Raw genomic sequence first — 574387 nt, forward strand, 5'->3', positions numbered from 1 at the left:
GAAGTGTTGATGGGTTGTGTTTGAGAGCAATAGGACTTTGAGATGTATTAGGCAACCATTGTTCAGTCCAAAACGTCTTCCCCAAAAGAGGAGAATAAAGATAAAGAGGGGGAAAAAACAACAAAAACTGATTTCTTTTGATATTATCCCCACTAAATGCAGAGTCAAAAGATCCCTTAATGCTCCCTAAGAGAATCCCATCAACCATTCCATTCTGAAGAGGAAGAAACCCTCTAAGCAAGGAAATATTTAATATCTAACTAAAAAGGCCTGAGCTAGAAAGATGTAATCTCTCCATTTAAAAGTCTATGAAGTTCAGAAGAAAAGTTGAGGTAGTCCTCGCCTTGCAACAATTCATATAGCGACAGTTTGAAGTTTCAACAGCACTGGAAAAAAGTAACTTACAACCCTTTTTCACACTTAACAACCGTTGCAGCATCCCCATGGTGACGTGATCAAAATTCAGGGACTTGGGAACTGAATCGCATGTATGACCGTTGTAGGGTCACGTGATCAGCTCTTGCGACCAAGCAAAATCAATGGGAAAAACCAGATTCGCTCAACAACCGTGTTACTAATTCAACAACTGCAAGGATTCGCTTAACAACGGAGGCAAGAAAGGTCACAAAATGACACAAAATTCACTTTATCAGACATCTCACTTAACAACAAAAGTTTGAGGCTCACTTGCGGTCGTAAGTGGAGGACTACCTGGAGAAGATATTTGCCTCCTAATTATACAGCTCCTTGCCTATCAGAGATGCTTGAAGTCTGCAGAGAGAAGGTTCCTGGCATATTCCCCATTTCCTCCCCAAGAATTTCCTTCCGGACTTAAAAAACACTTTTGGTTTTCCTTACCTTTCCTGCTCCAGCTGCCTTACCAGACGTAAAGCAGCTGAACACAATGAGGTGGATTGTAAGCAACAATTGAACACAATGAGGTGGAGATTGTAAGCAACAACTTTATTGTGTAGAAAAAGTAACACAAGGAAACCTCCCTCAAAGCCTTTGTACCCCACCAATCTCCACTGGAGGGTTTTACACAGCATTTGCCACACAGTTTATGAGTAATTCCTGCCTGTTTTACACTAACATCTTAGCCTTCCTGCATACAGGTATATGTAATACAGAGCTCAGCCAAGCTATTTAAATCTATCTAATAGGTGCACAGGGAACCTCAACAGTGATTTTCCAGAATCACCGAATCACTCTTGGCACTGATTATTGTGTCTAAAGCTTTTTCCGCACTCGTGACATGTATATGGTTTTTCCCCAGTGTGGATCCTCTTGTGGCTACGAAGATAACCACTTCTTCTGAAACTCATGCCGCATTCTGTGCACTTAAAGGGTTTCTCCCCTGTGTGAATCCTTTTATGGATCGTCAGTTCTCCAGAATCACTGAAGCATTTTCCACACTGCTGGCACTGATAGGGTTTCATATGGTTTCTCCCCAGTCTGGAGCCTTTTGTGAACAGAGAGAGTCCCCAGTCGGTCCCTTCCAACTCTTGTATTGTATTGTATTGTATTGATCATTAATCAGACTTCGTGGTATCAAACTTACTGATAGTGTCTGTTTATTTTTTTAAAAACAATTTATACCCCACCTTTATTTTGTGGAACCAAGGTGGAGTACCTAGTGGTCCCTCTTTCTCCCTCCCCCCCCCAAATCAGACAGAACAACTGACTCAAAGCCATCTAATCACTTTCTGTGCATAAATAGGGATTAGAGTTGATGGTCTCTCAGTCTGTTCTACAAAGCAAGGGAGCTGCCACCATCCCCCCCCCCCCTCTGACAGTATTGGAGAAGGCACAGCACAGCACAGCTGCAGAGTTTAAAATAGAAATAGAGCTGGAACGGATCTTGGAGGTCTTCTAGTCAACCCCCGTCCTGGCAGGAGACCCTATACCATTTCAGACAAGTGCAAATCAAAACTCAGATTTCACAGCCTCTGGATACATTATTCATTGGCAGATTAACATATATTTGAAGCCGCAGGAGGAGCCAAACTCCACCCCGGGAATCCCACTGGGGCCGAAGAGACTCGCAGACGGAGCCGCGCTCAGACATCAAACGTTCCGGGCATCCTCGATCTTTCCAGCTACTCCAAAGGTTAAAGGGAGCAAGTGCGTCTTCCTAGAAAGGCCATAGTGAGGAGCGAGTGACCCTTCCGGCCCTCTCCTTCTATATCCAGGCGGACTCAGAGCACATCTCTTTGGAGCATCTTGAGGGGAGAACCTTCGGGAAAGAACCGTTGGAAGGGGCGGGGCTAAGAGTTCCCGCTTTTCTGAGGAGAAACTGAGGGAGAAAGACGCTGTCTTCTAGTATCATGATGGTAGCGCTGAGGGATTCCGCTCCAAATGCCTTTTTCAGGGGAGGGCTCCCCAGTTGGAAGATACTAATACTTTTTTTTTCTTTTTTAAAGAACAGCCCCTGATTTGGGATATTAAAAGTGACTGCGGGGCATGGGGAGAAGCTGTGTGAGCGCAAAATGGTGGCCCTGAAGGGAACCCCACCACCACCACCATACCATCCGAATTCTCAATGAAGCATATCAATTTTAACTACATAAATAAAATATTGCCCAAAGACATCAGGCACTAGAATAAATTTATGTCATATACTGGCGGAGGAGGCTGCCTTCTCTGAGGTACTTCCAGCTTATTCGATTTAAGATACTAACAAACCTTTCTTGACCAACAGCCCCTGATCTGAGGTGATCCAAGATGGTGTCTGTGATACCTGGGGCACTTTGCTAACTGTGTTTTGAGTTATAATCCCTTCGTATGAACTCTGCTTTTTCCTCATAAATGGACTGTATTTAGACCTGGCCTTCACAGTTCACTCTCTAGTTGTCAAGAATCAAATTAAGTCTTCCATATACTATGCACTAAGGAAAAATATGACCAAGAGGAGCACAATGAGGTGCGCGTTAAGAATGAAGATGTGTATAATAAAATATTAATATGGTAAGTAAATGAATTTTAAATATTTTATCTTTCTCAACTTCTTGTCTCTTTCCAGTGATGGGAAATCTCTGCTAGTTGTTACTAGTGGTGACAATAGATGTACTTTTGTTGAGAGGAAACTTTTAGCAATCAAAAATATTCTTGCAGTATTGTACTGTACTGCCTCTCCTCACCATAAAACTTAAGATATATACTTTTTCAAAAAAAAACAACAACAACCACCCTTACATACAGGGCAGTACTTTGTAACAAACTTGTATTTTCACTGTTAAAGTCTTCAGAGTGAAAAAGAAAAAAACCCTCCATTTTGGCTAAACAAAGAAACAAAAACCAAAGGAAAATCCTTAGTCTTAATCTCAAAATGAAGATCATTGAGGGATCTAACAAGGGAAAAAAGGTGAATATTACAGTGCAAGAAGGGCTGACCCATTCCACCATCTTCACTATTCTGAAGGAATATTAATGTATAAAAATGCAATTATTAGACATACTGTAAAAAGCAGTGCAGTATAGTTTATATGTATATAATATTGTCAAAGTTTCATCCACTCACATCACACAGTTTGTGGAAATTCTGTGTCATAAAGCAAGAAAATTTGGGAACCTTTGAATTAGATTACAATAATTTAATTCAGACATTAACTGATCATAGGTCATCCTAGAACTAGTTTAACCAACCAGAGATTCTGTGCAATAGAACCACATATCAATTCCAGCTTATAATTAAAACATTTAAATGTATTCACACCTATGTCTATAGCCATTTGTATCTTTTGTCCACCTATAATCAGCACAGATGTCTCTTCCCAACACTATAAGTTGGCAACCTCAACCCAACGCATATGTAAATATTAGGAAGGGGAGAAAACCCTTATTTTCAATTTTGTAATGGTTTAATAAAAACCTGGGTATTTCTAATACTTCACTGCATGTTTACAGAACATTTGGGCCATATGCTTAATTACATTCCATTAAACCCAGCTATATTGTACTTATTACAAAGACAAAATTTTGGCTGCCCTCTTCTAGTAACTTGAAGCTGTTCCAAAGATTTCCTGTAAACTCCATCTGACTGACCATTTTATTCCTTCTCTTTCCCTTACTTCACTCTTAACTTATTTTTTACTAATCCTAATCCACCACCTATCCATTTTGACATTGCGATCAAAAATAGAACCACTAAATTTATTTCCACACTACAGATAATGTACGTGGCTCTTCCAAGCGGCTCCTTTTATGAGTTCACATAGTTTCTCCGAGGAAAAAATCGTTTTGCAAAAAAAAATAATAAGGGAAATATTTTAAATAAAGCTCTTTCCACACTTGATACATTTAATAGCTTCTTCAGTGAGTGAATCTTTCTATGGATATTATGTGACTGATTTTAACGAATTACTTTTCTATATTCAACTCATTTATGTGGTTTCTCACCTGTATGTATCCTCCTGTGGTAATTAAGAGCACTGCTATTTGTGTAGCACTTTTCACATTCCATACATTTATATGGTTTTTCTCCTGAGTGAATTCTTCTATGGCTATTAAGGGAACTGTTTTGACTAAAGCACTTTCCACATTCACCACACTGATAGGGCTTTTCACCTGTGTGGGTCCGCTTATGGGAACTAAGGTCACTGGTGGTCCTACAGCTCTTTCCACATACCACACATTTGTAGGGTTTTTCCCCAGTGTGGATCCTTTCATGGGAAGCAAGTTCTTGAGGATCCCTGAAGCTCTTCCCACATGTGCATTTGTATGGTTTCTCCCCAGTGTGGATTCTGTAATGTATTATGAAAGGTTTTTTTTGACTGAAGCTTTTTCCACATTCCTTGCATCCAAATGGTTTCTCTCCAGTATGGGTCCATTTGTGGCGAACGAGAGCCCCTGAGTCGATGAAGCATTTGCCACATTCAGTGCACTTATAGGGCTTTTCCCCTGTGTGGATCCTTTTATGGATATTAAGGTTACTTGTTTGATTGAAGCGCTTCTCACACACGGTACACTGATACGGTTTCTCTCCACTATGGATACTTCTATGGGAAGTTAGGTGGCTGGGTTTACTGAAGCTCTTTCCACACTCCAGGCATTTGTATGGTTTCTCCCCTGTGTGGGTCCGTTCATGGGCATGAAAGCCACCAGAATTGGCAAAGCACTTTCCACACTGCAAGCATTGAAAGGGCTTCTCCCCTGTGTGGATTCTGTGATGGGCAGTAAGGCTTGTTGAAACATGGAAGTTCTTTCCACACTCCATGCATTGAAATGGTTTTTCTCCCGTGTGGATCCTTTCGTGTGACTTAAGATGACCTTTTTGACTAAAATTCTTTCCACAGTGCAGGCATTTATAAGGTTTCTCCCCTTTATGCATCCTATTATGTTTAGTTAATGTATCAAGTCTATTGAAGCTTTTTCCACACTCCAAGCATTCATAGGGCTTCTCCCCTGTGTGAATCCTCATATGGCAAGTAAGGGCACCGGGGGCTTTGAAGCATTTTCCACACTCTGTGCATTTATAAGGCTTCTCTCCAGTGTGGACCCTCTTATGTAAATTGAAATTGCCAAGTTGGGTGAAGCTCTTTCCACACACAGTGCAGTGATATGGCTTTTCCCCTGCATGGATCCTGTTGTGGAAAGTGAGATGAGTTGCAGAGCGGAAGCTCTTCCCACATTCCAGGCATTTACATGAATTATTCCCAGTGAGGCTTTTTTTCCTGGAATTTGCTTCCTTGTTTCGAGTAAACTTCGTTCTACCCTCTCTGTGGATGCTTTGGTGGGAAGTAAGGGCTGGGCTGCTTCTGAAGCTCTTTCCGCAGGTGATGCATTGATGCTGCTTCCTTTCTTCGTGGACTCTCTGATGTGAATTCAGGTGATTTTTCTGACTGATGTTTTCTCTAAATTCCAGACATTGGTATGGATCCTCTGTTTTGGGAATGTTTTTATGGAACATAAGGGGATTGCTTGTATAACAGACACATTCTAATTCATCTCTGAGTATTTTTCCACACCCTGGACATGCTGCTTTTTCTTGGGGATCATCATTGTGCAAGAAAATGTTGATATCTGCATATTGAGAACTAGAGTATTTCCCCAGCTCCTCCTTTAACTCCTTTTCCTTAGGCCTTTCCTTTTCACTCATCCTTTCCACAACTTCCTTTTTAGCTGTTAGAAAAGGTGTTGCCAACCCTTGACCAGCATCCTCTATCTTCAATCCATCAGCTACATGGGAAAGAGGAAGAAAAAGGAAAGTTGATACAAAATAAGGTGTGAAAGGTATTAAGCATAATTGTTGTATCCCTCATTTGGCTTTGTTCAGACTTGGATGATCAGAGAGAACCTGTTTACTGATATTTAATCTGAGAAAGTGGAAATGCTGATTTATGTCATTAGGTTTTGCCTTATCTGTTGAGGAAATTTTCCCTTGAAAATACCAGTTTTTATTCTCCCCTAGCTGTTCAAAAGGAAGGTCTCCATGTAAATAGTGGGAGAGCAACCAGAATTGGAAGTCCCATCTCTGGAAAATCTGACTATCAAACAATCCACCTAACTAGCAGTTACATCCCTGTGATAAACCCTGTGTACTACTGGACCTTTTAAGTGCCACTCTTATAAGCAGTTGTCACATCTGCCATTTTCGGCTTGGTGCCTTGCTGCCTTGCTGACATCCTGACATCAAAGGCTAGGAAATAGGAGGAGGACATGGTGGGGTGGGAACAAATGGGCAATCAACCTGTATGTGTAGGTGACGGGAAATAGGGAGGGAGGAAATGACAGCTAATGAACAACAGAGAAGCTCAGAAAGAGTTTGTATCAGCACTCAAAACTATGAACCCTGAAAAGAATGTGGATTACCTGAAACATCTCATCGTTCTCAGAACACCTAGGTAGACCCTTATCGGCTGAAGACAGACTGCTCATGGGAAGAGGGCTGGGGTGAGGGAAAACCTTTTGTATCTTGAGCGTGGAAAATTTAGTTCTAGCCTGACTACTGCAACCTCTTTTAACTAAAAGAACATATCCCTTCAATTAAATGGAGTTGAGGGTCTTTCTTTCCTAAGAGATCGGACTGGGGCAGGTCTCATTGCAGCAACTCCACTATCTACGAAAGGAAACAGACAGGATCACAAGACTAAGATGAGAAACTGCATGGGAAAAGACCTTTCTCCTCCTAGAGGCAATGTGGATGGATTGGCCCACTTCACAGACCACATGGAAATAAAAATGCAGTTAAGAACTCTCTCAACTGTACACAATAAACAGACTAGCATTTCATCTTAGAAACCGAGCAACTTCTTAGTTCCATCACCTTTGCAAGCCAGAGGAAAGAAAATCCCTTACCGACGGAGGCCATATTCCTTGCATTTTCCATCATGACCACTCAGTGTAGGACTTTCTGCTCACAATCCAGCAGGGCCCACTCTTCCATGGAGAAAAGACAGCTATATCCTTGAGAAGTACCAAGTCCTGAAACAGAAAGAAAACATTTCATGAACATTCCTATTAATGAAAAATTCAATAAATTATATGCAAATTTTTTTCATAATGAACAAAACAACCAGCAAAATTTCTAATAAGGGAAATAAGCATCTTCCTTGAAGAACCTTTCCAAAGGAATAAACAAAGTATAAAGCCTCTGGCTAAGAATGCATCTCGGTTAATTCTTTATAGGTAGACCTCGACAACAATTACAACAATTGTAATTGTAATTACAACAATTCATTTAGTGACTGAACTTACAACAGAACTGAAAAAAGTGATTTTCAACCATTTTTCATTTTTACAATTAATAACAGAACAGAATTAGTGTTGGAAGGCACCTTGGAGGTCTTGTCCAACCCCCTGCTTAGGCAGGAAGCCCTATACCAGGAGTCTCAAACTCAATTTCATCAGGGCTGTGGTTGACCTCGGGCCAGGTAGGCATGGGCGACTGGGTGGGCGTGGCCAGCTTGACACCATTCGCCAAACTGCTGGCATGTTTCCTCTTTGCATTGGGTAGACAGTGCCCAAGCGACATGGGCCAGCCCCTTACATTTTTCAGGACAGTTGAATCTGGCCCGCAAGCCTTGAGTTTGACAACTCTGCCCTATACCATTTCATTCAAATGGCTGTCCAGTCTCTTATTGAAGCCACCAATGATGGAGCACCCTCAATCTCTGGGGAAAAAATGTTTGTCACTGACAATGTTCCACTGATTAATTATTCCCATTGTCAGGACATTTCTCCTTAGTTCTAGGTTGGTTTTTTCGTTGATTATTTTCCATACACTGCTTCTTGTTTTACCCTCAGGTGCTTTAGAGAATAGCTTGACTCCCTATTTTTTTGGCAACCCCTGAGATATTGGAAAAGTGCTATCATGTCACCCCTTGTCCTTCTTTTCATTAAACTAGATATACCCAATTCCAGCAATGCTCTTTATATGTTTTAGCTTCCAGCCCCCTAATTCTTTTTTTTTTGGCTCTTCTAGGCACTCTTTCTAGCATCCCAACATCTTTTTTACATTGTGGCGATGAAAATTGGGTGCAGCATTCCAAGTGTGGTCTTATCAATGCATTATAAAGTGGTATTAATAATTGTTGCAGCATCCCCATGTTCATGTGATCAGAATTCTGATGCTTGGTAACTGACTCAAATTTATGACAGTTGTAGTGTCCTGGGGGCTACAAGTTCAACAGGGAAGCTAAGGTGATTAGATTCTCTTAACCATGTCACTGTTTAACAACTGTAGGGATTCATTTAACAAATTTGGCAAGAAAGATTGCAAAATGGGGCAAAACTCACTTGACAAATGACTTGCTTAGCAATTTTGGTCTCAATTGTAGTTGTAAGTTGAGAACTACCTGTATACTATGTACCAGTGGGGGGGAAAAACAGCAAAGGACTGTCGTAAAAATATCTCGATAAAAAAACAAACAAAGGGAAACCACAAGCAATAAATCTTACTTTAAAGTCAGAGGTTTATTGTTTCATGAGCAATTTGAACATGAATAGCCAACATAGCATTACTTACATTAACAACATTGCAATAAGGTTCACTGATATAGCTGAATCCAGCAAGGATTAGCTACGGCCAGTGGCCCTGAACTCTTTCCCAAGACAATCTTTTTAAGTATAAAAGCATGCGTTTCACAACTTACTTCCTTGTTCTGTCTTACTGACAGATAGTCTCTACGTACACCCGTGTACAGGTAAAGCTCTCAGACCCTTGCTACTTTTAGTTCCTCATTTCAGAGTGCCAAACTGTAGTTAGCACATTTTCTTATTTCTCGTACCATCTGCAACTTTTGATTCTTTATTTCTTAATGTCCCAGACGCTTTATGTTCAATTATCTCCAAAACTGATTATATTGCAATTTTAGGTTTTACACAATACGGATTACAAATATTTCGTTAGTTTGCAGGTTTAAAGGCAAGCAATATAATATATTGCCTTATAAGAAGCATAGGTCAGGTATAGAACCAAAGAGTACAGGTTTGGGAAGAGAGCTAGGGTATTTTCTCACAGGACCAACTTGCTATCAAACATCCTAACAATATTCTTGAACCTACAATGCAGAAAGGTGATTCTAGCCTATTTCTGTGGTAACTAGGGAATCAGTTTATCTGAATACCTTGCAGCCACAGCAATAATACATAGAAGCTGCTAACATTGGGTCTCAAGCAGATCCCACCCCACATCCCATGGAGCTGTGTAGCTGCCGGATAATCAGGGAAGGCAACAAAAACTGTTTTTTTCTACAGGTGGGACTTGATCTTTGGAACTACCTACTACACTACAGGAAAGGGACGATTCCTTTTTAAATGTACACTGCCACAAGACTTTCTCCAGCGATGATATAAAAAGGAGCAAATAAAAAAATGAAAAAGAATTCATGAAGGAAAGAAACTGAGGCAAATTCAATCCTGAGGATTAAAGGGCATCAGAAGGACCCTTTCTCTCTTCTGAGGTGGATCCTCCTAAGCGACTCCCCACAAGCAATGGCTCCAAGGAGGGACCACCCCCCTTTTCTCTCCTACCTGATCACTTAGAAACAAAGAGCCTTCAACTGCATTCAAAGTGGAAGGTTTACTTTTACTAAAGCCAAACGGTCACAAGATAGGAAAAGACCAGATTTTTGAGGTTTTGGGGGGGGAGGGGTGAAGACTGCCCATTCACTTTCTCCTCTCCTAAGCCCTCCCCCGACATTTATCTCCCTGGTGTCCAATAGGATTCAAACAAATTGTTTTGATAACAGTTCTGATGCTTGGCGGGCTTGGCCATTGTCCCCATTCCATTCCCATCCTTGTGGCCTTGCAGGCATTCGGAATGGTTTCTTTTATGGGTGTCCCCCCCCCCCCCTGTGTTCATAGCAGTCTGGCATCAACTAAGCAATAATGGGGCGACGAGGATGGCTTCACGGACTTCCTCCAGGGAATTTAGCAGCCATTTAAATCAAGAGCTTCTGGACCTGACACAGCACCAGAGAACATCCCATGGGAAATGATCATAGAACATAGAATCCCAAGACTGGAAGGGGCCTCCGAGGTATTCCAGTCCAACCTCCTGCTCAAGGCGGAAGACCTTATACCAACCCGGTCAAATGGCTACCCGGTTTCTTTTTGAAAGCTTTCAGTGTGGCACCCGCAACTCCGGGAGGCAAACTATTCCAGGAGAAAGTGTGGACTGCAGGAACAATCTTAGGAGAGACCCAAAAAGCAGCATTTAAAAGTCGAGAACTTTCCCCTCTCGCCCAGAACTACCCGAAGGGAAAGAAAAGTGGAAGCTTCTTACCTCCTCGCCCACAGGGAGAGGCGGCTCTACCCCTCGCCCGGACTCCGTTCCCCAAGAGAGGCGCGCAGGGCAGCTCCTCCCGCGCCGCTGCCTTCCCAGCCCAGCCCGTAAACTGCACCTCCCTCCCCTCAAGCAGGACCCACCCCCAGGGATTTAAAGTTGAAACGGAGAGCGCTTCTCCCCATAGAGATCCCTCCCTCTTCCCTCCTTCAGTTCTTGGCAAGAGGGCGCCCCCGGGCGGATCCTGTTTTAATCCTGGGAAGCAAAGGTGAGCGGACGGCCGGTGTGATCGCCGGGGATGAATTAGGGGTTAGGACCTTGAGGGAGTAAAGTTTGGATGTTTGTCACGATCTTCCCGCCACAGCTGAGATTATAGTCACTTTCCAAGCGAAAACTTTTTGCAAAAAAAGCCTATTTCCTTTTTCTTTCTTTTTTTTAAAACACCCTCTTGTCAGGTCCCATATATTTCTATTGGAACGTTGGTATTCTGGTGGGAGGGGGGAGGATTGGAGAGATTTCTATATGAAGTTTCTGTTTCTGTTTCCTGCATTGCTCTACTGTGGGTCAGGATTTGTTTGCACTACTTTAAATCGTTGTTTTTAAGTGGAAAATTTAGTTCCTGCCTATCACAAGCCTTTCAATAAAAGCTCCTTTTGGAACAACTTCAGTTTCAAGAGTCCTGCTCTCTTGGGAAGATTGGAGAGGCAAAATCTTACACCCTTGCACTTTCTCTTTTTGTGGCTGTCTCCTATTTGAATGACAGAAGTTATCCCCACCTACAGGTTTCACTCTTATTTTCTACAGGTCTCCCGTACTTGACACTAGCTAGCATCCCTTTCATGTGTGAAGATTTGCATGTAATGACCAGGAGACTAGAGCTTTCCCTCTACAAACACAATGGCCCTTCCAGAATATGGAGAAGAGGGGAAGTCTCTTTAGAAATACTGCAAAAATAAAATATTGAACGTAGAATGAAATGCTACTTTAATAATATGTCTCTGGAGATTCTCAGTCCTCCAAGGTCATGGTTGTCCCAAAGGTGCTTTTTCAAGAGGCAACTGGACTTTCTGTTTTTTCTTTGAAGACATTTTGCTTCTCATCCAATAAGCTTTTTCAGAGAAGCAAAGTGTCTTCAAAGAAAAACCAGAAAGTCCAGTTGCCTCTTGAAAAAACACCTTTGGGACAATGCATAACTATGTAACTATGTATTTCTGTCTACTCTACCACAATACCTATATTCTGTTCATTAATCAGACCCCGGGTTATGAAACTTACAAATGGTGTCTGTTTATTTTTTTAAGTGATTTATACCCCACCTTTATTTTGCGGAACCGAGGCGGAATACCTAATGCTCCCTCTTGTTTTCCAAAGAACATCAGCCCTGCGAGGTGGGTCAGACTAAAAGAGAATAACTGGCTCAAAGTCATCTAAACATCTATTTCTGTGAATAAATGGGGATCAGACCTATGATGCAGTGGTATGATTCAAATTTTTTTACTACCGGTTCTGTGGGCGTGGCTTGGTGGGCATGGCAGGGGAAGGATACTGCAAAATCCCCATTTCCTCCCAATCAGCTGGGACTCGGGAGGCAGAAAATAGGTGGGGGTGGGACCAGTCAGAGGTGGTATTTACCTGTTCTCTGAACTATTCAAAATTTTCCCTACAGATTCTTCAGAACTGGTCAGAACCTGCTGAATACCACCTCTGCTATTGTGTCTCAGTTTGTACTTCTCAGCAAGGGAGTGAGAGTCAGCTGCCACCACTTTTTTTTTCTCTGACATTATTGGAGATGGCACAATTGTAGAGTTTCAGTGGTCCAGATCAAAACTCAGATTTCACAGCCTCTGGATACATTATTCATTGGCAAATTAACATATATTTGAGGCCACAGGAAGAGCCAAACTCCACCCTGGGAACCCCACTGGGGCCAAAGATATTTGCAGATGGAGCCGCACACTCAGACATCAAAGATTCCGGGCATCCTCGATGTCTCCAGCTACTCCAAGGGTTAAAGGGATCAAGTGCTTCTCCCTAGTGAGGAGTGGGTGCCCTTCTGGCTCTCTCCTTCACTATCCTGGCAGATTCCCCTCAAAAAAGACAGCCGTTTGGGCATCTTGGAATCTTTAGAAAAGAAACATTGGAAGAGGTGGGGCTAAGATTTCCCATGTCTCTGAGGAGCAACTGAAGGAGAAAGCTGTTCTCTTCTAGAAAAATGATTGTAGCATTAGGGAAAGTTATTTCTCATTGCATATCTTGTATGTACTCTAAATGTCTCGTCCATTCCGCCTAAAATGTGTTCCTTACTCATTTCTGTGACCCCGAGAGGATTTCTGCAATCTTCTCTGCTAAATTCTCTCCTTTCTTCTCTTCAATGTTCTGAAATCTTAGGTAGAATTCAGATCGTTCCATCTCCCAAAGTATACTGGATCCATCTTGCTTGTTATCAGTCTATAATCCATCTCCACTTTTTTCCTGTTATTTCTGCCTTTTCTTCCATCTTCTGCAGTCTCTGCTCGTTTCCCCCCATCATTTCGTCTTCCACCTTGACCACTTTTTCTTCTACTTTGTTTATTTGCTCGTTGAGATCCATGTATATGGCTTGCAACATACTTTTTAACTCCAAGATGGCTTTATCTTGTTGCGTTGCTTTGCCTGTTGCTTTCTGTGTCACTGAACCGGGCGGTGTAGCTGTTGGAGACGCATATGATGTTATTTTCTTCACCTTGATATTTGGTTCAGACATTGTTGTATTTGAGTTGTAATCAATTTTTATAATCCAAAGAGTAAATTAGTAGATTGATTGTAATCCTGGAGTCGCCCACACCAGCCCTAGCACCAGCCTCCAATAAACCAACCCGTTCTTGGACCCAGTCTTCACGTTCTTGCTATCTTAATCCATTCGCTTTATAATGCCAACGTGAAGTTAAAAAAAAGGAAACAAGAAAGGAAACAAGAAAAAAAGATTAGTGAAAAAGCACTCACCCCCCCAAAAAAGAAAAAAACCCGCAAAATTAATTCCACAATGGTAATCCACAGCTCATTGCAAAAAGGCAGAAAAAAAAGAAATGGGAAAAAAAGGAAAGGAAAAGATAAAAATTTGGTAAATAAGAGGACCCAAAGTAGCCAAATGAACAAAAGGAGAAAAAAAAGAACCTTTAATATAGGTTGTCTGGGTTATCCAAGTTTCTTCTTCCAGTAAAAAAAGAAAAAACACACTGCCAGAAAGGCATTCTCAGCATCCCATTATAATATAGCAAGAGAGAGCAACATAGTGTTTACACAGCTGGTCTTATTTTCTTTCTTCTAGAGAGAATTTATCATCAATTCAGTATTGTCAGCAATAACTCAAGGTCAATCCTTCTTAGCCAGCTTTTATTCTGACAACATTTACTACTAGATGGCAATGCATACAATTAATTCATCATATTTATCTTTTAAATTCCCAGCTTCGAAAGCAAATCTCAAAGATTATCAAAAGTTATCGAGAGAATCAAAAGCACAGAGTAAAACTCAAAAACCAAAAGATTCAAATTTGATTTCTAACCCTTAAGCAGTTCTCAAGATCTATCGTTCCTTTTGTTCTAGTTAATGGATTGTCTGTTCGTTGCTGGCCCAAGGGTGGGAAAGCTTACTAACTCCCCCCCCCCCCGTCTCCTGCCACTCTTTCTTTAAAAAGTTTTCAACCGGAGGTTAATTTATAGGAATGTTGTACTTTCAAGCAATCTTATTATCTCACCCAGACAATCACCATGCTGATTTTTCATGCTTTGTTGCAGTCGCTCAGCTGCAATAGCTCACAATGGTTAACTTCCCTGCTTTGGGTCCAGAGGCAATTGCAGACGTTTTAGGGGAATTGTGGGTTTCCCGACCACACCCACTTGCGCCTCCACTCTTCACTGTCGCCCCAGCACAGCTATGGTTAAACAACCCCAACACAGCAGGGAATCTGACAGTTCTTCGGAGAGCCCCACCCCCCCAACAGAGCATGACCTGTTGCTGAGATTCAGGCCATACCCCTACAACTTCTCCCCTGAGTGGATTTTCTTGTGAGAACTAAGATTACTGCTTTGACTGAAGGTCTTTCCACAATCCATGCATTGATATGGTTTCATCCCAGTATGGATCCTTTCATGGGAACTAAGGGAAGCACTTTGGCTGAAACTCTTCCCACATTCCGTGCACTTATATGGTTTCTCCCCCGTGTGGGTCCTTTTATGGCCAGTGAGGGAACCACTGGTGGTGAAGCTCTTTCCACAGTCTGTGCATTTGTACGGCTTTTCCCCTGTGTGGATCCTTTTATGGCAGGACAGATTTTTGTGTTGGCTGAAGCACTTTCCACACTCTGTACATCTATATGGCTTTTCTCCTGTGTGGATCCTTTCATGAGAAATGAGATCAGTACGCCTGCAAAAGTTCTTTCCACATGCTGTACACTTATATGGTTTCTCCCCTGTGTGGATCCTTTTATGGGAAATGAGTTCACTACTTGTACTGAAGCTCTTTCCACAATCCATGCACTGATAGGGTTTCATCCCTGTATGAATCCTTTCATGGGAAGTAAGGGAAGTCCTCTGGCTGAAACTCTTCCCGCATTCCCTGCACTTATATGGTTTTTCACCTGTGTGGATCCTTTGATGACTGGTAAGGTTATTGCTCCAACTGAAGCATTTCCCACATTCCATGCATTGATATGGCTTCTCGCCTGTGTGGATCCTTTTATGGGAAGTAAGATCACTCCTACTTATAAAGCACTTTCCGCAATCTGTACATTGATATGATTTCATCCCAGTATGGATCCTTTCATGGGAACTAAGGGAAGAACTTTGGCTGAAACTCTTCCCACATTCCATGCACTTATATGGTTTCTCTCCCGTGTGGATCCTCTTATGGCCAATGAGGGAACCACTAGTGGTGAAGCTCTTTCCGCAGTCTGTGCATTTGTACGGCTTCTCCCCTGTGTGGATCCTTTTATGGCAGGACAGATTTCTTTGTTCGCTGAAGCACTTTCCACACTCTGTACATCTATATTGTTTCTCCCCTTTGTGGATCCTTTTATGAGAAGTAAAATCAATACTCATACTGAACCTCCTTCCACATTCCATACTTTTATATTTCTTTCCTGCATGAGACTTTTTATGCACAGTAAGATCACTGCTTGTGTAGAAACTCTTTCTGCACTCTGTACATTTATAAGACTTCTCCATTCTATGAGTTGTTTTATGGGCGTTAAAAGTACTGCTATCACTAAAGCTTTTCCCACTGTCTGAATATTTATGTGATTTTGGTTTCTCAACACTTTGATGTAAAGGAAGACATAGATTCAAATCTTTTTTCCCATGTTCCTTGCATTTAACCGGCTTCTCTTTAGAGTGGGTTCTGCGACATTCAGAGATGACTGATTTATTGCTGACTGTTTTCCCACCCTTTAAACAGCTTCTTTTTGCTTTGTGAGGTTGGATATTGAAGTTGCAATTTTCTCTATGCTGAAAAATAGACAATTTTTCCTTCCTATTATTCAACCAGTTTTCTTCAGTTATAGTTGGTTTCCTCCGATTTCGAAATATCCTTTTTGTAGACTCTGTCCTTTCCAGTGAATTCACACCTGGTTCGTTATAATATTCAGGCTCTTCCCTATCATCTGTTTGGAAGGAAAAAAAGAGAAGAAAATTAAACATGAGGTGTTTAGATGTAAAATGAAGTGCCATCACATCATATTAGCCTCCTTTTTTTCTTTCAACACTACCATACCAAGGTTTTTCCCTCTAAACTACATGGTGGTAGGGCTTTGTTTACTGCATCTCTGATCGTTCCTGTTATCTCCAGAATGCTGGACTGCTAGGAGACACCTAAGGTATGAGGTCCCATAGAGCTCCATTATTTTTATGCATTAGGGAAAGTAATTTGAGGTCAATTTGGGAAGTAGCATCTAGAGTTCTGGAGTGGAATATGATTAGCATTCAATTTCAAACGTGGAAGACAAATTGAAATTAAATCAAGAGAAAATGGAGGTACGGTTGCTACAAGTAAACTGTTTTTAAATGCTGGGATTTAGCACTTTTGAGATGAATCACCAGAAGCTCTTAACTACATGCCCAATCTATGACTGTGTCAGGGGTGGGTTCTTCTAACGGTTGGTACTGGTTCGCTCTGAGGGCCCCCCTGGTGCAGGTTGTTCGCATAGGCGCAGTTGACTGTTAAATGTTCTGCGCATGCAAAGAAACATGCTGGCAATGGCAGAAGACACCGGGGAACCGGTTCGGTGGCGTGGGCAGCCTGGGTTGCTGCTGGTTCTGCAAACCAGGCCAAATGACCATTACCGGTTCGACCGAACCGGGCTCAACGGGGAGCAACCCACCTCTGGACTGCTTTGTTCAGTATTGGAGAGAGAAATCAAAGCATTGACAAAAGTAGTGGTAATAGTGAGCCTCCTTGAAAGATTCCCCTCCCCGTCTAACATCATTGACCAGCAAGTATGTTTTCCATTGAGCTATTCATCTTTTCACAAAGCTTCTGGTGTTTCTAGACTCCCATTATTTACAGGCACTTGATTATCCAAATATGTGGCAGAGAATCAAATGCCTTCTTGTAATCAATTCTGATTTTCTATTAAAGTTACTTATTTAGCAATAACAATACGAATAGTTTATATAGACTTATATGTTGCTTCACAGTGCTTTGCAGCTCTCTTTAAGCGGTTTAGAGGGTCAACCTATTGTCTCCAACAATCAGGGTCCTCATTTTACCAACCTCGTAAGGGTGGAAGGCTGACTCAACCTTGAGCCTGTGAGATTTGAATTGCTGAACTGCTGGCAGTTGGCAGCAGAATTAGCCTGTAATATTGTATTCTAAGCATTGCACCACTGCGACTCCTTATTTTGATTTATATAGTTGTCTCTATCACATAGGTGACTCTGGACATGACTCACATATGGACATTTCCATTCTCTCTAGGAAAAGTACAGACCTTAATCTCTGAAAAACTGGTAAAAATATACCTTCTCCGCATTTCAATCCAGAGCAAAATGGATCCCTTACACATGAAATCCACATTCTTAGCATATCTCTGCCCTCCTAAAAAATTAATAAATTGCTTATCTCTCATCAGAATATACTTTATCTCAACCCAGAGCAAATCTCTTACCCAAGGATTCCACATTCTTAGTATTTTCCAGCATGACCTCTCTGTACAGGGATTTTTGGTCAAAATCCAGCAGGGCCCACTCCTCCTCAGAGAAAAACAGAGTTACATCTTGAAAGGACACAGGGATCTGTAGTACAAAAACACTCATTAATGTACAATTCCAGAAAATATTAGGAAATTCCTTATTCTAATGGAAAATACTCCACTCACTGGGAGCAACCCTTCTATTCTTCTTGATCCACTCCTGGGGCAAGGTAAGGGAGCAAAATGGATTCCAATACTTCCTTCAAGGTTGTTTATCAAACAAATATTTGGATATCCTTATACGATAGTTTAAACTTTAATCAATGTCTTGTCCAGTAGGACATACACAGTCTCATTGAACAACTAGAAGACGTTGTTGAGAGATGTCCTCAGGAAAATGTTTGAGATGCTATGGATGGTACCAGAACCTTGGGAAGATGCTCTGAAAATTTGTTTGGCTGGAAGATATTAAATTGGTGCTGGAAAAGGGACTCATGCCAATTTTACGATTTCACCGGCTCCTTTCCCTGTATTTTCTGCTCCACACGGCTCAGAAGGAAACCTTCGGCTAAAGTCACTTCCCGGGACCTGGTCTCTGCTCCATGCATCCCGACACAGCTCTCCACCTCAGCGGGCAGAGTGGAAAGCTGCAGGATTACCAGAGATGGTATTCAGCAGGTTTTGACAAGTTCTGGAGAACCGGTAGCAGAAATTTTGAGTAGTTTGGAGAACCGGTAAATACCACCTCTGACTGGCCCCGCCCCCATCTATTCTCTGCATCCTGAGCCCCAGCTGATCCGGAGGAAATGGGATTTTGCAGTATCCTTCCCCTGCCACGTCCACCAAGCCACGTCCACCAAGCCACGCCCACCAAGCCACGCTACGCCCACAAAACCGGTAGTAAATTTTTTTGAATCCCACCCCTGAGGATTACCATCTGAGCTTTCATGCAGCCCTCTTGTTTCCGCCACTGATCGTAAAGATAATGGAGTTGGCTGCATATGCCTTGGAGCCCCTCCGCTTCCTGGCAACAAAGCTCCCTGAAAGGGCAACACTGGACAACACAATGTATGGCTGCTTCTTCCAGAATGTTCTGCTTGGTTCTTGCTGCTTGCCCAAACAAATCCGAAGGCTCTTCCGAATCTACGATGCCGCTTTTATTCGTGGGAGCAGAATGGTAAGTTGAGCCTCCTTCTGCCATCTTAGAGAATGACGTCTTTCTCCCTTGAATGATCAGCTTCCAAGGTAAGATGAAAACAAGCAGAATCCAGTAATCCAACACTGGGAAGAACTTTTTTTCATTATTCAATTCATTTAAAATTTATATTCATCAGTCCAGACACATGATAACTGGGTGGCCTGCAAAGAATAAAAGCAAGGCAGGATAAGAAGCAACGGATGGAAACTAATCAAAGGAGAGAAGCAACCTAGAACTAAGGAGAAATTTGCTGCTACTTTGGCAGGACTCAGATACCTGGAGGATACTGACAGGGAATGCAGATCAACCCGATCCCTTGTTTCCAAGTGGTGGAAAGGAGACGCTTTCTCTAAGCCAGGAAAACCCAGATCCGACCTGCAGATGCGCTCAGCACACAACAAACTTTGAGTTTGCTGGGGTCCTCAGGAGGGAGCTTGTGCAGGATTCCATCTTTAACCCAGAATAGGATCTTCTTGCAGAAGCACATATGGTAAAAATGACACAGGAAGTATAGGAGGTGGAAACATGGGAAGGTTTCCCTACAAGACACCCCCTTTCCAGATAAATGAATATGCTGCCCATCTCACCGATAAGAGATCCTAAGGAGGGAGCTGGTGCAGAACTGAATCTTTAACCCAGAAGGGGCTCTCCTTGCAGAGACAAGCGTCCTACGGACCCCTTAAAGGAGTGGGAGGGCAAATGCGTAGCTGAAATCTTGGGGGTTTCCAAGAAGGACGCTTCTCCAGATCCAGAGACTGAGATTACCCAAGCCTGGCTCGGCAGTTCACCAGAGCCCGTCCCTGCGAGGAGCCCATGAAAGAGGCGCTTTCCAAGCCCGGCAGCTGCGGGATAGGTAGGGCCGGCGAAGGAAGGGAGAAGCCGTTTGCAGGATCGGTCCAGCGTTTTGGAGAGGGCGCCGCTTCCTGGGAAAGCCGTCCTTCGGCGTGCGAACTTCCTGCCCTCCCTTTGCAAGCATCGGGCGAGATGCTTCCCCGGAGCTCGCCAAAGCAATTCGGCTGAACAGGGTTGTTTGCAAAGGGCGCCCTCTAGCGGGTCCTGCGTGCCAAGTCTGCGGGGCGATGGACGGGAAGCGAGGTATTCAGAATGGAATAGAGCTGGAAGGGACGTTGGAAGAGCTTGTTTAGATTAGATTAACAGAGTTGGAAGGGACCTTGTAGGTCATCTAGTTCAACCCCCCCACCCCCAAGCGAGAGACCCTACTTGTTGAGGAACAGCCCCAATCTGAAGTGACAAAAGCTGTGGGAGTCCTGAAGGAAAGAAAAATCCAGAACATAGAAAGGAATTGAATTCCCCAATGGGAATATTTCTCAAAAGCATCCAGTTTTTTTTTAAACTTTACCTCAGCAATTGCAGATGTGTCAGGAAGTGACGGTTCAAAGTTACCACAACACTGAAATAACTGACTTACAACCATTTTTCACACTTATGACCGTTGCAGCATCTCCAGGGTCACGTGATTTACATTTGGATGCTTGACAACCAACTCACATTTATGATGGTTGTCAGTGTCCTGGGGTCACTTTTTGTAGCCTCCTGACAAGCCAAGTCAAGGGGGAAACCAGATTCATTTAGCAACCATCCTGCTAATTTAACAACTGCAGTGATTCACTTAACAAATGTGGCAAGAAGTCCTAAAATGGGACAAAGCTCACTTACATTTCTCACTTAGCAACCTAAGTTTTGGGTTCAATTGTGGTCTTAAGTTGAGGACTACCTGTATTTTTAACAATTAAAAAAATAAATTGAAACAAAAAGCAAAGTCAAAGGGCAGACTGAATGGACCACTAGGTCTTTTTCTGCTATCAGTTTTCCATATTTCTAGTCTTTTAGTCTAGTCCAGGGGTGTCAAACTCGATTTCACTTAGTGCTGTATCAGGGTTGTGTTTGAGCTGGCCAGGGGTGGGGGGCATGGCCACGGTGGGCGTGGCCACCTCAGCATCACTCATGTCGGTGCCTGTGGTGGCCTAAGCACTCTGCCAGCGGAAGTGGGCCCCCCCGAGCTGTTTTCGCTGGCGAAAGCACCACGGGCTGGTCATTCAGTTTCCAGGGCAACCCCGCAGGCCAGATTAAGCATTCCGCGGGCCGCGTTTGACACCCCTGGTCTAATCCAACCCACTACCCAAGGCAGAATTCCTTATACCAGTGATGGCAAACCTTTTTTGCCTCGGGTGTCAAAAGCACATGCTCGCATGCCCATCACATAATTTAATGCCCCCCAACGCCATGTCCCCGGTGCATGTGCATATGATACCCCCCCCTGCCCTGCGCATGCACATACGGTTTTCTTTGAGCCTGGGAAGGGTGAAAACAGCTTCTTCTGCCTCCCCGGAGGCCGGAAACACCCCGTTTTGACTTACGTGTGCGCAGTAGGTTCCTTTTTCGCCCTCCCCAGGCTCCAGAGCCTTTCTAGGAGCCTGCAGAGGGTGAAAAATGGCCCAACACACAAACTGGAAGTTCGGGAATGGACTTCCGGGTTGCCCATTCACCATTTTTCTCCCTCTAGAGGCTTCAGGATGCTTCTCTAATGCACAAACCGGAGGTCCTTTCCCGAACTTCTGGTTTGCCCGTTGGGCAGTTTTTCACCGTCTGGAGGATTCAGGGAAGCCTCCAGAGGACGAAAAACGGTCGAAAACTAATGCCAGAAATCAGCTGGCCTGTGCGCACACGCATGCTGACAGGACAACACCTTGTGTGCCCTCAGAAATGGCTCCACATGCCTCCTATGGCATGTGTACCATAGGTTCGCCATCACAACCTTATACCATCTTGGACAAATGAAAACCTCCACAACAGAGCATCCACAACTTTGGATTTTGACCAGCAGCAATTGAACAGGCACTTGCCATTTTAATTTTGGTAATTGCAAATCCTCCATACTGACTTCTTTGCTTTTTGAGCTATTACGGTTGGGAAACAATTACCTTAATCTTTTCCTGGTGGTATGGTCAGAACAGCGCAGCTGTGTCACATGTGCATTGGATGGAGACCTAATGTATATTATAAAACATTGTATGTCTTCTGTAGGATATCTGCATCTGTCTTGGCAGTTAGAACAATGCCATGATTGTTCTATGCAAAAGAAAAACAGCTGACATTTGAACATTAAATACATATCAATCACACTGGTTCCTTTTGTAATAAGGAACGTTTAGGCAAACAAGCATTAAAAAAAGGATGTCCCATAGATCAGTGACCCCTAACCTTTTGGGCACCGGGAACAGGTTCCATGGAGAGAGATTTTCTGCAGACCGGAGGAGTGGTTTCACATGCTACCTGCATTCCATGGATGGGGCTTCGCTTGTTTGTGTGGCCCAGTTTCTGCCATGCCATGACCTGGTGCACTTGCCATTCTTATTTTGGTAGTTACAAATCCTCCATTCTGACCTCTTTGCTTTTTTGGCTATTAGTTCTGCCACACCTTCAACAGAACTTTGGTGATTTATTTTGTTAGTTTTTGCTTGAGGGTGCCAAACACAAACATAATCAAGTCACTAATCATTTTGATGGCTGCTTTTGAACGATCTCCATCTCCTTTATATCATTTTTTCAAATGGGGCAATGAGAACTATGCACAATATTCATATACTGTAGAAAGGAATAACAGTTGCAGCTGGTTTATTTCCATTCTTTTCCTACTGATCCCTAATGTGGGATTTATTTTTTCTCATCTGCCACATACAGAGTCAATAGCTTCACAGGGGTCTCCATTATAACCTAATCCTCGGTTAATTACAGTTCAACAATGTGTATGTCAAATTAAGAAGTTATGCCCAAATGCACATCATGTTCAACGTTCTTCAAGTGAACTACAATGTTCACTGAATTGGCTGTTCTGTCTATTTAAAGAGATTTCTCTCAAATTCCTCACACTTTACTTTTCAATATTTTAGTATCGTCTGCAGGCTTGGCCAGTATGGCATTTTCTCCCAATGGTTTTGGGGTATTAAGTGGTTGACTGAAGTAAAGTCTCTTACCGGTAGAAATCCAATTACTGTCCTGTCAATAAATGACACATCAGTCACATATCTGAAGGACTGTCGAAATCGTGCTTCAAAAAGGAACAGGTCAAGAATAAAAATAGTGTAAATAAAATTTAACAAAATCCCATTGCCATTAAAATAAGGAAGCAGACTGGTTCTTGTTTACATGCATCAACTCTTACACCCAAACATGTTCTTTCCAGCTTCCAAGCAAAACAACAAAAATATGAGAAATTGGTGAAGGGATAACTTTACTATAAAAGGAAGAGGTGAGAATGTAGAAACTAATAAAACTGGAAATGTCTGAAGAAGAGATAAGCGGATATTTATCCACTTGGATAGTAGAAGAAAAGAGAGAGAACTCTACTGTAAGCCTTAGAGAAACAGTTAAATTTCAGATAAACAAGTCTCTCCTTATATTGTTTAATAAACAAGTTGGAACATAAGGAATGTGGAACAATTAACAAATCTCAGAATATTCCCATTGCCAACACTTTAAAAGATGTAGAAAAAAAATTCTTTGTAAGACTTGTTCTTACAGGTCAAGAAGTAACTTGAGATCTAATATGTTATTACTTATAAATATGTATGCATGTATTTTCCTTCCTTTATTTTTACCACATTCCCCAATTTTTTTGAAATGTATAAATATCAGCATCTCTCATTATTTGCATGGGTGTTTCTCATTACTCACTTGGTGGGTCTTAACAATACATACTGTCTAATAAATACTGCAGTGAGCCTGCATTTTTTGCATTTTGAGTCCACGTGGTCTCCATGACACAAGATCTTTCTCTTAACTACTGTACAGTTTGGGCCTCAACAATGAGTATATAAAATTAGGAAGTTATGCCCCAGTACCCATCACTTGCAATATTGTTTAGTTTAGCTTACTTTATTGTCATTGCACATGACACAACAAAATTAAATGCCGATCAGTGTACATTATAACTATAAAAATAAAAACACAAGCATACATCCTTTACTTTCTATATAATTGAAATTGAAAACCTGATATTGCACTATACCGTAGAATTCAATATACGTAGTTCAAAAAACGGGTGCCCAGGATGAGATGGATCTTTAAGAATGTTTTGAACTTTCCTAACGCAGCGGGAGCTATAAAGCTCTTCCAAAGAGGGGAGAGGGCAACAAATGAGCTTCTGGGCAATGACGTTGACCCTCTGGAATGCTGTCCTATATGCCACTGTACAATTGGCAAACCATACACAGATGCAGTAAGTTAAAACAAAACGGAATGCACAGGTACAGTATAGGTGATACCTTACTCAGTAGTAGTAACTGTGAAAGGGATCTTGGAGTCCTAGTGGACAACCATTTAAATATGAGCCAGCAGTGTGCAGCAGCTGCCAAAAAAGCCAACACAGTTCTAGGCTGCATCAACAGAGGGATAGAATCAAGATCACGTGAAGTGTTAATACCACTTTATAATGCCTTGGTAAGGCCACACTTGGAATACTGCATTCAGTTCTGGTCGCCACGATGTAAAAAAGATGTGGAGACTCTAGAAAGAGTGCAGAGAAGAGCAACAAAGATGATTAGGGGACTGGAGACTAAAACATATGAAGAACGGTTGCAGGAACTGGGTATGTTTAGCTTAAGAGAAAGAAGGACTAGGGGAGACATGATAGCATTATTCCAATATCTCAGAGGTTGCCACAAAGAAGAGGGAGTCAAACTATTCTCCAAAGCACCTGAGGGTAGAACAAGAAGCAATGGGTGGAAACTAATCAAGGAGAGAAGCAACTTAGAACTGAGGAGAAATTTCCTGACAGTGAGAACAATTAATCAGTGGAACAGCTTGCCTCCAGAAGTTGTGAATGCCCCAACACTGGAAGTCTTTAAGAAGATGTTGGATAGCTATTTGTCTGAAACGGTATAGGGTTTCCTGCCTAGGCAGGGGGTTGGACTAGAAGACCTCCAAGGTCCCTTCCAACTCTACTATTGTATTGTATTGTATTGTATTGTATTGTATTGTAAAATACTCTCTATGGTGCAGCGATAAAAGATCACCAGTAATTTTTCATTCAGTTGTTTCCTGAAAGGTCTCAGGTAGTATAATGTCCAGAGAGCAGCACCTTCCACCGTTGCCAAGACTGCCTAAAACCAGAAGCCTAAAAAAAAAAAGCCAATGGCCGGCAACCTTGCAGGTGTCCAGAAATGGCAAGACACCGTCAACCAAGATATGCAAGTTGCGGGCCTGCGCCCTGGAGACGCAGCTGATCATGCAAAGTGGCATTAAATGATCCGAAAAGCAGACCTTGCACCTGCAGAAATATGCTAGGAAGAAGAAGGTGAGTTCTTTTTTGTGTGGATCCTTTTATGAAAAGAGAGGGAAGTGTTGTGACTGAAACTCTTTCCACACTCCTGGCACTCATATGGTTTTTCTCCTGTGTGGATCCTCCTATGTGAACTGAGGGAACTGCTTGTATTGAAACTCTTTCCACAATCTGTGCAATGGTAGGGTTTCTCGCCAGAGTGGATCCTTTTATGCGATATCAGGGAACTGCTTGTATAAAAGCTCTTTTCACAATCTGTGCATTTATACAGCTTCTCCCCTGAGTGGATCTTCTTGTGAGAACTAAGGTGGCTGCTTTTACTGAATTTCTTTCCACAATCCATGCATTGATATGGTTTCATCCCAGTATGGATCCTTTCATGGGAACTAAGGGAAGCACTTTGGCTGAAACTCTTCCCACATTCCGTGCACTTATATGGTTTCTCCCCCGTGTGGATCCTTTTATGGGCAGTGAGGGAACCACTGGTGGTGAAGCTCTTTCCGCAGTCTGTGCATTTGTACGGCTTCTCTCCTGTGTGGATCCTTTTATGGCAGGACAGATTTCTGTGTTGACTGAAGCACTTTCCACACTCCGTACATCTATATGGCTTCTCTCCTGTGTGGATCCTTTCATGAGAAATAAGATCAGTACTCTTGCGGAAGCTCTTTCCACACACTGTGCATTTATATGGTTTCTCCCCTGTGTGGATCCTTTTATGGGAAATGAGTTCACTGCTTGTACTGAAGCTCTTTCCACAATCCATGCACTGATAGGGTTTCATCCCTGTATGAATCCTTTCATGGGAAGTAAGGGAAGTGCTCTGGCTGAAACTCTTCCCACATTCCCTGCATTTATATGGTTTTTCACCTGTGTGGATCCTTTGATGACTGGTAAGGTTATTGCTCCAACTGAAACTTTTCCCACACTCCATGCATTGATACGGCTTCTCGCCTGTGTGGATCCTTTTATGGGAAGTAAGATCACTCCTACTTATAAAGCACTTTCCACAATCTGTGCATTGATATGGTTTCTCCCCTGTGTGGATCCTTTCATGGGAAGTAAGACCACGTCTCATGGTAAAGGTTTTTCCACACTCCAGACATTTAAACGGTTTTTCCCCTGTATGGATCCTTTTATGGGAAATGAGATCACTGCTTTGACTGAACTTTTTTCCACAATCCATGCACTGATATGGTTTCATCCCGGTATGCATCCTTTCATGAGAAGTAAGGGAAGTACTTTGGTTGAAACTCTTTCCGCATTCTGTGCACTTATATGGTTTCTCCCCTGTGTGGATCCTTTTATGGGCAGTAAGGGAACCAGCTGTGGTGAAGCTCTTTCCACAGTCTGTACATCTATATGGTTTTTCCCCCTTGTGGATCCTTTTATGAGAAGTAAAATCAATACTCATACTGAACTTTCTTTCATATTCCATCCTTTTATATTTCTTTCCTGCATGAGACTTTTTATGCAAAGTAAGATCACTGCTTGTGTAGAAACTCTTTCTGCACTCTGTACATTTATAAGACTTCTCCATTCTATGGGTTGTTTTATGGGCGTTAAAAGTACTGCTATCACAAAAGCTTTTCCCACTGTCTGAATATTTATGTGATTTTGGTTTCTCAACACTTTGATGTAAAGGAAGACATAAATTCAAATCTTTTTTTCCATGTTCCTTGCATTCAACCGGCTTCTCTTTAGAGTGGGTTCTGCGACATTCAGAGATGACTGATTTATTGCTGACTGTTTTCCCACCCTTTAAACAGCTTCTTTTTGCTTTGTGAGGTTGGATATTGAAGTTGCAATTTTCTCTATGCTGAAAAATAGACAATTTTTCCTTCCTATTATTCAACCCGTTTTCTTCAGTTACAGTTGGTTTCCTCCGATTTCGAAATATCCTTTTTGTAGACTCTGTCCTTTCCAGTGAATTCACACCCGGTTCATTATAATCTTCAGGCTCTTCCCTATCATCTGTTTGGAAGGAAAAAAGAGAAGAAAATTAAACACGAGATGTTTAGATGTAAAATGAAGTGCCATCATATCATATTAGCCTCCTTTTTTTCTTTCAACACTACCATACCAAGGTTTTTCCCTCTAAACTACATGGTGGGGGGCTTTGTTTACTGCATCTCTGATCCTTCCTGTTACCTCCAGAATGCTGGACTGCTAGGAGACACCTAAGGTATGAGGTCCCATAGAGCTCCATTATTTGTATGCATTAGGGAAAGTAATTTGAGGTCAATTTGGGAAGTAGCATCTAGAGTTCTGGAGTGGAATATGATTATATTCATATTTCAAATGTGGAAGACAAGTTGAAATTAAATCAAGAGAAAATGGAGGTACGGTTGATACAAGTAAACTGTTCTTAAATGATGGGATTTAGCACTTTTGAGATGAATCACTGGAAGCTCTTAACTACAATCTATGACTGTGTCAGGGATGGGTTCTTCTACCGGTTGGTACTGGTTCGCTCTGAGGGGCCCCCTGGTACGGGTTGCTCGCATATGCGCAGTTGACTGTTAATTGCTCTGCACATGCGCAGAAACATGCTGGCAATGACAGAAGACACCAGGGAACCGGTTCGGGGGTGTGGCCAGCCTGGGCTGCTGCTGGTTCTGCAACCCAGGCTGAATGACCACTACCGGTTCGGCCGAACCGGGCTCAACGGGGAGCAACCCACCTCTGGACTGTGTGCAAAAATATCATTTGAAATGAAACTGCTGTTCAGTACAGTTTGGATGTATAGCCAAATATCACACTAGTTTGGACTGAGCATATGTGCCACTCTTACTATCCATAGAGCAGGGTTGTCAAACTTGCAGCCCACAAGCCAGATGCGTCATGCTCTGGCCACGCCCACACCATTTAGCGAAGGGAAAAAAGTTACAATATGTCACATAACGCTGCTGTGATGTCACGAGTTTAACACTCCTGCCATAGAGGAAAAATGGTGAAAACTGAATGAATTAAGATGCCCATGGAAATTATATCAAGTAACCTGGCAGATGTTATTTTTTTCTCATGGCCTGCTTTGTTCAGTATTGGAGAGAGAAATCAATGCATTGACAAAAGAGTGGTAAAAGTGAGCCTCCTTGAAAGATTCCCCGCCCAGTCAAACATCATTGACCAGCAAGTATGTTTTCCATTGAGCTATTCATCTTTTCACAAAGCTTCTGGTGTTTCTAGACTCCCATTATTTACAGGCACTTGATTATCCAAATATGTGGCAGAGAATCAAATGCCTTCTTGAAATCAACGCTGTTTTTCTATTAAAGTTACTTATTTAGCAATAGCAATACAAATAGCTTATATAGACTTATTTGTTGCTTTACACTGCTTTGCTTTTAACTCTCTCTAAGCGGTTTAGAGAGTCAACCTATTGTCTCCAACAATCAGGGTCCTCATTTTACCGACCTCGTAAGGGTGGAAGGCTGACTCAACCTTGAGCCTCTGAGATTTGAATTGCTGAACTGCTGGCAGTTGGCAGCAGAATTAGCCTGTAATATTGCATTCTAAGCATTGCACCACCTCCTTATTTTGATTTATATAGTTGTCTGTATCACATAGGTGACTCTGGACATGACTCACATATGGACATTTCCATTCTCTCTAGGAAAAGTACAGACCTTAATCTCTGAAAAACTGGTAAAAATATACCTTCTCCGCATTTCAATCCAGAGCAAAATGGATCCCTTACACATGAAATCCACATTCTTAGCATATCCCCACCCCCAATTAATTAATAAACTGCTTATCTCTCATCAGAATATACTTTATCTCAACCCAGAGCAAATCTCTTACCCAAGGATTCCACATTCTTAGCATTTTCCAGCATGACCTCTCTGTATACGGATTTTTGGTCAAAATCCAGCAGGGCCCACTCCTCCTCAGAGAAAAACACAGTTACATCTTGAAAGGACACAGGGATCTGTAGTACAAAAACATTTGTTAATGTAGAATTCCAGAAAACATTAGGAAATTCCTTATTCTAATGGAAAATACTCCACTCACTGGGAGCAACCCTTCTATTCTTCTTGATCCACTCCTGGGACAAGATAAGGGAGCAAAATGGATTCCAATACTTCCTTCAAGGTTGCTTATCAAACAAATATTTGGATATCCCTATATGATAGCTTAAACTTTAATCAATGTCTTGTCCAGTAGGACATACACAGTCTCATTGAACAACTAGAAGACGTTGTTGAGAGATGTCCTCAGGAAAATGTTTGAGATGCTATGGATGGTACCAGAACCTTGGGAAGATGCTCCGAAAATTTGTTTGGATGGAAGATATTAAATTGGCGCTTGAAAAGGGACCCAGACTACTTTGGGGAGAGTTGCATGTTTCTTGACTAAATAATGTTGCACTCTGAGAGATGGGACCCTCCTACCTGAATTGGAAGCACAGCTACTGTTTCTGCTCCACCACAAAGAGAAGATCTTTCCATTGGTATAATCACCATTGTTCCATTTTCTGATAAAAGTAGAGAAAGTACATGTTTTAAAAACAACTGGAAAAAAACTCTGCACACGAGACTCAGGTAATACAGTAAACAAAACTCATGAATATAAAGACGTCAGGCACTACATAATTCATGAGGACACCAATACATCAAAATAAACCATCTTTTACCTGAAGTTATCTTCTGAGATAGGTCCTCCTGGGGGATCCCCCCAAAGATAATTTCTTGAGGGAAAAGTGACACATCTTCTAATGCTTTAGAACCATGGGTGGCCATCTCCATGAAATGCCCATGAACCTGAAATAGGAGTGAAGAGAACATTACTGCCCCTGCCCCAGCTTGTTATCTGACCTTGGAAATCACCAGGATGAAGGCAGATGGAATCATTTATCTATCAAGGACACATTTTATTAAAATCAACCTGATTATATTTAAGAATTCATTCATATTATTTTTATGATCTCACCAGCTCCTTTCCCTGTATTTTCTGCTTCACACGGCTCAGAAGGAAACCTTCAGCTAAAGTCACTTCCTGGGACCTGGTCTCTGCTCCATGCATCCCAACACAGCTCTCCACCTCAGTGGGCAGAGTGGAAAGCTGCAGGATTACCAGAGGTGGTATTCAGCAGGTTTTGACAAGTTCTGGAGAACCGGTAGCGGAAATTTTGAGTAGTTGGGAGAACTGGTAAATACCACCTCTGACTGGCCCCACCCTCATCCATTCTCTGCCTCCTGAGTCCCAGCTGATCCGGAGGAAATGGGATTTAGCAGTATCCTTCCCCTGCCATGCCCACCAAGCCACGCCACGCCCACAAAACCGGTAGTAAATTTTTTTTGAATCCCATCCCTGAGGATTACCATCTGAGCTTTCATGCAGCCCTCTTGTTTCCGCCACTGATCGTAAAGATGATGGAGTTGGCTGCATATGCCTTGGAGCCCCTCCGCTTCCTGGCAACAAAGCTCCCTGAAAGGGCAACACTGGACAACACAATGTATGGCTGCTTCTTCCAGAATGTTCTGCTTGGTTCTTGCTGCTTGCCCAAACAAATCCGAAGGCTCTTCCGAATCTACGATGCCGCTTTTATTCATGGGAGCAGAATGGTAAGTTGAGCCTCCTTCTGCCATCTTAGAGAATGACGTCTTTCTCCCTTGAATGATCAGCTTCCAAGGTAAGATGAAAACAAGCAGAATCCAGTAATCCAACACTGGGAAGAACTTTTTTTCATTAATCAATTCATTTAAAATTTATATTCATCAGTCCAGACACATGATAACTGGGTGGCCTGCAAAGAATAAAAGCAAGGCAGGATAAGAAGCAACGGATGGAAACTAATCAAAGGAGAGAAGCAACCTAGAACTAAGGAGAAATTTCCTGACAGAACAACTGATCAGTGGAACAACTTGCCTCCAGAAGTTGTGAATGCTCCAAAATTAGAAGTTTTAAAGAAGAGACCGGAGCACCATTTATCTGAAATGGTATAGGGTTTATTCCCTGAGCAAGGGGTTGGATTAGAGGACCTCCAAGGTCCCTTCCAACTCTGTCATTCTGTGATTCAAACACAGCTGATGACAACTACCAATGAAAATAGTTGCAAAGGGGAAGAAAAAAATTCTTAAGGTCATTAATGCAACATAAAGAACTTCCACCAGAGACAGACCTAAGAAACAGTGTGCAGGTTAAAAAAAACCTTGGATGTTTGTGGGTTTTAATCTTTTTTACGACTATCTGCCCAAGCTGCTACTTTGGCAGGACTCAAATACCTAGATACCTGGGGGATACTGACAGGGAATGCAGATCAACCCGGTCCCTTGGACTTTTTCCTTGTTTCCAAGTGGTGGGAAGGAGACGCCTTCTCTAAGCCAGGAAAACCCAGATCCGACCTGCAGATGCGCTCAGCACACAACAAACCCTGAGTTTGCTGGGGTCCTCAGGAGGGACCTTGTGCAGGATTCCATCTTTAACCCAGAATAGGATCTTCTTGCAGAAGCACATATGGTAAAAATGACACAGGAAGTATAGGAGGTGGAAACATGGGAAGGTTTCCCTACAAGACCCCCCCTTCCAGATAAATCAATATGCTGCCCATCTCACCGATAAGAGATCCTCAGGAGGGAGCTGGTGCAGAACTGAATCCTTAACCCAGAAGGGGCTCTCCTTGCAGAGACAAGCGTCCTACGGACCCCTTAAAGGAGTGGGACGGCAAATGAGTAGCTGAAATCTTGGGGGTTTCCAAGAAGGACGCTTCTCCAGATCCAGAGACTGAGATTACCCAAGCCTGGCTCGGCAGTTCACCAGAGCCCGTCCGTTCCGCGGCATCCCTGCGCTTTCCAAGCCCGGCAGCTGCGGGATAGGTGGGGCCGGCGAAGGAAGGGAGAAGATCGGTCCAGCGTTTTGGAGAGGGCGCCGCTTCCTGGGAAAGCCGTCCTTCGGCGTGCGAACTTCCTGCCCTCCCTTTGCAAGCATCGGGCGAGATGCTTCCCCGGAGCAAAGCAATTCGGCTGAATCCAAGGGTTGTTTGCAAACGGCGCCCTCTAGCGGGTCCTGCGTGCCAAGCCTGCGCGGCGATGGACGGGAAGCGAGGTATTCAGAATGGAAGGGACGTTGGAAGAGCTTGTTTAGATTAGATTAACAGAGTTGGAAGGGACCTTGTAGGTCATCTAGTCCAACCTCCCGCCCAAGCAGGAGACGCTACACCATTTCTGACAAATGGCAGTCCAATCTCTCCTTGAAAGCCTCCAGTGATGAAGCTCCCACAATTTCTGAAGGCTTCTATTCTATTGGTTGATTGTTCTCACTGTCAGAAAGTTCCTCCTTATTTCTATGTTAAATCTCTCCTTGGTCAGTTTCCATCCATTATTCCTTGTCTGGCCTTTGGGTGCCTTGGAAAATAACTTGGCCCCTTCCTCTCTGTGGCAGCCCCTCAAATATTGAAAGGCTGCTATCATTTCTCCCCTGGTCCTTCACTTCACTAGACTAGCCATGCCCAGTTCTGTAACTGTTCTTCATCATACAATCGGAATAGAACAGAATTGGAAGGGACTTTGGAAATCCTTTAGTCCAACCCCCTCCTGCCCTACACAGGAGATCCCTACACCATTTCAGACAAGTGACTATCCAGTCTCTTTTTAAAAACCTCCAGTGATGGAGCACCCAAAGCTGTTCCACTGGTTAATTTTCCTCACTGTTAGGAAGCTTCTCCTCAATTCCAGATTGCTTCTCTCCTTGATTAGTTTCCATCCATTGTTTCTTGTCCTGCCTTCTGGTACTTTGGAAAGTAAATTGATCCCCCTCCTCTTTGTGGCAGCCTCTAAAATACTGGAATACTGCTATAATTGTCCTCACTAGTCCTTCTTTTCTATAGACTAGCCAAACTCAAATCCTGCAACTGTTCTTCATATGTTTTAATCTCCAGGTGTTTAATCATCTTAGTTGCTTTTCTTTGCACTTTTTCCTAAAGTCTTGTTGGAAGAAATGTCCTTCTGGGTTCGACTCCAAGTGGGGAAAAAGACACTGGAGACATGGAGGCTGCTTGGAAAGATGGTTTTAATGGTGGACAGGACCACATGGCCTGAGTCATGAACAGAAAAGGTGATCACATGCTTCAATGTTGGTGGAGAAGAAGAGAAGGCAAAGGAAGAGAGTGAAGAAGGGCTTGCAGGGCTTTTTATAATCTGTTCTGCCCCACCTATCTGTTTCCTGTTCCTGTGCAAGAAATGTATTCTGATTGGCTGTCAGACTCACATGGGCCTGTGCAAGGGCAACCCTCTAGGCTGAGTTTTGAATCCAGGTTTGGTTGAATTCTCAGTTGCCATGTGGTCAGTTGAGTAAAGGCTTATATTATCATGCCTTCATTCCCATCCCCCTGGAGCTGAAGGGGAGAACTCTTTATTATGTAAAGTGGACTAGCTTGGCCTTCCCAATGGCCCATTGACAAAGTGGGGATGGGCAGGAAGCTGCAGGAAATTACTTTGTGTTTAAAATGTGTTTCTCCCTTTTTCACATCCAGGAAAATATAACATTCTGCCTTTTCAATATTTCCTAGGATATTTCATTTTTTGGGGAGAGGGCTGGGTGATACCTTCCTACACAAGCATTGAGGAACAGTCCCAATCTGAAGTGACAAAAGCTGTGAGAATCCTGAAGAAAAGAAAAATCCAGAACATAGAAAGGAATTGAATTCCCCAATGGGAATATTTCTCAAAAGCATCCAGTTTTTTTTTTAAACTTTACCTCAGCAATTGCAGATGTGTCGGGAAGTGACAGTTCAAAGTTACCACAACACTGAAATAACTGACTTACAACCATTTTTCACACTTATGACCGTTGCAGCATCTCCAGGGTCATGTGATTTACATTTGGATGCTTGACAAGCAACTCGTATTTATGATGGTTGTCAGTGTCCTGGGGTCACTTTTTGTAACCTCCTGACAAGCCAAGTCAAGGGGGAAACCAGATTCAAGCAACCATCTTGCTAATTTAACAAGTGCAATGATTCACTTAACAAATGTGGCAAGAAGTCCTAAAATGGGACAAAGCTCACTTACATTTCTCACTTAGCAACCTAAGTTTTGGGTTCAATTGTGGTCTTAAGTTGAGGACTACCTGTATTTTTAACAATTAAAAAAATAAATTGAAACAAAAAGCAAAGTCAAAGGGCAGACTAAATGGACCACTAGGTCTTTTTCTGCTATCAGTTTTCCATATTTTTAGTCTTTTAGTCTAGTCCAGGGGTGTCAACCTCGATTTCATTGAGAACTGCATCAGGGTTGTTTTTGAGCTGGGGGGGGGGCATCGCCACAGTGGGCGTGGCCACCTCAGTGTCACTCATGTCGGTGCCTGTGGTGGCCTGAGCACTCTGCCAGTGAAAATGGGCTCCCGAGCTGTTTTCGCTGGCAGAAGCAGCACGGGCTGGTCATTCAGTTTCCAGAGCACCCCCGCAGGCCAGATTAAGCATTCCGCGGGCCGAGTTTGACACCCCTGGTCTAATCCAACCCTCTGCCCAAGGCAGAATTCCTTATAACATCTTGGACAAATGAAAACCTCCACAACAGAGCATCCACAACTTTGGATTTTGACCAGCGGCAATTGAACAGGCACTTGCCATTTTTATTTTGGTAATTGCAAATCCTCCATACTGACTTCTTTGCTTTTTGGGCTATTATGGTTGGGAAACAATTACCTTAATCTTTTCCTGGTGGAATGGTCAGAACAGCACAGCTGTGTCACATGTACATTGGATGGAGACCTAATGTTTATTATAAAACTTTGTAACATTGCATGTCTTCCAATATCTGCAGGAGACTCTGGTTCCAATGATAATCTTTACAATGCATCTGTCTTATGCAAAAGAAAAACAGCTGACATTTGAACATTAAATGCATATCTATCACACTGGTTCCTTTTGGAATAAGGAACATTAGGCAAACAAGCAAAAAAAAAAAAGATGTCCCATAGATCAGTGACCCCTAAACTTTTGGGCACCAGGAACCGGTTCCATGGAGAGAGATTTTTCCGGAGGGGGAGTGGTTTCACATGCTACCTGCATCCCATTGCTTGTGTGGCCCAGTTTCTGGCATGCCATGACCTGGTGCCAGTCCACGGACCTGGGGTTGGGGACCCCTGCCATAGATACTGACCTCTGCTGCTCAATATACATTTAGTTAATCAGGGATAACTCATAACACTTTAAGGAAAAAAAGATAAGCAAATATGCTGCTTTGGTTTTATATGTATCTAATATTCACTTTGATAGAAAGATCAATGCTTGTTCATTGGCAAAAAAAACCCTCCACACAACTACATAAAATCAGTAAATTTATTTTTCTTTAATGGATTTCTATGGCCATCTATCTCACATGCATGGCTGCATAGCTAACATTGTGAAAAATAATGTATATAAAACAATGAATACTGTTCTGCCCTCGGGCGTTGTAGGCTTGCTTGGGGCATGCAGTTAACTCCATGCCTAGGAATCTCTTTCAGATCAAGTTTATTGTCAGGTACTCTTAATAGCAAAACTTACAGTTCAGTGTTAAGATACTTCTGACTTTCCATGATCTGTCCCATCATGTAGTGTAAAAAGATGAATTTATCCCCATGCTGAGCTGAGATGTAGAACGCTACTATTCCGGTTCACAAAAGCATTTAAACTGCCCGGCTATAAACTTTGCACGTGGGCAAGATGACCCAGTGGCCAATCATAAACAGAGATGTGATCACATGTCATGGAATTACATTTCCCATAAGGCAGTCTCTGCCTACATTTCCCATGAGGTAGTTTCTTAAAGGAGACAGTTCTTAATTCCTACACTAGCTATATACTGCTGGGGCCGCACAAACACATATACATATAAATATAGGCAAATCTAAACCATTATTAAAGATAGAAATACTATTGAGTGGAATTTTAAAACTTGGAGACTGAATACATGCAGTTTTCTTAGCAGGGTTATGGTTAATAATGGACAATGTAAAAAAATCCTTGTCTATTCTAAATCTTCATAGGATAGGATAATATTTGGAAGGAACCTTGGAGGTCTTCTAGTCCAACCTCCTGCTTACACAGGAAACCCTATACCATTTCAGACAAATAGTCATTTAAACTCTTCTTAAAAACTTCCCAGTGTTGGAGCATTTACAACTTCTGGAGGCAAGTTGTTCTACTGATTAATTGTTCTGTCAGGAAAATTCCCCTTAGTTCTAAATTCCTTCTCTCCTTGATCAGCTTCCACCCATTGCTTCCTGTCCTGCCCTCAGGTGCTTTGGAGAATAGCTTGATTCCCTCTTCTTTGTGGCAACTCCTTAGATATTGGAACACTGCTATCATGTCACCCCTAGTCTTTATTTTCATCAAACTAGTTCCAGCAACTGTTCTTTATTATGTCTTACCTCCAGTCCCCTTATCATGTTGCTTTTCTTTGCACATTTTTTTACAGCATGGTAACCAAAACTGGATGCAGTACTCTAAGTGTGGCCTTACTAAGGCATTACAAAGTGGTATTAACACTTCATATGATCTTGATTCTATCCCTCTAACCAACTTTAATTAGATGAGCCCTGGAACCTAAGATTTTGCACCTGTAGGAGAAGCTGCAGAATCTGGGAGTAGAATTGAAAGAGAGATCAACCTACAATTCCTAGGTAGCCACAAGTTGACTAAGTCCAACCCCCTTAAATTCACTTGCCCCTTTACTACAGATCCAGATTAACAGAGTTGGAAGGGACCTTGTAGGTCATCTAGTTCAGTGGTGGGTTCCAGCTGGTATGCCCCGGTACGGGTGTACTGGTGGCAGCTGGGAGCAGCAGCCACCATACCGGAATGGTGTTTTGGTGGACCCACCTGCCCGCCCACGTTCCTTACCTGTTTTTAAGCCAACTGGGCCACTTGCGCACACCCATGCAGCCTGCACGACCTCCGCCGAGCAGCTGGAGTGTCGCAGGGCAGTGGGTGCACTTGCATGCGCAGTGTGTGTGCCCAAGGTGGACGCCCGGCCCCGTCACAGTGTACTGGTTGCGAACCCACCACTGATCTAGTCCAACCCCATGTTTCCAAGGTGGCCCCATGGGCCAGATCTAAGTACCACGGAAGGCGGATCCAATCCTCGGGCCTTGAGTTTGACACCCCTGATCTATACAATATCTATTACACAATCTTGGCCTCATTGTAGTAAATTGAAGCTTTTCTAAAACGTTCCTGTAATTGTCTTCATCCATGTTACCCCTTCTCTTCTCCTTCCCTCCCTATCATTTAATCATAATCCATTCCATTTCTATTTTGACACTGTAATCAAAAATGGAACCACATTAAGTTCTTTCCACATTGCATAAATCTGTAAGGCCTCTCCTCTTTGTGGCTCCTTTTATCAGACATTCATTATTCTGAATGAAACTCCTTCCATATTAAATGCTGGCAGGGGGGTTCTCTCTGGTGTGGATCCTTTTATGAAAAGAGAGGGAAGTATTGTGGCTGAAACTCTTTCCACACTCCTGACACTGATACGGTTTCTCTCCCGTGTGGATCCTCCTATGCGAATTAAGGGAACTGCTTGTAATGAAACTTTTTCCACAGTCCATGCAATGATATGGTTTCTCGCCAGAGTGGATCCTCTTATGTGATATAAGGGAACTGCTTGTATGAAAGCTCTTGTCACACTCTGTGCATTTATACAGCTTTTCCCCTGAGTGGATCTTCTTGTGAGAACTAAGATGACTGCTTTGACTGAAGGTCTTTCCACAATCCAGGCATTGATATGGTTTCATCCCAGTATGGATCCTTTCATGGGAACTAAGGGAAGCACTTTGGCTGAAAGTTTTTCCACATTCTGTGCACTTATATGGTTTCTCTCCCGTGTGGATCCTTTTATGGGCAGTGAGGGAACCGCTGGTGGTGAAGCTCTTTCCACAGTCTGTGCATTTATATGGTTTCTCCCCTGTGTGGATTCTTTTATGGCAGGTAAACTGACTGCTTTGAGTAAAGCTCTTTCCACATTCCATGCATTTGTAGGGCTTCTCTCCAGTGTGGAACCTTTTATGAGAAGTAAAGGAACTCAAGTCTCTAAAACTCCTTCCACAGTCCATGCACTGATAAGGTTTTTCCCCTGTGTGGATCCTTTTATGGGAAATCAGTTCACTGCTTGTACTGAATCTCTTTCCACACTCCATGCATTGATATGGTTTCATCCCTGTATGGATCCTTTCGTGGGAAGTAAGGGAAGTGCTCTGGCTGAAACTCTTCCCACATTCCCTGCATTTATATGGTTTCTCCCCTGTGTGAATTCTTTTATGTGAAGTAAGGTTACTGCTCCAACTGAAGCTTTTCCCACAATCCGTGCATTGATATGGTTTCTCCCCTGTGTGGATCCTTTTATGGGAAGTAAGATCACTCCGACTTATAAAGCACTTTTCACACTCCATGCATTGGTATGGTTTCTCTCCCGTGTGGATCCTTTCATGGGAAGTAAGACCACGTCTCATGGTAAAGCTTTTACCACAGTCTCTACATTTAAACGGTTTCTCTCCCGTGTGGATCCTTTTATGGGAAATGAGATCACTGCTTGTACCAAATCTCTTTTCACACTGCAAGCATTGGAATGGTTTCATCCCTGTATGGATCTTTTCATGAGAAGTAAGGGAAGCACTTTGGCTGAAACTCTTCCCACATTCCATGCACTTAAACGGTTTCTCTCCCGTATGATTCCTTTTATGGGCAGTAAGAGAACCGCTTGTGGTGAAGCTCTTTCCACAGTTTGTACATTTATACGGTTTCTCCCCCGTGTGGACCCTTTTATGGGAAGTAAGTTGGCTTTTTTGACTAAAGCTCTTCCCACACTCCATGCAATTGTATGGTTTCTCCCCTGTATGGAACCTTTTATGGGAAGTAAAGGAACTCATGTCTCTAAAGCTCTTTGTACACTCCATGCATTGATAAGGCTTTTCCCCTGTGTGGATCCTTTTATGGGAGGAAAGGTTACTGCTCCAACTGAAGCCTTTTCCACACTCTGAGCATTGATACGGTTTCTCCCCTGTATGGCTCCTCTTATGGGAAGTAAGATCACTTCTACTTACAAAGGTCTTTCCACACTCCATGCATTTATATGCTTTCTCCCTTGTGTGAATTCTTTCATGGGAAATAAGACCACGTCTCATTGTAAACCTTTTTCCACACTTCATGCATTTCAATGGTTTCCCCCCGGTGTGGATCCTCTTATGGGAGATGAGATCATTGCTTGTACAAAATTGCTTTCTACATACCAAGCACTGATATAATTTCATCCCTGTATGGCTCAGTTCATGGGAATTAGGCGAAGCTCTCTGGCTGAAATTCTTCTCACATTCCATGCACTTGTGTTGTTTATCTCCCGTGTGGATTCTTTTATGTGCAGTAAGGGAACTGCTTGTGGGGAGGCTCTTTCCACAATTTGTGCATCTAACTGGCTTATCCTCTGTGTGGATACTTTTATGCAAAGTAAGATCAATACTTGTATAGAACCTCTTTCCACAATCCATGCATGTATAAGGTTTCTTTCCTGGATAAGACTTTTTGTGCACAATATGATCATGGCTTTTATAGAAACTTGTTCTGCGTTCTCTGCTTTTACATGACTTCTCCACTCTATGAACTGTCTTCTGGGAGTTAAAAATGCTGCTCTCATTAATTTCCCCCACACCGTCTGAACATTTAGGTGATTTTGGTATCTCAATGCTTTGATGTAAAGTAAGACAGAGATTCAAATTATTATTATTTCCACATTCCTTGCATTCAGGCTGCTTCTCTTTAGTGCAGATACTGCTATATTCATGGACATCTGATTTATGGATGGACATTTTTTCAGCTTTTAAACAGCTTCCTTTTTCTTGGTGATGTTGCATATGGAAGGTGCGATTTTCTCCATACTTAAAATTAGAGGATTTCTCCATCCTATTATTCAACTGGTTTTCAGTCATGTTTGGCTCCTGCAATATCCCTTCTCCAGTTTCAGTTCGTATCAAAGAATTCACGCCTGATTCATTGCAATTCTCTGGTTTCTGCCTGTCAACTGTTTGGAAGAAAAAGAAAAAGACGTTCATCAGAAGTTTAAGGTACATAGTGAAAGTGCCATCACATTATATTAGTTATATATGTATTTAGATACTGCTGTACCAGGTGGTGGGGATATGACTGGGGGCTTTCTTTACTGTATCTCAGATTCTGGTTATTTCCAGAATGTCAGACTGCTTGGAGGCACCTGAAACATGAGGAACCATAAAGCTCCAATATTTTTTCTCTATCGGAGAAAATAATTTAGTGTCAAGAGAAAACCTTTAGGGAGTACCATCTTGAGTTCTGGAGTGGGGTATCATCAGCTTTGTTGCTTAATATTTGGCTTCAAGTGGGGAAGAAGGCAAGTTGATATTACATCTAGAGAAATTGGAGATACTTTTGCTACAAGGGAACTGGATTTAGATACTGGGATTCCAGCATGTATGAGATAAAAGTTGTCCTCCCTTGGACACCTCCCCCCCTGTGCACTCCAGGAGTGTTTCTCCATGCTCATCTGTCCTTGTATATGTTGACAGTCATACAGAGATCTTTGTTTACTCACAGTAACAACTGAGGTAAAGAACCTCAGTTAGCACATCCCTTGCAACATTCAGTTTCAGTTTTTGCCTGTTTACTCATAATATCTTCATTCCAAATCACTTTCCAAATGCAAATATTAACTTCCTTCTTAATAATTATCCAACCATAGGGCGAACAAGCCAAAGGATGGGGGGAATAGGAGGGAAAGGGCTTTAAGAATTCCCCTGAAAACCTAGTTTCCTCCCAAGTTGAACTGCAGAGAATTCCTTGCGGTTTCCTCCACCCCACCCCACCCCCAAGTATTTGGGGGTGGAATCTCCAGGTGCTCTGAATATATTCAGGGAAAAATTTTAATTGTCTAAGGGGTTACTTCCAGTACTAGTATTTCTCTTGCATTGTGGTTCTTTTGTATCTGTCCTCAAACCCCAATTTGAGTGTTGATGCACAAATCAGAAGTGTTGCTTTTGATTTGTGCATTAACACTTAAGTTGGGGTTTGTGGGAGGTGACTTGCACCTCAGCTTTGGAAAACTGTCTCCGAAGGTGTTTATTCCTTTCTTGAGATATTATGTAAACATGAGCTCCTACCAAAACAAGTGGGAGAGGCAATTATTATTATTTTAATATTATGATTATTTTGATTTGTGGATGACGACTTCCAGTGAGGTGAGGAGAACCAATGCCTGCATTTTTCAATTTCAATTTCATTTGAAATTGGCAGCTGGATGCGAGGTGTGGACTAATGAAATTCTCTCTGGAAGAAATAGAAATCTGGAAATTTCCTACAGTATATATATTTTGGACAGCTGATTTTGGTGAACAGGCAGTAAAAACTATAGTTTTTTGCACATGTTTGTGATAAGCTAGAAATTGTGAATTCTACCGTCTCAGGGCAGTAATGTAGCTTTTCAGGACTAAAGATTTGATCAAACCTCTTCCTTTTAATAATTTTGGAGTATTACTGGGATTTAAAGATGGCTAGAAAGAAGAAGGGGAGAAAAATAAACCTGGTTTACCTGCGTATGGTTAAAGGGTAGGCTATTTTTTGTGATGTTTAATGATTATCTGGATTGGATAGTTTTTCTTTAAGAAATATGCAATGGTGTAATGGATTAATCTTTTGATATCTAAATAAGGGATTATTATGACAATTTTTAATAGTTGTTATGAGGGATGAGGGCAACCTAGACTAAATGGAATGGGGATTATATACTGATATTATTAAGGCTAGCTGAAGACTTAGAGAAGACTTTATAGAAAATAGGGTAAGATATAGAATGAAAAGTTCTTGTGCTGTATTTTAAGAGTCAATGATATATTGTTAATCTTCATTAATATTGAGATGAAAAGGGAAAATTTACTTTCTTAGCCGGGTGGGTGGGTTGCAATTTCTAATTTTTTTGTTTTATGTATTTTTGTGTTAGGCTTTGTATAATTTATTTAACATAGTCCTTAATAAAATTATGCTGATTATTACTTTGATTTATATAGCCATCCATCCCACATACATAACTCTAGGTCCGTGATGGCGAGCCCTCTTTATGGGCACGCGAGCCGTCATCACAGCTCAGCTCCACCGCGCATGTGTACGCACTTCCCGCTGGCCAGCTGGTTTTCGGGTCTCTGCTGTGCATGCACGGGGGAGCGGAGCACATGCAGGAGACGCACACGCATGCATGGGGCCATGTGCACAGGCTATGCACATGGGGCGCAGGCACACATTGCATTATGGTCGCGGGCGCTTTTGGCACGCAACAACCAAAGGTTAGCCATCACTGCTCTAGGTGCAATGCACATAAAGTCATCAGTTCTCTTCAGCTAAAGTACCGACCTGAATATCCTCCAAGAAATTGATAAGCTGCTTAGCTCTCATCAGAATATACCTTCCCCACCAATTTCAGTCCAGAAAAAAATGGATCCCTTACCCATGAACTCCACATTCTTAGCATTTTCCAGCATGACCTCTCTGTACAGGGATTTTTGGTCAAAATCCAGCAGGGCCCACTCCTCCTCAGAGAAAAACACAGTTACATCTTCAAAGGACACCGGAACCTAAAGTACAATAGCAATCCTTGTTAATGTACAATTCCAGAAAATACTGGCAAATTCTAATGAAAAAAAAATTCCACTTGTTGGGAACACGTCTTATATTCTTTTTGATCAATTCCTGAGGCACGTTTATTAAGCATGTATTGGGATATTCCTATATGACACTTCAATGTCTTATGTTGCCCAGTAGGATATACAAGTCTTCACTGACCAACAAGTTGAAGATATTGGGAGATGTTTTCAAGAAGAAGCATGAGATGCTATGAATATATGGATGGTATCAGAACACCGGCAAGATGCTTACGGTCTGATAAACTGTTGTCTGGGACATATTAAATTGGCTTTGAAAAGTGATTTAGACCACTGCGGAGAGTTTCTCATGTTCCTTGAATAAATCATGCTGCACTTTGGGAGGTGGGATCCTCCTACCTGAGTTGGAAGTACAACCACTGTTTCTGCACCACCACAAAGAAGAGACCTTCCCATTGGTACAATCACCACTGCTCCATTCTCTGAGAATGACATAAAAGCAGAGGTAGTACATATTTTAAAAACAGTCCAAGAAAAACTTTGCCCACAGGGCTAAGGTATTATTGTAACAGGAACTCAGGGATATAAAGATTTCAGAGGCAATGTATACTTCTGAGGACTCCAATACACCAGACGCCTTTTACCTGATGAGGTCTCCTGAGATGGGTCCTCCTGGGAAATCTTCCCAAAGACAATTTCTTGAGCGACTTGTGACACGTCCCCTAATGCTTTAGAACCTTGGGCAGCCATCCCCATGAACAGCGCACGAACCTAAAATAGCAACCAAACAAAATGTTACTGCCCCTGTCCCAAATTATTATATGTCCGTGATGGTTAACCTCTTTGGTCCTGAGTGCCCAAAGTAGGCACATCCAAAATGCAATGTGAGTGCCCCCTCCGCATGCATGCGCAACCTGCATGCATGCACACATTCCCCGGAGATGAGGACTGCCCCCCCCTGCGCATATACCCCCCTTCACCCTGTTTTGGCTTCCAGGTTGGTACAGTAGGCTACACAGGTCCAAAATGGGGCGCAAGGCCCCCACGCGCCCTGTTTTGGGCCTGGAAAGCCTCCTGCACCAAACTGCACCCCTCTGTGCATGTGCCCCCACACATACGCACATGCACCACAGGTGGGTTCCTACCGGTTCGGACCAGTTCGACTGAGTAGGTAGTAACTCGGCCGGCCACACGCAAAGCATGTCCCTGAGCAAACTGGCAGTAGAAGCTGGAACCCACCCCTGCCGCACACATCACCCACTTGCACCCTGCCCACCGCACGTGCACTGCAGAGACCTGAAGACCAGCTGGCTGGCGGGAGGCATGTGCACATGCGCGGTGGAGCTGGGCTGGGGCGATAGCTGGCGTGCCCACAGAGAGGGCTCTACATGCCATCTGTGGCACACGTGCCATAGGTTCGCCATCACAGTTATATGTCCTTGGAAATATCATGGTGAAGATGGATAGAACCAATTACCTAACCAGGACAGGATTCTAGGAAGATCATCCTAACTATATTAGAACCGGAAACCTGTAAATATTCATTCATGTTGATCTCACCTGCTGTTTTTGCGGCATTTTCTGCTCCACCTGGCTCAGGAGGAGACTTTCACCCTGACCTATTTCCTGAGAGCGGGTCTCTGCTCTATACATCCAGACACAGTTCTCCATCTGAGACAGGGTGGCCAGGGGCAGGGCCCCCAAATGCATCATCGGAGTTTTCGCGTGGTCTTCTTCTTGGCTCAGCCACCGATCGTAAAAACGGTGGAGTCGACTGCATATGCCTCGGAGTCCTTCAGCCTCCTGGTAACAGAACTCCCTGAAAGGGCAACGATGGACAACACAATGTGGGGTTTCTTCTTTCAGAATGCCCTGCTGTGTTCTTGCTGTTTGTCCAGATAAACCCAAACCCGCTTCCGAATCTGCAGAGCATCCTTCCTTCGTGGGAGTGGAATCCCCTTCAGCCATCTTGGAGACTGAGCCATTTCTCCCCTCCATGTCTGGCTTCTTTGGGAATTATGCCCCGCTTGCAGGCTAAGAAGAAACCGTGCAGAAAACTCTAGTCCAAAGCACTGACAAAAAAACTCTCATTATTTCATGTTTACAATTTACCTTCCTGAAAAATATGCAGGAGAGCGGCTTGCCAGGATTAAAAGCAAAAACAGTAGATCACAGCCACTAATGCAAGGTAATTGCAACGAGTGAAAAAACATTTTTGGACATTACCACAGCCACTGCGGGGGAAACATTACAAAGGCTATGCAAATTTCTCTTGAAAGTTAAGAACTCTTGAAGTTTGTGGGATATTTTTTTTAAATATGTATCCAGGGTGCCACTTTTAAAGACTCAAAATATCAGGAATATTGACACGGGGTGAGGATCAGCCTGAACCTTTGGATTGCGGCAGAAGGGATTACTTCCCTTCCTCCAAGCCCTGGAAAGAGGACGCTTTCCCAAGCCAGGAAACCCAGATCCTCTGAACTGCAGGTGCTCTCGATAGAAACCCAACCCTAAACTTGCTTGGAGTCTTCAAGAGAACTGTGGAGAATTCAACCTCTCACCAAGAAGCTCCTCTCCTCGCCCAAATTAAGAGTCCGGCGCAGCAAAAATGGGGCAGGTGAGTGAGAAGTGCAGATGGTAGAAGATTGGGGGGATTTCCAGTTTAGCCCCACAAGATCCACCCCCCCCACCCCCCAATTCCAGATTTGGAGACTGAAAAGATCTCCCGGCTTGGCTCGGCAGCTAGCCAGAATCTTCGCCGCTTTCCAAGCCAGGAGGCGCTTCGCCGGGCAGCTGTGGGAAAGGGCCAGCGAAGGAAAGTAGGAGCTGTTTGCAAGGATCGGTCCAGCCTTTGGAGAAAGCGCAGCTTCCTGTAAAGGGCTCCCGCGGCGTGGGAACGGTCATTTCCTGCCCTCCCTTTGCAAGCTATCGGGCGAGATGCTTCCCCGGAGCGAGCAAAAGCAATTCGGCTGAACCCGGAGGTGGTTTTGCAAGGGGGCGCCCTCTGGCGGGTCCTGCGTGCCAAGCCTGCGGGGCGGTGGGCGGGAAGTGAGGGTTCCTGGAGAGGGAGATGCTGCTGCTGCTGCTGTCCAGGAAACCATCCCTCTGCTTCTTCACCGATTTGGGTCTGCTGGAGACCACGGAAATCAGAGAAAGAGCACGGGAATGAGATCCCGCCAATCCAAAGAGTGCCTTTGAACGCATGGAAACGTTTTCATCCTCAGTCAGGAAACTGGAGTGGTTTGAAAAGGAGCCCAAAACGTTAAGTGTCTCCAATCCAATAAGTGCTTTTCAAGAGTCAACTGGACTCAATGGTTAAATTCAATTTTTTTTAGTACCAGTTCTGTGGGAGTAGCAGGGGAAGGATACTGCAAAATCTCCATTCCCACCCCATTCTGGGGCCAGCCAGACGTGGTATTTGCTGGTTCTTTGAACTACTCAAAATTTTCACTACTGGTTCTCCAGAACCTGCTGAATTTTTTACCCCTGGCTTAACTTGTTTCTCTTTGAATACGTTTTGCTTCTCATCCAGGAAGCTTCTTCAGTTCTGTCCAGCTTCGCAGGACAGATTTTATTTGAAGCGAAACGTCTTCAAATAAAAACAACTCCACTTGCCTCTTGAAAAAGCACCTTTGGGGCAACCATAACCTGGATGATTGAGAATCCCCATAGGGATTTAAGCTACGCAAGTGTTGCAGAAATGACAGGCTTAGACTTCTCAGGATACAGGAAAAGTTTATTTGGCAGCCAGGTTCAGAAAGCTAGCACATAGCTAGCATTGGAAATTCTGAACAATCTTTATTATCGAAGCACGCATTCTTATACATTCTCAAAGACAGTGTAACACGGAAACACTTAACTTATTTCTTATTGGTTACCTTGGGGAAAAAGCCCTATAAGGAGATGGGGGTCTTACTTCTCCTTTTGTTACAGGTAAGGGCTACGTGTCATTAACGAACTTTATTTGAACCTTGTGGTTTTGGACTTTTGACATAGGGACTTTTACTGGAACATGTTGTGGTTGAGGGCTGATGACATTTCCCTATCCCTTTAAGCAAGTTTCCAACTGTCCCTTTTATGCCACGTCTTCATTCTTATATTTTTAATCCATATTTTACTCCACTTTATTTCCCCCCTTCTAGACTCTATTAAGGCCCACAATTGAGTCTAGCCTGTTAGATTAACAATATAAGCATGCAGAATACAGAATAGCAGAAAAAGCAAGGATACAAGAATACACATCTTAGGGCTTATCTTCCAAAATCACTTTCTCTACTTCTAAGAGGGCAATTTGAATATAGGAACTAGTATCTGAGACTTCATCTTCCTTGAAGGTATGTGGAATTAGGCTTTCCATTAGCATTAATTACTTTTCACCCTGTGCTTCCTTTACAGACCTCATAGTTGTTTAAGCAAGGGTATTATGCAGGGGAGGAAGGCTAAACTTGTGATTCCACATAATAAAAGAAATAGCATTTGCTTGATCCAACCTGTTCCCGGTAGCCAAGAGAACCACACATCTGTTCCTTGTACTTTTTTGACCAATAGAGGAATCTCAAACTAGTTCTTGGACCATCCTCCAGACTTTCCCTGATCTATTCATATGGAAACAGCAAGGTTTTCTCACATAAGAAGAAGACTCCATTTTCCCCTACACACACTCCTATGTTCATAGAGAAAGGCATGGGCTCACAGGTTCTTTTCATTAGTCCAGACCTGTAAGGTTCCTGCCAAGTACATACCAGTCAGGGGCTGTAATGGAACTTCTTGGTTAGGGTCCATTTGCCTATCTCTGAGAACTGGTTCTTCAAAGAGATGGTGGGAACTGGTGTTTCCAGGGGGAAAATGAACACAAAATCCCATGGTGGATTGTATTGAAAGCCAAACGGGAAGTCGGGGTGGCTGGAATGGCCTTGGGGCAGCTTCCAGTGGTCAGATTCCCTTCCCATCGATTAAAAACAAGTGGAGGTTGGAGCGAGAAAGTGACCCTCTTTTGGAAGAGCTTGTGAGCAGAGGGAGACATGCTGTGAGTCAATTTCACATCTACAAGGGTTTTCCTGGGGGCAAGGTACATTTCAGATGGGCATTGTTCCTCTGATAGTCACCCCACAGGAATGCCAGGTTCCTGATATCGTTTGATGCACAAGAACTATCTTAAGCTTTCTTCTTGTTGTTGTTGTTGTTTTCAAAGATTTTGCTCAACTGAAACAGCATGATAAGGTAAAGATCCAGCAGACAGACACAACCAGTATTTTTGACCCAGGGCAGGATCAGACTGATTGATTAAGCTTTGACCTAATTCCAGCACTTTTTTCTGTTCCCCATTTTCTCAATTGTTGCAGGGGTCTGTTTTCCCTATGCTTTGCCCTTTTTCTTACAGGGTTTGTCAAATAATTGACTTTAGGTGTTGGGATTGGCTTACGGTTCTGTCCCCAAGCATAAATGATGCATTGTTGACGGAAGCAGACCTGTACCACATCCTGTAACTTGATTCCACCCTGTTCTTTGGGATTTATAGCATCCACGGTTCTTTCTTCAAGAGCAAGGGGGGTTGCTCGGGTATTTTCACAACTTTCAAAACGTTATCACTTAACAAGCTCATTGCCAATAACAGCCAGAGCCACAAAAGGCTCATAATTGTCCCTCACGCAAAACTTCTCCTAACACAATTCTTTTATCCTACTGAATCACCATGTCAGGGAGAAGGCAGGGGTTATATATAGTTTAAGGAATGGCAATATCAACTTTGGGCAATCCACAAAACCAAATCTTATTTGCTAAACATATCACCCACAATCCAAAAACTCCTATTATACTGCAAAGAACCCATTCCCACGGTTCCTCAAACATAAGTGTCATCAGATGATTTGGTTCCTCTTGATTACAATTAATGATCTTAGCCTCAGCACTGTCTTCCTCTGAAGGGGACAATTCCTGAGGGACGAATATGCAATACAACAAATAAGTACATTCACTAAAGCGAGAGATAGTACAGTTATGACTATGAATACTTGGCTTGTCATTTCCTGACAGGTGCTCACACTTTCTAATACATCTTATATCTAATAAAGGAAACGTTGTCTTCCTCCTCCAAATCTTCAGCCATACGTCGAGAAGTCAGCTTCCAGGGGGGTGACTTCAGTAGGGCTTCTTCTGCCCCGTAAGAGCTTACCCGTTACCGGTAGGGAAGCTTATAGGAGGCGTTTCTTCAAGCATATCACTAGAGGAAGGGCTTCTTCCTCTGCTCCCAATACTCATCAGCAGCTAGCTTAACTTGAGTCCAGTGAATCCAAAGCTTGGATTCCAACACTTTTGCTGCAAGTGGAGAACACATGACCACAGTATATAGGCCCTTCCATCTAGGTTTCAAATTCTTCCCTTTCCAGTGTTTTACCACACTCTGTCCCCCACCTGAATATTATGACTGGAAGTTGTTAAAAATGGTGGGGGTAAGGGAGACACAATACTGTTGGATTACTTGTATTTACTTATTCAATTCTCCCACCATTTGATTCTCCCATGAGGACCCCAATTGTCCTAAGTCCCTTATATGATTTTTCAATTATGGCTTATAACTGGTGGCCATCCAAACATCATTTCAAAAGGAGATAATTTAAGTTCTTTACATGGAGTACATCTCACAGAGCAGAGAGCTAAGGGTAAGGCATCAAAACACACCTTATCTTTTCCTTAACAGTGCAATTCACACATTTGCTTAATTTCTTTCCTGAGGCAGTTAAAAGACCTCTTTCCCTATAATCAGCAGTATTGATATGCAAAATAAGGAAAGCATACAGAGTCAGTTCAGATGTTCACCCTTTCATTCTTTGTTCTTTCTAATGCACAAATTAAAGCCCACAATTCTGCCACTTGGGCACTGGTGCCTTTTGGGAGAGGTCCACTCTCAAAGACTTGGACAAGGGAGACTGCATATTTCAACTGCACGTCAGTTAAGTCTGGTCTGCATGAAAACTGATTCTCAATGATTCTCATACAATTATACTCAATTTCGGGTCCTGGTATTGGCAAAAAGGTGGCAGGGTTTAGGGCATTTGTTTGCTTCAAGGTCACTTGTGGATTTTGAGTCAGGAGTGCCTGATATTTGTACATTCTAGGGTTTGTTAACCACAAATGTCCCTTTGTTTCTAAAATCCCTTGAATTGCATGGCTGGTATAGATAGTGGTGGGCTGTCCGAAAGTTAATTTATTAGCTTCCTCCATCAGGAGGGCAGTTGCGGCTAGCCTTTTGCAACAGTTCAGTTGTTTAGATAGATAAGTTGTTGTCAACTTCCTTTTTTTTTCCCCACCCCCCTTCGTAGATGCGTAAGGAGGTTTGGCTAGAAGCACGAAATTTGAAATCCTCATTCTGCAATATCCTGCTGTTCATGGGTTCACAATTTGGCATATTATTACTCTTAAGTATTTAACTTGGGGCTTTTTGTCCCTGCCTTCCAGCTTTTTGCCTTGTCCATTAACAGATGAAGCAATTGATTGATTGGTATTTTTTTTTCAACAATTCTCCTTCGTCTGTTTGGTTACTGGGATATTATCTACATATTTCCATCTTCGCAAGGCTGGAAATTTTCTAGGCCTGAGGCAAGACTTAACCAAAAAGGTAGGTAAAAATTTTTTTTTAATCCTTGGAGAAACCTAGTCTCCAAGAGCAAACAGCCTCTTTTGACCTGTTACTTTTCCTACTCAAAAGCAAACAGTTTTTAGTTGTTTCTATGTATTTGAGATGGTGAAGAAGGCATAGGCAAACAGGCATGGCTAGAGGCTTTACTTGTATAATTATTGGTGCATGATGATATGCATGGCCTGGTGGATTGTCTTCCGCCCAAAGTTTAGGTACTTTAAATTCCTGCCAGGTATCGGGGATCTGGTCATCTTGAATTACCATCACTCGCCATATCTCATCTGGGGGGTGCCTCATTGTTAGAGCCATTTTATCTTCCTCAAAGGACAGTGTAGCTCCCATTTTGCATAGGATATCATGACCCAAAAGAGGAATTGGGCATTCAAGCATGTCTTGGGACATTCTTGTAGCCAGTGGCCTTTTCTTTTTTCTTACACCAATTACATCAACCTCAGCTTTGGGCTTTGGAATTATTTGACAATGCAACTGTCAGCAATTCAGCTTTACTTTGCATCCTGTCATTTCTCTTTCTTTCTTCTACTTTTCACAAAGACCTTTCATGCTCAAATAGTCTGAAACAACAGTTTCAGACCTGGGGAAGAGTCTCTCCCTTTTAATCTCCAATTTTTCTTTCCTTGGGAAACATGTGGGTTATTCTCCAAGCATGGGAAAACTTAGAGATTAAAACTTTAAATCCCACTGTTCCCCACAACTTCAAGTCCAAGCTGAGAAGCTTACTTATTTTGCCCGCTGGTCAAACATATCAAAATCAATTGAACACCATTCAATTCTACATGTTATTAGTATAGATACACACCTAAGAATTACATCAAATTAATCAAGTCCAATTACCTAGATCTTCCTATTCAATAGGCTTTACCTTTTTATGACCTGCTAAATTTCTTACTTTTGCTCGAAGTTATGCCCGTTTGTTCTATCTCCTTAAGCACTAGATGGTTAATACCTGTCTCTGCCCTGGGGTGTTCCGTTTTCTATCTTGACCTCCCAGCCGCTCTGGCATATTTTTAAAGATCAAGATATATGGAGACTTTCATTAACACATCGTTTGCATCTGGGTGGGGCTCTTGATTCATCTGATGGTGGCCAGAATCTGAGGCTCTATTCAAAGGCACTCCAAATCTTGGCACAATGTCTTTTAGTACACACAAAACCAAGAGATCTCTAAATCTCACTTTCTGGGGAAATTGTGGGGACATCTATTTGCCACACAGCACCCGGGAGCCCTGTAGAAGGACTTCCAAAGGAAGTTTCCATCCTGTCTTTGGGTTGTTTTGTCACAACAGAGACAGGCTGCAGCAATCTGATTAACAGCATGTGTGCCTCTAACTACCGATCCCCGCAACAACCTCCTAGACAATTCTTCCGGCAGGTCCCCTTGCCTCCCACTCTATCTAAGAGCCTTGGCGAGAAAAATGTGTTTCCTCTTGCCTTTCGAAGTTCCTTCTTATCTGAGGTTTTGAGCCCTTGTATGCTCATTCCACAAATTCAGAGATGCCTTTCCTGGCCCCCCTTTTTTCCCTAATGTCATCTGCAGAATGACCAATGAAGATACAATACAGTACAATAGCAGAGTTGGAAGGGACCTTGGAGGTCTTCTAGTCCAACCCCCTGCCTATACCATTTCAGACAAATGACTATCCAACATCTTCTTAAAGACTTCCAGTGTTGGGGCATTCACAACTTCTGGAGGCAATTTCTGTTCCACTGATTGATTGTTCTAACTGTCAGGAAGTTTCTCCTCAGTTCTAAGTTGCTTCTCTCTTTGATTAGTTTCCACCCATTGCTTCTTGTTCTACCCTCAGGTGCCTTGGAAAATAGTTTTTGACTCCCTCTTCTTTGTTGCTCTTTTCTGCACTCTTTCTAGAGTCTCCACATCTTTTCTACATCGTGGTGACCAAAACTGAATGCAGTATTCCAAGTGATCTTTATTCTATCCCTTTGTTTATGCAGCCTAGAAATGTGTTGGCTTTGTTTGGCAGCTGCTGCACACAGCTGGCTCATATTTAAATGGTTGTCCACTAGGACTCCAAGATTCCTTTCATAGTTATTAATGTTGAGCAAGGTACTTGTGCATTTCATTTTTATTGCCTAAATGTAGAATTTTACTCTTTTCACCATTGAATTTAATTTTATTAGATAGTGCTCAATGTTCAAGTTTGTCAAGATCCTTCTGTATCTTTAGCCTATCTTCTGGAGATCATATTGACCATTCTCTTATTTTCTTCAACCTCAGGATCTAATGTGGTATATTGCCTGAAGGTTTGATAAATGCATTCTAGGAATTCCCCTGGATTTTCATCCTGTTTCTGTTGAATTTAATGGACCTTCCCTAAATTCTTAACTTTTGTTTGAATCCTAACAAAACTAAGGTCCAATAGTTTTGCAGCTGAATGTACTAGGTTCCTAATCTGGTTTCTTCAGTAACCATGTTCAGTCTGGTTTTTTTCTTCATGATCCTTCTGCAAAGGCTTATTCAAAAGACTTATTCTTTCTCTGTGGTTAATAAAATTTCCATCAGACTTTTTATGTCAGCCCAAGCAGACTGGTGAGTTCAGAAAAATGGATGCAAAAAGGACATGCATCTCATCTGGATTTTCTCTATAAGCAGGAATTTTATTTTTCCAATTACATAAATCAGCCATTGAGAATGGAGCATATATCCAGACCTTACTTAGCTCCCCCTCAGCTTCTGGCAATAAAATTCCCTTAGGGCAATTTGAGTTTTTATCTCAACTGCTCCCTTGGACCAGGTTTGTGGTCCACCTGATCTATCCCTTCGATAACCTTTTTTTGGTTTTCTTTCTCCTGGCCCCACCTAATGGGACCGTTTGTTCTTTCTTTTTAACAAAAACAAAAAAAAACACACTTAAATACATCATCAAGGCAGGAACTAAATGTTTCTTGAGACTCTCTTAAAGCTTTTTTTTTTCTTTCCTCCTTGAGGCTTTTATAATAGGGGTGAGGGTAATTTCTCTGCCAGAGACTTTTTACTAAAACTCTCTCAAGGCTTTTTTCCCTCAACATGCATTGGAGAGGCGTTCGAGGAACGCTCCCCACCTTCAGGAACTGCAATGACTTAACCACCCACACAAACCACGAGCCTCATTAGGATACGCCGGTTCCATTTGGAACGGACGCTATCCCGGGCTCAGGGAGGTGATCAGGCCCCCTCTTCCACTCCTAACCGAGTGGGTCCACAATTCTTTTAATACTTGCCTGCAGGCGTCTTCTTTCTCAGCTGGCGTAAATTTTATTAACTTGTCCTGATCCTGGTCAGATCCTTGGATCGGTGGTGTCCTCCGGATGCCCAAGAGGGGTCATCGGCCCCCTTCCAGAGAAAGATCTCCGTGGTGCCTGAAGAAGGGCGAGATGGCCTCGATGGGGCACCGGTCGGTCCGTTCCGTCCTCAGCGAAATATCGCTCTAAGTCCTGCCGCCACGGTCGCCAGAATTGTTGCAGAAAATGACAGGCTTAGACTTCTCAGGGTACAGGAAAAGTTTATTTGGCAGCCAGGTTCAGAAAGCTAGCACATAGCTAGCATTGGAAATTCTGAACAATCTTTATTATCGAAGCACGCATTCTTATACATTCTCAAAGACAGTGTAACACGGAAACACTTATTTCTTATTGGTTACCTTGGGGAAAAGCCCTATAAGGAGATGGGGGGGTCTTACTTCTCCTTTTGTTACAGGTAAGGGCTACGTGTCATTAACGAACTTTATTTGAACCTTGTGGTTTTGGACTTTTGACATAGGGACTTTTACTGGAACATGTTGTGGTTGAGGGCTGATGACATTTCCCTATCCCTTTAAGCAAGTTTCCAACTGTCCCTTTTATGCCACGTCTTCATTCTTATATTTTTAATCCATATTTTACTCCACTTTACAAGAGTTGAAGAAGCTTCTTGGACATCTATGAAGGTTCTCAGTCATCTAGGTCATGCAGGTCCCAAAGGTGCTTTTTTCAAGAGGCAGCTAGACTCGCTCAGACGTCAATTGTGGGTTTACACGGTCTGAGCCATTTGGCCAAATAAAGCTATTTCTTGATCTCGCCATCGGAGTCTCCTGATTTTCTGCAACACCAGGACATTACAACGGTCCTAAATATGAATTAGTTGCCAAGCGGCAGAATTCTGGTCACATGACCACGGGGATGTTGCAATGGTTGTACATGAAAAAAAGCTTATAGGTCATTTTTTTCCAGCGCCATTTGAACGGTCATTAAACCAGCTGTTGTAAGTCAAGGACTACTTCTATGATCAGAAAGCTGGGCCTCCTCTTCCCCCTCCCGCCATCTGCAACTGGGGGCTTCTAAGATGAAAGCATCCCAAACTGCTCCGTTTCACCTCCTGGGGATGCAAGCAGAGCCTCCAACCCTTTGGAAAACCCCGGAGACAAAGTAGGAACAAAGAAACACGCTTTCTTTCCCGGCGGCTGCGGAAAAAAACCGGATCCGCCCAAGGTTTTTCCTCGCATGGGACCTCGATCCCAAAAAAGGCTGGCAGGTGGGAGCCACTGAGGCCGGAGAGCCGCGCAGATGCATCTGCCGACACCGTCATCAAAGGCTTCGGGCATCTTCGTTCTCTCCAGGCTTTGCAAAGGGTTAAGGAGAGCGAGTTCGTCCCCCTAGAAAGGCCATATTGAGGAGTGGGTGGCCCTTCCGGCCTTCTCCTTCGTTGTCCTAGCGGACTCCCCTCAGGGGAGAAAAACCGCCTGAGGCATCCTGCGAACCTTCGGAAAAGAACCTTTGGAAGGGGCGGGGCTACGATTTCCCGCCTGTCTGTGAGGAGGAATCGAGTTACAAATCACCTCTTCTGGTAAAATAACAATAGCAATATTATAATAGTAATATAATTAAATAATAGTAGTGCCGAGGGATTCTGCCCTAAAGTCCTTTCCAAGGATAGGACTTGCCTGCTACTGTCTTGAAGACAATACGGTACTAGCAAACATTGTTCCTGAGGAATAGCGGTCTGAAAGTGACAGAAGACGATTGCTGTGACATCTCTGAGGAGAAGCTGTGGGAGTCCTGAAGGAAACAAAAATCCAGAAGGAATCGAATTTCCCCAGTGGGAAATCTTTCTCAAAGGCATCCAATTCAGTTTTCAAAAAAAAAGTTACCTCAGGAATTGCAGAAGTGTGGGGAAATACAGGTAGTCCTCAACTTACGATCACAACTGAGCCCAAAATTTGTTGCTATGGGGTCATTAAAAGATGATGCGTATTTTGGTATAAACATGCTGTGGTAGTACTGTAACGAAAGACTTAGCAGTTATATCAAATAATAAATGTTTTAAAATGTCAAGGCAAATCGTTTAGGTTGCCAGCAAAGCCAATGATATGGTTACAAGTACTGGTAATACTTCAGAGATAAGTAGGCACAAAAGACTATTTCTGAAATGAAAGACTGTACAAATTCTTTATTATTTAAACAGGGAAACACTGAAATATCATTGTCTTGATAACTTAATTAGTTTCTGAAACACACTATTCTGATAGGATAAACAATTGGATAAACGAATATCAATATACATTCTTAAATTTTGTGATATTGATATTAAAAAATAATCCAGGCTAAAAATTCTGGGGCAGAGTTATATAAAATGTATATTCTTTTAGGTGGATACATTATCTCAGGGATCTGTTGAATTCAATTCTTCCATATAAACTCAATTGTTTCCTTTACTAATGATTTTTTTTCTTCATATGCTTGATTAGATGCTAACCAAAAAAAAGTGTGAAAACCACTCTTTTGCCTATTCCAAATCTTTTCCTAAACAGCTGAATTGGATAATATTTTCTACCGAGGTAATTTATTTTTTCATGCTCAAGAGTGCCAGACACAAACATATCCAAGCCCCCAATCATTTGAATGGCTCCTTTTGAACTTTGCCTATTTAATAGCTAATTAAGAAAAAGATCAGCCATCGTATTGCATTTTCTTCCAGTGGCCTCTGAATATGGTTGATCAAAAGAGTTTCTCTTACATATCCAATTGTGGGTTGTTATATTCAAAAAGAAATTGGTCCATACATTTAACACAGCCTCTTCTCAATAAATGTAGCAATACCATTAGACTTACATACCCTCTATAGAGCTTTACAGCAGTTTCTGAGCAGTTTATAATGTCAGCATATTGCCCACAAAAATCTGCGTCCACATTTTATTTCCATCGGAAGGATGGAAGACTGAGTCATCCTTGAGCTGGTCAGGATTGAACTACTGGCTGTGAGCAGTGAGCCTGCAATACTGGATTCTAGCTACTATGCCACCATTGCTCCTATATGTGTGTGTGTGTAAATCTGTATGTGTGTATATATATGACTGTCAATAGTCACATCCAAAAAGGATTAGGATTAAGGGCTGACTAATTAGCTCAAATATATTCACATATAGATACATAGCAATTTACACCTCTTTCCCACTCATATTCAGTATAATTGTCTGTTCCAAACAAAAGGTAAGTCAGCATCCCCAACTGAACTCACAGATGATTAGGAAAGAAAGGAAGAAAAAAACCCTAAAAAACACTAATAAAATCTGGGGATCCCTTATCTTTACCAGCTGGGATTACATTTGAGACTATGTTTATTAGATGGCATCAAGAACACCCTTCCTGTAACTACTACACAAAGATATTAGCCTCCCTCTTGTAGTAACTTGAAGCTCTTCCAAAAATTTCCTGTAATCTCCTTCATCTGGCCCATCTATTTTATTATTTCTCTTCCCCTTCCTGCACTCTTAACTTATTGTTTAGTAATCATAATCCACTGTATTTCCATTTCAACACTGTGATAAAAAATGTAACCACTGAACTTCTTTCCACACTACATGTCTGTATATGGGCCCTCCTTCAAGTGGCTCTTTTTATGAGTTCACTTCTGAATAAAGCTCCTTTAGTATTAAATGCTGGTAGGCTGATTCTCCCTTGTGTGGTTCCTTTTATGAGAAGAGAGGGAAGTGCTGTATCTGAAACTCTTTCCACACTCCTGGCACTGATATGGTTTCTCTCCAGTGTGGATCCTCCTATGTGATTTAAGGGAACTGCTTACAGTGAAACTTTTTCCACAGTCCACACAATGATATGGTTTCTCGCCAGAGTGGATTCTCCTATGTGATATCAGGGAACTGCTTCTGTGAAAGCTCTTTTTACAGTCTGTGCATTTATATGGTTTCTCGCTTGAGTGGATTTTCTTGTGCATACTAAAATAACTGCTCTGTCTGAATCTCTTGCCACAATCCATGCATTGATACGGTTTCATCCCTGTATGGATCCTTTTATGGGAAGTAAGAGAAGTATTGTAGGTGAAACTCTTCCCACACTCCATGCATTTATATGGTTTCTCTCCCGTATGGATCCTTTTATGGACAGTAAAGGAACCACTGGCGGTGAAGCTCTTTCCACAATCTGTGCATTTGTATGGCTTCTCCCCTGTATGGATCCTTTTATGAGAAATGAGATCACTGCCTCTATTGAATCTCTTTCCACAAACCATACATTGATATGGTTTTGTTCCTGTATGGATTCTTTCATGGCAACGAAGGGAATTACTTCGATTGAAATACTTTCCACATTCCTTGCACTTGTATGGTTTCTCCCCTGTATGAATTGTTTGATGAGAAGTAAGACTCCTACCGCAAATGTAGCTTTTTCCACACTCCATGCATTGGTATGGCTTCTCTCTGTGGACCCTTGCATGGGAAGTAAGACCACGTCTCATTGTAAAGCACTTTCCACACTCCATGCATTTATATGGTTTCTCTTCTGTATGGATCCTTTTATGGGAAGCAAGGTAACTCCTAATTGCAAAGCGCTTTCCACATTCCATGCATTGATACGGTTTCTCCCCTGTATGTATTCTTTCATGGGAAGTAAGACGCCACTTCATTGGAAAGCTTTTTCCACACTCCACGCATTTAAACCTTTTCTCCTTTGCACTGATCCTTTTATGAGAAATGAGATCACTGTTTGTATCGAATCTCTTTTCACGCTGCAAGCATTGATTTTGGAATATCTCTTTTCCAGTTTCAGTTCTTTTAAAAGAATTCACACTTGGTCTTTTATGATCCTCTGGATCCTGCCTGTCAACTGTTCAGAATGAAAAGAAAGAACACAGAAAAAAAAACATGAGTTATTTAAGTTATTATTATTACTAGTATCAGTTTGAAACAATGTGCCTCTTTTTTAGCTGGTGTTGGTCTTCATATATATCACATTTTTCCCTAGAATGTCATGATGTGTATGCATAGTACATATTTGGATCCAAGCATTGCTGCATTATGCAGAATAGCAGAGTAATAGAATTGGAAGGCACCTTGGAGGTCTTTTAGTCCAATCCCCTACTCAAGCAGGAAACCCTATACCAGCGATGGCGAACCTTTTTTGGCTCGCGTGCCACAAGTAGGGCGAGCGCGGGGGGGTCGTGTGCGGGCATGCCGCACCCATAATGCAACGCGCCTACCCAGTGCGCATGCGCGCATGCCACGCCCCCCCATTTTTACATGCTTTTTTCGCCCTCCCCAGGCTCTAGAGGCTTTATAGGAGCCTGGGGAGGGCGAAAAGAGCCTCCCCCGCCCCCCCTGGAGGCTTCAGGGAACGTCCAGAGGCGGAAGTGACTTGCGGTTGCTCGGAGGGTCGTTTTAAGCGCTCCGAAGGCTTCAGGGAAGCCTCGGGATGGTCCCTGAACAGGCACGAGACGTGCATCTCCATCGCCCGGGTATGGATCGCCTCCACCGCGCGGCGCCTCGGGCCCGGCGTCCTTGCGCCGCTCTGCCCAGCCTCGGCGCGCTTGCCAGGGCCCAGCCTTCACATCGCCGCCGCCGCCGCCAGGACAGACTCGGCCGAAGGGAAGTCCGTTGGGCCTTGGCCGCACCGCCCTCACCACCGCCGCCGCCTCCTCCTCTAGCCGCGCCATGCCAGGCAGGCCGCGCAGCCGCCTCGATCCCGGCCTCGGGCGGCCCCGCGCCACATTGTGCTCAGCCCCGCGGGCGGCTCCGTCCTTGGAGTTTGGCCGCCTGCCGCCTTTCCCCTCCTTCAGAGTTCGAGCCGGAGGGAGAAAGGAGGAGAAGGAGAAGGAGGAGGAGGCTGGGCTGGGCCGTCGCCTTGACAACAAAGCCCCCTTCGCTTTCCCCCTTCCCCTCCCTTTCAGCTTAACCCTTGCGACGCCCGCGCAAAGCCCCGAGGTGACGGATTCCTGTGCGGGACGCATGGCAGGAAGGATATAGAGTCCCCCCTCCCTCCGCCGTCCGGACGGTCCCTGAAGCTTTCGGAGTGCTTAAAACGACCCTCCAAGCAACCCGGAAGTGACTTCCGGGTTGCTCGGAGGGTGGTTTTAAGCACTCCGAAGGCTTCAGGGAAGCCTCCGGACGGTCCCTGAAGCCTCCGGGGGGGGGAGGCTCCTTTCGCCCCCCTCAGGCTCCTATAAAGCCTCTGGAGCCTGGGGAAGGCGAAAAATAGCTTTTAAAAAGGTGAACTCAGCTGGCCAGCGCACGCATGCGCGCTGGCCAGCTGACAGGGCAGCGCCTCGCGTGCCCTGACAAATGGCTCCGTGTGTCACTTGTGGCACGCGTGCCATAGGTTCGCCATCACGGCCCTATACTATTTCAGACAAGTGGTTGTCCAATCTAAACTTAAAATGCAATTCACTGATCAAATTATTGTCAATGTGCAGATTTTTTTAAAGTGACATCCCTGATCTTTTGGAAAGGCACCCAGTTTACCTTTTATTATTATAATTATTTTGATTAAAATAGCCATCCATCAAACATGTGGCTCTAGATATAATACACATACAATTATTTCAGTTCTCTCCAGGAAAAGTACAGACATGAATGTCCTGTGAGAAATTGATAAGCTGCTTATCTCTTATTAAAATATATCTTCTCCAATGATTTGAACCCAGAGCAAAAGGGATTCCTTACCCACGGACTCCACATTCTTAGCATTTTCCAGCATGACCTCTCTATATAGGGATTTTTGGTTAAAATCCAGCAGAGCCCACTCCTCCTCAGAGAAAAACACTATTACATCTTCAAAGGAGACAAGAACCTAAAGTACAAAAGCATTCCTTGTTAATGTACAGTTTCAGAAAATATTTGCAAAATCTCTATCCTAATGATAAAATATTGCTGATTCTGTAGGACCTTTAATCTTAATTAGTGATGGCAACCCTAACATCCTTCTTAGACAATTCCAGAGACAAGTGCAATTTGCACTCTAATATTCCCTTGATCCTCCAAGTATTAAGATATTCGTATTCCACATTTTAACCAATGAATTATATTATTCACTAGGACACACTGTCTTCATTGAACAACTGGATGTATCAGCCTCTGCTTCGCTTACTTGCTTTCGGCTGCCATGGCAACGGGGGGGGGGCATGGTATTTGGGATGGGAATAAATGGTACAGGAGGGATAGTAAAAAAGGGAGTTTTGTTCTCACCATCTTCTGTGCATGCTGATGGCCAATGTTTGGTCCTGGTCAAGGCCAACCGTCCTGCATACCAACCTGATGATGCTTCTTGGAGATGCAACCCACATGACACCTAAGGGAGTTGCAGATTGGGCAATGGGGTGAGGGTTGTTTGGAGGGAGGGGGCTGGGCAAATGTTTGATATCTATGATTTCGTGCTTTTCTGACTCAGATCTTGCTTTACTTTGGTGCTATCTATTCATAACTAGTAAAAGTACTTTTAATTCCTAAACAATGGAGTTGAGAGGTTTCTTTCTTGGTTACTGAAGGAGGCACGCCTGACAGAATGGACAATTGTTGGGAGAAGTCCTCCAGAAGTAATATGAGATGTTATGAATGTACGAATGACTGTATATCACAGCGATGGCGACACTTTTTTTGCTCGCGTGCCATAAGTAGGGGGAGTGCAGGGGGGTAGTGTGCGGGCGTGCCGCACCCATAATGCAATGTGCGACCCACCCCAGTGCACATGCACGCACTACAGGCGCTCCCCCCCATTTTGGCATGCTTTTTTTGCCCTCCCCAGGCTCCAGAGGCTTTATAGGAGCCTGGGGAGGGTGAAAACAGCCTCTGCCCCCCCCCCCCCGGAAGCCCTCTGGAGGCTTGAGGGACCTTCAGGATGCTTCCCTGAAGCCTCCGGAGCAGTCAAAACGAACCTCCTAGCAAACAGGAAGTGACTTCCGGTTTGCTCAGAGGGTCGTTTTGAGCGCTCCGGAGTCTTGAGGGACCTTCAGGACGCTTCCCTGAAGCCTCCGGAGCGCTCAAAACGAACCTCCGAGCAAACCGGAAGTGACTTCCGGTTTGTTCAGAGGGTCGTTTTGAGCGCTCTGTAGGCTTCAGGTCCCTGAAACCTCCGGAGCAGTCAAAACGACCCTCCGAGCAACCCGGAAGTCCATTCCCGAATTTCCAGTTTGCCCATAGGGCCGATTTTTTGCGCTCCGGAGGCTTCAGGGAAATTCATGAAGCCTCCGGGGGGGCAGGGAGGCTCTTTTTGCTCTCCCCAGGCTCCTATAAAGCCTCTGGAGCCTGGGGAGGGTGAAAAATGGCTTTAAAAAAGGGTGAACTCAGCTGGCCAGCGCACACATGCATGCTGGCCAACTGACAGGGCAGCGCCTTGCATGCCCTAACAAATGGCTCCGTGTGGCACCTGTGGCACACGTGCCATAGGTTCGCCATCACTGGTATATCAGATTACTGGAAAGCTGCTGGGGTGGGGCTTGATGTTGCGACGACACGACATGCAATCTTGGGGCTCCAGGATTGTTGTCGATATCTCTGTTGCTGGACAGTCCTTTTGGATCTAAACCGTTCTGAAGGAACGGTGATAGAGAAGAGCAGGTCCTGCTGATCTCAAGGACATCGCAAAGTCCCTGATCGATCCAGGAGAAAGCTCTTTTTGCCAGCTACAAGAGAAGCAGTCAAAATGGCTGAAGGTTGGGACAGTCCCCTGAAATGGAAGCAGAACAGGAAAGACTGTGTGTCGAAATGGTGAGAAAAATCCTTATTATTAGCGAAGAGAAAACCCAAAAGACTTATTTAAAATAAAATTGAAGAAAGAAGGAAGTAAGCAGCGAATTAACCCTGGTTTAAAGCTATTGTGTTATCTTTTTCACTTTAATTTTGTTTGTTTTCTATGGATGGATTTTTTACAAATGCCTCTTACTTTTAAACTGGACTGGTCTTTTTTTTCCTTCTTCCTCTATATTTCTTCCATTTTTTGAATTTGTGGATTAAAAGTTTCTTTCCTCACAAGGCTCGACCGGATCATAATCTTTAAACATTTTTTTTTCTTCTGTTCAGGAGTTCAGAGCTTAGAGAGGCAAAAACAGAGGGAAAGAATGTAACACTGCCATCTAGAGGCTTGGCAACAGCTGATAATACAAAGCTATTGGCTTTGTTTGCTGAAAGGGTCAGTGGCTATACAGGTGTTTCTTTGAAGGAAAGCTGTGACCTGAAAATCTTTACTGAATTTGTTTGAAACCTAGCAAAAGCCTTGGATGTTTTAGTGGCAGTGTCTATAACCTGGAAAAATGGCCTAATATGAATAAGAAAAGGGACTAACATTGCAAAGAATTATGTTAGAAATTCAAAAAGTTTTAATAATCACAGAGGGAATTGAAAAGAGACTTGAAATTATAGATCAAAATACAGAAAGTATGGAGGGAAGAGTTGAGAATAGTTATAAAACAACAATGAAATTTGAGGAGAGAGTTCAAAAAACCACAGAGACATATGAAAGTGATAAGAAAATTGTTGACACTGACAGCAAATCGAGAGTGAGGGAAATGATAAGTGCGAAATAAGGAAAGATCGATGAACTGGAACTCTATCTCAGATGTCAAAATATAGATGAAGAAAGGGGAGAAAATTTGGCAGAAACAATGAGAGTAATTTCGGCAGAAGCACCAGCGATAACAAAAGTCAAACTGATGAAAGGAACAGATAGAGGGTTTTGAATCTTTATAAGATATGCAATGAATAATGAGTTGTCAAGAGAAGTCCACATAAGACTTATCAAGAAAACACTTAGAATACAGATTCTACAAATGGCAAGAGATATTGGACTGCACTATTTCTGGAAGGATACAGGATGATGAAATGAAATGTCATAATAAAATTTAGTTAAATGTATTTAAATTTTGAGTATTGTGTATAAGACAAAGTAATAGTTATAGCCAAATAAATGATTAATAATGATAATAAAGCATTTATATATGGTATACTAGATTGATAATATAAAATTTTATACAAACTAAGTGAGCATGATGGCGATGATGTTGAAAAACCTTTTTATAAAAGATAAATAATTCTATATAGAAAAGAATATAAAGATGTAATATCTTTGGATGATTTCAGGATGATGTAATGAAATGTCATAATATAAATTTACTTCAAATTTAATATGTTTCATATAAAAAAGATGTAATAATAGCTATGCTTAATGGATGTTTAACAATTATAACAATTTTTATACATGTATATTAGATTGATGATACTAATAATGGAAAAAACATGGAATTGAAAATTATTAGAGAATGTTATCAATGCTAAAATAATAGAATGATTTAGAATAGGATATAAAAAATTCTTTATTATTGAATATATTGAAGATTACTGTATATAATGAATCATTATAATATAAATGGATACATATTTAGAATACCTTGTTTAGCAATAGTGATAATCAAACAAATGAAGTATAATAATAATGTATACAAAGATATTTGATTGACAATATGTGAATTTTGATAAAGCTCAAGTGATGATTATGGAAAGGACGCAGAAAGACCTTGTAACCAATCAGCACACTGTAGGCAGTTGAAGAGGTTCTTATGTTATAAGTTTTGTGTGTTTGTTTTTGTTTGAAAATAAAAATTTTATTAAAAAAAAGATTACTGGAAAGCTGCTTATGCTTTGAAAAAACTGGTAAGAATAGAGCTAATAAACTAGCTGTGGAAAAGATATTCAGACCGCTCTGGAGAGAGTTGCATGTTCTTTGAATAAACCATGTGGCAGTTTGGGAGGTGGAATCTTCCTCCTACCTGAATTGGAAGTAGAACTGTTGTTTCTGCTTCACCACAAAAAGGAGACCTTTCCATTGGTACAGTTGCAATTGTTTCATTTTCTGAGAGAAATAAAGGCAGATGAAACAATTTTAAACATGTTTTAAAAGAGCTGGAGAAAAAAACATGTCCAAAGGCCAACAAATACACAGTATTAGTGTAAAAGAAATTTATGAATAAAAAGGGTTCAGATATGAGATACTCCTGAGGACTCCAATAAATCAAAAGGAACCTTCTTTTACCTGACCATATCTTCTGAGATGGGTCTTCCTGAGAGATCCCCGCTAAGACTGGATCTTGAAGGAGATGAGACACATTCTCTGGTGCTTTAGGAGGTTGTGTGGCCACCTCCATGAAAGACTCATGAACCTGAAATAGCAGTCAAAAGAAAAAAGAACATTACTGGCCCTTGCCCAAACTCTATAACCCAACTGGAAAAAGAAACATACCTGTACTTGGAAACTATCAGGCAAGCTAGGATAGAATCACCTATCTAATGAAGACACAATTTTATTAAAATTGTTCTGATTATATTAGAATGGAAATATGTAAGAATTCATTCATGTTGATCTCACCTGTTGCTTTCTCTGTAATGTCTGCTGCACGTCACTCTGGAGCAAGTCTTCAATCAGGGTCATTGCCTGGGAGATGGTCTCTGCTCTACACTTCCAGACCCAACTCTCCATCTCTGGGGGCAGGATGCCCAGGGACTGTTGAAGGGCCACCAAGTCCAGCCTCTGAGCTTTCATACTGTCCTCTTCTCTCAGCCATTGTCCATAAAAATGGTGGAGTCGGCTGCATACTTCTCGGAGTCCCTCAACGTCCTGATAACAGAGCTCCCTGAAAGGGCAACAATGGACAAAGCAATGGGTGGCTGCTTCTTCCAGAATGTTCTGCCTGGTTCTTGCTGATTGTCCAAATAAATCCAAAGGCTCTTCTAAATCTACAAAGCCATTTTCATTCATGGGAGCAGAATGGGAAGGAGAGCCCCCTTCAGATCTCTTCAAGGATGAGTAATTTCTCCCCTCCATGACTGGATTCTATGGGAAGTATCTTCAGTTTCCAGGCTAAGAATGAATATGAGCAGAAACCTATAATCCAAACACTGACATGGACTTTTTTTCATTATTACCGTAAATATGTTTGCAATCTACATTCCTAAATCCACAAGAGTTGACTCTGGGTGGTTTGCAAAGAGACGCACCGAAGTATAAAACACACCAAGATTTTGAAGAGACAAACTAAAAAAAGTTTTTGCACTCTGCAGACCTCCCAAAAATGGGCCATTTTTTTTTGCATGCATAGCCCTTAGGAGGCTTGTAGAGTGCTGCTGGAGGCAAAAAGGAGCAAAAGACGGCCTGTTTTTTGGGAAAATGCCCATTTTTTGTCAAAAAAGGGCATGCATAGCCTCTAGGAGTGCTCCTGGGGGCTGGAGGGGGCAAACATGAGCAAATAACAGCCCATCTTTTTGCTCTTTTTTGCCCTTCCCAGCCCCCAGCACTCTGGAAGCATTCTAAAGGCTATGCACAGCCGTTTTTGCAAAGGAGGCGGGGTTTCAGGAGGCCAAAAATGCTGTATTCTGTGTATAAGATGCACCCAGATTTTCACCCTTTTTTTTTTAGGGAAAAAGGTGCATCTTATACTTCGAAAAATATGGTAATAACAAAAACAGCATATCACAATATTAATGAAAGATAGTTGCAAAGAGGTAGCAAAATTCTTATTCATTAGACACAATGTATGCCACTTCCACCACAGGTACACATAGGAATAGAATAGAATAACAGTTGGAAGGGACCTTAGAGGTCTTCTAGTCAACCCTGTTTAGGCAGGAAACCCTATACCATTTCAGACAAATTGTTGTCCAATCGCCTAAAAACCTTCCAATGTTGGAAGAAATGTCCTTTTGGGTTCAATTCCAAGTGGGGAGAAAGATACTGGAAGCATGGTGGCTGTTTGAAAGAAGGCTTTAATGGTGGACAGGATCACATGCTTCAAGATCTTGAAGAAAAAAGTGAGGAGATGCTGAGATCCCTGGGTTTTATGCTCTCTGGGCTTTTGAATTTGAGCTTGTATTCTGACTGGTTGTCAGACTCCCATGGGGCCATACAGGGGCAACTCTCTAGGCTGTCTTTTGTGCACCAAGCTTGGTTGAGCCTTGCTGGCTGATGTAATCCTCCCAGGTGCCATGTGGTGAGTTTCTGTTGCTAGATGGATACTATTATGGCTATGCCTGAAGGAGGTAGATCTTTGTTATGTAGAATAGACTGACCCAGGCCTTAATGGCCCATTGACAAAGATGGGGTGGGGGGCTATTAAGATTGAGTCTGTTTCCTGCCTAAAAACATGTTTCTCCATTTCTCATCCTAGGAAATTCAATATTCTGCCTTTTTAATATTATCTAAGATATTTCTTTCTTCTAGGAGGAGTGGGTGCTAACTTCCTACACAGTGTTGGAGCATTCTGGAGGCAAGTCGTTTCACTGGTTAAACGTTCTGTCAGGAAATTTCTCCTTAGTTCTGGGTAAATTATCTCCTTGATTAGTTTCCATCCATTGCTTCTTGTCCTTCCTTCAGGTGCTTTGGAGACTAGTTTGACTTCCTGGCAGCCGCTGAGATATTGGGATATCAGAAAGCATGTGCAAGTCTCTCTTGAAAGTTTAGAACCCTTGTCTTTTGGGATTTTCTTCCTCTTTTCCTCTTACAAATAGGTGCCAGCTCAGCTGTCAGGGGAATATTGACCAGGGATGTAGATCAGCTTGGACCTTCTGCAGAAGGCAATGTTTTCTTGCCCTCCAGTCCAGGAAACCCTGTTCATCTGACGTGCAAATGCTTCAGATGCAGTACCCAGACACCCAGCCGTGACCTTACCTGGTTCCTCCGGAGCTGAGTTTGTGCAAAAGTCAATTTTCACCCAGAAAGGGCTCGCCTTGTAGAAACAAGGCACGGTGTAAAAGTAAAGCAGATGAGTGGAAGCGCCGTAGCTGGAATCTTGGGAGGGTTTAAGTTAGCCTAGTCATAGTGGATCAAAGCAGCTCTCTCGGGATCTAGGTCCAGGAAGGAGGTGCTTCCCAAGCCAGGCTGCTGTGTGGATGGATGGACGGATGGAAGAAAGGAAGGAAGGAATTTACTGACCTCTCGCCCAGACTTGGTGCAAGAAGAAAAGCGCGCAAGGGAGCACGTGTGAAAGAATGTTCCGCGTTCGTTTCCAAGGTTCGATCCGGCGTTTGGAGAGAATGCCGGTGCTGGAAAGCGGCGTGAGAAACGTCACTTCCTGCTCTCTCCTGCAAACACCGGGCAAGATGCTTCCGAGAGCAAAAGCTATTCTCTGCGAAATCCAGGTTTTTTTTTTTTGTGTGTGTGTATAGAGTGCGCCCCCTACGGGATGCTGTGTGTGACACTGGACGGGAAATGAGGTGGGAGCCCAGGCCCCTGCTCAAGCAGGAGGACCTATACTATTTCAGACAAGCGACTGTCCAGTCTCTTCTTAAAAACCTCTAGTGATGAAGCATCAACAACGTCTGAAGGCAAGCTCTTCCACTAGTTAATTTTCCTCACTGTTAGGAACTTTCTCCTCAATCACAGGTTGCTTGTCTTCTTGATGGATGGCTCTTCTCTCCACGTGGGACTCGGTCCGGAAAACCATCCCCAGTATACCATCATCCCCTGCCCTCCCTCTACTCCCTAGTCAACTCAGGTCTGGAAACCACATGGAAATCCTTAAAATCCTCACCCTTAAAACCCAAATGAAGGTGATGCTGCATTCAGTTCTGGTCGCCACGATGTAAAAAAGATGTGGAGACTCTAGAAAGAGTGCAGAGAAGAGCAACAAAGATGATTAGGGGACTGGAGACTAAAACATATGAAGAACGGTTGCAGGAACTGGGTATGTCTAGTTTAATAGAAAGGACTAGGGGAGACATGATAGCAGTCTTCCAATATCTCAGGGGTTGCCACAAAGAAGAGGGAGTCAAACTATTCTCCAAGGCACCTGAGGGTAGAACAAGAAGCAATGGGTGGAAACTAATCAAGGAGAGAAGCAACTTAGAACTGAGGAGAACTGACAGTTAGAACAATTAATCAGTGGAACAGAAATTGCCTCCAGAAGTTGTGAATGCCCCAACACTGGAAGTCTTTAAGAAGATGTTGGATAGCCATCTGTCTGAAACGGTATAGGGTTTCCTGCCTAGGCAGGGGGCTGGACTAGAAGACCTCCAAGGTCCCTTCCAACTCTACTATTGTATTGTATTGTATTGTATTGTATTGATGACTTATCTCTCTCCATATTTTCATTTGTAAGGCTGAGTTGAAAATGAACAGTTGAGCAGGAGATGAACTCCAAATCGTTGTTGGAATGATAGCTGAATTATTAGACAAACTATGGAAAAACAGGTTTAGCTCCTTTTCAAAAGGTTCTACTGTCCTCACTGAGGATTAAAATTTTTATACGTGCAATTTTTCGACATTGCGTTTTCCTCAAGAATATCACTCCTCTGAACCTTTTCTTCCCACACAGCACGGACCCATAAACCATGGTTTAAAATATTCGCCAATTTATGACCACGATGAAGCCCAATTCTTTCATTGCTAAGCAAGACCCTTGTGAATTCTGCCCTACTTTATGACCTTTCTTGCCACAGTTGTTAAATGAATCACTGCAGTTATTAGTAATATAAGTGAATCTGGCTTTCCCATTGATTTTGCTCGTCAGGTCACAAAAAGTGATCCCATGACCACAGGGATGCTGCCATGGTTGTGTGGAAAATGGTCATAAGCCACTTTCTTCAGTGCCATTGTAACTTTGAAGTCACTAAATGGATTATTGTAAATTGAGGACTACCTGTAAATCTTGATTCTCATGACAATATTAAGCCACAATGGGATCATTTAATACGAAGAATGCATTAAATAATGCCTTACTAGTAAATCATGGTTAAGGGAACTCTGGGCCCAGGGAGAAATTCTGAAGAATATTCACCAAAATAAAGATTTAGAGTTTAAGGTAGAATAACAGAGTTGGAAGGCACCTTGGAAGTCTTCTAGTCCAACCTCCTGTTAGGCGGGAAACCCAATACTATTTCAGACAAATGGTTGTCCAATTTCTCCTTAAAAATCTCCCGTGTTGGAGCACCCACAACTTCTGGAGGCAAGTCATTCCGCTGATTAATTATCCTCCCAGATAACATCTCCTTATTTCTAATGAGGTTCTCTCCTTGATGTTTCCATCCATTACTACAGATCCCAGAGTTGGCCTCCTCAGGGTGCCATCGGCCAGACAGTGTCGGCTGGTGACCCCCAGGGAGAGAGCCTTCTCTGTGGGAGCGCCTTCCCTCTGGAATGAGCTGCCCCCGGAGCTTTGCATAATCCGACCTCCGTCCTTCCGATGTGCCCTAAAAAGTTAGCTTTTCCAGCAAGCCGGCCTGGCCTGTTAATTTTATCTAATTTTTAAAATGTTATTGTCATATTAATTGGGTTTGTTTTTTTGGATATTTGATTTCCTTTTAACTTTTGTGATATGTGTTTTTTAATGTTGTACGCCGCCCTGAGTCCTTTGGGAGAAGGGCGGCATATAAATCCAATAAAACAAACAAAACAAACAACTTCTCCTGCCCTCAGGTTGACCCTTTTTCTATGGAGATGGTTGTCCAGAGGGCAGTTGAGAAACTGTGGATGTTGGCCTCTTAAGAGCCAGTCTGTGGTTTCATCTTAAGGGAAACCCTGAAGTCACACTACACTCTGAAACTTCCCACTTCAACTGCTATTGTGACATTTGGAATATTCAGGAAGGGGAAGGTTTGAAGGGATGGAGCTAACAGTTACTCTCTGCTTGTGGAGAACATCTAATGTACAAAAGCAACACTGTACATCTAGTAAAACAGTCCAGTAATCCTGTGTGACTCTCCCCAAGAGGACTTTTCAGCTTTTGTACTGAAGATACTAAGAAACACTTTTATTGAGGAACAGCCTCTGATCTGAGGGGATAAAAGATGGTGGCTGTGGCATCCGGTGTGTGGGTGTGTGAAGCTATGGAAGAGCAAAATGGAGGTCCTGCGGGGGGAAAAATACTGAAGTAAATCATGTTGCTAAATGGAAGTTACCAAATAACCAACTTTTATAAGAAAAAAATTGCCTCAGGAAACAAAAAAAGTGACGAAACTGAGATGGCAATTTCCTCTCAGTGAGCAAAGTCGAATTCATTTAATGAGAGAGAACAGCTAAATATAGGAGCGAATTTGAGGAGAAACATCCATAGGAGGAGGTGTTAAATACAGAATTAAAAATGATCTTCATAAAGTATGAAATTAAGACAAGATTAAACCTAAAGGACTTTTAAAAAGAATCTTAGACCATTGACACAAACTGCATTCCTGTTTTCTTTGAAATGACCTCAAATTGATGCACAGCAAATTTGATTTCCGTCGCAGAGAACTGAATTATATACCGTAGTTTCCAGAAAGTTTACTATGTAAGCAAAATGAAATGGATACCTCTGAAAGCAAGATGGAATCAATGTAAATTTGCAATGGAAGACCAAAGAAGGCCATATTGAATGAAGACCAGAGACTGATGACAATCATAGCATTTTCTTACAAATGCTATGAAGCACATTGCTGTAGGAACGACTTTCTTCGTTCAGTTCTCGATCTCCTTCATTGGACCCTAACATTTTGTGAGGCTTTTTCTCACCTCACTTTTCAGAGATTTTATATACCTCAAATCAGGTTCCCCCATCCTGCTGCCTTTTTAAAATTATTCCTTAACATTCTCAAACATTTTATCCATTTTCATAAAGAGGGGTTCAGGACTTATCACTCCTACAACGCTTTTGACTAGGCTCTTGTAATAATTTCCTCAATCTCAAAAATATCTGGGCTTTCCTCACCTACAGTACTCTTCCTCTTCCCTTCTTTTCATTATATCCTTCACTCTTTGCATTCCATGTAGGAGTTTCATCTCACCATGTATTAGATTATATTCACCGCCATGCTTTGAAATGTCACGTTCTTCCGATTCACTGCATACGTTGTGCATTTGTAGAGACCCTGAAATTGATAATTTTATCCCCATATTTGCATTAGATATCTCCCTATCTGTCATACCCTTACCTGCCCCACTATTTGACACCATTGGCAACAGGAAGGGCATCCAGCCATTAAACACTCTGCTAGCTCCATTCAGTTGCCCTGATTCCACCCTGCAAGAGATTATGGGGTCGTTAAATGATGATCTTTTGGGATGGGTGAGGTTGCCCTCTCTCCCCCATTCATTTAAAACAGGTTTTCAGGTCTTCTCCTCAGGTCAGGCTTTCAAAACACCTTTCAAATATGCACCCTAATTCTTGGGAGATGTAGCACATCATTACCAATAAACAAAAATATTTGTAGGGTGGAAATGAGGGGTCCTTGGAGCTCTCTGAACCCAAACAAGCAATTAGTAACATCATCAGTGCTTAGTGAACTTGAAGAAAACAATCAAACTCAAGAGAGCACCAAGATAGCATATTATTGCCTGCATCTCACAATTGAAGAATCCAAACTATATTGTACATGTATCAACTTGGTTGCCACCTCAATCATATAAGTAACAGTCGGTGTGGTCAATAACTTCCTAGTACTGGTATGTAGTCTGCTTTTTGTATCCAGTATTATTTCTCTTTCTGATCCATATCCTTCAAACTAAGGTAAGAGTTTTACCCGGAGCTCTTTCCAATCTGTATGTATGTAGGGTTTCTTAATAATGCAGATTCCTTATGGCAAGCTGATCATTTTGAGTTTAGCTCTTTTTACATTCTTACAGGATTCTCTCCTATGGGGATTCTTTATGAGACGTAAGAGTACTGGAGAAAGTACTTATTGAAATCCCTAGCATTTCATTATGAAATCTTTATTATTAAAATTAGGGAGGCCCTCAATCTTTTACTTTACAAATTCTCCAAAGCTACTATTCTCCAAAGCACCTGAGGGTAGAACAAGAAGCAATGGGTGGAAACTAATCAAGGAGAGAAGCAACTTAGAACTGAGGAGAAATTTCCTGACAGTGAGAACAATTAATCTGTGGAACAGCTTGCCTCCAGAAGTTGTGAATGCCCCAACACTGGAAGTCTTTAAGAAGATGTTGGATAGCTATTTGTCTGAAACGGTATAGGGTTTCCTGCCTAGGCAGGGGGTTGGACTAGAAGACCTCCAAGGTCCCTTCCAACTCTACTATTGTATTGTATTGTAAATTCAGACTGCACAATATCATTAATACCCAAAGAAAATGATTGATGGGACTTGTCCTTTCACAAAATGGATGGTAACGCAGATAGGACCAAATTAAAAAAATTATAATAATCATGAAGCAGGGTGATTATATCATTCAACGAAACATTTTCTGGCTCATCACAATATTTACCATCAATATCTAGGTGAAATGACATTTTTCTGGAAAACAAGAATACATCAGATTGTGCTATATCCATATTTTTTTAAAAAAATTGAACATTTTCCTGGGAAAATGTAGAAACCAAAGACATTCTTGGAAATAAAGATAATTCTATACTCCAGATCTTATTTTTTCAGAAGCAGGTTGTGGAATGGGGTGGAAAATGAGGACTGAAGAAAATTGAAAGTGATATGATGCAGGCAAAACACAGAGAAAGAAAAATGCAGATTAAATTTTAAGCTGGAGTAAGTGATCAATTTGTCAGTAAGGTTTTCCTTGATTCACTGACTTTTTAAAGCCTGTAAGCCAAAAGTTGAGATTGCAAAGGAATTCCTCCTTCAAATTTCACTTGAAAGCACCCATTTGCCTCAGCCATTACAACAGAAAGAATAAGCATTGCAGTTCAAGAATTTTAATTTTTCCTTGATCAACTCTCCCATCCTCCACAACATTTAAATTATGTACACTATCCAGAGTTCTTTACCAACAATAGTAGTAAAATTTACGAAGGCTTATATGCATTTGAAAAACTTGCCCCCGCAAGGAAAATTCAGTTTTGTTTTTTTAAAAAAAGATACTTCCACATTTCTCTTCCAGAGCTTTGGGAACCTTGAATTAAAAGCAAATCATGGACAAAGATAAGCAGGCAGCAAAACACTGATTTATTAAAAATGACTGTTTAGGTCCCCAACCCCAGGGCCTGGCTTAGAACCAGACTGCACTAGCGGCAGGTGAGATGTGCGCAGAGCTTCTTGCATGCACTCACATGTATAATTCTACTTGCATGAGTGGTGGGCACTTGTGCTTGAGTGCAAAGCTCCACTTGCACAAATGGAGCTGTGTGTGTGCCTGTTACTCGCACGGAAGTAACAGGCACACACACAGGCACACATACTGGGTCGAGATGGAAAGTTTGGGGACCACTGATGTAAAGTGACAGTATGGAGATATTAAAAAAAAACCACCACTAACCAACAAATCAGCTATAGTATTAACTATAATGATGGGTTTTTTTTTTGCCAAAGTTAATTTGAGGTCACTAGTTAGATACCCAATTAAAAACACAAACACATGTACTGGAAGGAATTTTCTGCCACATTTGGAGCAAAGGAATCTTGGCCTCCCATGATGAATCCAGGTTGGCCAGATAAAAATTGATCCTTAATTATTTACATCTCTTTCCACTGAATTCATGGAATCTCTTAAAATGAAGCACGAGGTGATCACTGGAAATCCCCCCCCCCCTTTTCAGGCTGTATTACAATTTAATACGATTCTTCCTATCTACACTCTACAATTTAATATGATTCTCCCCTATCTACATTCCCTGATGTGACGCAAGACTTCCGCTTGGGCTGAAGGTTGTTTTGAGATACGGGACTATTTGCATGGCTTCTCACGTCGGTGAGTTGTTTGATGCAATTTTAAGCGGGGATATTTCCGTGAATAAAACGTGCAGTTGTCCTCTGCTGGAAGTCAACCTTTTAAGACTATCAGTGAAATGCATCTCAAACACTAAGCACTTCTACAAGATTTAGTTAATTTTGTATTTTGAGGCAAGCAGAAAGAACTGTAGGAGGCATCAAAAATATCTAGATCGGGTGTGTCTTTCAACTGGCTTTCAAGGGCCAGATCAGCATTGTAGTTCTCTGTGGGCTGGGGGGCGGGGAGATGGGACAGATGCCTCCTGCAGCACCCTGCCAGCCAAAACGGGGCACCGAGGGGGGGGAACGCACAGCCCCCAGCGCCCCATTTTTGGCTCGGACGACCCCCTGTAGCACTTTGACAGCCAAAACAGGGCACGGGGGAGCTGCACGTGCCCCAAGCCCCGTTTTGGCTGCCAGAAGCACTGCTCCTTTGCTATTTCCAGGCCAGCCAGGCCAGATTTAAGCATCCCGCAGGTCAGATCCAGCCCGCGGACCTTGAGTTTGACACCCTGGATCTAGATGGTAATCATGGCCGTGTAATCTAAGCCTTGGGTTTTTTTTTATGTGACTCCTGTTCAGCACAGGTTAAAAAGAACAGGGATTCAATCACATGGCCATGGCCCTCCAATTGACTTTTTTAAACCCCATCTTGTAAACACCCCTGGATAGAAGATGTGAAAAGCAGGATCCCACATCCAACAATATCTTCTCTGCACGATCTTCTTACAGGTTGCGCGTTGACTTTAAACTAGTTCCTTGGGAGCACTAGAGAGTTCTTCCCCTGTATGAACTCTCTGATGCAGTTTAAGGTCTGAGCTGTTACTGAATCGTTTTCCGCACTCGGAACATTTATATGGTTTATCTCCCGTGTGGATTTTTTGATGCGATTTCAGATTCATGCTGTACCTGAACGTCATTCCGCAGTCAGAACATTTATATGGTTTCTCCCCCGTGTGAATTCTTTGATGGGTCTTCAGATTCACGTTGTGAGTAAACGTCTTTCCACACTCTAAACACTTATAGGGTTTCTCTCCCAGGTGGATTTTCTGGTGCGACTTCAGGCTCATGCTGTGAGTGAAACACTTCCCACATTCGGAACACTTGTACGGTTTCTCCCCAGTGTGGAGTTTTTGATGCGATTTGAGATTTATGCTGTAGCTGAACATCATTCCGCATTCCAAACATTTGTACGGTTTCTCCCCCGTGTGAATTCGCTGATGTGATTTCAGGTTCATGTTGTACCGGAAATTCTTCCCACACTCAGAACATTTGTATGGCTTCTCACCCGTGTGAATCTTTTGATGTGACTTAAGGTTTGTGAAGTTCTTTCCGCACTCTAAGCATTTATAGGTTTTATCTCCTGAATGTGCTCTCTGCGGTTTAGGAAGGCTTCCCCGCTCACTTAAGCCACCTCCAAACTCAAGGGATTTCGGTGGTTTTTCTCTACTACGGCTCGTATTTTTCATTTCTTCGCTACAATCTTCTAATTTTGGAATTTGAGAGAAGTCAGCCTCTTCAAAAGGGACAGCTTTCTCTCCCCATTTCTGTTTTTCTTCAGTCTTTGGTTTGTCCTGTTTACTGCTCTTTCCATCTGAATGAATCAATAAGAGGAATGTAATCAGAGAAAACTTTACCCTCAATCCTGGAAGAGCTCTTAGATTCAAAGAAGAGATGGTGCCCGGACAATACTTTCAACCAAAATGATACTTAACCACATTACAACTGAGTTTTATGTTTGTGCAGACAGTACGGTTTGTAAACCATGATTTATGCCTTCACAGTTTATAACTCGGTTATTCTTTAAACCATCCCATAAACACTGAGACGATGCAACATACAAACCAAAAGTTAGTTTGTTTACTTTGGGCATACTGTGCTTTGTGAATCCAGCTTATTATAATTTATTCAGCAAACGTGGCTAAGCAAACCATGGCTTAGTGCAATGTGTGAACCCATGACTGAATGCTTACCTTCTTGCAAATCCTTGACAGATGAATCCTCAGTAACTTCCTGCCATGATGTGAATTTATTTTGGGGTACTGAAACAAAGTACCAAGAAAATAATAATAATAATATTAATACAGGAGCATTTTATGGTATTAAACTATTACGGCTGTACATTTGGACCATTGCTTAATTAAAGTTAAAACACGAATGGCAAGTATTTGTAGTTCTTACACACAGAAGAGCAACAATAGAATAGAATAGGTTTAGTTTAGTTGGAAGGGACCTTCCAGAGTTGGAAGGTTAGCTAGACAGTTTTAAGATTCCTATCGTGTTTCCCTGAAAATAAGATAGGGTCTTATTTTCCTTTGACCCCCAAAATAAGCACTTGGCTTTATTTTTGGGGAGATCTTAACTCAGGGTGGCAGGTTTATCCAATATATCTCCCTTCTCCTATTCGGTGTGGGGTTTGGTCTCTGTTTATATATAGTAGCTTACTTTGCCAGAGTTAATGGGGTAAATAAACAGGGAGCAAGTTTTACATACATTAGCTCTAATGATGTTACTTAGTTGGGTTTTCTGACCCCCCCCCCCCTCCACGCCTGTGAATAAACCAGAACACAGGCTTGGCTGTTTGCCACTGTTTAATTACTGAGATAACGAATCCTTTGGCTGAGGGCCCAGACAACTCACGTTCAATGGAGCAACCCAGATAATTCAAAATGAAGCAACGCAGATAGTCCAAACAAAGACACGGCTAGAATACACCAGATAGATTTTCTTAACTACTAATTTGAATGGTTGTTTCCTGCAAATGTCCCCTCCCAACGCCTCACCTATAATCTTTCTTGGGAGGGGCCAATCCACAACCACCTGTGCTTAATCATCTTCTGTGAGTCTGCCTACAGAGTTGCTGCTTCCATTTCTCAGCCCTTCTCAATCTAGCATCAGGGACAAACTGCCTTTGATCCTCCCCACTGCTCCATGCCTCAGGCGCCTCCTGGTGGCCCACGAGCCTCTCTGGTCCCTGCTCTGAGTCTGAACCCTGCACAGGGTCCTCCACATCGTCCAGGGCAAACTCATATGGTTCCTCGCTATCCGAGTCCATCAGCAGCTCAACCGGATCCTGCTGGGCCACAACAGTTGGGCATTGAAACATCTGCCAGAACACAACTTAGACCCCCACTTCACACCAGTTTCACACTGAGGAAAATATCCTGACGGAATCAGTTAATTCCCATCAAAATTCCCGTCTCTCTCTCTCTCTCTAACATCCATGTCTCCATAACAGAAGATTTTAACGTTTGTAAAAGAAGATACTAGAAGAATTGAATGCCATAACCAATCACCTCAACCTAAATTTTATTTATTTTTTAAATTTTATGTATTTTATGCCTTTATTATTTTCATAAATAATAAAATATATCTAATACTCTGTCCTCCTCCTATTTTCCCCATAACAGCAACCCTGTAAGTCAGTTGGGGAGAGAGAGAGAATCACTGGCTCAAGCTCATCCAGACTGCTTTCATGCCTATGGCAGGACTAGGACTCAGAGTTTCCCAGTTTCTAACTTGGTAGAATTTAGCCACTAGGCCAAACTGACTTTCTATTCTCACTGCCTCCCATGCTCTGGCACAATGCACACGGATGAGCTACTGCTGTTCTCTAAGACTCACCCACAGAGCAGCGATTAGCACAATGGATGGCAGTCATTTCTGATTTCTCATCGTAGCCAAGATGAAAACTTACCCAAAGATGGCACCATCCCGTAATCCTCTGTAGTGTCCATCTGGTTTGGATCTAATGGAGTCCTTTCCTCCATGGTCACTTTGTTAACGGGCCCTGAGCCCTGAAAGAAAAAAGAAAACATGTTATTCTACAAGCCAACATTTTCTGTTGCCTTCAAACTTCTCAACAGAGAGAAAGTGACAGGACTAATACATCACGCAAAGCCAAAATGTTGCTTCTTTTGTTTAATACAAGGCAAGGCAAGAGGAATTTGTTGAACACCTGACAAAACTGCTCAGATTCCTTCTTTGGAACCCATGGGTGTTACAGGTCCATCAGAGCAGGGGTCCCCAACCTTTATTTTGTGGACCGACTCTGGTCCTGGACATGCCAGCAACTGAGCTATGCAAACTAGTGAAGCCCAATCCGCAGTATACAGGCAGCATGCAAAACCACGCCCTGTCCAGTCCACGGAAACGCCTTTCTTCATGGAACCTGTCTCTGGTGCCCAAAAGGTTAGAGGCTGCTGCATTAGATATACTCCGGGAAAGGTCCTTTTCAGTTATTTGTGAATGGTTCGATCCTGTTGAATCTGATGAAGTGGATACGGTCCAAAACATTGTTGGTACAACCACCGTAGGTCCCATCCCTCTTGCCTGGTGAAAGCTCTCAAGGTAGTGATAAATTCTTCACTGCGGGAAAAGGCGTTTCCCAGACTATTGATGAGAGCCCAGTTCACCCCCTCCTCAAAAAAACAACAACTCTGGATTCCACCAGTCTGGACAGTTTTCGTCCCGTCTCCCACCTTCCCTTTCCAGGGAAGATGATAGAATTCAGAAGGTTCTGAATGAAATGGAATATCTTGACCCCCCCTTCCAGTCAGGATTCAAGCCCGGTTATGAGATAGAAATGTCCAGAAGGTGCTTTTTCAAGAGGCAACTGGACCTTCTTTAAATGTCCATGGAGATTCTCAGCCATCCAGTCATGGTTGTCCCAAAGGTGCTTCTTCAAGAGGCAACTGGACTTTCTGGCTTTTCTTGGAAGATGTTTTGCTTCTCATCCAAGAAGCTTCTTCAGCTCAGAGCTGGATGAAATCATCCGCCAACATGGGATCAAGTACCATCAGCGTGCTGATGATATTCAACTTTATATCTCCATTCCCATGACTCAAGTAAAGCTGTTGCTGCCCTCTTGCAGGGCTCGGAGGCTACGGGGTTCTGGATGGAGAACAGCAGGCTTTGGCTCAGAGCTGAAGAAGCTTCTTGGATGAGAAGCAAAATGTCTTTAGAGTAAAACCAGAAAGTCCAGTTGAAAAAGCACCTTTGGGACAACAATGACCTAGTTGACTGAGAATCTTCATAGACTGGTAGCACTTGCTGATGATCTCTGATGAGAGCAAGATCAATCTAGTGTATGCACCCTTGCTCTCCACCTCTGAGTGATTTTTTGATACTATTGACCACGGCATCTTTTTGAATTTGGGGCTGAGCAGTGCCATCTTGCACTGATTTGGCCCCTTTCTACAAAGCAGGTCCAAATCATTGTTGATAGAGTAAGAGGTCTAGTCCAGAGCCACTCATCTGTGGACTGTTGCAGGGCTTGGTACTCTCCCCACTCCCTTTTAATATCTACATGAAGCCACTGGGGTGAAATCATCCACCAACGCAGGATGAAGTACCATCAGCGTGCTGATGATACTCAACAATCTGTGGATGATGATCAAAGGTGTTGACACTCTAGAAAGAGTGCACAGAAGAGCAACCAATATGATTAGGGGAGTGGAGGTTAAACCATGCAGGGACTGGGCATGGCTAGTCTAGTGAACAGAAGGATCAGGGGAGACATGATAAAACAGTATTCCAATATTTGAGGGGCTGTAGAGAGGAGGAGTTCAACCTATTTTCCAAAGCACCCGAAGGCCAGACAAGGAACAATGGATGGAAACGGAACAAGGAGAGATTCAACCTAAAAATAAGTAGAAATGTTCTGACCATGAAAACAATCAACCAACGGAACAGAAGTTGCCTTTCAGAAGTTGTGGGAGCTTCATCACTGGAAGCTTTCAAGAAGAGACTGGACTGCCGTTTGTCAGAAACGGTGTAGGGTCTCCTACTCGAGCAGGGGGCCAGACTCGAAGACCTACAAAGTCCCTTCAACTCTTATTCTATTCTATTCTTCAGAATTTTATATCTACTCAAGTGATGCTGTTGTTGCCCTCTTACAATGCTTGGAGGCTATGGGGGTCCGGATGGGGAACAACAGATTTGTAAAAGGACAAAGTCCAGTCAAAGATTTTTGCAAGGTGGTTTCTTCTGCAAGCTCTGTTTTTTATTCCCTATGCATCATGTATGAAGGGGACAAAACTTCTGCTGGAAAGGGATAGCCCTGTTTCTGTCATTCTGATGAAAGCACCCCCCCCAATCCTGCAGACACCTTTACCCCTGAGCTTCCCTGCGCAGTCCTTGTCTTACCTGACCTGACTGCAGAGAAGCGGTTCCTCTCCCACCGTCAACGGCCACTTGATTTTCTGTAGGTAAAACAAAGACAGATGTTACACTTTGGGTCTTTCACACAGGATCACAAGGAAAGGCGATTGATTTAATGAAATCCCATCCGCTAATCTTTACCTAGAGAGGTCGCCTTGTCATTCACGATTTTCTCAAACGGTGGCCTTGGATTACTGGCAGCTGACAAACTGTCCGGGTCAGGAAACTCAGAGGCAGGTCTGGCCAGCATTCCTTGCGCCTGAAACCAGGAGGAAGAATCCATGCAAAGAAAACGACTCATTATTTTTGGCAAATGTGTGTTCAACTGAAGGAAATCCTAGACGTTATGGAAGCCTGCTCAAAGAACAGGGATGAAAAAGAAAAAACCTTCAAGACAAGGAGTCTTGATTTCAAAATCGCTATGATGTTGTCCTGTCACCTTTTAAACCAGGGGTGTCAAACTCAAGGCCTGGGGTCCAGATCCGGCCTGCGGGGTAAGGAACGCCCCGCGGTGCTTCTGCCAGCGAAAACGGAGCTTGGGAGGGGCATGCGGGGCCCTCCCAAGCTCCATTTTTGCTGGCAGAGAGTTGCAGGAGGCTGTCACAAACGAAAAGGGAGCTCAGGAGCCCATTTTTGCTAGCAGAGCTACCAGAGGTTCCCCCGACACAAGCGACGTTGAGCTGCCCCTACTGAAGTCAAACAAAACCCTGATGTGGCCCTCAATTAAATCGAGTTTGACACCCCTGTTTTAAACCTATTTAACCACATACTTAATGTTCACATTCTAGTTTGGTTATGTCTTGCAGACAAAGAAAAGTGTAGGGTTTTGTTCAGCAGCTATATTCTCAGAGTGCCCAAAGAGAGAAATATCAGCCTCTACCTAGGATTGAACTCACCACCTCCTGATTGTGAGGTGAGTGCTCCACCTCTAGGCCACCACACCCCTCAAATGTTCTTCTCAATATAAGGTCTAATTTAATATTTCGATGTTTTATTTACTATTTCAATCTTTCAGTCGTCCACTTTGACCCCTCTCTTCACCAATTTCTTTACACGATTCCTGCCAAGACATCGACCCAATTGCCAGTTTTCTTAAAATGCTGGTAAACGATGTTCCTCAAGCACATAAAAATTTACGGTAGAGGTAGTCCCCCAACTTACAACCACAACTGAGCCAAATGTTCTGTTGCTGAGCGAGATCGTTAAGGGAGTTTTGCCCCCTTTTACGATCTTTCTTGCACAGTTGTTAAGTGAGTCTGGCCTTACTACTGACTTGTCGGAAGGTCGCAAAAAGGGAAATCACATGACCCCGGGACCCTGGAACCATCACATATATATGAGTCAGTTGCCAAGTGTCCAAATTTTGATCAGGTGAAGGCGGGGATGCTTGCTGCAATGTTTGTAAATGTGAAAAACAATCATGTCACTTTTTCCAGTGATGTTGTAACTTCGAATAATCCTTAAACCAACTGTTGTAAGTTGAGAAATATGCGTATTTCTGTTCTTGCTGACAACTGCCTGGACTCTTTTAGAGCTTGGGAAGAACCAATAGCGATTTCTATGAATTGTACGCTTAATAGCTTAGCGTGTGAGGTGGTTAAGCAAATACACTTCGTTCGATAAACTATGGTTAAGCAAACCCAGTTTAATAATGTGCAAACAGAGAATGTCCACTTGTCCAATGCTCTGCTACACTAGAATTGGCTATTTCTTTCTTGGGTAAAATCCAGAAAAGGATGGCTTTTCAGACCGCTTTCCAAAAATCGAGCCAACAATTGAGGCACCTGAAAATACACTTACCTGCGCTCCCTCTATCTCGCTCAGAAGGAATCCTTCTGCCAAAGCAACGGCCTCTGAGCTGGTCTCCGGCCCGCACTCTCGAACCCAGTTCCCCATCTCTGGCGGCAAGATTTTCAGGAACTGCTCCAGGATCACCAGATCCAAGATCTGAGCTTTTGTATGCCTTTTGGGCTTCAGCCATTTGTGACAAAGGTCATGAATTCGGCTCCAGACTTCCCGAGGACCTTCCGCTTCTTGGTAACAAAACTCCCTGAACCGCTTGTGCTGTTCTGACCAGCAAGTGTGCACCCCACGCAGGATATTCTGCACTTTCTTCCCCCAGAATTCTGCCCCATTTCCCACATCCAGGACATCGAGGCTTCTTCCAGCTTCAAGGCTAGTCAAATCTTGGTCTTCCATCTCCGAAGTCTGCCCCAAACAGGTTCAGACGTTCACGCTGTTGGACGGCCAATTTTCTTCCGGAGGCTCGGATGGGTGAAACTCTTCGGCCTTAGGACTAGCAGGAAAAGATAAGAGAGAAGATAACACTTATTGTCATTTTTTACTGTGAGCACACTGGCCCGCAGAAAAATGAAATTTTTTTGCCTGCACTCCAAAGAAAAAATACCGTATTTTTCGGACTATAAGACACTGGTGTATAAGACACACCAAGATTTCGAAGAGATAAGTAAGAAAAAAAGGTTTTTTGCCTTCCCTGAGCCCCCAGCAGCACTCTGCACGCTTCAGCAGGGCTGGGGGAACGAAAAATGCCCCCGTTTTTGCAAAAAAATGGGTGGAAAATGGGCAATTTTTCACAAAAACGGAGGCGGTTTTGCCTCCCCCAGCCCCGCTAAAGTCTGCAAAGTGCCGCTGCGGGGCTGAGGGAAGGCAAAAACACCTCCGTTTTTGTGAAAAATGGTTAGCATTCAGTGTATAAGATGCACCAACATTTCCATGCTCTTTTTTGGCGGGGAAAGGTGCGTCTTATACTCCGAAAAATACAGTATATATCTATCCATACACATCTGTAACACACATATGCTACATACCTACCTACCTACCTTCCCTGTTTCCCCGAAAGTAGGACTTCCCTAGATAATAAGCCCAATCTGGCTTTTGAGTGCATGCGCTAAAATAAACCCTCACCCAAAATGTTGCAGCACAGCAGCAGCCATGAGGTGACCACGCTCGCCGCCTCCTACACCTCAAAAATAATAAGACCTCCCCAAAAATAAGGTCAAGTGCTTATTGGCCTTATTAAGGTCCTGTCTTCTTTTTAGGGAAAGACGGTGCGCGCGCGCATACACACAAATCACTGTCCATTTTGAATACATAGCGGAGGGAGGAAACTTGAGAAGAGTTCACAAGCCATATGTAAAAAAACTGTGACTGAATCTAGATGTCCACGATACCACAAAGCTGAAGGTAACAAGGAAAGAAGGTTGTGGAGAGGCTGTGTAGCATCCCAGAGAACCCTGCAGACTCTATCCAAGCACCACTTTTATGCTATGTCCTGGATAGAAGGAAGTGAACTATCCATAATCTTTTCTGCTGTCCTCACCACTCCCTTCACTGCCTTCCGGTCTCAAGCAAAATTACAGTGCTGAGATTAAATGGCATTTCTAAAACCACACAGCCAGATTAGTTTCTCCCTGGGGATTTGCAGATTGTGATGTCACAGCAGCAGAAAAAACAGCCATGAGTCCCTTTCTTCAGTGCCGTTGTAACTTTAGTCACTAAATGAAAGATTGTAAGCCAAGGACTATCTATCATTAACCAAGTCAGATCTCCCTTCCCCTCCTTTTCTTTTTAACCCATTCCATCCTTCTGAGGTCGGTAGAATGAGGAGCCAGATTGTTGGGGTCAATATACCGACTGCCAACTGCTAAGAGAGGGCTGTAAAGCACTGGGAAGTGGTATATAAATCTAATCACTTATTGTACTAAGTACCGTACCTTGCTTTATCACTTGTTTGTATGTATACTGAGAGCTTATGCAGTGGAGACAAATTCCTTGTGTCTCCAATCACACTTGTCCAATAAAGAATATTTTATTCTATTCCTATTTCATTTCATTCTATTCAATCCATCCCTATTCTTCTAGGCTATCTAGTCTGGAAACCACTAGATGCCATCAGGTATTGGAGAATAAGTGGAAAACGCCCATGTGGAGTGTGTTTCAGTCTTTTGCCCATGGGGCAGGCATTAAAAGGAGCTTCCAAAATTCTCTCTGGGCTTCCAACCCCCCCTGCCCTTTTCCACCTTACAATACAATACAATAGTAGAGTTGGAAGGGACCTTGGAGGTCTTCTAGTCCAACCCCCTGCCTAGGCAGGAAACCCTATACCGTTTCAGACAAATAGCTATCCAACATCTTCTTAAAGGCTTCCAGTGTTGGAGCATTCACAACTTCTGGAGGCAACTTCTGTTCCACTGATTCATTGTTCTCACGGTCAGGAAATTTCTCCTCAGTTCTAAGTTGCTTCTCTCCTTGATTAGTTTCCACCCATTGCTTCTTGTTCTACCCTCAGGTGCCTTGGAGAATAGTTTGACTCCCTCTTCTCTGTGGCAACCCCTGAGATATTGGAAGACTGCTATCATGTCTTCCCTGGTCCTTCTTTCTCTTAAGCTAAACATACCCAGTTCTTGCAACCGTTCTTCATATGTTTTAGTCTCCAGTCCCCTAATCATCTTTGTTGCTCTTCTCTGCACTCTTTCTAGAGTCTCCACATCTTTTCTACATCGTGGCGACCAAAACTGAATGCAGTATTCCAAGTGTGGCCTTACCAAGGCATTATAAAGTGGTATTAACACTTCACGTGATCACCTTCATCTTCTACCCAGAGTCCCAGCCAAATTAACCACAACATCTCCCCGTGTCCCACCCACCTCTGCCTGCAATGTTTGCATTTGCTTCCTTCCCAAAACGGTTTTCACCTTAGCCCGTCTTCCTCCAAGAAGGAGACCAAGAAAATTAAAACACGGTGCAGCTGGGGGGGGGGGGGGAGACAAGCAGGAAGGATCCTCTCCCAGCCACCCACCTCCGGCCCAGTTTTGGCATTGATAAATCACAATTCTCTGCCTGTGCTTGGGGTTTGTTTGTTTTTTTGCCCCCCAAGAAAGGTATTTTTTAAAAAAACTTTCACCCTACAAGCAAAAGAAAGGAAAACCCACGCAGATGTTTGCATTGCAAAAACCTCCCCGTGCATCCCAGCTCTCCTAAATCCGGTGCAATCACACCCCATGTTATATCCTTGCAAGGGGAGGGGGATCGCTTTTGGAAGGGCGGCGGGATCTTCCTTGTCACGGATCCTAGAGGTGGAGGTTCCCATTTAAAAAAAAAAAAAAGGGGGGGGAGAATAATGCCTCCCTGTCTTTCTCTTTCTCTCGCCTCTTCCTTTCCGGGGGTGGGGAAAGGGAAATTAGAAATCAAGGATCTACTTACTCTCTGCTGGCTAGGATTGGCCTGCGGGTGGGGCGGGGGGCTTGAGGATTGGTGGAGGGGGGGGATCGAAAGCAAGGACACGACTCCAGTTGGAAGCGTGGGGGGGGGGGCACTGAGACGAGAGGTGCAAAAGATGGGAAGGGGAAGAGAAGGAAAGGCGTGGGGGGGGAGGGAAAGCAAGGAAGCCAGGCCACGTGGGAAGCTGCGGCAAGCAGCTCAGGGGACAATGGGAGTTGTAGTGCAAGCATCGGAAGGGAGGGGGGGGCTGGACACAAGGGAGGGGGGCGCGATCACCGCCCCCCGTTTTGAATCCTGCAAGGCGAAAAAAAAGAGCTGAGCATTGCAAAAAGGACTCACCGGAGCCACGGATCTCCTGGCGGCGTTGGGGAGCGGGCCGAGGGAAGGCGGGGGTAGCGACGGAGGCTTCCCTTTGTGCTTCGCTCCCCGCCTCCCGGGCCTAGAAAGGGGGAGGAGCCAATCCGGGAGGCGGAGCGACAAGAGGGAAGCGAGGGCTCAGCCAGTGAGAGAAGGCAAGGCTACCTTGGACAGCTGGGCTTGTGCAAAGAGGGAACGTCTAGGTGCAGACTCCGGGCGGCCGCCAGAGGGCAGCCCAAGCCAAGCTTCGGAAGGCAGGACGGCGCTGGCTTGCAGTTGCATCTTCCCAGCGGCTCTCGGCCCCGAAACCCGGGCAAGAGTGAAATGGGGCGCTTGGCTGCCCCCTGGTGGCCGCCGGCTAGGCAAAGGCTTCGTTCGTCCCCCTGCATTCCCAGTTTATCGTCTCCGTCAAACAGCAGGCCGTGCTTTCAGGTTGTGGAGTTGGAGGAGGCTTCTCGGAGTCCCTTGGACTTCAGGGAGGTCAGATCGGTCAATCCTAAAGGGGTCCTCGAGAAGGACGGAGAAGAGCAACTAGGATGATTGTGAAGAAGGTCCCAAAGATGCAATTCCCGCAAACCGTCTTCATAGTTCAATCTTCATAGAGATTGATTGATTTAATCACTCATGTACAAGATAACAGGGGGAAAGAAACATGGATAAGAACACAGGAAATGGGGACAAATGAAGGGGGACAGTAGGGCAGGGACCTTAGGCACTCTGCTCCGCCAGGTCATGATTGCCCCAAAGGTGCCTTTTTAGGAGGCCACTGGACTTTCTTGTTTTCTTTTTCTTTCAAAGACACTTTGCTTCTCATCCAAGAAGCTTCTTCAGCTCTGATAGGATAACGGGGAGGGGAAGGGTTGATATTCTTTGCAGAAAGCTGATTGATTTGCAGACTATAGGAACCAGGAGGGCTACTGTGGCCCTAAGTACTTCAACCGCCCTGTAAATGGATGTAAATTATCCCCACTATCCTGTCAGAGCTGAAGAAGCTTTCTGGATGAGAAGCGAAACGTCTTCAGAGAAAAAAACAACGTCCGGGGGGCCTCCTGAAAAAGCACTTTTAGGACAACCGTGACTGAGAATCTCTACAGACTACGGAGAACGGTTGCAGGAATTGAGTATGGCAAGCCTTGAGAAAAGAAGGACTAGAGATGAGATGATAGCAGCGTTCCAAAATTTGAGGGGCTGCGGTAAAAAGGGGGTCAGTTTATTTTCCAAAGCACCAGAGGGCAGGACAAGGAACAATGGATAAAAAATAATCAAGGAGAGAAGCAACCTGGAATTAAATCCTGACAGTGAGGACAATTAACCACCAGTGGAACAGCCTGCCTTCAGAAGTTGTGGGTTGTGAGACAGGGGAGGACTGGTGTGCCTGGTGTGCTGTGGCCTAGGAGGTTGCGAACAGTCAGACGCAACTTAGTGACTTAAAAACAGAAAGCCCTGGGATATGTGTGATTGCTCTGTGTTTTGCAAGGAACCTGGGTTATTTTTAAATTCTGCGTTGCTGTACGACCTTGATGCTGGCTTGTTTGATGCATGTACTTTGTTTCCCGCCCCAGTTATTTGATAAAGAGGGCCAGTTGTATAAATTCTGCGAATGAATGCACAGGTGTCTGGGTGGATGCAGTTCAGATCTGTATAAGTAGTATTGTGTAACAAACTTGAACCACTGTGTATTTAAATTGATCCATTGTGCATTTAATTCAAATTTTGCTTCAATTCTTAAATACCGGCCATCTTTAAATTGGTGTGTTCTTAACCCAGAGATTTGCAGTACTGATTTTGATCATGATTTAGCCTGGCAGCCAACTTCCAACAGATTTACTCTCTTCCAAGAAGTCTTGGGGTTCCTTTTTGCACCCCTTTAGGCAAAACACCTCTATTTTCAGGACATGAGGAAGACTACTTGAATCTTAAAGGTTTTTGCCCAATATTCACCTAAGTTGCCTAAGCTAATAGTCACTAAAGACGTGAAAAAAACAGGAGAAAAACAGCATAGAATTTCTGCATTTCTTCTAAAGTAACTCAACCTTTCACTCTTTGTGTTGTTGCATATCAAAAGGACTTAGTTGTCACTCATATTTATACAGTTTTACCTAGAACGGGCAATGCATCTGATACTTTCCCCCCATAACTGCTGGTTTATAGTGCGAGTTTTCACTTCTTGCTTTAAATTAAGCCCTAAAATAGCCTCCAACTAGTTTAGTAATACAATGGGATCCTGACGTGATTTTACCAATAGACACACCCTTTTTTCAGGTGTGAATTCTTTCTTAGCAAGAATTCTCCTTTGTGATGATGTCACCACCTCACAGTGAATCAGAATAGAGCTGGAAGGGACCTTGGAGGTCTTCTAGTCCAGCCCCTCTGCTGAAGAAGGAGATCTATAGCATTCCAGACAAATGTCTGTCCAGTCTCCTCTTAAAAGCCTCCACTGATGAAGCACGCACAACTTCTGAAGGCAAGCTGGTTAATTGTTCTCACTGTCAGGAAGTTTCTCCTTAATTCCAGGTTGCTTCTCTCCTTGATTAGTTTCCATCCATTGTTTCTTGTTCTACTTTCTAGTGCTTTAGGAAATAAGTTGACCCCCTCCTCTTTGTGGCAGCCTCTCAAATACTGGGATACTGCTATCATGTCTCCCCTAGTCCTTCTTTTCTCCAGACTAGTGATACCCAGTTCCTGCAACTGTTCTTCATATATTTTTGTCTCATGGTTTTACCAATAGACTTACACCCTTTTTTTTCTGGAATATATTCCTTCTTAGAGAGCAGGAACTCTCCTTCGTGTTGAAATCATACCTTTCCTCTAGCCTTTGGACTCTGGAGGAATGCCCCAAGGATGTAAAACAACTTTTTACACTTGTAAAAAACATTATCTTTATGCCCTTTCGTGTGATGAGGTTGTGTTTATTGTGGCAGGCCTATCAATGCCTTTCTATGTGAGGAAGTGTGCAGGTAGTGCTCGACTTAACAAGAGTTCATTTAGTGACCGTTCACAGTTACAACGGCACTACCAAAAGTGACTTTTGACCCATTTTTCACACTCATTACCGTTGCAGCATCCCCATGGACGCGTGAGACCTTTTGCGACTGAGTCATGTTTTGTGGGGGGGGGGCACCTGATTCCCCTTTTGTGACCTTCTGGCAAGCAAAACCAATGGGGAAGGCAGATCCATTTAACAACCATGTCACTAACTGAACAGCTGCAGTGCTTCACTTAACAACTATGGAAGAAAGGTCGTAAGATGGGGGGGAAATTCAATTTTTAAGAACTGTCTGGCTTAGCCGCAGAAATTTTGGCCTCAAGGGTAGTCGTAAATCGAGGACTACCTGTCTAAACTCAAATAGGTCTGGGATTTTGTCGACCTTGCAAAAACGGAGCTGCACCTGCACCCCAAACCCACAAGGAAACCCCTATGAAAAACAAAGGAAAGAAAAAAAAACATACAAAAACTCACCATAATCTGGGGGGAAACGCCCTGAGTTTTAAGGACAGACCCGTCTGCCACGCTGGCAGCCCCGAGGGATCCCTTTTGACCCGCACCGCAAACGCAAAACTTAAGACCGATTTCGGGATCTGAAAGTCCAACGGACGGGGTGCAAACGGGGCAGAGAATCGCTCGCTTCGCGCGACAGGCGGGCGGGATCCACGAGGTGGCGCTGCCCGGCAAGCAAGGGCTACGCTTCCCTTCCCAAGCCCAACAGGGGGAAGTAGGAGCAGCGAAACTTCGCAGGAGAGGGAGGGGCCCGTCGCTCGAGAGGCCTTCTCTAGGAACGCCGCCTTTTTCTCTTTAACCCTTAAGATTGCCCGCAGAGGAGTGCGCAGGCGCTAACCTGTTCTCAAACGCGAGAGGAAAGCGTCCTTCTCCCTGTCGGTAGCGGCGGATGGAGCTTGGGATCCCGGGCGGGTGGAAGGAGTCTGGAGCTGGGCACTCGATCCCTTGGAGTCGATCGACGGATCCAGGAGAGGCAACTCTCACCCCTTCTTCGGATCTATGCCTTCTCAAGGTTGGGGCGTCCCCTACGGTCTTATATTTGGAGGCTTTTCATCCCCCCCCCCAAAAAAAAGGTTGGGGGGAGGGAAGGGAGCGAGGAAAGTCAGGCAGAGCTCCGTCTGGTTCAGCTCAGCGTTGCTTTGGCCTTGCAATTCCCAGGCGGGGGTCCCTATTTGCAGATGCCTCGCGGCGTTTCCAAAGCCTTTTCTCCCTGGAAGGAAGCATTCAACCCCCGAGCCAGCCTGGGACTGCTCCACCTCTTATCCTCCACTCCCACCCCACCCCACGGCCCCCTTTCCCACCCCTGGTAGGGATCCTGGCTGGTTGATGGAGACTCTGTCCTGCAGGAAGGAAGACATCCCCCCCCCCCCCCCGAAGTGTCTTGCAATATTTTTTTCCTATATGAACTATCCGTTTTGGGTGGAGGTGCTGGAGAAAAAGCCACAGCATTTGGGGGATGGGGCTGCTGTAGGAAAGAACCCAGAGGGTTTTGTGGTTGGGAGTGCTGGAGAAAAGGCCAGAGCATTTTGGGGTCCCCACACTGGTGCCGAGCTGAGTGCTGAGCATTGGAGGTATCTCCAGTTTGAAAAATCTAGGAATATTTTGTGCTCTTTGCAAAGTTACTGGCAAGAAAGGTCCTAAAACAGGCCAAAAGTCACTTAACAACTGCCTTAATTAGCAACATAAATATTGCCCTCAAATATTGGTCCTACATCGAGTCCTACATGTACTTCCTGTTTGGAAAGTCTCTGTGTGTGGTGACGTCTCGCCTGGACTACTGTAACGCTCTCTACATGGGGCTTCCCTTGAAATGCACTCGTAGACTACAGTTGGTCCAGAACGCGGCCGCGCGGGTAATTATGGGGAGTACAAGGTACTCCCATGTGACACCTTTCCTGCGCGAGCTGCACTGGCTCCCTGTGGTCTACCGGGTGCGTTTCAAGGTTTTGATAACAATCTTTAAAGCGCTCCATGGCTCAGGACCTAGCTACTTGCGGGATCGTATCCTGCCCCATACATCCCTGCGACCAATTCACTCGCACAGAGAGGGACTCCTCCAGGTGCCGTCCACCAGACAATGTCGGGGGGCAGCGTCTAGGAGTAGAGCCTTCTCTGTTGCGGGCCCAGCCCTGTGGAATGACCTTCCCCCGGATATTAGGACTACCTCTGACCTCCGCGCCTTCCGGATAAAGCTCAAGACGCATCTATTTCAAGTAGCTGGCCTGGCTCAACCATAGTTCGTTCACACTGCTCCTGACGGGTTTTTTAATTTTTGTGACTTTTAGACTTTTATTAGGGGATTTTAAACTATGTTTTAACTGCCTTTTCTTATCTTCATACCTCCTTCATGTACACGTGTTTGTTTATTCTGTGTGTGTATTGTCCATATTGTTTTTATGTGTTTTATTGTACACCGCCCCGAGTCCTTCGGGAGAGGGTGTGGCTAAGAAATAATTTATTATTATTATTATTATTATTATTATTATTATTATTATTATTATTATTATTATTATTAAGAGCACTGTCTTCTGTCTTCCCTTAAACGTTTCTTGGATAAGAACATCCTATTGATCTCTACGAAGGCAACTTTTTCTCCCTTTTCTTTCCTTTTGTTCCTTTCCCTTAGCTTGAAAACTGAAAGCATTTCCCCCCCTCTGTGGGAGGATTCTTATTGTTTGAGCATCAAAGTCCCACATCTCCTGAAATGGCTCATTTCGGTGGCTCTTCTTACCATTCTGCCCCTCTGACCGAAAGTCCTTTTGCAAATCCAGGACAGACTTTGGATGGGTGTGACCCAGCTTCTTGCTACACCCCGAAAACCAGCTCACGAGACCCAGAAGGAAATGGATCCCGTATTGCCTTGCTTGGGTCTACTGAGAAGTTCTGGAGAAGAACGAGGAAGGAGGGCAACGTCCTGGAAGGAGGAACCAGAAGATGGGCTGGAGGACATCAACTTTGCCAGGAGTTCTTCTACGAAGAAGGCGAGGAACCTCGAGAACTTTGCACTCGTTTACACCGTCTTTATCGTCGATGGCTGAAGCCAGAGAAACACACAAAAGCTCAGATGTTGGACTTGGTGGTCCTGGAGCAGTTCCTGGCCGTCCTGCCCCCAAAGATGGAGAGCTGGGTGCGAGAGTGTGGAGCAGAGACCAGCTCCCAGGCGGTGGCCCTGGCAGAAGGTTTCCTCCTGAGCCAGGCGGAGGAGAAGAAGCAGGTAAGACAAAAAATTATTTTGCAGCTAATCCTGGACTTAATAGCAGTTCAGTTAGTGACCATTCAAAGTTACAACAGCATTGAAAAAAACGACTTATGATCATTATGAATGTTGACTCAGCCTTCCCTCTTTCCAAGGTGGGTAAAATGAGGACCCAGATTGTTGGGGGCAATAGGCTGACTCTATAAACTGCTTAGAGAGGAGAGATCTGTAACAGCACTGTGAAGTGGTATATAAGTCTAAGCGCTATTGCTATTCATTCTTCACTGCAGCATCCCCATTGGTCACATGATCAAAATTTGGCCGCTTGACTCATTTCTTTGACGGTTGCAGTGCCCCGGGATCACACAATCCCCTTTTGTGACCTTCTGACTAAGAAAGTCCAGATTCACCTAACAAACATATGACGAAGTTAACCCCTGCAGTGATTCACTTAATGGCCATGGCAAGAAAGGTCCTAAATGGGGCAAAACTCACTTAACCAATGTCTCACGTAGCAACGTAACTTTTGGACTCAATTGTAGTTGTAAGTCGAGGACTACTTGTTTTGATTCAAAAAGGTGACAGCATGAGAAGTTGAATTTTTAAATACAATAATTTCTGGGCACCAATAAGCTTTTTCTTATAATTACTAAAAATCCTTCATCACTGAGATTATTTGAAGTGTCCCTTCCTCTACAGATTTCCCAGGGTCGAGTCCTTGACTTACAACCTTTTGTTTAGTGACTGTTCATAGCTATAACAGCAGGGGGGGGGGAAGTGTGAGTTTATCATTTTTCACACTTACAACCATTGTAGCTTTCCCAGGGTCAGGTGATCAAAATTCAGGTGCTTGGCAACTGGCTCCTATTTATGACGGTTGCGGTGTCCCAGGATCATGTAATCTCCTTTGGGGACCTTCTGACAAGGAAAGGAGTGGCGCAGTAATACAACTGTATTAGTAACTTAACAACTGCAGGGATTCACTTAACAACTGTGGCGAGAAAAATCATTAAATGGAGAAGAACTCACTTAGCAGCGGTCCCAATTAGAAATGGAAATTTTGGCATCAATTGTTGTAAGTTGAGGACTCTCACTAAATACCACTTCATAATGCCCTGGTAAGGCCACACTTGAAATACTGCATCTAGTTTTGGTTGCCATGATGTAAAAATGATGTTGAGACTCTAGAAAGAGTGCAGAGAAGAGCAATGAAGATGATTGGAGGACTGGAGGCTAAAACATATGAAGAACAGTTGCAGGAACTGAGCCTGGCTAGTCTAGTGAAGAGAAAGACCAGGGGAGACAGGATAGCAGTCTTCCAATATCTCACGAGTTGCCCAAAAGAAAAGGGAATCAAGCTATTCTCCAAAGCACTTGAGGGCAGGACAAGAATCGATAGAAATTAATCAAGGGGAGAAGCAACCTAGAACTAAGGAGAAATTTCCTGAAAGTGAGAACAATTAACCAGTGGAACAACCTGCCTCCAGAAGTTGTGAATGCCCCAACATTGGAAGTTTTTAAGGAGAGATTATGCAACCATTTGTCTGAAATGGTGTAGGGTTTCCTGCCTGCGCAGGGAGTTGGACTAGAAGACCTCCAGGGTCCCTTCCAATTCTGTTCTGTTCTATTCTACCTGTATATGAGAAGCCCTCTCTTTTCAGAGTGAACTTGGTTGCAGTGGACCATAAAATCTTCTCCCCTCTTTTTCTTTTGACAGGTTCAGGATCCCTTCATGGAAGTGGGTGTTCAAAACCTCCAAGCACATAGAGACATGTCATCTCTCTCTCAAGAACTGGCCTTCGGAGGGACTTCCCAAGAGGATCCAGCTCAGATCACATCCGAAAGTAAAAACACAGTTCTGTCTTTGTTATATTTTTATATTGGTGTACTCCATAAGGAAACATAACAGGGTGCAGTTGAAAAGAAACATATTACAGAACTTTATTCATTCATTGAACACGTTGGTTCAGCTCGGAAGCTTACTCCAGTGTTTTTCCAGGGTCCCAATAAGCACATATTTAATCAACAAAGGCCTCTTTGCACTACTAGCATTCCCAGATAGAGATGCCGCTTTCAAGGCATGTAACATCATCTCTCCCAATGAGGCATTGAGCACCCAGATCCAGGAGTACTCTATAAACTTCCTAAAGGCTATGCATGCAATTTTTTTTGATGAACAACGGGCGTTTTTTGCTCATTTATGTCCCCGTCCCCCCCAGGAGCACTCTGCAAGCCCCCTAAAGGCTATTCATGCCTTTTTTGGGGGGGGGGGAAACAAGTCTGCATTCGTGAAAAACAGGCCGTTTTGGGGAGGTTTGCAGCATGCAAAAGCTTTTTTAAAAATTTGCCTCTTCAAAACTTTGGTGCGCCTTATACTCCGAAAAATACGGTATATACCATTTACTTTCTGGGGAAGGAATGTTTTCAAAATGTCTTCCTCCATTTCTGTCTTATCAGGGAAAGGAGCAATCCTGAGGTTTCCTGCAGAAGCACCTTTGTTTTCTGGTGATTCTGAAACTGCTGTTGTCCTTCCAACTCAGGTAGGAGGGATCAAGCTTGCGTAAAGTGTTAGTACCACTTTATAATGCCTTGGCAAGGCCTACACTTGGAATATTGCATCCAGTTTTGATCACTGCGATTTAAAAAAGATATTGAGACTCTGGAAAGAGTCAAAGAAGAGCAATGAAGATGATTAGGGGGCTGGAGGCTAAAACATATGAAGAACAATTGCAGGAACTGGGTATGTCTACTTTAATGAGTAACGTTACAATATCTAAAGGGCTGCCACAAAGAAGAGGGAGCCAAGCTATTTGTTGAGATTTTGGAAAGAATGTATTAAAGATCAATGAAGATGATTAGAGGACTGGAGGCTAAAACATATGAAGAATAGTTGCAGGATTTGGGTATGTCTAATTTAATTAAAAGACATGATAGCAGTCTTCCAATATCTAATGGGCTGCCACAAAGAAGAGGGAGTCAAGCTATTCTCCAAAGCATCTGAAGGCAAGACAAGAAGCAATGGATGGGAACTAATCAAGGAAAGAAGCAACCTAGAACTAAGATAGTGAGAACAATTAACCAGTGGAACAGCTTTTCTTTAGAAGTTGTGGGCGTTCCATTGCTGGAGCTTTTTAAGAAGAAACTGGACAACCATTTCTCTGAAAAGTAAAGGGTCTCCTTAAGCGAGTGGGGGGTTGGATTAGAAGACCTCCAAGGTCCTTTCCAACTCTGCTATTTTGAGGCCGATTCTTTTCAGATTCTTTTCTTTTCAGTGTCTAAATGTGGTTTTGACAAGGGACATTCCAAAGCAAGCTGAATTTCTCTTCCAAAGTTAGTTCACTTAATTTGCTCCCTTCTAGCCATTTTTTTCACAGTGGGAGCAGCTTCCTGGTATCATTTGAACATTGCTGGCTTCTCATGCTTCTAGAAGGCCTTTTCCAGCAGCTTCAAATAGCTGTTGAACTTTATTTTTGTCTCAGGGACAACATAAGGCATCCATTAACGTATCAACTAGGATTGTCCCAACACTGTGTTGAGAAGTCACCTTCAGGAAGCACCGAAGACCTTGATCAATGATGAATCTAAGATTCATCCCATCAGTTGTTCCAGAACCTACTGTTCCCACCAACCAAAACAAGTTTTAAAATCTTGCAGAAGCAGCAGTATGAATAAAATGTTTACTCAGACATATTTTCAGTCAGAAACTTTTGAATTCTGTTGGTTTTAAGTAAAAACACTTATACTACACACTTAGTGAACTTTGCTCAGTAGAAAAGAGAACTGGGACCTATTTCCACTGGTTAAAACATGGAACAAGACTTGGTTGAGGAAACCATTTTCCAGAAAGGAAAGAGGATCCAATGCCAGTCCCACCAACTGATCCAGAAAGATATGAGGGTTGTTACCACTGAATGGGCTTTGAAATCCTACAAAATCACTTCATTAAGAGATAAGATAGAAAACCTTGCAGGTGATTCTCGACTTGGAGCCATCTGTTTAGTACAGGGGTGTCAGACTCAAGGCCAGGGGGCCGGATCTGGCCTATGGGATGCTTAAATCTGGCCAGCGGGACTGCCCTGGAAACAGCGAAGGACTGGCCCACAGTGCCTCTGCCAGCAAAAATGAAGTTTGCGAGGGTCACGGGTGGCCCTCCAGAGCTCCGTTTTCACTGATAGAGGGTTGCATGAGGCTGTCACAGATGAAAATGAAGCTCAGGAGCATGTTTTCGCTGGCAGAGCGCTCAGGCTCCACATGCGCCCCCAATATGAGTGACATTGAGTTGGCCATGCCCATCCTGGACATGTCCATCCTAGCCCCCCAAGGTCAAACACAACTCTGATGAGGCTCTCAATGAAATCGAGTTTGACACTGCATGTTTAGTAGACTAGAGTAGAGTAGATCTAGATTACAACAGACTAGAATAGAGCTGTGATAGTGAATCTATGGCACAGGTGGCACGTGGAGCCATTTGTTAGGGCACGCGAGGCGTTGCCCTGTCAGCTCCAACGTGCATGCGTGTGCTGGCCAGCTGACTTTGGCCTTCTTTTTCGGCCGTTTTTCGCCTTCCGGAGGGTGAAAAACAACGCAACGCGCAAACCAAAAGTTCGGTGACAGACTTCCATTTTGCGCATTGGGCCGTTTTTTGTGCTCTGGAGGCTTTAGGGAAGCATCCTGAAGGCTCCGGAGAGCGAAAAACGGCCCTCCGGGCAACCTGGACTCTGTTCCTGGAAATTCCAGTTTGCATGTATGGCCATTTTTCACCTTCCGGAGGCTTCAGGGAAGCCTCTGGAGAGCCTCTGGGAGGATGGGGGAGGCTGTTTTTGCCCTCCCCAAGTTGCTAGAAAGCCTCTGAAGCCTGGGGAGGGTGAAAAACGGGTCCATCGCGAGCCAGAAGCAGGGGGGAGGGCAGGGGTTGTGCATGCATGCATGCAGGGGTAAGGGTGGGGTTTGTCGCACGCATTGCATTATGGGTATGGGCACGCCCACACACAACCCCCCTGTGCTTCCCCTGCTTTTGGCATGCGATGGGAAACAACAACAGAAATTTTGGGATCAATTGTGGTCATTAGTTGAGAACTACCTCAACTATGTGAAAATTGCCCAGAGTCACTCTGAGATTTGGGACGGGTGGTATCTAAGCTTGATAAATAATTATTTATTTGTATTTATCAAACTTAGATACCACTCATCTCACTCTCAGAGTGACCTTGGGCGAAATTCAGGTGGTACAAGCAATCTTCAACTTACGACCTCAAGTAAGTTGGAACCGTACATTAAGAGGGACTTTTTTTTTTTGAATTTCAGAATCATATGTCATTTGAAGATATAGCCATATCTTTTTCTGAAGAGGAGTGGGCTCTGCTGAATCCTGACCAGAAATTGCTGTACAGGGAGATCACATTGGAAAATGCAAGGAACGTGACTTGCATAGGTAAGGGTTCTCTTTCTACTTTTTTAGTCACACGTAACCAGCTTACCTGCTTCTCAGAACATGCTGGTCTGTTCCTTTCCTACAAAAAAGGAGAATGTATTGATTTCCCCACTGGATCAGGCAGGCAGGACGACAAAAAATATTTATGCTATCTCTTCTCTGTAAAAAGGAGCAAACAGCCTCCTTATTGAGTTTCTCTTTTGGGTGGTAGCCTTAAGGTAGTGTCTTTCATTTTTCTGGAATTTGGAAACCCTGATAAGACCGAATTTCATGGAACATGTGAAGTGTTAGTACCACTTTATAACGCCTTGATAAGACCACACTTAGAATATTGCATCCAATTTTGGTCAGCACGATATAAAAAAGATGTTGAGATTCTAGAACAGGGGTATCAAACTGGTGGCCCACAAGCTGGATGTGCCACACGCAGGCCACGTCCCCCCCAGCTGTGCAAAGGCAAGAAAATGACGTGATACGTCATGTGACATCAACATGATGCGGAGAGTTTGACATCCGTGCTCTAGAAAGAGGGCAGAGAAGAGCAACAAAGATGGTTAGGGGATTGGAGGCTAAAACATGCTAGAATTAGGTATGTCTAATTTAATGAAGGGTTAAATTTAATGAAGGGTTAAACGTTCCAGGAGAATTTAGCCAATAGGATGAGTGGGCAGTAACAAGGCCGAGCTTCTGAAAATGTATATAACTTTCATGTATTTGTATGGAAGATGTCCTCCTTGGCTCCGCCATATAAGCACGGAGGTCTCTTTTGCAAAAGTTCAATAATAAAGCTGTATTATTATTGTTCGGCTATCTCCTGGTAATTTCTCAGCTAAAGGGTTAATCCCTAAGTGTTAATTTCACACACATTTACGTCTGTTGCAGTATACTTACGGTTGTGTGATCAAAATTGAGACACTTTGGCACTGGCATGTATTTATGGTGGTTTCAGTGTCCTAGGGTCATGTGATCCCCTGCGACTTTCTGACAAGCAAAGTCAGTGGGGAAGCCAGATTCACTGCACAACCATGTTGCTAACTTAACAACTGCAGTAATTTACTTAACAACCATAACTAGGAAAGTCAAAAAACGGGACAAAACCCACTTAATAATTGTCTCAGTTAGAAATTTGGGGCTCAATTGTAATGTTAGCGATAGCACTAGACTTATATACCACTTCACACTACTTTACAGCCCTCTCTAACCAGTTTACAGAGTCAGCGTCTTACCCCCAACAATCTGGCTCCTTATTTAAGACCTCAGAAGGATGGAAGGCTCAGTTAACCTTGATACAGAATTGGTCAGAATCGAACTACTGGCAGTCAGCAGAATTAGCCTGCAATACTACATTCTAGCCACTGTGCCACCAAGGTTCATAACTTGAGAACTACCTGTAATGTTCAACACAGGATGTGGCAATAGAACTTGATCCCCGAGGGTGTTTTAGCTTGGGCCTTGAACATCTCATGAAACTCACCTCTTTGTTTCTTCTTTTTGTCGCAATCAGGCGAAAGGTGGGAGGATGAGGATTCCAAGAAGGAGATGATAGAGCACTTGCCATCAGTCAAAAATGAAATTGGAGAAAGGATGTTCCAATGTCAATGGGGAGTCCAAAGTCCTGAGGAAAAGCAGCTAAACAGAGAGCCAGAGAAAGCTCTCACTTTTCATCGTGCAGATAACAATGCGCTCCTGGCTGAAAAAAATCACCAAGAAACTGGAATGTGTCCAGGGTGTGGAAAAATATTGAAGGAGGAATCAGGATTGTGTGGATATTGCAGAAGCCACCCTGTCGACACACAACACGTAACTTGGGAATGGCTCTTTCCTCTTACTTTAAATCAAAATATATCGCTCAAGGATAAATTATTTAAATCTGTGGAATGCGGAGAGAGCTTCAGCGAGAGTAACCATCTCAGTGACCATCAAAAGAGTCATCTCCAGGAGAATCCATATCAATGCATGGATTGTGGGAAGAGCTTCCATCAGAAAAGTTACCTTACGACCCATGAAAGGATCCACCGAGGAGAGAAATCACATCCATGCTTGGAGTGTGGAAAGAGCTTCATTAAGAGAAGTTCTCTGACTTCCCACATGAGAATCCACAGCGGGGAGAAACCCTACCAATGTGCGGAGTGTGGGAAGTGCTTCTCTCAGAGAAGCAACCTTACTTCACATAAGAGGATCCACACAGGGGAGAAACCATATCAGTGCCTGGAGTGCGGGAAGTGCTTCATCGACGTAAGTCACCTCACTACCCATAAAAGAATCCACACCGGACAGAAGCCGTATAAATGTCTGGAGTGTGGGAAGAGTTTTAGTGTAAGCTGTTCCCTGACATCCCATATGAGGATGCACCGAGGAGAGAAACCGTATCAATGCATGGAGTGTGGAAAGAGCTTCATTAAGAAAAGTTCTCTGACTTCCCACACAAGAATCCACAGTGGGGAGAAACCCTACCAATGTGTGGAGTGTGGGAAGTGCTTCTCTCAGAGAAGCAACCTTACTTCCCATAAGAGGATCCACACAGGGGAGAAACCGTATCAGTGCCTGGAGTGCGGGAAGCGCTTCAACGATTTAAGTCACCTCACTTCACATAAAAGGATCCACACCGGAGAGAAGCCGTATACATGTCTGGAGTGTGGGAAGAGTTTTAGTGTGAGCTGTTCCCTGACATCCCATATGAGGATGCACCGAGGAGAGAAACCCTATCAATGCATGGAGTGTGGAAAGAGCTTCAGTCAGAGCAGTTACCTGAGTTCCCATATGAGACTCCATAGCGGGGAGAAACCCTATCAATGTGCAGAATGTGGGAAGTGTTTCTATCGCAAAAGTCGCCTTACTTTCCATAAGAGGCTCCACACAGGGGAGAAACCGTATCAGTGCCTGGAATGCGGAAAAAGCTTCAGTGATGCAAGCTATCTCAATTCTCATAAAAGGATCCACACCGGAGAGAAGCCATATCAATGTCTGGAGTGTGGGAAGAGTTTTAGCGTGAGCTGTTCCCTTACATCCCATAAAAGGACCCACACGGGGGAAAAGCCATACAAATGTACAGAATGTGGAAAGAGTTTCACTGTAAGCAGTTCCCTTAGTTCTCATAAAAAGATCCACACGGGGGAGAAACCGTACCACTGTGAGGAATGTGGAAAGAGCTTTAGAAAGAGTAGTTCTGTGACTTCCCACAGAAGGATCCACATACGAGAAACCATATGAGTGCACGGACTGTGGGCAGAACTTCAGAAACCCCAGTTCTGAGGTTATGATCCTCGTGCAGAATTCTTTATTGGCCAAGTGTGATTGGACAGAAAAGGAATTTGGGTTTTTTTCCACACAAGGAAATGTAATGGAAGTGGATCTTGGGTTAAAATGAACTGGTGTGGCTGAAGGAAGGAAAATGAGAAATTATCGCCCTGTATCAGGGAGATGGGCAAGTTAAGAAATTGGATGGATGGATGACAGATATATCTTTTCATTTTATAAGATTTAAGATGATAAGATGATGGATGAGATCAACTGAAAGCTCTTGGAAGAGTTACAACTAATTGAGTCTGTCATTTGTACCTCAGTAATTGTCTGGTGTGGCACGGCAACCGATCAAGACAGGTACGGACTTCAACGAATAGTTCCGGAAAAAAACAATCACAACCAACCTGCTTTCCATTGAGCTGTACGCTGCATCGACCAGAAAGAAGGCTGAGAAAATAGTTGGTCTCATAATAGTCAAGGTCTAATTCCAGCAAAGGTCTGGCATTCATCGCTATGTCTCCTGCTCATTTGTGAATGTCCAAGTCAGTGTTGCAAATGAACTATGAGGTGGGGGAAATCCTCACCTTCAGTTAGGGTGAGTGCGTAACAAAAATGTAATTTTATATGAATGCATATGAATGTATTTGACTACAGGGACTTCAAATAGGCCAGGGTGTGTGGGGAGAATTTCCTGAGTCTAAAGTACCCTGATAAAGTGTGTGTCTGTGCAGATCAGAAGCTTTTTAACGTCGACCAACCCTGTGTTGTGACCCCCGATTCCAATAATAAAGTTCAGGCCATCGTCTCAATTCTCTCTAGGTTAGAGGTCTAGAGTTCTGGGGAGCTGAAGTCCATAAGTCTTAGCCAAGTTTGTGGACCCCTGCTGTAGGCATTCCGTTCCCTTGCTTTTTTCCTTGCCAAAAGAGACCATCTTTCCCCCCCATTTCGTCTTACCCTACCAAGGGTAATCCTCAGACTAGAAAGCCAATGCCGTGAAAGTCAGTACTACAGGTCGTCATCAACGTACAACCCCAATTGAGCCCAAAATGTCCATTGCTAAGCGAGACAGCTATTGAGTTTTGCCCCATTTTACAACTTCTCTTGCTGCATTTGTTAAGTGAAGCACTGCGGTTGTTAACTTAGTAATATGTTTGTTAAGTGAATCTGGCTTCCCCATTGACTTTGCTTGTCCGAAGGTGGCAAAAAAGGATAGCAGTAGCCCTTATATACCGCTTCACGGTGCTTTACAACCCACTCTAAGCGGTTTTACAGTCAGCCTATTGTCCCCAACAATCTGGATCCTCATTTTACTGACCTTGGAAAGATGGAAGGCTGAGTCACCCTTAAGCGTGGTGAGATTCGAACTGCCAAGTTGCAGTCAGCCGGCAGTCAGCAGAAGTAGCCTGGAGTATTGCACTCTAACCACTGCGCCACTATGGCTATTCACATGTCCCTGGGACACTACAGCCATCAGAAATGTGAGTCGGTTGTCAAGCATCCAAATGTAAATCACGTGACCATGGGGGTGTGTGCAATGGTCATAAGTGTGAAAAATAGTCATGTCACTTTTTTCAGTGCCATTGCAACTTTGAATGGTCCCTAAGTGGACTGTTGTAAGATGAGGACTACCTGTACTGTTATAGTAAAGGTATAGAGGTCACCCTCAGCTTACGGCGACAACTGAGCCCAACATTTCTGTTGCTAAGTGAAACATTTGTTAAGTGAGCTTTGCCCCCATTTTACGATCTTTCTTGCCAGAGTTGTTAAGTGAAGCACTGTAGTCGTTAAGTTAGTAACACTGGTTGTTAAGTGAATCTGGATTCCCCATTGACATTGCTTGGCGGAAGATCAGAAAAAAGGATCCCAGGACCCTAATTTGTTTATTGGTTAAAAAGAAAGAACCCCCCCCCCCCCAAATGTGTATATGGTGTAACCGTCCTGGCATTATCTCCGCCATACAAAACTAAAATATAACATTGCTATATTGGTGCTTGACATACATTACTCATTATTACACATATAAGACCTCTCATATACACTTACATTTACAAATAGTACATCATCTTTCAATCTGTACCTCATAGTTTTACTCTACTTCGACTTCTATTTCCTCAAATCCAACCATTGATAAAATCTGCTCCAAATCTCATAGGATTCTTCTTCTTCTTTATTTTTTAATTCCACTGTCAACCTATTCTGCACAATCTAGTATTTTCTTCATTTTTTCCCATTCTGGGGGTATATTCTCACATTTCCAATGTTGGGCATAAACATTTTTCGCAACCGTAATAATATGCAGTATTAGATAAATTAACCCTTTGCTTTGTCATTCTGTTATAATTCCTAGAAGAAATAGTTCTGGTTTAAATTCCAGTCTGTGTCCCGTCATCTCTTCCAGCCACGTCAAAATCCTTTGCCAGTAATCTTTTACCTTTCCACACAACCACCACGTGGTAGTATGTGCCTAATGTACAATCACATTTCCAGCATTTAGGTGATACATTTTTATACATTTTGGCTAGTCTAGCTGGTAGGAGATGCCACCTATAAAACATTTTATGTTCTCCTTATATGCCATGGTCAAAGTTACTTTCCTGCTTCTTATCCATAATTTTTCCCACTTTTCCAATTCAATATTGTACCCAATTTTTTTTGCCCATGCCATCACCATTATCTCTCTCACTCGTTCTTCCTCCATTGCATATTCTAATAGATACTTGTACATTCTTTTAAATATTTTTTCTTCTGTCCCCAATAAGTTTGTCTAGTGCCGTTAAGTCTCTATTGATACTCCGCATTTTCCTGTCTTTCGTATAGTGGGATTGAATTTGTAAATATGCCCACCGTTCCAATTCCCTTGTTCTTTTAATTGCAATCTCATTTTTAACCCCCTAATTCCAAGTATCCTAATTCTGATCACATGATGCTGAAATGGTCGTAAGTGAAAAAAAGGGTCATTGGTCATTTTTTTTCAGTGCTGTTTGAACGGTCATTAAACGAACTGCTGTAAGCCGAGGACTATATGTAGGACCAGAAACCTGGGCCTCCTCTTCCCCCTCCCACCATCTGCAACTGGGGCTTCCAGGACCAAAGCATCTCTCAAACATCTCCATTTGTCCTCTTGAGAATCCAGCCAGCGCTTCCAAGCCTTTGGAAAGCCCCAGACTTGGAACAAAGAAACAGGCTTTTTTGCCGGGTGCCGGCGGAAAAGAGACGGATCCACCCAAGGCTTTTCTTCGCCTGGGGCTTTGATCCCCAAAAAAGGCCGAAGAGCCGCGCAGATGCAGCCGCGCACAGGTACATCAAAGGCTCCGGGCAGCTTCGTTCTCTCCAGGCTTTGCAAGGGTTAAGGAGAGCGAGTTCGTCTCCCTAGAAATAGTATATTGAGGAGTGGAGGGGGACCTTTCCGGCCCTCTCTTTCGCTGCCCTGGCGGACTCCCCCCTCAGAAAAAAAACGGGTCTTTGAGGCATCCTGCGAACCTTCGGAAAAGAACCGTTGGAAGGGGCGGGGCTACCGTTTCCCGCCTGTCTGTGAGGAAAAGCCGAGTGACAAAGACGTCCTCTTCTGGTAAAATAACAATAGCAATATTCAGTGGCGTAGCGTGGGGGGTGCAGGGGGGGCCGGCCCCACCGGGCGCAACATCTGGGGGGGCGCCCTGACTCGCCCTGCGCCGCCCTTTGCCGGACTGTGGCCGTCTCTTTCCTCCCGAGGAGGAGCTCGAAGGGCAGCGGGAAAAGGCTCGACTGAAGGGAAGCAGGTGCCGCGGGGGTGGGAGGCGCACCGGGGGCTTCGGGAAGGCGCCGGCTTCCCGGGGCGCTCCAGGCGGAGCCGAAGGAGAGCGGCGCTGCGCTGCGCTCCGTCTGCCCGCCGCTGCAACGCCACCGCGTCCTCCCGCTCCGCCTGGAGCGCCCCGGGAAGCCGGCGCCTTCCCGAAGCCCCCGGTGCGCCTCCCACCCCCGCGGCACCTGCTTCCCTTCAGTCGAGCCTTTTCCCGCTGCCCTTCGAGCTCCTCCTCGGGAGGAAGGCAGGAGGCCAGCATGGAGAGCCTCACTTGACTGATGCCGACCCAGGGGCAGCTGCAGTCGGGCCGCCCTCGCTTTAGGGGGCGCAAATTACTTGCCTTGCCCCGGGTGCTGACAACCCACGCTACGCCACTGGCAATATTATAATAGTAATATAATTAAATAATAGTAGTGCCGAGGGATTCTGTCCTAAAATCCTTTCCAAGGATAGGACTTCCCTGCTATTGTACTGAAGATAATACGATACTAGCAAACATTGTTCCTGAGGAATAGCGGTCTGAAAGGAATAGCTGTGACATCTCTGAGGAGAAGCTGTGGGAGTCCTGAAGGAAAGAAAAATCCAGAAGGAATCGAATTTCCCCAGTGGGAAATGTTTCTCAAAGGCATCCAATTCATTTTTCAAAAAAAAGTTACCTCAGGAATTGCAGAAGTGTGGGGAAATACAGGTAGTCCTCTACTTACAATCACAACTGAGCCCAAAATTTGTTGTTTTGGTATAAACATGCTGTGCTAGTACTGTAACGAAAGACTTGGCAGTTATATCAAATAATGTTTAAAAATGTCAAGGCAAATCGTTTAGGTTGCCAGCAAAGCCAATGATATGGTTACAAGTACTGGTAATACTTCAGAGATAAGTAGGCACAAAAGATTATTTCTGAAATGAAAGACTGTACAAATTCTTTATTATTTAAACAGGGAAACACTGAAATATCATTGTCTTGATAACTTAATTAGTTTCTGAAACACACTATTCTGATAGGATAAACAATTGGATAAACGAATATCAATATACATTCTTAAATTTTGTGATATTGATATTAAAAAATAATCCAGGCTAAAAATTCTGGGGCAGAGTTATATAAAATGTATATTCTTTTAGGTGGATACATTATCTCAGGGATCTGTTGAATTCAGTTCTTCCATATAAACTCAATTGTTTCTTTTACTAATGATTTTTTTCTTCATATGCTTGATTAGATGCTAACAAAAAAAAATTGTGAAAACCACTTTTTTGCCTATTCCAAATCTTTTCCTAAACAGTTGAATTGGATGATATTTTCTACCGAGGTAGTTTATTGTTTCATGCTCAAGTGTTCCAGGCACAAACATATCCAAGCCCCCAATCATTTGAATGGCTGCTTTTGAACTTTGCCTATTTAATAGCTAATTAAGAAAACGATCAGCCATCGCATTGCATTTTCTTCCAGTGGCCTCTGAATATGGTTGATCAAAAGAGTTTCTCTTACATATCCAATTGTGCGTTGTTATATTCAAAAAAAAATTGGTCCATACATTTAACCCAGCGTCTTCTCAATAAATGTAGCAATAGCACTTTTAAAGTGCTTAACTTGCCACAATTTGTTGTGATCCACAACAGTCAAAAGCTTTAGCAATAGTCAGTGAAGCAGGAGTAGATGTCCCCGTGGGCACGTGATCACAATTGAGACGTTTGGCGACTGACAGGCTGCGATGTCCTGGGGTCACGTGATTCCCTTTTGTGACCTGGCAAGCAAACCCAATGGGGAAGCCAGATTCATTTAACAAACGGGTTACTAACTCAAGGGCTTCACTTAACAACTATAGAAGAAAGGTCGTAAGATGGGGGAGGGAGGGGAAATTCAATTTAAGAACTGTCTGGCTTAGCCGCAGAAATTTTGGCCGCAATGACAGTCGTAAATCGAGGACTACCTGTCTAAACTCAAATAGGTCTGGGATCCCGTTTGCCCCCGACCGCAAACGCAAAACTAGAGCGATGAAGACCGATTTCGGGATCTGAAACGCAATGGATCGCGGACGGGGTGCAAACGGGGTAGAGAATCGCTCGCTTCGCGCAACTGGCAGGCGGGATCCACGAGGGGGCAAGCAAGTGCCCGACGAGCAAGCGCTACGCTTCCCTTCCTAGCCGAGCGGGGAAGGAGGAGCAGCGAGCCTTCGCAGGAGAGGGAGAAGCCCATCACTCGAGAGGCCTTCTCTAGGAACGCTGCCTTTTTCTCTTTAACCCTTAGATTGCCTATAGAAATGCGCACGCGCGACCCTGCTCTCCAACTGTAAGGCGAGGACGGAGCTGCGAGCTGGGTGGAGACTAGCTGGGCCTCGGTCGCTTGCAGCTCGTCGACGGATCCAGCTGATTAAACTCTTCCCCTTTCGGATCTTTCCCTTCTCAAGGTTGGGGCATCCCCTGTAGTCTTTAGATATGGATGCTTTTCATCCCTCCGCCAAAAAAGCTGTGAAAGGAGGAGGGGAGGGGAGGGAAGGGAGCGAGGAAAGTCAGGTAGAGCTCCGTTGTGGATGTTTTCCTCCCCCCCCCCAAAAAAGCTGTGAAAGGTGGGGGGGAGGGGAGGGAGCGAGAAAAGTCAGGCAGAAGTCCGTCTGGTTCAGCTCAGCGTTGCTTTGGCCTTGCAATTCCCAGGCGGGGGTCCCTATTAGCAGATGCCTCGCGGCGTTTCCAAAGCCTTTTCTCCCTGGAAGGAAGCATTCAACCCCCGAGCCAGCCTGGGACTGCTCCACCTCTTATTCTCCACTCCCACCCCACCCCACGGCCCCCTTTCCCACCCTTGGTAGGGATCCTGGCTGGTTGATGGAAACTCTGTCCTGCAGGAAGGAAGATACCCCCCTCCCCCCGAAGTTCTTACAATATTTTTTCCTATATGAACTATCCGTTTTGGGTGGAGGTGCTGGAGAAAAAGCCACAGCATTTTGGGGTCCCCACACTGGACCCGAGCTGAGTGTTGAGCATTGGGGGTATCTCCAGTTTGAAAAATCTAGGAATATTTTGTGCTCTTTGCAAAGTTACTGGCAAGAAAGTTCCTAAAACAGGCCAAAAGTCACTTAACAACTGCCTTAATTAGCAACATAAATATTGGCCTCAAATATTGGTCCTATATCGAGTCCTACATGTATTTCCTGTTTGGAAAGACATTGTGTGTGTTGGGTGTGTATGTATTTAAGAGCACTGTCTTCTCTGTCTTCCCTTAAATGTTTTTTGGACAAGAACATCCTATCAACGTCTACAAAAGCAGCTCTCTTTTTTCTCATTTTTCTTTCCTTTTGTTCCTTTCTCTTAGCTTGAAAACTGAAAGCATTTTTCTCCCTGTGAGATGATTTTTATTGTTTGAGGATCAAAGTCCCACATCTCCTGAAATGGCTCATTTCAGTGGCTCTTCTTACCATTCTGCTCCTCTGACTGAAAGTCCTTTTGCAAATCCAGGACAGACTTTGGATGGGTGTGAACCAGCTTCTTGGTACACCCCGAAAACCGGCTCACAATTCCCAGAAGGAAATGGATCCCGTGTTGCCTTGCTTGGGTCTACTGAGAAGTTCTGGAGAAGAACGAGGAAGGAGGGCAACATCCAGGAAGCAGATACCACCAGATGGGCTGGAAAACATCAACTTTACCGGGAGTTCTTCTACGAAGAAGGCGAGGAACCTCGAGAACTTTGCACTCGTTTACACCGTCTTTCTCGTCAATGGCTGAAGCCAGAGAAACACACGAAAGCTCAGATGTTGGACTTGGTGGTCCTGGAGCAGTTCCTGGCCGTCCTGCCCCCAAAGATGGAGAGCTGGGTGCGAGAGTGTGGAGCAGAGACCAGCTCCCAGGCGGTGGCCCTGGCAGAAGGTTTCCTCCTGAGCCAGGCGGAGGAGAAGAAGCAGGTAAGACAAAAATTATTTTGCAGCTAATCCTGGACTTCACAACAGTTCACTTAGTGACCATCCAACAGCATTGAAAAAAAGTGACTTATGACCATATGGCAGCATCCCCATGGTCACCTGATCAAAATTCTGACACTGCGGCAACTGGTTTGTATTCATGACAATTGCAGAGTTCCTAGGACACGCAATCCCCTTTTGCGACCACCTAAGTAAACAAAGTCCACCGGGGAGCCAAATTCACTTAACAAATGTATAACTAAGTTAACCCCTACAATGATTCACTTAGCAACCGTGGCAAGAAAGGTCATAAAATGGGGCAAACTGACTTGACAAATCTCGCTTAGCAACGTAAAATTTGGGCTCAGTTATAGTTGTACGTCAAGGATTACCTGTGCTTGTCAAAATGGTGAAAATGTGAGAAGCAATGCTGCTGAATTTTTAAATACAATAACCTCTGGGCACCAATAAACCTTTTCTTATAATTATAATTAAAAATTCTTCATCATTGAGATTATTCTAAGTGACCCTTCCCAGGGTAGAGTCCTTGACTTATAACCTTTTGTTTAGTGACCGTTCACAGCTCTCTTAACAGCATGGGAAAAAGTGATTTATTGCAGCATCCCCAGGTCACGTGATAAAAATTCATATGCTTGAGAACTGACTCACATTTATGACGGTTGCAGTGTCCTGGGATCACGTGAAGAGCCATAGTGGCGCAGTGGTTAGAATGCAATACTGCAGGCTACTTCTGCTGACTGCCGGCTGACTGCAATTTGGCAGTTCGAATCTCACGAGGCTGAAGGTTGACTCAGCCTTCCACCCTTCCCAGGTAAAATGAGGACCCAGATTGTTGGGGGCAATATGCTGATTCTGTAAGATTGCTTAGAGAGGGCTGTAAAGCACTTTGAAGTGCTATATACCGTATTTTTCGGAGTATAAGATGCAGCTTTTTCCCTCAAAAAAGAGGCTGAAAATCTGGGTGTGTCACTGAAGGCATTTTTTTTGCCTCCTGAAACCCCGCCCCTTCACCAAAATGCCCGTGCAGAGCCTTTGCTCAATTTTACAGCCCCCCAGCCCCAGGAGCACTCTATAAGCTTCCTAAAGGCTATCCATGCCCTTTTTAAAAAACGAAAAATAGGCCGTTTTTTGCTCGTTTTTGCCCCCCCCCCAGGAGCATTCTGCAAGCTCCTTAAAGGCTATTCATGCCTTTGGGTGGGGGAACGGGCCCGTTTTCGTGAAAAACGGGCCGTTTTCGGGAGATTTAAAAACTTTAAAAAAAAATTCCTCTTCAAAACCTTGCTGAGTCTTATACTCTGATGAATCTTATACTCCGAAAAATATGGTACGTCTACGTGCTATTGCTATCATCTGGGTGTGTCACTGAAGGCATTTTTTTTGCCTCCTGAAACCCCGCCCCTTCACCAAAATGCCCGTGCAGAGCCTTTGCTCAATTTTACAGCCCCCCAGCCCCAGGAGCACTCTATAAGCTTCCTAAAGGCTATCCATGCCCTTTTTTAAAAACGAAAAATAGGCCGTTTTTTGCTCGTTTTTGCCCCCACCCCCAGGAGCATTCTGCAAGCTCCTTAAAGGCTATTCATGCCTTTGGGTGGGGGAACGGGCCCGTTTTCGTGAAAAACGGGCCGTTTTCGGGAGATTTAAAAACTTTAAAAAAAAATTCCTCTTCAAAACCTTGCTGAGTCTTATACTCTGATGAATCTTATACTCCGAAAAATATGGTACGTCTACGTGCTATTGCTATCATTTTTTGCAACCTTCTGACAAAGTCAATGGGAAAACCAGATTCACTTAACAACTCTGGCAAGAAAAATGGTAAAATGGAGCAAAACTCACTTAGTGGCCATCTCAATTAGCAATGGAAATTTTGGCATCAATTGTCATAAGTCGAGGACTATCACTTAATACCATTTTATAACACCGTGGTAAGACCACACTTGGAATACTGCATCCAGTTTTCGTAGCCATGATGTAAAAAAGATGTGGAGACTCTAGAAAGAGTGCAGAGAAGAGCAACAGATGATTAGGGACTAGAGGCTAAAATGCAAGGAATGGTTACAGGAACTGGCATGACTAGTCTAATGAAGAGAAGGGCCAGGGGTGATATGATAGCAGTCTTTAATACCTCAAGGGTTGCCACAAAGAAGAGAGAATCAAGTTATTCTCCAAAGCACCTGAAGAAGCAAGGACAAGAAGCAATGGATGGAAACTAATAAAGGAGAGAAGCAACCTGGAATTGAGGAGCAACTCCCTAAGAGTGAGGGCAATTAACCAGTGGAACAACTTGCCTCCAGAAGTTGTGAGTGCTCCAACACTGGAAGGTTTTAACGAGAGATTATGAGATTATTTGTCTGAAATGGTGTAGGGTTTCCTGCCTGCACAGGGAGTTGGACTAGAAGACCACCAAGGTCCCTTACCATTCTGTTCTGTTATATTCTACCTGTATTTAAGAAGCTTTTCAGAGTGAACTTGGTTGCAGTGGACCATAAAATCTTCTTCCCTCTTTTTCTTTTGACAGGTTCAGGATCCCTTCATGGAAGTGGGTGTTCAAAACCTCCAAGCACATAGAGACATGCCATCTCTCTCTCAAGAAGTGGCCTTCGGAGGGATCTCCCAAGAGGATCCAGCTCAGATCACATCCGAAAGTAAAAAAGCAGTTCTGTCTTTGTTATATTTTTATATTGGTGTACTCCATAAGGAAACATAACATGGTGCAGTTGAAAAGAAACATATTACAGAACGTTATTCATTCATTGAACACGTTGGTTCAGCTCGGAAGTTTACTCCAGTGTTTTTCCAGGGTCCCAATAAGCACATATTTAATCAACAAAGGCCTCTTTGCACTACTAGCATTCCCAGATAGAGATGCCACTTTCAAGACATGTAACATCATCTCTCCCAATGAGATATTGAGACCTGATCCAGCCAATCAACTCCTACCAAACTCCCAAATAGTAATAGCACTTAGACTTATGTACCACTTCATAGTGCTTTACAGTCTTCTCTAAGCGGTTTACAGAGTTGGCCTATTGCCCCCAACAATCTGGGTCCTCCTTTTACCGACCCTTGAAGGATGGAAGGCTGATTTAACCTTGAGCCGATGAGGATTGATCTCATGGCTGTGGGCAGAGTTAGCCTGCAATAAGTTTTAACCACCATGCCACCAAATGAATCAGATAAGGCAAGAGTATAATTCCCGTCCAATGGAAATGGCACTGTTCAGCACCTGCCCACTTCCTTGAAGTCCTGGAAAGAAATGAACTGAAGATCCAATCTTAAAATCTCTATTTCAGTAGATTCTTAAGTACAAACTTAAGGAAACTCATAGTTCCCTGGGCCTTTCAGCGATTGACAGAAGCCCTTTTGTCTCATGACAAGAGAGCCATCTCAAAGCCTAACCCTTTAGGCCTCTTTATTTCACTCCTTGCCACGTACTCAGTTAATTGGAGAGGCCTTTTTGTGATGTTGGCGCAGTGGTTAGAATGCAGTATTGTAGGCTAACTCTGCTGACTGTCAGCAGTTCAATCCTGACCAGCTCAAGCTTGACTCAGCTGTCCACCCTTCCAAGGTTGGTCAAATGAGGACTCAGTGGAGGCAAAGTGCTGACTCTCTAAACCACTTAGAGAGGGCTATAAAAGCACTATGAAGCAGTATATAAATCCAAGTGTTATTGGTAGTGCTATTGCTAACACAACAATTGAGCCCAAAATTTCTAAGCAAGACAGTTGTTAAGCGAGTTTTGCCCAATTTTACGACTTTCCTTGCCACAGTTGTTAAGTGTCTATGGAGATTCTCAGTCATCCAGGTCATGGTTACCCCAAGGTTGCAACTGCCTCTTGAAAAAGCAACTTTGGGACAGTTGTGAAGTGAATTACTGCAGTTCTTAAATTGGCAACATGCTTGTGAGGTGAATCTGGCTTCCCCATTGACTTTGCTTGTCAGAAATTCACAGGTGATCACATGACCCCAGGACACTATGAATGTTATATGCCAGTTGCCAAGAATCCGAATTTTGGTCACACGATCACAGGGATACTGCAACGGTCATAAGTGTGAAAAATGGTCATCAGTCACTTTGTTTACCTGCCGATGTAACTTCAAACAGTACGGGTTAAACGGTACAGGTTTCCCTTGCTCTCATTCCTCCTGGATCCTTTGGGGGTACAGATTACACCCACATCATTACTTTTTACTATCAATCTGATGTTCCCTATCAGCCCACTCCCCAATATGGAACTTGGAATTAATATACCATGTACAGATCTACTTTGCTTCCCATAATGCTCAGTGTCATCATAAAAACTGTTGGGGGAGATTATTGGGGGCCATATGCTGACTATAACCCGCTTAGAGAGGGCTGTAAAGCACTACGAGCGATATATAAGTCTACGTGCTATTGCTTACTTGCAGTCCCATGTGTGTGAAAGAATGCTCGTTTTATTTTATTTTGTGTATGATTTTGCTTGAGAATGCAGAAGGAATGCTTTCAAAATGTCTTCCTCCATTTCTGTCTTATCAGTGAATGGAACAACCCTGAAGTTTCCTGCAGAAATGTCTTTGCTTTGTGGTGGAACTGAAACTGCTGTTGTCATTCCAATTCAGGTAGGAGCTTGTGTAAAGTGTTAGTACCACTTTATAATGCCTTGGTAAGACCTACGCTTGGAATATTGCATCGAAAAAGATGTTGAGACTAGAAAAAGTGCAGAAAAGAGCAAACAGGATGATTAGGGGACTGGAGGCTAAAACATATGAAGAACGATTGCAGGAATTGAGTCTAGTTTAATGAAAAGAAGGACTAGGGGAGACATGATAGCAGGGTTCCAATATCTCAAGCTATTTTCCAAAGCACCTGAAGGCAGGACAAGAAGCTATGGATGGAAACTAATCAAGGAGAGAAGCTACTTAGAACTAAGAAATTTTCTGACAGTTACAACAATTAATGAAACAACTTGCCTCCAGAAGTTATGAATGTTCCAACACTGGAAGTTGTTAAGGAGAGATTGTACAATCATTTGTCTGAAATGCTGTAGGTCAGTGGTTCCCAACCTTTTTGGGGGGCCACGCCCCACCTAAGCATCTTTAAAATCCCAATGCCCCCTCTGTAACATATAATTCTTACTTTACTCAGAAAGTGAACTCTGCTCATGTAGAGGAAGCCTAAAAGGTCATTAACTTGGTTTAAACAAAGTTCAAATCCCCCCCCCCCAATTAAAAATCAAATTGCCCACCTGTGTGGCTTGGCCTCTACGTTGGGAACCACTGGTGTAGAGTTTCCTGCTTAGAAGACCTCCAAGGTCCTTACCACTTCTGTTATTCTGTTCTGTTCTATTCTACCTGTATGTGAGAAGCCCTCTCTTTTCAGAGTGAACTTGGTTGCAGTGGACCATAAAATAATTTCCCCTCTTTTTCTTTTTGTTGGATCTGGGCAATGAGAGAACAGACTGCGGACACGAAGTGACTTAACAGCTCTTTATTAGTAGTAGTAGTGATCCAGATTGCTCTGTGGTCGGAGGTTTCCCCTTTTATAGGGATCGGGTACGCCCCTCGACCAATCAGAACGATACCTGTTTCCCGCTGTAGCAGCGGACCAGAGAGGAGACTTCCTACGATATATGCTAATATCTAACACCCCTCCCCTCTTAGACGGAACATTGCGGTTGGTCATGTAGTCCTTAAGGTATGTTGGAGTTTGCCTTACTCGAGTGGAGCGTCGCAGTTCGGGTTGGTCAGGAGTAGTTGCAGGATCAGTTGCTTTCTTTGCTTCGAGTTCTGGTGTTTTCAGACTTTCGTTGCTTGGGCGTTCGGGGGCCTGTTCGCTTACGTTGCTTGGGGGTTGTTCTGTCTCGCGCTCGACCTCTTGCTCTGTCCTGGGCTCGCAGGTGTCGTAGTTCTCTGTGTTGGGCCTCTCGAGTGGCTGACTTTGCGTTGGTAGGTAGCTCTCGTCCTCGGCTCGTAGGTCTGAGTGCGCCAGGCGACCCCGAAGTTGATCGATGTGCCTCTTCCAATTCCGCCCATCTTCCAGTTCCAACAGATATGATCGTGGACCCGTGATGCCAATGACCGTTGCCGGCATCTACAATGTTCCCCCTGCATAGTTGTGGGCGTATACCGAATCCCCTATGCTGAAACTCCGGATTTTGCTTGTGGAGTCTGGGGGTGCTGTGGCAGAGTAGTTGGGGTGAAGACGGTCCAGGTGAGACCGTAGACGGCGGCCCATGAGCATTTCGGCGGGGCTCCTTCCCGTCGTTGCACTGGGGGTAATGTGCTGAATGAGGAGGTAATGGTCTATGCGTGTTTGCCACTTACCTGGACCCATCCTAGCGAGGGCCTCTTTTGCGGATCGCACCATTCTCTCTGCCTGTCCGTTTGATGCCGGATGGAATGGCGCGACGAGGGCATGCCGAATTCCCTGACCTGCTAAAAATGTTTCGAAATGCATGGCCGTGAATTGGGGCCCGTTATCGGAGACCAGGAGGTCGGGCAGGCCATGAGTGGCGAAAAGTCGCCGTAGAACTTTAATGACTGCCTCGGCCGTGGTTGAAGTCATTAGGACTACTTCTAGCCATTTGGAATATGCATCCACAACTATAAGGAAAGTCTGACCTTGACTTGGCCCTGCGAAGTCGATGTGTGTTCTCGACCAGGGTGCTTTCGGCTTTTCCCATTCCGTGGCGGGTGCTTCCGGGGGTGCTGGTCTTGATTCTTGGCATGGATCGCAAGTGGCCACCCACTCCTCTATCTCTTTGTCCATGTTTGGCCACCAAACGTAACTTCTCGCTGAAGCCTTCATCCTAACGATCCCCGGATGCCCAACATGTAATACATCTAACACATTTTTACGTAAAGCATAAGGAATAACAACTCGATCCCCCCACAATAAACAACCTTGTAACACTGAGAGTTCGTCCCGTTTGACCAAAACACTTCGAATTCTGGGCCCACGTTTCCCTTCGGCCACCCCCTCCAAACCCAAGTTTGAACTTGCTTTATTAAACTGTCTTTAGAGGAGAACCTTGCAACGTCGCAGGAAGAAACGGGTCCAGAGTCCAAACAGTCAATGAGCAACACCGGTACTTCGGGAGTGGGGTCTGGCAAAAGGTCCGGTAGTGGGCAACGGCTGAGTGCGTCGGCGTGTCCTAGAGTGGAGCCCGGTCGATGAATTAACTTGTAGGAGTACGCAGCCAGGAAAACAGTCCACCTGGTCATGCGTGGAGAGAGGGATACCGGGGTGGGGCGGTTTCCCGCCAAAAGTCCCAACAGCGGTTTGTGATCCGTAATTAGTTCAAAATCGCGGCCGTAGAGGTATTCATGGAAACGTTTTACTCCAGCTACCGCAACTAACGCTTCCCTGTCCATCTGGCTGTAGTTCCTCTCGGCCGATGAAAGAGTTCTAGAGTAGAAGGCGATGGGTGCTTCTTTTCCGTCTGGCATCCTGTGGCTAAGGAATGCGCCGACTCCAAAAGGTGATGCGTCGCAGGTCAATACTAGCGGTAGTGTCTGGCTGTATTGGACTAGCAGCGAGTCAGTGGTGAGCAGGCGCTTTACCCCGGCAAAAGCTGCTGCTTCGGATCGTCCCCATCTCCATGGTGCGTTTCGCTGGAGTAGTCGATGTAGCGGCTCAGCAACGGTCGCCTTCTGTCTCAGAAAAACGCTGTAGAAGTTAAGTAGTCCGAGGAATGCCTGCAGCTCGGTCTGGTTACGTGGTGTGGGGGCGTCCTGGATCGCCTTAATTTTCTTTGAAGTGGGGTGTATTCCCTGACCATCGATTCTATATCCCAGGAATTCTACGCTAGGCACGTTAATTTGGCATTTTTCTTTTTTAAGGCGGAGACCCTTCTCTCTGATTCTGGCCAAAACAGTTCTGACTCTTTTATTTAATTGCTCCTCGTTTGCAGCGGACACCAAGATGTCGTCGAAATAGGGGACGACTCCCGGTATCCCTTGCAAAAGCCGTTCCATGACGCTCTGGAACAACCCTGGAGCAATGCTCACACCGAATTGCAGCCGGTTGCATTTGAATGCCCCTCTATGCGTCACTATAGTTTGGGCCTCCGCTGTGGCGCTGTCCACGGGCAATTGCTGGTAAGCTTGTGCCATGTCTAACTTTGCAAATATCTTTCCTGGCCCCAACGAGTGCAATAAGTGCTGAACTACTGGCACAGGATATGCGCTTTGTTGTAGTGCGACATTAATTGTGCATTTATAGTCCGCGCAGATGCGGACTGACCCGTCTGGCTTAACTGGGGTCACAATGGGCGTTTCCCAGCGCGCGTGATCCACCGGCTCAAGGATTCCTTGTTCCACTAGTTTATCTATTTCCTTATCTATTTTTGGGCGGAGTGCAAAAGGCACTCGTCTCGGTTTAAGTCGGATTGGCGCCACTTTGGGGTCTAAGTTGAATGAGATTGGTTTACCCACATACTTACCAAGACCGGGGCTGAACACATCCTCGAACTCCTTAAAGATCTGCTCAGCGCTGCTGTTCTCCACGCTGTTGATCCCGGTGACTTCCAGCCCCAAGGCTTCAAACCAATCTAGTCCTAGAAGGTTCTGTAATGGTGCGGTGGCGACGGTCACGGGCAGCTGGGCTACGATGTCCTTGAAACGGATCTGGAATGTGCCCTGGCCCACGATGGGGACTTGGTTCCCCTGGTAGTCTCGCAGCAGGATGTCTGGAACACGTAGTTGGCTCTTTTTGAGGCTAGGGATAGCCTGTTTCATGGATGCCCATGAAATGATCGTCAGGGACGATCCTGTGTCAACTTCTAGCTCGCAAGGTGAGCCCTCCAAGAGGACTGTGACTTTCAGCCTTTTTGGCCGCTTGGCGCGAACCTGACTTATCGTGGTGAGATACGTTCGCAACTCCTCTCTCTGGGTCAACTCTATCTCAGCATCTGTATCCTGAAAATACTCTCGTTGAGCGTCTTGATAGAACGCTCTTTCAGCTCTTTGTGTGTAATCTCTCTGGGGATACGCTCGCTCAGCTCTTTGGGAATTTTCTCTCTGGGTAAACACTTGTGGATTTCTCTCTGGGCGCCCTTTTTGGTTTCGCCAAGCCCCTGGGTTGGGCTTCTGTTGGCGGTAGATGGGTGGCTGCCGTGAGGCAGGGACTTCGCTCCGGCACACTCGTGCGATGTGCCCAAGTTTGTTGCAGTGCGAACAAACAACGTTCCTGAACCTACAGGTAGACCGGGGGTGATTCCCTCCGCAGCTTGCGCAGGGCGGCAAACGGAATCCGGGTCTCCCCCCAGGTCTCACGTGACTGCTCCTCATCAGGTGACTTTCCTCGAGCTCGGGATCCTCGAAATCTGGAATGGTGTCCTCGTAGTGGACTCTGGTGTGTCTTGGCGCTGGCTGGCCTGTGTTGAATCCGCGTTGAATTGTCTCCGCTGATCTGTCTGCTGCTTCTGAAGCTCTTGCCTCATCGAGTAAATCTGTAGGCTTAAATTGGTTTTGGCTAACAGCCGTTTTTGTAGGGAAATGTCTCTCAGCCCGCTAACGAGTTGATCCATAATCTGCTCATCCAGGTCTCTGAATCCACAATGTGTGGCTGCCTTTCGTAGAGCTGCAACGTACTGGTTGATAGATTCTCCCGCCTTCTGGTTCCTCGTGTTGAATGCTTGGCGGCAAACATGGCGGGAAGGTTTTGGCGCGTAATGAGTCTGTAGAGCTTGTTGCAACGCCATCCATGATACTGCCTGTATTGGAGTAGGCGCGGTGAGGTCTCTGGCCGTGTTGAAGACTTCTTTTCCGCAGTAGCCGAGGAAGATGTTTTTCTTCCGGGCGTCGGTGATCCCCGTGTATTCGTTCGCTTCGAGAAAACACTCGAAACGAATCATGAAGGCTTCCCATTCGTCGTTCGCTGGGTCGAATGGAGCGGGGGGAGCGTGCATCGCCATCTTCTCTCGTTTGAATTTGCCGCGCTGTGTGGCCTGAGATGGCTGCCGGAATTTCCGCCGAATTCCTAGGCTGGATCAATTCCGGAGATTCTGGAGGTAGCGTTCTTCGTCCTATCTGTCTCTCGATCCCACCTTCGTCGCCAATGTTGGATCTGGGCAATGAGAGAACAGACTGCGGACACGAAGTGACTTAACAGCTCTTTATTAGTAGTAGTAGTGATCCAGCTTGCTCTGTGGTCGGAGGTTTCCCCTTTTATAGGGATCGGGTACGCCCCTCGACCAATCAGAACGATACCTGTTTCCCGCTGTAGCAGCGGACCAGAGAGGAGACTTCCTACGATATATGCTAATATCTAACACTTTTGACAGGTTCAGGATCCCTTCATGGAAGTGGGTGCTCAAGACCCCCGAGAACACAAAGACATGTCATCTCTCTCTCAAGAACTGGCCTTCGGAGGGATCTCCCAAGAGGATCCAGCTCAGATCACATCAGAAGGTAAAGAAATGGTTCTTCATTTACTATATTTTTATATTGGTGTGCTCCATAAGGAATCGTAGCAAGATGCAGTTGAAAAGAAACATATTACAGAACGTTATTCATTCATTGATCATGTTGGTTCACCTTGGAAGCTTAGTCCAGTGTTTTTTCAGGGACCCGATAAGCAAATATCCCCTTTGAACTACTAGCATTCCCAGACAGAGATGCTGCTTTCAAGGCATGTAACATCATCTCTGTTAGGAACTGGTGCGATTAAGCACTAGCAATGAACCCCAGGTCGAGGTTATAACAGAGCAACCCTGTAAAGTATACGCAGCGTGCGATAGATAAAGCAACCACACTGAATAATGGATAGTAAAGTAACAAAATAAGTCTTTACTTTTTGAAGAATATAGCAAAATCCATAAACACAGCCAAAAAGTCATACACAGAAAAAGCAGTCCAATACTACCAAGATAACTTGGATACAAGTAGCAAATAACTTACACACAGTAAGTAGTAGCAACAGTAGTAACAGTTAGGCAGCAGTTATCATACAGCAATCAAGAGAGAGAGAGAGAGAGCAACAACATCAGCTGCAATTTAAAGGCTGTAATCTACTAATTAACAGAGCTCCTCTCTTAAAGATACATAACATGCCTTGTGCAATATATTGTCTACCCAACTTGTTGGTTACACCCTAACATTCTCCCCTTTGGGTAGATCAATATATCCACTCACAATCTAAGATGATAACCTTCACATGATGAGGTATGTTTCACTGAACTTTGTGCCTTAGTGAAGTTGTCTGCTAAATTGTCTTCAGTTGAACAATATTCCAACTTTATCAGGCCATCCTTAATGCTTTGTCGAACATTAAGATACCTCAAATCAGTATACTTCGATCTTGTCTTAATAGCTAAACTAGTCGCCATTTTTATTGCTGCCTGATTATCTTCATAAACAGTAAAAGGTTCATTGATACTTAATCCCATATCTATAAGCAACTGCTTACAATATATCAGCTCAGTACATGTCAACGACAAACATGAAAACTCAGCTTCCATTGTGGATAAGCTTATGTGTTTCTGTCGTATCGACTTCCATCCAATCAGTACACCACCTAGCATAAAGGCTATGCCGGAAGTTGACTTCCTATTATCTATAGCAGCTGCAAAATTCGCATCAGCATAAACAATCAAAACTAAATCCCTATTCGGCTCTAAATACAACGCATAGTGGATAGTTTTCTTTAAATAACGCAGCACACGCTTTGCTGCTTGCCAATGCCTCTCTGAAGGATTATCATTGAATCTAGCCAGTTGGTTCACACTAAATGATATATCTGGTCTAGACCAATTACTTAGGTACATTAGGCTACCTATCAAAGATTGATAGATTCCCTTATCAAAACCAGTACCCTCAGTAACCTCAGGTTTAAACTCCAATGCCATTGGTGTCTTTGCAGTCTTACATAGCTCCATGCTATATTTCTTAAGCAAATGATTAATTTTACCAGCCTGCGACAGCTTAAAACCTTTACTGGTTCTAACCACATCTAAGCCCAGATAATGCTTAATTTCACCCAAATTCCGGATTCTAAATTTACTCTCTAATTGTGAAACAATGTCAATAGCTTCCTGCTCAGACCTAGTAATAATAGCTATATCGTCCGTGAACAAAAGCAACAACGAGATCAAACCATTTTTCACCCGTCTAAATAAACAAGGATCAGCCAAACCTGGAATAAATCCCATAGCTTTTAGTTCATTTACTATGCATCTGTTCCACTCAAAACCGGACTGTTTTAAACCATAAAGGCTCTTTTTAAGTCTCCAACAACCAGTCTGGCCATTAGAATCCACACCTGGTGGCCTCTTCATATAAATGGTATGCTGCAATGGAGCATGCAGATACGCTGTTTCAACATAAATATGGGTAACATTACACCGATACTTAGCAGCCCACACCAATGCTGCCCTCAACGTAGAGGCTTTCAAGCTCGGAGCAAAAACCTCATCGTAATCCCTCTCAGTTTGGGAAAACCCTTGAGCAACTAAACGGGCCTTATAAATAGCATTGCCAGCAGCATCGTTTTTAATTTTAAACACCCATCTACATCCAATTGCGCTCTCCATAGCTGCCTTCCACAATTTCTTTTCCTTTTCAGGATACAGCCTTAACTCTGCAAAACTAGAAGGTTTTATGCTAACTTGCAATACTGCACTGGCTTGGTATCTATCGGGTGGATGCCTGTCCCTAGTAGACCTCCTAGGCAATACAGGACTTGCAGGATCATCCTGTTCCACCTCACGAGTAGATTCTACATCTACATCTTCCTCCCCTTTCAGAGTAATAGATGGACCATCCTGATTCTCTAACTGCTCATTTGGTGTATCATGATTAACCAAACGATCAACATCTACATCATCACAAACCTTGTTAAACTCTTGTTCTAGCGTCTCCCAACCAACATGTTCTGAAAATTTAGCACTAGCACTGTGCATAATTCTCCGAGTTCCAGGTTCCCAGAACCTAAACGATCTATGATTGGAATTGTACCCAACAAAAACCATCTTCCTAGCTCTGCTTTGATCCTTCCGTCTAGTCTGTGAGGGAATATGCACCCAAGCAGGGACACCAAATGTGTGTAAATAACTCAAATCAGGCTTCCTACCATGCCAAAGAGTATAAGGAATCTTACCAGTAGTTGAGTTAACTACTATGTTCAGAATATGGTTTGCACACATTATAGCCTCACCCCAAAGCTTTTCTGACAAACCAGAATCAACCAGCATAGTTCTGGTCATTGCCTGCAATGATTGACCACGTCTTTCAATAAATGAATTATGTTCTGGCCTGTAGGGGGCAGAACGCCTATGTTCTATACCAGCATTCTCCAACATTGATGTAAACCTATGATTAGTGAATTCAGACCCATTATCAGTGACTAGGCAAAGTACTTTTTTATCCATCTTACGTTCAACAAACTTTAACCATTTAGTAAAATGTTGGAAAGTTTCTGCCTTTGATTTCATTACATAACAGAAACCATACCTAGAATAATGGTCCATAATGCTGAGTATATAGCAGGCACCTCCTAAGCTAGGTTTCTTAGGGCCAATTAGGTCTGCAAACACTACTTCCAGTGGTTTAGATGTCTTGAATCCTTTAAACCGGTTTGCAGGGGTAACCTTACTTTTAGCCTGGTTACAGGCATTACAGTTAAGATATTTTGAACAAGGTTTCAAATTGATTCCCTTAGATAGAATAACAGTTTGACGTACCATTTTAAAATTTACATGGCCTAAACGTCTATGAAGTAGATGTATACAGTTATCATGGGGCTGTTTATTCTTATAACCAGGTTCAGAACTCGCAATATTTAAAGAGTTCTCATGTAGAATAAATAAATTATTCTCCAAATTGGCAATAACACTATTACCTTCCTTTTCGATAATGCATCTATCATTCTTAAATGTTACTGTAAACCCACATTTCACAAGGTCTTTTACAGATAATAGGTTAAACTTCATTTTAGGTACATATAACATTTCCAATTTTTCATTAATACATGGACAATAAGCTGTACCTTCACCTGAAGCCTTAATTTTCCAACCATTTGCTAAGGAAATGTGCTGTTTGCTAGCCTTCATAGTAACAAACCTTTCTTTAACCTTGGTTATAGAATGGGATGCGCCACTGTCAACCACCCAGAAACTATGGTTTACAGGCTTATCTACCTTAGCTACAGTTACAGTAACATTGTTGCTTTTTCTTTTACTATTAGCAACACTCCTTTTCTTGCTATTTTTACAGTTCTTAGCAATATGCCCCTTACCACCACAAGAATAACATTTCTTAACAAAATTTACAGTTGAAAACTGTGTTTCTTCTTGTGATTGATTGTCTCTGAACTGAACTCTATCCTCTCTTCGTCTGGACTCTTCAAGCAATCTCCCGGTAACCTCAGATAATGTCAGTTCATCTCGTGAACGAACTTCCAATGAGGAAACAAAAGAGTCGTAGCTTTCATCAAGCGACGATAGAATAATATACACCTGGTGAAGCTCAGAAAAAATTAACTCTTTTTCTTGCAAATCCTGCAAAGTTTTCTTCATGAAGTCTAAATGAGCCAACATATCACCACCTTTTTGCAAACGGGCTCTAAACAGTTTCCGTGTGAGATGAATATGAGCACCCACACTGTCCCGAACATAAATTCTCCGCAATGTGTTCCAACACCTAGCAGCAGACTCTTCGCCACGAATATGGACCAGTTGCTGGTCATTCAGTGTTAGTCCAATAATGCAGAGAGCTCTCTCATTGTCCCTGTTAAACTGCGCAATCTTCTTCGCATCCTCATTATCAGCAGGATCCCAATCTGTAACATCTGGTGGGTTCTGAACCACAGTCCTTCTCTACGCAGAAGTAGGGAACACTTCAAGGACCAGGAAACATAGTTGGTTCCATCAAACCGGGTAATCATGGAGAGTGCAGCAGACTGTTCTTGTGCCATATTCACAAAAATAAACTATCCAAAAAGTGGTGCTTAAAAAAAAAATTATGGTTAAGGCAGGGTGTCTGGGCCCATAACCAATGTTAGGAACTGGTGCGATTAAGCACTAGCAATGAACCCCAGGTCGAGGTTATAACAGAGCAACCCTGTAAAGTATACGCAGCGTGCGATAAATAAAGCAACCACACTGAATAATGGATAGTAAAGTAACAAAATAAGTCTTTACTTTTTGAAGAATATAGCAAAATCCATAAACACAGCCAAAAAGTCATACACAGAAAAAGCAGTCCAATACTACCAAGATAACTTGGATACAAGTAGCAAATAACTTACACACAGTAAGTAGTAGCAACAGTAGTAACAGTTAGGCAGCAGTTATCATACAGCAATCAAGAGAGAGAGAGAGAGAGAGCAACAACATCAGCTGCAATTTAAAGGCTGTAATCTACTAATTAACAGAGCTCCTCTCTTAAAGATACATAACATGCCTTGTGCAATATATTGTCTACCCAACTTGTTGGTTACACCCTAACAATCTCTCCCAATGAGGCATTGAGCACCCTGATCCAGCCAATCCACTCCTACCAAATTCCCAAATAGTACTAGCAATACCACTTAGATTTAAATTCCACTTCATAGTGCTTTACAGCCCTCTCTAAGCGGTTGTTCTGACCCAGCCTTTGGAGAAGTAAGAAACAGACCCCTAGCAAAGAAAACCCCCTCTTTATTTATATCTTGTGAATTAATTGCATTCACCAACCGAAAGTCCAGTTAACAGGAGTTAACTGCAGCAACAGACCTTATCAGTTCATTATGATCATCCCAAGCTGTGAGGCTGCAAATTAAGTTCTGGCAAGACAGCCTTCATTGCATGAAACAAAATTAGGAAAATCTCTAGAAATGTGAACTGTTGTCTTCTACGACCACCACTTCCCTTTCCTTCTATTTATTCCCCAGCTAGGGAGGGGCCATTCAACGTCCAAGTTTGATTTGCTTCCCAAGTAGACACCTTGTCCTTGACCTCTGTCCTCTCGTATCTGCTCTGTGTAATATGTGCATCTGGAACAGGGCCCAGCTGTTCTTCCTCCTCATTCATCTCTGCCTCCAAAGGCAGCGGCCACTCCGGTGGCTGGGAAATGCCAGATGGCCCTGGCTCTATCTCTGTGTCCAATGCTGAGCATCCATCAGAGACTTCCCCAGGCTCCAGAACTGTCCCAAGTTCTTCCCCAACCTCCTCATCATCCAGGTCTGCTGCTATCTCTACTGGCAGCTGGTGGGCCACAACAGCGATTTACAGAGTCAGTCTATTGCCCCCAATAATCTGGCTCTTCATTTTACCGACCTCAGAAGGATGGAAGGCTGAGTCAACCTGGAGCCGGTGAGGATTGACCTCCTGGCTGTGGGCAGAATTAGCCTGCAATAAATTGTAACCATCACGTCAATATATGAATCAGATAAGGCAAGATTATAGGTCCCCTCTAATGGAAATCGTACTGTTCAGTACCTGCCCACTTCCTTGAAATCCCTGGGAAACATGAATCCAAGATACAATCTTAAAATCTCTATTTCAGTAGCTTTTGCTCATTCAGAGCCCAGACATCTTCAATTCTTCATACATTCATTGGGCCTTTCAGGGATTGACAGGAATCGTTGCCTATCTTGACCAGTATAGTTACTTTCAAGCCTAACTCTTTAGCCTCTTTATTTCACTCCTCGCCATCTACTCAGTTAATCAGAGAGGTTGGACTTCTGGCCACAGTTTCTCATCCCTAGATCAGTGTACGCAGCCTTATTGTGATGACGGCGCAGTGGTTAGAATGCAGTATTCATGCTAATGCTGCCGACTGCCAGCAGTTCGATCCTGACAGACTCAGGGTTGACTCAGCCCTTCCATCCTTCCAAGGTCGGTAAAATGAGAACCTGGAGTGTTGGGGGAAGTATGCTGATTCTGTAAACTGCTTAAAGAGGGCTGTAAAAAACTATGAAGTGGTATTGCCATTGATATTGCTTACTTGCAGTCTCACTTGTCTGAAAGAATGCCTCTTTTTTTTTTTTTTTTTGCATAACTTTCTCGAGAATGCAGTAGGAATGTTTTCAAAATGTCTTCCTCCATTTCTGTCTTATCAGGGAAAGGAGCAATCCTGAGGTTTCCTGCAGAAGCACCTTTGTTTTGTGGTGATTCTGGAGCTGCTGCTGTCATTCCAACTCAGGTAGGAGGGATCAAGCTTGCGTAAAGTGTTAGTACCACTTTATAATGCTTGGTAAGGCCTACACTTGGAATATTGCATCCAGTTTTGATCACTGCGATTTAAAAAAGATATTGAGACTCTGGAAAAGAGTGCAAAGAAGAGCAATGAAGATGATTAGGGGACTGGAGGCTAAAACATATAAAGAACAATTGCAGGAACTGGGTATGTCTACTTTAATGAGTAACGTTACAATATCTAAAGGGCTGCCACAAAGAAGAGGGAGCCAAGCTATTCTCCAAAGCACCTGAAGGCAAGACAAGAAGCAATGGATGGGAACTAATCAAGGAAAGAAGCAACCTAGAACTAAGATAGTGAGAACAATTAACCAGTGGAACAGCTTTTCTTTAGAAGTTGTGGGTGTTCCATTGCTGGAGCTTTTTAAGAAGAAACTGGACAACCATTTCTCTGAAAAGTAAAGGGTTTCCTGAGCGAGTGGGGGGTTGGATTAGAAGACCTCCAAGGTCCTTTCCAACTCTGCTATTTTGTAAAAATTGTAAATTTGTAAATTTTGTAAATTTATAGGATTTCTAGACCGCCCCCTCTCCCAAAAAGGGACTCGGGGCGGTGTACAGTCAATGCAGATAAAAATACAATCATAAAACAAATGCATTTGGATGGAGGAGATAGGCTGTACAAGAAATAAATATATTCTAAAACCCTAAAAACATCCCCAATTAAAAACCCAAACCCAATTAAAATAAATCCCCGGGAGGTAAAACTAAGAAAGTGCCAGGCCAGCTGATTGAAATAGGTGAGTCTTTAACTTTTGACGGAAGGAACGGAGGTCGGTGGTGGTTCGAATGTCGGGGGGGAGGTCATTCCAGAGGGTTGGGCCCATCACAGAGAAGGACCTACTCCTAGGTGTCGCCCGCTGACACTGCCTAGCGGACGGCACCAGGAGGAGTCCCTCCCTGTGTGAGCGAATAGGTCGCAGGGACGTGTGTGGTAGGATGCGATCCTGCAGATATCTAGGTGCTATGCCATGGAGCGCTTTAAAGATAGTGATCAATACCTTGAAACGCACCCGAAAGGCCACAGGTAGCCAGTGCAGCTCGCGCAGGAGCGGTGTTACATGGGAGTAACGTGTACTCCCCATGATAACCCGCGCGGCTGCGTTCTGAACTAGCTGCAGTCTCCGGATGCGTCCCAAGGGAAGCCCCATGTAGAGGGCATTGCAGTAGTCCAGGCGAGACGTCACCAGCGCATGAGTGACCGTGCGCAGGGCACTCCGGTCCAGTAGGGGGCGCAATTGGCGCACCAGGCGAACCTGGTGGAACGCCCCCCTTGCCACGGCTGCCACATGGTCCTCCAGTGACAGCTGGGCATCAAGGAGGACGCCCAAATTGCGCGCCCGCTCCACAGGGGACAGTTGTTCGCCCCCTATGGCCAGCGATGGTGTCAGCTGGCTGAACCGAGGTGCCGGTACCCATAGCCACTCGGTCTTGGAGGGGTTGAGTTTGAGTCTGTTGTCCCCCATCCAGACCCCGACGGCTTCCAAACACCGGGACATCACTTCGACAGCCTCGTTGGGGTGGTTTGGGGTTGAAATGTACAGCTGAGTGTCATCAGCGTACAGGTGGTACTCAACCCCAAAGCCACGGATGATCTCACCCAGTGGCTTCACATATGCGTTGAACAGGAGAGGCGAGAGGACCGACCCCTGCGGCACCCCACAAGTGAGTGGCCTCAGGGACGACCTCTGCCCCCCTGTCAACACACATTGCTTCCGGTCGGAGAGGTAGGAGCCGAACCACCGCAGAACGGTGCCTCCGACTCCCATCCCCTCCAACCGGCGCAATAGGATACCATGGTCAATGGTATCAAAAGCCGCCGAGAGGTCTAATAGGACCAGGATAGAGGAACAACCCCTATCTCTGGCCCTCCAGAGATCATCAACCAACGCGACCAAGGCTGTCTCAGTGCTGTGCCCGGGTCGGAAGCCGGACTGGCGTGGGTCTAGATAGTCGGATTCGTCCAGGTGTCGTGGAAACTGCTGCGCCACCACATTCTCAACAACCTTCGCCAAGAAGGGGAGGTTGGAGACTGGACGGTAATTAGCTAGCTCCATTGGGTCGAGCGAAGGTCTCTTGAGCAAGGGTCTCACCACCGCCTCTTTCAAGGCGGTTGGTAAGTAACCCTCACCCAATGAGGCGTTCACCAGGCCCAGAAGCCAGCCTCGTGTCACCTCCCAGGCTGCCAGTACCAGCCAGGAGGGGCACGGGTCCATTGAACATGTGGTGGGTCGTAGCCGTCCACGCAACCTGTCCAAATCCTCGGGGGCAACAGAGTCAAACTCCTCCCAGAATGGTCTCTCAAGACTCGCTGTTGACGGCTCGTCTGGTCCACTGACGGAGGTCCATCCGCTCCGGATCTGATCGATTTTGTCCTGAAGATATTCCCCAAACTCCTCTGCTCTTCCCTGTAAGGGTGTCTCTCGCGTCCCCTGCGATAAAAGGGAGCGGGTCACCCGAAACAGGGCGGCAGGGCGGTTATCCGCGGACGCAATAAGGGCAGCACAATGTCTGCGCTTGGCCGCTCTTATTGCCACAAGGTAAGTCCGCAAATAGGCTCTTACCTGTGTTCGGTAAGATTCGGAGCGTGAGGACCTCCACTTGCTCTCTAGACGTCTCCTGTAGCGCTTCATCACCCTTAGCTCCTCAGTGAACCAAGGAGCCCGGGTGGATCGATGCCGCAGGAGAGGTCGCAAAGGCGCAACCCGGTCCAAGGCCCCAGTCGTCGCCCTATTCCAGGCAGTCACTAGGTCCTCGGAGCGGGAGCGGGACAAGGCTACAGGTATTGGCCCAAGCTCCGTCTGGAATCTATCCGATTCCATCAGGTGCCTGGGGCGGTACCAGCTTGTAGAGTCTGGTTCCGCCTCCTCGCGGTGGGGGATAGCGCCAGGGAAGTCCAGCCGGAGGGATGAGTGGTCTGACCATGACGGGGATGATTCTTTTCCGATTCTTTTCTTTTCAGTGTCTAAATGTGGTTTTGACAAGGGACATTCCAAAGCAAGCTGAATTTCTCTTCCAAAGTTAGTTCACTTAATTTGCTCCCTTCTAGCCATTTTTTTTCACAGTGGGAGCAGCTTCCTGGTATCATTTGAACATTGCTGGCTTCTCATGCTTCTAGAAGGCCTTTTCCAGCAGCTTCAAATGGCTGGTGAACTTTGTTTTTGTCTCAGGGACAACATAAGGCATCCGTTAACGTATCAACTAGGATTGTCCCAACACTGTGTTGAGGAAGTCACCTTCAGGAAGCACTGAAGACCTTGATCAATGGTGAATCCAAGATAACTACACGAAGAGATAAGATAGAAAACTTTACAGGTGATTCTCGATTTAGAGCCATCTGTTTAATAGAATAGGAATAGAAATTAGAACAGAATAGAATAACAAAGTTGGAAGGGACCTTGGAGGTCTTCTAGTCCAACCCCCTGCTTAGGCATGAAACCCTATGCCATTTCTAATAAATAGTTATCTAATCTCTTCTTAAAAACTTCCAGTATTAGAGCATTCACAACTTCTGGAGGTAAATTGTTCCACTGATTAATAATGACAGTGACTGCTCAAAGTTACAACAGTAGAGAAAAAAGTGACTTATGACCACTTTTCACACTTATGACTATCGCAGCATCTCCATGATCAGATGATGAAAATTCGGATGCTTGGCAACTGATTCATGTTTATGATGGTCGCAATGTCCTTTTGCAACCTTCGGACCAGCCAAGTCAAGGGGGTAGTCAGGTTCATTTAACAATTATTATGAACTTAACAACTGCGGCAAACAAGCTCGTAAAATGGGGGCAAAACTGACTTAACTGTCTTGTTTAACAACAGAAATTTTGAGCTTAATTGTGGTCATAAGTTGAAGACTACCTGAACTATGTGAAAATTGCCCATAGTCGCTCTGAGTTTTGGGATGGGAGGTATCCAAACTTGATAAATTTATCAAGCTTAGATACTACTCATCTTACTCTCAGAGTGACCTTGGGCGATTTTCAGGTGATACAAGCAATCCTCAACTTACGACCTCAAGTAAGTTGGAACCGTACATTAAGAGGGACTTTTTTTTTTGAATTTCAGAATCATATGTTATTTGAAGATATAGCCATATTTTTTTCTGAAGAGGAGTGGGCTCTGCTGAATCCTGACCAGAAATTGCTGTACAGGGAGATCACATTGGAAAATGCAAGGAACGTGACTTGCATAGGTAAGAGTTCTCTTTCTACTTTTCTGGTCAGATGTAACCAGCTTACCTGTTTGTCAGAAAAAAGCCTCCCATATAAAAACAAGGAGACCATGAACAATAAAAAGCATATTTATTTAAAATATATATTTTCTTTTGCAAAAGGATTCTCAATCATGAAAGAAAGAAAGAAAGAGAATGTTGGATAAGTCCAACTTGGAAAATGTGGTGAAACTTACTTAACAACGCTCTTGCTTAGCAACCAAAATTTTGGGCTCAATTGTGGTCATAAATTTCCTTCCTTCCTTCCTTCTTTGCTTCCTTCCGTCTCTCTCTCCCTCTTTCTTTCTTTCATCTCTCCCACTTCCTTTCTCTTTCTCTTTCTATCTTTGTCTCTCTTTTCTCTCTCTCCCTCCCTTCCTTCCTTTTCTTTCTCTCTCTTTTTTTCTCTCTCCCCACCCCCCCTCTCTCACATACATCCCTTTCAATTATTTTCGTAGATATATTCTGTGAACTAAAAATGGTGCCCAATAAATCCTATGATCACCGCATTCTACGTCCTACAAGCCAATTCACAGAGCTCCCAATTCAGCCTCTTAGCTCTCTGGGGGTTAACCAAATAAGGTTAGTCGCCCTGTTATCTCTTGGCCTTGGTTCCCGCCCTTTTAGCAGAGCAGCAGAGGGGTATAATTTCAGACGGCTTTTTTTTCTTTTGCTGAAGCCAGATTTCTCTGCCGCTCGGCAGGTGACCTGGTGGGTGTATGACAGTGTTTGGCACATCATAGAAGGCACGTACGTCACGCGTGCGCACGCACACACACACACACCGCTTGCCGCAGTGCAAGGTGCATGCGTAAGAGAGACTGGATCAGTTGGGAGGCTGGTAAAAAAGAAGCCTCTGTTTTTCCGCTGCCGTGGCTCGCAAAACAAAAAGGCAGGGATGCTGGCTGGCCCTCTCTTCACTTACCGCTCACCCCTGCGGCCCGCTGGCTGCAGCCCTGCCTGGCTGGGTGACTGGCCGGGAAAGCGACGAGGGGGCGAGCGCCGGACATCATCCTCGCCTCCTTCCTCTGCGAGCCGTCGCAGCGGAGAAACAGAGGCTTCTTTTTTGCCAGCCTCCGAGCTGATCCAGTCCCCCCTTACTCATGCATCTTGCACTGTGGCAAGCGGTGTGTGTGTGTGTGTGTGTGAGAGAGAGAGAGCCGCCTTGTTTTCAATGGGGGGCAGAATCCATGCAGAGGGAGGAAAAACACATGGATTCCCCACCCCCAATTGGAAATGAAGCGGCTGTCAAAGAGAAGGAAGCAGCGCGCACCATGTGGGTTTGTCCAACATCCGAAGAAGAAACAGGAGGTGAGGATTCGGCTGTTGGACAAGCCCACGTGGCGCACACTCCCTTATCTTTGACAACCGCCTCATTTCCAATGGGGGTAGGGAAGAAATCCATGCATTTTTCCTCCCTCTGCATGGATTCCCTCCCATTGGAAACGAGGCGGCTGCCAAAGAAAGGAGCAGCGTGTGCCACATGGGCTTGTCCAACAGCCGAAGAAGGAACAGGAGGTGAGGATTTAGCTGTTGGACAAGCCGATGTGGCGCATGCTGCTCCCTTCTCTTTGACAGCCGCTGTACCACCATAGGGTCCAGGAGGAATGAGAACAAGGGAAATGTGTACAGGTAGTTGTTGACTTACAACCATTTGTTTAGTTACTTTTTGAAGTTACAACGGCAGGTAAAAAAGTGACTGATTACCATTTTTTGTGCTTACGATCATTGCAGAATCCTTATGGTTGTGTGATCAAAATGCAGATGCTTTGGTAACTGGCAAGTATTTATGATGGTTGCAGTGTCCTGGGGTCATATGATCACTTGTGACTTTCCAACAAGGAAAGTCAATGGAGAAGCAAGATTCACTTCACCACTCACTTAACAACTGCAGTAATTCACTTAAGAACCATGACAAGGAAAGGCATAAAATAACAATAGCACTTAGATTTATACACTGCTTTACAGTGCTTTTACAACCCTCTGTAAGCGATTTAGAATTAGCATCTGGTCCCCAATAATCTGGGTCCTCATTTCACCGACCTCAGAAGGATGTAAGGCTGAGTCGACCTTGATTCAGAATCTGTCAGATTCTGCAATGCTGCATTCTAATCACTGTGCCACCAAGACTTAAAACTTGAGAACTACCGGTAATGTTCAATACAGGATGTGGCAATAGAGCTTGATCCCTGAGGATGTTTTAGCTTGGGCCTTGAACATCTCATGAAACTCACCTCTTTGTTTCTTCTTTTTGTCGCAATCAGGCGAAAGGTGGGAGGACAAGGATTCCAAGAAGGAGATGATAGAGCACTTGCCATCAGTCAAAAATGAAATTGGGGAAAGAATGTTCCAATGTCAATGGGGAGTCCAAAGTCCTGAGGAAAAGCAGCTAAAAGTAGAGCCAGAGATAGCCCTCGCTTTTCATCATGTAGATGACAATGCGTTTCTGGCCGAAAAAAATCACCAAGAAACCAGAATATGTCCAGGGTGTGGAAGAATATTGAAGGAGGAATCAGGATTGTGTGGGTATTGCAGAAGCCACCCTGTCGAGGCACAACATGTAGCTTGGGAATGGGTCTTTCCTCTTACTTTAAATCAAAATATATCACTTGAGGAAAAATTATATACATCTGTGGAATGCGGGGAGAGCTTCAGCCAGAGTAGCCATCTCAGTGACCATCAAAAGATTCATCTCCAGGAGAATCCATATCAGTCCATGGATTGTGGGAAGAGCTTCTATCAGAAAAGTCACCTTATGACCCATGAAAGAATCCACCAAGAGAAACCACATCCATGGTTGGAGTGTGGAAAGAGCTTCAGTCAGAGCAGTTACCTGACTTCCCAGACGAGAATCCATAGTGGGGAGAAACGCTATCAATGTGCGGAGTGTGGGAAGTGCTTCTGCCGCAAAAGCCGCCTTACTTCCCATAAGAGGAGCCACACAGGGGAGAAGCCGTATCAGTGCCTGGAGTGCGGAAAGAGCTTCAGTGATGCAAGTTACCTCACTTCCCATAAAAAGATCCACACTGGAGAAAAGCCATATCAATGTCTGGAGTGTGGGAAGAGTTTTAGCATAAGCAGTTCCCTTACATACCATAAAAGGACCCACACAGGGGAGAAGCCATACAAATGCACGGAATGTGGAAAGAGCTTTGCTGTAAGCAGTTCCCTTAGTTCTCATAAAAGGATCCATACGGGGGAGAAACCGTACCACTGTGAGGAATGTGGAAAGAGCTTTAGAAAGAGTTGTTCTGTGACTTCCCACAGAAGGATCCACATGGGAGAAACCATATGAGTGCACGGACTGTGGGCAGAACTTCAGAGACCCCAGTTCTGAGGTTATGATCCTTGTGCAGAAATGTTAGAGTACTTTCTTGGCCAATGTGATTGGATACAAAAGGAATTTGTCTTTTTCCACTCAAGGAAATGCCATGGAAGTCGATCATGGACTAAGATTAACTGGTGCGGCTGAAGGAAGGAAAATGAGGAATTATCACCCCATATCCCCCTACCACGGAGATGGGCAATTAAGAAATTGGATGGATGGATGGTAGATAGATATATTATCTTTTCATTTTATAAGATTTAAGATGATAAGATGGTGGATGAGTTCAACTGAAAGCTCTTGGAAGAGTTACAACTAATTGAGTCTGTCATTTGTACCTCAATAATTGTCTGGTGTGGCACAGCAACCGATCAAGACAGGTATAGACTTCCAACGGATAGTTTGGAAAAAACAATCACAACCAACTTTCCTTTCATTGAGTTGTGTATGAACTAGAAAGAGGACTGAGAAAATATATATAGACCCCTCACATCCTGGACATAATCCATTTCATTGTCCCCCCTCAGAACGCTGCTATAGGGCATTGCATACCAAAACAATGCCCTATGCCATCACACTTCATTCCCACAGCGCTGTCTTATTTTTCATAATTTCTCATTTTTCTCATCTTGCCTATTGGTTTCTTGTTGTTTATAAATAGTTTGTAACATTATTAATGATTGTAACTATGATTTGTGATCTATGACCTCTTAATTGCTTTTAATATGTACACTGAGCTTAGGCACCGGAGACGATTCTGTTGTGTTGTGTTGTGCTCTGTTTTACTCCTACTCTTCTCTACTTCCCATTCTCCTATCCCAGGGGTCGGCAACCTTAAACACATAAAAAAGTCACAAAGGTCCTAACCAAAAGCTTCCCCTTCAATTCTGGAGCCAACTGGAAGTCCGGTTCCCCCATCATAGCGTCTCTTCCGAGCGTGGCATTCTTTTTCCTCTACCTGTCCTAACCGAAAGCCCTATCAATTATGGAGCCAACCAGAAAACCTGCCCCTTGCCATAGAATCTCCTGGCACGCTTTTCTTTCCCTAGCCGGAAGCTCCTCAAAATTGTGGCCTCAACTGGCAACAAACGGATGAAAGAGCCACATGTGGCTCCAGAGCTACGTGTTGGCGACCCCTGTTCTATCATATCCTCTGATGGTGAACCTATGGCACAAGTGGCATGCTTAGCCATATTTGCCAGCATGTGAGTAATCAGTTCCAGTGTGCATGTGCGTGCCAGTGAGCTGATTTTTTTGCCTTCCGGAAGGCCAGGGGAAGCCATTTTTGCCAACCCCAGGCTTCAGGAAAGCCTCTGGAGCCTAGGGAGGGCGAAAAACAGGCTCAACGGGCCAACAGGAAGTTCGGAAATGATTCGTTTCAAGCCTCTGGGGGGCTGGGGGAGGCAGTTTTCGCCTCCCCAGGCTTCAGAAAATCCTCCGGAGCCTGGAGTGGGTGAAAACTCTCCCGTGCATGCACGGGTGGGTGGGGTGCATTGCATTATGGGTGTGGGCATGTGTGCATAATTTTGGCACACCTTTACAAAAAAGTTTGCCATCACTGTCCTATCTTATCCTAGCATTGATAAATATCTATAAACCTGTTGATCACCAAAGGAAGTAGATGTAGGGAATAAGATGGCAGACAGGATCAAAATTACTGTAAGCTCTTGGAAGAGCTATAGGTTAGTAGAGGCAAGTACCTATAAATCTGATCACTAGAGGCAGTAGATGGAGGGACTTTCCTTGCGTAGGAATGCTGAATTTGCATATCTACATACCAGGTCTGATTTTCTTAATTCTGACGCCACTTACAGAGTAACAAGAGTTGGAAGGGACCTTGACCGTCTTTTAGTCCAATCTCCTGTTCAAACAGGAGACTTCCAGTTCTCAATTCCTTCTCTTTCACTGCTTCATTTAAGAGAGTCACTTGATCTCTCTCCAGTAAGACTACCGGTACTTAATTTGCATTTATCTACATATTGGATCTCCTGTTTATAACTTACTTAAAACTTTTGGTTGCAAAAATGTATATACTACCTCCTGTTTATTAAAGAAATATTGATGTTCGACAGCACTACCAGTTCTCTTGCATTTAGTTTTCTTCTCTGCCATTCTTCAGTAATGGAGAAAACTCCATTCGTGGTTATGAGACACAGATCAACCGGACAACTTCAAATTTTCTTTTATAATCTAAGCTCTCAGATAAGGATCATTTGTTTAATCCCTTTTTTGCCATGAGGCTTGTGTCTGCAGAGCACCTGGTCCCATTCGGGTATCTTTTCCTGTTCCTCTGCCTACTCAATGTTAGCACTAGCCCTTAAGACTTACATACCACTTCACATTTTAATTTTAAAGAAATTAAAAGATGCTCCTGGGGAGGAAAACTAGACAGCATACTAAAAAGCAGAGACATCACCCTGGCAACAAAAGTGCATAGTCAAAGCTATGGTTTTTCCAGTTGCAATGTGTGGCTGTGAAAGTTGGACCATAAGGAAGGCTGAGCGCCAAAGAATGAACTATGGTGCTAGAGAAGACTCCCGCGAGTCCGTTGGACTACAAGGGATGTAGCCCTATCTAAGTGGTGGAAACTGAATCGACCTCGAGCCAGTTAGGATCGAACAGCTGACAGTTGGCAGAGTTAGCTTCCAATACTGCGTTCCAACCACTGTGCCACCATGGCTCATGTTGTTTTATTGGCAACTGTGTATGGTTGATGGCTGTGTTACCCTGTCACTTGTGCGGGGAACTAGCAGGGAGGTTAGAGAAAGAACATGGGGTTTTATAGGCTGCCCTGGTAACCCCCTGTACAGGTAGTCCCCAACTGCTGCTACTATCGGTTTGCCCGATCTGGGCCGAACCAGGAGCAACCCACCTCTGGTGCACAGGTTAACATCCCATAATAAGCATGGGAGAGTGCACTTAATTAGCTAAGCTCTCCACCTTGGGATGTCTTTTTTAACATGCTAATAATGATTTTTTTTTATCTCTAGACCTTTGCCTGGACTTTTTCTTCCTTTCTTGCTTGCTTGCTTGCTTTTGCTCCCTCCATTTTTCTTTTTTTCTCTCTTCCTCTTTTACTTTCACTCTTTTCCTCTCTTTCCTCTTTTTTCTCTCTTCCTTTCTCTTTTACTTTCATCCTTTTCCTTTTTTCTTGTTTTCTTTCTCTTCCTGACTCTGTTTCTTCTTTCTTTCTTTTTCTTCTTTCTTTTCTATTTAACTGGCCAACTCTCACAGATAAGTTAACTGTTGTTAACTTCAGTAATGGGGCCAGCAGAGCAAACAGGTCCATCCGACTTGTCCAAAGAACATCCTCCGACTGAACTGCGCAGGTCTGGCAGAGCTACCCAAAAGCCCGCCTACCTGTGTGACTACGTAATGAGTAGGATTAGTCCATCCAAGAGGGGCGGAGTATTAGATACTTGCTTCAACTACAGTGGTTTCCACCAAGGTCCTCTGTTCCGACGGGAACAGAGGTTTAATCTCATTGGTCGAAGGGTCTGACAGCTCCCTATAAAAGGGCTGCTGTCAGACTCAACTTTCGCTGTAGCTCTGCCAGACCTGCGCAGTTCAGTCGGAGGGTGTTCTTTGGACAGGTCAGATGGACCTGTTTGCTCCGCAGCTCCGCTTGGTGGAAGCTCCTGGAACCTTTCACAGTCCGAGGCTGGAGCTTCTAGAGCCGGTTTGCTTGGAGCTCGCTGCGGGCCTGCAACATAACCAGATAAGTTTCCCGGTACCCTTGGGCTTGAGCTGCCTGCGGAAGGAGTGAGTGTTTGCTCCGTTTGGGTAGGGCTTTGGCTATCTCATGCAGGAGTTAACTCTGGTTGTCTAAGAGTGGAGTTGGAGAGGCGGCCATGGAGTTGGTCAATGTGCCTTCTCCAATTCCGACTGTTCTCGAGCTCTACAAGATAAGAGCGAGGCGCGGTGATGCCTATCACTGTGGCAGGAATCCACAGAGTTCCCCCGGCGTAGTTGTGGGTGTATACCAAGTCCCCTAATGCTAACATTCTGAATCTTGCTTGTGGAGTCGGGGCGATGAGGCAGAATAGTTTGGGTGTAGCTGGTCTAAGTGGGACCTTAGCCGGCGACTCATGAGAAGCTCGGAGGGGCTTGCCCTGTAGTGGCACTGGGTGTGATGTGCTGAATTAGCAAATAGTGGTCAACCCGTGTTTGCCAATCTCTCGGGCCTATCCGAGGGATAGGGCCTCTTTTGCAGATGTCACCATTCTCTCCGCCTGACCATTGGAGGCCAGATGGTATGGCGCGACCAGGGCATGTCTGATTCCCTGAGCTGCTAGGAAAGTCTCAAATTGCATGGCCCTGAATTGGGGCCCTTTGTCAGAAACCAGGACATCGGGCAGGCCATGCGTGGAGAAAAGTCTCCATAGTACCTTGATGACTGCTTCTGCCATAATGGAGGTCATCAGGACTACCTCTAGCTATTTCGAGTAGGTGTCCACAACTACGAGGAATGTCTGGCCATGAACTGGGCCAGCAAAATCAATGTGCACCCTAGATCTTGGTGCTTGAGGTCACTCCCACACCTTAGCGGGCGCCACTGGGGGAGCTGGTCTGGACTCCTGGCATGGTGTGCAGGTAGCCACCCATTCTTCGATCTCCCTGTCCATGTTAGGCCACCACACATAACTCCTAGCCAAAGATTTCATCCAGACAATTCCAGGATGCCCTACGTGTAAAGCCTCTAATACTGCAATGCGCAGTTTGGGTGGAACAGCGACCCAGTCCCCCCACAGTAAGCAGCCATTTACAACAGATAACTCGTCACGTTTACAATGGTACATTTTGAATTCAGACCCAACAGGCTCCTTGGGCCACCCCCTCCACACCCAGTTCAAAATTTGTTTGATGGTGGAGTCATTTGCAGAGTGATGGGCAACGTCACTGGATGAGACAGGACCAGTCTCTAGGTAGTCAATGAGAAGGACTGGCGTCTCGGGGGTAGGGTCAGCAGGAAGTTCTGGCAGTAGGCAACAGCTCAAGGTGTCAGCGTGCCCCAAAGTGGAGCCTGGTCGGTGGATGACACGGTAGGAGTAGGCAGCAAGGAAGATGGTCCATCTGGTCATCCGCGGTGATGACACAGGAGTAGGTCGGTCCACAGCCAGTAAGCCTAGTAGCGGTTTGTGGTCCGTAATGAGCTCGAAATCACAGCCGTATAGGTACTCATGGAACCTTTTTACTCCAGCCACTGCAGCCAAAGCCTCACGGTCCAGCTGGCTGTAGTTCTACTTGGCAATGGACAAGGTCCTAGAGTAAAAGGCTATTGGAGCCTCGGTTCCATTGGGCATGCGGTGGCTGAGGATGGCTCCGACACCGAACAGTGAAGCATCACAGGTCAACACCAGTGGCAGGATCTGGCTGTACTGCACCAGGAAAGTGTCCAGCAAAAGAAGTCTCTTTTACCACGGCAAATGCTGTGGCTTTGGCTCTACCCCAGGACCACTTAGCGTTCTTAGCCAATGGCGGTGTAAGGGCTCAGCAACAGTGGCTTTCTGTTTAAGAAAGACGCTGTAGAAATTAAGGAGCCCGAGGAACACCTGTAGCTCGGTTTGATTGCGAGGTGTAGGGGTATCCTGAATTGCTTTCGTTTTTTTTGAGGTTGGGTGAATCCCAGAGCCGTCGATTAGGTACCCTAGAAATTCAACCCTTGGCACATTAATTTGGCATTTTTCTTTCTTGAGACGGAGGCCCTTGTCTCTAATTCGAGCCAAAACAGTTCGTACATGTTTAAAAAGTTGCGCCTCATTTGCATCCGATACCAAGATGTCATCGAAATAGGGGACGACTCCTGGAATCCCCTGCAAAAACCATTCCATGATGCTTTGGAACAGTCCAGGGGCGATACTAACACCAAATTGCAGGCGGTGACAATTGAATGCACCCCTGTGTGTCACAATGGTTTGGGCCTCTGCCATAGTGCCATCTACAGGCAATTATTGGTATGCCTGCGCCATGTCCAATTTAGCGAATACTTTGCTGGGGCCTAATGAATGTAATAGGTGCTGTACAATTGGTACAGGGCAAGCGCTTTGTTGTAACACATTATTGATTGTGCATTTGTAGTCTGCGCAGATGCAGACAGACCTGTCAGATTTGACAGGTGTCACTATAGGGGTCTCCCAGCATGCGTGATCAATCAGCTCTAGGATTCCCTGGCCTACGAGCTTGCCAATTTCTACACCTATTTTGGGGCAGAGAGCAAAAGGTACTCTCCTGGGTTTTAGCCTTATGGGGGCTATGCTGGGGTCCAAATTAAAGGAGATTGGAGTCCCCACATACTTACCCAGACCAGTGCCAAAGACGTCCTCAAACTCCTTAAAGAACGCTTCAGCGCTTTCGTCTTTCAAGGCATTGATACCGATCACTTCTATGCCCAGGGCTTCAAACCAGTCAAGCCCCAGGAGGCTCTGCAGGTCGCTGCTGACCACCGCCACTGAGAGTTGGCCGCTGTATTTCTTGAATTGCACCCGGAAGGTGCCCTGGTTCACGATGGGGACTCGGTTCCCCTGGTAATCGCGAAGGCAGATGTCGAGGGCACGTAGATGCTGCTTCTTCAGGCTAGGGATAGCCCGCTTGAGCATAGACCATGGCATGATGGTCAGTGATGACCCCATGTCAATCTCCATCTCGCATGGGGAGCCCTCGATGAGGACTGTGACCTTCAGCTTTTTTGGCCGTCTAGTGCAGACTTGGCCGATTGAGGTGTGGTAGGTGACTCTGACATCGCCCTCTGAGCGCCGTGGTGGCTTCTGCCATGCCCCTTGGTTGGGCCTCTGCCGGCGGTTAGCTCGGCTTCTTGGCTGCCAGGTCATCGTGGGGTGCTCGCTTCTGCACACCTTGGCGATATGCCCTTTTCGCTCGCAGCGCTGGCAGGTAGCATCGCGGAAATAACAAGCCGATTGGGCATGGTCTCCGCAGCTAGTGCAAGGTGGGAATCGTTTGAATTTGCGCTCCGCCTTGGCACGGCTACTGCACATGTGGCAACTGTCATCTTCTTCGCCTTCAAAGCTCTGCAGCCTCGCGGTGAACATGTGTATTCTTCTGCGCGTCTTGCGGAGTGTTTTGACACTACAGTGTCTCTGTGGACTTGATGGCCGATTCTGACGCCCTGGCCTCGTCCAAGGCAATTTGAAGACTGAGGTTAGACTTGGCAAGTAACCTCCTCTGTAAATTAATGTCCCGCACACCGCAAATTTTGTGGTCAAGAATGAGTTTGTCTAGGTCTCAGAACTCGCAGTACACTGTGACCCTTCGTAGTGCTGCAACGTACTCGTTGATTGATTCGCCTTCCTGCTGGTTGCGAATGTTAAATTCATGCTGGCAAACGTGCTTAGATGGCTTGGGAGCATAGTAGGTCCTCAGCGTCTGCTAGAACACGGACCAAGTGACCAATTGTAGCGGCGTTGGTTCTGACAGGTCTTTGGCAGTTTCAAACACTTCCTGCCACAGTAATCGAGGAACATGTTCTTCTTGCAGCCTTCAGAAAGGCCCATGAGGTCATTGGCCTCGAGGAAACAGTCAAACTATAGCATGTACGAGTCCCAGTGCTCGGTGACTAGGTCATACGGAGTCGGTGGGGCGTGCATGGCCATTTTGCGTCCTGAGGGTGTTTTGAGTTTGGCACTCAAAAATGGCTGCTCGAAGCCGCGCTGAGCTCCGGGCTAGATGTACTTGCTGGATTGCTACGCTCTTTTTGGTTCACCTAGTTGCCTTCCAATCCCACCTTCGTCGCCAGTGTTAGATTGGGTAATGGATAGGCACACACAGGCTAACGGTAACAACAGCTCTTTATTTAATGCAACAAGTGAGAACAATCCAACGAAGGTTGAGCCTGACAGCAGCCCTTTTATAGGGAGCTGTCAGATCCTTCGACCAATGAGATTAAACCTCTGTTCTTGCCGGAACAGAGAACCTTGGTGGAAACCACTATGGTTGAAGCTAGTATGTAATAAACTCTGTTAAACATGAAGCAGATCCAGATGAAGGTGAAGAAAGAACTTCAAAAAGATACTATAAGAGCATCAAATAACAACAGTTGAGGCTGTTGAGAAGTGCAAAAACCAGAATGTCGTCTCTCCCTCAACACCTGAAGTAGTAAAAGAGGAGGTTAAAAAAAAACCCACACCCAGAAAACTAAAACTTAGTTGAGGGTTGCAAAACCCCTTTTTTCTTCCTCTTTCCAAAACTTCTGGTCTTATTTTTAACTTTCCTCTGTAGGAAGGGAACTTCACCGAGACAGTGTTGTACTAGGAAGACCAGGCCAGAAACCTCAAAAACAGTATTGTCACAAGAACCAGACTAGAAATCACTAGAATAAGAATACAAACCTTGACTCACAAATACCCAAGTCAGAGAAATAGAAACTCTGAACGCATTTTAAAAGAACCTCCTGAGGATAATTACAAGGGCATCTAGACAATTAGAAACAGCTGCAGAGTACAAATAATGCAAAAGGTCCGGGAGGTGCAGGAAAAAGTTACCTTTGAAATAAAGAAAGGTCAGAGTGATAACAGAGAACTGATTAGCTCAAGATTTAATCATAAAACAGTTAGGAGGGAAATACATTAGACACACGATTAACACCAGAAGACACTAGGGCTCAACTCTGCCCCACTGGAGATTACTTAGGGCAGAGGAATAAGAGCAACACAGGATTAGAACCATTAGCAAGGGCACACACAAAAGGCAATAGCACAATAGTACTGTAGGAAGTTAAAACCGGTCCCTCTGCTAGAAAACTGAAATATCCTGGGAAATATTAAGAAGGCAGAATATTATATTTCCCTGGATGTAAAAAGGGAGAAACCTGTTTTTAAAGAGAGAGTAGCTTCCTGCAGCTTCCTGCCCCCTCCCCCCCCTTTGTCAATGAGCCCTGAGAGCCTGAGCTAGTCTACTTTACATAATAAAGGTAGGATTAGCCTTGCACGGAAACTCACCACATGGCATCTGGGAACTCAACCACACTTGGACTCAAAATACAGCCTAGAGATTTGCCCCTGCATAGCCCCATGGCAGTTTGACAACCAATCAGAATGCATTTCTTACACAGGAACAAGAAACAGAGAGGTGGGGTCAAACAGAGCATAAAAAACCCAGCCCCTTTTTTGTCTCTTTTCTTCTTCACCCAACATCTGGAAGCATGTGATCCCCCTTTTCAGGAGCTCAAGCCATGTGGTCCTGTCCACCATTAAACCATCTTCCCAAGCAGCCTCCATGTTTCCGGTGTCTTTCCCCCCACTTGGAGCCGAACCCAGAAGGACATTTCTTCCAACAGTACAAAGAAAGCAAAAGGACTTCAAAGAGGAAAATGGCATAAAAATCTACACTTACTGTATATCGGTGTCAGATCACCCAGGAACTCTGGTCCACTTCACTGTTGGTCTTGCCTTCCTGAAAGAAAAAGAAAAAAACTTTGCTTCCTAAATTTTTTTGCTCCAGCTGGGAAATCCGAATCCACGGAGGAAACTTTCTTTCCATCCAACACCTCCTCCTCTCAATTGATATGCTACGTTATAGGGATCTATCAGCTGCAGGTGTTGGGAACCTCTGCATTTCCAACACATAGAGAATTCATTTAGTGACCGTTTGAAATTACAATGCCACTGAAAAAAGGGACTTTTGAACGTTTTTCCCATGACCGTTGCCGGATAAACCACATGATTTACGTGATCAAATTCCCATCCCTGGGTTTCCTCCCCTCCGTCTCTCCCCTGTTTCTCTGACTGCCTCGGGGTTGGACTAGAAGACCTCCAAGGTGCCCCCAACTCTGTTATTCTGTTAAAGGACGATTCCCTTCTAACTTTGCTGCTCCGCACCCCTCCCCCCCCTCTTCCCGTTCCCCAGGCTTCGTCCCGTCCCTCTCCTCCCGTCTCTCTGACTGCCTCGGGAGAAGCAGCCTGGACTCCCTGCCCAGGTGATCATCCCACCCGGGACCCATTCCATACACCCCGTGGCAGAAGGTAGGGCGCAGACAGGGGGACCACCAAGTCGGCGATGCTCTGCCCCGTTTAGAGAATGGGAGGAGCTGGACGGGGAGTGGAGGAACTGTAAGCGTTTCCTGCTTGGGCTCTGCAACGGCTGGGGTCGTTCCGAGAAGGGGAAATCCAAGTGCGTGGCCGGGAAGGAAGGCAGCGTGGCCGGCGGGGCTGCGAGGAAAGCAGATCGCGGATCTTTCCCTGCGCGCATCTCTTGGGAAGCGAAGTCCGGGCGAGGAACAGAGCCGCCTCTTTCCTTTTGAGCGCCAGGTAAGAATTTCCCTCCTTCCCACCCGGGGAAAGGCTTGGACAGGTGAGCCTTCAGTGCCGCTTCTTGGGGCGTTTCTAAGATCGCTCCTGCACTCCCCACCTTCTCCTTGGGGAGACTATTCCGCCGGCCCTTCCCGATCGTTTCCCTTTTTTCTCTCTGGTGCTGCTTCAGATCCAGAAAACTTGGGCTTCAATGGATGCTAACCCGGCTGGAGGGAAAGGGGGCGATCCCTCGCAGGAGATGTTGTTTCGGGGAGTTGCTCAGGACGAGCCACCTCTGGAGAGAGCACCAGGTAAAGGCTCCTTCTGATGCCCTTTAACCCTCGGGATTGACTTTGCCGGAGTTCATTTCATTCCTGAATTCCTTTTCATTGTTTAATTTAACTTTTTTTAAAAGTCTTGTGTGCATTTCAACAGGTGTCACCCTTTTCCTATAGTCCAGTGTGTCTCAACTTTGATAACTTTTAAGCTATGTGGACTTCAACTCCCAGAATTCTCCAGCCAGCCTAAGATAGCTGGCTGGGGAATTCTGAGAGTTGAAGTCCACGTAGTTTAAAGCTGCTTATGGTTGAGAAACATTGCTGTAGTAGGCTATTCCTACAGGCAAATCCCACCTGTGAAACTAGTTTTTGTTTCTCTTCTGAGTATCTGATGGGGGGGGGGGTGAACATTATGTGGGTCAGGGTTCTGATGCTCAAGAGTGCAGAGAAGAGCAACAAAAGATGATTAAGGGAGTAGAGGCAAAAATATATAAAGAATGGTTGTTGGAATTGGGTGTGTCTTGTGTCAGAAAACACCTGATAAGGAGCATAGCTGCACTAGTAAGAAATTGAACAGGCAACACACCATAAGGCATCTCACTTAGGATATGACAAAGCACAAGACTCAAAATTCTGCAGTGTAGTCACAACAACCGAGGCAGTTTTCTCTTCCTCTAACCACAATGTCACAACATCGTTATTTTTGCCTACATTACAACGTGATAGTTCCTCTTTTCCCTGGATCTCAGCTGGACTCCCCCTGCAAACTCATCTACCAACAGTATTGAGACATAGTATTTCAACATACTTGCAGGATACAACTTTTTAATAGAGACAGTAGTATTGAATACCATGATTTTAAACGGATCATACAGATGAACATTGAATACAATAAACCTTGCCAAAGAAATACCAGGTCCTTAGGTATCTATCAAGAAGCAAAGGCCTACATTATGATTAGTTTCCCCTCACACTAGTTGAATGAAAAGAAGGACACGGGGTGACAGGATAGCAATATTCCATTAGTTGAGTGGTTGCCACAAGGAAGAGAAAGTCAACCTATTCTCCAAAGCTCCCGAGGGCAGGATAAAAAGCAATGGATGGAAACTAATCAAGGAGAAAAGCAACCTAGAACTGAGGAGAAATGTCCTGACAGTGAGAACAATGAACCAGTGTGTGAGATTTTAAAACATCCAGAATTTATGCTCACTAATTCGACAGACAACTCTGATGTACAAACAAAGGATTATTGAATTGCGTTTGCAAAGGCAGGCCTCCAAATCTCTTTCCAAGTTGGATTGACACTGCAAGTGTCACAAATATAAATCAGTTGTTGCCAAGCGTCCGAACGTTGATCATGTGACCACGGGAATGCTGCAATGGTCATAAGTGTGAAAAACAATTGTCCTTTGTTTAGTGACATTGGATTGTGTTGGCCCAGTCCAACATTGAGTTAATTTTACCCAATGCAATGAGCCAATGAATCATGCCAAATTAAGAGAAGTGGGGCTCACTTCCTCTTTGTTGGTGCCAGGCCAGACCTAGTATTCCTGATTAACAACTCAGCACAACTCCCTGGGAGATTGGATGGGACTTGCTTGAGGCATCTAGAGTCAAGCTTTGTGGTGCTTCAATACGTAAATTCATGGCTGAGATCATCTGCTTCTGTATCCAATCCCTGGTCCTTCCACACCTTTCAGTTTTCCTCTCACCCAATGTTAGCAGCTTCTGTGTATTGTTGCTGTGGCTGCAAAGTACTCAAATAAACTGATTCCCTAGTTAGCTTAAATATAGGTAGAATTGCCCTTCTGCACTGTAGCTTCACCAATACAGTTTGGGTGTTTGATAGCAATTTATTCCTTTGCTGTTTTTTCCACTCACTCCTAGACACCCTCATGGCTTTGTCTTCATCTCCTGGAACTTCAGTTCTTTGTAGCAGAGGATTAACAGCGGTTCAGCTTCCAACTCAGGTAGGCGGCATCTCCCCTCCCTTAAAGTGTCAGTCTGATCTATTGAAGAAGCCCCCAATAACAGAAGGCAAGACAAGAAACAATGGATGGACGTTAACCAAGGAGAGAAGCAACCTAGAATTAAGGGATTATTTTTTTTGTAATAGTGAGAACAATTAACCAGTAGAATGGCTTGCCTTCAGAAGGTTTAGCTGCTCCATCACTGGAGGCTTTTAAGAAGAGACTGGACAGACACTTGTCTGGAATGGTATATAAGGTCTCCTGCTTGGGCTAGAAGACCTCCAAGGTCCCTTCCAACTCTGTCATTGTTATATTATCGGGTTAAAAAGCACATCCAGAGAGCTCAGTTACAATACAATAATACAATACAATAGTAGAGTTGGAAGGGACCTTGGAAGTCTTCTAGTCCAACCCCCTGCCTAGGCAGGAAACCCTATACCGTTTCAGACAGAGGGCTATCCAACATCTTCTTAAAGACTTCCAGTGTTGGGGCATTCACAACTTCTGGAGGCAACTTCTGTTCCACTGATTAATTGTTCTAACTGTCAGGAAGTTTCTCCTCAGTTCTAAGTTGCTTCTCTCCTTGATTAGTTTCCACCCATTGCTTCTTGTTCTACCCTCAGGTGCCTTGGAGAATAGTTAATTAATAATTTAATAATAATTTGAATTTATTAGCCGCTCCCTTTCCAGACAGGACTCGGGGCGGCGTACAATGGAGCATATAGAACATAAAACATGAGTACAAACACATAAACATACATATATACAAAGACACACATGCACGGAGGAGGTAACAAATTACAACATTTAGACAGTTAAAAATCACCATTAAAATACCCCAATTGTAAGAAACCCAATGTACAATTAAAATTTAAAATTTAAAAAGACAGTCAGGAGGAGTAAGAAAAATTACGGTTGAGCCAGGCCAGATAATTGAAAGAGGTGGGTCTTCAGCTGTACACGGAAGGAGCGGAGATCGGAAGTAATCCTGATGTCACGGGGGAGGTCATTCCACAGGGCTGGGCCCATCACAGAGAAGGCTCTGCTCCTGGGTGTCGCCCCCCGACACTGTTTGGCGGACGGCACCCGGAGAAGTCCCTCTCTGTGTGAGCGAATTGGTCGTAGGGATGTGTGGGGCAGGATGCGATCCTGCATGTAACTAGGTCCTGTGCCATGAAGCGCTTTAAAGATCATAATCAAAACCTTGAAACGCACTCGGTAGACCACAGGAAGCCAGTGCAGCTCGCGCAGGAGAGGTGTTACAGGGGAGTATCTAGTCCTCCCCATAATCACCCGCGCGGCCGCGTTCTGGACCAACTGTAGTCTCCGAGTGCATCTCAAGGGAAGCCCCATGTAGAGAGCATTGCAGTAGTCCAGGCGAGACGTCACTAGCGCATGGGTGACTGTGCGTAGGGCATCCCGGTCCAATAAGGGGTGCAATTGGCGCATCAGGCGAACCTGATGGAACGCCCCCCTTGCCACGGCTGTTACATGGTCATCCATGGACAGCCGGGCATCTAGGAGGACGCCCAAATTGCGCACCTGTTCCATGGGGGCTAGTTGCACGCCCCCGATGGCCAGAGATGGAAGCAACTGGTTGAACCGGGAGGCCGGAAGCCACAGCCACTCCGTCTTGGAAGGGTTGAGTTTTAGTCGGTTGCCATCCATCCAGACCCGTACGGCCTCCAAACACCGGGACATCATTTCGACGGCCTCATTGGGGTGGTTCGGGGTGGAAATGTATAGCTGAGTATCATCAGCATACAGATGATATCCCACCCCAAAACCACGGATGATCTCGCCCACATAATGTCCACCCTTCCCATCTGATACTCAGAAGAGAAACAAAAACTAGTTTCACAGGTGGGATTTGCCCTTTGGAATAGCCTACTACAGCAATGTTATAATACAATACAATACAATAGCAGAGTTGGAAGGGACCTTGGAGGTCTTCTAGTCCAACCCCCTGCCTAGGCAGGAAACCTATACCGTTTCAGACAAATGGCTATCCAACATCTTCTTAAAGACTTCCAGTGTTGGGGCATTCACAACTTCTGGAGGCAATTTCTGTTCCACTGATTAATTGTTCTAACTGTCAGTTCTCCTCAGTTCTAAGTTGCTTCTCTCCTTGATTAGTTTCCACCCATTGCTTCTTGTTCTACCCTCAGGTGCCTTGGAGAATAGTTTGACTCCCTCTTCTTTGTGGCAACCCCTGAGATATTGGAACAATGCTATCATGTCTTCCCTGGTCCTTCTTTCTCTTAAACTAAACATACCCTGTTCCTGCAACCGTTCTTCATATGTTTTAGTCTCCAGTCCCCCAATCATCTTTGTTGCTCTTCTCTGCACTCTTTCTAGACTCTCCACATCTTTTTTACATTGTGGCGACCAGAACTGAATGCAGTATTCCAAGTGTGGCCTTACCAAGGCATTATAAAGTGGTATTAACACTTCACGTGATCTTGATTCTATCCCTCTATTTATGCAGCCTAGAACTGTGTTGGCTTTTTGGCAGCTGCTGCACACTGCTGGCTCATATTTAAATGGTTGTCCACTAGGACTCCAAGATCCCTCTCACAGTTACTACTATTGAGCAAGGTATCATCTATACTGTACCTGTGCATTTCCTTTTTGTTGCCTAAATGTAGAACCTTACACTTTTCACCATTGAATTTCAGTTTATTAGATAGTGCCCAATGTTCAAGTTTGTCAAGATCCTTCTGTATCTTAAGCCTGTCTTCTGGAGTATTGGCTATTCCTGCCAGCTTGGTGTCATCTGCAAATTTGATGAGTTCCCCATTTATTCCCTCATCCAAATCATTGATGAAGATGTTGAAAAGTACTGGGCCTAAAACAGAGCCTTGGGGTACTCCACTGCATACTTCCCTCCATGTAGATGCAGTTCCATTGAGGACTACACGTTGAGTGCGGTGGTCAGCCAGTTACGTATCCATCTGGTGGTGATGCTGTGTAACCCACATTCTTCTACTTTATCTAGTAGTAGGTTATGGTCTACCTTATCAAAAGCCTTACTGAAGTCCAAGTAAACTATATCAATGGCATTCCTCTGGTCCACTAATTTTGTCACATTATCAAGGAATGTAATAAGATTAGTCTGGCATGATCTGTTTTTGACAAATCCATGTTGGCTTTTGGCTATTACTTTGTTTGCTTCTAGGTGTTCGCAAATTCGTTGCTTGATTATTTTTTCCAGAATCTTTCCTGGTATTGAGGTCAGGCTGATAGGTCTGTGGTTTCCTGGATCTATTTTTTTTCCTTTTTTGAAGATGGGAACCACATCAGCTGTTTTCCAGTCCTCTGGTAGTTCCCTGGTGTTCCAGGATCTCTGAAAAATATAATTCAGTGGTTCTGAGATCTCGTCTGCTAGTTCCTTCAGAACCCTGCGGTGTAATCCATCCGGTCCTGGTGATTTGAACTCGTCTAGGGTAGACAGGTGCTCACTTACCATTTTCTTCCCTATTTCAACTTGTGTTCCTAATCTGATTTTTGTGGTGCTGTTTTTGATAGGTTGGACTGTTTTATCCCTTTGTGTAAAGACAGATGCAAAACATGAGTTAATAGTTCTGCTTTCTCCCTGTTGCTTGTCACCTTCTTGCTGCTTTCTCCTAGCAATGGACCAATTGTTTCCTTAACTTTTTTCTTGTTTTTAACATGTTGGAAGAAGCTTTTTTGTTAATTTTTACTTTTGTGGCAAGCCTTTCTTCATTGTGAGCCTTAGCTTTCCTCACTTCATCTTTACAGGCTCGGGCTATTTGCTGATATTCTGCCTTAGTTATGTCCTCCTCCTTCCACTTTTTATACTTAACTTTTTTGTCTTTCAGTTTGTCAGATAGTTCTTTATGCAGCCATGCTGGTTTCTTTTGGGAGCTGTTATTTTTCTTCTTCATTGGTATTGTGCTAGACTGGGCTTTTGTAATCTCATTTTTCAAAATTTCCCAAGCTTCTTGAGTTGTTTTCCCCTTGAGGATTCTCATCCATGGAATTTTTCCCAAGCTCTCTCTAAGTTTATTGAAATTAGCTTTCTTAAAGTCCAAGACTCTAGTTTGACTTTGTTCTACTACTTGTGTTTGCATAATGTTGAATTCCAATATTGCATGGTCACTTGCCCCCAGGGTTCCTATGGCTTCAACGCCTTCTATCATTTCCTCTCTGTTAGTGAGAATTAAGTCCAATATGGCTGATCCCCTTGTTCCCTTCTCTACTTTTTGTTAATTCAGTGCACAGTTCCCCATACTTCTTATGGGATATTAGTTTAAACTGTGCAGACCTTCAGTAAAATGGGAAAAAGTAGCAAAAGATGAGCAAATTCTAAAATGTACAATTATGTGCAAAACCTTCAGGTCCCCATTAGTTGGTAGTTGTAGCAATAGTGGGATGAACATATACCAGTGATAGTTAACTTTTTTTGGATCATGTGCCAAAAGTGGGGGGAGTGCAGGGAGGCCGTGCATTAGGTGGTGGTTGTAGCAATAGTGGGATGACCATATACAGTTATATCTGAGTCTCCCCTCATCGGAATACAACCAGAAAATACAGGAAAGTTGCATGCAGTATTCAAAAATGGGGAAAAGTAGAAAGAAACAGCTTTCCGAGGGTAAACGTGGCAAATATTTAGTGTGACCTCCCTCCATTTTGCTCCTTTAAAACTAAATGGAACCCTGTACGCTGTCATTGCTACCACCTATATGTGCCCTACTATTTCATGCAAAAATGACTGCTGTCTATCTTTTATACCAGGTTTGTGCAAGACACACTTGAGCCCTCGACAGTTATTGGTACTTCACTCCGTTTATTCCTTCAGTGTGATTTGCATTATTTGAATGATTGGCCTGGGACTCCTACTCCTAGATAGTCTCATCAAATGAGCACAATTGAGCGCAAAATATCTGTTGCTAAAAGCGAGATTTGTTAAGCGGGTTTTGCTTCATTTTATGACTTTTCTTGCCGCAGTTGTTAAATGAATCACCACAGTTGTTAAGTTAGTAATGCAGTTGCTATGCAAAACTGGATTCCCCCGTTAGCTTTGCTTGTCAGAAGGTATCAAAAAGGGATTCCCATGGCCCCGGGACACTGCAACCATCATAAGTATGATTCAGTGGCCAAGCGGTTGAATTTAGGTCTCGTGGGGGATGCTGCAACGGTCGTAAGCGTGAAAAACAGCCACAAGGAACTTTTTTCAGTGCCGTTGTGGCTTCAAACAGTCACAAAACTACTGCTAAATCCTTTGGAGGACTGCTTTCCTGAGGCCGTCTCATGGTGATGTGTTTTAAGCCAGGGGATAGCAAGGATTGTTTAGCTGCCATTGTGAAAAATTATCAACTCAGTGTTGTGACTCAGGGACTCCTGAGTGTAGGATTCCTGCACTCTTGGGGGGGGGGCTTCTTCCTTGTCTCCTATGCTTGAGCTTGACATCTTGTACAGAAACATGTTGTATTGTTGCGGCGGACTGGGGTCTTTTACCTCAGTTCGCCAAAGATGGGACGTGAGACCACAAGGTGCTAGAGAAAACAGGTTTATTGATGCATCGAGTCCAGCATGTTCATACACAATTCTGAACTGTCTTGGTTATGCCCAAGACAGTACTTTTATACTTTTCCAGCTTCTAAGGTTTGAGTAAACCTTTCCCCTTTCTTATGGGCTGTTTGCCCACACCCCTGAGACGGCCACCCAGTCAGGGGCGTCGATCTGCCTTACTCATCATAAGCAATACTTACATTTCACACTTATGTCCTACAAATATATTTGGAAAGTTACAGCAAAGTTACAGAAAGAGAAGTGAAAAAGTTAGCATGAGCAACCTTTAATGCCAAGGTTTATTAATACGCTAAAATGGCAGTTTCATATCTTACACAAGCACCATCTGTTTCCTGTACTCAAGTCTTCAAGCCTTTTGCAACTTATGTTCCAGTAGGATTTGTAACATATATTAAGCAAGCAAAAAGGTCAATTAATATGCTGCCTTGATTGTTCTTCCATTATAGGGGAGTCTGGGGGCTCTCCTACCCTTCAGGTATACTGGCTATTTACCTGCTGCCTCATTATGAATGTAATTCATTGGCAGCTTCCCAATAAGACCAACGTTCCATATCATTCCAGTCAAAATGCCAAAGGACACAAAACTTGACAGACATAAAATCTTACTTTTGTTATCAGTGGCACTCTCAAAGGGAAAGCGACAAACAAATATTGGATATTCAAGATGTTGTATTCAAGATTGAAAATTATGGAAAGTCATGAAAGCTTTGCTAAAACAATAAAATGGGTCAATCAATGAATCAATCTGAATAAAACTGGAAGGGACCTTAGAGGTCTTCTAGTCCAACCCCCTGTTCAAGCAGGAGATCGTGTAGCATTTCAGACAATTGTCTGACCTCACTGCTAGGAAGTTTCTCCTTAATTCCAGGTTGCTTTTCTCCTTTTTTAGTTCTATCCATTGAAGGCAAAAGAAGAAGGGGACAACAAAAAATGAGGTGGAATACTACTATCACGTCAACCCTAGTCCTTCTTTTCTCTAGACTGGCCCTACCCAATTCCAGTTCCATCCAGTTCCTGCAACCGTTCTTCGTACGTTTCACTCTCCAGGCCTTTAATCATCTTAGTTGTCCTTCTCTGCACTTTTTCCAAAATCTCCGCATCTTTTTTGTAATGTGGTCCAAAACTGGATCCAGTATTCCAAGTGTGGCCTTACTAAGGTTTTATGAAGTGCTACTAACACAAGAACGCCCAAAGTAAAATGTAAAGCCCAAGCTTTACTCTTGCCCAGAAATGAAATGTTGAACCCCACCTTCCTTGATTTGGTACAATTCATTGGCTCATTGCAACTCAATGTTGGATTGGGCCAACACATCCAAGCACCAGCCCATCAGTGGAAAGCAAAGGAATATGGGGTTGCAGAATCGGCCAAGCCAATAACACATTATCTAGATCAGTGATGGCTAACCTTTTCCCCATCACGTGCCAAAAGCAGGGGGGGGGGAAGTGCAGGGGGGGGGTTGTACGCAGGCATGCCCATGCCCATAATGCAATGTGCATGACCACCCCGCACGCATGTATGTGTGAACACTGCCCTCTCACCCGCTTTTGGCGCATGATGGACCTCTTTTTTCACACTCCACAGGCTCCAGAGGCTTTCTAGGAGCCTGGGGAGGGCAAAAACAGCCTCCCCACCCTGGAAGCCCTCCGGAGGTTTCAGAAGGCTTCCCTGAAGGCTCCAGAGGGCGAAAAACGGCCGAAAAAGAAGACCAAAGTCAGCTGGCCAGCTTGCGCGCTGGAGCTGACAGGACAACTCATGTGCCCTAACAAATGGCTCTGCGTGCCACCTGTAGCACATATGCCATTGGTTCGCCATCATAGACCTAGATTTATCTCTAGCTAGGGGATCGCAAGGATTGTTTAGCTGCCGTTGTGAAATAATCATCAACTGTGTCGTTGTTCAGGAACCCCCTCCGGAGAGCAAAAAATAGCCAAAAAAGAAGGCCGAAGTCTAGACCTGACAGGGCAACGCCTCATTTGCCATAACAAATGGCTAGATTTATCTCTAGCTAGGGGATCGCAAGGATTGTTTAGCTGCCGTTGTGAAATAATTATCAACTGTGTCGTTGCTCAGGAACCCCCTCCGGAGGGCGAAAAACGGCCAAAAAAGAAGACCTGACAGGGCAACGCCTCATTTGCCCTAACAAATGGCTCTGTGTGCCACCTGTGGCATATGTGCCATAGGTTCGCCATCACGGACCTAGATGTATCTCTAGCCAGAGGCTCTTTCCACTTTATGTTTTTGGAAAGGTCCTCCAGGGAAGATGCAAATTTGCCCAACTTGGAAACTCTACAGATGGAATATGTTCATCAAGAAGAGGACTTTCAAGTAATTTATTGAAATGTTCATTGTTAAGAATGCTCATGGAATACATTTAATTTTTTCCCCTCTCCCTGTGTCAGGATTTGGTATCGCTTGAGGATGTAGCTGTGTTTTTCTCCATGGAGGAGTGGGCCCTGCTGGATTCGGAGCAAAAAGCCTTGTACCAAGAGGTCATGCTGGAAAACGCAAGGAACATGGCCTCCTTAGGTAAGGGATTCTGTTAAGATATTGAAATTTAGTAGCCGGAACAGTGTTGTACAAGGAGTCAGATCATTCAGTTGCAGCTGATTGGTTGGAGAGAGCTGTCTCCTGCATGAGGCAATCGATGCTGGGATTGGTTAATTTGAGTGTAAAGAGGGAGTGTCCTGGTTTGCCGCCTTTTTTCCACTGTGGGCTCTGAAATTTTACCTCATGATGAACTTGTGGTGTTTGTTTATCTCATCATGCTCCTGTTAGCCTGACTTTCTTGTTTACTGTAAATGTTTACTGTCATATTAATTTACATAAAAACACAAGCTTGTGTCAGCATCTCTGACCTTTTTGAACACCTGCTGCACAATTCCCAGACAGATTCTCTTTCCTCTGGACTGAAAGTGTGGGGGACATGAGCAACTGATCTGTTTCTCAGATAAAATGCTAATTTTTTCAGTAGATAAGATAGTTACATCTCGGTTGTAACTACTAGCAGAGTGGTCTGTTTGATCTGCCAGGTCCTCTGCAGGTGGGATCTTCCAACATGTTCTTCGAGCCTGATTATCTTGTTTATTGTAAATATTGATGTAAAATGCACACACACACACACACACACACACACAATCATATATATCGATATATATATATATATATATATATATATATATATATATATATATATATATATATATATATAGATATAGATATAGATATAGATATAGATATAGATATAGATATAGATATAGATATAGATATAGATATAGATATAGATATAGATATAGATATATATATATATATATATATATATATATATATAGAGAGAGAGAGAGAGAGAGAGAGAGAGAGAGAGAGAGAGAGAGAGAGAGCTGTCTCCTGCATGAGGCAATCTATGCTGTGATTGGTTACTGTGAGTGTTAAAGGGGAGTTTCTGTCTTTCCCACTTTTCTTTCTCTTTGCGCTGTGTAAATTTACCTCATGGTGTTCCTGTTAACCTGATTATCTTGTTTACTATAAATATTGATGTAAAATATTTTAATTTTACTGTAAATATATATTTACAGTGTATGTATATATGTATATGTGTGTATGTAGTGTGTGTGTATAAATGAATAGAATAAAATAGAATAGATTTCTTTATTGGCCAAGTATGATTGGGGACACACACACACACACACACACACACACACACACACACAAACACAAATTTATACAGTTTGTGTCAGCATCTCTGACTGCATTTGGATACCTACTGCACAATTCCCTGAAAGAGTCTCTTTCCCTGGACTGAAAGGGTGGTGGACGTGAACAGCCGATTTGTTTCTCAAATAAAATGCTAGTTTGTTCGATGTATGCAGTAGATGAGAGTATCCTGCTCTACATTTCTACTCATACTTACTCTGATAAAGTGGCCTTAAACCTCCACACTGTCTCCATGAAGTTTCCCATCCTAGCCAATTTCTGATCCTGCCTGTCCCACTTTCTAGAGAGCTTTTTAGAAGTTGCTTTCATTTGGTTGCTTTTTGTTCTATTATGATGACACTGAAGAGCCCCAAAGGGTCCAAAGTTTTATCAGAAGGATTTATACTCATTGCAGTCATCTGGTCGGGAAGCGTGCTTATGACAAGATGACTGCAAGGAATATCAATTCTTCCATCCTCCATTGTTCAATCAGAACTGAAGAAGCTTCTTGGATGAGAAGGGAAACAAATTCTAGTTGTCTTAAGAAAAAGCGCCTTTGGGATAAAGATGAATGAACAGCTCAGTTAGAACCAGTTTTGTTCAAGCAAAAACCTCTTAATGGGGAAGAGATTGAAATACAGTTCCAGGCCCAAATCCCTCAACATTTCTACTTTCTCAAATTGAAATTAAACCAATTGGTTCTAGAGCTGAGGACCCCCCCTCCCCTCCAATTTTAAATGATCTCATCCAAAATGTTCAGGTTTTCATTCTGTAACAGTGAGGAAAAGCAAGCCGCAAAGGTCAAATCTTATATCAAGTTAATACCAAGCATAGCACAATATTTTGAACAAATGGGAGTTTGGAGCAAGTTTGATATACATCAATGGTGTTTGATCTCTTTTGCACCTAAATTTGTGTTAACCTTTTTTTTTTTCTGTTGCAAGCAGGTGACGGATGGGAGATGGAGGATTCTGGCCAAGAGGCAGCAGCACCGTTGCCAAAAGAAAAAAGGGAAATTGCAGAAAAGATGGATGGAAAGCAAAGTTCTGAGGAAAACCTGTTAACGGTTGAGCTGGAGAATTGCTCTGGTTTACCTTGTCCAGATACCAATGTCTTATTGGACGAAGATAATTGCCAAGAAAAAGAAGTGTGTTCAAAGTGTGGGAAAGCACTTCGAGATGAATCTGGATTATGTGACTGTTGTAAAAGCTCTGCTGGAGAGAAACAAGACGAAAGCAGGCAACCCTCCAGAAGGACCCTTCCTCCTCCTTTACATGAAAGAATACAAGAAGGAGGGGAAATGTACAAATGTACGGAGTGTGCAGAAAGCTTCAGTACAAGCCGCTCTCTTGCATTGCATAAAAAGATTCACAAAGCAGAGGATCCACACAAATGTCTGGATTGTGGAAGGACCTTCAGGCAGAAAAGTCATCTCATTTCACATAAGAGGGTCCATGAAGAGAGGAAGCAGCATCAAAGGATTAATAAGGGAAAACCCTTCGAAAGCAGCACCTCCCTTACTTCCCATCAAAGCCTCCACAGAGAGGAGAAGTTGCATCAACGCAGGGAGGGGAGAATGAGGTTTACTCAGAGCAAGGGACTGAATTCCCAGAAAAAAAGCCCCACTGGGAATAATTCATGTAAATGCCTGGAATGTGGGAAGAGCTTCCGCTCTGCAAGTGACCTCGCTTGCCACAATAGGATCCATACAGGGGAAAAACCATATCACTGCACTGTGTGCGGAAAGAGCTTCACCCAACTTGGCAATTTCAATTTACATAAGAGGGTCCACACTGGAGAGAAGCCTTATAAATGCACAGAGTGTGGAAAATGCTTCAAAGCCCCCGGTGCCCTTACTTGCCATAAGAAGATTCACACAGGGGAGAAACCCTATGAATGCTTGGAGTGTGGAAAAAGCTTCAATAGACTTGATACATTAACTAAACATAATAGGATGCATAAAGGGGAGAAACCTTATAAATGCCTGCACTGTGGAAAGAATTTCAGTCAAAAAGGTCATCTTAAGTCACACGAGAGGATCCACACGGGGGAAAAACCATTTCAATGCATGGAGTGTGGAAAGAACTTCCATGTTTCAACAAGCCTTACTGCCCATCACAGAATCCACACAGGGCAGAAGCCCTTTCAATGCCTGCAGTGTGGAAAGCGCTTTGCCAATTCTAGCAGCTTTAATGCCCACAAACGGACCCACACAGGGGAGAAACCATACAAATGCCTGGAGTGTGGAAAGAGCTTCTGTAAATCCAGCCACTTAAGTTCCCATAGAAATATCCACAGTGGAGAGAAACCGTATGAATGCACCGAGTGTGGGAAGTGCTTCGCTAATCAAAAGAATCTTATTGCTCATAAAAGGACCCACACGGGTGAAAAGCCTTATAAGTGCACCGAATGTGGCAAATGCTTCACTGCTTTGGGTTCTCTCTCTCGCCACAAAAGGCTCCACACTGGGGAGAAACCATATGAATGCCACACGTGTGGAAAGAGCTTCACTACAAAAAATGAGTATATCCTACATAGCAGAACCCACACTGGGGAGAAACCCTATCAGTGCCAGCAGTGTGGAAAATGCTTCAGTGATTCTGGAGAACTGACGATCCATAAAAGGATTCATACAGGGGAGAAACCCTTTAAATGCACGGAGTGTGGGATGAGTTTCAGAAGAAGTGGTTATCTTTGTAGCCACAAGAGGATCCACACTGGGGAGAAACCGTATACATGTCATGAGTGCGGAAAAAGCTTTAGACAGAATAATTCACTCAGGAGCCATAGAAGGCTTCACTCAGGGAAGAAATCCTATAAATGCCTGGAGTGTGGAAAATATTTTAATGAGAGTGCCCGCCTTACCTCCCACAATAGGATCCACACAGGAGAGAAACCGTTTAAATGCATCGACTGTGGAAAGAGTTTCAGAGAGGGCAAGAATCTTACGGTCCATAAAAGAATCCACACGGGGGAGAAGCCGTATCAGTGTGTAGAGTGTGGAAAGAAATTCAGAAGTTGGAGTGACCTTAATAGCCATAAGAGGACTCACAGCAGGAAAAAATGATGTGAATTGGTTCATGTTGATTCTCAAAATTTGATTCATGCCCACAGAAGTCTCCCAGGAGAATCTGTAGAAATGCATGGAGTATGGCAAGGTCTTCCGAAGCAGCAGAAACAACCTCATCCATTAAAAAGAAGAATTCTCTTGTAGAACTAGGTATTAAGTTTTGGATATTAGATCTTTGTGCTAGAGTAGAGTAGAATAAGAATAGAAATGGAATAGAATATAGAAATAGGAATGGGAATGGGAAGGAAATGGAATGCTCTCATTGGCCAAGTGTGATTGTGAGGCAGCCGGGAGAGAACGGCCAAAATCTCACCATATCACTTGGGTATAGGAGCCCCCAGACTCTATACTTTAAATCAGTAATATGTCCTTAATAAGCACCTTGATTAAACTCTGATCTCTTTCTTCCTCAAAATTGTTATAAATTTTACTGGAATATGTTGCAATCAGCTTCTATGGAAGGACACAGGAACCCAATGTCTGTGCAAGATACAATGCGCCGGAAAAAGACATATGAATAGTTGATGGCATGTCTGGCTGCTGATATATAACTCTTTCACTCCCTTTCCTGTAACTTTACTGTAACCTTACAAAATGCAACTTTCTGTAAAATGTATGTTTCGACTATGAACAAATATGAAATGTATACTCTTTACTGACGAACAAATAGCTGTGTGAACGCCCCCGCTCTAGGAGGGTATAAAACTCCTGTCCTGAACAAAGCCAGGACAGTTCAGATGTCGGTGTGTTAACACGCTGAACTCGATGCATCAATAAACCTGCTTCTCTTGCACCTTCGTGATCTCACGTCCCGTTTTTATTGAGCATTGTGGCGCAAGCCTCAACCTGCTGCAACAATTGGAGATACAAGGAATGTGTCTCCAGTGGTTTCACTCTTAGTGTACATAACATAGAACAAGTAATCAACTTTTGACAGTGCGAACAGCAAAGGTAAGTAGGGATTTGGAAAGTAACACATCCAAATGTCTATGGAGTTTCTCAGTCATCCAGGTTGCATTTGTCCCAAAGGCGCTTTTATCAAAAGGCAACTGGACTTTTTTTTCCCCTGATGAAATTTCCCTTCTCATCCAAGAAGTTTCTTCAGTTCTGTTTCTTCTTGAATGAGAAGCGAAATGTCAAGGAAAAACAAAGTCCAGTTGCCTTTTGATAAAAACACCTTTGGGATAAGACATTCAGACAACATAAGGGTGCGGAAAGCTGGCTTAGAGTACAGAGAAGATGCTGAAATATTTCAAGAAGAAACATTATAATGTAGGTGGGGAGTCCAGACCTGGCGGTGTTTAACTACTCATATTTCCCTAACGTTGGAAGGATCAACTAGCGGATCTACTCAGCCATGTGAAGAAGTCATGGCATAACAAAGAAAAATAGTGAGCACTTCAATGGGACAAAGTGATGGGAGAGAATGAACTATTGAAGCATTACGAGACTCGAGAGTTTTGTCAAAAGTGATAACTGGAAGGATAGCGCTGTGTCTGCACCAACTAACATTAGTTGTGTTTAACTGATTTCTAGTCTGAGATACAATATTTATTGTGCTTGATTTTTATTAATGCCCTAACTTATACAGTAGTTAAAAGTTTAGCTCATTCCTGCCAGCTTGGTGTCATCTGCAAATTTGATGACTTCCCCATTTATTCCCTCATCCAAATCATTGATGAAGATGTTGAAGAGTACTGGGCCTAAAACAGAGCCTTGGGATACTCCACTGCATACCTCCCTCCATGTAGATGCTGTTCCATTGAGGACTACACGTTGAGTGCGGTGGTCAGCCAGTTACGTATCCATCTGGTGGTGATGCTGTGTAACCCACATTCTTCTACTTTATCTAGTAGTAGGTTATGGTCTACCTTATCAAAAGACTTACTGAAGTCCAAGTAAACTATATCGACGCCATTCCTCTGGTCCATTAATTTTGTCACATTATCAAAGAATGCAATAAGATTAGTCTGGCATGATCTGTTTTTGACAAATCCATGTTGGCTTTTGGCTATTACTTTGTTTGCTTCTAGGTGTTCGCAAATTCGTTGCTTGATTATTTTTTCCAGAATCTTTCCTGGTATTGAGGTCAGGCTGATAGGTCTGTGGTTTCCTGGATCTATTTTTTCCCCTTTTTTGAAGATGGGAACCACATCAGCTGTTTTCCAGTCCTCTGGTAGTTCCCTGGTGTTCCAGGATCTCTGAAAGATATAATTCAGTGGTTCTGAGATCTCGTCTGCTAGTTCCTTCAGAACCCTGCGGTGTAATCCATCCAGTCCTGGTGATTTGAACTCGTCTAGGGTAGACAGGTGCTCACTTACCATTTTCTAACCTATTTCAACTTGTGTTCCTAATCTGATTTTTGTGGTGCTGTTTTTGATAGGTTGGACTGTTTTATCCCTTTGTGTAAAGACAGATGCAAAACATGAGTTAAATAGTTCTGCTTTCTCCCTGTTGCTTGTCACCTTCTTGCCGCTTTCTCCTAGCAATGGACCAATTGTTTCCTTAGCTTTTTTCTTGTTTTTAACATGTTGGAAGAAGCTTTTTTGTTAATTTTTACTTTTGTGGCAAGCCTTTCTTCATTGTGAGTCTTAGCTTTCCTCACTTCATCTTTACAGGCTTGGGCTATTTGCTGATATTCTGCCTTAGTTATGTCCCCCTCCTTCCACTTTTTATACTTACCTTTTTTTGTCTTTCAGTTTGTCAGATAGTTCTTTATGCAGCCATGCTGGTTTCTTTTGGGAGCTGTTTTCTTCATTGGTATTGTTCTAGACTGGGCTTTTGTAATCTCATTTTTCAAAATTTCCCAAGCTTCTTGAGTTGTTTTCCCCTTGAGGATTCTCATCCATGGAATTTTTCCCAAGCTCTCTCTAAATTTATTGAAATTAGCTTTCTTACCTCCCATAACAAAGAAAAATAGTGAGCACTTCAATGGGACAAAGTGATGGGAGAGAATGAACTACTGAAGCATTACGAGACTCGAGAGTTTTGTCAAAAGTGATAACTGGAAGGATAGCGCTGTGTCTGCACCAACTAACAGTTGTGTTTAACTGATTTCTAGTCTGAGATACAATATTTATTGTGCTTGATTTTTATTAATGCCCTAACTTATACAGTAGTTAAAAGTTTAGCTCATACATTTCAGATATAGACTCTTTTGGGTTGGTAAATTGGACAATTAAGGGAACCAGCTTTAGAAAATACAGGTGGCCCTTGACTTATGACCACAAGCCCAAAATTTCCATGGCTAAGCAAGACAGGTTTGTTCCATTATACAACTTGTTTTGCCACAGTTGTTCAGTTAGTAACATGGCTGTTAAGTGAATCAGTTTCCCCCATTGACTTTGCTTGCTGGAAAGTTTCAAATGGCGATCAAATGATCCTGGGATGCTCCAACCATCAAAAATACAGGCCAGTTGCAAAGTGTCCGAATTTTGATCACATGACAAAGGGATGCTGCAACAAGGGAAGTATGCAGTGGAGTACCCCAAGGCTCTGTTTTAGGCCCAGTACTTTTCAACATCTTCATCAATGATTTGGACGAGGGAATAAATGGGGAACTCATCAAATTTGCAGATGACACCAAGCTGGCAGGAATAGCCAATACTCCAGAAGACAGGCTTAAGATACAGAAGGATCTTGACAAACTTGAACATTGGGCACTATCTAATAAAATGAAATTCAATGGTGAAAAGAGTAAGGTTCTACATTTAGGCAACAAAAATGGAATGCACAGGTACAGTATAGGTGGTACCTTGCTCAGTAGTAGTAACTGTGAAAGGGATCTTGGAATCCTAGTGGACAACCATTTAAATATGAGCCAGCAGTGTGCAGCAGCTGCCAAAAAAGCCAACACAGTCCTAGGCTGCATCAACAGAGGGATAGAATCAAGATTACGTGAAGTGTTAATACCACTTTATAATGCCTTGGTAAGGCCACACTTGGAATACTGCATCCAGTTTTGGTTGCCACAATGTAAAAAAGATTTTGAGACTCTAGGAAGAGTGCAGAGAAGAGCAACAGATGATTAAGGACTGGAGGCTAAAATACGAATAGTTACAGGAACTGGCATGGGTAGTCTAATGAAGAGAAGGGCCAGGGGTGATATGATAGCAGTCTTTAATACCTCAGGGGTTGCCATAAAGAAGAGAGAATCAAGTTATTCTCCAAAGCACCTGAAGAAGCAAGGACAAGAAGCAATGGATGGAAACTAATAAAGGAGAGAAGCAACTTGGAATTGAGGAGCAACTTCCTAAGAGTGAGGGCAATTAACCAGTGGAACAACTTGCCTCCAGAAGTTGTGAATGCTCCAACACTGGAAGTTTTTAAGGAGAGATTATGCAACCATTTGTCTGAAATGGTGTAGGGTTTCCTGCCTGCGCAGGGAGTTGGACTAGAAGACCTCCAGGGTCCCTTCCAATTCTGTTCTGTTCTATTCTACCTGTATGTGAGAATCCCTCTCTTTTCAGAGTGAACTTGGTTGCAGTGGACCATAAAATCTTCTTCCCTCTTTTTCTTTTGATAGGTTCAGGATCCCTTCATGGAAGTGGGTGTTCAAAACCTCCAAGCACATAGAGACATGTCATCTCTCTCCCAAGAACTGGCCTTCGGAGGGATCTCCCAAGAGGATCCAACTCAGATCACATCCGAAAGTAAAAAAGCAGTTCTGTCTTTGTTATATTTTTATATTGGTGTACTCCATAAGGAAACATAACAGGGTGCAGTTGAAAAGAAACATATTACAGAACGTTATACATTCATTGAACACGTTGGTTCAGCTCAGAAGCTTACGCCAGTGTTTTTCCAGGGTCCCAATAAGCACATATTTAATCAACAAAGGCCCCTTTGCACTACTAGCATTCCCAGATAGAGATGCCGCTTTCAAGGCATGTAACATCATATCTCCCAATGAGGTATTGAGACCTGATCCAGCCAATCAACTCCTACCAAACTCCCAAATAGTAATAGCACTTAGACTTATATACCACTTCATAGTGCTTTACAGTCCTCTCTAAGCGGTTTACAGAGTTGGCCTATTGCCCCCAACAATCTGGGTCCTCCTTTTACCGACCCTTGAAGGATAGAAGGCTGATTTAACCTTGAGCCGATGAGGATTGATCTCATGGCTGTGGGCAGAGTTAGCCTGCAATAAATTTTAACCACCATGCTACCAAATGAATCAGATAAGGCAAGAGTATAATTCCCGTCCAATGGAAATGGCACTGTTCAGCACCTGCCCACTTCCTTGAAGTCCTGGAAAGAAATGAACCGAAGATCCAATCTTAAAATCTCTCTTTATTTCAGTAGATTCTTAAGTACAAACTTAAGGAAACTCATAGTTCACTGGGCCTTTCAGCGATTGACAGAAGCCCTTGTCTCTCATGACAAGAGAGCCATCTCAAAGCCTAACCCTTTAGGCCTCTTTATTTCACTCCTTGCCACGTACTCAGTTAATTGGAGAGGCCTTTTTGTGATGTTGGCACAGTGGTTAGAATGCAGTATTGTAGGCTAACTCTGCTGACTGTCAGCAGTTCAATCCTGACCAGCTCAAAGTTGACTCAGCCGTCCACCCTTCCAAGGTTGGTCAAATGAGGACTCAGTGGAGGCAAAGTGCTGACTCTCTAAACCACTTAGAGAGGGCTATAAAAGCACTATGAAGCAGTATATAAATCCAAGTGTTATTGGTAGTGCTATTGCTAACACAACAATTGAGCCCAAAATTTCTAAGCAAGACAGTTGTTAAGCGAGTTTTGCCCAATTTTACGACTTTCCTTGCCACAGTTGTTAAGTGTCTATGGAGATTCTCAGTCATCCAGGTCATGGTTATCCCAAAGTTGCAACTGCCTCTTTTGAAAAGCAACTTTGGGACAGTTGTGAAGGGAATTACTGCAGTTCTTAAATTAGCAACATGCTTGTGAGGTGAATCTGGCTTCCCCATTGACTTTGCTTGTCGGAAATTCACAGGTGATCACATGACCCCAGGACACTGTGAATGTTATATGCCAGTTGCCAAGAATCCGAATTTTGGTCACACGATCACAGGGATACTGCAACGGTCATAAGTGTGAAAAATGGTCATCAGTCACTTTGTTTACCTGCCGATGTAACTTCAAACAGTACGGGTTAAACGGTACAGGTTTCCCTTGCTCTCATTCCTCCTGGATCCTCTGGGGGTACAGATTACACCCACATCATTACTTTTTACTATCAATCTGGTGTTCCCTGTCAGCCCACTCCCCAATATGGAACTTGGAATTAATATACCATGTACAGATCTACTTTGCTTCCCATAATGCTCAGTGTCATCATAAAAACTTTTGGGGAAGATTATTGGGGGCAATATGCTGACTATAACCCGCTTAGAGAAGGCTGTAAAGCACTACGAGCGATATATAAGTCTACGTGCTATTGCTATTGCTTACTTGCAGTCCCATGTGTGTGAAAGAATGCTCCTTTTATTTATTTTGTGTATGATTTTGCTTGAGAATGCAGAAGGAATGCTTTCAAAATGTCTTCCTCCATTTTTGTCTTATCAGTGAATGGAGCAACCCTGAGGTTTCCTGCAGAAATGTCTTTGCTTTGTGGTGGAACTGAAACTGCTGTTGTCATTCCAATTCAGGTAGGAGCTTGTGTAAAGTGTTAGTACCACTTTATAATGCCTTGGTAAGACCTACACTTGGAATATTGCATCGAGTTTTGGTCACCGCACTATAAAAAAGATGTTGAGACTAGAAAAAGTGCAGAAAAGAGCAACCAGGATGATTAGGGGACTGGAGGCTAAAACATATGAAGAACGGTTGCAGGAACTGGGCATGGCTAGTTTAACAAAAAGAAGGACTAGGGGAGACATGATAGCAGGGTTCCAATATCTCAAGCTATTTTCAAAAGCACCTGAAGGCAGGACAAGAAGCTATGGATGGAAACTAATCAAGGAGAGAAGCTACTTAGAACTAAGAAATTTTCTGACAGTTACAATTAATGAAACAACTTGCCTCCAATGTTCCAACACTGGAAGTTGTTAAGGAGAGATTGTACAATCATTTGTCTGAAATGCTGTAGGTCAGTGGTTCCCAACCTTTTTTTGGCCATGGCCCATCTAAGCATCTTTAAAATCCCAATGCCCCCTCTGTAATATATAATTCTTACTTTATTCAGAAAGTGAACTCTGCTCATGTAGAGGAAGCCTAAAAGGTCATTAACTTGGTTTAAACAAAGTTCAAATTGCCCCCCCCCAATTAAAAATCAAATTACCCACTTGTGTGGCGTGGCCCCCACGTTGGGAACCACTGGTGTAGGGTTTCCTGCTTCGAAGACCTCCAAGGTCCTTACCACTTCTGTTATTCTGTTCTGTTCTATTCTACCTGTATGTGAGAATCCCTCTCTTTTCAGAGTGAACTTGGTTGCAGTGGACCATAGAATCATTTCCCCTCTTTTTCTTTTGACAGGTTCAGGATCCCTTCATGGAAGTGGGTGCTCAAGACCCCCGAGAACACAAAGACATGTCATCTCTCTCTCAAGAACTGATCTTCGGAGGGATCTCCCAAGAAGATCCAGCTCAGATCACATCCGAAGGTAAAGAAATGGTTCTTCATCTACTAATTTTTTATTTTGGTGTGCTCCATAAGGAATCGTAGCAAGATGCAGTTCAAAAGAAACATATTACAGAACGTTATTCATTCATTGATCATGTTGGTTCACCTCGGAAGCTTAGTCCAGTGTTTTTCCAGGGACCCGATAAGCAAATATCCCCTTTGAACTACTAGCATTCCCAGACAGAGATGCTGCTTTCAAGGCATGTAACATCATCTCTCCCAATGAGGCATTGAGCACCCTGATCCAGCCAATCCACTCCTACCAAACTCCCAAATATTACTAGCAATACCACTTAGATTTAAATTCCACTTCATAGTGCTTTACAGCCCTCTCTAAGCGGCTGTTCTGACCCAGCCTTCGGAGAAGTAAGAAACAGACCCCTAGCAAAGAAAAACCCCTCTTTATTTATCTCTTGTGAATTAATTGCATTCACCAACCGAAAGTCCTGTTAACTGCAGCAACAGACCTTATCAGTTCATTATGATCATTCCAACCTGTGAGGCTACAAGTTAAGTTCTGGCAAGACAGTCTTCGTTGCATGAAACAAAATTAGGAAAATCTCTAGAAATGTGAACTGTTGTCTTCTATGACCACCACTTCCCTTTCCTTCTATTTATTCCCCAGCCAGGGAGGGGCCATTCAACGTCCAAGTTTGATTTGCTTCCCAAGTAGACACCTTGTCCTTGACCTCTGTCCACTCTGTGTATACGTGCATCTGGAACCATTTACTTTCTCGAGAATGCACTAGGAATGTTTTCAAAATGTCTTCCTCCATTTCTGTCTTATCAGGGAAAGGAGCAATCCTGAGGTTTCCTGCAGAAGCACCTTTGTTTTCTGGTGATTCTGAAACTGCTGTTGTCCTTCCAACTCAGGTAGGAGGGATCAAGCTTGCGTAAAGTGTTAGTACCACTTTATAATGCCTTGGCAAGGCCTACACTTGGAATATTGCATCCAGTTTTGATCACTGCGATTTAAAAAAGATATTGAGACTCTGGAAAGAGTCGAAGAAGAGCAATGAAGATGATTAGGGGGCTGGAGGCTAAAACATATAAAGAACAATTGCAGGAACTGGGTATGTCTACTTTAATGAGTAACGTTACAATATCTAAAGGGCTGCCACAAAGAAGAGGGAACCAAGCTATTTGTTGAGATTTTGGAAAGAATGTATTAAAGATCAATGAAGATGATTAGAGGACTGGAGGCTAAAACATACGAAGAATAGTTGCAGGAATTGGGTATGTCTAGTTTAATGAAAAGACATGATAGCAGTCTTCCCATATCTAATGGGCTGCCACAAAGAAGAGTGAGTCAAGCTATTCTCCAAAGCACCTGAAGGCAAGACAAGAAGCAATGGATGGGAACTAATCAAGGAAAGAAGCAACCTAGAACTAAGATAGTGAGAACAATTAACCAGTGGAACAGCTTTTCTTTAGAAGTTGTGGGTGTTCCATTGCTGGAGCTTTTTAAGAAGAAACTGGACAACCATTTCTCTGAAAAGTAAAGGGTCTCCTGAGCGAGTGGGGGGTTGGATTAGAAGACCTCCAAGATCCTTTCCAACTCTGCTATTTTGAGGGCAATTCTTTTCAGATTCTTTTCTTTTCATTGTCTAAATGTGGTTTTGACAAGGGACATTCCAAAGCAAGCTGAATTTCTCTTCCAAAGTTAGTTCACTTAATTTGCTCCCTTCTAGCCATTTTTTTCACAGTGGTAGCAGCTTCCTGGTATCATTTGAACATTGCTGGTTTCTCATGCTTCTAGAAGGCCTTTTCCAGCAGCTTCAAATAGCTGTTGAACTTTGTTTTTGTCTCAGGGACAACATAAGGCATCTGTTAACGTATCAACTAGGATTGTCCCAACACTGTGTTGAGGAAGTCACCTTCAGGAAGCACTGAAGACCTTGATCAATGGTGAATCCAAGGTAACTACATTAAGAGATAAGATAGAAAACTTTGCAGGTGATCCTCGATTTAGAGCCATCTGTTTAATAGAATAGGAATAGAAATTAGAACAGAATAGAATAACAAAGTTGGAAGGGACCTTGGAGGTCTTCTAGTCCAACCCCCTGTTTAGGCATGAAACCCTATGCCATTTCTAATAAATAGTTATCTAATCTCTTCTTAAAAACTTCCAGTATTAGACATTCACAACTTCTGGAGGTAAATTGTTCCACTGATTAATAATGACAGTGACTGCTCAAAGTTACAACAGTAGAGAAAAAAGTGACTTATGACCACTTTTCACACTTACGATCATCGCAGCATCTCCATGATCACATGATGAAAATTCGGACGCTTGGCAACTGATTCATGTTTATGATGGTCGCAATGTCCTTTTGCGACCTTAGGACCAGCAAAGTCAAGGGGGTAGTCAGGTTCATTTAACAATTATTATGAACTTAACAACTGCGGCAAACAAGCTCGTAAAATGGGGGCAAAACTGACTTAACTGTCTTGTTTAACAACAGAAATTTTGAGCTTAATTGTGGTCATAAGTTGAAGACTACCTGAACTATGTGAAAATTGCCCATAGTCACTCTGAGATTTGGGATGGGAGGTATCCAAACTTGATAAATTTATCAAGCTTAGATACCACTCATCTCACTCTCAGAGTGACCTTGGGCGATTTTCAGGTGATACAAGCAATCCTCAACCTACGACCTCAAGTAAGTTGGAACCGTACATTAAGAGGGACTTTTTTTTTGAATTTCAGAATCATATGTTATTTGAAGATATAGCCATATTTTTTTCTGAAGAGGAGTGGGCTCTGCTGAATCCTGACCAGAAATTGCTGTACAGGGAGATCACATTGGAAAATGCAAGGAACGTGACCTGCATAGGTAAGGGTTCTCTTTCTACTTTTCTGGTCACACGTAACCAGCATACCTGTTTGTCAGAAAAAAACCTCTCATATAAAAACAAGGAGACCATGAACAATAAAAAGCATATTTATTTAAAATATATATTTTCTTTTGCAAAAGGATTCTCAATCATGAAAGAAAGAAATAGAGTGTTGGATAAGTCCAACTTGGAAAATGTGGTGAAACTTGCTTAACAACGCTCTTGCTTAGCAACCAAAATTTTGGGCTCAATTGTGGTCATAAATTCCCTTCCTTCCTTCCTTCCTTCCTTCCTTCCTTCCTTCCTTCCTTCCTTCCTTCCTTCTTTACTTCCTTCCTTCCCTTCCTTCCTCTCTCTCCCTCTTTCTTTCTTTCATCTCTCCCACTTCCTTTCTCTTTCTATCTTTGTCTCTCTTTTCTCTCTCTCTCTCCCTCCATTCCTTCCTTTTCTTTCTCTTTTTTTCTCTCTCCCCACCCCCTCTCTCTCACATACATCCCTTCCAATTATATTCGTAGATATATTCTGTGAACTAAAACGGGTGCCCAATAAATCCTATGATCACCACATTCTATGTCCTACAAGCCAATTCACAGAGCTCCCAATTCAGCCTCTTAGCTCTCTGGGGGTTAACCAAATGTGGTTAGTCGCCCTGTTATCTCTTGGCCTTGGTTCCCGCCCTTTTAGCAGAGCAGCAGAGGGGGCTAATTTCAGACGGCTTTTTTTTCTTTTGCCGAAGCCAGATTTCTCTGCCGCTCGGCGGGTGACCTGGTGGGTGTATGACAGTGTTGGGCACGCCATAGAAGGCACGTACGTCACGCGTGCGCGCATACACACACACACCGCTTGCCGCAGTGCAAGGTGCATGCGTAAGGGAGACTGGATCAGTTGGGAGGCTGGTAAAAAAGAAGCCTCTGTTTTTCCGCTTCCGTGGCTCGCAAAACAAAAAGGCAGGGATGCTGGCTGGCCCTCTCTTCACTTACCGCTTACCCCTGCGGCCCGCTGGCTGCAGCCCTGCCTGGCTGGGTGACTGGCCAGGAAAGCGACGAGGGGGCGAGCGCCGGACATCATCCTCGCCTCCTTCCTCTGCGAGCCGTCGCAGCGGAGAAACAGAGGCTTCTTTTTTGCCAGCCTCCGAGCTGATCCAGTCCCCCCTTACGCATGCATCTTGCACTGTGGCAAGCGGTGTGTGTGTGTGTGAGAGAGAGAGAGAGCCGCCTCGTTTTCAATAGAGGGCAGAATCCATGCAGAGGGAGGAAAAACACATGGATTCCCCACCCCCAATTGGAAATGAGACGGCTGTCAAAGAGAAGGAAGCAGCGCGCACCACGTGGGTTTGTCCAACATCCGAAGAAGAAACAGGAGGTGAGGATTCGGCTGTTGGACAAGCCCACGTGGCGCACACTCCCTTATCTTTGACAACCGCCTCATTTCCAATTGGGGTAGGGAAGAAATCCATGCATTTTTCCTCCCTCTGCATGGATTCCCTCCCATTGGAAACGAGGCGGCTGCCAAAGAAAGGAGCAGCGTGTGCCACGTGGGCTTGTCCAACAACCCCACGTGGCGCACACTCCCTTATCTTTGACAACCGCCTCATTTCCAATGGGGGTAGGGAAGAAATCCATGCATTTTTCCTCCCTCTGCATGGATTCCCTCCCATTGGAAACGAGGCGGCTGCCAAAGAAAGGAGCAGCGTGTGCCACGTGGGCTTGTCCAGCAGCCGAAGAAGGAACAGGAGGTGAGGATTTGGCTGTTGCATGAGCCGATGTGGCGCACGCTGCTCCCTTCTCTTTGACAGCCGCCTTGTTTCTGGGGGGGGGGGGAATCCATGCACAGGGAGGAAAAACACATGGATTTCTTCCCCACCCCCATTGGAAACCAGGCGGCTGTCAAAGAGAAGGGAGTGCGCACCACGTGGGCTTCGCCCAATCTTCCGCTCCGGCAAAGGAAGTAGATGGGCAGGGCAAGCCTGGTGCGGACAGGCAGGGGAAGCGAGCGAGTGGCGACTGGGCAGGAGGGGGCAGGCCAGAGGAGAGAGCATTCTGGTATGGGGTCTCCGGAAGCTCAAGTACAGGAAGGCACGCTAAATTTCATGAAGCGGTAAACGCGTACCGGTGCGTACCAGCTGAAACCCACCCCTGGTGAAAACTAACCAAGGAGAGAAGCAACCTAGGACTTAGGAGACGTTATCTGACAGAACAATTAATCAGTGTAACAACTTGCCTCCAGAAGCTGTGGGTGCTCCATCACTGGAAGTTTTTAACAAGCGATTGGACAACCATTTGTTTGAAATGGTATAGGGTCTCCTGCTTGAGCAAAGGTTTGGACTAAAAGACCTCCAAGGTCTCTTTCAATTCTGTTATTCTGAGTCCCTAGTAATTGGGCTGTACTAATAGATACTCCAGGTTCTAAGGAGTTGTGAGCGCTCACCCAGGCATGTCTCCTTGCCATTTGCCCCAAGGCCTCTTTGCTGTAGACTCCCAAACGGAACACTTGTTTTCATCAACCACCTCAAAAAACAATCTGAAACCCAAATAATCTTCTCCAACAGTTTTATGTTGTTGTATACTGAGGATCATGGCAAGCAAGGTAGATCTGTACATGGTATAAATGTCCCAAGGTCAAAATACTAGTTCCAAGTTCCGTACTGTGCACTGGGCTGACAGGGACAGTAAAAATATTGCCCTATGTGTAATCTGTACCACCATAGGGTCCAGGAGGAATGAGAACAAGGGAAATGTGTACAGGTAGTTGTTGACTTACAACCATTTGTTTAGTTACTTTTTGAAGATACAACAGCAGGTTAAAAAGTGACTGATGACCATTTTTTGCGCTTACGACCATTGCAGAATCCTTATGGTTGTGTGATCAAAATGCAGATGCTTTGGTAACTGGCAAGTATTTATGATGGTTGCAGTGTCCTGGGGTCATGTGATCACTTGTGACTTTCCAACAAGCAAAGTCAATGGAGAAGCAAGATTCACTTCACCACTCACTTAACAACTGCAGTAATTCACTTAAGAACCATGACAAGGAAAGGCATAAAATAACAATAGCACTTAGATTTACACACTGCTTTACAGTGCTTTTATAACCCTCTGTAAGCGATTTAGAATTAGCATCTGGTCCCCAATAATCTGGGTCCTCATTTCATCGACCTCAGAAGGATGTAAGGCTGAGTCGACCTTGATTCAGAATCTGTCAGAATCAAACTATTGGCAATCAGCAGAATTAGCCTGCAATGCTGCATTCTAATCACTGTGCCACCAAGGCTTATAACTTGAGAACTACCGGTAATGTTCAATACAGGATGTGGCAATAGAGCTTGATCCCTGAGGGTGTTTTAGCTTGGGCCTTGAACATCTCATGAAACTCACCTCTTTGTTTCTTCTTTTTGTCGCAATCAGGCGAAAGGTGGGAGGACAAGGATTCCAAGAAGGAGATGATAGAGCACTTGCCATCAGTCAAAAATGAAATTGGGGAAAGAATGTTCCAATGTCAATGGGGAGTCCAAAGTCCTGAGGAAAAGCAGCTAAAAGTAGAGCCAGAGATAGCCCTCGCTTTTCATCATGTAGATGACAATGCGCTTCTGGCCGAAAAAAATCACCAAGAAACCAGAATATGTCCAGGGTGTGGAAGAATATTGAAGGAGGAATCAGGATTGTGTGGGTATTGCAGAAGCCACCCTGTCGAGGCACAACATGTAACTTGGGAATGGGTCTTTCCTCTTACTTTAAATCAAAATATATCACTTGAGGAAAAATTATATACATCTGTGGAATGTGGGGAGAGCTTCAGCCAGAGTAGCCATCTCAGTGACCATCAAAAGATTCATCTCCAGGAGAATCCATATCAGTCCATGGATTGTGGGAAGAGCTTCTATCAGAAAAGTCACCTTATGACCCATGAAAGAATCCACCAAGAGAAACCACATCCATGGTTGGAGTGTGGAAAGAGCTTCGGTCAGAGCAGTTACCTGAGTTCCCAGACGAGAATCCATAGTGGGGAGAAACGCTATCAATGTGCGGAGTGTGGGAAGTGCTTCTGCCGCAAAAGCCGCCTTACTTCCCATAAGAGGAGCCACACAGGGGAGAAGCCGTATCAGTGCCTGGAGTGCGGAAAGAGCTTCAGTGATGCAAGTTACCTCACTTCCCATAAAAAGATCCACACTGGAGAAAAGCCATATCAATGTCTGGAGTGTGGGAAGAGTTTTAGCATAAGCAGTTCCCTAACATACCATAAAAGGACCCACACGGGGGAGAAGCCATACAAATGTACGGAATGTGGAAAGAGCTTTGCTGTAAGCAGTTCCCTTAGTTCTCATAAAAGGATCCATACGGGGGAGAAACCGTACCACTGTGAGGAATGTGGAAAGAGCTTTAGAAAGAGTTGTTCTGTGACTTCCCACAGAAGGATCCACATGGGAGAAACCACATGAGTGCACGGACTGTGGGCAGAACTTCAGAGACCCCAGTTCTGAGGTTATGATCCTTGTGCAGAAATGTTAGAGTTCTTTCTTGGCCAATGTGATTGGATACAAAAGGAATTTGTCTTTTTCCACTCAAAGAAATGTCATGGAAGTCGATCATGGACTAAGATTAACTGGTGCAGCTGAAGGAAGGAAAATGAGGAATTATCACCCCATCACACCCTCTACCATGGAGATGGGTAATTAAGAAATTGGATGGATGGATGATAGATATATTATCTTTTCATTTTATAAGATTTAAGATGATAAGATGATGGATGAGTTCAACTGAAAGATTTTGGAAGAGTTACAACTAATTGAGTGTGTCATTTGTACCTCAATAATTGTCTGGTGTGGCACAGCAACCGATCAAGACAGGTACAGACTTCCAACGGATAGTTGTGAAAAAAACAATCACAACCAACTTTCCTTTCATTGAGTTGTGTATGAACTAGAAAGAGGACTGAGAAAATATATATAGACCCCTCACATCCTGGACATAATCCATTTCATTGTCCCCCCTCAGAACGCTGCTATAGGGCATTGCATACCAAAACAATGCCCTATGCCATCACACTTCATTCCCACAGCACTGTCTTATTTTTCATAATTTCTCATTTTTCTCATCTTGCCTATTGGTTTCTTGTTGTTTATAAATAGTTTGTAACATTATTAATGATTGTAACTATGATTTGTGATCTATGACCTCTTAATTGCTTTTAATATGTACACTGAGCTTAGGCACCGGAGACGATTCTGTTGTGTTGTGTTGTGCTCTGTTTTACTCCTACTCTTCTCTACTTCCCATTCCCCTATCCCAGGGGTCGGCAACCTTAAACACATAAAAAAGTCACAAAGGTCCTAACCAAAAGCTTCCCCTTCAATTCTGGAGCCAACTGGAAGTCCGGTTCCCCCATCATAGCGTCTCTTCCGAGCGTGGCATTCTTTTTCCTCTACCTGTCCTAACCGAAAGCCCTATCAATTATGGAGCCAACCAGAAAACCTGCCCCTTGCCATAGAATCTCCTGGCACGCTTTTCTTTCCCTAGCCGGAAGCTCCTCAAAATTGTGGCCTCAACTGGCAACAGACGGATGAAAGAGCCACATGTGGCTCCAGAGCTACGTGTTGGCGACCCCTGTTCTATCATATCCTCTGATGGTGAACCTATGGCACAAGTGGCATGCTTAGCCATATTTGCCAGCATGTGAGTAATCAGTTCCAGTGTGCATGTGCGTGCCAGTGAGCTGATTTTTTGCCTTCCGGAAGACCAGGGGAAGCCATTTTTGCCAACTCCAGGCTTCAGAAAAGCCTCTGGAGCCTAGGAAGGGTGAAAAACAGGCTCAACGGGCCAACTGGAAGTTCGGAAATGATCCCTTTCCAGCCTCTGGGGGGCTGGGGGAGGCAGTTTTCGCCTCCCCAGGCTTCAGAAAATCCTCCGGAGCCTGGAGTGGGTGAAAACTCTCCCGTGCATGCACGGGTGGGTGGGGTGCATTGCATTATGGGTGTGGGCATGTGTGCATAATTTTGGCACACCTTTACAAAAAAGTTTGCCATCACTGTCCTATCTTATCCTAGCATTGACAAATATCTATAAACCTGTTGATCACCAAAGGAAGTAGATGTAGGGAATAAGATGGCAGACAGGATCAAAATTACTGTAAGCTCTTGTCTCTTTTAATAAAAAAAGTTTGAAACTCAAAAAAAAAAAATTACTGTAAGCTCTTGGAAGAGCTATAGGTTAGTAGAGGCAAGTACCTATAAATCTGATCACTAGAGGCAGTAGATGGAGGGACAATTAGTAGGACCTGGCACTTTAGTCTTTCCTTGCGTAGGAATGTTGAATTTGCATATCTGCATACCAGGTCTGATTTTCTTAATTCTGACGCCACTTACAGTGTAACAAGAGTTGGAAGGGACCTTGACCGTCTTTTAGTCCAACCTCCTGTTCAAACAGGAGACTTCTAGTTCTCAATTCCTTCTCTTTCACTGCTTCATTTAAGAGAGTCACTTGATCTCTCTCCAGTAAGACTACCGGTACTTAATTTGCATTTATCTACATATTGGATCTCCTGTTTATAACTTACTTAAAACTTTTGGTTGCAAAAATGTATATACTACCTCCTGTTTATTAAAGAAATATTGATGTTCGACAGCACTACCAGTTCTCTTGCATTTAGTTTTCTTCTCTGCCATTCTTCAGTAATGGAGAAAACTCCATTCGTGGTTATGAGACACAGATCAACCGGACAACTTCAAATTTTCTTTCATAATCTAAGCTCTCAGATAAGGATCATTTGTTTAATCCCTTTTTTGCCATGAGGCTTGTGTCTGCAGAGCACCTGGTCCCATTCGGGTATCTTTTCCTGTTCCTCTGCCTACTCAATGTTAGCACTATCCCTTAAGACTTACATACCACTTCACATTTTAATTTTAAAGAAATTAAAAGATGCTCCTGGGGAGGAAAACTAGACAGCATACTAAAAAGCAGAGACATCACCCATCACCAACAAAAGTGTATAGTCAAAGCTGTGGTTTTTCCAGTTGCAATGTGTGGCTGTGAAAGTTGGACCATAAGGAAGGCTGAGTGTCAAAGAATGGAGGCCTTTGAACTATGGTGCTGGAGAAGACTCCCGCGAGTCCCTTGGACTACAAGGCGATGTAGCCCTATCTAAGTGGTGGAAACTGAATCGATCTCGAGCCAGTTAGGATCGAACAGCTGACAGTTGGCAGAGTTAGCTTCCAATACTGCGTTCTAACCACTGTGCCACCATGGCTCATGTTGCTGTTTTATTGGCAATTGTGTATGGTTGATGGCTGTGTTACCCTGTCACTTGTGCGGGGAACTAGCAGGGAGGTTAGAGAAAGAACATGGGGTTTTATAGACTGCCCTGGTAACCCCCTGTACAGGTAGTTCCCAACTGCTGCTACTATCGGTTTGTCCGATCTGGGCTGAACCAGAAGCAACCCACCTCTGGTGCACAGGTTAACATCCCTGAGTAGGAGGAGCTTCCTACGAATGGCGGTCGTCCTCTGAGCTCCAGGAACACCATGGAGCTCCCGACCGGGTAGGGACTGCTGCCGGCCCCCATACCATCGAAGGGGGTCGAGAGTTGGACAGCCCGACCACCCAGGCATGTTTCAGGCTGATATTAGCCCGACAGGGTGGTCGGTGAAGAGCGGAGAGGAAAGAGGCTCGGAGGGCTGTAAACAGCAAGGAGAGAGCAATGGCGATGGCGTGGTGCGATTGCGCAGACGGCGCTGGCGCCGAAAACGCCGAAAGGAGAAGCCGAAAAGCCAGAAATGCCAGAAGAGGAGTAAGGAAGAGGGGGTGAGAGGCTCCGGAGGCCCCCAGAGACCCAGAGACATCAAAGGGCTTAAGGGGGAGCAACGGGATGCAACAGGACATTGGAATAATCAGCTGATAGGTGAGAAGGGCTGGGAAGCAGCCAGAGGCAGAGACAGTCGGAGGATCAAAGGGAGATGCCTGCGGCGGCAGACGAAGGGAGGGAGCCGCAGCCAGGGACTCCTGGGTTATTTTATCATTCCTGGCTGCTCCCATACCCCTCCAGGCCCCCCCATCCATCGGGGGGGGGGGCTGTATCCACCTGGAAACAGCTAAGCTGAACTTTCATTTACCCTCCACTATTTTTGCTACCTTTGCCTTCCCCCTACCACCTGGGATATTTAATCATTTCTTGCCCTCCCCCCCCCTGCCTCCAAGTACCAAGTACCACTGGACACTGGAACATCCCCTACCCTCCATTGAGACTCTTCTATTTATTAACTTTCTACCCTCCATTCCACCGAGACTCTATTAATTACTAACTTTGCACCATCTGCACCCCTACCCAACTGGGACTATTACAACGTTTTAATTTATTCGAGGTCTGATCTGCTCCGCCTGCGGGAGGCCCCTCTTTCGCAGGTATGGCCCTTGGCTCTCTCAGGGGCCAGCCTTGATGACGGGTTTGTGAACCCCGAGAGGTGGAAGAAGAGGAAGCTGAGGGGCTTTTTAGCTAAATGTTTTATATTGTTTTTAGGGGGTTCTGGGAAGGGAGGGTGGGATAACCAGGCCAGGAGGGAAGCCAGTGCCAGACGAACAGGTGAGTCCAGGAGGGAAGTGAGCGGAGTGGGGGGGGAGAGGGAACAAATTATTCCAATAGAGGGTTGTTTGATTACAACGGTCGCGGGGAGGGGGGGATGCGAGGATAAAAGAAGACTACAAGGTCGGTTGGGAGACCGTGGCTGTTGGCTACGCCCGGTCGTTTGTACCAACCCCCGCAACCTAGGTGGCCAGGAACTACAGAGCCCGGGCCTACGGCTGATGCTTTGCAATGCAAGGTCCGTAACCAACAAGGCCCCCCTCATTAATGAGCTGATCTCTGAGGGGGAGCTGGACCTTGCAGGGATAACGGAGACCTGGTTGGGCCACGAGGGTGGTTTACCCCTCGTGGAAATGTGCCCACCAGGTTTCCGCGCATTCCATCAGCCTCGGGCCCTGGGTAAGGGTGGTGGGGTGGCGGTAGTTATACGGGAAGGTCTAGAGCCGAGGGAGTTCACTGTTCCTCAGATATCCGGGTGTGAGTCCCTTGGTGTGACATGGGGCCCAGGGAGGCAGTTGGGTTTGCTGATTGTATACTTGGCTCCTCGCTATACATCAGCGGCCCTGCCCGAGCTCCTCGAGCTGATCTCGGAGACGGCGGTTGAGATCCCCAGGCTTGTGGTTATGGGGGATTTCAACCTGCCGTCGACGGGAGCAGCGTCTGAGGTGGCTCGGGAGTTCATGGCTTCCATGACAGCCATGGGCCTGACCCAGTTAATTCAGGGCCCCACACACAAAGGTGGCCACACATTGGACCTTGTTTTTGTATCTGAGCAGTGGACGAGTGATCTGGGTATAGGGGACTTTGTTGTTACACCCCTGTCATGGTCGGATCACTCATGTCTCCGGCTGGACTTCCCTGGCGCTACCCCCCACCGCGAGGAGGCGGGACCAGATGGTCCAAGCTGGTACCGCCCCAAGCACCTGATGGAGCCGGATAGGTTCCAGATGGAGCTTGGGCCATTACCTGTAGCCCTGACCCGCGCTCGGTCGGAGGACCTAGCGGCCGCCTGGAATAGGGCGGCGGCTGGGGCCTTGGACCGGGTTGCGCCTTTGCGACCTCTCCTGCGGCAGCGACCCACCCGGGCTCCTTGGTATACCGAGGAGCTGAGGGTGATGAAGCGCCATAGGAGACGTCTAGAGAGCAGGTGGAGGTCCTCACGCTCCGAATCTGATCGAACACAGGTAAGAGCCTATTTACGGACCTACCTTGTGGCATTAAGGGCGGCCAAACGTAGATATTGCGCTGCTCTTATTGCGTCCGCGGATAACCGCCCTGCCGCCCTGTTTAGGGTGACCCGCTCCCTCTTGTCACAGAGGACGCAAGGGGCACCCTTGCAGGGCAGAGCAGAGGAGTTTGGGGAATATCTGCAGGATAAAGTCGCTCAGATCCGGAGCGGATGGGCCCCCCTCAGTGGACCGGACGGGCCGCCAACAGCGAGTCTTGTGAGACCATCCTGGGAGGAGTTTGATTCTGTTGCCCCCGAGGATTTGGATAGGTTGCGTGGACGGCTGCGGCCCACCACATGTTTAATGGACCCGTGTCCCTCCTGGTTGGTACTGGCATCTTGGGAGGTGACCCGAGGCTGGCTTCTGGGCCTGGTGAATGCCTCATTGGGTGAGGGATCCTTACCAGCCGCCTTGAAGGAGGCGGTGGTGAGACCCTTACTTAAGAGGCCTGCACTCGACCCAATGGAGCTAGCTAACTATCGTCCAGTCTCCAACCTTCCGTTTTTAGCGAAGGTTGTCGAGAATGTGGTGGCGCAGCAGTTTCCACAACACCTTGACGAATCCGAGTATCTAGACTCACGCCAGTCCGGCTTCCGACCCGGGCACAGCACAGAGACAGCCTTGGTCGCGTTGGTCGATGATCTCTGGAGGGCCAGAGATAGAGGTTGTTCCTCTATCCTGGTCCTATTAGACCTCTCGGCGGCTTTTGATACCATCGACCATGGTATCCTATTGCGCCGGTTGGAGGGGATAGGAGTCGGAGGTACCGTTTTGCGGTGGTTCGGCTCCTACCTCTCCGACCGGAGGCAATGTGTGTTGACAGGGGGACAGAGGTCGACCCCGAGGCCACTCACTTGTGGAGTGCCACAGGGGTCGGTCCTCTCGCCTCTCCTGTTCAACACATATGTGAAGCCGCTGGGTGAGATCATCCGTGGTTTTGGGGTTGAGTATCACCTCTACGCTGATGATACTCAGCTGTATATTTCAACCCCAAACCACCCCAACGAGGCTGTTGAAGTGATGTCCCGGTGCTTGGAAGCCGTCGGGGTCTGGATGGGGGACAACAGACTTAAACTCAACCCCTCCAAGACCGAGTGGCTGTGGCTACCGGCACCTCGGTTCAGCCAGCTGATTCCATTGCTGGCCATAGGGGGCGAACAATTGCCCCCTGTGGAACGGGCGCGCAATTTGGGCGTCCTCCTTGATGCCCGGCTGTCGATGGATGACCATGTGGCAGCCGTGGCGAGGGGGGCGTTCCACCAGGTTCGCCTGGTGCGCCAATTGCGCCCCCTACTGGACCGGGATGCCCTACGCACGGTCACTCATGCGCTGGTGACGTCCCGCCTGGATTACTGCAACGCTCTCTACATGGGGCTGCCCTTGGGACGTGCCCGGAGACTGCAGTTGGTTCAGAACGCAGCCGCGCGGGCTGTGATGGGGAGTACGAGGTACTCCCACGTAACACCTCTCCTGCGCGAGCTGCACTGGCTACCTGTGGTTTTTCGGGTGCGTTTCAAGGTGCTGATTACCATCTTTAAAGCGCTCCATGGCACGGGACCTAGTTACTTGCGGGATCGCATCCTCCCACATACATCCCTGCGGCCAATTCGCTCACACAGGGAGGGACTTCTCCTGGTGCCGTCCACTAGGCAATGCCAACGGGCGACACCAAGGAGTAGGGCCTTCTCTGTGATGGGCCCAACCCTCTGGAATGACCTCCCCCCCAACATTAGAACCACTTCTGACCTCCGCTCCTTCCGGCAAAAATTGAAGACTCACCTGTTCCGATTAGCAGGCCTGGCATAATTACAACTGTCCCTCCTGGCAAATGTATTATTATCTGGTTATTTTAGGGTTTTTAATCTGTTGTGTCCGTTTTAGGGATTTTAAAAAATTATATTTATTCAGCTTTGTACAGTTCTTTTAATTGCATTTTAACCTCCTCCAAACTGTACATATTTAATATTTAATTTTTTATTGTATTTTTGTGATATTCTCTATGGACTGTACACCGCCCCGAGTCCCTTCTGGGAGAGGGGGCGGTCTAGAAGCACAAATAAATAAATAAATAATAAATAATCCCATAATAGAAAGGAGGAGGAGCTTCCGGAGGGAATGGAGGGCTGCCTCTGAGCTCCGCTTAATGCGGAGGGCTCTTTGACGGGCAGGGATGCTGCCGACCCTCATTTCCAGCTTGAGGATCGGGATTCTTGGCGCCGAATATGCTGGCCCCTGCCCGGGTCCAGGCTGGCCCGCCGGGTCGGTCGGGCAGCCGGGCAGGAGGAGGATGGTGTGCCGGTCGGCGCGGCATGGCGGCTGGCGCTTCTGAGCGGCATGGCGGCATGGCGGCTGGCGTTTTTGAGCCGGAGCGGCGGAACGGCGACGCGGTGGAGGCCTGAGCGGAGGGGGCGGAGGAGGCTGGAGGAGGCTGGAGGACGGTGGTCTGGTTGGAGGCATTTCGGAGGGATGGTGGCGACCCAAGAGAGAAGGAGAGCGAGGCCCGAGGGAGGCCCGAGGGGGGCCCGAGGCGCCGGAGGGAAGAAGGAAAAGAGAGTGAGGCCTGAGGCGCCGGAGGAGATCGGCAGGAGGGCTGCAGGGAGGCCGTATGGAGGTCGGTGCAGCCCCCCCAGGCCCCCCCGGGCCCAATAATAACACCAATAACAATAACAACGACTGTGGGTGGCCAAATGGACGGAGGACTATCTAAGGCAGAGGCGGGCCACGAAATGGAGGCGTTGGAACACCTGAGGCCCATGTAGAAGGTTTGACTCTGTACTCTGCTGTGCTCACTACAACCCGCCCCCCCCACCCATTTACTACTCATTTACTACTCTTTATCATGGGCTACCCGCCCCTACCGCCCATTACGAACTACCCTTAGCTGCAGCCCTCTATTCACCAGCTGGCTATCTTATTTCCATCAGCCCATCATTTCCATCCAAGATGTGGACTTTTTTCCATCTGTCTATCCTTTGCCAGGACTATCCCCTTAGTGGGATCTGAGGCTGCCAATGCATATTAATACCGACAGCTCCCACTTGACGAGCTTTGGCCCTGTCTAATCATGTTATATACGAGGCTAGACCTACTACAGCTACGAGATTCCCCCCTCTCGCAGCTATGGCCTCCTGCCCTTTCAAGGGCCCACCTTGAGGACGGGTTCATTAACCCAGAGAGGTGGAGGAAGCGCACGTTAAGGGGTTTTTTAATTAAATGTTTTTTAAAAGTTGTAAGGGGTTATAAGGATGGGGGGGGAGGGGTTGTAGGGATGGGGGGGGGGAACCGGTTAGGAGGGATGGAAGAGCCAGGCACCTAGGTGTGGTCGAAAGAGGAGGGAGCGGAGTGGGGGAGGAGAGGGAAGATAGCATTCCTGTGCAGGGCTCCTTAATACCAACAGTCGTGGGGAGGGGCAGGTGCGAGGACAGTTTAAGAGTGCGTAGTCGGTTGGGAGACCGGGGTTTTTGGTCATTCCCGGTCGTTTGTACCAACCCCTGCATACTAGGTGGTCAGGATCTACAGACCCAAGGCCTGAGACTGCTGTTATGCAACGCGAGGTCCGTTGTTAATAAGGCCCCCCTCATCCACGATCTAATTTTGGAGGGGGAGCCAGACCTCGCCGGAATAACCGAGACCTGGTTGGGCCACGAGGGAGGTCTACCCCTTGTGGAAATGTGCCCGCCAGGTTATCGAGCATTTCACCAGCCTCGGGTCCAGGGAAGGGGCGGTGGGGTAGCAGTGATTATCCGGGAAGACTTAGAGCCGAGAGAGTTCACCGTGCCGCAGACATCCGGGTGTGAGTCCCTCGTCGTGAGATGGGGCCCAGGGAGGCAGTTGGGCCTGCTGATAGTATACCTGGCTCCTCGCTATACTTCAGCGGCCCTGCCCGAACTCCTTGAGCTGATCTCATCGGTGGCGGTTGAGACCCCCAAACTTTTAGTGATGGGGGATTTTAATCTGCCGTCGATGGGAGAAGCGTCTGAGGGGGTTCGGGAGTTCATGGCTTCCATGACAGCCATGGACCTGACCCAGTTAATTCAGGGCCCTACTCACGAGGGAGGCCACACCCTGGACCTTGTTTTCGTCTCTGGCCAGTGGACGAGTGATCTGGGAATAGGGGATCTAGACATTATTCCCCTGTCATGGTCGGATCACTCACTTCTCCGGCTGGACTTCCCTGGTGCTACCCCCCGCCGCGAGGAGGCGGAACTGGAAGGTATTAGATGGTTCCGCCCCAAGCGCCTGATGGAACCGGATAGGTTCCAGACGGAACTTGGGCCACCTCCTGTGGACCTGACCCGCCCCCGAGTGGAGGACCTGGTAGACGCATGGAATAGTGCGACTACCGGGGTCCTAGACCGGGTGGCGCCTTTGCGGCCTCTCCTGCGGCGACGAACCACCCTGGCACCTTGGTTTACTGAGGAGCTAAGGGTGATGAAACGCCACAAGAGACGCCTAGAGAGTCGTTGGAGATCCTCCCGTTCCGAATTTGACCGAGCACAGGCACGAGCCTATTTGAAGACGTACCTTGTGGCATTAAGAGTGGCCAAACGTCAACATTGTGCCGCTCTTATTGCGTCTGCAGATAACCGCCCTGCCGCCCTGTTTCGGGTGAACCGCTCTCTCTTGTTTGAGAGACCACGGGAAGCCCCACTACAGGGCAGAGCAGAGGAGTTTGGGAAATATCTACAGGACAAAGTCACTCAAATCCGGATGGGATGGGCCCCTTTCAGTGGTTCAGTAGAGACGCCCGTGGCGAGTCTTGAGGGACCGCTTTGGGAGGAGTTTGACTCGGTTGCCATCGAGGATTTGGACAGGTTGCGTGGACGTCTGCGACCCACCACATGTTTATTGGACCCGTGTCCCTCCTGGCTTGTACTGGCATCCTGGGAGGTTACGCGCGACTGGCTCCTTGGCCTGGTGAACGCCTCGCTGGGTGAGGGGTCTCTACCGGCCGCCTTGAAAGAGGCGGTGGTGAGGCCCCTGCTCAAGAAGCCTTCCCTGGATCCAACGGACCTAGTCAATTATCGTCCTGTCTCCAACCTTCCTTTTTTAGCGAAGGTTGTAGAGAGTGTGGTGGTAGAGCAGTTCCCACGTCACCTGGAGGAAAATGATTATCTAGACCCGCGCCAGTCCGGCTTCCGACCCGGGCACAGCACGGAGACGGCCTTGGTCGCATTGGTTGATGATCTCTGGAGGGCCAGAGATAGGGGTTGTTCCTCTATCCTGGTCCTATTAGATCTCTCGGCGGCGTTCGATACCATCGACCATGGTATCCTGTTGCACCGGCTAGAGGGGCTAGGAGTCAGGGGCACCGTTTTACGGTGGTTTGGCTCCTACCTCTCTGATCGGACGCAACGTGTGTTGGCAGGGGAGCAGAGTTCGACCCGGAGGCCACTCACATGTGGAGTGCCACAGGGATCGGTGCTCTCGCCTCTCCTGTTCAACACATATATGAAACCGCTGGGCGAGATCATCCGTGGTTTTGGGGTGGGATATCATCTGTATGCTGATGATACTCAGCTATACATTTCCACCCCGAACCACCCCAATGAGGCCGTCGAAATGATGTCCCGGTGTCTGGAGGCCGTACGGGTCTGGATGGATGGCAACCGACTAAAACTCAACCCTTCCAAGACGGAGTGGCTGTGGCTTCTGGCCTCCCGGTTCAACCAGGTGCTTCCATCTCTGGCCATCGGGGGCGTCCAACTAGCCCCCATGGAACAGGTGCGCAATTTGGGCGTCCTCCTGGATGCCCGGTTGTCCATGGATGATCATGTAACAGCCGTGGCTAGGGGGGCGTTCCATCAGGTTCGCCTGATGCGCCAATTGCGCCCCTTATTGGACCGGGATGCCCTACGCACAGTCACCCATGCGCTAGTGACGTCTCGCCTGGATTACTGCAATGCTCTCTACATGGGGCTTCCCTTGAGATGCACTCGGAGACTACAGTTGGTCCAGAACGCGGCCGCACGGGTGATTATGGGGAGGACTAGATACTCCCCTGTAACACCTCTCCTGCGCGAGCTGCACTGGCTTCCTGTGGTCTACCGAGTGCGTTTCAAGGTTTTGATTATGATCTTTAAAGCGCTTCATGGCACAGGGCCTAGTTATATGCAGGATCGCATCCTGCCCCACACATCCCTACGACCAATTCGCTCACACAGAGAGGGACTTCTCCGGGTGCCGTCCGCCAAACAGTGCCGGGGGGCGACACCCAGGAGCAGAGCCTTCTCTGTGATGGGCCCAGCCCTGTGGCATGACCTCCCCCGTGACATCAGGATTACTTCCGATCTCCGCTCCTTCCGTGTACAGCTGAAGACCCACCTCTTTCAATTATCTGGCCTGGCTCAATCGTAATTTCTCTTATTCCTCCTAACTGTTTTTTAAATTGTTTTTAAATATTAATTCTTAATTGCATATTGGGTTTTTACATTTGGGGTATTTTAATGCTGATTTTTAACTGTCTAAATGATGAAATTTGTTACCTCCTCCGTGTATGCGTGTATGTTTGTTTTGTATTTATGTACGTTTATGTGCTGTTATATATCTTTTATGTTTTATGCTCCATTGTACGCCGCCCCGAGTCCTACTTGGAAAGGGAGCGGCTAATAAATCCAAATTATTATTATTATTATTATTATTATTATTATTATTATTATTATTATTATTATTATAATAAGCATGGGAGAGTGCACTTAATTAGCTAAGCTCTCCACCTTGGGATGTCTTTTTTAACATGCTAATAATGATTTTTTTAATCTCTAGACCTTTGCCTGGACTTGCTTGCTTGCTTTTGCTCCCTCCCTTTTTCTTTCTTTCTCTCTTCCTCTTTTTCACTTTTTTCCTCTCTTTCCTCTTTTCTCCCTCTTCCTTTCTCTTTTACATTCATCCTTTTCCTTTTTTCTTGTTTTCTTTCTCTTCCTCACTCTGTTTTTTCTTTCTGTCCAAAGAACACCCACCGACTGAACTGCGCAGGTCTGGCAGAGCTACCCAAAAGCCCACCTACCTGTGTGACTACGAAACCAGTAGAATTAGTCCATCCAAGAGGGGCGGAGTATTAGATACTTGCTTCAACTACAGTGGTTTCCATCAAGGTCCTCTGTTCTGACCGGAACAGAGGTTTAATCTCATTGGTCGAAGGGTCTGACAGCTCCCTATAAAAGTGCTGCTGTCAGACTAAAACTTCGCTGTAGCTCTGCCAGACCTGCGCAGTTCAGTTGGAGGGTGTTCTTTGGACAGGTCAGATGGACCTGTTTGCTCCGCAGCTCCGCTTGGTGGAAGCTCCTGGAACCTTTCACAGTCCGAGGCTGGAGCTTCTAGAGCCGGTTTGCTCGGAGCTCGCTGCGGGCCTGAAACATAACCAGATAAGTTTCCCGGTACCCTCGGGTTTGAGCTTCCTGTGGAAGGAGTGAGTGTTTGCTCCGTTTGGGTAGGGCTTTGGCTATCTCATGCAGGAGTTACCTCTGGTTGTCTAAGAGTGGAGTTGGAGAGGCGGCCACAGAGTTGGTCAATGTGCCTTCTCCAATTCCGACTGTTCTCGAGCTCTACAAGATAAGAGCAAGGCACGGTGATGCCTATCACTGTGGCAGGAATCCACAGAGTTCCCCTGGCGTAGTTGTGGGTGTATACCGAGTCCCCTAATGCTAACATTCTGAATCTTGCTTGTGGAGTCAGGGGGCGATGAGGCAGAATAGTTTGGGTGTAGCTGGTCTAAGTGGGACCTTAGCCGGCGACTCATGAGAAGCTCGGAGGGGCTTGCCCTGTAGTGACACTGGGTGTGATGTGCTGAATTAGCAAATAGTGGTCAACCCATGTTTGCCAATCTCTCGGGCCTATCCTGGATAGGGCCTCTTTTGCAGATCTCACCATTCTCTCCGCCTGACCATTGGAGGCCGGATGGTATGGCGCGACCAGGGCATGTCTGATTCCCTGAGCTGCTAGAAAAGTCTCAAATTGCATGGCCGTGAATTGGGGCCCTTTGTCAGAGACCAGGACATCAGGCATGCCGTGCGTGGAGAAAAGTCTCCATAGTACCTTGATGACTGCTTCTGCCAATTTGGAGGTCATCAGGACTACCTCTAGCTATTTCGAGTAGGTGTCCACAACTACGAGGAATGTCTGGCCATGAACTGGGCCAGCAAAATCAATGTGCACCCTAGATCTTGGTGCTTGAGGTCACTCCCACACCTTAGCGGGCGCCACTGGGGGAGCTGGTCTGGACTCCTGGCATGGTGTGCAGGTAGCCACCCATTCTTTGATCTCCCTGTCCATGTTAGGCCACCACACATAACTCCTAGCCAAAGACTTCATCCGGACAATTCCAGGATGCCCTACGTGTAAGGCCTCTAATACTGCAATGCGCAGTTTGGGTGGAACAGCGACCCAGTCCCCCCACAGTAAACAGCCATTTACAATAGATAACTCGTCACGTTTACAATGGTACATTTTGAATTCAGACCCAACAGGCTCCTTGGGCCATCCCCTCCACACCCAGTTCAAAATTTGTTTGATGGTGGAGTCATTTGCAGAGTGACGGTTAACGTCACTGGACGAGACAGGAGCAGTCTCTAGGTAGTCAATGAGAAGGACTGGTGTCTCGGGGGTAGAGTCAGCAGGAAGTTCTGGCAGTGGGCAACGGCTCAAGGTGTCAGCGTGCCCCAAAGTGGAGCCTGGTCGGTGGATGACACGGTAGGAGTAGGCAGCAAGAAAGATGATCCATCTGATCATCCGCGGTGATGACACAGGAGTAGGTTGGTCCACAGCCAGTAAGCCTAGTAGTGGTTTGTGGTCCGTAATGAGTTCGAGATCACGGCCGTATAGGTACTCATGGAACATTTTTACTCCAGCCACTGCAGCCAAAGTCTCACGGTCCAGCTGGCTGTAGTTCTACTTGGCAATGGACAAGGTCCTAGAGTAAAAGGCTATTGGAGCCTCGGTTCCATTGGGCATGCGGTGGCTGAGGATGGCTCCGACGCCAAACAGTAAAGCGTCACAGGTCAACACCAGTGGCAGGATCTGGCTGTACTGCACCAGGAAATTGTCCAGCGAGAGAAGTCTTTTTACCATGGCAAATGCAGTGGCTTTGGCTCTACCCCAGGACCACTTAGCATTCTTAGCCAGGAGACGGTGTAAGGGCTCAGCAATGGTGGCTTTCTGTTTAAGAAAGACGCTGTAGAAATTAAGGAGCCCGAGGAACACTTGTAGCTCGGTTTGATTGCGAGGTGTAGGGGTATCCTGAATTGCTTTCGTTTTTTTTGAGGTCGGGTGAACCCCAGAGCCGTCGATTAGGTACCCTAGAAATTCAACCCTTGGCACATTAATTTGGCATTTTTTTTTCTTGAGACGGAGGCCCTTGTCTCTATTTCGAGCCAAAACAGTTCATACATGTTTAAAAAGTTGCGCCTCATTTGCATCCGATACCAAGATGTCATCGAAATAGGGGATGACTCCTGGAATCCCCTGCAAAAGCCGTTCCATGACAGTCCAGAGGTGATACTAACACCAAATTGCAGGCGGTGGCAATTGAATGCACCCGTGTGTCACAATGGTTTGGGCCTCTGCCATAGCGCCATCTACAGGCAATTATTGGTATGCCTGCACCATGTCCAATTTAGCAAATACTTTGCTGGGGCCTAATGAATGTAATAGGTGCTGTACAATTGGTACAGGGCAAGCACTTTGTTGTAACACATTATTGATTGTGCATTTGTAGTCTGCGCAGATGCAGACAGACCTGTCAGATTTGAGAGGTGTCACTATAGGAGTCTCCCAGCATGCGTGATCAACCAGCTCTAGGATTCCCTGGCCTACGAGCTTGTCAATTTCCAGATCTATTTTGGGGCGGAGAGCGAAAGGTACTCTCCTGGGTTTTAGCCTTATGGAGGCTATGCTGGGGTCCAAATTAAAGGAGATTGGAGTTCCCACATACTTACCCAGACCGGTGCCGAAGACGTCCTCAAACTCCTTAAAGATCGCTTCAGCGCTTTCGTCTTTCAAGGCATTGATACCGGTCACTTCTATGCCCAGGGCTTCAAACCAGTCAAGCCCCAGGAGGCTCTGCAGGTCGCTGCTGACCACCATTACTGAGAGATGGCCGCTGTATTTCTTGAATTGTACCCGGAAGGTGCCCTGGTTCACGATGGGGACTCGGTTCCCCTGGTAATCGTGAAGGCAGATGTCGGGGGCACGTAGATGCTGCTTCTTCAGGCTAGGGATAGCCCGCTTGAGCGTAGACCATGGCATGATGGTCAGTGATGACCCCATGTCGATCTCCATCTCGCATGGAGAGCCCTCGATGAGGACTGTGACCTTCAGCTTTTTGGCCGCCTAGTGCGGACTTGGCCGATTGAGGTGTGGTAGGTGACTCTGACATCGCCCTCTGAGCGCCGTGGTGGCTTCTGCTATGCCCCTTGGTTGGGCCTCTGCCGTCGGTTAGCTTGGCTTCTTGGCTGCCAGGTCATCGTGGGGTGCTCGCTTCTGCACACCTTGGCGATGTGCCCTTTTCGCTCGCAGCACTGGCAGGTAGCATCGCGGAAACAGCAAGCCGATTGGGCATGGTCTCCGCAGCTAGTGCAAGGTGGGAATCGTTCGAATTTGCGCTCTGCCTTGGCGCGGCTACTGCACATGTGCCAGCTGTCATCTTCTTCACCTTCAGAGCTCTGTAGCCTCGTGGTGAATGTGTGTATTCTTCTGCGTGTCTTGCGGAGTGTTTTGACACTGCAGTGTCTCTGTGGACTTGATGGCCGATTCTGACGCCCTGGCCTCGTCCAAGGCAATTTGGAGACTGAGGTTAGACTTGGCAAGTAACCTCCTCTGTAAATTAATGTTCCGCACACCGCAAATTTTGTGGTCAAGAATGAGTTTGTCTAGGTCTCAGAACTCGCAGTACACTGTGACCCTTCGTAGCGCTGCAACGTACTCGTTGATTGATTCGCCTTCCCGCTGGTTGCGAATGTTAAATTCATGCTGGCAAACGTGCTTAGATGGCTTGGGAGCGTAGTGGGTCCTCAGCGTCTGCTAGAACACGGACCAAGTGACCGATTGTAGCAGCGTTGGTTCTGACAGGTCTTTGGCAGTTTCAAACACTTCCTGCCACAGTAATCGAGGAACATGTTCTTCTTTCTCCTTCAGAAAGGCCCATGAGGTCATTGGTCTCGAGGAAACAGTCAAACTATAGCATGTATGAGTCCCAGTGCTCAGTGACTAGGTCATACGGAGTCAGTGGGGCGTGCATGGCCATTTTGCGTCCTGAGGGTGTTTTGATTTTGCCGCTCAAAAATGGCTGCTCGAAGCCGCACTGAGCTCTGGGCTAGATGTACTTGCTGGATTGCTACGCTCTTTTTGTTTCGCCTAGTTGCCTTCCAATCCCACCTTCGTCGCCAGTGTTAGATTGGGTAATGGATAGGCACACACAGGCTAACGGTAACAACAGCTCTTTATTAAATTCACCAAGTGAGAACAATCCAACAAAGGTTGAGTCTGACAGCAGCCCTTTTATAGGGAGCTGTCAGATCCTTCGACCAATGAGATTAAACCTCTGTTCTCGCCGGAACAGAGAACCTTGGTGGAAACCACTATGGTTGAAGCTAGTATGTAATAAACTCTGTTAAACATGAAGCAGATCCAGATGAAGGTGGAGAAAGAACTTCAAAGAGATGCTAAAACAGCATTAAATAACAACAGTTGAGGCTGCCAGAAGTGCAAAAACCAGAATGTCGTCTCTCCCTCAACACCTGAAGTAGTAAAAGAGGAGGTTAAAAAAAAAACCCACACCCAGAAAACTAAAACTTAGTTGAGGGTTGCAAAACCCCTTTTTTCTTCCTCTTTCCAAAACTTCTGGTCTAATTTTTAACTTTCCTGTGGATTCGTTGTTGAAGCTTTCTCTTTACTTTTAACTTTTTGTTTTTTGGAAGTGGTTTGACTGGGACTATTCTCTTTTTTTATTATGCCTTAAAGATTCCTTTGCTTTTTTCCCTTTTCTTACTATTTCCGTAGTCCCTGGTTTTCCTTTTTTTTTAATATTTCTTTTTAAAGGCAGAGCTTTAAGGGGCTAGCTAGGGACTGGATACAAATTAACACTGCCATCTAGTGGATCTTGAAACAACGTTACCAAATCTTACTGCTGGAATTATTTAGAGAAAAACTCTCTCATTCAAGGTTAAGACCTGATAAGAAGCAAGAATCACAGTTGTTTACGCAGGTGTTTCTAGCGGATCTTTCGTGTCTGGAAACCTATTTTGGAAGATGAATGAAAATGTTTAAGGGAAAATTGGAAAGATCTCTACATCAAGAAGGAAAAAAACCTTTGAACTCTCTCCTTTATGTTTTTGACAGCCAGTGTTTACATTACTTTGCCTGGGATGTGATGATTCTTTTTGTTGTTGTTGTTGTTGTTCGTTCCATTTTTTGTTGAAGCCCTGAAGCATTGAATAATTTTTGTGTATGTTTCCCTTTTTACTTTTTTGAAATATAGATTTTTTTCTTTTTTCTCCCCCTTCTTATATCTACCCTTACTTTTATAGATTGTCTTTTTGCCCTTTCTTCCTTTATTTTCTACCACACTTTCTATATCATTTTTACCTTAATTTTGACCTTTCTGCCTACTTTTTCTACCTAATCACTACATGCTTTTTTCTCTCTTCTCCCTTTCCTTTTTCTTTCTTTCTCCCTTCTTTCTCTTACAGGTCATTGCAACTGGATTGAGCTACGAAAAGAAAAAGAGGGAATAAATTAGGAACATGAGTAGAAAGACAACACCAGTGGGCTCCACAACAACGACCCCTGCCTCTTCACCGGCAGGAGCACAAAGATTAATACAAACAACGATTCAGCAGGAAAAAGAGAAGCCTATATCACTAGAGTCAATGATGCAAGCAACACAAAAACTTCAAACAAGCGCTGATGAAAAATTAGATACACTTGTAAAGATGTAATGAACAATGGATACATATATGAATTGAAATACTTAATGACTATATGGATTAATAATTAACAATGAAAAATTATTTTTGGAGCTGTGGATGATTGATAACATTATGGTTAACTGAAGGTATAAATGTACAATATGAATTAATGGGAATCTTTTGTTTTAATCTTTGCTTTCCCTCTCTAGGAATAGGCGATATTATAATTCTATAAAGACTTATCGTTACCTAATAGATTATTATGGATTCAAGGAAATAAGGGCCGTCACAAATGAAAGAATATTAATGGTAATCTGAACACATAATGCTCAATGAAATATTTCGTTAGGTTTAATGGATAACCAGTGACTTTATTTTTAATTGTAAAAACTGATGCACAAAAACTTGTAACCAAACGACATGCTTGATGAAATTGAGGAAAGTTGTTTTTTCTCCTTGCTTTTCTTCTGTATGTGTTGTCTTGTTTTTTTAAAGAAAAAAAATTATTTTTTAAAAAAAGAATACATTTTCTTACACAGGAACAGGAAACAGAGATGGGGCCGAACAGCGAGTATAAAGCCAGGAACTTTCAGCCCTTCTTTCTCTTTTTCTTCTTCACCCAACATCTGGAAGCATGGGATTCCCCTTTTCTCTTCAGGAGCTCAAGCCATGTGGTCCTGTCCACCATTAAAACCATCTTTCCAAGCAGCCTCCATGTTTCCAGTGTCTTTTCCCCCACTGGGAGCTGAACCCAGAGGGACATTTCTTCCAAAAGTACAAAGAAAGCAAAAGGACTTCAAAGAGGAAAATGGAATAAAAATCTACACTTACTGTATATCGGTGTCAGCCCACCCAGGAACTCTGGTCCAGCCACTGTTGGTCTTGCCTTCCTGAAAGAAAGAAAAAAACTTTGCTTCCTAAATTCTTTTGCTCCAGCTGGGAAATCCGAACCCACGGAGGAAACTTTATTTCCATCCAACACCTCCTCCTCTCAATTGATATACCACGTTATAGGGATCTATCAGCTGCAGGTGTTGGGAACCTCTGCATTTCCAACACATAGAGAATTCATTTAGTGACCGTTTGAAATTACAATGCCACTGAAAAAAGGGACTTTTGAACGTTTTTCCCATGACCGTTGCCGGATAAACCACATGATTTACGTGACCAAATTCCCATCCCTGGGTTTCCTCCCCTCCGTCTCTCCCCTGTTTCTCTGACTGCCTCGGGGTTGGACTAGAAGACCTCCAAGGTGCCCCCAACTCTGTTATTCTGTTAAAGGACGGTTCCCTTCTAACTTTGCTGCTCCGCATCCCTCTCCCTCCCCTCTTCCCGTTCCCCAGGCTTCGTCCCGTCCCTCTCCTCCCGTCTCTCTGACTGCCTCGGGAGAAGCAGCCCTGGACTCCCTGCCCAGGCGATCATCCCACCCGGGACCCATTCCATACCCCCCCCGTGGCACAAGGTAGGGCGCAGACAGGGGGACCACCAAGTCGGCGATGCTCTGCCCCGTTTAGAGAATGGGAGGAGCTGGACGGGGAGAGGAGGAACTGTAAGCGTTTCCTGCTTGGGCTCTGCAACGGCTGGGGTCGTTCCGAGAAGGGGAAATCCAAGTGCGTGGCCGGGAAGGAAGGCAGCGTGGCCGGCGGGGCTGCGAGGAAAGCAGATCGCGGATCTTTCCCTGCGCGCATCTCTTGGGAAGCGAAGTCCAAGCGAGGAACAGAGCCGCCTCTTTCCTTTTGAGCGCCAGGTAAGAATCTCCCTTCTTCCCACCTGGGGAAATGCTTGGACAGGTGAGCCTTCAGTGCAGCTTCTTGGGGCGCTTCTAAGATCGCTCCTGCAGTCCCCACCTTCTCCTTGGGGAGACTATTCCGCCGGCCCTTCCCGATCGTTTCCCGTGACTTCCTTTTTCTCTCTCTGGTGCTGCTTCAGATCCAGAAGGCTTGGGCTTCAATGGATGCTAACCCGGCTGGAGGGAAAGGGGGCGATCCCTCCCAGGAGCTGCTGTTTCGGGGAGTTGCTCAGGACGAGCCACCTCCGGAGAGAGCACCAGGTAAAGGCTCCTTCTGATGCCCTTTAACCCTCGGGATTGACTTTGCCAGGAGTTCATTTCATTCCTGAATTCCTTTTCATTGTTTAATTTAACTGTTTTTTTAAAGTCTTGTGTCCATTTAAACAGGTGTCACCCTTTTCCTATAGACCAGCATGTCTCAACCTTGGCAACTTTTAAGCTATGTGGACTTCAGCTCCCAGAATTCTCCAGCCAGCATAGGATAACTGGCTGGGGAATTCTGAGAGTTGAAGTCCACGTATGTTAAAGCTGCTTATGGTTGAGAAACATTGCTGTAGTAGGCTATTCCAAAGGGCAAATCCCACCTGTGAAACTAGTTTTTGTTTCTCTTCTGAGTATCTGATGGGGAGGGTGGACATTATGTGGGTCAGGGTTCTGATGCTCAAGAGTGCAGAGAAGAGCAACAAAAGATGATTAAGGGAGTAGAGGCTAAAACATATAAAGAACGGTTGTTGGAATTGGGTGTGTCTAGTGTCAGAAAACACCTGATAAGGAGCATAGCTGCACTAGTAAGAAATTGAACAGGCAACACACCATAAGCCTTATGGCATAAGGCATCTCACTTAGAGTCCTGTATTAAGGACAATAATTTATAAAGGATCCTACATGCTTTATTAAATTTCAAATTATATCAAACAGCAAGTATTTACAGAAAAATCACATTGTAATGAGGGTCAATCAGACAAGCAGTCAAAAGGGACAGTTTGAGGCTGGTTGGCCCTGACTCACTGTCCAACATGCCACTATATACAACAAAGCACAAGACTCAAAATTCTGCCTTGTTTGTCACAGCAACTGTGGCAGTTTTCTCTTCCTCTAACCACAATGTCACAACATAGTTATTTTTCCCTACATTACAACCTGACAGTTCCTCTTTTTCCTCGATCTCAGCTCGACTCACCCTGCAAACTCATCTACCAACAGTATTGAGACACACTATTTCAACATACTTGCAGGTTACAACTTTTTAATAGACACAATAGTATTGAATACCATGCTTTTAAAGAGATCATACAGATGAACATTGAATACAATAAACCTTGCCAAAGAAATATCAGGCCCATAGGCATCTATCAAGAAGCAAAGGCCTGCACTATGATTACTTTCCCCTCACACTAGTTGAATGAAAAGAAGGACTAGGGATGACAGGATAGCAATATTCCATTAGTTGAGTGGTTGCCACAAGGAAGAGAAAGTCAACCTATTCTCCAAAGCTCCCAAGGGCAGGATTAAAAAGCAATGGATGGAAACTAATCAAGGAGAAAAGCAACCTAGAACTGAGGAGAAATTTTCTGACAGTGAGAACAATGAACCAGTGTGTGAGATTTTAAAACATCCAAAATTTATGCTCACTAATTCGACAGACAACTCTGATGTACAAACAAAGGATTATTGAATTGCATTTGCAAAGGCAGGCCTCCAAATCTCTTTCCAAGTTGGACTGACACTATAAGAAATATAAATCAGTTGTTGCCAAGTGTCTGAACGTTGATCATGTGACCACGGGAATGCTGCAATGGTCATAAGTGTGAAAAACAACTGTCCTTCTTTTTAGTGACACTGGATTGTGTTGGCCCAGTCCAACATTGAGTTAATTTTACCCAATGCAATGAGCCAATGAATCATGCCAAATTTAGGGAAGTGGGGCTCACTTCCTCTTTGTTGGTGCCAGGCCAGACCTAGTATTCCTGATTAACAACTCAGCACAGCTCCCTGGGAGATGGGATGGGATCTACTTGAGGCATCCAGAATCCACCTCTGTGGTGCTTCAATGCATAAATTCAGGCTGAGATCATCTGCCTCTGAATCCAGTCCCTGGTCCTTCCACACCTTTCAGTTTTCCTCTCACCCAATGTTAGCAGCTTCTATGTATTGTTGCTGTGGCTGCAAAGTACTCAAATAAACTGATTCCCTAGTTAGCTTAAATATAGGTAGAATTGCCCTTCTGCACTGTAGCTTCACCAATACAGTTTGGGTGTTTGATAGCAATTTATTCCTTTGCTGTTTTTCCCCCCCACTCCTAGATACTCTCATGGCCTTGTCTTCATCTCCTGGAACTTCAGTTCTTTGTAGCAGAGGATTAACAGCGGTTCAGCTTCCAACTCAGGTAGGAGGCATCTCCCCTCCCTTAAAGTGCCAGTCTGATCTATTGAAGAAGCCTCCAATAACAGAAGGCAAGACAAGAAACAATGGATGGACGTTAACCAAGGAGAGAAGCAACCTAGAATTAAGGGATTATTATTTTTTGTAATAGTGAGAACAGTTAACCAGTAGAATGGCTTTCCTTCAGAAGTTTTAGCTGCTCCATCACTGGAGGCCTTTAAGAAGAGAGTGGACAGTCTCATTTGTCTGGAATGGAATATAAGGTCTCCTGCTTGGGCTAGGACAGTGGTCGGCAAGCTGCGGCTCGCGAGCCACATGCGGCTCTTTACACACTTTAAAGCAGCTCTTCTGTGTGCCGGGCGCCCGCTCCCCTCCCTCCTCTCGGGCACTTCAAAACAAGCGCCCCTTTCCCTTTTTTCTTTTCGACCCACAATGATTAGGGAGGGTCCTGAAGTCGGGCGGGAACGAGAAGCGAGGAGGCAGAAAAAGAAATGGAGGCTAAGGAGCTTCCCCCCCCCGCCCCCTCCCAGCAAAAATCTAACCGGGGAGCCGGGCGGACAGTAGCAAATTAGCCGATCACGCCGCGTTGATCAGCTAATTTGCTACTGCCCACCGGCTCCCTGATAAGATTTTTGCCGGGGGGGGGGGGAGAAGCTCCTTGGCCTCTGTCTCTTTTTCTCCCTCCTTGCTTCTTGGGGCTCCCCCAATGGGGGAGCAAGGCCGGCCCAGCGCCAGGCTTTGGGCTAACACAGAGGTCTGCAAAGTTGGCTGTTTTAAGACTGGTGGACTTCAATTCTCAGAATTCTGGGAGTTGAAGTCCACCAGTCTTAAGAGCCAATTTTGCAGATCCCTGGGCTAATATGATTGATGCCCTTGGTGGACTTCAATTCTCAGAATTCTGGGAGTTGAAGTCCACAAGTCTTCAAGCTGTCAGGTTTGAAGACCCTGGTTTTTTTTCCCTAAATGGTTAGGGGTGCAAGGGTCTTGCAACTTGACAGCTTTAAGACTTGCATGCTTCAATGCCAGAGTTCCTGAGCCAACATGACTGGAGGAGGAATTCTGGGAGTTGAAGTCCACAAGTCTTCAAGCTGTCAGGTTTGAAGACCCTGGTTTTTTTTTTCTAAAGGGTTAGGGGTGCAAGGGTCTTGCAACTTGACAGCTTTAAGACTTGCATGCTTCAATGCCAGAGTTCCTGAGCCAACATGACTGGAGGAGGAATTCTGGGAGTTGAAGTCCACAAGTCTTAAAGCTGTCAGGTTTGAAGACCCCTTGGGGTTTTTTTCCTAAAGGGTTAGGGATGCAAGGATCTTGTAACTTGACAGCTTTAAGACTTGCGTGCTTCAAATGCCAGAGTTTATTGAAACTAAAAACAGTGTACCATCCTATGTATTTTCGGTTTTAAAAATGTGGTTCTCAAAATAAATTTCAATCGTGGTTTTGGCGAGATTTGGCTCAGTTGAAAAAAAAAGGTTGCCCACCACTGAGCTACGAGACCTTATATACCACCTCCAAGGTCCCTTCCAACTCTGTCATTGTTATATTATCGGGTTAAAAAGCACATCCAGAGAGCTCAGTTACAATACAATAATACAATACAATATAATAGTAGAGTTGGAAGGGTCCTTGGAGGTCTTCTAGTCCAACCCCCTGCCTAGGCAGGAAACCCTATACCATTTCAGACAGATGGCTATCCAACATCTTCTTAAAGACTTCCAGTGTTGGGGCATTCACAACTTCTGGAGGCAAGCTGTTCCACTGATTAATTGTTCTAACTGTCAGGAAATTTCTCCTCAGTTCTAAGTTGCTTCTCTCCTTGATTAGTTTCCACCCATTGCTTCTTGTTCTACCCTCAGGTGCCTTGGAGAATAGTTTGACTCCCTCTTCTTTGTGGCAACCCTGAGATATTGGAACACTGTTATCATGTCTCCCCTAGTTCTTCTTTCTCTTAAGCTAAACATACCCAGTTCCTGCAACCGTTCTTCATATGTTTTAGTCTCCAGTCCCCCAATCATCTTTGTTGCTCTTCTCTGCACTCTCTCTAGAGTCTCCACATCTTTTTTTACATCGTGGAGACCAGAACTGAATGCAGTATTCCAAGTGTGGCCTTACCAAGGCCTTATAATGTGGTATTAACACTTCATGTGATCTTGATTCTATCCCTCTGTTTATGCAGCCTAGAACTGTGTTGGCTTTTTTGGCAGCTGCTGCACACTGCTGGCTCATATTTAAATGGTTGTCCACTAGGACTCCAAGATCCCTCTCACAGTTACTACTATTGAGCAAGGTATCATCTATACTGTACCTGTGCATTTCCTTTTTGTTGCCTAAATGTAGAACCTTACTCTTGTCACTATTGGATTTCATTTTATTAGATAGTGCCCAATGTTCAAGTTTGTCAAGATCCTTCTGTATCTTAAGCCTATCTTCTGGAGTGTTGGCTATTCCTGCCAGCTTCTTGTCATCTGCAAATTTGATGAGTTCCCCATTTATTCCCTCATCCAAATCATTGATGAAGATGTTGAAGAGTACTGGGCCTAAAACAGAGCCTTGGGGTACTCCACTGCATACTTCCCTCCATGTAGATGCAGTTCCATTGAGAACTACACATTGAGTGCGGTTGGTCAGCCAGTTACGAATCCATTTGGTGGTGAAACCCACATTCTTCTACTTTATCTAGTAGTAGGTTATGGTCTACCTTATCAAAAGCCTTACTGAAGTCAAAGTAAACTATATCGACGCCATTCCTCTGGTCCACTCATTTTGTCATGTTAATAATAATAATAATAATAATAATAATAATAATATATTTATTTCTAAGCCGCGCCCTCTCCCGAAGGACTCGGGGCGGCGTACAACAAAACATTCGAAATAAATATGCAAACAAAACAAACATATAACAAGGTACACTAAAACATACATACATATATATCAGGAGGAGATCGATTAATAAAAACAATTAAAATACTGTATCTAAAACCCCTAGAAATTAAATGTAATTAAAATACCCAGTTAAAAACCCGTCAGGAGCGATATGGCTAAATCAAAGTTGAGCCAGGCCAGCTGCTTGGAATAGGTGGGTCTTAAGCTTAATACGGAAGGAGCGGAGGTCGGAGGTATTCCTAATATCCGGAGGGAGGTCATTCCACAGGGCTGGGCCCGCCACAGAGAAGGCTCTACTCCTAGGCGCCGCCCCACGACATTGTCTAGCGGACGGCACCTGGAGGAGCCCCTCTCTGTGCGAGCGAATTGGTCGCAGGGATGTATGGGGCAGAATACGATCCCGCAAGTAACTAGGTCCTAAGCCATGGAGCGCTTTAAAGATAGTTATCAAAACCTTGAAACGCACCCGGTAGGCCACAGGAAGCCAGTGCAGCTCGCGCAGGAGCGGTGTCACGTGGGAGTACCTAGTACTCCCCATAATTACCCGCGCGGCAGCGTTCTGGACCAACTGCAGTCTCCGGGTGCATTTCAAGGGAAGCCCCATGTAGAGAGCGTTACAGTAGTCCAAGCGAGACGTCACCAGCGCATGAGTGACTGTGCGCAAGGCATCCCGGTCCAGTAGGGGGCGCAATTGGCGCACCAGGCGAACCTGGTGGAACGCCCCCCTTGCCACGGCTGTCACATGGTCATCCATGGACAGCCGGGCATCTAGGAGGACGCCCAAATTGCGCGCCCGCTCCACGGGGGCAAGATGGATGCCCCCAATGGCCAATGATGGAATTAATTGGCTGAACCGGGGGGCTGGTACCCACAGCCACTCCGTCTTGGAAGGGTTGAGCTTGAGTCGGTTGTCATCCATCCAGATCCGTACGGCTTCCACACACCGGGACATCACTTCACAGTTATATCTGAGTCTCCCCTCATCGGAATACAACCAGAAAATACAGGAAAGTTGCATGCAGTATTCAAAAATAGGGAAAAGTAGAACGAAACAGCTTTCCGAGGGTAAACGTGGCAAATATTTAGTTTGCTCCTCTAAAACTAAATGGAACCCTGCACGCTGTCATTGCTACCACCTATATGTGCCCTACTATTTCATGCAAAAATGACTGCTGTCTATCTTTTATACCAGGTTTGTGCAAGACACACTTGAGCCCTCGACAGTTATTGGTACTTCACTCCGTTTATTCCTTCAGTGTGATTTGCATTATTTGAATGATTGGCCTGGGACTCCTACTCCTAGATAATCTCATCAAATGAGCACAATTGAGCGCAAAATGTCTGTTGCTAAAAGCGAGATTTGTTAAGCGGGTTTTGCTTCATTTTATGACTTTTCTTGCCGCAATTGTTAAATGAATCACCACAGTTGTTAAGTTAGTAATGCAGTTGCTATGCAAAACTGGATTCCCCCGTTAGCTTTGCTTGTCAGAAGGTATCAAAAAGGGATTCCCATGGCCCCGGGACACTGCAACCATCATAAGTATGATTCAGTGGCCAAGCGGTTGAATTTAGGTCTCGTGGGGGATGCTGCAACGGTCGTAAGCGTGAAAAACAGCCACAAGGAACTTTTTTCAGTGCCGTTGTGGCTTCAAACAGTCACAAAACTACTGCTAAATCCTTTGGAGGACTGCTTTCCTGAGGCCGTCTCATGGTGATGTGTTTTAAGCCAGGGGATAGCAAGGATTGTTTAGCTGCCATTGTGAAAAATTATCAACTCAGTGTTGTGACTCAGGGACTCCTGAGTGTAGGATTCCTGCACTCTTTGGGGGGGGGGCTTCTTCCTTGTCTCCTATGCTTGAGCTTGACATCTTGTACAGAAACATGTTGTATTGTTGCGGCGGACTGGGGTCTTTTACCTCAGTTCGCCAAAGATGGGACGTGAGACCACAAGGTGCTAGAGAAAACAGGTTTATTGATGCATCGAGTCCAGTGTGTTCATACACAATTCTGAACTGTCTTGGTTATGCCCAAGACAGTACTTTTATACTTTTCCAGCTTCTAAGTTTTGAGTAAACCTTTCCCCTTTCTTATGGGCTGTTTGCCCACACCCCTGAGACGGCCACCCAGTCAGGGGCGTCGATCTGCCTTACTCATCATAAGCAATACTTACATTTCACACTTATGTCCTACAAATATATTTGGAAAGTTACAGCAAAGTTACAGAAAGAGAAGTGAAAAAGTTAGCATGAGCAACCTTTTAATGCCAAGGTTTATTAATACGCTAAAATGGCAGTTTCATATCTTACACAAACACCATCTGTTTCCTGTGCCCAAGTCTTCAAGCCTTTTGCAACTTATGTTCCAGTAGGATTTGTAACATATATTAAGCAAGCTAAAAGGTCAATTAATATGCTGCCTTGATTGTTCTTCCATTATAGGGGAGTCTGGGGGCTCTCCTACCCTTCAGGTATACTGGCTATTTACCTGCTGCCTCATTATGAATGTAATTCATTGGCAGCTTCCCAATAAGACCAACGTTCCATATCATTCCAGTCAAAATGCCAAAGGACACAAAACTTGACAGACATAAAATCTTACTTTTGTTATCAGTGGCACTCTCAAAGGGAAAGCAACAAACAAATATTGGATATTCAAGATGTTGTATTCAAGATTGAAAATTATGGAAAGTCATGAAAGCTTTGCTGAAACAATAAAATGGGTCAATCAATGAATCAATCTGAATAAAACTGGAAGGGACCTTAGAGGTCTTCCAGTCCAACCCCCTGTTCAAGCAGGAGATCGTGTAGCATTTCAGACAATTGTCTGACCTCACTGCTAGGAAGTTTCTCCTTAATTCCAGGTTGCTTTTCTCCTTTTTTAGTTCTATCCATTGAAGGCAAAAGAAGAAGGGGACAACAAAAAATGAGGTGGAATACTACTATCACGTCAACCCTAGTCCTTCTTTTCTCTAGACTGGCCCTACCCAATTCCAGTTCCATCCAGTTCCTGCAACCGTTCTTCGTACGTTTCACTCTCCAGGCCATTAATCATCTTAGTTGTCCTTCTCTGCACTTTTTCCAAAATCTCCGCATCTTTTTTGTAATGTGGTCCAAAACTGGATCCAGTATTCCAAGTGTGGCCTTACTAAGGTTTTATGAAGTGCTACTAACACAAGAACGCCCAAAGTAAAATGTAAAGCCCAAGCTTTACTCTTGCCCAGAAATGAAATGTTGAACCCCACCTTCCTTGATTTGGTATAATTCATTGGCTCATTGCAACTCAATGTTGGATTGGGCCAACACATCCAAGCACCAGCCCATCAGTGGAAAGCAAAGGAATATGGGGTTGCAGAATCGGCCAAGCCAATAACACATTATCTAGATCAGTGATGGCTAACCTTTTCCCCATCACGTGCCAAAAGCAGGGGGGGGGAAGTGCAGGGGGGGGGTTGTACGCAGGCATGCCCATGCCCATAATGCAATGTGCATGACCACCCCACACGCATGTATGTGTGAACACTGCCCTCTCACCCGCTTTTGGCGCATGATGGACCTCTTTTTTCACACTCCACAGGCTCCAGAGGCTTTCTAGGAGCCTGGGGAGGGCAAAAACAGCCTCCCCACCCTGGAAGCCCTCCGGAGGTTTCAGAAGGCTTCCCTGAAGGCTCCAGAGGGCGAAAAACGGCCGAAAAAGAAGACCAAAGTCAGCTGGCCAGCTTGCGCGCTGGAGCTGACAGGACAACAACTCATGTGCCCTAACAAATGGCTCTGCGTGCCACCTGTAGCACATATGCCATAGGTTCGCCATCACAGACCTAGATTTATCTCTAGCTAGGGGATCGCAAGGATTGTTTTAGCTGCCATTGTGAAATAATCATCAACTGTGTCGTTGTTCAGGAACCCCCTCCGGAGGGCGAAAAATAGCCAAAAAAGAAGGCCGAAGTCTAGACCTGACAGGGCAACGCCTCATTTGCCATAACAAATGGCTAGATTTATCTCTAGCTAGGGGATCGCAAGGATTGTTTAGCTGCCGTTGTGAAATAATTATCAACTGTGTCGTTGCTCAGGAACCCCCTCCGGAGGGCGAAAAACAGCCAAAAGAGAAGACCTGACAGGGCAACGCCTCATTTGCCCTAACAAATGGCTCTGTGTGCCACCTGTGGCATATGTGCCATAGGTTCGCCATCACGGACCTAGATGTATCTCTAGCCAGAGGCTCTTTCCACTTTATGTTTTTGGAAAGGTCCTCCAGGGAAGATGCAAATTTGCCCAACTTGGAAACTCTACAGATGGAATATGTTCATCAAGAAGAGGACTTTCAAGTAATTTATTGAAATGTTCATTGTTAAGAATGCTCATGGAATACATTTAATTTTTTCCCCTCTCCCTGTGTCAGGATTTGGTATCGCTTGAGGATGTAGCTGTGTTTTTCTCCGTGGAGGAGTGGGCCCTGCTGAATTCGGAGCAAAAAGCCTTGTACCAAGAGGTCATGCTGGAAAACGCAAGGAACATGGCCTCCTTAGGTAAGGGATTCTGTTAAGATATTGAAATTTAGTAGCCGGAACAGTGTTGTACAAGGAGTCAGATCATTCAATTGCAGCTGATTGGTTGGAGAGAGCTGTCTCCTGCATGAGGCAATCGATGCTGGGATTGGTTAATGTGAGTGTAAAGGGGGAATGTCCTGGTTTTCCGCCTTTTTTCCACTGTGGGCTCTGAAATTTTACCTCATGATGAACTTGTGGTGTTTGTTTATCTCATCATGCTCCTGTTAGCCTGACTTTCTTGTTTACTGTAAATGTTTACTGTCATATTAATTTACATAAAAACACAAGCTTGTGTCAGCATCTCTGACCTTTTAGGACACCTGCTGCGCAATTCCCAGACAGATTCTCTTTCCTCTGGACTGAAAGCGTGGGGGACATGAGCAACATGTCTTTCTTTATCAGCACAAATACAACACACACACACACAGAGAGAGAGAGAGAGAGAGAGAGAGAGAGAGAGAGAGAGAGAGAGAGAGAGAGAGAGAGAGAGAGAGAGAGAGAGAGAGAGAGAGCGCTGTCCCCTGCATGAGGCAATCTATGCTGTGATTGGTTACTGTGAATGTTAAAGGGGAGTTTCTGTCTTTCCCACTTTTCTTTCTCTTTGCGCTGTGTAAATTTACCTCATGGTGTTCCTGTTAACCTGATTATCTTGTTTACTATAAATATTGATGTAAAATATTTTAATTTTACTGTAAATATATATTTACAGTGTATGTATATATGTATATGTGTGTATGTAGTGTGTGTGTATAAATGAATAGAATAAAATAGAATAGATTTCTTTATTGGCCAAGTATGATTGGACACACAAACACACAAATTTATACAGTTTGTGTCAGCATCTCTGACTTCATTTGGATACCTACTGCACAATTCCCTGAAAGAGTCTCTTTCCCTGGACTGAAAGGGTGGTGGACGTGAACAGCCGATTTGTTTCTCAAATAAAATGCTAGTTTGTTCGATGTATGGAGTAGATGAGAGTATCCTGCTCTACATTTCTACTCATACTTACTCTGATAAAGTGGCCTTAAACCTCCACACTGTCTCCATGAAGTTTTCCATCCTAGCCAATTTCTGATCCTGCCTGTCCCACTTTCTAGAGAGCTTTTTAGAAGTTGCTTTCATCTGGTTGCTTTTTGTTCTATTATGATGACACTGAAGAGCCCCAAAGGGTCCAAAGTTTTATCAGAAGGATTTATACTCATTGCAGTCATCTGGTCGGAAAGCGTGCTTATGACCAGATGACTGCAAGGAATATCAATTCTTCCATCCTCCATTGTTCAATCAGAACTGAAGAAGCTTCTTGGATGAGAAGGGAAACAAATTCCAGTTGTCTTAAGAAAAAGCGCCTTTGGGATAAAGATGAATGAACAGCTCAGTTAGAACCAGTTTTGTTCAAGCAAAAACCTCTTAATGGAGAAGAGATTGAAATTCAGTTCCAGGCCCAAATCCCTCAACATTTCTACTTTCTCAAATTGAAATTAAACCAATTGGTTCTCCATCCTCAACAGTAGAGCTGAGGACCTTCCCCTCCCCTCCAATTTTAAATGATCTCATCCAAAATGTTCAGGTTTTCATTCTGTAACAATGAGGAAAAGCAAGCCGCAAAGGTCAAATCTTATATCAAGTTAATACCAAGCATAGCACAATATTTTGAACAAATGGGAGTTTGGAGCAAGTTTGATATACATCAATGGTGTTTGATCTCTTTTGCACCTAAATTTGTGTTAACCTTTTTTTTTTTCCTGTTGCAAGCAGGTGACGGATGGGAGATGGAGGATTCTGGCCAAGAGGCAGCAGCACCGTTGCCAAAAGACAAAAAGGAAGTTGCAGAAAAGATGGATGGAAAGCAAAGTTCTGAGGAAAACCTGTTAACGGTTGAGCTGGAGAATTGCTCTGGTTTTCCTTGTGCAGATACCAATGTCTTATTGGACACAGATGATTGCCAAGAAAAAGAAGTGTGTTCAAAGTGTGGGAAAACACTTCGAGATGAATCTGGATTATGTGACTGTTGCGAAAGCCCTTCTGGAGAGAAACAAGACGAAAGCAGGCAACATTCCGGAGGGACCCTTCCTCCTCCTTTACATGAAAGAATACAAGAAGGAGGGGAAATGTACAAATGTACGGAGTGTGCAGAAAGCTTCAGTACAAGCCTTTCTCTTGCATTGCATAAAAAGATTCACAAAGCAGAGGATCCACACAAATGTCTGGATTGTGGAAGGACCTTCAGGCAGAAAAGTCATCTCATTTCACATAAGAGGGTCCATGAAGAGAGGAAGCAGCATCAAAGGATTAATAGGGGAAAACGCTTCGAAAGCAGCACCTCCCTTACTTCCCATCAAAGCCTCCACAGAGAGGAGAAGTTGCATCAATGCAGGGAGAACAGAACAAGGTTTACTCAGAGCAAGAAACTTAATTTCTGGAAAAAAAGCCCCACTGGGAATAATTCATGTAAATGCCTGGAATGTGGGAAGAGCTTCCGCTCTGCAAGTGACCTCGCTTGCCACAACAGGATCCATACAGGGGAAAAACCATATCACTGCACTGTGTGCGGAAAGAGCTTCGTACAAAAAGGCAATTTCAATTTACATAAGAGGATCCACACTGGAGTGAAGCCATATAACTGCACAGAGTGTGGAAAATGCTTCAGTGCCCCAGGTACACTTACTACCCATAAGAGGATTCACACAGGGGAGAAACCCTATGAATGCTTGGAGTGTGGAAAAAGCTTCAATAGACTTGATACATTAACTAAACATAATAGGATGCATAAAGGGGAGAAACCTTATAAATGCCTGCACTGTGGAAAGAATTTCAGTCAAAAAGGTCATCTTAAGTCACACGGGAGGATCCACACGGGAGAAAAACCATTTCAATGCATGGAGTGTGGAAAGAGCTTCCGTTTAGCTGGTCATCTTACTGCCCATCACAAAATCCACACAGGGGAGAAGCCCTTTCAATGCCTGCAGTGTGGAAAGTGCTTTGCCCATTCTAGCAGCTTTAATGCCCACAAACGGACCCACACAGGGGAGAAACCATACAAATGCCTGGAATGTGGAAAGAGCTTCTGTAAATCCAGCCACTTAAGTTCCCATAGAAATATCCACAGTGGAGAGAAACCGTATGAATGCACCGAGTGTGGGAAGTGCTTCGCTAATCAAAAGAATCTTATTGCTCATAAAAAGACCCACACAGGTGAAAAGCCTTATAAGTGCACCGAATGTGGCAAATGCTTCACTGCTTTGGGTTCTCTCTCTCGCCACAAAAGGCTCCACACTGGGGAGAAACCATATGAATGCCACACGTGTGGAAAGAGCTTCAATGCAAAAAAAAGCTATATCCTACATAGCAGAACCCACACTGGGGAGAAACCATATCAGTGCCAGCAGTGTGGAAAATGCTTCAGTGATTCTGGAGAACTGACGATCCATAAAAGGATTCACACAGGGGAGAAACCCTTTAAATGCACAGAATGCGGCATGAGTTTCAGAAGAAGTGGTTATCTTCGTAGCCACAATAGGATCCACACTGGGGAGAAACCGTATACATGTCACGAGTGCGGAAAAAGCTTTAGGCACAATAATTCACTCAGGAGCCATAGAAGGCTTCACTCAGGGAAGAAATCCTACAAATGCCTGGAGTGTGGAAAATGTTTTAATGAGAGTGTCCATCTTACCTCCCACAATAGGATCCACACAGGAGAGAAACCGTTTAAATGCATCGACTGTGGAAAGAGTTTCAGAGATGGCAGGAATCTTACGGTCCATAAAAGAATCCACACGGGGGAGAAGCCGTATCAGTGTGTAGAGTGTGGAAAGAAATTCAGAAGTTGGAGTGACCTTAATAGCCATAAGAGGACTCACAGCAGGAAAAAATGATGTGAATTGGTTCATGTTGATTCTCAAAATTTGATTCATGCCCACAGAAGTCACCCAGGAGAATCTGTAGAAATGCATGGAGTATGGCAAGGTCTTCCGAAGCAGCAGAAACATCTTGATCCATTAAAAAGAAGAATTCTCTTGTAGAACTAGGTATTAAGTTTTGGATATTAGATCTTTGTGCTAGAGTAGAGTAGAATAAGAATAGAAATGGAATAGAATATAGAAATAGGAATAGGAATGGGAAGGAAATGGAATGCTCTCATTGGCCAAGTGTGATTGTGAGGCAGCCGGGAGAGAACGGCCAAAATCTCACCATATCACCTGGGTATAGGAGCCCCCAGACTCTATACTTTAAATCAGTAATATGTCCTTAATAAGCACCTTGATTAAACTCTGATCTCTTTCTTCCTCAAAATTGTTATAAATTTTACTGGAATATGTTGCAATCAGCTTCTATGGAAGGACACAGGAAACCAATGTCTGTGTAAGATACAATGCGCCGGAAAAAAAACATATGAATAGTTGATGGCATGTCTGGCTGCTGATATATAACTCTTTCACTCCCTTTCCTGTAACTTTACTGTAACCTTACAAAATGCAACTTTCTGTAAAATGTATGTTTCGACTATGAACAAATATGAAATGTATACTCTTTACTGAAGAACAAATAGCTGTGTGAACGCCCCCACTCTAGGAGGGTATAAAACTCCTGTCCTGAACAAAGCCAGGACAGTTCAGATGCCAGTGTGTGTGAACTCGATGCATCAATAAACCTGTTTCTCTTGCACCTTCGTGGTCTCACGTCCCGTTTTTATTGAGCATTGTGGCGCAAGCCTCAACCTGCTGCAACAATTGGAGATACAAGGAATGTGTCTCCAGTGGTTACACTCTTAGTGTACATAACATAGAACAAGTAATCAACTTTTGACAGTGCGAACAGCAAAGGTAAGTAGGGATTTGGAAAGTAACACATCCAAATGTCTATGGAGTTTCTCAGTCATCCAGGTTGCATTTGTCCCAAAGTTGCTTTTATCAAAAGGCAACTGGACTTTGTTTTCCCCTGAAGAAATTTCCCTTCTCATCCAAGAAGTTTCTTCAGTTCTGTTTCTTCTTGAATGAGAAGCGAAATGTCAAGGAAAAACAAAGTCCAGTTGCCTTTTGATAAAAACACCTTTGGGATAAGACATTCAGACAACATAAGAGTGCGGAAAGCTGGCTTAGAGTACAGAGAAGATGCTGAAATATTTCAAGAAGAAACATTATAATGTAGGTGGGGAGTCCAGACCTGGCGGTGTTTAACTACTCATATTTCCCTAACGTTGGAAGGATCAACTAGCAGATCTACTACAGCCATGTGAAGAAGTCATGGCATAACAAAGAAAAATAGTGAGCACTTCAATGGGACAAAGTGATGGGAGAGAATGAACTACTGAAGCATTACGAGACTCGAGAGTTTTGTCAAAAGTGATAACTGGAAGGATAGCGCTGTGTCTGCACCAACTAACATTAGTTGTGTTTAACTGATTTCTAGTCTGAGATACAATATTTATTGTGCTTGATTTTTATTAATGCCCTAACTTATACAGTAGTTAAAAGTTTAGCTCATACATTTCAGATATAGACTCTTTTGGGTTGGTAAATTGGACAATTAAGGGAACCAGCTTTAGAAAATGCAGGTGGCCCTTGACTTATGACCACAAGCCCAAAATTTCCATGGCTAAGCAAGACAGGTTTGTTCCATTATACAACTTTGTTAGATCTGGGTAACGAGAGACAGACTGCGGACACGAAGTGACTTAATAGCTCTTTATTAGTGATAGTAGTGATCCAGCTTGTTCGGTAGTCGGAGGGTTCCCCTTTTATAGGGATTGGGTACGCCCCTCGACCAATCAGAGGGATACCTGTTTCCCGCTGTAGGAGCGGACCAGAGGGAAGACTTTCCCCGATATATGTTAATATCTAACATCCCTCCCCTCCTAGATGGGACGTTGCGGTAGGTAACATAATCCTTTAAGTAGGTGGGTGTTTGTCTTGCTCGGGAGGAACGTCGTAGTTCGGGTTGGCTTGAAGTGGTTGCAGGACTGGTTGTGGGTTGGTTTGAAGTAGTTGCAGGATCGGGTGCTTTTTCTATTTCCCGTTCTGGAGGTCTTGTGCCTTCGTTGCTCGGGCGTTCAGGAGTTTGTTCGGTTGCGTTGTCTGGGGGTTGCTCTGCTACGTGCGTGTAGTCTTGTTCTACGCTTGGCTCGCCGGCGTCGTTGTTTCCTATGATGGGGTTTTCTTGTGGCTGACTTTCCGTAGACAGGAAACTTTCGTCTTCATTTCGAAGGTTGGAGTGTGCTAGGCGACCCCGTAGTTGATCGATGTGCCTTTTCCAATTCCGCCCATCTTCTAGCTCTAGCAAATACGATCGTGGACCCGTGATGCCAATGACCTTTGCCGGCATCCACAATGTTCCCCCCGTGTAGTTGTGAGCGTATACTGAATCCCCTACCCTGAAAGATCGGATCTTACTTGTAGAGTCTGGGGGAGCCGTGGCAGAGTAATTCGGGTGGAGCCGGTCTAGGTGAGACCGTAGTCGACGACCCATGAGTAGTTCAGCGGGGCTCCTACCCGTCGATGCGCTCGGGGTAATGTGTTGAATGAGGAGGTAATGGTCAATGCGTGTTTGCCAATCACCTGGACCCATCCTGGCGAGGGCCTCTTTTGCGAATCGCACCATTCTCTCCGCCTGTCCGTTTGATGCTGGATGGAATGGCGCGATGAGGGCATGCCGGATTCCCAACCCTGCTAAAAATGTTTCAAAGTGCATGGCCGTGAATTGGGGCCCGTTATCGGATACGAGGAGATCTGGCAGGCCATGGGTGGCGAAGAGTCGCCGTAGAACCTTTACGACTGCCTCTGCCGTGGTTGAAGTCATTAGGACTACATCTAGCCATTTTGAGTATGCATCTACCACTATAAAGAAAGTCTGACCTTGGAATGGCCTTGCGAAGTCGATGTGTATTCGCGACCAGGGTGCTTTGGGTTTCTCCCATTCTGTGGCGGGCGCTTCCGGGGGTGCTGGTCTCGATTCCTGGCATGGGTCACAAGTGGCCACCCACTCCTCTATTTCTTTGTCCATGTTTGGCCACCACACGTAACTTCTTGCTAACGCCTTCATTCTAACAATCCCCGGATGACCCATATGTAAAGCATCTAGTACATTTTTACGTAAAGCATACGGAATAACAACTCGATCCCCCCACAACAAACATCCTTGTAATACTGAGAGCTCGTCCCGTTTTGACCAAAACAATTTGAATTCCGGGCCCACATTTCCCTTTGGCCACCCCCTCCAAACCCAAGTTTGAACTTGCTTTATTAAATTGTCTTTAGAGGAGAATCTTGCAACATCGTAGGAAGAAACCGGTCCTGAATCCAAACAGTCAATGAGCAATACCGGTACTTCTGGAGTGGGGTCTGGCAGAATGTCAGGTAATGGGCAACGGCTGAGTGCGTCTGCGTGTCCAAGAGTGGAGCCCGGTCGATGTATCAATTTGTATGAATACGCAGCCAGGAAAACAGTCCACCTGGTCATGCGAGGAGAAAGGGAGACCGGAGTGGGGCGGTTTCCCGCCAAAAGTCCCAACAGCGGTTTGTGATCTGTGATCAGTTCAAAATCACGTCCATAGAGGTATTCGTGGAAACGCTTTACTCCCGCGACGGCAGCCAGCGCTTCCCTGTCCATTTGGCTGTAATTCCTTTCGGCCGATGAAAGAGTCCTGGAGTAGAACGCGATGGGTGCTTCTTTTCCGTCGGGCATCCTGTGGCTGAGGACTGCTCCAACACCGAAAGGTGATGCGTCGCAGGTCAATACCAGCGGTAGGGTCTGGCTGTATTGAACAAGCAGTGAGTCAGTGGTGAGCAGGCGCTTTACCCCGGCGAAAGCTGCAGCTTCTGATCGTCCCCATTTCCATGGTGCGTTCCTCTGGAGTAGACGGTGTAGTGGCTCAGCAACGGTCGCTTTCTGCCTCAGAAAAACGCTGTAGAAGTTAAGTAATCCGAGGAAGGCCTGCAACTCGGTCTGATTTCGCGTCCTGGATCGCCTTAATTTTCTTTGAAGTGGGGTGTATTCCCTGACCATCGATTCTATAACCCAGGAATTCTACGCTAGGCACGTTAATTTGGCATTTTTCTTTTTTAAGGCGGAGACCCTTTTCTCTGATTCTGGCCAAAACAGATCTGACTCTTTTGTTTAATTGCTCCTCGTTTGCAGCTGACACCAAGATGTCGTCAAAATAGGGGACGACTCCTGGTATCCCTTGCAACAGTCGTTCCATGACGCTCTGGAACAGTCCTGGGGCAATGCTTACGCCAAATTGTAGCCGGTTGCATTTGAATGCTCCTCTATGCGTCACTATAGTTTGGGCCTCCGCTGTGGCGCTATCAACTGGCAGTTGCTGGTAAGCTTGTGCCATGTCTAACTTTGCAAATACCTTTCCTGGTCCCAACGAGTGCAATAAGTGTTGTACTACTGGCACAGGATATGCGCTCTGTTGTAGCGCGACATTAATTGTACACTTATAGTCCGCGCAGATGCGGACTGATCCGTCTGGCTTGACTGGGGTCACGATGGGCGTTTCCCAGCGCGCGTGATCTACCGGCTCAAGGATTCCTTGCTCCACTAACTTATCTATCTCTTTGTCTATTTTAGGGCGGAGTGCAAAAGGCACTCGTCTTGGTTTAAGTCGGATTGGCGCCACTTTGGGGTCTAAATTGAATGATATTGGTTTACCCACATACTTACCAAGACCGGGGCTGAACACGTCCTCGAATTCCTTAAAAATCTGTTCAGCGCTGCTGTTTCTTACGGCGTTGATCCCGGTGACTTCTAACCCCAGGGCTTCAAACCAATCAAGCCCCAGAAGGTTCTGCAATGGCGCGCTGGCGATGGTCACGGGCAGCTGGGCTTCGATGTCCTTGAAACGGATGTGGAATGTGCCTTGGCCCACGATGGGGACTTGGTTCCCCTGGTAGTCTCGTAGCAGGACGTCTGGGGCGTGTAGTTGGCTCTTTCTGAGGCTAGGGATAGCCTGCTTCATGGATGCCCATGAAATGATCGTCAGGGTTGATCCTGTGTCAACTTCTAGCTCGCAGGGTGAGCCCTCCAAAAGGACTGTGACTCTCAGCCTTTTTGGCCGCTTAGGGCGGACCTGATGTATTGTGGTGAGATACGTTCGCAACTCCTCTCTCTGGGTCAACTCTATCTCACCGTCAACATCCTGAAAATACTCTCGTTGAGCGTCTTGATAGAACGCTCTTTCAGCTCTTTGTGTGTATTCTCTCTGGGGATACGCTCGCTCACTTTCTTGTGAGTAATCTCTCTGGGAATACGCTCGTTCAGCTCTTTGGAAATTTTCTCTCTGGGTAAACACTTGTGGATTTCTCTCTGGGCGCCCTTTTTGGTTTCGCCAAGCCCCTGGGTTGGGCTTCTGTTGGCGGTACATGGGTGGCTGCCGTGAGGCAGGGACTCCGCTCCGGCACACTCGTGCGATGTGCCCAAGTTTGTTGCAGTGCGAACAAACAACGTTCCTGAACCTGCAAGTAGACCTGGGGTGATTCCCTCCGCAGCTTGCGCAGGGCGGCAAACGGGATCCGGGTCTCCCCCCAGGCCTCAAGTGACTGCTCTCCATTAGGTGACTGTCCTCGAACTCGGGATTCTCGTAGTCGGGGCTTGTGTCCTCATAGTGAACTCTGGTTTGTCTCGGTGCTGGCTGGTATGCGCTGGCCCCTCGTTGTATGGTCACCGCTGATTTCTCCGCTGATTCTGACGCTCTTGCTTCGTTTAACGCTGCCTGTAGGGTTAAATTCGGGTTTGCCAACATCTTCTTTTGCAACGAAATGTCTCTTACCCCACAGATGAGCCGCTCTAAGATGTGCTCTTCCAAATCTCTGTATTCGCAGTGAGCTGCTGCTTTTCGTAGGGCTGCAACATATTGATTGATTGATTCTCCCGCCTTCTGAGTCCTCATGTTGAATTCCTTGCGGCAGACATGGCGGGAAGGTTTTGGCGCGTAATGAGTTTGCAGAGTTTGTTGCAACGTCGTCCACGATACTGCCTGTATTGGAGTAGGCGCAGTGAGGTCTCTGGCCGTATTGAAGACTTCCTTCCCGCAGTAGCCGAGGAAGATGTTTTTCTTCCTCGCATCGGTGATCCCCGTGTATTCGTTTGCTTCGAGGAAACACTCGAAACGAATCATGAAAGCTTCCCATTCGTCGTTTTCTGGGTCGAAAGGAGCGGGGGGAGCATGCATCGCCATCTTCTCAGTTTGAATTTGCCGCGCTGCGGTGATCTGAGATGGCTGTCGGAATTTCTGCCGAATTCCTGGGCTGGATCAAATCCGGAGATTCTGGAGTAGCGTTCTTCGTCCTATCTGTCTCTCAATCCCACCCTCGTCGCCAATGTTAGATCTGGGTAACGAGAGACAGACTGCGGACACGAAGTGACTTAATAGCTCTTTATTAGTGATAGTAGTGATCCAGCTTGTTCGGTAGTCGGAGGGTTCCCCTTTTATAGGGATTGGGTACGCCCCTCGACCAATCAGAGGGATACCTGTTTCCCGCTGTAGGAGCGGACCAGAGGGAAGACTTTCCCCGATATATGTTAATATCTAACAAACTTGTTTTGCCACAGTTGTTCAATTAATAACATGGCTGTTAAGTGAATCAGTTTCCCCCATTGATTTTGCTTGTCGGAAAGTTTCAAATGGCGATCAAATGATCCTGGAATGCTCCAACCATCAAAAATACAGGCCAGTTGCAAAGTGTCTGAATTTTGATCACATGACAAAGGGATGCTGCAACAAGGGAAGTATGCAGTGGAGTACCCCAAGGCTCTGTTTTAGGCCCAGTACTTTTCAACATCTTCATCAATGATTTGGACGAGGGAATAAATGGGGAACTCATCAAATTTGCAGATGACACCAAGCTGGCAGGAATAGCCAACACTCCAGAAGATAGGCTTAAGATACAGAAGGATCTTGACAAACTTGAACATTGGGCACTATCTAATAAAATGAAATTCAATGGTGAAAAGAGTAAGGTTCTACATTTAGGCAACAAAAATGGAATGCACAGGTACAGTATAGGTGGTACCTTGCTCAGTAGTAGTAACTGTGAAAGGGATCTTGGAGTCCTAGTGGACAACCATTTAAATATGAGCCAGCAGTGTGCAGCAGCTGCCAAAAAAGCCAACACAGTCCTAGGCTGCATCAACAGAGGGATAGAATCAAGATCACGTGAAGTGTTAATACCACTTTATAAGGCCTTGGTAAGGCCACACTTGGAATACTGCATTCAGTTCTGGTCGCCACGATATAAAAAAAGATGTGGAGACTCTAGAAAGAGTGAAGAGAAGAGCAACAAAGATAATTAGGGGACTGGAGACTAAAATTTGAAGAACGGTTGCAGGACCTGGGTATGTCTAGCTTAAGAGAAAGAAGGACTAGGGGAGACATGATAACAGTGTTCCAATATCTCAGGGACTGCCATTAAGAAGAGGGAGTGAAGGTATTTTCCAAGGCACCTGAGGGTAGAACAAGAAGCAATGGGTGGAAACTAATCAAGGAGAGAAGCAACTTAGAACTGAGGAGAAATTTCCTGACAGTTATAACAATTAATCAGTGGAACAGAAGTTGCCTCCAGAAGTTGTGAATGCCCCAGCACTGGAAGTCTTTAAGAAGATGTTGGATAGCTATTTGTCTGAAACGGTATAGGGTTTTCTGCCTAGGCAGGGGGTTGGACTAGAAGACCTCCAAGGTCCCTTCCAACTCTACTATTGTATTGTATTGTATTTGTGTGAAACAAATCATAAATCATTTTTTTCAGTGTTGTCATAACTTTAAATGGTCACTGAAGAAATGATTGTAAGTTGAGGACTAATTGTAAAGCAGTAATTGATTATTTGTTATTAAGGCAGAATCATAAATGTTAAGAATGTGTTCGTTTCAGTGTAACTGACAATTGCCAATTCATTGGAACCAGTGGTGGGTTTTAAATTTTTTTGGAACCTACTCTGTGGGTGTGGCCTCCTTTGTGGGAGTGGCTTGCCGGCCATGTGACCTGGTGGGAGTGGCTTGGCAGTCATGTGACCAGGTGGGCATGGCTAACTTGGAAAATGTGGTGAAACTCACTTAACGATGCTCTTGCTTCGCAACCAAAATTTTGGGCTCAATTGTGGTCATAAGTTCTTTTTCTTTCTTTCTTTCATCTCTCTCTCCCACTTTCTTTTTTTCTTTTTCTTTTTCTCTCTCTCTCTGGCTCTTTCTCTCTCTCTCCCTCTCTCCCTCTCTGTCTCCCTCTGTCATTTTCTCTGGGTGTCTATCTGTCTGTCTCTCTCTCTGTATCTCTGTCTCTCTCTCCTCCTTCCCCCATCTCTGTCACTCTGTGTGTGTGTGTCTGTCTGTCTCTCACTCACTCTGTGTGTGTGTGTGTGTGTCTGTCTGTCTCTGTCTCTCCCTCTGTCTCTCTCCCCTCCCTTCCTCTCTCTCTGTCACTCTGTGTATGTGGGTGTGTCTGTCTCTCACTCATTCACTTAATCACTCACTCTGTGTGTGTCTCTCTATCTTTCTCTCCCTCCCTCCCCCTCTCTGTTTCTCTGTGTGTGTGTGTGTGTGTGTCTGTCAGTCTCTCTGATTCCCTCCCTCACTCCCTCTCTCTGTCTGTCTGTCTCACTCACACACACACTGTGGTCACCTTGTTGAGTGTTCCAATCACATTTGAAACACTCAACAACTGGCTTGCATTTATGGTATTTTGCAGCATTCTGCAGTCATAGGACCAAAATATATGCTTTTAACCATATATTTTGGTCCTATGACTGCAGAATGCTGCAAAATACCATAAATGCAGGCCAGTTGTTGAGTGTTTCAAATGTGATTGGAACACTCAACAAGGTGACCACAGTGTGTGTGTGTGTGTGAGTGAGACAGACAGACAGACAGAGAGAGGAACAGAGAGCGAGTGAGAGAGGGAATCAAAGAGAGACTGACAGAGTCTGACAGAATCAGAGAGGTACTTTTAACTACCTGGCAGCGGCGTTTTTCCTTGGGGGGCTCCTCAGAACATCCTAAGACTTCGGAGGGAAGCCTCCAGCCCGGAGCAGGAGCAAAGCCCCTTTTCCAACTGGCCTTTCCTCGCTTGGAGGGCTTTGGAGGGAAGCTTCTGCATAAGCCCGGCCGAGTGACAACAAGTTCCCACCGTTACGAAGCCTCGGAGGCTGTAATTTTCTGAGCTGTGCGCGCCCGCCTGTTTTCCACGGCGTGGAGCAGCAGCGAGGTTTGTGTGGCCGGCAATCACTCCAAATGCCATCCGGGAAGACGAGGAACGTGAGGGGGGACCGTTGACGGCCTCCGCAATCATTGCTCGCCTCGCAGAGCCTCGCTGCTGCTCCACGCCGTGGAAAACAGGCGCGTGCGCACAGCTCAGAAAATTACAGCCTCCGAGACTTCGTAACGGCGGGAACTTGTTGTCACTCAGCCGGGCTTATGCAGAAGCTTCCCTCCGAAGCGTTCTGAGCCTCGGAGGCTGTAATTTTCTGAGCTGTGCGCGCGCGCCTGTTTTCCACGGCGTGGAGCAGCAGCGAGGCTCTGCGAGGCGAGCGATGATTGCGGAGGCCGTCAACGGTCCCCCCACACGTTCCTCGTCTTCCCGGATGGCATCCTGAGTCATTGCCGGCCTCGCAGAGCCTCGCTGCTGCTCCACGCCGTGGAAAACAGGCGCGCGCGCACAGCTCAGAAAATTACAGCCTCCGAGACTTCGTAACGGTGGGAACTTGTTATCACTCGGCCGGGCTTATGCAGAAGCTTCCCTCCGAAGCGTTCTGAGCCTCGGAGGCTGTAATTTTCTGAGCTGTGCGCGCGCGCCTGTTTTCCACGGCGTGGAGCAGCAGCAAGGCTCTGCGAGGCGAGCGATGATTGCGGAGGCCGTCAACGGTCCCCCCTCGCGTTCCTCGTCTTCCCGGATGGCATCCTGAGTCATTGCCGGCCTCGCAGAGCCTCGCTGCTGCTCCACGCCGTGGAAAACAGGCGCGCGCGCACAGCTCAGAAAATTACAGCCTCCGAGACTTCGTAACGGTGGGAACTTGTTGTCACTCGGCCGGGCTTATGCAGAAGCTTCCCTCCGAAGCGTTCTGAGCCTCGGAGGCTGTAATTTTCTGAGCTGTGCGCGCGCGCCTGTTTTCCACGGCGTGGAGCAGCAGCGAGGCTCTGCGAGGCGAGCGATGATTGCGGAGGCCGTCAACGGTCCCCCCACACGTTCCTCGTCTTCCCGGATGGCATCCTGAGTCATTGCCGGCCTCGCAGAGCCTCGCTGCTGCTCCACGCCGTGGAAAACAGGCGCGCGCGCACAGCTCAGAAAATTACAGCCTCCGAGACTTCGTAACGGTGGGAACTTGTTGTCACTCGGCCGGGCTTATGCAGAAGCTTCCCTCTGAAGCGTTCTGAGCCTCGGAGGCTGTAATTTTCTGAGCTGTGCGCGCGCGCCTGTTTTCCACGGCGTGGAGCAGCAGCAAGGCTCTGCGAGGCGAGCGATGATTGCGGAGGCCGTCAACGGTCCCCCCTCGCGTTCCTCGTCTTCCCGGATGGCATCCTGAGTCATTGCCGGCCTCGCAGAGCCTCGCTGCTGCTCCACGCCGTGGAAAACAGGCGCGCGCGCACAGCTCAGAAAATTACAGCCTCCGAGACTTCGTAACGGTGGGAACTTGTTGTCACTCGGCCGGGCTTATGCAGAAGCTTCCCTCCGAAGCGTTCTGAGCCTCGGAGGCTGTAATTTTCTGAGCTGTGCGCGCGCGCCTGTTTTCCACGGCGTGGAGCAGCAGCGAGGCTCTGCGAGGCGAGCGATGATTGCGGAGGCCGTCAACGGTCCCCCCTCGCGTTCCTCGTCTTCCCGGATGGCATCCTGAGTCATTGCCGGCCTCGCAGAGCCTCGCTGCTGCTCCACGCCGTGAAAAACAGGCGCGCGCGCACAGCTCAGAAAATTACAGCCTCCGAGACTTCGTAACGGTGGGAACTTGTTGTCACTCGGCCGGGCTTATGCAGAAGCTTCCCTCCGAAGCGTTCTGAGCCTCGGAGGCTGTAATTTTCTGAGCTGTGCGCGCGCGCCTGTTTTCCACGGCGTGGAGCAGCAGCGAGGCTCTGCGAGGCAAGCGATGATTGCGGAGGCCGTCAACGGTACCCCCTCACGTTCCTCGTCTTCCCGGATGGCATCCTGAGTCATTGCCGGCCTCGCAGAGCCTCGCTGCTGCTCCACGCCGTGGAAAACAGGCGCGCGCGCACAGCTCAGAAAATTACAGCCTCCGAGACTTCGTAACGGCGGGAACTTGTTGTCACTCACCCGGGCTTCTGCAGAAGCTTCCCTCCAAAGCCCTCCAAGCGAGGAAAGGCCAGTTGGGAAACGGGCCAGAAGACAAGGAACAGCAGTGGCGGCGGGGAGTCAGCCCCGATGCAAAAAAAACGCCAAGGGGGCGGGGCCGGAAATTACTTCCGGGTTCATTCTTCAACCGGTTCGCACGATCCGGTGCGATCCGGTAGAAACCCACCACTGATTGGAACCCACTTTGGAAAACCCAAGGAAAGAATTTCTTAACATCAAAATCCATCAGGGCCTTGACTAGGGATCTCCAAACTTGGCAACTTTAAGACGTGTTGACGTCAACTCCCAGATTTCTTCTAGCACATGTATTACCATGCTGGCTGGGGGATTTTGGGAGTTGACATCTACAAGTATTAAAGTTGCCAAGTTTGGAACCCCCTGGCCTAGACTTATGGAATTATGTTGTTGTTTCTAATGCCTTCCTACTGAAAAGTCTTTAGGTGTCCAATACATTGAAAATGGAGAAAGGATTACAGTTAGTATTTCATTGCTCTTCAAGAAAAGGATTGCAAGCATAATGAGACATCTGAATATTCACAATAAAAGTTATAATCTCAAAAGGGGAAATATGGCAGAGTCCTAGGATTCCTTCAAAAGGCTGAGTTTTCCCAAGGAAAAAGGCCAGATGCACAGCATGGCCTCCAGCAATTGGAAGGTCAGAGTCTAACCCTGATGGTGAATTTTGCTCCTTTTTTGACTTGTAGACTCCTGGCTTAGGAATTTTGGAAGTTGAAGTCCACAAATCATAAATGGGCCTTAGTTCCCAACCACTGGACTACAGCATTTTTTCTCCACCACCTCAAATTCTAGAAGCTAAAGTCCACAAATCATAAAAGGCCCAAGGTTCTCCATCCCTGGTTTAAACAGAAGGATCCATGGAGATTCAGTTATCAGGGTAAACATAAAATAAAGGCATAAGTGCTTCATAACCCCAAATGTACTATGAGACAAGGCAAAATACACAAATAGGAACAATTTGCACCTATACAACTCAGTATGCAATTTGAAAAACAGGAAGTACCATGGAAAGCTAAGCGATCTTTAGGGAAGTGTTGAGGTTTCTGTGTATACAGGTTAAGATAGTTTTAAATAGCTTGGCTGAGCTCTGGATTACATGTATGCAAGAAGGCTAAGGTGTTAGTGTAAAATAGTGAGGAATTAATGCAAAGCGAGATGAGAAAATTCCTTGTAAACTGTGTGGCAAGTGCTGTGTAAAACCCTCCAGTGAATGTCGGTGGGGTACAAAGGCTTTGAGGGAGATTTCCTTGTGTTACTTTTTCTGCACAATAAAGTTTTTGCTAACAATTTTCTCTTCGATGTGTTCAGTTTGAGATGTAGTCCAGAAGGATCTCTTTCCTTCTTTCAACAAGATGGCAAAAGCAACCCCAATGTATTCAATTGGAGGCGAGGGCACATCTGGTAAGGCAGCTGGAGCAGGAAAGGTAAGGGAAACCAAAAGTGCCTTTTGAGTCCAGAAGGATCTCCTTCCTTCTTTCAACCAGATGGCAAGAGAAATTCTTGGGGAGGAAATGGGGAATACGCCAGGAACCTTCTCTCTGCAGACTTCGAGCATGCTCTGACAGGCAAGGAGCTGCTTTACTATAGGAGAAATAAGGTAGTCCTCAACTTACGACGTGAACCCAAAATTTGTGTTGTTAAGGGAGACATTTGGGAAGTGAATTTTGCTCCATTTTGTGACCTTTTCTTGCTAAGTTGTTCAGTGAATCGCCACAGTTGTTAAATTAGCAACACAGTTGTGAAGTGAATCTGGTTTTCCCATTGACTTTGCTTGTGGGAAGATCGCAAGAGGTGACCCCCCTGGACACTACAATGGTCATAAATGTGATTCAATTCCCAGGTGTCTGAATTTGGATCATGTGACCATAGGGATGCTGCAACAGTCGTAAGTGTGAAAAGCGGTTGGAGGTTACCTTTTTTTTAGTGCCGTTGAAAGTTCAAACGGTCACTAGATGAGGACTACATGTACTGTGCAACTTCGTATACTTTTAAATGGAGGGATTGCATCTTTCTGAGCCCAGGCCTTTTCAATAGTTAAATATGAAATATTTCCTAGCTGAGAGATTTTCTTTTGCTTCAGAATGGAATGGTTGATGGGAATCTCTTATGGAGCATTAAAGGGGTCTTGACTCTGCACTTAGTGGGGATAATATCAAAAGAAAGCAGTTTTTGTTGTTTTCCCTCTTTATCTTTATTCTCCTCTTTTGGGGAAGATGTTTTGGACTGAACAATGGTTGCCTAATACATCTCAAAGTCCTATTGCTCTCAGACACCAACACATCAACCCTTCAAACACAGGTTGTCCTCGACTTACAACCACCGTTCGGCCCAATATTGGCTTCCCCATTGCCTTTGCTTGTCCCAAGCATCACATGACCCCGGGACATGGCAACCGTCAGAAATATGAATCAGTTATCAAGTGGCTGAATTTTGATCAGGTGACCATGGGGATGCTGCATTGGTCTTTATTATGAAAAATGGACATAGGTCACTTTTTTTCAGTGTCTTTGTAGCTTCGGCCACTAATCAAATGGTCGTAAGTCGAGGACTACTTGTAATGCAGCCATTGATTATTTGTTATTACGGCACAATCATGAATGTTAATCATTTAAGGCAGTGTTTCTCAAACTTGGCGAGTTGAAGTCCTGTGGACTTCAACTCCCAGAATTCCCCAGCCAGCTATGCTGGCTGGGGGATTCTGGGAGTTGAAGTCCACAGGACTTAAAGTCACCAAGTTTGAGAAACACTGATTTAAGGGAATAGTCGTAAGTTAAGGACTACGCTAAGTGAATAAGAGAGGCTCCTTTTCCTGCCAACTCTGTGCATCCCCTTCCCTTCTTCCATCCCTGAGCGTCGTTCCTCCCTCCCCTGTTTCTCTGAGTGCCTGGAGCGAAGCAGCTCTGGACTCGCTGCCCAGTTCACCATCTCACGCTGGACCGATTCCCCCGGGGAAGAAGGTAGGGCGCAGGCAGGTGGACCCCCGAGTGGGCGGCGCCTTTAGAGAACGGGAGGACCTGGACGGGGACGGGAAAAGCGATAAGCGCTTCCAGCTTGGCGCTGCAAAGGCCTGGCTGGGGTCGTTCCGGGGAGGGGGATCCACGTGCGTGGCCACCGGCGATCGCGGATCTTTTCCTGCGCGCATCTCTTGGGAAGCGGAGTCCGACCGAGGAAGAGAGACCCGCGTTTCCCATTGAGAGCCAGGTAAAAAACTCCTCCTTCCTTCCTTCCTTCCTGGGAAATGCTCAGATAGGTGACCCTTCAATGCAGCTCATTGGGGCGCTGCTAGGATCGCTCCTGCATTCCCCCATTTTCTCCTTTTGGAGATGATTTTTTTTGCCGGCCCTTCCTGATCGTTTCCCGTCACTTCCTTTTCAGATCCGGGAGGCTTGGAGTTCAGTGGCTGGGAAACCGGCGGGCAGAAAAGGGGGAGATCCCTCCCAGGAGCTGCTGTTTCGGGGAGTTGCTCTGGACGAGCCTCCTCCGAAGAGAGCATCGGGTAAAAAGGCTCCTTCTGATGCCCTTGAATCTCTTTGCCCTCATTTCTTTCTTCCCGGAGTTCGTTTCCATTGTTCAATTTCACTGCGTTTTTAAAATCTTGTGTGCATTTAAAAAGGTGTCGCCCTTTTCCTTTGGGCAACATTATGTTGTGTGGGCTTCAACTCCCAAAATTCCCCAGGTGTGTTGAAGTCTACATATCTTACAGCTGCCAAGGTTGATAAACATTGATGTCGTCCAGGGGTGGGGAACTAAGGCCCTTTTATGACAGGTGGACTTCAACTCCCAGAATCCCTCAGCAGTTGGCTGAGGGATTCTGGGAGTTGAAGTCCACCCCCATAAAAGGGCCGTAGTTCCCCACTTCTGCCCTTGGCTATTTCAAAAGGCAAGTCCCAACTATGAAAAAGCTGGGAGTTTTTGTAGTCTTTCTTCCTTGATTATCTGATAAGGGAAGGTGTACATCATAGAAGCATAGAATGACATAGTTGGTCCTTTAATGCATAAATTCATGGTGGAGAAAGCTGCCTCTGAATCCAATCCTTGGTCCTTCCACACCTTTCGGTTTTCTTCTCACTTAGTATGAGCTTCTATGTATAGTTGCTGTAGCTGCAAAGGACTCACATAAAGGGGTTCCCTGGTTAGCCTGGAAGTAGGCTAAAATCAGCCCTGTGCACTGTATGCTCAAGAAGATCCTTAGGATGCTTGATAGCAAATTATTCCCTTGCTGTTTTTTCCCCACTCTTAGACACTCTCATGGCCTCGTCTTCATCTCCCGGAACCTCTCTTCTTTGTAGCAGAGGATTAACATCGGTTGAACATCCAATGCAGGTAGGAGGATTCTCCTCTCCCCTCCCCAGATGTGCCAATCTCCCAATAACAGAATAGCACAATTGGAAGGGATCTTGGAGATCTTCTAGTCCATCCTTTTGTTTCAAGCAGGAGACTCTATACCTTTTCAAACAAGTGGGTGTCCAGTCTCTCCTTAAAAACCTCCTGCCCACAACTTCTGAAGGCAAACTGTCCCACTAGTTAATTGTTCTCACTGTCAGGAAGTTTCTCCTTAATTCCAGGTTGCCTTTCTCCTTGATTAATTTCCATCCATTGTTTCTTGTCCTGCCTTATGGAGCTTTGGAAAATAAGTTGAGCCTCTCTGGTTTGTGGCAGCCCCAGAAATACTGGATCATGTCTCCCCTAGTCCTTCTTTTCTCTAAGCTAGCCATATCCAGTTCCTGCAACCATTTTTTCCTATGATTTAGTCTCAAAGCCTTTAATCCTTAGTTGCTCTTTACACTTTTTCCACATCTTTTTTTTGTAATGTGGTGAGCAAAACTGAACTCTGTATTCCAGGTTTAGTCTTTCCTCGGGTTTTTTTTAAAGCAGTGCAGACGAAAGCCCAAAGTAAAAAGTAAAGTCCAAGCTTGCCTTTTTTTTAAATCAAATTTTTATTTTTTATATTCTTTTACATACCAATGCGTGAATGGTGTGGTAACTGGATAACATACATTTCAGTACATATAAACATAGTCTTATTATTCCTAAATAGTACATTTATTCCATTATTTCATATTTATACATGGCTTTTGTTATCACCTTTCATTTCTGAACTATTTTTCTGTCCTTTTGTATATTTTAACATATTAATATGTTATATATTTATAGTTTACTTGGACTTCAGTAAGGCATTTGATAAGGTAGACCATAATCAACTACTAGATAAAGTAGAAGAATGTGGGTTGCCTCCAGAAGTTGTGAATGCCCCAACACTGGAAGTCTTTAAGAAGATGTTGGATAGCCATCTGTCTGAAACGGTATAGGGTTTCCTGCCTAGGCAGGGGGTTGGACTAGAAGACCTCCAAGGTCCCTTCCAACTCTGCTATTGTATTGTATTGTATTAATATATAATTATTATTCCCCACTATTTTCTATCCCTATTTTAACTTTCCCCCCCTTTCATGTCACTGTAATATTCAAAGACGTGTTTTCCACCAATTTTGTTGTTCATATTTCCTTAATGAAGTCAAAGTTCCATCCTTCATTCTTCCGTTATTCAATATATCCTTATAGAGTTTTGGTATCAATCACAATCATTTATACATTTAGGGTATTTCTATTCATGTTGGTTGGATTATTATTTTAGCAGTGTGATATATATCCGGAGAATATTTTAATATAAATGGATATGAAGAATTGGAAAAATAGATTTTGAATGACTACTGCTAAATATGTATAAAATATGAACAACAGTGGAAAGCTAGAGCTTAACAATGGGCGATTAGGAAAATATATATCAATATATACGAACCTAAACATGTGTATTAATAGTAGAATTATGTGGACTGAAGAACTGCAAAGTCCAAGCTTGAGTTTCGTAGACAGCGCGGCAGCTGTCCAGATAAAGTTGCAGACACTGAGATAGACCTGAAAACTTATAAATAAATATAAATATATTTCACCTACCAATTTAGAGCAGTCTTTGTCATCATCCAGAGAAGGAAGAACAGAAGATAGTCAGGAACATCATGAGGTAAATCTAAAACATCCTACAGAACACACAGAAGGAAAAAAGGAGGGAAAAAAGGGAAACGCCCCCTTTACACTTACAGCAACCAATCATAGCTTAGATTGCATCATGCATGAGTCAACACTCTCTAACTAATCAATTGCAATTGGGTTGGGGCCTACATCCTGATATCACATCCTGATAGAGTAGGACGTAAAGTGAGATTTGGACATTAAGAGTGAACTTACTGGGTCAGGCTGGACAGCCTCTCGGGGACCCTTTCCTTCTATATCAAAAGGCCACATAGGCCGAGTTTGCAGCTTGCAAAAGAATGGGAAGTGTGAATGCCTAACTGCAAAACCACAGAGTTGAAAAGTTCTTGTCATTAAAAAGGGAGAGCAAGGCAGTAACCAATCAGAAAGGGGTTAAGTATTTCCGTGTTATACTGCTGGTGTGTACCGTTCCAATATCTCAGGGGTTGCCACAAAGAAGAGGGAGTCAAGCTATTCTCTAAGGCACCTGAGGGTAGAACAAGAAGCAATGGGTGGAAACTAATCAAGGAGAGAAGCAACTTAGAACTGAGGAGAAATTTCCTGACAGTTAGAACAATTAATCAGTGGAACAACTTGCCTCCAGAAGTTGTGAATGCTCCAACACTGGAAGTCTTTAAGAGGATGTTGGATAGCCATTTGTCTGAAACTGTATAGGGTTTCCTGGCTAGGCAGGGGGTTGGACTAGAAGACCTCCAAGGTCCCTTCCAACTCTGCTATTGTATTGTATTATTGTATTGCTCTTTGACAAGGTATAAAGATACGTGCTTTCCTTCAGAACACTGTTCAGAAATTCATACGGCTATCTTGACTAGCCTTTCTGAACCTGGCTGCCAATAAAACTTTTCCTGAATCCCGAGACGTCTAAGTCCTGTTATTTTCTGCAACACTACAGAACACACAGAAGGAAAAAAGGAGGTGAAAAAGGGAAACACCCCCTTTATACCAATTATAGCTTAGCTTGCCTCCTGCATGAGTCAGCACTCTCTAACTAAGCAATCACAATTGTGTTGGGGCCTATTGTAGACTTTACTGTTCCAGCTACTAAATTCAATATCCTAACAGGCTCCTTTGCCCATCTTGGAAACTGTGCAGTTTGTTCATTAAGATGATGACTCGCATGTAATTAATTCATGGAAGTGTTCATTGTTAGGAATGTTCATGGAATATGTTGTGTTTTTCCGCTCTCCCTGTGTCAGGATTTGGTATCATTTGAGGATGTAGCTGTGTTTTTCTCCGTGGAGGAGTGGGCCCTGCTGGATTTTAAGCAAAAAGCCCTGTATCATGATGTCATGCTGGAAAACAAGAGGAACATGGCCTCCTTAGGTAAAGGATTATCTTAAGATACTCTAGTGGAGTGATGGCGAACTGTTTTGGGCTCGCGTGCCAAAAGCGGGGGGAGTGCAGGGGGTGTCATGCGCGGGCATGCCACACCCATAATGCTATGCGCAGACCACAGCATAGACCACGCATGACCAGTGCTCTCCCCCCCATTTTTCCGTGCTTTTTTTGCTCTCCCCAGGCTCCAGAGGCTTTATAGGAGCCTGGGGAGGGTGAAAACAGCCTCCCCCCCCCACCAAAAGCCTCCGGAGCACCAAAAAACGGTCCTATGGGCAAACCGGAAGTTCAGGAACGGACCTCGAGTTTGCTTGTAGGGCTGGTTTTAGCCCTCCAGAACCTTCAGGGGCCACCAAGAGGCTTCCCTGAAGGCTCCGGAGGGCAAAAAACGATCCTATGAACAAACCGGAAGTGACTTCCAGGTCGCTCGTAGGGCCAATTTTAATCTTCCGGAGCCCTCAGGAGCCTCTCTCTCTCTCTCTCTCTCTCTCTCTCTCTCTCTCTCTCTCTCTCTCTCTCTCTCTCTCTCTCCCTCTCTCTCCCTCTCTCCCTCTCTCCCTCTCTCCCTCTCTCTCTCTCTCAGTTGTATAAATGCACAGAGTGTGGAAAATGCTTCAAAGCCCCCGGTGCCCTTACTTGCCATAAGAGGATTCACACGGGGGAGAAACCCTATGAATGCTTGGAGTGTGGAAAAATCTTCACTAGACGTGATACACTAACTAAACATAATTAGGTGCACATAGGGGAGAAACCTTATAAATGCCTGCACTGTGGAAAGAGCTTCAGTCAAAAAGGTCATCTTAAGTCCCACGAGAAGATCCACACGGGGGAAAAGCCATTTCAATGCACGGAATGTGGAAAGAGCTTCCGTTTCTTATCAAAATTTAACGCTCATCACAGAATCCACACAGGGGAGAAGCCCTTTCAATGCCTGCAGTGTGGAAAACATTTGCCCGTTCTGATGGCTTGCATGCCCACAAACAGACCCACACAGGGGAGAAACCATACAAATGCCTGGAGTGTGGAAAGAGCTTCAGTTATTCCAGCAACTTAACTTCCCATAGGAGAACCCACAGTGGAGAGAAACCATATCAATGCACCGAGTGTTGGAAGCGCTTCACTACTCAAAAGAATCTTACTGTCCATAAAAGGATCCACACAGGTGAAAAGCCTTATAAGTGCACCGAATGTAGCAAATGCTTCACTAATTTGAGTTCTCTCTCTCGTCACAAAAGCATCCACATTGCAGAGAAACCATATGAGTGCCGCATGTGTGGAAAGAGCTTCAATACAAAAAATGACTATATTGTACATAGCAGAACCTACACTGGGGAGAAACCATATCAGTGCCAGGAGTGTGGAAAACTCTTCAGTTATTCTGGAGAACTGACGAACCATAAAAGGATTCACACAGGGGAGAAACCCTTTAAGTGCACGGAGTGTGGCATGAGTTTCAGAATAAGTGGTTGCCTTGGTATCCACAAGAGAATCCACACTGGGGAGAAACCATATACATGTCATGAGTGCGGGAAAAGCTTTAGACAGAATAGTTCACTCAGAAGCCATAGAAGGCTTCACTCAGGGGAGAAACCCTATAAATGCCAGGAGTGTGGAAAATGTTATAGAGAGTTGTCAGCTTACCTCCCACAATAGGATCCACACAGGAGAGAAGCCATTTAAATGCATTGAGTGTGGCAAAAGTTTCAAAGATTCCTGGAATCTTACGGTCCATAAAAGAATCCACACAGGGGAGAAGCCGTATCAGTGTGTGGAGTGTGAAAAGAAATTCAGAGGTTGGAGTGACCTTAATCGCCATAAGAAAACTCACAGCAGGAAAAGATAACACTAATTGATTCGTGTTGATTTTCAAAATTTGATTCATAGTTATAGTTATAGTTAATTTAATTTATAGACCACCCCCTCTCCCCGTAGGGACTCGGGGCGGTGTACAGACCATTCATAATCAAAACAACAGAAAATAACATAAGACATAGAGCAGAAACAACACACACACACTGTCTGTATATAAAACCCCAAAACCAATTTAAATAATTAAAAACAATTTTAAAACCCGTTTAAAACCCCAATATAAAATTTAAAAAACCATCCAGGAAAGGTAGTAATAGATGTCCACATCTATTCATGTCCACAGAAGTGTCCCAGGAGAATCTGTAGAAGTGCATGGAGTATGGAAGGGCTTCCAAAGCAGCAGAACCTTCTTCGTCCAATAAAAAGAAAAGTTGCCTTGAATAACTAGGAATTAACTTTTGGTTACTAGAGCTTTGTGCTGGAGTAGAGTAGAATAAGATTAGAAACAGTAAGAATAGAAATGGAGAAACATATTTAGCAATGGAGTTGATGTTATTGTAAAAGATTAGAAATTAAGGGCGATTAATGATATTGTTTATGTACTAAGAAGAAAATAAGTTTAAGATAAAAAATATGGAAAGAGAATAATATTACTGAAATTGGAAAGAGATATGATGCGAAATAGATTAGGTATATGGGAGAACGTAAAAAGGAAAAGAAGATCCGGACAACAATTTATTCATAAAATATGTAAAAAATTTGCAATAAGAAAGAAAAACCTTGGGGAAAAAAGATTAGAAATAATAAGAATAAAAATAGAATAGAATAGAAATGGAATAGAATAGAATAGAATAGAATATAGAAATGGGAATGGAATTCTTTTGTTGGCCAATGATTGGACATTCAAGGAATGTGTCTCTGGTGGATACACTTTCAGTGTACATAACATACAACAAGTGATCAACTTTTGTCAATGTGAACAGCAAAGGTAGGTAGGGATTTGGAAACTAACACAACCAGATGTCTATGGAGATTCTCAAGTCATCCAGGTTGCGGTTGTCCCAAAGATGCTTTTATCAAAAGGCAACTGGACTTTTTTCTTCTTCCTTGAAGAGATTTCCTTTCTCATCCAAGAAGTTTCTTCCATTCTGAACTGAAGAAGCTTCTTGAATGAGAAGCGAAATGTCTTCAAGGAAAAACAAAGTCCAGTTGACTTTTGAAAAAAAGCACCTTTGAGATTAGACATTCAGACATCATTAGGGTGCAGAAATGTGGCTTAGACATCGTATAGGGAAGGTGGTGGAATATTTGAAGAGCAAACATTGCGATCTAAGTGGGTCCAGACCTGGTGTTGTTGACCACCCATATTTCTCTAACGTTGGAAGGAATCAACCAGTGGATCTACTACACCCATCTGAAGAAAATCATGCCAGAACACATAGAAACAGAATCTTCAGGATGCACTTCGCTGGGAGAAAGTGACGGAAGAGAATGAACTTAAGAACCAACACGAGACTCCAGAGTTTTGTCAAAAGTAATAACTGGAGGGATGGCGCTGTGTTTGCACCACCTAACTAACATTGGTTGTGTTTAACTGATTTCTAGTCTGAGATACGATATTGATTGTGCTTGATTTTTCTTAATGCCCTAATTTGTACACATCTCAGATATAGGCTCTTTTTGGCCATTAAATTGGACAATTTAAGGGACCAGCTTTAGAAAATACAGGCAGCCCTTGACTTATGACCACAATTAAACCCAAAATTTCCGTGGCGAAGCAAGAGAGTTGTTAAGTGAGTTTTCTCCCATTTTACGACCTTTCTTGCCACAGTTGTTAAATGATTCAGTATAGTTCTTCTATTACTAACACGATTAAGTAAATCCCATTGACTACTTGTCAGAGGGTTGCAACAGGTGATCAGGTGACGTCAGGGCACTGCAGGGTATGTGCCGGTTGTCATGTTGCGGCGGGCTGGGGTCTTTTACCTCAGTTCGTCAAAGACGGGACGTGAGACCACAAGGTGCTAGAGAAAACAGGTTTATTGATGCATCGAGTCCAGTGTGTTCATACACAATTCTGAACTGTCTTGGTTATGCCCAAGACAGTACTTTTATACTTTTCCAGCTTCTAAGTTTTGAGTAAGCCTTTCCCCTTTCTTATGGGCTGTTTGCCCACACCCCTGAGACGGCCACCCAGTCAGGGGTGTCGATCTGCCTTACTCATCATAAGCAATACTTACATTTCACACTTATGTCCTACAAATATATTTGGAAAGTTACAGCAAAGTTACAGAAACAGAAGTGAAAAAGTTAGCATCAGCAACCTTTAATGCCAAGGTATATTAATACGCTAAAACGGCAGTTTCATATCTTACACAAACACCATCTGTTTCCTGTGCCCAAGTCTTCAAGCCTTTTGCAACTTATGTTCCAGTAAGATTTGTAACAGCTATTAAGCAAGCTAATTCAAAGGTCAATTAATATGCTGGCTTGATTGTCCTTTTAATGTAGGGGAGTCTGGGGGCTCCCATACCCTTCAGGTACACTGGCTATTTACCTGCTGCCTCAGTCAAGCGGCTGAATTTGGATCATGTGACCATGGGGATGCTGCCATTGTTGGAAGTGTGAAAAAGAGCCATACGTCACACATATTTCGTGGCCGTACGTCACACATATTTCGTGGCCGTAACTACAAACGGTCACTAAAAGAAGTGGTCATTTGAGGAGTAAACTGTAAGTTGAGGACTAAGCTGGTTCAGTTAGTAACATGGTTTTTAAGGGCATCTTGATTTTGCTTGTCAGAAACTCACAACCAGTGATCACATTATGGGGACACGGCAACCGTCAAAAATACACGCATGCCATAGGTTCACCATCATGGGCCTAGACTTATACTTATAGTCATGAATGGATAAGTGCAGCGATGGTGAACCTTTTTTGGCTCGCGTGCCATAAGTGGGGGGAGCGCAGGGGGGTTGTGTGCAGGCGTGCCGCACTCATAATGCAATGCGCGACCCACCCAAGTGCGCATGCGCGCACTACAGGCGCGACCCACCCATTTTTGCATGCTTTTTTTGCCCTCCCCAGGCTCCAGAGGCTTTATAGGAGCATGGGGAGGGTGAAAACAGCCCCCCCTGCCCCCGAAAGCCCTCCGGAGGCTTCAGGGACCTTCAGGACGCTTCCCTGAAGCCTCCGAAGCAGTCAAAATGACCCTCCAAGCAAACCGGAAGTCACTTCCAGTTTGCTCAGAGGGTCGTTTTAAGTGCTCCGAAGGCGTCAGGGGCCTTCAAGAGGCTTCCGTGAAGCCTCTAGAGCAGTCAAAATGACCCTCCGAGCAAACAGGAAGTCTGTTACTGAACTTCCGGTTTGCCCATAGGGCCGGTTTTTTGGTCTGCGGAGGCTTCAGAGAAGCTCATGAAGCCTCCGGAGGGTCTCTGGGATAGGGTGGGGGAGGCTCTTTTCGCCCTCCCCAGGCTGCTATAAAGCCTTTGGAGCCTGGGGAGGGCGAAAAATGGCTTTAAAAAAGGGTGAACTCATCCTCACATCCCCTGACAAATGGCCCCACGTGCCACAGGTGGCACGCGTGCCATAGGTTCGCCATCACTGGATTAGTGCATCTACAGAGTGTAACCTAACTCAGCTTTTGTTACTCCTGCTGTGCTGAGCTCCATTGTAACCTAATGTTCTATCTGCATAGATAAAGCCTCCAGGCTAATTGCCAAGTAGTCTTGCTAAAGTAACTTGGTGTACTGTATTTTTCGAAGTATAAAATACACTAAGATTTGAAGAGGCAAATAAAAAAAAAAGGTTTCGCACTATGCAGACCTCCCCAAAACGGACCGTTTTTCACAAAAACGGCCTTGTTTTTTGTCAAAAAAAGGTCATGCATAGCCTTTAGTAGGGTTGTAGAGTGCTCCTTGGGGCTGCAGGGGGGGAAAAACGAGCAAAAAGCAGCCAATTTTTTGCGAAAACGGGCGTTTTTTTGTCAAAAAAAGGGCATGTGTAGCCTTTAGGAGGCGTATAGTGTGCTCCTGGGGACTGGGGTGGGGGGAGGCCAAAATGAGCAAAAAGTGACCTGTTTTTCACTCCATTTTGCCCTCCCCAGCAGCATTCTGGAAGCCTCCTAAAGGCTATACACGGCCATTTTTGCAAAGGGGGCGGGGTTTCAGGAGGCTAAAAATGCTGTGTTCACTGTATAAGACGCACTCGGATTTTCTCCCTCTTTTCTGAGGGAAAAAGGTGTGCCTTATACTCTGAAAAATACGGTAATTCAAAATGTGAATTCTTTCCGTTGTCACTATCTGATGTGAGATAGCCCCCCCTCCCCCCCTTAAGGAACCCTGGGCTATATGCCATAAAATGATAAAAAAATGGGTTTCTATTGCAATGACGCTCCATGCAAACTGTGTAAACTCTAAGAACAAGGAAAAAGGTTTTTTTTTGGCACACCTGGTTTTCTCTCTTTGCCTTGCTGTTTAAGGTGGGAGATGAAGGTCGCCCAGTCTTTGCTTTGATCAAAATCAAACTGATCATCAGTGTTCTGAGTTTCATTGGGATTTATCAGATTGTGTGCTGCACCAAAAACCTAACAGCCTCAAGCACCAAACAGTGCCTGTAGAGACTTACTGTCGTAAGTACTTGGAGGGGGTGGGTTGGTTCGTAACTTTGAACGGCCGCTAAGTGAAATGCAGGGACGTGCGGTCAGGGGAGGCAGAGCCTCACCTCTCTTCATGAAATAATAGTATATAATATTATATACTATATATATATAATATTATAATATTATATACATCCGTCCGGCAGCGCCCGGGAGCTGTGGAGGCAGAAATGTTGTCGGCGCTCCCGGATGACGACGCCACAAAAGCGACTGGGAACGACCCAGTCACTTTCGTGGCTTCGTCATCCGGGAGCGTCGACAACATTTCTGCCTCCGCAGCTCCTGGGCGCGGGGAACCCAGTCGCTTTCGTGGCTTTGTCATCCGGGAGCGCCGACAACATTTCTGCCTCCGCAGCTCCCGGGCTCGGCCGGACGGATGTAGCCAGAGCAACGCCGAGGCGGTCCGGGCGGACGAAAGAGCGAGGCAGCCTGATCCTCGGTCACTCGCCTGCCGGACTGCCTCGGCGCCGCTCTGGCTACCTTCGGCCGCGCCCGGGAGCTGCGGAGGCAGAAATGTTGTCGGCGCTCCCGGATGACGAAGCCACGAAAGTGCCTGGGAACGACGAGAACCTTTCTGCCTCTGCTGGATTTTGCACGCTCCTCACGACTGTAATATGCAGTCACGAGGAGCGCGCAAAGTCCAGCAGAGGCAGGAAGGTTCTCGTCGTTCCCCAGTCGCTTTCGAGGACTGCGGAGCGCGAGCCGGCAGAGCACACTCAGGAAGGCGGGGAATGGGAACAGGTGTGCTGGTGGCTGAGGCAGTCTCAGCCTCCAGCACACGTGGTCCCATTCCCCACCTTCCTGATGATGTCACCAGCCTCACCAGCCATAAACCTCACCGCACGTCACTGGTGAAATGTCATAACTGGAGTATTACCTTTACTTCTACCCAAAAATACAATTTCACTTGTGGATGTTGGGGTTGTGGTGGAAGCCTCAGGGACAAGATGGAGTTGGTTTCCGGCAGCGGAGAAAATGGAAAATTCCATATTGGGGATAATTAAAGAATCAAACTGCCTACCCACCCTCCCCTCTCCATGTCTTACACTGTTCTATAAATGTACATATCTGGAATATGGTGAAGGCTTTGGCTTGCTGCGTTTAGAAAAGAATAGGCCAGATTGTTTGGGACTCTTAAACTTTAAAAGAGAAGTAATTAAGGCAGGGACAAGAATGAAATCCTACCCAACGGTGGGTTCACCTTACCCAGCACAATTTCAGTGGAGATAGAAAACCTAATTTCTGTGCAGAAGTAAGTAGAGCTTTGTCTGGGACTCCGTCTGAATCAAACAAGTCTGCTGATAGCCAAGGAGCTGCTTTGATATCATAAATCCACAGATCCCCATTGCAATTTCCCGATCTTTCATTACTTCTTCCTGATTTATTGAAGATGTGCACAGGTTAACATCCCATAATAAGCATGGGAGGGTGCTCTTAATTAGCTAAGCACTCCACCTCGAATGCCTTTTTTAACATGCTAATAATGATTTCTTTTAACTCTGGACTTTGCCTGGACTCTCTCTCTCTCTTTTCTTTTCTTTCTTTCTTTTCTCCCTCCCTCCTTTTTTCTTTTTTTCTCTTTTTCTTTCACTCTTTTCTTTCATTTCTTTTTTTCTTAATTTTTTTCCTTCCTCCCTTTCTCTTTCCTTCTCTCTCTTCCTTTGTTTCTCTTTTTTCATTCTTTTCCTTCTTTTCTTTTTTTCTTTCACTTTCTTTTCCTCTCTCTCTCTCTCTCTTTCTCTTTCTCTTTTCTTTCACTCTTTCTTTTTCTTTTTTTTCCTATTTAACTGGCCATCTCCCTCACAGGTAAGTTAACTGCCGTGTTACACTATATTGCCAAAAGTATTCACTCACCCATCCAAATAATCAGAATCAGATGTTCCAATCACTTCCATGGCCACAGGTGTATAAAATCAAGTCCCTAGGCATGCAGACTGTTTTGGCAAACATTGGTGAAAGAATGGGTCGCTCTCAGGAGCTCAGTGATTTCCAGCGTGGAACTGTAATAGGACGCCACCTGTGCAACAAATCCAGTCGTGAAATTTCCTCACTCCTAAATATTCCACAGTCAACTGTGAGCTGTACTATAAGAACATGGAAGTGTTTGGGAACAACAACAACTCAGCCACGAAGTGGTAGGCCACGTAAACTGACGGAGCGGGGTCAGCGGATGCTGAGGCGCATAGTGCGAAGAGGTCGCCAACTTTCTGCAGAGTCAATCCCTACAGACCTCCAAACATCATGTGGCCTTCTGATTAGCTCCAGAACAGTGCGCAGAGCTTCATGGAATGGGTTCCCATGGCCGAGCAACTGCATCTAAGCCATACATCACCATATATGCTTATACTATAACAGCATCAAATAACAACGGTTGAGGCTGTTGAGAAGTGCAAAAACCAGAATGTCGTCTTTCCCTCAACACCTGAAGTAGTAAAAGAGGAGGTTAAAAAAAAACCACACCCAGAAAACTAAAACTTAGTTGAGGGTTGCAAAACCCCTTTTTTCTTCCTCTTTCCAAAACTTCTGGTCTTATTTTTAACTTTCCTCTGTAGGAAGGGAATTCACCGAGACAGTGTTGTACTAGGAAGACCAGGCCAGAAACCTCAAAAACAGTATTGTCACAAGAACCAGACTAGAAATCACTAGAATAAGAATATAAACCTTGACTCACAAATACCCAAGTCAGAGAAATAGAAACTCTGAATGCATTTTAAAAGAACCTCCTGAGGATAATTACAAGGGTATCTAGACAATTAGAAACAGCTGCAGAGTACAAATAATGCAAAAGATCCGGGAGGTGCAGGAAAAAGTTATCTTTGAAATAAAGAAAGGTCAGAGTGATAACAGAGAACTGATTAGCTCAAGATTTAATCATAAAACAGGAGGGAAATACATTAGACACACGATTAACACCAGAAGACACTAGGGCTCAACTCTGCCCCACTGGAGATTACTTAGGGCAGAGGAATAAGAGCAACACAGGATTAGAACCATTAGCAAGGGCACACACAAAAGGCAATAGCACAATAGTACTGTAGGAAGTTAAAACCCGTCCCTCTGCTAGAAAACTGAAATATCCTGGGAAATATTAAGAAGGCAGAATATTATATTTCCCTGGATGTAAAAAGGGAGAAACCTGTTTTTAAAGAGAGAGTAGCTTCCTGCAGCTTCCTGCCCCCTCCCCCCCTTTTGTCAATGAGCCCTGAGAGCCTGAGCTAGTCTACTGTACATAATAAAGGTAGGATTAGCCTTCCACAGAAACTCACCACATGGCATCTGGGAACTCAACCACACTTGGACTCAAAATACAGCCTAGAGATTTGCCCCTGCATGGGCCCATGGCAGTCTGACAACCAATCAGAATGCATTTCTTACACAGGAACAAGAAACAGAGAGGTGGGGCCAAACAGAGCATAAAAAACCCAGCCCCTTTTTTGTCTCTTTTCTTCTTCACCCAACATCTGGAAGCATGTGATCCCCCTTTTCTCTTCAGGAGCTCAAGCCATTTGACCCTGTCCACCATTAAACCATCTTTCCAAGCAGCCTCCATGTTTCCAGTGTCTTTTCCCCCACTTGGAGCCGAACCCAGAAGGACATTTCTTCCAACAGTACAAAGAAAGCAAAAGGACTTCAAAGAGGAAAATGGAATAAAAATGTACACTTACTGTATATCGGTGTCAGATCACCCAGGAACTCTGGTCCACTTCACTGTTGGTCTTGCCTTCCTGAAAGAAAAAGAAAAAAACTTTGCTTCCTAAATTATTTTGCTCCAGCTGGGAAATCCAAACCCATGGAGGAAACTTTCTTTCCATCCAACACCTCCTCCTCTCAATTGATATGCTACCTTATAGGGGTCTATCAGCTGCAGGTGTTGGGAACCTCTGCATTTCCAACACATAGAGAATTCATTTAGTGACCGTTTGAAATTACAATGCCACTGAAAAAAAGGGACTTTTGAACGTTTTTCCCATGACCGTTGCCGGATAAACCACATGATTTACATGACCAAATTCCCATCCCTGGGTTTCGTCTCTCCCCTGTTTCTCTGACTGCCTCGGGGTTGGACTAGAAGACCTCCAAGGTCCCCCCAACTCTGTTATTGTGTTAAAGGACGATTCCCTTCTAACTTTGCTGCTCCGCATTCCCCAGGCTTCGTCCCGTCCCTCTCCTCCCGTCTCTCTGACTGCCTCGGGAGAAGCAGCCCTGGACTCCCTGCCCAGACGATCATCCCACCCGGGACCCATTCCATACCACCACCCCCGTGGCACAAGGTATGGCGCAGACAGGGGGACCACCAAGTCGGCGATGCTCTGCCCCGTTTAGAGAATGGGAGGAGCTGGACGGGGAGTGGAGGAACTGTAAGCGTTTGAAATTACAATGCCACTGAAAAAAAGGGACTTTTGAACGTTTTTCCCATGACCGTTGCCGGATAAACCACATGATTTACATGACCAAATTCCCATCCCTGGGTTTCCTCCCCTCCGTCTCTCCCCTGTTTCTCTGACTGCCTCGGGGTTGGACTAGACCTCCAAGGTCCCCCCAACTCTGTTATTCTGTTAGACGATTCCCTTCTAACTTTGCTGCTCCGCATCCCTCTCCCTCCCCTCTTCCGGTTCCCCAGGCTTCGTCCCGTCCCTCTCCTCCCGTCTCTCTGACTGCCTCGGGAGAAGCAGCCCTGGACTCCCTGCCCAGGCGATCATCCCACCCGGGACCCATTCCATACCACCACCCCCGTGGCACAAGGTATGGCGCAGACAGGGGGACCACCAAGTCGGCGATGCTCTGCCCCGTTTAGAGAATGGGAGGAGCTGGACGGGGAGAGGAGGAACTGTAAGCGTTTCCTGCTTGGGCTCTGCAACGGCTGGGGTCGTTCCGAGAAGGGGAAATCCAAGTGCGTGGCCGGGAAGGAAGGCAGCGTGGCCGGCGGGGCTGCGAGGAAAGCAGATCGCGGATCTTTCCCTGCGCGCATCTCTTGGGAAGCGAAGTCCGGGCGAGGAACAGAGCCGCCTCTTTCCTTTTGAGCGCCAGGTAAGAATCTCCCTTCTTCCCACCTGGGGAAAGGCTTGGACAGGTGTGTCACGATGTTAAAAAGTTTGCTAGGCCTGAACTGCCTAAACTGACACTCAAGAGTTAAACTAAGAAAGCTTTATTGCGCAGGTCATAAAACAAAATGTTATCTGAAAGTGATTTATTGCGCACGCGTTACACATTCCAAAACTTCTTTCTTCTTTGTTCGGCAGACGTAGCTTTCATTATCAAAATGTAACCATTAGTTATTTTCTGTTTCATTTACTTTTATTATTTTCGTATTAAAGTTTGTTTATTAATTAGAAAATATTTTTAAAGGCTTTTATTTCTTTTCTCATCATCTCAAAAGATATGCGGAAGGGAATCAGCCACGGTCCATTGATCTCAGATTTCCAACAGGGTGTTTTTCCCCTGACAAGGTGAGCCTTCAGTGCCGCTTCTTGGGGAGCTTTTAAGATCGCTCCTGCAGTCCCCACCTTCTCCTTGGGGGAGACTATTCCGCCGGCCCTTCCCGATCGTTTCCCGTGACTTCTTTTCTCTCTCTCTGGTGCTGCTTCAGATCCAGAAGGCTTGGGCTTCAATGGATGCTAACCCGGCTGGAGGGAAAGGGGGCGATCCCTCCCAGGAGCTGCTGTTTCGGGGAGTTGCTCAGGACGAGCCACCTCTGGAGAGAGCACCAGGTAAAGGCTCCTTCTGATGCCCTTTAACCCTCGGGATTGACTTTGCCAGGAGTTCATTTCATTCCTGAATTCCTTTTCATTGTTTAATTTAACTGTTTTTTTAAAGTCTTGTGTCCATTTAAACAGGTGTCACCCTTTTCCTATAGACCAGCATGTCTCAACCTTGGCAACTTTTAAGCTATGTGGACTTCAGCTCCCAGAATTCTCCAGCCAGCATAGGATAACTGGCTGGGGAATTCTGAGAGTTGAAGTCCACGTATGTTAAAGCTGCTTATGGTTGAGAAACATTGCTGTAGTAGGCTATTCCAAAGGGCAAATCCCACACGTGAAACTAGTTTTTGTTTCTTTTCTGAGTATCTGATGGGGGGTGTGGACATTATGTGGGTCAGGGTTCTGATGCTCAAGAGGGCAGAGAAGAGCAACAAAAGATGATTAAGGGAGTAGAGGCTAAAATATAAAGAACGGTTGCAGGAACTGGGCATGGCTAGTTTAATGAAAAGACTAGGAGTGAATGATAATGAGGCAGCAGGTAAATAGCCCCCTTACCTGATGGGTATAGGAGCCCCCAGACTCCTCGATATAAAAGGCATAATTAAGTCTACATATTAAAAGGACTTCTGTAGCTTGCTTAAGAGGTATTACAAATCGTGCTGAAACATAAGTTGCAACATGCTTCACGAGTTGGGTACAGTAGGAAACAGATGGGGTAAGATATGAAACTGCCATTTAGCGTATTAATAAACCTTGGCATTAAGAGGTTGCTGATGCTAACTTTTTCACTTCTCTTTCTGTATCTTTCCAAAATACATTTCCAACATATTACTGTAAAATGTGCAATAATGATAAATCCGATGTATACTCCCCTCGTACCTCCTTTTCCTTAGAAGAACACGCCTCTGTAAACCCCTGAATCCAGGTGGGTATAAAACCCCTGTCCTGGGCCTAGTCAGGGCAGTTCAGACTTTGCTGTGTTAACTCTCTGAACTCTGATGCATCAATAAACCTGTTTTCTCTTGCACCTTGTGGTCTCACGTCCCATCTATGGCCGACTGAGGTTCATCGCCCCAGTTTGCCGCAACAATAACAGTATTTCAGTAGTTGAGAGATTGCCAGAGGGAAGAGGGACCAATCAAGGAGAAAAGCAACGTAGAATTGAGGAGAAATTTCCTGACAGTGAGAACAATGAATCAGTGTGTGAGATTTTAAAACATCCAAAATTTATGCTCACTAATTCGACAGACAACTGTGGTGTACAAACAAAGGATTATTGAATTGCGTTTGCAAAGGCAGGCCTCCAAATCTCTTTCCAAGTTGGATTGACACTGCAAGTGTCATAAATATGAGCCAGTTGCTGCCAAGTATCCAAACATTGATCATGTTGAGGCAGATGGGAGAAGATGAACCAAAATATCACCTGGGTATATGAGCCCCAGGCTTTAAATCCGTACTAGCTTTTGAACATTAATATATACTTAATATGTACTTTTATTAAGTCTCATTTTAGTCCTTCAGTATGTTGCAAAGATCATTATTGGAACAGTGTGGCAAGACGCTGTAAAGGAGGGGCACAGGGCATAAGACAGAACCGAGGTGAAATTGCCGATAGCTTAAGACATTATAGGAAGTTCTCTTTTTGTATTTTTCCTTTGTGCTTCTCGGTTTGTAACATTCCCAAAATGAACTTCTCCTTTTCGAAATGTCACGTTTGTCTCTTGTATGGAAAACGCCTTGAGAAAGCTCAGTTTGAAGCACGGTATAAAACTAATGCCCTGGGCGGAGCCCAGGGAGTTCAGATCTTGGGGTGTTAACACTCTGAACTCGATGCATCAATAAACCTGTATCTCTTGCACCTTTGTGGTCTTGTTGTGGCGGATTGGGGCCTGCGCCTCAATGCACGCCAAAGACTGGACGAGAGACCACGAAGGTGCAAGAGAAAACAGGTTTATTGATGCATCTGAGTTCAGCGTGTTCACACACTAACATCTGAACTGCCCTGGCTTTGTTCAGGACAGGGGTTTTATACCCACCTAGGGTGGGGGCGTTTACACAGGTATTACTTCATCAGCAAAAGAGGAGTGTACATTTCATATTTAGCAAGATTCAAAAATACATTTTAGAAACTTACAGAAAAGGAAGTGAAAAAGGTATAAATCAGCAGTTCTGAATACCATCTTATTAATATGCTTTCTGGCAATTTCTATCCTACACAAACAACATCGGTTTCCTGTACCCCTCCCTTGAAACTTCCTGCAACACTTATTCCAGTAATATTTGTAACAACTGTTAAGAAAGAGAGATTATAAGCCAATTTAATATGCTGACTTGCTTTTCCTATTAATATCCTATGGAGTCTAGGGGCTCCTAACCCCAAAGGTCGACTGGCTAATATAGGTTCGGTCTCTTCCTGCTGCCTCAGTCTCATTTCAGGTTCTTAAAATTGATAAAAGGCCAAGAGCTGCTGCAACATTTCGACCAAGGGGATGCTGCAATGGTCATAAGTGTGAAAAACAATTGTCCTTTTTTATAGTGACATTGGATTGTGTTGGCCCAGTCCAACATTGAGTTAATTTTACCCAATTCAATGAGCCAATGAATCATGCCAAATTAAGGGAAGTGGGGCTCACTTCCTCTTTGTTGGTGCCAGGCCAGACCTAGTATTCAGCTCCCTGGGAGATGGGATGGGATCTACTTGAGGCATCCAGAATCCACCTCTGTGGTGCTTCAATGCATAAATTCAGGGCTGAGATCATCTGCCTCTGAATCCAGTCCCTGGTCCTTCCACACCTTTCAGTTTTCCTCTCACCCAATGTTAGCAGCTTCTATGTATTGTTGCTGTGGCTGCAAAGTACTCAAATAAACTGATTCCCTAGTTAGCTTAAATATAGGTAGAATTGCCCTTCTGCACTGTAGCTTCACCAATACAGTTTGGGTGTTTGATAGCAATTTATTCCTTTGCTGTTTTTTCCCCTCACTCCTAGATACTCTCATGGCCTTGTCTTCATCTCCTGGAACTTCAGTTCTTTGTAGCAGAGGATTAACAGCGGTTCAGCTTCCAACTCAGGTAGGAGGCATCTCCCCTCCCTTAAAGTGCCAGTCTGATCTATTGAAGAAGCCTCCAATAACAGAAGGCAAGACAAGAAACTATGGATGGACGTTAACCAAGGAGAGAAGCAACCTAGAATTAAGTGTTTGCGTTTTCTTTGTAATAGTGAGAACAGTTAACCAGTAGAATGGCTTCCCTTCAGAAGTTTTGGGTGCTCCATCACTGGAGGCCTTTAAGAAGAGACTGGACAGTCATTTGTCTGGAATGGAATATAAGGTCTCCTGCTTGGGCTAGGACAGTGGTCGGCAAGCTGCAGCTCGCGAGCCACATGCGGCTCTTTACACACTTTAAAGCAGCTCTTCTGTGTGCCGGGCGCCCGCTCCCCTCCCTCCTCTCGGGCACTTCAAAACAAGCACCCCTTTCCCTTTTTTCTTTTCGACCCACAATGATTAGGGAGGGTCCTGAAGTCGGGCGGGAACGAGAAGCGAGGAGGCAGAAAAAGAAACGGAGGCTAAGGAGCTTCCCCCCGCCCCCTCCCAGCAAAAATCTAACCGGGGAGCCGGGCGGACAGTAGCAAATTAGCCGATCACGCCGCGTTGATCAGCTAATTTGCTACTGCCCACCGGCTCCCTGATAAGATTTTCGCCGGGGGGGGGGGAGAAGCTCCTTGGCCTCTGTCTCTTTTTCTCCCTCCTTGCTTCTTGGGGCTCCACCAATGGGGGAGCAAGGCCCGCCCAACGCCAGGCTTTGGGCTAACACAGAGGTCTGCAAAGTTGGCTGTTTTAAGACTGGTGGACTTCAATTCTCAGAATTCTGGGAGTTGAAGTCCACCAGTCTTAAGAGCCAATTTTGCAGATCCCTGGGCTAATATGATTGATGCCCTTGGTGGACTTCAATTCTCAGAATTCTGGGAGTTGAAGTCCACAGGTCTTCAAGCTGTCAGGTTTGAAGACCCTGGTTTTTTTTTCTAAAGGGTTAGGGGTGCAAGGGTCTTGCAACTTGACAGCTTTAAGACTTGCATGCTTCAATGCCAGAGTTCCTGAGCCAACATGACTGGAGGAGGAATTCTGGGAGTTGAAGTCCACAAGTCTTCAAGCTGTCAGGTTTGAAGACCCTGGTTTTTTTTTTCTAAAGGGTTAGGGGTGCAAGGGTCTTGCAACTTGACAGCTTTAAGACTTGCATGCTTCAATGCCAGAGTTCCTGAGCCAACATGACTGGAGGAGGAATTCTGGGAGTTGAAGTCCCCAAGTCTTAAAGCTGTCAGGTTTGAAGACCCCTTGGGGTTTTTTTCCTAAAGGGTTAGGGATGCAAGGATCTTGTAACTTGACAGCTTTAAGACTTGCGTGCTTCAAATGCCAGAGTTTATTGAAACTAAAAACAGTGTACCATCCTATGTATTTTCGGTTTTAAAAATGTGATTCTCAAAATAAATTTCAATCGTGGTTTTGGCGAGATTTGGCTCAGTTGAAAAAAAAAGGTTGCCCACCACTGAGCTAGGAGACCTTATATACCACCTCCAAGGTCCCTTCCAACTCTGTCATTGTTATATTATCGGGTTAAAAAGCACATCCAGAGAGCTCAGTTACAATACAATAATACAATACAATACAATAGTAGAGTTGGAAGGGACCTTGGAGGTCTTCTAGTCCAACCCCCTGCCTAGGCAGGAAACCCTATACCATTTCAGACAGATGGCTATCCAACATCTTCTTAAAGACTTCCAGTGTTGGGGCATTCACAACTTCTGGAGGCAAGCTGTTCCACTGATTAATTGTTATAACTGTCAGGAAATTTCTCCTCAGTTCTAAGTTGCTTCTCTCCTTGATTAGTTTCCACCCATTGCTTCTTGTTCTACCCTCAGGTGCCTTGGAGAATAGTTTGACTCCCTCTTCTTTGTGGCAACCCATGAGATATTGGAACACTGCTATCATGTCTCCCCTAGTCCTTCTTTCTCTTAAGCTAGACATACCTAGTTCCTGCAACCGTTCTTCATATGTTTTAGTCTCCAGTCCCCTAATCATCTTTGTTGCTCTTCTCTGCACTCTTTCCAGAGTCTCCACATCTTTTTTACATCGTGGCGACCAGAACTGAATGCAGTATTCCAAGTGTGGCCTTACCAAGGCCTTATAAAGTGGTATTAACACTTCATGTGATCTTGATTCTATCCTTCTGTTTATGCAGCCTAGAACTGTGTTGGCTTTTTTGGCAGCTGCTGCACACGGCTGGCTCCTATTTAAATGGTTGTCCACTAGGACTCCAAGATCCCTCTCACAGTTACTACTATTGAGCAAGGTATCATCTATACTGTACCTGTGCATTTCCTTTTTGTTGCCTAAATGTAGAACCTTACTCTTGTCACTATTGGATTTCATTTTATTAGATAGTGCCCAGTGTTCAAGTTTGTCAAGATCCTTCTGTATCTTAAGCCTATCTTCTGGAGTGTTGGCTATTCCTGCCAGCTTGTTGTCATCTGCAAATTTGATGAGTTCCCCATTTATTCCCTCATCCAAATCATTGATAAAGATGTTGAAGAGTACTGGGCCTAAAACAGAGCCTTGGGGTACTCCACTGCATACTTCCCTCCATGTAGATGCAGTTCCATTGAGAACTACACGTTGAGTGCGGTTGGTCAGCCAGTTACGAATCCATTTGGTGGTGAAACCCACATTCTTCTACTTTATCTAGTAGTAGGTTATGGTCTACCTTATCAAAAGCCTTACTGAAGTCCAAGTAAACTATATCGACGCCATTCCTCTGGTCCACTCATTTTGTCATGTTATCAAAGAATGCAATAAGATTAGTCTGGCATGATCTGTTTTTGACAAATCCATGTTGGCTTTTGGCTATTACTTTGTTTGCTTCTAGGTGTTCGCAAATTCGTTGCTTGATTATTTTTTCCAGAATCTTTCCTGGTATTGAGGTCAGGCTGATAGGTCTGTGGTTTCCTGGATCTATTTTTCCCTTTTTTGAAGATGGGAACCACATCAGCTGTTTTCCAGTCCTCTGGTAGTTCCCTGGTGTTCCAGGATCTCTGAAAGATATAATTCAGTGGTTCAGAGATCTCGTCTGCCAGTTCCTTCAGAACCCTGGGGTGTAATCCATCCGGTCCTGGTGATTTGAACTCGTCTAGGGTAGACAGGTGCTCACTTACCATTTTCTTCCCTATTTCAATTTGTGTTCCTAATCTGATTTTTGTGGTGCTGCTTTTGATAGGTTGGACTGTTTTATCCCTTTGTGTAAAGACAGATGCAAAACATGAGTTAAATAGTTCTGCTTTCTCCCTGTTGCTTGTCACCTTCTTGCCACTTTCTCCTAGCAATGGACCAATTGTTTCCTTAACTTTTTTCTTGTTTTTAACATGTTGGAAGAAGCTTTTTTGTTAATTTTCACTTTTGTGGCAAGTCTTTCATCATTGTGAGTCTTAGCTTTCCTCACTTCATCTTTACAGGCTTGGGCTATTTGCTGATATTCTGCCTTAGTTATTCCCTCTCCTTCCACTTTTTATACTTACCTTTTTTGTCTTTCAGTTTGTCAGATAGTTCTTTATGCAGCCATGCTGGTTTCTTTTGGGAACTGTTCTCTTCATTGGTATTGTTCTAGACTGGGCTTTTGTAATCTCATTTTTCAAAATTTCCCAAGCTTCTTGAGTTGTTTTCCCCTTGAGGATTCTCATCCATGGAATTTTTCCCAAGCTCTCTCTAAGTTTATTGAAATTAGCTTTCTTAAAGTCCAAGACTCTAGTTTGACTTTGTTCTACTACTTGTGTTTGCATAATGTTGAATTCCAATATTGCATGGTCACTTGCCCCCAGGGTTCCTATGGCTTCAACACCTTCTATCATTTCCTCTCTGTTAGTGAAAATTAAGTCCAATATGGCTGATCCCCTTGTTCCCTTCTCTACTTTTTGAAATTCAGTTAATCCCCTTGTTCCCCATACTTCTTATGGGATATTAGTTTAAACTGTGCAGACCTTCAGTAAAATGGGAAAGAGTAGCAAAAGCTGAGCAAATTCTAAAATGTACAATTATGTGCAAAACCTTCTGGTCCCCATTAGTTGGTAGTTGTAGCAATAGTGGGATGAACATATACCAGTGATAGCTAACTTTTTTTGGATCGTGTGCCAAAAGTGGGGGGAGTGCAGGGAGGCTGTGCATTAGGTGGTGGTTGTAGCAATTGTGGGATGACCATATACAGTTATATCTGAGTCTCCCCTCATCGGAATACAACCAGAAAATACAGGAAAGTTGCATGCAGTATTCAAAAATAGGGAAAAGTAGAACGAAACAGCTTTCCGAGGGTAAACGTGGCAAATATTTAGTGTGACCTCCCTCCATTTTGCTCCTCTAAAACTAAATGGAACCCTGCACGCTGTCATTGCTACCACCTATATGTGCCCTACTATTTCATGCAAAAATGACTGCTGTCTATCTTTTATACCAGGTTTGTGCAAGACACACTTGAGCCCTCGACAGTTATTGGTACTTCACTCCGTTTATTCCTTCAGTGTGATTTGCATTATTTGAATGATTGGCCTGGGACTCCTACTCCTAGATAATCTCATCAAATGAGCACAATTGAGCGCAAAATGTCTGTTGCTAAAAGCGAGATTTGTTAAGCGGGTTTTGCTTCATTTTATGACTTTTCTTGCCGCAGTTGTTAAATGAATCACCACAGTTGTTAAGTTAGTAATGCAGTTGCTATGCAAAACTGGATTCCCCCGTTAGCTTTGCTTGTCAGAAGGTATCAAAAAGGGATTCCCATGGCCCCGGGACACTGCAACCATCATAAGTATGATTCAGTGGCCAAGCGGTTGAATTTAGGTCTCGGGGGGGATGCTGCAACGGTCGTAAGCGTGAAAAACAGCCACAAGGAACTTTTTTCAGTGCCGTTGTGGCTTCAAACAGTCACAAAACTACTGCTAAATCCTTTGGAGGACTGCTTTCCTGAGGCCGTCTCATGGTGATGTGTTTTAAGCCAGGGGATAGCAAGGATTGTTTAGCTGCCATTGTGAAAAATTATCAACTCAGTGTTGTGACTCAGGGACTCCTGAGTGTAGGATTCCTGCACTCTTTGGGGGGGCTTCTTCCTTGTCTCCTATGCTTGAGCTTGACATCTTGTACAGAAACATGTTGTATTGTTGCGGCGGACTGGGGTCTTTTACCTCAGTTCGCCAAAGATGGGACGTGAGACCACAAGGTGCTAGAGAAAACAGGTTTATTGATGCATCGAGTCCAGCATGTTCATACACAATTCTGAACTGTCTTGGTTATGCCCAAGACAGTACTTTTATACTTTTCCAGCTTCTAAGTTTTGAGTAAACCTTTCCCCTTTCTTATGGGCTGTTTGCCCACACCCCTGAGACGGCCACCCAGTCAGGGGCGTCGATCTGCCTTACTCATCATAAGCAATACTTACATTTCACACTTATGTCCTACAAATATATTTGGAAAGTTACAGCAAAGTTACAGAAAGAGAAGTGAAAAAGTTAGCATGAGCAACCTTTTAATGCCAAGGTTTATTAATACGCTAAAATGGCAGTTTCATATCTTACAGAAACACCATCTGTTTCCTGTGCCCAAGTCTTCAAGCCTTTTGCAACTTATGTTCCAGTAGGATTTGTAACATATATTAAGCAAGCTAAAAGGTCAATTAATATGCTGCCTTGATTGTTCTTCCATTATAGGGGAGTCTGGGGGCTCTCCTACCCTTCAGGAATACTGGCTATTTACCTGCTGCCTCATTATGAATGTAATTCATTGGCAGCTTCCCAATAAGACCAACGTTCCATATCATTCCAGTCAAAATGCCAAAGGACACAAAACTTGACAGACATAAAATCTTACTTTTGTTATCAGTGGCACTCTCAAAGGGAAAGCAACAAACAAATATTGGATATTCAAGATGTTGTATTCAAGATTGAAAATTATGGAAAGTCATGAAAGCTTTGCTGAAACAATAAAATGGGTCAATCAATGAATCAATCTGAATAAAACTGGAAGGGACCTTAGAGGTCTTCCAGTCCAACCCCCTGTTCAAGCAGGAGATCGTGTAGCATTTCAGACAATTGTCTGACCTCACTGCTAGGAAGTTTCTCCTTAATTCCAGGTTGCTTTTCTCCTTTTTTAGTTCTATCCATTGAAGGCAAAAGAAGAAGGGGACAACAAAAAATGAGGTGGAATACTACTATCACGTCAACCCTAGTCCTTCTTTTCTCTAGACTGGCCCTACCCAATTCCAGTTCCATCCAGTTCCTGCAACCGTTCTTCGTACGTTTCACTCTCCAGGCCATTAATCATCTTAGTTGTCCTTCTCTGCACTTTTTCCAAAATCTCCGCATCTTTTTTGTAATGTGGTCCAAAACTGGATCCAGTATTCCAAGTGTGGCCTTACTAAGGTTTTATGAAGTGCTACTAACACAAGAACGCCCAAAGTAAAATGTAAAGCCCAAGCTTTACTCTTGCCCAGAAATGAAATGTTGAACCCCACCTTCCTTGATTTGGTATAATTCATTGGCTCATTGCAACTCAATGTTGGATTGGGCCAACACATCCAAGCACCAGCCCATCAGTGGAAAGCAAAGGAATATGGGGTTGCAGAATCGGCCAAGCCAATAACACATTATCTAGATCAGTGATGGCTAACCTTTTCCCCATCACGTGCCAAAAGCAGGGGGGGGGAAGTGCAGGGGGTGGTTGTACGCAGGCATGCCCATGCCCATAATGCAATGTGCATGACCACCCCGCACGCATGTATGTGTGAACACTGCCCTCTCACCCGCTTTTGGCGCATGATGGACCTCTTTTTTCACACTCCACAGGCTCCAGAGGCTTTCTAGGAGCCTGGGGAGGGCAAAAACAGCCTCCCCACCCTGGAAGCCCTCCGGAGGTTTCAGAAGGCTTCCCTGAAGGCTCCAGAGGGCGAAAAACGGCCGAAAAAGAAGACCAAAGTCAGCTGGCCAGCTTGCGCGCTGGAGCTGACAGGACAACAACTCATGTGCCCTAACAAATGGCTCTGCGTGCCACCTGTAGCACGTATGCCATAGGTTCGCCATCACAGACCTAGATTTATCTCTAGCTAGGGGATCGCAAGGATTGTTTTAGCTGCCGTTGTGAAATAATCATCAACTGTGTCGTTGTTCAGGAACCCCCTCCGGAGGGCGAAAAACGGCCAAAAGAGAAGACCTGACAGGGCAACGCCTCATTTGCCCTAACAAATGGCTCTGTGTGCCACCTGTGGCATATGTGCCATAGGTTCGCCATCACGGACCTAGATGTATCTCTAGCCAGAGGCTCTTTCCACTTTATGTTTTTGGAAAGGTCCTCCAGGGAAGATGCAAATTTGCCCAACTTGGAAACTCTACAGATGGAATATGTTCATCAAGAAGAGGACTTTCAAGTAATTTATTGAAATGTTCATTGTTAAGAATGCTCATGGAATACATTTAATTTTTTCCCCTCTCCCTGTGTCAGGATTTGGTATCGCTTGAGGATGTAGCTGTGTTTTTCTCCGTGGAGGAGTGGGCCCTGCTGAATTCGGAGCAAAAAGCCTTGTACCAAGAGGTCATGCTGGAAAACGCAAGGAACATGGCCTCCTTAGGTAAGGGATTCTGTTAAGATATTGAAATTTAGTAGCCGGAACAGTGTTGTACAAGGAGTCAGATCATTCAATTGCAGCTGATTGGTTGGAGAGAGCTGTCTCCTGCATGAGGCAATCGATGCTGGGATTGGTTAATGTGAGTGTAAAGGGGGAATGTCCTGGTTTTCCGCCTTTTTTCCACTGTGGGCTCTGAAATTTTACCTCATGATGAACTTGTGGTGTTTGTTTATCTCATCATGCTCCTGTTAGCCTGACTTTCTTGTTTACTGTAAATGTTTACTGTTATATTAATTTACATAAAAACACAAGCTTGTGTCAGCATCTCTGACCTTTTAGGACACCTGCTGCGCAATTCCCAGACAGATTCTCTTTCCTCTGGACTGAAAGCGTGGGGGACATGAGCAACATGTCTTTCTTTATCAGCACAAATACAACACACACACACACACACACACACACACACACACAGAGAGAGAGAGAGAGAGAGAGAGAGAGAGAGAGAGAGAGAGAGAGAGCTGTCCCCTGCATGAGGCAATCTATGCTGTGATTGGTTACTGTGAATGTTAAAGGGGAGTTTCTGTCTTTCCCACTTTTCTTTCTCTTTGTGCTGTGTAAATTTACCTCATGGTGTTCCTATTAACCTGATTATCTTGTTTACTATAAATATTGATGTAAAATATTTTAATTTTACTGTAAATATATATTTACAGTGTATGTATATATGTATATGTGTGTATGTAGTGTGTGTGTATAAATGAATAGAATAAAATAGAATAGATTTCTTTATTGGCCAAGTATGATTGGACACACAAACACACAAATTTATACAGTTTGTGTCAGCATCTCTGACTGCATTTGGATACCTACTGCACAATTCCCTGAAAGAGTCTCTTTCCCTGGACTGAAAGGGTGGTGGACGTGAACAGCCGATTTGTTTCTCAAATAAAATGCTAGTTTGTTCGATGTATGGAGTAGATGAGAGTATCCTGCTCTACATTTCTACTCATACTTACTCTGATAAAGTGGCCTTAAACCTCCACACTGTCTCCATGAAGTTTCCCATCCTAGCCAATTTCTGATCCTGCCTGTCCCACTTTCTAGAGAGCTTTTTAGAAGTTGCTTTCATCTGGTTGCTTTTTGTTCTATTATGATGACACTGAAGAGCCCCAAAGGGTCCAAAGTTTTATCAGAAGGATTTATACTCATTGCAGTCATCTGGTCGGGAAGCATGCTTATGACCAGATGACTGCAAGGAATATCAATTCTTCCATCCTCCATTGTTCAATCAGAACTGAAGAAGCTTCTTGGATGAGAAGGGAAACAAATTCCAGTTGTCTTAAGAAAAAGCGCCTTTGGGATAAAGATGAATGAACAGCTCAGTTAGAACCAGTTTTGTTCATGCAAAAACCTCTTAATGGAGAAGAGATTGAAATACAGTTCCAGGCCCAAATCCCTCAACATGTCTACTTTCTCAAATTGAAATTAAACCAATTGGTTCTAGAGCTGAGGACCTCCCCCTCCCCTCCAATTTTAAATGATCTCATCCAAAATGTTCAGGTTTTCATTCTGTAACAATGAGGAAAAGCAAGCCGCAAAGGTCAAATCTTATATCAAGTTAATACCAAGCATAGCACAATATTTTGAACAAATGGGAGTTTGGAGCAAGTTTGATATATATCAATGGTGTTTGATCTCTTTTGCACCTAAATTTGTGTTAACCTTTTTTTTTTTCCTGTTGCAAGCAGGTGACGGATGGGAGATGGAGGATTCTGGCCAAGAGGCAGCAGCACCTTTGCCAAAAGACAAAAAGGAAGTTGCAGAAAAGATGGATGGAAAGCAATGTTCTGAGGAAAACCTGTTAACGGTTGAGCTGGAGAATTGCTCTGGTTTCCCATGTGCAGATACCAATGTCTTATTGGACACAGATGATTGCCAAGAAAAAGAAGTGTGTTCAAAGTGTGGGAAAACACTTCGAGATGAATCTGGATTATGTGACTGTTGTAAAAGCTCTGCTGGAGAGAAACAAGACGAAAGCAGGCAACCCTCCACAAGGACCCATCCTCCTCCTTTACATGAAAGAATACAAGAAGGAGGGGAAATGTACAAATGTACGGAGTGTGCAGAAAGCTTCAGTACAAGCCTTTCTCTTGCATTGCATAAAAAGATTCACAAAGCAGAGGATCCACACAAATGTCTGGATTGTGGAAGGACCTTCAGGCAGAAAAATCATCTCATTTCACATAAGAGGGTCCATGAAGAGAGGAGGCAGCATCAAAGGATTAATAGGGGAAAACACTTCAAAAGCAGCACCTCCCTTACTTCCCATCAAAGCCTCCACAGAGAGGAGAAGTTGCATCAATGCAGGGAGAACAGAACAAGGTTTACTCAGAGCAAGAAACATAATTTCCGGAAAAAAAGCCCCACTGGGAATAATTCATGTAAATGCCTGGAATGTGGGAAGAGCTTCCGCTCTGCAAGTGACCTCGCTTGCCACAACAGGATCCATACAGGGGAAAAGCCATATCATTGCACAGTGTGCGGAAAGAGCTTCGTACAAAAAGGCAATTTCAATTTACATAAGTGGGTCCACACTGGAGTGAAGCCATATAACTGCACAGAGTGTGGAAAATGCTTCAGTGCCCCAGGTACACTTACTACCCATAAGAGGATTCACACAGGGGAGAAACCCTATGAATGCTTGGAGTGTGGAAAAAGCTTCAATAGACTTGATACATTAACTAAACATAATAGGATGCATAAAGGGGAGAAACCTTACAAATGCCTGCACTGTGGAAAGAATTTCAGTCAAAAAGGTCATCTTAAGTCACACGGGAGGATCCACACGGGAGAAAAACCATTTCAATGCATGGAGTGTGGAAAGAGCTTCCGTTTAGCTGGTCATCTTACTGCCCACCACAGAATCCACACAGGGGAGAAGCCCTTTCAATGCCTGCAGTGTGGAAGGTGTTTTGCCCGTTCTGATTGCTTGCATGCCCACAAACGGACCCACACAGGGGAGAAACCATACAAATGCCTGGAGTGTGGAAAGAGCTTCCGTAAATCCAGCCACTTAAGTTCCCATAGGAGAATCCACAGTGGAGAGAAACCGTATGAATGCACCGAGTGTGGGAAGTGCTTCGCTAATCAAAAGAATCTTATTGCTCATAAAAGGACCCACACGCGTGAAAAGCCTTATAATTGCACCGAATGTGGCAAATGCTTCACTCGACTGGGGACTCTCTCTGTTCACAAAAGGCTCCACACTGGAGAGAAACCATATGAATGCCGCACATGTGGAAAGAGCTTCACTACAAAAAATGAGTATATCCTACATAGCAGAACCCACACTGGGGAGAAACCATATCAGTGCCAGGAGTGTGGAAAATGCTTCAGTGATTCTAGAGAACTGAAGAACCATAAAAGGATTCACACGGGGGAGAAACCCTATAAGTGCACGGAGTGTGGCATGAGTTTCAGAAAAATTGATTACCTTAGTAGCCACAAGAGGATCCACACTGGGGAGAAACCGTATACATGTTATGAGTGCGGAAAAAGCTTTAGACAGAATAATTCACTCAGGAGCCATAGAAGGCTTCACTCAGGGAAGAAATCCTACAAATGCCTGGAGTGTGGAAAATGTTTTAATGACAGTGTCCACCTTACCTCCCACAATAGGATCCACACAGGAGAGAAACCGTTTAAATGCATCGACTGTGGAAAGAGTTTCAGAGATGGCAGGAATCTTACGGTCCATAAAAGAATCCACACGGGGGAGAAGCCGTATCAGTGTGTGGAGTGTGGAAAGAAATTCAGAAGTTGGAGTGACCTTAATAGCCATAAGAGGACTCACAGCAGGAAAAAATGATGTGAATTGGTTCATGTTGATTCTCAAAATTTGATTCATGCCCACAGAAGTCTCCCAGGAGAATCTGTAGAAATGCATGGAGTATGGCAAGGTCTTCCGAAGCAGCAGAAACATCTTGATCCATTATGCGTGGGGTCCTGATACATATGAACTTTAAACATAAACAAATTAGACAGAAAAGGAGAATGGAATTGGAAGATGAAATAAAACGCAAGGAACAGCTGCTTATAACAAACCCGAATGACCAGGCGCTCCAGATGGCGCTAAAGCTGTTGAAAGATCAATTTCAGATGCTTATAGCAGAACAAACAGCAACTAATTTACAATTTGCTAAACATAACACCTTTGCCAACGCTAATAAACCTGGTAGATGGTTAGCATATACTTTGAGAAGGAATATGAATGACAGAATTATTGATAAAATTGAGTTTCGAGGGAAGATGGTATATCAACAAGAGTTGATTAAAAAATCATTTGTGGACTATTATACTAAGCTATATGTACAGGATAATATACAGAATAAGTTAATAGATGATTTTATGGAAGGAAAAAGGGTTGCCAAAATTTCTGTGCTTCAAAAGGCAAATTTGGAACGTCTTATAACCGCTGATGAGATCACTTTAGTTATAAATCAACTTAAATTAGCTAAGGCTCCAGGGACTGATGGTTTGACTGCAATGTATTATAAAACTTTACAAATGGAAATGATTGAATATCTTACACAACTATTTTGTAATATACAACAAGGAGGTAAAATACCTCCTTCATGGAAAGCGGCTTTTATCTCATTGATACCTAAAGATAAAGAGGGCCCTAAGAAACCAGAGGATTACAGGCCGATATCTCTTCTGAACACAGATTATAAAATATTTGCTAAGGTACTAGCCAAGAGATTGATGCCGGTTATTCAAGAGATTATTCATCATGATCAAGCAGGATTTATTGAAGGCAGACATATGAAGGAGAATGTAAGGCAACTCATAGATAGATTTAATTGACTATCTTGATAAGAATAAGCAGATCTCTGCAGTGCTGGTTTTCTTGGATGCAGAGAAGGCCTTCGATCGAGTGAATTGGAACTTTCTAACCAAGACTTTGGAAAAGATGGATATGGGACCACGATTGCGGCAGGCGATTGGAGCAATTTATCAGCAACAAAATGCACAACTTATTATTAATGGAAATTGTCAACAACTTTCGAGATACAAAAAGGCACAAGACAAGGTTGCCCATTATCCCCATTGTTATTTATTTTAACTTTGGAAGTCTTGTTGAACGCAATTCGGGACTCAAAATCCTTAGATGGCATAGCTATCAGGCAAAAGGAATACAGAACTAGAGCATTCGCCGATGATCTGGTTGTTACCCTTTCACACCCTTTGAAATCAATAATCCAGATGAAAAATACCATAATAGAATTTGGCATGGTGTCTGGGTTTAGACTAAATCAAAACAAAACGAAAATGATGGTTAAAAACATGACAGAGACTCAAAGAAAGAGACTTGTAAGTTTAGCAGGTTTTGAAATAGTTTCTAAAGTTAAATATTTAGGAATACAAATTTCAGAATCAAATACAAAACTTTTCTCAAATAACTATGAAGTGTTGTGGCAAAAGATACAGAAAGATCTTGAAGCGTGGAAAAAGTTACAATTGTCTTTGCTTGGAAGGATCTCAGCAATTAAAATGAACATTCTACCTAGATTCATCTTTCTATTCCAGATGATTCCGGTGCTTAAGTCAGATAAAATCTTGTTAGATTGGCAAATAACATTAAATAAATTTGTTTGGAAGGAGAAAAAACCGAGAGTAAAGATGAAGATCATGCAAGATACACGTGAAAGAGGCGGCCTCAGACTCCCAAACCTTCGATTATATTATGAAGCTGCGGTATTAACGCATGTAGCAGATTGGTTTGGGAAAACAAAAATGGAATTGCTGAATATAGAAGGCCATGATCTTGTTCTGGGATGGCATGCATATCTTTTTTATGAAGACAGGGTGGATAAAGTGTTTAACAACCATGTTCTCCGAAGTGCCTTGATGAGAATATGGAAGAAGCACCGGCCCAATTGGGATTATAAAATACCGCTTTGGTTGGATCTTGCAGACACCATGGGGATTATGAATATTAAGTCACTCGAGGGTTGTTTATATAAAGATGTGCTTATTGCTGATGGGGGCGAATGGAAGTTAAAAGCTTTGGAACAGCTGTTGGAAGAAGGAATTACTTTAAATTGGTTACATTACATACAGCTACAGAAGAGATGGGAAGAAGATCGCAGGGTCGGTTTTATGGATAAAGAAGTGGAACTGATTAAGCAGATAAAAGAGACTGGTCCAAAACAAGTTAAAAGAATATATAATGTACTGTTAGAAAGAGACTCAGAAAGTGAATTGGTTAAGGATTGTATGATTAAATGGGCTCAGAATTTTGGTGAAGTGGTTATGTTGGAAACGTGGGAAAAAATATGGGTTCAGAATGTTAAATTTACACAGTCACAGAATTTAAGGGAGAATTTTTATAAAATGTTTTACAGATGGTATTTAGATCCTAAAAAATTATCATGCATGTACCCAAATGTTCAACCAAAATGTTGGAAATGCGGGTGTCTAGATGCTACCTTTTTTCATGTATGGTGGACTTGTAACAAGGTGAAAGCTTTTTGGATAAAAATATGGTGGGTTATGCAGAATGTATTTAAGAAAAGAATACAATTCACTCCGCAAATGTTTTTATTGGGTATAGATAAGGATTTTACCAAAGGGGAAACAAAATTGGCCTTGTATATGGTCACAGCAGCTAGGTTGTTGATTGCGCAACATTGGAAAAAAGATTTTTTACCGACAATTGACCAATGGATTCAGAAGGTGGCGGGGTTCGCTGAAATGGCAAAAATTTCAGCTTTCTTAAAAGCTCAGAAACAGGAGGATTACACACAGGAATGGGCAAAATGGATTGATTATATACAGAATAAATACCAGACTAGGACTTATTATGTAGCCTTTAGGTAAGAATGTTTAGACCGATAGATGATCAGAGTAAATAGTATATGGGATGTTTGGAATTGTTAGAGTGGTATACAGCGGAAGTCAGGGGGGTGGGTTTGTGTGGGAGGTGGGGAAGGGTTAGGGTGGAGGGTGGGGTAATATATATGTAAGAATAAATTAGAAGATGGGATTAATGAAACATTGTTATGCTAGGAGAAATTTATACTAAGAGTTATAGATGTTAAATTAGCCTAGAAAATGGGATCAATGTGTTATTATTAATCTAAGAGAAATTTATATTGTGTTTGTTGGGAGGAGAGGGGTTACGAGTAATCTATTTTAAGATGGGGGGAGAGGAGGGGGCAAAGTATTTGGTATAATATCTGAAAGTGAAATTTTTGTGGGGGGGTTGGGGGGGTATAGCATTTGTATGAGATTTATATTGTATGGCGGGGGGTGTGAAAAGGGGGAAAATTGTTTGTACAAAACTCTTTTAATTAAAAAAAAAGAATTCTCTTGTACAACTAGGTATTAAGTTTTGGATATTAGATCTTTGTGCTAGAGTAGAGTAGAATAAGATTGGAAATAATAAGAATAGAAATGGAATAGAATATAGAAATAGGAATGGGAATGGGAAGGAAATGGAATGCTCTCATTGGCCAAGTGTGATTGTGAGGCAGCCGGGAGAGAACGGCCAAAATCTCACCATATCACCTGGGTATAGGAGCCCCCAGACTCTATACTTTAAATCAGTAATATGTCCTTAATAAGCACCTTGATTAAACTCTGATCTCTTTCTTCTTCAAAATTGTTATAAATTTTACTGGAATATGTTGCAATCAGCTTCTATGGAAGGACACAGGAAACCAATGTCTGTGTAAGATACAATGCGCTGGAAAAAACATATGAATAGTTGATGGCATGTCTGGCTGCTGATATATAACTTTTTCACTCCCTTTCCTTTAACTTTACTGTAACCTTACAAAATGCAACTTTCTGTAAAATGTATGTTTCGACTATGAACAAATATGAAATGTATACTCTTTACTGACGAACAAATAGCTGTGTGAACGCCCCCGCTCTAGGAGGGTATAAAACTCCTGTCCTGAACAAAGCCAGGACAGTTCAGATGCCAGTGTGTGTGAACTCGATGCATCAATAAACCTGTTTCTCTTGCACCTTCGTGGTCTCACGTCCCGTTTTTATTGAGCATTGTGGCGCAAGCCTCAACCTGCTGCAACAATTGGAGATACAAGGAATGTGTCTCCAGTGGTTACACTCTTAGTGTACATAACATAGAACAAGTAATCAACTTTTGACAGTGCGAACAGCAAAGGTAAGTAGGGATTTGGAAAGTAACACATCCAAATGTCTATGGAGTTTCTCACTCATCCAGGTTGCATTTGTCCCAAAGGCGCTTTTATCAAAAGGCAACTGGACTTTTTTTTCCCCTGAAGAAATTTCCCTTCTCATCCAAGAAGTTTCTTCAGTTCTGTTTCTTCTTGAATGAGAAGCAAAATGTCAAGGAAAAACAAAGTCCAGTTGCCTTTTGATAAAAACACCTTTGGGATAAGACATTCAGACAACATAAGAGTGCGGAAAGCTGGCTTAGAGTACAGAGAAGATGCTGAAATATTTCAAGAAGAAACATTATAATGTAGGTGGGGAGTCCAGACCTGGCGGTGTTTAACTACTCATATTTCCCTAACGTTGGAAGGATCAACTAGCGGATCTACTACAGCCATGTGAAGAAGTCATGGCATAACAAAGAAAAATAGTGAGCACTTCAATGGGACAAAGTGATGGGAGAGAATGAACTATTGAAGCAAGTCTCGAGAGTTTTGTCAAAAGTGATAACTGGAAGGATAGCACTGTGTCTGCACCAACTAACATTAGTTGTGTTTAACTGATTTCTAATCTGAGATACAATATTTATTGTGCTTGATTTTTATTAATGCCCTAACTTATACAGTAGTTAAAAGTTTAGCTTATACATTTCAGATATAGACTCTTTTGGGTTGGTAAATTGGACAATTAAGGGAACCAGCTTTAGAAAATACAGGTGGCCCTTGACTTATGACCACAAGCCCAAAATTTCCATGGCTAAGCAAGACAGGTTTGTTCCATTATACAACTTGTTTTGCCACAGTTGTTCAGTTAGTAACATGGCTGTTAAGTGAATCGGTTTCCCCCATTGACTTTGCTTGCCGGAAAGTTTCAAATGGCGATCAGATGATCCTGGAATGCTCCAACCATCAAAAATACAGGCCAGTTGAAAAGTGTCTGAATTTTGATCACATGACAAAGGGATGCTGCAACAAGGGAAGTATGCAGTGGAGTACCCCAAGGCTCTGTTTTAGGCCCAGTACTTTTCAACATCTTCATCAATGATTTGGACGAGGGAATAAATGGGGAACTCATCAAATTTGCAGATGACACCAAGCTGGCAGGAATAGCCAACACTCCAGAAGATAGGCTTAAGATACAGAAGGATCTTGACAAACTTGAACATTGGGCACTATCTAATAAAATGAAATTCAATGGTGAAAAGAGTAAGGTTCTACATTTAGGCAACAAAAATGGAATGCACAGGTACAGTATAGGTGGTACCTTGCTCAGTAGTAGTAACTGTGAAAGGGATCTTGGAGTCCTAGTGGAAAACCATTTAAATATGAGCCAGCAGTGTGCAGCAGCTGCCAAAAAAGCCAACACAGTCCTAGGCTGCATCAACAGAGGGATAGAATCAAGATCACGTGAAGTGTTAATACCACTTTATAAGGCCTTGGTAAGGCCACACTTGGAATACTGCATTCAGTTCTGGTCGCCACTATGTAAAAAAAGATGTGGAGACTCTAGAAAGAGTGCAGAGAAGAGCAACAAAGATAATTAGGGGACTGGAGACTAAAACATATGAAGAACGGTTGCAGGACCTGGGTATGTCTAGCTTAAGAGAAAGAAGGACTAGAGGAGACATGATAACAGTGTTCCAATATCTCAGGGGTTGCCACAAAGAAGAGGGAGTCAAGGTATTTTCCAAGGCACCTGAGGGTAGAACAAGAAGCAATGGGTGGAAACTAATCAAGGAGAGAAGCAACTTAGAACTGAGGAGAAATTTCCTGACAGTTATAACAATTAATCAGTGGAACAGAAGTTGCCTCCAGAAGTTGTGAATGCCCCAACACGGGAAGACTTTAAGAAGATGTTGGATAGCCATTTGTCAGAAACAGTATAGGGTTTCCTGCCTAGGCAGGAGGTTGGACTAGAAGACCTCCAAGGTCCCTTCCAACTCTGCTATTGTATTGTATTATTGTATTATTGTATTGCTCTTTGACAAGGTATAAAGATACGTGTTTTCCTTCAGAACATTTGTTCAGAAATTCATATGGCTATCTTGACTAGCCTTTCTGAACCTGGCTGCCAATAAACTTTTCCTGAATCCCGAGACGTCTAAGTCCTGTTATTTTCTGCAACACTATGGAACACACAGAAGGAAACAAGGAGGTGAAAAAGGGAAACACCCCCTTTATACCAATCATAGCTTAGATTGCATCATGCATGAGTCAGCACTCTCTAACTAAGCAATTACAATTGTGTTGGGGAACAGCTTGCCTCCAGAAGTTGTGAATGCCCCAGCACTGGAAGTCTTTAAGAAGATGTTGGATAGCTATTTGTCTGAAACGGTATAGGGTTTCCTGCCTAGGCAGGGGGTTGGACTAGAAGACCTCCAAGGTCCCTTCCAACTCTACTATTGTATTGTATTGTATTTGTGTGAAACAAATCATAAATCATTTTTTTCAGTGTTATCATAACTTTAAATGGTCACTGAAGAAATTATTGTAAGTTGAGGACTAATTGTAAATCAGTAATTGATTATTTGTTATTAAGGCAGAATCATAAATGTTAAGAATGTGTTCGTTTCAGTGTCACTGACAATTGCCAATTCATTGGAACCCACTTTGGAAAACCCAAGGAAGGAATTTCTTAACATCAAAATCCATCAGGGCCTTGACTAGGGATCTCCAAACTTGGCAACTTTAAGACTTGTTGACGTCAACTCCCCGATTTCCTCTAGCACATGTATTACCATGCTGGCTGGGGGATTTGGGGAGTTGACGTCTACAAGTATTAAAGTTGCCAAGTTTGGAACCCCCTGGCCTAGACTTATGGAATTATGTTGTTGTTTCTAACGCCTTCCTACTGAAAAGTCTTTAGGTGTCCAATACATTGAAAATGGAGAAAGGATTAGTTAGTATTTCATTGCTCTTCAAGAAAAGGATTGCAAGCGTAATGAGACATCTGAATATTCACAATAAAAGTTATAATCTCAAAAGGGGAAATATGGCAAAGAGTCCTAGGATTCCTTCGAAAGGCTCAGTTTTCCCAGGGAAAAAGGCCAGATGCACAGCATGGCCTCCAGCAATTGGAAGGTCAGAGTCTAACCCGGATGGTGAATTTTGCTCCTTTTTTGACTTGTAGGCTCCTGGCTTAGGAATTTTGGAAGTTGAAGTCCACAAATCATAAATGGGCCTTAGTTCCCAACCACTGGACTACAGCATTTTTTCTCCACCACCTCAAATTCTAGAAGCTAAAGTCCACAAATCATTAAAGGGCCAAGGTTCTCCATCCCTGGTTTAAACAGAAGGATCCATGGAGATTCAGTTATCAGGGTAAACATAAAATAAAGGCATAAGTGCTTCAGAACCCCAAATGTACTATGAGACAAGGCAAAATACACAAATAGGAACGATTTGCACCTATACAACTCAGTATGCAATTTGAAAAACAGGAAGTACCATGGAAAGCTAAGCGATCTTTAGGGAAGTGTTGAGGTTTCTGTGTATACAGGTTAAGATAGTTTTAAATAGCTTGGCTGAGCTCTGGATTACATGTATGCAGGAAGGCTAAGGTGTTAGTGTAAAATAGTGAGGAATTAATGCAAAGCGAGATGAGAAAATTCCTTGTAAACTATGTGGCAAGTGCTGTGTAAAACCCTCCAGTGAATGTCGGTGGGGTACAAAGGCTTTGAGGGAGATTTCCTTGTGTTACTTTTTCTGCACAATAAAGTTTTTGCTAACAATTTTCTCTTCGATGTGTTCAGTTTGAGATGTAGTCCAGAAGGATCTCTTTCCTTCTTTCAACCAGATGGCAAGAGAAATTCTTGGGGAGGAAATGGGGAATACGCCAGGAACCTTCTCTCTGCAGACTTCAAGCATGCTGTGATAGGCAAGGAGCTGCTTTACTATAGGAGAAATAAGGTAGTCCTCAACTTACGACTGCACGTGAACCCCAAATTTGTGTTGTTAAGGGAGATATTTGGGGAGTGAATTTTGCTCCATTTTGTGACCTTTTCTTGCTAAGCTGTTCAGTGAATCACAACAGTTGTTAAATTAGCAACACAGTTGTGAAGTGAATCTGGTTTTCCCATTGACTTTGCTTGTGGGAAAATCGCAAGAGGTGACCCCCTGGACACTACAATGGTCATAAATGTGATTCAATTCCCAGGTGTCTGAATTTGGATCATGTGACCATAGGGATGCTGCAACAGTCGTAAGTGTGAAAAGCGGTTGGAGGTTACCTTTTTTTTAGTGCCGTTGAAAGTTCAAACGGTCACTAGATGAGGACTACATGTACTGTGCAACTTCGTATACTTTTAAATGGAGGGATTACATCTTTCTGAGCTCAGGCCTTTTCAATAGTTAAATATGAAATATTTCCTAGCTGAGAGATTTTGTTTTGCTTCAGAATGGAATGGTTGATGGGATTCTCTTAGGGAGCATTAAGGGATCTTTTGACTCTGCAGTTAGTGGGGATAATATCAAAGGAAAGCAGTTTTTGTTGTTTTCCCCCCACTTTATCTTTATTCTCCTCTTTTGGAGAAGATGTTTTGGACTGAACAATGGTTGCCTAATACATCTCAAAGTCCTATTGCTCTCAGACACAACCCATCAACCCTTCAAACACAGGTTGTCCTCGACCGTTCGGCCCAATATTGGCTTCCCCATTGCCTTTGCTTGTCCCAAGCGTCACATGACCCTGGGACATGGCAACTGTCAGAAATATGAATCAGTTATCAAGTGGCTGAATTTTGATCAGGTGACCATGGGGATGCTGCATTGGTCTTTATTACGAAAAATGGACATAGGTCACTTTTTTTCAGTGTCTTTGTAGCTTCGGCCACTAATCAAATGGTCGTAAGTCGAGGACTACTTGTAATGCAGCCATTGATTATTTGTTATTACGGCACAATCATGAATGTTAATCATTTAAGGGAATAGTCGTAAGTTAAGAACTACGCTAAGTGAATAAGAGAGGCTCCTTTTCCTGCCAACTCTGCGCATCCCCTTCCCTTCTTCCATCCCTGAGCGTCGTTCCTCCCTCCCCTGTTTCTCTGAGTGCCTGGAGCGAAGCAGCTCTAGACTCGCTGCCCAGTTCACCATCTCACGCTGGACCGATTCCCCCGGGGAAGAAGGTAGGGCGCAGGCAGGTGGACCCCCGAGTGGGCGGCGCCTTTAGAGAACGGGAGGAGCTGGACGGGGACGGGAAAAGCGATAAGCGCTTCCAGCTTGGCGCTGCAAAGGCCTGGCTGGGGTCGTTCCGGGGAGGGGGATCCACGTGCGTGGCCACCGGCGATCGCGGATCTTTTCCTGCTCGCATCTCTTGGGAAGCGGAGTCCGACCAAGGAAGAGAGCCCCACGTTTCCCATTGAGAGCCAGGTAAAAAGCTCCTCCTTCCTTCCTCCCTGGGAAATGCTCAGATAGGTGACCCTTCAATGCAGCTCATTGGGGCGCTGCTAGGATCGCTCCTGCATCCCACATTTTCTCCTTTTGGAGATGATTTTTTTTGCCGGCCCTTCCTGATCGTTTCCCGTCACTTCCTTTTCAGATCCGGGAGGCTTGGAGTTCAGTGGCTGGGAAACCGGCGGGCAGAAAAGGGGGAGATCCCTCCCAGGAGCTGCTGTTTCGGGGAGTTGCTCTGGACGAGCCTCCTCCGGAGAGAGCATCGGGTAAAAAGGCTCCTTCTGATGCCCTTGAATCTCTTTGCCCTCCTTTCTTTCCTCCCTGAATTCGTTTCCATTGTTCAATTTCACTGCGTTTTTAAAATCTTGTGTGCATTTAAAAAGGTGTCGCCCTTTTCCTTTGGGCAACATTATGTTGTGTGGGCTTCAACTCCCAAAATTCCCCAGGTGTGTTGAAGTCTACATATCTTACAGCTGCCAAGGTTGATAAACATTGATGTCGTCCAGGGGTGGGGAACTAAGGCCCTTTTATGACAGGTGGACTTCAACTCCCAGAATTCCTCAGCCAGTTGGCTGAGGGATTCTGGGAGTTGAAGTCCACCCCCATAAAAGGGCCGTCGTTCCCCACTTCTGCCCTTGGCTATTTCAAAAGGCAAGTCCCAGCTGTGAAAAAGCTGGGAGTTTTTGTAGTCTTTCTTCCTTGATTATCTGATAAGGGAAGGTGTACATCATAGAAGCATAGAATGACATAGCTGGTCCTTTAATGCATAAATTCATGGCGGAGAAAGCTGCCTCTGAATCCAATCCTTGGTCCTTCCACACCTTTCGGTTTTCTTCTCACTTAGTGGGAGCTTCTATGTATTTGTTGCTGTGGCTGCAAAGGACTCACATAAATGGGTTCCCTGGTTAGCCTGGAAGTAGGCTAAAATCAGCCTTCTGCACTGTATGATCAGGAATATCCTTAGGATGCTTGATAGCAAATTATTCCCTTGCTGTTTTTTCCCCACTCTTAGACACTCTCATGGCCTCGTCTTCATCTCCAGGAACCTCTGTTCTTTGTAGTGGAGGATTAACAACGGTTGAACATCCAATGCAGGTAGGAGGATTCTCCTCTCCCCTCCCCAGATGTGCCAATCTCCCAATAACAGAATAGCACAATTGGAAGGGATCTTGGAAATCTTCTAGTCCATCCCCCTGTTTCAAGCAGGAGACCCTATACCTTTTCAGACATGTGGGGGTCCGGTCTCTCCTTACAAACCTCCTGCCCACAACTTCTGAAGGCAAACTGTTCCATTAGTTAATTGTTCTCACTGTCAGTAAGTTTCTCCTTAATTCCAGGTTGCCTTTCTCCTTGATTAATTTCCATCCATTGTTTCTTGTCCTGCCTTATGGAGCTTTGGAAAATAAATTGAGCCCCTCTGGTTTGTGGCAGCCCCAGAAATACTGGATCATGTCTCCCCTAGTCCTTCTTTTCTCTAGGCTAGCCATATCCAGTTCCTGCAACCGTTTTTCCTATGATTTAGTCTCAAAGCCTTTAATCCTAATTGCTCTTTGCACTTTTTCCACATCTTTTTTTTTGTAATGTGGTGAGCAAAGCTGAACTCTGTATTCCATGTTTAGTCTTTCCTCGGTTTTTTTTTTAAAGCAGTGCAGAGGAAAGCCCAAAGTAAAAAGTAAAGTCCAAGCTTGCCTTTTTTTTAAATCAAATTTTTATTTTTTATATTCTTTTACATACCAATGCGTGAGTGGTGTGGTAACTGGATAACATACATTTCAGTACACATAAACATAGTCTTATTATTCTTAAATATTACATTTATTCCATTATTTCATATTTATACATGGCTTTTGTTATCACCTTTCATTTCTGAACTATTTTTCTGTCCTTTTGTATATTTTAACATATTAATATGTTATATATTTATAGTTTACTTGGACTTCAGTAAGGCATTTGATAAGGTAGACCATAATCAACTACTAGATAAAGTAGAAGAATGCGGGTTGCCTCCAGAAGTTGTGAATGCCCCAACACTGGAAGTCTTTAAGAAGATGTTGGATAGCCATTTGTCTGAAACGGTATAGGGCAGCGATGGCGAACCTTTTTTGGCTCGTGTGCCACAAGTGGGGGGAGCGCAGGGGGGTCGTGTGCGGGCGTGCCGCACCCATAATGCAACGCACGACCCCCCAGTGCGCATGCGCGCACAACATGCAACACCCCCCCATTTTTGCATGCTTTTTTCGCCCTCCCCAAGCTCCAGAGGCTTTATAGCTTTTAAAAAGGTGATCTCAGCTGGCCAGCGCACACACGCACGCTGGCCAGCTGACAGGGCAGCGCCTCGCGTGCCCTGACAAATGGCTGCGCGTGCCACTTGTGGCACGCGTGCCATAGGTTCGCCATCACTGGTATAGGGTTTCCTGCCTAGGCAGGGGGTTGGACTAGAAGACCTCCAAGGTCCCTTCCAACTCTGCTATTGTATTGTATTGTATTAATATATAATTATTATTCCCCACTATTTTCTATCCCTATTTTAACTTTCCCCCCCTTTCATGTCACTGTAATATTCAAAGACGTGTTTTCCACCAATTTTGTTGTTCATATTTCCTTAATGAAGTCAAAGTTCCATCCTTCATTCTTCCATTATTCAATATATCCTTATAGAGTTTTGGTATCAATCACAATCATTTATACATTTAGGGTATTTCTATTCATGTTGGTTGGATTATTATTTTAGCAGTGTGATATATATCCGGAGAATATTTTAATATAAATGGATATGAAGAATTGGAAAAATAGATTTTGAATGACTACTGCTAAATATGTATAAAATATGAACAACAGTGGAAAGCTAGAACTTAACAATGGGTGATTAGGGAAATATATATCAATATATAAGAACCTAAATATGTGTATTAATAGTAGAATTATGTGGATTATCCAAGCTTGACTTTTGTAGACAGCGCGGCAGCTGTCCAGATAAAGTTGCAGACACTGAGATAGACTGGAAAACTTTTATATAAATATAAATATATTTCACCTACCAATTTAGAGCAGTCTTTGTCATCATCCAGAGAAGGAAGAACATAAGATAGTCAGGAACATCGTGAGGTAAATCTAAAACATCCTACAGAACACACAGAAGGAAAAAAGGAGGGAAAAAAGGGAAACGCCCCCTTTACACTTACAGCAACCAATCATAGCTTAGATTGCATCATGCATGAGTCAACACTCTCTAACTAATCAATTGCAATTGGGTTGGGGCCTACATCCTGATATCACATCCTGATAGAGTAGGACGTAAAGTGAGATTTGGCCATTAAGAGTGAACTTACTGGGTCAGGCAGGACAGCCTCTCGGGGCGCCTTTCCTTCTATATTAAAAGGCCACATAGGCCGAGTTTGCAGCTTGCAAAAGAATGGGAAGTGTGAACGCCTAACTGCAAAACCACAGAGTTGAAAAGTTCTTGTCATTAAAAAGGGGGAGTAAGGCAGTAACCAATCAGAAAGGGGTTAAGTATTTCCGTGTTATACTGCTGCTGTATACTGTTCCAATATCTCAGGGGTTGCCACAAAGAAGAGGGAGTCAAACTATTCTCCAAGGCACCTGAGGGTAGAACAAGAAGCAATGGGTGGAAACTAATCAAGGAGAGAAGCAACTTAGAACTGAGGAGAAATTTCCTGACAGTTAGAACAATTAATCAGTGGAACAGAAGTTGCCTCCAGAAGTTGTAAATGCCCCAACACTGGAAGTCTTTAAGAAGATGTTGGATAGCCATTTGTCTGAAACTGTATAGGGTTTCCTGCCTAGGCAGGGAGTTGGACTAGAAGACCTCCAAGGTCCCTCCCAACTCTGCTATTGTATTGTATTATTGTATTGCTCTTTGACAAGGTATAAAGATACGTGCTTTCCTTCAGAACACTGTTCAGAAATTCATACGGCTATCTTGACTAGCCTTTCTGAACCTGGCTGCCAATAAACTTTTCCTGAATCCCGAGACGTCTAAGCCCTGTTATTTTCTGCAACACTACAGAACACACAGAAGGAAAAAAAGGAGGGGAAAAAGGGAAACACCCCCTTTATACCAATCATAGCTTAGCTTGCCTCCTGCATGAGTCAACACTCTCTAACTAAGCAATCACAATTGTGTTGGGGCCTATTGTAGACTTTACTGTTCCAGCTACTAAATTCAATATCCTAACAGGCTCCTTGGCCCTTCTTGGAAACTCTGCAGTTTGTTCATTAAGATGAAGATTTGCATGTAATTAATTCATGGAAGTGTTCATTATTAGAAATGTTCATGGAATACGTTGTGTTTTTGTATTCTCCCTGTTTCAGGATTTGGTATCATTTGAGGATGTAGCTGTGTTTTTCTCCGTGGAGGAGTGGACCCTGCTGGATTCTAAGCAAAAAGCCCTGTATCATGATGTCATGCTGGAAAACAAGAGGAACATGGCCTCCTTAGGTAAAGGATTCTCTTAAGATACTCTAGTGGAGTGATGGCGAACTGTTTTGGGCTCGCGTGCCAAAAGCGGGAGGAGTGCAGGGGGTGTCGTGCGCGGGCATGCCACACCCATAATGCTATGCGCAGACCACAGCATACATGCACGCACGACCAGTGCTTCCCCCCCCCATTTTTGGGTGCTTTTTTTGCCCTCCCCAGGCTTTATAGGATTCTGGGGAGGGTGAAAACAGCCTCCCCCCCACCAAAAGCCTCCAGAGCACTAAAAAACGGAACTTCCTGGGCAAACCGGAAGTTCAGGAACGGACCTCCAGTTTGCTTGTAGGGCTGGTTTTAGCCCTCCAGAGCCTTCAGGGGCCACCAAGAGGCTTCCCTGAAGGCTCCGGAGGGCAAAAAACGATCCTATGAACAAACCGGAAGTGACTTCCAGGTCACTCGTAGGGCCAATTTTAATCTTCCGGAGCCCTCAGGAGACTTCGGAGGGCTAAAACAGGCCCTATGAGCAACCCAGAAGTCAGTTCCAAACTTCCGGTTTGCCCGTAAGCTTCTGAAGCCTCCGGAGGATGAAAAGTGGCCTCAAAAGAAGGCCGAAGTCAGCTGACCAGCGCGCGCATGCATGCTGGCCAGCTGACAGGGCAAGCCTCACATGCCCTGACAAATGGCTCCGTGTGCCACCTGGGGCACGCGTGCCATAGGTTCGCCATAACGGCTCTAGTGCAATTTTTTAATTATTTAAATTAATGCATGTGAAGTCTTCCAGCATTGTTATTTGTTTTTTGCTGCTGTATTCTTCTCTAAACTGCTGGTTTTCTAATTTGTAAGCTATTTATCTGAGGTTTTCATCCTTTTCTATGAAGCCTGGCTTTTCTTCACAAATGGAAAGTATGGAGAGAGTGGCCTTCACAATTCACTCTCTCCCATTTTTTGAGAATCAGATTCAATCTTGCTCATGCTGTGCGTGAAGGAGGAAAAATAATCATATGGAACGGGTTAAGAACAAAGATGGAGTATATAAACAAAAAATTAATTCAGTACTGTAAATCAAAGACTTTCAAATACTGGGCTGCCATTGCTATGCTTTTGTCAAGGGAAATTAATGGTTGACAGAGAAGGAAAACACATTCCTGCAATACAGTATTTCTTCCCCCCACCGTAACATTGACATTACTAAACAGCTCTGAGCCAGTCTCTCTCTCTCTCTGTCTCTAGGACAAGATACTGTACTTTTCCATCAACTCTTTCTTAGGCTAGAATTTTCTTCCCAAGGAAAGCTGCCAAACTTTACTCCAGCTCAACATGGAGGTAAGAAACAAAGAGAAAATGTCAATTTGGACTTGAAAATTTATTTATTATTTATTTATTAATCATTTTTATATGCCGCACCCTCTCCACCAAGGGACTCGGGGCGGCGTACAATTTATACAATACAATAGTAGAGTTGGAAGGGACCTTGGAGGTCTTCTAGTCCAACCCCCTGCCTAGGCAGGAAACCCTATACCGTTTCAGACAAATAGCTATCCAACATCTTCTTAAAGACTTCCAGTGTTGGGGCATTCACAACTTCTGGAGGCAAGCTGTTCCACTGATTAATTGTTCTCACTGTCAGGAAATTTCTCCTCAGTTCTAAGTTGCTTCTCTCCTTGATTAGTTTCCACCCATTGCTTCTTGTTCTACCCTCAGGTGCTTTGGAGAATAGTTTGACTCCCTCTTCTTTGTGGCAACCTCTGAGATATTGGAATAATGCTATCATGTCTCCCCTAGTCCTTCTTTCTCTTAAGCTAAACATACCCAGTTCCTGCAACCGTTCTTCATATGTTTTAGTCTCCAGTCCCCTAATCATCTTTGTTGCTCTTCTCTGCACTCTTTCTAGAGTCTCCACATCTTTTTTACATCGTGGCGACCAGAACTGAATGCAGTATTCCAAGTGTGGCCTTACCAAGGCATTATAAAGTGGTATTAACACTTCACGTGATCTTGATTCTATCCCTCTGTTGATGCAGCCTAGAACTGTGTTGGCTTTTTTGGCAGCTGCTGCACACTGCTGGCTCATATTTAAATGGTTGTCCACTAGGACTCCAAGATCCCTTTCACAGTTACTACTACTGAGTAAGGTATCACCTATACTGTACCTGTGCATTCCGTTTTTGTTGCCTAAATGTAGAACCTTACTCTTTTCACCATTGAATTTCATTTTATTAGATAGTGCCCAATGTTCAAGTTTGTCAAGATCCTTCTGTATCTTAAGCCTATCTTCTGGAGTGTTGGCTATTCCTGCCAGCTTGGTATCATCTGCAAATTTGATGAGTTCCCCATTTATTCCCTCATCCAAATCATTGATGAAGATGTTGAAGAGTACTGGGCCTAAAACAGAGCCTTGGGGTACTCCACTGCATACTTCCCTCCATGTAGATGCAGTTCCATTGAGAACTACACGTTGAGTGCGGTTGGTCAGCCAGTTACCAATCCATCTGGTGGTGATGCTGTCTAACCCACATTCTTCTACTTTATCTAGTAGTAGGTTATGGTCTACCTTATCAAAAGCCTTACTGAAGTCCAAGTAAACTATATCAACGGCATTCCTCTGGTCCACTAATTTTGTCACATTATCAAAGAATGCAATAAGATTAGTCTGGCATGATCTGTTTTTGACAAATCCATGTTGGCTTTTGGCTATTACTTTGTTTGCTTCTAGGTGTTCGCAAATTCGTTGCTTGATTATTTTTTCCAGAATCTTTCCTGGTATTGAGGTTAGGCTGATAGGTCTGTAGTTTCCTGGATCTAATTTTTTCCCTTTTTTGAAGATGGGAACCACATCAGCTCTTTTCCAGTCCTCTGGTAGTTCCCCGGTGTTCCAGGATCTCTGAAAGATATAATTCAGTGGTTCTGAGATTTACTACATAACAAATGAATGACAAGGAGGAGATATACAAAAAGCATTATACACACACAATAAATAAATAATCAATTAATTAAAAACAGCAAAAGGCAATTAAAAAACAATTAAAACACAATTAAAACACCCAGAGTCAAACCTAATTTAAAATTGTATCCAGAGGGATTAGAATAGCTATAATTCAAGCCAGGCTGGCTAGTCGGAACAGGTGGGTCTTGAGTTTCATGCGGAAGGAGCGGAGATCGGTGGTTGTCCTGATGTCGGGGGGGGGGAGGTCATTCCAGAGGGCTGGGCCCATCACAGAGAAGGCCCTGCCCCTTATTTAAAATGAAAATAATTAAAGCCCATGAGGAGGGGAAGAAGGTAAACACCATAGGAGAAGAAGGACTGGCCTGTTTCACTGTGTGTGCTATCCTTAAGGATAAAGAAAAGATAAAAATGATTAAATCAGCTCCGGGAACAGATGCCATAATAGACGAGATAAACGAGAAATAGGACAGGCCTCATTTCAAAAACAGAACAGCTCCTTGTTTGAGCGAGGATCAGATCCAAAAAAGAAGTCCCATTAGTCTTCATCTAATTCAGGTGGAGTACGCAGCATTTTTAAAACACTAAAACGAGGAGCGGGTGAGGAGTACAATGAGACCTTTGGAACCAACTATGTCTGGTTTGCAGGATTCCGGAAACTATTTAATTACTATAGCTTGTAAACAACAGGTTGAAGCTGTGTGTGCCGATGAAGCTGCCCAACACTTTCCAGACCAACTGGATGAAATTTTACTGTAAATATATATTTACTCTGTGTGTGTGTGTGTGTGTGTGTGTGTGTGTGTGTGTGTGTGTGTGTATTTGTATGTATATCTACACACACACAGATGTAAAATGCATTAATTTATATGAAGTTTGTGTCAGCATCTCTGACTTCATTTGGATACCTACTGAGCAATTCCGTGTGTCAGGCTTGGAAGCCATCGGGGTATAGGACCTCAAGCCTGCCACATATTCAAAGATAGTAACTACGGGAAACTGGGAAGGGGAATGGTCTGGAGCTCGGGAGATGTGTAGCCAAAACAACATTCCTTCTCAGAAAGACAAGGTTGCCTCATCCCTGCACCTGGATGGATGGGGATGGGAGGAATCTTCATTCGTGGCAATGACTGAGTGGACCATGAGATGGACGGGTGGGTGTTGGGGCAGGGTCTTGAACTTTCAACTGGGTGGGGAAAGTTTTCAGATACAGGGTTTCCCAGATGTGCCAGCATGGCTCGTCTAATAAATTGGTGTTTTGAGGAATCTCTTGCCTTGAGCTGTTATTTTACAGAGGATGCTATTTGGAATCCTGACAGATTTTTCCCCCTGGTTTGAAAGGGTGGTGGATGTGAGCAGCTCAGATAAAAGGCTAATTTGTTTGATGTATGTGGCAGATAAGAGTGTCCTTCTTTACATTTCCAGATAGATAGATAGATAGATAGATAGATAGATAGATAGATAGATAGATAGATAGATAGATAGATGATAGATAGATAGATGATAGATAGATAGATAGATAGATAGAATAGAATAGAATAGAATAGAATAGAATAGAATAGAATAGAATAGAATAGAATAGAATTCTTTATTGGCCAAGTGTGATTGGACACACAAGGAATTTGTCTTTGGTGCATATTCTCTCAGCGTAGTTCTACTGCTACTTAGTCTGATAAAATGACCCCAAACCTCCACACACTCTCTCCATGAAGTTTCCCATTCTAGCCAGTTTCTGATCCTGCCTGTCCCACTTTCTAGAGAGCTTTTTGGAAGTTGCTTTCATTTTGTTGTTTTTTGGTCTACCATGATGACACTTAAGAGCCCCAAAGGGTCCACGGTTTGATCATAAGGATTTTTACTCCTTGCAGTCATCTAGTGGGAAAGAGTGTTTACGACCAGATGACTGCAAGGAATATCAATCCTTCCATCCTCCACCGTTCAGTCAGAACTGAAGAAGCTTCTTGGATGATTTATTTATTTTATTGAATTTATAGACCGCCCCCTCTCCCCGAAGGGACTGAGAGAGAAGGGAAACATCTTTATATAGTTTTAATATTGTAAGTCATCCCGGGTTTCCATTCTTGATTTCCTCCCAAAATCAATAAATGTAAGGAATGATTGAATGAACGAACGAAGAAAGAAACAAAGGCTGCTTTTAGGTGTCCCTCCTGCTTCCTTGGAACTAAATCTGAAGCAGATGATCTGATGGTTCTCAGCCCATAAATTTTAAATGATCTTATCCAAAATTTTCACGTTTTCTTTTTGTACCATTGAGGACAAGGGAGAGCCAAAGGACAAATCTTTTATCAACAAAATACCAAGCATATAATCCAATTTGTCAGGGTCCCAATTATCAGGCCAAAAACAATAAAAACTCTGAGTTTGATAATTCCTGAAAGTATAGATTTATTAGGCACGTCATATTGGCACATGTGGTGAAAATCTGACTCTGAAGGTCCTGAAGTTCCCCCACCCAATTCAAGATTCACAGTTCTTCCCCTCACAGTCCACTCATATATCACATGGTCCAATCAGGTCACAGTCCAAGACCAGTTGTTTTCCTCCCATACCTCACCAGGTGCTGATGAGAACGTCCTTGGTTCTCAGGGGAAAGAATTCTGTTTTGGCTGCACTACTCCGCCCTCCCATTCCCACAGCTCTACCCAGCCCCGCTGTGGCAACCCTAAACACGATCCAAAATGGCCATGTTTGACGGCATGTTTGAACTAATGGGATTTTGGAGGAAATTTGATACTGTTCAAATACAGCAATGGTGTTGATCCCTATTGCACCTAAGTTTGTTTTAACTTTTCTTTTCTTTTCTTTTCTGTCACAAACAGGTGACGGATGGGAGATGGAGGATTCTGGCCAAGAGGCAGCAGCACTGTTGCCAAAAGACAAAAAGAAAGTTTCAGAAAAGATGTATGGAAAGCAAAGTTCTGAGGAAAACCAGTTAACGGTTGAGCTGGAGAATTGCTCTGGTTTATCTTGTCTGGATACCAATGTCTTATTGGACGCAGATGGTTGCCATGAAAAAGAAGTGTGTTTAAGGTGTGGGAAAACACTTCGAGATGAATCGGGATTCTGTGACTTTTGCCAAAGTCCTTCTGGAGAGAAACAAGGCAAAAGCAGGCAAAACTTTGGAAGGACTCTTCCCCTTCCTTTAAATGAAATAATACAAGAAGGAAGGGAAACGTACAAATGTACGGAGTGTGCAGAAAGCTTCAGTACAAGCCTTTCTCTTGCATTGCATAAGAAGATTCACAAAGAAGAGGATCCACACAAATGTTTGGATTGTGGAAGGACCTTCAGGCAGAAAAGTCATCTGAGTTCACATAAGAGGTTCCACGAAGAGAGGAAGCAGCATCAATGCATCAGCTGTGGAAAGACCTTCGAAAGCAGCGCCTCCCTTACTTCCCATCAAAGCGTCCATAGAGAGGAGACGTTGCATCAACTCAAGGAGGGCAGAACAAGGTTTACTCAGAGCAATGACCTGAATTCCCGGGAAAAAAGCCCCACTGGGAATAATTCATGTAAATGCCTGGAATGTGGGAAGAGCTTCCGCTCTGCAAGTGACCTCGCTTGCCACAACAGGATCCATACAGGGGAAAAGCCATATCATTGCACAGTGTGCGGAAAGAGCTTCGTACAGAAAGGCAATTTCAATTTACATAAGAGGGTCCACACTGGAGTGAAGCCATATAACTGCACAGAGTGTGGAAAATGCTTCAGTGCCCCGGGTACACTTACTACCCATAAGAGGATTCACACAGGGGAGAAGCCCTATGAATGCTTGGAATGTGGAAAAAGCTTCAGGACCTCCAGTGACCTTACTTTCCATAAGAGGATTCACACAGGGGAGAAACCCTATGAATGCTTGGAGTGTGGAAAAAGCTTTAGCAGAAGCTGCACTCTAACTTTGCATAATAGGATACATAAAGGGGAGAAACCTTATAAATGCCTGCACTGTGGAAAGAGCTTCTATCAAAAAAGTCATTTTAAATTACACGAGAGGATCCACACGGGAGAAAAACTATTTCAATGTACAGAGTGTGGAAAGAGTTTCAATTCCTCCAGACACCATGCTGCCCATAACAAAATCCACACAGGGGATAAGCCCTTTCAGTGCCCGCATTGTGGAAAGAGCTTCAGTCAAAAGGTTAATCTTAAGTCACACGAGAGGATCCACACGGGAGAAAAGCCATTTCAATGTACAGAGTGTGGAAAGAACTTCCATTTCTCAGGAAACCTTACAGCCCATCAGAGAATCCACACGGGGGAGAAACCCTTTCAATGTCTGCAATGTGGAAAGCGCTTTGCCCGTTCTGATAGCCTTCATGTCCACGAACGAACACACAGAGAAACCATATAAATGCCTGGAGCGTGGAAAGAGCTTCCGTAATTCCAGCCACTTAACTTCCCATAAAAGTATCCAGAGTGGAGAGTATCAGTCCATGGAGTGTGGGAAGTGCTTCAGTCAGCCAAGTAGTCTTACTCTCTATAAAAGGACCCACGTGGGTGAAAAGCCCCATAAGTGCATCGAGTCTGACAAACACTTCACCGATTCGGGTCGGCTCATCACAGAAAACCATCCAGGCAGGATGTGCCTGTGATGAGCTGAAGGACAGAAAGAGGGAGTAGTGAGCTTCCTCCCATATTTGGGCATACCAGGGGTTGTAACACAAATACATACCTATTTCCCTGGCTCAGCTGATAAAAGGAGGAGAGCCTGTGGCTTAGTGGCTAAGACTCCTGCCTAATATGTAATACAGCCCAGGTTCGAATCCCAGTAAGGGTATGGCTAGCTGATGAGAGCTAAATAGCTTGAAATGGATCTATACTAGTCTCCCTTTATTTATTTATCAGCACAAATACAATACAAATATGTATGTATGTATGTATGTATGTATGTATGTATGTATGTGTGTTACAACCCCTGGTATGCCTAAATATATATGTGTTTGTGTTGTATTTGGGCTGATAAATAAATAAAGGGAGACTAGTATGGATATTTGGGCATACCAGGGGTTGTAACACACACACACACACACATACATACATACATACATACATACGTATTTGTGTTACAACCCCTGGTATGCCTAAATATGGGAGGAAGGTCACTACTCCCTCTTTCTGTCCTTCGGCTCATCACAGAAGACCATGCAGGCAGAAAACCATATTTTTATTTTTAATGTTGCCTTTTTTATTCAAATCCCAGTAAGGGTATGGCTAGCTGATGAGAGCTAATTAGCTCGAAATAGATCTATACTAGTCTCCCTTTATTTATTTATCAGTACAAATACAACACACACACACACACACACACACACACATAATTTATATATATTTGTTTTCGTAGATTTTCACGGGTGTAGGTATTGTATTCGGGTCTTTTCCCGTGTAAGATTGAGATCGTCTTTGCAACGTTTCAGCGAGATCTCATGGCGATCTCATACATACATACATACATACATACATACATACATACACACACACACACACACACATACACACACACACACTGGGGAGAATCCATATCAGTGTCAGGAATGTGGAAAATCCTTCAGTGATTCTCAAGAATTGAAGATCCATAAAAGATTCACACAGGGAGAAATCATATAAATGTATGGAGTGTGGCATGAGTTTCAAAAGAAGTGATTACCTTTGCATCCACAAGACGATCCACACGGGGAGAAACCATATATATGTAATGTGTAGAAATTGCTTTGATCAAAATAATTTACTCAGAAGCCATAGAATGCTTCACACATGGAAAAAAACCCCTATAAATGCCTGAAGTATGGAAAACGTTATAATGAGAGTGGCAGGCTTACCTCCCACATAGGAGAAAAACCATTTAAATGCATTGACTGTGGAAAGAGTTTCTGACTCAGTGATAATATTACGCTCCATACAAAAAATCCACATAGGGGAGAAGCCGTATCAGTGTGTGGGGTGTAGAAAAAAAAAATTCAGAACCTGTAGTTACTTTAATTGACACAAGAAGACGCATGGCAGGAGAAGACAGTAATTGTTTTATGTTGATTCTCAATATTTGCTCCATGGCCAGGAGAATCTAAAAATGCATGGTGTATAGGGAAGGGGTTCCAAAGCAGTAGGAAAGTTTTTGATCCATTAAAAATAAGAGTTTCCTTGTACATCAAGGAATTAACTTTTAAATACCATTCCCCTCCCCCTCCCCCAATAAGACCCTGTGTTATATTTGGGGGGGCTCCAGAAGAAGCACTATGACTTATTTTGGGGGAAACGTGATTTCAGAATGATCGGCCCAGCTGGGATCCTCCCACCCCCCCCCCACTCCCGGCGCATGCACAAGAGGCAGCAAGTGCATGGGGACTACCAGTATCCTGCAACAGCTGCAGCCTTCTGTTTCCTTGGTCAGCTCACTCTGGGGCTTGTCTTCGCATGGCGGCAGCAGACAAGAGGCAGAGTCATGGGGCGGATGGCAGGTGATCTTATGCGCTGTGCGGACTGCAGGCAAATCAAGAGATATGATGATGAACCTACGGCCGTCCGCCTGCTCCATCCCACCGAATCAGCTTTCTTATTGCTTGTGCGTCACACCTGGATAGCTTGCTTTCCCCCCTCCCCCCTGGCACCTCTGCCTCCATCTGCTACTTGGAAAGGTAATCAACTCATCTGTGCTGTGCGGAATTTGGCTGCTGCCCCCTTTGCTGGCCACACCCAGCCCCTTCACTAGGGCTTACTTTGGAATAGGGCTTAAAAACCAGACAGGTTTATTTTCAAGGTAGGGCTTATTTTCGGGCTAACATGGTATTAGATCTTTGTGCTTGAATAGAATAGAGAGAGGAGAGCAGAACAGAATTATTTATTGGCCAAGTGTGATTGGACAGAAAGGAATTTGTTTGGAATTGTGTGCTTAAGCTCTCAGTCTACATACAACAAGTGATTAACTTTTGCCAAGTCGAACAGCAAAGGTAGGTAGGGATTTGGAAACTAACACAAACAGATGTTTATGAAGATTCTCAGTCATCCAGGTTGCGGTTGTCCCAAAGGTCCTTTTTTCAAGGAGCCACTGGATCTTCTTTATTTTTTGGAGCTGGAGAAGCTTCTTTGAATGAGAAGTGAAAGGTCTTTGAGGAAAAACAAGAAAGTCCAGTTGCCTGTTGAAAAAAAAAGCACATTTGGGAAATACTTTCGGACAAAATTAGGGTGCAGAAAGCTGGCTTAGAGTATAGAGAAGATACTGAAATATTTCAACAGGAAACATTGCAATTTAAGTGGTGAGCTCTGGACCTGGTGGTGAAATATGGACCACCCATATTTCCCTAATGTTGGAAGGAATCAACCAGTGGATCTACTATACCCATGCGAAGAAAGTCACGCCAGAACAAAGAGAAATAGGATCTTTAGTGAGAACTTCACTAGGAGAAAGTGATGGAGGAGAATGAACTAATGGATCAATACGAGACTCAAGCTTTGTCAAAAGTAATAACTGGAGGGATAGTGCTGTGTCTGTACCAGCTACAATTGGTTGTGTTTCACTGATTTGGGGTCTGAGATACAATATTGATTGTGTGTGTGTTTTATTAATGCCCTAACTTACACAGTATTAAAGGCTTAGATTATACATCTCAGATATTGGCTATTTTTGGTCAGTAAATTGGACAATTTAGGGAACCAGCCTGGTGGCCCTTGAGTTATGACCACAATTAAAGCCCAACATTTCCATGGCTAAGCAAGACAGTGGTTATGAGTTTTGTGCCATTTTACAACTTTTCTTCCCACAGTTTCTCAGTAAGTAACATGGTTTTTAAGTGAATCTGACTTCCCCGCTGACTTTGCCTGTCAGAAGGTCCCAAATGACCCTGGGATGCTCCAACTATCAAAAATACCAAGTGCACGAATCACATAACACAGGGATTTGACAACGGTTCTGTCAAAAAATTCATAAACCACTTTTTTCAGTGCTGTTGTAACTTCGAGTGGTCACCCCAGAAAACGATTGAAAGTTGAGGACTAATTGTAAAGCAGCAATTATTTGTTTTTAAGGCACAATCAAATGTAAGGAATTGTGTTGCTTCAGTCTAACTGACAATCGCCAATTCATTGAAACCCATCTGGGAAAACAGGGAAGGAATTTCTTCACATCAATGTTACATACTGACAGCCAGTATGGTAGTTTCCACCAAGGTCCTCTCATCTGACAGGAAACATACTCAAATTGATTGGTCGAGAGTCTTTGCTGGATTGTACATAGTTGTCACTTAATAAAGAGCTGTTGTTGCTGAACCCTGAGTCTTGCCTCTTCCATTCACCCGATCTAACAATCAATATCCGTCACTGCCTAGATTAGGGTTCTCCAAACTCCAAACTCCCAGAATTCCCCAGCCAGCATGGTAACATGTGCCAGAGGAATTCTGGGATTTGAAGTCCACATGTCTTAAAGTTGCCAATTTTACAATATAATATAATACAATACAATACAATACAATACAATACAATACAATACAATACAATACAATAGTAGAGTTGGAAGGGACCTTGGAGGTCTTCTAGTCCAACACCCTGCCTAGGCAGGAACCCTATACCATTTCAGACAAATGGCTAACCAACATCTTCTTAAAAACTTCCAGGGGCATTCACAACTTCTGGAGGCAAGCTGTTCCATTGATTCATTGTTCTAACTGTCAGGAAATTTCTCCTCAGTTCTAAGTTGCTTCTCTCCTTGATTAGTTTCCACCCATTGCTTCTTGTTCTACCCTCAGGTGCCTTGGAGAATAGTTTGACTCCCTCTTCTTTGTGGCAACCCCTGAGATATTGGAACACTGCTATCATGTCTCCCCTAGTCCTTCTTTCTCTTAAGCTAAACATACCCTGGCCTAGATGTATGCAATTATCCCTGGCCTAGATGTATGCAATTATGGTCTATGGTTGTTTCTAGGGCCTTCCTACTATAAAGTATTTCGGTGTCCAACATACTAGAAATGGAGAAAGTATTATGGTGAATAGTTCCTTGATTTTCAAAAAAAAAAAAGGATTATAAGCATTATGAGATAACCTGAATCTTCACAATAAAATCTCAAAAGGGGGAAGATGGGGAAGAGGCCTACGATTCCTTGGAGAAGGCTCAGGTTTCCCAGGGAAAAAGGCCAGATGCACAGTTTGGCCTCCGACAATTGGAAGGCCAGAGTCTCATCAGGGATGGTGACATCTTGGTCCTTTTTTGACTTAGTCCACACCGGCTCCGGGATTCTGCAAATTGGAAGTGCACAAATTATGAAAGGGCCAAGGTATTCCAGCCTTGTCTAGATAGAAGGATCCATGGAGATTCAATTAACAGGGTAAACTTAGAATAAAGGCATAAGTGCTTCGGCTTACTAAACCAGAGGCCCAAATGTACTAAGGGACAAGGCAAAAGGCAGAAATGGAGATTTGAATACCTCAAGAAAGAAGTGTGCTGAAAATAGGAAGTATCATGGGAAGCTATGCTATATCACTGCTGAAAAGACATTTACAAAAATGTCTTTTCAGCATTTTTGCCTCAGCATTCTACCCTCAGGTGCCTTGGAGAATAGTTTGACTCCCTCTTCTTTGTGGCAACCCCTGAGATATTGGAACAGTATACAGCAGCAGTATAACACGGAAATACTTAACCCCTTTCTGATTGGTTACTGCCTTGCTCCCCCTTTTTAATGACAAGAACTTTTCAACTCTGTGGTTTTGCAGTTAGGCGTTCACACTTCCCATTCTTTTGCAAGCTGCAAACTCGGCCTATGTGGCCTTTTGATATAGAAGGAAAGGGTCCCTGAGAGGCTGTCCAGCCTGACCCAGTAAGTTCAATCTTAATGTCCAAATCTCACTTTACGTCCTACTCTATCAGGATGTGATATCAGGATGTAGGCCCCAACCCAATTGCAATTGATTAGTTAGAGAGTGCTGACTCAATCATGATGCAATCTAACCTATGATTGGTTGCTGTAAGTATGAAAGGGGCGTCTCAACATTTCTCTCTGCATACATTAGGATAGATTTAAATAGCTTGGCTGAGCTCTCTATTACATATACCTGGTACCTATGTAGGCAGGTTAAGATGTCAGTGTAAAACAGGCAGGAATTACTGTAATGAGAGATGAAAAACAATTCCTTCAGGCTCTGACTTGTAAACTGTGTGGCAAATGCTGTGTAAAGCCCTCCAGTGGACATCGGTGGGGTATAAAGGCTTTGAGGGAGATTTCCTTGTGTTACTTTTTCTGCACAATAAAATTGTTGCTTACAATCCCAATGTGTTCAATTGGAGGCACGAGAACATCTGGTAAGGCGGCTGGAGCAGGAAAGGTAAGAAAAAACCAAAAGTGCCTTTTGAGTCCAGAAGGATCTCCTTCCTTCTTTCAACCAGATGGCAAGAGAAATTCTTGGGGAGGAAATGGGGAATACGCCAGGAACCTTCTCTCTGCAGACTTCAAGCATGCTCTGTTAGGCTAGGAGCTGTTTTACTATAGGAGAAATAAGGTAGTCCTCAACTTACGACTGCATGTGAGCCCCAGATTTTTGTTCTTAAGGGAGATGTTTATTAAGTACATTTTGCTCCATTTTGTCACCTTTCTTGCCTCAGTTCTTAAGTGGCTCGCCATAGTTGTTAAATTAGCAACACAGTTGTTAAAGCGAATCTGGCTTCCCCACTTGTCTGAGGCGTCAAATGACCCCGGGACATGGCAACCGTCATAAATATGAGTCAGTAGTCAAGTGGCTGAATTTTGATCACATGACCATGGGGATGCTGCACTGGTCTTTAGTGAGAAAAATGGACGTAAGTCACTTTTTTTCAGTGTCACTGTAGCTTCAGCCATTAATCAAATGGTCGTAAGTCAAGGACTACTTGCAGTACAGCCATTGATTATTTGTTATTACGGTACAATCATGAATGTTAATCATTTAAGGGAATAGTCGTAAGTTAAGGACTACGTTAAGTGAATAAGAGAGGCTCCTTTCCCTGCCAACTCTGCGCATCCCCTTCCCTTCTTCCATCCCTGAGCGTCGTTCCTCCCTCCCCTGTTTCTCTGAGTGCCTGGAGCGAAGCAGCTCTGGACTCGCTGCCCATTTCACCATCTCACGCTGGACCGATTCCCCCGGGGAAGAAGGTAGGGCGCAGGCAGGTGGGGCCTCGAGTGGGCGGCGCCTTTAGAGAACGGGAGGAGCTGGACGGGGACGGGAGAAGCTATAAGCGCTCCCAGCTTTGGCTGGGGTCGTTGCGGAGAGGGGCATCCATTCCACGTCCGTGGCCGGGAAGGAAGGCAGCGTGGCCGCCGGCGATCGCGGATCTTTTCCTGCGCGCATCTCTTGGGAAGCGGAGTCCGGGCGAGGAAGAGAGCCCCACGTTTCCCATTGAGAACCAGGTAAAAAGCTTCTCCTTCCTTCCTTCTTCCTTCCTGGGAAGTGCTGAGATAGGTGACCCTTCAATGCAGCTCATTGGGGCGCTGCTAGGATCGCTCCTGCATCCCCCATTTTCTCCTTTTGAAGATGATTTTTTTTGCTGGCCCTTCCTGATCGTTTTCCGTCACTTCCTTTGCTCTGCTCTGTTTCAGATCCGGGAGGCTTGGAGTTCAGTGGCTGGGAAACCGGCGGGCAGAAAAGGGGGCGATCCCTCCCAGGAGCTGCTGTTTCGGGGAGTTGCTCTGGACGAGCCTCCTCCGGAGGGAGCATCGGGTAAAAAGGCTCCTTCTGATGCCCTTGAATCTCTTTGCCCTCATTTCTTTCCTCCCTGAATTCGTTTCCGTTGTTCAATTTAACTGCGTTTTTAAAGTCTTGTGTGCATTTAAAAAGGTGTCGCCCTTTTCCTGTGGGACATTTGTTTCTCAACCTTGGCAATCTTATGATGTGTGGACTTCAACTCCCAGAATAACTCAGCCGGTCATAAAAGGGCCCTAATTCCCCAGTTCTGCCCTAGGCTATTCCAAAAAGCCAGGTCCCAGCTGTTAAAAAAGAGTTTTTGTAGTCTTTCTTGATTATTTGATAAGGGAAGGTGTACATCATAGAAATATAGAATAACATAGTTGGTCCTTTAATGCATACATTCATGGCGGAGAAAGCTGCCTCTGAATCCAATCCCTGGTCCTTCCACAGCTTTCTTCTCACCCAGGGTGAGCTCCTATGTATAGTTGCTGTGGCTGCAAGGGACTCACATAAAGGGGCTCCCTGGTTAGCCTAGAAATAGGCTGAAATCAGCCTTCTGCACTGTATGCTCCAGAATATCCTTAGGATGCTTGATAGCAAATTATTCTCTTGCCTTTTTTTTCCTCACTCCTAGACATTCCCATGGCCTCGTCTTCATCTCCTGGAACCTCTGTTCTTTGCAGCAGAGGATTAACAGCGGTTGGACTTCCAATGAAGGTAGGAGGATTCTCCCCTCCCCTCCCCAGATGTGCCAATCTCCCAATAACACAATTGGAAGGGATCTTGGAGATCTTCTAGTCCATCCCCTTGTTTCAAGCAGGAGACCCTATGCCAATGATGGCTAACCTCTATGGCACCAAGTGACCAATGTCTGTGCATGTCCCCTGTGTATGCGCCCCACCCCCTCATATGTGCACACATCCCCTGTGCATGCGCCCTGCCCCCCGCATGCGCATACATCCCCCACATGCACCGTGCTTCCTGCGCATGCATAGCAGAGACCCGAAGACAAGCTGCCTGGCGGGAGGTGTGCGCATGCGCGGTGGAGCTGGGCTGAAGCGATGGCTGGGGTGCCCGCAGAGAGATTCACCACCATTTCAGACACGTGGGGTCCAGTCTCTCCTTACAAACCTCCTGCCCACAACTTCTGAAGGCAAACTGTTCCATTAGTTTATTGTTTTCACTGTCAGGAAGTTTCTCCTTAATTCCAGGTTGCCTTTCTCCACAATTAGTTTCCATCTATTGTTTCTTGTCCTGCCTTCTGGTGCTTTGGAAAATAAGTTGAGATCCTCTTGTTCGTTGCAGCTCCAGAAATACTGGAATACAGCTATATGTATTCTTCTTTTCTCTGGACTAGCCATATCCAGTTCCTGCAACCGTTTTTCCTATGATTTAGTCTCAAAGCCTTTAATCCTAGTTGCTCTTTGTACTTTTTCCACATCTTTTTTTCTAATGTGGTGACCATATTCCAGGTCATGTTTTTTTTTAAGCGGTGCAGATGAAAGCCCAAAGTAAAAAGTCCAAGCTTGACTTTGGTAGAAAGCACAGCAGCTGTCCAGATAAAGTTGGAGACACTGACATGGACTTTTAAACTTTTATACAAGTATAAATATATTTAATCCACCAATTTAGAGCAGTCTATGTCATCATCCAGAGAAGAAAGAACAGAAGATAGTCAGGAACATAAGATAGTCATGAGGTAAATCTAAAACATCCTACAGAACACACAAAAAGAAAAAAAGGAGGGGAAAAGGGAAACACCCCCTTTATACTTACAGAAACCAAGAACTTATACAACTCATACAACAACAAGAACAACAACCAGCAATTTATAGCTTAGATTGCATCATGCATGAGTCAACACTCTCTAACTAATCAATCGCAATTGTGTTGGGGTCTATTGTAGACTTTACTCTTCCAGCTACTAAATTCAATATCCTAACAGGCTCCTTTGCCCAACTTGGAATCTCAGCAGTTTGTTCATTAAGAAGATTCACATGTAATTAATTCATGGAAGTGTTCATTGTTAGGAATGTTCATGGAATATGTTGTGTTTTTGTCCTCTCCCTGTGTCAGGATTTGGTATCATTTGAGGATGTAGCTGTGTTTTTCTCCGTGGAGGAGTGGGCCCTGCTGGATTCTAAGCAAAAAGCCCTGTACCAAGAGGTCATGCTGGAAATCAAGAGGAACATGGCCTCCTTAGGTAAGGCATTCTCTTAAGATATCTACATTTAGTAGCCAAAGGTCAAATCTTACATCAACTTAATAACAAGCATAGCATCATGTTTTGAACAAACCGGAGTTTAACTATTCAAGTACAAGCAATGGTGCTTGATCCCATTTGCACCTAAATTTGTGTTAACCTTTTTTTTTCTGTTGCCAGCAAGTGACGGATGGGAGATGGAGGATTCTGGCCAAGAGGCAGCAGCTCCTTTGCTAAAAGACAAAAAGGAAATTGCAGAAAAGATGGATGGAAAGCAAAGTTTTGAGGATAACCTGTTAATGGTTGAGCTGGAGAATTGCTCTGGTTTACCTTGTGCAGAAGCCAATGTCTTATTGGACGCAGATGATTGCCAAGAAAAAGAAGTGTGTTCAAGGTGTGGGAAAACACTCCGAGATGAATCTGGATTATGTGACTGTTGTGAAAGCCTTGCTGGAGGGAAACAAGACGAAAGCAGGCAACTCTCCAGAAGGACCCTTCATCCTCCTTTACGTGAAAGAATACAAGAAGGAGGGGAAGTGTACAAATGTACGGAGTGTGTAGAAAGCTTCAGTACAAGCCGCTCTCTTGCATTGCATAAAAAGATTCACAAAGCAGAGGATCCGCACAAATGTCTGGATTGTGGAAGGACCTTCAGGCAGAAAAGCCATCTCATTTCACATAAGAGGGTCCACGAAGAGAGGAAGCAGCATCAATGCATCACCTGCGGAAAGACCTTTGGAAACAGAACCTCCCTTACTTCCCATCAAAGCATCCACAGAGAGGGTAAAACGAGGTTTACTCGGAGCAACGAACCAAATTCCTGGATAAAAAGCCCCACTGGGAATAATTCATGTAAATGCCTGGAATGTGGGAAGAGCTTCCGCTCTGCAAGTGACCTCACTTACCACAATAGGATCCATACAGGGGAAAAGCTGTATCATTGCACGGTGTGCGGAAAGAGCTTTGCACAAAAAGACAATTTCAATTTACATAAGACGGTCCACACTGGAGAGAAGCCATATAAATGCACAGAGTGTGGGAAATGCTTCAGGACCTCCAGGGACCTTACTTCCCATAAGAGGATTCACACAGGAGAGAAACCCTATGAATGCTCGGAGTGTGGAAAGAGCTTCAGTCAAAAAGGTCATCTTAAGTTACATAAGAGGATTCACACGGGAGAAAAACCATTTCACTGCCTGCAGTGTGGAAAGTGTTTTGCCCGTTCTGATGGCTTTCATGCCCACGAACAGACCCATACAGGGGAGAAACCGTACAAATGCTTGGAGTGTGGAAAGAGCTTCAAAAGCCGCAGTTCCCTTACTTGCCATAAGAGGATTCACACGGGGGAGAAGCCCTATGGATGCTTGGAGTGTGGAAAAAACTTCAGTAGACTTGATACGCTAACTAAACATAATAGGATGCATGAAGGAGAGGAATCTTATAAATGCCTGGACTGTGGAAAGAATTTCAATCAAAAAGGTCATCTTAAGGCACATGAGAGGATCCATATGGGGGTGAAACCATTTCAATGCCTGCAGTGTGGAAAGTGTTTTGCCCGATCTTATAGCTTGCATGTCCACGAACGGACCCACACGGGGGAGAAGCCATACAAATGCCTGGAGTGTGGAAAGAGCTTCGGTGATTCCAGCCACTTAACTTCCCATAGAAGAATCCACAGTGGAGAGAAACCATATCAGTGTGCTGACTGTGGGAAGTACTTCAGTCAAACAAGTCACCTTAATAACCATAAAAGGACCCACACAGGTGAAAAGCCTTATAAGTGCACCGAATGTGGCAAATGCTTCAATCGACTGGGGACTCTCTCTCTTCACAAAAGGATCCACACTGGGGAGAAACCATATGAATGTCGCACATGTGGAAAGAGCTTCATTACAAAAAATGAGTGTATCCTTCATAGCAGGACCCACACTGGGGAAAAACCATATCAGTGCCAAGAGTGTGGAAAACGCTTCAGTGCTTGTAAAGAACTGACGATTCATAAAAGGATTCACACAGGGGAGAAACCCTATGAGTGCACGGAGTGTGGCGTGAGTTTCAGAAGAAGTGGCTGCCTTGTTATTCACAAGAGGATCCACACGGGGGAGAAACCATACATATGTCATGAGTGCGGGAAAAGCTTTAGACAGAATAGTTCACTCAAGAGCCATAGAAGGCTTCACTCAGGGAAGAAACCCTATAAATGCTTGGAGTGTGGAAAATGTTATAGAGAAATTAGCAAGCTTACCTCCCACATGAGGATCCACACAGGAGAGAAGCCGTTTAAATGCACCCATTGTGGAAAGAGTTTCAGAGAGGGCAGGACTCTTAAGCTCCATAAAAGAATCCACACAAAGGGAAAAGCCGTATGAGTGTGTGGAGTGTGGACAGACATTCAGAACCTGGAGTGACTTTAGTCGCCATAAGAAGAAACAGTCGGAAAAGACGAAGCTAATTGGGTCATGCTGATTCTCAAAATTTGCTTCATGGCCACAGAAGAGAACAGAATAGAAATGCATGGAGCTTGGGAAGGGTTTCCAAAGTAGCAGAACCTTCTTCGTCCATTAAAAAGAAGAGTTGCCTTGTATAAGTAGCAATTAATTTTTAGCTGTTAGATCTTTGTGCTAGAGTAGAATAGAATAAGATTGAAAATAATTAGAATAAAAATTAGAATAGAATAGAAACAGCATGACACAGCATATAATTCTTTATTGGCCAAGTGTGATTGGGCATACAAGGCATGTGTCTCTGGTGGAAACGCTCTCAGTGTACATAACATACATAACATTGTTGGTCAGTAAATTGGACAATTTAGGGAACCAGCTTTAGAAAATACAGACCTTGTCTTATGACCACAATTGAAGCCCAAGTTTCCATGGCAAAGCAAGACAGTTGTTAAGTCAAGTTTTGTGCCGTTTTACAACTTTTGCCACAGTTGGTCAGTTAGTAACATGGTTGTTAAGTGAATCTGGTTACCCCATTGACTTTGCTTGTTGGAAGGTTTCAAACGGTGATCACATGACCCTGGGGCACTCTAGCCATCAAAAATACAGACTAGTTGCCAAGTGTCCGAATTTTGATTACATGATTACAGTTGCAACATTTGTGCAAATAAATTCACAAAACATTTTTTTCCAGTGCCGTTGTAGCTTCAAATGGTCATTGAATGGTTTAAAAGACTTGTGGACTTCAACTCCCAGAATTCCTCTGGCACATATGTTACCATACTGGCTGGGGAATTCTGGGAGTTGAAGTCCATAAGTTAAAATCTCAAAAAAGGGAAAGATGGCGAAGAGGCCATAGATTCCTTAAAGAAGGCTCAGGTTTCCCAGAGAACAAGGGCAGATGCACAGTTTGGCCTCCGATAATGGGAAGCCCAGAGTCTCATCAGGGGTGGGGAACCTGGGTCCTTTTTTTGACTTGTAGACTTCAACTCCCAAAATTCCGGTACAAAGGCTTTGGGAGAGATTTCCTTGTGTTACTTTTTCTACACAATAAAGTTGTTGCTTACAATCTCCCTACTCATTGTGTTCAATTGGAGGCGTGGACACAGCTGGTAAGGCAGCTAGAGCAGGAAAGGTAAGAAAAAACCAAAAGTGCCTTTTGAGTCCAGAAGGGTCTCCTTCCTTCTTTCAACCAGATGGCAAGAGAAATTCTTGGGGAGGAAATGGGGAATACGCCAGGAACCTTCTCTCTGAAGACTTCAAGCATGCTCTGTTAGGCTTGGAGCTGTATAACATGAAACCTTCTTTCCAAGCAACTTCCATGAACCCAGTGTCTTTTCCCCCCACTTGGAACTGAACCCAGACGGACATTTTTTCCAACACATGAATCACTGCAGTTGTTAACAGTAACACGGTTGTTAAAGAAATCTAATCTAAGGCAAGACATAACCATTTACATTAAGCTGACACCTACTCACAAGCACCCGCCCAGGAAATACCCTTCCTCCTCTTTGTGACAGGATTAACCCCAAGGACAAGACACCTAGGAAACAGAATCAGAAGACAAGAGAAAAATAGACCAGAGCAAATCATCCAGAATAAATAAATCTTTGTCAATCAGAAACTTACACAAAAGCCTCAAAAGGGGAAAAAAAACTGTACAAAAGGGAAAACCAATGCATGTACTGTGTGCTGCAGACCTGGGAAAGTCTGACCTGCGTCTCGTCCTTCCCGTTTTTCTTTCCTCAGTAAAACTCCTAACTTCCAGGCACCTGTCTTCACGAAACTTTTCTTTTAGCGTCGGTGGTGACTCCCAGTTGGGAATGGACCAGGACATTCCTTCCAACACTGGCTTCCCCATTGACGTTGCTTGTCCAAAGCTTCACCTGACCCTGAGACACGGCAACCGTCGTAAATATGAGTCAGCGGTCAAGCGGCGGAATTTGGATCGCATGACCAGGGGGCTTCTGCAACAGTCTTTATTTATTTATTTACATTGTCATTGTACATATATACACAATATCTAGATATTTATATCTAATAAAATGAAATTCAATGGTGAAAAGAGTAACGTTCTACATTAAGGCAACAAAAATGGAATGCACAGGTACAGTATAGATGGTACCTTGCTCAATAATAGTAACTGTGAGAGGGATCTTGGAATCCTAGTGGACAACCATTTAAATATGAGCCAGCCGTGTGCAGCAACTGCCAAAAAAGCCAACACATTTCTGGGCTGCATAAACAGGGATAGAATCAAGACCATGTGAAGTGTTAATACCACTTTATAAAGCCTTGGTAAGGCCACACTTGGAATACTGCATTCAGTTCTGGTCGCCACGATGTAGAAAAGATGTGGAGACTCTAGAAAGAGTGCAGAGAAGAGCAACAAAGATGATTAGGGGACTGGAGACTAAAACATATGAAGAACAGTTGCAGGAACTGGGTATGTCTAGTTTAATAGAAAGGACTAGGGGAAACATGATAGCAGTCTTCCAATATCTCAGGGGTTGCCACAAAGAAGAGGGAGTCAAACTATTCTCCAAGGCACCTGAGGGTAGAACAAGAAGCAATGGGTGGAAACTAATCAAGGAGAGAAGCAACTTAGAACTGAGGAGAACTGACAGTTAGAACAATTAATCAGTGGAACAGAAATTGCCTCCAGAAGTTGTGAATGCCCCAACACTGGAAGTCTTTAAGAAGATGTTGGATAGCCATCTGTCTGAAACTGTATAGGGTTTCCTGCCTAGGCAGGGGGTTGGACTAGAAGACCTCCAAGGTCCCTTCCAACTCTACTATTGTATTATAATATACCCATACAACGAAATTCACATAACGCCCAGAAACCACACGACAATCCCCGCCCATCCAAAATTCTCCACCCCTTTAGTGTGAGTGATGGACATAAGTCACTTTTTCCAGGACCATGGCAGCTTTGAAGGGCCACTAAACGAATGGTCGTTAAGTCGAGGACTACTTGTAAGGCAGCCATTATTTGTTATTATGGCACAATCATGAACGTTGGTCATTGTAGGAGATGCGTTGTCAGTTGAGGACTGCCCTGTTAGGATCAGTGAATAAGGCAGCCTCCGTTTCCTGCCTACTCCAGTTTTCTTCCAAAAGGGCGATTCCCACCTAACTTCAATGCTCCCCATCCCCTTCCCTCCCCTCCTCCCGTCCATGGGCTTCGTCCCCTCCCTCTCTCTCCTGTTTCTCTGACTGCCTGGGGCAGAGAAGCAATGGACTCGCTGCCCAGCTGACCATCCCACTCAGGACCGGGGTGGGTGGATGGGCGGCAGCTATGGGGATCCCGGAGTGGGCGGTGCTCCCCGCCCTTTGGAGAATGGGAGGAGCTGGACGGAGAGGGGAGGAGCCATAAGCGCTTCCAGCTTAGGCTCTGGAAACCTTTGGCTGGGGTGGTTCCGGGGAGCTGGCCGGGAAGGAAGGGAGCTTAGCCAGCGGGGCTGGGAGGAAAGCGGATCTTTTCCTGCGCGCATCTCTTGGAACGAGGAACAGAGCCGCGATTCCCTGAGGGCTCCAGGTAAGAAGCTCCCTCCCTCCCCTTTTCGCAAGTGGCAATCGTGGAGGGAGATCCTTGGCTGGGGTCGCTCCGGGGAGGGGGATCCACATGGGTGGCCGGCGGCGATCGCGGATCTTTTCCTGCGAGCATCTCTTGGGAAGCGGAGTCCGGGCGAGGAAGAGAGCCGCCTTTTTCCTATCGAGCGCCAGGTAAGAAGCCCCCTCCCTCCTTCCTTCTTCTCACCTGGGGAATTGCTTGGACAGGTGACCCTTAAATGAAGCTTCTGGGGCGCTGCTAAGACCCCACTTGCTCCTTGAGGAGATGATTATAAAATTTTTGCTGGCCCTTCCTGATCGTTCCCCGTCACTTCCTTTTCTCTGGGCCTGTTTCATATCCGGGAGGCTTGGAGCTCAATGGCTGGGAAACCGGCGGGCAGAAAAACGGGCGATCCCTCGCAGGAGCTGCTGTTTCGGGGAGTTGCTCTGGACGAGCCTCCTCCGGAGGGAGCATCGGGTAAAAAGGCTCCTTCTGATGCCCTTGAATCTCTTTGCCCTCGTTTCTTTCCTCCCTGAGTTCGTTTCCATTGTTCAATTCATGGCCCAGAGAACTGCCTCTGAATCCAATCCTTGGTCCTTCCACACCTTTCCCTTTTCCCCTCACCCAGGGTGAGCTCCTATGTATAGTTGCTGTGGCTGCAAAGGACTCACATAAAGGGGTTCCCTGGTTAGCCTAGAAATGGGCTAAAATCAGCCATCTGCACTGTATGCTCAAACATATCATTAGGCTGTTTGCTAGCAAATTATTCCCTTGCTGGTTTTCCCCCCCCCCACTCCTAGACACTGTCATGGCCTCGTCTTCATCTCCTGGAATTTCAGTTCTTTGCAGCAGAGGATTAACAGCGGTGGAGCTTCAAATGCAGGTAGGAGGATTCTCCCCTCCCCTCCCCTGATGTGCCAATCTCCCAATAACAGAATAGCACAATTGGAAGGGATCTTGGAGATCTTCTAGTCATGTGATGGCAAACCTATTGTACGCATGCCACAGGTGGCACAAAGAGCCATATTTGCTGGCCTGCCAGCCATAAGCTCCAGCACACAAGCTGATTTTTGCCCTTCCAGAGGGATGCGGGAGGCCGTTTTCATCCTCGCCAGGCATCAGGAAAGCCTCCGGAGCCTGGGGAGGGCGAAAAACTGCCACAACAGGCAAAGCGGACGTTTGTTCCCGAACTTCAAGTTGGGTGTTTGGGCAGTTTTGCGCCCTTCCCAGGCTTTAGTAAAGCCTCTGGAGCCTGGGGAGGGGTCATGCGTGGATGTTGTGTGCTCATGCGCAAGTGGGCAGAGAGAATTGAATGGATGTGCGCGCACGATAGCACATGCGTGCACAATTTTTGCACGCTGTAAGAGAAAGGTTCTACTCCATCCCCTTGTTTCAAGCAGGAGACCCTACACCATTTCAGACATGTGGGGGTCCAGTCTCTCCTTAAAAACCTCCTGCCCACAACTTCTGAAGGCAAAGTGTTCCGTTAGTTTATTGTTCCCATTTTCAGGAAGTTTCTCCTTACTTCCAGGTTCCTTTCTCCACAATTAGTTTCCATCTATTCTTCCTTATCCTGCGTTCTGGTGCTTTGTGGCAGCCCCTCAAATATTGAAACACAGTTGTCATATCTCCCTTAGTCCTTATTTTTTCTAGACTGGCCATATTTATTTATTTATTTATTTATTTATTTATTTATTTATTTATTATTTATTTATTTATTTATTTATTTATTTATTTATTTATTTATTTACTTCGATTTATAAGTCGCTCCCTCTCCACGACGGGACTCGGGGCGGCGTACAATTAAATATACAAGCATATGACATGGAGGAGGAATATACATAAAACATTTTTACAATTCATAAATAAAATAACCATAAAGTTAAAAATAGTAACAATAAAATTAAAACAATTAAAATACCCTAAAATTTGAAATTTATCATTTAAAATTGCCAGGGGGATTAGAGAATATACTTCTAATTTAATTTAAGCCAGTCCAGTCCCCGCAATTGTTTTTCATATGTTATAGTCCTTAGGACTTGAATTATCTGTGAAAAGTTCTCCGGAGAAGATGTCCTGTCAAAAAACTGCACAGCAGCTGCCCAGATGAAGTTGAAGATACTCAGATTTGTAGACTTTTTATAAATATATTTAACCTACCAATTTACAGCAATCTTTGTCATCATCTAGAGAAGGGAGAACATAAGATAGTCAAGAACATCATGAGGTAAATCTAACACATCCTACAGAATACACCGAAGGAAAAAAAGGGGGGGGGGAAGGAACACCCTGTTTATTCTTAAAGCAATCAATCATAGCTTAGATTCCATCATGCAAGAGTCAGCCCTCTCTAATTAATCACAATTGTGTTGGGACTATTGTAGACTGTACTGTTCCAGCTACTAAATTCAATATCCTAAGACTGGCATGTAATTCATTGAAGTGTTCATTGTTAGGAATGTTCATGGAATACGTTGTGTTTTTTCCCCTCTCCCTGTGTCAGGATTTGTTATCATTTGAGGATGTAGCTGTGTTTTTCTCCGTGGAGGAGTGGGCCCTCCTGGATTCTGAGCAAAAAGCCTTATACCAAGAGGTCATGCTGGAAATCAAGAGGAACATGGCCTCCTTAGGTAAGGGATTCTCTTAAGATATTTAGATTTAGTACAGAATGTCAAATCTTACATCAACTTAATGTGGGATTCGTTGTCTCGTTTGGAAATAAGCAATCAGCAGCCAAAACCTCCAAGAGAAAACAATGGTAATTGTATTCCTCACTTCGCAAAGGGGGTGGACCATGCACACACAGGTACAATGGGCATACCGTATTTTTCAGAGTATAAGACGTACCGAAGTATAAGACACACCCAGGTTTTGAAGAGGCATTTTTTTAAAAAAAGTAGGTAGTTAGATAGACGGATAGAGAGGGAGAGAAAGAGAGAGAAATGCAGTAGGGAGGGAGGGAGGGAGAGAGTGAGTAGTTAGGTAGGTAAGTAGATAAAGGGATAGAGAGAGAGAAAGAGAGAGAAATGCAGTAGGTAGGGAGAGAGAGAGAGAGAGAGAGAGTAGTTAGGTAGGTAGGTAGATAAAGGGATAGGGAGAGAGAAAGAGAGAGAAATAAAGTAGGTAGGTAGTGAGAGTGTAGATAGGTAGGTGTTGTGGCCCAGCAGGAGCCGTTGGAGCTGCCACCAGACTCTGACAGCGAGGGTCCCTGAGTCAGCTCTGGAGGATGTGGACAGGGTTCCGACTCTGAGCAGGGCACAGAGGGGCTGGTTGGCCACCAGGAGGCGCCTGAGCCTTGGAGCAGTGGGGAGGAAACAAGGGAGTGGTTTCTGGATGCTTGGCAACGGAGAGCTGATAGACAGCTGATAGACGTAGAAACCAGCTATGCACTTACAAGAGATAATTGGATGCAGGTGATCGTAATCAGGCTCCTCTCAAGGCTTTTTAAGGAAGGGACTTTCCGACAGTTGTTTTGCAGAAATCAACTGATCATTAGAGTTGGAGACGCTCTCAGATCTGTGTCATACCTTGGCAGGCTGGATTGCTGCCAAGGTGGAGTCTGAACCTCCGCAGGCTGGATTGCTGCCCAAAGTGTTATCTGGATCTTGGCAGACTGGATTGCTGCCAAAGTGTTTCGCTGTACCTGGATTGCTGCCAATTTTGTTAGCTGGACCTCGGCAGGCTGGATTGCTGCCAAGGTTGAAACTGTATGTAATAAAAACATATTGCAGAGACTTTGTTTTGGAGTGACTTGGTATACAAGAGGAGGGGGTCAGAACAGGTAGGTAGGTAGAGGGATAAAGAGAGAAATAGAGAGAGATAGAGAGAAATACAGTAGATAGGTGGGAGAGAGACAGAGAGTAGGTAGGTTGGTAGGTAGATAAAGGGATAGAGAGAGAGAGAGAGAGAGAGAGAGAGAGAGAGAGAGAAATACAGTAGGTAGGTAGGGAGAGAGAGAGAGTAGGTAGATAGGGAGATGTTTCCAGGTGTACTTAGCCATGTGCTGGAGAAGGAAATCGCTGACAACCTGCAGCACCTAAAACTCATCAACCACTCTAACTAAACAGCTTTCCGAAAGGGAAAAAAAAGGTTTTGCACTCTGCAAACCTCCCCAAAACAGCCTGTTTTTCGCAAAAACGAGCCCATTTTTTTCAAATAAAAAGCATGAATAGCCTTGGAGGGGCTTGCAGAGTGCTCCAGGGGTGGGGGGCAAAAAACAGCAAAAAACGGACCATTTTTTTTGTAAAAAAAAATGCATGCATAGGCTTATGGAGGCTTATAGAGTGCTGCTAGCAACTGGTGGGGGGGAACGGTCCATTTTTTGCTCATTTTTGTCCTCCCCAGCCCCCAGAAGCTCTCTGAAAGCCTCCTTAAGATTACGCACGGCCATTTTGGTGAAGGGGAGGGGCTTCGGGAGGCAAAAAATGCTGTATTCAGTGTATAAGACGCACCCAGATTTTCAGCCTCTTTTTAGAGGAAAAAAGGTGCGTCTTATACTCCGAAAAATACGATACTCTAAATCACCAATTCTTTTGCCTTATATTCTCTAGTACTATTACAAATTTTCCCACCTCTTCTTCACTGGCTTTGTAATAATGATGTCACAACCTATCCAAAGTGTCTAAAGTGAATACATTATCTCTACCCCTGATTACATCTCCCACGACTCTAATTCTATCTCCCCCTGCCCTTATTTACGAATTTCCTTTTATGGTCCTAGTTCCTATCATATCTGTAAATTCTGGTTATCGCTGGTTTCTAGCATAGCAGAGGCCTCAGATCCTAGCTCCTACATACAGTTCTCAAGCTTCAGCCTAGCTCATGAGATTAGAAACATACGCAACGTATTTTGTTCACAGGCAAACATGCCTTTTTTCAATTCTGTAAAAACAATTCAACTCTGTTTCCCACATTAATAACAAGCAAAGCATCCTGTTTTGAACAAATGGGAGTTTGGAGCAAGTTTGATATACAGCAATGGTGTTGATCCCCTTTGCACTTTAGTTTGAATTAACATTTATTTTTCTATTGCAAGTAGGTGACGGATGGGAGATGGAGGATTGTGGCCAAGAGGCAGCAGCACCGTTGCCAAAACACAAAAAGGAAGTTGCAGAAAACATGTATGGAAGGCAAAGTTGTGAGGAAAACCTGTTAATGGTTGAGCTGGAGAATTGGTATAGTTTCCCATGTGCAGATACCAATGTCTTATTGAATGCCGATGATTGCCAAGAAAAAGAAGTGTGTCTGTGGTGTGGGAAAATATTCAGAGATGGATCTGGATTTTGTGACTTTTGCCAAAGTCCTTCTGGAGAGAAACAAGACGAAAGCAGGCAACCCTCCAGAAGGACCCTTCCTCCTCCTTTACATGAAAGAATACAAGAAGGAGGGGAAGTGTACAAATATACGGATTGTGCAGAAAGCTTCAGTACAAGCCGCTCTCTTGCATTGCATAAAAAGATTCACAGAGCAGAGGATCCACACAAATGTCTGGATTGTGAAGGGACCTTCAGGCAGAAAAATCATCTCAATTCACATAAGAGGGTCCATGAAGAGACGAAGCAGCATCAATGCATTAATAAGGGGAAGTCCTTCGGAAACAGCATCTCCCTTACTTCCCACCAAAGCGTCCACAGAGGGGAGAGATTACATCAACTCATGGAGGACAGAACAAGGTTTACTCAGAGCAATGAACTGAATTCCCCCCCAAAAAGCCCCACTGGGACTAAACCATGTAAATGCTTGGAATGTGGGAAGAGCTTCCGCTATGTAAGTGACCTCACATACCATAATAGGATCCATACAGGGGAAAAGCCGTATCATTGCACTGTGTGCGGAAAGGGCTTCACCCAAAAAGGCAACCTCAAGTTACATAAGACGGTCCACACTGGAGAGAAGCCGTATAAATGCACAGAGTGTGGAAAATGCTTCAGGACCTCCAGTGACCTTGCTTCCCATAAAAAGATTCACACAGGGGAGAAACCCTATGAATGCTTGGAGTGTGGAAAAAGCTTCTACAGGCAGGCTCATCTAATCTTACATAATAGGGTGCATAGAGGGGAGAGACCTTATAAATGCCTGCACTGTGGAAAGAATTTCAGTCAAAAAGTTCATCTTAAGTCACACGAGAGGATCCACACGGGGGAAAAACCATTTCAGTGCATGGAATGTGGAAAGAGCTTCCATTGTTCTTCAAACCTTAATGTTCATCAGAGAATCCACACAGGGGAGAAGCCCTTTCAATGCTTGCACTGTGGAAAGTGCTTTTCCAGTTCTGGTGGCTTTCGTGCCCACGAACGGACCCACACAGGGGAGAAACCATACAAATGCCTGGAGTGTGGAAAGAGCTTCAGTAAATCCAATTGCTTAACATTACATAGGAGAATCCACAGTGGAGAGAAACCATATCAATGCACAGAGTGTGGGAAGCGCTTCAATAATCCAAGTACCCTTACTCTCCATAAAAGGACCCACACAGGTGAAAAGCCTTATAAGTGTACCGAATGTGGCAAATGCTTCAGTATTTCGGTTTCTCTCTCTCGCCACAAAATGCTCCACACTGGGGAGAGACCCTATGAATGTTTGGAGTGTGGAAAAAACTTCAATAGACTTGCTCATCTAACCTTACATAATCGATGGCATAAAGGGGAGAAGCCTTATAAATGCCTGCACTGTGGAAAGAGCTTCAGTCAAAAAAGTCATCTGAAGTCCCACGAGAAGATCCACATGGGGGAAAAGGCATTTCAATGCACGGAATGTGGAAAGAGCTTCCATTGTTCTGCAAACCTTACTGCCCATCACAGAATCCACACGGGAGAAGCCATTCCAATGCCTGCAGTGTGGAAAGCGCTTTGCCCGTTCTGATGGCTTTCACGCCCACAAACGGACCCACACGGGAGAAACCATACAAATGCCTGGAGTGTGGAAAGAGCTTCCGTAAATCCAATCACTTAACATTACATAGAAGAATCCACAGTGGAGAGAAACCATATCAATGCACAGAGTATGGGACGCGCTTCAATAATTCACGTACTCTTACTGTACCCACACAGGTGAAAAGCCTTATACTGTACCGAATGTGGCAAATGCTTCACTGTTTTGGGTTCTCTCTCTTGCCACAAAAGGCTCCACACTGGGGAGAAACCATATGAATGCCATAAGTGTGGAAAGAGCTTCAATGAAAAAAAAGGTATATCCTACATAGCAGAACCCACACTGGGGAGAAACCATATCAGTGCCAGGAGTGTGGAAAACTCTTCAGTGATTCTGGAGAACTGACAATCCATAAAAGGATTCACACAGGGGAGAAACCCTATAAATGCACGGAATATGGCATGAGTTTCAGAAGTGGTTGCCTTGGTCCAGTTGACTTTTAAAAAACCACTTTTGGGATAACACCTTCAGACATCATTAGGGTACAGAATTGTCGCTTAGATATCGTATAGGGAAGGTGGTGAAATATTTTAAGAGCAAACATTGCAATCTTAAGTGGTGAGCTCCAGACCTGGTGGTGTTGACCATCCATATTTCTCATGTTGGAAGGAATCAAGCAATGGATCTACTACACCCCTGTGGAGAAAGTCACGCCAGATCAAAGAGAAATAGGATCTTCAGTGAGCACTTCACTGGGAGAAAGTGGTGGAGGAGAATGAACTATTGAACCATTACGAGACTCGCGAGTTTTGTCAAAAGTAATAACTGGAGGGATGGTGCTATGTCTACTCTGTACCACCTAACATTCTTTGTGTTTAACTGATTTCTGAGATAAGATATTGATTGGGGTTGATTTCTATTAATGCCCTAACTTATACAGTAATTAAAAGCTTAGTTTATACCTCTCACCTATATACTTTTTGGGGTCGGTAAATTGGGACAAATTAGGGAACCAGCTTTAGGAAATACAGGCAGTCCTTGACTTATGACCACAATTAAGCCCAAAATTTCCATGGTTAAGCAAGACAGTGGTTAAGTGAGTTTTGTTCCAGTTTACAACTTGTTTTGCCACAATTATTCAGTTAGTAACATGGTTATTCGTTATTAAGGCAGAATCATAAATGTTAAGAATGTGTTCTTTCCGTCTAACTGACAATTGCCAATTCATTGAAACCCACCTTGGAAAACCCAAGGAAGGAATTTCTTAACATCAAAATCGGTCAGGACCTACACTAGGGGTCTCCAAAGCTGGCAATTTCAAGACTTGTGGACTTCAACTCCCAGAATTCCTCTGGCATACGTGTTACCATGCCTGCTGGGGAATTCTGGGAGTTGAAGTCTAAAGGTTTTAAACTTGCCAGGTTTGGAGACCCTTGGCCTAGAGATGGAATTATGGTCTGTGGTTGTTTCTATTGCCTTCCTACTGTAAAGTCTTTTGACATCCAGCATGCTGGAAATGGAGAATAAGTATGGTCCATATTTCCTTGCTCTTCAAAAAAAAAGATTACAAGCGTTTTGAGACTCCAATCATAAAAGGGCCAAGGTTCTCCATCTCGGGCCTAAATAGAAGGATCCATGGAGATTTAATTAAGAGGTTAAACTTAGCCTCAGCTTGCTAATCCAGAGGCCCAAATGTACTAAGGGACAAGGCAAAAGGCACAAATAGGAGAGATTTGAACACCTCAAGAAAGAAGTGTGCTGGAAATAGGAAGTATCATGGGAAGCCGAAGTGACATTTGCAAAAGTGTTGATGTTTCTCTCTGCATACATTAGGCTAGATTTAAATAGCTTGGCTGAGGATTGTATTGCATAGATGCAGGCAGGTTAAGATGTTAGTGTAAAAGAGGCAGGAATTGCTCTAAAGGCAGATGAGACAATTCCTCCTGATTCTGACATGTAATGGCAAATGCTGTGTAAAACCCTCCAGTGGACATTGGTGGGGTACAAAGGCTTTGAAAGAGATTTCCTTGGGTTACTTTTTCTGCATAATAAACTTTTTTGGTTACAAATTCCACCTCAATGCATTCAATTGGAGGCGTGAGAACATCTGGTAAGGCAGCTGGAGCAGGAAAGGTAAGGAAAGCCAAAAGTGCCTTTTGAGTCCAGAAGGATCTCCTTCCTTCTTTCAACCAGATGTGAAGAGAAATTCTTGGGGAGGAAATGGGGAATACGCCAGGAACCTTCTCTCTGCAGATTTCAAGCATGCTCTGATAGGCAAGGAGCTGCATAACTAGGAGGCAAATATCTTCTTCAGGTAGTCCTTAGAACCACTTAGAACCACAAGTGTGCCCCAAACTTTAAGTGAAATGTTTGAGAAAGTGCATTTTGTGACTTTTCCTGCCTCCGTTGTTAAGCGAATCCCTGCAGTTGTTGCATTAGTAACACGGTTGTGGAGTGAATCTGGTTTTTCCCATTGATTTTGCTTGGTCTCAAGAGCTGATCACGTGACCCCTGGACCCTAAAACGGTCATACATGCGATTCAGTTTCCAAGTCCCTGAATTTTGATCACATCACCATGGGGATGCTGCAACAGTCGTTAAGTGTGAAAAGGGTTGTAAGTTCCTTTTTTCAGTGCTGTTGAAACTTCAAACGGTCACTATATGAATTGTTGTAAGGCGAGGACTACCTGTACTGTACTAGCATTTTGTAGCTTCGAAGGGCCACTAAAGGAATGGTCGTTAAGTCGAGGACTACTTGTAAGGCAGCCATTATTTGTTATTACGGCACAATCATGAACGTTGGTCATTGTAGGAGATGTGTTGAGTGTTGAGGACTGCCCTGTTAGGATCAGTGAATAAGGCAGCCTCCTTTTCCTGCCTACTCCAGTTTTCTTCCAAAAGGGCGATTCCCCCTAACTTCAATGCTCCCCATCCCCTTCCCTCCTCCATCCCTGGGCTTCGTCCCCTCCCTCTCTCCCCTGTTCCTCTGATGTCCTGGGGCAAAGGAGCAATGGGCTCGCTGCCCAGCTGACCATCTCACCCGGGACCCTGGAGGGGTGGGGTACAACCATGGGGACCCCCGAGTGGGCGGCGCTCCCCGCCCTTTGGAGAATGGGAGGAGCTGGACGGAGAGGGCAGGAGCTATAAGCGCTTCCAGCTTAGGCTCTGGAAACCTTTGGCTGGGGTGGTTCCGGGGAGCTGGCCGGGAAGGGAGCTTAGCCAGCGGGGCTGGGAGGAAAGCGGACCTTTTCCTGCGCGCATCTCTTGGAACGAGGAACAGAGCCGCGATTCCCTAAGGACCCCAGGTAAGAAGCTCCCTCCCTCCCTCCCTCCCCTTTTCGCATGTGGCAATCGTCAATCGTGGAGGAAGATACTTGGCTGGGTTCTGGGGCGCTGCTAAGATCCCACTTTCTCCTTGGGGAGATTATTCTGCCGGCCCTTCCTGGTCGTTCCCCGTCACTTCCTTTTCTCTGGGCCTGTTTCAGATCCGGGAGGCTTGGAATTCAATGGCTGGGAAACCGGCGGGCAGAAAAGGGGGCGATCCCTCCCAGGAGCTGCTGTTTCGGGGAGTTGCTCTGGACGAGCCTCCTCCGGAGGGAGCATCGGGTAAAGGCTCCTTCTGATGCCCTTGAATCTCTTTGCCCTCATTTCTTTCCTCCCTGAATTCGTTTCCGTTGTTCAATTTAACTGCGTTTTTAAAACCTTGTGTGCATTTAAAAAGGTATCGTCCTTTTCCTGTGGGCCATTTGTTTCTCAACCTTGGCAATCTTATGATCTTTTCCTGCGAGCAAAGTTTGGGGGCGGGCGAGGAAGAGAGCCGCCTTTTTCCTATCGAGCTCCAGGTAAAAAACTCCCTCCTTTCTTTCTTCCATCCTTCCTTCCTTCCTTCCTTCCTTCCTTCCTTCCTTCCTTCCTTCCATCCTTCCTTCCTTCCTGGGAAATACTCGGACAGGAGACTCTCAATGCAGCTTCTTGGGGCGCTGCTAAACTCGCTCCCGCAGAGACCAACTTTCTCCTTGGGGAGATTCTTATAATTTTTTTTTGCTGGCCCTCTTTGCTCTGCTCTGTTTCAGACCCGGTAAGCTTGGAGTTCAATGGCTGGGAAACCGGCGGGCAGAAAAAAGGGGCGATCCCTCCCAGGAGCTGCTGTTTCGGGGAGTTGCTCTGGACGAGCCTCCTCCGGAGGGAGCATCGGGTAAAAAGGCTCCTTCTGATGCCCTTTAATCTCTTTGCCCTCGTTTCTTTCCTCCCTGAGTTCGTTTCCATTGTTCAATTTCACTGCGTTTTTACTCTTGTGTGCTTTTAAAAAGGTATCGCCTTTCCTTCGGGCCACATTATGATGTGTCGACTCCCAGAATTCCCCATGTGTGTTGAAGTCCACATATCTTTACAGCCCCCAAGATTGAGAAACCTCGTTGTAGGCCCGTTGTGGGGAAGTGGAGCCCTTTTAGGACTGGTGGACTTCAACTCCCAGAATCCCTGATCCAGGTGTTTCAGGTGTTCTGGGAGTTGAAGTCCAACAGCCATTAAAGGGCTAAACTCTTTCACTTTTACAGTAGGCTATTCCAAAAGGAAAGTCCCAGCTGTGAAAAAGTGTTTCTATCGTCTTCCCTGATTATCTGATAAGGGAAGGTGAACATTATAGAAACATAGAATAACAGAGTTGGAAGGGACCTTGGAGGTCTTCTAGTCCAACCCCCTGCTTGAGGGGGAGTATTTTATACCATTTGAGACAATTGGCTATCCAGTCTCTTCTTAACAGCCTCCAGTGAGGGAGTATCTTAGCCAGGATTCTGGTGATCAAGATTCTTACCCTGAAATGGCTGAAATAAAGACCCATGTTCCGTATCTGGGAAAGGTGATAAGAGAATTTGAAAGAAAATTAGACTCTATCTCTTTGTTGGTGCCAGGCCAGACTTTTTATTCCTGATTAACAACTCAGCACAACTCCATGGATATGGGAGGGAATCTGCTTGAGACAGTCAGAGTCCCCCTCTGTGGTTCTTTAATGCATAAATTCATGGCCCAGAGAGCTGCCTCTGAATCCAATCCCTGATCCTTCCACATCTTTCCCTTTTCCCCTCACACAGGGTGAGCTTCTATGTATAGTTGCTGTGGCTGCAAGGGACTCACATAAAGGGGTTCCCTGGTTAGCCTAGAAATAGGCTGAAATCAGCCTTCTGCACTGTATGCTCCAGAAGATCCTTAGGATGCTTGATAGCAAATTATTCTCTTGCCTTTTTTTTCCTCACTCCTAGACATTCCCATGGCCTCGTCTTCATCTCCTAGATCCTCACTTCTTTCTAGTGGAGGATTAACAGCGGTTGGACTTCCAATGAAGGTAAGAGGATTCTCCCCTCCCCTCCCCTGATGTGCCAGTCTCCCAATAACAGAATAACACAATTGGAAGGGATCTTGGAGATCTTCTAGTCCATCCCCTTGTTTCAAGCAGGAGATCCTACAACATTTCAGACATGTGGGGGTCCAGTCTCTCCTTAAAAACCTCCTGCCCACAACTTCTGAAGACAAACTGTTCCATTAGTTAGTTGTTCTCACTGTCAGAAAGTTTCTCCTGAATTCCAGTTTGCTTTTCTCCACAATAAGTTTCCATCCATTGTTTTTTTGTGCTGCCTTCTGGTGCTTTGTGGCAGTCCCTTAAATATTGAAACACAGCTGTCATGTCTCCGTTAATCCTTGTTTTCTCTAGATTAGCCATATCCAGTTCTTGCAATCGTTTTATATGTTGTAGTTCTCAGGTCTTGAATTATCTTAGTTATTCTTCTCTGCACTTTTTCTAAAATCTTAATATCTTCTTTGTAATGTGGTGATCAAAACCCAATGAGTATCCCAGGTGTGGGCTTACTGAGGTTTTAAAAAACGATACTAATACTAAGCCCAAAGTGAAAAGTAAAGTCCAAGATTTACTTTTGCATAGAAATTAAATGTTGAACCCCACTTTCCTTGATTTTGCATGATTTATCTGCTCACCGCAGCAGGTAAAATTAACCCAGTATTGGATTTAGCCAACATATCCAAGCTCAAGCTCAAGCCCATCAATGGAATATGGGGTTGCTGCTCCCGCGGAATCGGCCAAACCAATAAAACATAAACCTAGATGAATCTCTAGCCAGAGGCATTTTATTTTGAGAAAGGTTCTCCAGAGAAGATGTTCTGTCAAGAAACTGCACGGCAGCTGTCCAGATGAAGTTAGACATTTATATAAATATAAATATATTTAACCCACCAATTTAGAGCAGTCTTTGTCATCATCCAGAGAAGGAAGAACATAAGATAGTCATGAGTTAAATCTAAAACATCCTACAGAAAACACAGAAGGAAAAAAAGGAGGGAAAAGGGAAAACGGCCCCTTTATACTTACAGCAAACAACCATAGCTTAGATTGCATCATGCATGAGTCAGCACTCTCTAACTAGTCAATCGCAATTGTATTGGGGCCTATTGTAGACTTTACTGTTCCAGCTCTGCAGTTTGTTCATTAAGATGAAGACTCGCATGTAATTAATTCATTGAAGTGTTCATTGTTAGGAATGTTCATGGAATATGTTGTGTTTTTGTCCTCTCCCTGTGTCAGGATTTGGTATCATTTGAGGATGTAGCTGTGTTTTTCTCCGTGGAGGAGTGGGCCCTGCTGGATTCTAAGCAAAAAGCCCTGTACCAAGAGGTCATGCTGGAAATCAAGAGGAACATGGCCTCCTTAGGTAAGGGATTCTCTTAAGATATCTACATTTAGTAGCCAAAGGTCAAATCTTATATCAACTTAATGTGGGATTCGTTGTCTCATTTGGAAATAAGCAATCAGCAGCCAAAACCTCCAAGAGAAAACACTGGTAATTTTCTTCCTTACTTTGCAAAGAGGGTGGACCACACACACACAGGTACAATGGACACACCGTAAATCATCAATACTTTTGTGTTATATCCTCTAGTACTGTTACAAATTTACCACCGACCTCTTCTTCATTGGCTTTGTAATAATGATGTCACAACCTATCTAAAGTGAATACATTATCTCTACCCCTGATTACATCTCCCACGACTCTAATTCTATCTCCCCCTGCCCTTATTTACACATTTCCTTTTGTGGTCCTAGTTCCTGTGGGTTGTCTCTAGAATAACTTATCATGTCAGTAAATTCTGGTTAAGGCTTTTTTCTAGCATAGCAAAGGCCTCTGATCCTAGCTCCTACATCCAATCTCAAGCTTCAGCCTAGCTCATGCGATTAGAAAAACACGCAACGTATTTTGTTCACAGGCCAACATGCCTTTTTTCAATTCTGTAAAAACAATACAACTCTGTTTCCCACATTAATAACAACCATGGCATCCTGTTTTGAACAAATGGGAGTTTGGAAGAATATTGATACTGTTCAAATGCAGCAGTGGTGCTTTATCCCTTTTACACCTAAGCTTGTCTTAACTTTTCTTTTTCTTTTGCAAGCAGGTGACGGATGGGAGATGGAGGATTCTGGCCAAGAGGCAGCAGCACCGTTGCCGAAAGACAAAAAGGAAGTTGCAGAAAAGATGGATGGAAAGCAAAGTTGTGAGGAAAACCTGTTAATGGTTGAGCTGGAGAATTGCTCTGGTTTCCCATGTGCAGATACCAATGTCTTATTGGACACAAATGATTGCCAAGAAAAAGAAGTGTGTTCAAGGTGTGGCAAAACACTCCGAGATGAATCTGGATTATGTGACTGTTGTGAAAGCCTTGCTGGAGAGAAACAAGATGAAAGCAGGCAACCCTCCAGAAGGACCCTTCCTCCTCTTTTAAATGAAAGAATACAAGAAGGAGGGGAAATGTACAAATGTACGGAGCGTGAAGAAAGCTTCGGTACAAGCCACTCTCTTGCATTGCATAAAAAGATTCACAAAGCAGAGGATCCACACAAATGTCTGGATTGTGGAAGGACCTTCAGGCAGAAAAATCATCTCAATTCACATAAGAGGGTCCACGAAGAGACGAAGCAGCATCAATGCATTACTGGGGGAAAGACCTTCCGAAACAGCACCTCCCATACTTCCCACCAAAGCGTCCATAGAGAGGAGAAGTTGCATCAACTCAGGGAGGGTAGAACGAGGTTTGCTCAGAGCAATGAACTGAATTCCCCCTCAAAAAGCCCCACTGAGAAGAAATCATGTAAGTGCCTGGAATGTGGGAAGAGCTTCCGCTCTGCAAGGGACCTCATTTACCACAATAGGATCCATACAGGGGAAAAGCTGTATCATTGCACTGTGTGCGGAAAGAGCTTTGCACAAAAAGCCAACCTCAATTTACATAAGAGGATCCACACTGCAGAGAAGCCGTATAAATGCACAGAATGTGGGAAATGCTTCAAAGCCCCTGGTGCCCTTACTTGTCATAATAGGGTTCACACAGGCGAGAAATCCTTTGAATTCTTGGAGAGTGGAAAGAGCTTCCGTTTCTCACCAAACCTTAATGCTCATCACACAATCCACACAGGGGAGAAGCCCTTTCAGTGCCTGCAGTGTGGAAGGTGTTTTGCCCGTTCTGATAAGTTGCATGTCCACGAACGGACCCACACGGGGGAGAAACCATACAAATGCCTGGAGTGTGGAAAGAGCTTTGTTTATCCCAGCTGCTTAACTTCCCATAGGAGAATCCACAGTGGAGAGAAACCGTATGAATGCACCGAGTGTGGAAAGAGCTTCAGTCATAAAGGTCATCTTAAGTCACACGAGAGGATCCACACGGGGGAAAAACCATTTCAATGCATGGAGTGTGGAAAGAGCTTCCGTTTAGCTGGTGGTCTTAATGACCACCACAGAATTCACACAGTGCAGAAGCCCTTTCAATGCCTGCAGTGTGGAAAGTGCTTTGCCAATTCTAGCTGCTTTAATGCCCACAAACGGACCCACACAGGGGAGAAACCGTACAAATGCCTGGAATGTGGAAAGAGCTTTAATTATTCCAGCCACTTAATTTCCCATAGCAGAATCCACAGTGGAGAGAAACCGTATGAATGCACCAAGTGTGGGAAGTGCTTCAGTTATAAAAGTCACCTTAATAACCATAAAAGGACCCACACAGGTGAAAAGCCTTATAATTGCACTGAATGTGGCAAATGCTTCACTCAACTGGGGACTCTCTCTGTTCACAAAAGGCTCCACACTGGGGAGAAACCATATGAATGCCGCACTTGTGGAAAGAACTTCAGTAGAAAACATAGGTATATCGCACATAGCAGAACCCACACTGGAGAGAAACCCTTTCAATGCTTGCAGTGTGGAAAGTGTTTTGCCCGTTCTGATGGCTTGCATGCCCACAAACGGACCCACACGGGGGAGAAGCCATACAAATGCCTGGAGTGTGGAAAGAGCTTCCGTGATTCCAGCTACTTAACTTCCCATAGAAGAATCCACAGTGGAGAGAAACCATATCGGTGTGCTGACTGTGGGAAGCACTTCAGTCAAACAAGTGAGCTTAATAACCATAAAAGGACCCACACAGGTGAAAAGCCTTATAAGTGCACCGAATGTGGCAAATGCTTCACTCGACTGGGGACTCTCTCTGTTCACAAAAGGATCCACACTGGGGAGAGACCATATGAATGCCGCACATGTGGAAAGAGCTTCATTACAAAAAATGAGTGTATCCTTCATAGCAGGACCCATACTGGGGAAAAACCATATCAGTGCCAAGAGTGTGGAAAGAAATCCAGAACCCGGAATGACTTTAGTCACCATAAGAAGACACACAGCATGAAAAGTTAACACTAATTGGTTCATATTGATTCTCAAAATTTGCTTCATGTCCACAGAATGATGCCAGTAGAATTTGTAGAAATGCATGGAGAAAGTGACGGAAGAGAATGAACTAAAGAACCAACACGAGACTCCAGAGTTTTGTCAAAAGTAATAACTGGAGGGATGGTGCTGTGTTTGCACCACTTAACATTGGTTGTGTTTAACTGATTTCTAGTCTGAGATACGATATTGATTGTGCTTGATTTTTATTAATGGCGTAGCTTATACAGTAGTTAAAGGCATAGCATACCCATCTCAGATATAGACTCTCTTTGGTTGGTAAATTGGACAATTTAGGGAACCAGCTTTAGGAAAAACAGATGGCTTTTGAGTTATGACCACAATTAAGCCCAACATTTCCATGGCTAAGCAAGACAGTTGTTAAGTGAGTTTTGTGCCATTTTACAACTTGTCTTGCCACAGTAGTTCAATAAGTAACATGTTTGCTAAGTAAATGTGGATTCCCCATTCACTTTGCTTAAGGAAAAGTTTCAAATGGTGATCACAGGACTCAGGGACACTTCAACTATCAAAAATATAGGCCAGTTGCAAAGTGCCTGAATTTTGATCACATGACACAGGGATGCTGCAACGGTTGTTTGAAAAAATTTATAAATCTTTTTTTTTCCAGTGCTGTTATAACGTTCGAAAGCTCACTGAACAAATGATTGTAAGTTGAAAACTAATTGTAAAGCAGCAATGGATTATTTTGTAAGGTCCCAAAATGTACTTGAGTCACCAAAATGCCAAAGAGTGAGACCCAAGAAGAGGCTTGGAAAAAATAACAGCTTTTATTTGCACAAAGGAGAGCTGGGTAGACCATTCCATTACATCCAGACAAAGAGCATGCAGTGAAAGGCTGAACTTTGGGGAAAGTATGGCGTCCTTTTATACCTTCAGGGACATCAGCTTAGTACCCAATTCTGGCCTCCTGTCCCATGCCTTCCTTATAGCCTGCATAGCAACACAGGTATTATCCCAATGTAAACTTGCCAAGCCATGACATATCCCGCTTCTTGAGATATCCACCAGGCACCAAGTTGTACAAAAAAACAAGATAACGGAAGTTAGATCACTGGTAAAAAGCAAATGGCAAAGGCAATTCCAGTCCTTAGCAAAGCAATTTTTACAGAAGCAAAACGGCAAGCTAAACGAATTCTACTGATTCTACTATTCTTATGTTCCACTAATTTTACCTGTATTATTATTATTATTAAATTTATTATTATTATTATTATTATTATTATTATTATTATTATTATTATTATTATTATTATTATTAATTTATTATTATTATTAAATTTATTATTAAGGCAGAATCATGCATGTTAAGAATGTGTTGATTAATTGGCAGTATTGGGGAGAACAGTATAAATACTTCAACTTGCTAAAGAGAACCCCAAATGTAGTATGGGAGAAGGCAAAAGGGCCAAATAGGAGAGACTCGGAGAAGAAGTATGCTGCAAATAGAAAGTATCACGGAAAGCTGAAGCTACATTTACAAAAGTGTTGCGGTTTCTCTGTGCACACATTAGAATAGATTAATAAATAAATAGCTTGGCTGAGCTCTGTTACATATACCAGTATGTTGGCAGGTTAAGATGCAGGAGGCAGGAATTACTGTAAAGGGAGATGGGAAAATTTCTTCTGACTCAAAAACTGTGTGGCAAATGCTGTGTAAAACCCTCCAGTGGAGATTGGTGGGGTACAAAGTCTTTGAGGGAGATTTCCTTGTGTTACTTTTTCTACACAATAAACTTTTTGCTTACAATCTCCCAACTCAATGCGTTCAATTGGAGGCACGAGAACATCTGGTAAGGCGGCTAGAGCAGGAAATGTAAGGAAAACCAAAAATGCCTTTTGAGTCCAGAAGGATCTCCTTCCTTCGTTCGACCAGATGGCAAGAGAAATTCTTGGGGAGGAAATGGGGAATACGCCAGGAACCTTCTCTCTGAAGACTTCAAGCATGCTCTGTTAGGCAAGGAGCTGTATAACTAGGAGGCAAATATCTTCTCCAGGTAGTCCTCCACTTACGACCGCAAGTGAGCCCCCAACTTTTGTTGTTAAGTGAGATGTTTGAAAAAGTGAATTTTGCTCCATTTTGTGACCTTTCTTGCCTCCGTTGTTAAGTGAATCCCTGCAGTTGTTGCATTAGTAACACGGTTGTTGAGTGAATCTGGTTTTTCCCATTGATTTTGCTTGGTAGCAAGAGCTGATCACGTGACCTCTGGACCCTACAACGGTCATACATGCGATTCAGTTCCCAAGTCCCTGAATTTTGATCACATGACCATGGGGATGCTGCAACGGTCGTTAAGTGTGAAAAAGGGTAGTAAATTACTTTTTTCCAGTGCTGTTGAAACTTCAAACGGTCACTATATGAACCGTTGTAAGGTGAGGACTACCTGTACTGTGTACTAGCATTTTTTCTTCTGAACTTTATAGACGTTTAAATGGAGAGATTACATCTTTCTAGCTCAGGCCTTTTTAGTTAGATATTAAATATTTCCTAGCTGGGAGATTTTCTTCCTCTTCAGAATGGAATTCTCTTAGGGAGCATTAAGGGATTTTTTGACTCTGCCTTTAGTTGGGATAATATCAAAAGAAAGCAGTTTTTGTTGTTTTCCCCCCTCTTTATTCTCCTCTTTTCGACTGAACGGTGTCAGTGTTCCAAATATCATCCAGAATTAAATCGGAGTTCAAGGCATAGCTTTCATCAAAGTTCCAATTTAATAAGAGATATATGTTGGTACATCTGTGGAAACCCGAATCTGAAAGCTTTCTGGGTTTCCACCTAGTTGAAAGTTCAAAACCTTGCCCCCACCCCCACAAGTCCACCACATGGTCCAATCTTCCACTGCCACACTGGCATTTCCACTCATCTAGTTCCGGTCAGGTGCAGAGGTGCAGAGACAAAGAATGACCTTGGGCTTCTAGAAAGGAATGTTTTTTTTTGACAACAACACATTCTACTCCTTACTATTCCCCCTTCCCACTAATGAACAGCATAGTAAAGGAAGAGAGAGTGTGGCAGGCCAAAGATCCTAAAAGGAATATGATTGCAGGCCTGACACGATGGTTGTCTAATACATCTCAAAATCTTATTGCTCTCAGACACATCCCATAACACTTCAAACAAAGATTGTCCACTTACAACCATCGTTCAGCCCAAAATTTCTGTAGCTAGGAGAAATTTGAGAAGTCAATTTTGCCCCGTTTTACGAATTTTCTTGCGGTAGTTGTTAACATGTGTCAAAAGTTAGCACCCACCCCTCTCCTAGAAGAGTGGAATATTTTGGGAAATATTAAAAAGGCAGAATATTATATTTCCCTGGATGAGAAAAGGAGAAACACGTTTTAAAGACAAAGCAGCTCCCTGCCTCCCTTTCATCTCCAGGGTGATGGAATTACGACCGGGCCCTCAGGACATGATAGGATCAGCCTATCAGATAGGATCAGATAGGACGATCTCACCATATGGCACCTGGGAAGATTAGTGTTACGTCTCTGCACGTTCCAGTCAAGTCTGTCAATCAAGCCTGGTGCGACAGGATTGGTCAAGACGTGGCAGCCTCCAGGCGGGAAATTAAAGGGCTCTCATTGGCTACCGCACTGACCGCTGCGAGTATAAAAGAACTGTCAGGTGGCAAAAGTTTGTTCTTGTTGCTTAGTTGAGTTAATAAAATCTGTTGCATTCAATCGTAGCCTGCTTCTTACCTCAGTCGCTCAGTACTTATTAACTGGCCACTCTGGTGGGACGCTGAAGGAAAACCCTTCAGAATAGAGCGAATAATTCAAGAAGCAGTTTAAAGAACTACGCGAATTTCAATACAATACAATACAATAGTAGAGTTGGAAGGGACCTTGGAGGTCTTCTAGTCCAACCCCCTGCCTAGGCAGGAAACCCTATACCGTTTCAGACAAATAGCTATCCAACATCTTCTTAAAGACTTCCAGTGTTGGGGCATTCACAACTTCTGGAGGCAAGCTGTTCCACTGATTAATTGTTCTCACTGTCAGGAAATTCCTCCTCAGTTCTAAATTGCTTCTCTCCTTGATTAGTTTCCACCCATTGCTTCTTGTTCTACCCTCAGGTGCTTTGGAGAATAGTTTGACTCCCTCTTCTTTGTGGCAACCTCTGAGATATTGGAATAATGCTATCATGTCTCCCCTAGTCCTTCTTTCTCTTAAGCTAAACATACCCAGTTCCTGCAACCGTTCTTCATATGTTTTAGTCTCCAGTCCCCTAATCATCTTTGTTGCTCTTCTCTGCACTCTTTCTAGAGTCTCCACATCTTTTTTACATCGTGGCGACCAGAACTGAATGCAGTATTCCAAGTGTGGCCTTACCAAGGCATTATAAAGTGGTATTAACACTTCACGTGATCTTGATTCTATCCCTCTGTTGATGCAGCCTAGAACTGTGTTGGCTTTTTTGGCAGCTGCTGCACACTGCTGGCTCATATTTAAATGGTTGTCCACTAGGACTCCAAGATCCCTTTCACAGTTACTACTACTGAGTATGGTATCACCTATACTGTACCTGTGCATTCCGTTTTTGTTGCCTAAATGTAGAACCTTACTCTTTTCACCATTGAATTTCATTTTATTAGATAGTGCCCAATGTTCAAGTTTGTCAAGATCCTTCTGTATCTTAAGCCTATCTTCTGGAGTGTTGGCTATTCCTGCCAGCTTGGTATCATCTGCAAATTTGATGAGTTCCCCATTTATTCCCTCATCCAAATCATTGATGAAGATGTTGAAGAGTACTGGGCCTAAAACAGAGCCTTGGGGTACTCCACTGCATACTTCCCTCCATGTAGATGCAGTTCCATTGAGAACTACACGTTGAGTGCGGTTGGTCAGCCAGTTACCAATCCATCTGGTGGTGATGCTGTCTAACCCACATTCTTCTACTTTATCTAGTAGTAGGTTATGGTCTACCTTATCAAAAGCCTTACTGAAGTCCAAGTAAACTATATCAACGGCATTCCTCTGGTCCACTAATTTTGTCACATTATCAAAGAATGCAATAAGATTAGTCTGGCATGATCTGTTTTTGACAAATCCATGTTGGCTTTTGGCTATTACTTTGTTTGCTTCTAGGTGTTCGCAAATTCGTTGCTTGATTATTTTTTCCAGAATCTTTCCTGGTATTGAGGTTAGGCTGATAGGTCTGTAGTTTCCTGGATCTAATTTTTTCCCTTTTTTGAAGATGGGAACCACATCAGCTCTTTTCCAGTCCTCTGGTAGTTCCCCGGTGTTCCAGGATCTCTGAAAGATATAATTCAGTGGTTCTGAGATCTCGTCTGCTAGTTCCTTCAGAACTCTGGGGTGTAATCCATCCGGTCCTGGTGATTTGAACTCATCTAGGGTAGACAGGTGCTCACTTACCATTTTCTTCCCTATTTCAATTTGTGTTCCTAATTTTGTGGTGCTGCTTTTGATAGGTTGGACTGTTTTATCCCTTTGTGTAAAGACAGATGCAAAACATGAGTTAAATAGTTCTGCTTTCTCCCTGTTGCTTGTCACCTTCTTGCCACTTTCTCCTAGCAATGGACCAATTGTTTCCTTAACTTTTTTCTTGTTTTTAACATGTTGGAAGAAGCTTTTTTTGTTAATTTTTACTTTTGTGGCAAGTCTTTCTTGAATTGATATGGCGGCTACTACCCCGTTTGCTGCGTTTATGCCAGAGAGTCGTGGGAATCGTTCATTGAACCTTTTGAATGTTTCTTGTTCGCAAATGACTTTAAAGACATTTCTGATGCAAGAAGACGGGAGTTTTTCCTCAGTTCATGTGGGCCAGAAATGTTTGCCACAGCTCGAGCCTTAGTTGCTCCGTCCCAGGTTTTTACCTGGGACACACTATTGGCAAAACATAAAGGACATTACGCTCCAAAACCTTCCCGTTTTGCCAGACGGTATGTGTTCCATCAATGTATTCAAGGGGAGGGTATGAAACCGTGAGCCAGTATACGACCGCTCTTAGAAATGCTGCCATTCATTGCGAATTTTCTGATTTAGACGATGCCTTGCTAGAGCAGTTAATTTGTGGGGTAAAGGACCCTCGATTACAACGCTGATTATTGGCCTGGTCAGATTTAAATCTATCCATAGCTATGGATGAAGCCCGTGCAGCCGAACAATCCGATCGATCAGCTGCCGAAATTAAGAAATATCAAGCTTTTCATAACCAACCAGCCCCCTCTTCTACCATTAATCTACAAGAGGAGAATTTTGGTGAGGAAGAATTTTGGCTGCCTGAAGAGATGAGCTGGCTACAACTGAACACAGCAAGTCATTAGAGATCCCCAGCTAAGTTACCTCAGGCAGGCTGCCTGAGTTGTGGAGGAAAACATATGCGGTCATCCTGCCATTTCAAAACAGCTGTTTGCTGGCACTGTGGAAAAACGGGTCACCTTGCCTACGTATGTCGAGCTACCTTGCCTCAACCAGCCACTGCAATCAAACCACCTAACCATTCCGCAAGCAGACCTGCAAATCGTCGAGCATCCAGAACCACTGAAGACTGCTATGCCATTGATCCAGAGATGAAGGAAATTGAGGCCATCAATACTGCTTCCGCCGCTGCGGGGAGCAGGAAGAGGAAGTATATCACCGTCCTAATTGAAGGAGCTCCATGCGAAATGGAAATTGACATGGGGTGAGCTAAATCCATTATCGCATGGGACACCCTCAAGCATCTGGTACCATCTTTCCTGAAGCATCGCCTGGCGCCATGCAATTGCATTTTAAAATATTTCCAATTCCTCTTAAAGGAAGCGGTACATTCTTTGTAGAACACGGCCAATTTAAAGGCAATTTGCCTATGATCGTGGTGGCAGACCCCTTAGCTACCCTACTGGGATTAGATTTGTTTGAGGCTTTGGGGCTATCTATCACAGAAATCAGTGCAATGCTGGCTACCAGAGACTTCGATGATCTCACCAGAGAATTTAGCGATGTATTTAGCAATACCTTAGGTAAATACACCGGGTGTCCTATTTCTTTTGATTTAGATCCTAGTGTTACGCCCATACATCTTAAAGCAAGAAGGGTTCCCGTTGTGGCCCAGCAGGAACCGTTGGAGCTGCCACCAGACTCTGACAGCGAGGGTCCCTATGAGTCGGCTCTGGAGGATGTGGAGGACCCTGGACAGGGTTCCGACTCCGAGCAGGGATCAGAGAGGCTGGTTGGCCACCAGGAGGCGACCGAGGCGTGGAGCAGCGGTGAAAGCCAAAGGGAGCGTGCTCCTGATGTCATGTCTTGGAGCAGTGGGGAGGAGACAAGGGAGTGGTTTCTGGATGTCAGGCAACGGAGAGCTGATAGACGGAGAGAACAGCTACACATTTACAAGAGATGATTGGATGCAGGTGCTCGTAATCAGGCTCCTCTCAAGGCTATTTAAGGAGGGACTTGCCGACAGTTGTTTTGCAGGAATCAACTGATCATTAGAGTTGGAGACGCTCTCAGATCTGTGTTGTACCTTGGCAGGCTGGATTGCTGTCAAGGTGGTATCTGGACCTCGGCAGGCTGGATTGCTGCCAAAGTGTTATCTGGATCTCGGCAGGCTGGATTGCTGCCAAAGTGTTCGCTGTACCTGGATTGCTGCCAATGTGCTATCTGGACCTCGGCAGGCTGGATTGCTGCCAAGGTTTAAACTGTCTTTAATAAAACATCTTGCAGAGACCTTGTTTGGGAGTGATTTGGTATATGAGAAGGGGGGAGTCAGAAGAGATTCCCTTTGCACTGCAGGCTAAGGTAGATGCAGAGCTAGATAGATTAATAAATCAAGGGATATTAGATCCAGTGGATTTTGCAAAGTGGGAAACCCCTATAGGGATCCCTTTAAAGTCGGACGGATCCATTAGGATCTGCACCGACTATAAGGCGACAATTAACAAAGCCTTACAAGCCCACCCATATCCGGTTCCAGTTGTGCAGCATCTGCTGCACTCATTGGGCCGCGGTAACGTTTTTGCTAAGCTTGACTTAGCTCAAGCTTATCAACAGTTAACAGTGGATGAAACGACGGCTGACACTCAGACAATCGTCACCCATCGTGGGGCATTCCAGTGCCGCAGACTCCAGTTTGGAGTCTGCATCGCACCCGGAATTTTTCAAAGTTTTCAAAGGAGAGAATGCACCATGGTCTTCCCGGGGTCTTACCTTATTTTGATGACGTGCTTATAGCAGCGAATAATAAGGAAGAACTGACAAATAAACTAAGAGCCATTCTGCAGCGATTTAGGAACAAAGGTTTAAAATTTAAGAAAATCTAAATGTTACTTTGGAGTGACTACCGTTGAATTGCTGGGATTCCATATTGATACCCAGGGTATTCATTAGGCTCAATCTAAACTGGAAGCTATTAAAAATACCCCGGCTCCCCAATAGAGCTGAACTACAAGCCTTCTTGGGCTTACTAAACTTTTTCCCTATCTTTTTGCCCCATAAGGCTCCCGTCACGGAACCTTTGCATCGGTTGTTTGACAACTCTACGTCATGGAGATGGGACAGCCGCGAAGCACATGTGTTCGCGGCTGTCAAATCCCTCTTGACGTCTTCTGCAGTACTAATGCAATATAACGAGTCATTACCACTTCTCCTAGCCACCGATGCCTCCCCCTATGGTGTGGGAGCTGTTTTAAGCCATCGTTGCCCAAATGGCAGCGAGGCTCCCATAGCCTATTTTTCCCGCTCCTTGTCCAAGGCAGAAAGAAATTATAGCCAATTGGACAAGAAGGCTTTAGCGGCTGTAGCAGGAATCAAGCAATTCCATCACTACCTCTATGGCCGCTCCTTCCTTCTACAAACAGACCATAAGCCCCTTCTTGGTATTTTAGCGGGCAACAAGCCTACGCCTGCTATACTTTCACCCCGAATGTTGCAGTGGACTGAATTCCTCACGACATACTCATACTGCGTGGAATATAGACCTGGGAAACACATGGGTCATGCGGATAAAAAGTACTGAGCGACTGATGTAAGAAGCAGACTACGATTGTAAGGCAGCCATTATTTGTTATTACCTGAATCATGAACGTTAGTCATTGTAGGAGATGCGTTGTCAGTTGAGGACTGCCCTGTTAGGATCAGTGAATAAGGCAGCCTCCTTTTCCTGCCTACTCCAGTTTTCTTCCAAAAGGGCGATTCCCCCTTACTTCAATGCTCCCCATCCCCTTTCCTCCTCCATCCCTGGGCTTTGTCCCTTCCCTCTCTCCCCTGTTTCTCTGATTGCCTGAGGCAAAGGAGCGATGGACTCGCTGCCCAGCTGACCATTCCACCCGGGACCTGGTGGGGTGGCGGGTAGCCGGCTTTTCCCGCCCTTTAGAGAATGGGAGGAGCTGGACGGAGAGGGGAGGAGCTATAAGGGCTTCCAGCTTAGGCTCTGGAAACTTTTGGCTGGGGGGGTTCCGGGGAGCGGGATCCACGTGCGTGGCCTGGAAGGGAGCTTAGCCGACGGGGCTGGGAGGAAAGCGGACCTTTTCCTGCGCGCATCTCTTGGAACGAGGAACAAAGCCGCCTTTCCTTGAGGGCGCCAGGTAAGAAGCTCCCATCCTCCCTCCCTCCCTCCCTCCCCTTTTCGCACGTGGCAATCGTGGAGGGAGATACTTGGCTGGGGTCGCTCCGGGGAGGGGGATCCACGTGCGTGGCCGGCGGCGATCGCGGATCTTTTCCTATCGAGCGCCAGGTAAGAAGCCCCGTCCCTCCCTCCTTCCTTCCTTCTCACCTGGGGAATTGCTTGCACAGGTGACCCTTAAATGAAGCTTCTGGGGCGCTGCTAAGATCCCACTTTCTCCTTGGGGAGATGATGATGATGATGATTATTTTCCTAGCCCTTCCTGATCGTTTCCCGTCACTTTCTTTGCTCTACTCTGTTTCAGATCCCGGAGGCTTGGAGTTCAATGGCTGGGAAACCGGCGGGCAGAAAAAGGGGCGATCCCTCGCAGGAGCTGCTATTTCGGGGAGTTGCTCTGGGCGAGCCTCCTCCGGAGGGAGCATCGGGTAAAAAGGCTCCTTCTGATGCCCTTTAATCTCTTTGCCCTCGTTTCTTTCCTCCCTAAATTCGTTTCCATTGTTTAACTGCATTTTTTAAAGTGTACATTTAAAAAGTTTTACCCTTTTCCTGTGGGCCATTGTTTTTCAACCTTGGCAACTTTGTGATATGTAGATTTTAAATTCCAGATTTTCCCACGTGTCCACATATCTTATAGCTCCCACGATTGAGAAACCTCATTCTAGCCAGCTTTGTCAGGTGTTCTGGGAGTTGAAGTCCAACAGCCATTAAAGGGCTAAACTCTTCACTTTTACAGTAGGCTATTCCAAAAGGCAAGTCCCAGCTGTGAAAAGGAGTTTCTATTGTCTTCCCTGATTACCTGATAAGGGGAGGGGAACATTATAGAAACATAGAATAACAGAGTTGGAAGGGACCTTGGAGGCCTTCTAGTCCAACCCCCTGCTTGAGGGGGAGTATTTTATACCATTTGAGACAATTGGCTATCCATTCTCTTCTTAACAGCCTCCAGTGAAGGAGCATCTTAGCCAGGATTCTGATGATCAGGATTCTTACCTTGAAATGACTGAAATAAAGACCCATTGTCCCATATCTGGGAAAGGTGATAGAGAAACCACAACCGTTTTGCTAAAAATCCTTAGTGTTAGGCCTAGAGAATTTGAAAGAGAATTGGACTCTTTGTTGGTGCCAGGCCAGACCTAATATTCCTGATTAACAACTCGGCACAACTCCCTGGATATGGGAGGGGATCTGCTTGAGACATTCAGAGTCCCCCTCTGTGGTTCTTTAATGTATACATTCATGGCCCAGAGAGCTGCCTCTGAATCCAATCCTTGGTCCTTCCACACCTTTCCCTTTGAGCTTCTATGTATTGTTGATGTGGTTGCAAGGGACTCACATAAAGGGGTTCCCTAGTTAGCCTAGAAATAGGCTAACATCAGCCCTGTGCACTGTATGCTCAAGAAGATCCTTAGGATGCTTGCTAGCAAATTATTCCTTTGCTGTTTCCCCCCCCACTCTTAGACATTCCCATGGCCTTGTCTTCATCTCCTGGAACCTCTGTTCTTTGCAGCAGAGGATTAACAGCGGTTGGACTTCCAATGAAGGTAGGAGGATTCTCCCCTCCCCTCCCCTGATGTGCCAGTCTCGCAATAACAGAATAACACAATTGGAAGGGATCTTGGAGATCTTGTAGTCACGTGATGGCAAACCACAGGTGGCACAAAGAGCCATATTCGCTGGCATGCCAGCCATCAACCTTCGTGTGCCAGATGAGTTTTAACCTTCCAGAGAGGTGGGGGAGGCCGTTTTCATCTTCCCCAGGCATTAGGAGAGGCTCTGGAGCCTGGGGAGGGCAAAAGACGGCTGCGACGGGGCAACAGGAAATTTGTTCCCAAACTTCTAGTTGGGCTGTCGGGGCCGTTTTTCTCCCTCCCCAGGCTTTAGTAAACCTTCCGGAGCCTGGGGAGGGTTTGTATGTGGATGTGCGTGGGGTCATGTGCTCACGCGCAGATGGGCGGAGATAATTGAATTGATGTGCACGGGTGATAGCCCATGCACGCAAACTTTTTACACGCTGTAAGAGAAAGGTTCACCAAGAGAAAGGTTTTATTCCATCCCCTTGTTTCAAGCAGGAGACCCTACACCATTTCAGACACGTGGGGGTCCAGTCTCTCCTTAAAAACCTCCTGCCCACAACAACTGAAGGCAAGTTTCTTGTCCTGCCTTCTGGTGCTTTGTGGAAGCACCTCAAATATCGAAATACAGCTGTCATGTCTCCCCTAGTCCTTATTTTCCCTAGACTGTCCATATCCAGTTCCTGCAATCATTTTTCATATATTATAGTCCTCAAGGACTTGAATTATCTTAGTTTTTCTTCTCTGCACTTTTTCTAAAATCTTAATATCTTTTTTGTGGTGACCAAAACTGAATGCAGAATTCCTGGTGTGGCCTTACTAAGGTTTATAAAATGATACTAATACTAAGCCCAAAGTGAAAAGTAAAGTCCAAGATTTACTTTTGCATAGAAATTAAATGTTGAACCCCACTTTCCTTCATTTGGGCATGATTCATCGGTTCACCGCAACAGGTAAAATTAACCCAGTATTGGATTTAGCCAACATATCCAAGATCAAGCCCATCAATGGACAACAAAGGAATATGAGGTTGCTGCTCCTGCAGAATTGGTCAAACCGATAAAACATTAACCAGATGAATCTCTAACCAGAGGCATTTTATTTTGGGAAAAGGTCTCCAGAGAAGATGTTCTGTCAAGAAACTGCACAGCAGCTGTCCAGATGAAGTTAGACTTTTATATAAATATAAATATATTTCACCTACCAATTTAGAGCAGTCTTTGTCATCATCCAGAGAAGGAAGAACATAAGATAGTCAGAAACATCATGAGGTAAATCTAAAACATCATACAGAACACACAGAAAGAAAAAAAGGAGGGAAAAAAGGGAAACGCCCCCTTTACACTTACAGCAACCAATCATAGCTTAGATTGCATCATGCATGAGTCAGCACTCTCTAACTAAGCAATCACAATTGTGTTGGGGCCTATTGTAGACTTTACTGTTACAGCTACTAAATTCAATATCCTAACAGGCTCCTTTGCCCAACTTGGAAACTCTGCAGTTTGTTCATTAAGATGAAGATTCGCATGTAATTAATTCATGGAAGTGTTCATTGTTAGGAATGTTCATGGAATATGTTGTGTTTTTTCCCTCTCCCTGTGTCAGGAATTGGTATCATTTGAGGATGTAGCTGTGTTTTTCTCCATGGAGGAGTGGGCCCTGCTGGATTCTAAGCAAAAAGCCCTGTACCAAGAGGTCATGCTGGAAATCAAGAGGAACATGGCCTCCTTAGGTAAGGGATTCTCTTAAGATATCTACGTTTAGTAGCCAAGGGTCAAATCTTATATCAATTTAATAACAAGCATAGCATCATGTTTTGAACAAACGGGAGTTTAACTATTCAAATACAGCAATGGTGCTTGATCCCATTTGCACCTAAATTTGTGTTAACCTTTTTTTTTCTGTTGCAAGCACATGACGGATGGGAGATGGAGGATTCTGGCCAAGAGGTCATGCTGGAAAACAAGAGGAACATGGCCTCCTTAGGTAAGGGATTCTCTTAAGATATCTACATTAGGTAGCCAAAGGTCAAATCTTATATCAACCTAATGTGGGATTCGTTGTCTCATTTGGAAATAAGCAATCAGCAGTCAAAGCCGCCAAGAGAAAACACTGGTAATTTTCTTCCTTACTTTGCAAGGAGGGTGGACCACACACACACACACGTACAATGGACACTTCCTAAATCATCAATCCTCGTGCCTTATATTCTCTATACTATTACAAATTTACCTCCCACCTCTTCTTCCCTGGCTTTCTAATAATGATGTTACAACCTATCCAAATTATCTAAACTCAGTGACGTGCAGGCAGAGGAGGCACACCACTGTCAATCATGAAAAGTAAAAAAAAAATGTAAACGGGAAAAGGCGAGTGCTGAAGTGAGGCTAGCTAGCTGCTGCCTCACCGTGAATGACTGCCTGTTTAAAAAAGCCTCTAAAACTCTGAGCTCTGCCGCGGGGGAAAGAAAGCGCTTTAGTCAGCGGGGTGTCGGGGTGAGGATAGAATGCTCACGCATTCTCTCCTCCTCTCCCCCGACACCTCGCTGACTAAAGCGCTTTCTTTCGCCTGCCTGAGCTCTTCCATGGGTGAAAGAAAGCGCTTTAGTCAGTGGGGTGTCGGGGGAGAGGAGAGAATGCCTGAGCTCCGGGCCAAGCTGCAAATGATCGACGTTGCAAAAATTTCTGTTGCAATGCAAAAGTCTTTTGCCATGCCAGGAAACGTCATGGCAAAAGAAACAGCTGGTGAGGTTGCCGGGAGAGAGCCCAGGAGGAAAGGTGCGCGCGCAGAGGAGAGGAATCTAAGGCGAAAACAGCTGCTGCGTTTTGTGACTGTTATGAAATCTTTTGCTGGAGAGAAACAACATGAAAGCAGGCAATACTCCAGAAGGACCCTTCCTCCTTCTTTATATGAAAGAATACAAGGAGGAGGAAAAATGTACAAATATACGGAGTGTGCAGAAACCTTCAGTACAAGCCGCTCTCTTGCATTGCATAAAAAGATTCACAGAGCAGAGGATCCACACAAATGTCTGGATTGTGGAAGGACATTCAGGCAGAAAAATCATCTGAGTTCACATAAGAGGATCCACGAAAAGAGGAAGCAGCATTAATGCATCACCTGTGGAAAGACCTTCAGAAACAGCACCTCCCTTACTTCCCATCAAAGCATCCATAGAGAGAAGTTGCATCAACTCAGGGAGGGTAGAACGAGGTTTGCTCAGAGCAATGAACTGAATTCCCCCTCAAAAAGCCCCACTGGGAATAAATCATGTAAGTGCCTGGAATGTGGGAAGAGCTTCCGCTCTGCAAGGGACCTCACTTACCACAATAGGATCCATACAGGGGAAAAGCTGTATCATTGCACTGTGTGCGGAAAGAGTTTTGCACAAAATGACATTTCAATTGCCATAAGAGGATCCACACCGGAGGGAAACCGTATAAGTGCACAGAATGTGGGAAATTCTTCAAAGGCCCCGATGTCCTTACTTGCCATAAGAGGATTCACACAGGGGAGAAACCCTATGAATGTTTGGAGTGTGGAAAAAGCTTCAACAGACACAACATTCTAACCTTACATAATAGGATTCATAAAGGGGAGAAACCTTATAAATGCCTGCACTGTGGAAAGAGCTTCAGTCAAAAAGGTCATCTTAAGTCCCATGAGAAGATCCACACGGGGGAAAAGCCATTTCAATGCATGGAATGTGGAAAGAGCTTCCGTTTCTCATCAAAATTTAATGCCCATCACAGAATCCACACAGGGGAGAAGCCCTTTCAATGCCTGCAGTGTGGAAAGAGTTTTGCCTGTTCTGATGGCTTGCATGCCCACAAACAGACCCACACAGGGGAGAGTCCATACAAATGCCTGGAGTGTGGAAAGAGCTTCGGTTATTCCAGCAACTTAACTTCCCATAGGAGAATCCACAGTGGAGAGAAATCATATCAATGCACAGAGTGTGGGAAGTGTTTCACTACTCAACAGAATCTTACTGTCCATAAATGGATCCACACAGGTGAAAAGCCTTATAAGTTGCACCGAATGTAGCAAATGCTTCACTGATTTGGGTTCTCTCTCTCGCCACAGAAGAGTCCACACTGCGGAGAAACCACATGAATGCCACACTTGTGGAAAGAGCTTTATTAGAAAATATTGCCATATTGTACATAGCAGGACCCACACTGGGGAGAAACCATATCAGTGCCTTGAATGTGGAAAACGCTTCCGTGATTCTCAAGGATTGATAATCCATAAAAGGATTCACACTGGGGAGAAACCCTATAAGTGCACGGAGTGTGGCATGAGTTTCAGAAAAAGTACCGTATTTTTTGCCCTATAAGACGCACTTTTTTACTCCAAAAAAGAGGGTGAAAATCTGGGTGCGTCTTATACGCCGAATGTAGCCATCTGGGTCATCTAAAAATGGGGCAGGCAAAGCGGGCGTTGCAGAGATCATGATGGCTGGAAAGGAGAGAGGTTTCGCTTTCAGAGCTCCCGCTTGGCTGGGCTCCCGAGAGGGCTTAGGCGGTGGCGGTGGCAGCGGCTCCTCACATTGCTGGGGAGTGAAGTTGTTGTGGCCATTGTCTCCCCTGAGCTGCCCCCCGAATCTCTGAGGTACCTTTCGCTTGCAGGAGGAGGAGGGTGAGGGCCGAGTATACCAGAGCCTCTGAGTAACTGGGAAAGAAAGCCGTGCTTGGAACCTGCCGAAAACTGCCGCCCGAAAAGCACGCCTTTCTTTCCCAGTTACTCAGAGGCTTTGGTTTAAGGAGGCGCTGCTTTAAGGCTCCTGAGAATCCGGAGAGATTGGGGGTGGGGGTGGAGGAAGGGAAGGGAAGAGGAACAATCTCTTTTTTACGAAAGCTTTTCTCAGAACGCTAGATTGGGAAGTTAAAAACCTAGAAAGGGACACAATCAAGCTTGATTCAAAGGCTTTGGCTCCTGAGAATCCGGAGAGATTGGGGGGGAGGGGGTGGAGGAAGGGAAGGGAAGAGGAATAATCTCCTTTTTACAATCTCCTTTCCAGCAGCATTCACTCAAACCAGATGCATAAGAGGGGGTTACGAGACCACCAGATGAAATATGGGGGTTAGGGAGCACCAGATGAGATATGAGGGAGTATGAGACCACTAGATGAAATATGGCTGGATAAGAGAGCACCAGATGAAATATAAGGAGGGAGGGGAAATGAAGAACATATTGGTAATATTGACAGTTCTTTCATTTCTGGATTTCTTGCAGAAAATTACCGTTACCTCCTTTTCAAGATGCCTAAGCAGAAGAGACTGGCATATAAAGTTGCTTTCAAGCTGGAAGTAATCAAATTTGCTAAGGAGCATGGAAACAGAGCAGCGGAGAGACACTTCGGGCCACCTCCAACTGAGAAAATGATAAGAGATTGGAGGAAACAGGAGGATCAGCTCCAAAAGTTGGATAAAAGCAAGCACACCTTACGTAGACCAACTGTAAAGTGGCCAGAGTTAGAGATAGAAGTAAAGGAGTGGATCACACGTCACCGGCAAAATGGAATTTCTGTCTCAACAAAAATGATAATCTATGAGGCCAAACGCATTGTTGTGGAGAAAGGCATTCAGGATTTCACCGGATCACCATCGTGGTGCTATAGATTTATGAAGAGATCTGGCCTTGCTATGCGCACCCAAACCAGAATTGCAAAAAAAATGCCAAAGGAATACGAATCAAAGATTCTGTCTTTTCATAAGTTTGTTATTGATGCGAGGAAGAAGAATAACTTTGAAATTAGCCAGATTGGGAACATGGATGAAGTCCCGCTAACGTTTGATGTGCCATCTAACAGAACTGTAGATAACAAAGGAACCATAACCATAAAAACCTCAGGGCATGAGAAAATGCACTACACGGTTGTGCTGTCCTGCTGTGCAGATGGTACCAAACTGCCTCCGATGTTGATTTTTAAAAGGAAAACATTCCCAAAAGAAACAATTCCACGGGGAGTCCTCGTGCACGTTCATGATAAAGGGTGGATGGACGAAAATGGCATGAGGCTGTGGATTGACAAAGTGTGGTCCAAACGTCCCGGCGGGCTTCTGAAGAAATCTTCCTTGTTGGTGCTTGACCAGTTCAGAGCGCACATTACGGAAACTACTAAAAAGAACTTTAAGGAAGTTAAGACCCAAATAGCTGTGGTTCCTGGTGGTCTTACCAGCCAGCTGCAACCTCTGGACGTTTCCATTAACAAACCGTTCGAAGTTCTGATGCGAGAGGAGTGGAACACCTGGATGGCAGCTGGGAACCATGATCTGACGTCTACTGGGCGGATGAAGAGGCCCACTATCACACAAGTGTGTGAATGGGTTAAAAGGTCATGGGACTCCGTGAAGGAGGACATTGTTGTAAAATCCTTCAAGAAGTGTGGCATTAGTAATGCCTTGGATGGAACAGAAGACGACGTCTTATTTGACACCAGTGAGGAAGAAAGTGATGACAATGACTGCGTGGATCTGTCCTTCCTCATTTCTGATAGCAGCGAAGAAGAGGAATTCTTGGGGTTCGAATAAAAACATTACAGCCTTATTTTTGTTACTTTCACTGTTTACTGACTTTACTGACTGTTAATGAGAGTAAAGATAGCTCTTAATATGTTACATGGTTGACATAAAATTGTTCTTAAACTGCTGTTAACTTTATACAGTTGATATAAAATATTTTACTACAGTATTTGGTTCAGAATCTTTTTTTTTCTAGATTTTCCTCCTTTAAAATTGGGTGCATCTTATATTCCGGAGCGTCTTATAGGGCGAAAAATACGTACATTCCGAAACTTCTACCCAGGGTTGTAGGGGACGATATGTTTTCAATAGTGTATGCCATTCCCTTCTAAACTTTATTACTGATAGCTGTTCATTTCCAAGTAGAACTGAAGTAGAATGTTAATTCTCGCCATTTTCTATGCAATTGCAAAAAGATCAAAGATATCACAGTCAATGTTCCCTCTAATTTTTTTTCGATGTGAGCAGAAAAGTATAGTGTTTGAGCAGCACATTTTCATGCCTGAGCACCCGCATTTTTTTCACAGATGTCACCTAAGACAACAACGAAATCAGTATTATTTGAAACCCAAAGTTATGTTTCTTCAAGGTACATGCTTAATTCAAAGTATTATATAATATCAGTATCACTTAACAACACTCCTGCTTAGCAACCAAAATGTTGGCTCAGAAACTCTGGCATTTGAAGCACGCAACTCTTAAAGCTGTCAAGTTACAAGACCCTTGCACCCCTAATCCTTTAGGGAAAAAAACCCCAGGGGTCTTCAAACCTGACAGCTTTAAGACTTGTGGACTTCAACTCCCAGAATTCCTCCTCCAGTCATGTTGGTTCAGGAACTCTGGCATTTGAAGCATGCAAGTCTTAAAGCTGTCAAGTTACAAGATCCTTGCACCCCTAATCCTTTAGGGAAAAACCCCCAGGGATGTTCAAATTTGACAGCTTTAAGACTTGTGGATTTCAACTCCCAGAATTCCTCCTCCAGTCATGTTGGTTCAGGAACTCTGGCATTTGAAGCATGCAAGTCTTAAAGCTGTCAAGTTACAAGATCCTTGCACCCCTAATCCTTTAGGGAAAAAAACTCCAGGGATGTTCAAACTTGACAGCTTTAAGACTTGTGGATTTCAACTCCCAGAATTCCTCCTCCAGTCATGTTGGCTCAGGAACTCTGGCATTGAAGTGTGCAAGTCTTAAAGCTGTCAAGTTACAAGACCCTTCCACCCCTAGAAAAAAAATGCAGAGGTCTTCAAACCTGACAGCTTTAAGACTTGTGGACTTCAACTCCCAGAATTCCTCCTCCAGTCATGTTGCAGCGACGTCATCTGCGTGGATCTGCTCCATCTTTGCTTTCTTCATCGTGGGCAGGGCTGCTGCTGAAAATGCTGACGAGTTGCCACCAGAATAACTGCTGCTACCTCCTCCTCCTCCAACAGCACCACCAGATTTGCTCCTGAGCTCAGCGCTGGGTTACCCCTGCCCCTTCCTCCCCCTCCGCCGTGCTTTTGAGGAGCCATGAGGCTTTTTTCCCCCCTGCTCCCCCCGCCTTCCTACTGTCTCCTGCAGCCTCATGTCTCCTCAAAAGCATGACGGAGGAGGAGGAGGGGGCAGGGGTAACCCAGCGCTGAGCTCAGGTGCTCCGAGCGGAGGGGAGGCGCCGCTGCCACGCGTGGAGATGCCGGCTGGAGCTTTGGCGGCTTCATCTCAGCTGCAGCGCCGGGCGGCAAATCTGGCAGTGCTGCCTGTTAGAGGAGGAGGAGGAGGAGGTGGCAGCTGTTCTTCCAGTGACGGTGGGGGCTTTGGGGCTTCACAACTAGCCTCAGTCGCCCCGTGCTCCTCAAAGCAAGTCTGGGGAAGTCCTTTGCGGGCGGCCCGTTCTAGCTGCCTGCAAAGGACCTCCCCAGCTTCCGGAGCCTGTGGCAATAGAAATCACTGTGCGGCAGTTGAAAACTGCTGCGCGGTGTTTTCTTGCCACCTGCGTGGGCGCGCAGCCGCACACCTTAGAGGGAACGTAGATCACAGTCCTCCCTTCATGAGGATCGTTTGTCGTGTTTCAATAGGAGACAGGTAGTCCTGGACCTATGACCACAATTGAACCTAACATTTTATTTTGCACAGTAAGACAGTTAAGTGAATTTTGCCCCACTCTATGACTTTTCTTGTACGACTTGTTGCAGTTGTTAAGTGAATCACTGCAGGTGTTAAATTACTAGGACGGTTGTTAAGTGAATCTGGCTTCCTCCATTGACTTTGCTTGCCTACTGTCAGAAGGTTGCAAAATGCCAGATGGTTGCACAAAGGGATCACGTGACTCCAGGACACTGCAACCATCATAAATAAGAACCAGTTGCCAAGCATCTGAATTTTGATCAATACAATACAATAGTAGAGTTGGAAGGGACCTTGGAGGTCTTCTAGTCCAACCCCCTGCCTAGGCAGGAAACCCTATAACGTTTCATGTCACCATGGGGATGCTGCAATGGTCATAAGCAAAAAACGGTCTTAAGTCACTTTTTTCAGTGGTGTAACTTTGAATAGTTACTAAACGAACAGTTGTAAGTTGAGGACTACCTGTATGCTGTTGAAGTAGTGAAATGTCTTTGTTATATTTTGCAAATGTAAAATATTTCTGTTCCTCAGCGTCTTGGGTGATGCCTGCACAATTGTGGAATATTTGTGTTACCTTGTGATTCCACCAGGGAAAGTACTGAATTTTTAAAGATCCATGTAGATCTCCATCCACGCAGACAATGCCAGAAACTAAACTCTTTGGTGATTCTGTAAGGGAGTTAAAAAGTCAAGTGCAGTCATTCATTTTTTTCCCCCTCTACCTTTTCTACTTTCAGAAATGGAGGATTACATTTCTAAGCTAAAAGATTTTTCTAAACTGGACTTTCAATCAAAGAAGGAGGTAATACTTAAAGGAAGACCAACGCCGGAGCTAAAGGGCCTGCTTCAGAGGAGTGGACTGAATAACCGCTCTTTCCAAACGCAGTGGTACACACGAAAGGACTGGCTGTGTGGATGTTCAGTAAGAAACCGCCTTTTCTGCTTTCCCTGCCTTCTTTTCTCGACTGGCAACAGTGTCTGGTCTCAGATGGGATATTGTGACCTGAAGAATTTGCAAAGAAGCCTCATCAAACATGAGCAGTCTACCACCCACATAAATAGTCAGATCATGCTAAAAATGTTCGGCATGCCCAGGATAGACATAGCTTTAGACAAACAACGCAGACTCAACATCAACATCCACAATGCTAAGGTAAAGGAAAACCGAGAGATTTTAAAAGATCTCATCAATGTCACCTGCTTCCTCGCCAAACAACAGCTGGCATTTCGTGGGAATGATGAAAGTACGGACTCTACCAATCGTGGAAACTATGTTGAACTCTTACATGCTTTTGCTGAGAAAGATGACAGGCTAGCTAAACATTTGAAAACATCCACTGTATTTTCCGGCACGTCAAACAGAATACAGAATGATTTAATTGAAGCGGTCAGTGATGTCATTAGAAATGACATTAAAAAAGAGATCAGTGCAACTCCATTTGTTGCTGTAGAAGTAGACGAGACCACAGATGTCACAAACCAAGCTCAGATTTCTGTCATAGTGCGGTATGTGGCTATGACTGATGCCAAATGTGAGGTGAAGGAGGCGTTTTTGGGATTTGCTGATGGGAGTGAGGACAGACGCGCTCCCGCAATTGCTGAGCATATCCTGAGAGTCTTGGAGAAGTATGACTGTGTTGGAAAGCTTGTAGCTCAGACCTACAATGAGGCCGCTGTAATGGGATCAGAACTTAATGGCGTGCAAGCTAAAATAAAAGAAAAAGTGCCCGAAGCCATGCTCACACACTGTTATGCACACAAGATGAACATGGGGCTTTTGCATTCAGCAAAGTGCATGCCGGAGTGTCGCATATTTTTTAAAACAGCCGAGGGATTAGCGTCATTTTTCAGCAAGTCCACAAAGCGCAGTCGCTTGCTGGATGACGTTGTTAAGCGCTGTTTACCCAGAGCAGCGCCCACAAGATGGAGTTCTAACTCTAGGCTGGTGCAGACAATAAGCATGCACCAAAATGATCTGCGCACATTATTTCATGTCATTCTAGAAAATCCTGACAACTGGGACAATGACACACTCATGATGGCAGCAGGATACGATCGGTGGCTGTCAAAACCATCAACATGCTTTCTCCTTATGGCATTTGAGGACATTTTCAATGAAACTGACACACTTTTTAAAGTACTGCAAAACCAAGTGATGGACATTGAATATTGTCTTGCACGCATCCGCGGCACCTTAGCAGCTCTTGAGCGCATGAAACTGGAGTTCAACAGTTTATATGACCGATTTGAGAAGAAATGCAGCTCACTTGGCCTGACAGGGACTGGACGTAGAGAGTCGGTTATATCTGAACAAAAACGACTGTTTTGTAAGATTTTGGAGAACATAAGCCATCAAATGCAGGCTAGGTTTGATCATTTTGGTGAGTTGACTTTCCTTGGTTTGGTGGATTGCGCAAAATTTAGTGAAATGTCCCAACGTTTTGATGACACGAAACTGCAGAGCCTTTCAAAATATGCCAGTTTTTTTGACTTTGTGAAACTGAAGGCAGAACTCATTGGACTGTACAGCTCACAAGTGACCAGGGATACATGTAAATCTCCTGCACAGCTTCTTAGCTTTTTGGCCCAGAAAGATCTCATTCAGACTGTTCCTCAGGCCACAAAGTTGCTCCAGCTTGTGCTCACTGTTCCAGCTACGACAGTATCGGTGGAGCGGTCATTCTCAGCACTGGAGAGACTAAAAACATTCAGTCGGAACAAGACCAATCAAGGACGACTCTCTTCCCTGGCCGTGATCGCCATTGAGACAGAGAGACTTTTAAAACTAAAAGAAGACAATGAAAAATTCTACCAGAAAGTTATAGATGCTTTTGCTCAGAAGAAGCGGCGGATGAACTTCATTTATAAGTAATGGTAAGACCCATAATAACTTCATTTTTTTTTCAATTAAATGTGCTTTTTTGTGTGCTACAGTATGTGTAAAGAATGCTGAGTTCCGGTTCCGGCGGCGGCGGCGACGGGCAGCTCTTTGCCCGCTCCGGCTCCCCGGTGGGCTTCCCCACTCCTTGGGGGGCACAGGACACCCCGCAGAGGGGTCCTGCCGGAGGGGCGGCATCGCGGAGGTCTCCTGCAGCGGCGGCAGCCGGCGGGGGCTCTCTCGCGCGCCCAAGGCACCGGGGAGCAAGCTCGGAGGGCGCATCGCGTTTCCACGCCTCGCGCCTCGCTACAAGCCGACTGGAGAATGCTACAATTGAAGGAAGCAGCTGCGGTGCGGTGAGGTTGCCTCTCTCTTCATCCCTTACTTTGCATGAAGATTTGATTCAGCTTTTAAAACTTTAAAACAACTTTCGGAGCATTTTGGAGGTGCGGCTGGAGGGAGGGGGGTTTTCCCCCCCCCCCTTGGACAAGCGGCAAGAAACAATTTTGCTCTCAGCCCCCGGGGAAGGAGGAGGGGGGAGAGCCAACGAATGAAGCCTCACTTAGGCTGAGATGATTTTCTTTTCAATTTAATTTTACATATTACAATGATTTGAGGACTTTTGGAACTTTTTAAAACTTTGTTACGCCTCTGTGCCCAAAACTGGCAGGGCAAGATGGCACACTTCCGTTGTCTTTATGAACTCTGAAACCTGACTCCACCTTTAAAATTCAGGCTTCCGGTCTTTGTCTCCGTGTCTCCCAGAGGAACCTCTTGTGGATTGGTATTTTTTTAACCTTCTAGGGGAAATTTTCTATCTATTGCCAGACTTATTGGAGAGATTCTCTTCTGCCTGGTTATTCTGCTCCCGGATTCACCTGGCTACCCTTCTTTTCTAATTGCTTACTTCATATTTGGACTGAACTTTTAACGTTATAAAGGATGGCATCTAAAAGACCCCCTCCTGGAAAACCTGGCTTGGCCACTTCTGCTCCAACATCCGCAACATCCAGTCCAGCCACACAGTCAAAGATAACAGAACTGATGCAACATAAGACTACAGAGATGGACTTTCAACAAATGCTTCAACAAATTCTACAGGGCCAGGAGGAAATCAAGAAACAGTTAAGGGAAATGAAAGATGAAATTAAAGAAAATCAAGCCCAAATATATAAGAACTCACAAAGACTGAATCTTGTGGAAGGGGGGGTGGAGGAGGTGAGGGGGGTGGTGGAAGCTGTGCAGAAAGGGAACAAAGATCTTGACATCCAACAGATGAAATTAGAATTTGAGAGAATGTCCTATTATCTTAGATTTCAAAATGTTATAGAAGAAGATGGGGAAAATATAAGGGACATCATGACAAACATTCTGGCTGACTATACACACAAAGAAAAACAACAGATGGGGTGGGATATAGATCTGGTTTATAGAGTGAACTCAGCTTATGCTAGAACACACAATTTACCCAGGGAGGTTCACATTAAATTCCTTAGAAAAACCACAAGAGATGAAATTCTGGGTGTACAAAGGGGGCAAGCATTGACATATCATGATATGGAGATAACCATTCTGAAGCAGATCCCTAAGAAGATTAGAGAAAAAAGAAAAAATTATTCGCAATTAGCGAATAAATTATACCAGAAAGGGGTGTGGTTTAGATGGTTGATGCCTGAAGGTATGCTGATATTCTGGGAGGAGACAAGAATCAGAATTAATTCACCCATAGAGGCGCAGGCCTTTATGGAAAAAAATAAAACACTCCTAGAGAAACCACCAGACACTACAACGGATACGCAGGACACGGGAGGGGCCAGAGCTCTGCCAGTGGAGGGAGATGGGGCAATAGCAAGAAGACTCAGATCACAGAAATAAATATGAAAATCATATTATTATAAATTGACCGAAAGTGAAAATGGAATTATATTTGGATTTTATATTGTAATGTTTAATTTGATTGAATTTAATAATAGAACTAATATGCTGATTATAATCAATTATATACTAATGCATTATATATAAATGTACGCTATGGGTATGGAGGGAGGGGGGCCTCACACACTTTGCAACTGCCAAAATTTGTATACCTGTCCATTTACCCTTTTCCCTATAAATTTTGAAAAACCAATAAAATTTTATTACAAAGAAGAATGCTGATATGAGACCTTAAACATAACCCTTTAACTGCTGCCAATCAAATATTGGATAAGATAATTTGTAGGATTTTGATGTTTGTAAATCTGATTGTGATGACATCAGCGCCACACCAGCCATAAACCTCACCGCACGTCACTGTCTAAACTGAATATACTATCTCCACCCCTGATTACATCCCCCACTACTCCAATTCTAGCTCCCCCTGCCCTTATTTACACATTTCCGTTTGTGGTCCTAGTTCCTGTGGATTGTCTCTAGAGTAACTATCATATCGGTAAATTCTGGTTAAGGCTTTTTTCTAGCATAGCAGAGGCCTCTGATCTTAGCTCCTACATACAATTCTCAAGCTTCAGCCTAGTTCATGAGATTAGAAGCATATGCAACGTATTTTGTTCACAGACAAACATGTCTTCTTTCAATTCTGTAAAAACAATACAACTGTTTCCCACATTAATAACAAGCATGGCATTCTGTTTTGAACAAACGGGAGTTTGGAAAAATATTGATACTGTTCAAATACTGCAGTGGTGCTTGATCCCTTTTGCCCCAAAGTTTGTATTAACTTTTCTTTTTCTGTTGCAAGCAGGTGACGGATGGGAGATGGAGGATTCTGGCCAAGAGGCAGCAGCACCTTTGCCAAAAGAGAAAAGGGAAGTTGGAGAAAAGATGGATGGAAAGCAATGTTCTGAGGAAAACCTGTTAACGGTTGAGCTGGAGAATTGCACTAGTTTCCCATGTGCAGATACCAATGTCTTATTGGACACAGATGATTGCCAAGAAAAAGAAGTGTGTTCAAGGTGTGGAAAAACACTTCGAGATGAATCGGGATTTTGTGACTTTTGCCAAAGTCCTTCTGGAGAGAAACAAGGCAAAAGCAGGCAAAACTTTGGAAGTATTCTTCCCCTTCCTTTAAATGAAATAATACAAGAAGTAGGGGAAATGTACAAAGACTTGTGGAGTTCAACTCCCAGAATTCCTCTGGCATACGTGTTACCATGTCTGATGGGGAATTCTGGGAGTTGAAATCTAAAAGTAGTTGCCAGGTTTGGAGACCCTTGGCCTAGAGATGGAATTATGGTCTGTGGTTGTTTCTATTGCCTTCCTACTGTAAAGTCTTTTGACGTCCAGCACGCTGGAAATGGAGAAATAATTATGGTCCATATTTCCTTGCTCTTCAAAAAAAGGATTACAAGCATTATGAGACTCAAATCGTAAAAGGTCCAAGGTTCCCCACAGCTGTCTAAATAGAAGGATCCATGGAGATTCAATTAAGAGGTAAACTTAGAATAAAGGTATAAATGCCTCAGCTTGCCAATCCAGAGGCCCAAATGTACTAAGGGACAAGGCAAAAGGCACAAAGAGAGATTTGAACACCTCAAGAAAGAAGTGTGCTGGAAATAGGAAATATCATGGGAAGCCGAAGTGACATTTGCAAAAGTGTTGATGTTTCTCTCTGCATACATTAGGCTAGATTTAAATAGCTTGGCTGATCATTGTATTGCATAGATGCAGGCAGGTTAAGATGTTAGTGTAAAAGAGGCAGGAATTGCTCTAAAGGCAGATGAGAAAATTCCTCCTGATTCTGACATGTAATGGCAAATGCTGTGTAAAACTCTCCAGTGGAGGTTGGTGGGGTATAAAGGCTTTGAGGGAGATTTCCTTGTGTTACTTTTTCTACACAATAAAGTTGTTGCTTACAATCTCCCAACTCAATGTGTTCAATCGGAGGCGCGAGAACATCTGGTAAGGCGGCTGGAACAGGAAAGGTAAGGAAAACCAAAAGTGCCTTTTGAGTCCAGAAGGATCTCCTTCCTTCTTTCAACCAGATGGCAAGAGCAATTCTTGGGGAGGAAATGGGGAATACGCCAGGAACCTTCTCTCTGCAGATTTCCTGCCGAGTGGGTGGCGTAGCGGGGGATCTCCTGTGCCGGCGGCGGCCGGGAGGGGGCCCCGCATCGCCCTAGGCACCGGGAGGCAAGAGGGGAGGCGCCATGGCGTCTTCGCGTTGAGGCAGCCGGATGAAACCTAATTCGAAGGACGCAGTTGCTGTGTGGTGAGATGGAGATTCCCCCCCCCCCCCCCGTTCCCTTTGATGATTGAATGAAAATAAACTGTCAACTATTTGGAAAGATCTTCAATTCGTGGCTGGGAAGTGTGATTGGAGGGAGGGGGATTCCCCCCCCCCTTGGACAAGCGGCTTGAAACTGTTTTGCTCCCTGCCCCCAGAAGAGGAGGGGGGGGGGAGCCTTGGAATGGAATCACCCTCGTAGCAAAAAGCAGATTTCCTTTACTGCAATTGTGAAGTGAGGTGATGATCTGTTTTATTTTGAAAACTTTGAAAACTTTTGCCTTTGGATCCCGGAGCTGGCAGGGCAAGATGGCACACTTCCGTTGTCTTTATGTACTTTGAAATTTGACTCCACCTACAGAAGTTGCTGGCATTTTGTCTTTGTCTCCGTGGCACTCAGAGAAGTCTCGTGTTACATCTTAACCTGGAATTGGAACAAAGGACTTTATTGCTTTATTACCTAGGTCCCTATTTGTCTGGGCTCCCTGCCTCGTGATCGGCTACCCACCTCCCCAGTTGCTTCTTCTCTGTATTGACATTTTCATCTCTGAGCTCTGATTACCACAATGCCACCCAAAAGACCACCACCGGGGAAGCCGGGATTTGCGGGCTCCTCCCCAACATCCTCAACGTCCAGCCCCAGCGGACAACAGACACTAACTTCTTTGTTCCAGCCCAAGCCCTCTGAGGTGGACTTTCAACAGATGTTTGAACAACTCTTAAAGGGGCAGGAGGAATTAAAAAATCAATTGAAAGGAATGAATGAGCAGATCAGAGAGAATAAAGACCATGTGACCCAAAACTCACAGAGACTGGAACTTTTGGAGGAGGGGACGGCTGAGATGAGAAGAGAGGTGAAGGGAGTCCAGAAAGGAAATCAAGAACTGGAGAACCACCAGATAAAAACGGAATTTGAACGAATGTCCTTTCTTAGGTTCCAAAATGTAATTGAGGCTGATGATGAAAATTTGAGGGATATTATGGCAAATTTATTGGCTGAATTTATTGGAAAAGACAGACAACAGATGGGGTGGGACATGGACCTGGTTTATAGAGTAAATTCAACATAGCTAGAACACACAATGTTCCAAGGGAGGTACAGATCAAATTTCTTAGAAAGACCACAAGAGACAAGATTCTGAGTGCACAAAGGGGGCAAACTAACAGCAATTGAGGATAATATCAAAAGAAAGCTGTTTTTGTTGTTTTTCCCCCTCTTGTATCTTTATTCTCCTCTTGGGGGAACGATGGCTGTCTACATCTCAAAGTCCTATTGCTCCCAGACACGCCCCGTCAACACTTCAAACACAGGTTGTCCTCGATTTACAACCACCGTTCAACCCAAAAATTTACGTGGTGAAATGAGAAATATAAGTCAATGTTGTCCCATTTTACAATATTTCTTGCCGTAGTTGTTACATGAATCACCCCAGTTGTTAACATTAGCAACATGGTTGTTAAAACAAATCTGCCTTTCCCATTGACTTTGCTTGTCCAAAGCTACACCTGACCCCGAGACACGGCAACCGTCGTAAATATGAGTCAGTGGTCAAGCAGCTGAATTTGGATCGCATGACCATGGGGCTTCTGCAATGGTCTTTAGCTATTTATTTACCTTGTCATTGTACGTATATACACAATATACCCATACAAAGAAATTCACATAACACCCAGAAACTACACAACAATCCCCAAACACCCCCACCCACCAAAAATTTCCCACCCCTTTAGTGTGAGCGATGGACATAAGTCACTTTTTCCAGGGCCGTTGCAGCTTTGAAGGGCCACTAAAGGAATGGTCGTTAAGTGGAGGACTACTTGTAAGGCAGTCATTATTTGTTATGGCACAATCATGAACGTTAGTCATTGTAGGAGATGTATTATCAGTTGAGGACTGCCCTGTTAGGATCAGTGAATAAGGCAGCCTCCTTTTCCTGCCCACTCCAGTTTTCTTCCAAAAGGGCCATTCCCCCTAACTTCAATGCTCCCCATCCCCTTTCCTCCTCAATCCCTGGTCTTCGTTCCCTCCCTCTCTCCCCTGTTCCTCTGATGTCCTGGGGCGAAGCAGCCCTGGACTTGCTGCCCAGCTGCCCATCCCACGCGGGAACGATCCCCCCCCCCGGCAGAAGCAAGGGGGCAAGCAGAGGACTCCCGAGTGGGAGGCGTTCTCCGCGCTTTAGAGAGTGGGAGGAGCTGGACGGGAGAGGGGAAGGGCTATGAGCGTTTCCAGTTTGGGCTGTGCAAACTCCTTCCTGGGGTCGTTCTGGGGAGGGGGATCCACGTACGTGGCCGTCGGCGATCGCGGATCTTTTCTTGCCAGCATCTCTTGGGGAGCGGAGTCCGGGCGAGGAAGAGAGCAGCCTTTTTCCTATCGAGCTCCAGGTAAAAAGCTCCCTCTCCTTCCTTCCTTCCTTCCTTCCTTCCTTCCTTCCTTCCTTCCTTCCATCCTTCCTTCCTTCCTGGGAAATGCTCGGACAGGAGACTCTCAATGCAGCTTCTTGGGGGGCTGCTAAACTCGCTCCTGCAGACACCAACTTTCTCCTTGGGGAGATGATTATTATTATTATTATTCTGCCGACCCTTCCTGATCGTTTCCCGTCACTTCCTTTTCAGATCCGGGAGGCTTGGAGTTCAGTGGCTGGGAAACCGGCGGGCAGAAAAGGGGGCGATCCCTCCCAGGAGCTGCTGTTTCGGGGAGTTGCTCTGGACGAGCCTCCTCCGGAGAAAGCATCGGGTAAAAAGGCTCCTTCTGATGCCCTTGAATCTCTTTGCCCTCGTTTCTTTCCTCCCTGAATTCGTTTCCATTGTTCAATTTCACTGCTTCCTTAGTCTTGTGTGTATTTAAAAAACGTATCGCCCTTTTCCCGTGGGACATTGTTTCTCAACGTTGGCAACTTTGTGATATGTGGATTTCAACTTCCAGAATTCCCCATGTGTCTTGAAGACCACATATCTTACAGCTCCCACGATTGAGAAACCTGTTCTAGGCCAGGGGTGGGGAACTGGGGCCTTTTAGGACTGGTGGACTTCAACTCCCAGAATCCATCAGCCAGGTGTTTCAGGTGTTCTGGGAGTTGAAGTCCAACAGCCATAAAAGGGCTAAACTCTCGTTCACTTTTACAGTAGGCTATTCCAAAAGGCAAGTCCCAGCTGTGAAAAAGAGTTACTATCCTCTTCCCTGATTATCTGATAAGGGAAGGTGAACATTATAGAAACATAGAATAACAGAGTTGGAAGGGACCTTGGAGGTCTTCTAGTCCAACCCCCTGCTTGAGGGGGAGTATTTTATTCCATTTGAGACAATTGGCTATCCAGTCTCTTCTTAACAGCCTCCAGTGAAGGAGCATCTTAGTCAGGATTCTGGTGATCAAGATTCTTACCTTGAAATGGCTGAAATAAAGACCCATGTCCCGTATCTGGGAAAGGTGATAGAGAATTTGAAAGAGAATTGGACACAGTCTCTTTGTTGGTGCCAGGTCAGACTTTTTATTCCTGATTAACAACGCAGCACAACTCCCTGGATATGGGAGGGGATCTGCTTGAGGCATCCAGAGTCCCCCTCTGTGGTTCTTTAATGGATAAATTCATGGCCCAGAGAGCTGCCTCTGAATCCAATCCCTGATCCTTCCACATCTTTCCCTTTTCCCCTCACCCAGGGTGAGCTCCTATGTATAGTTGCTGTGGCTGCAAGGGACTCACATAAAGGGATTCCCTGGTTAGCCTAGAAATAGGCTAAAATCAGCCTTCTGCACGGTATGCTCAGGAAGATATTTAGGATGTATGCTAACAAATTATTCCTTTGCTGGTTTTTTCCACTCCTAGACACTCTCATGGCCTCGTCTTCGTCTCCCGGAACCTCAGGTCTTTGTAATGGAGGATTAACAGCAGTTGAACTTCCAATGAAGGTAGGAGGATTCTCTCCTCCCCTCCCCAGAGGTTCCAATCTCCCAATAACAGAATGACACAATTGGAAGGGGTCTTGGAGATCTTCTAGTCCAACCCTGTGTTTCAAGCAGGAGACCCTATACCATTTCAGACAAGTGGGTGTCCAGTCTCTCCTTGAAAACCTCCTGCCCACAACTTCTGAAGGCAAACTGTTCCGTTAGTTAATTGTTTTCCCTGTCAGGAAGTTTCTCCTTAATTCCAAGTTTCCTTTCTCCATGATTACCATATTTTTGGAGTATAAGACGCACTAAGATTTTTAGAGGCAAATAAAAAAAAGTTTTTGCACTCCGCAGACCTCCCAAAAACGGGCCCGTTTTTCACAAAAAGAGGCCTGTTGTTTGTCCAAAAAAGGTCATGCATCGCTTTTAGGAGGCTTGTAGAGTGCTTCTGGAGGCTGGGGGGGGAACGGCCTGTTTTTTTGCTCATTTTTGCCCTCCCCATCTCCCAGGTGCACTCTGGAAGCCTCCTAAAGACTTTGCACAGCCATTTTTGCAAATGGGGGTTGAGTTTCAGGAGGCCAAAAATGCTGTATTTGGTGTATAAGACGCCCCCAGATTTTCAGCCTCTTTTTTGAGGGAAAAAGGTGCGCCTTATACTCTGAAACATCCATTAGTTTCCATCCATTGTTTCCTGTCCTGCCTTCTGGTGCTTTGTGGCTGCCCCTCAAATATTGAAATACAGCTGTCATGTCTCCCTTAGTCCTTATTTTCTCTAGATTAGCCATATCCAGTTCCTGCAATCATTTTTCATATATTATAGTCCTCAAGGACTTGAATTGTTTTAGTTGTTCTTCTCTGTACTTTTTCCAAAATCTTAACATCTTTTTTGTAATGTGATCAAAACTGAATGCAGAAGTCCTGGTGTGGCCTTACTAAGGTTTTATAAAACGATACTAATACTAATCTCAAGGTGAAAAGTAAAGTCCAAGATTTACTTTTGCATAGAAATTAAATGTTGAACCCCACTTTCCTTCATTCGGCATGATTCATCCTCTCACTGCAGTGGGTAAAATCAACCCAGTGTTGGATTTGGCCAACATATCCAAGATCAAGCCCATCAATGGACAACAAAGGAATATGGGATTGCTGATCCTGCAGAATCGGCCAAACCAATAAAACATTAACTAGATGAATCTCTAGCTAGAGGCACTTTATTTTGAGAAAAGTTATCCAGAGAACATGTTCTGTCAAGAAACTGCACAGCAGCTGTCCAGATGAAGTTAGACTTTTATTTAAATATAAATATGTTTAACCTACAAGTGTAATACAATACAATACAACAGCAGAGTTGGAAGGGACCTTGGAGGTCTTCTAGTCTAACCCCCTGCCTAGGCAGGAAACCTTATACCAGTGATGGCGAAACTTTTTTGGCTCGCGTGCCACAAGTGGGGGGAGCGCAGGGGGGTCGAGTGCGGGCGTGCCGCACCCATACTGCAACGCGCGACACCCCAGTGCACATGCCCGTACAACGCGCGAACCCCCCCCCATTTTTATATGCTTTTTTCGTCCTGCCCAGCCTCCAGGGGCTTTATAGGAGCCTGGGGAGGGCGAAAAGAGCCTCCCCCCACCCCCCGAGGCCCTCCGGAGGCTTCAGGGACCGTCCGGAGGCTTCCCTGAAGCCTTCGGAGCGCTTAAAACCACCCTCTGAGCAAACCGGAAGTCACTTCCGGTTTGCTCGGAGGGTGGTTTTAAGCGTTCTGAAGGCTTCAGGGACGGTCCCTGAAGCCTCCGGGGGGGCGGGGGGGGCTCTTTTCGCCCTCCCCAGGCTCCTATAAAGCCTCTGGAGCCTGGGGAAGGCGAAAAATAGCTTTTAAAAAGGTGAACTCAGGTGACAGGGTAGCGCCTCGCGTGCCCTGACAAATGGCTCTGCGTGCCACTTGTGGCACGCGTGCCATAGGTTCGCCATCACTGCCTTATACCATTTCAGACAGATGGCTATCCAACATCTTCTTAAAGACTTTCAGTGTTGGGGCATTCACAACTTCTGGAGGCAAGCTGTTCCACTGATTAATTGTTCTAACTGTCAGGAAATTTCTCCTCAGTTCTAAGTTGCTTCTCTCCTTGATTGGTTTCCACCCATTGCTTCTTGTTCTACCCTCAGGTGCCTTGGAGAATAGTTTGACACCCTCTTCTTTGTGGCAACCCCTGAGATATTGGAACACTGCTATCATGTCTCCCCTAGTCCTTCTTTTCATTAAACTAGACATACCCAGTTCCTGCAACCGTTCTTCACATGTTTTAGTCTCCAGTCCCCTAATCATCTTTGTTGCTCTTTTCTGCACATTTTCTACAGTCCCCCCATCTTTTTTACATCGTGATGAAAACTGAATGCCGTATTCCAAGTGTGGCCTTACCAAGGCATTATAAAGTGGTATTAACACTTCACGTGATCTTGATTCTATCTCTCTGTTGATGCAGCCTAGGACTGTGTTGCCTTTTTTGGCAGCTGCTGCACATGGCTGGCTCATATTTAAATGGTTGTCCACTAGGAGTCCAAGATCCCTCTCACAGTTACTACTGTTGAGCAAGGTATCACCTGTACTGTACCTGTGCATTTTGTTTTTCTTGCCTTAATGTAGAACCTTACTATTTTCACCATTGAATTTCATTTTGTTAGATAGTGCCCAATGTTCAAGTTTGTCAAGATCCTTCTGTATCTTAAGCCTATCTTCTGGAGTGTTGGCTATTCCTGCCAGCTTGGTGTCATCTGCAAATTTGATGAGTTCCCCATTTATTCCCTCATCCAAATCATTGATGAAGATGTTGAAGAGTACTGCGCTTAAAACAGAGCCTTGGGGTACTCCACTGCATACTTCCCTCCATGTAGATGCAGTTCCATTGAGGACTACACGTTGAGTGCGGTTGTCCAGCCAGTTATAATCCATCTGGTGGTGATGCTGTCTAACCCACATTTTTCTACTTTATCTAGTAGTAGGTTATGGTCTACTTTACCAAATGCCTTACTGAAGTCCAAGTAAATTATATCAACAGCATTCCTCTAGTCCACTAATTTTGTCACTTTGTTGAAGAATGCAATAAGATTAGTCTGGCATGATCTGTTTTTGACAAACCCATGTTGGCTTTTGGCTATTACTTTGTTTACTTCTAGGTGTTTGCTAATTCGTTGCTTGATTATCTTTTCCAGAATCTTCCCTGGTATTGAGATCAGGCTGATATGTCTATAGTTTCCTGGATCTATTTTTTTCCTTTTTTGAAGATGGGAACCACACCAGCTCTTTTCCAGTCCTCTGGCAGTTCCCTGGTGCTCCGGGATCTCTGAAAGATATAATTCAGTGGTTCTGAGATCTTCTCTGCCAGTTCCTTCAGAACCCTGGGGTGTCATCCATCCGGTCCTGGTGATTTGGACTCGTCTAGGGTAGACAGGTGTTCACTTACCATTTCTTCCCTATTTCAACTTGTATTCCTAATCTGATTTTTGTGGTGCTGTGTTTGACAGGTTGGACTGTTTTTTCCCTTTGTGTAAAGACAGATGCAAAAAATGAGTTAAATAGTTCTGCTTTCTCCCTGTTGCTTGCCACTTTCTTGCCACTTTCTCCCAGCAATGGACCAATTGTTTCTTTGACTTTTTTCTTGTTTTTAACATGTTGGAAGAAGCTTTTTTGTTATTTTTTACTTTTATCGGAAGCCTTTCTTCACGGTGAGCCTTGGCTTTTCTCACTTCATCTTTACAGGCTCGGGCTATTTGCTGATATTCTGGCTTAGTTATGTCCTTCTCTTTCCAGTTTTTATACTTATCCTTTTTGTCTTTCAATTTGTCAGAGAGTTCTTTATGCAGCGATGCTGCTTTCTTTTGGGAGCTGTTATTTTTCTTCTTCATTGGTATTGTGCTAGACTGGGTTTGTGTAATCTCATTATCAAAATTTCTCAAGCTTCTTGAGTTGTTTTCCCCTTGAGGATTCTCATCCATTGAATTCTTCCCAAACTCTCTTTAAGTTTACTGAAATTAGCTCTCTTAAAGTCCAAGACTCTAGTTTGACTTTGTTCTACTACTTGTGTTTGCATAATGTTGAATTCCAATATTGCATGATCACTTGCCCCCAAGGTTTCTGTAGTTTCAACACTTTCTATCATTTCCTCTCTGTTAGTGAGAATTAAGTCCAATATGGCTGATCCCCTTGCTCCCTTCTCTACTTTTTGGGAAACAAAGTTGACTGCTAGGTTTGTTAGGAACCTGTTGGATCTTCCACTTGATGCAGAGTTTGTTTCCCAGTTGATGTCAGGGTAGTTAAAATCCCCCATTATTATTATGGTGTGCTTCCTACATACCTTAGTTAGCTGACTAGCAAAAAGTTCATCTACTTCCTCTGCTTGGCTGGGTGGCCTGTAGTATAGACCTATGGCAATGTCATCCCTCCACTTTAATATTGACCCAAATGCATTCAAGATAGTTTTCATCAAGTTTACAGCAGTGTTTGTCATCATCAAAAGAAGGGAGAACATAAGATAGTCAGGAACATCATGAGTTAAATCTAACACATCCTACAGAATACACAGAAAGAAAAAAAGGAGGGAAAAAAGAGAGACACTCCCCTTTACACTTACAGCAACAAATCACAGCTTAGATTGCATCATGCATGAGTCAATACTCTCTAACTAAGTAATCACAATTGTATTGGGGCCTATTGTAGATTTTATTGTTCCAGCTACTAAATTCAATATCCTAACAGGCTCCTTTGCCCAACTTGGAAACTCTGCAGTTTGTTCATTAAGATGAAGATTCACATGTGATTAATTCATTATTAGAAATGTTCATGGAATATGTTGTATTTTTGTCCTCTCCCTGTGTCAGGATTTGGTATCATTTGAGGATGTAGCTGTGTTTTTCTCCGTGGAGGAATGGGCCCTGCTGGATTCTAAGCAAAAAGCCCTGTACCAAGAGGTCATGCTGGAAATCAAGAGGAACATGGCCTCCTTAGGTAAGGGATTCTCTTAAGATATCTACATTTAGTACGAAATGTCAAATCTTACATCAACTTAATGTGGGATTCGTTGTCTCGTTTGGAAATAAGCAATCAGCAGCCAAAACCTCCAAGAGAAAACACTGGTAATTTTCTTCCTCACTTTGCAAAGAGGGTGGACCACACACACACACAAAGGTACAATGGACACACCCTAAATCATCAATATTTTTGTGTTATATCCTCTAGTACTGTTACAAATTTACCTCCCACCTCTTCTTCATTGGCTTTGTAATAATGGTGTCACAACCTATCCAAAGTGTCTAAAGTGAATATATTATCTCCACCCCTGATTACATCTCCCACTACTCTAATTCTGTCTCCCCCTGCCCTTATTTACACATTTCCTTTTGTGGTCCTAGTTCCTGTGGGTTGTCTCTAGAGTTACTATCATATCGGTAAATTCTGGTTAAGGCTTTTTTCTAGCATAGCAGAGGCCTCTGATCTTAGCTCCTACCTACAATCCTCAAGCTTCAGCCAAACTCATGAGATTAGAAACATACACAATGTATTTTGTTCACAGGCCAACATGCCTTTTTTCAGTTGTGTAAAAACAATACAACTCTGTTTCCCACATTAATAACAATCATGGCATCCTGCTTTGAACAAATGGGAGTTTAGAAAAATATTGATACTCTTCAAATACAGCAGTGGTGCTTGATTCCTTTGGCACCTAAGTTTCTATTAACTTTTCTTTTTCTGTTGCAAGCAGGTGATGGATGGGAGATGGAGGATTCTGGCCAAGAGGCAGCAGCACCTTTGCCAAAAGAGAAAAGGGAACTTGTAGAAAAGATGGATGGAAAGCAAAGTTCTGAGGAAAACCTGTTAATGGTTGAACTGGAGAATTGGTCTGGTTTCCCATGTGCAGATGCCAATGTCTTATTGGACACAGATGATTGCCAAGAAAAAGAAGTGTGTTCAAGGTGTGGGAAAACACTTCGAGATGAATCGGGATTTTGTGACTTTTGCCAAAGTCCTTCTGGAGAGAAACAAGGCAAAAGCAGGCAAAACTTTGGAAGGACTCTTCCCCCTCCTTTACATGAAGGAATACAAGAAGGAGGGGAAATGTACAAATGTACGGAGTGTGCAGAAAGCTTCAAAAGATGTGATACACTAACCTTACATAATAGGGTACATAAAGGGGAGAAACCTTACAAATGCCTGCACTGTGGAAAGAGCTTCAGTCAAAAAGGTCAACTTAAGTCTCACGAGAGGATCCACACGGGAGAAAAACCATTTCAATGCACGGAGTGTGGAAAGAGCTTCCGTTTAGCTGGTCATCTTACTGCCCATCACAGAATCCACACAGGGCAGAAGCCCTTTCAATGCCTGCAGTGTGGAAGGTGTTTTGCCCGTTCTGATTGCTTGCATGCCCACAAACGGACCCACACAGGGGAGAAACCATACAAATGCCTGGAGTGTGGAAAGAGCTTCAGTTATTCCAACTGCTTAACTTCCCATAGGAGAATCCACAGTGGAGAGAAACCGTATCAATGCACTGAGTGTGGAAAGCGCTTCAGTAATCCACCTAGTCTTACTGTCCATAAAAGGACCCACACAGGTGAAAAGCCTTATAAGTGCACCGAATGTGGCAAATGCTTCACTGATTTGGGGGCTCTCTCTCGTCATAAAAGCGTCCACACTGGGGAGAAACCCTATGAATGCCACACTTGTGGAAAGCGCTTCAATAGAAAACATAGCTATATCGTACATAGCAGGACCCACACTAGAGAGAAACCCTATAAATGCCTGGAGTGTGGAAAATGTTATAATGAGATTGGCAGTCTTAACTCCCACATGAGGATCCACACAGGAGAGAAGCCGTTTAAATGCATCGACTGTGGAAAGAGTTTCAGAGAAGGAAGAAATCTTAAGCTCCATAAAAGAATCCACACAGGGGAGAAGCCGTATGAGTGTCTGGAGTGTGGAAAGAAATTCAGAAGCGGGAATGGCTTTAGTCGCCATAAGAAGACGCACAGCAGGAAAAGACAACGCTAATTGGTTTGTGTTGTTTCTCAAAATGTGCTTCATGCATGGAGTATGGGAAGGTCTTCCGAAGTACCATAACCTTCTTCATCCATTAAAAAGAAGAGTTGCCTTGTATAACTAGGAATTAACTTTTGGATATTAGATCTTTGTGATAGTCTAGAGTAAATAAGATTAGAAAGAATAAAAATAAAAAATAAGAATAGAATTGAATAGAAATGGAATAGAATAAAAAATGGGAATCGGATAGGAATGGAAGGGAGTGGAAGGGAATTTTGTCATTGGCCAAGTGTGATTGCACATACCAGGAATTTGTCTCCGTTATGTATGTACATAACATGCAACAACTGATCAACTTTTGTGAATGCAGATGGCAAAGGTAAATAGGGTATAACACATCCAGATGTCTATGGAGATTCTCAGTCATCCAGGTTGCGGTTGTCCAAAAGGTGCTTTTATCAAAAGGCAACTGGACTTTTTTTTTTCCTTGAAGAGATTTCCCTTCTCATCCAATAAGTTTCCTCAGTTCTGTTTCTTCTTGAATGAAAAATGAAACGTTTTCAAGGAAAAACAAAGTCCAGTTGACTTTTAAAAAAACACCTTTGGGATAACACCTTCAGACCTCATTAGGGTACAGAATTCTTGCTTAGATATCGTATAGGGAAGGTGGTGGAATATTTTAAGAGCAAACATTGCAATCTTAACTGGTGAGCTCCAGACCTCGTGGTGTTGAGCACCCAGTTTTCCCTCATGTTGGAAGGAATCAAGCAATGGATCTACTACGCCCATGTGGAGAAAGTCACGCCAGATCAAAGAGAAATAGGATCTTCAGTGAGCACTTCGCTGGGAGAAAGTGACGGAGGAGAATGAAATATTGAACCATTACGAGACTCAAAAGTTTTGTCAAAATAACTGGAGGGATGTTTTTGTGTGTGCACCTCCTAACATTGGTTGTTTTTAACTGATTTCTTAGATAAGATATTGATTGTGGTTGATTTGTATTAATGCCCTAACTTATACAGTAGTTAAAGGCTTAGTTTATACATCTCAGATATATTCTTTTTTGGGTCTGTAAATTGGACAATTAAGGGAACCAGCTTTAGGAAGTACAGGCAGTCCTTGACTTATGACCACAATTAAGCTGAAAATTTCCATGGCTAAACAAGACAGTTGTTACGTGGGTTTTGTGCCATTTTACAACTTGTCTTGCCACAGTAATTCAATGAGTAACATGATTGCTAAGTAAATGTGGATTCCCCATTGACTTTGCTTAAGGAAACGTTTCAAACGGTGATCACAGGACTCAGGGATGCTCCAACAATCAAAAATACAGGCCAGTTGCAAGTGTCCGAATTTTGCTCACATGACACGGAGATGCTTCAAAGGTCGGGTGAAAAAATCCATAAATCATTTTTTTCCGTGCCGTTGTAACTTCAAATGGTCATTGAAGAAATGATTGTAAGTTGAGGACTAATTGTAATGCAGCAATTGATTATTTGTTATTACGGCAGAATCATAAATGTTAAGAATGTGTTCTTTCCGTCTAACTGACAATTGCCAATTCATTGAAACCCACCTTGGAAAACATAGAAAAGGAATTTCTTAAGGTCAAAATCGGTCAGGGCCTACATTAGGGGTCTCCAAAGCTGGCAATTTGAAGACTTGTGGACTTCAACTCCCAGATTTCCTCTGGCATACATGTTACCATGCCTGCTGGGGAATTCTGGGAGTTGAAATCTGAAAGTAGTTGCCAGGTTTGGAGACCCTTGGCCTAGAGATGGAATTATGGTCTGTGGTTGTTTCTATTGCCTTCCTACTGTAAAGTCTTTTGACGTCCAGCACGCTGGAAATGGAGAATAAGTATGGTCCATATTTCCTTGCTCTTCAACAAAAGGATTGCAAGCATTATGAGACTCAAATCGTAAAAAGTCCAAGGTTCCCCACAGCTGTCTAAATAGAAGGATCCATGGAGATTCAATTAAGAGGTAAACTTGGAATAAAGGTATAAATGCCTCAGCCTGCCAATCCAGAGACCCAAATGTACTAAGGGACAAGGCAAAAGGCACAAATGGGAGAGATTTGAGCACCTCAAGAAAGAAGTTGATCACGTGTGCTGGAAATAGGAAGTGTCATGGGAAGCCGAAGTGACATTTGCAAAATTGTTGATGTTTCTCTCTGCATACATTAGGCTAGATTTAAATAGCTTGGCTGAGGATTGTATTGCATAGATGCAGGCAGGTTACGATGTTAGTATAAAAGAGGCAGGAATTGCTCTAAAGGCAGATGCGAAAATTCCTCCTGATTCTGACATGTAAACTGTGACAAATGCTGTGTAAAACCCTCCAGTGGACATTGGTGGGGTACAAAGGCTTTGAAAGAGATTTCCTTGGGTTACTTTTTCTGCATAATAAAGTTTTTTTGCTTACAATCTCCACCTCAATGCGTTCAATTGGAGGCGTGGGCACATCTGGTTAAGGTGGCTGGAGCAGGAAAGATAAGAAAAACCAAAAGTGCCTTTTGAGTCCAGAAGGATCTTCTTCCTTTTTTCAACCAGATGGCAAGAGAAATTCTTGGGGAGGAAATGAGGAATACGCCATGAACCTTCTCTCTGCAGACTTCAAGCATGCTCTGATAGGCAAGGAGCTGCATAACTAGGAGGCAAATATCTTCTCCAGGTAGTCCTCCACTTACAACCACAAGTGTGCCCCAAACTTTAAGTGAGATGTTTTGAGAAAGTGCATTTTGTGACTTTTCCTGCCTCAGTTGTTAAGCGAATCCCTGCAGTTGTTGAATTAGTAACACGGTTGTTAAGTGAATCTGGTTTTTCCCATTGATTTTGCTTGGTCGCAAGAGGTGATCACGTGACCCTATAACGGTCATACATGCGATTCAGTTCCCAAGTCCCTGAATTTTGATCACGTCACCATGGGGATGCAACAGCCGTTAAGTGTGAAAAAGGGTCGTAAATTACTTTTTCCCAGTGCTGTTGAAACTTCAAACGGTCACTATATGAATTGTTGTAAGGCGAGGACTACCTGTACTGTACTAGCATTTTGTAGCTTCAAAGGGCCGCTAAAGGAATGGTCGTTAAGTGGAGGACTACATGTAAGGCAGCCATTATTTGTTATTATGGCACAATCATGAACGTTGGTCATTGTAGGAGATACGTTGTCAGTTGAGGACTGCCCTGTTAGGATCAGTGAATAAGGCAGCCTCCTTTTCCTGCCCACTCCAGTTTTCTTCCAAAAGGGCCATTCCCCCTAACTTCAATGCTTCTCTTCCCTTCCCTCCTCCATCCCTGAGCGTCCCTTCCCTCCCTCTCTCCCCTGTTTCTCTGACTGCCTGGGGCAAAGGAGCAATGGACTCGCTGCCTAGCTGACCACCCCACTCAGGACCGGGGTGGGTGGATGGGCGGCAGCTATGGGGATCCCGGAGTGGGCGGTGCTCCCCGCCCTTTAGAGAATGGGAGGAGCTGGACGCGGGCGGGAGGAGCCATAAACGCTACCAGCTTAGGCTCTGGAAACTTTTGGGTGGTTCCGGGGAGCGGGATCCACGTGCGTGGCCGGGAAGGGAGCTTAGCCGGCGGGGCTGGGAGGAAATTGGGTCTTTTCCTGCGCGCATCTCTTGGAACGAGGAACAGAGCCGCGATTCGCTGAGGGCTCCAGGTAAGAAACTCCCTCCCTCCCCTTTTCGCACGTGGCAATCGTGGAGGAAGATCCTTGGCTGGGGTCGCTCCGGGGAGGGGGATCCACGTGGGTGGCCGGCGGCGATCGCGGCTCTTTTCCTGCGCGCATCTCTTGGGGAGCGGAGTCCGGGCGAGGAAGAGAGCCGCCTTTTTCCTATCGAGCGCCAGGTAAGAAGCCCCCTCCCTCCTTCCTTCTTCTCACCTGGGGAATTGCTTGGACAGGCGACCCTTAAATGAAGTTTCTGGGGCGCTGCTAAGATCCCACTTGCTCCTTCTGATGCCTTTTAATCTCTTTGCCCCCGTAACTTTCATCCCTGAATTCGTATTCCTTGTTCAATTTAACTGCATAAAAGAGGGTATCACCTTTCCTTCGCGCCACGTTATGATATGTGGACTTTAACTCCCAGAATTTCCCACGTGTGTTGAAGTCCCCATACCTTAAGAGCTCCCACGATTGAGAAACCTCGTTCTAGACCAGCGGTGGGGAAGTGGAGCCCTTTTAGGATTGGTGGACTTCAACTCCCAGAATCCCTGAGACAGGTGTTTCAGGTGTTCTGGGAATTGAAGTCCAACAGCCATAAAAGGGCTAAACTCTTTCACTTTTACAGTAGGGTGTTCCAAAAGGCAAGTCCCAGCTGTGAAAAAGTGTTTCTATCGTCTTCCCTGATTATCTGATAAGGGGAGGTGAACATTACAGAAACATAGAATAACAGAGTTGGAAGGGATCTTGGAGGTCTTCTAGTCCAACCCCCTGCTTGAGGGGGAGTATTTTATACCATTTGAGACAATTGGCTATCCAGTCTCTTCTTAACAGCCTTCAGTGAGGGAGTATCTTAGCCAGGATTCTGGTGATCAGGATTCTTACCTTGAAATGGCTGAAATAAAGACCCATGTCCCGTATCTGGGAAAAGTGATAGAGAATTTGAAAGAAAATTCGACTCTGTCTCTTTGTTGGTGCCAGTCCAGGCCTTTTATTCCTGATTAACAACTCAGCACAACTCCATGGATATGGGAGGGGATCTGCTTGAGGCATCCAGAGTCCCCCTCTGTGGTTCTTTAATGGATAAATTCATGGCCCAGAGAGCTGCCTCTGAATCCAATCCCTGATCCTTCCACACTTTTCCCTTTTCCCCTCACCCAGGGTGAGCTTCTATGTATTGTTGCTGTGGTTGCAACAGACTCACATAAAGGGGTTCCCTGGTTAGCCTAGAAATAGGCTAAAATCAGCCTTCTGCACTGTATGCTCCAGAAGATCCTTAGGATGCTTGATAGCAAATCATTCTCTTGCCTTTTTTTTCCTCACTCCTAGACATTCCCATGGCCTCGTCTTCATCTCCCGGATCTTCAGGTCTTTGTAGTGGAGGATTAACGGCGGTTGAACATCCAATGCAGGTACGAAGATTCTCCCCTCCCCAGATGTTCCAATCTCCCAATAACAGAATAACACAATTGGAAGGGATCTTGGAGATCTTCTAGTCCATCCCCCTGTTTCAAGCAGGAGACCTTATACCAGTGATGGCTAACCTTTTCCCCATCATATGCCAAAAGTGGTGAGAGCACAGGGGGGGTTGTGCGTGGGTGTGCCCACACCCATAATTCTACGCGCGTCCTTCCCCCCCCCCCCAGTTTTGGCACACGATGGACCCATTTTTCACCCTTCCTAGGGTCCAGTGCCCCCTCCTTCCCTGAATCTTCCGGAGGGCAAAAAACAGCCTAAAATGAAGGCTGAAGTGAGCTGCACATGCTGGAACTGATAGGGCACGCGAGGCGTTGCCCTATCAGCTCCAGCATGTGCACACCCACATGTCTGAAATGGTATAGGGCCGTGATGGCGAACCTATGGCATGTATGCCACAAGTGGCACGCGGAGCCATTTGTTAGGGCACGCGAGGCGTTGCCCTAACAAATGGCTCCGCGTGCCACTTGTGGCATACGTGCCATAGGTTCGCCATCACGGCCCTATACCATGTCAGACATGTGGGTGTCCGGTCTCTCCTTAAAAACCTCCTGCTCACAACTTCTGAAGGCAAACTGTTCCATTAGTTAATTGTTCTCACTGTCAGGAAGTTTCTCCTTAATTCCAGGTTGCTTTCTCCATGATTTCTCCATTGTTTTTTTGTCCTGCCTTCTGGTGCTTTGGAAAATAAGTTGAGCCTCTCTTCCTTGTGGCAGCCTCTCAAATATTGAAGCACTGCCAATGATCTTAGTTGCTCTTCTCTGCATTTTCCCCAAAACCTCAACATAGTTTTGAAATGTGGCGACCAAAACTGAATGCAGAATTCCTGGTGTGGGCCTTACTAAGCTCTTATAAAAGAATACTAATACTAAGCCCAAGGTGAATAGTAAAGTCCAAGATTTACTTTTGCACAGAAATTAAATGTTGAACCCCACTTTCCTTCATTTGGCCATGATTCATCCTCTCACTGCAGTGGGTAAAATCAACCCAGTGTTGGATTTGGCCAACATATCCAAGATCAAGCCCATCAATGGACAACAAAGGAATATGGGATTGCTGATCCTGTGGAATTAGCCAAACCAATAAAACATTAACCAGATGAATCTCTAGCCAGAGGCACTTTATTTTGGGAAAAGGTCTCCAGAGAAGATGTTCTGTCAAGAAATTGCACAGCAGTTGTCCAGATGAAGTTAGGCTTACCGTATTTTTTGTGTATAAGACACACTTTTTTTCCTCAAAAAAGAGACTGAAAATCTGGGTGCGTCTTATACATCGAATACAGAATTTTTTGCATCCCGAAGCCCTGCCCCTTCACCAAAATGGCCGTGCATAGCCTTATGAAGGCTTTCAGAGAGCTGCTGGGGGCTGGGGAGGGCACAAATAAGCAAAAAATGGGCCTTTTTTGCCCCCCCAGCCCCCAGCAGCACTATAAGCCTCCATAAGGTTATGCATGCAAATTTCTTGACAAAAAACAGGCCCGTTTTTGTGAAAAATTGGCAATTTTTTGTTCTCCCTCCCCCCGGAGCACTCTGCAAGCCCCCCCCCCCCCCCAAGGCTATTCATGCCTCCTTTTTTTTGAAGGAAAAAACGGGCCGTTTTGGGGAGGTTTGCAGAGTGCAAAAACTTTTTTCCCCCTTTTGGAAAGCTCTTTAACCGATGAGAATTACATTGAGCAAGTGCTGTGCCAGGAGGAACAAAGTCTTTGTTTGTCAGCGATTTCCTTCTCCAGCACATGGATAAATACAACTGGAAACATCTACCTACCTACCTACACACACTCTTTCCCTACCTACCTACCTACTGTATTTCTCTCTCTCTCTCTATCCCTCTACCTACCTACCTACCTATTCTCTCTCTCTGCCTATCTACTGCATTTCTCTCTCTCTTTCTATTTCTCTCTCTATATCCCTCTATCTACCTACCTACCTACCTACTCTCTCTCTCCCTACCTATCTACTGTATTTCTCTCTCTATCTCTTTCTATTTCTCTCTATCCCTCTACCTACCTACCTACACACTCTCTCCCCCTACGTACCTACCTACTGTATTTCTCTCTCTCTCTCTATCCCTTCACCCACCTGCCTACCTACTCTCTCTACCTACCTACTGTATTTCTCTTTCTTTCTCTCCCGCTCTATCCCTCTATCTACCTACTTTTTTAAAAAAAATGCCTCTTACACTCCGCAAAATACAGTACATGTAATCCATAGAAGTGTTCACAGTTAGGAATGTTCATGGAATATGTTGTGTTTTTTCCCTCTCCCTGTGTCAGGATTTAGTATCATTTGAGGATGTAGCTGTGTTTTTCTCCGTGGAGGAATGGACCCTGCTGGATTCTAAGCAAAAAGCCTTATACCAAGAGGTCATGCTGGAAAACAAGAGGAACATGGCCTCCTTAGGTAAGGGTTTCTGTTAAGATATCTACATTTAGTAGCCAAAAGTCAAATCTTATATCAACTTAATAACAAGCATAGGGCAATGTTTTGGACAAATGGGTGTGTGGAAGAATATTGATACTGTTCAAATGCAGCAGTGGTGCTTGATCCCTTTTACACCTAAGCTTGTCTTAACTTTTATTTTTCTGTTGCAAGCAGGTGACGGATGGGAGATGGAGGATTCTGGTCAAGAGGCAGCAGCACCTTTGCCAAAAGACAAAAAGGAAGTTGCAGAAAAGATGGATGGAAAGCAAAGTTCTGAGGAAAACCTGTTAACGGTTGAGCTGGAGAATTGCTCTTGTCCAGATACCAATGTCTTATTGGATGCAGATGATTGCCAAGAAACAGAAGTGTGTTCAAGGTGTGGGAAAATATTCAGAGATGGATCTGGATTATGTGACTGTTGTGAAAGCTCTGCAGGAAAGAAACAAGATGAAAGCAAGCAACCCTCCAGAAGGACCCTTCCTCCTCCTTTACATGAAAGAATACAAGAAGGAGGGGAAATGTACAAATGTACGGAGTGTGCAGAAAGCTTCAGTACAAGCCGCTCTCTTGCACTGCATAAAAAGACTCACAAAGCAGAGGATCCACACAAATGTCTGGATTGTGGAAGGACCTTCAGGCAGAAAAATCATCTTAGTTTACATAAGAGGGTCCACGAAGAGAGAAAGCAGCATCAATGCATCACCTGCGGAAAGACCTTCAGAAACAGCAACTCCCTTACATCCCACCAAAGTGTCCACAAAGAGGAGAAGTTGCATCAACTCAAGGAGAATAGAACGAGGTTTACTCGGAGCAATGAACCAAATTCCCGGAAAAAAAGCCCCACTGGGACTAATTCATGTAAATGCCTGGAATGTGGGAAGAGCTTCCGCTCTGCAAGTGACCTCACTTACCACAATAGGATCCATACAGGGGAAAAGCCGTATCATTGCACTGTGTGCGGAAAGAGTTTTGCCCAAAAAGGCAATTTCAATTTACATAAGAAGATCCACACAGGAGAGAAGCCGTATAAATGCTCAGAGTGTGGAAAATGCTTCAGGAACTCCAGTGACCTTACTTCCCATAAGAGGATTCACATAAGGGAGAAACCCTATGAATGTTCGGAGTGTGGAAAAAGCTTCAGTCAAAAAGGTCATCTTAAGTCACACGAGAGGATCCACACGGGAGATAAACCATTTCAATGCACGGAGTGTGGAAAGAGCTTCAATCGCTCTTCATACCTTACTGCCCATAACAGAATCCACACAGGGGAGAAACCGTACAAATGCCTGGAGTGTGGAAAGTGTTTTGCCCGTCCTTATAGCTTGCGTGCCCACATACAGACCCACACAGGGGAGAAACCATATAAATGCATGGAGTGTGGAAAGAGCTTCCGTAATTCCAGCCACCTAACTACCCATAGAAGAATCCACAGTGGAGAGAAACCGTATCAATGCACCGAGTGTGGGAAGCGCTTTGCTCATAAACAGTGTCTTACTGCCCATGAAAGGATCCACACGGGTGAAAAGCCTTATAAGTGCACCGAATGTGGCAAATGCTTCACTGATTTTGGGGCTCTCTCTCGTCATAAAAGCGTCCACACTGGGGAGAAACCCTATGAATGCCACACTTGTGGAAAGCGCTTCAATAGAAAACATAGCTATATCGTACATAGCAGGACCCACACAGGGGAGAAGCCCTTTCAATGCCTGCAGTGTGGAAAGTGTTTTGCCCGTTCTGATAGGTTGCATGACCACAAAAAGACCCACACGGGGGAGAAACCATACAAATGCCTGGAATGTGGAAAGAGCTTCGGTCATTCCAGCCACTTAACATTACATAGAAGAATCCACAGTGGAGAGAAACCGTATCAATGCACCGAGTGTGGGAAGCGCTTCTCTAATAAACAGTGTTTTACTATCCATAAAAGGACTCACACAGGTGAAAAGCCTTATAAGTGCACCGAATGTGGCAAATGCTTCACTCGACTGGGGACTCTCTCTCTTCACAAAAGGATCCACACTGGGGAGAAACCATATGAATGCCGCACGTGTGGAAAGAGCTTCAATGCAAAAGAAAGTTATATCCTACATAGCAGGACTCACACTGGGGAGAAACCATATCCGTGCCAGGAGTGTGGAAAACGCTTCAGTGCTTGTAAAGAACTGACGATTCATAAAAGGATTCACACAGGGGAGAAACCCTATAAGTGCACGGAGTGTGGCATGTGTTTCAGAAGACGTGATTGTCTTTATAGCCACAAGAGGATCCACACTGGAGAGAAACCGTACACATGTTACGAGTGCGGAAAAAGCTTTAATCAAAATCATTCACTCACGATCCATAGAAGGCTTCACTCTGGGGAGAAACCCTATAAATGCCTGGAGTGTGGAAAATGTTATAATCAGAGTGGCTACCTTGCCTCCCACATGAGGATCCACACAGGAGAGAAGCCGTTTAAATGCATCGACTGTGGAAAGAGTTTCAGAGAAGGAAGGAATCTTAAGCTCCATAAAAGAATCCACACAGGGGAGAAATCGTTTCAGTGTCTAGAGGGTGGAAAGAAATTCAGAAGCGGGAATGACTTTAGTCGCCATAAGAAGACGCACAGCAGGAAAAGCCAACACTAATTGGTTCATATTGATTCTCAAAATTTGCTTCGTGCCCACAGAAGTGTCCCAGGAGAATCTGTAGAAATGCATGGAGTACGGGAAGAGCTTCCGAAGCAGCAGAACCTTCCTCATCCATTAAAAAGAAGAGTTGCCTTGTATAACTAGGAATTAACTTTTGGATATTAGTTCTTTGTGCTAGACTAGAGTAAATAAGATTAGAAAGAATAAGAATAGAATAGAAATAGCATAGAATATAGAAATAGGAAGGGAAGGGAAGGGAACGGAAGGGAATAAGATTAGAAACAATAAGAATAAAAATAAGAATAGAATTGAATAGAAATGGAATAGAATAGAATAAAAAAAATGGGAATGGGATAGGAAGGGAATGCAAAGGGAAGGGAATGGAATTATCTCATTGGCCAAGTGTGATTGCATATACCAGGAATTTGTCTCTGGTGAATAAGCTCTCAGTGTACATAACATACAACTGGTCAACTTTTTTCAATGCGAACAGCAAAGGTAGCTAGGGATTTGGAAACTAACATATCCAGATATCTATGGAGATTCTCAGTCATCCAGGTTGCGGTTTTCCCAAAGGTACTTTTATCAAAAGCCAACTGGACTTTTTTTCCTTGAAGAAATTTCCCTTCTCCAAGAGGTTTCTTCAGTTCTGTTCCTCCTTAAATGAGAAGTGAAATGTTTTCAAGGAAAAACAAAGTCCAGTTGACTTTTGAAAAAAAAGCACATTTGGGATATCACCTTCAGACATCATTAGGGTGCAGAAGTGGTGAGCTCCAGACCTGGTGGTGTTGAGCACCCAGATTTCCCTCATATTGGAAGGAATCAAGCAGTGGATCTGCAGGACCCCTGTGGAGAAAGTCATGCCGGATCAAAGAGAAATAGGATCTTCAGTGAGCACTTCGCTGGAGAAAGTGACGGAGGAGAATGAAATATTGAACCAATACGAGACTCAAAAGTTTTGTCCAAAGTAATAACTGGAGGGATGTTTTTGTGTGTGCACCTCCTAACATTGGTTGTTTTTAACTGATTTCTTAGATAAGATATTGATTGTACTTGATTTCTATTAATGTCGTAACTTATACAGTAGTTAAAGGCTTAGTTTATATATACATCTCAGATATATTCTTTTTTGGGTCGGTAAATTGGACAATTAAGGGAACCAGCTTTAGGAAATACAGGCAGTCCTTGACTTATGACCACAATTAAGCCCAAAATTTCCATGGCTAAGCAAGACAGTTGTTACGTGTGTTTTGTGCCATTTTACAACTTGTCTTGCCACAGTAATTCAATGATTAACAAACATGGTGGCTAAGTAAATGTGGATTCCCCATTGACTTTGCTTAAGGAAAGGTTTCAAACAGTGATCACAGCACTCAGGGATGCTCCAACCATCAAAAATACAGGTCAGTTGCAAGTGTAAGGGACAATGAACAGGCAGAAATAGAGATTTGAATACCTCAAGAAAGAAGTGTGCTGGGAATAGGAAGTATCATGGGAAGCTATGCTGTATCACTGCTGAAAAGACATTTACAAAATTGTTGATGTTTCTCTCTGCATACATTAGGCTAGATTTAAATAGCTTGGCTGAGGATTGTATTGCATAGATGCAGGCAGCTTAAGATGTTAGTGTAAAAGAGGCAGGAATTAATGTAAAGGGAGATGAGAAAATTCCTTCTGACTCTGACTTGTAAACTGTATGGCAAATTCTATGTAAAACCATTGGTGGGGTACAAAGGCTTTGAGGGAGATTTCCTTGTGTTACTTTTTCTACACAATAAAGTTGTTGCTTACAATCTCCCTACTCATTGTGTTCAATTGGGGGTGTGGGCACATCTGGTAAGGCGGCTAGAGCAGGAAATGTAAGGAAAACCAAAAGTGCCTTTTGAGTCCAGAAGGATCTCCTTCCTTCTTTCAACCAGATGGCAAGAGCAATTCTTGGGGAGGAAATGGGGAATACGCCAGGAACCTTCTCTCTGCAGACTTCAAGCATGCTCTGATAGGCAAGGAGCTATGTAACTAGGAGGCAAATATCTTCTTCAGATAGTCCTCCACTTACGACCACAAGTGAGCCCGAAACTTTTGTTGTTAAGAGAGATGTTTGAAAAAGTGAATTTTGCTCCATTTTGTGACCTTTCTTGCCTCCGTTGTTAAGCGAATCCCTGCAGTTGTTGAATTAGTAACACGGTTGTTGAGCGAATCTGGTTTTTCCCATTGATTTTGCTTGGTCTCAAGAGCTGATCACGTGACCCCTGGACCCTACAACGGTCATACATGCGATTCAGTTCCCAAGTCCCTGAATTTTGATCACGTCACCATGGGGATGCTGCAACGGTCGTTAAGTGTGAAAAAGTGTTTTAAGTTCCTTTTTTCCAGTGCTGTTGAAACTTCAAACGGTCGCTATATGAATTGTTGTAAGGCAAGGACTACCTCAACTGTGCACGAGCATTTTTTCTTCTGAACTTCATAGACTTTTAAATGGAGAGATTACATCTTTCTAGCTCAGGCCTTTTTAGTTAGATATTAAATATTTCCTAGCTTAGAGGGTTTCTTCCTCTTCAGAATGGAATGGTTGATGGGATTCTTTTAGGGAGCATTAAGGGATCTTTTGACTCTGCATTTAGTGGGGATAATATCAAAAGAAAGCAGTTTTTGTTCTTTTTCTCCCTCTTTATCTTTATTCTCCTCTTTTGGGGAAGACTTTTTGGACTGAACAATGGTTGTCTAATACATCCCAAAGTCCTATTGCTCTCAGACACAACCCATCAACACTTCAAACACAGGTTGTCCTCTACATTCAACCATCGTTCAGCCCAACATTTCTGTAGCTAGGAGATATTTGAGAAGTCAATTTGGCCCCGTTTTACGAATTTTCTTGACGTAGTTATCATGTGTGTAGAAAGTTAGCACCCACCCCTCTCCTAGAAGAGTGAAATATTTTGGGAAATATTAAAAAGGCAGAATATTATATTTCCCTGGATGAGAAAAGGAGAAACATGTTTTAAAGACAAAGCAGCTCCCTACCTCCCCTTCAGTTCCAGGGTGATGGGATGAAGACATGACCCCCAGGACATGATAGGATTATGTTCTACCCATCTCACCACATGGCACCTGGGAAGATTACATCACCCAGCAAGGCTCAACCAAGCCTGGGACTCAGGACAGCCTACAGGAGTTGCCCCTGCATGACCCCATGGGAGTCTTAACAACCAATCAGAATACAAGCTCAAATTCAAAAGCCCAGAGAGGGCATAAAACCTGGGCACTCTCAGCATCTCTGCCCTTTCTTCTTCAAGATCTCCAGGGCCTGTCGACCATGAAACCTCCTTTCCAAGCAACTTCCATGAATCCAGTGTCTTCCCCCCCCCCCCACTTGAAACAGAACCCAGACGGACGTTTCTTCCAACACGTGAATCACTGCAGTTGTTAACAGTAACACGGTTGTTAAACAAATCTGGCTCCCCCATTGTCAGAAGCTCCATATGACCCCGAGATATGGCCACCATCATAAATATGAGTCAGTGGTCAAGTGGCTGAATTCGTCTCACATGACCATGGGGATTCTGCAACACTCTTTAGTGTGAGTGATGGACATAAGTCACTTTTTCCAGGGCCGTTGCAGCTTCGAAGGGCCACTAAACGAATGGTCGTTAAGTCGAGGACTACTTGTAAGGCAGCCATTATTTGTTACGGCACAATCATGAACGTTGGTCATTGTAGGAGATGCGTTGTCAGTTGAGGACTGCCCTGTTAGGATCAGTGAATAAGGCAGCCTCCGTTTCCTGCCTACTCCAGTTTTCTTCCAAAAGGGCGATTCCCCCTAACTTCAATGCTCCCCATCCCCTTTCCTCCTCCATCCCTGGGCTTCGTTCCCTCCCTCTCTCCCTTGTTTCTCTGATTGCCTGGGGCAAAGGAGCGATGGACTCGCTGCCCAGCTGACCATTCCACCCGGGACCTGGTGGGGTGGCGGGTAGCCGGCTTTCCCCGCCCTTTAGAGAATGGGAGGAGCTGGACGGAGAGGGGAGGAGCTATAAGGGCTTCCAGCTTAGGCTCTGGAAACTTTTGGCTGGGGGGGGGGGGTTCCGGGGAGCGGGATCCACGTGCGTGGCCTGGAAGGGAGCTTAGCCGGCGGGGCTGGGAGGAAAGCGGATCTTTTCCTGCGCGCATCTCTTGGAACGAGGAACAGAGCCGCGATTCCCTGAGGGCGCCAGGTAAGAAGCTCCCATCCTCCCTCCCTCCCTCCCCTTTTCGCACGTGGCAATCGTGGAGGGAGATACTTGGCTGGGGTCGCTCCGGGGAGGGGGATCCACGTGGGTGGCCGGCGGCGATCGCGGGTCTTTTCCGGCGAGCATCTCTTGGGAAGCGGAGTCCGGGCGAGGAAGAGCCGCCTTTTTCCTATCGAGCGCCAGGTAAGAAGCCCCCTCCTTCCTTCCTTCCTTCCTTCCTTTCTTCTTCCTTCTCACCTGGGAAATTGCTTGCACAGGTGACCCTTAAATGAAGCTTCTGGGGCGCTGCTAGGATCCCACTTGCTCCTTGGGGAGATGATTATTATTATTATTTTCCTGGCCCTTCCTGATCGTTTCCCGTCACTTTCTTTGCTCTGCTCTGTTTCAGATCCAAGAGGCTTGGAGTTCAGTGGCTGGGAAACCGGCGGGCAGAAAAGGGGGCGATCCCTCCCAGGAGCTGCTGTTTCGGGGAGTTGCTCTGGACGAGCCTCCTCCGGAGAGAGCATCGGGTAAAAAGGCTCCTTCTGATGCCCTTGAATCTCTTTGCCCTCGTTTCTTTCATCCCGGAGTTCGTTTCCATTGTTCAATTCATGGCCCAGAGAGCTGCCTCTGAATCCAACCCCTGATCCTTCCACACCTTTCTGTTTTCCCCTCACCCAGGGTGAGCTTCTAAGTATAGTTGCTGTGGCTGCAAAGGACTCACATAAAGGGGTTCCCTAGTTAGCCTAGAAATAGGCTAAAATCAGCCTTCTGCACGGTATGCTCAAGAAGATATTTAGGATGTTTGCTAACAAATTATTCCTTTGCTGGTTTTTTCCACTCCTAGACACTTTCATGGCCTCATCTTCGTCTCCCGGAACCTCAGGTCTTTGTAATGGTGGATTAACAGCGGTTGAACTTCCAATGAAGGTAGGAGGATTCTCTCCTCCCCTCCCCAGATGTTCCAATCTCCTAATAACAGAATAACACAATTGGAAGGGGTCTTGGAGATCTTCTTCTCCAACCCTGTGTTTCAAGCAGGAGACCCTATACCATTTCAGACAAGTGGGTGTCCAGTCTCTCCTTGAAAGCCTCCTGCCCACAACCTCTGAAGGCAAACTGTTCCGTTAGTTAATTGTTTTCCCTGTCAGGAAGTTTCTCCTTAATTCCAGGTTGCCTTTCTTCATGATTAATAATACAATAGCAGAGTTGGAAGGGACCTTGGAGGTCCAACCCCCTGCCTTGGCAGGAAACCCTGCCCCACTTCAGACAAATGGTTATCCAACATTCTCTTCCAGTGTTGGGGCTTTCACAACTTCTGGAGTCAAGATGTTCCACTGATTAATTGTTCTAACTGTCAGGAAGTTTCTCCTCAGTTCTAAGTTGCTTCTCTCTTTGATTAGTTTCCACCCATTGCTTCTTGTTCTACCCTCAGGTGCCTTGGAGAATAGTTTGACTCCCTCTTCTTTGTGGCAACCCCTGAGATATTGGAACACTGCTATCATGTCTCCCCTAGTCCTTCTTTCTCTTAAGCTAAACATACCCAGTTCCTGCAACCGTTCTTCATATGTTTTAGTCTGCAGTCTCCTAATCCTCTTTGTTGCTCTTCTCTGAATTCTTTCTAGAGTCTCCACATCTTTTTTACATCGTGGCGACCAGAACTGAATGCAGTATTCCAAGTGTGGCCTTATCAAGGCATTGTAAAGTGGTACCAGCACTTCACATGATCTTGATTCTATCCCTCTGTTGATGCAGCCTAGAACTGTGTTGGCTTTTTTGGCAGCTGCTGCACACAGCTGGCTCATATTTAAATGGTTGTCCACTAGGATTCCAAGATCCCTCTCATATTTACTACTATTGATCAAGGTACCACCTATACTGTACCTGTACATTTTGTTTTTCTTGCCTAAATGTAGAACCTTACTATTTTCACCATTGAATTTCATTTTATTAGATAGTGCCCAATGTTGAAGTTTGTCAAGATCCATCTGTATCTTAAGCCTATCTTCTGGAGCGTTGGCTATTCCTGCCAGCTTGATGTCATCTGCAAATTTGATGAGTTCCCCATTTATCCCCTCATCCAAATCATTGATAAAGATGTTGAAGAGTACTGGGCCTAAACAGAACCCTTGGGGTACGCCACTGCATACTTCCCTCCATGTAGATGCGGTTCCATTGAGGAGTACATGTTGAGTGCGGTTGGTCAGCCAGTTACGAATCCATCTGGTGGTGATGCTGTCTAACCCACATTCTTCTACTTTATCTAGTAGTAGGTTATGGTCTATTTTACCAAATGCCTTACTGAAGTCCAAGTAAATTATATCAACAGCATTCCTCTAGTCCACTAATTTTGTCACTTTGTTGAAGAATGCAATAAGATTAGTCTGGCATGATCTGTTTTTGACAAACCCATGTTGGCTTTTGGCTATTACTTTGTTTACTTCTAGGTGTTTGCTAATTTGTTGCTTGATTATCTTTTCCAGAATCTTCCCTGGTATTGAGGTCAGGCTGATAGGTCTATAGTTTCCTGGATCTATTTTTTTTCCTTTTTTGAAGATGGGAACCACACCAGCTCTTTTCCAGTCCTCTGGCAGTTCCCTGGTGCTCCGGGATCTCAGAAAGATATAGTTCAGTGGTTCTGAGATCTTCTCTGCCAGTTCCTTCAAAACCCTGGGGTGTAATCCATCCGGTCCTGGTGATTTGAACTCGTCTAGGGTAGACAGGTGCTCACTCACCATTTTCTTCCCTATTTCAACTTGTGTTCCTAATCTGATCTTTGTGGTGCTGTGTTTGATTGGACTGTTTTTTCCCTTTGTGTAAAGACAGATGCAAAAAATGAGTTAAATAGTTCTGCTTTTCCCCTGTTGCTTGTCATCTTCTTGCCACTTTCTCCCAGCAATGGACCAATTGTTTCCTTGACTTTTTTCTTGTTTTTAACATGTTGGAAGAAGCTTTTTTGTTATTTTTTACTTTTATTGGAAGCCTTTCTTCATTGTGAGCCTTAGCTTTTCTCACTACATCTTTACAGGCTCGGGCTATTTGCTGATATTCTGGTTTAGTTATGTCCTCCTCTTTCCAGTTTTTATACTTATCCTTTTTGTCTTTCAATTTGTCAGAGAGTTCTTTATGCAGCGATGCTGGTTTCTTTTGGGAGCTGTTATTTTTCTTCTTCATTGGTATTGTGCTAGACTGGGCTTTTGTAATCTTATTTTTCAAAATTTCTCAAGCTTCTTGAGTTGTTTTCCCCTTGAGGATTCCTGCCCAATTTGGAAACTGCAGTTTGTTCATTAAGATGAAGATTCACATGTAATTAATTCATGGAAGTGTTCATTATTAGAAATGTTCATGGAATATGTTGTATTTTTGTCCTCTCCCTGTGTCAGGATTTGGTATCATTTGAGGATGTAGCTGTGTTTTTCTCCATGGAGGAGTGGTCCCTGCTGGATTCTAAGCAAAAAGCCCTGTACCAAGAGGTCATGCTGGAAATCAAGAGGAACATGGCCTCCTTAGGTAAGGGATTCTCTTAAGATATCTACATTTAGTATGAAATGTCAAATCTTACATCAACTTAATGTGGGATTCGTTGTGTCATTTGGAAATAAGCAATCAGCAGCCAAAACCTCCAAGAGAAAACACTGGTAATTGTATTCCTCACTTTGCTAAGAGGGTGGACCACACACACACAGGTACAATGGACACACCGTAAATCATCAATACTTCTGCCTTATATTCTCTAGTACTATTACAAATTTATCTTACACTTCTTCTTCATTGTCTTTGTAATAATGATGTCACAATCTATCCGAAATATCTAAAGTGAATACTGTCAGCGTCCTAAATACCATGCATGAAATCAATCAGAGACCAAGGCAGAATCATCCTTAAAGTTCCAATTTAATCATACAGGCATGTTAGCACTTCTGTGGAATTCCAACTCTGATCTTCTTCCTGGAATTCCACCCAGTTGAAAGTTCATGATCTTATCACCACACCCATAATTCCATCACATGTTCCAATCATCATCTTCCACGCTTCTGGTCAGGTGTCGAGGTGTCAAAAGATGACCTTGAGCTTCTAGAAAGAATGACAACAAAACATTCCACAATTCTACTCCTTTCTATTCCCCCCTCCCAACTACTACACTAATGAAACAGCATAGGAAAATAATAGAAAGTGTGGCAGGCCAAAGATCCTAAAAGAAACATAACTACAGGCCTGACAAATACATTATCTCTATCCCTGATTACATCTCCCATGACTCTAATTCTATCTCCCCCTGCCCATATTTACAATTTCCTTTTGTGGTCCTAGTTCCTGTGGGTTGTCTCTAGAGTAAATATCATATCGGTAAATTCTGGTTAAGGCCGGTTTATAGCATAGCAGAGGCCTCTGATCTTAGCTCCTACCTACAATCCTCAAGCTTCAGCCTAGTTCATGAGATTAGAAACATATGCAATGTATTTTGTTCACAGGCCAACATGTCTTCTTACAGTTCTTTAATGCAATACAGCTCTGTTTCCCACATTAATAACAAGCAAGGCATCCTGTTTTGAACAAACGGGAGTTTGGAAAAATATTAATACTGTTCAAATACCGCAGTGGTGCTTGATGCCTTTTGCCCCAAAGTTTGTATTAACTTTTCTTTTTCTGTTGCAAGCAGGTGACAGATTGGAGATGGAGGATTCTGGCCAAGAGGCAGCAGCACCTTTGCCAAAAGAGAAAAGGGAAGTTGCAGAAAAGTTGTACGGAAAGCCAGGTTGTGAGGAAAACCTGTTAGTGGTTGAGCTGGAGAATTGCACTAGTTTCCCATGTGCAGATACCAATGTCTTATTGGATGCAGATGATTTCCAAGAAAAAGAAGTGTGTTCAAGGTGTGGGAAAACACTTCCAGATGAATCTGGATTATGTGACTGTTGTGAAAGCCCTGCTGGAGAGAAACAAGATGAAGGCAGGCAATACTCCAGAAGGACCCTTCCTCCTCCTTTACATGAAAGAATACAAGAAGGAGGGGAAATGTACAAATGTACGGAGTGTGCAGAAAGCTTCAGTACAAGCTGCTCTCTTGCACTGCATAAAAAGACTCACAAAGCAGAGGATCCACACAAATGTCTGGATTGTGGAAGGACATTCAGGCAGAAAAGTCATCTGAGTTCACATGAGAGGGTCCATAAGGGGAAGACACCTTATAAATGCCTGCACTGTGGAAAGAATTTCAGTCGAAAAGGTCATCTTAAGTCACACGAGATGATCCACACGGGAGAAAAACCATTTCAATGCACGGAGTGTGGAAAGAGCTTCAATCGCTCTTCACACCTTACTGCCCATAAGAGAATCCACACGGGGGAGAAGCCCTTTCAATGCCTGCAGTGTGGAAAGTGTTTTGCCCGTTCTGATAAGTTGCATGCCCACGAACGGACCCACACAGGGGAGAAACCATACAAATGCCTGGAGTGTAGAAAGAGCTTCGGTTATTCCAGCAGCTTAAGTTCCCATAGGAGAATCCATAGTGGAGAGAAACCGTATGAATGTGCCGAGTGTGGGAAGCGCTTCAAAAATAAACAGAATCTTACTGTCCATAAAAGGACCCACACAGGTGAAGAGCCTTTAGGGTGCACCGAATGTGGCAAATGCTTCACTGATTTGGGGGCGCTCTCTCGTCACAAAAGGCTCCACACTGGGGAGAAACCACATGAATGCCACACTTGTGGAAAGAGCTTCAGTAGTAAACATAGCTATATCGTACATAGCAGGACTCACACTGGGGAGAAGCCCTTTCAATGCCTGCAGTGTGGAAAGTGTTTTTCCCGTTCTGATAGGTTGCATGACCACAAAAACACCCACACAGGGGAGAAACGATACAAATGCCTGGAGTGTGGAAAGAACTTCCGTGATTCCAGCCGCTTAACTTCCCATAGGAGAATCCACACGGGAGAGAAACCATATCAATGCACTGAGTGTGGGAAGCGCTTCAATAATCTACGAAGTCTTACTGTCCATAAAAGGACCCACACGGGTGAAAAGCCTTATAATTGCACCGAATGTGGCAAATGCTTCACTAATTTGGGTTCTCTCTCTCGCCACAAAAGCGTCCACACTGGGGAGAAACCACATGAATGCCACACTTGTGGAAAGAGCTTCAATACAAGATATTGCTATATTGTACATAGCAGGACCCACACTGGGGAAAAACCATATCAGTGCCAGGAGTGTGGAAAATGCTTCAGTGTTTCTAAAGAACTGACGATCCATAAAAGGATTCACACAGGGGAAAAACCCTATAAGTGCACGGAGTGTGGCATGAGTTTCAGAAGACGTGATTGCCTTGGTATCCACAAGAGAATCCACACGGGGGAGAAACCGTATACATGTTATGAGTGTGGAAAAAGCTTTAATCAAAGTCATTCACTTCATAGCCACAGAAGACGTCACTCAGGGGAGAAACCCTATAAATGCCTGGAGTGTGGAAAATGTTATAGAGAGTGTGGCAGTCTTACCGCCCACTTGAGGATCCACACAGGAGAGAAGCCGTTCAAATGCATCGACTGTGGAAAGAGTTTCAGAGATGGCAGGAATCTTAGGGTTCATAAAAGAATCCACACGGGAGAAGCCGTATGAGTGTGTGGAGTGTGGAAAGAAATTCAGAACCTGGAGTGACTTTAGTCGCAATAAGAAGACGCACAGCAGAAAAAGCCAATACTAATTGGTTCGTGTTGATTCTCAAAATTAGCTTCATGCCCACAGAAGTGTCCCAGGAGAATCTGTAGAAATGCATGGAATATGGCAGCAATGGCGAACCTTTTTTGGCTCGTGTGCCATAAGTAGGAGGAGGAGCGCAGGGGTGTCGTGTGCAGGCGTGCCACACCCATAATGCAATGTGCAACCCCCCTAGTATGCATGCGCACACTACAGGCGCGATACCTCCTATTTTACATGCTTTTTTCGCCCTCCCCAGGCTCCAGAGGCTTTATAGGAGCCTGGGGAGAGCGAAAAGAGCCTCCCCCGGCCCCCTCAGACGCCCTCCCGAGGTGTCAGGGAAGCCTCCGCATGGTCCCTGAAGTCTTCGGAGCGCTCAAAACAACCCTCCAAGCATACCGGAAATCACTTCCTGTTTGCTCGGAGGGTCGTTTTGAGCACTCCGAAGGCTTCAGGGAAGCTCATGAAGCCTCCGGAGGGCCTTCGGGGGGACAGGGGAGGCTCTTTTCACCTTCCCCAGGCTCCTATAAAGCCTCTGGAGCCTGGGGAGGGCGAGAAATGGCTTTAAAAAAGGGTGTATTCAGCTGCGTGCGCTGGCCAGATGGCTCCGCGTACCACCTGTGGCACGTGTGCCATAGGTTCGCCATCACTGGAATATGGGAAGAGCTTCGAAAGCAGCAGAAAAGTCTTGTTCCATTAAAAAGAAGAGTTGCCTTTTATAACTAGGAATTAACTTTTGGATATTAGATCTTTGTGCTAGACTAGAGTAAATAAGATAACAAAGAATAAGGATAGAATAGAAATAGCATAGAATATAGAAATAGGAAGGGAAGGGAATTGTCTCATTGGCCAAATGTGACTCGACATACAAGGCACGTGTCTGGTGGATATGCTCTTAGCGTATTTAACATATAACATTGATCAACTTTTGTCAATGTGAATAGCAAAGGTCGGTAGGGATTTGGAAACTAACACATCCAGATGTCTATGGAGATTGTCAGTCATCCAGGATACGGTTGTCCCAAAGGCCTTTTTATCAAAAGGCAACTGGTCTTTTTTTTTTTTTCCTTGAAGAAATTTCCCTTCTCATCCAAGAATTTTCTTCCATTCTGAACTGAAGAAGCTTCTTGAATGAGAAGCGAAATGTCTTCAAGGAAAAAGAAAATCTAGTTGACGCTTGAAAAAAAGCACCTTTGGGATCAGACATTCGTACAACATTAGGGTGCAGAAAGGTGGCTTAGACATCATATAGGGAAGATGATGAAATATTTCAAGAGGAAACATTGCAACCCAAGTGATGAGGTGCAGAGCTGGTGTTGACGCCCACCCATATTAAAGAGTCTGGATTTTGATCACATGACACAGGGATGCTGCAACGGTTGTTTGAAAAAATTTATAAATCTTTTTTTTTTCAGTGCTGTTATAACGTTCGAAAGCTCACTGAACAAATGATTGTAAGTTGAAAACTAATTGTAAAGCAGCAATGGATTATTTTGTAAGGTCCCAAAATGTACTTGAGTCACCAAAATGCCAAAGAGTGAGACCCAAGAAGAGGCTTGGAAAAAATAACAGCTTTTATTTGCACAAAGGAGAGCTGGGTAGACCATTCCATTACATCCAGACAAAGAGCATGCAGTGAAAGGCTGCCCTTTGGGGAAAGTATGGCGTCCTTTTATACTTCAGGGACATAAGCTTAGTACCCAATTCTGGCCTCCTGTCCCATGCCTTCCTTGTAGCCTGCACTGGCCATGCAGCAAGGAAGCGAGGGGCTTGGTATTATCCCAATGTAAACTTGCCAAGCCACGATATATGCTGCTTCTTTTTTTTTTTTAACAAAATTTTTATTGGTTTTAGGAAAAATAATCAGGAAAAGGGATGGTGGATAAAGTTACAAATTTTGACAGTCACATTATGCAGGAAATGGCCCTCCCCCCCATTCTCATAACTTTCATTTATTAATACATTAAATTGTTATACTTAATAGTATTTTGTCAGCATATAACCTTTTATCTTCAAATAATTTCAATCATTTTATATCAAACAGATTTTCTAGTTCATTTTTGTGATCTGAGTTTTCTCGATGTAGCCTCTTTTCCCCCGTCCAGCAGGGCTCCGGCACCTCCCATGTCCTGTATGTCCCATGTAATGTCATCAGATTTATCTAGGAGGACTTTGTTTTTTTTCCATGAAGGCCTCAGCCTCCATAGTGTATTGATTCTAACTCTTGTGTCCTTCCAGAATATTAGCATACCTTCTGGCATAAGCCATCTGAACCACACCCCTTTCTGGTATAATTTCTTCGCTAGAAGCGAATAATTTTGTCTTTTATCTCTAACTTTCTTTGGGATTTGTTTCAGAATGGGTATTTCTCTATCCTTGTATTTTAATGCTTGCCCCCTTTGTGCACTCAGAATCTCATCTCTTATAGTCTTTCTGAGAAATTTAATGTGGACCTCCCTTGGAACGTTATGTGTTCTGGCATATGCCGAGTTTACTCTATAGACCAGGTCAATATCCCACCCCAACTGTTGTCTGTCTTTTTTGATGTATTCAGCCAGTAAATTTGTCATAATATCCCTCAGGTCTTCATCATCAGCTTGAATTACATTTTGAAATCTAAGGAAAAAAGACATCCTTTCAAATTCCATTTTTATCTGATGGTTCTCAAGTTCTTGATTTCCTCTCTGAACCCCCTTCACCTCCCCCCTCATCTCAGCCGTCCCCTCCTCCAAAAGTTCCAGTCTCTGTGAATTTTGGATCATTCAGTTTTGGTTCTCTCTGAGCTGTTAGTTCATTTCTTTCAATTGATTTTTCAAGTCCTCCTGCCCCTTTAAGAGTTGTTGAAACATCTGTTGAAAGTCCACCTCCAAGGGCTTAGGCTGGAACAAAGATGTTAGTGTCTGTTGTCCACTGGGGCTGGACGTTAAAGATGCTGGGGCAGAGCCAGCAAAACCCGGTTTCCCTGGTGGTGGTCTTTTGGGTGGCATTGTAGTAAGAAGAGCTCAGAAGTGACTGTGTCAATACAGAGAAGAAACAGTTGTAGAGGTGGATAGCCGAGAGAGATCGCGAGGCAGGCAGTCCAGACAAATGAAGACCTTTTCTAAATTCTAAGTCCAGGCAATAAAATCCATTGTTCCAAGTCCAGGATAAAGTATAACAAGAGATATCTCTGAGTGTCATGGAGACAAAGACAAAATGCCAGCAGTTTCTGTGGGTGGAGTCAAATTTCAAAGTACATGAAGACAACGGAAGTGTGCCATCTTGCCTTGCCAGCTCCGGGATCAGAAGGCAACAAACCAAAAGTTTTCAAAAAAAAAAAAAAAAAACCCAAAAACAGATCATCACCTCATTTTCACAATTGCAGTAAAATAAATCTGCTGTTTGCTATGAGCGTGACTTCATTCCAGAGCTCCCCCCCTCCTCCTCTGGGGGCAGAGAGCAGTTTAGAGCGGCTTATCCAAAGGGGGGGGGGAATCCCCCTCCCTCCAGTCACACTTCCCAGGAACAAGTTGAAAGTTTTTTCTAAAGAGCTGACAGTCTTTGTTTTTCCTTCAGTCATAAAAGGGAATGGGGGGAATCTCCATCTCACCGCATTGTAGCTGCGTCCTTCAAATCGTCAGTCTCGCCCAGATGCCTCAACGCGAAGACGCAGAGAAGCGCCTCCCCTTTTGCCTCCCGGTGCCTAGGGTGATGCAGGGAGCCCCCCTTGCCGCTGCCGACACAGGGGGTCCCCCGCTAAGCCGCCCCCTCGGCAGGAGCCCCTACGAGGCTTCCTGTGCCCCCCCGATCAAGGGGGAGCCCACCAAGAGCGCGCGGGGCGAGCAAAGCATGCCCGTCGCGATCCGCAGCCGGAACCGGAAAAAAATAGATATATGCCTCTTCTTGAGATATCCACCAGGCACCAAGTTGTACAAAAAAACAAGATAACAGAAGTTAGATCACTGGTAAAAAGCAAATAGCAAAGGCAATTCCAATCCTTAGCAAAGCAATTTTTACAGAAGCAAAACAGCAAGTTAAACTAATTCCACTGATTCTGCTATTATCATGTTCCACTAATTTTATCTATTCTATTATTTACGTCCCTTCAATTTATTATTAAGGCAAAATCATGAATGTTAAGAATGTGTTGATTAACTGGCAGTTTTGGGGACAACAGTATAAATACTTCAAGTTGCTAAAGAGAATCCCAAACGTACAATGGGAGAAGGCAAAAGGGCCAAATAGGAGAGACTCGGTGAAGAAGTACACTGCAAATAGGAAGTATCACGGAAAGCTGAAGGTACATTTAGAAAAGTGTTGAGGTTTCTCTGTGCACACATTAGAATAGATTAATAAATAAATAGCTTGGCTGAGCTATGTTACATATACGTTACATGTACCAGTATGCAGGAAGGCTAACATGTTAGTGTAAAACCAGGATTACTGTAAAGGGAGATGAGAAAATTCCTTCTGAATTGTAAACTGTGTGGCAAATGCTGTGTAAAGCCCTCCAGTGGACATTGGTGGGGTACAAAGGCTTTGAGGGAGATTTCCTTGTGTTACTTTTTCTGCACAATAAACTTTTTGCTTACATTCTCCCTACTCATTGTGTTCAATTGGAGGCGTGGGAACATCTGGTAAGGCGGTTGGAGCAGGAAAGGTAAGGGAAACCAAAAGTGCCTTTTGAGTCCAGAAGGATCTCCTTCCTTCTTTCAACCAGATGGCAAGAGCAATTCTCGGGGGGGGGAATGGGGAATACGCCAGGAACTTTCTCTCTGCAGACTTCAAGCATGCTCTCATAGGCAAGGAGCTGCATAACTAGGAGGCAAATATCTTGTACAGGTAGTCCTCGACTTACGACCACGAGTAAGCCCCCAACTTTCATTGCTAAGCGAATCCCTGCAGTTGTTGAATTAGTAACACGGTTGTTGAGTGAATGGAGACTACAACAGTCATCAATGTGATTGTTAGCTAGTGTCTGAATTTTGATCACATTCTCAACAGTCGGAAGTGTGAAAAAAGTATCGTAAGTTATCTTTTTTCAGTGCCGTTGAAACTTCAAACAGTTAATGGGACTCTCTTATATAACATTAAGGGGGTCTTTTGACTCTTTATTGACTATTCAAGAGGCAGCAGTGAGAACTGGACATGGAACCACTGATTGGTTCAAAATTGGGAAAGGAATCCTGCAAGGCTGTATACTGTCACCCTGCCGATTTAACTTATATTCACATGAGAAAAGCTGGGCACAGTGCCATTCACTTACCTAGGGATATCGCCAAGCCACGTGAGCGCCTGTTCGTCGCCGCCCAGCTCCCGCGGCTTGGCACCTTCGAAATGCCAGTGAATGGTGTTCTGCATGGCTGAAGAGGGGCGTTACGCGAGCTGCTGTTCCGCTCTCGCTCGCGCTCCTCCCAGCCTCACGATGCCCTGGCCCAGCTTTCCCCGCAGACCCCGGGCATGTCCGCTGCTGCCGTTGCCGCATGGCTTTTTCTGCAGCTTCCAAACTCTGTTTTCTGGCAGTGGCCGCTCTGGGCATACACTCTATGGTTGTGGGCCAGCTGCTGGCAGAGCGAAGGCAAAGGCTATGGTTTTTCCAAAAGTTGACCGTAAGAAAGACTGAGCGCCAAAGAATGGAGGCCTTTGAACTCTGGTGCTGGAGAAGACTCCTGCGAGTCCCTTGGACTGCCAGGTGATCAAACCGCTCAGTCCTAGAGGAGATCAACCCTGACTGCTCTTTAGAAGGCCAAAGCGTGGTTGCTTCATGGCTGCTGCAACAGCACAACACAGCCATTCGCCCATGAGGCTGTGCCCGGCTCTTTGGGAGCCCACTTGCAAGAGAGCAGCCAACCCCTCTCGTCAGCTGGGCACAGAGCCGCTCACCAACCTAGCGGCATCCCAAAGGCGCCAAGCAACACGATCACCTTTGCCTTCCCCCGATTCCTGTGGCTTGGCACCTTCGGGATACCCTTAGGTTGGTGAGCGGCGCTCTGCCTGGCCGGAGGTGGGGGGTTGTCCAGGGGACTTATTTGCAGGGGGAGGTCTTATATATTCCCATCAGAAAAATGTGGCATGGCCTTATTATCAGGACATGTCGTAATTTCGGGCAAACACGGTAGTAACATGGTTGTTAAGTGAATCTGGTTTCCCCATTGACTGCTTGTCGGAAGGTTTCAAACGGTGATCACAGGACTCAGGGATGCTCCAACCATCAAAAATACAGGCCAGTTGCAAGTGTCCAAATTTTGCTCACATGACACAGAGATGCTTCAAAGGTCGGGTGAAAAAATCCATAAATAATTTTTTTCAGTGCTGTTCAGTGGTGGGTTCCTCCCGGATCGCACCGGATCGCGCGCGCTCCCTTTCAGCGCTCCACCTGGCTTGCGCGCTCCCTTTCAGCGCTCCACCTGGCTTGCACGCTCCCTTTCAGCGCTCCACCTGGCCTCGCGCTCCCTTCCGGCGCTGAAACCGGAAGTACAGTTTTGCCCGGCCCTGGCGAAGCAACGACGCCTGCCTGAGCTCCACCAGCTCGGCTGGGAACGGAGATGTTTCCTCAGCGGAGCGGAGCGCCTGAAACGTCTTGAAGTGCTGTTGTAACTTCAAACGGTCATTGAAGAAATGATTGTAAGTTGAGGACTAATTGTAAAGCAGCAACTGATTATTTGTTATTAAGGCAGAATCATAAATGTTAAGAATGTGTTGTTTCTGTCTAACTGACAATTGCCAATTCATTGAAACCCACCTTGGAAAACCCAAGGAAGGAATTTCTTAAGGTCAAAATCGGTCAGGGCCTACACTAGGGGTCTCCAAAGCTGTCAATTTGAAGACTTGTGGACTTCAACTCCCAGAATTCCTCTGGCATACGTGTTACCATGCCTGCTGGGCAATTCTGGGAGTTGAAGTCTAAATGTCTTAAAGTTGCCAGGTTTGGAGACCCTTGGCCTAGAGATGGAATTATGGTCTGTGGTTGTTTCTATTGCCTTCCTACTGTAAAGTCTTTCGGTGTCCAGCACAATGGAAATGGAGAATAATTATGGTCCATATTTCCTTGCTCTTCAAAAATAGGATTACAAGCATTATGAGATTCAAATCGTAAAAAGTCCAAGGTTCCCCACAGCTGTCTAAATAGAAGGATCCATGGAGATTCAATTAGGAGGTAAACTTAGAATAAAGATATAAATGCCTCAGTTTGCTAATCCAGAGGCCCAAATGTACTAAGGGACAAGGCAAAAGGCACAAATAGGAGAGATTTGAACACCTCAAGAAAGAAGTGTGCTGGAAATAAGAAGTATCATGGGAAGCTACAACCACAAGTGAGCCTCAAGCTCCTGTTGTTAAGTGAGATGTTTTGAGAAAGTGCATTTTGTGACTTTTCCTGCCTCCGTTGTTAAGCGAATCCCTGCAGTTGTTGAATTAGTAACACGGTTGTTAAGTGAATCTGGTTTTTCCCATTGATTTTGCTTGGTCGCAAGAGGTGATCACGTGACCCCTGGACCCTACAACGGTCATACATGCGATTCAGTTCCCAAGTCCCTGAATTTTGATCACGTGACCATGGGGATGCTGCAACGGTCGTTAAGTGTGAAAAAGGGTCATAAGTTACTTTTTTCCAGTGCTGTTGAAACTTCAAACGGTCACTATATGAATTGTTGTAAGGCGAGGACTACCTGGACTGTACTAGCATTTTGTAGCTTCAAAGGGCCGCTAAAGGATTGGTCATTAAGTGGAGGACTACTTGTAAGGCAGCCTTTATTTGTTGTTATGGCACAATCATGAACGTTGGTCATTGTAGGAGATGTGTTGTCAGTTGAGGACTCTCCTGTTAGGATCAGTGAATAAGGCAGCCTCCGTTCCTGCCTACTCCAGTTTTCTTCCAAAAGGGCGATTCCCCCTAACTTCAATGCTCCCCATCCCCTTCCCTCCTCCATCCCTGGGCTTCGTCCCCTCCCTCTCTCCCATGTTTCTCTGATGTCCTGGGGCAAAGGAGCAATGGGCTCGCTGCCCAGCTGACCATCTCACCCGGGACCCTGGAGGGGTGGGGGACAACCATGGGGACCCCCGAGTGGGCGGCGCTCCCCGCCCTTTGGGAGAATGGGAGGAGCTGGACGGAGAGGGGAGGAGCTATAAGCGCTTCCAGCTTAGGCTCTGAAAACGTTTGGCTGGGGCGGGTTCCGGGGAGCGAGATCCTCGTGAGTGGCCGGGAAGGAAGGGAGCTTAGCTCACAGGGCTGCGAGGAAAACGGATCTTTTCCTGCGCGCGTTTCTTGGAACGAGGAACAGAGCCGCGATTCCCTGAGGACCCCAGGTAAGAAGCCCCCTCCCTCCCTCCTTTCTTCTTTCTTTCCTTCTTTCTTCCCTCCTGGGGAACTGCTTGGACAAGTGACCCTTAAATGAAGCTTCTGGGGCGCTGCTAAGATCCCACTTTCTCCTTGGGGAGATTATTATTATTATGATTTTCCTGGCCCTTCCTGTTCGTTTCCCGTCACTTTCTTTGCTCTGCTCTGCTTCAGATCCGGGAGGCTTGGAGTTCAGTGGCTGGGAAACCGGCGGGCAGAAAAGCGGGCGATCCCTCCCAGGAGCTGCTGTTTCGGGGAGTTGCTCTGGACGAGCCTCCTCCGGAGAGAGCATCGGGTAAAAAGGCTCCTTCTGATGCCCTTTAAACTCTTTGCCCTCCTTTCTTTCATCCCTGAATTCGTTTTCGTTGATCACTGCCTCCTTAGTCTTGTGTGTATTTTAAAAAGTATCACCCTTTTGCTGTGGGACATTGTTTCTCAACGTTGGCAACTTTGTGATATGTGGATTTCAACTTCCAGAATTCCCCATGTGTGTTGAAGACCACATATCGTACATCTCCCAAGGCTGAGAAACGTTGTTGTAGGCCAGGGGTGGGGAATTAGGGCCCTTTTATGACTGTTGGGTTTCAATCCCTCAGCCAGCTGTGTCAGGTGTTCTGGGAGTTGAAGCCCAACAGCCATAAAAGAGCCTTTCTTTTTCACTTTTACAGTGGGCTGTTCCAAGAAGCAAGTCCCAACTTTGAAAGTGTTTATCGTCTTCCCTGGTTATCTGATAAGGGAAGGTAAATAACAGAGTTAGAAGGGACCTTGGAGGTCTTCTAATCCAACCCCCTGCTTGAGGAGGAATTGTTTATACCATTTCAGACAGTTAGCTGTCCAGTCTCATTTTAAAAGCCTCCAGTGGTGGAGCACATGACCCCAGGGTGATGTGACCGTCATTAATAGGAACTTGTTACAAAGTGTTTGATCAGGTGACCAAGGGGATGTTACAATGGTCATGTGGAAAGCTGTCAGGAGTTATGTTTTCCAGTGCTGTTGTAACTTTGAATGGACACTAAGTGAATGACTTTAATTTGAGGACTACTTGTATATGTGAGAGAGAATTGGACTGAGTCTCTTTGTTGGTGCCAGTCCAGACTTTTTATTCCTGATTAACAACTCAGCACAACTCCTTGGATATGGGAGGTAATCTGCTTTAGGCATTCAGAGTTCCCCTCTGTGGTTCTTTAATGGATAAATTCATGGCCCAGAGAGCTGCCTCTGAATCCAATCCTTGGTCCTTCCACACCTTTCCCTTTTCCCCTCACCCAGGGTGAGCTCCTATGTATTGTTGCTGTGGCTGCAAGGGACTCACATAAAGGGGTTCCCTGGTTAGCCTGGAAATGGGATAAAATCAGCCTTCTGCACTGTATGCTCAAGAATATCCTTAGGGTGTTTGATAGCAAATTATTCCTTTGCTGTTTTTTCCCCCACTCTTAGACATTCCCATGGCCTCGTCTTCATCTCCCGGAACCTCTCTTCTTTGTAGCAGAGGATTAACAGCAGTTGAACTTCCAATGAAGGTAGGAGGATTCTCCCCTCCCCTCCCCAGCTGTGCCAATCTCCCAATAACAGAATAGCACAATTGGAAGGGATCTTGGAGACCTTCTAGTCCATCCCTTTGTTTCAAGCAGGAGACCCTATACCTTTTCAGACATGTGGGGGTCCGGTCTCTCCTTACAAACCTCCTGCCAACAACTTCTGAAGAGAAACTGTTCCATTAGTTAATTGTTCTCACTGTCAGGAAGTTTCTCCTTAATTCCAGGTTGCCTTTCTCCTTGATTAGTTTCCATCTATTCTTTCTTGTCCTGCCTTCTGGTGCATTGTGGCTGCCCCTAAAATATTGAAACACAGTTGTCATGTCTCCCCTAGTCCTTATTTTCTCTAGATTAGCCATATCCAGTTCCTGCAATCGTTTTTCATATGCTATAGTCCTCAGGACTTGAATTATCTTAGTTGTTCTTCTCTGCACTTTTTCCAAAATCTTTTTTTATTGTGGTGACCAAAACTGAATGCAGAATTCCTGGTGTGGCCTTACTAAGGTTTTATAAAACGATACTAATACTAAGCCCAAGGTGAAAAGTAAAGTCCAAGATTTACTTTTGCATAGAAATTAAATGTTGAATCCCACTTTCCTTCATTCGGCATGATTCATCCTCTCACCACTGTGGGTAAAATCAATCCAGTGTTGGATTTGGCCAACACATCCAAGCTCAAGAAAGGAATATGGGATTGCTGCTCCTGCAGAATTGGCCAAACCAATGAAACATTAACTAAATGAATCTCTAGCCAGAGACACTTTATTTTGAGAAAAGTTCTCCAGAGAAGATGTTCTGTCAAGAAATTGCACAGCAGCTGTCCAGATGAAGTTGAAGATACTGACACAGTTTTGTAGTATTTTATATAAATATAAATATATTTAACCTACAAATTTACACCAATCTTTGTAATAATCTGGAGAAGGAAGAACATAAGATAGTCAGGAACATCGTGAGGTAAATCTAAAACATCCTACAGAACACACAGAAAGAAAAAAAGGAGGGGAAAAGGGAAACGCCCCCTTTATACTTACAGAAACCAAGAACATATACAACTCATACAACAACAAGAACAACAACCAGCAACTTATAGCTTACATTGCATCATGCATGAGTCAGCACTCTCTAACTAATCAATCAGTGTTCATTGTTAGGAATGTTCATGGAATACATGGTATTTTTTCCTTCTCCCTGTGTCAGGAATTGGTATCATTTGAGGATGTAGCTGTGTTTTTCTCCGTGGAGGAGTGGGCCCTGCTGGATTCTAAGCAAAAAGCCCTGTACCAAGAGGTCATGCTGGAAATCAAGAGGAACATGGCCTCCTTAGGTAAGGGATTCTCTTAAGATATCTACATTTAGTAGCCAAAGGTCAAATCTTACATCAACTTAATGTGGGATTCGTTGTCTCGTTTGGAAATAAGCAATCAGCAGCCAAAACCTCCAAGAGAAAACACTGGTAATTGTATTCTTCACTTTGAAAGAGGGTGGACCACACAAACACAGGTACAATGGACACACCGTAAATCGTCAATACTTTTGTGTTATATCCTCTAGTACTGTTACATATTTACCACCCACCTCTTCTTCACTGGCTTTGTAATAATGGTGTCACAACCTATCCAAAGTGTCTAAAGTGAATATATTATCTCCACCCATGATTACATCTCCCACGACTCTAATTCTATCTCCCCCTTCCCTTATTTACACATTTCCTTTTGTGGTCCTAGTTCCTATCATATCTGTAGATTCTGGTTATGGCTGGTTTCTAGCAGAGCAGAGGCCACAGATCCTAGCTCCTGCATACAATTCTCAAGCTTCAACCTAGCTCATGAGATGAGAAACATATGCAATGTATTTTGTTCACAGGCCAACATGCCTTTTTTCAATTCTGTAAAAACAGTTCAACTCTGTTCCCCACATTAATAACAAGCAAAGCATCCTGTTTTGAACAAATGGGAGTTTGGAGCAAGTTTGATATACAGCAATGGTGTTTTATTATTAAAGAGTTTTAATAGATTTTACAAATATTTCCCCTTCCCCTTCCCTCCCTCCACCCCACCCTCCCCCCCTCCACCCCACCCTCCCCCCAACCTCCCAGAGCAAAATACAGGGTATAAACATTTAACAATCATACGCTAACATAAGCTAACTTTAACATCTTGCCTCCTCTTGTGCTTTAACTCCCCTTTTATTAAGTTACCTTTAGGTAAATTGAACATTCCTTGCTCCTTCACTCATAAGCTAATTCAAATTTCTTAGTCCGATATTTGTTTTGAATATAGTCAATCCATCTTCTCCATTCCAACTTGTATTTCTCGTCTGAATGGTCCTTCAGATATGCTGAGATTTTGGCCATCTCTGCTAAATTTACTACTTTTAACATCCATTCTTGAATATTATGCAGTTCTTCCTTCTTCCAGTACTGTGCCACCAGCAATCTTGCTACCGTTGTCAAATTCAGAATCAAGTTAGTCTCTATAACTGTACAGTCTGTAATTATACCTAACAAAAACAACTGGGGAGTGAACTTTATCCTCTTTTTAAGAATATTTTGAATAATCCACCATATTTTTATCCAAAATGCTTTAACTTTTTTACAAGTCCACCATATATGATAATATGTAGCGCCAGCACAATCACATCTCCAGCATTTAGATTGTAAATTGGATACATACAAGCTAACTTTTTAGGATCTAAATGCCATCTATAAAACAGCTTATAGAAATTCTCTCTCAAGTTTTGAGCTTGCGTAAATTTTACATTTCTTACCCAAATCTTTTCCCATGTTTCCATCATTATTGGTTCCTCAAAGTTTTGTGCCCATTTTATCATACAGTCTTTAACTAACTCTGTTTCAGAATCTGTTTCTATCAGTATATTAAACAACCATTTTATATGCATTTGACTCTGGTCCCTAATTTGTTTTACCAAATTATCCTCATTTTGCAAAATACCAATTTTCTGATCTTTTTTCCATCTAGCCTGTAACTGTCCATACTGAAACCAGGTTTGAATTACCCCTTCCTCTCTTAGTACATTCAAAGGCTTTAACTGTGGTACACCTCTTTCTGTATTAAGAAGCTCTCTATATGTGATTACATCCTGTTTTTGTTCTATACTTATATTCTCTATTGCATGTCTGGGTACTACCCACTTAGGTATCTTATCATTTAAACTTATATTGATATTTTTTCCAGACATGCAATAGAGCATTCCTTAAAATATGGCTTTTAAAAATCTTGTCTACCTTCTTATATATTAAATAAGCATGCTAACCATATACTAAATCATATCCCTCAATATTCAATATTCCATCCTCTGTTAAGTTAATCCAATCACTAATTGTTGATAAAACTACTGCTTCATAGTATAATTTTAAGTTGGGCATTTTCAAACCTCCTCTTTCACGTATGTCTTGCATTATTTTAATTTTTATTCTCGGTTTCTTCTCTGCCCAAACAAAGTTATTAATACCTTTCTGCCATTCTTCCAAATTTGCATCTTTTTTGAATATTGGTATCATTTGAAAAAGAAATAGAAATTTAGGCAAAATGTTCATTTTTTCTGCTGTTATCCTTCCCAACAAGGACAATTGTAGTTTTTTCCATTTATTCATCTCTGTCTGTATTTTATGCCATAATGGTTCATAATTATACTTATATAATTTCCCATTTAAGGTTGTAATATGAACTCCTAAATATTTAACCTTTTTTACTATCTCACATCCTGTTACTCTTTCTAATTCTTCTTTTTGATTTATAGTCATATTTTTAACTATCATCTTTGTTTTTCCTAGATTTATTTTAAACCCAGATACTTGATCATATTGATTAATTATATTCATTAAACCTATAGCTGATTTCCCCGGTTGGGTTAAAGTTACAACCAAGTCGTCCACGAATGCTCGTACTCTGTATTCATAATGCCTGATCTTAATCCCTGTAGGTCATCTGACCCACGTATTCTATTCAACAATGACTCCCAGGTTAAGATAAACAATAACGGAGACAGGGGACACCCCTGTCTTCTTCCTTTTTCAATATCTGTTGAAGGATTCTGTTGAACTACCATTAACTATAATTTGTGCTGTCTGTTTCTGGTATATTGCCTTGATAGATTGTGTGAAGTACTCTCCAAACTGCATCCTTTGTATTATTTTCATTAAAAATTGCCAATTCACTCGATCAAATGCTTTCTCCACATCCAAGAATATAAGCACTGCGGGGACTTGGTTATTCTTCCCCAAATATTCCAATATATCAACAATTTGTCTTACATTACTTTTCATTTGTCTCCCATGTATAAAACCGGACTGATCATTGTGAATCATTTGTAGTATAACTGACATCAGCCTATTTGCGACTATTTTAGCAAAAATTTTGTAATCTGTATTAAGTAATGATATGGGCCTATAGTTTTTTGGCTGAGTGTGATCCTGATTTTCTTTCGGAATCAGGGAAATAAAGGCTGTTCTCCAAGATGGTGGTACTATTCCTTCCAATTGAATTTTATTAAATAATTCCTTAAGAGGTTCTACTATTTCTAATTGTAAATTTTTATAATAAACCGCTGTCAATCCATCTGTACCAGGGCCTTCCCAATTTTTCACTGCTTAATTACCAAGAGAATTTCCTCTGTGGTTATCAGTTGATTCAGTCTTTCCCTTTGCTCATCTGTCACTATAGGGATTTTCTCTTTCTCCAAATATCTATCTATATCTAAACCTTGTATTTTATCACCAGCATAGTTTCGTATAGAATTCTAAAAAAGCCTTTTTAATCGTATCCTGTTGATAGACTTCTTTACCTTTGTATTCTATTTTCTCTATAGTAAGAGACTTTTGTTTTTTCCTTAACATGTATGCTAACCATCTGCCTGGTTTGTTTGCATTGCAAAAAGTATTATGTTTAGCATATAGCAGATTAGTGGCTACATGATCTGACATCAACATGTTGAATTGCCCTCGCAGTAAAGTAATTGCTTCTTTTGTCTTCTTATCATCTGGATTAAATATAAGGTCCTGCTCTTTCTTTTTTATCTCCTCTTCTAATTCCCTTCGTTTTTCCCCCTGTCTGCATCTATATAGTTATACAGCAATGGTGTTGACCCCTTTTGCACCTAAGTTTTTATTAACATTTATTTTTCTATTGCAAGCAGGTGACGGATGGGAGATGGAGGATTCTGGCCAAGAGGCAGCAGCACTGTTGCCGAAAGACAAAAAGGATGGTGCAGAAAAGATGGATGGAAAGCAAAGTTGTGAGGAAAACCTGTTAACAGTTGAGCTGGAGAATTGGTCTAGTTTTCCATGTGCAGATACCAATGTCTTATTGGACCCAGATGATTGCCAAGAAAAACAAGTGTGTTTAAGGTGTGGGAAAACACTTCGAGATGAATCGGGATTTTGTGACTGTTGTGAAATCCCTGCTGGAAAGAAACAAGACAAAAACAGGCAACACTCCGAAAGGACCCTTCCTCCTCCTTTACATGAAAGAATACAAGGAGGAGGAAAAATGTACAAATGTACGGAGTGTGCAGAAAGCTTCAGTACAAGCCGCTCTCTTGCACTGCATAAAAAGACTCACAAAGCAGAGGATCCACACAAATGTCTGGATTGTGGAAGGACCTTCAGGCAGAAAAATCATCTCATTTCACATAAGAGGGTCCACGAAGAGAGGAAGCAGCATCAATGCATCACCTGCAGAAAGACCTTCAGAAACAGAACCTCCCTTACTTCCCATCAAACCATCCATAGGGAGGTGAGGTTGTATCAACTCAGGGAGGGGAGAACAAGGTTTACTCAGAGCAATGAACTAAATTCCCCCCCAAAAAGCCCCACTGGGAATAATTCATGTAAGTGCCTGGAATGTGGGAAGAGCTTCCGCTCTGCAAGTGACCTCGCTTGCCACAACAGGATCCATACAGGGGAAAATACATATCATTGCACTGTGTGCGGAAAGAGTTTTGCCCAAAAAGGCAATTTCAATTTACATAAGAGAATCCACGCCGGAGGGAAACCGTATAACTGCACAGAGTGTGGAAAATGCTTCAAAGCCCCCGGTGCCCTTACTTGCCATAAGAGGATTCACACGGGGGAGAAACCCGATGAATTCTTGGAGTGTGGAAAAAGCTTCAATACACGTGATACACTAACTAAACGTAATAGGATGCACATAGGGGAGAAACCTTATAAATGCCTGCACTGTGGAAAGTGCTTCAGTCAAAAAGGTCATCTTAAGTCCCATGAGAAGATCCACACGGGGGAAAAGCCATTTCAATGCACGGAATGTGGAAAGAGCTTCCGTTTCTCATCAAAATTTAATGCCCATCACAGAATCCACACAGGGGAGAAGCCCTTTCAATGCCTGCAGTGTGGAAAGTGTTTTGCCCGTTCTGATAGCTTGCATGCCCACAAACAGACCCACACAGGGGAGAGTCAATACAAATGCCTGGAGTGTGGAAAGAGCTTCGGTTATTCCAGCAACTTAACTTCCCATAGGAGAACCCACAGTGGAGAGAAACCATATCAATGCACCGAGTGTGGGAAGTGCTTCACTACTCAACAGAATCTTACTGTCCATAAAAGGATCCACACAGGTGAAAAGCCTTATAAGTGCACCAAATGTAGCAAATGCTTCACTGATTTGGGTTCTCTCTCTCGCCACAGAAGAGTCCACACTGGGGAGAAACCACATGAATGCCACACTTGTGGAAAGAGCTTTAATAGAAAATATAGCTATATTGTACATAGCAGAACCCACACTGGGGAGAAACCATATCAGTGTCAGGAATGTGGAAAACGCTTCCATGATTCTCAAGGATTGATGATCCATAAAAGGATTCACACTGGGGAGAAACCCTATAAGTGCACGGAGTGTGGCATGAGTTTCAGAAAAAGTAGTTGTCTTGGTATCCACAAGAGGATCCACACGGGAGAGAAACCGTATACCTGTTATGAGTGCGGAAAATGCTTTAAGCAAAGTCAAGCACTCATGAGCCATAGAAGGGGTCACTCAGGGGAGAAACCCTATAAATGCCTGGAGTGTGGAAAATGTTATAATCAGAGTGGCAATCTTACCTCCCACATGAGGATCCACACAGGGGAGCAGCCATTTAAATGCATTGACTGTGGAAAGAGTTTTAGAGATGGCAGGAATCTTAGGCTCCATAAAAGAATCCACACAGGAGAGAAGCCGTTCAAATGCATCGACTGTGGAAAGAGTTTCAGAGATGGCAGGAATCTTAGGGTCCATAAAAGAATCCACACGGGAGAAGCCGTATGAGTGTGTGGAGTGTGGAAAGAAATCCAGATCCTGGAGTGACTTTAGTCGCCATAAGAAGATGCACAGCAGAAAAAGTCGACACTAATTGGTTTGTGTTGATTCTCAAAATTAGCTTCATGCCCACAGAAGTGTCCCAGGAGAATCTGTAGAAATGCATGGAGTATGGGAAGAGCCTCGAAAGCAGCAGAAAAGTCTTGTTCCATTAAAAAGAAGAGTTGCCTTGTATAACTAGGAATTAACTTTTGGATATTAGATCTTTGTGCTAGTCTAGAGTAAATAAGATTCGAAAGAATAAGAATAGAATAGAAATAGCATAGAATATAGAAATAGAAATAGGAATTCTCTCATTGGCCAAATGTGACTCGGCATACAAGGCATGTGTCTGGTGGATATGCTCTTAGCGTACATAACATATAACATTGATCAACTTTTGTCAATGCGAATAGCAAACGTCGGTAGGGATTTGGAAACTAACACATCCAGATGTCTATGGAGATTGTCAGTCATCCAGGATACGGTTGTCCCAAAGGCCTTTTTATCAAAAGGCAACTGGTCTTTTTTTTTTTCCTTTTATTGTCAAATTTTTTTATTGATTTTAAAAGTTTTACAAGGGAAAAGGGGTTAAGAGGTTATGGAACATTTTGACAGCTACATCGTGCGGGGGGGGGGGGGGGGAGAGAAGCCCCCCTGGGTCTTGCAACTTTTACAAAAAGGAGAAATAAAAAACTATAAACTTTTGCATAGATATTAGCAGTTTTAAGTTTACACAAAATCAATGTTTCAATCATTTTACTTTTGTCACTTCCTTGAAAATATATGTAACAACATTTAGAATAGTGTTTCAATTCACTTTTGTGATCTGAGTCTTCTTGTTGTCGCATCCTCCCCCCCCCCCGGTCCACTGGCAGAGCCTCAGCCCCTCCCTGCTTTGTTTCTTGTGTGACATCATCCCCCATGTCACCTAAGAGCAGTATGTTTTTTCATAAAAGCCTCTGCTTCCGCAACTGTGTTAATTCTGATTTTACTGCTCTCCCAAAAAATCAACATGCCTTCTGGTAACAGCCATATAATTTTTTTTGCTAAGAAGGTATATTTCCTTCTCTTATCTCTTACTTTCTTTGGGATCTGCTTAAGAATGGTTATTTCTTTATCCTTATATTTTAATGGTCCTCCCCTTTGAGCTCCTAGAACCTCATCTCTTGTGGTTTTTCTAAGAAATTTAACATGAACTTCCCTTGGGACATTATGTGTTCTTGCATAGGCTGAATTAATCCTATAAATCAGGTCAATATCCCACCCAAGCTGTTGTTTTTCTCTGTTAATATATTCTGCTAACATTGTGGTCATGATCTCTTTAAGATCTTCATTTTCGACTTCTGGTAAATTTTGAAACCTAAGAAAAAAAGACATCCTTTCAAATTCCGTTTTTATCACATGATTCTCAAATTCTACGTTCCCCCTTTGGACTGCCTCCAGGTCGCTCCTCATCCCAGCCGCACCCTCCTCCAGTACACCTATCCTCTGCTCATTCTGTGTAGTTTTTTGTTGTGTCTCTCTGAGCTGGTCATTTAAGTCCTGCTGCTGTTTTTTCATTTTGTCCTGTCCCTTTAAGAGAGCCTGAAGCATCTGCTGAGTAGACAAATCCTTTGAGCTTTCTTCAGGGGCTTTAGGTTGTAAAAAAGATCCCAGTTGTAACTGGTGGGCAATGGGGCTGGACGTAGAAGATGTGGGGGCCGATGAGGCCTTTCCAGGTAGTAATTTTTTCGGACCCATCATGAAGCTCAGAGATAGTTATTATCCTATACAGAGAATGGTGTCCGTGGGAAAGCACAGCCGGTAGAGACCACCAAACAGGCAACTCCAAAGGAGAATAAGTCGTTTAGTTCAAGACCAAAGCAGATGGGTGGATCAAAATATTCCAAATCCAGGGAAAAAACTTGTTTGAAGAGGCTCCTGGAGGTCTCTGCGGTGGGAATTAATTCAAGGCAACAAAGTTTTTCAAGGGAGGAGTCTCATGCACAAAGACAAAGAAGAAAGAGGAAGTGAGCCATCTTGGCTCAGCCAGCACCGGTGGTCAGGAAACAACAAAGTCAGAGTTCCCATGGATAATTAGAGAAGAATCAGTTGAACCATCCTTTCTCTCACAGTTGTAGTCAGAAGAGGGATCCCATTAATTAAGGGAAGTGAAAGTATTTTAAACTTTTTAAAAAACTTTCTCCCTTGCGAGGGAGAGATTTTCCAAGTGCCGCTTTTCCGAGGGGGGTGGAAACTCCCTCCTCCCTCCAATTTTAACTCTTCCACTGGTTGAAACAAAGTCCAAGAAAAAACTGCAAGTCAGTCAATAAGGTGTTAAACTAAAAGACCCGGGGAGAGCCCCCACCTCACCGCACTTCAGCTGTTGCATTCAAATTAATCGTCTCCTTCCTGGCTGCGCTCGGCGAGGCGTGCGTTGGCATTCCGCGTGCTCCCTACGCTCCACGGCTCCTGGGGCAAAGCTGGAGACCCCCCCGCGGCCGCCGCCATTCCAGGGGGTCCTAGCAAGCTGCCCCTATGGCAGGGCACCACTCAAAGGCACCCTGTGCTCCCCTAGGATTCAGGGGAGCCCACCGAAGCAGCGAGAAGGCGGACACACGCGTCCATTGCCTTCGGCCGCCGGAAGTGATCTCTTTTTTTTTCCTTGAAGAGATTTCCCTTCTCATCCAAGAATTTTCTACCATTCTGAACTGAAGAAGCTTCTTGAATGAGAAGCGAAATGTCTTCAAGGAAAAACAAAATCTAGTTGACGCTTGAAAAAAAGCACTTTTGGGATTAGACATTCAGAAAACATTAGGGTGCAGAAAGGTGGCTTAGACATCATATAGGGAAGATGATGAAATATTGCAAGAGGAAACATTGCAACCCAAGTGGTGAGGTGCAGAGCTGGTGTTGACGCCCACCCATATTTCCCTAATGTTGGAAGGAATCAACCAGTGGATCTACAACTACACCCATGTGAAGAAAATCACGCCAGAACACATAGAAACAGAATCTTCAGGATGCACTTCGCTGGGAGAAAGTGACGGAAGAGAATGAACTAAAGAACCAACACGAGACTCATGAGTTTTGTCAAAAGTAATAACTGGAGGGATGCCGCTGTGTTTGCACCACCTAACACTCGTTGTGTTTAACTGATTTGTAGTCTGAGATACGACATTGATTGTGTTTGATTTTTATTAATGGCATAGCTTATACAGTAGTTAAAGCCCTTGTGCAGCTCTCCAGGGCACCGCCGCCGGTCGGCGCCACCACGCTCCGAGCATAACTTCCAAACTCCAAAACTCGGCTGCCGAGTCTTCCAGCATTGGCCACTCTAGGAGTGCTCTCTATGGTGGGCCGGCTGCCAGACAGAGAGTCTTCCACAGAGAGTCTTCTGCACAGAGAGTCTTCCAGCAGCCGGCCCACCATAGCACCCCTAGAGCGGCCGATGTTGGAAGACTTGGCAGCCGAGTTTTGGGAATTTGGAATTTATGCTCTGAGTATGGCGGCGGCGGCGGGTGGCGATGGCCGGCAGCAGTTCCCTGGGAGAGCTGCGCGAGGGATTGGTGAGGCTGGGAGGCATGCTTGCTGGGGGTGGAACAGGCACTTGTGCAACCCCACTCTCCAGCCAGGCAGAGCTCCATGCACTGACCTAGGGGGTATCCTGAATGTGCCAAGCCGCGGGAGCTGGGGGGGCGGGCAGAGCGCCACGTGGCTTGGCGCCTTAGTGATACCCCCTAGGTCAGTGAATGGCTCTCTGCCCAGTTGCAGAGGAGATTTTCCAAGTGGCTGCTCGTGAGCATGGTCACCTCATGGCTGCTTCACCCCTGAGGCTGTGCCCGGCTCTTCGGTAGCCCACTCACAAGGGAGCAGCTGTCCAGCAACTCCCCACTCTGGCCAGGCAGAATGCCACTCCTCAACCTAGCGGTATCCCGAAGGCTGAAAGCATCGTGAGTGCTTCCCCCTCGACTCCCGCAGCTTGGTGTCTTTGGGATACCGCTAGGTTGGTGAGGGGTGCTCTGCCTGGCCAGAGGAGGGATTGTCCGGGGGGTTTATTTTCAGGGGTGGGCTTATATTTTTGCCCACGCAAAAAATGTGGCAAGGCATTAGTTTCGGAACAGGTCGTATTTTCGGGGATGTTCCACTAATTTTACCTAATCTATTATTATTCTTATGTCCCTTCAATTTATTATTAAGGCAAAATCAAGAATGTTAAGAATGTGTTGATTAACTGGCAGTTTTGGGGACAACAGTATAAATATTTCAACTTGCTAAAACCCCAAATGTACAATGGGAGAAGGTAAAAGGGCCAAATAGGAGAGACTCGGAGAAGAAGTATGCTGCAAATAGGAAGTATCATGGAAAGCTGAAGCTACATTTACAAAAGTGTTGCGGTTTCTCTGTGCACACATTAGAATAGATTAATAAATAAATAGCTTGGTTGAGCTCTGTTAAATATACATTACATATACCGGTATGCAGGAAGGCTAACATGTTAGTGTAAAACCAGGATTACTGTAAAGGGAGATATGAAAATTCCTTCTGACTCTGACTTGTAAACTGTGTGGCAAATGCTATGTAAAAGCCTTCAGTTGACGTTGGTGGGGTACAAAGTCTTTGAGGGATATTTCCTTTGTGTTTTTTTCCCTACACAATAAAGTTGTTGCTTACAATCTCCACCTCAACGTATTCAATGATCGCATGGGCCAGTGGTGGGTTGCAGGTGGTATGCCCCGGTACGGGCGTACCAGAGCACTGAATACCATTCCGGTGGTGCTCCAGAGGGCCCACCTGCCCATCCGAGCTCCTTACCTGTCTTTTAAGGCTTCCGTGCCCGTGCATGGAGCATACAGCGTCTGAGTGACACTCCGCGGAGCAGCTGAAGTGTCGCGGATATGCTAAGATGCCATGTAGATGCCACCGATCCGAAACCCACCAGTGGCATGGGCACATCTGGTAAGGCGGTTGGAGCAGGAAAGGTAAGGAAAACCAAAAGTGCCTTTTGAGTCCAGAAGGATCTCCTTCCTTCTTTCAACCAGATGGTAAGAGCAATTCTTGGGGAGGAAATGGGGAATACGCCAGGAACCTTCTCTCTGCAGACTTCAAGCATGCTCTGATAGGCAAGGAGCTGTATAACTAGGAGGCAAATATCTTCTCCAGGTAGTCCTCCACTTACAACCACAAGTGAGCCCCAAACGTTAAGTGAGATGTTTGAGAAAGTGAATTTTGCTCCATTTTTGACCTTTCTTGCTAAGTTGTTAATTGAATCACCACTGTTGTTAAATTAGCAACACGGTTGTTAAGTGAATCTGGTTTTCCCTATGGACTTTGCTCCTCAGAAGGTCACAAGAAGTGATTATGTGACTCCTGCCTATTTAACTTATATTCACATCATGAGAAAGGCTGGGCTAGATGAATCAAAAGTTGGAATTAATATTTCCGGTAGAAATATCAACAACCTTAGATATGCAGAGGATATCACTCCAACGGCAGAAAGTGAAGAGGAAAGAAAGAGCCTCTTGATAAGGGTGAAAAAGAAGAGTGCAAAAGTTGGCTTGAAACTCAACATTAAGAAAACTTAAGTTCATGGCACACGGTCTTCTCAATTCCTGGCAAATAGATGGGGAAGAAATGGAGGTAGTGACAGATTTTATTTTCCCGGGCTCCAAGATCACCGCAGATGGGGACTGCAGCCAAGAAATGAAAAGACGCTTGCTTCTGGGGAGGAAAGTTATGGAAATCTAGACAGCATATTCAAAAGCAGAGGCAACAAAAGTGCCTATTTTCCCAGTTGCAATGTATAGCTGTGAAAGTTGGACCATAAGGAAGGCTGAGCGCCAAAGAATTGAGGCCTTTGAACTATGGTGCTGGAGAAGACTCCTGCGAGTCCCTTGGACTGCCAGGCGATCAAACCGGTCAGTCCTAGAGGAGATCAACCCTGACTGCTCTTTAGAAGGCCAGATGAAACTTAAATACTTTGGCCACCAAATCGGAAGGAAGGACTCACTGGAGAAGAGCCTAGAATGCTGGGAAGGATTGAGGGCAAAAGAAGAAGGGGATGACAGAGAATGAGGTGGCTGGATGGAGTCACTGGAGCAGTAGGCGTTATCTTTAATGGACTCCAGAGGATGGTAGAGGACAGGAAGGCCTGGAGGAACGTTGTCCATGGGGTCGCGATGGGTCGGACATGACTTCATAACTAACAACAATTGGGGATAATATCAAAAAAAGCATCTTTATTCTCCTCTTTTGGGGGAAGACATTTTGGACTGAATGATGGCTGTCTAATACATCCCAAAGTCCTATTGCTCTCAGATACATCCCATCAAAAATTCAAATACAGGTTGTCCTCGATTTACACCCACCGTTCAACCCAAAATTTACATGGTGAAATGAGAAATATAAGTCAACGTCCCATTTTACAATATTTCTTGCCGTAGTTGTTACATGAATCACCCCAGTTGTTAACATTAGCAACATGGTTGTTAAAAGAAATCTGACTTTCCCATTGACTTTGCTTGTCCAAAGCTTCACCTGACCCCGAGACACGGCAACCGTCATAAATATGAGTCAGTGGTCAAGTGACTGAATTTGGATCGCATGACCATGGGGCTTCTGCAACGGTCTTTAGCTATTTATTTACATTGTCATTGTACGTATATACACAATATACCCATACAACGAAATTCACTTAACATCCAGAAACTACGCAACAATCACCAAACACCCCCACCCACCAAAATTTCCCCACCCCTTTAGTGTGAGCGATGGACATAAGTCACTTTTTCCAGGGCCAGGGCAGCTTTGAAGGGCCACTAAACGAATGGTCGTTCAGTCGAGGACTACTTGTAAGGCAGCCATTATTTGTTATTACGGCACAATCATGAACGTTTTGTCATTGTAGGAGATGCGTTGTCAGTTGAGGACTGCCCTGTTAGGATCAGTGAATAAGGCAGCCTCCGTTCCTGCCTACTCCAGTTTTCTTCCAAAAGGGCGATTCCCCCTAACTTCAATGCTCCCCATCCCCTTTCCTCCTCCCATCCCTGGTCTTCATCCCTTCCCTCTCTCCCCTGTTTCTCGCACTGCCTAGAGCAGTGTTTCTCAACCTTGACGACTTTAAGTCCTGTGGACTTCAACTCCCAGAATCCCCCAGCCAGCACAGCACAGCTGCGTGGGGATTCTGGGAGTTGAAGTCCACAGGACTCGCCAAGGTTGAGAAACACTGCTCTAGAGCGAAGCAGCCCAAAATTCATTGCCCAGCCCCAACGTCGACCGATTCTCCCCTGGCAGAAGGAAGGGGGAAGGCAGGGGACCCCCCGAGTGGGCGGCGTTCTCCGCCCTTTAGAATGGGAGGAGCTGGGTGGGAGAGGGGAGGAGCTATGAGCGTTTCCAGTTTAGGCTCTGCAAACTCTTTCCTGGCGTCGTTCCGGGCGTGGCCGTCGGCGATCGCGGATCTTTTCCTGCGAGCAAAGTTTGGGGGCGGGCGAGGAAGAGAGCCGCCTTTTTCCTATCGAGGTCCAGGTAAAAAAAACCCTCCTTTCTTTCTTCCATCCTTCCATCCTTCCTTCCATCCTTCCTTCCTTCCTGGGAAATGTTCGGACAGGAGACTCTCAATGCAGCTTCTTGGGGCGCTGCTAAACTCGCTCCCGCAGACACCAACTTTCTCCTTGGGGAGATTCTTATAATTTTTTTTTGCTGGCCCTCTTTGCTCTGCTCTGTTTCAGACCCGGTAAGCTTGGAGTTCAATGGCTGGGAAACCGGCGGGCAGAAAAAAGGGGCGATCCCTCCCAGGAGCTGCTGTTTCGGGGAGTTGCTCTGGACGAGCCTCCTCAGGAGAGAGCATCGGGTAAAAAGGCTCCTTCCGATGCCCTTGAATCTCTTTGCCCTCGTTTCTTTTCTCCCGGAGTTCGTTTCCATTGTTCAATTTAATTGCCTCCTTAGTCTTGTGTGTATTTAAAAAAGGTATCGCCTTTCCTTCGAGCCAAGTTATGATGTGTGGACTTCAATTCCCAGAGTTTCCCATGTGTGCTGAAGTCCACATATCTTACAGCTCCCAAGATTGGGAAACCTCGTTCTAGGCCAGCGGTGGGGAAGTGGAGCCCTTTTAGGACTGGTGGACCTCAACTCCCAGAATTCCTGAGCCAGGTGTTTCAGGTGTTCTGGGAATTGAAGTCCAACAGCCATATAGGGCTAAACTCTCGTTCACTTTTACAGTAGGCTATTCCAAAAGGCAAGTCTCAGCTGTGAAAAAGAGTTTCTATCGTCTTCCCTGATTATCTGATAAGGGAAGGTGAACATTATAGAAACATAGAATAACAGAGTTGGAAGGGACCTTGGAGGTCTTCTAGTCCAACCCCCTGCTTGAGGAGGAGTATTTTATTCCATTTGAGACAATTGGCTATCCAGTCACTTCTTAACAGCCTCCAGTGAAGGAGCATCTTAGTCAGGATTCTGATGATCAGGATTCTTACCTTGAAATGGCTGAAATAAAGACCCATGTCCCGTATCTGGGAAAGGTGATAGAGAATTTGAAAGAGAATTGGACACTGTCTCTTTGTTGGTGCCAGTCCAGACTTTTTATTCCTGATTAACAACTTAGCACAACTCCGTGGATATGGGAGGGGATCTGCTTGAGGCATCCAGAGTCCCCCTCTGTGGTTCTTTAATGGATAAATTCATGGCCCAGAAAGCTGCCTCTGAATCCAATCCCTGATCCTTCCACACCTTTCCCTTTTCCCCTCACCCAGGGTGAGCTCCTATGTATTGTTGCTGTGGCTGCAAAGGACTCACATAAAGGGGTTCCCTGGTTAGCCTAGAAATGGGCTAAAATCAGCCTTCTGCACTGTATGCTCAGGAATATCCTTAGGATGCTTGACACAAGATGCAAGAACATTCTCTTGCCTTTTTCCCCCCACTCTTAGACATTCCCATGGCCTTGTCTTCATCTCCCGGAACCTCAGTTCTTTGCAGCAGAGGATTAACAGCGGTTGAGCTTCCAATGCAGGTAGGATGATTCCCCCCTCCCCTCCCCTGATGTGCCAATCTCCCAATAACACAATTGGAAGGGATCTTGGAGATCCTCTAGTCCATCCCCTTGTTTCAAGCAGGAGACCCTGTGCCAGTGATGGCTAACCTTCTGTCCATCATGTGCTAAAAGTGGCAGGAGTGCAGGGGGGTCATGTGTGGGCATGCCCACACCCATAATTCTATGTGCACCATCTCCCCTGCTTTTGGTGCACAATGGACCCATTTTCTGCCCCTTCCTAGGCTCCAGACGCTCTTCCCCTCCCTCCCGAAAGGCCCCTCCGGTGACGAAGGGCCTTGGAGGCTTCCCTGAAGCCTCCGGAGGGCGAAAAATGGCCTAAAATGATGGCCAAAATGAGCTGCACACGGCCCTATACCATTTCAGACCTGTGGAGGTCCAGTCTCTCCTTAAAAACCTGGAATTAAGGAAAAACTTCCTGACAGTGAGAACAATTAACTAATGGAACACTTTGCCTTCAGAAGTTGTCTTCTGAAGGCAAACTGTTCCATTAGTTAATTGTTTTCACTGTCAGGAAGTTTTTCCTTAATTCCAGGTTGCTTTTCGCTATGATTAGTTTCCATCCATTGTTTTTTTGTCCTGCCTTCCGGTGCTTTGGAAAATAAGTTGAGCCTCTCTTCCTTGTGGCAGCCTCTCAAATATCGAAGCACTACCAATTATCTTGGTTGCTCTTCCTCACTTTTTCCAAAACCTTAACATATTTTTGTAATGTGGTGACCAAAACTGAATGCAGAATTCCTGGTGTGGGCTTACTAAGGTTTTATAAAACGATACTAATACTAAGCCCAAGGTGAAAAGCAAAGTCCAAGATTTACTTTTGCATAGAAATTAAATGTTGAATCCCACTTTCCTTCATTCGGCATGATTCATCCTCTCACCACTGTGGGTAAAATCAACCCAGTGTTGGATTTGGCCAACACATCCAAGCTCAAGAAAGGAATATGGGATTGCTGCTCCTGCAGAATTGGCCAAACCAATGAAACATTAACTAAATGAATCTCTAGCCAGAGACACTTTATTTTGAGAAAAGTTCTCCAGAGAAGATGTTCTGTCAAGAAATTGCACAGCAGCTGTCCAGATGAAGTTGAAGATACTGACACAGTTTTGTAGTATTTTATATAAATATAAATATATTTAACCTACAAATTTACACCAATCTTTGTAATAATCTGGAGAAGGAAGAACATAAGATAGTCAGGAACATCGTGAGGTAAATCTAAAACATCCTACAGAAAACACAGAAGGAAAAAAGGAGGGAAAAAAGGGAAACGCCCCCTTTACACTTACAGCAACCAATCATAGCTTAGATTGCATCATGCATGAATCAGCACTCTCTAACTAATCAATCGCAATTGTGTTGGGGCCTATTGTAGACTTTACTGTTCCAGCTACTAAATTCAATATCCTAACAGGCTCCTTTGCCCAACTTGGAAACTCTGCAGTTTGTTCATTAAGATGAAGATTCGCATGTAATTAATTCATGGAAGTGTTCATTGTTAGGAATGTTCATGGAATATGTTGTGTTTTTGTCCTCTCCCTGTGTCAGGATTTGGTATCCTTTGAGGATGTAGCTGTGTTTTTCTCCGTGGAGGAGTGGGCCCTGCTGGATTCTAAGCAAAAAGCCCTGTACCAAGAGGTCATGCTGGAAATCAAGAGGAACATGGCCTCCTTAGGTAAGGGATTCTCTTAAGATATCTACGTTTAGTAGCCAAAGGTCAAATCTTATATCAACTTAATAACAAGCATAGCGCAATGTTTTGGACAAATGGAAGTTTGGAAGAATATTGATAACTATTCAAATACAGCAATGGTGCTTGATCCCTTTTGCACCCAAGTTTGTGTCAACTTTTCTTTTTCTTTTGCAAGCACATGACAGATGGGAGATGGAGGATTCTGGCCAAGAGGAAGCCTCACCTTTGCCAAAAGAGAAAAGGGAAATTGCAGAAAAGATGGATGGAAAGCAAAGTTTTGAGGAAAACCTGTTAACGGTTGAGCTGGAGAATTGGTCTAGTTTTCCATGTGCAGATGCCAATGTCTTATTGGACGCAGATGATTGCCAAGAAAAAGAAGTGTGTTTAAGGTGTGGGAAAATATTCAGAGATGGATCTGGATTATGTGACTGTTGTGAAATCCCTGCTGGAGAGAAACAAGATGAAAGCAGGCAATACTCCAGAAGGACCCTTCCTCCTCTTTTAAATGAAATAATACAAGAAGGAGGGGAAATGTACAAATGTACGGAGTGTGCAGAAAGCTTCAGTACAAGCCGCTCTCTTGCATTGCATAAAAAGATTCACAAAGCAGAGGATCCACACAAATGTCTGGACTGTGGAAGGACCTTCAGGCAGAAAAGTCATCTGAGTTCACATAAGAGGGTCCACGAAGAGAGGAAGCAGCATCAATGCATGACCTGCGGAAAGACCTTCAGAAACAGCAACTCCCTTACTTCCCATCAAAGCATCCATAGAGAGGAGAAGTTGCATCAGCTCAAGGAGGGCAGAACAAGGTTTACTCAGAGCAATGAACTGAATTCCCGAAAAAAAAGTCCCACTGGGAATAATTCATGTAAATGCCTGGAATGTGGGAAGAGCTTCCTCTATGCAAGTGACCCCACTTACCACAATAGGATCCATACAGGGGAAATGCCGTATCACTGCACTGTGTGCAGAAAGAGCTTTGCAGAAAAAGGCAATTTTAATTTACATAACAGGATCCACAACAGAGAGAAGCCGTATAAATGTACAGAGTGTGGAAAATGCTTCAAAACCCCCAGTGCTCTTACTTGCCATACGAGGATTCACACAGGGGAGAAACCTTACAAATGCTTGGAGTGTGGAAAAAGCTTCAATAGACTTGATACGCTAACTAAACATAATAGGATGCATAAAGGGGAGAAACCTTACAAATGCCTGCACTGTGGAAAGAGCTTCAGTCAAAAAGTTCATCTTAAGTCGCACGAGATGATTCACACGGGGGAAAAACCATTTCAATGCATGGAATGTGGAAAGAGCTTCCATTGTTCTTCAAACCTTACTGCCCATCACAGACTCCATACAGGGGAGAAGCCCTTTCAATGCCTGCAGTGTGGAAAGTGCTTTGCAAATTCTAGGAACTTTTATGCCCACAAACGGACCCACACGGGGGAGAAGCCATACAAATGCCTGGAGTGTGGAAAGAGCTTTGGTGATTCCAGCCAGTTAACTTCCCATAGAAAAATCCACAGTGGAGAGAAACCGTATCAATGCACCGAGTGTGGGAAGTGCTTCAGTTATAAAAGTCACCTTAATAACCATAAAAGGACCCACACAGGTGAAAAGCCTTATAATTGCACCGAATGTGGCAAATGCTTCACTCGACTGGGGACTCTCTCTGTTCACAAAAGGCTCCACACTGGGGAGAAACCATATGAATGCCGCACATGTGGAAAGAGCTTCACTACAAAAAATGAGTATATCCTACATAGCAGGACCCACACTGGGGAGAAACCATATCAGTGCCAGGAGTGTGGAAAATGCTTCCGTGATTCTGGAGAACTGACGAGCCATAAAAGGATTCACACTGGGGAAAAGCCCTATAAGTGCACGGAGTGTGGGATGAGTTTTAGAAAAAGTGGTTGCCTTGGTATCCACAAGAGGATCCACACTGGGGAGAAACCATACACATGTCATGAGTGCGGAAAAAGCTTTAGTCGAAATCATTCACTCAGGATCCATAGAAGGCTTCACTCAGGGGAGAAACCCTATAAATGCTTGGAGTGTGGAAAATGTTATAGAGACAGTGGCAAGCTTACCTCCCACATCAGGATCCACACAGGAGAGAAGCCATTTAAATGCATCGACTGTGGGAAGAGTTTCAGAGATTGCTGGAATCTTACGGTCCATAAAAGAATCCACACAGGGGAGAAGCCGTATGAGTGTGTGGAGTGTGGAAAGAAATCCAGAACCTGGAATGACTTTAGTCACCATAAGAAAACGCACAACATGAAAAGTTAACACTAATTGATTCATATTGATTCTCAAAATTTGCTTCATGTCCACAGAATGATGCCAGTAGAATCTGTAGAAATGCATGGAGAAAGTGACGGAAGAGAATGAACTAATGAACCAAAACGAGACTCCGGAGTTTTGTCAAAATTAATAACTGGAGGGATGGTGCTGTGTTTGCCCCACTTAACATTGGTTGTGTTTAACTGATTTCTAGTCTGACATACGATATTGATTGTGCTTGATTTTTATTAATGGCGTAGCTTATACAGTAGTTAAAGGCTTAGCATACCCATCTCAGATATAGTCTCTTTTTGGTTGGTAAATTGGACAATTTAGGGAGCCCGCTTTAGGAAAAACAAATGGCATTTGAGTTATGATCACAATTAAGCCCAACATTGCCATGGCTAAGCAAGACAGTTGTTAAGTGAGTTATGTGCCATTTTACAACTTGTCTTGGCACATTAATAAAATGAGTAGCATGTTTGCTAAGTAAATGTGGTTTGCCCGTTGACTTTGCTTAAGGAAAAGTTTCAAATGGTGATCACAGGACTCGGGGACACTTCAACTATCAAAAATACAGGCCACTTGCAAAGTGCCTGAATTTTGATCACATGACACAGGGATGCTGCAACGGTTGTTTGAAAAAATTCATAAATCTTTTTTTTTCAGTGCTGTTGTAAGTTTGAACGCTCACTGAACAAATGATTGTAAGTTGACGACTAATTGTAAAGCAGCAATGGATTATTTTGTAAGGTCCCAAAATGTACTTGAGTTACCAAAATGCCAAAGAGTGAGACCCAAGAAGAAGCTTGGAAAAAATAACAGCTTTTATTTGCACAAAGGAGAGCTGGGTAGACCATTCCATTACATACAGACAAAGAGCATGCAGTGAAAGGCTGCACTTTGGAAAAAGTATGGCGTCCTTTTATACCTTCAGGGACATCAGCTTAGTACCCAATTCTGGTCTCCTGTCCCATGCCTTCCTTGTAGCCCTGCATTGGCTGTGCAGCAAGGAAGAGAGGGGCTTGGTATTATCCCAATGTAAACTTGCCAAGCCTTGACATATCCCGCTTCTTGAGATATCCACCAGGCACCAAGTTGTACAAAAAAACAAGATAACAGAAGTTAGATCACTGGTGAAAAGCAAATGGCAAAGGCAATTCCAGTCCTTAGCAAAGCAATTTTTACAGAAGCAAAACGGCAAGCTAAACGAATTCTACTGATTCTACTATTCTTATGTTCCACTAATTTTATCTATTCTATTATTTACGTCCCTTCAATTTATTATTAAGGCAGAATCATGCATGTTAAGAATGTGTTGATTAACTGGCAGTTTTGGGGAGAACAGCTTAAATGCTTCAACTTGCTAAACCAGAACCCCAAATGTATAATGGGAGAAGGCAAAAGGGCCAAATAGGAGAGACTTGGAGAAGAAGTATGCTGCAAATAGACAGTATCACGGAAAGCTGAAGCTACAATTACAAAAGTGTTGAGGTTTCTCTGTGCACACATTAGAATAGATCAATAAATAAATAGCTTGGCTGAGCTCTGTTATATATACCAGTATGTAGCAGTGTGCAGCAGCTGCCAAAAAAGCGAACACAATCCTAGGCTGCATCAACAGGGGGATAGAATCAAGATCACGTGAAGTGTTAATACCACTTTATAATGCCTTGGTGAGGCCACACTTGGAATACTGCATTCAGTTCTGGTCGCCACAATGTAGAAAAGATGTAGAGACTCTAGAAAAAGTGCAGAGAAGAGCAACAAAGATGATTAGGGGACTGGAGACTAAAACATATGAAGAACGGTTGCAGGAACTGGGTATGTCTAGTTTAATAGAAAGAAGGACTAGGGGAGACATGATAGCAGTGTTCCAATATCTCAGGGGTTGCCACAAAGAAGAGGGAGTCAAACTATTCTCCAAGGCACCTGAGGACAGAACAAGAAGCAATGGGTGGAAACTAATCAAGGAGAGAAGCAACTTAGAACTGAGGAGAAATTTCCTGACAGTTAGAACAATTAATCAGTGGAACAGCTTGCCTCCAGAAGTTGTGAATGCCCCAACACAGGAAGTCTTTAAGAAGATGTTGGATAGCCATTTGTCTGAAATGGTATAGGGTTTCCTGCCTAGGCAGGGGGTTGGACTAGAAGACCTCCAAGGTCCCTTCCAACTCTACTATTGTATTGTATTGTATTGTATTGTAGGCAGGTTAAGATGTTAGTGTAAAAGAGGCAGGAATTACTGTAAAGGGAGATGGGAAAATTCCTCCTGAGTGACTCGTAAACTGTGGGGCAAATGCTGTATAAAGCCCTCCAGTGGACAAAGGCTTTGAGGGAGATTTCCCTGTGTTACTTTTTCTACACAATAAAGTTTTTCCTTACAATCTCCACCTCATTGTGTTCAATTGGAGGTGTGGGCACATCTGGTAAGGCAGCTGGACCAGGAAAGGTAAGGAAAACCAAAAGTGCCTTTTGAGTCCAGAAGGATCTCCTTCCTTCTTTCAACCAGATGTCAAGAGAAATTCTTTGGGTGGAAATGGGGAATACGCCAGGAACTTTCTCTCTGCAGACTTCAAGCATGCTCTGTTAGGCTTGGAGCTGCATAACTAGGAGGCAAATATCTTCTTCAGGTAGTCCTCCACTTACAACCACAAGTAAGCCCCCAACTTTTGTTGTTAAGTGAGATGTTTGATTAACTGAATTTTGCTACATTTTTTGACCTTTCTTACTAAGTTGTTAATGAATCATCGCTGTTGTTAAATTAGCAACACGGTTGTTAAGTGAATCTGGTTTTCCCATGGACATTGCTCCTCAGAAGGTCACGAAAGGTGATCACGTGACTTCTCGGGACTACAACGGTCATAAATGTAATTGTTACTAACTGTCCGAATTTTGATCACATGCTCAATGGTTGTAACTCTGAAAAAGTGTTGTTACTTTTTTTCAGTGCCGTTGAAACTTCAAGCGGTCACTATATGAACTGTTGTAAGACGAGGACTACCTGTAATGTGTACTATCAGTCTTCCTTGTGAACTTCATAGAGTCTTAAATGGAGGGATTACATCTTTCTGAGCTGAGGCTTTTTTAACAGTTAAATATTTCCTAGGTTAGAGATTTTCTTCTGCTTCAAAATGGAATAATTAATGAGACTGTCTTATATAGCATTAAGGGGATCTTTTCACTGTTTATTGACTTTATTCAAGAAGCAGCAGTGAGAATTGGACACAGAAACACTGATTGGTTCAAAATTGGGAAAGGAATACTGCAAGGCTGTATACTGTCACCCTGCCTATTTAACTTCTATGCAGAGCACATCATGAGAAAGTCTGGGCTAGATGAATCGCAAATTGGAATTAAGATTGCCGAGAGAAATATCAACAACCTTGGATAAGCAGAGGATACCACACCAATGGCCGAAAGTGAAGAGGAACGAAAGAGCCTCTTGATACGGGTGAAAAAGGAGAATGCAAAATTTGGCTTGAAACTCAACATTAAGAAAACTAAGTTCATTGGCACTCGGTCCTCTCAATTCCTGGCAAATAGATGGGGAAGAAATGGAGGTAGTGACAGATTTTATTTTCCTGGGCTCCAAGATCACCGCAGATGGGGACTGCAGGCAAGAAATTAAAAGACGCTTCTGGGGAGGAATGATATGGCAAATCTAGACAGAATACTAAAAAGCAGAGGCAACAAAAGTGCCTATAGTAAAGGCTATGTTTTTTCCAAAAGTTGGACCGTAAGAAAGTTTGAGTGCCAAAGAATGTAGGCCTTTGAACTCTGGTGCTGGAGAAGACTCCTAAGAGTCCCTTGGACTGCCAGGCGATCAAACCAGTCAGTCCTAGAGGAGATCAACCCTGACTGTTCTTTAGAAGGCCAGATGAAATTTAAATACTTTGGCCACCAAATGAGAAGGAAGGACTCACTGGGGAAGAGCCTAGAATGCTGGGAAGGATTGAGGGCAAAAGAAGAAGGGGACGACAGAGAAGGAGGTGGCTGGATGGAGTCACTGGAGCAGTCGGCGTGATCTTAAATGGACTCCAGAGGATGGTAGAGGACAGGAAGGCCTGGAGGAACGATGTCCATGGGTCGGACATGACATCATAACTAACAGCAATTGGGGATAATATCAAAAGAAAGCTGTTTTTGTTGTTTTCCCCCCTCTTGTATCTTTATTCTCCTCTTGGGGGAATGATGGCTGTCTACATCTCAAAGTCCTATTGCTCCCAGACACGCCCCATCAACACTTCAAACACAGGTTGTCCTCGATTTACAACCACCGTTCAACCCAAAATTTATGTGGTGAAATGAGAAATATAAGTCAATGTTGTCCCATTTTACAATATTTCTTGCTGTAGTTGTCACATGAATCACCCCAGTTGTTAACATTAGCAACATGTTAAAACAAATCTGCCTTTCCAATTGACTTTGCTTGTCCAAAGCTTCACCTGACCCCGAGACACGGCAACCGTCGTAAATATGAGTCAGTGATCAAGCGGTGGAATTTGGATCGCATGACCATGGGGATTCTGCAACGGTCTTTAGCTATTTATTGACCTTGTCATTGTACGTATATACACAATATACCCATACAACGAAATTCACATAACACCCAGAAACCACAGACAATCCCTAAACACCCCCACCCACCCAAAATTCCCCACCCCTTTAGTGTGAGCGATGGACATAAGTCACTTTTTCCAGCGCCACTGCAGCTTTGAATGGCCACTAAAGGAATGGTCGTTAAGTCGAGGACTACTTGTAAGGCAGCCATTGATGATTTGTTGTTATGGCACAATCATGAACGTTAGTCATTGTAGGAGATGTGTTGTCAGTTGAGGACTGTCCTGTTAGGATCAGTGGATAAGGCAGCCTCCGTTTCAGTGGTTTAAGAAAGATACACTCTATCTAATTATACATATACTAACTGCAGCGCGCATAACCTATGCACAGCATTGGAAAAAAGAAAATACACCATCAGAGCTAGCTATAATCAGAAAAGTGTTGGCCTGTGCAGAAGCAGATAGGCTCACTCTGGAACTTAAAAATAAAGGAGAATCAGAATATTTTGAAGCATGGAATAGATTTTATGATTGGTATAAGACAAGATGACAAGACTGGAACAAATGTATATATTGTGATTGGACAGAAGGATAGACAATGTATTAAGTAGTTTAATTGTTAATGGTTGAAACTAGCTGTATATAATGTGAATGTATGGTCACTCCGACTCTGCGGTATTGCATTGTTTTTAAATGTAAAAATAATAAATATATGCATATATATTTAGGCATTTAGGAAAAGGCAGCCTCCTTTTCCTGCCTACTCCAGTTTTCTTCCAAAAGGGCGATTCCCCCTAACTTCAATGCTCCCCATCCCCTTCCCTCCTCCATCCCCGGTCTTCGTTCCCTCCCTCTCTCCCCTGTTCCTCTGATGTCCTGGGGCGAAGCAGCCCTGGACTTGCTGCCCAGCTGCCCATCCCACGCGGGAACGATCCCCCCCCCCCCCCGGCAGAAGCAAGGGGGCAAGCAGAGGACTCCCGAGTGGGAGGCGTTCTCCGCGCTTTAGAGAGTGGGAGGAGCTGGACGGGAGAGGGGAAGAGCTATGAGTGTTTCCAGTTTGGGCTGTGCAAACTCCTTCCTGGGGTCGTTCCGGGGAGGGGGATCCACGTGCGTGGCCGGCGGCGATCGCGGATCTTTTCCTGCGAGCAAATTTTGGGGTCGGGCGAGGAAGAGAGGCGCCTTTTTCCTATCGAGCTCCAGGTAAAAAGCTCCCTCCCTCCTTCCTTCCATCCATCCTTCCTTCCTTCCTTCCTTCCTGGGAAATGCTTGGACGGGAGACCCTTCAATGCAGCTTCTTGGGGCGCTGCTAAACTCGCTCCCGCAGACACCAACTTTCTCCTTGGGGAGATTATTATAAAATTTTTCCTGGCCCTTCCTGATCGTTTCCCGTCACTTCCTTTTCAGATCCGGGAGGCTTGGAGTTCAATAGCTGGGAAACCGGCTGGGAGAAAAAGGGGCGACCCCTCCCAGGAGCTGCTGTTTCGGGGAGTTGCACTGGGCGAGCCTCCTCCGGAGGGAGCATCGGGTAAAAAGGCTCCTTCTGATGCCCTTTAATCTCTTTGCCCTCCTTTCTTTCCTCCCTGATTCGTTTCCATTGTTCAATTTCATTGCCTCCTTAGTCTTGTGTGTATTTAAAAAACGTATCGCCCCTTTCCCGTGGGACATTGTTTCTCAACGTTGGCAACTTTGTGATATGTGGATTTCAACTTCCAGAATTTCCCATGTGTTGAAGTCCACATATCTTACAGCTCCCACGATTGAGAAACCTGTTCTAGGCCAGGGGTGGGGAACTAGGGCCTTTTAGGACTGGTGGACTTCAACTCCCAGAATCCATCAGCCAGGTGTTTCAGGTGTTCTGGGAGTTGAAGTCCAACAGCCATTAAAGGGCTAAACTCTTTCACTTTTACAGTAGGCTATTCCAAAAGGCAAGTCCCAGCTGTGAAAAAGAGTTTCTATCGTCTTCCCTGATTATCTGATAAGGGAAGGTGAACATTATAGAAACATAGAATAACAGAGTTGGAAGGGACCTTGGAGGTCTTCTAGTCCAACCCCCTGCTTGAGGGGGAGTATTTTATACCATTTGAGACAATTGGCTATCCAATCTCTTCTTAACAGCCTCCAGTGAAGGAGCATCTTAGCCAGGATTCTGGTGATCAGGATTCTTACCTTGAAATGGCTGAAATAAAGACCCATGTTCCTTATCTGGGAAAGGTGATAGAGAATTTGAAAGAGAATTGGACTCTGTCTCTTTGTTGGTGCCAGGCCAGGCCTTTTATTCCTGATTAACAACTCAGCACAACTCCCTGGATATGGAAAGGGATCTGCTTGAGACATTCAGAGTCCCCCTCTGTGGTTCTTTAATGCATACATTCATGGCCCAGAGAGCTGCCTCTGAATCCAATCCCTGATCCTTCCACAACTTTCCCTTTTCCCCTCACCCAGGGTGAGCTTCTATGTATAGTTGCTGTGGCTGCAAAGGACTCACATAAAGGGGTTCCCTGGTTAGCCTAGACATGGGCTAAAATCAGCCTTCTGCACGGTATGCTCAAGAAGATCCTTAGGGTGTTTGATAGCAAATTATTCCCTTGCTGTTTTTCCCCCCACTCTTAGACATTCCCATGGCCTCGTCTTCCTCTCCAGGAACTTCAGTTCTTTGCAGCAGAGGATTAACAGCAGTTGAACTTCCAATGCAGGTACGAAGATTCTTCCCTCCTCAGATGTGCCAATATCCCAGTAACAGAATAACACAACTGGAGAGGATCTTGGAGATCTTCTAGTCCATTCCCCTGTTTCAGGTACGAGACCCTATCATTTCAGACACGTGGGGGTCCAGTCTCTCCTTAAAAACCTCCTGCCCACAACTTCTGAAGGCAAACTGTTCCGTTAGTTAATTGTTCTCACTTTTAGGAAGTTTCTCCTTAATTCTAGGTTGCTTTTCTCCATGATTAGTTTCCATCCATTGTTTCCTGTCCTGCCTTCTGGTGCTTTGTGGCTGCCCCTAAAATATTGAAACACAGCTGTCATGTCTCCCCTAGTCCTTATTTTCTCTAGATTAGCCATATCCCATTTGCAATCGTTTTTCATACGCTATAGTCCTCAAGGACTTGAATTATCTTAGTTGTTCTTGTCTGCACTTTTTCCAAAATCTTTTTTTATTGTGGTGACCAAAACTGAATGCAGAATTCCTGGTGTGCCCTTACTAAGGTTTTATAAAACGATACTAATACTAAGCCCAAGGTGAAAAGAAAAGTCCAAGATTTACTTTTCCAAAGAAATTAAATGTTGAACCCCACTTTCCTTGATTTGGCATGATTAATCTGCTCACCACTGTGGGTAAAATCAACCCAGTGTTCGATTTAGCCAACATATCCAAGCTCAAGCCCATCAATGGACAACAAAGGAATATGAGGTTGCTGCTCCTGCAGAATCGGCCAAACCAATAAAACATTAACTAGATGAATCTCTAGCCAGAGGCATTTTATTTTGAGAAAGGTTCTCCAGAGAAGATGTTCTGTCAAGAAACTGCACAGCAGCTGTCCAGATGAAATTGAAGATACTGACACAGTTTTGTAGTCTTTCATAAAAATATAAATATATTGGACCTTCAAATTTAGAGCAATCTTTGTCACCATCCAGAGAAGGAAGAACATAAGATAGTCAGGAACATCATGAGTTAAATCTAAAACATCCTACAGAACACACAGAAGGAAAAAAGGAGGGAAAAAGGGGAACACCTCCTTAATATTTATAGCAACCAATCATAGCTTAGGTTGCATCATGCATGAGTCAACACTCTCTAACTAAGTAATCACAATTGTGTTGGGGCCTATTGTAGACTTTACTGTTCCAGCTACAAAATTCAATATCCTAACAGGCTCCTTTGCCCAACTTGGAAACTCTGCAGTTTGTTCATTAAGATGAAGATCCGCATGTAATTAATTCATGGAAGTGTTCATTGTTAGGAATGTTCATGGAATATATTGTGTTTTTGTCCTCTCCCTGTGTCAGGATTTGGTATCATTTGAGGATGTAGCCGTGTTTTTCTCCGTGGAGGAGTGGGCCCTGCTGGATTCTAAGCAAAAAGCCCTGTACCAAGAGGTCATGCTGGAAATCAAGAGGAACATGGCCTCCTTAGGTAAGGGATTCGCTTAAGACATCTACATTAGGTAGCCAAAGGTCAAATCTTACATCAACTTAATGTGGGATTTGTTGTCTCGTTTGGAAATAAGCAATCAGCAGCCAAAACCTCCAAGAGAAAACACTGGTAATTGTATTCCTCACTTTGCAAAGAGGGTGGACCACACACCCACAGGTACAATGGACACATCGTAAATCATCAATACTTTTGCCTTATATTCTCTAGTACTATTACAAATTTACCACCCACCTCTTCTTCATTGGCTTTGTAATAATGGTGTCACAACCTATCCAAAGTGTCTAAAGTGAATACATTATCTCTATCCCTGATTACATCTCCCATGACTCTAATTCTATCTCCCCCTGCCCTTATTTACACATTTCCTTTTGTGGTCCTAGTTCCTGTGGGTTGTCTCTAGAGTAACTATCATATCGGTAAATTCTGGTTAAGGCTTTTTTCTAGCATAGCAGAGGCCTCTGATCCTAGCTCCTACATACAATTCTCAAGCTTCAGCCTAGTTCATGAGATTAGAAACATATGCAATGTATTTTGTTAATAGGCCAACATGTCTTCTTACAGTTCTGTAAAAACAATACAACTCTGTTTCCCACATTAATAACAAGCACGGCATCCTGTTTTGAACAAACGGGAGTTTGGAAAAATATTAATACTGTTCAAATACCACAGTCGTGCTTGATCCCTTTTGCCCCAAAGTTTGTATTAACTTTTATTTTTCTGTTGCAAGCAGGTTATGGATGGGAGATGGAGGATTCTGGCCAAGTGGCTGCAGCACATTTGCCAAAAGAGAAAAGGGAACTTGTAGAAAAGATGGATGGAAAGCAAAGTTCTGAGGAAAACTTGTTAACGGTTGAGCTGGAGAATTGGTCTGGTTTCCCATGTGCAGATACCAATGTCTTATTGGACACAGATGATTGCCAAGAAAAAGAAGTGTGTTTAAGGTGTGGCAAAACACTCCGAGATGAATCTGGATTATGTGACTGTTGTGAAAGCCCTTCTGGAGAGAAACAAGACGAAAGCAGGCAATACTCCAGAAGGACCCTTCCCCTTCCTTTAAATGAAATAATGCAAGAAGGAGGGGAAATGTACAAATGTACGGAGTGTGCAGAAAGCTTCAGTACAAGCCGCTCTCTTGCATTGCATAAAAAGATTCACAAAGCAGAGAATCCACACAAACGTCTGGATTGTGGAAGGACCTCCAGGCAGAAAAATCATTGCAATTCACATAAGGAACCTTATAAATGCCTGCACTGTGGAAAGAGCTTCAGTCAAAAAGGTCATCTTACGTCACACGAGAGGATCCACACGGGAGAAAAACCATTTCAATGCACGGAATGTGGAAAGAGCTTCCGTTTCTCAGCAAACCTCAAAGCTCATCACAGAATCCACACAGGGGAGAAGCCCTTTCAATGCCTGCAGTGTGGAATGTGTTTTGCCCGCTCTGATAGCTTGCATGCCCACGAACAGACCCACACAGTGGAGAAACCATACAAATGCCTAGAGTGTGGAAAGAGCTTCAGTCAAAAAGGTCATCTTACGTCACACGAGAGGATCCACACGGGAGAAAAACCATTTCAATGCACGGAGTGTGGAAAGAGCTTCCGTTTCTCAGCAAACCTTAATGCTCATCACACAATCCACACAGGGGAGAAGCCCTTTCAATGCCTGCAGTGTGGAATGTGTTTTGCCCGGTCTGATAGCTTGCATGCCCACGAAAGGACCCACACAATGGAGAAACCATACAAATGCCTGGAGTGTGGAAAGAGCTTCGGTGATTCCAGCCGCTTAAGTTTCCATAGCAGAATCCACAGTGGAGAGAAACCGTATCAATGCACCGAGTGTGGGAAGCACTTCACTAATGAACAGAATCTTACTGTCCACAAAAGGATCCACACAGGTGAAAAGCCTTATAAGTGCTCCGAGTGTGGCAAATGCTTCACTCGACTGGGGAATCTCTCTCGTCACAAAAGACTCCACACTGGGGAGAAATCATATGAATGCCACACTTGTGGAAAGATCTTCAGTGGAAAATATAGCTATATATCACATAGGAGGACACATACTGGGGGGAAACCCTTTCAATGCCTGCAGTGTGGGATGTGTTTTGCCCGTTCTGATAGCTTGCATGCCCACGAACGGACCCACACAGGGGAGAAACCGTACAAATGCCTGGAGTGTGGAAAGAACTTTGGTGATTCCAGCAACTTAAGTTCCCATAGGAGAACCCACAGTGGAGAGAAACCGTATCAATGCACCGAATGTGGGAAGCGCTTCAATAATCAACAGAATCTTACTGTCCACAAAAGGATCCACACAGGTGAAAAGCCTTATAAGTGCACCGAATGTGGCAAATGCTTCACTCGACTGGGGACTCTCTCTGTTCACAAAAGGCTCCACACTGGGGAGAAACCACATGAATGCCACACTTGTGGAGAGAGCTTCAATGGAAAATATAGCTATATGTTACATAGCAGAACCCACACTGTGGACAAACCAGTGACAGGAGAGTGGAAAACTCTTCTTTGATTCTGGAGAACTCACAAGTCATAAAAAGATTCACACTGGGGAAAAGCCCTATAAGTGCATGGAGTGTGGGATGAGTTTTAGAAAAAGTAGTTACCTTGGTATCCACAAGAGAATCCACACGGGGGAGAAACCGTATACATGTCATGAGTGCGGAAAAAGCTTTAGTGGAAAACATTCACTCAGCATCCATAGAAGACTTCACTCAGGGGAGAAACCCTATAAATGCCTGGAGTGTGGAAAATGTTACAGAGAGTGTGGCAGTCTTACCTCCCACATGAGGATCAACACAGGAGAGAAGCTGTTTAAATGCATCGACTGTGGAAAGAGTTTCAGAGATGGCAGGAACCTTACGGTTCATAAAAGAATTTACACGGGAGAAGCCCTATCAGTGTGTGGAGTGTAGAAAGAAACCGAGAACCGGGAATGACTTTAGTTGCCGTAAGACGCACAGCATGAAAAGACGATGCTACTTGGCTCATGTAGATTCTCAAAATTTGCTTCATGCCCACAGAAGTGTCCTAGGAGAATCTGTAGAAATGCATGGAGTACGGGAAGAGCTTCGAAAGCAGCAGAAAAGTCTTGTTCCATTAAAAAGAAGAGTTGCCTTGTATAACTAGGAATTAACTTTTGGATATTAGATCTTTGTGCTAGTCTAGAGTAAATAAGATTAGAAAGAATAAGAATAGAATAGAAATAGCATAGAATATAGAAATAGAAATAGGAATTCTCTCATTGGCCAAGTGTGACTCGGCATACAAAGCATGTGTCTCTGGTGGATACTCTCTCAGTGTACATAGCATAGAAGTGATCAACCTTTGTCAATGCGAATAGCAAAGGTAACATGTCAATGGAGATTGTCAGTCATCCAGGTTGAGGTTGTCCAAAGGCGTTCTTATCAAAAGGCAACTGGACTTATTTTCCTTGCAGAGGATTCCTTTCTTATCCAAGAAGTTTCTTTTGTACTGAACTGAAGAAGCTTCTTGAATATGAAGCGAAATGTCTTCAAGGAAAAACCAAGTAACAAAAACATGTTTCCCTCATTTATTTATTTATTTTATTTTATTTTATTTCTAGACCGCCCCCTCTCCCTGAAGGGACTCGGGGCGGTGTACAGGTACCGAATTAAAAAAACTTACAAATAATCATAAATATAGTTAAAAACGAATTAAACATTAAACTCCTGTACAAATTATAAAAATTAAAAACTAAGCCTAAGACCAAAATTTAAAAATACAGGCTGGGGTGGGAGAGCTGGAATTAGGCCAAGCCGGCTAGATTGAACAGGTGGGTTTTGAGCTTCTTACGGAAGGAGCGGAGGTCCGTGATTGTTCTAATATCAGGGGGAAGGTCATTCCAGAGGGTCGGGCCCATCACAGAGAAGGCCCTTCCCCTGGGCGTCGCCCGCTGGCACAGCCTAGTGGACGGCACCCGGAGGAGTCATGTTGGAAGGATCAACCAGCAATTCTACTGCACCCACGTGGAGAAAGTCACGCCAGAACAAAGAGAAATAGGATCCTCAGTGAGCACTTCACTGGGAGAAAGTGACGGAAGAGAATGAACTATTGGACCAATACGAGAATCCAGAGTTTTGTCAAAAGTAATAACTGGAGGGATTGCACTGTGTTTGCACCAGTGGTGGGATTCAATTTTTTTTACTACCAGTTCTGTGGGCGTGGCTTGGTGGGTGTGGCAGGGGAAGGATACTGTAAAATCCCCATTCCCTCCTCATTCCTGTTTAATTATATTAATTATATTTATTATCGATTGTATGGTTTTTAATTTTGTACCTGTACACCGCCCCGAGTCCCTTCGGGGAGAGGGGGCGGTCTAGAAGTCTAATAAACTAAACTAAACTAAACTATTCCAGGGGAAGGTTACTGCAAAATCCCCATCCCTCCCGATCAGCTGCGTCTCAGGAGGCAGAGAATAGATGGGGTGGGGCCAATCAGAGGTCATAATTACCCGTTCTCCAAACTACTGAAAATTTCCGCAAGTACCGTTTCTCCAGAACTGATCAGAACCTGCTGAATACCACCTCTGGTCTGCATCATCTAAATTTGGTTGTATTTAACTGATTTTTAGTCTGAGATACGATATTGTGTTTCTTTTCTTCCATTAATGCCCTAACTTATACAGTAGTTAAAGGCTTAGCTTATACATTTCGGATGTTTTTGGTCAATAAATAGGACATTTCAGGGAACCAGCTTTAGAAAATACAGGTTTGACTACAATTTTGATCATATGACATTGCAACAGTTGTGAGAAAAACGTCATAAATCATTTTTTTTAACCAAAGAAACGATTTTAAGTCGAGGATTAATTGTAAAGCAGCAATTGATTCTTTGTTATTAAGGCAGAATCATGGATGTTAAGAATTTAAGGAAATGTGTTGTTTCAGTCTATCTGACAATTGCCAATTTTTTGAAACCCATCTTGGAAAACAGGGAAGGAATTTCTTAACATCCACATCAGTCAGGACCTACACTAGGGTCTCCAAATATAGCTTAAGACTTGTGGACTTCAACTGCCAGCATTCCTCTGGCACAGATGTTACCATACTGACTGGGGAATTCTGGGAGTTGAAGTCCATAAGTTAAAATCTCAAAAGGGGAAAGATGGCGAAGAGGCCTGAGATTCCTTGGAGAAGGCTTGGGTTTCCCAGAGAACAAGGTCAGATGCACAGTTTGGCCTCCGACAATTGGAAGGCCACAGTCTCATCAGGGGTGGGGAACCTGGGTCCTTTTTTGACTTGTAGACTTCAACTCCCAAAATTCCGGTACAAAGGCTTTGGGAGAGATTTCCTTGTGTTACTTTTTCTACACAATAAAGTTGTTGCTTACAATCTCCCTACTCATTGTGTTCAATTGGAGGCGTGGGCACAGCTGGTAAAGCAGCTGGAGCAGGAAAGGTAAGAAAAAACCAAAAGTGCCTTTTGAGTCCAGAAGGATCTCCTTCCTTCTTTCAACCAGACGGCAAGAGCAATTCTTGGGGAGGAAATGGGGAATACGCCAGGAACCTTCTCTCTGCAGACTTCAAGCATGCTCTGTTAGGCTTGGAGCTGTTTTACTATAGGAGAAATAGTTTGTACAGGTAGTCCTTGACTTACAACAATTGAGCCGAACATTTTTGTTGTTAAGTGAGACATGTTAAGTGCCGTTTGCTCCATTTTGGGACCTTACCACAGTTGTTAAGTGAATCACGTTTTTCCCATTGACCGCTTGTCGGAAGGTCGCAAAAGGGGATCACATGACCCCAGGACACTGCAACGGTCATAAATGCGAGTCAGTTGCCAAGATTTTGATCACGTGCCCATGGGAATGCTTGAACGGTCGTAAGTGTGAAAAGGGGTCGTAACTCACTTTTTAAAAATGGCTGTTGTAACTTTAGATGGGCACTAAATGAAATGTTGTAAGTGAAGCACTATCTGTACTGCGTAGAAGTAGTTTTTCTTCTGAACTTTATATATGGATTCTTTTAAACGGAGGGATTAAAAATTTCGCCACTCAGACTTTTTAAATATTTTTTTAGCTCAGGCCTTTTAAATAGTTAAATATTAAATATTTCCTAGCTCAGAAGTTTTCTCCTGCTTCAAAATGGAATGATTAATTGGATGCTCTTATGGAGAAATAAATGGTTCTGCATTTATTGGGGATAATATTAGAATAGAATAAGAGTTGGAAAGGACCTTGGAGGTCTTCTAGTCCAACCCCCTGCTTAGGCAGGAAACACTGCACCACTTCAGACAAATGGTTATCCAACGTCTTAAAGACTTCCATTCTTGGAGAATTCACAGCTTCTGGAGGCAAAAGTCACTTTTGGTAAGTGACTTGTTCCATTTTAGCATAGTTCTTGCCGTGGTTGTTGCTTGAATCTCCACAGTTGTTAAGCTGGTAACACAATACAATACAATACAATACAATACAATACAATACAATAGTAGAGTTGGAAGGGACCTTGGAGGTCTTCTAGTCCAACCCCCTGCCTAGGCAGGAAACCCTATACCGTTTCACAGTTGCTAAGCAAATCTGTCTCCCCCATTTCTTGTTCGAAGGTCACAAAAGGTGACCACACGACCCGGGGACACTGCAACCGTCATAAATGTGAGTCAGTTGTCAAGGGGTTGTTAATTTTGAGCGCGTGGCCATGGGGATGCTGCAACTGTCCTTAAGTGCGAACAACAATTCTAAATCACTTTTTTTCACTGCCGTTTGTGACTTCGAACTAAACAGACGATTGGAAGTTGAGGACTGCTTCTGAAGCAGCAATGGATTATTGGTTATTAAGGGTCAATCACGATTGTTAATCATTTTATGGAAATACGTTGCAAGTTGAGGACTACCCTGTTAGAATAGGTAGACACGACAGGCTCCTTTTCCTTATGGAAACCTTACAGAGAAATTTCCTGACAGTTAGGACAATTAATCAGTGGAACAACTTGCCTCCAGAAGTTGTAAATGCTCCAACACTGGAAGTTTTGAAGAAGAGATTGGACAACCATTTGTCTGAAATGGTACAGGGTTTTCAACCTGAGCAGGGGGCTGGACTAGAAGACCCCCAAAGTCCCTCCCAGCTCTGTTATTCTGTAGTTCCCTTCTAACTGCTGTTCCGCATCCCCTTCCTTTCTCCTGTCCCTGGGCTTCATCCCCTCCTTCTGTCCCGTTTCTCTGACTGCCTCGGGAGAAGTAGCCCTGGACTCCCTGCCCAACAGACCATCCCACGCGGGACATCCCCCACCCGTGGCAGAAGGCATTGGACAGGCAGGGGAAGTCCCGAGTGGGCAGTGCCCTCGGCCTTTTGGAGAATGGGAGGAGCTGGACGGGGAGAGGAGGAACTGTAAGCGTTTCCTGCTTGGGCTCTGCAACGTCCTGGCTGGCTGGGGTCGTTCCGAGAAGGGGGAATCCACGTGCGTGGCCGGGAAGGAAGGCAGCGTGGCCGGCGGGGCTGCGAGGAAAGCAGATCGCGGATCTTTCCCTGCGCGCATCTCTTGGGAAGCGAAGTCCAAGCGAGGAACAGAGCCGCCTCTTTCCTTTTAAGCGCCAGGTAAGAATCTCCCTTCTTCCCACCTGGGGAAAGGCTTGGACAGGTGAGCCTTCAGTGCAGCTTCTTGGGGAGCTTTTAAGATCGCTCCTGCAGTCCCCACCTTCTCCTTGGGGGAGACTATTCTGCCGGCCCTTCCCGATCGTTTCCCGTGACTTCCTTTTTTCTCTCTGGTGCTGCTTCAGATCCAGAAGGCTTGGGGTTTAATGGATGCTAACCCGGCTGGAGGGAAAGGGGGCGATCCCTCCCAGGAGCTGCTGTTTCGGGGAGTTGCTCAGGACGAGCCACCTCCGGAGAGAGCACCAGGTAAAGGCTCCTTCTGATGCCCTTTAACCCTCGGGATTGACTTTGCCAGGAGTTCATTTCATTCCTGAATTCCTTTTCATTGTTTAATTTAACTTTTTAAAAAGGCTTGTGTCCATTTAAACAGGTGTCACCCTTTTTCTATAGGCCAGCATGTCTCAACTTTGATAACTTTTAAGCTATGTGGACTTCAACTCCCAGAATTCTCCAGCCAGCCTAAGATAGCTGGCTGGGGAATTCTGGGAGTTGAAGTCCACGTATTTTAAAGCTGCTTATGGTTGAGAAACATTGCTGTAGTAGGCTATTCCAACAGGCAAATCCCACCTGTAAAACTAGTTTTTGTTTCTCTTCTAAGTATCTGATGGGGGGGGGGGGTGGACATTATGTGGGTCAGGGTTCTGATGCTCAAGAGTGCAGAGAAGAGCAACAAAAGATGATTAAGGGAGTAGAGGCTAAAACATATAAAGAACGGTTGCAGGAACTGGGCATGGCTAGTGTCAGAAAACACCTGATAAGGAGCATAGCTGCACTAGTAAGAAATTGAACAGGCAACACACCATAAGCCTTATGGCATAAGGCATCTCACTTAGAGTCCTGTATTAAGGACAATAATTTATTAAGGATCCTACATGCTTTATTAAATTTCAAATTATATCAAACAGCAAGTATTTACAGAAAAATCACATTGTAATGAGGGTCAACCAGACAAGCAGTCAAAAGGGACAGTTTGAGGCTGGTTGGCCCTGACTCACTGTCCAACATGCCACTATATACAACGAAGCAAAAGACTCAAAATTCTGCCTTGTTTGTCACAGCAACTGTGGCAGTTTTCTCTTCCTTTAACCACAATGTCACAACATCGTTATTTTTGCATACATTACAACCTGACAGTTCCTCTTTTCCCTGGATCTCAGCTCGACTCACCCTGCAAACTCATCTACCAACAGTATTAAGACATAGTATTTCAACATACTTGCGGGTTGCAACTTTTTAATAGAGACAGTAGTATTGAATACCATGATTTTAAACGGATCATACAGATGAACATTGAATACAATAAACCTTGCCAAAGAAATATCAGGCCCATAGGCATCTATCAAGAAGCAAAGGCCTGCACTATGATTACTTTCCCCTCACACTAGTTGAATGAAAAGAAGGACACGGGGTGACAGGATAGCAATATTCCATTAGTTGAGTGGTTGCCACAAGGAAGAGAAAGTCAACCTATTTTCCAAAGCTCCTGAGGGCAATGGATATTCAGCAATACTCAGCACAACTCCCTGGGATGTAGGATGGGACTTGCTTGAGGCATCCAGAGTCAAGCTCTGTGGTGCTTCAATGCGTAAATTCATGGCTGAGATCATTTGCCTCTGAATCCAGCCCCTGGTCCTTCCACACCTTTCAGTTTTCCTCTCACCCAATGTTAGCAGCTTCTGTGTATTGTTGCTGTGGCTGCAAAGTCCTCAGATAAATTGATTCCCTAGTTAGCATAAAGATATGTAGAATTGCCCTTCTGCACTGTAGCTTCACTGATATCCTTAGGATGTTTGATAGTAAATTATTCCTTTGCTGTTTTCCCCCCTCCTCGTTCCTAGACACTTTGATGGCTTTGTCTTCATCTCCCCGAACCTCAGTTCTTTTTAATGGAGGATTAACAGCGGTTAAACTTCCAACTAAGGTAGGAAGATTCTCCCCTTCCTTAAAGTGTTCTGGACTTTCTTGAAAAAGCACCTTTGGGACAACCATGACCTGGATGACTGAGAATCTCTACAGACTCCCTAAAAGTGCCAGTCTGATCTATTGGAGAAGCTACCAATAACAGAGGGCAAGACAAGGAAGAATGGATCGAAACTAACCAAGGAGAGAAGCAACTTAAAGCTAAGGAAACTTTTTGTGAATTTGTAAATTGTGAGAACAATTAACCAGTAGAATGGCTTGCCTTCAGAAGTTTTAGCTGCTCCATCACTGGAGGCCTTTAAGAAGAGACTGGACAGACACTTGTCTGGAATGGTATATAAGGTCTCCTACTTGAACAGGGGGTTGGGCTAGAAGACCTCCAAGGTCCCTTCCAACTCTGTCATTCTGTTATATTCTGTTATTTTGTTACATGATCGGGTTAAAAAGCAGATCCAGAGAGCTCAGCTGATTCAGTGCACAGTTCCCCATGTGGATTATGGGACGTTAGTTCTTCAGTAAAATGGGAAAAAGTAACGAAAGATCAGCCAATTCTACCATGTACAGTTGTGTGCAAAAGCTTCAGGTCACCATTCCATGGTTGTTATGGAAAGAGGGTGATGACCGTGTGAGAAGAATATAATGGGGGGTCTGCAGTTCTTTGGTGTTGATCCGGGTTGGGTTGCTGCCGGTTTTACTACTAGTTTGCAACCCGTGCACGTCTGCGCTATTCAATGTAAATTGTTCTGCGCGCATTCGCAGAACAATTTACACTGAACTGCGCATGCGCACTCACTAAAATCCAACATGGTGGTGACATCAGCGGCGGTGAGGGAATCAGTTCAGGGGCATGTCAGGCATGGGTGTCACTCCCTGTTCGGCCGAACCAGCACAACCCACATCTGGTGTTGATGTTGTATACCCTTCGCACGTCCTTTAAGCACAGTACGATTGGGGAGGGGGCATTTTAGGGCCTTTCTTGCCACAGTTGCTAGTGGGTTGGACTAGATGACCTACAAGGTCCCTTCCAACTCTGTTAATCTGTTAAATCACCACAGTCTTTATGGAAAACTGGCTTCCCCGTTGACTTTGCTCGTCAAAAGATAGTAAAAGAGGATTCGGAGGGTCTCAGGACATTGCAACCGTCATAAGCAAGAGTCAATTGCCAAGCGTCCGAATTTTAATCTCATATCTGTGGGGACGCTGCAATGGTTGTAAGTGCGAACAATAGTCATAAGTCACTTTTTTCATGCTGTTGTAATTTCAAACGGGTCATTAAATGAACTGTTGGAAGTCAAGGACTACCTGTATGCTAAATCCTTAGGAGGACTGGGTGAGATCTAAGACTTTTGCACAGTACTGTGGCTTTCTGGGATAAAAGAGCTTGCTGAAGGTGTGCTCAATTTGGACTCTGAGCCAATTAATCAATCAATCAAATCAGAATAGAACTAGAAGGGACCTTGGAGGTCTTCTAGTCCAACCCCCTGTTCAAGAAAGGAGATCCTATACCATTTCAAACAATTGTATCAGTGGCACTCTCAAAGGGAAAGCAACAAGCAAACTGGATTTTCAAGACATGGTATTCAAGATTGAAAATTATGGAATGGTTATGAAAGCTTTGCTAAAACAAGAAGGGGGAGGTGACCTAAGACTTTTGCACCGGACTGTGGCTTTATGGGATAAAACAGCTTGCTGAAGGTGTGCTCAATTTGGATTTTGAGCCAATCAATCAATCAACTCAATCAGAATAGAACTAGAAGGGATCTTGGAGGTCTTCGACTACAACCCCCTGTTCAAGCAGGAGATCCTACACCATTTCAGACAATTGGCTATCCAGTCTTTTCTTAAAAACCTCCAGTGATGAAGCACCCACAACTTCTGAAGGCTACCCATTCCATTAGTTCAAGGGTGTCAAACTGGCGGCCTTCATGTGTCACATGCAGTCCACGCCCAACTCTTGCTCCATGAAGGGAAAAAGCATCATGAAACGTTACGTGTCAGCAACGGGACACCACGAGTTTGATACCCGTGCACTAGGTTAGTTATTCTCACTGTCAGGAAGTCTCTCCTTAATTCCAGGTTGCTTCTCTCCTTGATCAGCTTCTATTCATTGTTTCTTTTTCCTGCCTTCTGGTGCTTTGGAGAAAAGGTTTGACTCCCTCTATGGTTGCAACCTTCAAATACTGAAACACGGCTATCATGTCACCCCTAGTCCTTCTTTTCTCTAGACGGGCCATACCCAATTCCTGCAACCGTTCTTCATGTTTTCCTCTCCTTTAATTATCTTAGTTTCTCATCTCTGCCCTTTTTCCAAAATCTCCACATCTTTTTCTAACATGGGGACCAAAACTGCATGCAGTACTCCAGGTGTGGCCTTAATAAGGCTTTATAAAGCACTACTAATACTTCACATGAAACCCCAAAATCAAAAGTAAAACCCAAGGTTTACTTTTACCCAGAAATGAAATGTTGAACCCCACTTTCCTTGATTTGGCACGATTCATTGGCTCGTTGCATTGGGTAAAACTAACTCAAAGTTGGATTGGCCCAACACATCCAAGCTGTAGCTCATCAACAGAAAGCAAAGGAATATGGGGTCACGGAATCGGCCAAACCAATAACGCATTACCTGGATGAATCTCTAGCCAGAGCAGTGGTGGGTTCTGGTGGTACGGCCCGGTATGACTATACTGATGTTAGCCGGGAGTAGCGGACACCGTACTGGCACAGTGACTCATTTGTCCCACCCGCTCGCCTTACCTGTTTTTGAAGCAACCGGGCATGCAGTGCCTGTGTGACCTCTGCCAAGCAGCTGAGCGTTGCAGGGTGATGGTGTGCATATGCGTGTGCAGCGCAGGTGCCCAATTAGGATGCCTGGCTGTGTGCACAGCATACTGGTTGCGACGGGAGCTGGAACCCACCACTGAGCCAGAGGCTCTTTGCACTTGATGTTTTTGGAAAAGTTCTCCAGAAAAGAAGCAAATTTTCTGCTTGGAAACTCTGCAGGTGGAATGTGGTCATCAAGAAGAGGACTTTCAAGTAATTTATTGAAGTGTTCATTGTTAGGAATATTGATGGAATATGTTGTGTTTTTCCCCTCTCCCTGTGTCAGGAATTGGTATCATTTGAGGATGTAGCCGTGTTTTTCTCCATGGAGGAGTGGGCCCTGCTGGATTCTGAGCAAAAAGCCCTGTACCAAGAGGTCATGCTGGAAAACAAGAGGAACATGGCCTCCTTAGGTAAGGGATTCTGTTAGGCTCTCCTGTTCGGGCACAGGGTTGGACTAGATGATCTACAAGGTCTCCTCCAACTTCAATAATCTGACATAATACGATTAACACACCACCATTGAAAATAGCAAAAGATATTGAAATTTAGTAGCTGGAACAGAGGAGTTTTACTATAGTTGATTGGTTGGAGAGAGCTGTCTGCTGCATGAGGCTATCTCTGCTGTGATTGGTTAATGTGAGTGTAAAGGGGGGGGAGTGTCCTGTTTCCCGCCTTTTTTCCTCTGTGTGTTCTAATTTTACCTCATGATGATCCTGTGGTGTTGGTTTACCTCATGATGCTCCTGTTAGCCTGACTTTCTTGTTTACAATAAATATTGATGTAAAATATATTAATTTACGTAAAACTGGAAGTTTGTGTCAGCATCTCTGATGTTTTTAGTCACCTGCTGCGCAATTTCCTGACAGATTCTCTTTTCTCTGGACTGAAATGGTGATGGTTGTGAGAAACCTGATCTGTTTCTCAGATAAAATGCTCATATATTCACTGTATGCAGTAGAAAAGTGTGTCCTTATCTAAGTTTCTACTCCTACTTAGTCTGATAAAATGTCTAAAACCTCCACACACTCTCCATGATGTTTCCCATCCTAGCCAGTTTCTGATCCTGTCTGTCCCACTTTGTACAGATCTTTTTAGAAGTTGCTTTCATCTTGCTGGGGGGAGGGGAGGGTTTTTTTGGTCTATAACAGTAATGGTGAACCTTTTTGTAAAGGCGTGCCAAAATTGTGAGTTTTTGCCCTCCCCAGGTTCCGGAGACTTTCCTGAAGCCTGGGGTGGGCAAAAACCACCTCAACCAGCCCCCCCAGAGACCCTCTGGAAGCTGGAAACGGATTGTTTCTGAACTTCCGGTTGGCCCATTGGGCCCATTTTTCACCTCCCCAGGCTCTGGAGGCTTTCCTGAAGCCTGGGGAAGGTGAACAACGGCCCCCCCTCCCCCCTCCCCCCTTGGGTAGGCTGAAAATCAGCTGGCCGGCATGCACATATGGCTGGAGCTGACAGCTTGCGTGCCAGCAAATATGTCTCTGCGTGCCACCTGTGGCACGCATGCCATAGGTTCATCATCACGGGTCTCTAATGATGGCGCTTATGAGCCCGATAAGAGTCCATGGGTTTATCACAAGGATGTAACTACTAGAGAAGTGGCAATCTTCCAGGTCCTCTGCAGATGGGATCTTCCAACTGTAACCCCTCCTATTTTCTCCAATGCTTCCCTTTTTGTGGTGCTACCTGCAAACATGAATGAATGTTTATAAAGATTCTCAGTCATCCAGGTCTTGGTGGCCCAGTGGAGCTTTTTCAAATGGCAACAGCACTTTCTTGGTTTTTGCTTGAAGACATTTCATTTATCATCCCAAAAGCTTCTTCAGTTCTGACTGAAAGGTGGAGAATGGAAGGATTTAGACAGAATAGAATAGAATTCTTTATTGGCCAAGTGTGATTGGACACACAAGGAATTCGTCTTTGGTGCAAAAGCATCTCAGTGTACATTAAAAGACAAGATACATTCGTCAAGAATCATAAGGTACAGCACTTAATGATAGTCACGGGATACAAATAAGCAATCAGGAAACAATCAATATCAATATAAATAATAAGGATACAAGCAACAAAGTTACGACTGCACACTTATGCAGTCATAAGTGTGAGGAGATGGATGATAGGAACAATTAGAAGACTTATAGTAGTAGTAATGCAGCCTTAGTGAATAGTTTGATAGTTTTGTCTTTCGCGAAAACCGGCCCATTTTTTGTTAAAAAAGGGCATCCATAGCCTTTAGGAGGCTTATAGAGTGCTCCTGTGGGCTGGGGAGGCAAAAATGTGCAAAAAACGGCCCATTTTCACTCAATTGTTTTCCTCCCCAGCCCCCAGGAGCACTCTGGAAGCTTTCTAAAGGCTATGCACGGCCATTTTTGCAAAGGGGGTGGGGTTTCAGGAGGCCAAAAATGCTGTATTCGGTGTATAAGACGCACCCAGATTTTTACCCTCTTTTTTGAGGGAAAAAGGTGCATCTTATACTTCAAAAAATACGGTAGTTCATCTGGTTGGTTCAAGCTCTGAGAAGTTTTGTTTGACTCTGTGCTACATTTGGCCTTGCAAAACTAATTGGCAATTAGGTCTCTGGCAGTGTTTAAAGGGAGATAAAGGTGGGCGCTTATCAACATTACCCTGAAAGACTATGGCAACTCGAGCAGACATCTGTTGGACTCTTCACAGGCTGTTTGTGAATCATTACGGGCTGTGAATGACCATAATTCACAGCTGTATAAATAAAAGAGGGTTTGGGGGATTAAGATTGTCATTTATGCTTTCTCAGGAAGCCTAGTTCAGAACACAGTGCTAATGGCCAGTTGACTGCAAGGAATATCAATCCTTCCATCCTCCACCATTCAGTCAGAACTGAAGAAGCTTCTTGGATGAGAGTCGAAATGTCTTCAAGGAAAAAAACACACCTGTGGGATACACACCAGAGTGACAAACCATTTTTTTCCCAAGGGAAAACCTCTTCATGGATATGAAGCTGAAACTCAGTTCCAGGTCCACGTCCCTCAAAATTTTCACCTTCTCAGATTAAAATTAAACCACTACGCTTTCCATCATAATCAAGTCTATTATCTTTTAGTTAGGATTGAGTATTTGTATTTTTACAATATTTTATTTTGTATAGGTTTCATATAGTTTTAACCCCTTTAATATCACAAGCCATCCAGGGTTTCCCTCTGGCAAGCTGAGAGGCCAATAAATCAATGAAGGAAGGAACAAATGAATGAATATAGGCCACTTTTAAGGGTCCCATCTGCTGCCATGAAACTAAATATGAAGCAATTGACTAGATGGTCCCCCCCAAAAAAACCCCAAAAGGTTCAATGATCTTATCCAAAATCTTCAGGTTTTTATTCTGTACCATTGAGAACAAGAGAGACCCAAGGACCAAATCTTTTATCTTTTAATATCAAGCCTACCACCATTTTTGGAACAAATGGGAGTTTGGAAGAATATTAATACTGTTCAAATACAGCAATGGGGCTTGATCCCTTTCGTGCCTAGGTTTTTCTTAACTTCTTCTTTTCTTTTTTTATTACAAGCACATGATGGATGGGAGATGGAGAATTGTGGCCAAGAGGCAGCAGCACCTTTGCCAAAAGAGAAAAAGGAAGTTGCAGAAAAGATGGATGGAAAGCAAAGTTCTGAGAAAAAACAGTTAATGGGGGAGCTGGAGAAATGCTCTGGTTTACCTTGGGCAGATACCAATGTCTTATTGGAAACAGATGATTGCCAAGAAAAAGAAGTGTGTTCAAGGTGTGGGAAAATATTCAGAGATGAATCTGGATTATGTGACTATTGTGAAATCCTTGCTGGAGAGAAACAAGACGAAAGCAGACAATACTCCAGAAGGAGCCTTCCTCCTCTTTTACATGAAAGAATACAAGAAGGAAGGGAAACGTATAAATGTACGGAGTGTGCAGAAAGCTTCGGTATGATCTGTTTTCTTGCATTGCATAAAAAGATTCACAAAGCAGAGGATCCACACAGATGTCTGGATTGTGGAAGGACCTTCAGGCAGAAAAATCATCTTAGTTCACATAAGAGGGTCCACGAAGAGAGGAAGCAGCATCAATGCATCACCTGCGGAAAGACCTTTGGAAACAGAACCTCCCTTACTTCCCATCAAAGCATCCACAGAGAGGAAAGATTGTATAAACGCAGGGAGGGTAGAAAGAGGTTTACTCGGAGCAAGGAACTGAATTCCCAGAAAAAGATCCCCACTGGGAATAAACCATGTAAATGCCTGGAATGTGGGAAGAGCTTCCACTCTGCAAGTGTCCTCACTTACCATAATAGGATCCATACAGGGGAAAAGCCGTATCATTGCACTGTGTGCGGAAAGAGCTTTGCACAAAAAGGCAATTTTAATTTACATAACAGGATCCACACTGGAGAGAAACCCTATGAATGCTTGGAGTGTGGAAAAAGCTTCAACAGACGTGATACTCTAAACTTACATAATAGGATGCATAAAGGGGAGAAACCTTATAAATGCCTGCACTGTGGAAAGAGCTTCTATCAAAAAGGTCATTTTAATTTACACGAGAGGATGCACACGGGAGAACAACCATTTCAATGCACAGAGTGCGGAAAGAGCTTCTATTGCTCTGCACGCCTTACTGCACATCACAGAATCCACACAGGGGAGAAGCCCTTTCAATGCTTGCAGTGTGGAATGTGCTTTGCCAATTCTGGTGGCTTTCGTGCCCACGAACGGACCCACACAGGGGAGAAACCATACAAATGCCTGGAGTGTGGAAAGAGCTTCAGTAATTCCTACCATTTAACGTTACATAGAAGAATCCACAGTGGAGAGAAACCCTATCAATGCTTTGAGTGTGGGAAGCACTTCAGTCAAACAAGTAACCTTAATATGCATAAAAGGATCCACACGGGGGAAAAGCCTTATAAATGCACCGAATGTGATAAATGTTTCACCCGTTCGTGGTCCCTCACTTCCCACAAAAGGCTCCACACCGGGGAGAAACCATATGAATGCCGCACGTGTGGAAAATGCTACAATACAAAAACTGACTGTATTGTACATAGTAGAACCCACACTGGGGAGAAGCCATATCAGTGCCACGAGTGTGGAAAATGCTTCAGTGATTCTCGAATACTGACGATCCATAAAAGGATTCACACAGGGGATAAACCCTTTAAGTGCATGGAGTGTGGAAAGAGTTTTAGAAAAAGTAGTTATCTTGATATCCACAAGAGAATCCACACTGGGGAGAAACCATACACATGTAATGAGTGCGGAAAAAGCTTTACAAGCGATAATTCACTCAGGAGCCATAAAAGGATTCACTCAGGGGAGAAACCCTATAAATGCCTGGAGTGTGGAAAATGTTTTAGTGTGAGTGGCCATCTTACTTACCACAATAGGCTCCACACGGGAGAGAAGCCGTTTAAATGCATTGAGTGTGGAAAGAGTTTCCGAGCTGGGAGCAGTTTTAGACTCCATAATAGAATCCACACAGGGGAGAAGCCGTATGAGTGTGTGGAGTGTGGAAAGAAATTCAGAACTGGGGGTGACTTTAATCGTCATAAGAAAACGCATTGCAGGAAAAGATGATACTAATTGGAAGACAACACTGGAAGTCTTTAAGAAGATGTTAGATAGCCATCTGTCTGAAACAGTATAGGGTTTCCTGCCTAGGCAGCGGGTTGGACTAGAAGGCCTCCAAGGTCCCTTCCAACTCTGCTATTGTATTGTATTGTATTGTATTGTATTGGTACGTGTTAATTCTCAAAATTTGCTTCGTGGCCACAGAGGTGTGCCAGGAGAATCTGTAGATAGACATATTTGGCAAATGGGAAGGGCTTCCAAAGCAGCAGAAGCTTTTCGACTCATTAAAATCAAGAGTTGCCTTGCATATTTAAGTCACACCAGAAGAGAGGTTGCTGCTGGTTTGGCCCGGTTCAGCCGAACAGGTAGTGGAATTCAGGCCTGGATCACAGAACCGGCAGCGACTCAGGCCTGCCACCCCCCTGAACCAGTTCCCTCGCTGCTGCTTGGCCTCCGCCATTTTGGATTTTAGTGACTGTGTGTGTGTAGTTCACTGTAAACTTTTCTGTGTATGCGCACAGAACAATTTACATTGAACATGGCGCGCAGGTTGCACGCAGGTTGCGAACCAGCAGTAATGCCGGCAGAAACCCACCCCTGCGCCAGAACAAAGAGAAAAAGGATCTTCGGTGAGCACTTCACTGGGAAAAAGAGACACAAAAGAATGAACCATTGAACCAATACAAGACTCAAGTTTTTTGTCAAAAATAAACACTGGATGGTTGTTGTTGTGTCTGCACCGTCTAAAATTGGTTGGGTTCAACTGATTTCTAGTCTGAGATCCAATATTGAGTGTGTTTGTTTTCTGTTAATGCCCTAACTTGTACAGTAGCTAAAGGCTTAGCTTACATATCTCAGATATGCTCAGGAATTCTGGAAGTTGTAGCCTACAAAATATAAAAGGTCCAAGGTTCACCATTCCTCGTCTAAATAGAAGGAGATTCAATTAACAGGTTAAACTTAGAATAAAGGCGTAAATGCTTCAGCTTGCTAATTCAGAGGCCCAAATATACTAAGGAACAAGAGAAAAGGCATAAACAGAAAAGATTTGCACCTGTACACCTCTAAAAAGAAGAAGTATGCTATTAGAAAAATAGGAAGTATCACCGAAAAGTACTGCTGAAGCAACATTTATGAAAGCGTTGCGGTTACTCTGTGTACATGTTAGGATAGCTTTAAATAACTTGGCTGGGCTTTGTATTATCTACTATAAATGTAAAGGTTCCCCTCGCACAGATGTATTAGTCGTTAACGACTCTAGATGGCGGTGTTCATCTCTGTTTCAAAGCGGAAGAACCAGCGCTGTCTGAAGACATCTCCGTGGTCATGTGGCCGACACGACTAAATGCCAAAGGCGCACGGAACATTGTTACCTTCCCACCAATGGTGGTTCCTATTTTTCTACTTGCATTGCAAGGGCAGATACGAAGACAGATTAAGATCTCGCAGTCGGTTGGGAGACCGTGGGTGCTGGTTACACCCGGTCGCTTGTACCAACCCCCGCGTTCTAGGTGGTCAGGAGCTGCAGACCCAGGGCCTGAGGCTGTTGCTATGCAATGCGAGGTCCGTTGTTAATAAGGCCCCCCTCATTTACGATCTAATCTTGGAGGGGGAGCCGGACCTCGCGGGAATTACGGAGACCTGGTTGGGCCACGAGGGAGGTTTCCCCCTCGTGGAAATGTGCCCACCAGGTTACCGAGCATTTCACCAGCCCCGGGCCCAGGGAAGGGGCGGTGGGGTAGCAGCGATTATTCGGGAGGATTTAGAGCCGAGGGAGTCCACTGTGCCACAGACGTCCGGGTGTGAATCCCTTGTCGTGAAATGGGGCCCTGGGAGACAGTTGGGCCTGCTGATAGTATACCTGGCTCCTCGCTATACATCAGCGGCCCTGCCTGAACTCCTCGAGCTGATCGCATCGGTGGCGGTTGAGACCCCCAAACTCTTAGTGATGGGGGATTTTAACCTGCCATCGGTGGGAGAAGCATCTGAGGGGGTTCGGGAGTTCATGGCTTCCATGACAGCCATGGACCTGACTCAATTGATTCAGGGCCCGACACACGAGGGAGGTCACACCTTGGACCTTGTTTTTGTCTCTGGCCAGTGGTTGAGTGATCTGGGAGGAGGGGACTTAACCATCACTCCCCTGTCATGGTCAGATCACTCACTCCTCCGACTTGACTTCCCTGGTGCTACCCCCCGCTGCGGGGAGGCGGAACTGGAAAACACTAGATGGTTCCGCCCCAGGTGCCTAATGGAACCAGGGAGGTTCCAGATGGAGCTTGGGCCACCTTCTGTAGCCCTGACCCGCCCTCGGGTAGAGGACCTGGTGGTCGCGTGGAACAATGCGACTACCGGGGCCTTGAACCGGGTGGCGCCTTTGCGGCCTCTCCGGCGGCAACGATCCACCCTGGCCCCTTGGTTTACCGAGGAGCTAAGGGTGATGAAGCGTCGCAAGAGATGCCTAGAGAGTCGTTGGAGATCCTCCCGTTCCGAATTTGACCGAACACAGGTACGAGCCCATTTAAGGACGTACCTTGTGGCATTGAGAGCGGCCGAACGTCAATATTGTGCCGCTCTCATTGCATCTGCAGAAAACTGCCCTGCCGCCCTGTTTCGGGTGTCCCGCTCCCTCCTGTTTCAGAGGCCGCGGGAGGCCCCTTTACAGGGTAGGGCAGAGGAATTTGGGAAATACCTGCAGGATAAAATCGCTCAAATCCGGAAGGATTGGGTCCCTTTCAGTGGCCCAGTGGAGATGTCTGTGGCGAGTCTTGAGAGATCAATCTGGGAGGAGTTTGACTTGGTTGCCATCGAGGATTTGGACAGAATGCGTGGACGACTGCGACCTACCACATGTTTACTGGACCCGTGCCCCTCCTGGCTTGTACTGGCATCCTGGGAGGTTACACGTGACTGGCTCCTGGGCCTAGTGAACGCTTCGTTGAGTGAGGGGTCTCTTCCGGCCGCCTTGAAAGAGGCGGTGGTGAGGCCCTTGCTCAAGAAGCCTTCCCTGGACTCTACGGAGCTGGCCAATTATCGTCCTGTCTCCAACCTTCCCTTTCTGGCGAAGGTTGTAGAGAGTGTGGTGGCTTATCAGTTTCCACGACATCTGGAGGAAAATGATTATCTAGACCCGCGCCAGTCCGGCTTTCGCCCCGGGCACAGCATGGAGACGGCCTTGGTCGCGTTGGTGGATGATCTCTGGAGGGCCAGAGATAGGGGTTGTTCCTCTATCGTGGTCCTATTAGACCTCTCGGCGGCTTTTGATACCATCGACCATGGTATCCTGTTGCACCGGCTGGAGGGGTTGGGGGTTTGGGGCACCGTTTTGCGGTGGTTCGGCTCCTACCTTTCCGGCCGGATGCAACGTGTGTTGGCAGGGGAGCAGAGGTCGACCCTAACCCCCCTTACTTGTGGGGTGCCACAGGGGTTGGTCCTCTCGCCACTCCTGTTCAACACATACATGAAGCCGCTGGGTGAGATCATCCGTGGGTTCGGGGTGGGATACCATCTGTACGCTGATGATACTCAGCTGTACATTTCCACCCCGAACCACCCCAACGAGGCCGTCGAAGTGATGTCCTGGTGTGTGGAAGCCATACAGGCCTGGATGGATGACAACCGACTCAAGCTCAACCCCTCCAAGAAGGAGTGGCTGTGGGTTCCGGCCCCCCGGTTCAACCAGCTAATCCCATCCCTGCCCCCGTGGAGCGGGCGCGCAATTTGGGCGTCCTCCTGGATGCCCGGTTGTCCATGGATGACCATGTGACAGCCGTGGCTAGGGGGGCGTTCCACCAGGTTCGCCTGGTGCGCCAATTGCGCCCCCTACTGGACCGGGACGCCTTGCACACAGTCACTCATGCACTGGTGACGTCTCGCCTGGACTACTGTAATGCTCTCTACATGGGGCTTCCCTTGAAATGCACTCGGAGACTGCAGTTGGTCCAGAATGCGGCCGCGCGGGTAATTATGGGGAGTACAAGGTACTCCCATGTGACACCTCTCCTGCGTGAGCTGCACTGGCTTCCTGTGGTCTATCGGGTGCGTTTCAAGGTCTTGATAACGATCTTTAAAGCGCTCCATGGCTCAGGACCTAGATACCTGCGGGATCGTATTCTGCCCCATACATCCCTGCGACCAATTCGCTCACACAGAGAGGGACTTCTCCAGGTGCCGTCCACCAGATAGTGCCGGGGGGTGGCGCCTAGGAGCAGAGCCTTCTCTGTGGCGGGCACAGCCCTGTGGAATGACCTCCCCCCGGATATTAGGATTACCTCTGACCTCCGCGCCTTCCGTGTAAAGCTCAAGACCCACCTATTCCAAGTAGCTGGCCTGGCTCAACCATAGTTTGATGATATCGCTCCTGACGGGTTTTTTAATTTTGTGATTTTATTTAGGGGATTTTAAACTGTGATTTTAATTGTTTCCATCCATCTGTCTACCTCCTCCATGTATATGTCTATTTTGTGTATGTATTGTCCATATTTGTATTTTATATGTTTTTTATTGTACGCTGCCCAAAGTCCTTCGGGAGAGGGTGCGGCTAACAAATAAATTTTATTATTTATTTATTATTATTATTATTTTTACATGCTTTAGAACTGCTAGGTTGGCAGAAGCTGAGACAAGTAACGGGAGCTCACTCCATTACGCTGCGCTAGGGATTCGAACTGGCGACCTTTCTGATTGACAAGCTCAGCGTCTTAGCCACTGAGCCTCCGTGTCACGTTTGTATTATGTATACTATGGCTAAAATGTTAGTGTAAAACAGGCAGGAATTACTGTAAAGGGTGTTGAGGAAATACCTTCTGACTCTGACTTGCAAATTGTGGGAAATGCTCTGTAAAACCCACTGGTAGGTATTGGTGGGATAAAAAGGCTTTAAGAGAGATCTTTGTGCGTCACCTTTTCTGCAGAATAAAGCTTTTGCTTACAATCTCCACCTCAATGTGTTCAGTTTGAGGTGCGAGCACATCTGGCAACACGGCTGGAGCAGGAAAGGTAAGGAAAACCAAAAGTCTCTTTTGAGTCCAGAAGGATCTCCTTCCTTCTTTCAACCAGATGGCAAGAGCAATTTTTGGGGAGGAAATGGAGAATACGCCAGGAACCCTCTCTCTGCAAACTTCAAGCATGTTCCGCTAGGCTTGGAGCTGTTTTACTATAGGAGAAATTCTTTTGTACTGTGTAGTGTAGTTTTTCTTCTGAATGTCAACACACTGGTAAATGTATTAAATATTTCTCAACTCAGACCTTTTAAATATTGAAATATTAAACATTTCCTAGCTTCAGCTTCAGAATGGAATGGCTAGTGGGATGCTCTTATGGAGCATTCAGAGGGTCTTTTGATTTTGCATTTATTGGGAATAATATTAGAAAAAAGCTGTTTCTGTGGTCCCCCCCCCCTTTTTTATTTAAAGCTTTATTCTCCTCTTTAGGAGCACGGGAGCAATCTCTAAGTTGTATTGCTCTCAGACATGCCCTGCCAACACTTCAAATATTATTTTGCTGCATTTGAAACATAGACACATGGAATAACAGAGTTGAAAGGGACCTTGGAGGTCTTCTAGTCCAAACCCCTGCTTATACCATTTCAGACAGATGGCTGTTCAGTCTCTTGAATTTTAAAAGCTCCAGGGATGGAGCACTTACAGCTTCTGGAGGCAAGTCGTTCCACTGTCAGGAAATGGTGGAGGAGAATCAGATTTGCACGTCTCTTAATAAAAGTAGTTTTAGCTTTCCTACAGAATTGATTTCCTGGTCTGGTCTACTGGTGACAGGCATCTTGGACACTTGAGTTACAAGTGCTACAGTGGTGGGTTTCTGCCAGTTCTAACCTCTTCTATAGAAGAGGTTCCACAAATCTACCGTGCCATTTAGAACTGATTCCATCCCCCTCCCCCCACCCGTCTGCAACATGCTTACCCCGCCCGCGGCTCACTGATTGGCTGGCTCACCAATCACCCCGCACACCTCTAAGAGTCCTATCTAAACCTTAAAGACTTAAAGCTGCCAAGTTTGAACACCCCTAGTTTTTTTTTCTAAAGGGTTAGGGGTGCAAGGGTCTTGTAACTTGACAGCTTTAAGACTTGCAAACTTCAATGCCAGAGTTCCTGAGCCAACATGACTGGAGGAGGAATTCTGGGAGTTGAAGTCCACAAGTCTTAAAGCTGTCAAGTTTGAACACCCCTGGGTTTTTTTTCTAAAGGGTTGGGGGTGCAAGGGTCTTGTAACTTGACAGCTTTAAGACTTGCGTGCTTTAAACGCCAGAGTTTCTGAGCTAACATTTTGGTTGCTAAGCAAGAGCGTTCTTAAGTGAGTTTCACCACATTTTACAAGTTGCCCACGCCCACCCAGTCACATGGCTGGTAAGCCACTCCCACTTGGTCACATGGCTGGCAAGCCACTCCCACAAAGCAGGCCACACCTACAGAAAAGGTTCTAAAAAAATGTGAAGCCCACCACTGAAATGTTGGCACGCAATTTGGAACTGGTCGGGATTTAGAACTGAGCTAGCAATCCAGTGTTTCTCTACCTTGCCAACTTGAAGATGGGTGGATTTCAACTCCCAGATTTCCCCTCCAGCCATGCTTCATGTTGCCAAAGTGTGGAAATACTGCTTCAGTCAGTTCCTGCGCTATCAAACACACATTGAGACAACAGCTGCACAACAGCTTCCTGATTTTCATACTCTTTTCTTCCTTTCTTCCTTCTGAGTCAAAAGTCCCTATTTTTTTTTCTTGGTCACTTAATAATAATAATAATAATAATAATAATAAATTTGAATTTATTAGCTGCTCCCTTTCCAGGCAGGACTCGGGGCGGCGTACACTAGGACATATAAAACATAACACGTGTGTACAAACACATAAACATACATATATACAAAGACATACATGCACGGAGGAGGTAATAGATTACAACATTTAGACAATTAAAACCATTAACATACCCCAATAATAAAAAACCCAATATACAATAAAAATTTAAAATTTAAAAAAGACAGTCAGGAGGAATATGAAAAATTACGGTTGAGCCAGGCCAGATAATTGGAAGAGGTGGGTCTTTAACTGTACACGGAAGGAGCGGAGATCGGAAATAATCCTGATGTCACGGGGGAGGTCATTCCACAGGGCTGGGCCCATCACAGAGAAGGCTCTGCTCCTGGGTGTCGCCCCCCGACACTGTTTGGTGGACGGCACCCGGAGAAGTCCCTCTCTGTGTGAGCGAATTGGTCGTAGGGATGTGTGGGGCAGGATGCGATCCTGCATGTAACTAGGTCCTGTGCCATGAAGCGCTTTAAAGATCATAATCAAAACCTTGAAACGCACTCGGTAGACCACAGGAAGCCAGTGCAGCTCGCGCAGGAGAGGTGTTACAGGGGAGTATCTAGTCCTCCCCATAATCACCCGCGCGGCCGCGTTCTGGACCAACTGTAGTCTCCGAGTGCATCTCAAGGGAAGCCCCATGTAGAGAGCATTGCAGTAGTCCAGGCGAGACGTCACTAGCGCATGGGTGACTGTGCGTAGGGCATCCCGGTCCAATAAGGGGCGCAATTGGTGCATCAGGCGGACCTGATGGAACGCCCCCCTTGCCACGGCTGTTACATGGTCATCCATGGACAGCCGGGCATCTAGGAGGATGCCCAAATTGCGCACCTGTTCCATGGGGGCTAGTTGCACGCCCCCAATGGCCAGAGATGGAAGCACCTGGTTGAACCGGGGGGCCGGAAGCCACAGCCACTCCGTCTTGGAAGGGTTGAGTTTTAGTCGGTTGCCATCCATCCAGACCCGTACGGCCTCCAAACACCGGGACATCATTTCGACGGCCTCATTGGGGTGGTTCGGGGTGGAAATGTATAGCTGAGTATCATCAGCATACAGATGATATCCCACCCCAAAACCACGGATGATCTCGCCCAGCGGTTTCATTTATGTGTTGAACAGGAGAGGCGAGAGCACCGATCCCTGTGGCACTCCACATGTGAGTGACCTCCGGGTCGAACTCTGCTCCCCTGCCAACACACGTTGCGTCCGGTCAGAGAGGTAGGAGCCAAACCACCGTAAGACGGTGCCCCTGACTCCCAGCCCCTCTAGCCGGTGCAACAAGATACCATGGTCGATGGTATTGAACGCCGCCGAGAGATCTAATAGGACCAGGATAGAGGAACAACCCCTATCTCTGGCCCTCCAGAGATCATCAACCAATGCGACCAAGGCCGTCTCCGTGCTGTGCCCGGGTCGGAAGCCGGACTGGCGCGGGTCTAGATAATCATTTTCCTCCAGGTGACGTGGGAACTGCTGTACCACCACACTCTCTACAACCTTCGCTAAAAAAGGAAGGTTGGAGACAGGACGATAATTGACTAGGTCCGTTGGGTCCAGGGAAGGCTTCTTGAGCAGGGGCCTCACCACCACCTCTTTCAAGGCGGCCGGTAGAGACCCCTCACCCAATGAGACCCCTCACCCAAGTTGTTGCTCACGTTGGAAGAATAACGTGAGGTTCATCTCGTAACCAGCTCTCCTTTCTTTTGAGATTCTCCCGTGGGTGGACTCTGATTTCCAGGACCCAAAACTGAAGCTGAATGAGATAGGCCAAACTCTGAATGCGGACTCACATTTCCTGCTCCTGGCTCCCTCTCCAGTCATGGATTCAAAAATTTTAGCAACCGATTCTCTGCCCGGTTGCTAGGTGGGTGTGGCCTACTCAATCTCCTGCACCACAGTGTGTGTGTGTGTGTGTGGTGTTTTCACCCTTCTCAGGCTCCAGAGGCTTTCGTTGAGCCTCTGGTAGGGCGAAAATGGCCTCCCTGGGCTCCGGAGGCCCTTTCCAGACTTCTGGAACTTCCAGGAAGCCAGTTTTATGCCCTCCCAGAGCCTCTGCATGGGCCATGCATCCAAAACGAGCACCTGTGGAAACTCCTGGCAGGGGCGGGGTGGGCATGGCCAGCCAGTCCTTGCAACTACCAGTTCGGCGATCCATATGTAAAATAAGTATCCAGTTCACCCAAACCAGTCCGAACCGGCTGAATCCCATCCCTGTCCCTCTCCAAGGGGCCAACCCACAATATTCCCTCCTTGCAACAAGCTCTGGGAAAATTTCAAGGGTCTGAAGCTACCAGGCTGCCAGGACTTCTGATGTTGGAAGAGGGAGCACCCTAGTGGCTCTTGCTAACAAATGCCCAAAAAATTGTGCTGGAGTATTGCATGTGTGTGTGAAGTGCAATAAGGAGGAACAACCCTTTTATTTCTCAAGTGTTTCTCACAATCAAAATTGGCAACTAAGGAAATGCCAGGTGTCTCATTATGATTAGAAAAATTGTTAATGCTTGGCAAGATGAATAGAGATGAATGATTTTGCAATGCCAGCTAATCAAGTTTGCATGTTTATTCACTTATTTATACCCCACCTTTGTTATTTTTACAAATAACTCAATGTGGCACACCTATCCAACACACTTTCCTCCTGTTTTCTTCTCAACAACCATCCAGTGAGGTGAGGTGGGCTGAGAGGTTGTGATTGGCCCAAGGTCATGCAGCTGGCTTTCATGGCTAATGTGGGACTTGAATTCACAGGTTTTTTGCTGAAAACTTCTGGAGGCAAGCTGTTCCACTGATTAATTGTTCTCGCAACCAGGACATTTCTTCTTAGTTCTAAGTTGCTTCTCTCTTTGATTAGTTTCCATTCATTATTTCTTGTCCTGCCATCAGATGCTTTGGAGAATAGCTTGAGTCCCTCTTCTTTGTGGTAACCCCATAAATATTGGAATGCTGCTATCTTGTCATTCCCTAGTTCTTCTTTTCATTTAACTAAACATACCCAATCCTTGAAACAGTTCTTTGTACGTTTTAGCCTCCAGTCCCCTAATCATATTTGTTGCTCTTCTCTGCATTCTTTCTAGAGTCTCAACATCTTATTTATATCATGGCAACTGAAACTGGATGCATTATTCCAAGTGTGATCTTACCAAGACATTATAAAGTTGTACTATAGTAATTGTTCTGCTTTTCAGTAAAGGATTCCTTTATATATAATCACCTAGAAAAGCAGCCAGAGAAACAGACTGAAAAATAATTAATGAACTAAAACTCTCATGGGAATTATACTGTTAAGAAAATCAGTTTCCCATTTCATTTTTCGATATTAGCTTCTCTTTTGTATTTAGATCTGGTCTTAGTAAAATAATGTAGCACTTGGGGAGGAAGATACATCCCAGCAGACCAGCACTGGAAGCCAAGATGGAGAAGACCTGCACGGCCACCATATACTTTCCCTTGGTGCTCAAGTAGGTGGGTACAAAGGATATCCAGACACTGCAAAAGACCAGCATGCTGAAAGTGATCAACTTGGCTTCGTTGAAGGTCCCTGGGAGGTTCCTAGCTAGGAAAGCCACCATGAAACAGATGATGGCCAGGAAGCCCATGTAGCTGAGAGCAATGTAAAACATAACAGTGGAGCCTTCATTGCACTGCAGAATGATCTCCCCAGACTGTGAATGCATGTCGGAACCAGGGAATGGGGGAAAGACTCCTAACCAGATGGAAGAAAGGATGACCTGGATGCTAGAACAGGAAAGGAGGATGGAATTGGCCAAACTTTTCCCTAACCATCTCCTCACTCTGTTCCCTGGCTTTGTGGCTAGGAAGGCCAGCACCACCATGATTGTTTTGGCCAAGACAGAAGAGACAGCAACTGAGAAAATGATGCTGAAGACTGTTTGTCGAAGAAGGCAAGTGGCTCTCCTTGGCCGACCAATGAAAAGGAAGGAAGTGCAGAAAGAAAGCAGTAGGGAGACCAGGAGAACATAGGAGAGATCCTGGTTGTTGGCCTTGATAATGGGAGTTTCTCGGTATTTACTGAAGATTCCCAAAACAAAACTTGAGGTCAAGATTAGGAAGAGGGCAAAGGAGGTAAGGATGGCCCCCAAATTCTCCTGATATGACAAGAAGGTGATGATTTTGGGGATACATTGATCTCGGTTCTTGTTCTGATGTTGATCTTCTGGACATCTGGTGCAGTGGTCTGCATCTGCAAAGGACAAATGTAACATCTTCCATAAATGTGTATAGTGGGAATTATAATTTATAGTACAGGAGTCATATTTTGAACACATGAAACTCAAACCTAACTTTGTGTGTCGGTTTGTATGGGAGAGGAGGAGAGGAGGAGTTATGAGTGCATGTTGGTGTATGTGCTTGCCTGCGCAAGTAAGTTGCCAAAGCTGATAAAAAGAAAAAGGGCAGCTGGGTGAAGAAGGGGCAGAGTTTGAAGCAAGGCATGCTTTGTTTCCAAGAAGTCTTTGTTCCTTCTCTGAAGGAATGTTGGGAACACAAGGTGAGAATTAGATGAACACAGGCTTGGCTGTTTGCCACTGTTTATTATTTATTTATTTATTTATTATTCATGCTTCTAGACCGCCCCCTCTCCCAAAAAGGGACTCGGGGCGGTGTACAGTCCATGCAAAATATATCAAAATACAATAAAAATTGAATATGTACAGTTGGAATGGAGGAGGTTAAAAATGGAATTAAAAGAACTGTACAAAGCAATATATATAAATATAGGATTTTGAACCCCTAAAACACACACAATAAGTTAAAAACAATACCCCTAAAATAACCAGTTAATACATTTGCCAGGAGGGACAGTTGTAATTATGCCAGGCCTGCTAATCGGAACAGGTGAGTCTTCAATTTTTGCCGGAAGGAGCGGAGGTCAGTAGTGATTCTAATGTCGGGGGGGAGGTCATTCCAGAGGGTTGGGCCCATCACAGAGAAGGCCCTACTCCTTGGTGTCGCCCGTTGGCATTGCCTAGTGGACGGCACCAGGAGAAGTCCCTCTCTGTGTGAGGGTGAGGGTGTGAGAATTACTGAGATAACGAATCCTTTGGCTGAGGGCCCGGACAACTCACGTTCAATAGAGTAGTTCTGCAGCAACCCAGATAAGTCAAATGAAGCAACGCAGATAGTCCAAACGAACAGACACGGCTAGAATACACAGATAGATTTTCTTAACTACTAATTCGAATGGTTGTTTCCTGCAAATGTCCCCTCCTAATGCCTCACCTATAATCTCTCTTGGGAGGGCCCAATCCACAACCACCTGTGCTTAATCATCTTCTGTGAGTCTGCCTACGGATTTGCTGCTTCCGTTTCTCAGCCCTTCTCAATCTAGCATCAGAGACAAACTGCCTTTGATCCTCCCCACTGCTTCATGCCTCAGGCACCTCCTGGTGGCCAACCAGCCTCTCTGGTCTCTCCTCTGAGTCTGAACCCTGCACAGGGTCCTCCACATCATACAGGGCAGACTCATATGGTTCCTCGCTATCCGAGTCCATCAGCAGCTCAACCGGATCCTGCTGGGCCACAACACTATCCATATGGTGTTCAAAAAACAACCTACATTTAAACACTAGCAAGACAAAGGAGATGCTGCTGGATTTCCAGAAGCACAGAAAGGAGCCTTCCCCACTGTATATCAAATGGGGCTATATGGAGAGGTTTTCCTCTTTTAAATTCTTGGGAGTGCTCATTAGACAAGACCTCACCTGGAAAAACAACATGTCCCTGGTGGTTACAGAGAGTTCATTTTCTGTGGAAAAAATCAGGTGGAACAACGGCCGATGACCTCATTCTATCAGTTTATGATAGAAAGTATCCTTACATACTGTGTAACAGGGATGTGCGGTCAGGGGAGGCAGGGGAGGCAGAGCCGCACCGCTCTCATCATGAAAATTAAAAAAAAAGGGAAAAGGGAAAAGGACCTGAGGAGCCTTCTGCACACGTGGTCAGGAATGGGAGCGCTCCGTGGTCCCCTTCATGTTGACTCAGGAGTCAGGAAGGAGGGGAATGGGACCACGTGTGCAGGAGGCTCCTCTAGCCTTAGCCTCCCTCCTGTGCACGTCCCATTCCCCGCCTTCCTAAGTCAACATGAAGGGGACTGCGGAGCGTGAGCCGCGGTCCCGTGGAGCACACTCCGTGGTCCCCTTCATGTTGACTTAGGAAGGTGGGGAATGGGACGTGCGCAGGAGGGAGGCTGGAGGTATCACAGAGGAGGGATCGTGCAGCGTGAGCCGCTGTCCCGCGGAGCCACTGTCCCACGGAGCGTGCAGGAGGAAGGCTGGAGGGATCGCAGAGGAGGGATCGCGCAGCGTGAGCCGCTGTCCCGCGGAGCCGCTGTCCCACGGAGTGCGCAGGAGGGAGGCTGGAGGGATCGCAGAGGAGGGATCGCGCAGCGTGAGCCGCTGTCCCGCGGAGCCGCTGTCCCGCAGAGCGCGCTGACGTGGTCCCTTCCCCTCCTTCCTGAGTCAACATGAAGGGGACCGCGGCTCACGCTGATGACGTCACCAGCCTCACCAGCCGTAAAGCTCACTGCACGTCACTGCTATGTAACAGTATGGTACTGTTCTGACCGAGGCTTCCCAAGAGCATGAAACAAACTTCTTATCCTGGCAAAAAACACTTTTATTCATTTACAGTGAATTCTGCTCATTTCCAGCAGCGAAGTCTTTCAAAGGAAGATTTACAGTCACACACCTTATCTGGCTTGGAGAGCTGACAGGCCGATATTTGCAGAACTTGGCAAGGGGTCTTGGAGAGTCACTAACAAATTAGCGAACTAATTGTCTCCTGCTAATTTCACTCCCCTTTCGATCCTCTTTTATTTCCTCTGGGAGTAGCCATTCATCGTCTGGTCTTACTCTCAAGTTGACCCCTGCTCTTTAGTTGTTCCCTTCATCCGGCAACTCTGTGCATGCGCACCCTGGGAACAGGATCCAGCTGTTCGTCTGCCTCACTGATTTCTGACTCTGAAGGCAGCTGATAACTGGCATATGGCTCTGGCCCTTTCTCTGCCTCTGACACAGAGCCCTCATCAGAGCTTTCCCCAGACTCCAGGACTGACCCATGTTCCTCCCCAACCTCCTCACTGTCTGAATCTGCTGCCAGCTCTGCTGCCCTGGCAGACCACAACAGGTACGTTGGTTCAACAGCTGTGGACAGGAAGGTACTACAGAGAGTGATTAATTCGGTACAAGAAACCATTGGTTTCCCCCTAACACCACTGGATGACATTGCCATGTCTTATTGTTTCAGCAGAGTAAGGAAGATACTTAGGGATGGTTCACATCCTGGTCAGTGTCTTTTCTCACTCAGGCAGAAGATACAGAAGTATAGCTAGCCGGACAAACAGGTGTAAAAACAGCTTTTATCCATGGGCTGTCAGACTCCTAAATACAACTACAATCACTCCATGCATACATGGAAACATATGACTGGTTTCCCCCTAATTACCATATTTTTCAGACTATAAGATGCACTGCTGTGTACGATGCACCAAGATTTCAAAGAGGTAAGTAACAAAAAGAGTGTTTGCCTTCCCTTAGCCCCCAGCAGCGCTCTGCAGGCTTCAGCAGGGCTGGCGCAAGGCAAAAAAGCTTCATTTTTCATAAAAATGGGATGTGGGGCGGGGCTTCAGAAGGCCAAAAATGGCTGTATTCGGTGCATACAGTAAGACACACCAACATTTCCATGCTCTTCTAGGGGGAAAAAAGGTGCATCTTATACTCAGAAAAATACAGCACTAATTTAAGGACCATTTTCTATATTATTCCTGTTCTCTTGTATTTTTGTTATGGATTGCACCAGTAGAGGCTAAATCAATTTCGTTGTATATATGTACAATGATAATAAAGGTTATTATTAAGTTAAATATAGGAGGAGGGAGAAAAGAGAGGAAAAAATATCTCAATGAAAAAAAAGCTTCATAGAAAAGATCTCTAGGAACTTTTGCTCCTTTCCCAAAGTCTACCTTGACTCTTAAGTCACCCACCTTCTTGAGTGGAGATGCTCCCTTCTGCACAGGGGATGCAGTCATAACAGCAACTTGGTTTTCCCTCCTGGACCACCTTGAAGTATCCGGGTTGACAAGCCTCCACACACCGAGAATATGGCCAGGGCTGAAAATGAAGAAAAATGTCATTTAGAACCACCTGCACAACTGATCACTTATGAAGTGAGACATAGAGTTGGAAGGGGATTGACAAAATAGGCAGGGGTGGGCTTCAAAAACATTAGCAAGGGTTCTCTGCCCAGTTGCTGGGTGGACGTGGCCATGGTGGGCATGGCTTAGTCAGCCTCCTGCACCGTGTGTGTGTGTGTGTGTGTGTGTGTGTGTGTGTGGTGTTTTTGCCCTCCCTGGGCTTCAGAGGCTTACCTCAAGCCTCCAGGAGGGTGAAAACAGCCTCCCCAGGCTCTGGAGGCCCTCTGGAGTCTGGAAATGAGCCTGTTTCCAGTCTTCCTGAACTTCTAGTAGGCCCATTTTTCAACCTCCCTGAACCTCTGCGTGCGCCTGGCATTTACCTGCACCCAAAACGGGCCTCATGAGGACTCCTTGGAGGGGAGGGGAGGGGTGGGCAGGGCCAGCCAGAAGTGGGATTTGGGAGTTCTCTGAACTGCACATAATCTTAGCTAGAAGTTCTCCCAAACCTCTGTGAACCCTCAGCTGCCCACCCCTGAAAATACAAACGAGCCATGGTGGAGCAGTGGTTAGAATGCAGTATTATAGACTAACTCTGCCATACAGTCAGGAGTTCGATCCTGGGGGGCTTGAGGTTGACTCAGACATCCATCCTTTCAAGATTGATAAAACGAGGACCTAGATTTTGGGGAGCAATATGCTGATATTGTAAATTGCCCAGAGAGTGCTGTAAAGGACTACGGGGTGGTATATAAATCTGAGTGCTGTTGCTAGGTTGAACAAAATCAACCATTCCAGAAATAGAATATTCTAGAAAAAACTCTGGAAGATCTTAGGACCATATTATGCTGAGCATTCCAGGGTTGGTCCGATAATTTTCTTGAAAGTAATTCCTGAACTTGGAAAGCATTTGTGATACTGAAGTCGTGGTATTCTGGACAAAGTAGACCTACTTTGGGGGTGACCTATACAATACAATACAATACAATACAATACAATACAATACAATAGTAGAGTTGGAAGGGACCTTGGAGGTCTTCTAGTCCAACCCCCTCCCTAGGCAGGAAACCCTATATCGTTTCAGACAAATGGCTATCCAACATCTTCTTAAAGACTTCCAGTGTTGGGGCATTCACAACTTCTGGAGGCAACTTCTGTTCCACTGATTAATTGTTCTAACTGTCAGGAAGTTTCTCCTCAGTTCTAAGTTGCTTCTCTCCTTGATTAGTTTCCACCCATTGCTTCTTGTTCTACCCTCAGGTGCCTTGGAGAATAGTTTGACTCTCTCTTCTTTGTGGCAACCCCTGAGATATTGAGGGGTTGCCAACTGCTTCCCATTTGGAGGACTGTGTTTGCCAACTGCTTCCCATTCGGAGGACTGGCTTCTGGAATATTGCCAGAGCTACTCTGGAACAACTATATCATTACTATTCTGAAAAGGAATGGAAATAGTGGAATTCTCCAGCATCTGTTCTATCAAATCTCTGACCACAGCTTCAACTTATTGTCATTTGTCTGAAATGGTGTAGGATTTCCTGCTTAGGCAGGGGGTTGGATTGGAAGACCTCCAAGGTCCCTTCCAACTCTGCTATTGTATTATTGAATCTATATGCATCCAAATGAACAAATGCAGTTTTACTTCTCTTCTCTTAAATCTTCCCTCCATTTCCCTTTATTCTTATGTCATTTCTCCCTGTGTCTTTGGGACGGAAAACTTTCTCCTTAGGGTCTAGAAAACACCTTGCCCATTGTTGATGCTGAATGAAAGGAATATTAATGTACTTCAATTATTGCTGATGCATGCTACATAATTGAGGAAGCCAAAGACTAGTAAGAAGAAGAGCATATGTGCTTCAACAATTATAAAAAGGCCTTTCGATTGTGTCAACCAAAACAAGCTGTGGAATCTGTTTTTAAAAATGGAATCCCAGAATATCTCATTGTCTTCAGGAGAAGCGTATACACAGATCAAAAAGAGTAGGGGTGATATGATAGCAGTCTTCCAATATTATATTTTTAAAAAAGATGTTAAGACTCTGTAAAGAATGCAGAGAAGAATATCAAAGATGATCAGGGGGCTGAAGACTAAAACATATGAAGAACAGTTTCAGGAATTCTGTTTGCCTCGTCTAGTGAAAAGAAGCATAAAGGGTGACATTGTATTATTGTATTATTATTGTACATGATAGCAGTGTTCTAATCTTTGAGGGGCTGCCACAAAGAAGAAGGGTGGGAGAGGTCAACCTGTTCTCCAAAGCACCTGAGGGCAGGACATGAAGCAATGGGTGGAAAGTAACTAAGGAAGCAACCTAGAACTAAGGAGAAATTTCTGACAGAACAATTAATCAGTGGAAGAGCGTTCCCCCAGAAATGGGGGTTGCTGCATCACTGGAGGCTTTCAAAAAGAGATTGGATAGCCACTTGTCTGGAATGGTGTAGGTCAGTGGTGGTGAACCTTTTTGGCACCAAGTGCCGAAAAGGGAGTGTGTGGGTAGGTGTGTGGCACCGAGTGCCGAAAAGGGAGCACTTTGTGCTCACCTGGGGCATGACCAGAAATAGGAGTTGCTTGGTGTATGCATGTGCCGAAAAGTTTACTTCTGGTTTCCAGCAGGCACATGTGCGCCGGCCAGCAACTCTTCCAGTTACTGCTGCGCATGTGCATATGTCGATCAGCTGGTGAGCACGTATGCTCACAGACCAGCTCTTCTGGTTTCCAGCACTGCTGCATGTACAAAGGCCAGCTGATTGTTGCATGCGCGTGCACGCCAGAAACCTAGAAGAGCAATGGCTGATGCCACGCATGCCAGGTGACATGGCTCCGCCTGCCACTTTGGGCACACAGGCCATAGTTTTGCCATAATGGGTATAACCCAAGGGTGGGTTCCTGCCAATTCTAACCTCTTCTATAGAAGAGGTTCCACAAATCTACAGCACCGTTTACAACCGGTTCCAGCTCCCTCCCTCCCCCTGCCCGTCCGCACGTCATCAAGATAAAGAGTGAGAGGAGGAATTCTGGGAGTTGAAGTCCACAAGTCTTAAAGCTGTCAAGTTTGAACACCCTTGGTTTTTTTTTCTAAAGTGTTAGGGGTGCAAGGGTCTTGTAACTTGACAGCTTTAAGATTGCATGCTTCAATGCCAGAGTTCCTGAGCCAACATGACTGGAGGAGGAATTCTGGGAGTTGACGTCCACAAGTCTTAAAGCTGCCAAGTTTGAACACCCCTGAGTTTTTTCTAAAGGGTTAGGGGTGCAAGGGTCTTGTAACTTGACAGCTTTAAGACTTGTACACTTCAATGCCAGAGTTTCTGAGCCAACATTTTGGTTGCTAAGCAAGAGCGTTGTTAAGTGAGTTTCACCACATTTTACAAGTTGGCCATGCCCACCCAGTCACATGGCCGGCAAGCCACTCCCACAAAGCCACACCTACAGTAGAGGTTCTAAAAAAATTTGAAACCCACCACTGGTATAGCCTATGCTCTCCTGCTTGACCAAGCTGTTATACTAAAGACCACCGAGGTCTCTTCCAACTCTGTTATTCTGTTATTTTTCACCTGGTTGTTCCATTTGGACCACATAATGGCTTCCTTGTTAATGCTGAATTTGACGCTTGCAGATTTCTCCCTTGCTAGGCTTCCAAATTTCACTCTGGTGGCTGACCTATTAGGCAACCACAACCAGCTCAGGATGTCAAAGTCAGCCATCAAATTTCCATTTCCATCTGCATACATTCCGTCCATGGTGTTATTGTAGATCTGGGGGTCCTTCAGGAAAGGGTGGAGCTACAGAGAGGAGATGGAACAATGTAGAAGATACATTATCAGTTTGTTATCTCAGTTACCTGCATCTATAGTGGTGTATATAAATCACTTTATGTTACAAAGGGAATGGTTTCATTCTGAATGTGTTTGCTTTCAGAATTTGGGGTAGATATAATCAATCTATAGGGCAGTGCATTGGTTAAGAGGCAGGGCTTAGTGACTGGAAATTCACAGTTCAGGTTCAAAACCTGGTCACAGGTGACAGGATGAGCTGCCGTCCTCGCCCCAGCTCCTGCCAACCTACCAATTCGAAAGCATTCAAATATGAATAGCTAAATAGGTGCCACTTCAGTGGGAAGGTAACAGTGCTCCATGATGTCATGCCAGCCACATGACTGCAGAACTGCTCCCTTCTGCACTGTGGCACAGTGGTTAGAATGCAGTACTGCAGGCTACTTCTGCTGCCTGCTGGCTGCCTGCAATTTGGTAGTTTGAATCTCACCAGGTTCAAGGTTGACTCAGCCTTCCATCCTTCCAAGATGGGTAAAATGAGGACCCAGATTATTGGGGGCAAGATGCTGACTTTGTAAACCACTTAGAGAGGGCTGTAAAAGCATTGTGAAGTGCTATATAAGTCTACATGCTATTGCTATTGCTATAGTTGGCAACGACTAGCAGAGTAAAATTTCATGGCTAGCTTATTGATTCTGGCAGATTTTGGGCCCCATTCAAATGATGCAATGAAAGATAATGGTAATGTAGGAAATACAACGAGAATTCCCTTCCTCAGATATCTTGAAACTGAGTAAAGAAAATCTCCATGCACAGAAAAAGAAGATGTCAGCGTTCCAAATATCATGCAGAAATAAATCAGAGTCCAAGGCAGGGTTATCTTTAAAGCTCCAATTTAATAAAACAGACATGTTGGCACATCTGTGGAATTCCAACTCTGATTTACTTCCTGGAATTCCACCCAGTTGAAAGTTCATAATCTTATGCCCACTCCCATAAATCCATCACATGGTCCAATCTTCTTCTTCGACCCCGACAACTCCACCCAGCTGGTTCCGGTCAGGTGCAGAGGTGTGGAGACAAAAGATGACCTTGGGCTTCTATAAAGGAACGACAACAACACATTCCACAATTCTACTCCTTTCTATTCTCCCCCTCCCAATTACTACAATATTGAAACAGTATAGTGAAATGAAAGAAAGTGTGGCAGGCCAAAGATTCCTAAAGGGACCGCTGCAGGCCTGACAGAAGAGCGGTAATGGTATGTGACCCCAATTACATTCATGGAATGTAAATGTAGCAATGCATGCACTGTTTGGAGAGAAATATAAAGAATGGATTTTGGAATTGCTAAACCTGTCTATGGAGAATTCTCAGTCCTCCAGGTCACGGTTGTCCCAAAGGTGGGTTGAGAAATCGGACTTTCTCAATTCTTTTCCTTGGAAAATGTTTAGCTTCTCATCCAAAAAACTCCTTCAGAAACTTCTTGGATGAGAAGCAAAATATTTCCCAAGGAAACCGCCTCTCCATGAAAGTCCAATTGCCTTTTGGAAAAACTATCTTTATATATACATATATACAATAGTAGAGTTGGAAGGGACCTTGGAGGTCTTCTAGTCCAACCCCCTGCCTTGGCAGGAAACCCTATACCATTTCAGACAAATGGCTATCCAACATCTTCTTAAAGACTTCCAGTGTTGGGGCATTCACAACTTCTGGAGGCAAGCTGTTCCACTGATTAATTGTTCTAACTGTCAGGAAGTTTCTCCTCAGTTCTAAGTTGCTTCTCTCCTTGATTAGTTTCCACCCATTGCTTCTTGTCCTACCCTCAGGTGCCTTGGAGAATAGTTTGACTCCCTCTTCTTTGTGGCAACCCCTGAGATATTGGAACACTGCTATCATGTCTCCCCTAGTCCTTCTTTCTCTTAAGCTAGACATACCCAGTTCCTGCAACCGTTCTTCATATGTTTTAGTCTCCAGTCCCCTAATCATCTTTGTTGCTCTTCTCTGCACTCTTTCTAGAATCTAGAATCTTTGGGGCCAAACCTGTCAGATTCAACCAGGGGTGAAATGCTACCGGTTCGGACCGGTTTGCCTGAACTGCTAGTAAAGATGCCAGCGGTTCGCCCGAACTGTTAGCAAAAAAAATAAAATGCTACTGACGATCAGCTGTGCCATGCAATTTATATTAGCTAGAAAGCAGGATTTCCTGCTTTCCAGCTATTCTAAATCACATGGCACAGAAGATTCCCCCCCTCGCGGTTGGTTTACCTTTGCAGGTGCATTTGGTAGCAGGCTCCGCCCACCCACCCGGATGTCATTTTGACACTCTGCGCATGTACGGAAGAGTCTGCGCATGCCTGATAGGTCCTGTGCATGTATGAATGCATGCGCGTGTGTTCTCCCATTGCTACCAAACCGGTAGCAAAGTAAGTGGATTTCACCCCTGGGTTCAATCCATTTATTTCACCCTTTTGTATGAGATACAATACAATACAATAGTAGAGTTGGAAGGGACCTTGGAGGCCTTCTAGTCCAACCCCCTGCCTAGGCAGGAAACCCTATACCGTTTCAGGCAAATGGCTATCCAACATCTTCTTAAAGACTTCCAGTGTTGGGGCATTCACAACTTCTGGAGGCAACTTCTGTTCCACTGATGAATTGTTCTAACTGTCAGGAAGTTTCTCTTCAGTTCTAAGTTGCTTCTCTCCTTGATTAGTTTCCACCCATTGCTTCTTGTTCTACCCTCAGATGCCTTGGAGAATAGCTTGACTCCCTCTTCTTTATGGCAACCCCTGAGATATTGGAACAATGCTATCATGTCTCCCCTAGTCCTTCTTTCTCTTAAGCTAAACATACCCAGTTCCTGCATCCGTTCTTCATATGTTTTAGCCTCCAGTCCCCTAATCATCTTTGTTGCTCTTCTCTGCACTCTTTCTAGAGTCTCCACATCTATTTTACATCGTGGTGACCAAAACTGAATGCAGTATTCCAAGTGTGGCCTTACCAAAGCATTATAAAGTGGCATTAACACTTCACGTGATCTTGATTCTATCCCTCTGTTGATGCAGCCTAGGACTGTGTTGGCTTTTTTGGCAGCTGCTGCACACTGCTGGCTCATATTTAAATGGTTGTCCACTAGGACTCCAAGATCCCTCTCACAGTTACTACTTTTGAGCAAGGTACCACCTATACTGTACCTGCGCATTCCGTTTTTGTTGCCTAAATGTAGAACCTTACTCTTTTCACCATTGAATTTCATTTCATTAGATAGTGCCCAATGTTCAAGTTCAAGATGGGAAAGGGAATACCTGCCATGGCTGAAGCTTTTGAATTTCTAACCTCTCTTTTCCCGCCATTATTGTCCTGAGGGATTGAGAGGAATAGGCCTCATTTAAGGCATGGGCCACTGTCCTGATGGCATTGTAAGTTAAGGAATTGTCTAGTGAGAAGATCCTCTCAATCTTCTCCTGAGGCAGAATCTCCAAGTTCTCTTTCTCTGAACACCTTGTCTGGCCCTTCACAGACAAGGCAGACTTTGCATATGAACAGTGAAAATATTTATGAGTGAGCTGCTCCATAAGATGGTAGAAATATTTAAAACCATTATATCTGGTCCTTTTCTTTGTTTGGATAAGAAAAGAAAAAATACTGTGGGTATATCGGAAAGGGAAATCACTATATATTATCTCCATAGTGAGGTCCCATAAAGCTGTTGTGATCCACACTTTCCCTAGAACACGTTTTCTCAAGAGCTTAAATATATAATCGGTAATAAGTATTCCCGCTGCGAAAGATGTAAACTCTGCATAGTAAACAAACACGTTGATCTGCCTCCATTTGTGGAAAACAGAAATCAGATAGTCGAAATTCTTGCCGTTCAGTAAGGTGGGTTGTGCAAAAACAACACAAATGCCATTCCGTGCCAGCACAGGAGGGAAAGTCCTAATGAAATGTTCTCCATTATCAGTGTCTGCAGCAAAGAGCCCCGTGAACGTCCACCGAAAGTATTGGAGCAATTTAATAATGCCCAAGTATTGGGCACCCTCTTTGGGGACGGTCCGGGAGAAAAAAGGAAACTGAGTTTTATCATTCATGGATGGTGAAGTAAAAGTGTAGCTGATCTGAAAGAGAAAACAGAAGAATGACGCCTAATGATATGGTACTGAAAAAGTAGCATTAGAGCTCAGATAATGACTGGATGACTCCAGACTACAGTACACTACAACACTATGGTTTTCAATGGTGAAAAGAGCAAAGTTCTACATTTAGGCAACAAAAACGGAATGCACAGATACAATATAGGCGATACCTTGCTCAACGTAGTAACTGTGAAAGGGATCTTGGTGTCCTAGTGGACAACCATTTAAATAGGAGCCAGCAGTGTGCAGCAGCTGCCAAAAAAGCCAACACAGTTCTAGGCTGCATCAACAGAGGGATAGAATCAAGATCACGTGAAGTGTTAATACCACTTTATAATGCCTTGGTAAGGCCACAGTGGGAATACTGCATTCAGTTCTGGTCGCCACGATATAAAAAAGATGTGGAGACTCTAGAAAGAGTGCAGAGAAGAGCAACAAAGATGATTAGGGGACTGGAGACTAAAACATATGAAGAACGGTTGCAGGAACTGGGTATGTTTAGCTTAAGAGAAAGAAGGACTAGGGGAGACATGATAGCAGTCTTCCAATATCTCAGGGGTTGCCACAAAGAAGAGGGAGTCAAATTATTCTCCAAGGCACCGGAGGGTAGAACAAGAAGCAATGGGTGGAAACTAATCAAGGAGAGAAGCAACTTAGAACTGAGGAGAAACTTCCTGACAGTTAGAACAATTAATCAGTGGAACAGCTTGCCTCCAGAAGTTGTGAATGCCCCAACACTGGAAGTCTTTAAGAAGATGTTGGATAGCCATTTGCCTGAAACGGTATAAGGTTTCCTGCCTAGGCAGGGGGTTGGACTAGAAGACCTCCAAGGTCCCTTCCAACTCTACTATTGTATTGTATTGTAATGACGCCTAATGATATGGTACTGAAAAAGTAGCATTAGAGCTCAGATAATGACTGGATGACTCCAGACTAGCTTGATGGACACAATGGGACAGTACAACACTAGAAGGCAAGACAAGAAGCAATGTATGGAAACTAATCAAGGAGAGAAGCAACCCAAAACTAAGGAAAAAATTCCTGACAGTGAGAATAATAAACCAGTGGAATGACTTGCCTTCAGAAGTTGTGGGTGCTCCTGAGAAACCGGAAGCAGAAAGACCAGTTGGAAAAACAGCAGGCTCTGCTGAGCCATACGAAAATCCAGCTGGACAAACTGCTGTCGGGAAGTCTTCATACCGGAGGGATGAGGAAGAAGAATAGACATCTTGGATGACTAAGAGGAACCAGCAGTTCCTCAGTAGGTCAGAGAAAAGCTCTTCAAACTGGCAGCGGAGGGCAGCGGCCATAACTAAATGACCGCTACAAAGCTGGAGCATCCAGACTAAGCTATTTGTGCAGGAGTGGTGTTGGAACGGACTGTTGAAACCAGGTGATTGATTAGCCAACTCACAGGTAAAAAAGAAAATCTGATTTTCACCTTAAAAAGGGTCCCCAGAGCTGAATCAGCGGCTAACTAGCTTTTGGGGAATTTTATTGAAGAAAAAGGAGGTAGCGGAGGTTAAAACACTAAAACCTCAGAGGATTTTTGTTTTCTGCAGTTTGGAGGTGAAGAAATTAAATCATAAAAAGAAAGAGCCCAGGGAGACGTTCCTTTTCTCCTTACTTTATTATATTTTTTTGTGGATTTAAAGTACTTTTGACAGCTAATACAAGCTGTTGGATTGTATTGTGGGTTGGAAAGAGCCATCTATTGGCAAGAAGAAAGTACTACATCAGCTAGTGAAAGAAAGAAAACGTGAGTGCAGCTGTGAAGTGTGACCTTGGCTACAGGAAAAGATATTTTGAAACTGTGAGAATCTTTAAGGAGTATCTGTTTTTGTAATATTATTTGGCTGCAACTGTTTATAGCTGTGGAAGAGAAAAAAACACCACCTTGGACTGGACTGGACTAATGCTAAAATTGAGCAATAGAATTAAGAAGACCCTAAATTGTGGTATAACCCACAAATTTAAAAATCTGTTAAAATAGTTAAATTTGTATTATGGAGATTTGGATGTATGATGAATTAATTATTTGGGGTGCTGAAAAGTGCACGTGAGACATTAATTGGTAAAAAAAAAAGAAAATCAGAGGGAGCACACAGAGCAAAAAATAGGAGAAGAGGGGGGTAAAAGAGGGCACAAATGAGGAACAGGAAGACAATATGGAAGAAAGAAGAATTGAAAATAAAACGCAGATAGATGATTTCACTGGGATTTATAGTAACAAAGGAAAAGCAGACAAGGGGAAAGATCCCCCCCCCCCAAAAGAAACCACTAAACAGTAAAGAAGGGAGAACAGGGAAAACTCTGGAGAAAATTACCAGAATAATAAAATTAAATACTCTGAAGAAAAGATACAATAACCATAAAAATAGAAAAAAGAAAAAGAAGTTAGGAGAAAGGGGGAGAAGAAGAAAAATGATTAGAAGTGGAATTCTTGAGAGGCCAAGAGAAAATGGTTAAAAGAGGAAGAAAGGGAAAAAAAGAGTAACATTAGTAGATGAAAAGAAATAGTAGTAAGATTGTTAATATTATGTAACTAATTAAGAAATAAAGAAATTACAGTATATTGTTAATTGTGGGGAAAAAATGAAAGAAATGCTCTCTATGTTAAAATTGAATTAGAGGATATATGTTGTTTATAGTAAAATAGATCAATGGAGGAAATATGAAATGATAATTTGGTGTAACGTTGAAGGGGCAATTGAAGATATTGTTTATGTATTAAGAAAAATAAGCATAAAAATAATGAAAAATTAGGAAAACATTAGGAAAAATAATGGAAGAGAATAATTTGGCTGAAAATGGAAACAGAATTATGATATAAAATGGATTATGTAAATGAGAGGATGTAAAAGAAAGGACCCGGACAACACTTTGTTTATATCATATGTGAAAATTTGTATTAGAAAATAAAAACCTTGAAACAAGAAAAAAGAAATCACTACATCCATCACTACAGGCTTTTAAAAAAGCATCTCATCAATAGACATTATGAGGGCTAAAATTGAGAGGAAATCCAAGTCTCTTGTAGGAGATGACCAGGCTGAACCCAAGGAAGGAGTCAAGCATGTAATCAGTCTCAAGTCACTTCATGCCCAGAAGCGATCTACAGTAAATTCAGCCCTCCTTGAATTCCATCAATTTCTTATCTACCGCCATTTTGCCTATTCTGTTAGTAGTTCAGATTCTTATAGAGAGCTAGCATGGAATAAACTTGTAGTCTTTTGAATAGCTTCACTTCCTGATATCTTGTGCCGGACACCCCCTCTTAGGAGAAGTGAGCAGGAGACCCTATACCATTTCAAATAAATGTTGTCTAGTCTCTTTTTGAAAGCCTCCAGTGATGGAGCACCCACAACTTCTGAAGGCAACTTGATTGCTCTTGATGAACACTGATTCTCAGCTCACCCCCCTTAGACATTACATACTATTGTATTGTATTGTATTGTATTGTATTGTATTGTATCTCTTCCCTCCCGTTTCTTTAGGGCTCTAATGCTGGGAAAGGTGGATGAAAACAAATAGAAGAAGACAATGACTAGCAGCAAGGTGGATGGTCTCAGATGCAGCATCAATGAGTGCACTGTTGGAGGACCTAAAAGATTAGGTTAGAAATAGATTCCCATTGAGAAAATCTAGATGTGTGGTCATCAGGATTAAAAAAAAAACAATTAAAGGCATGTAATCAATCAATCAACATCAAACAATGGACTGAAATAAAACAACTGATGGAAACTCATCAAGGAGAAAAGCAACCGAGAACTAAGGTTCAAGCAACTTAACAGTGAGAGCATTCAACCAGTAGAACGATTTGACTTCAGAAATTGTGGATGCGCCATCACTTGAGGCTTTCAAAAAGAGATTGATCAACCGTTTATCTGAAATGGTACAGGGTTTTCTGCTCTAGCAGGTGGTTCGACTAGAGAAGACCACCAAGGTCCCTTCCAACTCTTGTTATTATATATATATATATTGAGTTTAGAAATCTGAGTCCATAAATACGCAGCATTTGTGGACATTTCTGAGTAAAAGTCTCATATGAGGAAAACAGTAAACTACCCTTCCACTCACATACCTGTGCTATTTTGTATATGCCCAATATAGCAGCAATGTGGATGGATATGTCAGAATCCGCCTCTTCCAGGAGAACCAGCATGTTTTTCTTCCTTCCACAACTGTAGTTGGGAACATTGGCCTCTCCAGTTGACAGCAGGTCCAAGAGACCATCCAAAGTCATTCTTCTGTTCCTAAAGTTGTCTTGGAGATTGTATCCCAGAGTGATGTTGGGTAAGAGCTGGGCATCTTTGTTGATCTCCTGAATGGCAAAAAGGAAGGACAGAATTTTCCAGTACATCACATCTCCTTCCCTGAAAATATATGCACATTGTGTCATCATTCTGCATTGAGGAAAAGTAATGTTCCTGAATTAAGGATCCCTGATTGATTCCACATTTCTGCATCACTGAATTAAAATAGAATTGTAGACTCTAAGACTCTAGGAAGAGTGCAGAGAAGAGCAACAAAGATGATCAAGGGACTGGAGGCTAAAACATACAAAGAACAATTGCTGGAAATGAGTATGTCTAGTTTAAAGAAGAGAAGGACTAGGATGACATGATAGCAGTGTTCCAATATCTCAGGGGCTGCCACAAAGAAGAGGGAGTCAACTTAATCTCCAAAGCACCTGAAGGCCAGACAAGGAATAATAGATAGAAACTGACCAAGGGGAGATTCAACCTGGAAATAAAGAGAAATTTTCTGACAGTGAGAACAATCAACCAATGGAACAGAAGTTGCCTTCGGAAGTTGTGGAAGCTTCATCACTGGGAACTTTCAAGAAGAGACTGGACTGCCATCTGTCAGAAATGGTATAGGAACTCCTGCTTGGGTGGGGGTTGGACTAGATGACTTTCCAACTCTGTTAATCTGTTAAAAAACCCTGACAGTTTTAAAGAATAGATTGGACAACCATATGTCTGAAATAGTGTAGGGCTTCCTGCCTGAGCAGGGGATTGGACTAGAAGACTTCAAAGATTTTTCCCGTAACTCTGTTATTCTATAAGAACTGAAACAACTGGGACAATTTGTAAATCAAAGACTGTGTCTTAGCCCCAAAAATGTTCCTGGTATTGATAAGGCATCTCTCTACCTTCCTGGGTCTTATGAAATGGCTTTCTAACAGTCCAGTCACTTTATCACTGAATGAATGTATAGATTGTGTGGAATTGTCTGTATATGTAACAGATCAGAAGAAAAGCTATGCGAAGAAGGAAACTATGTGAAAAATTGTACTCAATTATTAGCTCCCTCAAATGAAAGGGTATGATCTCTTTCTATGTTTCTTTGCATTTCCACCTTGCTCCCTTGGTTTGAATCTCCTGAGAATACTCATGTACTCAGTGTCCCTTGTGGGATGCATTTTTGCATATTTGTTTTATGAATTTTATGAAGTGATTGGATGCCATCTTGCTTATCTATTCCATCAATCCTGTGTATCTATTTCGCATTCTGTTTTTATTAGTTTTGTCTGTGTTGATATTGTGAGCTGCCGAGAGCTGTTTTGGAGTTGAGTGGTGCTCAAATCTAATAAAATGAATCAGTCAATTAATCAAAATAGAGCTGGAAGGGACCTCTAGTCCAACCCCCTGCTCAAGCAGGAGACCCTGTACCACTTCAGACAAATGACTGTCCAATCTCTTCTTAAAAACCTCTACCCACAACTTCCGAAGGCAAGCTGTTTCACTGGTTAATTATCCTCCCTGTTAGGAAGTTTCTCCTTAGTTCCAGGCTGCTTCTCTCCTTTATTGGTTTCCATCCATTGTTTCTTATCCTGCCTTCTGGTGCTTTGGAAAGTATATTGACCCCCCTCCTCTTTGTGGCAACCTTTCAAATACTGGAATACTGTTATCATGTGATCCCCTAGTCCTTCTTTTCTCTAGATTAACCAAACCCAAATCCTGCAACTGTTCTTCATATATTTTAGTCTTCCAGGCCTTTGATCATCTTAGTTGCTCTTCTCTGCACTTCTCCCAAAGTCTCAACATCTTTTTTGTAATGTGGTGACCAAAATTGCATGTAGTACTCCATGCGTGATCTTACCAAGGCTTTAGAAAGCAGTACTAATACTTCATGTGATTTTGATTCTATGCCTCTGTTTATACAACCAAGGATTATATTAGCTTTTGAGTTCCCACCCAGGGTTTTGCCAATTAGCTTTGGCCCATCTTGGTATTTATTTGGCTAGTTCATGCAAGAGGCTTAATTTGATGACTGAAAGACCTCAAGTGGCATTCAGACAACATGCAAAGCTTTGGTAAGGTGAATCCTACCTCATGTTTGTGTTGGTTAGTGTTTGGTATGCAGCAGGCCTGTTAAGTTAACTTGCAACTGAATGTATTGGATAATCCCACAAAATGGGTTAATTGAGCAATCAGGACTTGTGTGCATTGTGCAATTCTGCCCATTTTGCTTAGGTAAAAGTGGGGGAGAAATATAACTCAGAAATCACTGAGCTATCAAAGTTTTATGGTCTTTCCTACATCGGTTGAGCGAGGAAACCAAAAACTGGAAAGAAGATAGAAGATAAGTATAAGTATAATCTTTATTGTCATTGTACTTAAATACGAAATTGGTTGCATAAGCAACATAGCAGTGTAAGATGTGGACAGAGAACAGCAAGAAAACAAAGAACCACAAAGAAACAGTGTTGTAACTTAAGAGCAAACTCACAAAATGGAAACATATAGAAATAGGAAAGGCTAGAGTCCTTGTGCAATGAGACTCTGTCTTCTAAAAAGTTCAATTCAGCAATTATTTAGTAAATTGCACTAGCATAGCACTTAGACTTATATACTGCTTCACAGTGCTTTTACAGCCCTCTCTAAGTGGTTTACAAAGCCAGCATATTGCCCCCCCAACAATCTGGGTCCTCATTTTACCCACCTCGGAAGGATAGCTGAGTCAATCTTGAGCCTGGTAAGATTTAACTGCCAAATTGCAGGCAGCTGGCAATCAGCAGTAGAAGTAGCCTGCAATACTGCACTCTAACCACTGCGCCACCGTGGCTCATAATTGAGTTTTAAAAAGAAAACCAATTTCACACAACGCCAGCTTGATTTATGCATAAAATAGTCATGTGCCAATCTCAGAGAAAAAGCACAGGGGGTGGTTTAGCTCCCTCATCGATGGGATGACTTACCCGTAAAATTTTGTAGAGGGACTCATGTTGAAACTAAACGGCTGGATCTTAGCAAGATTGGTTGCAGAGAAGAGTCCACTAATGAGATGGAGTCCTGGCTTGTAATGATTGAATGGGTCTACGGCATCCCTCCCCATAGTCAAGAGGCATTTGGCACTGAGTATCCTGCAGGTAGCCTGTGGCAACAGGAAGAGCAGCATGAGAAGCAGAAGCAACCAGACCATGTCTGATCTGATGGGGATTGTATCACCTTAGGAGATGCACCAAGTCTTTTGAAGCAGGATCGAATTTCAATGGGTTTTCTAAGCCACCCGAAGTCCAGCAAGGATTTTCCAGTGATAGAACCAGAGCCAATACAGTAACACAACACCTGTTGGCTGTGAAGCTCAGTCCAGCTTCCCAGTGGCATGAGATGTATTTATGCACTAACTTTACTACTGGTAAATATTGCTACAGTATATGTTGCCCCTGAGTCTGTTGTTCATTTCAAGGCCCGTTTCCAGAGGGGAAAAGAATCCCTTGGCAATGAAGGCAATGAAGAAAACACAGTCATGTTAATATTTACAAGGAGTAGCATGGCCTTTGTGAAATCTTCAGGTCTGTGTGGACCCATGTGCTGGAATCAGGTGGAGAATTACTGATGCAACTCTTACTACCAATCAAGGAAGGAGGCTGATGAGTTTGGCCCAACTTTTTCTGGTGGAACTCTTTCAGAATGGCCAAGACTGAGACAACATCACCAGTGTCCTTAGACCACCTTCAATGCTAGTCATTAATCTAGCCTTGGCTTTCCTTTCTGGACATTTGTGAAAGAGACACGATCCTTCATCTTGAACTTACTTAGGGGCAAGCGGGAGCAAGTGACAAAATGTGTGTTTTTAACACAATAACAGAGTTGGAAGGCACCTTGGAGGTCTTCTAGTCCAACCCCCTGCTCAAGCAGGAAATCCTGTATCACTTCAGACCAAAGGTTGTGCAATCTCTTCTTAAAAACCTCCAGTGATGGAGCACCCACAACTTCTGAAGCAAGTTGTTTCATTGATTAATTGTTCCAATTGTCAGGAAATTTCTCCTTACTTCTAGGTTGGTTCTTTTCTTGTTTAATCTCCATCTATTGCTTCATATTCTGCTTTCAGGTGCTTTGGAGAATAGGTTGACCCTGAGATATTGGAACAGTGCTATCACATCATCTCCTTATGCTTCTTTTCATTAAACTAGACATACCCAATTCCTGGAAGTCTTCTTCATATATTTTATCCTTCTGTCCCCTAATCATCTTTGTCATTTTCCTTTTCACTCCTTCTAGACCAGTGTTTCTCAAACTTGGTGACTTTAAGTCCTGTGGACTTCAACTCCCAGAATCCCCCAGCCAGCTGTGCTGGCTGGGGGATTCTGGGAGTTGAAGTCCACAGGACTTAAAGTCACCAAGTTTGAGAAACACTGTTCTAGACTCTCAACATCTTATTTATATCATGGCAACCAAAACAGAATTATTTCTTTCCATTGTTGCTTGTCCTGTCTTCAGGTGCTTTGGAGAACAGGTTGACCCTGAGATATTGGAACACTGCTATCATGTCACCCCAGGTCTTTTTTTCATTAAATTAGACATACCCAATTCCTGCCGCCATTCTTTGTATGTTTTAGCCTAACCTTTGTTGCTCTTCTCTGCACTCTTTCTAGAGTCTCAACATATTTTTATATCGTGGCAACCAAACTGGATGCAATATTCCAAGTGTGTTCTTACCAGGGCATTATAAAGTATTACTAACACTTCACAGCAGGGGTGGGTTCCTGCCAGTTCTAACCTCTTCTATAGAAGAGATTCCAAAAATCTACCGTGCCATTTAGAACCAGTTCCAGCTCCCTCCCCCTGCCCGTCCGCACCACGCTTGCCCTGCCCACCGCTCACTGATTAGCTGGCTCACTAATCGCCCAGCCCACCTTTAAGAGTCCTATCTAAACCTTAAAGTCTTAAAGCTGTCAAGTTTGAACATCCCTGGTTTTTTTTTCTAAAGGGTTAGGGGTGCAAGGGTCTTGTAACTTGACAGTTTTAAGACTTGTGTGCTTCAAATGCCAGAGTTTCTGAGCCAACATTTTGGTTGCTAAGAAAGAGCGTTGTTAAGTGAGTTTCACCACATTTTACAAGTTGGCCACGCCCACCCAGTCACATGACTGCTAACCACTCCACTTGGTCACATGGCCGGCAAGCCACTGCCACTTGGTCACATGGCTGGCAAGCCACTCCCACAAAGCAGGCCACACCCACAGAAGAGGTTTGAAATTTTGAAACCCACCACTGCTTCACAGGATCTTGATTCTATCACTCTCTTAATGCAGCCTAGGAGTAAATTCTGTTTCTTACATACAGATGTGTGACCTCATGAGGTAAGTCCAAAACGAGTGGATTTTTTGTCATTATTGTGATTAAAAACGGACACATGTGAAGGATGCTAATATTGCTGGAGAGAACATAACTCATCTCATGCTGTGGTTGAGTTTTTCCATTCTGTGGTTGAATTTTCTCATGCTGTGGTTGTTTTTTTCTAATTCTTGCTCTTTAATTTAACAGATACCAAAGAAAGAAAGCACTTCCTGTCCTATCTCTGATATTGTCAATAGGGGCCAATAAAAGAAAAGGCAGAAAATGGGTGTGAAAATTAAAATTAATAACAAAAAACCAAGCAAAACATAAATACTAAGTGCTTGCTAATAGTATTTTTACTAATTATTTTCAGATATATGTGCATACACACTACAGGGTTCTGTTGTTGCATAAATGAAAAAAAAAATTCCCCTAAAGCAAAATTCAATGTTGGTTGCTCTAAAGTAATCAACTTTAGGTACTAGCATTCCACATGAAACTGAGACAATTTACAAAGTGTTTTAACTCAGTGAGTAACTAAAATGGGTAGGACTCTACCAGCTTCTTGTGTCTTCAATGTTGACCTTAAGCTTTGAATCTGATTCAGTGATTAAGCACAATATTCTAGAAGGCATATATCATATTCTCCTTAACACCATTTTGGGGCTGGCCAATCCAAGGTGGAGATTCAGATTAGCTTGGACTGGCAATCTTCAATCTTTGCAAAATTCTAACTTTTGTCCAGTGATTCTACTTCCTCAGTGGTTGGATGCAGCTGGTTTGCACTGGTTTGGGTGAGCTGGTTGTTAAATTCTTCCCACCTCTGCTATCAAAGTGGATCCTGAAGGCTGAGCTGTACTGCAGTGGAGAAACAGCAACAAAGCGGCTGGTGCAAGGGAAGGAGATGGCTGCTTTCCTCCTCTCTTTTTCCTGCTCCTCCTCCTTCCCTCCTGCCAGCCACTCCATTGTCTGTTTCTTCATTGTAGTACAGCTCAGCATTCAGGATCCACTTTCATAGCGGTGGGTGGGTGGGTGGGTAATTTAACAACCGGTTCACCCAGGGTCAGGTTGAGCCATGCCTTCCATGACAGCCAACTTGGCCCTGAGTGAACCAATTGTTAAATTATTTGAATCCCACCACTGTACTTCCTTCTGCAATTCTGGACAACGTCCCAAAGGTACTTTTCAAAACTTTGTCTTTGTTTCTTCTTGAAAACGCTTTGCTTCGCATCCAAGAAGCTTTTCCATTTCCTCAGAACTGAAGAAGCTTCTTGGATGAGAAGGAAAATATTTTCAAGAAAACAAAGAAAAACAAAAGAAGTCCAGGCAACTTTTGACCTGAATGATTGAGAATCTTCATAGACAATTCTGGGCATCCAACCCGGATCCTTAAGAGTCGTGGTGGTGCAGTGGTTACAATGCAGTACTGCAGGCTATGTGTGCTGACTGCCAACCTCGGAAGGATGGAGAGCTGAGTCAACCTTGAACCGGTAAGATTTGAACTGCCAAACTGCTGTTTGAATCTCACTGGCTCCTTCCGAGGTGGGTAAAATGAGGACCCAGATTGTTGGAGGCAATAGGCTGACTGTAAGCTGCTTAAAGTGGGCTGTAAAGTACTGTGAAGCGATATATAAGTCTAAGTGCTATTGTTATTGCTATCCCATTGGAGAAAATGCTGAGCCATGGATCTTCTCTGAGCTGTTGCTGTCCATGGGGTACAGAGCAGAGGTGGTATTCAGCAGGTTTTGACCAGTTTTGGAGAACTGGTAGCAGAAATTTTGAGTAGTTCGGAGAACCCATAAATACCACCTCTGACAGGCCCAACCCACACCTATTCTCTGCCTCCTGAGTCCCAGCTTATCGGAGGGAATGGGGATTTTGCAGTAACCTTCCCCTGGAGTGGGGAGGGAATGGAGATTTTACAATATCCTTTCCCTGGAGTGGGGAGGGAATGGAGCTTGTACAATATCCTTCCCCTGCCATGCCCATCAAGACACACCACACCCACTAAGCCATGCCCGCAGAACTGGTAGTAAAAGTTTTTTGAATCCCACTACTGGTACAGAGCTTCGTAGTGAGCTGTGTGCCGAAAATGGCAATGGAAGCTAGCCATACCCTTTAATAAAATTTGTTATTAGAATGCGTTCATTTGATTGATGGCCCTATATCTCAATCCTTCCCATCCACAGCTCATTGGGACTTCCTGGATGATGTAAGACTTAAAACCAATGTAAGAGCTCTGTTTTGGATCAGGACTAAAACATCAACATGAAAAGAGAGTTCATTACATTGTAAACAGGATTTAAGGTCCTTGAGAAGTCTGTCTTTCTATCTATTGTACCTATTATCTACTTGTCACCATTTTAAAAAAAATAAAACTTAGTGTTTAATTACTAAAATGCCCATAAGTGGCTAGGAAAACAAAAGTAATAAACAGTCTTAGAAGTCTTTCAGATGAGAAGAAAAGCAAACAAGATCTTTTAATTGAGGAATGTCTGGATAAATCCAAACCATTGAATGGGGACAAGGGAAAGAAGTAGGGGAAGAGAAAGACTTCTCCTGCTGTTTGTGATATAAATACCACTCATTAGAATCACTTTTTTCTTTTAGCTTTCATGATGAGTTGTTCCTTAGTATTGAGCTCTGGCCTCAAAATAATAATGTAGCACTTGGGGATGAAGATGCAGCCCAGCAGCCCAGCACTGGAGGCCAAAATGGAGGTGACCTGCACAGCTACCATGTACTTTCCTTTGGTACTGAGATAGGTGGGCACAAAGGAGACCCAGACACTGCAAAAGACCAGCATGCTGAAGGTGATCAGCTTGGCTTCGTTGAAAGCTCCAGGCAGATTCCTGGCCATAAAAGCCACCGTGAAACAAATGGCAGCCAGGAAGCCCATGTAGCCGAGAGCACAGTAAAACATGGTGACGGATCCTTCATTGCATTGCAGGATGATCTCTCCAGGCTGAGAGTGTAGGTCAGACTCAGGAAACGGGGGAGAAGTGCCAAGCCAGCTGCTGCAAATGACAATTTGAAGACCAGAGCAAGAAAGGATAACAGAGTTGGACAAACCCTTCCCCAGCCATTTCTGAACTTTATTCCCTGGCTTGGTGGCCAGGAAAACCAGCACCACCGTTATGGTTTTGGCCAGGACAGAAGAAATGGCAACAGAGAAGATGATGCTGAAGGTTATCTGTCTGAGAAGGCAGGTGACTCTCCTAGGCTGGCCAATGAAGAGGAAGGAAGTGAAGAAGGAAAGCAGGAGAGAGACCAGGAGGATGTAGGAGAGATCTCTGTTGTTGGCTTTGATGATTGGAGTGTCTAGGAATTTAATGAAGATTCCCAAGACAAAGGCTGTGGTTAAAGACAGGAACACGGCAACGGAAATTAGCATGACCCCTAAATAGTCTTTATAATTTAGGAAGGTTTTAATCTTAGGAATGCAGTCATCTCGACTGATATTTGGATGCTGATCTTCCGGACAGGGGGTGCATTTTTCTGAATCTGAAAAGAGCAAGAGTATTACCACTGGTTCTTTCACCTTTTACTGAAGCTATTATTTGCATAAAATTAATAAGAATTGAATGTTGACAGATAAGCTGTTAAGAATAAAGATGCGGAATGCTCAGTGCTAGAGGCAGAATGTTATATTTCTCCAAAGGAGAAATAGAGAAACATGTTCTTAAAGGCAGAAAGCAGCCCCAGTCATACTGTCTAGTAAAACAACTTCCCACAGATGCCTGAAGTCTTTAGAGATGGATATTTTGTGCCCATTAAGGGAGATCTAGTCGCAAACAAAACACTGTCAGCTCCAGCTGATAGATAGGACATGGCTTTTGGGACGTCATAGGATTAACCCATCACAATTAGACTAGCAAAAGGCACAAGACTCACTTAATTGCACAACCCCTGCAGCATCTCAGAACCTTATGAAAATCCATTTACACATCAAACCAATTTGTCAGCTGTCCCAGAACTACATGCTGTTGTTGGCTCTGCTCATCAATAAACAGAGTCCTTCTTTCCAGTCAGCCTCCATTTTATTTCTAGTACCTTTCTCCTGGCTTGGAACCAGACCAAATTTTCTCCCCAACAATTGGAAGACCCCAAAATAATGACAATGGATCATGCCCTTTGTTAGGGATGTAACCCTAGGCTTGGCTTGGCAATGTATATAAGCTATGATTACTTTACTATTACTTTAAATGCTTAGGAGATGCAATTGGCTTGTTACCTCAAGCAGCTATAAGTGGGAGCCAGAATGGCTGTTAGCTCTCTGTTAGAAGCTGGTCGGTGTATAGTGAGGTATTGTTGGTTTGCTACTGTTTAGCTATACTTTGTGTGTTAGACTGACTATTTGATAACTGAATTACTGAACCGTGTATGACTTGTACTGTTAACTGGACTCTGAATACCTCTATATTTCTACATAGTAAACTATTATATTTTTATACTATTCAGTGTCTCTGTATGCTGGTTTGTGCGTGTTATTCCATATCACTCTCATTATGCTTCTCTGCATACTCGCTCTTCTAACGGGGAGCTTAATTACTTAACACCCTTCATCCACACAGCAGTATTGATGGACTCTACTTACAAAGGAGCATAGGTGGGCATGGAATGTTATATAAGATGGTTGAAGAGAAAAAGGGCATTTGGAAGATTATCTGAAGAATAATGAAGAAGATGCACTGACGGCTTACTAAGTAATTTGAAAGACCAAACTGGCCTACAAATGAGGAGCAGAAAAGAGACATGGCCAGCAAGGGGAGAGAAGAGGGGGGGAGGGAGGGAGGGAGGGAGGGAGGGAGGGAGGGAGGGAGAGAGAGAGAGAGAGAGAGAGAGAGAGAGAGAGAGAGATAGATAGATAGATAGATCAGCAAGACCTGGCAATGGTTATGAGCAGGGCATTGGAAGAGTCAGAGGGGCTCATTCTTGCTGCACAAAACCAAACCTTAAAAAACAAATGCATTCAAAACCAGAATTGTTGTGAAGATCGCAACAGACAGCAAATGATGCCACTGCAAAGAAGCTGATGAAACAATGGACCTCCTGGTTAGCTGCTGCAAATAGATCACCCACACTGACTACCAATAATAGCATGACAAAATAGCAACAATGGAGCACTGGAAGACCTGCAAGAAATGCCATTTATCTGCAAGCAAGAATTGGAGGGATCATAACATAGAGAAAGTAGAAATATAAAATGAAGAAGCTAAAGTGCTCTGGGAGTTTAGAATTCAAACAGATAACCAACTGTACATAACCCAGACTTAACAATTGTTGGTAAGAAAGACAAAAAGTCTGGATGACAGATGTTGCAGTACAGTAGAACAGAAGAAGGGAAACATGTTCTGACCCAGGCTTCTTTAGAAACCAAGAAGCAGGGGGACTTCCTGTGGTGACGTCAGCGTGTCTGGAGCTGAGGAACGGGAGCTCTCCTGATCTTTAACTCCAACTTCTTCGTTTGGGCTCATATTTGAGTGCTGTGGATCCTGTAGGGACCAACATATTAAGGGGGAAACTCTGAAGATGCTGGGATGATAAGGCAAATCCTCCCAGCGGCAGGAGAAACCCACTAAACGGACGAGGAATCACCCTGCCACTTTGTCAGGACTGAACAATGGCGGCCACATAAGAAGGAAGCAAAAAGACAGAGCAGCTGAAATCGAGGTATCCGTTACTACAACCCAAAGAAGAGGGAAACAACACATATCTGGCAGAAAGGTGAGCTGGAAAGAAGGAGGCTCTGAGAAGGAGATTTTTTCAGACTTTTGCCGAGAAGCTGTGAGAGCAGATTTACAGGCTGTGAATTGACAGTGTAAATAACTTGAACTAATTAGCCCAGAGAGAAAGCAAAATCCCGACATGGATAACAGGAGTAGGACAGTGTAATTATTGAAAAGACTTGGAAAGTACAAAAGAAGTGTTCAACATTGGGGTTGGTTGTCGATTTGCTGACTTTTTTTCTTGCTCTTCTGGAACGATCAGAGGGGCCCACTACCCACTCACCCACCCTTATTTCCCCTGGTAGCTGGACTGGTTGTATTAATTGACTGACACTAACACTGATACTGAACAGAGGGTGACATCTAGTGGATCAAAACTGGAACCTGCGGTCTGGAAAAATCAGTAACCTTTTATTACCTATTACCCTTATAATTGATACACTGGAGAGATATCAATCTGTATAAGAAAACTGTGTGATATATAACGATAAGATATATGATAATTAAGGATTTAAATAGAATGGAATAATACATAGGAATGTGTAGATACTGAAACGTGATATTAAGGAAAGTTAATTATTACTAAATATTGAGATAGATAACTATTGATAAGATTGATAAGACTGATAACATTGATATTGTTGATAAAGTAGAAGCAAAGTAGAACTTATATGCAATTTTGGACAAGGATAATTAGGGGGATAAAAATGGTAACTTCAGGAAAGTCAATTAAAAAAACCACACCTGGCAACACCCTCCTCCTCAAATCAAAGATCAATTGAGAGCACACTAGGACTGGAGAAAGGTGGAAAGATGGCAGAAACAACAGGGCCAGCACCAACATTGCAAAGTATGCAATTAATGCTCCAAACGATACAAGACGCTTATAAGAAATCAAGAAGTGACAGCTACAAATCATGAAGAGACAAGGAGGAATCATGAAGAAGTGAAAAATGAAATAGGAGAACTAAAAGGAAATATTAAAATCGTGGATGATAAAATTGAAAAGATACAGACCGCCTTAACAATCAATGAACAGAAAATCCAGAACAATGAAACAAAAATAGAACAAACAGACCAGAAGGTGGAAAAAATGGAACTAGAATATAGACAATTGAATAAAGAACTAGAGTTATCAATAATGCGACTTGAAAATGAAAGAGCTGCATTCTATTTAAGATTCCAAAACATACCGGAAGAGAAGGAGGAATATCTGAAAGGGAAAATGATTGAAATCTTTGCCGAAATGCTACAGAGGAAAGAACAAGAGTTGAGAGGAGATATTGATGAAGCTTACCGAGTGCATACAAATTATGCCAGAAGACACAGGCTCCCAAGAGAAGTGCATGTAAGATTTGCAAAAAAACAACAACCAGAGATGAGGTATACAAAAAAACCAGAGAAGGGACGTTTACATACCAGGGAAAAGAGTTGATCACGCTTAACCAGATTCCACGGAGAATCCGTGAACGACGTAGACAATACCAATTTCTAACAAACCATTTAAATAAAAACAGAATAATGTACAGATGGCTGATACCAGAAGGGGTACTGGTGACATGGCAAAGGAAAAGATATAAGATAGAGAATATAGAGGAAGCGCAGGAATTCTATGAGAGATACTGTACAGGGGAAGAAGAACAAGGAAGTAAAGAGGAGCTAGAAAGGGGAAGGTGAGGCCAAGAGGAAGAAACATCAGAAGATATAGAAAGAAACAAGAAAGAAGAACAGAGGCAATAAAGAGAGAGAGCAGAAAAGGAAGGTGCGAGAGGGAAGAGTCAGATACAAACTAGAAGTAACAAGAAAAACCCCATCTAAAGATGGACCAGGAAATAACAATTATCTCAATAAACTTGAACGGATTGAACGCACCAAAAAAAAGAGTGCAGATGTTTAACAAACTGAAGAAACTAAAGGTAGATATAATCTGCATACAGGAAGTGCATATTAAAAGGGACCATAAGAATTTATTGGAAAATAAAAAAAAACTAGGGAAATTATACACAACACTAGCAGAAAAAAAAAGAGAGATAGCAACCTATATAAAGGAAAAAAAAATTCCAAAGAAGTCTACGCTGATGAAGAAGGCAGGATACTAATGATTGAATTAGAGACAACAGAAAACCCGATACTATTAATAGTCATATATGTACCAAATCAGAAACAAGAGGAATTTTATAGGAAACTACACAACAAAATAAATGAATTAGAATATGAAAATATTTGCTTAATTGGGGACTATAATTTAATAGCGGACAAAAAAATGGACTATGAAAGCAAAAAGAAAAACAAAACAAACAAAAATATGCTGCCCAAATCCTTTTTTGAAATGGCAATCGAATACAAATTGCACGATATTTGGAGAGAAAGGCACAAAAACAAGAAAGCAATATACTTTTTATCCGAACCCCCATCAGTCACTATCAAGAATTGACATGGCTTGGATTTCATCTGGACTATGCAATCAAGTAGATGAAATTGAAATAGAAGCAAATGAGTGGGCAGATCATAATCCAATAAAATTAAGATGGAAAGGTCAAAGAAGAAGAAAAAGATGGATGATGAATTCAAGCATTATAAATGAAACAGAATGCACTCAAATGCTGGAGAAAGAACTAAAACATTTTTTTAGAATAAATAAAAGAGAAGATACCTCAATTCAAATTCTCTGGGACACTATGAAAGCATACATAAGAGGCCTTACGATTGCCTATATGGCGAGGAAAACTAGAAAGCAAGAATGTATGCAAAAGGAACTTATGGAAGCCGAAGATGAACTCCAGAAAGACCCAAAGAATAAAATTAAAAAAGAAAAAAGAGAGATAATCAAACATAAGCTCAACCTAATAAATCAAAAGGAATTAGCGCAGAAAATTAAAGCAGCCAGACAAAGCTATTTTGAACAAGCCAACAAACCTGGACGATGGCTGGCATACAGACTGAAGAATGAAAGAGAAAAAAGGATGATATACCAATTGAAAGACGAGGAGGGAAGAATTCAATACAAAGCAGAAGAAAAGAAGAAAATTACTCATAAATACTTCACAAAATTATACACACAAGACAGTATGGAGGAAAATAAAATAAAGCATTATTTAAACACAGCAAAGATAACACCAATCTCAAAAGAGCAAAGGGAGGCGATAAACAGGCCAATAACGTTAGCCGAAGTGGAATCCGTGCTGAAAAACCAGAGAAGTAATAAAACACCAGGACCAGATGGAATACCGGTGGAGCTATACAAATATAATAAAATAATGCTGGAAGAGTTAGGGGTGGATATGTTTAATGAAATTTTAGGAAAAGCCAAGATACCAGAAACATGGACAGAAGCAATAATATCGCTAATCCCAAAAGAAGAAACAAGCCTACAAGAAATTCAAAACTACAGGCCAATTTCATTACTAAATTCTGACTATAAAATATTTGCAGCAATTATGGCAGGAAGAATCAAACAGGTTTTAAATGAACGAATACACCCAGACCAAAATGGATTTCTACCCCACAGACACATTAGAAATAATACGAGAATCATCCTAGACATAATAGAGTACTATGAGGCGCACCCCGAAAAACAAATGGTACTGGTTTTCCTTGATGCACAAAAAGCATTTGACAATGTAATTTGGAAATTTATAATAACAGTATTGGATGAGATGAAATTCGGTGAAAAATTTATAAAAATGATAGAAGGATTTTATAATAACCAGACAGCCAAAGTTCTGATGAATGGAGAACTAACAGAGAAGATCGAAATAAAAAAGGGAATCAGACAGGGATGCCCCCTCTCTCCTTTGCTGTTCATATTGACTTTGGAAATTTTATTAAATGAAATTCGGAAAGATCAGGAAATAAAAGGTTTAAGACTCAAAAATGAAGAATATAAGGCCCAAGCCTATGCCGATGACTTAGTATTTGTACTAGAGGACCCATTAGATTCCAGTCAGAAATTAATTCAAAAATTAGAAGAATATGGCGAAGTGGCAGGATTAAAGATCAATAAAAACAAAACAAAAATGATAACCAAAAACATGACAAAAAAACAAAAAGAGGAACTGGAAATAATAACCAATATGCAAATAGCTAAGAAAGTGAAATACCTGTTGATCTAGGTGTGGGCAAAATGTTCCACAATTAAAGATGATAACTATAACAAATTAGTGATACAAATAAAGAAAGACTTAGAAAATTGGAAAAATATTCAACTATCACTCAAGGTACGCATAGCGACAATCAAAATGAATATTTTACCAAGAATCTTATTCCTGTTGCAAGCCGCACCTATTAACCCAGGTAAAAAATTCTTTCAAGAATTAAATAACATAACCACTAGGCTTATTTGGCAGGGACGAAAAGCGAGGATCAAACTAAAGTCATTGCAAGACAGCAAAGAGAGTGGAGGTTTAGCATTACCAAATTGGGATTTATACGCATTGGCAGTATCAATAACATGGGTAAAGGAGTGGATAGAGCTAAAGAATAAAAGAATTTTGACCCTGGAAGGCCATGATTTGCAAGCAGGCTGGCACACTTTCTTATGGGATGATAAAAATAAAACGCACAAATACTTTCAAAAACATTTAATTAGAAGAGCGTTATTGCAAAAATGGCTCAAAATAAAAAAAATCCATTACGTGAAAATCCCGAATTGGCTATCACTGACAGAAAGGATGACTCACCCAAATTTGATAGATTGGAACAAAAGGCTAAGATATAGAGACTTAATTGATAGACAGGGAAACTTAAAAACAATTGAAGAATTGGCAGAACAGAACATGAAAGTGGACTGGTTAACCTACCTGCAAATCAAAACTAAATACAATAATGATACCAAATTATATGACATTGAAACAGAATCACACGAATTGGATAAAATCATTCAAAGCCCAGATAGAAAAATGATAGGGAGAATATATAAACTTCTCCTGAAATATAAAATGGAAGAGGAAATTGTGAAAGAACAAATGATAAAATGGGCACAGAACTTTGGACACAATATTGAATTAGACAAATGGGAAAAAGTTTGGGGAACAAACTTAAAAATGACACTCTCAGTCGCATATAAGGAAAACCAGTATAAAATGTTTTATAGATGGCACCTAGCACCAACAAGGGTAGCTAAAATATCGTCAAATACATCCCCAAAATGTTGGAAATGCAAATCGATACACGGAACGTATTACCACTTATGGTGGACCTGTGAGGAGGCGAAAATTTTTTGGAAAAAGATCAAAAACTGGCTGGAGGCAATAATGGGAGTTAAAATAGAATGGAAACCGGAAATCTTCTTATTAGGATTACTGCCTGCAAAATACAAAAAAGAAACCCAGTATTTAATACTGCATATAATAAGGGTGGCAAGGATTACCTATGCCCATAAATGGAAAAACAAGCTAACTCCAAGTGAAGATGAAATAATAAGAAAGATGATGGACTGCGCTGAAATGGACAAACTAACTAAAGAAATCCAGGGAAAAGAAGAATCAGAATTCTATCAGATATGGGATAAATGGTATAGGTGGATGGAGGAAAGAAATCAGAATCCTAGGCGATAAATAAGTAGAATGTGGTAGCTCTTACAGATTGTTGTTGGTTTTAAAATGTTTATTCGTTGGATAATATAAATATGAACGATTCTAGATAAAAGTACTTTCAAACAAATACAGTTAAAGGAGAATGTTGGTATATTGGCGGTATATAGATTTTTGATTTAAAATGTACAATTCAATTTGAATGAAATATAAAGAATGATTGTAGTAATGCACGGAATTTAATTGTAACCAATCGATATGCTTGCTGGAAGATGTATTGAAGAGTGTTTTGTGTGTGTGTTTTCTGTCTAATTAAAACAATAAAATTAAAACAAAAAACAAAAAACCAAGAAGCAAAATATAGGTCCCAACAAAATCTCTTTTATTTACACAAGTGTGAATTCCTTTCATTCACAGTCAGCAAGATATTAGCAAACAGTCTTTCAGAGGAATGCTTATCCACACGCACCTTATCTCGTTTGGAGTGTTGCCAGATAACTAGTTTCCAAATACAGACCTGCGGGACCGCATCTCACCTCATACATCCCTACGACCTATCCGCTCTCACAGGGAGGGACTCCTCCAGGTGCCATCCGCCAAGCAGTGCCAGCGGGTGACGCCTAGGAGTAGAGCCTTCTCTGTGATGGGCCCAACCCTCTGGAATGATCTCCCTCCCGATATTAGAATTACCAATGACCTCCGCTCCTTCCGACAGAAGCTCAAGACTCACCTGTTCCGACTAGCTGGCTTAGCTGATTGACAGTTCCATCTTCCACCTCCTGGCAAACATTTTATTGGGGAATTTTAAAGGGAATTTTAATATTTGTATTTTAACTAAGAATTGTACAGTATATTTTTTACCTCCTCCGTCTACGTCCACGTCTATGTCTATGTCTATGTCCATGTCTATGTATTTGTATATGGTTTTAACATGACTGTACACCGCCCCGAGTCCTGCCTAGGAAAGGGTGCGGTCTAGAAATAAAAGTTATTATTATTATTATTATTATTATTATTAAAACAAAACTTGGCACAGAGTCTCTTATAATCACAAACAGAATTTCCAGACCGAATGAATGAATGGTTTCCTGCAAAAGCCCACTCCCCCTTTGTTCCTCTTTTGTTTCCTATGGGAGGGGCCAATTACCACCAAGGTATGGCTTTACTCTTAAGTTGATTTGGGCTTTCTTAGTTGTTGTAGTCTTCTGGAAGCTCTGCACAAGTGCGCACTGGGAACTGGCTCCAGCTGTTGTTCTGCCTCACTGCTGTCTAACTCCCTCTCTGCCTCTGATGCAGAGCTCTCATCTCAACTTTCCTCAACCCCCAAGACTGGCCCATGTTCCTCCCCAACCTCCTCACTGTCTGACTCTGCTGGTCACCGGCAGGCCATAACAAAATGGGAGAAAATCACAAAATATAAAACCCTGCAAATAAAAGCACAACTTTGGCAAAATAAAGCAACGATAGTACCAATAGTAATCAGCGTGTTGGGAGAAATCCCAAACCAACTGGAGCACCACTTGAATATTATGGGCATTGACAAAATTACACTCAGTCAATTGCAAATGGCAGCTTTACTTGGAACAGCTTACGTCCTGCAATGATACCTTTAAAATTATATTAAAGAACATCTGCCTATCTGAGGTCCCCAATATCACCCACCTTCCTGCGTGGAGATGGTTCCTTCTGCACAAGGAATACAATCATAGCAGCAGATGGGCCTCCCTTCCTGAGCTACCTTCCTGAATCCAGGATGGCAACTTTCCACACACCTTGAAGGAGGCAGGGGCTGAGGAGGGAGAAGAACAACATCCAGAAAAATGAATGTATTTTAAGGAAAGTAGCGAAGGATCGACAACCTCATCTAAAGAATAACTTGCAGGCATCTCACCAACTTATCCCATCCAGTGGTGAAATTTTCCCTAATGGTTCTGTGGGCGTGGCTTGGTGGGCGTGGCTAGTTGGTTGTGTGACCGGGTGGGCGTGGCTGCATAACTGACTCACACACAATGTAAAAGAAGCTGGACTTCACACCAAATGTCCCCTGCAACAAGCAGGAACCTCACAGACAATCAGGCACAGCTGATTGTTGCACAGCTGATCGTCGGGAATTTTTAAAAAACTTTTTTTGGGAATTTTTTTTACTGTCTGTTCGGGCAAATAGGTAGTATAAAATGCTAAAAAAAAGTAAAAAAAAGTTCCATGGATTGTGCAGCACAGCTGATTGTCGCACAACTGATGGAACTTTAAAATAAAAACTTTTTAAAGCATTTTTTACTTCAGGCGAACCGGCCCAAACCAGTAGCATTTCATCGCTGCTCCCATCTAGGGATGAGAACACACACAAGTTTCAGAATTAGTTTTGTTTAGATATCGACTTCCTCAGGGAAATGTCAAGAAAAAGACAAACTTTCTGAAGTGAAATCGGAAGTCCTTCAAGCCACTATCGACCCCATTAAGAGAATGACGGAAAGCCTGAAATAAAGGGGTTTCTTCACCTTGTTCATCTCTTCCATCTGAGCAATCTTGTTCTGGTGGATCACCAGTTTGGGACCCTGGATTTCTTGTCTTTCTAGCTGCCCAGATTGCATCCTGATGACGGACTTGTTGGTGTAAACTATCCAGTTCACAATGTCCAAGTCAACAGCTGGGTCTCCATTCTCATCAAGATAAACCCCATCAATGGAATGATTATAAAACTTGGGGTTTTGAAGGAAAGCATGAAACTGGAAAGGAAGAGAAATGGGGAATATATGGAAAGGAAAACAGAAGTCCTGTGATAAGGTTTGAACTGAGTGTTTCTCTACGCAAAGCCCAGGTTCTAGATTTATTCACTCTTTCAAGGCAGAAACTGTAAATATTTAAACCATGACACCTACTAATCTTCTGCTTAAGGTAAAGACTCTAAGAGGTGGTGCTCATCTCCCTTTCAAAGCTGAAGAGCCACCACTGTCTGAAGATGTCTCCATGGCCATGTGGCTGGCATGACTAAATGCTGAAGGCGCATGGAACACTGTTACCTTCCCACCTACTGGAAGTTCAGTAAGGCCTCCAGAGGGCCTCCAGAGACTGGCGAGGCCATTTTCTCCCTCCTGGAGGCTTGAGGAAAACCTCCGGAGCCTGGGGAGGGCAAAAACGCCCCCCACCATAGTGCTGGATGCCAACTAGGCCATGCCCATCAAGGCCACGCCCACCCAGCAACAGGGTGTGAAGGTTCCAAAAGTTGCCCTGGTTAATTTACGAGCCCCGAGATGAAATTCAAAGTAAAACCATTCGTTTATTAGGACTAACATCTTGGCACGGACTTCTGTGTAGCTGAAACTAAATCACACTTAATGGTGTCTGACCTTTAGCCCTGTGCCGCCTCCCCTCTGGCTGAGGTCATCAATCACATTCTCCAACAGGACGTTATGGCAGGGTTCTGGACATGCACATTCACATCCCAGTACAGAAATATGAGACTTTTACTCTGGCCAAAAGTATGCATGGAATTTTCCTCCCCTTCTCAAGGTGATAGTAGTCATGGAAACACCTTAGGCATTGACACCGGGCATAGAACCCCTTGCTAAAATTTTTGAGGCCCACCCCTGAAAATACCTGCCAAGCCTTTAGCCTTGGACCTCCCAGGTTCTCACCACTGTTTCTCACTGGCCGCTTGGATCTGGAGAAATAGGCTGAATGCAAGGCCAGGCCCACAGCCCAGATTATGTTGTAAGTGAAAAAGCTGTCAAGAGACAGGATTCGCTGCATCTCTCCCTGCGGTAGTAGCTCCAGTTCTTCTCTTTCCCTGCACTGTCTCCAGACCTTCACAGACAAGACATCCTTGATGGAGGAACACGTAAAGGATTTCTCTACAAAGCGTTTCATGGAGGAGTGAAATTCCTTGAAAGCGTCAAAGGCCACCCTTTGATTTGTCTGCACAAGAAAAGAAAAAAAGCCACAAATGTTTTGGAAGATAGATGTTTCACTTTCCATGAAATCCCAAGTGAGATCCCAGCAGGCTGCCATGATCAAGACTTTTCCTGCAACAGATTGCTTAAGATGTTGAAGCATTCCGTGCACAATGAAGATTCCTATCTGGAATGAACTAATCTCTGCACCGTAAAGAAAGACGTTCACTTGACTCCACTTGGCAAATGGTTCCCAATTCAACACCAGGTTTATGATTTTTATGGAAAACACTTGAGGCAAAACTGGACAAATGCCATTCTTGATCAGCATGGAAGTCATTGTCCTCATGAACCTCTCCCCTTGGTCCGTGTCTGGAGCCATCAGGCCAACCAAAGTCCACCTGAAATGGAGGAGCAGTTTGACCATCCCTGGGTACTGGACCCCTTCAGCAGGAAGCATCGGGTAGAAGAAAGGAAACTGAGTTTTATCCCTCAGAATTGGGGAAACAAAACTGTAACTGATCTGAAAAAGAAAGACAAATTTACTAAGTGATCCATATAGCCCCCAAATAGCAATTCTCTTCCCACCGAACACTTCTGAAATAAAGATCCTTTTATGGAGACTTTACTTCTCTGCTCAGGTATGGCTTTTCTTTCCTCTTGCTCCCTAAGTGCACCATTTTGCTGGTCCAAGGTGTCAGAAGAGTCCTCATATCTGGTTTGGGACCATAGCCAAAGAGAAGATCTCAAAGGTGCTTTTTCAAAAGGCAATCGGACTTTGTTTTTCCTTAAAGATGGTTTGCTTCTCTGTTTTGTCTCTCAGTTCTGAAGAAGCTTCCTGGATGAGAAACAAAATGTCTTTAAGGAGAAACAGAGTCCAGTTGCCCTTTGAAAAAGTACCAATGGAACAACCATGATCTGGAAGACTGAGAATCTTCATAGATAGATGAAGATGTCTACTCTCTTTTCTCCCTTTAACAGAATAACAGAGTTGGAAGGGGCCTTGGTCTTCTTGTCCAACCCCCTGCTCAGGCAGGAAACCCTATACCAGGAGTCAGCAACCCACAGCTCTGGAGCCACATGTCGCTCTTTCAACCCTCTGCTGCTGTCGCCAGTCATCACCACAATTTTGAGAGGAGCTTCCGATTTGAGGGTAGTGGAGAAAGCAGAACGTGCCAGGAGAGACACTATGACAAGGGGTGGGTTTTCTGGTCAGCTCCTCAGTTGAAAGGGCTTTCGATTAGGACAGGTAGAGGAAAAAAGACGCTGCCCTAGGAGGAGATTCTAAGGTGGGGAAACCGGACTTCCAGTCAACTCTGGAATTGAACAGAGGGCTTCCGGATAGGACCTTTGCGGCTCTTTGAGTGTTTAAGGTTGCCAACTCCTGCCTTATACCATTTCAGACAGATATTGTTGTCCAATCTTTTCTTAAAAACTTCCAGTGTTGGAGCATTCACAATTTCTGGAGGCAAATTGTTCCATGGATTAATTGTTTTAGCTGTCGGGAAATTTCTCCTTAGTTCTATTTTGCTTCTCTCCATTGTTGCCTTTGGAAAGACTAATCCCTCATCTCCAATATCCATGATAAAACTCTGCTCTTGAATTTAAAATTCTATGGCTGTATCATCCTCTCAGTAAATAAATACCTGTGGGACTTTGTAGGTGCCCAACATGTTTGAAACGAGGATGGAGAGGTCCGCGTTGGCCCCTTCGAGAACGGCGAGTGTGTTTTTCTGCTTCCCACATCTGTAGTTGGGAACATTGGCCTCTCCATCTGAAAGCAGGTCCAGAAGAGCGTCCAAAGTAATTTGCTCACTGAAATAGTGTTCATAGATATTATAACCGAGAGTGATGTTAAGTAAGAGACTCCTAGAATAGTGGTTGAACTGGTGGACAGCAGAAAGGAAGGAGAGCATTTTCCAGTATTTTGTGTATTGTCCCCTGCATGTATTATAAAATGAATCAAAAGAAAATTTTACTGAAATACTATTCAATATTCTACTTCACCTGGTATCAAGAGTTCTTATGTGAGAATTAAAACTTTCCTAAAAATATTATGTCAGAGTGCGCACAGCGTGACTACTATTTTGAGACAACCCAGGAACAAAATACAGGACACAGAGGTTTGTCTTACAAAGAGTGGTTTATATACAATACTTCTGCATACAAGGCATACAGGATGTGTGTGTGTATCTCAGTGGTGGATTGCTGCAGGCATTACTGCCAGTGCAGCACACAAAAAACTTTGTGCAATACACTAGGAGAGGAGATACATAATCTAATGGCCTCCTTTATATAGACAGCTTCTTAAAGTGGCAATAGCCCAGCTTCTGAAAGCAGCAGTGACTGTGCTGTCTCATCCTCATTTCATCATCTTAAGTTACAGCCTTACATTGGCTGGCCAGCTTTAAATCATCAATACCCTGACATATTAATATAGAAAACAAGTCAAACTAATACATTTTAGTACTAAAAAAATCTTGTTCCAAAAGTAATAACTTAGTTTATAACATGATCAGAAAGCCAATTTTATGAACAGATTGATTGTATTTCATAGCATTTCAGAATCGATTGTTTAATCTCTCCTATTAAGGGTGCTTGATATCCTGAAATATCTCACATAAATGGAAAGCTTAACATACTGAATTCATGTTATCTCTAAACAAATCTAAATATTATTGGCTTTTGCTTACTCTGGTTTTAAAAATACCTTTGAAGTTGGACCAAGAATTCAATCTAGTTTAAAGATTTCTCTCTTTTTCACTCTTTTGTAAAATTTGGAAATTTTATGTATTCATCAGTAATAAGTATAGAATCATAAAGGTGGAAAGTATCCTTTAGAAGAACAATTCTATTGTGTTTAGAATTTCATTTTTGTTGAGCTTGGGAGCATTAACTATTTGACATAATTTCATCGATGAGGATCATACATTTGCAAAACCAGTGAATAAGTACATTCTTAACTGTGACTCTCTCATGTCAATAACTATGGACCTTCTCAATCGTCCTGGTCATGGCTGTCCCAAAGGTAGTTTTCAAAAGGCAATTGGACTTTTTTTTTCTTTGAAAATGTTTCGCTTCCCATCCAAGAAGCGTTTTCAGTGGCTTCTTCAGTGACATGATAGTAGTTTTCCAATATCTAAGGGGTTACCACAAAGAAGGGCACAACCTATTCTCCAAAGCAGCTGAAAGCAAGACGAGGAACAGTGGATAGAAACTAATCAATGGAGATAAGCAACCTAGAACTAAGGATTAATTTCCTGACACTTAGAACAATTAATCTGTGGAATGACTTGCCTCCGGAAGTTGTGGGCGCTCCAACACTGGAAGTTTTAAAGATGAAATTGGATAACCATTCATCTGAAATGGTATAGGGTTTCCTACCTGAGCAGGGGTTTGGAGTAGAAGACCTCCAAGGTCCCTTTACAGCTCTGTTATTCTATATTCTGTTATTCTGTTGCCTTTTGAAAAGCACCTTTCATTTCAACCGTGAAGGTTTTATGAAGGTTTTTCCCATCACAGTTCAAGGAGAAAATAGAGTATTTCTGAGAACTTGCAGCCATGTCATTTTCAGGAATCAAGATCAATTTGAGGATGGCTTTCTTCTTTTCTTCATGGACCAGAGAGGAGTAAGGAGGAATCATTCCATACTCCATGGGCCCAATGTAGCTCTGCTTAAAGGAGGCGAAGAAAGGGAATGTTGGTTGTCTATGTTGAAATGACAGCAAAGATCTCTTCTTTGATCATCTTACTTGATAGGTCTTGAGGAGCCTCATCAACTGCAGGATGTAAAATGGGTCCCCCAGATATAATAGGAGAAAAAGAGAGCATAAGTTGCTGTTCAAAAGGACAATAGCGGGTCAATTTCAGAGGGCTGGAACTGACTTACAAGAATAATTGAGTGGAAGGAGTCTTGTTGAAGCTAAAGGGTACAAATCTAGTCTGGGTTGCAGAGATTATGCCACTAAGGAGATAATGTCCTGGCTTGTAATAATTCTGCGAATAAACCTCTTCCTGCTCCAGAGTCAAGAGGCACTTGGCTCTGCGCTGCTGAGAAGCTCCCTGAGGCCACAAAAGAAGCACAAGGAGAAGTAACAGCAACATGACTTCCTGGCTTGATTCACTGTGGTGCATTGCAAACTTCTTCTTAAAGGATGAGGGGAAGAGGTCGACGAAATGAAAGCTCTCTTCCGAAAGCTTCATTGGCTTTCCCAATTCAGAGGCCAGACATGGCTTCAAATTTGAAGGAGAGGGAAATAAACGCAGCTCTTGCCTGCCTTAAAAATCTTCCCATGCTCTCTTTTTCTCCATAACCATTTATCAACCAACCTTTCTGATGGGAAGATGCAGTGCAGGATCACTCTGGTGCCTGGCATTTGACATCAAAACATGTTTTTGATGTGCTTGTTGATCAATTTACTCCATAATTCCAGAAAGGTCTCTTGAGACTTAATAGAAAGACACCAGATAAAACTCAACGATTAGCATAATTAAATCCCCTCTAGAAGCTTTGAATTATTCAGCAGGAAGGCACCCAAAGGGAGAACTGGCAGATGTGGCTTCAAACTTAGAAAATGGGACAGTGGAGAATTTGACCCCCAAACTTTTGGCATGGTAATGAATATGAACAGGCTCACAGCAATGCAAATTTATGTCCTTTCCATGTTCTTCTATAGGTAAAGATAAAATTCTTCTCGCACATATGCGCTAGTCGTTCCTGACTCTAGGGCGCAGTGCTCATCTCCGTTTCAAAGCCAAAGAGCCATTGCTGTTCGAAGATGTCTCCATGGTCATGTGGCCTGTGAGATAGCCGAAGGATGAGGCAGGACTCACTTTGAGGCAAGAACAACAGCGTTTATTTGAACAGATAACGATAACAGCAATAGACAAAGCTCGGCACCTTTCCCTGCTTGACAGCTATTTATACGGAGCTGTCAAGCAGGGCAGCCAATGGTAACAGCCTGAACAGCCCGTGCTCAGCCAAGCTGCGTCTTAGCCAATCAAGCACGACTTGACTATTGCTAGCTGTCAGGTAGGGCAGACCGGTCGTAGGTAGAGGATAGAACACTCCTCCCCCCCCCAGTGAGGATGTATGCGCGGAAATCGCGCAAGCGTAGTCGCGAAGATAGGTTGCGCGGCACTGGACCCGCCCAGAATGCCTCAGTTGAGAGTAAGTCACCGGCGGTGGAGGATATGCCCGTGGAAGCTCCTCCCTGAAGGGAGTGGAGCTCTGGGTGATGTAATCGGGGCCTGGTCCGGAAGGCGGAGCCTGCAATTCAGGTACGAAAGGGTGAGGCGGCGCGCCCGTTGTAGGGGGGCTTGAAAACGGCTGCGGGTGGGCAGTGTCGGAGGAGGAGAGGCCTGATTGGGAGGAAGGCCTGTGGATAGGGAAAACCAGGAGGGGCATATCTGGGAAGGCATGGCTCCTCCGAAGGAGGCCAGATGATGGCGTCTGGTGCTGTAAAGCCCAGGTGGGGAAGTGGCTCGCCAGGAGGCAGAGCCCCAGGTAGCGGAATGCCGGGAAGCAACTGAGGAATGGTCGTAGCTGGCCACGGCAGATTGGATTGAGAGATGGTCTCCGGCGGTAGGCGGCACCTCAGTTGATCCACATGGCGCCACCATTCGCTGCCTTCAGGTAGGTGGACCCAGTAAGAACAGGGACCAGTTATGGAGGTGACAGTGGCAGGCACCCACCTTGGATCTCCTGAATAAGATCTGGCCCAGACAGGGTCCCCAACCCAGAAACTACGGGGAGGGGGTCCCAGGTTGCCAGGCTGTTCCCCAGAATAGAGTGGGTGCAATCTATCTAGGGTGGTCCGCAGGTGCTGGCCCATCAGCAGCTCCGCAGGGGTTTTCCCAGAGATGGGGCAAGGGGTGGAATGCTGACCTAGAAGGTAAGCAGCCACCCTTGTTGGCCAATTGACCTGGTCCATCCTGCCCAAGGCCTCCTTGGCCGAGCGGACAGCACGTTCCGCCCGGCCATTGCTGGCCGGATGGTAGGGGGCGACTGGGGCGTGGCAGATGCCCTGAGCGGCCAAAAACTCCCGGAAGGTCGTGGATGCGAACTGAGGCCCATTGTCAGAGACGACAATGTCTGGCAGGCCATGGGTGGCAAAGAGGCGCCGCAAGGCCCGGATAGTGGACTCTGCCGTGGTGGAATCCATTAAGATGAGCTCCACCCAGCGAGAGTAAGTGTCCACGACCACCAGGAATACCTGGCCCCGGTAAAGTCCAGCAAGGGCTGAGGGTCCAAGACCGAGAGGGGACAACGGCTGAGGGCATCAGCATGCCCCAGCTGCTTTCCAAGGTGATAAAGCAAGTGGTAGGAGTATGCCGCTAGGAACTCCGTCCAGTGGGTCATACGTGGGAACAGAATAGGAGGGGTTGGGGGGGTCACTGGCCACAAGTACAAGGAGAGGCTTGTGGTCAGTGAAAAGTGAAAAATGACGTCCGTATAGGTAATCGTGGAACTTTTTAACCCCGGACATGGCAACCAGAGCCTTCTTGTCGATCTGGCTGTAGTTCCTCTGAGCAAGGGACAGTGTCCAGGAATGAAAAGCAATGGGGGCTTCTGAGCCATTTGGGAGGACATGGCTCAGGACAGCCCCCAAGCCCACGGGGGAGGTGTCACATGCAAGCGTCAGAGGCAGCCTGTCACTATTTTGTACTAGGACTGCCGATGACGTAAGCATCGCTTTGACAGCTGCAAACACATGCGCTTCATGGCTGCCCCAGCGCCAGGCCGTGGATTGGTCGAGCAACCGATGTAGCAGCTCGGCTAGTTATGCCTTGTGCGGCAAAAATGTGGGGAACCAATTCAGGCCCAGTAAGGCCGGCAGCGGTTTCTCTACAACCAGGACATGCAAGCACCCATTAAAACCCACATATCCCACCCGCAGTACATAACAACCCAGGGTGGGAATCTGAATCCCCTGGTAGTCACGTAAGGTTGTGTCCAGAGGAGACAGCTGGCCCTGCGTGACACCAGGGCAGAGGCAGGAGAAATCAGCCCAGGAGAGAAGGGAATGGGAGGACCCAGAGTCAACCTTCATTTGGCAAGGTGACCCCTCTAGCAGTAAGGAAACTGTGATCTTCTTAGCACCTGCGAAGCGTGGTCGACCGACACTGCAGGGGTGGCAGGGAGGTCTGGCTCAACAGTAAAGCAGTCGTCTCTGTGGCGCTGTTGGCGGTGGGGCTGCTGGAAGGAAGTCTGCGCTGGTTGGCTGGATGTCTGGCCGGTGGCTTCAGGGCGTTGTGGAAACACCCGGCAGACCTGGGCCAGGTGGCCCTTCTTATGGCAGTGGCGGCATACAGACGCCCTGAAAGGGCAAGAGGCCTGGCAGTGCTTCCTACCGCAACCAAGGCAGGCACTCCCGGCTTGGCGGGAGGGTTGCTGCGGCCGGCGCCACGGAGTGGTGACCAACTGGTCCACCTGGTCCTCCTCCTCAATGTTGTCCAGCGGCACGAGCTCATTGATCAAGCAGGTCCGGTTGTAAATCAGTATATAAACCTAAGTGCTATTGTTATTGCTATCCCATTGGAGAAACTGCTGAGCCATGGATCTTCTCTGAGCTGTTGCTGTCCATGGGGTACAGAGCAGAGGTGGTATTCAGCAGGTTTTGACCAGTTTTGGAGAACTGGTAGTAGAAAATTTTGAGTAGTTCGGAGAACCCATAAATACCACCTCTGACAGGCCCCACCCACACCTATTCTCTGCCTCCTGAATCCCAGCTTATCGGGAGGGAATGGGGATTTTGCAGTAACCTTCCCCTGGAGTGGGGAGGGAATGGAGATTTTACAATATCCTTTCCCTGGAGTGGGGAGGGAATGGAGCTTGTACAATATCCTTCCCCTGCCATGCCCATCAAGACACACCACACCCACTAAGCCATTCCCGCAGAACTGGTAGTAAAAGTTTTTTGAATCCCACTACTGGTACAGAGATTTTTAGTGAGCTGTGTGCCCAAAATGGCAATGGAAGCTAGCCATACCCTTTAATAAAATTTGTTATTAGAATGCATTTGTTTGATTGATGGCCCTATATCTCAATCCTTCCTATCCACAGCTCATTGGGACTTCCTGGATGATGTAAGACTTAAAACCAATATAAAATGCCCACACGTGGCTAGGAAAACAAAAGTAATAAACAATCTTAGAAGTCTTTCAGATTAGAAGAAAAGCAAACAAGATCTTTTAATGGAGGAATGTCTGGATAAATCCAAACCATTGAATGGGGACAAAGAAAAGAAGTAGGGGAAGAGAAAGAGTTAGAATCACTTTTCTCTTTTAGCTTTCATGATGAGTTGTTGCTTAGTATTGAGCTCTGGCCTCAAAATAATAATGTAGCACTTGGGGATGAAGATGCAGCCCAGCAGCCCAGCACTGGAGGCCAAAATGGAGGTGACCTGCACAGCTACCATGTACTTCCCTTTGGTACTGAGATAGGTGGGCACAAAGGAGACCCAGACACTGCAAAAGACCAGCATGCTGAAGGTGATCAGCTTGGCTTCGTTGAAGGCTCCAGGCAGATTCCTGGCCATAAAAGCCACCGTGAAACAAATGGCAGCCAGGAAGCCCATGTAGCCGAGAGCACAGTAAAACATGGTGATGGATCCTTCATTGCATTGCAGGATGATCTCTCCAGGCTGAGAGTGTAGGTCAGACTCAGGAAACGGGGGAGAAGTGCCAAGCCAGCTGCTGCAAATGACAATTTGAAGACCGGAGCAAGAAAGGATAACAGAGTTGGACAAACCCTTCCCCAGCCATTTCTGAACTTTATTCCCTGGCTTGGTGGCCAGGAAAACCAGCACCACCATTATGGTTTTGGCCAGGACAGAAGAAATGGCAACAGAGAAGATGATGCTGAAGGTTATCTGTCTGAGAAGGCAGGTGACTCTCCTTGGCTGGCCAATGAAGAGGAAGGAAGTGAAGAAGGAAAGCAGGAGAGAGACCAGGAGGATGTAGGAGAGATCTCTGTTGTTGGCTTTGATGATTGGAGTGTCTAGGAATTTAATGAAGATTCCCAAGACAAAGGCTGTGGTTAAAGACAGGAACACGGCAACGGAAATTAGCATGACCCCTAAATAGTCTTTATAATTTAGGAAGGTTTTAATCTTAGGAATGCAGTCATCTCGACTGATATTTGGATGTTGATCTTCTGGACAGGGGGTGCATTTTTCTGAATCTGAAAAGAGCAAGAATATTACCACTGGTTCTTTCACCTTTTACTGAAGCTATTATTTGCATAAAATTAATAAGAATTGAATGTTGACAGATAAGCAGTTAAGACCAGACGTGACTTCTTGGGATCCAGATGACAAGGATGATGCCAAGAAGATAGCAGAGTTTCAATGATGCAATGAACGAGCATTGTGTATAATTGGTCTAACGTTGACTGACCAACAGTTAGTTCATATTCGTGGGGAGAATTCTGCAAATCTCGCCAAAACCACGATTGAAATTTATTTTGAGAGCCACATTTTTAAAACCGAAAATACATAGGATGGTACACTGTTTTTAGTTTCAATAAACTCTGGCATTTGAAGCATGCAAGTCTTAAAGCTGTCAAGTTGCAAGACCCTTGCACCCCTAACCCTTTAGAAAAAAAAACCCCAGGGGTCTTCAAACCTGACAGCTTTAAGACTTGTGGAGTTCAACTCCCAGAATTCCTCCTCCAGTCATGTTGGCTCAGGAACTCTGGCATTGAAGCATGCAAGTCTTAAAGCTGTCAAGTTGCAAGACCCTTGCACCCCTAACCCTTTAGAAAAAAAAAAACCCCAGGGTCTTCAAACCTGACAGCTTGAAGACTTGTGGACTTCAACTCCCAGAATTCCTCCTCCAGTCATGTTACGGCGACGTCATCTGCGTGGATCCATCTTCGGCTTTTTTCACAGGGGGCAGGGCTGCTGCTGAAGATGTCGACGAGCCCCTGCCGCCACCAGAACAACAGCTAGCTCCTCCTCCTCCTCCAACAGCACCAGTACATTTGGAGTGAAGCCGCCAAAGCTCCCGCTGGCGCCCCCTCCACTCGGAGCACCGCATTACCCCTGCTGCCTTCTCCGCCACCTCCATGCTTTTGAGAAGCCATGAGGCCTTTTTTCCCTGCTCCTGCCCCCCCCGCCGCCTTCCTACTGGCTCCCGCGGCCTCATGGCTCCTCAAAAGCACAGCAGAGGAGGAGGGGGCAGGGTAACGCGGGGCCCAACTCAGGTGCTCCGAACGGAGGGGGAGGCGCCGCTGCCATAGGCGGGGGCGCCGGCGGGAGCTTTGGTGGCTTCACCTCTGCCGCAGCGTCAGGTGCTGTTAGAGGAGGAGGAGGCGGCAGCAGATATTCCGGTAGCAGCAGGGGCTTTACTTTAGCTGCAGCGCCGGGCGCAAGCAGCTAGGATTGGCCGCCCACAAAGGACCTCCTCCCCGGGCTTGCTTTCCTGGCGTCAGTCGCCCCGCGCTCACCAAAACAAGTCCGGGGAGGTCCTTTGCGGGCGGCCAGTTCTAGCCGTCTGCAAAGGACCTACCCAGCCTCCGGCGCCTGTGACAGCAGAAAGCACTGCGCGGCAGTTGGAAACTGCTGCGTGGTGTTTTCTTGCCACCTGCGCGGGCGCGCAGCCGCGCACCTTAGAGGGAACAGTGGGAGGGAGGGGAGCGGGCGCCCGGCACACAGAAGAGCCGCATTAAAATGTGTAAAGAGCCGCATGTGGCTCGCGAGCCGCGGCTTGCCGACCACTGGCCTATACTGTTAGAAAATGTTTTTCTTGTGGGACTAAGGGGCATATAGCTAGATTCTGTAAAAATGCAAAACGACAGAATACTAGAAAAGCTAAGAAACATGATAATGTCAATTTAGATATGACTAATTTGACTATCTCTAGAAATGCAGCAATAATCCATGATTCATGGGTTGTTGATCAGTAAGAGCTCTAGTTAAGATTGGCTATGTAGTAACCTTTAGGGGAGATAACTGTATCATAGAAAAGGAAGGTAATAGGATTACTGCAAAATTAACAAATGGTTTATATATTATAACTGATAGCCATACTGCTAATTCAATGTATGACAATGTGAAGCCACATGATGAATGCATACATCTGCTACATAGGGGTATGGGGCACATTAATTTCAAAACGCTGCAACAAACTGTAAAGTTGTCAGAGGGAGTGAAATTAAAACCTTGCAGTAAGTATTTAAATTGTAATGTATGTAGTAAGGAAAAGAGCAGGGTTACCCCAGCAAACAGATATAATGGGTTTAAAATGAAGGAACTTTTAGAAGTTGTTTTTGCTGATCTAATTGGACCTATAAAATCCAGTTTGGGAGGTGCCTGTTATGTTTTGAGTATCATGGATCATTACTCAAGATATGGTTTCTGCTACATAATGAAAGACAAGACAGAAACATTTCAACAATTTTTTAATTGGCTGAGATCTGTGGAAAGGAAGATAAAAGCCAAGGTTATTACTGTAGTTACTGATAATGGGATGGAGTTTAAAAATTATAAGTTCCAAACTATGTTAAAAACAGCTGGTATTGAGCATAAACGTTCTGCTCCTTATAGACCTCAACATTATTCATTTGTAGAACGGAGAGGGCAAACGTTACAAGCTATGACTAGAACCATGTTAGCCGATTCAGGATTGCCTGAAACATTATGGGGTGAAGCCATGATGTGTGCTAATCATTTACTGAAGAACGTTGTAAATGCTTCTACTGAAGAGGTACCATTTACTCGTTGGCAGGTAGGAAACCTGATTTGAGCTACTTGCACATGTTTGGAGTTCCTGCATGGGTGCATATTCCAGCACAGATCAGATTAAAGGGACAAACTCGTGCAAGTTAATATTTGTAGGTTATGACTCAAATAATAGATCTTAAAAGAACGTGGGATGATTAAGATCTATCACAGTGCAAATGCAAAGTTTCTGGAGCATTTTGGTTGGGATAAACTGGAAATAAACAATGATGAGGTAGTAATCGAAACCCGAATAGATCAAAAGAATGTATCAGGAATACCAGAAACATGTGATGAAGGGAAGGAGTCTACTCAGGAGAAGGAAATGAAAAATCAGGATGAAATGATAAAGCAGGAGGACGTTCAGAACAGTCCAACTATAAGCTCTGAATTACCCAGAAGGTCAACCCACGTAACGCGGCCACCAGATAGGTATCAGGCATCTGTTGCATGTAAGGTGGATAAGGTACCTGCTGAATACAATGAACTGACTATGTATCCAACTGAGGATAAAAAAGTGAGGCAAGCTGACATGAACAGTGGGTTTAAGTCATTGCAGGATTTGGGAGTGCTTGTCAAGACTGATTTACCTTCAAGTAAATATGCAAGGGGACGTAAACGGGTATAAAAGCGTAAAAGTGGAGTGAATGGGAATTATGTAAACCATTATGGATGGAAATTATGTAAACCACAATGAGTTAGATGATGTTGATATAAAAGGTTCAATGTTTGATAAGGGATGCATTATGCAATGTATCTTGAACCTACATTATGTACTGTATTGTATGTTAAAGAAAAACATAAATCATTATTGTGATGATTATGGATTTAGAATGTGAAGTTGTGTGTAAATACATTGACAACCCAAGAGGGGAGAGTGTTAGGGATGTAACCCCAGGCTTGGCTTGGCAATGTATATAAGCTATGATTACTTTACTATGACTTAAATGCTTAGGAGATGTAATTGGCTTGTTACCTCAAGCAGCTATAAGAGGGAGCCAGAATGGCTGTTAGCTCTCTGTTTGTTACAAGCTGGTCGTTGTATAGTGAGGTATTGTTGGTTTGCTACTGTTTAGCTATACTTTGTGTGTTAGACTGACTATTTGATAACTGAATTACTGAACCGTGTATGACTTGGACTGTTAACTGGACTCTGAATACCTCTATATTTCTACATAGTAAACTACTATATTTTTATACTATTCAGTGTCTCTGTATGCTGGTTTGTGCGTGTTATTCCATATCACTCTCATTTCGCTTCTCTGCATACTTGCTCTTCTAACGGGGAGCTAAATTACTTAACACCCTTCTTCCACGCAGCAGTATTGATGGACTCTACTTACAAAGGAGCATAGGTGGGCATGGAATGGTTGAAGAAAAAAAGGGCATTTGGAAGATTATCTGAAGAATGATGAAGAAGATGCACTGACACTAGTACACATGAAGGCTTACTAAGTAATTGGAAAGACCAAACTGGCCTACAAATGAGGAGCAGAAAAGAGGCATGGCCAGCAAGGGGCGGGGAGAAGAGAGACAGACAGAGAGAGAGAGGGGGGGGGAGGGAGGGAGGGAGGGAGGGAGGGAGGGAGGGAGAGAGAGAGAGAGAGAGAGAGAGAGAGAGAGAGAGAGAGAGAGAGAGAGAGAGAGAGAAGATATCACCAAGACCTGGCAATGGTTACGAGCAGGGCATTTGAAGAGTCAGAGGGGCTCATTCTTGCTGCACAAAACCAAACCTTAAAAAACAAAGGCATTCAAAACCAGAATTGCTGTGAAGATCGCAACAGACAGCAAATGATGCCACTGCAAAGAAGCTGATGAAACAATGGACCTCCTGGTTAGCTGCTGCAAGAAGATCACCCACACTGACTACCAATAAGAGTATGACAAAATAGCAACAATGGAGCACTGGAAGATCTGCAAGAAATGCCATTTATCTGCAAGCAAGAATTGGTGGGATCATATCATAGAGAAAGTAGAAATATAAAATGAAGAAGCTAAAGTGCTCTGGGAGTTTAGAATTCAAACAGATAACCAACTGCCACATAACCGAGACTTAACAATTGTTGGTAAGAAAGACAAAATTTCTGGATGACAGATGTTGCAGTATAGTAGAACAGAAGAAGGGAAACATGTTCTGACCCAGGCTTCCTTAGATACCAAGAAGCAAAATATTGGTCCCAACAAAACCTCTTTTATTTACACGACTGTGAATTCCTTTCATTCACAGTCAGCAAGGTATTAGTAAACAGTCTTTCAGAGGAATGCATATCCACACGCACCTTATCTCGTTTGGAGTGTTGCCAGATAACTAGTTTCCAAACACAGACAAAACAAAACTTGGCACAGAGTCTCTTATAATCACAAACAGAATTTCCAGACCGAATGAATGAATGGTTTCCTGCAAAAGCCCATTCCCCCTTTGTTCCTCTTTTGTTTCCTATGGGAGGGGCCAATTACCACCAAGGTATGGCTTTACTCTTAGTTGTTCTAGTCTTCTGGAAGCTCTGCACAAGTGCGCACTGGGAACTGGCTCCAGCTGTTCTTCTGCCTCACTGCTGTCTAACTCCCTCTCTGCCTCTGATGCAGAGCCCTCGTCTGAACTTTCCTCAACCCCAAGACTGGCTCATGTTCCTCCCCAACCTCCTCACTGTCCGACTCTGCTGGTCACCGGCAGGCCATAACAAAATGGGAGAAAATCACAAAATATACAGCCCTGCAAATAAAAGCACAACTTTTGCAAAATAAACCAACGATAGTACCAATAGTAATCAGCGTCTTGGGAGAAATCCCAAACCAACTGGAGCACAACTTGAATATTATTGGCATTGACAAAATTACACTCAGTCAATTGCAAACGGCAGGTTTACTTGGAACAGCTTACGTCCTGCAATGATACCTTTAAAATTATATTGAAGAAGATCTGCCTATCTGAGGTCCCCAATATCACCCACCTTCCTGGGTGGAGATGGTTCCTTCTGCACAAGGAATACAATCATAGCAGCAGATGGGCCTCCCTTCCTGAGCTACCTTCCTGAATCCAGGATGGCAACTTTCCACACACCTTGAAGGAGGCAGGGGCTGAGGAGGGAGAAGAAGAACATTCAGAAAAATGAATGTATTTTAAGGAAAGTAGCGAAGGATCGACAACCTCATCTAAAGAATAACTTGCAGGCATCTCACCAACTTATCCCATCCAGTGGTGAAATTTTCCCTAATGGTTCTGTGGGTGTGGCTTGGTGGGTGTGGCTTGGTGGTCATGTGACCGGGTGGGTGTGGCTGCACAAGTGACTCACACACAATGTAAAAGAAGCTGGACTTCACACAAAATGTCCCCTGCAACAAGCAGGAACCTCGCAGACAATCAGGCACAGCTGATTGTTGCACAGCTGATCGTCGGGAATTTTTAAAAAACTTTTTTTTGGATTTTTTTTTTCTGTCGATTGGGGCAAATAGGTAGTATAAAATGCTAAAAAAAATTAAAAAAAAGTTCCATGTATTGCGCAGCACAGCTGATTATCACACAACTGATGGAACTGTTTTTTTTTAAAACTTTTTAAAGCATTTTTTACTTCAGGCGAACCGGCCCAAACCAGTAGCATTTCATCCCTGCTCCCATCTAAGGATGAGAACACACACAAGTTTCAGAATTAGTTTAGTTTAGATATTGACGTCCTCAGGGAAATGTCAAGAAAAAGACAAACATTCTGAAGTGAAATCGGAAGTCCTTCAAGCCACTATCGACCCCATTAAGAGAATGACGGAAAGCCTGAAATAAAGGAGTTTCTTCACCTTGTTCATCTCTTCCATCTGAGCAATCTTGTTCTGGTGGATCACCAGTTTGGGACCCTGGATTCCTTGTCTTTCTAGATGCCCAGATTGCATCATGGTGACGGACTTGTTGGTGTAAACCCTCCAGTTCACAATGTCCAAGTCAACAGCTGGGTCTCCATTCTCATCAAGATAAACCCCATCAATGGAATGATTATAAAACTGGGGGTTCTGAAGGGAAGCATGAAACTGGAAAGGAAGAGAAATGGGGAATATTTGGAAAGGAAACCAGAAGTCCTGTGATAAGGTTTGAACTGAGTGTTTCTCTACGCAAAGCCCAGGTTCTAGATTTATTCACTCTTTCAACGCAGAAACTGTAAATATTTAAACCATGACACCTACTAATCTTTTGCTTAGGGTAAAGATAAAGATTCCTCTCACACATATGTGCTAGTCAGGAATGACTAGCACATATGTGCTCATCTCTGTTTCAAAGCTGAAGAGCCACCACAGTCTGAAGATGTCTCCATGGTCGCGTGGCTGGCATGACTAAATGCCGAAGGCGCATGGAACACTGTTACCTTCCCACCTACTGGAAGATCAGGAAGGCCTCCAGAGTGCCTCTGGAGACTGGGGAGGCCATTTTTGCCCTCCTGGAGGCTCCAGGAAAGCCTCCAGAACCCGGGAGGGCAAAAACATCCCCCCACCATAGTGCAGGACGCGCACCATGGTCACGCCCACCCAGCTACCGGGTGTGAAGGTTCCAAGAGTTGCCCTAATTAATTTATGAGCCCTGAGACGAAATTCAAAGTAAAACCATTTGTTTATTAGGACTAACATCTTGGCACGGACTTCTGTGTAGCTGAAACTAAATCACACTTAATGGTGTCTGACCTTTACCCCTGTGCCCCCTCCCCTCTGGCTGAGGTCATCAATCACATTCTCCAACAGGATGTTATGGCAGGGTTCTGGACACGCGCATTCACATCCCAGTAGAGAAATATGAGACTTTTACTCTGGCCAAAAGTATGCATGGAATTTCCCTCCCCTTCTCAAGGTGATGGTAGTCATGGAAACGCCTTAGGCTTTGACACCGGGCATAGAACCCCTTGCTAAAATTTTTGAAGCCCACCCCTGAAAATACCTGCCAAGCCTTCAGCCTTGGACCTCCCAGGTTCTCACCACTGTTTCTCACTGGCCGCTTGGATCTGGAGAAATAGGCTGAATGCAAGGCCAGGCCCACAGCCCAGATTATGTTATAAGTGAAAAAGCTGTCAAGAGACAGGATTCGCTGCATCTCTCCTTGCGGTAGTAGCTCCAGTTCTTCTCTTTCCCTGCACTGTCTCCAGACCTTCACAGACAATACATCCTTGATGGAGGAACACGTAAAGGATTTCTCTACAAAGCGTTTCATGGAGGAGTGAAATTGCTTGAAAGCGTCAAAGGCCACCCTTTGATTTGTTTGCACAAGAAAAGAAAAAAAGCCACAAATGTTTTGGAAGGTGGAGATGCTACTTTCCATGAAATCCCAAGTGAGATCCCAGCAGGCTGCCATGAGCCAGACTTTTCCTGAAACAGGTTGCTTAAGATGTTGAAGCATTCCGTGCACAATGAAGATTCCTATCTCGAATGAACTAATCTCTGCACCGTAAAGAAATACGTTTACTTGACTCCACTTGGCAAATGGTTCCAAATTCAACACCAGGTTTGTGTTTTTTATGGAAAACACTTGAGACAAAACTGGACAAATGCCATTCTTGATCAGCATGGAAGTCAATGTCCTCATGAACCTCTCCCCCTGGTCCGTGTCTGGAGCCATCAGGCCAACCAAGGTCCAGCTGAAATGGAGGAGCAGTTTGACCATCCCTGGGTACTGGACCCCTTCAGCGGGGAGCATCGGGTAGAAGAAAGGAAACTGAGTTTTATCCCTCAGAATCGGGGAAACAAAACTGTAACTGATCTGAAAAAGAAAGACAAATTTATTAAGTAATCCATATAGCCCCCAAATAGCAATTCTCTTCCCACCGAACACTTCCGAAATAAAGATCCTTTTATGGAGACCTTACTTCTCTGCTCAGGTATGGCTTTTCTTTCCACTTGTTCCCTAAGTGCACCATTTTGCTGGTCCATGGTGTCAGAAGAGTCCTCATATCTGGTTTGGGACCATAGCCAAAGGGAAGATCTCAAAGGTGCTTTTTCAAACGACAATTGGACTTTGTTTTTCCTTAAAGATGGTTTGCTTCTGTTTTGTCTCTCAGTTCTGAAGAAGCTTCCTGGATGAGAAACAAAATGTCTTTAAGGAGAAACAGAGTCCAGTTGCTCTTTGAAAAAGCACCATTGGGACAACCATGATCTGGAAGACTGAGAATCTTCATAGATAGATGAAGATGTCTACTCTCTTTTCTCCCTTTAACAGAATAACAGAGTTGGAAGGGGCCTTGGTCTTCTTGTCCAAGCAGGAAACCCTATACCAGGAGTCAGGGTCTGGAGTCACATGTGGCTCTTTCAACCTTCTTCTGCTGTCACCAGTCATCACCACATTTTTGAGAGGAGCTTCTGATTTGGGGGGAGTGGAGAAAGCAGACAGTGCCAGGAGAGACACTATGACAAGGGGTGGGTTTTCTGGTCAGCTCCACAGTTGAAAGGGCTTTCGATTAGGACAGGTAGAGGAAAAAAGACGCTGCCCTAGGAGGAGATTCTAAGGTGGGGAAACTGGACTTCCAGTCAACTCCAGAATTGAACGGAGGGCTTCTGGTTAGGATCTTTGCGGCTCTTTGAGTGTTTAAGGTTGCCGACTCCTGCCATATACCATTTCAGACAGATATTGTTGTCCAATCTTTTCTTAAAAACTTCCAGTGTTGGAGCATTCACAATTTCTGGAGGCAAATTGTTCCATGGATTAATTGTTTTAGCTGTCGGGAAATTTCTCCTTAGTTCTATTTTGCTTCTCTCCATTGTTTCTTGTCTTGGATATACTAATCCCTCATCTCCAATGTCCATGATAAAACTCTGCTCTTGAATTTAAAATTCTATGGCTGTATTATCCTCTCAGTAAATAGATACCTGTGGGACTTTGTAGGTGCCCAACATGTTTGAAACGAGGATGGAGAGGTCCGCATTGGCCCCTTCGAGAACGGCGAGTGTGTTTTTCTGCTTCCCACATCTGTAGTTGGGAACATTGGCCTCTCCATCTGAAAGCAGGTCCAGGAGGGCATCCAAAGTGATTTGCTCACTGAAATAGTGATCATAGATATTATAACCGAGAGTGATGTTAAGTAAGAGACTCCTAGAATCGTGGTTGAACTGGTGGACAGCAGAAAGGAAGGAGAGCATTTTCCAGTACTTTGTGTATTGTCCCCTGCATGTATTAGAAAATGAATCAAAAGAAAATTTTACTGAAATACTATTCAATATTCTACTTCACCTGGTATCAAGAGTTCTTATGTGAGAATTAAAACTTTCCTAAAAATATTATGTCAGAGTGCGCACAGCATGACTACTATTTTGAGACAACCCAGGAACAAAATACAGGACACAGAGGTTTGTCTTACAAAGAGTGGTTTATATACAATACTTCTGCATACAAGGCATACAGGATGTGTGTGTGTGTATCTCAGTGGTGGATTGCTGCCGGCATTACTGCCAGTGCAGCACACAAAAAACTTTGTGCAATACACTAGGAGAGGAGATACATAATCTAATGGCCTCCTTTATATAGACAGCTTCTTTAAGTGGCAATAGCCCAGCTTCTGAAAGCAGCAGTGACTGTGCTGTCTCATCCTCATTTCATCATCTTAAGTTACAGCCTTACATTGGCTGGCCAGCTTTAAATCATCAATACCCTGACATATTAATATAGAAAACAAGTCAAACTAATACATTTTAGTACTAAAAAAATCTTGTTCCAAAAGTAATAACTTAGTTTATAACATGATCAGAAAGCCAATTTTATGAACAGATTGATTGTATTTCATAGCATTTCAGAATCGATTGTTTAATCTCTCCTATTAAGGGTGCTTGATATCCTGAAATATCTCACATAAATGGAAAGCTTAACATACTGAATTCATGTTATCTCTAAACAAATCTAAATATTATTGGCTTTTGCTTACTCTGGTTTTAAAAATACCTTTGAAGTTGGACCAAGAATTCAATCTAGTTTAAAGATTTCTCTCTTTTTCACTCTTTTGTAAAATTTGGAAATTTTATGTATTCATCAGTAATAAGTATAGAATCATAAAGGTGGAAAGTGTCCTTTAGAAGAACAATTCTATTGTGTTTAGAATTTCATTTTTGTTGAGCTTGGGAGCATTAACTATTTGACATAATTTCATCGATGAGGATCATACATTTGCAAAACCAGTGAATAAGTACATTCTTAACTGTGACTCTCTCATGTCAATATCTATGGACCTTCTCAATCATCCAGGTCATGGTTGTCCCAAAGGTAGTTTTCAAAAGGCAATTGGACTTTTTTTTCTTTGAAAATGTTTCGCTTCCCATATAAGAAGCGTCTTCAGTGGCTTCTTCAGTGACAGGATAGCAGTGTTCCAATATTTAAGGGGTTACCACAAAGAAGGGCACAACCCATTCTCCAAAGCAGCTGAAAGCAAGAGGAGGAACAGTGGATAGACACTAATCAATGGAGAGAAGCAACCTAGAACTAAGGATTAATTTCCTGACACTTAGACAATTAATCAGTGGAATGACTTCCCTCCAGAAGTTGTGGGCGCTCCAACACTGGAAGTTTTAAAGATGAAATTGGATAACCATTCATCTGAAATGGTATAGGGTTTCCTACCTGAGCAGGGGTTTGGACTAGAAGACCTCCAAGGTCCCTTTGCAGCTCTGTTATTCTACATTCTGTTATTCTGTTGCCTTTTGAAAAGCACCTTTCATTTCAACCGTGAAGGTTTTTATGAAGGTTTTTCCTATCAAAGTTCATGGAGAAAATGGAGTATTTCTGAGAATTTGCAGCCATGCCATTTTCAGGAATCAAGATCACTTTGAGGATGTCTTTCTTCTTTTCTTCATGGACCAGAGAGGAGTAAGGAGGAATCATTCCATACTCCATGGGCCCAATGTAGCTCTGCTTAAAGGAAGCGAAGAAAGGGAATGCTTGTTGTCCATGTTGAAATGACAGCAAAGATCTCTTCTTTGATCATCTTACTTGATAGGTCTTGAGGAGCCTCATCAACTGCAGGATGTAAAATGGGTCCCCCAGATATAATAGGAGAAAAAGAGAGCATAAGTAGCCGTTCAAAAGGACAATAGCAGGTCAATTTCAGAGGGCTGGAACTGACTTACAAGAATAATTGAATGGAAGGAGTCTTGTTGAAGCTAAAGGGTAGAAATCTAGCCTGGGTTGCAGAGATTATGCCACTAAGGAGATAATGTCCTGGCTTGTAATAATTCTGCGAATAAACCTCTTCCTGCTCCAGAGTCAAGAGGCACTTGGCTCTGCGCTGCTGAGAAGCTCCCTGAGGCCACAAAAGAAGCACAAGGAGAAGTAGCAGCAACATGACTTCCTGGCTTGATTCACTGTGGTGCATTGCAAACTTCTTCTCAAAGGATGAGGCGAAGAGGTCGAAGAAATGAAAGCTCTCTTCTGAAAGCTTCACTGGCTTTCCTAACTCAGAGGCCAGACATGGCTTCAAATTTGAAGGAGAGGGAAATAAACGCAGCTCTTGCCTGCCTTAAAAATCTTCCCATGCTCTCTTTTTCTCCATAACTATTTATCAACCAACCTTTCTGATGAGAAGATGTAGGGCAGGTTTACTCTGGTGCCTGGCTTTTGACATCAAAACATGTTTTTGATGTGCTTGTTGATCAATTTACTCCATAATTCCAGAAAGGTCTCTTGAGACTTAATAGAAAGACACCAGATAAAACTCAACGGTTAGGATAATTAAATCCCCTGTAGAAGCTTTGAATTATTCAGCAGGAAGGCACCCAAAGGGAGCAGATGTGGCTTCAAACTTAGAAAATGGGACAGTGGAGAATTTGACCCCCAAACATTTGGCATGGTCACGAATATGAACAGGCTCACAGCAATGCAAATTTATGTCCTGTCCATGTTCTTCTATAGGTAAAGGTAAGTTCCTCTCACATATATGTGCTAGTCATTCCTGACTCTAGGGGGCAGTGCTCATCTCCGTTTCAAAGCCGAAGACCCAGTGCTGTCCGAAGATGTCTCCATGGTCATGTGGCCTGTTAGATAGCTGAAGGATGAGGCAGGACTCACTCTGAGGCAAGAACAACAGCGTTTATTTGAACAGATAACGATAACAGCAATAGACGAAGCTCGGCACCCTTCCCTGCTTGACAGCTATTTATACGGAGCTGTCAAGCAGGGCAGCCAATGGTAACAGCCTGAACAGCCCGTGCTCAGCCAAGCTGTGTCTTAGCCAATCAGGCACAACTTGACTGTTGCTAGCTGTCAGGTAGGGCAGACCGGTCGTAGGTTGAGGATAGAACACTCCTTCCCCCCTCAGCGAGGATGCACACGTGGAAATCGCGCAAGTGTAGTCGTGAAGATAGGTGAGGCGGCGCTGGACCCGCCCAGAATGCCTCAGTTGAGAGTAAGTCACCGGCGGTGGAAGATGTGCCCGTGGAAACTCCTCCCTGAAGGGAGTGGAGCTCTCGGTGATGTAATCGGGGCCTGGTCTGGAAGGCGGAGCCTGCAATTCAGGTAGGAAAGGGCGAGGACATGGCTCAGGACAGCCCCCAAGCCAACAGGGGAGGTGTCACATGCAAGCGTCAGAGGCAGCCTGTCACTATATTGTACTAGGACTGCCGATGACGTAAGCATGGCTTTGACAGCTGCAAACGCATGCGCTTCATGGCTGCCCCAGCGCCAGGCCGTGGATCGGTCGAGCAACCGATGTAGCGGCTCGGCTAGTGATGCCTTGTGCGGCAAAAATGTGGGGAACCAATTCAGGCCCAGTAAGGCCGGCAGTGGTTTCTCTACAACCAGGACAGGCAAGCACCCATTAAAACCCCCATATCCCACCTGCAGTACATAACAACCCAGGGTGGGAATCTGAGTCCCCTGGTAGTCACATAAGGTTGTGTCCGGAGGAGACAGCTTCGCTCTGCGTGACGCCAGGACAGAGGCAGGAGAAATCAGCCCAGGAGAGAAGGGAATGGGAGGACCCGGAGTCAACCTCCATTTGGCAAGGTGACCCCTCTAGCAGTAAGGAAACTGTGATCTTCTTAGCACCTGCGAGGCGTGGCTGACCGACACTGCAGGGGTGGCAGGGAGGTCTGGCTCAACAGTAAAGCAGTCGTCTCTGTGGAGCTGTTGGCGGCGGGGCTGCTGGAAGGAAGGCTGCGCTGGTTGGCTGGATGTCTGGCTGGTGGCTTCAGGGCATTGTGGCAACAGCAGGGAAGCCCGGCAGACTTGGGCCAGGTGGCCCTTTTTTTTTTTTTAAACAAAGTTTTATTGGTTTTTTTAAAAAAAATAATAAGGAAAAGGGTACTGGAATAGGTTACATAATTTTGATGGTTACAATGTGTGAAGGGTATCCTCGCCCCCCGTACTCATAGTATTCATTTAAACAAGTAATTCAATATTACATAGTGATAGTTTGTCAGCATATAAATTCATATAAAAATTTCAATCAATTTATATAAAGCCGATTTCCTTATTCATTTTTGTGATCTGAGTTTTCTTGGTATTGCCCCCTCTCCCCCCGGCGGCAGAGCTCCGGCCTCTCCCGTGTCCTGTATGTCGGGTGTAGGATCATCAGGTATATCTAGGAGTGCTTTATTTTTTCCATAAAGGCCTGTGCCTCTATGGTTGTGGTGATTCTAACTCTAGTATCCTCCCAGAAAATGAACATACCTTCAGGCATCAACCATCTAAACCACACCCCTTTCTGGTAAAGTTTCTTTGCTAATTGCGAATAGTTTTTTCTTTTCTCTCTGACTTTCTTAGGGATCTGTTTCAGAATGGTTATTTCTCTGTCTTGATATTTCAACACTTGCCCTCTTTGTGCACTCAGAATCTCATCTCTTGTGGTCTTTCTGAGAAATTTAACATGTACCTCCCTGGGAACATTGTGTGTTCTAGCATATGCTGAGTTTACTCTATAAATCAGATCCAGTTCCCACCCCATCTGTTGTTTTTCTTTCTGTATGTAATCAGCCAAGATGTTTATCATGATGTCCCTTAAATCTTCATCATCTGCCTCCACTATATTTTGGAACCTGGTGGCCCTTCTTATGGCAGCGGCGGCATACAGATGCCCTGAAAGGGCAAGAGGCCTGGCCGTGCTTCCTACTGCAACCAAGGCAGGCACTCCCGGCTTGGCGGGAGGATTGCTGCGGCCGGCACCACGGAGTAGTGACCAACTGGTCCACCTGGTCCTCCTCCTCAATGTTGTCCAGCGGCACGAGCTCATTGATCAAGCAGGTCCGGTTGTAAATCAGTATATAAACCTAAGTGCTATTGTTATTGCTATCCCATTGGAGAAATTGCTGAGCCATGGATGTTCTCTGAGCTGTTGCTGTCCATACAGAGCAGAGGTGGTATTCAGCAGGTTTTGACCAGTTTTGGAGAACTGGTAGCAGAAAATTTTGAGTAGTTCGGAGAACCCATAAATACCACCTCTGACAGACCCCACCCACACCTATTCTCTGCCTCCTGAGTCCCAGCTTATTGGGAGGGAATGGGGATTTTGCAGTAACCTTCCCCTGGAGTGGGGAGGGAATGGAGATTTTACAATATCCTTTCCCTGGAGTGGGGAGGGAATGGAGCTTGTACAATATCCTTCCCCTGCCATGCCCATCAAGACACACCACACCCACTAAGCCAGTGGTCGGCAAGCCGCGGCTCGCGAGCCACACGCGGCTCTTTACACATTTTAATGCGGCTCTTCTGTGTGCCGGGCGCCCGCTCACCTCCCTCCACTCGGGCAATTCAAAACAAGTGCCCCTTTCCCTTTTTTTGACCCACAATGATTAGGGAGGATCCTGAAGTCGGGTGGGGATGAGAAGCGAGGAGGCAGAAAAAGAAATGGAGGCTAAGGAGCTTCCCCCCGCCCCCTCCCAGCAAAAATCTAACCGGGGAGCAGGGCAGGCAGTAGCAAATTAGCCGTTCGGTTAACTTGCTACTTCCCGCCTGGCTCCCCGGTTAGATTTTTGCTGGGAGGGGGTGGGGGGAAGCTCCTTAGCCTCCGTTTCTTTTTCTGCCTCCTTGCTTCTCGTCCCCGCCCGACTTCAGGATCCTCCCTAATCAGGAAATCAGGAAAACTAGTACTGACCGTGTCAGTATTGTTTGGAATGGAGCTGAGCACAAGAGAGTCTTTAGAATAGAACAGAGCTGGAAGGGACTTTGGAGGTTTTCTAATTCAGCCGCCTGCTCAAGGAGAACCTATACCAGCTCAATAAATTGTGTATACATTGATGGCATTTTTTAAAAAAAGGCTTAGTCTGTAAAATGTTTCAAAAACTAAAGACAGCATGGCATAAATGAGTGGGATAAATAAATCAGCCCACTTTGTGAAATAAGTGGGAAACAGAATTAACACACAGCCTTGACCTTTTAGTTGTTTGGATGCCTGGAGTTTCTTGCCATGAGCCTTTCTATCCTATTTTAAGAAGAAATTACAATTGGAGTATGGCTGGCTGGGGAATTCTGGGAATTGGAGTCCACACCCCTTAAAGTTGTCAAGGTTGAGAAACAGGCTCACCTTCAGCTTTATGATTTTTAATTTGTGTGTGTGTGTGTGCCATTCCAGTCAGTCTTTATTACTTTATGATTGGGCATATGTGGAAATGGGTGAGTTAATTTGGTGGCCATGGGATTAGGTAACAAAGTTGTGGGAAGGGAACCTTAATCCGGGTGCACTCAAAAGGCTTTCGAGGAAGTTGCAATCACAAATTGGTTTAGCATTCTTGGACAGTTCAGCATTACAAACGTTAAGTCATTTGGGATCCTTCCATGTTGCACGCTGGTTTTTGTTCACAACGTCCTTCCAAGCGTTGATACGTTTTGAGGTTAATTTGCTACTGCCCGCCCGGCTCCCCGGTTAGATTTTTGCTGGGAGGGGGTGGGGTGGGGAGCTCCTTGGCCTCCGTCTCTTTTTCTCCCTCCTCACTTCTTGGGGCTCCACCAATGGGGGAGCAAGGCCCGCCCAGCGCCAGGCTTTGGGCTAACACAGAGGTCTGCAAAGTTGGCTGTTTTAAGACTGGTAGACTTCAATTCTCAGAATTCTGGGAGTTGAAGTCCAACAGTCTTAAGAGCCAATTTTGCAGATCCCTGGGCTAATATGATTGATGCCCTTGGTGGACTTCAATTCTCAGAATTCTGGGAGTTGAAGTCCACAAGTCTTAAAGCTGTCAGGTTTGAAGACCCCTGGGTTTTTTTTCTAAAGGGTTAGGGGTGCAAGGGTCTTGCAACTTGACAGCTTTAAGACTTGCATGCTTCAATGCCAGAGTTCCTGAGCCAACATGACTGGAGGAGGAATTCTGGGAGTTGAAGTCCACAAGTCTTAAAGCTGTCAGGTTTGAAGACCCCTTGGGGTTTTTTTCCTAAAGGGTTAGGGATGCAAGGATCTTGTAACTTGACAGCTTTAAAACTTGCGTGCTTCAAATGCCAGAGTTTATTGAAACTAAAAACAGTGTACCATCCTATGTATTTTCGGTTTTAAAAATGTGGCTCTCAAAATAAATTTCAATCGTGGTTTTGGCGAGATTTGGCTCAGTTGAAAAAAAAGGTTGCACACCACTGCACTAAGCCATTCCCGCAGAACTGGTAGTAAAAGTTTTTTGAATCCCACTACTGGTACAGAGATTTTTAGTGAGCTGTGTGCCCAAAATGGCAATGGAAGCTAGCCATATCCTTTAATAAAATTTGTTATTAGAATGCATTTGTTTGATTGATGGCCCTATATCTCAATCCTTCCTATCCACAGCTCATTGGGACTTCCTGGATGATGTAAGACTTAAAACCAATATAAAATGCCCACACATGGCTAGGAAAACAAAAGTAATAAAAAATCTTAGAAGTCTTTCAGATGAGAAGAAAAGCAAACAAGTTCGTTTAATGGAGGAATGTCTTGATAAATCCAAACCATTGAATGGGGACAAGGAAAAGAAGTCGGGGAAGAGAAAGAGTTCTGCTGTTTGTGATAGAAATACCACTCGTTAGAATCACTTTTCTCTTTTAGCTTTCATGATGAGTTGTTCCTTAGTGTTGATCTCTGGCCTCAAAATAATAATGTAGCACTTGGGGATGAAGATGCAGCCCAGCAGCCCAGCACTGGAGGCCAAAATGGAGGTGACCTGCACAGCTACCATGTACTTCCCTTTGGTACTGAGATAGGTGGGCACAAAGGAGACCCAGACACTGCAAAAGACCAGCATGCTGAAGGTGATCAGCTTGGCTTCGTTGAAGGCTCCAGGCAGGTTCCTGGCCATAAAAGCCACCGTGAAACAAATGGCAGCCAGGAAGCCCATGTAGCCGAGAGCACAGTAAAACATGGTGACGGATCCTTCATTGCATTGCAGGATGATCTCTCCAGGCTGAGAGTGTAGGTCAGACTCAGGAAACGGGGGAGAAGTGCCAAGCCAGCTGCTGCAAATGACAATTTGAAGACCAGAGCAAGAAAGGATAACAGAGTTGGACAAACCCTTCCCCAGCCATTTCTGAACTTTATTCCCTGGCTTGGTGGCCAGGAAAACCAGCACCACCGTTATGGTTTTGGCCAGGACAGAAGAAATGGCAACAGAGAAGATGATGCTGAAGGTTATCTGTCTGAGAAGGCAGGTGGCTCTCCTTGGCTGGCCAATGAAGAGGAAGGAAGTGAAGAAGGAAAGCAGGAGAGAGACCAGGAGGATGTAGGAGAGATCTCTGTTGTTGGCTTTGATGATTGGAGTGTCTAGGAATTTAATGAAGATTCCCAAGACAAAGGCTGTGGTTAAAGACAGGAACACGGCCACAGAAGTTAGCATGACCCCTAAATAGTCTTTATAATTTAGGAAGGTTTTAATCTTAGGAATGCAGTCATCTCGACTGATATTTGGATGTTGATCATCCGGACAGGGGGTGCATTTTTCTGAATCTGAAAAGAGCAAGAATATTACCACTGGTTCTTTCACCTTTTACTGAAGCTATTATTTGCATAAAATTAATAAGAATTGAATGTTGACAGATAAGCAGTTAAGAATAAAGATGAGGAATGCTCAGTGTTAGAGGCAGAATGTTATATTTCTCCAAAGGAGAAATAGAGAAACATGTTCTTAAAGGCAGAAAGCAGCCCCAGTCATACTGTATAGCAAAACAACTTCCCGCAGATGCCTGAAGTCTTTAGAGATGGATATTTTGTGCCCATTAAGGGAGATCTAGTCACAAACAAAACAGTGTCAGCTCCGGCTGATAGATAGGACATGACTTTTGGGACATCATAGGATTAACCCATCACAATTAGACTAGCAAAAGGCACAAGACTCACTTAATTGCACAACCCCCTGCAGCATCTCAGAACCTAATGAAAATCCATTTACTCATCAAACCAATTTGTCAGCTGTCCCAGAACTACATGCTGTTGTTGGCTCTGCTCATCAATAAACAAGAGTCCTTCTTTCCAATCAGCCTCCATTTTATTTCCAGTATCTTTCTCCTGACTTGGAACCAGACCAAATTTTCTCCCCAACAATTGGAAGACCCCAAAATAATGACAATGAATCATGCCCTTCATCCACGCAGCAATATTGATGGACTCTACTTACAAAGGAGCATAGGTGGGCATGGAATGTTAAGAGCAGAAAAGAGACATGGCCAGCAAGGGGAGGGAGGGAGGGAGGGAGGGAGGGAGGGAGGGAGGGAGGGAGGGAGAGAGAGAGAGAGAGAGAGAGAGAGAGAGAGAGAGAGAGAGAGAGATCAGCAAGACCTGGCCATGGTTATGAGCAGGGCATTTGAAGAGTCAGAGGGGCTCATTCTTGCTGCACAAAACCAAGCCTTAAAAACAAATGCATTCAAAACCAGAATTATTGTGAAGATCGCAACAGACAGCAAATGATGCCACTGCAAAGAAGCTAATGAAACAATGGACCTCCTGGTTAGCTGCTGCAAGAAGACCACCCACACTGACTACCAATAATAGCATGACAAAATAGCAACAATGGAGCTGGGAGATCTGCAAGAAATGCCATTTATCTGCAAGCAAGAACTGGTGGGATCATAACACAGAGAAAGTAGAAATATAAAATGAAGACAGACAAAAAGTCTGGATGACAGATGTTGCAGTTCAGTAGAACAGAGGAAGGGAAACATGTTCTGACCCAGGCTTCCTTAGAAACCAAGAAGCAAAATATTGGTCCCAACAAAACCTCTTTTATTTACACGACTGTGAATTCCTTTCATTCACAGTCAGCAAGATATTAGCAAACAGTCTTTCAGAGGAATGCTTATCCACACGCACCTTATCTCGTTTGGAGTGTTGCCAGATAACTAGTTTCCAAACACAGACAAAACAAAACTTGGCACAGAGTCTCTTATAATCACAAACAGAACTTTCCAGATCGAATGAATGAATGGTTTCCTGCAAAAGCCCACTCCCCCTTTGTTCCTCCTTTGTTTCCTTTGGGAGGGGCCAATTACCACCAAGGTATGGCTTTACTCTTAAGTTGATTTGGGCTTTCTTAGTTGTTCTAGTCTTCTGGAAGCTCTGCACAAGGGCGCACTGGGAACTGGCTTCAGCTGTTCTTCTGCCTCACTGCTGTCTAACTCCCTCTCTGCCTCTGATGCAGAGCCCTCGTCTGAACTTTCCTCAACCCCCAAGACTGGCCCATGTTCCTCCCCAACCTCCTCACTGTCTGACTCTGCTGGTCAGCGGCAGGCCATAACAAAGTGGGAGAAAATCACAAAATATAAAGCCCTGCAAATAAAAGCACAACTGTGGCAAAATAAAGCAACGATAGTACCAATAGTAATCAGTGTCTTGGGAGAAATCCCAAACCAACTGGGGCACAACTTGAATATTATGGGCATTGACAAAATTACACTCAGTCAATTGCAAACGGCAGGTTTACTTGGAACAGCTTACGTCCTGCAATGCTACCTTTAAAATTATATTAAAGAACCTCTGCCTATCTGAGGTCCCCAATATCACCCACCTTCCTGGGTGGAGATGGTTCCTTCTGCACAAGGAATACAATCATAGCAGCAGATGGGCCTCCCTTCCTGAGCTACCTTCCTGAATCCAGGATGGCAACTTTCCACACACCTTGAAGGAGGCAGGGGCTGAGGAGGGAGAAGAAGAACATCCAGAAAAATGAATTTATTTTACGGAAAGTAGCGAAGGATCGACAACCTCATCTAAAGAATAACTTGCAGGCATCTCACCAACTTATCCCATCCAGTGGTGAAATTTTCCCTAATGGTTCTGTGGGTGTGGCTTGGTGGGTGTGGCTTGGTGGTCATGTGACCGGGTGGGTGTGGCTGCACAAGTGACTCACACACAATGTAAAAGCAGCTGGACTTCACACCAAATGTCCCCTGCAACAAGCAGGAACCTCGCAGACAATCAGGCACAGCTGATTGTTGCACAGCTGATCGTCGGGAATTTTTAAAAAACTTTTTTTGGGAATTTTTTTTACTGTCTGTTCGGGCAAATAGGTAGTATAAAATGCTAAAAAAAAGTAAAAAAAAGTTCCATGGATTGTGCAGCACAGCTGATTGTCGCACAACTGATGGAACTTTAAAATAAAAACTTTTTAAAGCATTTTTTACTTCAGGCGAACCGGCCCAAACCAGTAGCATTTCATCGCTGCTCCCATCTAGGGATGAGAACACACACAAGTTTCAGAATTAGTTTAGTTTAGATATTGACGTCCTCAGGGAAATGTCAAGAAAAAGACAAACTTTCTGAAGTGAAATCGGAAGTCCTTCAAGCCACTATCGACCCCATTAAGAGAATGACGGAAAGCATGAAATAAAGGGGTTTCTTCACCTTGTTCATCTCTTCCATCTGAGCAATCTTGTTCTGGTGGATCACCAGTTTGGGACCCTGGATTCCTTGTCTTTCTAGATGCCCAGATTGCATCCTGATGACGGACTTGTTGGTGTAAACCATCCAGTTCACAATGTCCAAGTCAACAGCTGGGTCTCCATTCTCATCAAGATAAACCCCATCAATGGAATGATTATAAAACTGGGGGTTTTGAAGGAAAGCATGAAACTGGAAAGGAAGAGAAATGGGGAATATATGGAAAGGAAAACAGAAGTCCTGTGATAAGGTTTGAACTGAGTGTTTCTCGACACAAAGCCCAGGTTCTAGATTTATTCACTCTTTCAAGGCAGAAACTGTAAATATTTAAACCATAACACCTACTAATCTTCTGCTTAAGGTAAAGACTCTAAGAGGTGGTGCTCATCTCCCTTTCAAAGCTGAAGAGCCACCACTGTCTGAAGATGTCTCCATGGTCATGTGGCTGGCATGACTAAATGCCGAAGGCGCATGGAACACTGTTACCTTCCCACCTACTGGAAGTTCAGTAAGGCCTCCAGAGGGCCTCCAGAGACTGGCGAGGCCATTTTCTCCCTCCTGGAGGCTTGAGGAAAACCTCCGGAGCCTGGGGAGGGCAAAAACGCCCCCCACCATAGTGCTGGATGCCAACTAGGCCATGCCCATCAAGGCCACGCCCACCCAGCAACAGGGTGTGAAGGTTCCAAAAGTTGCCCTGGTTAATTTACGAGCCCCGAGATGAAATCCAAAGTAAAACCATTCGTTTATTAGGACTAACATCTTGGCACGGACTTCTGTGTAGCTCAGTGCTTCTCAATTATTTTCTGTCATGCCCCACCTAGGAAGAAGAAAACATTTCGCGCCCCCCCCGCGCAACTGTAAATAGTATCATTTGTCTATAAAATTGTTATAAGTACACCTCTGCATAACATAGCACACCGGTCTTTCCTCGTCTTCCACCGTAGTCACATGCTTTCTTTCCTCTTTCCCTCTTACTTGTCTATCCTTCCTTCCACCCTCCCTTCCTCCTTCCCTTCCTTCCTGCCTCCCTTCCAGTTCCCTCCTTCCTCTTTCCCCCTGCCTGCCTGCCTTCTTTCCCTCCTGCTTATCTATGCTTTCTTCCTTCTTGCACCTCCCTCCCTTCTGCCTGCCTGCCTTCTTTCCTCTTTCCCTATCCTCCTATCCTTCCTTTCTCCCTCCCTCCTTCCCTGCCTCCCTTCCAGTTCCCTCCTTCCTCTTTCCTCCTGCCTGCCTGCCTTCTTTCCCTCCTACTTATCTATGCTTCCTTCCTTCCTTGCACCTCCCTCCCTTCTGCCTGCCTGCCTTCTTTCCTCTTTTCCTATCCTCCTATCCTTCCTTTCTCCCTCCCTCCTTCCCTGCCTCCCTTCCAGTTCCATTCTTCCCTCCTTCCTTCTGCCTCCTTCCTGCCTGCTTGCCTTCTTTCCTCTTTCCCTCCGGCGTGTCTGCTTTTCTTTCCTTCCTTCCACCTCCCTTCTGCCCTTCTTCCCTCCCTCCCTGCCAGCAGCTCCTCCAGCATCCCAGCTGGAAGCAGCAGCACAACAGTCGCCGTTACCAGGGGCGAAGGGGTGGCGGTGGCAAGATCGGGCGACCGCCGCCCCTTTGTCCCTTCCGCAACAGCGGCTGTTGCGCTTCCGCTTCCAGACGGAATGCTGGCGGTGGAGCTGCTGGCGGGGAGGCGAGCTACGCGGTGGCGAAGACAGGCGGTCCCATGCTTCCCTCCCTCCCACCCCCGCCCGAGCAGGCTTCTTGCACAGCTCCAGCCCGCGGCTCCAATGAAAATCCACAGTCCGAAGTGCTGCCACTTCCAGGCGGGATATATTATGCCTCGCCCACGCCTTCGCCGCCGTTGCACCCAGATGGAAAGGGAGCCTTTGCGTCCCCCTTTATGGAGCCTTGCGCCCCCCCAGGGGGGCGCGCCCCACTATTTGAGAACCGCTGGTGTAGCTGAAACTAAATCACACTTAATGGTGTATGACCTTTAGCCCTCTGCCCCCTCCCCTCTGGCTGAGGTCATCAATCACATTCTCCAACAGGACGTTATGGCAGGGTTCTGGACATGCGCATTCACATCCCAGTACAGAAATATGAGACTTTTACTCTGGCCAAAAGTATGCATGGAATTTTCCTTCCCTTCTCAAGGTGATAGTAGTCATGGAAGCACCTAGGCATTGACACTGGGCATAGAAACCCTTGCTAAAATTTTTGAGGCCCACCCTTGAAAATACCTGCCAAGCATTCAGCCTTGGACCTCCCAGGTTCTCACCACTGTTTCTCACTGGCCGCTTGGATCTGGAGAAATAGGCTGAACGCAAGGCCAGGCCCACAGCCCAGATTATGTTGTAAGTGAAAAAGCTGTCAAGAGACAGGATTCGCTGCATCTCTCCCTGCGGTAGTAGCTCCAGTTCTTCTCTTTCCCTGCACTGTCTCCAGACCTTCACAGACAAGACATCCTTGATAGAGGAACACGTAAAGGATTTCTCTACAAAACGTTTCATGGAGGAGTGAAATTGCTTGAAAGCGTCAAAGGCCACCCTTTGATTTGTTTGCACAAGAAAAGAAAAAAAGCCACAAATGTTTTGGAAGGTGGAGATGCTACTTTCCATGAAATCCCAAGTGAGATCCCAGCAGGCTGCCATGATCCAGACTTTTCCTGCAACAGGTTGCTTAAGATGCGTAAGCACAACATGCATAATGAAGATTCCTATCTGGAATGAACTAACCTCTGTACCATAAAGAAATACATTTACTTGACTCCACTTGGCAAATGGTTCCAAATTCAACACCAGGTTGCTGATTTTTATGGAAAACACTTGAGACAAAACTGGACAAATGCCATTCTTGATCAGCATGGAAGTCATTGTCCTCATGAACCTCTCCCCCTGGTCCGTGTCTGGAGCCATCAGGCCAACCAAGGTCCACCTGAAATGGAGGAGCAGTTTGACCATCCCTGGGTACTGGACCCCTTCAGCGGGGAGCATTGAGTAGAAGAAAGGAAACTGAGTTTTATCCCCCAGAATCGGGGAAACAAAACTGTAACTGATCTGAAAAAGAAAGACAAATTTACTAAGTGATCCATATAGCCCCCAAATAGCAATTCTCTTCCCACTGAACACTTCTGAAATAAAGATCCTTTTTTAGATCCTTTTACTTCTCTGCTCAGGTATGGCTTTTCTTTCCACTTGCTCCCTAAGTGCACCATTTTTCTGGTCCAAGGTGTCAGAAGAGTCCTCATATCTAGTTTGGGACCATAGCCAAAGGGAAGATCTCAAAGGTGCTTTTCAAAAGGCAATTGGGCTTTGTTTTTCCTTAAAGATGGTTTGCTTCTCTGTTTTGTCTCTCAGTTCTGAAGAAGATTCTTGGATGAGAAACAAAATGTCTTTAAGGAGAAACAAAGTCCAGTTGCCCTTTGAAAAAGCACCAATGGAACAATCATGACCTGGAAGACTGAGAATCTTCATAGATAGATGAAGATGTCTACTCTCTTTTCTCCCTTTAACAGAATAAGAGAGTTGGAAGGGGCCTTGGTCTTCTTGTCCAACCCCCTGCTCAGGCAGGAAACCCTATACCAGGAGTCAGCAACCCACGGCTCTGGAGTCACATGTGGTTCTTTCAATCCTCTGCTGCTGTCGCCAGTCATCACCACAATTTTGAGAGGAGCTTCTGATTTGGGGGGAGTGGAGAAAGCAGACCGTGCCAGGAGAGACACTATGACAAGGAGTGGGTTTTCTGGTCAGCTCCACAGTTGAAAGGGCTTTCGATTAGGACAGGTAGAGGAAAAAAGACGCTGCCCTAGGAGGAGATTCTAAGGTGGGGAAACCGGACTTCATGTCGACTCTGGAATTGAACGGAGGGCTTCCGGTTAGGACCTTTGCGGCTCTTTGAGTGTTTAAGGTTGCCAACTCCTGCCGTATACCATTTCAGACAGATATTGTTGTCCAATCTTTTCTTAAAAACTTCCAGTGTTGAATGTCCTTTTTCCTTAGGTTTCAAAATGTGGTAGAGACTAATGATGAAGATTGAAGGGACATCATGACAAATATATTGGCTGAATACATTCAAAAAGAAAAACAACAGATGGGATGGGAAATGGATTTGGTTTATAGAGTAAACTCTGCATACGTTAGGACACACAACGTCCCAAGGGAGGTACATATTAAATTTCTTAGAAAGACTACAAGAGATGAGATTCTGAGTGCACAAAGGGGGCAAGTCTTAAAATACCAGGATTGAGAAATAACCATTTTGAAACAGATCCCTAAGAAAGTGAGAGAGAAAAGAAAAAACTACTCGCAATTAGCGAAGAAGTTATACCAGAAAGGGATCTGGTTTCGATGGTTGATGCCTGAGGGTATGCAAATATTCTGGGAGGACACAAGAGTTAGAATTAATACAACCATAGTGTCAGGCCTGTAATTCTGTTCCTTTTAGGATCTTTGGCCTGCCACAGAATTAAAACATATATATATATATTATGCTGTTTCATTGGTATAGTAGTTGGGAGGGGGGAATAGAAAGGAGTAGGATTGTGGAATGTATTGTTATGAATTTCTTAGAAGCTCAAGGTTGTCTTTTGTCTCCGCACCTCGACACCTGGCCGGAAGAAGAGGGGTGTACATGCCAGCGTGGAAGATGAAGATTGGACCATGTGATGAATTATGGGGTGTGGGGAAAAATGATGGACTTTTAACTGGGTGAATTCACCGGATGTACATTAGAGTTGAAATTCACCAGCTTAATGCCAACATGCCTGTCTTATTAAATTGGAGTTTTAAGGATCACTTTGCCTTGGACAATGATTTAATTCTGCATGATATTTGGAACGCTGACATTATTTCAACTCTCCCATACATTTTTTTTCTTTCATCGGGGTACTGAATCCCAGTTCTGACCCAATCCTGGGCAGGACGAAATTTCAGTGAAGATGGAGGAAGGAAAGAATGCAGCAGAGAAAGCTAAGGATGATGGATCACTTATTTTTGTCGAAACTATCTATGCACCTTCTAAAGAAATAGTTCAACAGGCAGAGGCGAGGGGAAGGGAACTTCAGCTGGGCGCCCGGCGAAAGGAACCGAAACCAAGATTTTCCTCACAGACGGAATTAGCTTCGGGATTTATTGCTTCTCAGGAATGCTTGCTAGAAGGAGAGGGGCCCCCCAAGGGGGCTCTGGCAGACGACTGGAGCATGGGGAGAAGAGCAAATGAATGGAGATCTCAGTCGCTCTTACACAGCCAGTCTTTGATGGGCCTTCCGGACCAATTCCGACGCCTAAATGTGAGTGAACAAAAACCCCTGGGGCCCCCAGAACCACCCGGGTGGAGCCTAGCAAAGCCCACATTATCCTTTCCCAGCAGAGAAACTGCTGCGCAGTGGAGCGGAGACCTTGGGTCTTTCCACACAGCCATCAGCGAATCAGCACCCCCCCTCCTGGAGTGAAAAAAAGTTGGGAAGTAAAACTTAACCAGCCGAAAGGGGCCTGGAACACTTTCACCTCCCCCCCTCTGCAAAGCGATGGCTCTGGACCCATCAATCAAGCCAATTCAGGTTGGGCTTTCTTCCCGGGTCATGGATGGGCTCAATGCCAGTGGACGCCTGCCCCTTCCCAACTAATGGTGCCACCCCAAATAGCTGCTCAGAGGCAGAGCCAGGGACTGGGACCACCACAGGGCCCAGCCCCCCCACCAATGCCTCAGCAGGATTTTGCCCAACCGATGGGTGTGGCCCCACAAAGAAGCTTACCACCCCAAGCAGCAGGCCGACAGGTTGCTCCGGTTCAACCACCAGCACCCCCTCCTCCTCCAACACCCCCAAGGTTCCGTGCAACCTATGATGGCAGCCGAGACAAACTAGCTTACTTTATGAATCGAGTGTTGGCATACGTTGACCAAGTAGGCCCACAATACCTGACGGATCGAGAACTGATCCAAGAAATAGCAGAGGGGATGAATGAAGAAGAAGCAGCTCCTGAGTTAGATGACATAACGGGGTTCATCCAACTGATGCGGGCCCGATTTTACGATGTGGCCCAACAGGTAGATGCTGAAGACCAGATCCAGGAATTACGACAGGGGGGTCGGCCGGTCAAAGAATTAGTTTGGGAATTCCGGAGAATAGCTGGAAGACTACGTTACTGGCCAGAGAGACGATTGGTCTATACGTTCAAAAAGGCCTTAGATCCCAAACTGAAACAAGCTTGTGCCATAAGGGGGACCCCAGATCGTATCCAAGAATGGTACACCACTGCAATCATACTGGACCACGAGATTAACACCTATCCAAAGCCAGGTACCAGAACCCCTGAAAAAAAACCGTTAGCCCACCGAACGCAGAGGCAGCAAACTGAAAAGCTCCCGCCAACCCCGCGTTCCTGGGGCCCCAAAATAAAGTGCTACCGTTGTGGTCAGCTTGGCCACCGGGCATCTACATGCTGGGCTCCAGCCCCAGTTCCACAACCACACCAACCACCTGCCAGCACAGTCAAGAAAACCCCCAGAAAACCACCAGAAAAAAGTCGTCTGGCACAACAGCCAGCAGGGGCAGAGAGCAGAGCCACTGAAAACGCCCTGGCCACCTCAGAGGAGGAAGAGGAAGGAAACCCAGAAGACGACCCAATGGTGAGTGCACCTATCCGCCCCTTCCAAATAAAAGCCAAACTCCAAATACCGAAAACGGAGGTAGAAGGGGAAGTTGGGGTGATTATAGATACCGGCTGCACCCGATGCTTAATCAGCATGTCAATAGTGGAGCAACTAGGTATACGCACCAGACCCCTGAAACAACCCATTCCGTTTGAGCAAGTGGATGGAACCCTAATTGGGGGAGCTCCGGCTACAAAGATCACTGAGTTAGTAAAACTGGTGATAGGCCGCCACTATGAGTTCCTCAGATTCATCATGGCCCCAGGAATGCAGGAGTCAGTTATCCTAGGGCTTGCATGGTTGGACAAGTGGGAACCTACCATAAAGTGGGAGGATGGCGTTAGAAAGGTGACTATTGGACTTGGGCCGTTACCACCGGTGGAACCAAAAGGCCACCCAGGAACATTGGAACCTAACAGCCCAACCCAGCCAGAACCTGCAGCAACCGCAGCAGACACTAAACTTCCGGGAATCCAACGAGTCCCAAAGATCTATTGGGATCTGGCGGAGGTGTTCAGTGAGGAAGACGGAAACTACCTTCCACCTCACCGCGCCACAGATTGTGCCATAGAGTTCAAACCTGGGGTAACCTTACCAAAGCCCAAAATGTACTCTATGACGCCTAAAGAGATGATAGAATTGAGGAAATACATCGACACCAATTTGAAAAGAGGGTTTATTGAACCAGCAAAATCAAAAGTAGCGGCCCCAGTGCTCTTCAGGGAAAAGAAAGATGGGGGGGTTCGCCTCTGTGTGGACTTACGAGCTTTGAATGCGGTATGCGAAAAGAATACCTATCCCCTCCCTCTCATGAAAGATATGTTGAACCACTTGGCTAAGGGCAAGATCTTCACCAAGCTGGATTTGAGAGAGGCGTATTACCGTATACGAATCCGGAAAGGGGATGAGTGGAAGACCGCTTTTAATACTCCCTTAGGCAGCTTCCAATATAAAGTCATGCCTTTCGGACTACAAGGAGCACCCGCAGTATTCATGCAGTACATAAATGAAGTGCTACACGACCACCTGTACCGCGGAGTACTTGTTTATTTAGATGACATCTTGATCTTCTCTGAGACCATGGAAGAACATGTGAAACTGGTACGGCAAGTCCTGAAAAAACTTCTAGCTGCCAAACTTTATGCAAAATTGTCAAAGTGTGAATTCCACAAGACCTCGCTAGATTATCTGGGATATCATATCTCCAATGAAGGAGTAGAAATGGACCCAGAAAAAGTGAAAGCGGTGTTAGATTGGAAACCTCCAAGCACTCGCAAACAATTACAAAGCTTCCTTGGATTTGCAAACTTTTATAGGCAGTTTATTCCAACCTTTGCTGAAATTGCCCTACCATTGACTGACCTATTAAGAACGGGGCCTTCTCCTACTAAACCAAAAGCAAACCAACCATTAAAATGGACAATCGACTGTCAAAAGGCTTTTGAGAAATTAAAACGGCTCTTTGCCCAAGAACCCATATTGCAACACCCCGATCCAGAGCGACCGTTCATAATCCAAACGGATGCCAGTGATAGCCGCGGTGCTACTACAAAAGAATAAAGAAGGCCACCTCTTACCATGCGCTTACATCTCCAAGAAACTCACCACTACGGAAAGAAGGTGGCCCATTTGGGAGAAGGAGGCATTTGTGATAAGGTGGAGCATGCTCACCTGGAGGCATCTCCTGGAAGGGGGGGATATACTGTTCGAGGTATGGACTGATCATAAAAACCTCGAAACTCTCCTTGCCCATCGAAAGTTATCCCCTAAACAGGTCCGTTGGGCCCAATATTTCCAAAGGTTCAAATTTGAAATTAAACACATCCCCGCAGGGAAGAACTTGTTAGCAGATGCACTGTCGAGAAAACCCCAGTTTGACAGTAAGAAGGAAGAAATTTTCCACCCCATCATATCTCCTTCTCACCAAAAGGCAGCTCAAGTCACCAGTCGAAGCCAAGATAAACTGAGAACCGAACTGAAAGCAGCCCTCCAGACAGACCCATGGTTCAACAACAACAAAGACATCCTAACGATTAATGATGGCGTAGCCTGGAAGGGATCCAAACTGTACGTCCCTGCAGAAATGAGATTGCAAGTGCTACAGCGGAGTCATGATGCGAAACTAGGAGGTCATTTCGGATTCCTGAAAACTCTCCACCTCGCTAGACGTCAATTTTGGTGGCCAAAGATGAGGTCGGAGGTGGAAGATTATGTAAGAAGCTGTGCTACTTGTGCAACAATGAAAACCCGTCCGGGAAAGCCCCCTGGACTACTACAACAAGTGGCCAACCCTAGCCGACCATGGGAAGAGATAGCAATGGACTTCATTGTCGAACTTCCAGATAGCAGTGGTAATAAAGTAATCTGGACAGTTATTGATTTGTTTTCCAAGCAAGCACACTTTATCGCTTGTTCAAGCCTACCATCCACAAAGAAATTAGCGAAAATGTTTGTGAAACACATTTATCGCCTACATGGAGTTCCAAAAAGGATCATTTCAGATCGCGGAGTTCAATTCACCGCCAAGTTCTGGAGAGAATTCCTAAAATCGATCGGGTCCACGCAGGGACTCAGCTCAGCATTTCATCCCAGCACAAATGGGGCAGCAGAGAGGGCCAATGCGATGGTGGAACAGTATATCCGGTGTTATGTGGACTATCAGCAAGACAGTTGGTCGGACTTGCTACCTTTCGCTGAAGTAGCATATAATAATGCGGTTCACAGCAGTACCGGATTAACTCCTTTCCAGATTACCAGTGGCATGGAATTCGTTCCCATGCCTGAACTACCTAAGGAACCTCCCTCATCCATGTCCCTGAATGAATGGCTGGAGGCACTAAAGAAGGGATGGGAGAATACCAAAAAGGCGCTAACAGATGCGGCAGAAGCCTACAAGAAGCAAGCTGATAAACATCGTTCCCTATAACCCCGCTTTCGAGTGGGGGACAAAGTTTTTTTGTCTACTAAATACATAAGATTAAAGATGCCTAGTAAGAAATTAGGTCCAAAATTTCTAGGTCCTTTCCCAATAGAAAAGATAATTAACCCAGTGACAGTTCGACTCAGCCTACCCAGACTCTTAGGGAAACTTTACCCGGTATTCCATTGTAGCTTATTGAAGCCGGTAAGGGAGTCTAGCACGAGACCATCCACCCAACCTCCACCTCCTCCCGTAGTGGTAGAAGGGGAAACACATTATGAAGTGAAAAAAATATTAGATTCCAGGCTGTATAGAGGTCGTTTACAATATTTAGTGCATTGGAAGGGATACCCTTTGTCAGAAGCTACGTGGGTGAAAAGTTGGGATCTGAAAGCAGATAAATTAGTGAAGCAATTCCATGAGAAATTTCCTGATAAGCCAAAGGGTCCCCCTGGGGGAGGAAGAGGTGGTTAAATTTTGATGGTTAACATTTATGTTATTCTCTTTTCAGGAAACGTTTTTCTCTTGAGGAGAGGCCGCCTGTCAGGCCTGTAATTCTGTGCCTTTTAGGATCTTTGGCCTGCCACAGAATTAAAACATATATATATTATGCTGTTTCATTGGTATAGTAGTTGGGAGGGGGGAATAGAAAGGAGTAGGATTGTGGAATGTATTGTTATGAATTTCTTAGAAGCTCAAGGTTGTCTTTTGTCTCCGCACCTCGACACCTGGCCGGAAGAAGAGGGGTGTACATGCCAGCGTGGAAGATGAAGATTGGACCATGTGATGAATTATGGGGTGTGGGGAAAAATGATGGACTTTTAACTGGGTGAATTCACCGGATGTACATTAGAGTTGAAATTCACCAGCTTAATGCCAACATGCCTGTCTTATTAAATTGGAGTTTTAAGGATCACTTTGCCTTGGACAATGATTTAATTCTGCATGATATTTGGAACGCTGACACATAGAGACACAGGCCTTTATGGAAAAAAATTAAGAACTCCTAGATAAACCTGATGATCCTATACCAGATTCACAGGACACGGGAGGGGCCAGAGCTCTGCTGGCGGGGGGAGAAGGGGCAATACCAAGAAAACTCAGATCACAAAAATGAGTAAGAAAATCTGCTTGATATAAATTGATTGAACATTTGAAGACAAAAGTTTATATGCTGACAAAATATTATTATGTAGTATTAAACTAATCTATGTACAAATGAAAACTATGAGTACGGGGGGGGGGGGGGGAAACACTTCCTACATATTGCAACTGCCAAAATTTGTAACCTATTCCACTACCCTTTTTCCTTGATATTTTTTTTAAAAAATCAATAAAATCTTGTTTAAAAAAAAAAACTTCCAGTGTTGGAGCATTCACAATTTCTGGAGGCAAATTTTTCCATGGATTAATGGAAATTTGTCGGGAAATTTCTCCTTAGTTCTATTTTGCTTCTCTCCATTGTTTCTTGTCTTGCCTTTGGAAATCCTAATCCCTCACCTCCAAAGTCCATGATAAAACTCTGCTCTTGGATTTAAAATTCTATGGCTGTATCATCCTCTCAGTAAATAAATACTTGTGGGACTTTGTAGGTGCCCAACATGTTTGAAACGAGGATGGAGAGGTCCGCATTGGCCCCTTCGAGAACGGCGAGTGTGTTTTTCTGCTTCCCACATCTGTAGTTGGGAACATTGGCCTCTCCATCTGAAAGCAGGTCCAGGAGAGCGTCCAAGGTGATTTGCTCACTGAAATAGTTTTCATAGATATTATAACCGAGAGTGATGTTAAGTAAGAGACTCCTAGAATTGTGGTTGAACTGGTGGACAGCAGAAAGGAAGGAGAGCATTTTCCAGTATTTTGTGTATTGTCCCCTGCATGTATTAGAAAATGAATCAAAAGAAAATTTTACTGAAATACTATTCAATATTCTACTTCACCTGGTATCAAGAGTTCTTATGTGAGAATTAAAACTTTCCTAAAAATATTATGTCACAGTGAGCACAGCGTGACTACTATTTTGAGACAACCCAGGAACAAAATACAGGACACAGAGGTTTATACAATACAATACAATACAATAGTAGAGTTGGCAGGGACCTTGGAGGTCTTCTAGTCCAACCCCCTGCCTAGGCAGGAAACCCCATACCATTTCAGACAAATGGCTATCCAACATCTTCTTAAAGACTTCCAGTGTTGGGGCATTCACAACTTCTGGAGGCAAGCTGTTCCACTGATTAATTGTTCTAACTGTCAGGAAATTTCTCCTCAGTTCTAAGTTGCTTATCACCTTGATTAGTTTCCACCCATTGCTTCTTGTTCTACCCTCAGGTGCTTTGGAGAATAGTTTGACTCCCTCTTCTTTGTCGCAGCCCCAGAGATATTGGAAGACTGCTATCATGTCTCCCCCAGTCCTTCTTTCTCTTAAGCTAAACACACCCAGTTCCTGCAACCGTTCTTCATATGTTTTAGTCTCCAGTCCCCTAATCATCTTTGTTGCTCTTCTCTGCACTCTTTCTAGAGTCTCCACATCTTTTTTACATCGTGGCGACCAGAACTGAATGCAGTATTCCAAGTGTGACCTTACCAAGGCAATATAAAGTGGTATTAACACTTCACGTGATCTTGATTCTGTCCCTCTGTTGATGCAGCCTAGAACTGTGTTGACTTTTTTGGCAGCTGCTCCACACTGCTGGCTCATATTTAAATGGATGTCCACTAGGACTCCAAGATCCCTTTCACAGTTATTACTACTGGTATCACCTATACTGTACCTGTGCATTCCGTTTTTGTTGCCTAAATGTAGAACCTTACTCTTTTCACCATTGAATTTCATTTTATTAGATAATGCCCAATGTTCAAGTTTGTCAAGATCCTTCTGTATCTTAAGCCTATCTTCTGGAGTGTTGGCTATTCCTGCCAGCTTGGTGTCATCTGCAAATTTGATGAGTTCCCCATTTATTCCCTCTTCCAAATCATTGATGAAGATGTTGAAGAGTACTGGGTCTAAAGCAGAGCCTTGGGGTACTCCACTGCATACTTCCCTCCATGTAGATGCAGTTCCATTGAGGACTACACGTTGAGTGCGGTTGGTCAGCCAGTTACAAATCCATCTGGTGGTGATGCTGTCTAACCCACATTCTTCTACTTTATCTAGTAGTAGGTTATGGTCTACCTTATCAAAAGCCTTACTGAAGTCCAAGTAAACTATATCGACGGCATTCCTCTGGTCCACTAATTTTGTCACATTATCAAAGAATGCAATAAGATTAGTCTGGCATGATCTGTTTTTGACAAATCCATGTTGGCTTTTGGCTATTACTTTGTTTGCTTCTAGGTGTTCGCAAATTTGTTGCTTGATTATTTTTTCCAGAATCTTTCCTGGTATTGAGGTCAGGCTGATAGGTCTGTAGTTTCCTGGATCTATTTTTTTCCCTTTTTTGAAGATGGGAACTACATCAGCTCTTTTCCAATCTTACAAACATTGGTTTATATATACAAGACTTCTGTATACAAGGCATACAGGATGGGTGTGTTTGTGTGTGTGTGTGTGTGTGTGTGTGTATCTCAGTGGTGGGTTGGTGCCAGCATTACTGCCAGTGCAGCACACAAAAACTTTTGTGCGATACACTAGGAGAGGAGATGCACAATCTAATGGCCTCCTTTATATAGACAGCTTCTTAAAGTGGCAATAGCCCAGCTTCTTAAAGCAGCAGTGCCTGTGCTGTCTCATCCTCATTTCATCATCTTAAGTTACAGCCTCACATTGGCTGGTTAGCTTTAAATCATCATTACCCTGACATTTAATATAGAAAACAAGTCAAATTAATAAATTTTAGTACTAAAAGTACTAAAAAAATCTTGTTCCAAAAGTAATAACTTACTTTATAACATGTTCAGAAAGACAATTTTATGAACAGATTGATGATATTTCATAGCATTTTAGAATCGATTGTTTAATCTCTCCTATTAAGGAGATATCCTGAAATATCTCACATGAATGGAATACTTAACATACTGAATTCATGTTATCTCTAAACAAATCGAAATATTATTGGCTTTTGCTTACTCTGGTTTTATAAATACCTTTGAAGTTGGACCAAGAATTCAATCTAGTTTAAAGATTTCTCTCTTTTTCACTCTTTTGTAAAATTTGGAAATTTTACGTATTCATCAGTAATAAGTACAGAATCATAAAGGTGGAAAGTGTCCTTTAGAAGAACAATTCTATTGTGTTTAGAATTTCATTTTTGTTGAGCTTGGGAGCATTAACTATTTGACATAATTTCATCGATGAGAATCATACATTTGCAAAACCAGTGAATAAGGATATTCTTAACTGTGACTCTCTCATGTCAATATCTATGGACCTTCTCAATCGCCCTGGTCATGGCTGTCCCAAAGGTAGTTTTCAAAAGGCAATTGGACTTTTTTTTTCTTTGAAAATGTTTCGCTTCCCATCCAAGAAGCGTTTTCAGTGGCTTCTTCAGTGACATGATAGTAGTATTCCAATATCTAAGGGGTTACCACAAAGAAGGGCACAACCTATTCTCCAAAGCAGCTGAAAGCAAGACGAGGAACAGTGGATAGAAACTAATCAATGGAGAGAAGCAACCTAGAACTAAGGATTAATTTCCTGACATGTAGAACAATTAATCTGTGGAATGACTTGCCTCCGGAAGTTGTGGGCGCTCCAACACTGGAAGTTTTAAAGATGAAATTGGATAACCATTCATCTGAAATGGTATAGGGTTTCCTACCTGAGCAGGGGTTTGGAGTAGAAGACCTCCAAGGTACCTTTACAGCTCTGTTATTCTATATTCTGTTATTCTGTTGCCTTTTGAAAAGCACCTTTCATTTCAACCGTGAAGGTTTTTATGAAGGTTTTTCCCATCACAGTTCAAGGAGAAAATAGAGTATTACTGAGAATTTGCAGCCATGTCATTTTCAGCAATCAAGATCAGTTTGAGGATGGCTTTCTTCTTTTCTTCATGGACCAGAGAGGAGTAAGGAGGAATCATTCCATACTCCATGGGCTCAATGTAGCTCTGCTTAAAGGAGGCGAAGAAAGGGAATGTTGGTTGTCTATGTTGAAATGACAGCAAAGATCTCTTCTTTGATCATCTTACTTGATAGGTCTTGAGGAGCCTCATCAACTGCAGGATGTAAAATGGGTCCCCCAGATATAATAGGAGAAAAAGAGAGCATAAGTTGCTGTTCAAAAGGACAATAGCGGGTCAATTTCAGAGGGCTGGAACTGACTTACAAGAATAATTGAGTGGAAGGAGTCTTGTTGAAGCTAAAGGGTACAAATCTAGTCTGGGTTGCAGAGATTATGCCACTAAGGAGATAATGTCCTGGCTTGTAATAATTCTGCGAATAAACCTCTTCCTGCTCCAGAGTCAAGAGGCACTTGGCTCTGCGCTGCTGAGAAGCTCCCTGAGGCCACAAAAGAAGCACAAGGAGAAGTAGCAGCAACATGACTTCCTGGCTTGATTCACTGTGGTGCATTGCAAACTTCTTCTCAAAGGATGAGGGGAAGAGGTCAAAGAAATGAAAGCTCTCTTCCGAAAGCTTCACTGGCTTTCCTAATTCAGAGGCCAGACATGGCTTCAAATGTGAAGGAGAGGGAAATAAACGCAGCTCTTGCCTGCCTTAAAAATCTTCCCATGTTATCTTTTTCTCCATAACCATTTATCAACCAACCTTTCTGATGAGAAGATGCAGTACAGGATCACTCTGGTGCCTGGCTTTTGACATCAAAACATGTTTTTGGTGTGCTTGTTGATCAATTTACTCCATAATTCCAGAAAGGTCTCTTGAGACTTAATAGAAAGACACCAGATAAAACTCAACGATTAGGATAATTAAATCCCCTCTAGAAGCTTTGAATTATTCAGCAGGAAGGCACCCAAAGGGAGAACTGGCAGATGTGGCTTCAAACTTAGAAAATGGGACAGTGGAGAATTTGACCCCCAAACTTTTGGCATGGTCATGAATATGAACAGGCTCACAGCAATGCAAATTTATGTCCTTTCCATGTTCTTCTATAGGTAAAGATAAAGTTCCTCTCGCACATATGTGCTAGTTGTTCTTGACTCTAGGGGGCAGTGCTCATCTCCGTTTCAAAGCCGAAGAGCCAGTGCTGTCCAAAGATGTCTCCATGGTCATGTGGCCTGTTAGATAGCTGATGGATGAGGCAGGACTCACTCTGAGGCAAGAACAGTGTTTATTTGAACAGATAACGATAACAGCAATAGACGAAGTTCGGCACCTTTCCCTGCTTGACAGCTATTTATACGGAGCTGGCAAGCAGGGCAGCCAATGATAACATCCTGAACAGCCCGCGCTCAGCCAAGCCGCGGCTTAGCCAATCAGGCGCGACTTGACTGTTGCTAGCTGTCAGGCAGGGCAGACCGGTCGTAGGTCGAGGATAGAACACTCCTTCCCCCCCAGCGAGGATGCACGCGTGGAAATCGCGCAAGTGTAGTCGCGAAGATAGGTGGTGCCTCAGTTGAGAGTAAGTCGCCGGCGGTGGAGAATGTGCCCGTGGAAGCTCCTCCCTGAAGGGAGTGGAGCTCTGAGTCTGGAAGGCGGAGCCTGCAATTCAGGTAGGAAAGGGCGAGGGGGCGCGCCCGTTGGAGGCGGGCTTGAAAACGGCTGCCGGTGGGCAGTGTCGGAGGAGGAGAGGCCTGATTGGGAGAAGGCCTGTGGATAGGGAAAACCAGGAGGGGCATGTCTGGGAAGGCATGGCTCCTCCGAAAGAGGCCAGAAGACGGCGTCTGATGCTGTAAGGCCCAGGTGGGGAAGGGGCTCGCCAGGAGGCAGAGCCGCAGGTAGCGGAATGCCGGGGGGTGATTGAGGAATGGTCGTAGCTGGCCAGGGCAGATTGGATTGAGAGATGGTCTCTGGTGATAGGCGGCACCTCAGTTGATCCACATGGTGCCACCATTCGCTGCCATCGGGTAGGTGGACCCTGTAAGAACAGGGACCAGTTATGGAGGTGACGGTGGCAGGCACCCACCTTGGATCTCCTGAATAAGATCTGGTCCAGACAGGGTCCCCAACCCAGAAACTACGGGGAGGGGGTCCCAGGTTGCCAGGCTGTTCCCCAGAATAGAGTGGGTGCAATCTATCTAGGGTGGTCCGCAGGCGCTGGCCCATCAGCAGCTCCGCAGGGGTTTTCCCAGAGATGGGGCAAGGGGTGGAATGCTGACCTAGAAGGTAAGCAGCCACCCTTGTCGGCCAATTGACCCGGTCCATCCTGCCCAAGGCCTCCTTGGCTGAGCGGACAGCGCGTTCCGCCCGGCCATTGCTGGCCGGATGGTAGGGGGCGACCGGGGCGTGGCAGATGCCCTGAGTGGCCAAAAACTCCCGGAAGGTCGTGGATACGAACTGAGGCCCATTGTCAGAGACGACAATGTCTGGCAGGCCATGGGTGGCAAAGAGGCGCCGCAAGGCCCAGATAGTGGACTCTGCTGTGGTGGAAGCCATTAAGATGAGCTCCACCCTGACTTCCGGTTCCGGCGGCCACGGCGACAGGCAACTTCTTTGCCCACTCCCGCTCCCCGGTGGGCTTCCCTCGCTTCTGGGGAGGCACAGGACACCCTGGAGGGGCGTCCTGCCGAAGGAGCGGCTTGCGGAGGACCCTGGCATCGACGGCGGCTGGTGGGGGCTTCTCTGCTTTGCTCCAGGCATCGAGGAGGAGTTTCGGAGGGTGCGCGTGCGCGTGTGTCTCGCTCCAGGCTGATCGGACGATGCAAAATTGAACGAAGCAGCAGCGGTGTGGTGAGATGCTTCCTCTCTTCATTCCCTTTCTTTTGAACTGATGGACTTTTCAGCAATCCTAAAGTAAAACTCTCGGATTTTCTTGGAGGTGCGGCTGGAGGGAGGGGGATTTTCCCCCCCCTTGGACAAGCGGCTTGAGAAAATTTTGCTTTCGCCCCCAGGGGAAGGAGGAGGGGGGAGAGCCAACCAATGATGCCTCACCCCTGTAAAAGTGTTTTTCACTGGATTTAGCTCCAGGAATTATTGATGACCTGAGAACTTTGTGAACTTTTTAAAACTTTACTATGCCTCTGAGCCCAAAGCTGGCAGGGCAAGATGGCACACTTCCGTTGTCTTCATGAACTGTGAAATCTGACTCCACCTTTAAAATTCAGGCTTCCGGTCTTTGTCTCCGTGTCACCCAGAAGACTCTCTTGTGGATTGTTATTTCTTGAACTTCCTGGGGGGAAAATTCCTCTATATTGCTAGACTGACTAAAGGAACTCCCATCTACTTGGATCTTCTGCCTCCTGGACTCATCTGTCTGCTCTACTTCTCCAGCTGTCCGTTCTCTACACTGATTGATTTCTCTACTTTATAAACTATGTCTCCAAAAAGACCACCCCCTGGAAAACCTGGCTTTGCTACTTCTGCACTGACATCTGCAACATCCAGCCCTGCCACACAGTCAAAGATTACAGAACTGATGCAACCTAAGAGTACAGAGATGGATTTGCAACAAATGCTCCAGCAACTTATACAGGGCCAGGAAGAAATTAAGAAACAGTTAAAGGAAATGAAGGAAGAAATTAAAGAGAATCAAGTCCAAATTTATAAGAATTCACAGAGACTGGACCTTGTGGAGGGGAGGGTGGGGTGGCGGAGGCGAGGGGGGGGGGTAGAAGCATTGCAGAAGGGAAACAAAGAGCTTGATATCCAACAAATGAAAACAGAGTTTGAGAGAATGTCCTTTTATCTTAGATTTCAAAATGTTATAGAAGTGGATGGGGAAAATATAAGGGACATTATGACTAATATTTTAGCTGAATACATACAGAAAGATAAACAACAGATGGAATGGGCGATCTGGTCTATAGAGTGAACTCAGCATATGCCAGAACACACAATGTACCCAGGGAGGTCCATATTATATTTCTTAGGAAAAGCACAAGAGACGAAATTCTGGGTGTACAAAGGGGGCAAGCATTGACATATCACGACAGGGAGATAACCATCTTGAAGCAGATCCCCAAAAAAGTTAGGGAGAAAAGGAAAAATTATTCGCAATTGGTGAATAAATTATACCAGAAGGGGGTGTGGTTTAGATGGTTGATGCCTGAAGGTATGTTCGTATTCTGGGAGGAGACAAGAATTAGAATTAATACACCCATAGAGGCACAGGCCTTTATGGAAAAAAACAAAGCGAATCTAGAAAAAACAGAAGACTCTACAACGGTTATTCAGGACACGGGAGGGGCCGGCGGGGGGAGAAGGGGCAACACCAAGAAAGCTCAGATCACAAAAATGAATAAGAAAAACACATTGTTATAAACAGACCGAAAGTAATAATGAAATTATATGTAGACTTTATATTATAATATATAAATTGATTGAAAATTTTTTCTAGAATTTAATATGCTGATTTTATATGATCATGTATTAATGTTTTATATTTAGATGTAATTAATGAGTTTGGGGGGAGGGGGCGTCTGCCACACTTGCAACTGCCAAAATTTGTACACCATTCCACCTACACTTTTCCTTATAAATGTTTAAAAAAACCAATAAAACTTTTTTTTTAAAAAAAGATGAGCTCCACCCAGCGAGAGTAAGTGTCCACGACTACCAGGAATACCTGGCCCCGGTAAAGTCCAGCAATGACTGAGGGTCCAAGACCGGGAGGGGACAACGGCTGAGGGCATCAGCATGCCCCAGCTGCTTTCCAAGGCGATAAAGCAAGTGGTAGGAGTATGCTGCTAGGAACTCCATCCAGTGGGTCATACGTGGGGACAGAATAGAAGGGGTTGGAGGGTCACTGGCCAGAAGTCCAAGGAGAGGCTTGTGGTCAGTGAAAAGCGAAAAATGACGTCCGTATAGGTAATCGTGGAACTTTTTAACCCCGGACATGGCAACCAGAGCCTTCTTGTCGATCTGGCTATAGTTCCTCTGAGCAGGGGACAGTGTCCAGGAATAAAAAACAATGGGGGCTTCTGAGCCATTTGGGAGGACATGGCTCAGGACAGCCCCCAAGCCCACGGGGGAGGTGTCACATGCAAGCGTCAGAGGCAGCCTGTCACTATATTGTACTAGGCCTGCCGATGACGTAAGCATGGATTTGACAGCCGCGAATGCATGCGCTTCATGGCTGCCCCAGCGCCAGGCTGTTGATCGGTCGAGCAACCGATGTAGCGGCTCAGCTAGTGATGCCTTGTGCAGAAAAAATGACGCGTAAAAATTTAAGAACCCAAGGAACACCTGAAGCTCCGCCTTGGAGGCAGGCGTCGGGGCGTTCCTTATGGCCGACACCTTAAAAGGGGTGGGGTGGATGCCCTGGGCATCTATAGAGAAGTTCAGGAAGTCCACCTTTTGCACAGCAAAAGAACACTTGCTGCGCTTTAATTTTAAGCCCGCGCCCCTAAAACGGTCGAGGACCTTCCGAAGGATTTCAATGAGTCCTGAGCGGCTGGTTGCAGCGATCAGGACATCATCAAAATAGGGTACAATGCCAGGGAGCCTATGGAGCAGCTGCTCCATGAGGCTCTGGAAGAGAATGGAGCAGGTGCTTCACTACAGGGACTGGATAGGGGTTTGCCTGGAGGGCAAGGTTGACGGTTGACTTATAGTTGGCGCAGAGGCAAACAGACTCATCGGCCTTGACAGGGACCACATCTAGAGTGGTTGACGGGCTCTTGCACGTCCTGTGCCAACAATTTGTCCAGCTCCGCATCAAACTTTGCCCTCAAGGCAAAAGGCACCCTGCAGGCCTTCAGCCTGATAGGGGCAACCTGGGGGTCGAGGTTAAGAGAGATAGGAGTGCCCTTGTACTTCCCCAGCTGTCCATCAAAAACATCAGCGTATTCAGCCAAGACGTCCTCGATGTTGGGGTGTGTGGCATCGGTATGATGCACGCCCATGATGGACAGGCCCAATGTGGGGAACCAATCCAGGCCCAGTAAGGCCGGTAGCGGTTTCTCTACAACCAGGAGAGGCAAGTACCCATTAAAACCCCCGTATCCCACCCGCAGTACATAACAACCCAGGGTGGGAATCTGAGTCCCCTGGTAGTCACGTAAGGTTGTGTCCGGAGGAGACAGCTGGCCCTGCGTGACGCCAGGGCAGAGGCAGGAGAAATCAGCCCAGGAGAGAAGGGAATGGGAGGACCCGGAGTCAACCTCCATTTGGCAAGGTGACCCCTCTAGCAGTAAGGAAACTGTGATCTTCTTAGCACCAGTGGAGGCGTGGCTGACAGACACTGCAGGGGTGGCAGGGAGGTCTGGCTCAACAGTAAAGCAGTCGTCTCTGTGACGCTGTTGGCGGTGGGGCTGCTGGAAGGAAGGCTGCGCTGGTTGGCCGGATGTCTGGCCGGTGGCTTCAGGGCATTGTGGCAACAGCAGGGCAGCCCGGCAGACTTGGGCCAGGTGGCCCTTCTTATGGCAGCGGCGGCATACAGACGCCCTGAATGGGCAAGAGGCCTGGCCTTGCTTCCTACCGCAACCAAGGCAGGCACTCCCGGCTTGGCGGGAGGGTTGCTGCGGCCGGCGCCACGGAGTGGTGACCAACCGGTCCACCTGGTCCTCCTCCTTGATGTTGTCCAGCAGCACGAGCTCATTGATCAAGCAGGTCCGGTTGTAAATCAGTATATAAACCTAAGTGCTGTTGTTATTGCTATCCCATTGGAGAAACTGCTGAGCCATGGATCTTCTCTGAGCTGTTGCTGTCCATGGGGTACAGAGCAGAGGTGGTATTCAGCAGGTTTTGACCAGTTTTGGAGAACTGGTAGCAGAAATTTTGAGTAGTTCGGAGAACCCATAAATACCACCTCTGACAGGCCCCACCCACACCTATTCTCTGCCTCCTGAGTCCCAGCTTATCGGGAGGGAATGGGGATTTTGCAGTAACCTTCCCCTGGAGTGGGGAGGGAATGGAGCTTGTACAATATCCTTCCCCTGCCATGCCCACCAAGACACACCACACCCACTAAGCCATTCCTGCAGAACTGGTAGTAAAAGTTTTTTGAATCCCACTACTGGTACAGAGATTTTTAGTGAGCTGTGTGCCCAAAATGGCAATGGAAGCTAGCCATATCCTTTAATAAAATTTGTTATTAGAATGCATTTGTTTGATTGATGGCCCTATATCTCAATCCTTCCTATCCACAGCTCATTGGGACTTCCTGGATGATGTAAGACTTAAAACCAATATAAAATGCCCACACGTGGCTAGGAAAACAAAAGTAATAAACAATCTTAGAAGTCTTTCAGATGAGAAGAAAAGCAAACAAGATCTTTTAATGAGGAATGTCTGGATAAATCCAAACCATTGAATGGGGACAAGGAAAAGAAGTTGGGGAAGAGAAAGAGTTCTCCTGCTGTTTGTGATATAAATACCACTCGTTAGAATCACTTTTCTCTTTTAGCTTTCATGATGAGTTGTTGCTTCGTATTGAGCTCTGGCCTCAAAATAATAATGTAGCACTTGGGGATGAAGATGCAGCCCAGCAGCCCAGCACTGGAGGCCAAAATGGAGGTGACCTGCACAGCTACCATGTACTTCCCTTTGGTACTGAGATAGGTGGGCACAAAGGAGACCCAGACACTGCAAAAGACCAGCATGCTGAAGGTGATCAGCTTGGCTTCGTTGAAGGCTCCAGGCAGGTTCCTGGCCATAAAAGCCACCGTGAAACAAATGGCAGCCAGGAAGCCCATGTATCCGAGAGCACAGTAAAACATGGTGACGGATCCTTTGTTGCATTGCAGGATGATCTCTCCAGGCTGAGAGTGTAGGTCAGACTCAGGAAACGGGGGAGAAGTGCCAAGCCAGCTGCTGCAAATGACAATTTGAAGACCAGAGCAAGAAAGGATAACAGAGTTGGACAAACCCTTCCCCAGCCATTTCTGAACTTTATTCCCTGGCTTGGTGGCCAGGAAAACCAGCACCACCGTTATGGTTTTGGCCAGGACAGAAGAAATGGCAACAGAGAAGATGATGCTGAAGGTTATCTGTCTGAGAAGGCAGGTGACTCTCCTTGGCTGGCCAATGAAGAGGAAGGAAGTGAAGAAGGAAAGCAGGAGAGAGACCAGGAGGATGTAGGAGAGATCTCTGTTGTTGGCTTTGATGATTGGAGTGTCTAGGAATTTAATGAAGATTCCCAAGACAAAGGCTGTGGCTAAAGACAGGAACACGGCAACGGAAATTAGCATGACCCCTAAATAGTCTTTATAATTTAGGAAGGTTTTAATCTTAGGAATGCAGTCATCTCGACTGATATTTGGATGTTGATCTTCCGGACAAGGGGTGCATTTTTCTGAATCTGAAAAGAACAAGAGTATTACCATTGGTTCTTTCCTTTTTTAATGAAGCTATTATTTGCATAAAATTAATAAGAATTGAATGTTGACAGATAAGCAGTTAAGAATAAAGATGCGGGATGCTCAGTGCTAGAGGAAGAATATTATATTTCTCCAGAGGAGAAATAGAGAAACATGTTCTTAAAGGCAGAAAGCAGCCCCAGTCATACTGTCTAGTAAAACAACTTCCAGCAGATGCCTGAAGTCTTTAGAGATGGATATTTTGTACCCATTAAGGGAGATCTAGTCACAAACAAAAACACTGTCAGCTCCAGCTGATAGATAGGACATGACTTTTCGGACATCATAGGATTAACCCATCACAATTAGACTAGCAAAAGACACAAGACTCACTTAATTGCACAATCCCCTGCAGCATCTCAGAATCTTATGGAAATCCATTTACTCATCAAACCAATTTGTCAGCTGTCCAAGAATTACATGCTGTTGTTGGCTCTGCTCATCAATAAACAGAGTCCTTCTTTCCAATCAGCCTCCATTTTATTTCTAGTACCTTTCTCCTGACTTGGAACCAGACCAAATTTTCTCCCCAACAATTGGAAGACCTCAAAATAATGACAATGAATCATGCCCTTTGTTAGGGATGTAACTCTATGCTTGGCTTGGCAATGTATATAAGCTATGATTACTTTACTATTACTTTAAATGCTTAGGAGATGTAATTGGCTTGTTACCTCAAGCAGCTATAAGAGGGAGCCAGAATGGCTGTTAGCTCTCTGTTAGAAGCTGGTCGGTGTATAGTGAGGTATTGTTGGTTTGCTACTGTTTAGCTATATTTTGTGTGTTAGACTGACTATTTGATAATTGAATTCCTGAACTGTGTATGACTTGGACTGTTAACCGGACTCTGAATACTTCTATATTTCTACATAGTAAACTACTATATTTTTATACTATTCAGTGTCTCTGTATGCTGGTTTGTGTGTGTTATTCCATATCACTCTCATTACGCTTCTCTGCACACTCACTCTTCTAACGGGGAGCGTAATTACTTAACACCCTTCATCCACGCAGCAGTATTGATGGACTCTACTTACAAAGGAGCATAGGTGGGCATGGAATGTTATATAAGATGGTTGAAGAAAAAAAGGGCATTTGGAAGATTATCTGAAGAATGATGAAGAAGATGCACTGACACTAGTACACATGAAGGCTTAATAAGTAATTGGAAAGACCAAACTGGCCTACAAATGAGGAGCAGAAAAGAGACATGGCCAGCAAGGGGTTGGTGGAGAGACAAAGAGAGAGACAAAGAAAGAGAGAGAGAGAGAGAGAGAGGGAGGGAGGGAGGGAGGGAGGGAGAGAAAGGGAGGGAGGGGGAGAGAGAGAGAGAGGGAGAGAGAGAGACACACAGAGAGAGACAGAGAGAGGGAGAAGGAGAGGGAGAGGGAGAAGGAGAAAGAGAGATAGAGATAGATATCACCAAGACCTGGCAATGGTTATGAGCAGGGCGTTTGAAGAGTCAGAGGGGCTCATTCTTGCTGAACAAAACCAAACCTTAAAAACAAATGCATTCAAAACCAGAATTGTTGTGAAGATCGCAACAGACAGCAAATGATGCCACTGCAAAGAAGCTGATGAAACAATGGACCTCCTGGTTAGCTGCTGCAAGAAGATCACCCACACTGACTACTAATACTAGCATGACAAAATAGCAACAATGGAGCACTGGAAGATCTGCAAAAAATGCCATTTATCTGCAAGCAAGAATTGGTGGGATCATAACATAGAGAAAGTAGAAATATAAAATGAAGAAGCTAAAGTGCTCTGGGAGTTTAGAATTCAAACAGATAACCAACTGTACATAACCCAGACTTAACAATCATTGGTAAGACAGACAAAAAGTCTGGATGACAGATGTTGCAGTACAGTAGAACAGAGGAAGGGAAACATGTTCTGACCCAGGCTTCCTTAGAAACCAAGAAGCAAAATATTGGTCCCAACAAAACCTCTTTTATTTACACGACTGTGAATTCGTTTCATTCACAGTCAGCAAGATATTAGCAAACAGTCTTTCAGAGGAATGCTTATCCACACGCACCTTATCTCGTTTGGAGTGTTGCCAGATAACTAGTTTCCAAACACAGACAAAACAAAACTTGGCACAGAGTCTCTTATAATCACAAACAGAACTTTCCAGACCGAATGAATGAATGATTTCCTGCAAAAGCCCACTCCCCCTTTGTTCCTCTTTTGTTTCCTATGGGAGGGGCCAATTACCACCAAGGTATGGCTTTACTCTTAGTTGTTCTAGTCTTCTGGAAGCTCTGCACAAGGGTGCACTGGGAACTGGCTCCAGCTGTTCTTCTGCCTCACTGCTGTCTAACTCCCTCTCTGCCTCTGATGCAGAGCCCTCATCTGAACTTTCCTCAACTCCCAAGACTGGCTCATGTTCCTCCCCAACCTCCTCACTGTCTGACTCTGCTGGTCACAGGCAGGCCATAACAAAATGGGAGAAAATCACAAAATATAAAGCCCTGCAAATAAAAGCACAACTTTGGCAAAATAAAGCAACGATAGTACCAATAGTAATCAGCATTTGGGAGAAATCGCAAACCAACTGTCGCACAACTTGAATATTATGGGCATTGACAAAATTACACTCAGTCAATTGCAAAGGGCAGCTTTACTTGGAACAGCTTACGTCCTGCAATGATACCTTTAAAATTATATTAAAGAACATCTGCCTATCTGAGGTCTCCAATATCACCCACCTTCCTGGGTGGAGATGGTTCCTTCTGCACAAGGAATACAATCATAGCAGCAGATGGGCCTCCCTTCCTGAGCTACCTTCCTGAATCCAGGATGGCAACTTTCCACACACCTTGAAGGAGGCAGGGGCTAAGGAGGGAGAAGAAGAACATCCAGAAAAATGAATGTATTTTAAGGAAAGTAGTGAAGGATCGACAACCTCATCTAAAGAATAACTTGCAGGCATCTCACCAACTTATCCCATCCAGTGGTGAAATTTTCCCTAATGGTTCTGTGGGGCATGGCCTGGTGGGTGTGGCTTGGTGGTCATGTGACCGGGTGGGTGTGGCTGCACAAGTGACTCACACACAATGTAAAAGCAGCTGGACTTCACACCAAATGTCCCCTGCAACAAGCAGGAACCTCGCAGACAAAAAGGCACAGCTGATTGTTGCATAGCTGATTGTTGGAAATTTTTTTAAAACTTTTTTTTACTGTCGATTGGGGCAAATAGGTAGTATAAAATGCTAAAAAAAAGTAAAAAAAAGTTCCATGGATTGCGCAGCACAGCTGATTATCGCACAACTGATGGAACTGTTTTTTTTTTTACTTTTTAAAGCATTTTTTACTTCAGGCAAACTGGCCCAAACCAGTAGCATTTCATCCCTGCTCCCATCTAAGGATGAGAACACACACAAGTTCCCAGAATTAGTTTAGTTTAGATAGCGACGTCCTCAAGGAAATGTCAAGAAAAAGACAAACTTTCTGAAGTGAAATCGGAAGTCCTTCAAGCCACTATCGACCCCATTAAGAGAATGACGGAAAGCATGAAATAAAGGGGTTTCTTCACCTTGTTCATCTCTTCCATCTGAGCAATCTTGTTCTGGTGGATCACCAGTTTGGGACCCTGGATTCCTTGTCTTTCTAGATGCCCAGATTGCATCCTGATGACGGACTTGTTGGTGTAAACTATCCAGTTCACAATGTCCAAGTCAACAGCTGGGTCTCCATTCTCATCAAGATAAACCCCATCAATGGAATGATTATAAAACTGGGGGTTTTGAAGGAAAGCATGAAACTGGAAAGGAAGAGAAATGGGGAATATATGGAAAGGAAAACAAAAGTCCTGTGATAAGGTTTGAACTGAGTGTTTCTCGACACAAAGCCCAGGTTCTAGATTTATTCACTCTTTCAAGGCAGAAACTGTAAATATTTAAACCATAACACCTACTAATCTTCTGCTTAAGGTAAAGACTCTAAGAGGTGGTGCTCATCTCCCTTTCAAAGCTGAAGAGCCACCACTGTCTGAAGATGTCTCCATGGTCATGTGGCTGGCATGACTAAATGCCGAAGGCGCATGGAACACTGTTACCTTCCCACCTACTGGAAGTTCAGTAAGGCCTCCAGAGGGCCTCCAGAGACTGGCGAGGCCATTTTCTCCCTCCTGGAGGCTTGAGGAAAACCTCCGGAGCCTGGGGAGGGCAAAAACGCCCCCCACCATAGTGCTGGATGCCAACTAGGCCATGCCCATCAAGGCCACGCCCACCCAGCAACAGGGTGTGAAGGTTCCAAAAGTTGCCCTGGTTAATTTACGAGCCCCGAGATGAAATTCAAAGTAAAACCATTCGTTTATTAGGACTAACATCTTGGCACGGACTTCTGTGTAGCTGAAACTAAATCACACTTAATGGTGTCTGACCTTTAGCCCTGTGCCGCCTCCCCTCTGGCTGAGGTCATCAATCACATTCTCCAACAGGACGTTATGGCAGGGTTCTGGACATGCACATTCACATCCCAGTACAGAAATATGAGACTTTTACTCTGGCCAAAAGTATGCATGGAATTTTCCTCCCCTTCTCAAGGTGATAGTAGTCATGGAAACACCTTAGGCATTGACACCGGGCATAGAACCCCTTGCTAAAATTTTTGAGGCCCACCCCTGAAAATACCTGCCAAGCCTTTAGCCTTGGACCTCCCAGGTTCTCACCACTGTTTCTCACTGGCCGCTTGGATCTGGAGAAATAGGCTGAATGCAAGGCCAGGCCCACAGCCCAGATTATGTTGTAAGTGAAAAAGCTGTCAAGAGACAGGATTCGCTGCATCTCTCCCTGCGGTAGTAGCTCCAGTTCATCTCTTTCCCTGCACTGTCTCCAGACCTTCACAGACAAGACATCCTTGATGGAGGAACACGTAAAGGATTTCTCTACAAAGCGTTTCATGGAGGAGTGAAATTGCTTGAAAGCGTCAAAGGCCACCCTTTGATTTGTCTGCACAAGAAAAGAAAAAAAGCCACAAATGTTTTGGAAGATAGATATTTCACTTTCCATGAAATCCCAAGTGAGATCCCAGCAGGCTGCCATGATCAAGACTTTTCCTGCAACAGATTGCTTAAGATGTTGAAGCATTCCGTGCACAATGAAGATTCCTATCTGGAATGAACTAATCTCTGCACCGTAAAGAAAGACGTTCACTTGACTCCACTTGGCAAATGGTTCCCAATTCAACACCAGGTTTATGATTTTTATGGAAAACACTTGAGGCAAAACTGGACAAATGCCATTCTTGATCAGCATGGAAGTCATTGTCCTCATGAACTTCTCCCCTTGGTCCGTGTCTGGAGCCATCAGGCCAACCAAAGTCCACCTGAAATGGAGGAGCAGTTTGACCATCCCTGGGTACTGGACCCCTTCAGCAGGAAGCATCGTGTAGAAGAAAGGAAACTGAGTTTTATCCCTCAGAATTGGGGAAACAAAACTGTAACTGATCTGAAAAAGAAAGACAAATTTATTAAGTGATCCATATAGCCCCCAAATAGCAATTCTCTTCCCACCGAACACTTCTGAAATAAAGATCCTTTTATGGAGACTTTACTTCTCTGCTCAGGTATGGCTTTTCTTTCCACTTGCTCCCTAACTGCACCATTTGCTGGTCCATGGTGTCAGAAGAGTTCTCATATCTAGTTTGGGACCATAGCCAAAGGGAACATCTCAAAGGTGCGTTTTCAAAAGGCAATTGGACTTTGTTTTTCCTTAAAGATGGTTTGCTTCTCTGTTTTGTCTCTCAGTTCTGAAGAAGCTTCCTGGATGAGAAACAAAATGTCTTTAAGGAGAAACAGAGTCCAGTTGCTCTTTGAAAAAGCACCATTGGGACAACCATGATCTGGAAGACTGAGAATCTTCATAGATAGATGAAGATGTCTACTCTCTTTTCTCCCTTTAACAGAATAACAGAGTTGGAAGGGACCTTGGTCTTCTTGTCCAACCCCCTGCTCAGGCAGGAAACCCTATACCAGGAGTCAGCAACCCATGGCTCTGGAGTCACATGTGGTTCTTTCAATCCTCTGCTGCTGTCGCCAGTCATCACCACAATTTTGAGAGGAGCTTCTGATTTGTGGGGAGTGGAGAAAGCAGACCGTGCCAGGAGAGACACTATGACAAGGGGTGGGTTTTCTGGTCAGCTCCACAGTTGAAAGGGCTTTCGATTAGGACAGGTAGAGGAAAAAAGACGCTGCCCTAGGAGGAGATTCTAAGGTGGGGAAACCGGACTTCATGTCGACTCTGGAATTGAACGGAGGGCTTCCGGTTAGGACCTTTGCGGCTCTTTGAGTGTTTAAGGTTGCCAACTCCTGCCGTATACCATTTCAGACAGATATTGTTGTCCAATCTTTTCTTAAAAACTTCCAGTGTTGAATGTCCTTTTTCCTTAGGTTTCAAAATGTGGTAGAGACTAATGATGAAGATTGAAGGGACATCATGACAAATATATTGGCTGAATACATTCAAAAAGAAAAACAACAGATGGGATGGGAAATGGATTTGGTTTATAGAGTAAACTCTGCATACGTTAGGACACACAACGTCCCAAGGGAGGTACATATTAAATTTCTTAGAAAGACTACAAGAGATGAGATTCTGAGTGCACAAAGGGGGCAAGTCTTAAAATACCAGGATTGAGAAATAACCATTTTGAAACAGATCCCTAAGAAAGTGAGAGAGAAAAGAAAAAACTACTCGCAATTAGCGAAGAAGTTATACCAGAAAGGGATCTGGTTTCGATGGTTGATGCCTGAGGGTATGCAAATTTCTGGGAGGACACAAGAGTTAGAATTAATACAACCATAGTGTCAGGCCTGTAATTCTGTTCCTTTTAGGATCTTTGGCCTGCCACAGAATTAAAACATATATATATATTATGCTGTTTCATTGGTATAGTAGTTGGGAGGGGGGAATAGAAAGGAGTAGGATTGTGGAATGTATTGTTATGAATTTCTTAGAAGCTCAAGGTTGTCTTTTGTCTCCGCACCTCGACACCTGGCCGGAAGAAGAGGGGTGTACATGCCAGCGTGGAAGATGAAGATTGGACCATGTGATGAATTATGGGGTGTGGGGAAAAATGATGGACTTTTAACTGGGTGAATTCACCGGATGTACATTAGAGTTGAAATTCACCAGCTTAATGCCAACATGCCTGTCTTATTAAATTGGAGTTTTAAGGATCACTTTGCCTTGGACAATGATTTAATTCTGCATGATATTTGGAACGCTGACATTATTTCAACTCTCCCATACATTTTTTTTCTTTCATCGGGGTACTGAATCCCAGTTCTGACCCAATCCTGGGCAGGACGAAATTTCAGTGAAGATGGAGGAAGGAAAGAATGCAGCAGAGAAAGCTAAGGATGATGGATCACTTATTTTTGTCGAAACTATCTATGCACCTTCTAAAGAAATAGTTCAACAGGCAGAGGCGAGGGCAAGGGAACTTCAGCTGGGCGCCCGGCGAAAGGAACCGAAACCAAGATTTTCCTCACAGACGGAATTAGCTTTGGGATTTATTGCTTCTCAGGAATGCTTGCTAGAAGGAGAGGGGCCCCCCAAGGGGGCTCTGGCAGACAACTGGAGCATGGGGAGAAGAGCAAATGAATGGAGATCTCAGTCGCTCTCACACAGCCAGTCTTTGATGGGCCTTCCGGACCAATTCCGACGCCTAAATGTGAGTGAACAAAAACCCCTGGGGCCCCCAGAACCACCCGGGTGGAGCCTAGCAAAGCCCACATTATCCTTTCCCAGCAGAGAAACTGCTGCGCAGTGGAGCGGAGACCTTGGGTCTTTCCACACAGCCATCAGCGAATCAGCACCCCCCCTCCTGGAGTGAAAAAAAGTTGGGAAGTAAAACTTAACCAGCCGAAAGGGGCCTGGAACACTTTCACCTCCCCCCCTCTGCAAAGCGATGGCTCTGGACCCATCAATCAAGCCAATTCAGGTTGGGCTTTCTTCCCGGGTCATGGATGGGCTCAATGCCAGTGGACGCCTGCCCCTTCCCAACTAATGGCGCCACCCCAAATAGCTGCTCAGAGGCAGAGCCAGGGACTGGGACCACCACAGGGCCCAGCCCCCCCACCAATGCCTCAGCAGGCTTTTGCCCAACCGATGGGTGTGGCCCCACAAAGAAGCTTACCACCCCAAGCAGCAGGCCGACAGGTTGCTCCGGTTCAACCACCAGCACCCCCTCCTCCTCCAACACCCCCAAGGTTCCGTGCAACCTATGATGGCAGCCGAGACAAACTAGCTTACTTTATGAATCGAGTGTTGGCATACGTTGACCAAGTAGGCCCACAATACCTGACGGATCGAGAACTGATCCAAGAAATAGCAGAGGGGATGAATGAAGGAGAGGCAACACAATGGATAGCGGAACTCCATGAAGAAGCAGCTCCTGAGTTAGATGACATAACGGGGTTCATCCAACTGATGCGGGCCCGATTTTACGATGTGGCCCAACAGGTAGATGCTGAAGACCAGATCCAGGAATTACGACAGGGGGGTCGGCCGGTCAAAGAATTAGTTTGGGAATTCCGGAGAATAGCTGGAAGACTACGTTACTGGCCAGAGAGACTATTGGTCTATACGTTCAAAAAGGCCTTAGATCCCAAACTGAAACAAGCTTGTGCCATAAGGGGGACCCCAGATCGTATCTAAGAATGGTACACCACTGCAATCATACTGGACCACGAGATTAACACCTATCCAAAGCCAGGTACCAGAACCCCTGAAAAAAAACCGTTAGCCCACCGAACGCAGAGGCAGCAAACTGAAAAGCTCCCGCCAACCCCGCGTTCCTGGGCCCCCAAAATAAAGTGCTACCGTTGTGGTCAGCTTGGCCACCGGGCATCTACATGCTGGGCTCCAGCCCCAGTTCCACAACCACACCAACCACCTGCCAGCACAGTCAAGAAAACCCCCAGAAAACCACCAGAAAAAAGTCGTCTGGCACAACAGCCAGCAGGGGCAGAGAGCAGAGCCACTGAAAACGCCCTGGCCACCTCAGAGGAGGAAGAGGAAGGAAACCCAGAAGACGACCCAATGGTGAGTGCACCTATCCGCCCCTTCCAAATAAAAGCCAAACTCCAAATACCGAAAACGGAGGTAGAAGGGGAAGTTGGGGTGATTATAGATACCGGCTGCACCCGATGCTTAATCAGCATGTCAATAGTGGAGCAACTAGGTATACGCACCAGACCCCTGAAACAACCCATTCCGTTTGAGCAAGTGGATGGAACCCTAATTGGGGGAGCTCCAGCTACAAAGATCACTGAGTTAGTAAAACTGGTGATAGGCCGCCACTATGAGTTCCTCAGATTCATCGTGGCCCCAGGAATGCAGGAGTCAGTTATCCTAGGGCTTGCATGGTTGGACAAGTGGGAACCTACCATAAAGTGGGAGGATGGCGTTAGAAAGGTGACTATTGGACTTGGGCCGTTACCACCGGTGGAACCAAAAGGCCACCCAGGAACATTGGAACCTAACAGCCCAACCCAGCCAGAACCTGCAGCAACCGCAGCAGACACTAAACTTCCGGGAATCCAACGAGTCCCAAAGATCTATTGGGATCTGGCGGAGGTGTTCAGTGAGGAAGACGGAAACTACCTTCCACCTCACCGCGCCACAGATTGTGCCATAGAGTTCAAACCTGGGGTAACCTTACCAAAGCCCAAAATGTACTCTATGACGCCTAAAGAGATGATAGAATTGAGGAAATACATCGACACCAATTTGAAAAGAGGGTTTATTGAACCAGCAAAATCAAAAGTAGCGGCCCCAGTGCTCTTCAGGGAAAAGAAAGATGGGGGGGTTCGCCTCTGTGTGGACTTACGAGCTTTGAATGCGGTATGCGAAAAGAATACCTATCCCCTCCCTCTCATGAAAGATATGTTGAACCACTTGGCTAAGGGCAAGATCTTCACCAAGCTGGATTTGAGAGAGGCGTATTACCGTATACGAATCCGGAAAGGGGATGAGTGGAAGACCGCTTTTAATACTCCCTTAGGCAGCTTCCAATATAAAGTCATGCCTTTCGGACTACAAGGAGCACCCGCAGTATTCATGCAGTACATAAATGAAGTGCTACACGACCACCTGTACCGCGGAGTACTTGTTTATTTAGATGACATCTTGATCTTCTCTGAGACCATGGAAGAACATGTGAAACTGGTACGGCAAGTCCTGAAAAAACTTCTAGCTGCCAAACTTTATGCAAAATTGTCAAAGTGTGAATTCCACAAGACCTCGCTAGATTATCTGGGATATCATATCTCCAATGAAGGAGTAGAAATGGACCCAGAAAAAGTGAAAGCGGTGTTAGATTGGAAACCTCCAAGCACTCGCAAACAATTACAAAGCTTCCTTGGATTTGCAAACTTTTATAGGCAGTTTATTCCAACCTTTGCTGAAATTGCCCTACCATTGACTGACCTATTAAGAACGGGGCCTTCTCCTACTAAACCAAAAGCAAACCAACCATTAAAATGGACAATCGACTGTCAAAAGGCTTTTGAGAAATTAAAACGGCTCTTTGCCCAAGAACCCATATTGCAACACCCCGATCCAGAGCGACCGTTCATAATCCAAACGGATGCCAGTGATAGCCGCGGTGCTACTACAAAAGAATAAAGAAGGCCACCTCTTACCATGCGCTTACATCTCCAAGAAACTCACCACTACGGAAAGAAGGTGGCCCATTTGGGAGAAGGAGGCATTTGTGATAAGGTGGAGCATGCTCACCTGGAGGCATCTCCTGGAAGGGGGGGATATACTGTTCGAGGTATGGACTGATCATAAAAACCTCGAAACTCTCCTTGCCCATCGAAAGTTATCCCCTAAACAGGTCCGTTGGGCCCAATATTTCCAAAGGTTCAAATTTGAAATTAAACACATCCCCGCAGGGAAGAACTTGTTAGCAGATGCACTGTCGAGAAAACCCCAGTTTGACAGTAAGAAGGAAGAAATTTTCCACCCCATCATATCTCCTTCTCACCAAAAGGCAGCTCAAGTCACCAGTCGAAGCCAAGATAAACTGAGAACCGAACTGAAAGCAGCCCTCCAGACAGACCCATGGTTCAACAACAACAAAGACATCCTAACGATTAATGATGGCGTAGCCTGGAAGGGATCCAAACTGTACGTCCCTGCAGAAATGAGATTGCAAGTGCTACAGCGGAGTCATGATGCGAAACTAGGAGGTCATTTCGGATTCCTGAAAACTCTCCACCTCGCTAGACGTCAATTTTGGTGGCCAAAGATGAGGTCGGAGGTGGAAGATTATGTAAGAAGCTGTGCTACTTGTGCAACAATGAAAACCCGTCCGGGAAAGCCCCCTGGACTACTACAACAAGTGGCCAACCCTAGCCGACCATGGGAAGAGATAGCAATGGACTTCATTGTCGAACTTCCAGATAGCAGTGGTAATAAAGTAATCTGGACAGTTATTGATTTGTTTTCCAAGCAAGCACACTTTATCGCTTGTTCAAGCCTACCATCCACAAAGAAATTAGCGAAAATGTTTGTGAAACACATTTATCGCCTACATGGAGTTCCAAAAAGGATCATTTCAGATCGCGGAGTTCAATTCACCGCCAAGTTCTGGAGAGAATTCCTAAAATCGATCGGGTCCACGCAGGGACTCAGCTCAGCATTTCATCCCAGCACAAATGGGGCAGCAGAGAGGGCCAATGCGATGGTGGAACAGTATATCCGGTGTTATGTGGACTATCAGCAAGACAATTGGTCGGACTTGCTACCTTTCGCTGAAGTAGCATATAATAATGCGGTTCACAGCAGTACCGGATTAACTCCTTTCCAGATTACCAGTGGCATGGAATTCGTTCCCATGCCTGAACTACCTAAGGAACCTCCCTCATCCATGTCCCTGAATGAATGGCTGGAGGCACTAAAGAAGGGATGGGAGAATACCAAAAAGGTGCTAACAGATGCGGCAGAAGCCTACAAGAAGCAAGCTGATAAACATCGTTCCCTATAACCCCGCTTTCGAGTGGGGGACAAAGTTTTTTTGTCTACTAAATACATAAGATTAAAGATGCCTAGTAAGAAATTAGGTCCAAAATTTCTAGGTCCTTTCCCAATAGAAAAGATAATTAACCCAGTTACAGTTCGACTCAGCCTACCCAGACTCTTAGGGAAACTTTACCCGGTATTCCATTGTAGCTTATTGAAGCCGGTAAGGGAGTCTAGCACGAGACCATCCACCCAACCTCCACCTCCTCCCGTAGTGGTAGAAGGGGAAACACATTATGAAGTGAAAAAAATATTAGATTCCAGGCTGTATAGAGGTCGTTTACAATATTTAGTGCATTGGAAGGGATACCCTTTGTCAGAAGCTACGTGGGTGAAAAGTTGGGATCTGAAAGCAGATAAATTAGTGAAGCAATTCCATGAGAAATTCCCTGATAAGCCAAAGGGTCCCCCTGGGGGAGGAAGAGGTGGTTAAATTTTGATGGTTAACATTTATGTTATTCTCTTTTCAGGAAACGTTTTTTTCTTGAGGAGAGGCCGCCTGTCAGGCCTGTAATTCTGTGCCTTTTAGGATCTTTGGCCTGCCACAGAATTAAAACATATATATATTATGCTGTTTCATTGGTATAGTAGTTGGGAGGGGGGAATAGAAAGGAGTAGGATTGTGGAATGTATTGTTATGAATTTCTTAGAAGCTCAAGGTTGTCTTTTGTCTCCGCACCTCGACACCTGGCCGGAAGAAGAGGGGTGTACATGCCAGCGTGGAAGATGAAGATTGGACCATGTGATGAATTATGGGGTGTGGGGAAAAATGATGGACTTTTAACTGGGTGAATTCACCGGATGTACATTAGAGTTGAAATTCACCAGCTTAATGCCAACATGCCTGTCTTATTAAATTGGAGTTTTAAGGATCACTTTGCCTTGGACAATGATTTAATTCTGCATGATATTTGGAACGCTGACACATAGAGACACAGGCCTTTATGGAAAAAAATTAAGAACTCCTAGATAAACCTGATGATCCTATACCAGATTCACAGGACACGGGAGGGGCCAGAGCTCTGCTGGCGGGGGGAGAAGGGGCAATACCAAGAAAACTCAGATCACAAAAATGAGTAAGAAAATCTGCTTGATATAAATTGATTGAACATTTGAAGACAAAAGTTTATATGCTGACAAAATATTATTATGTAGTATTAAACTAATCTATGTACAAATGAAAACTATGAGTACGGGGGGGGGGGGGGGGGGGAAACACTTCCTACATATTGCAACTGCCAAAATTTGTAACCTATTCCACTACCCTTTTTCCTTGATATTTTTTTTAAAAAATCAATAAAATCTTGTTTAAAAAAAAAAACTTCCAGTGTTGGAGCATTCACAATTTCTGGAGGCAAATTTTTCCATGGATTAATGGAAATTTGTCGGGAAATTTCTCCTTAGTTCTATTTTGCTTCTCTCCATTGTTTCTTGTCTTGCCTTTGGAAATCCTAATCCCTCACCTCCAAAGTCCATGATAAAACTCTGCTCTTGGATTTAAAATTCTATGGCTGTATCATCCTCTCAGTAAATAAATACCTGTGGGACTTTGTAGGTGCCCAACATGTTTGAAACGAGGATGGAGAGGTCCGCATTGGCCCCTTCGAGAACGGCGAGTGTGTTTTTCTGCTTCCCACATCTGTAGTTGGGAACATTGGCCTCTCCATCTGAAAGCAGGTCCAGGAGAGCGTCCAAGGTGATTTGCTCACTGAAATAGTTTTCATAGATATTATAACCGAGAGTGATGTTAAGTAAGAGACTCCTAGAATTGTGGTTGAACTGGTGGACAGCAGAAAGGAAGGAGAGCATTTTCCAGTATTTTGTGTATTGTCCCCTGCATGTATTAGAAAATGAATCAAAAGAAAATTTTACTGAAATACTATTCAATATTCTACTTCACCTGGTATCAAGAGTTCTTATGTGAGAATTAAAACTTTCCTAAAAATATTATGTCACAGTGAGCACAGCGTGACTACTATTTTGAGACAACCCAGGAACAAAATACAGGACACAGAGGTTTATACAATACAATACAATACAATAGTAGAGTTGGCAGGGACCTTGGAGGTCTTCTAGTCCAACCCCCTGCCTAGGCAGGAAACCCCATACCATTTCAGACAAATGGCTATCCAACATCTTCTTAAAGACTTCCAGTGTTGGGGCATTCACAACTTCTGGAGGCAAGCTGTTCCACTGATTAATTGTTCTAACTGTCAGGAAATTTCTCCTCAGTTCTAAGTTGCTTATCACCTTGATTAGTTTCCACCCATTGCTTCTTGTTCTACCCTCAGGTGCTTTGGAGAATAGTTTGACTCCCTCTTCTTTGTCGCAGCCCCAGAGATATTGGAAGACTGCTATCATGTCTCCCCCAGTCCTTCTTTCTCTTAAGCTAAACACACCCAGTTCCTGCAACCGTTCTTCATATGTTTTAGTCTCCAGTCCCCTAATCATCTTTGTTGCTCTTCTCTGCACTCTTTCTAGAGTCTCCACATCTTTTTTACATCGTGGCGACCAGAACTGAATGCAGTATTCCAAGTGTGACCTTACCAAGGCATTATAAAGTGGTATTAACACTTCACGTGATCTTGATTCTGTCCCTCTGTTGATGCAGCCTAGAACTGTGTTGACTTTTTTGGCAGCTGCTCCACACTGCTGGCTCATATTTAAATGGATGTCCACTAGGACTCCAAGATCCCTTTCACAGTTACTACTACTGGTATCACCTATACTGTACCTGTGCATTCCGTTTTTGTTGCCTAAATGTAGAACCTTACTCTTTTCACCATTGAATTTCATTTTATTAGATAATGCCCAATGTTCAAGTTTGTCAAGATCCTTCTGTATCTTAAGCCTATCTTCTGGAGTGTTGGCTATTCCTGCCAGCTTGGTGTCATCTGCAAATTTGATGAGTTCCCCATTTATTCCCTCTTCCAAATCATTGATGAAGATGTTGAAGAGTACTGGGTCTAAAGCAGAGCCTTGGGGTACTCCACTGCATACTTCCCTCCATGTAGATGCAGTTCCATTGAGGACTACACGTTGAGTGCGGTTGGTCAGCCAGTTACAAATCCATCTGGTGGTGATGCTGTCTAACCCACATTCTTCTACTTTATCTAGTAGTAGGTTATGGTCTACCTTATCAAAAGCCTTACTGAAGTCCAAGTAAACTATATCGACGGCATTCCTCTGGTCCACTAATTTTGTCACATTATCAAAGAATGCAATAAGATTAGTCTGGCATGATCTGTTTTTGACAAATCCATGTTGGCTTTTGGCTATTACTTTGTTTGCTTCTAGGTGTTCGCAAATTCGTTGCTTGATTATTTTTTCCAGAATCTTTCCTGGTATTGAGGTCAGGCTGATAGGTCTGAGGTTTCCTGGATCTATTTTTTTCCCTTTTTTGAAGATGGGAACTACATCAGCTCTTTTCCAATCTTACAAACATTGGTTTATATATACAAGACTTCTGTATACAAGGCATACAGGATGGGTGTGTTTGTGTGTGTGTGTGTGTGTGTGTGTATCTCAGTGGTGGGTTGGGGCCAGCATTACTGCCAGTGCAGCACACAAAATCTTTTGTGCGATACACTAGGAGAGGAGATGCGCAATCTAATGGCCTCCTTTATATAGACAGCTTCTTAAAGTGGCAATAGCCCAGCTTCTTAAAGCAGCAGTGCCTGTGCTGTCTCATCCTCATTTCATCATCTTAAGTTACAGCCTCACATTGGCTGGTTAGCTTTAAATCATCATTACCCTGACATTTAATATAGAAAACAAGTCAAATTAATAAATTTTAGTACTAAAAGTACTAAAAAAATCTTGTTCCAAAAGTAATAACTTACTTTATAACATGTTCAGAAAGACAATTTTATGAACAGATTGATGATATTTCATAGCATTTTAGAATCGATTGTTTAATCTCTCCTATTAAGGAGATATCCTGAAATATCTCACATGAATGGAATACTTAACATACTGAATTCATGTTATCTATAAACAAATCGAAATATTATTGGCTTTTGCTTACTCTGGTTTTATAAATACCTTTGAAGTTGGACCAAGAATTCAATCTAGTTTAAAGATTTCTCTCTTTTTCACTCTTTTGTAAAATTTGGAAATTTTACGTATTCATCAGTAATAAGTATAGAATCATAAAGGTGGAAAGTGTCCTTTAGAAGAACAATTCTATTGTGTTTAGAATTTCATTTTTGTTGAGCTTGGGAGCATTAACTATTTGACATAATTTCATCGATGAGAATCATACATTTGCAAAACCAGTGAATAAAGATATTCTTAACTGTGACTCTCTCATGTCAATATCTATGGACCTTCTCAATCGCCCTGGTCATGGTTGTCCCAAAGGTAGTTTTCAAAAGGCAATTGGACTTTTTTTTTCTTTGAAAATGTTTCGCTTCCCATCCAAGAAGCGTTTTCAGTGGCTTCTTCAGTGACATGATAGTAGTATTCCAATATCTAAGGGGTTACCACAAAGAAGGGCACAACCTATTCTCCAAAGCAGCTGAAAGCAAGACGAGGAACAGTGGATAGAAACTAATCAATGGAGAGAAGCAACCTAGAACTAAGGATTAATTTCCTGACATGTAGAACAATTAATCTGTGGAATGACTTGCCTCCGGAAGTTGTGGGCGCTCCAACACTGGAAGTTTTAAAGATGAAATTGGATAACCATTCATCTGAAATGGTATAGGGTTTCCTACCTGAGCAGGGGTTTGGAGTAGAAGACCTCTAAGGTACCTTTGCAGCTCTGTTATTCTACATTCTGTTATTCTGTTGCCTTTTGAAAAGCACCTTTCATTTCAACCGTGAAGGTTTTTATGAAGGTTTTTCCCATCACAGTTCAAGGAGAAAATAGAGTATTACTGAGAATTTGCAGCCATGTCATTTTCAGCAATCAAGATCAGTTTGAGGATGGCTTTCTTCTTTTCTTCATGGACCAGAGAGGAGTAAGGAGGAATCATTCCATACTCCATGGGCCCAATGTAGCTCTGCTTAAAGGAGGCGAAGAAAGGGAATGTTGGTTGTCTATGTTGAAATGACAGCAAAGATCTCTTCTTTGATCATCTTACTTGATAGGTCTTGAGGAGCCTCATCAACTGCAGGATGTAAAATGGGTCCCCCAGATATAATAGGAGAAAAAGAGAGCATAAGTTGCTGTTCAAAAGGACAATAGTGGGTCAATTTCAGAGGGCTGGAACTGACTTACAAGAATAATTGAGTGGAAGGAGTCTTGTTGAAGCTAAAGGGTACAAATCTAGTCTGGGTTGCAGAGATTATGCCACTAAGGAGATAATGTCCTGGCTTGTAATAATTCTGCGAATAAACCTCTTCCTGCTCCAGAGTCAAGAGGCACTTGGCTCTGCGCTGCTGAGAAGCTCCCTGAGGCCACAAAAGAAGCACAAGGAGAAGTAGCAGCAACATGACTTCCTGGCTTGATTCACTGTGGTGCATTGCAAACTTCTTCTCAAAGGATGAGGGGAAGAGGTCAAAGAAATGAAAGCTCTCTTCCGAAAGCTTCACTGGCTTTCCTAATTCAGAGGCCAGACATGGCTTCAAATGTGAAGGAGAGGGAAATAAACGCAGCTCTTGCCTGCCTTAAAAATCTTCCCATGTTATCTTTTTCTCCATAACCATTTATCAACCAACCTTTCTGATGAGTAGATGCAGTGCAGGATCACTCTGGTGCCTGGCTTTTGACATCAAAACATGTTTTTGGTGTGCTTGTTGATCAATTTACTCCATAATTCCAGAAAGGTCTCTTGAGACTTAATAGAAAGACACCAGATAAAACTCAACGATTAGGATAATTAAATCCCCTCTAGAAGCTTTGAATTATTCAGCAGGAAGGCACCCAAAGGGAGAACTGGCAGATGTGGCTTCAAACTTAGAAAATGGGACAGTGGAGAATTTGACCCCCAAACTTTTGGCATGGTCATGAATATGAACAGGCTCACAGCAATGCAAATTTATGTCCTTTCCATGTTCTTCTATAGGTAATGATAAAGTTCCTCTCGCACATATGTGCTAGTTGTTCTTGACTCTAGGGGGCAGTGCTCATCTCCGTTTCAAAGCCGAAGAGCCAGTGCTGTCCAAAGATGTCTCCATGGTCATGTGGCCTGTTAGATAGCTGAAGGATGAGGCAGGACTCACTCTGAGGCAAGAACAGTGTTTATTTGAACAGATAACGATAACAGCAATAGACGAAGTTCGGCACCTTTCCCTGCTTGACAGCTATTTATACGGAGCTGGCAAGCAGGGCAGCCAATGGTAACATCCTGAACAGCCCGCGCTCAGCCAAGCCGCGGCTTAGCCAATCAGGCGCGACTTGACTGTTGCTAGCTGTCAGGCAGGGCAGACCGGTCGTAGGTCGAGGATAGAACACTCCTTCCCCCCCAGCGAGGATGCACGCGTGGAAATCGCGCAAGTGTAGTCGCGAAGATAGGTGGGTCGGCGCTGGACCCGCCCAGAATGCCTCAGTTGAGAGTAAGTCGCCGGCGGTGGAGGATGTGCCCGTGGAAGCTCCTCCCTGAAGGGAGTGGAGCTCTGAGTCCGGAAGGCGGAGCCTGCAATTCAGGTAGGAAAGGGCGAGGGGGCGCGCCCGTTGGAGGCGGGCTTGAAAACGGCTGCCGGTGGGCAGTGTCGGAGGAGGAGAGGCCTGATTGGGAGAAGGCCTGTGGATAGGGAAAACCAGGAGGGGCATGTCTGGGAAGGCATGGCTCCTCCGAAAGAGGCCAGAAGACGGCGTCTGATGCTGTAAGGCCCAGGTGGGGAAGGGGCTCGCCAGGAGGCAGAGCCGCAGGTAGCGGAATGCCGGGGGGTGATTGAGGAATGGTCGTAGCTGGCCAGGGCAGATTGGATTGAGAGATGGTCTCTGGTGATAGGCGGCACCTCAGTTGATCCACATGGCGCCACCATTCGCTGCCATCGGGTAGGTGGACCCTGTAAGAACAGGGACCAGTTATGGAGGTGACGGTGGCAGGCACCCATCTTGGATCTCCTGAATAAGATCTGGTCCAGACAGGGTCCCCAACCCAGAAACTACGGGGAGGGGGTCCCAGGTTGCCAGGCTGTTCCCCAGAATAGAGTGGGTGCAATCTATCTAGGATGGTCCGCAGGCGCTGGCCCATCAGCAGCTCCGCAGGGGTTTTCCCAGAGATGGGGCAAGGGGTGGAATGCTGACCTAGAAGGTAAGCAGCCACCCTTGTCGGCCAATTGACCCGGTCCATCCTGCCCAAGGCCTCCTTGGCTGAGCGGACAGCGCGTTCCGCCCGGCCATTGCTGGCCGGATGGTAGGGGGCGACCGGGGCGTGGCAGATGCCCTGAGTGGCCAAAAACTCCCGGAAGGTCGTGGATACGAACTGAGGCCCATTGTCAGAGACGACAATGTCTGGCAGGCCATGGGTGGCAAAGAGGCGCCGCAAGGCCCAGATAGTGGACTCTGCTGTGGTGGAAGCCATTAAGATGAGCTCCACCCTGACTTCCGGTTCCGGCGGCCACGGCGACAGGCAACTTCTTTGCCCGCTCCCGCTCCCCGGTGGGCTTCCCTCGCTTCTGGGGAGGCACAGGACACCCTGGAGGGGCGTCCTGCCGAAAGAGCGGCTTGCGGAGGACCCTGGCATCGGCGGCGGCTGGTGGGGCTTCTCTGCTTTGCTCCAGGCATCGAGGAGGAGTTTCGGAGGGCGCGCGTGCGCGTGTGTCTCGCTCCAGGCTGATCGGACGATGCAAAATTGAACGAAGCAGCGGCGGTGTGGTGAGATGCTTCCTCTCTTCATTCCCTTTCTTTTGAACTGATGGACTTTTCAGCAATCCTAAAGTAAAACTCTCGGATTTTCTTGGAGGTGCGGCTGGAGGGAGGGGGATTTCCCCCCCCCTTGGACAAGCGGCTTGAGAAAATTTTGCTTTCGCCCCCAGGGGAAGGAGGAGGGGGGAGAGCCAACCAATGATGCCTCACCCCTGTAAAAGTGTTTTTCACTGGATTTAGCTCCAGGAATTATTGATGACCTGAGAACTTTGTGAACTTTTTAAAACTTTACTATGCCTCTGAGCCCAAAGCTGGCAGGGCAAGATGGCACACTTCCGTTGTCTTCATGAACTGTGAAATCTGACTCCACCTTTAAAATTCAGGCTTCCGGTCTTTGTCTCCGTGTCACCCAGAAGACTCTCTTGTGGATTGTTATTTCTTGAACTTCCTGGGGGGAAAATTCCTCTATATTGCTAGACTGACTAAAGGAACTCCCATCTACTTGGATCTTCTGCCTCCTGGACTCATCTGTCTGCTCTACTTCTCCAGCTGTCCATTCTCTACACTGATTGATTTCTCTACTTTATAAACTATGTCTCCAAAAAGACCACCCCCTGGAAAACCTGGCTTTGCTACTTCTGCACTGACATCTGCAACATCCAGCCCTGCCACACAGTCAAAGATTACAGAACTGATGCAACCTAAGAGTACAGAGATGGATTTGCAACAAATGCTCCAGCAACTTATACAGGGCCAGGAAGAAATTAAGAAACAGTTAAAGGAAATGAAGGAAGAAATTAAAGAGAATCAAGTCCAAATTTATAAGAATTCACAGAGACTGGACCTTGTGGAGGGTGGGGTGGCGGAGGCGAGGGGGGGGGGTAGAAGCATTGCAGAAGGGAAACAAAGAGCTTGATATCCAACAAATGAAAACAGAGTTTGAGAGAATGTCCTTTTATCTTAGATTTCAAAATGTTATAGAAGTGGATGGGGAAAATATAAGGGACATTATGACTAATATTTTAGCTGAATACATACATAAAGATAAACAACAGATGGAATGGGAGATCTGGTCTATAGAGTGAACTCAGCATATGCCAGAACACACAATGTACCCAGGGAGGTCCATATTAAATTTCTTAGGAAAAGCACAAGAGACGAAATTCTGGGTGTACAAAGGGGGCAAGCATTGACATATCACGACAGGGAGATAACCATCTTGAAGCAGATCCCCAAAAAAGTTAGGGAGAAAAGGAAAAATTATTCGCAATTGGTGAATAAATTATACCAGAAGGGGGTGTGGTTTAGATGTTTGATGCCTGAAGGTATGTTCGTATTCTGGGAGGAGACAAGAATTAGAATTAATACACCCATAGAGGCACAGGCCTTTATGGAAAAAAACAAAGCGAATCTAGAAAAAACAGAAGACTCTACAACGGTTATTCAGGACACGGGAGGGGCCGGAGCTCTGCCAGCGGGGGGAGAAGGGGCAACACCAAGAAAGCTCAGATCACAAAAATGAATAAGAAAAACACATTGTTATAAACAGACCGAAAGTAATAATGAAATTATATGTAGACTTTATATTATAATATATAAATTGATTGAAAATTTTTTCTAGAATTTAATATGCTGATTTTATATGATCATGTATTAATGTTTTATATTTAGATGTAATTAATGAGTTTGGGGGGAGGGGGCGTCTGCCACACTTGCAACTGCCAAAATTTGTACACCATTCCACCTACCCTTTTCCTTATAAATGTTTAAAAAAACCAATAAAACTTTTTTTTAAAAAAAAGATGAGCTCCACCCAGCGAGAGTAAGTGTCCACGACTACCAGGAATACCTGGCCCCGGTAAAGTCCAGCAATGACTGAGGGTCCAAGACCGGGAGGGGACAACGGCTGAGGGCATCAGCATGCCCCAGCTGCTTTCCAAGGCGATAAAGCAAGTGGTAGGAGTATGCTGCTAGGAACTCCATCCAGTGGGTCATACGTGGGGACAGAATAGAAGGGGTTGGAGGGTCACTGGCCAGAAGTCCAAGGAGAGGCTTGTGGTCAGTGAAAAGCGAAAAATGACGTCCGTATAGGTAATCGTGGAACTTTTTAACCCCGGACATGGCAACCAGAGCCTTCTTGTCGATCTGGCTATAGTTCCTCTGAGCAGTGGACAGTGTCCAGGAATAAAAAACAATGGGGGCTTCTGAGCCATTTGGGAGGACATGGCTCAGGACAGCCCCCAAGCCCACGGGGAAGGTGTCACATGCAAGCGTCAGAGGCAGCCTGTCACTATATTGTACTAGGCCTGCCGATGACGTAAGCATGGATTTGACAGCCGCGAACGCATGCGCTTCATGGCTGCCCCAGCGCCAGGCCGTTGATCGGTCGAGCAACCGATGTAGCGGCTCAGCTAGTGATGCCTTGTGCAGAAAAAATGGCGCGTAAAAATTTAAGAACCCAAGGAACACCTGAAGCTCCGCCTTGGAGGCAGGCGTCGGGACGTTCCTTATGGCCGACACCTTAAAAGGGGTGGGGTGGATGCCCTGGGCATCTATAGAGAAGTTCAGGAAGTCCACCTTTTGCACAGCAAAAGAACACTTGCTGCGCTTTAATTTTAAGCCCGCCCCCTAAAACGGTCGAGGACCTTCCGAAGGATTTCAATGAGTCCTGAGCGGCTGGTTGCAGCGATCAGGACATCATCAAAATAGGGTACAATGCCAGGGAGCCTATGGAGCAGCTGCTCCATGAGGCTCTGGAAGAGAATGGAGCAGGTGCTTCACTACAGGGACTGGATAGGGGTTTGCCTGGAGGGCAAGGTTGACGGTTGACTTATAGTTGGCGCAGAGGCAAACAGACTCATCGGCCTTGACAGGGACCACATCTAGAGTGGTTGACGGGCTCTTGCACGCCCTGTGCCAACAATTTGTCCAGCTCCGCATCAACCTTTGCCCTCAAGGCAAAAGGCACCCTGCAGGCCTTCAGCCTGATAGGGGCAACCTGGGGGTCGAGGTTAAGAGAGATAGGAGTGCCCTTGTACTTCCCCAGCTGTCCATCAAAAACATCAGCGTATTCAGCCAAGACGTCCTCGATGTTGGGGTGTGTGGCATCGGTATGATGCACGCCCATGATGGACAGGCCCAATGTGGGGAACCAATCCAGGCCCAGTAAGGCCGGTAGCGGTTTCTCTACAACCAGGAGAGGCAAGCACCCATTAAAACCCCCGTATCCCACCCGCAGTACATAACAACCCAGGGTGGGAATCTGAGTCCCCTGGTAGTCACGTAAGGTTGTGTCCGGAGGAGACAGCTGGCCCTGCGTGACGCCAGGGCAGAGGCAGGAGAAATCAGCCCAGGAGAGAAGGGAATGGGAGGACCCGGAGTCAACCTCCATTTGGCAAGGTGACCCCTCTAGCAGTAAGGAAACTGTGATCTTCTTAGCACCAGTGGAGGCGTGGCTGACAGACACTGCAGGGGTGGCAGGGAGGTCTGGCTCAACAGTAAAGCAGTCGTCTCTGTGACGCTGTTGGCGGTGGGGCTGCTGGAAGGAAGGCTGCGCTGGTTGGCCGGATGTCTGGCCGGTGGCTTCAGGGCATTGTGGCAACAGCAGGGCAGCCCGGCAGACTTGGGCCAGGTGGCCCTTCTTATGGCAGCGGCGGCATACAGACGCCCTGAATGGGCAAGAGGCCTGGCCGTGCTTCCTACCGCAACCAAGGCAGGCACTCCCGGCTTGGCGGGAGGGTTGCTGCGGCCGGCGCCACGGAGTGGTGACCAACCGGTCCACCTGGTCCTCCTCCTTTATGTTGTCCAGCGGCACGAGCTCATTGATCAAGCAGGTCCGGTTGTAAATCAGTATATAAACCTAAGTGCTGTTGTTATTGCTATCCCACTGGAGAAACTGCTGAGCCATGGATCTTCTCTGAGCTGTTGCTGTCCATGGGGTACAGAGCAGAGGTGGTATTCAGCAGGTTTTGACCAGTTTTGGAGAACTGGTAGCAGAAATTTTGAGTAGTTCGGATAACCCATAAATACCACCTCTGACAGGCCCAACCCACACCTATTCTCTGCCTCCTGAATCCCAGCTTATCGGGAGGGAATGGGGATTTTGCAGTAACCTTCCCCTGGAGTGGGGAGGGAATGGAGATTTTACAATATCCTTTCCCTGGAGTGGGGAGGGAATGGAGCTTGTACAATATCCTTCCCCTGCCATGCCCATCAAGACACACCACACCCACTAAACCATTCCCGCAGAACTGGTAGTAAAAGTTTTTTGAATCCCACTACTGGTACAGAGATTTTTAGTGAGCTGTGTGCCCAAAATGGCAATGGAAGCTAGCCATATCCTTTAATAAAATTTGTTATTAGAATTCATTTGTTTGATTGATGGCCCTATATCTCAATCCTTCCTATCCACAGCTCATTGGGACTTCCTGGATGATGTAAGACTTAAAACCAATATAAAATGCCCACACATGGCTAGGAAAACAAAAGTAATAAAAAATCTTAGAAGTCTTTCAGATGAGAAGAAAAGCAAACAAGTTCGTTTAATGGAGGAATGTCTTGATAAATCCAAACCATTGAATGGGGACAAGGAAAAGAAGTCGGGGAAGAGAAAGAGTTCTGCTGTTTGTGATAGAAATACCACTCGTTAGAATCACTTTTCTCTTTTAGCTTTCATGATGAGTTGTTGCTTAGTATTGAGCTCTGGCCTCAAAATAATAATGTAGCACTTGGGGATGAAGATGCAGCCCAGCAGCCCAGCACTGGAGGCCAAAATGGAGGTGACCTGCACAGCTACCATGTACTTCCCTTTGGTACTGAGATAGGTGGGCACAAAGGAGACCCAGACACTGCAAAAGACCAGCATGCTGAAGGTGATCAGCTTGGCTTCGTTGAAGGCTCCAGGCAGATTCCTGGCCATAAAAGCCACCGTGAAACAAATGGCAGCCAGGAAGCCCATGTATCCGAGAGCACAGTAAAACATGGTGACGGATCCTTCATTGCATTGCAGGATGATCTCTCCAGGCTGAGAGTGTAGGTCAGACTCAGGAAACGGGGGAGAAGTGCCAAGCCAGCTGCTGCAAATGACAATTTGAAGACCAGAGCAAGAAAGGATAACAGAGTTGGACAAACCCTTCCCCAGCCATTTCTGAACTTTATTCCCTGGCTTGGTGGCCAGGAAAACCAGCACCACCATTATGGTTTTGGCCAGGACAGAAGAAATGGCAACAGAGAAGATGATGCTGAAGGTTATCTGTCTGAGAAGGCAGGTGACTCTCCTTGGCTGGCCAATGAAGAGGAAGGAAGTGAAGAAGGAAAGCAGGAGAGAGACCAGGAGGATGTAGGAGAGATCTCTGTTGTTGGCTTTGATGATTGGAGTGTCTAGGAATTTAATGAAGATTCCCAAGACAAAGGCTGTGGCTAAAGACAGGAACACGGCAACGGAAATTAGCATGACCCCTAAATAGTCTTTATAATTTAGGAAGGTTTTAATCTTAGGAATGCAGTCATCTCGACTGATATTTGGATGTTGATCTTCCGGACAAGGGGTGCATTTTTCTGAATCTGAAAAGAACAAGAGTATTACCACTGGTTCTTTCCTTTTTTAATGAAGCTATTATTTGCATAAAATTAATAAGAATTGAATGTTGACAGATAAGCAGTTAAGAATAAAGATGCGGGATGCTCAGTGCTAGAGGCAGAATATTATATTTCTCCAGAGGAGAAATAGAGAAACATGTTCTTAAAGGCAGAAAGCAGCCCCAGTCATACTGTCTAGTAAAACAACTTCCAGCAGATGCCTGAAGTCTTTAGAGATGGATATTTTGTACCCATTAAGGGAGATCTAGTCACAAACAAAAACACTGTCAGCTCCAGCTGATAGATAGGACATGACTTTTCGGACATCATAGGATTAACCCATCACAATTAGACTAGCAAAAGACACAAGACTCACTTAATTGCACAATCCCCTGCAGCATCTCAGAATCTTATGGAAATCCATTTACTCATCAAACCAATTTGTCAGCTGTCCAAGAATTACATGCTGTTGTTGGCTCTGCTCATCAATAAACAGAGTCCTTCTTTCCAATCAGCCTTCATTTTATTTCTAGTACCTTTCTCCTGACTTGGAACCAGACCAAATTTTCTCCCCAACAATTGGAAGACCTCAAAATAATGACAATGAATCATGCCCTTTGTTAGGGATGTAACTCTATGCTTGGCTTAGCAATGTATATAAGCTATGATTACTTTACTATTACTTTAAATGCTTAGGAGATGTAATTGGCTTGTTACCTCAAGCAGCTATAAGAGGGAGCCAGAATGGCTGTTAGCTCTCTGTTAGAAGCTGGTCAGTGTATAGTGAGGTATTGTTGGTTTGCTACTGTTTAGCTATATTTTGTGTGTTAGACTGACTATTTGATAATTGAATTCCTGAACTGTGTATGACTTGGACTGTTAACCGGACTCTGAATACTTCTATATTTCTACATAGTAAACTACTATATTTTTATACTATTCAGTGTCTCTGTATGCTGGTTTGTGTGTGTTATTCCATATCACTCTCATTACGCTTCTCTGCACACTCACTCTTCTAACGGGGAGCGTAATTACTTAACACCCTTCATCCACGCAGCAGTATTGATGGACTCTACTTACAAAGGAGCATAGGTGGGCATGGAATGTTATATAAGATGGTTGAAGAAAAAAAGGGCATTTGGAAGATTATCTGAAGAATGATGAAGAAGATGCACTGACACTAGTACACATGAAGGCTTAATAAGTAATTGGAAAGACCAAACTGGCCTACAAATGAGGAGCAGAAAAGAGACATGGCCAGCAAGGGGTTGGTGGAGAGACAAAGAGAGAGACAAAGAAAGAGAGAGAGAGAGGGAGGGAGGGAGGGAGGGAGGGAGGGAGAGAAAGGGAGGGAGGGAGGGGGAGAGAGAGAGAGAGGGAGAGAGAGAGACACACAGAGAGAGACAGAGAGAGGGAGAAGGAGAGGGAGAGGGAGAAGGAGAAAGAGAGATAGAGATAGATATCACCAAGACCTGGCAATGGTTATGAGCAGGGTGTTTGAAGAGTCAGAGGGGCTCATTCTTGCTGAACAAAACCAAACCTTAAAAACAAATGCATTCAAAACCAGAATTGTTGTGAAGATCGCAACAGACAGCAAATGATGCCACTGCAAAGAAGCTGATGAAACAATGGACCTCCTGGTTAGCTGCTGCAAGAAGATCACCCACACTGACTACCAATACTAGCATGACAAAATAGCAACAATGGAGCACTGGAAGATCTGCAAAAAATGCCATTTATCTGCAAGCAAGAATTGGTGGGATCATAACATAGAGAAAGTAGAAATATAAAATGAAGAAGCTAAAGTGCTCTGGGAGTTTAGAATTCAAACAGATAACCAACTGTACATAACCCAGACTTAACAATCATTGGTAAGACAGACAAAAAGTCTGGATGACAGATGTTGCAGTACAGTAGAACAGAGGAAGGGAAACATGTTCTGACCCAGGCTTCCTTAGAAACCAAGAAGCAAAATATTGGTCCCAACAAAACCTCTTTTATTTACACGACTGTGAATTCCTTTCATTCACAGTCAGCAAGATATTAGCAAACAGTCTTTCAGAGGAATGCTTATCCACACGCACCTTATCTCGTTTGGAGTGTTGCCAGATAACTAGTTTCCAAACACAGACAAAACAAAACTTGGCACAGAGTCTCTTATAATCACAAACAGAACTTTCCAGACCGAATGAATGAATGATTTCCTGCAAAAGCCCACTCCCCCTTTGTTCCTCTTTTGTTTCCTATGGGAGGGGCCAATTACCACCAAGGTATGGCTTTACTCTTAGTTGTTCTAGTCTTCTGGAAGCTCTGCACAAGGGTGCACTGGGAACTGGCTCCAGCTGTTCTTCTGCCTCACTGCTGTCTAACTCCCTCTCTGCCTCTGATGCAGAGCCCTCATCTGAACTTTCCTCAACCCCCAAGACTGGCTCATGTTCCTCCCCAAACTCCTCACTGTCTGACTCTGCTGGTCACAGGCAGGCCATAACAAAATGGGAGAAAATCACAAAATATAAAGCCCTGCAAATAAAAGCACAACTTTGGCAAAATAAAGCAACGATAGTACCAATAGTAATCAGCATTTGGGAGAAATCGCAAACCAACTGTCGCACAACTTGAATATTATGGGCATTGACAAAATTACACTCAGTCAATTGCAAATGGCAGCTTTACTTGGAACAGCTTACGTCCTGCAATGATACCTTTAAAATTATATTAAAGAACATCTGCCTATCTGAGGTCTCCAATATCACCCACCTTCCTGGGTGGAGATGGTTCCTTCTGCACAAGGAATACAATCATAGCAGCAGATGGGCCTCCCTTCCTGAGCTACCTTCCTGAATCCAGGATGGCAACTTTCCACACACCTTGAAGGAGGCAGGGGCTAAGGAGGGAGAAGAAGAACATCCAGAAAAATGAATGTATTTTAAGGAAAGTAGTGAAGGATCGACAACCTCATCTAAAGAATAACTTGCAGGCATCTCACCAACTTATCCCATCCAGTGGTGAAATTTTCCCTAATGGTTCTGTGGGGCATGGCCTGGTGGGTGTGGCTTGGTGGTCATGTGACCGGGTGGGTGTGGCTGCACAAGTGACTCACACACAATGTAAAAGCAGCTGGACTTCACAAAAAATGGCACCTGCGAGAAGCAGGAACCTCGCAGACAAAAAGGCACAGCTGATTGTTGCATAGCTGATTGTTGGAAATTTTTTTAAAACTTTTTTTTACTGTAGATTGGGGCAAATAGGTAGTATAAAATGCTAAAAAAAAGTAAAAAAAAGTTCCATGGATTGCGCAGCACAGCTGATTATCGCACAACTGATGGAACTGTTTTTTTTTTTTTTTACTTTTTAAAGCATTTTTTACTTCAGGCAAACTGGCCCAAACCAGTAGCATTTCATCCCTGCTCCCATCTAAGGATGAGAACACACACAGGTTCCCAGAATTAGTTTAGTTTAGATAGCGACGTCCTCAAGGAAATGTCAAGAAAAAGACAAACTTTCTGAAGTGAAATCGGAAGTCCTTCAAGCCACTATCGACCCCATTAAGAGAATGACGGAAAGCCTGAAATAAAGGGGTTTCTTCACCTTGTTCATCTCTTCCATCTGAGCAATCTTGTTCTGGTGGATCACCAGTTTGGGACTCTGGATTCCTTGTCTTTCTAGATGCCCAGATTGCATCCTGATGACGGACTTGTTGGTGTAAACTATCCAGTTCACAATGTCCAAGTCAACAGCTGGGTCTCCATTCTCATCAAGATAAACCCCATCAATGGAATGATTATAAAACTGGGGGTTTTGAAGGAAAGCATGAAACTGGAAAGGAAGAGAAATGGGGAATATATGGAAAGGAAAACAAAAGTCCTGTGATAAGGTTTGAACTGAGTGTTTCTCGACACAAAGCCCAGGTTCTAGATTTATTCACTCTTTCAAGGCAGAAACTGTAAATATTTAAACCATAACACCTACTAATCTTCTGCTTAAGGTAAAGACTCTAAGAGGTGGTGCTCATCTCCCTTTCAAAGCTGAAGAGCCACCACTGTCTGAAGATGTCTCCATGGTCATGTGGCTGGCATGACTAAATGCTGAAGGCGCATGGAACACTGTTACCTTCCCACCTACTGGAAGTTCAGTAAGGCCTCCAGAGGGCCTCCAGAGACTGGCGAGGCCATTTTCTCCCTCCTGGAGGCTTGAGGAAAACCTCCGGAGCCTGGGGAGGGCAAAAACGCCCCCCACCATAGTGCTGGATGCCAACTAGGCCATGCCCATCAAGGCCATGCCCACCCAGCAACAGGGTGTGAAGGTTCCAAAAGTTGCCCTGGTTAATTTACGAGCCCCGAGATGAAATTCAAAGTAAAACCATTCGTTTATTAGGACTAACATCTTGGCACGGACTTCTGTGTAGCTGAAACTAAATCACACTTAATGGTGTCTGACCTTTAGCCCTGTGCCGCCTCCCCTCTGGCTGAGGTCATCAATCACATTCTCCAACAGGACGTTATGGCAGGGTTCTGGACATGCACATTCACATCCCAGTACAGAAATATGAGACTTTTACTCTGGCCAAAAGTATGCATGGAATTTTCCTCCCCTTCTCAAGGTGATAGTAGTCATGGAAACACCTTAGGCATTGACACCGGGCATAGAACCCCTTGCTAAAATTTTTGAGGCCCACCCCTGAAAATACCTGCCAAGCCTTTAGCCTTGGACCTCCCAGGTTCTCACCACTGTTTCTCACTGGCCGCTTGGATCTGGAGAAATAGGCTGAATGCAAGGCCAGGCCCACAGCCCAGATTATGTTGTAAGTGAAAAAGCTGTCAAGAGACAGGATTCGCTGCATCTCTCCCTGCGGTAGTAGCTCCAGTTCATCTCTTTCCCTGCACTGTCTCCAGACCTTCACAGACAAGACATCCTTGATAGAGGAACACGTAAAGGATTTCTCTACAAAACGTTTCATGGAGGAGTGAAATTGCTTGAAAGCGTCAAAGTTCACCCTTTGATTTGTCTGCACAAGAAAAGAAAAAAAGCCACAAATGTTTTGGAAGATAGATATTTCACTTTCCATGAAATCCCAAGTGAGATCCCAGCAGGCTGCCATGATCAAGACTTTTCCTGCAACAGATTGCTTAAGATGTTGAAGCATTCCGTGCACAATGAAGATTCCTATCTGGAATGAACTAATCTCTGCACCGTAAAGAAAGACGTTCACTTGACTCCACTTGGCAAATGGTTCCCAATTCAACACCAGGTTTATGATTTTTATGGAAAACACTTGAGGCAAAACTGGACAAATGCCATTCTTGATCAGCATGGAAGTCATTGTCCTCATGAACCTCTCCCCTTGGTCCGTGTCTGGAGCCATCAGGCCAACCAAAGTCCACCTGAAATGGAGGAGCAGTTTGACCATCCCTGGGTACTGGACCCCTTCAGTGGGGAGCATCGAGTAGAAGAAAGGAAACTGACTTTTATCCCTCAGAATTGGGGAAACAAAATTGTAACTGATCTGAAAAAGAAAGACAAATTTACTAAGTAATCCATATAGCCCCCAAATAGCAATTCTCTTCCCACCGAACACTTCCGAAATAAAGATCCTTTTATGGAGACCTTACTTCTCTGCTCAGGTATGGCTTTTCTTTCCACTTGCTCCCTAAGTGCACCATTTTGCTGGTCCAAGGTGTCAGAAGAGTCCTCATATCTAGTTTGGGACCATAGCCAAAAGGAATTGGACTTTGTTTTTCCTTAAAGATGGTTTGCTTCTCTGTTTTGTCTCTCAGTTCTGAAGAAGCTTCTTGGATGAGAAACAAAATGTCTTTAAGGAGAAACAGAGTCCAGTTGCCCTTTGAAAAAGCACCATTGGGACTACCATGACCCGGAAGATTGAGAATCTTCATAGATAAATGAAGATGTCTACTCTCTTTTCTCCCTTTAACAGAATAAGAGAGTTGGAAGGGGCCTTGGTCTTCTTGTCCAACCCCCTGCTCAGGCAGGAAACCCTATACCAGGAGTCAGCAACCCATGGCTCTGGAGTCACATGTGGTTCTTTCAATCCTCTGCTGCTGTCGCCAGTCATCACCACAATTTTGAGAGGAGCTTCTGATTTGTGGGGAGTGGAGAAAGCAGACCGTGCCAGGAGAGACACTATGACAAGGGGTGGGTTTTCTGGTCAGCTCCACAGTTGAAAGGGCTTTCGATTAGGACAGGTAGAGGAAAAAAGACGCTGCCCTAGGAGGAGATTCTAAGGTGGGGAAACCGGACTTCATGTCGACTCTGGAATTGAACGGAGGGCTTCCGGTTAGGAGCTTTGCGGCTCTTTGAGTGTTTAAGGTTGCCAACTCCTGCCGTATACCATTTCAGACAGATATTGTTGTCCAATCTTTTCTTTAAAACTTCCAGTGTTGGAGCATTCACAATTTCTGGAGGCAAATTTTTCCATGGATTAATTGTTTTAGCGGTCGGGAAATTTCTCCTTAGTTCTATTTTGCTTCTCTCCATTGTTTCTTGTCTTGGATATACTAATCCCTCACCTCCAAAGTCCATGATAAAACTCTGCTCTTGGATTTAAAATTCTATGGCTGTATCATCCTCTCAGTAAATAAATACCTGTGGGACTTTGTAGGTGCCCAACATGTTTGAAACGAGGATGGAGAGGTCCGCATTGGCCCCTTCGAGAACGGCGAGTGTGTTTTTCTGCTTCCCACATCTGTAGTTGGGAACATTGGCCTCTCCATCTGAAAGCAGGTCCAGGAGAGCGTCCAAGGTGATTTGCTCACTGAAATAGTTTTCATAGATATTATAACCAAGAGTGATGTTAAATAAGAGACTCCTAGAATTGTGGTTGAACTGGTGGACAGCAGAAAGGAAGGAGAGCATTTTCCAGTATTTTGTGTATTGTCCCCTGCATGTATTATAAAATGAATCAAAAGAAAATTTTACTGAAATACTATTCAATATTCTACTTCACCTGGTATCAAGAGTTCTTATGTGAGAATTAAAATTTTCCTAAAAATATTATGTCAGTGCGCACAGCGTGACTACTATTTTGAAACAACCCAGAAACAAAATACAGGACACAGAGGTTTGTCTTACAAAGAGTGGTTTATATACAATACTTCTGCATACAAGGTATAGAGGATGTGTGCGTGTGTGTGTGTGTGTGTCTGTGTGTGTGTGTATCTCAGTGGTGGGTTGCTGCCGGCATTTCTTCCAGTGCAGCAACCAAAAAACTTTGTGCAATACAGTAGGAGAGGAGATACGCAATCTAATGGCCTCCTTTATATAGACAGCTTCTTAAAGCAGCAGTCCCTGTGCTGTCTCATCCTCATTTCATCATCTTAAGTTACAGCCTCACATTGGCTGGTTAGCTTTAAATCATCATTACCCTGACATTTAATATAGAAAACAACTCAAATTAATAAATTTTAGTACTAAAAGTACTAAAAAAATCTTGTTCCAAAAGTAATAACTTAGTTTATAACATGATCAGAAAGCCAATTTTATGAACAGTTGATGATATTTCATAGCATTTTAGAATCGATTGTTTAATCTCTCCTATTAAGGAGATATCCTGAAATATCTCACATGAATGGAATACTTAACATACTGAATTCATGTTATCTCAAAACAAATTGAAATATTATTGGCTTTTGCTTACTCTGGTTTTATAAATACCTTTGAAGTTGGACCAAGAATTCAATCTAGTTTAAAGATTTCTCTCTTTTTCACTCTTTTGTAAAATTTGGAAATTTTACGTATTCATCAGTAATAAGTATAGAATCATAAAGGTGGAAAGTATCCTTTAGAAGAACAATTCTATTGTGTTTAGAATTTCATTTTTGTTGAGCTTGGGAGCATTAACTATTTGACATAATTTCATCGATGAGGATCATACATTTGCAAAACCAGTGAATAAGTACATTCTTAACTGTGACTCTCTCATGTCAATAACTATGGACCTTCTCAATCGTCCTGGTCATGGCTGTCCCAAAGGTAGTTTTCAAAAGGCAATTGGACTTTTTTTTTCTTTGAAAATGTTTCGCTTCCCATCCAAGAAGCGTTTTCAGTGGCTTCTTCAGTGACATGATAGTAGTTTTCCAATATCTAAGGGGTTACCACAAAGAAGGGCACAACCTATTCTCCAAAGCAGCTGAAAGCAAGACGAGGAACAGTGGATAGAAACTAATCAATGGAGATAAGCAACCTAGAACTAAGGATTAATTTCCTGACACTTAGAACAATTAATCTGTGGAATGACTTGCCTCCGGAAGTTGTGGGCGCTCCAACACTGGAAGTTTTAAAGATGAAATTGGATAACCATTCATCTGAAATGGTATAGGGTTTCCTACCTGAGCAGGGGTTTGGAGTAGAAGACCTCCAAGGTCCCTTTACAGCTCTGTTATTCTATATTCTGTTATTCTGTTGCCTTTTGAAAAGCACCTTTCATTTCAACCGTGAAGGTTTTATGAAGGTTTTTCCCATCACAGTTCAAGGAGAAAATAGAGTATTTCTGAGAACTTGCAGCCATGTCATTTTCAGGAATCAAGATCAATTTGAGGATGGCTTTCTTCTTTTCTTCATGGACCAGAGAGGAGTAAGGAGGAATCATTCCATACTCCATGGGCCCAATGTAGCTCTGCTTAAAGGAGGCGAAGAAAGGGAATGTTTGTTGTCCATGTTGAAATGACAGCAAAGATCTCTTCTTTGATCATCTTACTTGATAGGTCTTGAGGAGCCTCATCAACTGCAGGAGGTAAAATGGGTCCCCCAGATATAATAGGAGAAAAAGAGAGCATAAATAGCCATTCAAAAGGACAATAGCAGGTCAATTTCAGAGGGCTGGAACTGACTTACAAGAATAATTGAATGGAAGGAGTCTTGTTGAAGCTAAAGGGTACAAATCTAGCCTGGGTTGCAGAGATTATGCCACTAAGGAGATAATGTCCTGGCTTGTAATAATTCTGGGAATAAACCTCTTCCTGCTCCAGAGTCAAGAGGCACTTGGCTCTGCGCTGCTGAGAAGCTCCCTGAGGCCACAAAAGAAGCACAAGGAGAAGTAGCAGCAACATGACTTCCTGGCTTGATTCACTGTGGTGCATTGCAAACTTCTTCTCAAAGGATGAGGCGAAGAGGTGGAAGAAATGAAAGCTCTTTTCCGAAAGCTTCACTGGCTTTCCAAATTCAGAGGCCAGACATGGCTTCAAATGTGAAGGAGAGGGAAATAAACGCAACTCTTGCCTGCCTTAAAAATCTTCCCATGCTCTCTTTTTCTCCATAACTATTTATCAACCAACCTTTCTGATTAGAGGATGCAGTGCAGGATCACTCTGGTGCCTGGCTTTTGACATCAAAACATGTTTTTGATGTGCTTGTTGATCAATTTGCTCCATAATTCCAGAAAGGTCTCTTGAGACTTAATAAGAAAGACACCAGATAAAACTCAACGATTAGGATAATTAAATCCCCTCTAGAAGCTTTGAATTATTCAGCAGGAAGGCACCCAAAGGGAGAACTGGCAGATGTGGCTTCAAACATAGAAAATGGGACAGTGGAGAATTTGACCCCCAAACTTTTGGCATGGTCATGAATATGAACAGGCTCACAGCAATGCAAATTTATGTCCTGTCCATGTTCTTCTATAGGTAAAGGTAAATTCCTCTCACATATATGTGCTAGTCATTCCTGACTCTAGGGGGCAGTGCTCATCTCCATTTCAAAGCCGAAGAGCCAGTGCTGTCTGAAGATGTCTCCATGGTCATGTGGCCTGTTAGATAGCCAAAGGATGAGGCAGGACTCACTCTGAGGCAAGAACAACAGCGTTTATTTGAACAGACAACGATAACAGCAATAGACGCCGGATAGTGGACTCTGCCATGGTGGAAGCCATTAAGATGAGCACCACCCAGTGAGAGTAAGCGTCCACGACCACCAGGAATACCTGGCCCCGGTAAAGTCCAGCAAAATCCAAATGGAGACGGGACCAAGGCCCCCTGGGCATCTCCCATTCCCTAGGGGCCGTGGCCGGGGGAGCAGACCGGGACTGTTGGCAGGGGGAGCACTAGGCCACCCAGGAGGCTATCTCATCGTCCAAATGAGGCCACCAGACATAGCTCCGAGCGAGTGCTTTCATGCACGCTATGCCCGGGTGGCCCTCATGGAGGCGAGACAGCACCTGGTGGCGAAGGGCCGGTGGGATGATCATCCTGTCACCCCACAGGAGGCACCCCCTGTGGAGAGACAGCTCCAGCTGCCGGGTCTTGAAGGGACGGAAGTCATCAGAGACCCTCCCTCCCGGCCAACCCCTCATGACCCATGCCATGACCTGTGAGAGGACAGGATCAGCCCTGGAATAGGCAGCCACATCACTAGCTGACAGTGGCAGGTCTAGGTCAGCGATAGAGAGGACAGAGAGGCAAGGCACTACCTGAGGGTCCGAGACCGGGAGGGGACAACGGCTGAGGGCATCAGCATGCCCCAGCTGCTTTCCAGGGCAATAAAGCAAGTGGTAGGAGTATGCCGCTAGGAACTCCGTCCAGTGGGTCATATGTGGGGACAGAATAGGAGGGGTTGGACGGTCACTGGCCAGAAGCCCAAGGAGAGGCTTGTGGTTAGTGAAAAGTGTAAAATGCCGTCCGTATAGGTAATTTTTGTGGCCCAGCCGGTGCCGGTGCCGCTGCCACCAGACTCCGAGAGTGATAGTCCATACGAGTCAGCTCCAGAGGAGATGGGCGATCCTGGACAGGATTCGGAGGCTGAGCAGGAATCCGAGAGTCTGGTCGGCCACCAGGTGGCGCCAGAGGCATGGAGCAGCGGTGAGAGCCAAAGGAGGAGGACTCCCGATGCCCTGCCTTGGAGCAGGGGGAGGACAGTGACTCAGGACTTAGCAGGGCGTTTCTAGATGCCCGTTTCCGGCGCGCCCACAGACGCAAGGAGCGTGGGCGTAATTATAGGCAGTAAAGAGCTCTCAGGTGCTGTTTGGGAGATGCCCTTTTTAGGTTATAAAAGGGTTGACTCTGAAGAGGCTCTGCGTAGCAGTCAACAAAGGACTTATGCCAGAAGCTCTAGTCTGGGATCCTGGCAAGCTGGATAGCTGCTTTTGTGTTCTGTCCCTGTGAGTTTTGTCTTGGTGGCTTGCTGCCACGAAACCTCTTGTCTGTTCGTGTAATAAACCTTGTTCCCTTGTACTGTTCCGGAGTGTGTGTGCTGTGTGGGCAACAGAGGAAGTGGGGTCAGAACAGGTAATCATGGAACTTTTTAACCCCGGACATGGCAGCCAGAGCCTCTTTGTCGATCTGGCTGTAGTTCCTCTCAGCAGGGGACAGTGTCCGGGAATAAAAAGCAATGGGGGCTTCTGAGCCATTTGGGAGGACATGGCTCAGGACAGCCCCCAAGCCCATGGGGGAGGCATCACATGCAAGCGTCAGAGGCAGCCTTTCACTATATTGTACTGCCGATGACTTAAGCATGGCTTTGACAGCTGCGAATGCAAGCGCTTTGCGGCTGCCCCAGCGCCAGGCTGCGGATCGGTCAAGCAACCAATGTAGCGGCGTAGCTAGTGACGCCTTGTGCGGCAAAAATGGCGCGTAAAAATTTAAGAGCCCAAGGAACGCCTGAAGCTCCAGCTTGGAGGCAGGCGTCAGGGCGTTCCTTATGGCCGACACCTTAGAAGGGGTGGGGTGGATGCCCTGGGAATCTATAGAGATGCCCAGGAAATCCACCTTTTCCGCAGCAAAAAAACACTTGCTGCGCTATAATTTTAAGCCCGCGCCCCTAAAACAGTCGAGGACCTTCCGAAGGATTTCAATGAGTCCTGAGCGGCTGGTTGCAGCAATCAGGACATCATCATGTTCTTCTATACAGTTGTACAATTGAAAAAGAAAGACTCAAGAGTACAGGCAGTCCTCAACCTATGACCACAATTGAATCCAAAAATTATGTTGCTAAGTGAGACATTTGGTAGGTGAGGCTTGCCCCATTTTACGACCCTTCTTGCCACAGTTGTTAAGTGAATCACTGCAGTTGTGAAATTAGTCACAACAGTTATTTAGTGAATCTGGCTTCCCCATTGACTTTGTTTGTCAGGAAGTTACAAACGGGGATCACATTATCCCAGGATATGGCATCCATGATAAATATGAGTCAGTTGCCAAGCGTCTAAATTTTGATCAGGTGATCCTGGGGATGCTGCAGTGGTTGTAAGTGTAAAAAATGGTCTTAAGTCACTTTCCCCAGTACCATTGTCACTTCAAACAGTCATCAAATGAACTATTGTAGGTCACGGACTACCCCATAGCCTTTTTAACTGGTTTTAATGACCAAGAAATAAGAACTTACAAAGAATCTTGAAAACTGAATAAGAAAAACTCCCGTGCTTTATCAGTGAATTAATTTAGTCAGAGTCTCTTTGAGTTGTGTGAATCTTTTTTCCAGCTTGTGAACCTGTGCTCTTTTCTCCAATAAGATTAAACCCAAATCTGGTTGTTGTTCTTAACTATTTGAGGTTTTTCTATGACTTTTCCTGCCCTTTAGTGAGTCTCAGAGCTTTCTCTTCTTATCTATAATCTCCGTAGATTATGATTTTTAGGGGATTTGAGCTTCCTTGATCTAGTTAGCAGAGAAGGATGAGCAACTGAGATAGCCAGTAGCTGTTGTTTTGAAGAGCAATAGCAATATATCTTAGACTTACAGTATATATCACCTCACAGTGCGGTATATAAGAGTCAGGCTATTGCCCCCAAGAATCTGGATCCTCATTTTACCAACCTAGGAAAGATGAGGCTGAGTCAACCTTGAGGCGGTCAGGATCAAACTCCTGGAGTGAGCAGTGAGTTAGCCTGAAATACTGCATTCTAACTATGCTGACAAAGTGGGGATCATCAAATGCATTTCTTGTTAATTTTATTTCTGTTTCACCTTTTAAAATTCAGCAAAACTGAAGAGAAAGGGAGGATGCTTGGCATGAGATGTTTCATTGTTGCCCTCAGTTAATTTCAAGGACAATTCATCTCGTTCCATAAAGCAACAATAAATACCCTGTACTTGGTTTGAAAAAGTCACTGCTCGTTGTGAAGCTAGAATAAACCTTGATTATATATTTCTTCAATTAATAAGGCCTTTATTAAATATAATGCCTGTAGTAACAATTTGAAAGATGAGTGGCTCCAGAATTAAAGAAATGTATGCATTGAGATGTAGAGACACACAATAATTCTAAGTACTCAACTGGAAAAATACATGAGAAACCCATTATTTATTTACTTTTAGTCAAATAACATTATGATTCACTTGGATTGATCACATGGCATGGTTAAAAAATAATTTATAATAGGTACTGTTTTATTTTAACATCAGATGTTCTTTTGTATTCAGATTTGGCTTCAGAATGATAATATAGCACTTGGAGATGAAGATGCAGCCGAGCAGGCCAGCATTGGAAGCCAAGATGGAGAAGATCTGCACGGCCACCATATACTTCCCTTTGGTGCTCAGGTAGGTCGGCACGAAGGATACCCAAACACTGCAGAAGATCAGCATGCTGAAGGTGATCAGCTTGGTTTCATTGAAAGCCCCTGGGAGGTTCCTGGCTAGGAAAGCCACCATAAAGCAGACAGCAGCCAAGAAGCCCATGTAGCTAAGAGCAACATAAAACATGGCAGCAGAGCCTTCATTGCATTGCAGGATGATCTCTGCAGGTTGAGAGTGCAGGTCAGAGTCAGGGAATGGGGCAGAAGCGGCCAGCCAGCCGATGCAAATGAAAACCTGGACACTGGAACAACCAAGAACGATGGAGTTGGCCAAGCTCTTCCCTAGCCATTTCTTCAGTTTATTCCCTGGCTTTGTGGCCAAAAAGGCCACTACTACTGTGATTGTCTTTGCTAGGACAGAAGAGATGGCAGTTGAGAAGATGATGCTGAAGACCATTTGCTGCAGGAGACAGGTTGGTTTGGTTGGCTGACCAATGAAGAGGAAGGGGGTCAAGAAAGAAAGCAGGAGTGAGATCAGGAGGATGAAGGAAAGGTCCTGGTTGTTTGCTTTGACAATTGGAGTTTTTAAGTATTTAATGAAGATTACCAAAACAAAGCCCGAGATTAGTGACAAGAAGAGGGAAATGGTTGCTAGGACAATTCCCCATGAGTCTTTATAGGATAAGAAGGTTATAGCCTTGGAGATGCAGCGATCTTGGTTTATGTTTGGATGCTGACCTTCTGGACATTTGGTGCAAGTTTCTGAATCTATAAGGAAAATCCATAACACAAAGAAAGAAAATAATTATTCTTATATAAAAGGCACTGGTTGGGTGAGAGATGATGTTGAGAGACTGGAAAGGAAGATGTGACAATATGAATTGATGTATGTGGTGGAAGACCTTAAAATATCTCGGTTAGGGAAGCAAAATATAAGTTTTGGGTAGTGATGGCCAATGATTCTGGAAAGTGAAAGGACCTGAGACATGCACCCTCTCTTCTCCATACCCTTAGAACAGTGCTGGGATTCCAAAATTTTTACTACCAGTTCTGGTGGGCGTGGCTTGGTGGGTGTGGATACTGTAAAATCTCCATTCCCTCCCCACTCCAGGGGAAAGTTACTGTAAAATCTCTATTCCTTCTCCACTCCAGGGGAAGGTTGCTATAAAATCTCTATTCCATCACCACTCCAGGGGAAGGATGCTGTAAAATCTCCATTCCCTCCCCATTCCAAGGGAAGGTTACTGCAAAATCCCCATTCCATAGGAAAAAATGTCTACTTCCAGACTACAGAAGGAAAACATTGGCACTGTAATAATAGTGAAAGCAAACAAAGGGTGACAGACTCTGCTATAACTCTCCTACTCCACCAGCTGCTGTTCTCCTATTGAGTTGATGGAGTAGTAGTGCTAGAGAAGCTCTAAGACTTAATCCTCCTCTCTCAAGTTCTCACTACTCAGAGAAACTGGCTAAATGGCAATAGCAATATGTTTATGGAGATTCTCATTCATCCAGGTCATGATAGTTTCAAAGGCCCTGTTCAAAAGTTAACAAGAAGCTGAAGCTGCTGAGAACTGAAGAAGCTTCTTGAATGAGAAGCAAAATGTCTTTAAGGAAGAAAACTAAGAGAATCCAGTTGCTTATTGAAAATCAGCTTGGGACAACAATAGCAATAGCTCTTAGACTTATATACTGCTTTACAGTACTTTACAGCCCTCTCTAAATGGTTTTACAGGGTCAGCATATTGCCCTCCAACAATCTGGATCCTCCTTTTATTGACCTCAGAAGGATGGAAGGCTGAGTCAACCTTGAGCCTCATCAAGGTCAAACTTCTGGCACTGGGCAGAGTTAGCCTGCAATACGGCATTCTAACTACTGTGCTACCTTTTCTTATAATCCCAGACCCCCTCATTGTCCCACAATATTTTTATGTGCTGCCCAAGTTTAACATCCAATGTTTTGTTTCATTTTGTTTTTATGGGATTTATATGCTGCCCTTCTCCCAAAGGACTCAGGGCGGAGTACAACATTAAAAAACACACATCCCGAAAGTTAAAGAGAATGTCATCTCTTACTTCTTAGTCTCAGAAATTGTGAAATACGTTCTGCATATTAGGTTTAAAAAATTGTCAAGAAAAGAACCAAACTTAGAATTGCCTTTGTATAGCCTTTCAAGGGAGAATGTTGGTCCTTTCCTCAAGATTTTCCTGTTGTCACCCACCTTCTTTGGTTGAGATGGTTCCTTCTGCACATGGCAAACAGTTGTAGCAGCAAATGGGTTCTCCTTCACGAGCCACCTTCACAAATCCAGGACAACAGCTTTCTACACACCTGGAAGGAGGCAATGGCTAAGCAGAGAAAAGAAGAATATCCAAGAAATGAATTTACTTCAAGAGAGAGAAGGAGAGAGCATAGTAAGGAATGAATAATGATCTTCAGTTTAAGGTTTAGCTTTGCTTAATTTTAAGCCTATCCAAATCGTGATGGTCGTCTTCCTGATTCAGTTATATATTGCTTATATCTCCTCTCCTGAAATTTCACACTACACTTTCTAGATTCAGGTTCTACATTAATGGCCCAAATGTATTTTTACAGAGGACAACTGGACTTTCTAGGGCTTTTTTCCCCATGAAAATGTTTTGCTTTTCATTACAGAACTTTCTTCAAATCTGAGGCTTCTTGGATGAGAATTGAAATGTTTTCAAGGGGAAAAAAACCCATGAAAGTCCAGTTGACCTGTGAAAAAGGACCTTTGAGAAAACCATGTTTGAGAATCTCCATTGACATTCTACATTAGGTTAATCTAGAGAAAATAAGGACCAGGGGGAAAATGATAGCAGTGTTATAGTATTTGACAGGTTGTCACAAAGATGAAGGAGTCAATTTATTATCCAAAGCACCAAAGGGCAGGGCAGGAAACAATGGATGGAAACTACTCAAGGAGAAAAGCAACCTGTAACTAAGGAGAAACTTCCTAACACCGAGGACAATCAACCCGTTGAGCAGCTTGTCTTCAGAAGTTGTGGGTGACTCATCACTGGAGGCTTTTTTAGAAGAGACTTGACAGCCTCTTGTCTGAAATGGTATAGGGTCTCCTGCTTGAGCATCAGGTTGGACTAGAACAGTGGTCACCAACTGGTGGCCCACTGGTGGTCCACGAGAAAATTTTGGTGGTCCACAGAAAAATTATTTGCATTTTTTATATTGCACTAAATCAGAAGAGCTTAAACTATGACCCCTGGGACGGATACGTGCAATGAACGTTTGTGTTGCTGCAGAGAGTCTCCCCCTTTGGTAAGGTGACCAACTTTTTTACAATGAAAAGGAGGACAAAACACATTTTATTGTCCAAAATGCTAAGGTGACCAACTTTTCTACAATGAAAAGGAGGACAAATAAATTGGAAAAAATATATCGTAAATAAAAGAAATATTTTATTCATTGCAATAATAATACACTAAAATATGATATATGCATAATAAAACATTTGTAACATTTTATATTGTAATTATGCTTACATGCCTGTTAATTATTATTTAAATGAGTACTTTTCCATTGAATTAATATTTTTTGTCAATGTATCATCTTCTAACAATATATTGGAAATATCTGAACAAGAAATATCCTTCATATTGAATTTTACAGCAAGTGCTGCAGCTAGAGTATCAACATTCAATCTCGATTTCTCACTTGTCCAAAAATCATTGGCAATTGAAAAAACTCTTTCAACTGCTGCATTAGTTCCAGGGCAGCACAACGTAAATTGAACAAGTATAAATAAATTTTCACATGGAATATGTTCATTTTTGAAATGGCTGAAAATATCCACCCATCTTTTATCAATTTCAACATATTGATTTTCCCATTGTATTAATTTTTCAGAACTTAAATATACATTCAGTCTTCTAATTTCTTCAAAGAGACAATTGTCGTCTATTTTAATGTCTGGCATTTCTTTAGATAAAAACTCAACACAAGATTCAATATCTGTCCAATATACTTGCGATGGAGTAAAAAAACACTGTTGAAAACTGTTATTTCCCGTGATATTTGTTTCAGACCGTTCTTCGATATATTGAAAACATGTTTGGTAAAAATTCTGCACTTCTTTGATAAACTTTTCCGTTATGCCCGGATTTGATTCCTCTAAGTCTGACAATTTTCTTTTTATAATTAAAGGAAGAAATTTATCTTCAAATCGAGATTTATTTTGAAGGATAAAGTCATTCAAAATAAGACAAATTTCTGTAGCTGAAATGCGTTCACCTTCAATCTTTTGAATCGCTTTGTGAAAAATAGATGCTTGACTATGTACAAAATACATTAATATCTCAGATATTTCATTATTGAAAAACGATTCCAGGATTTTAGGACATTTGTCTAAACTTAAAAAATATGAACGGAGAGGCTCAAATAATTGTAGAACACGCTCTACAGCAGGTGTTAGAGCAAGCCATCTAACTTTTGAATATCCTAAAAGTTTTTTGTATTCAACATTCGCTTCTTCACAAAATTGTTTTAAAGTAGCCACACGAACGGTAAAACGACTAAAATACAAATAAATCGTAGTTATAATTACTTCTACATCAATTGGCATGGCACATGACGCCGTGTTGATTGCATTTGACAAAATATGTGCATTACAACCTATTCCTAGTATTTTCTTTTGGAGTAAATGTTGTAATTTTACATACACATTATTCACCCCTTTGCTTCTTCGCCCACCAAAATTTGTGTTTGTATTATCAGCTGTTAGTGCAACAACTTTGGATTTCAAATTGTTTTCATTTATTACTCTGTATAGATGGTTTGACAAAATTTCAGCAGTTTCACCCTCAATGGATTCTAAATTTAAAAATTTTACTTGAATCCCCTTGGTAACATTAAAATATCTTACTAGTATTGGATACAATTTGGTTTCATTATGATTTGATGCATCAGATAAAACCGTTACAAATGCTGCAATTTTCAAGTCTGCTGTAAGTATTTTATCACAGTAATTTTTAAATACTGATTTAATAATAGCCTCGCATTTTGTCCTGGTGCATGAAATCTTAGCATTGTGAAACTTTTTCAATAAAATATAAAGCTGCACGAACGATGCAAGCACATTATGAATAAATAAAATTAATTATTACAACTGAAACTTTAACATAAGCAAATAACTTCACTAAAATTTAAATTTAAATTATTTTACACTTCTGTTGACAACAGGGTTACAACTTGTAAATAAAAGTATACATATTTGCAGTGAGGTTTATAGCTAGTGAGGCAGCAATTTTTTTAGACTTGTGGACTTCAACTCCCAGAATTCCACAGTCAGGCATGCTCAGTTGCGACCTGCCACCCTCCACCCTGGGATTCAGCCACGGCACCGCCTGCCAGAGCTGCGCGGAATCCGGGGCGCACTTGTGGGCGAGGGCAGCGCAGATGGGGAGCGGACGGAGCGGAGGAAGCCTCTCCCCCCCCCACTTCCCACACCCGAAAGAACAAAGGGAACCTCTGCCGCCGCCCGGGCAACCTGGCCAGCCTCTCTCGCAGCGGCTCTCTGGTGCCGAGCTTGGTAGTCCCTGGACGAGTGCAAGCACCGCAGGGGGCTGCAAGCACCGCAGCCTGGACTGGAGCCTCGAGTCTAGGGCAGTGAGTCATTCGATAGGAAACTTGCCTCTTGGAAGGAATGACTTGGCTTGGCTCCTGCTTTGTCTCTCCTGCCTCTTCGCTTCTCCATTCGGTCGTTGGGCGGCAGATCAAAAGCGGGAGCCAAGCTGGGTCATTCCTCCCAAAAGGCAAGTTTCCCATCAAATGACTCACTGCCCTGATGATGAAAGGTTAGGCTGTGCCTCACTTGCTCACCAAATTATTAAATAGATAAATTAATGAATTAATAAAACGTGAATTGTACTTGCCTCTGTATTATTGACTATTCACTGAGAAAGAAATAATTACCGGGAGTCATTCAATTGCCGACGTGCTGTGTCGTGTTTTGATAAACAAAGCCACTTGCACGCGGCGCTCTATCTCAAGATCTCTCGTGTGGAGCGCATGCGTCTCATAATTACTGGAAATATCGAAAAGGAGGACATGTAGGAGGACACTTTTCGAGGGAGGACAGAACTTACAAAAGAAGGACTGTCCTCCCTAAAGGAGGACGGTTGGTCACCTTACCTTTGGGGTCTTTTTGTGCAGGTCAGAAGGGGGGAGAAATTCTGACTTGGCGTCTGCTTCAGCTTCCTTGTGTGGGGCTTTGGGCGAAGGCTGGAGGGAAGTGCCACTGGTGGTGAAAAGCCAGAGGGCCTTGTTCTAGTGGGACTGTATCATGGCCTGGAACTGACTGACTATCTCAGCTCACTGAGCCTCCAGGCGCCAATGCCTGACCTTGCACTCCCTCAGGTCTTCCCTCTGCTTGGAAAATCTATGCTTGTAGTCCTCAGGGAGGTGCTTCTGCTGAGCCTCCTTCTTGGTCAGATCCAATTTGAACTGAGCCAGCTGTTTTGCCAACCCTTTCTCATGGTGGCTGCTTAGCTCCAACAACTGCTTCCTGTTGGGGCCCTAAGGATCCTGGGCAGGCGGGCAAGGAGTAGCTAGGAGGGGAGGGGCAAGTAGAGGCTGGCAAGGCGCCCCTTGAATTGAGTGGCATCGAGTTGGCCACGCAGCCAGTCATTAGGCAGATCATATTAGTGGCCAGCGGGATTTAAAATTATGATTTTAGTGGTCCCTGGGGCCCAAAAGGTTGGGGATCCCTGGGCTAGAAGACCTCCAAGATCCCTTACAGCTCTCTTGATTCTCATTAATGTTACATTATTTCAATGTAGGTTGGATGGAATACAGGTAGTCCTTGACTTACAACTATTTATTTAGCAATAGTTTGATGTTACAATGGGACTGAAAAAAAGTGATTGGCCACCGGTCCTCACACTAACAGCTATTGCAGGATCCCCAAGGTCACACAATCAAAATTTGGGCACTTGGCACAAAGCATGTATTTAAGAGGTTTGCCGCATCCTGGGCTCCTGTGAATACCATTTATGACATTCCAAGTTGTCTGCTGACATGCAAACTCAATGGAGGGAAGCTGTATTTGCTTAACAACCACATGATTCACTTAACAACTGCAGTGAATAATATATCAGCATCAAACAATATATTATTTACCATCAAGAACTAATGAGATAAAATTGACCGGCGGTTCAATCTCCCCATCCCAAATCTAGAAAAACTCCGTTATTAAATGCATTAGAAGGTATGAAATGAAAGCAATACTCACTTTGCTCAGCATTTCCATCCGTGCAATACTATTTTGATTAATTGCAAATGTATGCCTTCCTAGATGCCCCAATGTCATTCTAGTGATGGTTTTATTGGCAGAAACGACAGAGTTTAGGATGTCTAAGTTAGCAGCCAGATCTCCTTTCTCATCCAAGTATACACCTTCCATGGAATTATTATGAAACTGAGGCTTCTGGAGGAAGGAGTGAAGCTGGGATGGAAAAGAGAAAACAAGGTTTAGAAAGTAAGTCAACATTTCTTCCATCTATGCCGTAGCCGTCTCTTCACTGCTTCAGTTTGCACTTCTGTACGTCCTGTGCTTTTTGAAGGAAGTTGAACATCACTTGCTCTGATGAGCTTTCTTTTCTAGGCTATTATTAAAGAAGTTTGGGGAGAAGATACAATGGTTCCATATATAGATGAATTGGATGCTTGCAGGAGAGTGACTGGCAGATCTTTGGGTGACAGTTAACAGAGGGATCACACTAGAATCCCTACGTAGCTCCAAGCAGACTAAGTCCAATTCCCCTTGAATTCCATGAACCCTTATCAAACTCCAAGCAAGTGCTAACCATTAGTCTTGAAGATTCCTGTGCATCGGCTATTTAGGAATACATCGGTTTAAATGAACTTTCCTATGGGGATCTGATTTTTCTTTTGCATATGACACTGCTGTAGCTGAGGAAAAAAATATTTATCACAGGAAGCACAATGTGTAAATCTTGGTGAATCCTCTGCAGCTTTTTTTTGCCGCTTTCTGAACTTCACTGAACTGAATAATCTTTCAAATTATCATCGGTGTTTGCATGCTTGCCTGCCACTTCCATGGCCCAGTTCTAAATGGGCCACAGCCTGGTATTGGCTGTGGCTCAGGGGTTGGGGACCCCAGGTATGGGGTTTCCCCCTTGAGTAAGGGATTAGACTAGAAGACCTCTAAAGTCCCTTTCAATTCTGTTATTCTGTTACTCTGGCAGTCTCTCCTTCACCCCTGAGAGTCTCCCTCTCCCTGACGCTTGTTCAGATCCCTCCTCATGGGTTGTTTCTAATCAGACTTAGATTAAGAGAACTGACTGCAGCCAGAGGTGCTGGAGCCAGAGAGCTTCTGCTCACTAGCAGACGTGTGTACTACATCAGTGGGGAGAGCTTTAAAGTGGATAGGGCACAGCCGTGCGACAGCGTGCAAAGAGAAAAAGTAAAAAAGGAGATACGGTGTGTTCTCAAGAAGCAGATGTTGTTCTATGAAATGAAGAACAAACATGACCTGGTAGGGAAGATAACATATTATCATTATAGATTCATTTTTTCTTTAGAATACCATATTTTTTGGAGTATAAGATGCACTTTTCCTCCCCACAAAAGTGGGAGGGTGTTGATGTGGCGCTGGTTTGCCACCACGGCAAACAGGCGGCGGCAAACATGTGGTGGCGGTGGCAAACAAGCCATGGCAAATGGGCCGTGGCAAACAAGTGATGGTGAACGGGCTGCACCAAAGGGATTGCGGAAAATGGGCTGCAGTGAATGGGCTGTAGCAAACAAGCCAGATGAATACCAGATGGATGCTGGGAGGCAGAGGCAGATTTTCTGTCCCAAAAGCTAGGTGCGTCTTATAGTCCGGAGTATTTTATAATCTGAAAAATACAGTAAGTTATTTGTTTTCAAAATAATTGCACTGGAGAGGTGTATATCATGGAGGAGAAATACCTGCCAAGGCTTTAGGTTTTGAATCTCCAACCACTTGACAACTTTTCTCATGCCTCTCCTAGATTGGGATAAATTGGCCCAATTCAAAGCCCGTGCCACAGCCCAGATCGTGTTATAAATGAAATAGCTGTCTAGAGCCAGGATCTGTTCTATCCTCTCTCTGGGCAGAGGCTCCAGGTCTTCTCTCTCTCTGCATCGTCTCCATATTTTCACAGATGATGCAGCCTTTCCATATGAACATTGGAAGGCTTCCTCTAGAACCTGATCCATGAAAGAATACAAGCGCTTAAATCCATCATAGTTTGCCACTTTCTTTGTTTTCATGAGAAAGGAAAAAATGGCATGGACGTTGGGCAAAGAAGAGATGGAAACCTTCAAACCTAAAGTGAGGTCCCAGCGGGCTGTTGTGATCCAAATTTTTCCTACAATGGGCTTTTTAAAGGCAGTCAGCACTTTTTCTATAACTGCTATGCCTTCTAGGAAAGAACTTGTCTCTGCATGGTAAACAAAGACATTGACTTGTTTCCATTTTTGGTATTGATGAAATTTTACTTTTAATTCACTGGCAACCACTGTAAACCTTTGTGATATAACTGCACAAATGCCGTTCTCTGTCAGCATAGAAACCAACATATTCATGAACCTCTGGCCATTGCTAGTGTCTGGAGCAACCAAACCAACCAGCGTCCACTTGAAATGGAGGAGAAGTTTGAGAATCCCTGGATACTGGACTCCTTCAATGGGGACCATTGGATAGAAAAAAGGAAACTGAGTTTTGTCACTCAGAATGTGTGAAGCAAATGTGTAACTGATCTGAAAAGGAGAGAAAACAAGTAGACTATCATTTGATATCCATAAAGATCGAATATGAAGATGCTTATCCATAGGAAGACCACCTCTTTCAGTGAAGACCTTTGGGTGGGGGACTTTTCTGCTGCTTTGGCTTATACATTGCTCCTTTTCTCACTGCTCTTTGAATCCAGCACTTTCCTATCACAAAGAACCACTACAGTCAATCAATCAATCAATCAATCAATCAATCAATCAATCAATCAATCAACCACTGGTCCTAAAAGCTTAAAAACTTTTGATGAATATTATCTTCATTTAGTAGCAGCCCTTGCAAAGCTCACTAATTTCCATAGCATTATCTCCTTGTCTAAATCCATTACTAGAATAACAGAGATGGAAGGAAGCAAATGGTTGTCCAATCTCTTTTTGAAAACTTCCAGTGTTGGAGCACCCACAACTTCTGGAGGCATGTTGTTCCACTGATTAATTGTTTGAACTATCAGGACATTTCTCCTTAATTCCGGGTTGCTGCTCTCTTTGATTAGTTTCCATCCATTGCTTCTTGTCCTGCCTTCTGATACATGAAATATTCAATTTTGCATGAACCAGGCCAATATGATTTTTTTTTAACAAGAGCGGGTACAGAAATTTTCAACACAATTGAAGCACAAATAGAGTAGTACAGAAGCTGAAGTGCAAACAGAGTAGGACAGTAAATAATCTTCTATAATTTCCTTGGAGCAAGGGGGGAAGCACAAACTATATGGGATCTTGAGAATTCAGTCCTCTCTATAGTTGCAGGTTCCATTTGCTGGAGCCCAATCTCCCAAGTTCCTCTTGAAGGGATTTTATTTTGGGATAAATTAAATGTATTTCTTTGGGCACACAAGGGTGGCTCAGTCTGGATAGGGACTCCAATGGGAGAAAAAGCACAGCTTGCCTTCAGAAGCTTTGGATGCTCCATCACTGGAAGCTTTCCAAAAGGGATTGGACAACCATTTGTCTGAAATGGTAGAGGGTCTCCTGCTCAAGCAGGGGTTTGGACTAGAAGACCTTGAAGGTCCCTTCCAACTCTATTATTCTATGGTCTATGACCTGGTTCATCCTTCCCTCCCTTTGAGCAACTTGAACTTTCATCTTTAAAGCCTATCACGACTGACAATTGTCTTCTCAGCAAAGACACACCTGTGGGATTTTGTAGGCGTCCAGAAAGGTTGACATTTGGATGGAGATATCAGTTTCTGCACCTTCAAGAACCACCAATGGGGTTTTCTCACGTCCACAGCTGTAATTGGGTACGTTGGCCTCCCCATCTGAAAGCAGGTCCAGCAAACCCTCTGCAGTCATTCGTGTGTTGAAATAACCTTCATAGATATTATAACCTAATGTCAAATTAGGCAGGAGATGAGGATCCTGGTTGATCTCCTGAACAGCAAAAAGGTAGGAAAGCATTTTCCAGTATTTTGTGGATGCACTCCTACAAGTTTAAATATATCATAAATCAGTGAAAACAATGCTTTGATTAAAATTATTCACTGTTATGCTTCTAATTCGATGAAGAACAAAAAGTTCCATGCCTCAATTACAACATATGATTGTTTTAACTGTTTGTCAAAATGTCAAACGGGGACAGTGAAATAATTAGTGTTTTAAAATTATTCTCTAGGAGAAATGCCGTCTCTATTTTACCACTCAAAAATATTAAACAGACTCAAGGCACATCATACCATTCTCATAATTAAAATGTTACCCCAGGAGTTTGGTATATCTCTCTCCTTAGTTCTCCTTAGTTGCTTCTCTCCTTGATTCATTTCCATCTATTGTTTCTTGTCCTACCCACAGGTGTTTTGGAGAATAGTTTGACTTCCTCTTCTTTGTGGCAGCCCCTGAGATATTGGAACACTGCTATCATGTCTCCCCTAGTCCTTCTTTTCATTAAACTAAAGTAATTCATGACTCCTTCTAGACAGCTGTTTCATAACATGCTTCAATCTATCCCTGCTGCTTTCCCACTGGATCCTCATGTATAATGATATGACATACAAAAATGTCTCTCAAAGGTTGGGAAGGTGAAGAACCTGGCATGACTTTTTGAATGGGATTCAAAGACATCTGCAAGATGAATGAATGAATGAATGAATCAATGAACCAATTTTCCTATTTTGCGGAACTTCAGACTATCAGGTAATTTTGTTATGGAAAAAATATTGTGGGTTCCTCTAATCTATTGCAAAGGGAGAAAACATCTATTTTTTTTTGCATTCTTTAGTCCATGTTTTCCTGAGTAATCAAAATCCATGCCTCAATTACAACATATAACTGTTTTAACTGTTTGTCAAAATGTCAAACGTGGACAGTGAAATAATTAGGGTTTTAAAATTATTCTCTGGGAGAAATGCTGTCTCTATTTTATCGCTCAAAAATATTAAACAGACTCAAGGCACATCATACCATTCTCATAATTAAAATATTACACCAGGAGTTTTGTATATACCTCTCCTTAGTTCTTCTTAGTAATCAAAATCCAACCAGAGGAAACATTTGTATTTTGTGGAGGGGCCAGGTAAAGGATGAGTATCACTCTGTCCTTTTATGTGGGGTATAGCTCTGCTTAGATTATCTAAAACAAAATGATGGTTTAATTTACATATTCAATCTCTACCTGGCCACTGCACTTGACTGTTGTAAAGGAGCCTCATCAATTACAGTGTGTATCATGGATCCTGAAAGGTAAATTAAGGCAGTAAAGTAGCAGGTCAAAGAATTATGCCTGGTAATTTAAGGCTGGAATTGCAGGATCCAATCTGAGCCGGTCTCCAGGACCAGAGGTTTAATCTTCCAAGCTTTCGGACATGTGTTTTGAAGCCATTACAAAATGAACTTCTTTTTCTCCAGAAATAAAGGCAGGAATTCTAGGACACTATCAGAAATGGAACTGCTGCAGTTCAGTGCAGAAAAGTGGACTTACAGGGAAATCCGAGTCAAAGGATCCGTGTTGAAGGTTAATGGTAGAAACCGAGCCTTGGTTG

General features: G+C 44.4%; 17 protein-coding genes and 1 long non-coding RNA gene across 33 annotated transcripts; 11 read left to right on the forward strand and 7 right to left on the reverse strand.

Annotated features, from left to right (window-relative positions):
- Positions 1-3216: 3216 nt before the first annotated feature.
- Positions 3217-10839, reverse strand: LOC309392001 (uncharacterized protein). Its single transcript, XM_081952880.1, has 3 exons — positions 10727-10839; positions 7297-7422; positions 3217-6177 (listed from the first exon to the last, which is right to left on the reverse strand). The coding sequence occupies exons 2-3, from the start codon at positions 7328-7330 to the stop codon at positions 4379-4381; spliced, it is 1833 nt and encodes a 610-aa protein (XP_081809006.1). The 5' UTR covers positions 7331-7422; positions 10727-10839; the 3' UTR covers positions 3217-4378.
- Positions 10840-13751: 2912 nt separating this feature from the next.
- On the reverse strand, positions 13752-20033 carry LOC309391864 (uncharacterized protein). 3 transcript variants are annotated; one of them, XM_081952669.1, is made up of 5 exons: positions 19855-20033; positions 18826-19250; positions 18407-18538; positions 17868-17994; positions 13752-16364 (listed from the first exon to the last, which is right to left on the reverse strand). In XM_081952669.1, the coding sequence occupies exons 2-5, from the start codon at positions 19090-19092 to the stop codon at positions 14743-14745; spliced, it is 2148 nt and encodes a 715-aa protein (XP_081808795.1). In that variant the 5' UTR covers positions 19093-19250; positions 19855-20033; the 3' UTR covers positions 13752-14742. The 3 variants fall into 3 exon arrangements, with proteins under 3 accessions (XP_081808795.1, XP_081808794.1, XP_081808796.1); XM_081952668.1 differs by having other exon boundaries at positions 19677-20033; XM_081952670.1 differs by lacking the exon at positions 18407-18538 and having other exon boundaries at positions 13753-16364; positions 19677-20033.
- Positions 20034-25059: 5026 nt separating this feature from the next.
- On the reverse strand, positions 25060-32225 carry LOC309391764 (uncharacterized protein). 2 transcript variants are annotated; one of them, XM_081952470.1, is made up of 6 exons: positions 31946-32225; positions 30712-31017; positions 30024-30150; positions 29782-29864; positions 29192-29318; positions 25062-27361 (listed from the first exon to the last, which is right to left on the reverse strand). In XM_081952470.1, exons 2-6 carry the CDS (start codon positions 30976-30978, stop codon positions 25392-25394), a joined length of 2574 nt encoding a protein of 857 aa, XP_081808596.1. In that variant the 5' UTR covers positions 30979-31017; positions 31946-32225; the 3' UTR covers positions 25062-25391. The 2 variants fall into 2 exon arrangements, with proteins under 2 accessions (XP_081808597.1, XP_081808596.1); XM_081952471.1 differs by lacking the exons at positions 29782-29864; positions 30024-30150; positions 30712-31017; positions 31946-32225 and adding an exon at positions 30320-30446 and having other exon boundaries at positions 25060-27361.
- A 3430-nt stretch (positions 32226-35655) lies between these two features.
- Positions 35656-45826, reverse strand: LOC309391583 (uncharacterized protein). The gene is made up of 5 exons (XM_081952200.1): positions 44552-45826; positions 43636-43762; positions 43391-43473; positions 42838-42964; positions 35656-40389 (listed from the first exon to the last, which is right to left on the reverse strand). Exons 1-5 carry the CDS (start codon positions 44987-44989, stop codon positions 37754-37756), a joined length of 3411 nt encoding a protein of 1136 aa, XP_081808326.1. The 5' UTR covers positions 44990-45826; the 3' UTR covers positions 35656-37753.
- A 10254-nt stretch (positions 45827-56080) lies between these two features.
- LOC309391905 (uncharacterized protein) lies at positions 56081-67981 on the reverse strand. Of its 3 annotated transcripts, none has more exons than XM_081952745.1 (6): positions 67818-67981; positions 65259-65750; positions 64926-65052; positions 64663-64745; positions 60569-60695; positions 56081-58736 (listed from the first exon to the last, which is right to left on the reverse strand). In XM_081952745.1, the coding sequence occupies exons 2-6, from the start codon at positions 65712-65714 to the stop codon at positions 57550-57552; spliced, it is 1980 nt and encodes a 659-aa protein (XP_081808871.1). In that variant the 5' UTR covers positions 65715-65750; positions 67818-67981; the 3' UTR covers positions 56081-57549. The 3 variants fall into 3 exon arrangements, with proteins under 3 accessions (XP_081808871.1, XP_081808869.1, XP_081808870.1); XM_081952743.1 differs by having other exon boundaries at positions 67554-67981; XM_081952744.1 differs by having other exon boundaries at positions 65259-65774; positions 67554-67981.
- A 5521-nt stretch (positions 67982-73502) lies between these two features.
- LOC309392024 (uncharacterized protein) lies at positions 73503-86402 on the reverse strand. Its single transcript, XM_081952917.1, has 7 exons — positions 86273-86402; positions 82493-82988; positions 80834-80951; positions 80678-80733; positions 78228-78327; positions 76504-76572; positions 73503-76124 (listed from the first exon to the last, which is right to left on the reverse strand). Exons 2-7 carry the CDS (start codon positions 82889-82891, stop codon positions 75277-75279), a joined length of 1590 nt encoding a protein of 529 aa, XP_081809043.1. The 5' UTR covers positions 82892-82988; positions 86273-86402; the 3' UTR covers positions 73503-75276.
- A 3758-nt stretch (positions 86403-90160) lies between these two features.
- LOC309385254 (uncharacterized protein) lies at positions 90161-103059 on the forward strand. Of its 3 annotated transcripts, none has more exons than XM_081939493.1 (6): positions 90161-90300; positions 92060-92502; positions 94202-94328; positions 94942-95024; positions 97789-97915; positions 99420-103059. In XM_081939493.1, the coding sequence occupies exons 1-6, from the start codon at positions 90288-90290 to the stop codon at positions 101123-101125; spliced, it is 2499 nt and encodes an 832-aa protein (XP_081795619.1). In that variant the 5' UTR covers positions 90161-90287; the 3' UTR covers positions 101126-103059. The 3 variants fall into 3 exon arrangements, with proteins under 3 accessions (XP_081795619.1, XP_081795617.1, XP_081795618.1); XM_081939491.1 differs by having other exon boundaries at positions 90175-90300; positions 91915-92502; XM_081939492.1 differs by lacking the exon at positions 90161-90300 and adding an exon at positions 90797-90859 and having other exon boundaries at positions 91915-92502.
- Positions 103060-104607: 1548 nt separating this feature from the next.
- Positions 104608-174907, forward strand: LOC309385258 (uncharacterized protein). Of its 4 annotated transcripts, none has more exons than XM_081939500.1 (10): positions 104608-104726; positions 108247-108832; positions 111366-111492; positions 113316-113449; positions 119116-119242; positions 164887-164969; positions 165796-165922; positions 166733-166815; positions 168653-168779; positions 172185-174907. In XM_081939500.1, exons 2-10 carry the CDS (start codon positions 108323-108325, stop codon positions 173213-173215), a joined length of 2349 nt encoding a protein of 782 aa, XP_081795626.1. In that variant the 5' UTR covers positions 104608-104726; positions 108247-108322; the 3' UTR covers positions 173216-174907. The 4 variants fall into 4 exon arrangements, with proteins under 4 accessions (XP_081795626.1, XP_081795625.1, XP_081795627.1 ...); XM_081939499.1 differs by lacking the exon at positions 104608-104726 and adding an exon at positions 107163-107347; XM_081939501.1 differs by lacking the exon at positions 104608-104726 and adding an exon at positions 107163-107347 and having other exon boundaries at positions 113367-113449.
- LOC309385259 lies at positions 108678-265287 on the reverse strand. Its single transcript, XR_014174192.1, has 4 exons — positions 265208-265287; positions 235896-235955; positions 192311-192369; positions 108678-108805 (listed from the first exon to the last, which is right to left on the reverse strand). It is a non-coding gene; the product is annotated as an uncharacterized lncRNA (long non-coding RNA).
- LOC309384596 (uncharacterized protein) lies at positions 140650-159486 on the forward strand (the record flags this gene model as incomplete). Its single annotated transcript, XM_081938297.1, has 5 exons — positions 140650-140682; positions 143976-144096; positions 145951-146033; positions 153990-154116; positions 156228-159486. The coding sequence occupies 5 exons, from the start codon at positions 140650-140652 to the stop codon at positions 158345-158347; spliced, it is 2484 nt and encodes an 827-aa protein (XP_081794423.1). The 3' UTR covers positions 158348-159486.
- Positions 192969-207732, forward strand: LOC309385257 (uncharacterized protein). The gene is made up of 5 exons (XM_081939498.1): positions 192969-193226; positions 193409-193529; positions 195572-195654; positions 202926-203052; positions 204832-207732. The coding sequence occupies exons 2-5, from the start codon at positions 193430-193432 to the stop codon at positions 206949-206951; spliced, it is 2430 nt and encodes an 809-aa protein (XP_081795624.1). The 5' UTR covers positions 192969-193226; positions 193409-193429; the 3' UTR covers positions 206952-207732.
- Positions 237000-252442, forward strand: LOC309385256 (uncharacterized protein; the record flags this gene model as incomplete). 3 transcript variants are annotated; one of them, XM_081939497.1, is made up of 6 exons in its annotated part: positions 237000-237258; positions 237608-237677; positions 237818-237938; positions 240917-240999; positions 248451-248577; positions 250320-252442. In XM_081939497.1, the coding sequence occupies exons 3-6, from the start codon at positions 237839-237841 to the stop codon at positions 252440-252442; spliced, it is 2433 nt and encodes an 810-aa protein (XP_081795623.1). In that variant the 5' UTR covers positions 237000-237258; positions 237608-237677; positions 237818-237838. The 3 variants fall into 3 exon arrangements, with proteins under 3 accessions (XP_081795623.1, XP_081795621.1, XP_081795622.1); XM_081939495.1 differs by lacking the exon at positions 240917-240999; XM_081939496.1 differs by lacking the exon at positions 240917-240999 and having other exon boundaries at positions 237002-237258; positions 250323-252442.
- Positions 265288-266603: 1316 nt separating the features above from the next.
- On the forward strand, positions 266604-307248 carry LOC309385253 (uncharacterized protein). Of its 4 annotated transcripts, none has more exons than XM_081939487.1 (4): positions 289614-289880; positions 290204-290286; positions 302866-302992; positions 303732-307248. In XM_081939487.1, exons 1-4 carry the CDS (start codon positions 289781-289783, stop codon positions 306020-306022), a joined length of 2601 nt encoding a protein of 866 aa, XP_081795613.1. In that variant the 5' UTR covers positions 289614-289780; the 3' UTR covers positions 306023-307248. The 4 variants fall into 4 exon arrangements, with proteins under 4 accessions (XP_081795614.1, XP_081795613.1, XP_081795615.1 ...); XM_081939489.1 differs by lacking the exons at positions 302866-302992; positions 303732-307248 and adding exons at positions 291907-292033; positions 294439-297938 and having other exon boundaries at positions 289665-289880; XM_081939490.1 differs by lacking the exons at positions 302866-302992; positions 303732-307248 and adding exons at positions 291907-292033; positions 294442-297938 and having other exon boundaries at positions 289665-289880.
- LOC309385255 (zinc finger MYM-type protein 1-like) lies at positions 300052-332649 on the forward strand. The gene is made up of 7 exons (XM_081939494.1): positions 300052-300115; positions 315943-316063; positions 317097-317179; positions 318818-318944; positions 319124-319198; positions 326581-328717; positions 331462-332649. The coding sequence occupies exons 2-6, from the start codon at positions 315964-315966 to the stop codon at positions 328713-328715; spliced, it is 2520 nt and encodes an 839-aa protein (XP_081795620.1). The 5' UTR covers positions 300052-300115; positions 315943-315963; the 3' UTR covers positions 328716-328717; positions 331462-332649.
- Positions 332650-335193: 2544 nt separating this feature from the next.
- On the forward strand, positions 335194-356637 carry LOC309385251 (uncharacterized protein). Its single transcript, XM_081939483.1, has 6 exons — positions 335194-335328; positions 335560-335680; positions 336769-336851; positions 341701-341827; positions 342579-342792; positions 351793-356637. The coding sequence occupies exons 3-6, from the start codon at positions 336777-336779 to the stop codon at positions 354041-354043; spliced, it is 2667 nt and encodes an 888-aa protein (XP_081795609.1). The 5' UTR covers positions 335194-335328; positions 335560-335680; positions 336769-336776; the 3' UTR covers positions 354044-356637.
- LOC309382718 (uncharacterized protein) lies at positions 354907-397436 on the forward strand (the record flags this gene model as incomplete). Its single annotated transcript, XM_081934496.1, has 7 exons — positions 354907-355013; positions 358344-358452; positions 358658-358778; positions 391007-391089; positions 392675-392801; positions 392995-396686; positions 397324-397436. 6 exons carry the CDS (start codon positions 354907-354909, stop codon positions 395115-395117), a joined length of 2670 nt encoding a protein of 889 aa, XP_081790622.1. The 3' UTR covers positions 395118-396686; positions 397324-397436.
- On the forward strand, positions 358124-382727 carry LOC309384598 (uncharacterized protein). Its single transcript, XM_081938299.1, has 8 exons — positions 358124-358452; positions 359096-359178; positions 361632-361758; positions 362909-363987; positions 373430-373550; positions 374693-374775; positions 375991-376117; positions 379948-382727. The coding sequence occupies exons 2-8, from the start codon at positions 359104-359106 to the stop codon at positions 382068-382070; spliced, it is 3735 nt and encodes a 1244-aa protein (XP_081794425.1). The 5' UTR covers positions 358124-358452; positions 359096-359103; the 3' UTR covers positions 382071-382727.
- Positions 397437-402291: 4855 nt separating the features above from the next.
- On the forward strand, positions 402292-421782 carry LOC309382723 (uncharacterized protein; the record flags this gene model as incomplete). The annotated part of the gene is made up of 9 exons (XM_081934512.1): positions 402292-402366; positions 403682-403808; positions 404560-404695; positions 405530-405726; positions 411064-411395; positions 411578-411698; positions 413291-413373; positions 416482-416608; positions 419741-421782. 9 exons carry the CDS (start codon positions 402292-402294, stop codon positions 421777-421779), a joined length of 3237 nt encoding a protein of 1078 aa, XP_081790638.1. The 3' UTR covers positions 421780-421782.
- Between the last annotated feature and the right edge of the window lie 152605 nt (positions 421783-574387).

The sequence above is a fragment of the Natrix helvetica genome, assembly GCF_964273705.1.
Source record: "Natrix helvetica genome assembly, chromosome: 1".
Classification (NCBI taxonomy): Eukaryota; Metazoa; Chordata; class Lepidosauria; order Squamata; family Natricidae; genus Natrix; species Natrix helvetica.

Excerpts from the sequence above, each read along its gene's own strand:
- LOC309392001 (XM_081952880.1), bottom strand. The coding sequence starts at position 7,330 with ATGATGGAAAATGCAAGGAATATGGCCTCCGTCG. Across the intron at positions 6,178-7,296 it reads AAGGAATATGGCCTCCGTCG|CTGATGGATTGAAGATAGAG; the intron begins GTAAGGGATTTT and ends TTTCCCATGTAG.
- LOC309391864 (XM_081952669.1), bottom strand. The coding sequence starts at position 19,092 with ATGGCAGAAGGAGGCTCAACTTACCATTCTGCTCCCACGAATAAAAGC. Across the intron at positions 18,539-18,825 it reads GCTGCATGAAAGCTCAGATG|CTTTCCACTCTGCCCGCTGA; the intron begins GTAATCCTCAGG and ends GTAATCCTGCAG. Across the intron at positions 16,365-17,867 it reads TAAGAATGTGGAATCCTTGG|ATGATAGGGAAGAGCCTGAA; the intron begins GTAAGAGATTTG and ends CCTTCCAAACAG.
- LOC309391764 (XM_081952470.1), bottom strand. The coding sequence starts at position 30,978 with ATGGCAGAAGGAGGCTCAACTTACCATTCTGCTCCCATGAATAAAAGC. Across the intron at positions 29,865-30,023 it reads ATCTCAGAAGATAACTTCAG|AAAATGGAACAATGGTGATT; the intron begins GTAAAAGATGGT and ends TACTTTTATCAG. Across the intron at positions 27,362-29,191 it reads TAAGAATGTGGAATCCTTGG|ATGATAGGGAAGAGCCTGAA; the intron begins GTAAGAGATTTG and ends CCTTCCAAACAG.
- LOC309391583 (XM_081952200.1), bottom strand. The coding sequence starts at position 44,989 with ATGGAGGGGAGAAATGGCTCAGTCTCCAAGATGGCTGAAGGGGATTCC. Across the intron at positions 42,965-43,390 it reads TGGTTGTACTTCCAACTCAG|GTTCCGGTGTCCTTTGAAGA; the intron begins GTAGGAGGATCC and ends ATTGTACTTTAG. Across the intron at positions 40,390-42,837 it reads TAAGAATGTGGAGTTCATGG|TTGACAGGCAGAAACCAGAG; the intron begins GTAAGGGATCCA and ends TCTTCCAAACAG.
- LOC309391905 (XM_081952745.1), bottom strand. The coding sequence starts at position 65,714 with ATGGAGGGGAGAAATTACTCATCCTTGAAGAGATCTGAAGGGGGCTCT. Across the intron at positions 65,053-65,258 it reads CATTACAGAGAAAGCAACAG|GTTCATGAGTCTTTCATGGA; the intron begins GTGAGATCAACA and ends CTGCTATTTCAG. Across the intron at positions 64,746-64,925 it reads ATCTCAGAAGATATGGTCAG|AAAATGAAACAATTGCAACT; the intron begins GTAAAAGAAGGT and ends TATTTCTCTCAG.
- LOC309392024 (XM_081952917.1), bottom strand. The coding sequence starts at position 82,891 with ATGGAAGACCAAGATTTGACTAGCCTTGAAGCTGGAAGAAGCCTCGAT. Across the intron at positions 80,734-80,833 it reads TGACAAGGCGACCTCTCTAG|AAAATCAAGTGGCCGTTGAC; the intron begins GTAAAGATTAGC and ends TTTTACCTACAG. Across the intron at positions 76,125-76,503 it reads TGTCAAGGATTTGCAAGAAG|ATGGAAAGAGCAGTAAACAG; the intron begins GTAAGCATTCAG and ends TGATTCATTCAG.
- LOC309385254 (XM_081939491.1), top strand. The coding sequence starts at position 91,993 with ATGGCTCATTTCGGTGGCTCTTCTTACCATTCTGCCCCTCTGACCGAA. Across the intron at positions 92,503-94,201 it reads AGGCGGAGGAGAAGAAGCAG|GTTCAGGATCCCTTCATGGA; the intron begins GTAAGACAAAAA and ends TTCTTTTGACAG. Across the intron at positions 97,916-99,419 it reads AAGGAACGTGACTTGCATAG|GCGAAAGGTGGGAGGATGAG; the intron begins GTAAGGGTTCTC and ends TGTCGCAATCAG.
- LOC309385258 (XM_081939500.1), top strand. The coding sequence starts at position 108,323 with ATGGCTCATTTCAGTGGCTCTTCTTACCATTCTGCTCCTCTGACTGAA. Across the intron at positions 164,970-165,795 it reads CTGTTGTCATTCCAATTCAG|GTTCAGGATCCCTTCATGGA; the intron begins GTAGGAGCTTGT and ends TTCTTTTGACAG. Across the intron at positions 166,816-168,652 it reads CTGTTGTCCTTCCAACTCAG|AATCATATGTTATTTGAAGA; the intron begins GTAGGAGGGATC and ends TTTGAATTTCAG.
- LOC309385257 (XM_081939498.1), top strand. The coding sequence starts at position 193,430 with ATGGATGCTAACCCGGCTGGAGGGAAAGGGGGCGATCCCTCCCAGGAG. Across the intron at positions 193,530-195,571 it reads ACCTCCGGAGAGAGCACCAG|ATACTCTCATGGCCTTGTCT; the intron begins GTAAAGGCTCCT and ends CCCCACTCCTAG. Across the intron at positions 203,053-204,831 it reads AAGGAACATGGCCTCCTTAG|GTGACGGATGGGAGATGGAG; the intron begins GTAAGGGATTCT and ends TGTTGCAAGCAG.
- LOC309385253 (XM_081939487.1), top strand. The coding sequence starts at position 289,781 with ATGGCTGGGAAACCGGCGGGCAGAAAAACGGGCGATCCCTCGCAGGAG. Across the intron at positions 289,881-290,203 it reads TCCTCCGGAGGGAGCATCGG|ACACTGTCATGGCCTCGTCT; the intron begins GTAAAAAGGCTC and ends CCCCACTCCTAG. Across the intron at positions 290,287-302,865 it reads CGGTGGAGCTTCAAATGCAG|GATTTGGTATCATTTGAGGA; the intron begins GTAGGAGGATTC and ends TCCCTGTGTCAG.
- LOC309385255 (XM_081939494.1), top strand. The coding sequence starts at position 315,964 with ATGGCTGGGAAACCGGCGGGCAGAAAAAGGGGCGATCCCTCGCAGGAG. Across the intron at positions 318,945-319,123 it reads GAGGAACATGGCCTCCTTAG|CACATGACGGATGGGAGATG; the intron begins GTAAGGGATTCT and ends TTCTGTTGCAAG. Across the intron at positions 319,199-326,580 it reads GAGGAACATGGCCTCCTTAG|AAATGGAGGATTACATTTCT; the intron begins GTAAGGGATTCT and ends TTCTACTTTCAG.
- LOC309385251 (XM_081939483.1), top strand. The coding sequence starts at position 336,777 with ATGGCCTCGTCTTCGTCTCCCGGAACCTCAGGTCTTTGTAATGGAGGA. Across the intron at positions 336,852-341,700 it reads CAGTTGAACTTCCAATGAAG|GATTTGGTATCATTTGAGGA; the intron begins GTAGGAGGATTC and ends TCCCTGTGTCAG. Across the intron at positions 342,793-351,792 it reads GAAAAAGAAGTGTGTTCAAG|GTGTGGGAAAATATTCAGAG; the intron begins GTGTGGGAAAAC and ends AGTGTGTTCAAG.
- LOC309384598 (XM_081938299.1), top strand. The coding sequence starts at position 359,104 with ATGGCCTCATCTTCGTCTCCCGGAACCTCAGGTCTTTGTAATGGTGGA. Across the intron at positions 359,179-361,631 it reads CGGTTGAACTTCCAATGAAG|GATTTGGTATCATTTGAGGA; the intron begins GTAGGAGGATTC and ends TCCCTGTGTCAG. Across the intron at positions 374,776-375,990 it reads CAGTTGAACTTCCAATGAAG|GAATTGGTATCATTTGAGGA; the intron begins GTAGGAGGATTC and ends TCCCTGTGTCAG.